Source organism: Idiotropiscis lumnitzeri, chromosome 5 (assembly GCF_059441095.1).
Source record: "Idiotropiscis lumnitzeri isolate Australia: NSW breed Sydney's pygmy pipehorse chromosome 5, RoL_Ilum_1.0, whole genome shotgun sequence".
In the NCBI taxonomy this organism is placed as follows: domain Eukaryota; kingdom Metazoa; phylum Chordata; class Actinopteri; order Syngnathiformes; family Syngnathidae; genus Idiotropiscis; species Idiotropiscis lumnitzeri.
Genome location: NC_142395.1, coordinates 20,858,877 through 21,435,592, shown reverse-complemented (window position 1 = coordinate 21,435,592; position 576,716 = coordinate 20,858,877). Strand labels below are relative to the sequence as shown.

The following is a 576,716-nucleotide window of genomic DNA, read 5'->3' as shown; positions in this document are numbered from 1 at the left end:
AAACTGCTTTTCAAAATATTAATAAAAAAAATAAAATAAATATATATATATATATATATATTTATTTTTTTTATTTATGTATTTTTTTTTATTTACGTACACTCAACAATGCAGTCAAACTGACTCACGCACATAATTATACCTTTGCGCAGTCTCACTGAGTCACTCACTCACACAAATTCATTCTCTAACGTATATTCACACTCAGCCCCCCTCACGCATTCACTCACTTGCACACACACACACACACACACACACACACACACACCCTCACACATACTTTTACTCACACTTACAAACATGCACACACACGATGGAGAAAACAGACAGTCTAGAGCTGCAGCTTGCTGTCATCTCGTCACACAATGCAGGTCCAGCCATGCGTGTGTGTGTTCGTCTGTGTGTGTGTTGTGTGCGCGTGTGAGCGTCGGTCTTGGACAGGTGACACTTGCATGGCCCAGTGAGACAGGTGTCAGAAAAAACTGAGTCCTCCTTCAGAGTGTCTACAAACACCTGACAGACAGACAGACAGACACACATACGCGAGGATATATCAAAATACAACTCACGTATGCGTAGTGTATGGGTAGAGGTTTTCCAAATCAGCAAAAATCCAAATGTTACTGTCCGAAAATGTCCACTAATTTAAATTTTGTGATGAGTGTCCGTGTGTGTGTGTGCGTGTTTGTGCGTGTGCGATGCTCACTATCATGCCTTAGAGGCCAACAGATGCCGTTACACCCCCACCGTCGCAACGTGCCTCCTGCTTTTATCGCTTTCGCTCATTCCCATGCAGCAAGTCTGCATAATGAGCCCTGGAACGTTTTGGTCGGCGTCCAGAAAGTCAGACAGGAAGTGCGTGTGGATCTGTGTGGACTCGGGGTGTGAAAACAGGAAGGGAGAGAGACCATTCTTAATTTGAAGGCAACCTTTAAACTTTCATCGGATTACTGCAAGGATGCGTGTTGGCTTTGAATGGCGCTTGACACGAAACAGCTTCCTTGTCACATTTCTAACATCCCTGTCCAGGAAGGGTGGATCTGGTTGGCGGTTAGAGGTGTGGACCTTTCCAGAATGTTTGTAAACAATGAATGCCAGGGTAGAGAATTGAGACACTAATGCTGACTTGAGCTCAAACCATGACAAAAATGTTTTTGTAGGGTTTAATTGCCAGATATAGTCTAAAAAGTTTAGCTTTGAATTCAATTTCCTTCCCAGAAATTTACCAAATAATCAGATTCACTTTGTGTTATTAACCACAATAACATGTATAATATGACTGATTCTTAGATAACATGTATAAATATGCTCTACTGTAGAATCTGTGACTTTGAGTGGGGATGGCTTTTAAAGGTGGTGCCATGCTGGTGAGTGACGTGGGTGTCGGCAAATGAGAGTGAATGAAATGAAATGAGATGGTTCGCTGTTAAGTGAGTTGGGGTGAGTTCTTCGATGAATGGATACAGTCCTACTAGCAGCCAAGCTTCCATCACTGGGATCGTGGAATTCATTTTCTCACAGGTATGCATAAATTGTTCAGTTGGGTTGTCTTTGAGTACTTCCAAAACACCCCAAATTGCGATTGATTCAATGCCTTGAGAATGAAATAACCTGGAGGAATATTCACAGACATGTTGTCTTTGATTTAGCAAAACATCATGGCTAGCCCACAAGCTAACATACGCGGTCCATTTCAGCTTTAGCAGGGCTCCACTAGGCCGGAATGACACGGCATGATAGAGGAGAGCAGAGAGTTCAGGATAGAACAATGAAAGGAGGAATGCAGCATTTCTTTTGGGAAAACATAAAAGCCATTGTGGGTGACATTATGACGCATTAAAGCTGTTTTGTATTTTTGCTTTCCAAAAAGCCTGGCCCGTAAATTTTCGGCGGCGCTCTATTAAGTGCGACTGATCCGCATCCACCTGAGGACTATAAAGGCGGCGTGAAGGAGTGCACTTCCTCCAAGACGCATCTCAGGATTGTTTTTTTTGCTCCCCTGCCTCCCCTCTGCTTATCACAGCAAAGTGCTTTTAATTTGCCTCTTCGCCCAGACGTCCCGCTTCCCATTTAATGCCGCGCCTCCATTGGCTGGCCAAACCCCGGCGGGGCGGCGGCGGAGCGTCCGCCACCCTCTGCCGACGCCTTTATGGCCTCCTCTCCGCCGCGCCATCCACCTTTTTATGTCCCGCCCGAGACCGACAAAACGTCTCCTCAGCAGTTCCGCAGCTCGTCTCTCCTCCATCTTGCTGCGCTTAATTCCCCGCTAAGTGTGTTCGCCGCACTCGTTAACTGATTAAGCAGTTTAATTAGGCCGCGCGGTGGAGACGCCGAGGAGTTCCGAGTCGGAGAGCGGGCGGAATGGCCGAGCTGAGACTCGGGGAGTGGAGCAAATGCAGGGCGTATTTCTTTTAGGAAGGCAACACTCTGGATTTATTGTTGGTGCTCCAGCACAAGATGACGTCCCAAATTTCACTCAGAAGCCCATAATGGAATGCTTTAAAAAAAAAAATAAATAAATATATACAAATAAAAAAGTGAAAAGTAGCCCCGACACCTGTTTTACAGATTGACTCCAAATTCGGTAGAATTGTTTGGAATGGCAGGATACACAAAAAAAGGCTCAAGCAATGATCCCGTAAAACAAACAAACAGGTCAATCAAGTTATTTCCACGGGCCATACCTGAATAAGCTACAGCCAAACAATTCACATGATGGCAGCAAAATTAGAAGCAGGTAAGTCAGGTAAGCGAGTCTCGAAATTTCACCGGGTTTCATCAACTGACAGCAAATTCTGCCAATAACTTCAAAAGTACAGGAACCCATAATTGAACACGAGCAGGAAAATCAGACATTTTGGTTTGAAGCAGTCCTTTTTGGGGTATTCCAGAGTTTGTAGGAGGAAATTCAACCCAAATCAACTCCTACCGAATTTCAAGAGCATTTCTAAAGATACGGGTGGGCGACGCTAAAAAGCAAAGAGTTTCCACCACCAGGCAAGGAAAGCGTTAACCCTGAGAGACGAAAGGCATTCACGCTACCCTCTCACACCCTTGGCGGGCGCTTCGGTGGCGCCTTGAGCCTGCTCGCCATTACAGGTGAGATATCCAGTGTGCCGCTGCCAGCTTGGCACCAGATTACACATCAGACTCCCACACGCTTGACCAGCAGGAGGTCAAATAAGCGCGGATGCCTCACCTCCAAGAAGCCTGCGTGAGGCCTGTTCGGCTTTAATTGAAAGACGGCGACTCATGCTGAGGTGTGTGCTCGTCCACGTGCGATTTATTTTTGACGTCACTAAAAATATACAATAGGCCAAATGTAGTACACGCTCCACATTTTATAACATATATACATATTCCGATTATTAAAGTTATGTAGTATCAAGAAAATTAGGATTTGAAGGCACGCTTGAGAGCTTCAGGTCTGGGGTTTCAAATTAGGGTTTTTAACCAACGTTGGCGTTTAAAAATAGATTTCACGGCAGGACTTCAAACCTGAGTGTCAAGCCAGAATTAGGGTTTGAAAGAAAAAGCACAAAGTTTCAAACTTGGGTTTGAAGTCCAAGTGCTAGCTTGCGTGTGCGTAGACAATCTCAAAATGGTGAGCTCGTCACTCCTTTAATCCTTCCTTCATATCTTCTATCATTATTCCTTCTTCCCCTGGCTCCTTCCTTGTCATCTATTCTTTGTTTCCTTTGTTTATTTGTTTATTTTTTTACTTTCTGGCTTCCATCCTTTGATGTCATCATTTCATGATTTTTTTTTATTTTCTTTTTCTTCCTTCATTTTTTCATCCTTGTGTCCTTCCTACCTTGCTATATCCTTGACTCCATCCATTCTTCCTCCCTTCCGTCCTCACATTCCATCTTTCTTTCCATGCTTCGTCATTGTCTCCATTTCTTCAATAAATTTTATAAAAAAAAAATATATATATATATATATACACTTTTGGCCCACCAGGTTTATTGAAACCTTTAAAATCCAACACAGTCAAAGGATTTTGAAAGATTCTCACAACATGAATGACATCAGTGAGCTGGAGTATGTTTGTGCATGGCTGGGGGGGTTCACAAGTGTTCAGGGTCTAACCTCTGACCTTTCAAGTGGGAGCAAGTCTGGGTCAAGAGGATCAACAGCAGGTCACCCAGACACAAACATTCTAAAGTGGGCGTCCATTGGCATGCGCTCGGTTCACCATGACAAGTACACCTCCATGAACATTCATTTATTTTCCACATTATAGTTTATTTTCTGATTAAATACTACAAGTAGTCTCTCTCTAAAGGGGAAGTCAAGGCAAACATTTTCATAAACACATGATCTATGCATCTCTTAACATGGTTAATATTGCGTTTGAGGAATATCAATTAAGCAGAAAAAAATAAATAAAATATCATACTGGGATACATAGTGGTCATAGTCGTGCACATTTAGCCCAAAAACTGCTGATAATCCCAATGCAGTTAGTGGGGTAAAGTGTGGATTACATTCCTCACGGCAATCTGCACAAACACACGTCATATAATTTATGTCTTCCATCTTGCAGCGGCTGCAAACCAATCACATCTGACGCTAAAGACGAGCGAGCGATTATCCAAACGTTGCCATGCGGCAGCTTTGATGGACACCTGGAGACCGAGTGGAGGTGGAGGGGCGGGCGGCAGCGGCTGGGGTGGGGGGTGGGGGTCCAAAAGCAGGCTGGCATCTGGGGCGGCAAAGATCAATGGCGCACAAACGCGGACGACAGGCTGAGACGGAGCATGACATTAACAGGGAGGCTGTGACAGCGACTCCATCACTGTCACACTGACGGCCATAAAGCAGCTGCAAATATGAAAACATTTCTCATCCGCGCCGCTCGGGGTTATTGGCACCAGAAATTGTTTTCCTCTGCCGTCTGCTGCAGCCCTCCCCCGAGACCCCCGGGCCCCCCGTTTACCACCGAGCAACATATTGGCAGTTGACGCCAGGCTGTCCATGTACGCTCTCTCTCTCACTCTCTCACTCTCTCACTCTCTCACACTCACTCACTCACTCACTCACTCACACTCTCACTCTCACTCTCACTCTCACTCTCACACTCACTCACTCACTCACTCACTCACTCACTCACTCACTCACTCACTCACACATGGGCTTTCCTTCGCTCACACACATTCCATCTCACATACTCTCTAATATTCGCTGGAACACGCAAACGCACATACACTTGAAGCAACCATTTTGAGCTTGTTCCAGCAATCATCGTTTTTGTCATACTCACCTTACCCCCCCCCGGCACCCCCAACCAGGTGGCCATCAAAGCTGCCGCATCACGGCGTTTGTTTCGACAGACTATCCATGTACGCCTGACACTAGCGCTCTTTATCGCCTCCGCACACATGCACACACACGTGCGCACGCGCGCACACACCGCTGCTACACGTTAATCCTCTGCTCTGTGATGTTTCCCTGCCATCAGCATAATCAGCTTTTCAATTTGCAGCCAAGCTTTGTGTCGGCAAACATCAGCGCGGCACGTCGGCATACGTTTAAAGGTGTTTCGGTCTGGCGCGACACTTAAAACAGCCTCCCGTCCGAAAAAAAACTCATCACCTGTCACATGAGACGATCGCGTTCCGATTGTATTCGAATGGTTTTGATTGGTCTGTTGTCGAGTTTTCTTTAGCGTTTGGGAGAAAAACGGCTAGCGTGGGCCTCTGTGACAGCTTTTGTGTTGTGAAGAGCGTAAGAGTACAAAAGACAAGCGGCCTTCATTTGCATTGGGATGGCGGGACAACAAGATGCTAACCGGCGTGGAAATTGAAGGAATTTGCACATTAATTCGTTCATGTCCAAGAAAACCTCCACCAAGACCGAACAGCAGGCCTGATTGCGGAACAATCTGTCGTACGATCTTAGTGGAAAGTGTAATGTTGTACGAAAGAGATGGGAGTAATGCACGGACGTTTTTAAACTTTTCCTAATAAATAAATAAATAAATAAGTATTACGTTTAGGGTTGGTTCATTTAATTGCTGAACCAGAGAGCTCCAAGAAAATGAATTCAGTTTAACACAGAAATTTGTATTTCTGTACTATGCTTGGTGAATATAAGGTTGAAGTTGGGCTCGGTGAGAGACTGGTTGTCTCCCAACCCAAAGGTTGGGCGTTCGATTCCCAGCCATTGTGCCAATTTCAAAGTGTCCTTGAGCAAGATACACGAATCTCAGTTGCTCATGACGCTGTGCCATCAGTCGGTAAATGAGTTAACGGTGAGAAGCGCTTTAAGTATGGAAGGTAGAAAAGCGCTAGACAAGTGACGGCCCATTTACAATTTAGGTAATTTTGGGGTCAAGGCTTGGGCTACGAGTGTTGCATTATTAATAAGAGATGAGTGTGGTACAGGGTTATAATATTTTCACTCTAAGTTATTGCATTTTTACTTGCTTTTCAAATTTAGTTAGTTTGAATAGATGTTTATTAATTAAAATGATTATTTGTTCAGAAATTAGTTTAGCTTTGTTTATTTTTTTTGTATTTAATTTTAGTTATTTCAAACTGGGTATTTTTTTAAACCCCCCCCCAAAATTTTTCTTTAAAAAAAAAAAAAAAAAAAATCAAACCTTAACCTAATCTTTATTTACCTACCGATTGGTTGTCTATCAAGGCAGAGGTATTAAAAGAGTTGTTTACAGTAGAAAAGAAAAAAAAGATAAAAGCACAAATTCGCAGCAGTTGGTGAGATGGTGAATATGAGGGTGGATCTTTAAAATTGTCTGTTCAGGACTAAGGCCTTCATTTTGGGGGAAAAAAATAAATCAAACGATTTCTAAAAATCTGTGAACACACTGAAAACCAGCACGACTACAGGACTGAATGTAAAAGCCACAGAAGAAAGTGATCTAAATGGCATTTTTTTTTTCTCCATGGCCCGGCAGGAGGTATTTGCGTCTAATGTCAGCACCAAATGGTCTTATTAGAGCGCCTCTCCCGCAGAGGGCCCGATACATCAGCGAGAAAGTCGGCAAAGTGGAGGCCCTGATTGTTCCGGGGGCAACAGCGCTCATTACTCAGATGCTCGCCTCATCCGCACCCTTCTTTGTTTTTCATCACCTGACCTGTTCTCACCTCCTCCGTGAATCCTCGATGTAATGTTTATTTGAGGAGCCGCAAAGCATTGATGGAAGATTCAGCCGACAGGGCCTGTAGACCATGCTCCTCCACAGCTTGGTGAACTCTGATTGACCCGCAAGCCGGGTCAGTGGTCTACTGGTCAAGATGGATGGCGGCCAGTAGGAGATCGCATTACGCTCATCCCCTCCAGCCAGAAGCTTTGTTAGTGCACTGATCACTCTTTGTTACAAACCTCGGGCTTATCTCAAGTGGGACTGGTCGAACAACACTTTGCTCAGCCGTCACAACATTAGGTACACTTGTGCAATCAGCCCAGATGATAGGTTCATAAACTAGCCAGGGGAAAAAAAAAAAAAAACCTGTCCGTCTGACTCGTTTAACATGCAGGCTGGTATTTCAGATACTAATAAAGTGTTCCCTTGCTATATCGCGGTTCATTGTTTGTGCTTCGACCTAGTCACCGTTACCATTTCACTTTCAGGTGACAGAAGCTTTAACCATCCCAACTGACACGATTAGTAGGCAAAGGTTATAATAGTTTTCATTTTGTTTTACTAACACAGAAGAACAAAATTCCAACAAAATTGCCATTAACCTCGTGTAATTTTAAGAAAAACTACTATAATGTTATTAGGATGTGAAATGACCCATAACGGGATACAAATTTTTGTCCATATCACAGACTGTTACACGCACCATCGCCTTAGATGGTGCTGGTGTACCTAAAGAAATGACCAGCGATTGTGTTCACATCCATCCATCGGGTCATGAGATCCAGTGAGAGCTGCCACATCACATCAGGTGTCAATCAATCACAGCACACGATGCACGTTGCCGGGCAGTGCGTAGTAATCTCCAACCATGATCACACGCGAAGGATATGACTGACAACGCTGGTGTGTGGAAACTGAACGTGAGAGCGTAGCTTAGGAACAAATGTGCACAAGTCACAGCAGGTTGTTTGTGATTGGGGGAACGGATTTGATTAGTGCTGTGTTAGACACGCAAAATCATTTCTGTCATCTTTACAGCAACTGTGATATGATCATCACCGGTTTTATCATTTACATACAGGGATGGGGAAAATGGCATAACTATTCCCAACGCGCGGTTTGGGAATGTCATTGGCAGGCCATCCATACTTAGACCAGCAGGCTCAAACAACCCTTGACTTCACACTATCCTTGAAGCAAATTCTGGGACTTGCGTAAGATCCCAACAAACCTACACTAACCTGGGACGTCTACAATCTTCAGTCTGCAGACCACCATAAACCTGGCACCCACACTATTTCCTGGGATCTTCATTTTCCCTTCCGTCCACCCTCCTGGTCTTTCTTGAGACCCCAATTAATCTGGACCGTCACTATGTTGGGTGCTACATTGTTTTATAACACCTAATATCTTGAGAACAGTGGTACCTTGATATTCGAGTGTATCAACTTGCAAGTGTTTTTGTTTGAGTTGTGAGACAAAATCAGAGTTACAAAGAAGCAGCACAGTGTTGCAGTCGCCGATAAACTTGCAGTGTTCTCACATACATGGGACCACTACTAGCTCAAGGTCTCTGGAACTTTGAGATCACACAAACTTGCGACGTCCACAGTCCTGGATGATCCATTATCTTGGTACCTGCTCTGTCTCGAGACGACCACTATTTTGAGACATACACTATCCCGAGGCCTCCTCAGACTCAGAACAATCACTTTCCGGAGACCTAACATATCTCGAAAACGATACCATCCAGTGCCTACCAGCCCTCAATCCAAAGACCTAAGCAATCGGGACCCCACCGTCCTGAGACTCCCACAAGCCTGAGACCTAAACACTCTTGAAATCTACATTATTTTGAGGTCCAAAAAGATAGGTAAATATTTGAAAACCTATTAGATAATATATCAGGTAATTTTTGTAAGTCACAATTTTCAAGATAGGTTAGGAAAGAGACACAGTTTTTACAAGGTTGTGGTCAGGCAAAAGCTTGTTCCTCTACTGTCTTGAGATGTACACTACCTCTAAAAATCAAGCAACCAGTTTTATTGTGCCTTAACCACCTTGAAATCATCAAAATGCTGACATTCCCCAGAACCGAAGACCTCGACTATCTAGAGAGCTCCACAATTCTGAGACAACCACAAACCAAGAAATTAAATCATCGTGTGTCCTCCACTATGCTGAAACATCAACAATCAAAACTTTTATTCGAAAGGAAATTTTCATAGTGACAATTTTCCAAAAAGCTCGGCGAAAAAAAATGTTGTACATGGTTGTCGTATAGTAAAGGCTAATGTGTCAGATCTAACTTCAAGAAGTAGAGTTGTGTTGCACTAGAAAGCAGGCCGCTAGCACATCTGTCACATGTGGTCCCATCCAGTATTTGAGTGCACATTTCACCTTTGCCTCGTGATGTGCTTCAACTTGGAAAAAAAGACTCGTGTAAACTTGAACGACTACATCTGACTTTGACAGCCATCATGAGTAGTTTTCTTCCATACGGCGACTACACAAACACAACACACTAAGTATGCTCACCCGCATTTATCTTCCCGCGTGCCTCTCGTCCCGTCGCTCATCTTCAAATACTAGCGCTCCCACGCCACCTTAGTTAGCACCGCTAAATCCGCAGCGGGCCTGACAGCCGAGCCTCTCGGAGGAGTTCATCAGCAATTTAGGGAGCTGTATATTCCAATTAGCCGCCAACGTCCCGCCGCTATGGATAGTGTACAGAGGGAGTCACATTCAATTACAGCCGGTGTCCGCTGTGGATTTGTGTGTTTTTTACCTGTCCTCATGCATAAAGTAAACGTCGTGGCTTGTTCCACGGGCGCTCAGCCAGCGTGTATTTATGTTTATGTGCACCTTTAATGGCTCCCCATCACAGCAAACATCATTTACATTAAAAACAATGTGCGTGCGACGGCAGCAGCTTGTGAATGATGGTCAGCAAGCTGTCCTACATAACTCCAGCTTAAGGCAAATAAAACCACACAGAATATGCTAATGTGCCGCAGATGAGAGGGGGGTAGAAAAAAAAACAATAAGTGCCATATTTGTGCCAATACATCATTATATGACTTCTCTTTTGATTTCCCTGCTTTACTCTTGACTTATTATCATGTGAAAATAATCAGGAATTTATTTTTAAAGCCCGTACTGCTTCGCTATATTCTTAACATATCACAAATCGTTTGATGTGCTGTTGGTTTTTTTCCCCTTTAAAAAAAAAAATGCACTCCTTGAAGAAAACAAAGGCTCGCATAAATTAGCGGCGAGGACTGCAATTAGACAGTCGCAGTGATTGCAAAGGAATAATTACTGAAGAGAAACAAGGCCAGTAAAAAAAATTAAATAGACGTATAAATAAAACATCTTTTTTGGTAGCGACGGAACATAATTATCAATTACAAACGGCACATTGTTTCAGCCGCTTCCTGTTGCACAGGGAGACCAATGCATACATCTCGAAAGGCTATAAATGTAATATGTGCTTATGAAACAACGTATGCATGAGTGAAAGATGGCGGAGGAAGCACATTTTAATGAGGCTAACTGGCAGCACTTTCTCTTAAGACGATTTTATGGCCTTTTAATGCAAGCAGAATGTACTCATGAACAAAAGGTAACTCAAGGGTTCATAGAACATCCCAAAATCACTTGGATCAATCAATGAAAAATAAATGTGGAATTTCTTGTAGTATATTTCATAAAAAAACAAAATAAAAAACAGCTAACATCGCAGTTTGAATCGGACCCGTGCAAGGCGTCCGCAAATGTGGCAGTTCAGGATGCATTGCAGGCGTGTTTGGCTTTGCCCCTTTTTTAAATTTTTATTTTTTTATTTTCAGTTTCACACTCTCTCGCATGTTTATCTACACAAATAGCAAGCTGATTTCTTTTTTTTTTAGGGCTTGGTTAAAACTGTTTACTGAATTATTTTAGCAGTTTAATCTGATTGGTTTGCAATATAATACAACTATTCATATAGTGCATTTCACAACAACTGCAGCTGGAAAAAAAAAAAAAGAGTATGTTTAAGTAATATTAAATCTATTTGGGTGGCAGAGTGTATGACGGTAACTCATCGTGACTACAGGAGTCGAAATAAAAAATTAAAAACCAGAATGTACATTGACAATAATAAAATGTTGCGTTTCTTGTGCACTGTTTTGGATTCAATCTATTTTTAAACAATAGATTGTAGGTTTTATTTCCAAATATTTTTCCGATTAAGTGCAGCACGGAGCACAAGAGGTTGACATGTTTGCCTCACTTGCACTTGTAACCAGTAAATAAAGCTTGGCCAAAAGCATGCTAGATTAATTGAAAACACTAAAATGAGCATAGAAATATGGGAGCGAATACAATGCGCTCTGACATTGATTTGTCATTGTCAATTTTTGTTGATATGTGCCATTGGCTGGCGACCAATCCAGAGTGTATCCCAGCTCTGGTCCAAAGTCAGCCAGGACAAGCTCAAGCTCACAAATTGCAACCCTAATCAGGATAAGCGCTATAGTAAATGCATGGATGGCTACTTGGATTACAATATGAATTATTGATTTAACACAAGACATGAAGTATTCTCTCATCTATTCACACGTCCTTTGATGCCGACTCTGCTTAACTTCGAGCAACAACAGTCTCTAATTCACGGCGCAAACTTTCCCTTCTCCGATACGTTGATTTGATATACTCCGATAGAGCCGTTCTCCCAGACGCCATCAATTGTCTATGGATTTTTCTCAGCACTCCTCGCAAGAGAAACAAAAGGCAGAGAAGACGAGGCCTAGAGGCTTTATTGATATGGATGTCAGCCGAATATCGCCTCTGTTCAACGCCGATCAATCAGAACGTCACCGCCCGACTCCCCTTGCAGCCTGTCTTGCCTGAAGGCCCGAGCATGGTTTTTGGATTATAGACAAATATCAGGCATACGTGGTCAAATTTCAATGTACCAGGTTCTCATGAAGGTTGCTGATACCAGCCTCCGATACATAAATCAAAAAAAAAAAAAAAAAAAAAAAAGGAACTATCTAAAATACATCAATTGTGAGCTATTAAAAGTATTGGAAGATGGATATTCTATGATCTTGATTGATTTTAGTTTTTCATGTTGATACAGAGCAATGTGGTTCCTTGTGATACTATCAGAATTAAATAGGGGTGGGTATTGTAAAGTAATGCCCTATACAATACAATCACAATAATACCATTAATACAAGCATACCACCAATATAATCACAATACAACATGCTTGTGTGAGAATCGCTACAATAAAAGTAAATCTGATCCAACTCTCTCCTTTCGCCTCCTTGAACTTCATCGTATAGTGATACTGTATCATAACAGACATTTCTATATCCATTGTGACATTGATATTTAGTGCCACCAGTAATAATTGATAGGCGTAAGAATTGTAGTGTAACTCCCCATTTGATTCCATGACGATATTGCCAATGATACCACTAACAATATCACGATACAGTGATTCCGCTGTAATTGATACACTGGAAATAAAAATCAAAACCATAGTTAAAGCTTATGTAGTCCTCAAAGAAAGTGATACAGTCTGCGATATCAATATTTCTTCACACCATTTCTGACATATTTATACATATAGTTCACCACTAGGAGTGTTGAGACATCAATATATTGGAGGAACACTTCCGCCCTCTTGTATGTCAATATTATACACACAATACGTAGACAACCAGATACTGATATTTAGACTTGTTTCCAAATGTCGTCATCACAGAAAGCGATTCAGCACATTATAATATGAAAAGTTCGTTACATTCCTTCTGTACGTGCAGCAAAATGAGGGTTTGTCATCATAGTCGTCAAAAAGCATAGCTATTCATGAGGATGGTCAGGGTGCGGAGAGGGGGACGGCTGGGAAAGGGGGCTACGCATGTACACCTGGTATACGCCACAGATGGGCATCATCATCATCAACATCAGCATCATCATCATCCCCCTCGCCAATCACAGCTTCTCATCACTCCGCATTGCTGTCCTTCTGTTCCGACATCCATGAGGCAATCACGCACACACACACACACACACACACGCACAGATTCAGATTGGTCGTCATTCCACGCCTGGATGGACTGAGTCGGTCCAGCTGACAAAAAGTAATTATGGTCCATTAGTCAGAGATGCTCGTTTGTGTTTGTTTGCTCGTCATTGGTTGGAGGATGTAACATAACTGATGAAAATGATCTGAATTCAGATTACAAAACAAAAAAGACCAAAAGATACGAGTCGCCCTTGTGGTAGCCAGCACCCAACGACGACTATGACACACATAACTTCATTATAATTGTTTTTTTTCTCTTAATTATAACATAAACAAGGGCTACACGTTGGCAGTTTATTAAAACAACACAATTTATTCTTTTATAAAAAGGAAAATTAATATTTAACACAAATGACTTTTATGGCCTGTTTGAAAAATTAATTGCCCACCTAGACTTGTGGTATGGGGCCCTGTCAGCAGCCAGCTTACTTCACTCGGGCAGCCGTCAGCTGTCCACTCTTTTTTGCACCATGGACTGCTTTGGCGTAAAGACATTTTGATAGCCCGTCAAAGCCATGGCATCTCACGGTCAACGAAGTCGTTAGCGGAGAGCCAGCCAACTGTTATTCATAGACTACTATGCAACGCGCCATGCGAGGGTCAACTTCAGAATAAAAGCGAAACAAGTTATAGTGTACGTGGTTGACTTGACTTCCAATTGCGCCTGGCCTGACCTATTCTTACAGTGCTCAAAAAAGTGGTATATCAAAAAAAAATTTTTTACCGATTTCACAACTTGTGCCTCACATAGGTGCTGCTACTTTGGTTAGCAACAATTTAAATGTCATATAAACACTGTATATGACAGAGAATACTATCTTGAGTGCTTACAAATGGAGATAATTACAATGAAAATGTTGATAGCGATTAAATCTAAAGTATTCCAGTGACTTCAAAGGTGTCTTTTCCCTCTCATCTCATTAAGGGAAGAGGAGGAGGAAGTGGAGGGCTTCCATGCAACAAAAGAGGGACATGACTGCCAGTCTTTGATGTTTTGTTTTTTTTCCCCTGCCCCTTCCAACCTCCCCTGCAGCGTGGCGGCCTCTCATGCACGTCCAGGTACAACAAGGCCTTCGCCTCCCACAAAACACGCTGCTACTGACGGGATGTCCGGAGATTAAACACACAAACAACCAGGACGCCCACACAGAAAGTTCTGCAAGTTCTCAACCAATATTATGGATTCATATTATCAATTTTTTTTTTTTTTATTAAACATTGTTTTCTAACTCGTCATCTATGCATTTTATATATGTAATATTATTTGTTTACTAGAGTAACATGTTTTGTCATATCATACACCTAACATTTGGACTTAGTTCTCAAAGATTTTATTTTATTTATTCTAGTAAGATTATAATTTACAAATAAGATACATTTTACAATATGTTAAATGTTTTGGGGGATTAATTTGAATAGTTGATTATTGGATTTCTTGTGAATATTCAAGCATAAATATTAGTGATAAAAAATGCAAAGATTTTAATACAAATAGCAGTATGTTAAAATGAACTCTAAAATGCATCAGGACCGAGTGAAGAGAGGCCACAATTGGGGTTATGTGCTCCCTCTTCCAAGCTCCAGTTAGAAGGCAGCAGCATTTTGCAAAAATTCAAAAAGCTTGAGGAATGACTGGCTGACTCCAAAATGAAGTGCATTAGAATCTAACCAAGACATAAAGGCATGAATGACCGTTTCTAAGTGCTGTTGAGAGAAAAAGGGTTTCATCTTAGTCAGCTGCCTAAGATGAAAGAAGCTCGATTTTGACTTTAAAGAAGAAGATGGGAAACGATGCTCAAAATCAGGTCGATTCTTTTTGTACCACTTCACACATTTTCACAGCAGATTGGGGAGGAAACATCTCAACAGATCACACAGCACAATTTAATTACTCTGGAAATCATTAGAGACCATGATTGGAAGGGGAGAACCTGGCTCGAAATCAGCCCGATTATCGTTATGTGTGTTCGCCACTTAAGATGTAAATTTTTCATGCTGTTCTTCTTCCAAATTGTTCAACCTCAAGGATGTTGTATTCAGAGGTTAACCGTATCTGCGTGTGTGTGTGTAGCGTCACAGCTGTGAAGCAAACCACAGAGGGGCCAGACTTGGGAGTGTGGGGTAGTTTGGAAGGGGGGGTATATTTCTTTTCAGCGGCTGCCAATCCATCAGGGCTCAGTCCAGCATGGTGCGGGGCCGACAGGCAGCGGCGAGAAGAACAAGAACAAGGCCCAGCAACGCAAGAGCTTCCATGCGGCCATCACTCATCCCTCGACAGACGCCGAACTCTGAATGACCTTTTCAACAGACGCTTCTTGCTCGCCACCCTTAAAGACACGCACGCACGTACGTACGTACACGCACACCTTTAAAGAAATAAACGCAAAGAACTTGATCAACCGTCCTTCTGCTCATTATGTCAACACCACAAAAATGATTCCAATATGATGTGATGCTAAAGGCTTTTCTCAAGCAGGAGGCACACAGCAAATAATGTTGGAAAAAATGTGTCAAAATGCGTGCGTCTTTCAGACTCAATATTGTCTTATATATTGTCCTAATATTTTCATTAACTATTAAAAATATGCGTAGCTTATTTGAAGACTCAGCAGTTTGGTTTTTACAAAATTGTCTTTGATAATTACGACATCACGCACGTCACGTTTGTTGAAAGTCTAAATTGTCTTTAATATTTAGGAAAATGTACGCCAGGTTCATTGCAGTTAAACTGTGATCGTTCATTGAAGACCCAAATTTATCTTGGAGGTTTACAAAAACATACGAAGGCTCATTTTTGGTTTTAAATTCAACTGAAAAAAACAGGAATGCGAAACTAATTCAAGTGTAGATTTTTGTTGAAGACTAAAATATGTTGCTTCATAACTAAAGTTCATCTTTGTCATCAAAACATTACAGCACCTTAAGTTCCTTGAACACGTCAATGTCTTTGACATTCTCAAAAATGCATCCGTGAAGACTAAAGCGCATCCACCCTCAAGATGTCTTATAGATGATGACTAATATTAAAGACGCACGAAAACCACAAACACGTTAGTGGCGTATGTGAGCCGGGAAGCCTCCTGAGCGAAGATTTTGAACGGATGGGTCGCTCGTCTCCGGCCAGGCGACACAAACGTGACATTCACGGTGTCAGATGCGGGTAAGCGGCGTGTACATTACAGTCTTTATTACACAGCTAGCGGCATGCCGCTAACTCACTTAGCCGAGCGGACGCGACTGCAGGCGAACACAACAGCAACACCCCCGACCACCCGCTGTCAATCATCATGACACAAACTGCTCCAGACTGCAAATATCATTGAAACTGAAGCAAGATAGATTGATAGATACAAACAGGTTTGGACCGCGACTATCATTAACACTGAATAGTTCCAAAATATGTACACAGGTAGAATGAACAAAAAATAAATAAATAAATAAATCTGGCATTACTGAGTCCTCCTCACCAGTAGTTGGCAGTACACTGTGGTGGTTTTAAAAAACTTCAGAGCCTATCCCAGCTGACTTGGGCCGAAATCGGACTAAACCCTGTACACACTGACACCGTCAGTGAACGGGTATTCATTTATTCCGCACAGCCTATTCTCTTCATTTCCAAGTCCATGGATGCCGGTTCCATTTTTGTCCAATCAGATTTCAGCCTGTGTGTGTGTGTGTGTGTGTGGCAATGTCAATCCAATCTGTCCGGTGCCCAGGGCCTTCACAATCAGTAGTGCTAGCCCATATAACTTCAAATAAATTAGCAATTGGACTGGTTTTTTTTTGTTTTTTTTTAATTAATCCAATTTCAAATTCACCCTCACAGGGCCAGAGTGCTGTCCCTCAATGATGTTGGCATTTTCCTATCCTTTGGTTGGTTAGTTAGAATAAAATTTATGAACAAAACATATCTGTAGCGCTCAGAACATATTCAACCATCATATGATGCATTGTATGATTATTATTATTTACATATTTTATTTACAGTTTTCCCATGTTATGAGATAGAAGTTGATTCTGAACCACACCATTATGTATATATAATTATGTTATGGATATACGTTTCATTTCTTAGAGCAATTAAGTGATGCAGAATGACGTCTCTCGTGTACCACTTTAGCTATCACATAATATATGAGGACATTTTGCTGAAAAAAGACGCACGTTTATTCATCTGTTATTGCCTGTAATGTGTGTGCGTGTTTAGGCGTGTGTGCATGCGGCAACATATGACACGTGCTAGTCATTAAGGCTTTCGGTGTACCACGTGTACTTCCATTATTCACACAAAAGGTGGGCGCTGGCTAATCACATTGAGATCACCAGGTGTGTGCGTGCGTGTGCGTGTGCGCGTGTGAGTGAGTGTGAAATGCAAATTTCATCCATTACGTCAATTATGAATTAGCACCTCTATGCCATCACTCTGTCTTGCTGCTGTCTTCATTAGCCAGCACACGCACACACGCGCAGTCATGGCTGATGTGTTGGCGGGTCGCTCTATGGCCTGCTTGGAGTGTGACATGAATCAAAAGGTGACAGGCCCTCAGCTCGTTCGTAGACACTCGAGTGCTCGTCAAACGCGGCCGCACATCACTTTTATGGCGACCGTCGTTGCAAAAGAATTCGGACACTGACAGAAAGTCAAAAGTGACAAAAAATGTATAGTTGTTGGCCTCTAGCTACAGAAGAGATGCTTGTTCAGCATATCATGCACTGTCCCAGTGTGATAAAACACCTCAGACGGCAAATTGAATGCCAGAAAAAAAGGTTTGTTGAGGACCAAATTGTCCTTGAGGTTTACAAAAATACAAAGTTAGCTTTATTGAAGTAAAAATCAGCATTGCTATTTACAGCAACATGTACGTTAGGGTCATTGAAGACGATGAATTGTCTTCAAAGATTACACGACACTTGGTGAGGGACTCAGTACGGTGCAATTTGCTATTCTCATTTTTTTGCAGAGGATAAAGAATGTATACTTGTGATATCGGGTGTGTTCCTACAACGTTTCTGCTTAAAGGGTCACAAAATTTGCTGTTAATTTTAAGTCTATGTGATTTTCCATTATGTGTTGGCATTAAGAGAGAAGGCATCTAGAAGCCTTTTTTTTCGAGAAATGGTTCACAGTATTCCAAACTGTTCATTACTGGGGAATATGAGTTATGAGTGGTGGGCCAAACTTGGCATACTCTCATAGAGACATGCGATAAAAAGGCCTTTGATCGGCCAGAGGAATATGCTCAGATTTAGCGCAATAATCTCTAAATGTGTGCCCAAAGTTTCCAATCCAATAATCCATAGAAAATTGAAATAAAACAGACGTTGCGTTTCCAGACGGAGACATTTTTACTCAGGTACAAATGTAGTGCGTGTAAGCAGGATGCATTCCAGCTCCCAAAGCCAGCAAAGATTAAATGTGACGTTTAGCTGCTGCTCTTATTAGCTCGTGCTCATTTCCTATCATCACTTTTACCTGCAATGAACCGCGTGTGTGTGTTTGTGTGTTATGGAAGTGTTGATGATGTCAGGGAGGTGCAATTGAGATCATGTCGTCTCACATAGCCTGAAGCGCCAAGTGCATTATGGGTACATTGCACCATTATTCTCGACATTTGGAATTGTGCAAAGGAATCCTCCTCCCCCATTCACAGAGTGTACATGTTTACGGACAAAGCTCACATTTTGGACGATTACATGCTTCTATTTTGTCCAATGTCCTGTAGATGTCCCAATATTTTTGCATGCTAGTTGCCATAGCTGTCCTAAAACTTTTTCTTCAAGATTTGCATTCTATAGGTGTCCCGATACTTTCGCACATTTCAATTTCTGGATGCATCCCAATCATTTTGCATGTCTCAATACTTTGGTATATTAGAAAAAGACTTGATGCTTTTGTTCTGGTGTTCATGTACTTTTGCACATAACACTTCCTAGCTGTATCAGAGTTAGTTTTATTTTTAAAAAGCGTTTTCATTCAAAGAGTGAAAGACGCTTTGCTTTAATTTTAACTTCCTGCAGGCGTCCCATGACTTTTGCACATCTCTTAGCACAAGATGAAGACAAGAAAAAAGACCTGTGCCCCAACACTTTTGTCCACATTGCTTCCCCCATTTTTTGTAGGTGACCCAATACTTTTGAACATGTCACTTCCTACTTGGTCTCTGAACACTTTTATCCAAACGGCAGTTTTGTCACTTTTCTCTTCCAATAGAGTGTCCCAATACTTTTGCGCGCACAGTATACGCGCGTTATTGCGCTTGACAGTGTGACATAAGGCGTCCATCATGACATGTAAATGCCATTAAAATGTGTCTATTAAATATAAAACCACATCCACGTTGGAGTTGATTTGACGAGCTAACAGCATTGTGTCGCCGTCGGGTCTGATCTGTGTCACCCCTGTCAGCGGCGTTCTGTGTCAACGCCTCCCCTCTACTCGCCCCCTATCTAGGCGGCTAATGGGCCTGTCAGCGAGGTCAGAACACGTGATGGCGGCGCAACGGTGGCTAACGAGCTCACACACGCGCCGCCGCCACCACCACTACTGCGCGGTAACAGTGGCGAGAGCCCCCCCGAAAAGGACGTTGTACAGCAAGCTGAGAGATGATTAATTAGGCAACAATTTATATGATCGTTCACTCCACTTAGAGTCAATTAATACTAATTAAAACAGCAGCCATGGTTAAAACATTTAACAATATAAGTGCATGTTAAAAAGGGCAGCGAGCCTTCATCGCAAGAGCAATACAAAAGAATGAACGGCACAAAACAACAAATTTGAAGAGCAGGACAATTATTACAAAAAAAAAAATCGTAATCGTAATCGTACTATAAATCATCCTCATCCACTGCTCAATTCCAGACTATGTAGACCTGATCAACCAATCAGAGGACAGAAACATGCTGACATCACTTGGAGCCATCACGAAGGCCAACTTTTGTGAATCTGACATCTGAGAAAACAACTATTGCTTAAAGTGTGATTAAGTGCGAGTAAAAAATTTCTGACATACCAAACTTTTGCAGTGGTGGTCGTGACGCGTCCCCGATGCCAAACGACCAAGTGTTGACTATGTCACACTACACGGGCTACGACAACTCAAAATGGGCTATGCGATACTATGTTTGTCTGCGACACGTCTGTCGGCCCAACATCGGGCTACATTCGAATAGTCTGACGTCGGCATTACACTGACATCGCAACACAAGGAAGCCGGAAAAATAGAAATAGACTATCATGTCCATGTAGTGTTTGCGTGTGTGTGCGTGCACGTGTGATAAGAGTGCTGGATATTTTAAAGTGTGTGCATGACTTAAAAACTATCTTCAAACATTCATTAGTTTTGCCCTTTTTTGAGCGCGTATGTGATTTTGTGTCTGCGTGTGTGACGATGATGAAGGGGTGTTAATTGTTTTTTTTTTTGTTTTGACCTCTTTAAGTGTCAACTGTGTGGTGTGTGTTGGGTTGGGGGTGTGCAAAGCTCATGGGGGCTGTTGCAGAGTGTGTGTGGATAAAAACTTCATCTCATGTGAGTGTGTGACAGTGACGTGCAGTGACGTGTGGACTGACAGGCTCTCTCTCTCTTTCTCTCCCCCTCTCTCTCGGGCTGTGTGTCAGCGTTGTAGTGTGTCAGTTTTAGTGGCGCCTCCGTGTCACATTGGCACGCTGGGAGCTGCTCTGAGATCAGCTCACATTAGCGTTAAACACTGAGTGATTTGGAGGAAAATCCAAATCAATTTGCGGGCACTCACTCCCTCCCTCCATCATTCTATCTATCTTTCTTGCTTTCTTTCTTCTTGGTCTCCGGGCCCGCTTGTCACTTTCCCTCGTCAACGTTTCGCCACGAAAACTTTCCATGAAGGCAAAAGGCGACCACATCAAATGTCCTCCAAAGAGGCTCAATCAGCAGCTGTCAATCAGGCCACCTGCTCGCCTCACGTTTCAGACACATGGACAAATTGGATTGGCGGCGAGTGACAGCTTGAATGACGGCCGGAGTGACGGACCGGCCTGATTGAAAGCGTACATGGACGCAGACGAGCTCAAGCTGGTTCCTGACACAACCAAATGTGACGTTTGAGGGATGCCGAGGACAAAAAATGAGATCAACGAGTGACTGACATGCAGGGGGGTTTAGCATAGGTGACTTAACATTTAGGAGGATGTGTGTGTGTGTGTCTGTGTGTGTGAAAGTGCACAATTGTATGCGTATGGCGCTATATAAATAAAGTTGTGTTGTGTTGTACGTGAACGCGTGTGACTGCCTCTGTGAGAGACACGAGATGAGTGTGTCGACAGGATTGTTTGTGTGCATGCGTGTGTCGGTATGTGTGGATGCAATATACAAGTTGTACATCCAAATAAAATAGTAACATTATCTTTCCACTTGTGCTAATGCTAAGCTAAAGCTACTTCCTGTATTCATGGCTAATGTTATATTGGTCAATGCTAATGCCATTAAAGCTCACAAGGATAGCATGTGTTAGCTTGGTCCGATTTTCATAGACCAGTTCAAGCAGATCGTAACAACCAGCCCCCCCCCCCCCCACCCCCGTCGCCCCGGTTGTTGAGTTTACCTTGAAGCACGGACACATGGCGCTTTCCGCAGCAAAGGGCCGGCCGCTGGGCCAGCGGGACGGTGGCACGGTAGATGCGACGCCTCGGGCGGCGGCATGGCTGGCTGTCTGTCTGCTCATTTGCGCGGCCCCGGAATGTTCTGAGTGGATGGGAAGTGACAGCATAAAAAACGGAGCGACTGCCAATCAAATTTCACGCTGCAATAAATTCCACAACGGGAGATTGATGGAAGGAGGACAGATACTCAACGCCAACAAATGTGCAAGTAATGGAGTCCGGTTTCGAACGACAATTTGGGTTCCAAATGACAGTTTTAGTCTAGATTAAGGTTTTAAAACAAAATTAGGGTTTCAAGATTAAGTTCAAATTAGAGTAAGGGTTTCAATGTACGGTTATGACTCTGATAAAGATTTCAATTTAGGGTTTCAGTTGGGTTTTAAGTGGGGGTTTAACAGTGGCGGGCCGTGTTCTACTTAGTCTGATTTAAATAAATCCCGCTCATAACACCATCATTTATGACGCCACGGCTGGACAAATAATATAGCTACTGACAAAACTCACCTCGGCTCACGAGAGCGCTTCTCTTGAAAGGTCTGTCTTCAAATTGGGCTTGCAAATATATCTAAAATCAAATTCATACGTTTCCTTCTTTCGTCCATTGTGGGTTAAAATAGCAAGAATATATTTTAGATTTTCGAACGGTCGCCAGGAAAGACGGTCTAGTGTTATTTCCGCATAGCGCCGCCCTGTCACAAGTAAGTATCGAATCACAGAACGCGTTCGCACTTTCAACGTAAGGCCGCGAGAAGGCACTGTTACCAACTCGTAATCTGATTGGCTATCAACTCTAAAATACCGGTGACGCACCAAGCACAAACACCCGCACTGTTGCATTCTAATTGGATAAAAACTCTCACTTAAAGATATAACACCGGGATGGATACTATATGACATGAATGTGAAGAATTATAGATAGATAGATAGATAGACACTTAATTTGGATTTCAAATTGAGCTTTCAAATTAGGGTTTTAAACCAGGGACAAGCTATCAAAACAGGGTTTTCAAAGTAGTTTTTTAAGTCCGAGTTAGGTTAGGGTAATAAATGAAGGTTAGGTTTTAGGTTGTGTATGCAATCTTGGATAGGAGTTAGTTTCAAGATGAGTTTTTAAGTAAGGGTAAGGTTTGAAACCTGGATTTGGGTTTCCCAAAAAGTTTTTCATGTTAGATTACTGTTTCAAATGAAGGTTAGGGTTTGAAGTGAGTGGTTAGAGTTTCTCTGGGGTTTTACATTGGGGTATCAATCCTGAGTTAAGGTTTCAAATTCGAGATTGAAACATGAGTTAAACTATCATACGTTCGAGATGTCGGTATATTGGAGAACCATACACGCCTTTCATCTTCTTCCTCTTCCAAGTACGCCTGGCCCCGCAATGACCCCATTATGAAGTCAGTAATTTTAGGAGTCCTGATGGTAGGGATGGAAAAGTGAGTCCCGACACCAGCTATCGGTATCAAGCAAATACCGGCCTGATTTCTACTTATCGGGTACTTGTGAAGGTTGTCGATACCAGTCAAAGATACTTAAAGCCCCAAAAATCTGTCTACTACACTGCAATGGTTAAGAGAACATATTTAGTCTTAATATGTACTCTGTATCAGTGAGTACTCAAGAGTGAGTACTCGCACTGGCATTGTCCTGAAAAATGATATTGACTGTAGCTGCAGGATTGATATGGGGCTACATGACACATTACGAGATGAAATGACGATTTGAGCCGCGATTTGAGTGTGCGGCCTGGCTGTAATTGGTCACGTCGCCGAGCATTACATGAACAACACGGAGACGAGGACGAGAGCTCTGACAACATTGTCTGCACTCGATCCGTCACTGGTCGGACCAAAGCGTAAGAGACAGCACGCCGGGACCCACATGAAGACCATGAGGAGGAAGGAAGCAAGGAAGGAAGGTTAGGAAAGAAGAAAGACTTGAACATCTGAGCCTGAGCAACAATTTACATTCAAGATTGTTTAACTGCTTCAAGTCAGGGTTCGGGTTTCAAATGAGAGTTTCAAGCAATGTTAGGTTTTCATATTACCAATTAGAGACTGGTTACAGTTTTAGTCCAAACATTCGGTTTCCAAGGCAGGATTTGGATGTACATTTTGGGTTTCAAGTCCGAATTAGAGTTTTAAAGTAGAGTTTCTAGAGTTCAGCCTTTGAGCCAGGGCTAGCGTGAACAATTAAGCCTTCAAGTCAGTATTAGAGTTTTTAAGAAGGGTTTCCTGCATGCGTGAGAGATTAATCGAGTTTCACAATGTGTTTGGTTTTTAAAGTGTCATGGTCACATTATGTGTTCTTATGACGTCACACTATGAATTTGGCCTCGATGTCACATTATAGTGTCAGCCCATGATGTCATGTAATTTATTACATAACACGATGACTTCAGCCTATGATGTAGCACTACGATGGACCAATGATGTTAAACTGGTGTCAGCGTTAAGATGTCTAAGTATGACACCAACCGATTACGTCACACTATGACATCAGCCTATGATGTCATCATAAAACGTCGGTCCATGATGGCACACTGTCAGCCTATGATGGCCCCTTATGATCTCCCACTCTGACTGACGTCATGCCCAAAAGTGAGCTTCCTGCTCCAAACTTGAGTTTTAAGGCTAAATTTGCACATTTGTTTTTCCTGCCCGCAATTTCACGCTGACATTTGTCGGAGCTTCTCAGCAGTAATTCTTCGCTTCCTACCAAGTAACTTTCATTCTGCTCCTCGGGAGCCGAAGCAAAAAGCAAGATGTGATTAAAAAGTCTCACCTTGGCCCTCGCATCCCAAAAGTCTTCCTCTTCGGCTCTCTGCCATTTTACACCTGTGTGTGCGTGTGTTGAGAAATTTCAAAAGCTGACCTTTACACAAGTTCTGTCCAGTCACACTTAACGAGCTGATTAATGGAGCTCCAATCTCACGTGGGTGCTCGTTTGCCGCATGGACTTATGGGTAGGAAGACCCGCACCTGGCATGCGTTGACTGCGTTTCCTTAATGACCATTCGTCATCGTTTTTTTGTTTGTTTGTTTTGTGTTTGATCTGTTCTGTTGTGATGAATTAACTATGTGTACTACTCCAACTAAAATGTGGATTTTAAAACCAAGTTGCACTGAGATAAGTCCATTCAGCTTTGCACTTTCTGCCCAGGCAACGAGAGACAACAAACGGCGGCTTTTGTCAGCGACGCAACAAAACACTCAACAACATTTCAAACAACTGGACCCTTTCATACTTACCTAAATCATGTAATGAAATCAACTAATGTATGACTAAAAATATTGCAGCGCGTTGAAATAAAGTTTAAAAGATCATCAAATACATTTAAATGAAATAATGAGAAAAAAAAAAACTATATGAAAATGTACAAAAGAAACTAGAAAAGAAATATGTTAGTAAAGTCAAATAAAAAAATAAAAAGATACAGGCAAAATAATTTCAGAAATGCTCCTCCTATAAAGGGGAAGTCAACCGAAAAAAATATTTCAAATAATATATTCTATGTTCCTTCACTAGTCTAAACTTTACATTCTGACCAATCACAACTCACCCGTTTTCTGAATCTGAGCCATGATTTGTCGTTATCTGAGCCCGCAGCAGCTGTGATGTCATTTTTAGTTGACAGCAAGTGGCAAAATGGCCGCCCCCTTGACTGCTTAACTCATATTCCACAAACGCAATATTTATCAGAATGTCGTGTTTTGACGAGGGTGGCTGCAGAGAAGAGGAAACAAGAGGATATACAGTACATTCGTAAAATAAAACAAAGTAAAAACATAATAAAAAGAATCAAAATATGTTGATAAAATCACATTGAGTAAAAATAAGAAAATAAATTAAGAAGACTTTAATTGAAATAATTATAGGAAATCAAATAACATTCAAGTACAATACAAGATAAATTAAAACGGGATGGATTGGAATGAAAATAAAATAAGAGAAAATTAGTTGAAGTAAACCAATGACATCAAATGCAATGAAATCAAGTTCAAATAATAATACGATTGATTGTAAATAAAATTCATCATCCAAGATGAGGCAAAATCCAATCCAATCCCTTTGACAGTACCAATGAGCCGTACATGTGTATCCATATATTTGCTCTTCCAGGACTCATTTGCATAGAAAATACATTTGCATATTAACATCATATGTGGAATATTTGCATATGAGTCATCTGTGATGTCATTCTTCACTCGTTCCCTGAGAGATGTCATTTTAGCTCGTCCGCGTGACCTTTGTCCACTTATCGCTCCACACCTATCTGACCACACACACACACACGCACCCCCCCCCCCCACACACACACACAAGATCTCGAGAGTGTTTGAGTGCTAATAAGGATTTTGGTCATGGTGCTCGCTTACGATTGTCCCTCAAATATCAACTTATCATTTAATTACACTGCTTAGGTGGGGTGGTGGGATGACTTGATTGCCTTGTCAAGATGCAGGTTAGTTGAGAGGAGAATGATCTGGGACAAGACGAGGTCATCTAACCCTACAATACAAGCCAACCGCTGCCCCCTCCACCCCCCCAACACACACACACATAAACACCCTCAAAGATGTCGCCTCTCGGGGCCAGCCTGCAACTCACTCTCCATTGGAAGCCACTGGAAAACCTTCAGACAAATTCCAGGGCACAACAAAAAAGGTTCTTTTTTTCCCCCCATGTTCTGGTTTCTTGTTGAAGATAATCCAAAAAGGGAGGTTTGAGCAGTTGTAGGCGTGAACACAGCCGACTCCATTCTCAACTGGACATAACCATGACTGGAGCATTGCCACTGTGCTTTGCCGGTGTGGCAAATGACAACGTTTGCGGCTACACACATTAAATACCAACCCCCTCCCCCTGTTCCAATCGGAAAAATAAATAAAAGGTTTTGTTGAATTCATTTAATTTGAGTTCATCAAAGTAGGCCTACTGTCTACTAAAGAAGTGTCCGGATCCAGAAGAATTAATTTTGTTGCAACAACTCACATGCTGCCGACTGACAAAGTGACTCACTAGCGCCACCCCAAAAAATGATTAATAATATTATGTTTTTTTTCTCGTGTATTTCATTGTTGTTGTTTGGTGTGTGTGTGTTCATGGACGTTTGACATCTGCCTCACACATTATGATGAGCCGAATACAACGGCGTTGTAATTGATGACATTAAACGCAAATTGCCTGTTCCTAATTGGATCAGACTCAATTAAAATAAAAAAATAAAAAACAAAGGGGGCGCCCTGGCTCACCCTCCCACCATCCTTTGTGCTGTTTTTGCACATTCCTCAGCTAAGATTTATAAGATTTGCTGCGGGAAAGGTTGTCATATTTCAAGCGAGGAGGAGGAAGAGGATGATGAGGATGAAGGGGGAGGCGGTGAAACGCAACATCAGCACATATTGTAATTTCGTTTTGATAAGGCCACGCGAATTGGCCCACTCCCACAGACTCGACAGCCATCATTAGCCATCGTGGCGCTAACGTTAGCGCGGCAAAAGCGGAATAGCGTCAGCAAATGAGCACAGGTGCGCCGCCGCCGCGCTGGGAGCAGCTGATAACGCGCGCCGCGCACTCAACACGCCACACTTCCTGCTTTGTTGGCCTGTGCAAATGAACACAGTCAAGCGCGTGCGTGTTGGCGCGCGCACGTCGTCATGTGATGGGGTCGGGCCTCGTCAGCGTGTCGGCGGCGTTTCATTAGCGCTTGCTTCGTCCGTCGGAGGAGAAGCGAGTGACGTGGTGTTCATTAGCGGAGTGACAAACAGTGAGGAAGATTGCGCAATGTCAACAAAACTCAACAGGGTCAATGCAGGTGGGAAAATTACCCAGCATGCATCATCATTCATTTGCGGCTCTTCTGGCGGATGCACTTCCGGTTTAGGACTTTTTTGGGTTGCTGGTTAGGTTCGTTTTTTTTTCGTTTTTTTCATCAACATGAAACATGTCATTTATGTCACAATATTTTTTTTATTATTCTCATAAAAATATATTTTAAAAAATGCTTTCCTTTTTTCTTTTTTAATCACATAAAATAGTCTTTTTTCACAATTTTTATTCACATCAAATTGATATATTTAATTTTTTAGACACATATTTTTTCAAAATTCACATCAAATAAAGAACTGAGGTTAAAGTCAGGTTTGGGCTTCTCAGTAAAGTTTGGATTCCAGTTGAGATTCAGGTTAGGTTTGGGTTTGGGATGTGGTCGTAGTTTAAAATGTAAGCCTTTTGGGTTTGGGACCTGATTAGGAATTGAGGTTTGGGTTAAAGTCCCTGTAAAGTGAAAACTAAATATCTGTCTGAATTTGAGCCGCCACAAACAAGCGTGTTGTTGACAAGCCTGCCAAATTTGAATGAAAAAAACAATTGCCAAGTTCATTGAGACCTCAATATACAAACGAATCAGTTCTGGAACAATTCATGATTTACAATTGATGAAGAATTAACCTAAAAATCTCACACTATACACTATTTGCAGTTTAAGAACAGTCTTGGCATGGCCGCAATATGTTTAGAACTGTCCTTCAGGTATCCTTGTCAACACAATCCATTGCAGATTTTGTGTTGCATTACAACTGAAGTGGGATTCATAATGATGTCTCAACTCGTCTTTGAATTTATCAGCACAGTAGTAATAGTTTTCCTATGCAGATGATAGAGAATATGATTACGAGTATCTTTATATTGTCTGGAGGATTCTCACTTGCAGCCTGTTCAGAGGGGGGGCGCTACAACAATCACATATGATTGGATTAAGGGGGATGACTACAAAGGTCATCACTGACTTTCTGCTGTCTTTACTTTCTTATCAGGTTAAAAAAAAAAAAAAACATCCCAAAGTGATGATAGAAATAACAATCAGCACACATCCTCACTCTCCTCAAATGTTAAATGCACCCCAAACACCTTTCAAATGCACATTAAAAACACACACATCAGCTTCTTTCAGTATGAAAACAAAGGGAAAGGCGGCGTGAGGAAATTCATATTTCTGATTAAAATCTGCCATCATCAGCTAACAGACAATGTCAACTGCCATAGATGGGCTAAATGTTGCCATGTTGTACCCCTTTAAACATTAATATATGAACACAAGAAGCATGAATTATTTATCCTTTGTGAGAAGGACTATCCTTTTTTGTTGTTTTAATACCGTGTGATATATCTATCTATCCTATTCTTATTCTTCGTTAAAAACCTTTACTTTTATGGTAGTTGGAATGGATGAATGTTATTTCCATTCATCTCAATGGTGGAAGACCATTCATGATCAAAGTGTCTTAAATTAATAGTGTGGTCATGGTAAGTCAACGTATCACTCTTCCAGATTTGAGACTGTTTGTGGTATAAAAAAGATCGAATGGTGCAGATTTAACATCCGTTTGCAGATCAATTCATCACATTTGAGGTGTGACAGTAAAAACAAGAAAAAGAGGAAAAAAGGGGCTTCTCTTGTCATTGGTTATTCTGTCACAGTGACTGGTCTCCAATTTGACAACACACCATCAGTCAGATTCACAAGACAAGACATTTCTTTCTTTTTTACATGAAAAGATTCATTTTCACTGCTTTGAAAGGCATTTAGGAGAACATTAAGCACCAATTTTTAGCCTCTTTACACATCCACTTACATACAAAACGATAACACACAATAACAGTTTTTTTTTATCTCGAAAAATGCAGGAGTGCAGAAGTCTCTCAAAACAGTATTTAAAATAAAACAAAACAAGAAATGTGATAGAATCGCAAGTCTCATCAAGTCACCCAAAATCAGGGTATAAATAACAAAGAAGCACCTGAAATGAAGTCGCCAGAAAAGCAAATTACAAAATTAATTCATGTGGCAAACAACAATCACACACAACAGCAACATCAAACCCACAAAAAGTGAGCAAAACCACGGAACTAAATACAAGCAAATTGACGAGACAACAAGGCACACCTGGAACGCACTCAAGTAGCTGGAGGGAGTTGATTGGTGGACGCAAGGAAGAGCGTTGATGAGAATGAGTAATCATGACGTGGAAAAAGTGGCAAAACAAGGACATTACCAAATTGAATCAAAACAAAGTCAACAAAAATTAATCATGACAATAATGGACTTCTTGCCTTTTTATGTCAGGGCAAGTATTACAAAACAAAAACCATGGACTGGTACCTGGTTGGTGTGCTTGAATAAAAATCAGTCCAATTATGCTAGACTGATTTGAGCGCAAAGTCAGGTTTGGGTAGCGTATACAGTAATAACAATCCACCCAGCCTGCACAGTTTTTGAGAAATGTGCAGCTCAATTTCTCTTTGAAACTTGAAAATAAAAGCATTGGAAAGGTTGGATTTATTTCAAGTTTTGCATCAGACCAATTGTCATGTGGTTGCTTACCAATGGAATTGTTCAGAGGAGATTGCAATTGTCCTGATGGGCATGCGCTTCCTGGGTGTGTGTGTGCGTGCGTGGGTGTGTGTGTGTGTGTGTGTCGGTGAGCCAATCAGGACATAGTGAAATGGACGCTTCTCATGTCTTTGTGCAGCGGCTTGTACAACTCGCCTTTATTTAGTCATGCCGTCTGCTTCCATTGTGAGTGGCTTGTATTCCCAGCATTACACACACACACACGCAACGCATACATAGACACACAAACACACACACACATACCTGGGATAAAGCTATCTGGATGTGCAGCCCGGTCGGTCCAGCCTTTTCTGAGTGCCGCATTGTATCGGTACAAAGGAAAGCGATGTGTTTCCATACATGCTGCTACATCCCAGCCCAAAAAGACACAATCAAGATGTTAATGTCCCCGGACAGAAACATTTTTCTTCTACTTCTTCTCCAGCATGAGGAGAAGAGAAGAAGAAGAATGTTGACTGGTCATCTTCATTGCATGTCTGATTTTGAATGTTTTTTTTCAGAGAACAAATTATGTTCTTGTCCGAAAAGGTTTTGTCACACGTTTGTCAACAAATAGTTGTCAGACCTAAATTGTAATATTTGTTCCATGAATTTGTTTTTATTTTTCCCGACAGCCTATTCTCTTCATGTAATGGTGTTCCTCCTGTATTGCATTGCTCCCAGTACGTGTGTGTGGATGTTAAATCAGAATTCCGTCTTTATGTGTTCCCATATCAATGAAATCTGCTCGTGGTCTTTGCAATCAGTCATGCTGGTGGATGGAACTTTAACTAGAAGAGCACTGTTTCTTGAACCAGAATTCAAAGTTTCTTAAAATAACTAACTATATTGGCAGTGAATCCAAATCAACTAATTTCACAACAAGTAGCAATTTTTCTGCGAGCTTAGTGCTAACACATTATGGGAACATTAAGGGCTTTAGTGAGTCACAGAAGTTGAGCGAAAATCTTCTTCGATGGTGTCTTAATGACTGCATTATACTGCCCCCCACTGGTCTGGTTGTACACATCAGAAATTGCTAGAAAAAAGGTTTCATTCTTTACTTTCCTTTTGATTAAGTTATTGCTAATGCATATGTTTTTATAAAGTCGAATATTAGAGAATATTTGTTTTTGGGAAGCTGGAACAGAATAACGAGAGAGAGAGAGAGAGAGAGAGAGAGAGAGAGAGAGAGAGAGAGAGAGCGAGAGAGAGAGAACTCGAGTTGAATTTAGGGCGTATTTTCTTTGAGGCTAATGAGAGCTTTAAATATGACGGCTGACATTTTCACACACTGTGACACCTTGTCACTGCAAATGAAGTCCTTCCACACAACAGAGTGTACATGTGTGTTTGCACTATTCGGTTTTATTCATTTATTTGAATCAAACCCAAACTATTTTATAGTTGCTTTTGTGTGAGTGTGTGTCTCTCTGTTTGTGTGTGGAGGGGGTGGGGGCGTTGGTGGCGGTAGAGGGGGTTGTTTGGATGTGTCAACTCAACACTTTGGTGAAAACACAGCACTCGTAAACCATAATTGCAAAAAAACAGGTTCATTTTTTAATGCTGCAGTAGAAAACAAGGTTATCATAGTAATAACAATAATAACAATGTGAATGTTTTCATTGTCAAGTACAACAACATTAAGAGAAACGGAAGGACAGCGTGTGTATGTGTGTGTGCTCTTTACATGCTTCATATTTTACACTTTATATTTACACGTCACTTAGTGAGGGCGGGTGTAAATGCAGCGCAACCATGGTTACCGTTCATGTTCCACCAATCCACAAAGATTAAGCTGCATTGTTTCCACATGGTTGAGTCAAAGAAATGGCTTATAAATAATAAAATGACATAAAGTGGCGTATTTCACACCCCATTTTGTCCACGTGTAAAGTGATAAAAAAGACTCCTCAACCCTTTGAGCACAATTTTTAATTCCTTTCATAATAACAATGAAAAAAAAAAACTTTTTTTTCCTGGCAACCTTTTCTTTTTTTTTCTCCATCATTTGATTAAATAACACACATATAACAAAAAGTATTGTGCAAAACAATGTCAATCATGTCTTTGTTTACTGTGCACCAGCAGTCATTATTCTTTTTTTTTTCTCGTCTTTAAATTAAAAAATATAGAAAGGATGTATAATTTAGACAGGAATTAATAGTCCACGTTTTTTTCTTTATATATTTACATATTTTACATAGACCAGAAAAAATGGAGGTCCCTGAACAAAGACAATGTTTTTTTAAACGGTGAACACAGAAAGGTGGCAATGTGAAATAACAACAACAATAAAAATAATAAAATTCTGTCCTTTTTCTGCATTCAAAGAGTGTAAACGTTAGCAATTGAAGTGCTTTTGTGTACTCAGAGCAATAGGGCCACACTGAAAACAACAACAAAAATGAAATTATGAAGGATTTTTTTAAAAGGCAGTAAAACAATAAAAGTAATTTTTTTGCAAGGGAAAATAACAGTCAGAATTTTGTGGTACTAAAAATATAATTTTACATCAAATAAGCACAATAATAATAAAATAAACATGTACGTTTACCATTGCAAAAGTTCAAAATCATGAGTAAAAAAAGAGTTTTTTTGGAATACATATCAGACAAAACCAAATCCGTATGTTAACATGAACATCCACGCTCATTGAATATAAAGTTGTAATATTACACAATAATATTACACAAAGTTTGTCTTTCACAAGAATATTCATGATTTTATGAGTAGAAAAAAATATTTTTATTTATGAGAATAAAGCCTTACTTTTTATGAGATTAAAGTGAAATATGTAAAAAAAGGCAGGATTTAACAAAAATAAAGTCAAAATACCCTTTTCAAGAGTATTTGAGGTAATTTATGGACAAAAAAGACAAATATATTAAAAAAAAAAAATCTGACTTTTTCAACAAGGGTCATCATTTTAAGTGAAAAAAGACTGAATTTTACCAAACTAATAATAACATTTCTTGTCAATAAACTCAAAATAATGTGAAAAAAAAAATCGGACCTTTCGGAGAATGGGCATAATTGTATGTTAGGGATGGAAAAAAAGAAATGAATATCTTTAATTTGATGAGAGTAAACTAAATGCGATGAAATTTTTTTTTTACATGATTGTATATCATGATTGGAAAATTATACAAATTTCGAGGACCAATTTAAAGTTGAGTATAACTTTCACAAACATCAAACAAGGACTCAAGTCTGACAAATTCATTTAGACATTTACGTACCTTTTCCTGTATTGGCGAGACATAAAAGCACTTTCCTCACAATATCACAAATTTTCATAACATTTTCCCACTTTAGTCTGGTGAGTTTATAGTTTGTTGGTTGCTTGTCAGTGTGGCCGTAATCCTCCTGCTTAGGTAACACCAAAAACCAGAAACGACTGAAGTAAACAACAAAAAAAAAAAGACAAAAAAAACAAAAAAAAACAAACAGATGTATAGTGTTTTTTGTTGAGTCATGCAATTTTGCACATGTGGTCATGTGGAAATATAAAGCAATTTCATTGACACAAAATACACACCATTCATTTGTACTATATATATTTTTTTCTTTTCTTTGAACCTTCATATTTTGGGTCTCAGGGCTCATGTTTGGAGGTTTGTTGAAACGTTCTGAACATCCAACAAAGAAAAAAACAAGACTAAAAACCTCTGCTGTCCTTTATACAGCAGCTTTACACGGGTCCAAGTATGGTCAAATCGGGCAAGTCACGTAATCCACGCTACTGCTTGTCCAGCTCGCAAACGTACATAAGGTGGTCTTCTGGGGACTTCCCGTGAGTCTTGCTGAGGTGCAGTTTGACGGCGTGCTTGCTGGCAAAAGTCCGGTTACACAGTTTGCACTGGTGTGCCGACCCACCGCCACCCTCGTCCTCATCGTTGTTGGGAGACGCCGCCGCCGAATCAGGGGTGGGCAAGGATGAGGGCAGGGCCACGGGAAAGGATGGCAGGGACGAGGGTAATGGGCGGCTGGACGGATGCAAGTGGGCCAGGAGTTTGTCTGAGAGTCCTTTGTGGAGGCGTTGCTGGGAGATCTGACCCAGTAGCTGCTCTCCGGAGAGCTTGGCCAGGTCCCGCAGCCGGAAGCCCAGGTGTGCCTCTAGGTGGCTGACGTAGGTGGACGGGGAGCGGATCTGCGAGGCGCAGTCGCTGCAGAAGAACACTGGGTGGCCCGAGTCCAGGTTTTTCAGGAACTTGGTGCCGCCGGTCCTGCGCAGCTGGTACTTGACGTTGGCCAACCAGTGGGAGATGGTGGTCATGGAGAGGCCAGTGAAGCGCGAGATGTGCATCCTCTCCTGTGGGCTCAGGTCCGACATCATGTACTTGCCATCCGTGGTTTGTCTCAGGCTGGAGGCGAACTGGGCTTGCAGGATGAGGAGGTGCTGTGGGTTCCAGTTGGACTGGCGGCCTTTACGCTTCTGGGCGGGCGACACCTCCTCCGCCTCTTCCTGGGTTGCGCCCTCCACGTCTGAGCGCTCCGACAAGCTTGTGGGTGTGGAGGCCTTAGAGATGGCCTGGCTCTCTGTGAGGTTCCTCAGCATGTCAGAGATGTCAGACAAGGCGTTTTCTTTCAGGGGAGATGAGGACATGAAGGAGGCTACGGCGGCAGAGGCCTTTGTCATGGCCACCGTGGGGGAAGGTGAGGCGCTTTTGTCGGCATGCTTGCCTTTGGTGAGATCCATAGGTTGGTCGTTGCCACTGTGGTTCGGTTGGTAGAAGTAGCGGTCCAGGTGGTCGCTGCTGGACTTCTTTGCCTGGGTTGGCGGTGTGGATGCCGCTACCGCCGCTTTCTCGGCCAGGCTGTTGCTCATCTTGAAGAGCATGCTCATGGGGTCCAGGGAGGGCAGAGCAGGTTTGGCAGCCTTGCCCAGGTGAGCGTTCATGACTGACTGCAATGCGCTCAGTGGGTTGACGAAAGGCTGCTCTGGGGGCGGGTGGTCGGTGATGATGGCCGTGCTGCCGCAGAGGGATCCGGGCTGAGGCGATGCCACAGCTGACTCCACGGCGTTCGCCATGGTTTCCTTTACACTGTTGTCCCCATTTGTTTCCTTGTGGTTTGGTCCATTCATCACATTCTCAGGAGTTTTGCTACCTCCTGTTTTAGTGTCCTTTGGGGAGTCTCCTCGGTGGGAGTCGTCCACCTCGCTGTGGCATGGAGATGGCGTGGTTCTCATGGGGGAAGACCTCGCAATGCCACCCGGTTCCCTCATCCTCTCTTCTACTTTCGCCACTTTCTCTGTCACCTTCTTTACAAGCTCCTCCATAGCGTGGAAGTTGTTTTTGGATAGTGGTGATGTTTGGCAGCTGGGAGGAGACACCAGTGTTTGGTTTTTGCCAGTGGGCGACAGGATATCCGCCCCAGGGAACATGTACTTGAGTGGAGAGTTCTTTCCCGAGTTCCCGAGAGAGAGCTTCATAATGTTGGGAAGCTGGTAGGCGGCGTGGATGCTGGGGTAGCCTCCCCAGCTCGGAGCTCCATTCTGAGCTTTGTTGATGGCGGAGGTCACTGTATTCTCCAAAGACTTGAGAATGTCCAGACCTCCTTTGGGACTTGCATCTAGATCTTCCTCGGTCAGATATGAGTACTTTGACGAGATATCAAACTTCTCCTCCATTTCCTCTTCAATTCCTGACATCTTGTTTGAGTTATTGTTAACAATGGATTCTTTCGTGCATTCCTCCTCCTTCTCCTCCTTTTTGATCTCGACTGCCATGGTATTGGGCGAGACGCTGTTGGCTGGAGGAACTGGGGCGGGTGGTGGTGAGAAGGTAGTGGCAGCCAGAGGAACTGACTGGACTTTCTCTTCTATGGTCGGCGTCTGTGCCGGGCTGGGTGTCTCTATGATAGGTTTGCCTCTCTTGATTGCCGAGTTGGTGACTTTGATAAAGTGCCCGGTCACCATCATATGGGCGGTGAGCTCCTGCAGCGTGTCATGCGAGCTGCCACACTCCATGCACTTGAGGATTTGCGACTTCCGTGACTCAAACTGCCAGGCGTAGCTGGCGCCATTCTGGTGCCCATAGCGGTTGTTGGGTGTGATGTAGGGGTGGGCCGCCCTCTGGAGAAGCTCGTTGGCATCGGCCAGGCAGGCCGGTTTTGGTGTGGCCCCTCCGTTGGAGTCCGGCGAGCTTGGGCCATCCAGATCCACGGGGCCTCTTTTTCGAGCAGAGATGATCTTAGCCGCTACCGGAGTCACGGGCTCCTTCAGAGGCACTTTTTGGTAGTGTTTGGTCTTAATCATGTGGACACTTAAATCCTGGAGTGATTCAAAGGAGTGCCCACAGTACATGCACTTAAGAACCTTTTGCGCATCTTCTTTGCCTTCCATCTCCAGCAAGGAGCGCTTTCTAGGTTTAGACCAGCGCTTTGTGCCCTCGCTGTCCACCTCATGGTTGTCGTCCCGGTAGTGTCCGGTCTCATTCATGTGAACCGTGAGCTCCACCAGGGTGTCATATGCTGCACTGCAGTCTTTGCAGCGGAACTTGCTGGCACCGGTGAAGATGGAGCCATAGAGTTTAGAGCTCTGGCGGTAGAGCTGCACGGTGCTGAAGAGGCCCGGCTCAGTCGATGGTGCAGAAACGGACACCGTTGGGTGCTGGGCCAGGGCCAGTCGGTTCTGGTGGTTCTGCGAAGACTGCTGGAGTGTTTTGGCGACGGCTGTCTGGTGCCAGTCATATCCGGCGCTACCGCAGCTGCTACTACTACTGCTGCTACTGCTGCTACTGTGGCTGCGAGGGGGCTTCTCCTGCGGTGGCTGACTAAGATTTAGGTTCAGGGTAGACCAGTAGGAGTTGGTCAAGAAAGACGTGTAGATAGCCTTCATCTTCTCCAGACTGTCAGCCACAGAGCCCGAGCTGGAAAGCATGGAGCCCGAAAGTACAGCTTCGTCACCATTCCCTGGGGTGGCAGCGTTATCCACTGCCGTCATTGCTGCAGAGGACAATGACAAAACATTGGCTGGGTCTTTAAAAAGGAGAATGTCCTCCTCTGTTTTGAGCGGCGGGCTCTCAAAGTCTGACATCCCGTCGCTGGATTCGCTCAGGTGAGACTCGCTGTCCATCTCCTGACCCGAGAAGTCGGCGGCGGTGGGCGAGTCACGGAGGTCGGGTCCCGACCCTGGTCCTTCATTCCCATCCCTGCACAGAAACTTGGCAGCGGGTTCCTCTGCTTCCTGCACAGAGTCCACTCCATCCAGATCCTCATCCAGCAGCGCCGCTTCCTTCTCATCTTCGGGGACGTATGCTACGAGGAAACACAGAGGAACATTTGTTACAAACAATGTAAAGTCCATCCATTCATTTTCAGAACTGCTTATCCTGTTTGGATTACAACCTGTACTGGTCACCAGTCAATGGAAGGGCACCATTAGTCACTGAGAGGGAATTGAACCCCAAACACATTGTCAGACTAATCCGAATAACTTTTTGCTTTGTCACTGATAACACCAAGCTGAAATTTCGACAGATTTGTCCCCTTCGAATATATTTAATTCCTTAGCATATGTTGTAAAAAACAAATGTTTCATACACACAAGGTCAAGTCACCGCACCCTCACCACCGTTTCTCAAAAAACACTTCCTGTCACAAAGGCTTACAGACACTCTGGTCCTCCGTTTGGCGGAATCCTGTCTTTGTTCTACACTGGAGAGCATTAGCGGCAAGGGAAGCGGGGATAGATGGGGGGTGATCAAACATCACTCGCCACCTTCTTCTCCCTCTCAAGGGGCAACAGCTTGAAATTAAACCTAAATTTGAAATTAATGAAGCACGTTGCAGCGGCAGCGGCGGTTTCAGAAGTAATAAATTACTTGTATCAACCTCGGAGACGGCACTTCCTGTCTGTCAATTAATACGTGGGCCGCCTCTAATGCCTTCCCGAACAGACACCCTCGCCGTTTCAATTAAGCGTGCCTCCTCACTCATTACGCCGCTCAGCCCGCCTCGTAAATAAAAATGAATGTTACGTGCGACAAATCTCCGTGCCGCCGCCGCGCAAAAAGCCATTTGCTTCAATTACCAGAGATTAGAAAAACTTTGGCGTTATTATTTACAGTTTAGCCGGCGGGCCAGACAGCCAGGGAGCGTCTGTGCGCTTCGGGCTTTCAATTTAGATGAAAATAGCTCCGGTTTACAAAGAACAGCGAGGAAAAAATCAAGAGGAATGAAAGCACGCTGATGAACGTGGGAATCCATCAGAGGCATAAAAGAAGATCACAAGATGATTTGTGACTCAAAAGCACAACACACAATCAGTTTACGCAAAGCAAAGTGAAAGCTTCGCACCGTTGACTCAACTGGCCTGCTATGAAAATACTTTCTACGAACTACTGCAGCACCTACTCCGTTTCTACCATACTGTGAATACTCTGTGGTAGTGTCAGGTGTTTACCGTGTTTGGCTGGGCGTTCTGAGGACGTTTTCCATGACATGCCCCCAGCACACCTGACAATTTGGTGACAGAAAGTAGTCTAGACTTTAGACCAGGTAAAACCAGGTCTAAGTTGTGGCGCAGGTGGTTTAACGCGATTTTAATAACCAATAACCAATCAAAAAACGATCACGGATCTGATCAGAAGATGGCCTAGTCTATTTATACAACTTGTTTATTTACTATACAGTTGACCACTTCGATTTATGGGAGATTGGGACGGGTCCGTCCCACATATAGCCCAAATTGGTGTAGAATTGACATAAATTAAAATGCATTAAAAAAAATACAATTAAAGGAAGACAATTCTCCTTTTTTTTTTTTTTTAAATGCAATTGAATTTGCAGTGAAACCTTGGATGACAGCACGATGGCAGCACAGAATGTCCCTGGAGTGAATTTGATTGCGTTTACTCTAATGTCTCATTTTGCAGATCTGATAAAAGGCGTCATTGATTGATTACAGCCGATTCCTGATTTTGCATAAAATGCAATGCCGATCTGATCCAGCCCATCAGATCTATGTAAAGTCTACTCAAAAGATGTACATATCTAAAATCCGAGGCAATAAAACGTCGCCATCTACAGGGACCTGTCCTACATTACAGTGGTTTTTAAATGCTGAATCTCACAAACAAGCTGACCTTCTCCCACGCTCCACTGAAAAGCCTCAAGACAAATATATCCATTGGTGGCAGATAACGATTGGATTCCTTTTGACTAATGGAAACAGCCACGATTTTAGCTTGTTAGCATTATTTTCTGTGAAAAAAGCCTTTTTACAGCTGCGGTGTGGGATAGAGGCCCACGTCTGTGGTGTGCTTTGATGAAATATTTGACTCCCACCTCCGTATCTCATTCTCTGAGCACCTCCCGTGTTTTGGTGGAGACTACGCGCCATCTGTTGCGTGAGCCGAGCGACAGCTGTTTACCAGGATGAGAGCGAAGCCGCCAAGGCCAAACGCGGCGACCGATCAGCGCGCACCTGCCATCGCGAGCGGTCAAAACAAACGCATGGCGTAAATGAAATGACGAATATGCGTCATTTGAGGACGTTTAATGCATTTGTTTGCAGACAGGCAGCAGCTGGCATGACAGCTGAACGACTATTGTGACAGGAAAAATCATCAACACGATTCAAACATCAACAGGAGATCGATGATGACCTCCACCAAGGCTTCAAAATACAGCTGTATGCCGAATTTGTCAGCCAATTTGTGATTAAAATCGTTGATGAACTAAGACGTGGCCATGCTTCAGCACCTGAAATTCACTCAGAGTAAGACTCCAAGTGAGACGCTCTCTGCTTGAGAGGCAATACTGAGCATGATGGGCCAAAGGACAAGAGGATCACTCTGTGGGATCATATGGGGCATACTGTGAGAGAATGGAATACGATGTGACACGATGGGGATTATACAGAAATGAAAAATTATATGAGGGACACATCATGGGTCATAATAAGGCTGACTTTCATGTTTAAAGAAGAAATGTATTTTTACATGCTCACATTTACTTAAACCACACCTAGAATAAAAATTGCCTGCCTTAACCCGCTGAAATGTGAATTTTTGGCCTGTTTTACTGCCACTTCTCCGTTGCTTGTTTTTGAATTATGGGATATAATATGGTACAGAATGGGATGGAATAGGACACATGATGGGCCAAAATAGCCCATCATGGGACTTATTATATAAGACACAATGATAATAAATTGTCTGTATAGGTAAAAACATGCTTTGAAGAAAACATGGTGCATCAGCATTTAGATGTTATGCTGCACACAAATGGAATACGATGCCAACAGAACTGAGGTTGGCCCCAAATGTAAATATTTTTAAAACCAGGTTAAAAACTACGATTTCCCCCTAACCTATGATTAAGGTCTTTTAGAGTATTCCTACAATCCATCATTCCAAAATCATGCCCTTGCATTCTTTTACTAAATTTAGTAAACTACTTTTTTCTCTACTTTGCTTTCAAATGTGTTTTATTCTTATTTTTTTAATAAAGATCTTTTATTAATTTGCCTTTAAATGTTATAGTTTGCCTTTATGTGAAGCACATGTAATGTTCTATAAAAATAAAACAGCCTTGTCCTGCCACATGTTTCATTGAGCAGTATTTTGTATGGGAAAATGTTTCAAAAGGAGAAAAAGAAGGACCATAGGAAGGAAGAGGAGGACGAGGATGGATGATGGTATTGCAATTAAGTCGATTTTGAGGCAACACACACACACACACACACACACACACACAAACATGCAAAAAAATGATCCCCAAGGCTGCTGGCTGGCATCCATGTTGTGAGTTCCACAACACCATGACCTCGGACATTGAGATAATTGCAGAGCAACACACACAAGCACACCCCCTCACACAGAAACACACACTCACACCTGGGCCAGCATGCAAGTTCTGTATTAATTAACAGAAAAAGCGTCATGTTGAGCGAAGGATGAATTTATCTACAGGAGGGAATGAGCCCTTCAATTTTGCTGTTGTGGGCCAAAAAACGTCAACTTTTTTTGGTCACAGTGACAAATTTGAAAAAACATTTGGTCATGATTTCAAAAAGCCAACAGGCTACAAAACAAAAGCAAAGATATTAAAACATTCAATATTAATTTAATGACAATCTGGACAAGCTGGAATGCTACAGCACACCAAAAGATAAATCAAATCATAACAATTATTTCATAATTATACGGTATAGCAGGCTACAACAACGCAACAAATGAATAATAATATCAATAATAATTTAACAGCAAACACTGTCAAATCCCCACTTGATGAGATCCTTTAATGCGGTTCTTTTCCATCCCTTCCCAAGCTCGTGTTAATGAACTTCATTGAACGAGAGAATCGATAACGCTTAATCGTTGTCATTTGACAAATTAGTTGGCTACTAGCGTGTGGATGTGTGTGTGTGAGAGATGTCACCTCATACACTCTCATATTAAGTTCAGATTTTCTAGTATTGTTTCCGTTTGGTTTTTAAAATTTTTTTAATGTTCTTGCTTTTTTTGCAGAAGCCTAAACATGGGTGTTGTTCTTCACAACTCCAAGATTTATTATTATTATTTGCATGCAATTCTGAGTTCATGTGGACAAAGGTATTGGGACAAGCTCCAGAAGATGGGAATTTTTAAGAAATGATTGAGGACTTAAGTAAAACATCCACCCATTCATTATCAAAGCCGCTCATCCTCACAAGGGTCACGAGGCAAAGTATATCAAGTTGTAATAAATGAAATAAAATATGGTCAAGTTTTGCCCAAACTATGCTATAAAGTAAGCTTGGTTCAAGATTATTGAGGATTAAGTAACAACAAAAATCATCAAAACAAATTTCACATCTAAAACTAATAAAAGTAAATGTCTATTTAAATAAAAAAATAATACAACAGATGAAAAAAGTTATTAAAATATGAATAAAAATAAAATGTAAACAGATATTAACAAATATGTGAATAGAAATTAAATGAAATACAATGAAAAAAAGCATCGACAATGAAATGTACTTGAAATAAAATAAAAATATATACCACATTTCTAGACTGGCGCACCTGTATATAAGCCACACCAACTCTTTAAGAAAAAAAAACTATATACAAGACTGCACTAGACTATAAGCCACCATTTTCTATGTTGGAAAAAAATTAGTTTACTGCATGTACAGAACGATTTAGTACTGTGAATGCACATAAAGGTACATATACAGAATGTTAAAACAGTGCCTTTTAACACGGCAACAACTTCGGTAATTAAAATAGAACAGACCCAAGAATAAAAAAAAAAATAATTTTCTTAAAAAAAGAAAAATCAAGATTTATCAGGACGGCACGGTGGACCGACCAGTTCGCACGATGGCCTCACAATGCAGAGGTCATGGGTTTGATTCCGGCTCCGGCCTTCCTGCGTGGAGTTTGCATGTTCTCCCCGTGCCTGCGTGGGTTTCCTATGGGTACTCCGGTTTCCTCCCACATTCCAAAAACATGCATGGCAGGTCGATTGAACACTCTAAATTGCCCCTAGGTATGAGTGTGAGCGCGGATGGTTGTTTGTCTATATGTGCCCTGCGATTGGCTGGCAACCAGTTCAGGGTGTCCCCGCCTACTGCCCGAAGATAGCTGGGATAGGCTCCAGCACCCCCTGCGACCCTAGTGAGGAGAAGCGGTACTGATAATGGATGGATGGATCAAAAGGTCTTTCTTTCCCCCATTTCAGTCGTACATGTTGTCGCTCATAGTAACGATGGAAAAAGTTTTGAAGTGATTCATCTTGGTCATGATTCATCATTTTTTTTTAAATATCACAAAAACCCACCATTTGAAGAGGGGTGTGTAGACTTCTTATAGCAATTGTAACTATGGGTGTGATGTTAACAGCAAACATCATAACAACCATTTGGCTTCTGAGGCATTTTCCCACAAGAATACCTCATCTGCTTACACACTTACAACAACAACCTGCAGCCAAACAAGTGTGCGCACACACGCGTACTCACATGCACTTAGCGTGTGCGTGCGTATCGTGATCTGTTTGGACAGCGCTGATCAAAAGATGTCATCCCACCTCGGGAACGCGCGCCCGCCTCTCAGTAAATCAGCGTGGCGCGTAAATAAAGTGACAGGATCACTTTACGGGCCCGTCAAGCAGGCAGTGGAGGCCATTACGAGAACGCTGCGCTCGCCTTCCACACGCTAATGGACGCAAGATCACTCTTTACGACTTTGCTCACGCTACCTCCGATAAGAATGACTTGACTCAAAAACTGGCTTGTATGACATTTGGTTCACAAAAACAAACATCGAGTAACATTATGTGAAGTGTTTGTTAGCATGTTAGCTTGCTAGCATGCTAATGATCCTAAAGAGATTTCTATCACTTTTAGAATTCATCCACAAAATCCCAAATCATATACTCAAATGTTGCAAAGGTTTTTTTTTCTTTGCAGAATTTCAGACCTTGACATCGCATGAGATTTGCACGAAATTTAGCGTCGGCTTGTTTGTTGTCTGCTAGCATGTTAGAAGAGTAATGATACCAAATTGACTTCAATCAAATTTAGAGTTAACTTCGTCCACATTTTCCTTTACATGGCAACGATTAAAAGATGACCAACAAAATCCAAAATTTATGAAGTCTAACCTACTGAAGTCTTGAAATTTTGAGATTTCACTTGGAATTTTGTCAGCATTTCCTGTCACTGCAGTCTCACAAAATTCAGACTTCAGACCACAAAGTCATACAACATTACACCAAATTTAGAGGTGGCATGGATCATTTTGTTTTTGATTTTTCTTAATTTGACCAGATTAAAAAAATGACTTCACAACAAAGTTGTGAAATTCTGTTTCTCTCAGATAATCACACAATACATCACCATGACGTCGGAAGAGTTTGGCGCCAAATTTAGAGTTTGCGGAGTTCATTTCGACCAAGAAGTGATTGAGAGTAAAAAAATGTAGAGGTGGCATAGATAATTTTGTCCCCATTTTCCCTAAATTGGCCGTGATTAAAAAACGACTATGACAAAATCAACAATGTACAAAGTCACTTAAATTACGCAATTTTGAGAAAATGACCTGTCATAGCCGTAGCAAAGATAATATTGTCCAGATTTTCCTTAATTTAACAATGATTGAAAGATTAATCATTAGCAAATCGCTAATCTTACAAAGTCACTAATTCTATATTCTGGCCAAAATTTGGGGAGCTCTCATATTGCGCAAAACTCCAGAATTAATTTCTCTTTACACATGTGATATTTTACAACAGTGAGTGCAAAACAGTTTTTTTTTCCATTTGCCTCACTAAAAAATATTTGGAATCGCAACCTAAATGAAGGCTGACTAGCGAAGCGTAACTTATTGTTTGGTAAGACGATCTGTATATGATGAAATATTAATGACTCCTTTCAGACGGGATTCGTGTGCCTTGGCGGAGGTCTCTGCTTCCCCTCTTTATATCCACTCAGGCCAACAGATTATCGCCATCTAATCCAACATGCAATTATGTGCATATATTACACATACACATACTAGAGAAATAGCAAAACAGAGGCGGCTGAGAGAAGATTGCCAGCAATAAAATAAATATATAAAAGAAAGGTGCGCAACAATAAGGAGGAAAGAGGGGGGAAAAAGGCAATAAAGGCCGGGGCGCTCGGAGGCAATTTAGAATGCAAAACACAAACCATTAAGTTTGTGCATTATCTTTTAATTTAATCTGGAATGATATATAATCCATCACGCTGGGCCGCAGCCGCATCCAATTATTCACTACCGCTTGATTGACAACAGAGGTGATTTATTAAGCTCATAATAAAAAAAAAAAACTAAAAAAAAAACTGATGTGCTTGCACTACAAACACACACACACCACGCACACACGCACGCACCGACACACGCACACTCGTACAAGCTCGCACATGCACATCAGGAGTTCTTTTGGGATCAATAGTGTGTCTTTTATGCATGTTCCCAGACATGTTTGTGAGCACAAGGTCGCTGGTGTCCTCATTTGACACAAAAACAAAAAAATTCCCCGGGCCAGTCATCCTAGAGTATTGTTGACACAAAGTAGCGAACATAAAATAAATTTTAAAAAATAAATAAAAATAAGGTTAAAATATTTTTTAAAATGTCAAATAAAATAAACATTTAATCAAATCAAAACTCAATAGAACTACTAATCAAAATTCAAATAAAATTGAAAATAAAATTAAACTCTACAAAATAAAAACAAAATGCATGAAATGAAATGCAACACCAAATATTACTGATGATTACTTTTTAAAAATCGGACTAAAATGGCATCATACGAAAGGTTCATTTTAATATTGAAAAAGAAAGCGGATTAGCCAAAATAAAGTCCAGTCGCTAACCCATTATGTAACTCTGGTTGCCGTGGTAACAACAAACGTAACTCAGGAGCAACAGAAAATGACGGAGTTTTGAGCACACACACACTTGGTGTTATCTCACAAAAATCAACACACCTCTCAGAGCTTTTGTACATGTTTTCTTTTCTACAATGTTGTCGTGAGTGAGCACCTTCTGTCAATTAAATAAATCAACATACAGGCATTAATGTCAAAAGCACTGGCAATTAAACTTGCGGTAACTCAGAAAAAAATCTCCAAATTGAGCCTCAAATGCCAATTTTTAGTTTTGTTGACTTACTATTATTTTCGTTAACTGATTCATGTTTCGTCGTATTTTCCCTCTCCATTCAAGAAGTCTTTGTTTCCACTTGTTCTCTCTGTGTCCACTGATCAGCTCCCTCCGGCGACTCGTGTCTTATTCAGGTGCGCCTCATTATTTTGTCAGATTGCTTCTATTGAGTAGCCTGGTTTCTTTCATTTTTTATTGTTGTTGTTGTTAGTCAAGTTATGTTTGCAGTAGTTTTGAGTTCATTCCCAGAGTTTATTTTTTACTTTGAACCTTGAACTTTGATCATTTCATTTTGGTAATTCCGCATCCATCTTGTTTTTTTTTTTTTTGGTCTGTGAATAATGATCTTTTTTTGTTTTTTGGGGGGGGTCCACCTTGTGCCTTCACGTTACAAAACCATGACAAAAATTTGGCTCAACGAGTCACATGTAGAGCTTGCAAGCAGACTTTTTCCGAAGTGTGTAATCTTACAGAAATGGGGAAAAACCTTGGCAAGTGATCCTATTTATCCTTAATTGCTGCTTCCTTGCCACACGTGTCTCCAATGACAAACTTTATGCGCTAATGTTACGCGGAATCCCTCCATATTAATAGCAAACGCACAGGAACGGGGGAGGGGGGCCCCGTAATGGCGGATTACATTCAGGGTACGCATAGTTCAAGTAATTCTTACATTAGTATGCTAGCTTGAAGGCTGGCCGGCGTCACTTGACACTCATTTGAAACAAATGTGGCGGAAGATGGAAAGGCCACGCACGCCACGGCCGACAGGATGTTGACCGATTTGTTCAAATGTGTTACATGTGTTTGAAAAGATAACATGAGAGCAGAATTTACGTGACAGGCTCCCGCTTCAAAAACACTCGGCGCAACCCCCATCTCTGCTACGACAAAACAAAACAGCTCACCAAAGGGTGTTTCACAAGTAATGTCATTTTTTCTAGCTGGTACAGAATAAACTTTGCCGAACTTTTTAAGCCACACGAGACATTCCCAACCACCTCTGAAATATTGAAACCCCTCATTTAAATACAGCTGAGGCATTTATATTTCCGACATTTTTTTTTAGCAACATCTTTAAAATATACTCATATCACACGTTTCAAAATGTAAAACAAATTGAGTGAGATCAAAAACAAAAATGTTGTGCAAAGATCTTAACAGTGTACCGATTCCTTGATGTATTTACAGTAATCAAATCCAGTTTTTTTTTTCAAAATTAACAATCTTATCATCTGAAAATATGCACCAATAATAATTGCCAAAGATGTACATCAAGACATGAACTTACAGCCGTCGCTTTCTGTCGGCATAAAAAGCAGGACTACAGAGGACATTCAATAATCTTCAGCAAAAAACTTTTCATTCTTTTTCTTTGACTTTCCAGTATTACAGAAAATGTTGCCTTCTCGTGGTCAATAGTGGAATAAAATAATAATTATATACAAATAATTATATACAAAAAAAAAATACATCAATCCGTAAATGGTGCTGGAGGCAATACTGCCACAAATTTGCCTGAACAGGAAAAAAAAAAAATGTGATGAAATATGTACTGCTGTCTGCACATTGAATTGACTAAATATGCGATAGAATACCTCCTTCAGCTTTTGTTCAAAACCAGCTACTCATGGCAGTTATCTAACGAGGCTTACTTCTCATTGCCCGCAGCGCCACGCCACTTATCCCGCCCATCAGATGCTGAGAGTCTCTGGGGGTCTACGGGGCAGCAGACGGGCCCAGACGACCGGTTTTTACATGATGATTGGACGCTCTGTCCGAGCCGCAGCTGAGCTTCCCATCATTTGAATGATACACGCGCACACGCACGCACGCGCACATCTCCTGTACATACATCTCTTTTCCCAGACATTTGAAGAAGCGCATCCACCAAAACACCCCAATACTGTCAATGAAGTATGTGAGAATGTGTGTGTGCGTGCGTGTGGCCAGCGGCGAGAGCAGAGACTGAAAAGGCAGACACACAGCATCAGTCAGCTTTTAACGTTTTTTCTCTCATTTTTTATTTTATTTTTTTTGCTTTGTACCTCTTTTCTCTACTGCACTCATTCAGCCCCCGGGCTCGCTCTGGGTTCTACACACACGCGCAGACACAAATCTCCCACTTCACACACAGACATGCACACACACACACACACACGACTCAGCAGAGAAAGAAACACTGTACTTTGACGCGACTGAAGAGAGATGCACAGCTATTTCAAATGTGCTGCGTGTGAGTGTTTATTAGAAGGCGATCAATACACTGTTTTTTTTAAACCATTTGTCTATTAATGGATTGAGTTGCTGTGTTAACATGCTACTTTTGAGACCGGCCTTCTTGTGTGGCGTTTCCTGCTCTCCCTGTGCTTGCGTGGCTTTTCTCCGGGTACTCCGGTTTCCGCCCACATTTCAAAAACATGCATGGTCGGATGATTGGACACTCTAAATTGGACCTAGGTGTGACTGTGAATGGTTGTTTGTCGATGGTGCCCTGCGATTGGCTGGCAACCAGTTCAGGTTGTACGCCTCCTAGTGCCCAAAGACGGCTGGGATAGGCTGCAGGACGCCCACGACCCTCATGAAGAGAAGCAGTTCGGGAAATGGATAACGAGAAGTCAAATAGGAAAATCTCAGATTTAACTTTGACACGTTTGCATATTTGTATTCTTTTTGAATGTGTCATCACAACAATAATAAACAGTCAAGGGGAAAACCCCATAGAGCATGCAGAGCGAATCGGTCATCCTTGCTGAACATTCCATGAGTAATTTTGGGGAAATTACTTTTCAATTCTTGGGATTCATCATATTTTTTTCCCACCTAGGTTGTTATGTCTGAGTGTGCGTGCCTGCGTGCATCTCCGGCAGATAAGCCGACAACGGGGCTGGGAAAATGCGGGACGCCAAAACATGACCGGCGCAAAGCACAACAAACGATCGCTCATGTCAAAGAGGTGGTGTTAAGGCAGCATGTTGCGGGAGATTTTTTTTTTTTTCCAAGAACGCATGAAGGGAGAGTGTCATGGGAGAGTTTTATGTCACATGTTACAATAAATTACGGATGAAGTTACGGGAAAATATTACAGGAAAGTGTAATAATTTAATTCATTTAATTTACAAACCTTAAACAATCTTCAAACGGCACCTGTTTCAACCCCCCGGACTAATTTGAAAACAAAAAAAATCATTAAAAATAAGAAGAAAATAAAATCCTCAAAATCCTAACCTTGTCTTGAAACCCTACTTTGAATGTCTAACCTTTGGTTGAAACCTTTATTTGCAATCCTAAAATAAGTTTGAAAACTTTACCCAGCTTTGAAACCCTAAACTCATCTTCAAACCTTAACCAATGCTTGCAAACCCAATCCGCAAACCTAAACTACTTTTCAAACCATACTTTTAAAACCTTAACCCTGAACTGAAACGCACTTTTATATCCTCAACCTGACTTAAAACCTTAAACTGAAAAAAAAATTGGCGTGTGGACGAAAGGCCAAGCGACAAGGGGAACCTTTCCGTCTAAAATGGCATTGGCTTGGGTGAAAAAGTGACATTGAAGTGGTGGCTTTGATGGAGTGGGCGGTCAACGGTGAACAAGCTCTCGCTGCTTTAGCTGCTTTAGCTCTCTTCATGTGCCGCTAATGAAGGAGCCTGCGAGTGGAAGCTCTTTTATCAGCACTCACGCCTGCCTGGCGTCCCTGCGAGTGTCTGCAGTCATCAACAGTTGCTTGTGTCACACGCGAGAGCTGCCACAAACCCAAACGGCCCTTCTCGCTCCCTCCCTCCCTCAGTCGTTGGCTTTCTCTCCCGCCTTAACCCGGCTATCTTTTTAATTATCTTTCTCCCGCCGTTTGATTAATTATTGGGTTGCAGGTGAAAAGCGTTGACTGGCGGCCCCTGTGTCGCCGTCAAAAGCAAACAGCTGCCGCCGTGATCGCCTAGCAACCCGTCGCTGATGGATGAGCGCCTGCCGACGGACCGCTCGCCGTAAATCAGCACATCTGCACGACATGGAAGGGGGGGGGGGTAAATAACCAGAAAAAAAATAAATCCATCGAAACACTGTCTGCTGAGATTTAGCAACATGGCACATGCTTATAAATGGAGTACGGCTCACATGTGCTTTACGTTCATGTAAAAGGTGGAATGCAAGAAGGGATCATGTCGATGAATGGAAAGTTAGGTGACAATTACACAATAATGGTTATCTCATTGACTGCCGGACGTTTTCGAGCATTTTGACTCCACAGATTATTGTGCTGTGGGACTGTTCTGACTTAATATACTGTTGAACAGGTCGCAAAACTTGGGCGGGATTAAATGGAACAGTTCGAAAATGATTCAGGTCATCCTTGCAGGAGAGGATTTTGTGACCATTGCAAGTGTGGAATCCGATCGAATGGCCATGACCCTCAAGTGTCAGTACTTGGACCCCTTTTAGTTCAGTCTTATGTTACCTTTGGGTCAAATGCTTCAAAATGCCAATGTTGGTTATAAATGTCCCAAATTGACAGTAGTTCAGTTAAAGTGTTGTGTTACTGCTAAGAGCAAATGAACAACTGGATGAACCAAAATTTCTTCCAGCTAAACCAAAACAAAAAGGAGAAAGTTGTTTTGACACTAAAGAAAAGAAGACTGCTGTTAGAAAACATCTGGAGTCAGTGTTTTTAGAAAACAAAGACCAAGTCCGAAATCTTAGGGTGCTGATTAAGTCTGACCTCAATTTAAGCGATCATATAAATGTGTGTGCGTGTGTCTGTCTCATTTCCAAACAGAAAATACAAGCCACTGAGTACCCGAGTGGGCTAACTTCCTCTTGCCATTGCATGGAAGAACGATTTAAAGTTTCATGGATACAATAAAAATCTGAGGGGGTTTAAAACTTGGTGATTTATTGGGCTAGAATTACTTCTTCTAGTTTTTACAGAAACTGTGGTTTTCCGCAGATTCTGCTTTACTCCATACATCAGTCAAATCCATCCACATTTCACAAAAGGTGATAAATAACATTGACTTTTACAAACATAGCGCCGAAGCCACAACACCACTACTTGCTTTTAAAGTCTTCTATAGATCTCTGAACAACACTTTCTGGGATGTTTGGGTTACCATCTTAGCAATGGCACTTGCAATGATGAATCAGGAAAAGTGTTGAATTCATCTGACATGCACTTAACTTAGCACACTATGGTTCTGGAAGTGGAGCTAAATGTCTGGTCTGTAAACAAACACAGTGCAGCTCAGCTTCAGTGAAGCTTGAAATCTTAATTTGACACCCTAATTTTGGCCCAAAAACCTATTTTGAAACACTGACTCTGGCAGAAAGTCCTAATCTAAAAACCCTTTTTGGGGTTGATTTTCAAATGCATTTATTTTGGTATTAATGTACACTACAGCCGCACACAAGAAAGTCGGTTAAACAGTCATTGAGAATTGGGGTTCATTTTCTCTTTTTTAATGTCTGTATTTTGCGCTCATGTGAAAATGTCTATGTAAAAAAAAAAAAAAAAAAAACTAAAACTAATTCCAAACCTACTAACAGCAATCTAAATCTAACAAACCAATTTAAAAAAGTAATTAAAACTGAATGTATGTGAAAAACAAAAGTCAAAATGAATTAAAAAACCTTTAATGAAATATCCCAAATTATTAAAACTCTAGTGCACACACACAGGCACACATTTTTCCCAGATTCAAAAGAAGGCCTAACACAAGATGGATGTTCCTCAAAAAAAAGAGCCCGTTGATGGATATGAATGCAGCCCTGCCATTCATCACCGCACTATTATTTAGACTGGACGGCTACAGAGCTGTAACCCGAGCTACCAAAGCGCGTGTGCACACTCGTGGGGGTGTGTGTGCGTGTGTGTGTGTCCGTCCATGTTTGTGTGTACACAGAGGCAGGAAGCGGGGATAGTCAGGGTCAGGACAAAGGGAGGAAATGAAGGATCACAGTGAAGTGAGGAGACCAAGACGAACAAGTTTGCTTCCGGGCAGCAAATAAAAGACAAAATGGCCACGTTCCAACACTGTTTCATGCACCAGGGGGTCTGACCCGACCCCCAGGTAGGCTTTGCTGTACCATGCTTCCTGTCCAATGAGAAGCTTTCAAAGCAGACACCTATTACGAGTAAGATTCTTATTTTATTTTTGCATGGATAGTAAATCAAATTGCAGTAATTCCTCAAATAGTTCAGTGCTGGAATTTAATGCGCTTAAGAAAGATGAACACCTCTAGTTTCTTTACTCACCTGCAGAGAGGCAGGCAACTATTGTAGAAAGATGTTAATGACACGGACTTATTTGTATAAAAGCTACTTTTTATAATAATAATATTGTAGCTCACCAAGTAGTCATGGGCGCCACTTTATTAGCCACCATCTTTCTCCGCCACAAGAAAAAAAGCAAGTGGGTTTATTGACCTAACTACAGAAAGTAGCAGTCATCTATTTGGGGGAAGGTTACAATGTGGCACTTCTTGTGTGTGTACGTGTCCTTGGTTTAGAACAGATTTTTTTCCTCTACGAGACTCAATTCGTCACCAGGTGCGACATCCACTTTATAAAAATAAACATGGCAGAGTTTTTTGTATTAATGCTTTTTAAAGAATATTACTGAATTTCCGCAATGAGTGGCCGGACGTCGACCACACAAAATATAGCCCCCACCTCACTGTAGAAACCACTTTCACCCTCATAAAAAAATGGAGTGTTCACTTTCTCAAGTAAAAGAGCGACAAATACCAGATTGAGGTGAAATGTTATGTATTGCTTTTTTAAATTATTCAAATAATTATTATAAATAATTGGAATAATTTCAAACAGTGGCCCATGTCGCATCATCCACATCAGAAAATTGAACACCTGCGTCAATCACTTTTTTTCCCCCAGCAAAACAAAGTAAATGTTTATTTACACCAGTATATAGAGAGTGACGACATCTATCGGGCATATAAAAAATGTTAAATATACAATATATCAAATATTTGCACAAATAACAGCCTCTTTATTCACTTGGTGTGTCATCCACATCAGAAAAAATAAATTTGACCCTCAAACAAAAGCCTCTTAGTACTTACAAGTGGAGAAAAAAAAATAATCTTATGAATGTGAGCTTGGAGATGCTGCTGTTCACATGAGGACTGCCAAGACGGCAACGTTAACCCATTTGCTCACCAAAAGAGCAGCACAGACTTTAAACGCTTCAAATTTGGCGCGTTAGAAGGAGTAGTCACGGCAACAGTGTCATTTAATGCTGATTAGTGTTTCCGTGTCTTGCGCGAGCATGTGACTTGAATTTTCCTACTGGATCTTATTAGCATGTGTTCCTAATCAAGTGACCAGTAAGCGTCGTACTTTGCAGTGATGTGAAATGCGCTTCATTGTGTTACAATGTGACGGTCCAGAGGGGAAATGGAGCGCTGCCAATGCTGTAATCCCGCCTTTCCGTCTGCTTCCTCTCCTCACACACACACGCATGTAATTACACGCACACACACTGTGTTTGATGAATGACACCTGTCAGTGTGCGTCAGTGACGGATGACGGCGGGAAACGTTTTTGGCCACGAGGCGTCCGCTGGAGTTTCTCTTTTGTGCCAAGCGCCAAAATTCTGTCGACAGAGCAAAATGTGCCGAGTCACTTGAACCTTGAACTACTAATTCACCAAATGGTGACTTTAATGACATTTTTTTCCTGTCAAACTTTTTTTAGCGTTTAGCATGGCTAACATCGTGTTTACCAACATGTTCTATGCTTAAAGCTTTCTTTAGGATCCAATAAATGAACCCAAAAATAAGTTAGAAATATATTTTGAGCATTTTCCACTCCCAAAATGCACCTTACACATCCACAATTGATCGCCTTCACACTGGTTCTGCACGATATCGGGGAAAATGCGATACAAGTGTGGTTGGGTGAACTCAAAATTTCAAGGGAACAAACTTGGATAATATTTTAAGTTTTGTGAAAATCCCTTTCTTTGTAGTCCAACTTTACAAGAAAAACAACTTGCTTGCTTAGTTGCGATTAAATTGTTGCCAATGTCAATAATTTATATTCTAAAGATTTATTTTACTTAAATTGCTATATTAAGGCCCCCAAAAATTTACAGGTTATGTTTTTTCAGTGAAAAATAACACCTTTATTATCAAAGAAAAGAGATTATCCGTCCACGATCAACACCGGGTCATGGGCGAGCTGGAGCTTATTTCAGCTGTCTTCGGGCAGTAGGCGGGGTACACCCTAATTGGTGGCCAGCCAATTGCAGGGCACACATAGACTAAGGAACATTCACACCGACACCCAGGGATAATTAATATGCCATGCATGTTTTTGAAATGTGGGAGGAAACCGCAGTACCCGGAGAAAACCCACACATTAGTTTTCCATATATTGTGAAGTCCTACTATGCACTTCCAAACGCAGATCTACACACTTGCAACAACTCCGACACCCCACATAGGGACCCCTAAAAAAAACCCCAAAGTGCTCTACACAAGCTCATACATGGACCTACACCCCCACAAAATGCGCCTCCACTGCCCCGTGTGGAGCGGCATTTCCGAGGGTGCCCGTGGCTAATTAACGTATCTCTGCGGGTGTGTGTGTGTGTGTGTGTGTGTGTGGCTGACTAATGTTTTTGATCTTTGTGGCTGATAAGCGCATAGCTAATGAGCTTTCAAAGGCGGCGAAGACGGGAGTGGCCGCTCCCCGCAATTATTGACAGATGCCTTTTCCTCCTTTTCCTCTGCCGCGCCATAAATCCTGGCCCGCTAATGAGCTTGAGAAGTGCCACCCTGCCAGTCAGCTAATGAAACTGAGCGGGGGGATGGAGTGTGGCTGGGGGTTGGGACGCCATGTGTGCTTATATGCGTGTGTCCTCTGACACATTTTTTCCCTCTTGAACTGCTCACTGCAGATGTTAGCTACGTCTGTGCTAGCAACACGGAGCAAGCAACTGTTGGAGAAACATTGCGAGTGCAGACTACCGGACAAAAAGTAGGAAGTGTTGCCGCTATCTTTGCAGGGGCAAACACTTAATTGCCAAAAGGATTCGCTCATCTGCGCAAGTGATTTACTGCCAGCCGTTTCAAAGATAAGATTCGCCTGAATTTTTTTTTTTCTAGCTTTAGTAAACAACAGGTTTCAGCCCCACCAAAAAATGAGAAAATTAGCTTCAATTGCAAGTAAGCATAAAGCAGAATCTCAAACTTTAAAGACAAGACTGAGAAGGCTTTTGATACAAAATCTTTTTTTTTTTTGCCGGTGCATGACTCGTATTGAATGTCAGTGTTTTTTGTGAACTGCGACATCTTTTCTCAAGATCGTGACAGACTTTTTACCACCTCGTTTCTTCCACCTCAGTGCTCATTTTCCATCAAACGTGATGTTATAGAAACTTTAAGTGGAAATGCAACTACAAAATCAAACTTTCCAAAAGATTTGACCTTATAAATTTTAGTGCTCGGTATAGGTTTGTTTCGGGTGGCTCTTTAATAGTTCATAGCACATTTTTACCTTAGGAGCCCTTTTGCTCCGAACTCATTTTAGAGGACTGTCATGCGTTTTTGGGACGAGTGAAACTACCGTATATTCTCAATTCCAAGAACTTTTGGCGTCAAAACATGGCCCACTTTGGGAATGGAACCTTTGTGGTGCGGTCTTCAGTTTTGAACTCCAAGCACCTCAACTATTTGCTACCCAAAACGCCCTCACCTGCCATCATAACAAGATCAAGCCCTACGAGAGCGCCACTTCCTGGTTGCTTTCCACACAACAAACACGCACGCTAGCGAGCATCTGAAAGTGATCACAACATGAAACAAGGAGGAGGAGTGTTTGTCGCGTGTGTGTGCATGTACGTGTGTGTGTAGTGTGTGAGAAGAGGAAGCGGCTGTCAGCTTGAGAAGGATGTCAGCCCAGGCTAACTCTGATTACGCCCGCTTCCATGCCGCACACACACACACTGACACGCACACACACTCACGCTACACCACAATTAAGAATGTAAAAAAAAATGAGACGTGCCTCGCTGAAGTTCAGACTGAGCGTCGGATTGCGTCAATATTAACTGTTGTTGCTACACTTGAATGGCAAATAAGGACGATGTAATGCTAAAGTCTTCAACTCCATAAATATTTAACAAACAAAAAAATAATGTGTTTTTCCTGTCTTACTCTTGTTTGTTTTTCTCCAAGTTATGACCTTTTAAGACACTTTCATGAACTTCATACGACATCTCCTAGGACACTGATCACATTTAAGAATTTGACGGACTTTTGAGGACATTCTAAAGCCACCTTGATAAAATAAAAGACCCATCAGGACGATTTCAAGTCACTTTGTGCAAAATTAAGATTTTTCTTTATCATATCTTAAGAGTTTTTAGCACATTTTCAAGGTCACCTTGTTTAAATTTGAAGATTTTTTTTTTTACATTGTTAGGATCTTTTGACATCACTTTAATCAAAGTCAATACATTTCAGAAACTTTTAAATTCCATTTGGAATAATTTAAGACTTTTTAGGACATTTTGACTCACTAATGAAAATGTAAGCCATTAAGGGGATTTGGAAGAATTTTTTAGGACTCTCTTATGGCTATTTTGATCAAATGTAAAATTTTAAGAAAATGTTCAAGGCCATTTCAATCTGATTTAAAACTAAAATCCACTCATTTGGCATTGACTTGTTTACGTGGCGTGTAAACACACTATAATATACTATAATAAAATATTCAACCAAATTTGGAAGTGCCGCATCCTCTCGCCAAATCGTCTCTATGGGGCAGACGAAGCAATGTAGAGTGAGAGGCGGGCGGCGGTCTCGTGAGCCAATTTAAGGAATAAGTGCTGATGTGTCAGCTATTGACTGTTGGCTGTTGGCGGTGATGGTGACGGCGCCGGAGGCCAAAGCGGGAGACCAAATGACAGCATCAAGCGACGGCAATAACGTGTAACGAAGGCAGACCAAGGCGCCTCTAATTGACAGCTGTCAACATAATGGGCGCCGCCACGGAAGATTCCACGCAGAGGGAGGCGGGAAACGTGCTTAGAAAACGTCAACCACTTATCCTGAAGGGAAAGCGCGAGAAGGCGGGGGGGGGGGTCTACGAGACGTATACGAGACACCCGCCATTCCAAAACAAACCTCCCATCCTACCTCGCCGCCTGAACAGTGGTGCCTTGAGTTTTTCCAGTTACCAACTGTCACTTGGCTTGTTTTTCCTCTTAACAGTAGAAGTCTTTTATAGTATATACTCTTAACGGGCTGCAACAATAAACAATCATATTTTTGTTTTACTTGTTTGATAGTTGCCGCCATTCTATTATATTTACGTGATAAGATTTTGTCAAAATTATTAAATCATCTGCATCAACAAGCGCTTTAGGACGAATAGTGTCCCAACAAAGGAGTGCAATGTCCTTTTGTACAAAAAAAAAACAACAACTGTACCTCTTTTTAATAGTGTAGGACATAAGCGTGTTAAGAAAAAAGGCCCTGCAAGCCCAGAATCCACCCCCAATGGTTCTTGGAGCTCTGATCTTTTAAAGCTCCGATACAGTATCACAGAACTACATTTCGGAATAAAATGATCCAACATGAACTACATTTAGAGGTAACACACAAGGCTCCTGTAAAAGTTTGCAGAAAAAATTCTTTCAGTTGCTGGAACTAAAAGTATGCGGTCAGATTTGTTCAGAACTCCAAACCCCACCCCCTAGGTTCCTGAACCTTCTCAAAACCTGAAAGCAACTGCATGAAAAAAGAAAATCCCAGGAATTTAACATTGGGATTCCTCTGAAAATTCTTCATTCTGGTGTGTTCTTGTTAATTTAGTGCCTGGAACTTAAAGTAGGGATGGGCAAATCCACCTCGCAATTAGTAAGCATTACATTGCAGCAATTTGACATAATCATGTGTGAGAATGAAAGAAAGGTTTTTGATCACTATTATCGGTTATTGTGTGAATTCAGATTTGATGTATCAAAAGTAATAGTGGTATCGGTATTCTGCATCAGTACTGGTCAGTACTCAAGAGTAAAAAAAAAAAAATCAAGATTTATTGAACATCCCTCACTATAAGCTTCCAGTCCAATACATTCAGCGCTGCAGACCCAAACATTTCCTGGTCCTCTTGAAAGTACCACCTCTGAGTAGGGCTTTCTTTAGGCCCAAACGTAAAACATCCCCAGGAACTATTTTAGGGAACACACAAGGTTCCATCCAATCTAATGTATCCAGCAATGTAGACCCCACCCCAAAGCTTCCTTGACCTCTCAAGAGTACTGGTACCGGCCCTTGAACACGGGCTTATTTTGGCCTGAAAAAAAAAGTGTGCAAGACACTAAGCTTTTGAGTAGATTAGGCATTATAGTTATCGTGCTGGAATAAGATTCCTCAGAAATAAATCCATTTCGTTAGGTTGTCATCATCATCATCAGAAAAATTCTTAAGCGTGGGGTTTTAATGACATCAGAGCTAATTGCACACAGAAGCAGCACGGGTGCTAGTTAAAAAGAAAAAAAAATAAAGAGGTGGTGCTTTTCAAGGCATTTTCACTCTGTTAATTAAGACAATAATTATCCCAAGCTGCTTTAAACAAGGTTAATTAGCTTCATTATGTTTACGTGTTTCATTAGCGGCGGCCGACGTGGACGCGGGGGCAAATTAAACACCACATTCGCAGAAAAGGAGGCCTTAATGTACTTCTACAAGGCACTATTTAAAGACAAACAATGCTTGTGTGCGTGTGCGTGTGTGTGTGTGTGTTTAAATGGGCCACTGCATCTCCGCTCTGATACCGAGTTGCAATGCTAACGCGCATGCAGCGTGATTAATCTCTCGCTGCTGCGCTTTAGCTCACATGTGCGCGCACACAAACGCACGCTCACACACATGCGCACACATACACTAATCACAGAAATCAGCTGCTTTCCCCCCCACCATCTATCTACGTTAGGGCAGAACCAGATCTGTCTGGATGCTAACGCAGTAAACCCGCACCCATTTGGGCATCGCTATTCATAGACTCGCAAACTTTTGGCACAAAAAGACAACATAACATAACATTAATTAGTGACCATGATATTGTTTCTCACGACTCATTCTAGGACAGAGTGACTCTACTGACTATGTCAACATGAACAATTGTGAGGAACGGCTAGCAATCGTTACCACAAACTCAAGTTAAAAGTGTTACTGCCACATTTGGTCAGTAAAATCCCCGGAACTAACTTTCGGGAAAGCTTCTTCCACTGGCTCAACGCGCTTGCTAGTGCTTTGACTTGCTGGAACTGAAAGGCTACTGTATGATAAAAGCTTGTCCGGGTGTACTTTTCAATGGGAAACTATGTTGAAGGGGCTACTTCGCAGAGTTTTTGGGGAAAAATCACATGGAACAAAGAAAAGTAGGGACATTGCAGACAATTTGGCAATTTGCAGATGATTTGATCATAACGAGTGAGAACTGATTCAAACTAAATAAAAAGAGATAAGCTAGCATTGGTATCACTTCCTGGTCTCATTACACAACTAATAACAAATGTGTCAGGTTGCTCCAAATGTTCAAAGTCGTGGTGGTTCTAATCACATTCATTCAACTTTGCAAAACCGAGTAATGTCTGGTACTCTTGACATTCCTCTTGTACCACGGAAAATGTCAATCAAGTTGCCAGATAAGCTAACTGTTAGCTGAGCCTTTTTTTTTTTAACAACTATTTGTACAAACCACAATGACGACCACTGAAGTTCTCCAACTCTATTGCATACCTGCTACCAAAACGGCGTACAGGTTGCTAGGCTGTGCAGTATCACAGCGACAAAGGCCCCCATAGGGGAGTTTTCCAGCAACCTTTAACCTGATTTTCCAGCCCATCTCCGTTTAAGCTGCGTGATGGTTGACTGCCGCCACGATGATCATACACAAGAGCGTTCAAATCTGCAATCAAGGACAATCACTTCGCCGCCCTGACCTAACTCCCACATGCAGCAATCAACCTGTCGTCGCCCCACATTTCCTGATGACGTTTTTTTTTTTTTTTTTAAATAACTGGCAGCTGAAAGACATGAAGACTTGGACAGACGGATGGGGAAATGCTGCACTTTTCTCTGGTGATGTCTAAGAAAACCCAAAAACTGTTAGCCAGCCGATGTTGAGACTTTCTGGACACCCGTTGATACCGTAGCAGGTTGTGTAAGAATGTGCTTATGATAGTTGCAACATGAGCTCAAGATTCATTTTGGAGGCTTAACCCCTCAAAATTCACACTTGAACTTCAAACAAAGGTCGTTGTATGCCCCATCAAAATGATATTTGTTAGCTTCAAGAGACATATTCGCTCCACTTTGCCTTTATTTCTACAAATTTCAAACTGATCTTCTTCAAATGTTCATTGTCCAGAGAATCATAATCCATCCATCAGTCTGTCTTGTCCATTAGCCCTAAAACACTGCCATCAAGCAAGGCCCCGGGCTCTCTGTGTGCGTGCGTGTACGTGTGTGTGCGTGATTGACCATTAGGGCCATTGATGAATGTGGCTGTCAGAGGGCAGACAATTAAATCAAATATGAAACAAAGTCTCTCCGACGGAGCAAGCCAGTGTTCCGCCTCGCGATTAGCCTAATACTCAATACTATACCACTCTCACATTGTGTGTGTGTGTGTGTGTGTGTGTGTGTGCGTGAAGTGTTGCATGCTTGTTTATGTGTAGTGTAAAGTCACTGCAGCATGCCGAGTGTACATGCACCACTGCACATATGTAATTACGTGTGTTGGGGTGTGTGTGTGTGTGTGTGCAGGGGGGGGTGCGAGTGTGTTTTGGAGACTACAGTTTGTATGCAAGCTAAAAAATAATAATTTAAAATATTAGAAGTACACGTGCTGAGATGGATGGGGGCGGGTGAGGAGGGGGCGAATGGGCCTCAAGTGAAATATCACAATTCATGCATTAATTATTTTTAATTAACTGGAATGCATGGAAGCCAGCAAAAAATGATTGACATTAAATTAAAAAAAAATACACATTCTTAAAAAAAAAAAAAAGGAGAGCAAAATGGGCACAGTGTAGCAAAATTGAAACAGTACTCAAGAAACTGATAAAAAAAGATTAACCACTTAAGATAAAATAAAAACTGATGACTTATCACCCCAAAAAAATAAGGTGTGTTGTGACATGTGTGTGCGTATGTGTGAGTGTGTGTGCGCCCGCAGTGAGCGTGTATTTGACAATGGGGAAAACTATCATGACAACAGTGTGGGAAAATAAGAAAATCAGTTTTAAAAAAAGAGTGACTAGTGTCTTATCGACAAAATAAGACGCGTTGTCAAACATGCATGTATGTGGGCGGGTGGGTGTACGTGTGTGGCACAGATGATATCTCCACCTTGGAACATCTGGGAAAATTACACTTGTAATTATAAAACTTCAAAGACCATAATGAGCCATCTACAAAAATCATAAAAAATAAAGATTGTAGTGAGTCAGAGTATAAAGATGCTAAAGAGCGGCAGTGTCAATGATGATGTCATCGTCCTGGAATGTCTCGCTTTGAAAAAAAATCAAATAAAATAGAAGATAGTAATCCTGACCGTGGTGGGCTGACCTTGATTCTGGATGCTAACGAGCCAGATAAGAATATGAGTAGGGAAAAATATGTTAATGCTAAATATGCTACCTCAGACAAAAAGAGATGCTAGCAATAATCAAATGCTACAATTGTGACCAAACACAAAAAAACAAACAGAAATGTTTGCCCGCGAGCTTTAGATCTGACTAAGTGATTAAAAGCAGATGCTTGTGATGAAAAGCATATAGGAAAATAGTACATAAATAAAATTAAAACACATAAAACATGGTTACAATTATACAAAAGAATTTGGCAATATCACATGGGAGAAATAGAGATGTTCGTGAGGGACAAATGGATCTTCCACTAGCTAGTGAAATAATTGAAAATTGAAAATTGGCTGCGAAACTCAAAAGAAAAAAACCTTCACAAAGTGTGGCATTGATGTTAGCATGCTAACAAGCAAGATATGAATACAAAAGTGAAAAAGAGATGCTTGCGGGTGAGATCCGAATTGATTACAAATCATGGGGGAAAATTTTACGTGTAAAATGAAAAAATGTAAACAATAGCGACTTTAATGTTGGAATGCTAACCAAAGAGATTCCGATGCAAGGGTGAAAAGCGTACTTCAAGCAAGGGACAAAACAATACAAAGTGCGAGCAAGGGAAATTATCTGGGCAAAATTTGACATATAATGAAAAAACTGAAACGATAGCAATGAGCGAGGTAAGAAAAAAAGAGAAGTTAGCAATAAATTCCAGTGAAAAAAAATGCTAGCAAACAAAATCCGAATCCTACGTCACTTAATTCATTCGCTGCTGTGGAGGTTTACGTTTATCAACTGGAATCCAACCGTTTCCTGCCATCGACGGATTTATTGGTCGGGTACATTTTTTAACTGGTAGTCGTGGAAGAGGGTGTTGCCTCGTTCGTCTGTGAAATTGAGCTTTGTAAAGCATTCTCATGACTACAAGATCCCTGTAGATGGCAGTGATGCATCACTTAGGATTTGAGATCAGCACAGCTTTTGAGCAACGTGACAATGTTTCCCCAAAATGTTAGTCTGTCAATATGCAGAGTCCAGTTGGAATGGTCATTTTCAAAAATCTTGAAAATCGGACCACAGGATCCAGTGAAAATTTGTTTTTTGTGTTGGGGAAAAAAAAGCTTTTGGGGGGAATGTTTTGGTGTGATAGCGCAGATAGAAATCTGACATAAAAAAGAAAAAGTCAAATTAGAATAAAACGGTATAACATCATTATTTCTCAACATTCCCCTCGATCCTTCGGCTCCATCTCCTACTTGGCGAAAGATAAAGATAAGTCAGTGAATGTCGGCTTGTCATGTCAATTATGAAAAAGAGGATTGTCTGTTTTTTGTTGTTGTTCCTTAACATTTTGGAATGTCAAAACAACAAAAAATATTTGCCTCAAAGTCGAAATTTATTTTCGTAAAAAACTTGTTTTTTGATGCTTTTCGGTCCCAAAAGCAATATTATTTGTAAAACCAACATAACTTTTTTTCAGGTGAAAGAAGGAAGTCCCATTTTTCTTTTGGTCGTTTCAGTGATCATATTGTGACAGAACATGTTATTTTTCAGGGTCTTGAAAGCTCAGTCAAACGTTCCCAGACAACATTGGTAACTCTGGTGTGGAAAGAGCGGGCAATTTGTTGAGTTAACAAAAAAAAAAAAAAAGCAATGCTATAGCGAGCGACATCACAATTGGACTAGGTCTGTGAAGAAAAAGATGCTAGCAGAAGAAATCACCCGGTCAACGGGGAAAACCGAAACAATTGTGTGACTTTGACTTGCAGATGGTGAGGAGCAGGATACAAAATAAAGGAAACAAAGTATCAATTTAACCAAACCTATTTCATCCTGAGTCAACTCCTTTGCTACATTTTTGCGTGAAAGCTTTAGTCCAATTAGTTTTAATAGTCCTAGTAGTATTTATTAGTCCTAGATCCGTAAATAATATAAGTGAGGCTATACTGATACTGCCAATACATTTTATATATATATATATATATATATATATATATATATATAGCACTTTTAGAGCAATAGGTGGCTTCTCTTTGGTTAAAATTTGTCAAAAGAGCCTCACTTCACTTGTTGATGAACAAATGGCACAAAAATGGACATATTCGACCACATTTTGTGTTGATGAACACACTTTTTGATCGTAAATGTGCAGGCAACTAGATTCGCAGAGTAAAGGAATTTTGTTGTTCAATATGTGGCTGTTTTGTCCAGAGTCGTCAGAAAGTGACGTTATGAAAAGACATGCTCCAGAATTGCCACCACATTTCATTTTGGGGAAAATCATCTTTACACCTGCTCATAATAACACTCACCAACTAAAGACTGCGGCACTCTATTTTTAATTGAGTCCAAAGCGGTGAGAAAAACACAAAAAAAGAGACCTGAATGCAGCCGCCTTAAGCCCTGACTTACTGATTTTTTTTTTTTAAATGCCTGCGGACAGCAACATTCATAAACTGGGCTATTCGAGCATATTGAGTGCGATAGGTGGCTTTCATTTAGGTCAAAGTTGTCATCAAGTGACACTGCAATGGAAGCATCCATCGTCTACGAGGGCTTATCTGGTTGTGAGTCGCGGCAAGCTGAGGCAGAAAGGCAGACTACACGCCATCCTGGACTGGTCGCCAGTCAATCACAGGGGGCAAGTACAGAGACAGACGAGCGTTCGCGTTCACACCGAGTAGGAATTGAAGCCATGCTGCTTGCACCCATGCAAGCCTAAATCATTAGAGAGACACCCTTGTTTCATCAGTTTTGGGCATTTTTACATCTAAGGATAAACAACATTTTCAAAATGGACTTTTTTACTCTATTTTTTCAAAGTTGATGCTTCAAAAATGTAACCACATTTAGTGGTGATGAACGCATTTTGATCGGTTTAAATCGCTTTGACTTCTTTTGACAACATTGTTCCCAATTACAAGACTATTTTGAACGCAGTGTGGTTTTAGTTCAGTCCAAAATAGTTCGAAAGTGACACCATGTACACAACCATTCCAAAAACACGACCGCATTTCATGTCAATGAACCCATTTTGATGATTTTTACATCTGCAGACAGATTTTTACATCCTTACTCCAAAAACAATGGGTGGCTTTCATTTATTGCTAAGTCGTCCGAAAACGAGAAAATCAGAAACACTCGGCAATCACAACCACAGTTCATGATGATAAACTCATTTTGATCACCTCTAAAATGTTACTAATATGCAAATAAAGAATTTCTGTGGAAGTCAAATACAACAGATGTAAGGAAGTTCAAACAATAACATCCATTTTGGAATATGAGGCTTTCGTTTAAGAGTTGCCAGAAAAGAACAGAAAAGCTTAAAAACACAACCACAGGACAAGTTCGTTAATGGATATGATCATTTAAAAAAACATTTTCACAACTGACAGTTGAAAGTTGCCAGAAAGTAACACTATATGGTCCGTAAAGCTGCAAAATCACGACCACAAAAGGTAAATTAACCCGTTTTCCCCTCTTAAAAAAAAATCTGCGATAAAATACACTAAATTAAAAATAAGACCTCATTCTGGTGCAGAGAGTCAAATAGCACAGAAAGTGAAATATATCAGACGTCAAGTCAAAAAGTCCAATTTATTTATCCAGCCCTTAATCACAAAAAAAAGTCATGCCTACAGTCGACAAATATTATTGACATCCCCTGATCTTAACACCCAGGAGGGCAAGAAAAAACTCCAAAAACCTATCTGAGAAACCTTGAGAATGGGACATAAGTACGTTCAATGGAAGCAATCGTTTTCCTGATAATAATATTCCTGAAAAGTAAGTAAATGATCGGAGGAAGGAGGGGGGTGACACACACACACACACACACACAAACAGACACACACACAAAAATACGACTACGACCATGCAAGAGAAGCCAGAGAGCCGGTGCGTACCTGCGGCGCGCCGCGGCGCTTGCTGCTTCCTCCGCGGCATGTCGGCGTGTCTGGCCCCGGGAAGGCGCTTCCTGTGCGACCCCGCTGATGCGAGGCTTCCCGCGGGCGACACTTCCCCCCGCCTTCGTCGACTCTCGCTCGCTCAGGACTCCCGCATCGATGGAGCGTGTGCGGGTCGACAAATTAAAAAAAAAAAAAGGCAAAGAGAAGGAGGTAGCGGGGAACCGGGGTGGCGGCGTCCCTTCCTCTCTTCCTTCCCCGGGCTGGCTAAGCTCTCGCTCGGCTTGGCTTGGCTGCCTGTCGCCGCCTTGGTGCCGGGGGAGTGGAGGTTAAACGCTTCCCCTCCGTGAGCGTGCGCGCGTGGTCCGTCCGTCCGCGGGTGCGTGCGTGATCTCCTGCAACAGGCGCGCTTGAGGAGACACAATCAAACGACGGGCGTCAGTCAAAAGTGCGCAAAAAGGGGGAGAAAATCAAGAGAAAACAGGGAGGAAAAAGGGGGGGCGGACGGGGCGCGTGGAGCCTCCTCGACACTTGAACCTCTGCGAGGCTGATGATGGGCGGCACGTAACGCGGCTCTGTCTCCCCCCTCTCCTGTCACTCACCCCCCCAACCCCACGGCCCCCAACGTTTATCACAACACACACCGCGCGCACGCGCACTTACTTGAACTGGAACGGAACCTCCGCGAGGAGCGTGCACGCGCCCGTGTGCGCCCCTCCAGGTGTTCGAAGCCAAAAAATTCACACACCCCCAAACAAAAAAAAAATCCAGATGATGAAAAGGATGAAGAGAGAGGTTATGTGAGGAACAGGGGGTCCATCAATGTTTTCCCCACGCACGTGCACGCGCCTCTCTTCTTTTTTTTGTAGTTCTTATGAATCGATGAGATGCGCGCTTGATTGGGTCTCCCTGCTTCAAAGGAAGGAGGGAGGAAGAAAGAGGAGGTGGCACTTTTCTTTTATGGCAATTCTTCTTTTTCCTCTCCTTGTTTTGGGGGAAGGGGTTGTATTTAAATAAGCCACGCAAGAATAAAAAGTTGTTCGGGGGTTGTGGGGGGGGGGGGGGTTCTCTCTTTAGTCAATATTCCCACTTTTCGCAGCCAGCAAAAGTTCAGGTTGGAAGTATAATCCCGACAACGCGATGGGGAGCGAGGGTGAGTCCTTTTTCTTCTTCTTCCTTCTTTGTCCTCCGCGCCAGATGTGCAGCGGGAATTGAACCACAATCTCGGGAAACGTACGCGGAGAAGGTGGTTGTGCAGCGCGGGCCGGTAGCCGCGAGTATCCGCCCGTGGACGATGTTTTCCCCGCAGATCTCGCCGCGAGTGTGCGCGCGTCTGCAGCAGTGCGCGCCGTTAGATCCACCCAAGCATCTGTCCGTCTCTCCATTGGCGCATCCATCATCGGCGTCTCTCTCTAGCGCGCACACAGCCACGCACACGCACGCACACACTCGTGCACGCGGGCGTACACACGCGCGAGCAGTGTAGTACAATGCCCCCTCCCACCTCGCAGAATCCCACGTCACAGTCTCGCACACAAATGCTTTCGGTTTGCTGCAGTGTGACTGACACGTCCGCGTGCACGTCGGCTTGTTTGGCGAGAGAGAGAGAGCGAGTGGGAGCGTGCACGCGCACCGGGAGAAGACTCGCGAATCAATCAAAATGGACAAGTTTATATTTTTGTTCGCCTTTTTTTATTGTTTTTTTTTTAACGGGAATGGCAAACCACTTGGTCCCTAGAAGGTAAATTCGACATTTTAATGTTTATATATAATTTGATCATGTTGTAAAATTAAATATAACTACGTTAAGTACTATTTAATTTATAGTGACAAATATTGTTTCCTCAAACATAATTGGGGCTCCGCATGAATTCAAATATTTTTCAAGAACGTTTCATCAAAAAAGAGCGCATTTACGTTTCATTTTGGATCAAGAGTTCATTTTTCATCTTTATAATAAAGCCAATCATGTTTCCTCACGAGTGGTCCAAATAACTAAATTGTGTTACTTACTTTATTCGTGCTTCTGTACTTAACTTCTTGCACGTCAATCATGAAACAGATTACTCAGAAATAAAAGCAGGAATTGCGTCGATTGTAAAGCATTACGCGTGAGTTAACAATTTCAAAACAACATTGACGTACCGCAGAAGTTTTAAAATGATAAAAAAATCGCCATTTAATGTATAAAGGACCATGTTGTCACTTTTAATGTTTTAAATATCAAAAGGTACAGTTGCTGCCTTCCCACCACAGTTCTTCACATTGTAAGTTAAATGTACTTTCTGCAGTCATTTCTTTCTTCATTACAAGTAACATTTTTGAACTGTGTCAAAGCACATTGTAATGACTTCAATACTAATTTAACGTCACGTAAAAACCTGTCACATGTCTAAATAAATTCAACATATGATGTCCCAAAATCCAATTTGCCCTTCTTTTGACTAACTTGACGTTGACTAATAAAACTTTTTTTCTTTTGGGTAAAACGTTTGCTTTAAATTTTTTAAAAACTCACATTTTTAAAAATTGCGAGGAGTCAAAATGAGCGTTTAAAGTGTCTCTATTTGAGGACAGGCCTACATTTATTCCAACAAGAGAAACTTAATTTTAATTCGCTACAAAAATACAAATTTAAACTGTTTTACAAGCGGAGTCCAATCTTGAACTGAAAGTATGTGTTTCTGTGTGTGTGTGTCCACTTTTGGCTTCCTTATGTTTTTATTTTTCACATGCTATTCTTACATGTTAAAGTTGTGACTCGTACATGTGTGTAGTGGGAACCAGATTAGCGGTCCACGCTCCACTCTTGCGCCGGGATGAGCGCACGGAGGCGCGGCTGCGGAGTCCGGAGAGAGGTGACTGAATCCGGAGGAGGAGAAAGACAGGCTGGGGGCAGGAGGGTGGGAGCGACCCCGTGCACGGATCGGCTGCTCCAAAGGGGGACGAAATAAATACTTGGAATTCACTTTCAATGTCTTCAATGTAATCCTGCTATTGTGGCGCGAGTATCTTCGAAAAACACGCGCGAGCGCGTACGTGTGCGTGTTCCTTTGTATGCGTGTGTGTGTGTGCGTGTGTGTGCGCGCGCGCGCGTGTAAAGTGGATCAAAATGGAGAGGAATTCATTAATATAGAATTTGGATTGTTAAGCAAAATCTTTAAGAATGACAAAAAAAATGTTTTCGACGCACGTATACGCGAAAGACTATTAACTTGTGTGGGATTTTTTCTGTTCTTGCTGAACGGTGAGCCCACCTGAGAAAAATGGACATTAATAAAGTTAAATAAAGAAAAACTAGAATATTACAAATAGATGTCCAAAAGTTCTTGAACACTAAAACAATAGTTAAGTTGAGAGACGAAAAGTAAATTGATTCAGAGAGGTTGCCTGAAGTCATGGAATTGTCAGTGGCAAAATAATTTAAGCACTATTAATAGTATAACACCAAAGGTGAATTGTTTATATATATATATATATATATATATATATATATATATATATATACATATACATATACATATACATATACATATACATATACATATACATATATATATATATATATATATATATACATACATATATATATACATATATATATACATATACATATACATATATATACATATATACATATATACATATATACATATATACATGTACATATATACATATATACATGTACATATATACATATATACATGTACATATATACATGTACATATATACATGTACATATATACATGTACATATATACATGTACATATATACATGTACATATATACATGTACATATATACATGTACATATATACATGTACATATATACATGTACATATATACATATACATATATACATATATACATGTACATATATACATACACACACATATATATACATGAATATATATATACACAATTGTTGGTAGTTGAGCAGTCAGGATGGAAACGTGTACTGCTAAAAACCATAATTGCATAATTGCACTCATTTCCTGATCTATGGTTATCATCACCGATCTTTGATGCCGTCACCACACCCAAAAACAAACAAATAAACAAACTCACAAACACAAACACACAAATCAAAAAGCAGAGGGCAAAATGAAAAATCCTCGCGTGAGATCATGCACAATGACAAAACAAGACAAAGAAAAAGTAAAACAAACTTTTTGAGATATGCACTTAATACTGACAGAGTTGACATCTCACCAGTTGCTACACCGCCATGTTACTGTGTGACCTGGGACCATTTCCCTTCTGAAATTGGTCCTTTAAAAAAAAAAAAAAAATCAGTCTTTCTGGTGTTTTGGAGGTATTGTGTTTGAAAAGTAGGAACTACTTGTGGTGCACGTTTGGTATGAATGAAGGACTGGATGATATGGCCCTGGTACAAAATCATTCACAAAAATCTGATTTCTAATATCAATCGATTTTATTTTAAATGACAAGAAAATAAGTGGAATAGTTCCTTTTATAAATGTGCGTATGTCAACAAGATTCTTAACTTATTGGCTGCAGACATTCTAGCATTTCTACTGACCTTCCACCAAAGACTAGACTCTGTTCTTAGACGCTAATATATATTTTTGCTTTTGTGTCACCTTAAAGTATAATACAAAGAAATGACGGAGAATGCGCTTTTGACGGCAAAATAGTTCAGACGAAGAAACACACCTTGAATGATGCCGACTCCCGTCAAGTCTTGAGCTTTTTTTTTCATTACATCCATAATGGCGTAGGATTGCTGTTAAAGACGTTTGCATTATTCTAAAAATTGATAAAAAAAAAACAAGTCAATAAACTGCATGCTTAGCTGGTGTCAAAGTGTGCTATGCCGGCTCCCTCTAGTGGTATGTGGAAAAAAAAATCATTGCCTTTGTACAGTTCAGTTGTATTGAACTTTCTAGGACAGCATATTTGCACTTAATCTGTAAAGTCTTGCGGAAAGTAAAACTAAAATGTCTTTGACACGCACCACAGGAAAGAGTGCTGCCTGGCAAGTTTGAATAAACATAAAAAAAACGAGGAAATAAAAGGTGCCTCTGAAATCTTGAAAAAAGGAGACTTCCTCAGTTTTCAGACCTTGTGTGTGTCCGCTGAAAGCGCTGAAAATATGCCCAGCTGGACCTTCGCCTGTCAATCAAACACGTTCAGTTGTACACTCTATGCGGGCTTGTAAAAGTAATAATCAGTTAACGTTCCCTGAATTGTCTTTGTTGTGTCAAGTGACGAATTGGACGGCGCTAACGTTGGTCAGGCGGTCCGCGTACCAACTAGCGACCCGGCAGGGCCTTCCAATATGCCACCACTTTGCACCATGCGCATGAATCCACATCAACATTTATTTTCCCTCCACAGCGACTCAGGATGTATAATTGTTATTTCACTTTGATACCGTGTATTATCTGAGTAATAATATAAATTGTATGCTTATTTACGTTTGCCTGTCAATAGCGTTTGGGATTCAACTCTCTGCTAGCGTGAAGCTATCAGAGTTTCTTTAGGCAATAAGTATGCTCTGATTGAACATTTCGGTTTTAAACTTTTTTAACTGGGAGAGGCAATTGCTTGAAGCACGCACACTTGACATCTCATGTAGAGAAATGTGCTTTCCCTTTCTTTTCATCAAAGTGATGTTATATGATAGCCTCCAGTTGCGTAAGAGTGAGAGTGCGAATAGACGCAAAGGAATACTTGAAAATGTTTAAATGTGCTTAAAGCATGCGTGAGGTTAAAAGAAAACAAGAGTTCACTGAATTAATGTCCTGTTTGTTTTGGTCTGGCTTTAAAGTAGTTTTCTTTTGTCTTTTGTTTTGTTTTCTCCATTTTTTGCTTCTCACTGTTTTTGTTTGTCTTGGTACATATTTATTTCAAAGCACATTTGATGGGTTGTCTATTTCACATGATTTTGGGTGGTAAACTTTAACTCGCCCTGGTCTGCTGGTAGTAAATATTTAACTGTAATATTTGACATGTGAATCAAGTAAAACAGTAGAATGTAGTATCCTCCAAGAAGGGAAAAAAGTGCAGAAAAAGAGAAAAAAAAAAGGAAGGGAGAAAAAAGACAGAAGAAGCTGAAGACGACAAAATGGATGCCGCGTCCTCAACGCCTCCTGCCGGGTCGGGCTGCGGCGCAGGCGGGGTCGGCAGGGCAAATGCTGACCAGCCCTGTTTCTTTCTCCGTCTGCTATTACTAGGTCACCACACACACACGCACACACCCCCACACACACACGCACTCACCCCCACGCTGTTGTTACGGTCAGTGTAGCCACCAGGGAGCGGGGTAATTTAAGCCCTCCTTGATGCAGCCTATTCATCACTGTCCCGTGCACAGCGCCTCAAAATTAAAGTGCGATCTACAAAGTTAGAGTGAAGGCAGATAACAATTGGCAGAGGTCAGTGGCGGTCAGCGGCGGTCTCGACCCGAAGTGGCGCCTCAGCTGGGCCGTCGCGAGGACTTGCTTTTATGAACACCGTTATTAGTACAGCAAGAGAAGGAGGACCTAAGTGATGATCCGGAGGTGTGCTGTGTGTTAAGAGGGAATTTTGCTCTTCAATATGTTGGGGAAAAAATTGTTTCACAGTACATTTGTGTTGTTATGCGTCAAAACATGATTCTATGTAAAAGTATGTCACTGAGTGCAAGCTGATTAAAAATGAGAAGTAAAATGGATATTGGTGTGCGTCATTTGTCCAAAGAGTGGTGGTCACCTGCTGAGCTGGGAAGACACGCAGACACTGTCAAGATAAAAAAAAAAAGTTTGACACCCTTTGAGATGTCCATTGCGTTCAATATGAGTTTTAGAGTCGAGATTCAAGATGGAAAACGTATCTGCTAGCAGTAGAAATGTCAAATAAAGGCCTGCTTTTACTTGCATTTAAAGACAACAAGACGCTCTAATTGTGGCCTTGGTTTGTATTCTGGAGAACCGCAGAAAAGCTAAAACTGAAGAGGTTTAACGTATCAACAAGATGACTTGACATGCGGACTGAGTCCTTACAATTTTTTTCCCCTCTCAAACCTCACAGAACTCAAATAGTGTTTTGAGAAAACACATGAAAACATATTTGCAGACTGACAAGTGCATGCCAACGCAACAGGTGGCGCTATAGCCTCTCACTGTCGCCACTTCCAAAGTCACGGGACCAAAATCCCAGAAAACAACGCAATGCGAGCCCGAGGGCCGTTTCATGGTTATTTCATTGGACAGCAGCAGGTGGTAGAAGGCCAAAATGGCTCCTTCAGATAAATAAAAATGGATTCATATGTTTAAATCTTTCCACGAACGTAATATTAATCATAATATACCATGTTGAGACTAGTGGGGACAAAGAACATATTATTGCAAAGAAATATTTGCCCTTAGTTCGTTTTTAAGAAATGTATCAAGAGCTCAATGCAGCTTTCGTTTAACCTTAAATTGTCATAAATCATAATACCAATCAATGTAAACCATTCTAAAAATTAATAAACTTCTGTTATTAGTTTGTCATATTAAAACAACAAATCTCTTAGTGATGCCAGTGTGAGGAGTCGTACGCTGTTTTCATAGTACAAAGTGTGACGGCGCGCCGCTGAGTGACTCACTACTTCCTCCTTTGCCGACGTACTTGCATTTGTGTGTGTTTTACGTTCGTGCGTGTGCGTGTGTGTGTGTGTGCGGAAACATGCTGACAGCTGCAGCTCATTACAGCCACTATTACTGATGGCGACTGCTGGGGGAAATTCCTCCTTGCACACAGCAAAGCGCCCTGTTTACCGCATGCACACGCACACATACACGCGCACACAAACACACACAGGACAGAGACGCAACATCTGTAATGCAAACGAGGAAGAAACGAAACATTTACAGCGTGAGAAAAAAAAATGAATAAAAAGGGAAACATCACTCAGCCACGCAGATGTGTGTTCAGGCGGCGTGCACATAAGTTCAAATGCGCACACACACACACACGCAAGAGAAGATGAGATCACTGAAGTACTCAAAGGTTTGTTACAACGGCAAACATTGATGTCTCCTTGGCACACAAACAGACAAAGAAAAATGCACACAAACAGGCGTGCACACACACGCACACACGCAAACTTGCTCATCCAAACATTTCCTTGATGTGGACCAGCCAAAATTACTAAGAAAATGGATGGGATGTCAAGGGTGATACCACAATGATAGAAAGACAAGAATGTGTACACACTCTTAAGCACTTGCTTACACACATTCGAATCTTCCTGTTTCGACCACACGAAATGCCCCCACAGACAACTGCACTCGTCAATAAAAAACGGCACTACACAAAGTTAGAAAGACACAAACGCGTCCCCTTGATCAAGAAAGGTGCCACACAAACAAAAAAAAAGAAAAAATAACTAGATACTATAACAGCTGAACTTTATTTATGGTTAATCAGAGTTCCTTTCAATGGTGGCAGGTGTGTGATGAATCCTATTTAACAAGAGTTTCAAATGTGGCTAATTCTGGACACAGCCACATCCCCAATTATAAGAGGGTGTGCACATTTGTGCAACTACATCTGTTATTTTGAATTCTGTCTTCAAATGATTAAAACTAATTGTGATTAACATGATACAGCTCACATCAATGGTGGAAAAAAGTTTTAAACCTTTTTTTCTTGACAGGGGTGTGTAGACTTTTTATATCCACCCACTGTATATGAAGGCAAGAACACACACTCTTTCTTCGACCCACATATACATACAACTTGGGCACCCAAACTCACTGGCTCTCAAAATCTCTCTCTTGCACACCCGCGTAGGAACATGCATGCAAGCTCTCTCACTCTCTCCTCTCTCTCTTGCTCACATACGCACACACAAAACTCTCACACAAATTCACTTATTTCCTCTCTAACGCATTTTTAATTTTACACACTCACACACGCATGCAGACACGAAACTCTTTATCTCTCAGACTGGCACACACTAATACACACAAACAAGCATCAAAACTCTCCTTTTCGCTCTCTCACAGGCAAACTCAAACTGATTGACTGACACACTCACTCAGTGACTTAGTCGCCCTCTCTCTCACACACGAACACGCTCACACGCAAACTATTTCTCACACACACATGTACAAAACTCTCTCTCGCTCTCTTATAAGCACACACACACTCATATTCACACTCTCTGTCTCTCCCTCTCAGACTCGCACTCACACACACTCTCTCCCACCCTTGCTCGCTCACGGTCATCCCAGTATTTTCCTCAAGTGGTCGAACAAAAGCAATCCCCACAAAGGGAACTGCCCCCTTGATAAAAGGTGGGACGACGTCAAGAATGGTGCCAAAAAAAAAAAGATTAAAGCTAGATAAACCACGTACACTCACTGTCTCTTACGCTCTCTCTCTCTCTCTTTCTCTCTCCTACTTTCACACCCACCCACACTCACGCACAGTGTAGCGTGTCCAGTGACGTTAATGAGAGGGCTGCGATCCAGACACACATGTGCTGGAGCCATTAAGGAAGACCTCAGAGCTGCACTGCGGGCCGCTACTCTCCATTACTGTAACACATTGGCTACGCTGTTCTGCTGGGTGGGGGTCCGTGGGGGTCTCGGCAGTCGGAATCGGGGACCACCTGGACAAGAGCCCCCTGGGGGAAAGTACTTCTTTTAAACGGGAACACACACACACACACACACACCCACATAGACACACCAGAAAAAAAAAACTTTAAGGCATTTTTTCCTTATATGGTGTTCTGGTTTCTGCTGGAAAGGACATTTTCCTATTAGTCACATGATGTGCTAATGCTAATGAGGAAGTCAGGCCGAGACCAGAAAAAGTCTACAGACACAAGTTTGGTCAAATCATCCAAGGAAGTTAAAGGAGGAAATCTGAATTTATATTGCACTTGTGTGAATGGAGATTTGTTCGTTAGAATCGCGCTTATTAAAATCAAACAACGAGCCGGTCGCTGCCACAATGTCATGTTAATTATGTCGCCGATTTTATGAATAAAGCAGCGTCTACGTTTGCATCCTCAACTGAGGCTGTTTGCTCCCACACTTGAGCTACTTCCATACATGCACGCATAATGCCGTGTACTGTATATGTTTTCCATACTGATGTCTACCCAGCCATTTTCTTCTGCACTCATACTCATTAGGGTGGTGGATGAACAGGAGTCTACCTGGAATGGTCGCGACGACATATTTAGACAAACAACTCAACTGTAGGGATTTAAATTACACACACAAATTCGGGCTTGAACAGAACATCCGACGCGTCGACTTTATTAATGTGCAATGATGATTAACAGCTTATGGCCAATTTCATGTTTTGGCTTTACTCTTTTCAGGATTATGTTGCAATCACCCAAACTAATCTGAACAAACGATTCTGATTAATATTGCATTGTTAGAAAAATCATGGAGCAGATTCTGTCATTTTTGTCCTATACCGCCCTCTGCTGTCAACTGAATTTGAAGTTAAACTGCTCTTGGTGCTCAAGTTGTCACCACTCTGATTTCAGCAATGCAAGCCCAACAGCACTCACACTGCAGAAGAATCAAACATATTCTGGATATTTTTTTTTTTTTTTCACCTTATAAACGCGGAGGGCACCATGGTCGACAGACAGCTGGGATAGGCTCCAGTACCCCCACGACGCTTGTGGGGAAAACACGAACAGATAATGGATGGATTATAAACATGGCCGACTTACTAAAATCAAGAGTTGGTGGGTGCCTCAAGCATATTTACCTACAAATGACCCCGCTAGCACGGTCACTTGCAAAATATGAAAGTCTATCCACAAATACACCAAAAGGGCAAGGCACCCACGAACGCTAGCTGACAAGCAGCCATAAATCCTCACGTTGGCCGTCAGTCAAGTCACCAAACGGACTCCTAAAACAGGGAAAAGACATCTTCATTGTACAAATGATCGGTTAAGGTCTTTCAACCGTCAGCCGCTTTCCACTGCCCCCTCAGACTGACTCATCCAATCACAAATCGCAGACACCTTTCGGGTCTCAGAGACAGTAAAATCTTAGACAATTCTTGCAAAAGGTACACACCAAAACTGCAGCTTTGTTACAGTATACATTAGTGACGATCACAAAGTTCCGTTAGATTGATGAATCAATAAATGTATAAATAATGTTATCAATTAGTCAAAGCTGACTACTGTGACCTTAGCGTTGTCTAGAAAAAAAAATCTAAAGTCAAGTCTTCAGCCATCTCCTTACACAACGCATCAGAGGTACCGACACAAACTGGAGGATGGCTTAGCGGATCTTCGGGGGACAGCGAGGCCCCGCCAAGACGCGAGCTGAGCTGACATCGGCGCACTAGCGCACATATGGCACTCGCCACCGCAAATTACCACGCAGGACCACCGGGCGGAGGACGTCGGCCGACCGACGGGATATCGGGGCGCTGAGTGACAGCCGTGAAAAGAGGAAGCGGCGTGACGGACGGCGGGCGGACACTGACCGGCGCATCGCCATGACGACGCATTGCAGGTTTAGAGGATGTTTGCTGAGGCTTTTCCCTCTAAAGTGTCACTCTTCCCCAGAGAGGATCAGGAAGTGTTAAGCTGCGTGTGTGTGTGTGTGTGTGTGTGTGTGTGTCTGGGGGGGGGTGTGTGTGCGTGTGTGTAGGGATTGAGGATGGGATACATCCTTTTATCTGCTCCTGGGGATGACCACTGGGCACCCGCCAGGCAAAATCCACTCACTGAAAGGAAGGATAAGTGTGGGGGGGTGTGTGCGTGTGTGTGTATACGTATCATAGTGCCTTTCTCCTGAGGGAAGAGCTCAGAGTTGAAAGGTCAAACAAACGTAAGGAGGTTCAGTAAGCAGGCTGGCAAGCGGAAAAAAATTGTGTGTGTGTGCGCGTGTGTGTGTGTGTGTGTGTGTGTGTGTGTATGTGTCTCAAAACAGAGATTCTGGCTTCAAATTAAGGTTTCAAGAAAGGAGGAGAGTTTTGAAGTGTAAAGTTAGGGTTCTAAAGGTTCAACCCAAAAAGGGGAAGGGTTGTAAGTGAGGGTTTTATGCTTGAGGTTTTTCAAGCCAGGGTTAGGGTATCAAACAAACATCAGGGTTTCAAGCAAAGGTTGAGGTTTAAATTAGGGTTGCAAAACAGACTTAGAATTTTGAATGAGGTTTTTAAGACACTGTAACGGTTCCAAATGAAGGTTTGAACATGGTTTTGTTTCAAATGAGGATTTCAAGACAAGCTCTTTGTGTCAGGATTAATCACGATTCAAGTGTGAATTTCTCCAACTAAACAGCATTTAGTTGAATTTACTGCAATGTAAGGTCTGGAATGTGTCTTTGGTCCCTTTTTCCTATATTCTTCCCAAAGAGTCACTATTGGTTTTGTGAAAGTGATGAATGATGCAAATTTCACATTAAATGAGGCCAAACAGGAAATCAATACTTCCAACCCTTTCACTTTTTTCCCCTCCCTTCGATCACCGCAAGTTATTTCCTCCGAAATGTGAAATAAGAATGACATCATGTTGTCTAACACTAACTCGCCGAATACAGAGCCACTTTCAAAAGTAACTTTTAATTAATATCAATTCATCAATAGGCGCTTTCAAAAATATGTGCCATTTTGCTTTGAATTGTTGTTTAAACTCTGGTTGCTAATTTTGCCAGCGGCAAAGGGCAAAGAGTTGACATTATGATGTCATGTTGCGCCATCATAACTAAACATGATATCAAGTTCTAAAAGGTTCTCCCAAACATGACAATGGGTTCACACCGCGTTACGCCGTTGCACCTCCGCCGTCTTTGAACACGACGGGTTACCGTGACGACCTGCGCTCAACCTGACACAGGCGTCCCGTCGAGGCGGCGGCGGCCAAGGAGAAGCCACCTGACAACGCGACGTGTTAAAAGCCAAACCGTGTCTTTTATTCCTTCTTCCTTCTTTTGTATCGTGTTTTTGCGGCCATGTTCCAAATCAAAACAGGACGTCGACGTGGGGAAATATTGTGCCGAATCTCATCCCGTCCACTTGGTCTTGTTCCCGCCAAGATTTGCACGGTTGCGTTTTGGTCGGAACCTGCCATCAAACGCACATGCATTTGAGGGCGCACATGTCACTTTCTGCTAAGTGTTTCTTTCACCATTGTATCCTCTTCACACACACAACACGACACAAACTCACTATAATATAAACACACTCTCGCATGAACACACTCGCTCATGCCCGACGGACACACCTACTCACAGGCCTCCACACAAAAAAAAAAAAATCTCTCTCTCTCTCTCTCTCTCTCTCTCTCTCCTCTCTCTCTCTCTCTCTCTCTCTCTCGTCTCTCTCCTCTCTCATCTTCTCTCTCTCCTCTCTCTCTCTCTCTCTCATCTCTCTCTCTCTCTCCTCTCCTCTCTCTCCTCTCTCCTCTCTCTCTCTCTCTCTCTCTCTCTCCTCCTCTCTCTCTCTCTCTCTCTCTCTCTCTCTCTCTCTCTCTCCTCTCTCTCTCTCTCTCTCTCTCTCTCTCTCTCTCTCTCTCTCTCTCTCATATATACACTCAAGCACACACACGCACGTCTGTTTGTCTCCTACATGTACACGTTCACATTCGCAGACTTGGTTAGAGTCACGCACACACGCATCGGTTATGCGCTATAAGCTTTCGGGGGTGGTTGACTGTAGTTTTGGGGCAGACGTGGAGGATGAGAGGGTTGGGGGGCTTGACGTAGAGCGGGTGTGGCGGCGGGCCAGCTTGACAGGAGGCGAGGAGGAAGTACACAGGAAGTACATTAGTTATCACTCCCGTGTCTTCTCCACCTTTTCACTTCTTATCATCGCCACCTGACACCTCAGACGCCGTCATGTCTTCCGTGCTCCACTTTGGCGTCGGGGCCCTTTGGCGTTGGCAAAAGCCGCTCAAGCCTCAAGACAACGGGATGAAATATTTAAATGAAAAGCGGCGTCGGGGAGAAAAGACAGGAGGGAGAGGGTGGGGGGTGGCTGTTTGCGGCGACCGCTCGCCGGAATTGGTTTAGTCAGCCCAGAAGTGACGGAGGATGAGTTCAATCATCCACACTGTACACTAGGCGCTGGATTCAGTGGAGTTCAAAGTCGTTGGTTTGGAAGGGTAAAGCGTTAGAATGACATCATGGCGTGACATCATCGGGCACGGCGCCAATCAATTCAGTTGACATTTTTCTTCTTGACATGCAGCTCTTTACAAAATGATGCACATTTATGTTAGCATACCAGCATGCTAGCAATGTATTCATGTTTATTAGAAATTTTACTGTAAAGCATGTTGTATAATCTTTAATCTACCAGTATTTATTTCTAATTAACTTGTATTGAGATATTTTAGCATCAGGAAAAAGCATGCTAGCATTGTGACTCCTGCCATTCCCTCCTGGGCATGATGTGTAATCCTTATGGTTCGGCCATAGCAAGAGAAGTTTGCTAATGGGGCTGCCTTAGCGATAAGAGTACGATTTGAATTGGAAAATCTGTCTTGATTTAAAAGATGCAAGTGCATCAAATTGAACCCAATAAAATAATCCCACATAAAAATATATCGAGAAATATCGTTGACTCGTCTTTCATCGGCTATATCTTTGAAGGAAATGCCACATTTATAAAATGACAAGAAACTCATTTTATCATTCTCTATCGAAATGAACAGTAACATATCAAATCAAATCGTAATCCCACTGAATCAAACCGAACCGAATCATTCCACTCGGACCATCCTCGAATTGAGATAAGTATTGAATCGTCTTTTATTGGCGAGAGCACGCCCCAAGTTGCAACCCAGTAGTATGTTATTACAACAACTATTAGCATCTTAGCATTTGAGCTGTTCTCTTTAGAAATAGTATCAGAAGACAGAGAATGATGTAAATCCTTCTCAATCTGATTTAAGAGATTTTCACACCCAGGTCATCTTGCTATATGCTAGCTTTGTTAGCATGTCATCACTCTCCCTATAGTATTTTATGAGCACCTGGACACTGGCATTACCTTGTGTGACAGTAAGAATGATAAAATGTGACTTGAAATAGACAGTAAATCATTTTTTTATGATGACCACGTAACTGTTTATTTCTACTTCCGTTATTTCCTAAGGGAAAATTTGTGACTTGGAAGTCAAGCAACATCGTAGAACGACTTATGTTGGACTTCGAAGGTTCCAGTGTATTATTAGAAGCGCTTTTGGTCTCCCTGGAGCGCTGGTCCCGGCGCACAACATGCGGCCATTCAGTAGTTGAGCGTTACTTCAAATAAACATGGCGTCTCCCAGCGCCGGCCCCCGGCAAACAAAATGGAAACGGCGAAGGGATCAGAGGCGTGTGATTGGGCGCAGATGTGCATCCCGTCTGGGTTTGCTTAAAGGGCCGCCGCTGCCAGGAACATTCGGCGGGATTCAATAAATAGAGCTGTTAGACGCGAGCCATTTCCTTGTCACCATGTCAAGGTTTTCCTCAGAGCGGATGTTTCGCATTTTGACTGCTTTCACTCTCACTGCACACAGAACAGCGACACGTGCGAGCTGAGCATGGAGGACTATTACACTGTACATAAACTTTACCTTTCGTATGTTATGATTGCGGTTACGGGCACTTTTCACACAAATATGTCAAAACAGAAGAGTTAGTTCCAAAAAAGCCGCCATAAAAACATTTTATTAACTCTGGAAATGTTTTCGGGAGCACTTTATCGTTCTTAAAAACCACACAAGGTTTATTGATTAGTTGGTCAGCCTGCGGATCAGTAAGTTAGTTGGATAGTCAGTCAGTCGGTTAGTTAGTTAGTTGTTTAGTTGGAAGGTCAGTAAGTCAGTTGATTGGATGGTTGTTCTTACATTTAGTTTTTCACTTTGGTCGTGGTCAGTGAGTACCTGGGTAGTTAGTAAGTGAGTCAGTCAGTTAGTCAGCCAGTCATTCGGTGAGTCAGTTGGGTAGTAATTTAGTCAGTCAAATGGCCCGTCTGTCAGTCATTAAGTTAAGGAAGTCAGTCAGTCAGTCAGGTGATTGGTTGATCAGTCCGCTGGTCAGGCAGCTGGCCAATCACTGAGTTCTTTGGATAGTTAGTCATTTAGTTGGTCAGTTGGTCGCAAGGTCTGTGTATGTATGCTAATCGCTGAAACTAGCTGAAAGGTTTGATGTCATTGTCACGTTTGATGTCCGCTTCAATGGCATTCCACATCTTGTTTTACATCGTGGCCACCGTCCCCCTCCCCGCCTCCACCCCTGACTAGGCGAGGAAGGTGATCAAATCATCGTATGGAGAAATCCGGGCCGAGTGGGAAAGGTCACGGTGAGGAGTGCGTAAAAATGGATGAAGCCTAATGATTAGCTCAACCTTTAGCTAATCAATAATCATCTCGCCGGCCTGGTCGGCCATTAACCTCGGCCACTATTGTCTCCTCTGGCAGCTTTATGGCGAAGTGAATATGAGCTCCAATAGATTCCTGTTATTAAGTCCTCTCAGTTTAGCTATCCTACTACAGCCACAGTGGATATAAAAACAGTAAAAAAAAACGAGACAAAGACCTTTCAGTATTTTACACAAGTACCTTTAAAAGCCAAGCGTATTCCACCTGAGAAGCGAGTGATTCAAACATTTCTAAAGAAATAGACTTAGGCTGGATTTACATGAAAAGTTCCCATTTCATTTCTAAATTCAAGTAGCACGTATCCCAAACGAGGAGATATTGACCAATCCCACTTTTTTCCCCGACAAGTACAAGTACGCAATCTTCTGTACTCGCTCACGCCATGTATCGATAATTTCCCGGTATTTGTTCGACAAGATGGGCACCACAGTGCGACCCTGCATATGAATAATACAAAAAAACTATTGAGGCTGTAACGGCAGGTAATGAGGAAATAAACAATAATGAGAATATGAATAATTATAAATTTTACAGCATTTAGTTGGCCTCTTCCTACCATTATTTTAAAATTAGTCTTCATTATTTCACATTATTTTAATATTTAAAACGTAGCATATTTGGGCAATATAATATACTGCATGCAGTTGTAATCTTAATTTAGACTGCATGTAACCTCTAATGTAGAAATTTTAGACCATACATCCATGCACAGGTGATCTATGAGCCTCTAATATACGACATTTATTGTATGTCACATTTAAACGTTTACATACAAATGTGCTATTGTCTCTCAAGCACCATATCTGTCATGTTTAATGTTCTATCATAGAATATTTCCATGTGTCATTTTCTTTACACCTCTCATATGCCATATTTACAAATGATATCGTGTTCAATCTGCTCAACAACTATTTGAGCATATTTAGACGCCATTCAATGTGCTATACACGTTTAATGCCATAATTGCCCATGCTCTCGCTGGAGCTCAGAATTTCAGCTGGAGCTGTTTCATGTTTCTTTGTGTTGTTTGTGCAGATGCGCTTGTGTTTGTGGACAGTCACCAATCGGCCTACCTCAATGACGTCAAGCTGGCATGGACGCCCATTATCTCATCTGTGGGTTTACGCTGCACTCGCATGGGCAGAAACCCGATACACTACATATGCACTTTGCATCCACATTTGGAAGAGGCCTGATTCCGATCTGAGGCTATGCGAGTCCACGCAGTTTTTTTCAGTCTTTGCTACTATGACGCATGTCATAATTTTGATATTTGAGAGTAAAACCAATTGTGAATACAATAAAAGTGTGACTTAAACGACGCCTCGTCACTAAACGCACACACTGAATTTGCGTCTGGGCGTGTGCGTGCATGTGTGTGTGTTGCCATCTTCATCATAGCGTCTCCCTCTTTATTGCCTTTAATGACGCCGCCTTCTCCTTTCATTAATTCTTTATTGATTCCTCCCGACGCCGCCTGAATTATTTTTCAATTACAGCGGATAAAACAAAAGAAGAAACTATCTTCAACACGTTCACGCACACGCACACAAACACACACACACATATATTTATATATACACACACACACACAAACAGATGTTTTTGCAAACAATTTTCTTCTCCTGTCTTTGCTGCCTTTGTCCGACACGGCAAGATGACGGCACCCAGAGCCGAGGTAAAGGTCAGTAGAGACACTTTAGACAGGTGTGTGTGAGTGTGCATGTGCGTGTGCGTTAAGAATTCACGAGGGTCAGCATGTAGCGTCGGAATCTTTAACGCGGCGTTTGCGAAGAGGGCCGTGAATGATGCTCCCAATAGCAGAAAGCATCGGCGGCGCAATGAGCCCCTCCGAGGTCCACGGCAATGGAGCCCGTGCTTGCCCACAGGTCATTAATTACTGCAATTATTCAGCCTCATATTGCAGACGCGTATCGACTGGCGGGTTTGTCTGATGAGGCACCAGCGGGAGAACGTGAACTTGCGCGAATTAAGCGTGATTTTCAGGGCAAGGTGGGATGGAGATGGATTTGATATAAATATATATATACATCAGCGATAGCTGCTATTGTTCGGACGGTCTTTGTTGTCCAATTACAGCTCATTAACTTGAAGGTTGAAGGCGCCATTTACCTAGATTTGTCTATATATCAAAATATAAATATATACAGCAGACAAATATATCAAAAGTAGCACAAAAGGTCCCTCAGTGGATTAGCTCCATCCAGAGATCTTAAAGGCTCGGGTTCTCTCGAAGATTAGCTTGTAACAAAATAGCCAAAAGAAAGACTACAATCTCTTCTTTCATAAGAAAAAAAATTGTTTCTCACTTTTTATTTCTTTAGAATACAACAGTAGAACATTGTTTGTGCCACCCCACGCAAAAATTATCGTTAACCAAAAAGCAAAGAAAATTAGATGTTCGGAAAAGAAACATGACATGTAGACCGGTTACTTTAATACCAACATGTTTTGAGATTGTGTTGCCTCACACTAGAAAACACAAAAACACGATTGGGAAAGGCCTTTTGATGCGATGCAATCGTTTGTTAACAGAATGTCAGTGGCTTTTTTTTTTTTTGACATGGCGTTTGCCATTCACTCCATGAACTGTGATCCTTTCTCACAATCACAACAAATATTTTCTACCAACTACTGCCAAACATACAGTGCCCTCTTTCCGCTATTTCCCAGCATGCTTTGTGGCGATCTTTGTAATAGTTGTACCAAATCAAGCTAAATGTCGAGTTGTTTGATTTGCTTTTGGATATGCCAGGCAACGTTAATATGTGTGCGTTTCATGAAACCCCATGTGTGCACGTGCCTGATTTGGGCTCAAACTGGAGTTACAATTAGCATTAATGCTATTGGAAGAATTCCCACGTCTATAAATGATCATTTTCAACTTCAACGGCACACTTGTTATGCTCGTTTCCCACCTTTGTTTTCAACTCGAACCGTGTGTTGTCTGCGAGGTGCACGCTACGCTCGTCCTCGAGTGTGTGCCAATGTGTTGCCCTCTCTCATCCGTGTGATATACGCAGCTCTAATTGTCGGGCCTGGCCCTCACATTCCTGGCCGCGGCCGGCCCACCAACACAGTGTCACTTTAACAACTGCAAATTATCGCCGCCATGGAGCTGGCGGCTTGGCGGCGGCTCACAGAATACAGATACGCGTTTCCTCTCATAAATCATCGCCTCTCCTACCGCTGAGTGACGTTTTTACCGCGACATTACTGCGTCTGCTTTGAGTCGGCCGAGTCAGGCGATTCTCCGGGCCCCCGTCGCCGTTATTTGACCGCCGTTATTGATCCGGCGGGTTTCCCCATCATGGCTTGCAGACAGTGAAAAGGCGAACGACAGTGGTATAAAAGGAGATGGTGATATACGGGTCTGGATCATGTTGTCTTGTAACATCTGCTCTCCAGGCTACAAGTGGCTACATCTTCTGCTTCTGGATCCCAAAAGAAATTGTTTTTCCATTCCAATTGTTTACATAGAGTTCACTAACTTTTTAAATTAGTACCATCTCCAAAAATACAATTTATTCGTTCCCTGATCGCTTCGTGACGGAAAACACTCCCAGCTTAAATGATTTATTTCTATTGAAATGAATGAAAGTGCCACTAATCCGTTCCAAAACAACAACAAAAATGTAATGTTATGAGAAAAACTGAACTCTCCAGCATTATTTCTCAACTTTTGTCGTCACCCTGGCACCCATGTTTTCCATTTTAAGTCACAGCCAACTTTTACAGGAAGGAAGAGCAATAAAGAATATGCATTGTTCAAAAATAACTTTTCAAAAGATATTTTTAAACTTAATGATGACACATCATTAGGTTATTATGATGTTCAAAATGATTTCCAGAGTACCTTATAAATAGAAATAAAAAAACAATACACTATTATACTGGTATTCTTGTATTTGATGTAAAAATATTTTAATAACAAAACAATGTTATTTGTCATTTCATGTTAATTTTGAACTTTATTGTCTATTGAAATATATATATATATATATATATATATATATATATATATATATATATATATAAATAGTTCACATACGTTTAAAATACAAAATATTAGTAAATCAAAGGAAGTTAACAGAATTGGTGAATTAATTACATTAAATACTAATTTTAAAAAAAGAGAATTAAGTATATATTAAAACCAACAATGTTTAATAAAAACTAAAGCAATTCTAGATGAATCACAAACTATTGGTAAGATTAATAAAATATAAAAAGATGAAATATGAACATGAAATACAAATATTTTAGTGAAACAAAAACATTTTAAAAATTGTTTTCATTCAAAATCACAAATAATAAAATTTTTAGAAATGAACAGCATATATATTAAAACAAACTATAAAAAAAAAAAAAAATCAAGCCATTCCTGCTAAATGAGCTAAAGTGTGTCGGGTCCACAGTGTTGGACCATTCAAATGTCACGGTTGGTCTCGCCTCGAGATCTCCTGTGACGTGTACGCAAACGGTTAACCGAGACATTTCCCTGCCGCCACGGTCTGACATGTGCTTCATTCCTCTATCAACGCGACACATAAAATGATCCCGACCACTCGATCGGATGCGGCCTAAGTAGTTCCGCATGGCCCCGCTCGTAGTCTAAGTGTTTCAGCGTGTCTTGACAGAAGTGCACGCCAGCGCCGCCACGGGCCGAGACCCGGGACCTGGACCGGAGCTGCATCTAATGAGAGGCAGATTGAAAGCCGGCCGTGATTGATTTCCCGCATCTTGATTTGATATCCTGAATTAATCATGGGAACTTAAATAATAGATAAAGGCAAAATAAAATACATGTACTCAAAGCACTCAATGCCGTATCTCCTGCTCCATCTTATTTAACGTCGCATAGAAGTAGATATGGAATGCAGCCAGCTGTGTTGTTTGTATGCGTACGCGTGTGCGTGTGTGTTTGAAAAAGTGAGAGTCTTGACTTTTAGGCCGTTTGATCTTGTTTAGTCACACTGTTCATGGACTCCTTGCATCTCTTTAAATTCAAAACATTTAAAAGTGAAAAATCAATGTCTCTTCAAACTGACACACCAAAGAAAAGTGTCTTGTTAACAACTCTGCCAAAGTATGTAACTTGAGGCTTCAAAATTGTGAAAAAAAAATCCTGCCATTCTCTGCTTTCAGACACATGGGCGTGGGCGAGTTTACGATCTTCCTCATCTCCCACACATTACTGCATGTTTGAGCTGCGGAAATAAATACGCTTTAAGCCTCCACTCACTGAACTATATCCCACTGGGTCGACACCGGACTTTCCCATCCCGTGACAACGAGGCACTCTAAAGCGGCCACACCAAAAAATCCCCGTCTTTCTCTGCATGATGTGCGCATGCTCACGAATGACAATGAGGCACTTTAAAGTGATTAGTAGATTATGGCACTGTTTCTCAACCTTATTTGAGCGAAGGCCCATATTTTATAAAGAAAAAAATTCTATACAGGTTAATCATGTACCTTCAATCGTCTAGCAGAAGAGAATTTCATTATGTTGTCTGTTACTGACTTTAATACTCAACATAAACATTAACCACTTGAATTCGACTAATTCCTATAATATTGTTCTAGATGGCCAATTTACGGCGGATTTTCAATTTGCTCATCTGCTGCTATTGCTGGACAGGAAAATGTCCGACCGACAACTCAACACAGCCTTCAGGCATCTTTGGGGGGCTGACAGTACGAAAAATGGATGAGAATAGTGGTTAACCATGCTAGCATTAGCAATTACGATAAGCGCTAGTATTAAAAGAGTCACAGCTCTAACGAGGGACCGGTGGTGAGGAATGAGGTGAAGTGAAACTCCATCGTCATCAGCACGCAGACAACTTTGTGATAAGAATGTTGTGCGTCATAGAAGTTGTTTGATACACCACACACCAACATCAACTTCACATCAGTGTGTACGGCCGTATGCATGCTACAATCGTGTGAAAATTAGCATAAAAAAAAATTAAAGTCAACCGGTACCAAGTCTATCTTCAAATACAATAAAAGCAAAGTGGAACTAAAACAGTGAAACAAGGACGTGTTTAAGTTTCCAAACCTGCCAAAGATGTCACACCTTACAACATGCAATGTTATGGAACACAAGATGAGAAATTATAATAATAAAAAACTACAGTTTCTACTCCTTTTCATCATCATGAGAAGCTGAACAAATATGAAGAATGTCAATGATTAACGACTTTGATTTGACTTTCTGTGACTCGAATACAAAAAAAACTTCAACGTGTACAACAATTTGAGACTAACTCTTCTAGTTTGTCGCGTGTATGAGGTCACCATGAAAATCTTTTTCAATCAAAGTTAGGCTTGGAAGTTAAAATTTCAAATTAGGATTTGAAACCCGGTTTGGGGTTCCAAGCTTCGATGAAAGCTTCAAGCAAAGCCCGGATTCAATAACAATGGCCACTTGTTTCGAACGAGCAATTCCCTTTTGTTGCATCGCTCACTTGATGCAAGTCATCTCGTAAATGCAAATACATATTTATATGTACGGTATACATTTGTGCCAGTAGAATGCAGTCAACAACCGTGTGATCTGCATGAAGCTCATTTGTTAGCCGGCGCAATCGCAGACTGCTTTGCTGTTGTGACATCAACGGGAAATATGAAAGCACTTCCTGCTCATCGGGCGGCGGGAGAAGAAGGATGAAGTAGCGCGAGTGGGAGGCAGTAGGAAGGCCATCCTCCTACTTCTTCAATTGGACCACGCCGCTCTCGCAACACATTTCCATAAAAAGAAGACGCGCAAATAGCTGAGCTTGAAGCCATCAATCTGAAAAGTTGAGATTACCCGTAAAAGCATGGAGCGCTCCCTCTCGTTTTCCCGCCCCTTTTTCCCGCCTCCATGTTGGTTCAATTTTCCTCCCCTTTGATTTTTTTTTTTTTTTTTGTATTTTAATCTCAGCGCAAAACTCCGGAAAGTATTCATCGCGGCCCACTTTTCCCTTTCAACCCCTCGGCGGGAGGCCTCGCAGGAACCCAACTTTACAGATGAAGCCAGGCTGGCAAAATTCAGATGAGCCACATCGGGATAGAAAATAACTGCCCCCAATTATTTTTTGTATTGATGCGTGTTGCGGCGAAGATAAGCATCACTGAAAAAATTAATTAAAAAAAAAAAACAGTTTCGTCTTCCACGACCTCAAAGTATACGTAAGACAAATGATGGCCTTGAACTAGCCCAAAATGTGTTTTCGTAAACATCACCGGCAATGTAGTCTTCAATGAAGCTAGCAAACCTATTTTTATTCACATGAACAAGTTAAAGTTCGGAAATACCAAAGCCTTTCGAGGAAACTAAAGTATAAGTTTTTGTGAGCATGAGATGGATGCATTTGTCATCAGCAAAGACAAATTGTTACCTTCACAAACCTAATGTGAAAAATTGCAAAACGCCATGTATCCGTTCCAACCCCCCAAAAATACCACAATTCATTTCGTTACGTGATGGCTCATAACTAGGAAAAAGTCGTGACACTCGTCAATCCAGGAACAACTGCACAATATTTTTCTCAGTTTTTACGTGGAGGAGGCTCAGCACCGTCATAAAAAAGTCGTCGTCGCAGCTGTTAATCATAGAGACAAACATGCCATTACCGTTCAAATCTGCATGTGCCTCATTACTAACGCAGATGCTCTAAAAGCGGCGCTGGATGGGGCTAAAGTTCACGAGCGACGACGTGCCACTTTAGCTCATTTTCATTATCAGTCGACGACTAAAACATCTCGCGCATTATGCATTAACAGTTTAAAAGCTCCCCTTGCGTTTTAGTCACGTCAAGTCCATCAAAGCGAGTGCGCTAACAATGACAGCTACGGGGGGTGTCGGAGTGGAGGGGGGTCTTTGATGGGTGGCGGACGAAAGTGGCCAGCCTTAGAGGCTCCCGGTAATGCAAGTTCCCGCAAACAAGAAGGCTAACCGAATCTCAGTCCATGAACCGTCAAACAAAAGTCTTCCGTGAACCTAAACACGAACATCAAAGACAGTTTCGAGCTTGAACAAACACTTTTATGCAAATATAAAAGACATTTTAGTAATCCTCGATCCTAATGTAGGCGTTTTTGGCAAAGCGCTGCTTTCTCCCCAGATTGCGTCTGACAAACGGCGAATTCCCGCCTCCTTACGGGTCCTGACCCACAACATAACAACCATCTACTTCAGTTTCTTATTTTTCATCGCAAAAGAAATATTCCTTACCATATTAATCCAGTGAAAATTATCATTTAGGGATCAGCAGAAATGCAAGTAACAGTATAAATAATAATAAAGCAAATATGTGACCTGTTTGGTAATTACTCAAAAGTAGTCATCACCGGACTCTCGGGGTGACACACAAAGGTCAAGTTAGCGAACCTAACGTGTCATTTTGGAAACCCCAAAGACAATTCATCGCCATTGAACACAACATAAATTTTTGTCAGAGCCTATTTGGTCTTGAATGAACACAAACCTCATATTTTTGTAAACAAATTAGAGCCTTGAATGAAGTGAACATAGGTGTTTTGTAAAACATCAAACATAATTAAATCATTTTGTGAAGATGGACAAGTTTTTGTAAAAACTGAAGAGCATTTCGTGTTGATGGAACCTTAAAGTATTAGCGCTTACTGCCTTGGAGGCCACTGGTAATGCATTTTTCTGCGAACAAGAAGGATAGCTGAATCCCGCCTTCGCGGATTGGTGGGAGGGCTGAGGGCCGGGTAGTGTGGGGGCGGCGGCGACGGCGGCGTTACATCGCAATGCCCGGCGCTCTCAGTATGGATGGCCTGCGGAGGTTTCCATCATTCATAACCGCGCGGCGGCCGTATGCGGCTCGACGCCACCGAATTGATCTTGCAAAAGAAGCCGGGTGGCGCTGCCACCACTTCATTAGTCTCCACGGCAACAAATCACCTGCTAGCGCTGCCGGTACGCACGCTGCATTGCTGCGCCACACACACTGACCGTGCGCGGCCAAAGACAAACCACACACTTGTTTTTCAAATCCTCAAAGATAACATAATTATCAACAAACCTAACGTACTTGTTTTTGTAAAATTTGAAGACATTTTTCAATTGACAGTTCTCAATGAAACGAGCATGACTTTTTGTAAGCATCAATATGCTTTTGGAAACATCAAAAACAGCTTTCGATGAACTTGTCAAACACCTTTTTGCAAACATTGACAACAATAAGTTTACGACAAAGCTAACCTACTTATTATAAACAAAATAAACGGAACATCATGTTTTTGTAAAGGCTTAAGACATTCGAGTCTTTTATGAAAACTACGTGTTCAATTAAATGTCAAAAAACATTTAAACTCTACAACAAGTCGAATGCGTGTGCTTTATAAACATTTAAAAAGTTTAGCAGCGTTTTTGTAAACAAAGACAATTTAGTCTTGAATTAAAGTAAACACGCACATATTACATGTAAAACATTTATAGAATGCAACACATTACACCTGTTTTTGTAAAATTAATAAAAGACATTGCATCACATGCATGTTTTTGCAAACAGTGAACAACAATTTTGTCTCCAGTAAAGTCAACATAATCTTTCTGTAATCATCCAAATCCAAGACAATTTAGAGTCTAAAACGAGCCCAACCAAATCGGTAGATCGTGCAAAGCTTAGTGCTGCCGCCATTACCCATCCTGCATTGCTGGACTCTGCGATGACCACTAGCTCACGCTTGATGAACAAAAGCGCTAACTTGACTATGGAAGTGGTAAAAACTGCGATGACAAACATAAAGTGACATATTTACGGCGTGGCGTCAGGCTAACCTTTGATTTTATTGTGTTTTATGCCATTTTTCCGCCGCACCTCCACTATAAAAGTGAGTTAAAGCTGCTTTTTATTGCTTGTTTGATCACCATGTTATCCTAGTGCCATCTGTCTGCTTCACTGCAGACAAATGCACATTATGACTCACTGCTCACTGTAGCACAATGCATCCCCGTTCTGGATTAATAGCTACTAGCGTAACACTGCATACTTACGCTCAACTTTAAACAGCTTTGCCACATGGACACGTTTCAGTTTCACTGCAGGCTTTGCATTTGGTACCTCGGGTGTCAGCTGAGTCTAGTCCGACTTAATACCACTACTAACTGGTGGCAATTAGATTAGCCATCAATACTATTGAATAACACAAATTAAATAACCACAGCTGTATATATACACACATCATCTGAAGCAAGTCACGATCAAAATATATCTAATAAGATAACAAAACATGATAACATTTGTACAGAATACATCATACTCATCAGACATGTTGCTTTTTAAAGGGATTTGGTGTGTGCAGATCTCTACAGATGTGTTTTGCTCTGGACGAATGGAAGGTAAACTTGCTTAACGAAACCGTCCCATCGCTAATATAGTTTAAGTTAAATAGTTCGGCACGACTGATTTGGAACAGCCTCGGCCGATTACATTTGATCAGTAGCGGGAAGCGCATTACCCACCTACGCATTCAGTAAAGTCCAACTTAGTCCGACTTGAATAAATTCCCCTCATAGTGTAATTAATTGTCATTAATGACACCGCGGCCGGAAAAATAATATAGAGGGAAACACTTACGCACAACTGAGAGTTGCCCCACTTCGACTCACGAAAGAGCTTCCCTTGAAAGGTCCGTCTTGAAAATGAAAGTATAAGTATAGGCAATCCACACCTTTCCCTTCTTCGGCCATTGTGGTTTAAAAAAAAAAGTAAATATATTTCAGATTTTCAAACGGTGGCCCGTTACGACTTTCTGGTGTGTTGATTCCGCATAGCACTGCCCCCTCACTAGTGAGTATCCAATCACAAGTCGCGTTCATCATCTTCAACGTAAGGCTATAGCGAGAAGGCTCACTGAAACCAACTCGCGATTTGATTGGCTATCACAACTGTCTATCAACCGTGAGAACAATTGACACGCAGCACAGACGCCAGCAGGGAAGAATCTGAAGGCTCCGTGAAAAGGAACGTGCCGATGTATTATGAAATCTGCCTAGCAACACAAGATAGCTGAATTCTGATTGGACAAAAAAATTCTCACCTAAAATACACAGCATAATGAATTAATGTGAATAATAAACATACATACATATATACAAAATGTAAATTATGTAATTATTATAATTATTATCATAAGAATTATCATGATTCCCTGATTATGTTAGACCAGCAGAGAAGGCCTTGAAGGCTTTGACTGCCCACCACTGCATTTGATACGGCAACACATCGAGGCTGAAATCATATTGGATAAACAAAAATTCACATCCACATATATGTACTTGAAGCAGAGTAGCCAAGAAAAATTACACTACGTGAAGCATAGCCAGTAGCCAGTTGGGAATTAATTAAAATCAATTAATGGAGCAGAAGATTGACAGTCTTCAATGCATTTAATTTCTGTGTTAAGTGCATTAGGGCCTTAGTCAAAAGCACTTTGGCAGCGGGTATAATAATTACAGACACAAACAACAAAGCTTCATCACTATTCTCAGTGACTCAGTAAGCTGCAATAATATTGTTTTTCACAGAGGATAAAGAATATATGCTTGTGAGTCTTGAGATATTGTCTGTGTATTTGTGTTCAAATATCCGTTGCTTCACAGCACAACTCTCTATGCTATTTGTCAGCAAGGCTACAGCGTTTTCCATTATGTGTTAGCATTAAGCTAGCAAGCGTGTTTGGTTATTTTAAATGCACATGGTGTAAGACAGTAAACTTTTCCTGAGTGTGGCATTAAACTGCTTGAAGCCTCTTTTTGAATAATTGAACCACTGCTAAAATGCTGCTTAGTTGATTTTGCTGCCACTTTTAAAGCGCTAACAAGTTACAAGTCAAATCAAATTAATCGGCCCAACGACTGCTTGAAACTCGAAGTACTCGTAAGTGGGTCACTCGTATCTTGAGGCACCACTACATACATCGGTGGCAGTTAACGCTTCGATTCCATTTCACAAACATCAAAGATTTGGGATTTGAACCCGCAAGCTAACCAATTCCTGAATTGAGTTATGCCATCCCCATTGGGTCCTCAAATGTGGTTCCAAGGGCTTGTTGGACTTTGACCATCAGGCCTGGCAAAAGCGTGGCTGTTAGCAATCAGGCGTCTGCGCCACATAATGAGACCAATATGTTCTCTGAGCTGCTTGTTGTCGCGGCGGCGACCAGTCAGGAGGAAGATGGAGCACTCGGCGACGAGGCAACTCGGCCCGAGAGAAACAAAGTGCCGGGACTCGTCGGCGTGCACAAATCTTGTCAATGGTAATTGATCGGCGCCGGTCAGCCGCACAGGACCCGGGACAAAATCAAGTGGCTTCTCCATAAAACAACGTCCAATATTGATGATGTTTCTGGGGAATGAATGGCCTCGTACGCGTCGGACTTTTGATGAATGTTTGTTATCGCCGCCTCTACCGCCTCCCTCTCAGCTTGTCATGTCGCTCGCCCCGCAGTGAGACTTCTCTGCATTTTTATGTCCCGGCAGCACTGAGACTCGCTATTGCAATAAGAAAAAAAGAAAACATCATGTGAGAGATCAGTTCACAAGTTCTTTTTCTTTCATGTAATGCTCATGTATAGTAGAACACGAACCGCACACAATTTTGTAACCATTGACATGCTTTTGTTAACATGGAAATAATTTCGTATTTTAGAAACCTAATAACCATCCAATTCATTGTGCTACTCCTTTTGGTGCGCCAGTCTTGCCCACCAGGTGGCAGCACAATTATGCAGGTGCAAACTTGTACTACTACAATAATTCACGGTTGGTGGCCCATGTGGCCAGTCGCCCACTCTCAGAGTGATCCTAGATTGATTTTCAAAATTAAAAATGTTTACTTTTGCTGAGCCATTGAAATATGTAATACCAGTGTTAACCACAGGATGGCAGACATCACTCTCCCGCGCCTTTAATTGTGAAAAGGAGTGTTTCATGGCCTGCCACAACACCTATCTCAAATGTAACTTTTTTTTTTTTCCTCACAGTGCTGCACGTTAGTTTCAAGTACATGAGAACTCGGTCAATTTGTACTTAAAGATTAACAGAGTTAAAAATTTGGCTTAATTGGACAAGTGATGGCCTCGCCTGACAGAGGGGACGCATCAAGAACCATCATGGCCTCACAACGCAGAGGTCGTGGGTTCGATCCCAGCTCCGGCCTTCCTGTGTGGAGTTTGCATGTTCTCGGGTACTCCGCTTTGCTCCCACATTCCAAAAAACATGCGTGGTAGGTTGATTGAACACTCTAAATTCAATGTACATTTCATAAGAAAAACAGGTGGGAAATATTAACGTGAAAAAAAAAAGAAAAACGAGTGTCAACACACACACATACACCCTCACACGTATAGAAACATACTCGATGACAAACAAGTGGACTTGTTTGTGTGTCAAATCCCAAAGTGACTGTTTGATGTGTCAACATCTCTTGGTCTTTGTGAAAAACAAACTCTTCTCTCCTCCTTTTCATTGTCTCTTTAAACTTGCATACCCCACCCGCCCTTCGTCGACTCCCCCCATCACTACTCGACTCCCTCAAGTGTCTAAAAGCCGACGCGGTCACGATGGCTTTGTGCGTTTGTCAGTCGCCGCTCTGTTTAGGACCACCAAACAACTTGTGACGAATGTTGGAGGGGACAGGACATGTTTTCTCTGATGGGCGCCAAGAGTGAGGGCGGGGGGGTGGGCACACTCTGATTATGACGAACACACACGTACACACACACACCCACACACACACACAATGACAGTTCTCGTCTGCCTCATGTAGCGAAACAAACGCATCAGAAGGATCAACATCAATTATTCAATACATCGGCTGCTCTAGAGTGTGTTTTTTTGCGTGTGTGTGTGTGTTTGTGTACGAGTGTGTGGGTGGGTGGGGCATGTGGGGCAGGCGAAGGTGGGCGGCGGTCAAACAAGTCCCTCAAGGTGAAGCCCATTTGGCGAGCGAAGCGGGGCTAAACATTACGACAGGCGATACAAGCGGAGTCGGAGACCCGGGGGAATTTGGACTCCACCAATGTTGGAGTGGAGGAGGGCAACACCGGTGTACTCGGAACTGGACTGTGTTAGAAAGAAAAAAACACGGATGTTATAGTGGTTTATGTGTGTACGGTACGTGTGTGTCTCAGATGTTGACAAAAATCTGTACGTTCGCTTCAGAGATGACTAAAATGTTTACAAAAACATGCACGCTATTTAATTGAAGAATAAATGATGTTTGGCTCGATGGGCGACTGGTTAGCACGATGACCTCACAGTGCCGAGGTCATGGGTTCGATTCCGGTTCCGGTATGTTTACAACATTTGCTTCACGATCGTCTACACTGACAATAACACATACAAAATGTTAGGGGAATTGAAATGGCTTTTATTTACAATACTAACGTTTTTTTAAATAATAATTTGTCTGTGATTTTTGAATTTGAATCTATGTCATAGACACGCAAGGCAACTTGAAAGGAATTCTGGATGACATAATAGCACGTAATACAACTACTTGTAAGCCTCCTGACCTTTTATACTTTTCACACCAGACGCAAAAAGGCGCCAAGTTCTGTGTGCGCGTGAGTGTTGCTTTTGTGTGTAGTATTAATTTGTGTGTGTGTGTGTGTGTGTGTGTGAGATAAGCTGCCAAGCCGTGTGAGAAGAGGCAGTTAATGGACTCCAAAAGGCCGAGTGCTTGTCACACAAACATTTTTGCTGTCACAGCACTTTATCACAGGTAACACACACACACACGCACACGTATGCACACACACGCGCACGCACACGTGTCCCACAGCAGCCATTTGTCGTCTTTTTGCCGAGAGTGTGTGGGACGGGAGCGAGGGACAAAGAGGAAGCGACAGCAAGAGAGGACACTTGTGTTTTCACTCTTGTTGCAGCAAACCTCATGTGACACACTGGGAAAACACACACACACACGCACGCACACACAAAATAAGGGCGGGGAGGTTGGAGTGGTCGTGCCAACGTGCACGGAAGCTTCCGGAAGAGCGGTCAGGGAAAAGCACATGCCACATGAATAGTGAATAGTTTTGATATTTGCAAAAGTAGATTGCCTGACAAATAAAAAGCAGTTCGACCACCTTTTTCACAATGACGGAGTTTGCGATGCTGGTCAGTTAGTTCTGGCGAATGTTCATTGTTATCTTTCGGTTGGCTGGTTGGTTGGTTGGTTGGTTGGTTGCTCTGCTTTGGAACCATTTATTTTTGTTTTTTAATGCCCCCCCTCTGTGAACTACCACCCATGACCCTTTATCACACATTCATACTTGCACGCCCTCCGTGCACGGCTGAGCTAATTGAGCATCTAAATAAAGTCATTCATCACAGCTGTTAGGTGAAGACGGACACGTCCTGAGAGGTGATGTTCATCAAATTACCCCCCCCCCACGCGCACACACACACACACACACACATGCACCAACACCAACACCCTCTCCTTCCTCCCTTTTTGTTCCCTTAATCGCCACTTGCACTTTATTTGCTGAGTGTGCACATTGACACGCTTGCACACTAAGGCAAGGTTACCCCCAGTAAACACACACACACACACACAAGCACACGCACACGCACAGACTCGTCGGGATTTTGCATGGAGGACTTCCAGGGTGCATTTATCAAAAATAATGAATCAGTGTAGCTACGCACTCGTCCGCACGATAAACACATGGCGACTGTATTCATCATCAAGGCGATGCTGATGAATTGGTTAGCGGCTTCTTGGTCAACGCTAACAACATCCCTCGTGACCGCCCATTTATTGAGGACAGCCCACCCACTCTCACTTCTCCAATAGGTTCCTGGTGTTCACTTTTCTTCTTTCAACCAGATTCAGTACAATTTGGTCGCATTTTAGTATTTCTGATTTTCACCGATTAAATCAAAATTGTATTTGATGCGTCATCACTGAGTTTACTAAATGATTAATTTTATTTTAAAATGTATTTTTTGTTTTTAAAAACATTGTTTCTCAATACAATTGTGTGCTGTAATGCATCTACCTTACAAGTTCTGTATTGAGTCAATATGTGTTTTTATTATTAGGAATAATATTTTTGGTGAGTTTTTTATTATAAAAGGTTTTATTATAATATTTTAAAACGTTTTATTTTAAATTCATCTTAAAAATACATCATTGGGTACTTTTTTAGTCATTGATTTATTTCATAAATATGTATTAGGATGTTTTAATGACTAAACAATACAAAATGTGTATTTTACATTTATTTAATAATTATGTATGTAATTTTAGTAATTGTTACCAATTATTTTATTTGAATTTATTTTAAATGTTTTAATTTTTCATTTATTTTGTTTCATTTCATTATGTCTTCATTTCATTTTTGGCCTTACTATGCACACACATACATGAAAAATAAAATGTACTCATTGATACTCACACTCTCGAGCACCACACACCCACACACACCCCTTCTCACTCTCACACACTCCCTCATGCACGCACACACACACAAACAAGGAGAGAGGGGTTGAGTTTGTATGGCATTTATTCAAAAAATTTGTGATGCTTTTTCCAGTCGATCCTACAGAGATGTCATGCTATGCAAACTTTGGCGCTTTACTGCATTCAATTAATCCTTATTTGGCAAGGTTGGATTAATTAGTTAACTAGCTAGTTGGCTGGTTGTTTAGCTAGTAGGCAATTAGTGGCTCAGGTAGGTATGATTCGCTCTTCAGTCAATTGTCAGTTGTTATATTAGTTGTTGATTGGCAGTTTGCTCAGTTGAAACTTAGTCATTAGTCTAGTTTGTTAGGCGGTTGGCTACTACTAGCGATAGTCAGTTTATTTTGAGGACACTACCACCTTCAGGACTGGAGTGGAATGTGCATCACATTATTTTATGAGAAAACTCTCCAAGAAACTAACTAGTGTTTTTGTGTGTGTTTTGAATGGGTTAATTAGAAGTGCTTGTTCACACTCATTGAGTGAATAAACGTCATGTGCTGTCATAAAACGCTCCAATTTACAAACTCGCACAAACACAGACCCACAATCATGAACAAAGTGTGTATGAGTGGTTAGTATCAATCAAACATGACATAGTTGAAGTGAGGCTGTGACATGAGGCCAGAAGGCTTGTCTTGATGTGTGCACGCACGCACGCACACGCACACGCGCACACGCACACACCCACCCCCACGCACAGGTGTGTGTTAAAGTATGACAATGTGTTGAATGGCCGCTGGCAGTCAGAATAGATGAATAGCAAGCAGCTAACGTCTCATCCTGCATCCCTGCGGATACCCGGCAGCAACCACGCGCACACACGCACGCGCACACGCGCGCGCACACGCACACACACACATCATGTTAGCATGAGCAGGAGCACTCAGAGGCAGAAACGTGCACCGGTTGGCTTTTCCCTGATGAATTTTAGTTCCCAAGTTATTTTGCTCATTTATGTCACTAACTATACTTGACTGACTTATAGAGTTCGTTAGTAGTTGTTAAAACATTAGTTCTTTACTTGGACAGTTAGTTAGATTAATTCGTAAATTAATTGGTTCAGTTATGAGTTTGTTTAATTTAGCCTTTAGTTAGCTAGTTAGTTTTCTAACTTTTTGCAGGTGTGGTTCATTACTTCTTTAGCTTTTATTATATTCTTAGTTATGGCTTTAGTTGGCTAGTTAGTTAGTTAGTCAATCAATTAGTTTATTTGTTAGGTTGTTTAGTTAATTCATTTTTAGTTAGTCAGTCAGATAGTTAGTCAACTGCTAGTTTGTTTAGTTCATTAGTTCTTGTTGCGGGGTTAGCTTTTAATTACTTAGTTAGGTAGCTAAGTTTTTTGATTAGTTTTTTAGGTGATCCGTTTTTTAGTGAGTAACTTGTTTTTATTATTTTTTTTTCTAGGTCTTCTGTTCAGTTGGTCCATTAATCATTAAGTCAGTCAGTGAGTTAGTTAGTCAACTAACAGCTTGCTTGCTTCGCTTGTTGTAAAGCAGCAGATAATTGTAGTAAAAGATTCTTTTGTGTGTTAAGCATTCACTTGCCATGTGCGAGTTAATGTGTCATTCCGAGATGTGGGAAATTATTCTGTGGCCTCAGGTTAAGTCGAACTTCTCCGGGCGACCTTGTCATTGATGCGCTTCTTCTCGCCGCGTTTTGCCTTTATCGGCCCGCATTATTTCTGCTGCGTCCGGCGCTTATCGGCGCACTTTCTCAAGGCCTCAGCACACACACAAAACAATTTTACCAGTTTAGGAAGAACAACAACACCACAATGCTTTTCAACTCCCATTTGTCATTCTTTTCAAATTCCAACCAACTTACCAAAGTAACTTTTATGCTTCGTTTTTAGGAATGTTTTGTATGCTCCATTTTCTCCTTGTTGCGCTTTGTTTTCTTCATCTGTATTCCCGGACTTCCCAACAGGTGTTGTCATTCACATTGCCTTTTCTTATTGTTATTTGCACTCTCTTTTTTTGCCCGTGTATGTCCAGGTTGTTGTTGTCTGTTTTGTTGTTACTTTTTACTTTCCATTATTTTCTTTTTATGCTCCTATTTCATTGTCATTTTGTGCTCTCTTCTCCTTTTGCAGTCCCAGACTCCCCAATCAGGTTTGCTTTCCTTTTTCATGCTCTCTAAAAAAAAAAAAAAAAAAAAAATAAGCCATCACCAGTTTTCAACTGGCTGATTTTGACTTTTCTGATTGCTTTTTTCCCCGGTGGTCCGAACACCTGTTGTTCTTGCCTTTTGTATGTGTTTTTTTTTTTTCCTTGTCTTCATCCAAGGTTCCAGTGTGTCTTGTTGCCATTTTAATCTCTCTATGTCTGTCCCCCATGAGATCGCATACACTCCCGTGTCTCTCAAAGCAAATAAATAAAGTCATTTGCCGGGTGAAAAAAAAAAAGCGGTATAACTCTTGAGCTTCCATTTTTTTGTCCATCTTCTGCCTCGTCTTCCTTGGCCCTCTGCCTTCCTCCTCCTCCTCCTCCTCCTCGTTGCGGTGGCAGCGCTAGTTTTTTAAGTTCAGCCAGCGAGAGCATGTCTTCATTAGCTGCATTAACATTCACAGGCTGTAGTAAATTCTGACAGTGAAAAGGTCCCCGTAACCTTTAGTTGTGCGCAAATTTACTTCCCCAGAAAATTACAGCTGGCACCGTCTTAATTAATGCGGCTCTCTTCCCGCGGACGCCGGCAGCCTGTCAGCGGGCCGAGTAGAAGAGGAAGTGAGATGGAGAAGAAGAAGAAATCAGCGAGAGAAAAGAATAAGGGGGATGTTTGAGTCGACTAAACGGGTGGCGGGGGCGTAGGGGATTGGCCTGGGAATGGAAAGCGGCCGGCGGTTTGTGTTTGCTAAGTACGTTGAAATCTATACCATCGCCCGCATTGGCTGCGCTTTGTCATCCAAGCAGGGTTTGTGGGGTGGATGGAGGGGAGAGAGGGGGGTTTTGAGGAAACTAATACATATTTTATCCTGGGCTATCTCCCGGGTGCAGATGTTGCTTGGTTGTAGGGCCTCGGAGGAAGAAAATCAGCTAAAGAAGCAAATCCATCTTGGCGCTAACGTTGCTATCCTGATGCAAAAACAAACACGAGTGCCTTTAGAATACGACACTGTAATAAAACAGGAAGAAGACTAACAAAAGAACAAAACACGCGCATGTCAGGCTACTAGTTGGTGACGTCGCACTCGACACGTACACAAACTACTTGGTGCTATGTGGACGTGCCCCCCATTACGAAGCTGCGATGCACCCCCTCCATCTTCCTAATGGTGGCGCCCAGCTCCTCACAGGGTTTGATCATCTTCCCGAAGATGCGTCTCACTCCATCTCGGCTAATTAGCGCAGCCGGCGGCAGTGGCGTCCACGTTGATGGCCAAATGTCAGCCGCCGTCTCCAGTCGCTCGCTAATTGCCTGAATCAGAGGACCACGGCGCCTTCTGGGGCGACCCCCCTCCCATCCCCACGCATTTACAAGTCAAATTGTCCGGGAGGGGACGGCCTCCTCTGTCAGAGGCGAAGAGGTCGAGGCGACTCCAGACTTTTGACTTCCAGCTTGTTTCATGGGCTTCAAAACAGCTCAATTGATTGTCGAAGGCCTCCAAAAAAGTCCAAACCCAACAAATCAAAAAGAGTGATGAAATGATTTTTTGGGGTGAATCTTTGCCCTCATGCTTCTTCTTGGAAGTGACTTCATTGAGTTATCCTCTGAACTGAGGTCTTATGATGGTTCAAGTATGAACATTTTTACTACTTTAGAGAAAATTGGTCAGTTGTACAAACCTCTGTTGCGAGTCACCAAACTTAGCTTCCATTCACCAACCAGACACAATCATGGAAATTTTCTCAAATTATCGTCATCAACCTGTCTATTATACCAGGTTCAATTTTGGTTGTGGTTAAACAAAATCTCAAGGACATATTGGCTAAGGCAGACTTATTTTTTTTCAGTTATGATTTCTGTTTTGCAATGTTGGTGTAAATTTGGTAGTAATTGAACAAAAATGAGCACTTACTTTTCAAACAAATTAAAAGAGGTGCTACACAACCAAATTTTGGGAGTATGTAAGACACCCACTTTGCCCAAAATGGCTCCTTTAAAGAAAAATACAACAACCTGAATTCCTGTGTATTTCGGTCATGGCTTATTGAGACTTTTTTTGTGGCTCTATTCAGAATGCACGTCAAGCAGATTTCATGTTGCTAAGTGAAACTGGCTTCAAAGGTTGAAATTCCCAAAATATGCTCCTGATTAAACGGACAAATTGCCGTTCAGTTTAACAAACTCCCCCAACCCCACCACCACCCTGTTGATTGCGTGGAGCACGGACCCTCCCAATAATGAGACGTCACAGCTTTTCCTCTCAGGTTGAGGAAGAAGTGTGGCAACGTTTGTCATTTAAGTGTCTGCCAGCGTGAGAGCAGCAAGATGCTGCCAATTAGTGGCGGCGGACATCGCTAACAAGGTGGCGGGGAAGAGGAAAAAAAAGGCGGCGGCCTGGACAAACAATGCTCGGGCCCTCGTAATGAGAGGCCGTCTTTTTTGTCATGGTCTGACACAAATATGTTTACTTGACTTTTATTCTCAACTCAAAGGAAAGTTTTCCTCAAGGCTATGGAAGATTTCAACATGCACATTGGCGTCAAATTTCTTAAAATCACAACAGGAACCATTTGGTACCATACTGTAAAGCATAGGTGTCAAACCCAAGGCCTGGGGGCCAGATTCGGCCCACCTCATAGTTTTCTATGGCCGACCAAAACATATTATGTGGCCCACGACAAAAATGAGTTTGACCATCATCCAATGCCAGTTTACACCAGACATTACAAGCGCTCAGTACTTGTGGAGCTGTAACAGTACACCAAAATCTGACAAAAGTGTCCATAAAGACTGATTCAAATGAAAATGGCAGACTTGCCGTGTCTTTTCGGGCAGGGCTTCTCGAGTCTCCCTGTGTGGCTAAATCAAACTGGTTTACAGAGCTGACTTTTCAAAACATTTTCAGGAGACTGACTGACCCTATCAAGTTTGTGTATTAAGGACAAATGAAAATGGCGATAACGGTCGAAAAAGGCTGCTTCAAACCAAAATAAAACGCCGACGTCCAAATTTTATGTTGCTATGTCACTATGATTTTCAAAAATGACTGGGGATGTTCCGAGCCCATGATTGTCAGTCACCATATTTAAATGTTTCATAAATTATAGTGTTTCTCTGTTTTTGGTATGCTTCATATTTTATGACTTCTTCCAGCCATAACCCACGATTATAAATCTTCAGTGTTGAAATTCATACAATTCAGTCGTGTAAAAAGTTATTAATAGACATACTGGCTGAGGTGACCATTCATAAATCTACCTGAATAATTTAAGAGGGACTGTGGACAAAAAAAGAGAATGTGTGAGAAGATAGAAAGAAAAGGAACATGATGGTGTGTGCATCTGCAGAAGCGTGTAGGTGGGGGTGCGTGTATGTGTGTGTATGGCGGGATGGGAGCGGGGGGGGGTCTTCTGTGTTAACTCGGTGCCCAATTTGATCAATCGCCAGCGTCCTGCCTCTTCACTCAGAAAATTACAAATGGGAATCTTCAAATCTGGAGCCGTTTATCATTAAAGGAAAGAGTGTGTGTGCTCATGTTCGTGAGTGTGTACACGTGTGTTTTTTGTTTTATCTCATGTTGTACATAAATGTGTTTGCGCACTCGCATTTGAATTCAAATAGGCAGGTTAAAGAAAGTAGTTTACATGTCACACATATTCCGGTACAGTATTTAAAACCTTAACTATTCATCTTATCCAAAGACAGGTTCGACACTTGTATCTTTTCCTTTTTCACTTTCCAGTGCACATAACATGTAGTGGGTTCATAGTGCCCATAACAAAGTCGATTTATAGCTATTAGTGAAAACGTTTGTTTAAAAAATTGGTTCGAACTGACAGAGTAAATAAGTGAAATTTGACAGGAAAAATGTCAATGAGAGTGAGAGAGAGACTTTACATGCGTTTTAAAGGGCTGGAAATGAGGGAGACTTGCAACTAAATGAAAATGGTTCAATCGAGTAAAATCTCGAGTTACAATCGGCAAAATATAGGTTAAAATTGGTGGAATTTACAGAAAACAAATCTAAATAAAACAGTTATATGGAGAACAAAAGTTAGTGAAATGTGAGTTAAATTTGTAAAAAAGAAAATAAAAAAGCAAAAATGGTAAGGTATTGCGAGATGTTTCAAAGGAGGTTAAAAACTTGGAGTGAAACAATGGAGTGAAAATAGTGAAAAGCGTAAAAACAAAAACGATTAAAAAGAAAATGGAAATAATCAAGCAAACATTGTTAAAATGATTCAAATAAAGAGTAAAAAAAAAAGCAAAAAAACAGAAACGTAAAAATAGAAATTTCAATTAGAAAGAGTTCAATGGTGAAAAAAACAATTTGAAAAAAATTGTCCTTTTTCATCATTTTTCCAACTAAATTGAATATGGCTTATAAAAACATTTAAAATGAGAATAAATGAACCTTTTTTTGTTTTCAAATTAGCGTAAATTTGTAAACATTGAGTGAAATATTTTATTGGTGAACAATCCAGGAGACCCTAGAAACTGTGTGTGTGTGTGTGTATGCGCGCGTGTGTGTACATGCACGTGTCGCCAGTCCACATAGACAAGTGCTGCTGAGTGAGGCTATTATCTGCTTTGTTGAGCAAAGCATCATTTCCATGAAGCAGAGGAGCTTGTGGTTGGGGTGTGAGGGGAGGGGGTTTGTTGGCCCTTGGGGGTAACGTGGAACTTGTATCCCATCTCCCCCCCCTCCGCCTCCACCGGCCTCTCTTGTTGCGACGCAGCCAGTCGATGATGATACGTTGCAAAGTCCAGCATTAAAGTGTGATAGATGAAGAGCGGAGGGCATTCATACAAATCAATGAGTGTAGCGTTGGTGTCATTAGCCGCCACCGCTAGCCGCCATAAATCATGCCATGATAGGCTGTCGCGCCGGGACCGACCCACCTGAGGAGGAGGGGGGGCGGTGGGACAGGGTACGAGTGGGTGTTCGTAGACTGCTTGAAATGATGATGACTCAGCAGATAGCAATTAGCAGTGGCTAGTGTCACCCAAAGCCGCTAAAGCCCGATGAAATTTAAGACTGATGTTGAGTTTGGAAATATTTTTTTTTCCCATAAGATGTCAAAGATAAAGCTGATCTTAAGTTGCATGTGATTTGATGCAGTTTCATGTGACCTCATGCATCCTAGTTCTTGCCTTCAGTTTATTATGATAGACTAAATTGGAACCTGCTAGAATAAAAAACTCTGAGGATATATTACGCCATACAATCATAAAACATAGTAGATTAAACTAGTACCTGATGACTAGATTTGACAATACTGGAATGTTTATAACATACTTGAATAATCTAGAACCTACTAGAAAGGTGTTGAATTTACTGGAATCAACAACACAATTCAAGACTTGAGCGAAATTGACTAAACTATGAGCCATTGACGACACTTGACTCTACAGGGGGTAGTTACCAATGACCAGAATTGAGTAGAATTTATTAGAATGGGCTAGAGCAGGGGTGGGCAAACTACGGCCCGGGGGCCACATGCGGCCCGTTAAAAGGTTTAATCCGGCCCGCCGAACTTGAAAACAATTAAATGAATAAACCTTGTTAATGTTTTATTTTCTAAATATTGTGGTTTTTCAAAGACATATATATTGTTGTAATGCTTTTGTTCACTTTCCTTTAATATTAAATGTATTATTTTTTTTTTTGTCCGATGAGGTGAGCTTACCAAAACACTCCATCCATGTTCTCCTGGTCCGGCCCCTCTGTCAAATTTTGGAACCCATTGTGGCCCGCCAATCACAAGGTTTGCCCATCCCTGGGCTAAAACATACAACAGTCGACTAGAAGCAACTGCAACAGACTCGATAGAAGGATGGAACTAATTGACTGGCATCACATAAAAATGGAATTTAACAGACTGGCCGTGCACCTGCTTTTGCCTGCTATTGTACAATTTAAGAGTTTTCCCACTGTTTTAGAAAAAAACAGGAATATTAACAATGTTGTTAATATCAGTTAAATCCCAACCTTAGCACACAAAAGTGAGTCAAAAGTACTTTGTGAAAAAAAAAGTGTGCAGGTGACTAAAAGAGTAGAGCTGTTGGAAGACGAGGCATTAATCAAGTGGGAACCTCAATTAATCAAAAGAAGAGCATCCACCGTCACCATCCCACGACCCCGCCATCCAAAGCGGGATCCAGGTGTCAATAGCGGCCTCAGAGACGCAGCCAGCCAGAACCAATGAAGGCGACCAGTCAATAGTCAGCGGCGTGACCGTCACAGCGTCCTCCCACTCTGGCCATGTCCGTGTACACAACGCAGATAAATAAATACTTTGCACAGGAATACATTATTGCACATAATATTATCGTGAATGCACAAATAAGTTTGTAAAATATGAAAAAATAGACATTAAAATAGACTGACTTAAAACGTACTAGTTTTAACAAATATGAGAAGTTGGTTAATTTTTTTGGTAGTCAAAATTGTAGTCACAAACAAGTCTCAGAAATCCCATGCAAGATCGTATTACGAATCTTTTAATCATTCTAGTAGGTTTAGTCAATTTTATTAAGTCTATTAAGGCTCGTCTAATAGGATCCAGTCTATTCAACAGGTTCAGTTCTATACCAATAGGTTAATATATACACTAGTAGGATCCATTTTAGACAAATTTGGTTGGGTCCAGTCTATTCTTACAATCTCTAGCACAGTGTATAATCGTCTTTTATATCTATATCCGGTTTAATTTAGTCACATTCTAGTAGTCTTTAATTTTTTTCTGAGACGTTCTAGCCACCATGGTAGCATCAAGCTTAGCCTGCAAATTCTAGTCGAATCAAGTGAATCTTGTAAATTGAATTCAAGTGGGTTTGAGACCATTCTAATAAATTCTAGTCTATCCTAGTCGATTTTAGTCACTCCAATTGGGCCAAGTCTAGTCAGCAGGCATTCGTCGAAGTTCCATTCTTGTATATTACAATCTATGATTCAAAAACATTATTGTTCTAGAGCAAACTACAACCAATGAGAATAGAATTTTCACAGGCTACAAGAGTGACATGTGATGGTCAGAGTATTTTCAATGGGAATAAACCCGCGTGTTTTGTGTCATGTTTTAGTGTGTGATGTGAGTGAAAAGGTATGAGACGTTTAATGAAAAGACGTTCGGTTACTGGCTGGCTCAACTTGAAAGGCCGACTTTCTTTGTCTTTAGTGCGAATCAAGAAGACGTTTGTTTACACGCCAAACCATGAATAAAAAGGCGAGAGCGTCCCTTGGGAGCCAGTCTGCATTTCATCTGAAGAAATTAAAAATAATCATCTATTTATGAACAAAGGGAGGCGCGCAGAGTTTGTTCTACAATTCCATGTCGTGTACGCCAGTCAAGGAATCAATTATTTCCTCTCATCTTCTTTACTTTGGGAAATTAAGCGCAGGGTCTTTCGCTCATTTAATATCCGACTTTTCAGTTCATTTTATTTGATCCCGTAGGATGATGAGGATAATGATGATGATGATGATGATGATGATAATGATGGCATCAAGGCTGTAAGACCTCGTTTAGTGTGGCCAATTATTAGAACCTACTGGAATGATCTATAACAAACCAGAGACTTGAACTGAAGAAAAAAGATCCTACCGCATTAGACTACAACCTGTTGATGAGACTTGACCTTCCTAAAACTTACTAGAATAGACTACAGCCTAGTAGTGTCTGGCACTAAATTACAAGTACTAGTGTACAACAACACAATTTGTTACAACAGATTACAACTTTCTCACTAGACGTGAACATACTGGAGGGCCTTGAATTTATTAGACTCAATTACAAGTTACTAGAATGTACTAGACCGTAATAGAATGGTTTTAAATGTACTCGACCACAGCCTAAGGGAATATAACTAAAAAGACTAGACTTCAACCTGCTAGCAAGACTTGAAGTGGCTTGCACTTACTTGGAATGCCCAGCCTACTAGAATACAATCCGATGGCAGGACTTGGCCCTATTGGAGTAACCACAAATTTACCTCAGAACCTTAAATCAGAGGATACAATTTTACAGATTAGACAAAAATTTGCTGATGAGATTTGATGCTACTCGAGTTGCTTGAATGCCTACTAGAATATCCTAGCGCTGACGGTAGTAAACTGGAAACTATTGGAAAAGACTACAATCGATGAGAATAGACTTAATCATCAAAACTATGTAACCCTGTTAATATTTTGGGTTGACATTTCATGAACAATTTGTTTATTTTGTGTTTAAAAATAAATAAATAAAAGGTATTGGTAATGACTGAAAAATATATTCATAATACAATACAATATAATACAGGTTTAATTTTTATAGTACATTACAACAGCTGGAGCTTTAAAATTCATCAACTAAATATAGAGGTTATTGAGTTGAATACATTTCTTTTTAGAAAGTTCAGTGTATTTGAAAGAAATAACTGCCTGTATACGAATTATTTTATTATCTCTGTAACTTCTTCATTGCACCTGTCTCATCGTCGAGGAAAAAAAAGAGCCAATGAGAGTGAAGGGAGAAGGAGAGAGGAAGAACGGACACGGTAACGCGTGTTTCGTTGAAAAGTGATTATAAAAAAGGTGACAAATGTTTAAGGCAATTTTATTTTACCCAGGGATGACATATTGCTAGGAAAGAAGACATAAGAACGGACTGTGGAGCGCTGATAATACTGTCCTTCACAATGGTAGCTAACGGCTAGTTAGCTAAGGCTAACTGCATCAGTATTCCAGACCAAGCCACAGTGTGCGGTTAGCATAGCCGGCTAGTTACCCACAGCTAGCCACGTTTAGAGCTTGTTAGCTGAACTAGCTAATGGCGGGAGTTACGTCAGAGGGTCGAACAAGGATTTTGGACATCCAAGGACGCTTGATCACAGAGGATTACATTTAAGTACTGTGGAGCGTTTGTATTGGAATATAGTTTTTTCATTGGAACGTGACGTCGTCTGCTGATAACAATACGAGGGAACGTTACCGACCGTCTTCTGAACCGTGAGTACATCGATTCCTTTGATCAGGATGCCACCTCCTGGATGTCGTGAGAACAGGCCTACAAGCGTGTCTTTTGGGTTTGGACTTTCTTTTAGAAAACAGCGGCTTAGATTGTAAATATATGGTATAATTGATGACCCATTAGAATGGTTCCCAACATACTGTAAGAGACTACAACTTACGTGAATACAGTTTACTAGAGTAGACTGGAACCTGCAGACTTAACTTTTTGCTTCAGGAGTGACAAGAACTTGCAAGAATAGATTGGTACATGCTAGTATAGTCTAGGGACGGGGTCACCAACATGGTGTCCGTGGGCACCCAGTGGCCAGTTAACCCACTGTCAAGATGATACACAGTTGCCCAAGTTTCTGCATTACCACTCTATGAAAAGTGCCGAGCTGTTGGTAGTAACGTATGTATAAAAAGAACATAAACACGCATTGATATTATACAAGTGGTGCCACGGGGTTGTTCTATGTCAGCAAAGCGGTGAACTTGTACGACAAAATGAAAGCGAAAGGGTTTCGAGAACATCTCCCGTGTAGGCCGTTTTCCAATTAACCTTTTCATTCCTTTCTTATCATCATCACACTCTCTTTTCTTTTTCTTCTAATTAAAAATAGGCATCTCTTCTTTCACTGGAACAAAATTAACCATGATTGACCATTGAAAGTTTTTCAAATCCTTCAATATGCCAGGTACAACATAGACTAGACCTAAAAATGTTTTCAAGTGATAGAATACAAAGGTTATCCTCACAGTTTTTCAGAATATTACATCATATTTACTTTTTTAATCCAAATTTAAGAAGTCCTTCCTGGACCAATATGTACTCTATTCATTATTCAATTTAATTATTACAGTCCCATATGTAGGATTTTGTTTCGTTTTGTCTTTTGTTTGTTTTGTGTGCGTGTATCAACATCACCAAAAAATCAAGTATATAGTTATTTAGTTATGAATCAGTATGTTTTCCATATAGCATCGTGGTATTTTGGGAGGGCATAATTTTATAAGCGTTGCTTCTGCCCTTTCATTTTTAAAATATACACATTTGATTTTTTTGTATGTTTGTTATTTATTCTTAAATCTCGCTGTGTATGATGGTTGAAATTGGTCTACATCCTGCAAAAAAGACTAGACTTGACTTACACTTGCTGATATGTACTCTAGATATACTATATTCATACAAGATATATTGGATTAGATTACGTGTACTAGAATGGTTGAATGGTCTAAAATATATTAGAATTAAGATTATAACCTACCGAATAGCCTAGACTACAGTTACAAACCTTTTAAAATAATAGGCTACACTCACACTCCAGGCATCTACTGTGGGTTCATTCACACTATATTCTTTGGACCATATTAGTCTAGAACCCACGAAACTAGCACCTACTTGCTTTAACTACTATTTATCCGAGTACATTAGAATCTACTAGTCGAGTCTAGAATTCTCAAATAAGTCGTTATTACCCAGTAGAATTTAACCTAGCGGTGTTGTTGTGTTGATTCCAATCGGCAGTGTTTGTGTTAAGGAGTGTTGCTGTGTCTGTTACATTGTGTGAAATTGGCCTGCCTGTGGTCATTATGGTAAACATCATCCCGCTGCCGGCCGCCTTTGCGTGTCGCTGGGGTTCGAGAACGCAAGGACCTGGGAAAGATACCTTAAAATGCTTCCATTAAGATCCAAAGTGCTTTTGATTGACATGCTGAGCCTCTTGAGATGCCTCACCTCTAATCTCAGCCTCCTTTCTTTCTTGAACGGGACTCCTTTACACCACGTCAGGTCATGCTAAAATAACGAAAGGCAGCGCCCATCAGAATAGACTACGACCTACTAGAATGGTCCATAACCTACATTTAAGGGAAGGAATTTATTCAGGACAAGTCCTTTTTTTTTGTACAGAGCAGTAATTCATCATCTCATATGAACAAAGAAGTCTCTTACTACTCTTATTTTAAAAAGACTAAAGATGTCATTCAGAGGAAAGACACAATCATCCAGTTGATTGTAATGTGCAGGTACTGGGGGCTGCTGTGATGGGGGGGGGGGTCTTATGGGGTCCTAATGCGGGTGTTGGTGGCAGAATGATGGATGGTGTGGTAGGACAGTGAGCGATATTAAACAATAACAGCATTTGTGCCACGTCGCCAAGCAAGCGCTTTTTAATTAGAAATTCCAGATTAGACCAATCTCTCCCCCGATGTGAATATTCAACATCTTAGAGATGAAAACACACACACACATATGGAAAAAAAGATTTAATCAATAAGATTAAAATGTGTCATCATCATAATGAGAATAATAAGAATTAAGATACAAATGAATACGTTTCGCCCCTTTTTCATGGTGAACCCTCAAAATGATCCTCATTTCCACGCGCCGCCCTTACTGGATGGTGTAAGCAAAAAAAGCTTGACTAAATAGCAGCACGCATCTCTCTGGGATACACACTTCCGATTGGTTCTCATTTGGACCAATTCCCTAATTGGGTGTCATCAAAGTACAAGTACCCTGGAATTCGGCCAAAAATCAGAACAAATAGCTGATTCAACTAAAAATACCTCACTTCCTTTTAAATTTCAGGCTTGCGTCCTTGATAATTTTTTTTTTTGTGCATCCACTTATGATAAAAATATCCATCCAATTTCTTGTCTCTTAGTGGAACTAGTGTCTGGGGGTGCTTGTCTCTAATTTGTCAAGGGGCCCCGGAACACCTTTTCTATGGTCAATTAACAAAATCATTACTGAACTTTGACGCCATGACTGCCACATTATGCTACTGGACTGGTGAAAATTCACCAGACTTGACAAGAACCTACTAGAATGGTCTAGAACCTACTGGAATTGACAACAGCCAATGAGGATAGACTATACAAGGACTTGCTAGCTATCTATTTGAATTACTTGAGAATCGAATTTAATACACAAGGGTCCAACCTATTTACTAGACTGGACACTACTGATGTGGCTACTCAGACCTACAAGAAAGGTCCAGAACCTTCTACATTAGACTAACCATTAATGACAACATGACAGGCTTCGATTGCCATTGATGCTCAGTCACATTTTTAAAGTGTCAAAAAAAGATGCAACAGCAGTCACGGTGCAGATTAGAATCTTTGTCAACTATAGTGAATTGGGCTGAACTAAATTCAAACTGTCAGTACGTAATAAAGTCATATCAAAATTTGGAAGCATTCAGGAGTGCAACAAGAAGCATATGTTCCCCACTAACTCATGATCCTTCCAAGTTGTCGTGTTCTGCCCCTTTTAGTGTTTGTCTTATTTTGCCACAGACTTTAAATTTAACGTCAAGATTTGTGACTATGAACGAACCCCGCTCAGCAGGCCCGTCCCCTGCACGTCCCATCACGGATTTCATGATAGAATTGAACGCAGAGAAAAATATGGCGCAAAATTCCTCACCACCCTACATTAAAGCCAGACGGTGCTTGCCTTGGCCGCCAGGAACATTGTGTCAACGTCGCTTTGTGTACTGAACTGCAGAATAAGACCAACAGGTAAGGGAAAGACTTGATTCAGGGCGAGGAGGGTTTAGTCGTTACAATTATCACTACCAGGTCACACACTCACATGTGTGCACGGCACACACACGTACACACACGGACACACAATTACACACACTACTAGACAATATCTGCAAGCATAAAAATGTCGAATACATTCCCAGGGCTACTTTTGAATATTAATAAAAGATCAATTATTAATGTTGCCGTTGGCGTGCCAGAGCTACGAGCTTTAATTAGTGTAGTGTACTCGCGCACAATTACACACTCAGCATTGACGGCCATTTGGTCACACGGACTTTCTTGTTGTTGCCAACACACGCTACTCTTCCTCTTTCTCCTCTTCTTCTGCCTCATCATGAAGGTGATAATGTGACAGATTGAGGCCTTTTTGCCGATGATGATGTTTACGCCGAGTGATGATGATATTTAGATGAGTGCAGAGCTGGCTAATGGCTGCTAAACATGAGCAACGCTAACACGTGTTTGTGTGCAGTGTAGAATGCACGGTGGATCGGGTTCAGCCTGGTCCAGTTGGCTTTTGGCTGTGGATAGGGATTTCAGATTTATGTTTTTAACCAGAGCATGAATGTCAAATAGATGAAAATACAAAATAGTAAAGAGCAAAGTCAGATGTTATCCAATGAGACAACTTTAACTACAGAAATAATGACTTCAATCTTTATAAAAAAAACTATTAAAAAAAAAATCTGTCCGCAAGATAAGTTCTTCAATTAACATTCTTTGATTACAGTTGCTCAAATACTTTATGAAAGTATCAGAATCAGAATCAGAATCAGAAATCCCTTTATTGTCATTGTACTCAAGTGTGCAACGAGATTAGAGAGCTCCCCTCTCCAGTGCAATACAACAATAATAAAATATATAAATTAGATAAATAAGAGAATAGTTAGTGCAATGGAAAATAATACTGAATAGGGTATATAAAAACACATCACGTTGCTGTTCTGCAAGGTACGGGTGGTCGTGTGTGTGTGTGAGTTTAGAATGGAGATGGCTCTTGGGAAGAAACTGTTTCTCAGTCTATTGATCCTTGATTTGATGCACCTGTAGCGCCTGCCAGAGGGCATCAGGTCGAACAGGTGTGAGTTTGGGTGGGTATTGTCTTTGACGATGTTGAGAGCCCTTCTGAGGCACCGGGCGGTGTAGATGTCCGACAGTGAGGGGAGAGGGCAGCCAATAATCCTTTGCGCTGTTTTGACTGTCCTCTGGAGCCTCACTCTGTCCGCCTCAGTGCAGCCGCTGTAAGTAAAAATTATGTTGCACTTTACAATTTATTCAAAAAGCTCCTGTAAGTAATTGTAATGGTGTAAATATAGCTCATTCCTAGCCCCAACTGTGGCTCGTAATCTTTGACGTGCCGCCTGTGATTTTCGTGCAATTGACCAGTGCTACGTGGCTAACGCTACGGCTAAGTCTCCAAATGGGCCACGTTACGACGATGGGATGACGGCCTAATAAGAAATTGATGTGACACGCTGACTGAGATGTCTCCGCGCCGACGACCGTTCACTTCGCTTCACTCAGACGACCATTCATTTCACGCCTCGCAGGGCTGCTGACGATCAAAGGAAAATCCTCCAAATAGGATTCTTACACCAACGCCACTTGTCATCCTTTTGAAAAATATATCAAGAAACACAGGATGGGAGCAGGAAGAAGTTTCACAAGTTCCCCAATACCGATCAAATTTCATTTCATTAATTTTTTTTTCCTTTTCTCAGCTGTAGCTTCATCGAGATGTAATTTTCATTTTTGAGGGATTCAATTGCTATGAGAACCACCTCATGGTTTTATCCAGACTTACAAGCTCACATGACTATGAGGACAGTCGCATAGTTCTATCCAGGACAACTGTATAGCTTTATGTAGAGAGAGTCAGAGACAGATAGAGAGCAAGAGAGAGTGAGAGGGAGGGACAGACAGACAGAGAGCAAGGGAGGGAGGGAATTAGGGAGAGAGGGGGGGGGAGAGAGAGAGAGACAGAGAGAGAGAGAGAGAGAGAGAGAGAGAGAGAGAGAGAGAGAGAGCGAGCGAGTGAGCGAGCGAGAGAGAGAGAGAGAGAGAGAGACAGACAGACAGACAGCGCATCCCTTCTTCTTCTGTGTCTCGTTAATTTGTATGCACCTGTGCTTGTGACCCAATGAGCTCCCTCCAAGCCCTTTGTGTCTTGTCCAGGTGTTCCTCGTTGTCTCGTCAGTCAGTTATCCTCTGTCCTTCGTCTGTACCACCTTTTGTTGCTTTTGTCAAGACAAGTCTTCCAAGTGTCTGTTTTGTTACTTTGATTCTGGTTGTTTTGTACTAAAGTATTTTTGTTAATCTAGGTACCTCGTTTGCCTTTTTGTTTTCTTTGAATTCAATCAAGTCCACATCACAATCCTGCTTCCTTGCGTTTGGGTCCTCCTCCAAGATAGACCTGACAAATCTAGGTTAATTTTGTTAGGTTTATTTATTTATTTAATTTTTTTTTTGAGGGACTCAAATGACTATGCAGACAGCTATATCAGCTCATCCAAGACTACTGAATTGCTTTGATTCTTTTTTTTTTACATGACTCTCCAGACAGCCACATTCCCTCATCCAGCACAATTGAATAGATTCATCCAGGACGACCACATAGCCTTTTAACCAGTAAGAACCTGCGTTTATCCAAAATGCATTGCTTCATCCGCATTGACCGCATCGTTTTATTCTGGGTGAAGACGTACTATAGCTTTAATCAGAACCTGCATTAATCTGGATTTGTTTTGAATAATTTTTTTTGAGGGACTCAATTGTTTGCAGCCAGTTGCATCAGGACAACTGCATGGTCTGGTTGGGTCAGCAATTTCCAGGCATTTGAATTACTATGCGGTTGACCCTCATAGCTTCATCCAGTTCATCCTCAAAGCTTTATCCAGAGCTTGTGTTTATCTGGGTTAATTTGGGCTTTTGTGGAAAAAATAGTCCCATCAACCTCTCCAGGTAACGCAAAGCACACCTGTTCTCGTTGTCCTCCACGTACGCACACATCCAGTGTGTACTCTATATTTATTATCCAGGGTGGCACAGTTGATAGATGGGCCGGCTGCTCAATTACAAGGGCACAACATTGCCTTTCCAAGCTGATAGCCTGAAAAAGTGGCGCCTCTCTTTCTCTTCTCATTTTTCTGTCCGGGCGGCGGATGATATAGAGGAGCGCTGGGGGGTACTTCTGTTTGACATGCTCAAGCACCCCCCCACACACCTCACCCTCCACACACACACACGCACACACACACCCCCACACACACCCACACACCCCCACGCACATGCACACACACAACACACACTCGTGAGATGGAGAGGAGTCCGATGATGGCGGCTGTTTCAGCGGACATCTTGCAAGCGTGATGTTGAGCTATGTTTCCACTGCACCCTGAGGGAAGTGGAAGGGGGCGGGGGGGTGCACATGGACATATAAAATGGTTGTAAATTTGCATTAGGCTCAATCCATCACGATAGGCCTTCTGAGGAAAGTGGGGTGGGGAGCATGAGGGGGGTGCACTGGAAGCTGTGGCGAAGACCTGGCTCCAACTCTGACGAATTTCAATTTAAGTGAGTGTGAATGCAACAATTCTGCAAATCATTTGTCAAGCTGCGTGCGGAAGAACTGGCTAGGAACCACATCCCCAATAAATCCGTTGCACTATGCTGACAGTTATAGACGAGGAACATGATTCTGTAGTACCTTTAATTGGACCTATTTATTGACTTTATTTTCTTTGGTGAAATTTAGCAACCTGCTTTGCAAAGAAAAACATTTATAGAATATGGAACTATACTAGCTAGGGTCAAATTGAATACCTTGTTGAACAAGCTGTACCATTTGACTTCTCCCAGGCAATTGCTGAATAATGGTCATGATCTTAACTACAATTTTACTAATTCATTTTACATGCAAAGAAAATCTACATTGCGGAGGAGCTGCAATGAACCCTACTCCGAATATAACCACCCTTCCTTTCATGCAAGCTTGTGAGCTTGCCTAGTCTTCTTGAACATGAATTTCACTGCAAGAAAAAAATTTTGCGGTTTGGCATTCACAATTTGCTTATTTTGGCTTCTACGCTGTTTTCCTCTGTATTATTTTGAAGTCATCTGGTTGGAATCTTTGTGCTCTTGATTGACATTGTTCTTTTGTCTGAGTTTTTGATATCCTGCTTTGTTAACCCTTGAATGCACGTCACGCACAATCAAAAGTGAAACTGAAAGAATATTTCTGCCTCTCCTGTGATGCAGCTAACAGCCCGTTTTCCCAACTTTGTAACTACAATCTGCCTATACAGTATATTGTCACATATAAAATTGATTTGTGTTATGTTCCTCACATGGATCAGACACAGCCTGAAAATGGGGAGGCCACGTTAAAATGTTGTCTTCGTGTCCCACTGCAGCATTCAGGCGACCATTCCCAAGTGAGGGAGGGTCCAAAGTGGTCTAACCAAATTGGTGATCAATCAGCACATCAACACACAGCAGGCCACCCCCCCAACTACCATTACGCCCGTATTGCAGACAGACTGTAACAAAAGTAGCAGACAATAGAAGCGGTGGCTAATATAGATCACTGGTCAATTAAAGGTTTAAAAAAAAAAAAAGATCTTCATGATGATTCCGAGGGAAAACCGGTCAGCAATGAGGGCTGCAGAGAAGGAAGGAAAAAGCCCGAAGCAACCACTTCAGAGGGCAAAAAGGAGAGAAAAAAAGTCTTCATTCATCATTATTGTCATGGGGCTTTGGCAAATGATAACAATTTGTCTTCATCGCTATTTTTAGACAATGACTCACAATAGACAATTTTTGGCCAGATGGGAGAGAGCATCACCAGTAGGACGCCATCTTTGAAATCCTCTGTGGCCAATTGCTTAGTTCGAATTATCTGCATATTAATATTATGGTGACGTGAATGATAATCCTCTCATAATTTTAAAAGGATGTGGCTGCTTCCTATCAAAGCAGCTCGGCTTCTTGAGGCTTTTTTGTGGGACTCCTTGTGATAGGCATGACTGCCAAATTTCATGTTGCCAAAGCAAAATTTTTTCAGAGGGTGAGTCATCCAATTTGCAATGCCAGACTTCCTGTGTCTCTTCAGGCATGGCTTATGAACACTTTATGCTGGTCAACTTGCTTTGGATTCTAAAAATTTCAAAAGGACTACATAGACAATTTTGGGGAGGCAAGCCACAGCCACTGATGAAAGCAATATTTTGCAAGTGAGTGAGGGACATTCATTGGTCTAGTATGGGTGGTTTATTTGTTTATTTTTTTTATCTAACAGACAAAATCTGCCAATGTTTTTCTTTGAAGTAAAGACCGATTACTAATTATGTACCATAAATAACCACCCAAAATCTGTCTTTGAACGACCACTGGAAATGACCCCTTCAAACTAATATGGAAGACATCCTGTATCATTTCATTTCTTCAGACTATTTTGTGAGTTTACTCACGATAAACATGTCTAACAAATATTTGGTTGCACGGTCAAACTGGCCTCAGTGGCTGAATTTTCAACCGGTCCTACTTCCGAGTGGCGAACCCACCACCCCTATCTGCCCTAATGAGATTTGGAGTATACAAAATGCTGATTTATTTATCCAAAGAATAACAACAAGCAAAAAAAAAAAAGCAATTTCCACAAGCTGTGCGCAGGCCCTAAATAAGAATTGCTGTGCTCGACGGTTATGTCACTAAACGAAGATGCATGAGTGAGTCAAAGATGTATGATGAAGGTGAACATTCAGTGCTACACAAAAAGCATAAGTGTTCATATAATTGAGTCTCCAGGGAGGGGGATGGCGATGGGGGGGGGGGGGGGGGTGTTCCCACAAGCATGAAAGATGACCATAAACAAACAACTTTGATAGACGGCAGCAAAATGTTGACGAGGGACAAGGAGGCACTATTATTACCAAGTGTGTGTGTGTGTGTGTGTGGGGGGGTGTGTGGGTGTGTTCGCGTACGTGTGCATGGGTGTGCGCGTACGCGCAGGTCATGGCGTGATGAAGATAAATAGGTGAGTAGTGTGATACGCGGCCAAGCTGTAATTGACATCTAACGCAAACGGTGACCTGGTGACCGCCGGGCAGTTGCTGGTGACTTCGCCAACACGCCAAATCATTTGTGAACGTGTCAACCTCGCCAATGGAGGGGGGCAGGTATGGGGGGGATGTAACACATGCGAGGGGCATCCGAACCCCTCCATGGAACACTTAATGAATTGACTTAACACTTCTGCTTTGATGCAGGTCAATCAAACTGGTGTCGGCGGTGGATTTTTTCAAATTTGTCACTACTTGATTTCATATGTTGATTTAATAATAGACATGATGGACTTGAAGTTAAATATAACTGAACTGTACTTAAGAACTGATTGTTTTGCATACTAGCGCACAATGATTTTGTTTGAAGGGTCATGGCCCGAGCGCTCGTTCGCCGACCGTCCTTCCAGAATGACACATTTTCTGGATCCCGCCCTTTGTAATTTATTACTGAGTCAGCTGGCCCGTATCGTCCTCATTGTCGCCGCCGTGTAGCGATCTAGCGCCGCCTCTTAAGACGCTATTGATTTTTATTTGATTAAACGTCCTGCTGCTTTGTGGCAAATTAGCAGGAGTTTAATCAAATCACAATCGATAGCCGCTTAATAAGCACCCCCTGCACGCACGCACACACAACACACACGCGACACGCAATTGAATAATAGCCTGAAAACAGAAGGTGTTTGCGTGTTAAATAGAAGACGCATAAGCAATTTAATTTGCACACTTTATAGCTAATTAGACAGCTGATACGCAGTTTTTAAAGAATGACTCCTCCGGCATGAACTACTTCTCTTATTCGCATCCTCTTCTTTCCTGAAAGCAAAATATCATAAAAATAAATGGAAACATGATCATCTACTCTGCCATCAACCTTTTTTTCATATTATTGTCTGTTTACCTTCTTTTATGTGCCAGTTAGAGGAGAGAAATTAACACACTGATCACTTAAGTGTACAATATAATGACATGCCATTTTCTACTTAGCGTTGTACGGAGTCAATGCGGGGGTCGCGGGTGTTTGCTGGAGGCTATCCCAGCTGACTGAAGTGGTCAATATAATTCAGTGGCGGGCGGTCAAGGCCTTAAAGGCCTTCTCTGCTGGCCTAAATCGTGATCATATTCTTCACATTAATGTCATATCCCAGTGTTGTATTTTTTTAGGTGAGAGTTTTTATCCAATCAGAAATGAGCTAGCACGTGTTGCCAGGCAGATTTCATAATACCAGTCGCACGCGCTATTCCTCCGAGGCCTTCAGATACTGCGCGGGCGTCTGTTCTGTGCGACTCAATGGGCTTTTGATTTCGTCTTTGGTCCAGTCTGTGCGTTTAATAGCTTGCAGCCACAGGCTCTCTGGCGTTTCTGAAATGGCCTCTTTCCTCTTGGTTTTGAAAGAAATGTTAACTACACAGATTGATAAGCCTGTGCACAAAGCAGCTAGGCATGTTGAAACAGTTTGAGACTATAAAAGCTCCATCCTAAAAAAAGAAATAAAAAAATAGGCTCCCGTTTTCTTTAGTTAATAATGGGTGCAAAAAGCCTTGGATGAACAGAAGAAGAAAATTTGTTTGCATATACATCAGGTTGGTAGATTAACTTAATCAGTTATTACTTACAGTTATTTATCAAAGAATATGTAAATAAATATGTCCAAGAATAGATAGGATAGATTTGCTTTCTCGTCTATGAGCACCACAGAGTTAAACTGTCAGCAAAGTGCAATTGTAATGTCTTCATTTTCCCTCCTTGCCGACAGTGCAAGTCAACCTCAATCTTTGTCGCGTTAAGGAGAAGACGGGATTAAAGGCGTAAAAGTGGCGTCTGTCAGGCTCGTTGACGCCCCGGGGCCTCCTGCTAACACGCCGTTGTCGCCCATCATCTCTCATCGCGTCACGGCTACGAGGCGGCCCGATGAGACGGGCGGCTTGATAAGACGGGCGGCCCGATGAGACGGGCAGCCGTCACCCGAGCCGACAGCTCCCGTCGGCGTCAGGAGCCCGTCAGCCGCCGCCGGGTTCCATCCGAGTTGACGCGTCGCCTCGCTTGCTCGGTCGGGAACGGAGAGGACGTATTGGCCGCGAAAGTGCGAGACGGACGCCGTGGTGATGAGATGAGAAGGAAAATAGGAAAGAAAAAGTGTGACGGTTGATATCTCACGCCACTCGTTTATACTTGAGAACAACGACTAGATGCCGGAGGAAATTTCCGACAAAACTGAACTGTGAAACGCAATTACCAGACACAACCTTCTGCAATAATTGACATCTAGACAAACCAGTGGTACAAAGACTGTGACATAATGGCCCAATCAGCGGTGCTACCTGTGATGATTGACATTTAGATCAAGTGTCATCAATCATAATTCAGAAGGTTCTGGTTGTCAAGGTTATCTCAGGGCAAAGCTCCAAACCTCAAAATGTTTTGATTTCTGTTGCCGACCTGTCAAAGAAAATCAAATGGCTTATCTTGCGTGTTCAGGCCTCAGAGTGCAGCAGATATTTTTGTTCTGTGTTTCATTTGGAAGTGCTGCATTACGCCCACGCTTTTTTTTTTTAAAGCCACGGTGCCGCAAAGTGTGAAACAGCGGTTTTGCAATGGCTTCCAGAAAAGAAAAGAAAAGTACTGGTCCATCTATACATTTTTATTAACCATTTTCTGAGTCAACTTCCCAAACGATTGACTCGGCCATATCGTGTCATCAACCCTGCAAGTCTGTTTCGGACAACAAGAGATTTGATTGGCTCATTATAGTCCCATGATAATAAGTGTGACGACAGTGCTGAACAATCTGTGTCAGTGGTTAATCTGACAAAATAAAACAACACAATTTATCTTTAGTTGACCATGAGTCCGCCTGAGACGGCGACTTGGATTGCGGTATGCTTTTTGAAGATACCGACCGACCACTGAACGTATCACATGCTAACATAATTGACCAACCTGTGGCACTCCTTGCAATGGCTGCCATGCGGACTAAAAAGAGGCATTTGTGGAAAGTCCAAACTCATAACCGTTTTGCCACCTTTTCTTAACCTGAGTGAAAAATGTCATCTGGTCAAGGCAAGCTGGAAAAAGTGCTCAGCTATGTTTAAAATGTACTTGACTCACTTTATCTGACTGACGTCAACGCTCGACAGGGAGTATTGCTGACCTAAGTCTCTGAATGAAACGAATTTCAAGCAAGTCAAGTTGAGTCTGAGGAATATCGAGTCAGTCAAGTCCAAGTCCTAAAACTGCTGACCTAATCCTGGCTCAAGTCAAGTCAAGTGACTCAAGCGAGCGCCGCCGCATCAGTTCCCGTCTCTCTGTGTGACGGCGTTTATCACTCCCTTTGCTAATCCAGCGGCCAGCCCATCTGATAAGGTGTCTGTCTGGAAGTGGCTCTGACATGCTGACACCCGAGGGTGACAGGCCCGCTTGGCCTTGAATTAAGGGGTGCCGCTGATACTCTGCAGATAAAGTGACGGTGTCAGAGATGGGGGGTCTGGGGGGGCAAGCGGCTCTGCGGAGCTGTCAAAGCGGAGGTGATGAGCCGACTGATGCTGGTTGTCACTCAGAGCTAAAAACATCATGACAGAAGGCAAGCAGCTGGCAAAAGGCACCAGAAAACAACCTGATGGCACTTTGCCACTTGTGGACAAATGGCTGACGCTGCAATGAGTTTCTGTGATAAAGTTTCATGTCTTAACACATAAATTGTGACATAGCACTAAAAATACAGCAAGAAAATAACTAAATAAATGACAAAATGGAGCAAACTGTAATGCTGTCGATAATGATTAACGTTGATATCGACTAATGACTCCGCACAGACTATGTTTTAATGGCTTAGGTTGTTTTTGTTGTACTTAGAAAGACATAGATGTGTTTGTATGCGTCCACAATCACGTCTGTGCATGTGTGACGACAGCCTAAGGCACTTTGCTGTTTCAGTGTGTGTGCGTGTGGCGTGTGTGTGTGTCTCAAGGTTTGCGGCTCTCGTTGCTTTTGAATGCGAGATTAGAAGAAGCAGACCAGAAGTTTTGTCTGTACAATGTGAAGTCCACTCGAAGGATTGCGTGACAAGTATGTGGATGTTGGATTTTTATTCTTCCAATCAGATTTCAGCATCTATATGTAGCCATGTCAGTCTAATTTGCGCAGGGCCTTCAACTATTTTAACTTCAAATATTTTAGCAATGGGCCAATTTACTACATAGCTTCAGTATTTGCACACATTAATGTACTTTCAAGCACCTCTGGTGAGGATGATTAATTTTCTGGAGGAACCAACTTTTGTTCTGGTGAAAGAAGAGAGTCGTCTCTTTGTTTTGGTTGGTTTCTTTGTTTATATTGTCAAGTATCCAGAAGAAGTAGTCAGGAAGGTATAAATTAGATGTATAAATAGCTATAAAACTTGAAATCACCTTTCTGCAACCTGACAAACATGACGTGAGCCCAATCGAGTTGCCAAATGCGATGTGATATCGCTTACGAGGTCAGTTCAGTCCCCACTTGAAGGTCCGCAGGTACCAAATGCACCAAGCGCCGCTGTGCACTCCAGCATCCGTTTGTCTTGTCATGCAAATGTAACATTTGCTGCCTTTAACCAAACTTGAACGCCTGATGAGGTTCTTTCGACTTTGCAATATGTTAACATCTTTGTGGCATTTTGGAAAAAGGCCATCTCCAGTATATCGCTGCTTTTTTCCCAAAATGGAAAAGTGACGACGCGTGAGGACATTGCGCACCACTGTATGGCTTTTGCTTCTACAATATACTATATTCATCCCACCAACTGGCGCAGCCACGGGACTGACTGACTATTCATCCATCCATCCGACCATGATCTGAACTGCTTCTCCTCACGAAGGTCGCGGGCGTGCTACAGCCTATCCCATCATCCCGTCTTCGGGCAGCAGGTGGCGTACACCTTGAATTGGTTGGCAGCCAACAGCACACGAAGACGAACAACCGCTCACGCTCACAATAATACCCACCATGCATTTCTTTGGAATGTGGTGCGAATCCAGAGTACCTGGAGAAAAGGGAGAACATGCAAACTCCACACAGAAAATCCGTAGCCCGGGATCGAAGCCCACACCTCTGAACTGTGAGGCAGACATGATAACCAGTCGTGCATTGTGCCGCCCCTGCACGACTAAGTAAATAATAATCGAAAAAACTAAAAATAATCTGAAACCCAAAAAAGTGACTCTGTAAACAATCCATTGAAAAACGGATCAAAAAAATATTTTTTTAAGAAACAAATTTGGATTTACAATTCACATAAGTAAAATGTTGCGTCTAAAAATGGATGTAGTCACATGACCTCCACTGTACCTTTAAAATACAAAGGATAAAAAAAGGACAATATAGGGCATATGAAAAAACATTTGAAAAGCTTAGTAGCAAGTCATCTAATGTTTTCTACAAGCTCATTAAAATTACAAATTAATACATATAAACACATTTATATAGACAACATTTGAACATACAACTAATACATAATGTAAATAAATACAAAATATAACTATAGTTGTTTTATGTACACTTGTAGACTCAACCTAATGGCCTCAATGTTCATTTCTCCAAGCGGTGAATATTTGATGTGGGACCCTTTAGTGCAACAAGAGTTCAAAGGTCACATCTTCAGTGAGCTCTCTGCAGACGTCGCGTCAAATCAAAAGCGTCTCGGTTACCCCCACTCAAGCCGCAAGTCGCACGTCCCCCCCCCCTCCTGGAGACGGCGTTTTTCGTACGGTCAATCCCTTCCCATCTCGTCGCCTCGCCGCTTCTTTTTTTTCGCCACCTTTAATGAAGCGCGCTGGCCTCTTTAAGTCACTAATGTGACAGTGCCGTAATGTCCAATGACGGCCGCCCCTCCATCCATTGGCATGAATAAACCATGTGTCCCCCCCTCCTCATCTAAACATAATACATTAGTTGTGCAAGTGTTTATGTGGCACCTTAGCGTGGGAACATGAATGAAACATGAAGACGCCCTCGACTCGTCTGCTGCCAACCCACAAAACAAGCCACATTACCCAAATTGACCAGGCTCTTTCAACCAACAGATTTTACATTGCAAATTTCAGTAATACTCTAACTAAAATTGCTTCACGTGACAAAAATGTACTTTTTTTGCGTGTAATATGGGTTAAAAAATAAGCCAATGTAAACCAAAAGTGGCTTGCAATTTAACATGAAATTTAAAAAAATTTGTGAAATATAAGACCAGGTTTTATGCCCCAACATGTATGAATTATTTTTTAATTAAAATAATAATAACAATTAATCTAACATAACAACAATAAAACCGAAAGACAATAAGCCCCCCTCCCAAAAAAAAAAAAAAAATCTCCTGAATGGCTTGTGAAGTCATCATTGTCTTGATGGCTTTTACGGCCCTTAGCGTGGGAACATGAATGAAACATGAGAACGGCCTCGTCTACGGCACGCTGAGCGACGCTAAGCTCGGAAAAATAAATAGCTCAACCATGAATAATTGATACTAATAATAATAATTGATTGGACCAGTGTCCGCTTGGACGTCTCACTTTGTCTCCCGCCCAATCACGTTGATGCTAAGCAGGAAGTCGAAGGAAGTGGCCCACACACACGTGCATGAACACACACGGTGGCATGTCACATCAGCCTCAAGCACACTTAAGCTTCATGTCACATTTGTAAGGTTGATTTCGGCCTCAATGAGTCACGGTGCGTTCTTATGCATCTGTCCGCACATAAACATGGCACGGGCAGACACACACGTCCCTGCGCACACACATACTTCCTGCCGTGCGAGTTTATCCTTCAGCGTTTGACCGTAGTAAAGAGGCTGACAGTCATTTGCGGTGGAAGCTTGTAAATCCTCAGGGGGGAAGAGAAGAAGTAAAAGGGCCAATTACTTTTTGATCTCCGGCCGGCCCTCATGTCAGACGCATAAACTTTCACCTTCTGGGACCTAGACCTTTTTTTTTTTTTTTTGTTTAATCCCCAACCAGGAAACCCTCGCTCGTTGCCAGGTCAACTGAACAAGATGTGTTGCTTGTTCATTGTGCCAAATTTGCTCGTTTTGTGTGATTCCACATTTCCCATGACGTCAATCCCAAAGGAATGCAGACATTTGACATTTTGACCTCCCTCGTCCACGATTGTTGACCGATGACAATTCCAACTTGAAACTATTAGGCACATTCAGGTCTCACATTTCCCAACTGAAGAGATATCTCACATATTTTCATCCTCTTTTCACATTTCACCAAAAATCCTCGTCACAGATTGCATTCTCTTGTTTAAAAAAAAATGCATGTCCACCCCGTATAACAGTAATATTACAACAAAATGACAGCTCCACGACTAAAGTGCAAGTGTGACGGTTTCTTTTTTTATACGATCAAATAAGAGAACAACAACCCTGACAGTGAAGTGGACAAACAACACACTGACACACGCGCACACTCACACACGTGCACGCTGGGCGTCAAGGCGGGATGGAGCGTGAGCGATGTTGACAGGGCGCCACTCCTGCCCTCATTACGGTAATGCGATGCTACAAAGTGGCAGGAAGGCGAGCGGCCGAGGCGGCAAGCGCATCTAACCCAAAGCTGCGTGCCGACGCCCGATTGGTCGCTGAGTCGTGAGGGAACGTGTCGTGGCCGTGCATCGTGTCCTGCGGCCATTGCGGCACCGTGATTGACAGTCAAAGAGGTTTTCACTTGACAAGATGTTTGTCATTACGAGGCAATAAATGAACAAATAAAACGCCATTTTGAAAAGTTTCCCCATTCTCAAAAAGTCAGTCAAGTTCATACTGGTGATATTTACATTAGGTAGGAGTCCTGGGAAATGTGATGCCCTTGTGTCCTCTGGAATTACTTGAAAAATTTCGTCCCCAGAAGCTTGAATCAGTGAGCAACATTTCTTGATTTTCAGCATTTCTGGAAAATTCAATCCCTGTAGCTAGTTTGATTTAGTAACATGAAATGTAATAGCAATGGCAATCATTAGTAGACCCACAAAAAAGTCTGAAGAAGCCATGCCTGAAAAAACACAGGAAATCTGCCATTTGGGTTTTAAGCAAACAATTCTATGGTCGTATGGTCGTTCACAGGGCACACAACGACTGAACGTGAATTTGAAGAATATTCAATTACCCTACCATGCATATGTTTAGAATGTGGGAGAAAATCAGAGCAGCTGGAGAAAACCCACGCAAGTACGCGAAAATCATGCAAACTCTGCACAGGTATTAATCTGACATTTTATGGTCATTTGGGCCATTTCCAGATTTTCAGCAGTTTTGGGAAAGGAATTTCATCCCCAGGACCCTGTTTCCCTTGGGAACATAAATTTTTTTAGATGCGTCGGCTCACAAAACAAGTCTAAAGAAGCAATGCCTGAGAAAACGTTGCGTGCACAAGGCAGCAAAATTTGATCTGGAATCTCCAACATTCTTAAACAAATGCACAACACAGAATATGAACTAAAAAGTTGTTTTAATGACGACAGACGTGTACTAATTGGCAAAGACATGAACGCAAGCTGTGTGACGTTCCCCGCGATGCTCGGATGCGTCGTGCGTGCTGCACACGTGCATCGGCGTCAAACCCCGCCGCGTGCTGACAGCTGATGTTCAAATGGCCGTCGGCGCCGGGCGACATCACTGAGTGCGCCTCAAAGACGAGCGCCTTGTTGATTTAACTTTGTAACGCGTGTCGCCCGTCGAGAGAGCGTCCTCAACCCCCCCCCCCCGCTGTCCCGTTAATTCGAGGTGACGGCTCACAAATTAAGATAATTCATATTGTCTGCCGGCTGGCTGCTCCAGACTGAAATATTCACTTACATACTGTTCATTTTCCATGCACACATCTTATGTTCAATTTTGACCTGGGTCAAGAATATCCTGATAATAATTATCAATAAAAAAATTCTGTCCTACGGATATTTTCAAAAATAAATTAACAGATTCACGACCGCAGATATTTATATTCAGCAACGATATATTCGCCATGTACGTTTTTCAACAGGTAGGTGTGAAAGAGCATCTCAGCCAGTTTGTCCGTGAAATTCAGGTTTGGAAACCACCGTAATGACTAGCTGATCATCCCCGTAGATGATACCATTGCATCAGTTTGGATTTGAGATCAGTGTAGTTTTTGAGTCGAAGATAAAGATCAGAGGGTGAACCGTGGCTTCTCATGTCAATCCTTTGGGGCTTAAATGCCAACTTGTGTGAAGTAGGACAAGATTAGGCACCTCACACTCGAACAGAGGACAGGTATGGATGATATTAGGAGAGTATGTGTTTGTGTTGTGGTATATAGTTGAAAGTGTATGTCATGATCCTAAGAAAAGTTGATGCAGTTCATGGAGTGAATGGTGAAATTTACATAAGAAAGCCATAAACCTTCAACTCGAGCCATGTAGTGAGTCAGCGTTGCTCCCTGCACGTTTCATATATCCACGAAGAACTTGTTTTTCCAATAAAATTCCATTCTCCTTCTTGTTTCAATAGCTTTATAGTTTGAGGTAAAAGCAAAAAATAGTGGTGCCAATATTTGTGCAATATTTGATTCTTTTTTTGTGAGTCGTACACAATATTCTGTGCTTCTTCACAGATCAATCAAAAATGCTAAAAGAAAAACAAACTAAATAAAAAAAACATAGCCATTTAAAACGACATGCGCATACACTTGTGGCATGTACAGTCTCACTGAGTTAATATACCAACCCTTATCAACATTTCCTTTTTTATATTTCAGGTCACATTTGGAAAATTCATCCAATTCTGGGGTGAAAGAATGACACTTTTTTTATTCTGCACACAAATGTGACACAGGCAGCATGTAAGGGTTAAACAAAATCACTAACAATGGCTGACACCCTCACACATGCGCACACGCACGCATACACTCAAAACAATGGAGGCTCCACCCATCCATTTGCTGAAGTAAGTGGTCTTTCGTAGCTTGACTTTGTTAATCATCAGGTGACAGCTTAACAGCGCGCGCAAGCGTAATTAACGCCACTCGAAATCAGCGTTCACCGTGTGCGGAAGTGTGTAAGTGTGTGTGTGAGGAAAAAAACAACATAGCAGTTGTTGAAAAGTTGAATAGAATCCAATCAATAATTCAAAGGCATCTTCTCGGCCTCACCTGGCTCTCCGTGGCGCCTTGGCCCCCCGTTCAGGTTGAATAATTCACAGGGGGCGAGCGGCAGCTCCTAAAAGCCATTATTATGTTCAATAATGACTAATACATGTGCAGGAGACGCCCAGAAGAAGCCCACTCGACACCAGGTGATGCTCATTTGCATATTTATTAGCTGCCAGAAGACGACTGAAACAAAGCAAACGTGTCGTTTTGGAGCTTCAACGCAAACCAACGTTCATCAGTGAAGACGCGTCAACAAATATTCAATGACGGTCACAAACTCTGTTGCTGATGACATTGTGCATTGTACACTTTGTTGCAAAAGTTTTTTTAAATTTTTATTCCACCATAATGGATTTAAAATCCGCAAAGGATGCGTCTCTGAATTACGAATTTATGGCTTGATTAATGAGCTTTCACAGAAATATGGCATTTTCAATTCAGGAATGATAGCAAGTTTATGTTAAGAGATTTTTGAAGGAACAGGCCAAATTCATCTTAAAGTGTCCACTTTAAATCAAAATGACAGACCTTCAGTGTCATTTCGGGCCGGGCTTCTTGAGTTCTTTTTTTTTTTGTGGGTCTACTCGTTATGGACATATCTACCAAATTTCATGTCGCTAAGGGATGCTGGCTTTGGGGGCCGAATTGAATTCAGCTGAGTGCTACCAAGACCATTTTAGGATAAGTCCAGTTTATTGCCATGCTCCGCTCACACACAATAAACGAGCAACAATTATGTAATTAGTAAGTGTCGTTCACTTGTCTAGTTTATGTGCTTTCAATTTGTCTAGTTTACGTGCTTCAAAACTAGTGTGCTTTCTCTATTATTCAAAAATGCCCACAGACTTCCTTTGTCTTTTTGGGCATGGCTTTTTGAGACCTTTTTTGAGTCTGCTTATGGTAAAAGTGCCTATCAAATTTCACCCTGCAAAATCAAACTGACTTTGGGGGCTACATGTTCAAAAGTTTCCACGCGGTGCTACTGAGAAATTTTTGAAGGATTCGTACCCGCAACCCGCTTCAGACGTAATGTAACAGGATGAACTTGTGTGGAAAGAATGGTGATGGTTTGAGTGTGTGAAAGCCTGAAAGAAGCGATTTATGTGGCTTGACTTGCGACCGCCCAACAAGTGGCAGTAAATTCTTTAGCATACAAATGACACAATTCATCATGCGCTCTTTTCTACAAGAATAAACACTCATTTCTCCTCACGCTGACCCTGACCAACGGCTGCCCGCAGATGGAAGTCACCCACCAAAACATTAAGCCTCCCCCGCTCCCAAAGCCTTAATCACCCCCCACACCTCCTCACCCCGTTTTGACTCTACTACTCGCAGTCCGATGGGCCTATTACACGGCTGGTATCAAAAGTGTTCTCAGTCCATCCTTTGTTTGGGTTCATCTGGACTGGAGGCAGGCCAGGTAGGGGGTGGGGCTTTGTGAAGAATAGAGTGAGTATAAAAGAAAAAGAAAAAGTGCAGGAAAAAAAATTAAACTCAACAATAACGTTTCTAGAATGTTTGAAAATTGCAGCTAAAATAAATTGCGGTATATTCAGGAAAATTGAACTTTAGCACTATTAAACAGCATAATTGTTCTTTTTCAGTTTTAATGAAAGATGAGGGGGGAAAGCGATTGAATTCAATTCGAATATAATAAGCAAATTAATAAAAAGTAAAGAAAAAATGTATTCATAAAACGTGAAAAACAAGGGGAAAATTACGAAACAATTCAATAAAAGTGAATAAAAAATGAAAATATACGAAACAAGATAAAAAGGTTTTAAATCGTACATTAAAAAGAATCTAATGCAAAAACTGGAAAAGATACAAATGCATTACTACATTATTTTTAATATCGTAAAAAAAAACAAAAAGTAAAATAAACACAAAAATTAATACAAAAGTTAAGACTAGAAGAAACCATAACATAAAATAAATCAAAATAAAATTAAGAAAGTAATATATGAGAAACTGTGCAAGTGAAAAATTAAATGAAAATAAATGTTATGAAATCATAATTAAAAGAGCAAAAATGCTAAATATAATCCAGTTAAATAAAAGTGAATAAAGTTTAAATGGCACAATAACTGAAAAAAAATAAGTTGTTTTAAATTGCATATTTACACAAAAATTAAACATACGTATTCAATGTTGAGATTAAGTTAAATTTCATTAAAAAACATTTTTGATTAATTATAGTGGGGAAAAACACAATTTATATTTTTTTGAAAAATGGAAGAAATGGATTAAAAGTCCAAAGCACTTATAAGACAGCTCCAGCAAGCACGGGTGGGGGGAAGAAACTGTGTGTTTGTGTGTGTGTGCGCGTGGGGGTGCACCCGTGTGTGTGCGTTTGCGCGTCTGTGCCTGCGTATGTGTTTGTGGGTTTCTGTGGGTTCATCTCGCCAGCGTTTTTATTGATTTCTGCTCTCCGTGCTCTTTGTCAAACATCACATGTGGACCCTGTCACCTTTGAAAAGCACGCACACTCTTATTTGGTGTCTGTGTGTGCAATAGTGCTCTCTGTCGAACATTGGGGGGGGTCAGAGTTCGGCGATAGATGAGACCAGACTCGCCCACGCCGCTGCATTTGTTGAGTCCCGCCTCAGTTGAGGCTCGGTTTGATGCCGCTTGCGGGGAATGGATAAGAACCAAAATTTCAACGTAGAGAAAAAAGGCAATAAAATTTTTTTTTTAAATAAATAATCAATAGATAAATTAAAAAGAAATAAAAAAATACAAATAAGCCTAAAGTTGAAAGTAATAGTCAAGTCGTAATAAAAATGAAGCTGAAATTAAAATCAAACAAAAAATATAAAATTTGGTAAAAAATTTAAGTAAAAAGTTAGATAATAAAAAGTGAATTTACATACATTAAATACTGCACATTTTAGACAATTTAAAAAATAGTTATAAAAAAAATAAGCCCAAAATTAAAACATTACACTGGAAACTAATTCAAAAGAAATTACAAATTTAAAAGTGAATGAAACTAAACAATTAAAATAAATAAAAATTAAATATGTAAAATTAAACTAAAATAAACATAAAATCAAAAAGAAAGCAACAAAAAAAGAAAAATAGTTAAAACATATAATAAAGAAAGAAAAATTACAAAAAAATAAATTACAATTAAAGTAGCATTAGTAAATGTCACTCTATGCATTCCTGGCTAACGTTGACATAATTAATTAGCATAGCATCAACATGTTGCTGGAGGTTAAGATAAATGAGGCGAACGTGATGGGAGACGGCCGCTGCCTTTTTTTGAGGGGGGTGTTGAAAGAAGCCACGCCCTTGACATCCTGGCCGGCGGTGATTCATTACCCAATTTGACGCCGCCGCGCTGTTCAATTGCATCAACGCTGCCAAAAATCCACGCAGGAGATATGAAAAATTAAATGTCATCTTGGCCACGGCGAGAAAGAGAAAAGAACTTTTAGCTCTCCTCGTGGTGCCGGCCCCGGCGGCAGCGGCTAAATTGGTCTGTGATGGATGGTGGCGTGGGGCGGCGATTAACCTACTTACCCACGTCAGCGGCGCACTTCTTTACCTGTCAACAAATATTTTTCCACAAAGATGTGAGCGTCCTCAAGCCGCAGTCTACTCTTTGACTTTCAGCTTGAGTTGATTTTGGGACTGTGGTCGCATTTGTCTGGGCTAGCTTGCTTTCAGTACCTGTATAAAGAGGTTAGATTTTTTTTTTTTTTTTGACCAATCAGATTTCCGCTTGTATGTGTTGCTATGTTAACCTAATCTGCCTAAAGCCTTCACCATCAACTGTGGTGATTACATCAGTCACAACGAGACGTGCTCTTTAGTTAATCAGATCGTAAATTTGTTCTCAAAGACGTCAATGTTTTTCTATCCTCTGATTGGTTGGTTTGAGCAAAACTGCGACTCTCAGAACTGAGAGTTTGTGTGAGAAACAAAATTGTGGTCATTTTAAAGGTGATCGATTTAACCTTTTTCAAAACTGATAAATGACATCATGTCCATCCCCGTTTGACATTTGTCATTAGAGTTACATTTGGATTTTCATTGTTTTTGCATTTCCATTGTTAACTGTGCGTAACTTATTTTTGCACTTATATCACAGAATAAGAATGTTAAAAAAACACTTGAATGACAAAATAAATCAAAAAGCGGGTAGGAATGACTGACTTTCTTGTCCATTTCATTATTTTTTTTAAACAAACTCTTTTTAATCTATTTTCATTTATTCAATAAACAGTCCATGGTATTGTTTTTGTGTATGTAAATGTATTCCATTTTTTTGTATTTGTTATTCTTCCTTCATTTTAATTGTCTTTTTTGTATATTTTTCTCTTTCGACTTTGACATAATTTTCAAAAATATGCATGCAAATAAACATGGCTGTTTTTACAAAGCGGGAGGCGGTATGCTATCCTTAGCATGCCTCAGCTTTGCTGTGTGCACTTAAATTATTCAGCATTACAAACTACAATTGCGCTTTATTAAAAAAAAATAGATATAAATATATATATATATATATATATATTGAAAAAAATCTCAACGCCTGCTGCGGTTGTTGATGAGAAGGAATTTATTTCCTCGCTTGTTTTTGCATCATTGATTCTCGGAATGGGGAAGAAGCCTTTTGATTTATTTACGTGTTTATTTACAACGCGTGTTTACCACATGAGCCGTTTTTAGCAATTAGCTGACTGACGTACATGTGGTTAGCATTCCCTGAGGTTGGGGGGGTGGACAAAAATCGATGAGCACTTTTGGGAGCATCCGATCCCCTTCTGCCATTTTGCTCGAACATGAAAAATACATGCAGAATTTACACTTCAAAGTCAGCGGCCATTACGTGAGCCATTAACTTGCCGCGCTCCCAGTGGCTGCCTTGTGAATCATTTAGCAGACGCTTAGCGCAAACCTTCGCTGGCCCGCGCATGAAAAATTACATCGTGGCCACAAAATACTCAATTGCGGCCCCCGAAATTGGTGTAACGTTTGCACAAAATACTCTTTTGTTTTAGCATTTCATTATGGCTAGTGTGGTGAAGTTTATTTTCTACTAAAATCATGAGTAAAAAATGCACATCAAACATTGTTTTCATTAAAGTGGAATTTTTTTTTTATTTTTAATACAGTAAACCAATATATTTAATTTAATTATTTATATTCAAATGTATGTATTTTTTACGTGTCCTACTGCTTTAACATAATCGGGCCACAAAATAAATATGATGTGCACATGAAATACTTATTTGGTTAGTATTTTATTATGAACAGTGGTGAACTTAATTTTACACAAGACGTAAAAATCAAATTAATGGTCCGAATAGCTTGAGATTTATTTTTTTGCGACTGCTTCCTACGCCCATCCCTTTTTCTGGACCAAGTTGTTCTACTTTGATGTCTGTAGCAGCCAATGATGCCAAGGAGGTTGATCAGGTGGTTCTGATCTCAACCCTGTTCACAACCTTTGGAGCATCCTCAAGCAATGGTCTTTGAGGGTGGGAAGCAGTTCACATCCAAACAGCAGCTGTGGGAGCCTACTCTGACATGCTGGAAAAAAATTCAAGCAGAAGCTAAACTCACACAATCAATGGATGCAAGGCTTGCCAAGCTGCTTTCAAACAAAAGGTCTTAAGTTCAAATGGAACTTGCCCTGTGAAGTTGTTTTGGATTGATTTCAGCAAATACAATGTCCTAATGCAGCAAATGCAACAAATGACTCAATCCTGGAAATAAATTCAAGAAGATAATCTGCAAAAAGACTTGCAAAGCTGTTTTAAGAATGTAATTGTTTAAACTAAATTCTGTGCAGTTAACAAATCATTTTATTTGAATATATTTAAAATGTTATATTGGTTGGCGAGCATTTTGTGCACGAGTGAAAAATGGCCTGAATTTGTATTGATTTTTGTCACGTCTCATGTCTGGGTTTCCGTACAAACTTATGAATCCAAGCAAAGATTTTGTCGGAAGGTGGGCGGGATGAAGAGCCGCCGTCCAAACTGTGAGCGGCGAGCGGCTATGTTAGCAATTAAAACGTGCGGCAGCTGGCTTTGGACGAGCACATTCATCATTGCCAGCTGCCATAAAGCAGCTCGAGATGGATTCTTTGATTTTAGCTTTCTAAGAACATAAATCAAAATCTAAAAAGCGCCAGCCCTGTCACGGCAGCGACACCCGAATTATCCATCGGAGAGCCCGAAGACTCGCGTCTACTATTGTCCCTCGCCCCCAGCGCGGCATGCTGGGAAATCCATAAGTGTCTCATTATGACAAGCTCAGCGCAACGGTGAGACTCGCTGTTAGCAATTAGCAAATGTTACGATAAGTGCTCATTGGACATTGTTAGTAGGCATTGTCAACAGAAAATTCAAAATGTAGTTAGCTTGTTGAGATTTGATTTATTTTATTGTTGAACTTTACATGACAACAATCCTTTAAAAAAATTCTAGTCAGTTCATTCATTAGTACATCATTGTCCCTTTTGAGCATGGTGCGATATCTTAATGAATAATTCAAAAAACAAAAGTATTAATGAAGATATTTTTCACTTTTTCTTTTTCTTTTTTTGCAAAAGACGTCATCCTTGACTGACCTCTTTAGTTTTCTGGTCAGTCAACCGCAACCTCCGGCCGCGATCTCAGTACCATTCCGACTTAGACCCCTCTGCCTTTTTCATAAAAAGTCCGTCGAAGCATCTCTCCCTCTGTGGTGTCATGCATGGACGCCTTTTTTTTGGGAACGCCTTTTTTTTGGAGGGAGGGGCGGGGGCCGCAATTGGCTTTTGGGCCGACAATTTTTATGAACAAGGCCGGTTGGTTGAGGCCCGAATGGTACTGAGATTGCGGCCGGAGGGCGGGGGCCTGACTGGCAAAAAAGGGTCAAGTGCCCAGCTTTGTTAATTAGTACATCACAACTTTTTGAGCATGGTGCAAAATTTTCTTAAGGGATTATAGTGGTGCAATAAATTATATGCATTAAAATATATTTAATAATAAGTAATTTTCTCACATCTTAGTCATGATTTTTGTTGTTTACGCAATGCATTAAGTTTCGTACCTACTAGAGTTATTTAGTTAGTCGGTTAGTTAGTTAGTTCATTTCTACATTTAGCTGCTTGTCCCGCATCCCTGACGGACCTGCGGCGATGGACAGAATCTTGACGAAAGCATGTGATGAATGACGATTGGGTGTATTCTGGTTGGTGATGGACTGACTTGTAGTGTGACGTTTCACCCGGTCCAAGACGACGATATTATCTTGTAGTCTGACAGCGCGACTGTTGTGAACAACAAAAAAGTTGTGTCCTCTGAGAAGGCCATAAATCTGTGAAATCTTCAACTTGCTTTCCTACTTACATGATGGAAGTTCTATGGAAGTACGTGCTCCAGTTAAGTATCCATCAGTTTTTAAGGCTAATAAAGTTTTAGCTTTAGTTTTATCTTAGGGAAATCAAAATTAAGACTTTTAAAGCATCCGCGATGATCCTATACATGCAATTTCTTTCTTGTCATATTATTATTTTATGTTTCTTTGATGAAATGTCTCAAGGTGCATCACCGCCAACTTTAAACATTATGAAGATTCTTTTGATTATCCCAAAGTGAAGAACAGGGACGAAAATTGTCATAAAAGACAAATATTGTGGAAGTATCCCGTTATCAAACAATGGTAATTGCTCATTCTTGTTAGTTTTCAATCCTCAAGTGATCACTTTGTCAAAGTCCAAACATGCTGGCGCCACCATCCGTCCAGTTTGCCGCAATCTGTGATTAATCTGGGGGAATCACGTTGTGATTTTGTGGTCCTCATTTGGATGTCTGTCTGGGCCTCAATTGGAGGACAGCTGTCAATGCGGCCGCATTTGTCTCTGTCAGGACGAAGAAGCCAACTGCCCCCCACCCCCCCGACACTCCCGACTCACGTATAAATCCATCTCCGCCACTTAAGAGTACATTCAATCATACAACACAAATAAAGCAATACGTGTATGAAAATAGAAAAAAGTCATCCCCCCACAATGCACTTTCAATTACATCACCACAGCGACAATTAAAGTGTTATTTAATGTTCAAAGCATATTACGTTCCATTATTATGCAGCTCATATCAATATTGCGTCTTTTTGTTTGGATTTTTATTGCTTGTGTGCCATCACAGCTAATTTTGTTTTCCATAATCAACGTCGTTCAGCTGATATGAGAACACAAATGTTTTAATGTTTTCCGCGTAATCACGTGATGCATGTCAACGTGAATGAAAAATTAATATTACAATATTCCAATGAACACACCACTTCCTAATGTGCTTTTCTGCATACAAGCATAAAAGATCGACTCAACATTTAAGCCTTTTTTTTCTCTTTTCAGTTTTAGTCTGATTGTGGAATTGAAATGTTCTTCAATAAAAAGAAAATTATAAAAAAAAAAAAAAGATCGACTCCAGGATCATGTTAGTTACATTTTTTTTTATTTGTCTTTTATCATTGGTTGTAATTTTTTAATTTTTTATTTTTTATTTTATTTTTTTTAGAATTTTCCAAACAACATTTAAATTAAAGTGAACTGAATGTTTCTTTAAATTATTTGTGTACAAGTAGTACAACTAATACCAACCACAGACCACAATACTTGAGAAAAATATCAAAGTCAATAATTTTATAGTTGATTTTTGGTTTACCAGACTATTGAGAATGTGTTTTAATGTGATAACCAAATCAAACATTATATTGATACATTATTTTATCTTTTATTTATCTGTTTACCTGTGTTGTTGTTTAGAACGTGGAAGCAAAAAACAGAAATAGTTTTTCTTCTCATCTTATTTTTTTTTTCAAAATAAAAGGAGCTTCCTCAAAATGTATGGTACAACCTCTTTTTTTTTTTTTTTAACCTTTTTTATAGAAAATAAATAAAATAATAAAAAAAATATTTTTTTCTGAATACGTACTGAAGTGCCATCATGAAAAATCAAAGGCATCTGAGTCCAAATGGACATCAAAACCACATGACTTTTCCAGCCAATCAGCAAAGAAGCTAAAACATCACAAGAGATTGTTTGAAGATATTGTTACTGTAAACATTTTTTTTCAGGTTATTAACTTTTATTCACATATTAAAAAGTTGACACCATTAACTCATTTGAACATGGTTGCTAACCAAAACAGCAGCCCACACATACAAAGGCATGAATAAATGAATTCCTGTAGGTGTAATGACTAAAGCACAAGAGGATCTAAAACAACATGAAAAGTACGCTGTAAAATATGTCATTGTTGTAAACATGTTGAAAAGTGTTTGTTTTTCTTGGGAGAAACTTCACTTCAGCCACCAGCGCCCTGACTTTGTTATTGGCCCAATGAAACACACTGTTCATTAGGCCATTGATCAACTAGTCTCATCCTGTCACAAGATTACAGCTGGTCAGCGCGCACGCACACACACACGCACACACCTCTGCGGCCAGGCTGAGGCTTGGTAAGTGGGGTCAAAGGTAACATGTAGTAATCCATCCAAGCAGCGTGACAGCGGCAGCTAATAAATCACTTATTCATCCTTTAATCCATCGCTTGCCGCCACTGCAAAGCAGCAAACACACACGCACACACACGCACGCACACCCCCTCACATTTGTGAAGCATTTCACGTGCCAATCACTCATATCCTGACAAATTGTTGTTGTGATTTTTGGGAATCTTGCAATAATCTTTATTTATTACAAAAGGATAAATTTTCATCACATTAAATTAGTGTGTGTAAAATCAGTGTTGTTTTTTTAGAAATCATTTTAAAAGGAATAATGCTATGAATAATAATAGCATAATAATACATTTTGCACAGACCAGTAATTTATTTAAAGAAGCTGAAGAGTGGACAGTGTCGGGTTCTTAAAATATGTCTACTTTTATATTCATGCTCAACATTTGATTGGTAGTACAAAAAATATATATTTAAAAAAAGTGTGAGGTGTTTAATAATTTATGAGCATGTGAAAGCGCATCAAGATCAAACTCACTTCGCGCACACATTTCTTTTATGTAACAAAAAAGAAACTTCATGTCCACTCTTTTAAATTAAAGCTGCCATCAAACACCCTTCAAGCCTTTTTTTTAATCTCCATTTTTTTTTTTTTTGGTCTCTTCTCATTGCTTCGTTTAATTGTCCACTTTGCAAAGTCTGATGTCTCGTGGGAAGAAACTCCAAGACGGAATTGCGAAGGAAGTCTTGCAAATGGGAAGATACTGGTAGAAGTGTGAGGAGAGAACGAAGATGAGACGGGAAGAGCTATTGGGAAGGAACAACGATTTGTGAAGGGAAGGAAGATGATAGATGAACATTGCCTCTTCTTCCCTCGTATCTCTTCGTCTTTCCTCCAGTCTCATCCTATGTCTTCTTTTCTCATCCGTACTTCCTCATGGTACATTTTACTGTTGTTGATACGGCTGTTGTGCTCCCCATTGTACACATGTTTTTCAATCGTGATTTCTCTCTCTATTCTAGCATGTGGGTTCTATTTTTGTGAGTTTGTGAGCGGTGTGGCATACCTGCGTGGATGTGGGTTAGAAAGGATTTTGGCCGTTTTACAGATGAGCACAGTGCAGTAGATTGGCGAGAGGGCAGACTGCGCCGCTGTGGGAGTGGTCACAGCCGACTTCCATCATGGCCAATCAAAGCATTTCTTTCGACTTCCTCCTTCTGTCCCATCTTGGGTTTCCCATTTTAGCCCGGTCTCTTGCCACTTCTTCTTTTTCTCATCCTACCTCTTCCCACTTTGTGCCCTCCTGTCTCGTTCCACTTCCTCAATGCTTACTCTCAGGTGGCCTTTCTTTACTTCCTCCCACTTCTTCCGACATCATCCCTCTTTCTTAATGGCTCCTCCCACCTCCTCATATTTCTCCATGACTCCCATGTTTGACCTTCTCCTCCCACTTAGCAAATCATCTCCTGTATGGCTGTTCCTCCCTTCTGGTCATATCATTCCTGCCGTAACATCATGCTCACAGTAAAAAGTGGGACGAGACAGGAGGGGGTGTGAAGAGGTGGGATGCTCCAATGTCACATAATTGTTTGAGGCCTCTAAGTGATTGAAGCTTGTCGGGTTGGAAAGTGGACAAAGGGGTTCAACAGTGATTGGGGGGGGGGGGGGGGGGGAAGCTATCTGGCTAATATTCCCGTCATCCATGTCACGCTGACGAAAAAGGCGGAGTCAGACGCGGCCGTATCGCCGACACCTAATTAGTGAGCAGCGCACTCGGCTGCTTTTAACGCTAATTGGACCATCTCGGCCTTCATTATAATTGACTTCCTCGCCCAAACTGTGATCATGCAGACAAGCAGAACTGAGCGCGCCCGTTAGTGGCCCACAAAGTGACACCAGTTAATGCTTCATTATAAGCACCACATTAAAAAGCAGAAACCCCGCAACCTTAATTGAAGCCCGTCACAATCACAGGAAAAGTCACCAGGAACTGCTTCAAACACAAATTACTGACATTTATTTTATCGAAAGATGGGATTTAATGGACAGAAATGAGAACTGTGGTTAAATTGTAATGGAAATATTTTAATGAATATTTATTTTCTTATTACATAAGGTTCATAGCATGTTAAAAGGCACTCGTCTATTGGCCTATTGTTGACCTTCAATTTTTTAGGGATTGTCCCTCAATAATTAACAGTGACCAAAAATGAGGTGTCATCAGGCATAGACAGAAAAAGAAGGAGCGACTTTCTCCTTGTTTTGAATGTGACTGTCAAGATTTCCTTCCGACGACCTCGCGGCTGATGTACTCAAACGCGACACGGGAAGGATATCGCGTAAGATGACACTTGATGTGAATTATCATAATCGCATGATTACATGTGTACTTCAGATTTGCCTGCCTGTGACACTCTAAGTCTCACACACACAACCACAAACACGTGCACACATGCTGTGGAACTTGGTGGCTTTGTCATTTTTTTTGGTCCCTGACAGTGGGAGGAAGTACTGAAGTAGAAATACTTCAGAAGATTTTGCAGGTATTTGTACTTAAGTGCAATGCTGCCTTGACTTTGAGTTTAATTAATTCTGTGATAATCGAAATAGACCTGCTGTCAGTGTGTTTAAAGTTTTAGAAAACACTTTTTTGTCATGTGTTTTTAATTCTATATTTTTTTTCTCAAAAAAATAGCCCAGCAAAAAAGATCTTTGGTAAAAATCCTGCATGAAAAAAATGCAACAATTGAAAAAACAACAACCGTTTACTCACCAATTGCTGGTTTTGTTTTGGACAAAAAAAAAAGACTTTGCTTGCATTGTATATAATTGCGAGAAAAATTAAAATAATCTTTATGATATAAATAAAGCAATTAAAAATGATTTCCAATTTCGTTTTCTCTGGTAAAATAATACATAAAGTGAGCTTGTTAATGAAAAATGGACCATCTTGATGTTATCTGTCCTTTTAGTAAAGGTGTTGAATCACTACTTTTTACTTAAGTGAAGGGTTGCTTTCAGTACTTCTACTTTTACCGTAGTAACTGTACTTTGACTTAAGTGCAACGTGCGAGTACTTTTGCCACATCTGGTCCCCGAAGGCGTGGCGTGGCTCACGTATTTACATGACACGCCTGAAGGTAATCATCAGCATCATCTTCATACTAAGCTGGTTCAGAATCCTCATCTTCGCCGCACGCCGACTGGCTCACGCCGATGATCCGCCGGTTAAAACCCCCGCCACCGTCGCCGCTTCCGCCATCAAAGGCGAGGGCCCGGGCGTCAGTCACGCCGGCGATTACGCCGCTGAGTGGCACCCGACGACTGACACTAAGCGGGCGCCTCAATGCGCCTCCGTCAGGACCTGGCAGGTCCCGGTGACACCGGGGGCCGGGCCGCGTCCCTCACGTACGGGGATTAGCCCAGCTGGCTGCCATCTCCCAGCCACTAGACGCTCACTCTTACACACACATGACACACACACGCACACACACATTAGGTGATATACACTGCAGCTAACCCAGGGCTTCTTAAACTTTTTGGGTTCAGGGACGGCTGACAGGAGAACCCCTCATCATTCTAGCACCAATTAAACAACGAACCATAACCCAATCCCAAACCGAACTTCAAACCTTATTTTCAAACCGGAACACCTTTGAAATCCTAATTCTTTTTTGAAACCCCAAATTTGTCTTTCCAAAAGGTTCGATCAACATACACCGTGTCTTGAAAACTGTAATTGAACCACAAACCCTTTGCTTCAAATCTCAAATTGAAACCCTAATTTAAGACCTTAACTCGAAACGGTAACATTTGTCTCAAACCCTAATTTGAAAAACGTCCGTCCCAATCACATGACGACAAAACGTGTTTGTTTTGTTTGCGAGTTACCCCAATGTGGCCACAGCCCGCAAGATCCACTCTTAACGGTTTGCGGCCATTATCAGCCTCCAAATCAAAACCCATCGGCACATTGTGATGGCGGAAGCAACGGCAGCTTCGCTTGGTGGCAGTGAAGACGTGAGTCTCTCGCTGGCAAAGCCGGAGTGACGTCTTTTTACTGCCGTCTCATCCCAAATTCACTTTGAACAGTTTGAAATGTTAACTTCTCTTTTGACGCGTCGTCTCGACTCCTCCAAAAAATAAATAAAAGTAAAAGGGAATAGCAATCACTTTAACGCGGACGTCTTGATGTGTCAATCAAGGCAGTGAAGCCGGGTAAATAGCTCATCATGTACATCAGTTATTCATCACAAAGTCACAACTCCTCCGCTTTCTTCCTGCCAAATACTGACATGTGTACTTCAAGTATGCATGCTTAAAGCCTCATTCAAAATTAATAACTTCTTATTAATTAGACACCAAAGGAAGGGAGGGGATGATCTGTATAGGACTGGAAATTGGCGAAAGGCGTGGAAAAAACGGGCTGAAAAAAAACCCCAGAGCTTTGTTCCGAGGCGGCTGTCCTCTTTGTTCATCAAGACTAATTTGCTCCTCGCCCGGGCTATATTTCTCCTTTATTGTATATTCATTTTTAGTGGCGGGGTCGCGCGCTGATTTGAAATGCTAATTAGATGCCTTTTAATGTATACGCGGGCGGATACATCAACGCCCTTGTAACCGCATCGGACGTGATTTGCACTCGCAGGTTAGACTTCTTCATCCCTCGGCCCAGCAATTCTTTTTCTTTTGGGGCTGGGGTTAGCGAAGTGCATTTGAATTTGCACCAACAACCTGTTTTTTTTTGTTTTTTGTAATGCACTTATGTGGTTGACTGATGCAATTCATGTGGGTGTGTTTGCGAGTAATATACTTATGGTAATATAAAAGAGTAATGTCTTCTACATGTGCTTAGAAATTCTGACGCTTTATGGACAGTCCTTGTGTTACGAATGAGTTCCGATCCTATGCTGGCAACGTAACCCAAATTTCCACGTAAATCGGAATTAACACTTTAATACCCCCTAAATCAGAGGTATTCAATTAAACGTCACAGAGGTCCACAACGAAAATTTCTTCCAATTAAAAGGTCCAAACCAAAGTCCAACTTCCCGAAATGTCTAGCCTATGTTCACATTTTTATATAGTTTCAATACTTAGTCATTTTCAACAGAGCGCACTTATATACTAAATATTTAGCAATGTTCCCATTAAACACGTTTGCCAGTCAAACAAATATAAGGCGTTTATTTCACATTCAAGAAAATGTGGCTCCAGGAACTTAAGGGTGCCACTTTCAGAAAAAACAGTAAAATATCTCCTGCAGAACTATATCAAGTGCTAAGCATTGAGTTAACATCTTTTACCTTTTTTTTTTTTCAAATCAAAGAGTTATCAGCCTAAAAAAAACGGAAAGCCTAATTATCCGAGAAAACCAGGTCAACATGTTCAGTACACAATCAATAAAAATGGCTGTCCTCATGAAAAACTAGTTCAAAATGAGCTTTGACACCACTTTTTCTTTTGAATAATTTTTTAACTTCTCAATGAGAAAAATGAGTTTGTGACTGCCCTGCCAGTGACTTAAATCTGGGTTGGAACGGAGTCGGGGCCATTGGGATTTGGTAGATTATTTCACACATCTGGGCTTTGTGTTTTCCTTGAAATAATGTTTGTGCAACCACATTTAAGCACTCCTTCACAACTTCCCCATCACTTGAACGTTTTTTTTATGTTTCCCCAAAATCCATGATACTTTCACTGAATATTCGTTTGCATGTTTCATTACGCTGGGCTGTAAACGAAAATGTAATCATCTGTTGTACTGCACTCGAAGTTCAATGTTTTTGCCTGCGCTCACCTCAAACGTCAGCGGATAACTGTGCACAAAAGGGCGGTGCTTTGTTTCGTTGTGGCGCTTCGCAATATTGCGACGGTTTCGAAGCATATGATGCACACTGGTTTTGAATTGGCTGCAGCCAGAACGAAACTAAATTTCTCCGTCCATTCATTTAAAACAAGACGCATCGACCTCGCTAACTTTTTAGCAAGGCATACTGTCAGCAGCACTCTCTTCCGGTCTGCTGACAGTATGCCTGGGAATCGTAAACAAAAGATTCGATTGGCTCAAATCAGTGACGCCACGGACATATCTTTTTATTTTCTCATATCTAAACCGGAGGAGCGATTCAGGAGGAGGTAGAAATACATTCTTTTGGGGAAATAAGGCGAGGCTTTTCCATCCCATTTCCTGGAGACGTCACTAAATATGATGTCACGCACTTGGGTCTACGTGGCGAAAGCTAGCACCACAAATGTCCACTTTATGCTTCGTGTTTAAAGTGGGAATAAATTCATGTTAAATATAAAGCCAATACCGTTATTCAAAACAACTTTGCAGATTCACGTACAATTAAATCGTCAATATCCGTCTCAAGCAGCTTGTGCGAAGCGTTTGATGACGTCTCGTTTGGATATACATGACCTGTCCATTGAGACTGCGGTCGCATTGCAAATATCCGATCGAGGAACACATATGAACGCGACCTAGGTTGGATTTCAAAAAATCAGAACTGAGCCGTTCGGACCGTCATCAAATAATCTGATGCAGCATGCATACGGGCAAAAAAAAAAAATCTGATCTGAGTCACATTTGCCTGCAGTGTGAACCTAAAATGGCAAATGAGTCTTGGGTGTCGTAAAGTCGAAACGGCGTTGGTCGAGTATTGCGTTATCTGAGAACCGCCTGTATAGGAAGTGTTCAGGTTACGACGTACTCCACCTGCGACATTTCGACTTGGGGGGGGGGGGGGGGGGGGGGACGACGACTGTATCTGTTTTTGTTTTTTAATGACAGTCTGAATGGCTCAATTAAATTTTTTTTTTTAAATCCCACTTGGACACTTTCGTATGTGGTCCTAGAATGCATTCGTATGAGATTTTTTTGGAATATCACATGTATCCCTTCCTGTCCGAAGCCCAAAATGTGCTCTACGAGTGCTGGCAGCTGCGAGATCGAAACAGTAATAACTACAACACTCCAATCTGCCACATCTCTACTTTGGAGTTTGTTTTCTGTGTGTTTCTGTCCCTGACAAATTAGGATTCAACCAAACGCTTTTCACCTGAAATTAGCATGAAAAACTACAGCGTCTGGAACCGAAATAGTAAAATAGTCTGAAAAAGGATGAGCGAGTGAGAACAATGAGCCATCAGAGAGAAGCCGCTTCTTTTATTTTCATGAAGGCATTTTATGTGGGTCCTGTCGAATAACCACCCCCACCCCCCACCTCGGCCGTGATTGGTGCCGTCGCCTGGCCACGTCTGGCGCGGCTGGTGCCATTAACTCTAGCGCTTCTTTCCAGGTCACTAATTCCTCAGTCCAGTTCATTGTGCCGCATGTATATAACCAGGTTATTTTGGGCTTATTATCTTCCTGCTTGACGCCGCACCTGATGGGGGACCACTGTGACAATCAATCAAAAGCAGGCCGTCAAGCATGCACACGTGCTCACACACCCACACACACACACGCACACAAATATTTGCTTTTTTACAAGAAGCACAAAATCGCATCTAAGTATGGATCTTGGAACCCAAATTTGAAACCAAAACCACGTTTGAAACCATCGTTTGATGTGTTGACCTTGGTGTGCAACATAAATCTGGATTAAAAAACTTTAAAACATTAACCCAGATTTGAAACTGTAATTTGAAAATACAACCCAAGATTGAAACCCGAAATTTTTGAAACATTATTTTCAAGATAACTTCTTGGAGCCTTACTTTTAAACCGTAACCCTTTGAATGAAACTTTAATTTAAATCCCGAAAACGCTTTCTTGAAACCGTAATAATTACGTAATAGGCAACTATTTTATTGTGTACAGTCAGATCTTTAAATACTGTGACATGGATGCAATTCCCGTCTTTTTGGCTCTGTGCACCACCACAATAGATTTCAAATAAATGTGCTTTAATCTGATGATGTTTTGCCAGGCCTCAACTGCAACTGTCAAAAACTGAAATGCATGCTCCATTGAATTCAAGTCAGGTGATTGACTGAGCCATTGTGTAACATTCTACAGCTTTGCTTAAAAAAAGAAAAATGAAAAAAATGCCATCTGTGGAGCTGCGTGCCGTGAGTTTTGAAGCATTTGAAGAATTCATAGAGTATATGATCCTGTAAATTTGAGTACTGTATTATCAATGCAAATCTTCTTGGCTCGCCTCCAGGAAATAAGAATGTTGCTGACGTGTGAACCACTGTTGTAATTTTGACTTGTCTCTTTTTTGGGTTTATAGTTGCTAGAGGGCTAGGAAAAGTTGTAAAATATAGCAAAACATTGGCAACACTGCTTAAAAGTCGTCGCACAGGCTTGCTACCTTACTTTTACTAGTGTCCACGTGTGTGCACATGAAGCGAAAGCACAACTTTCAAAATAAAATCATATTGAGAAGTAAAAGTTCATTGCTATAAATATTGTCTCATTGCATCTTTCTATCCTTGTTTTTTTTTCTTCTTTTTCATAAAAATATAATATGCTTGATTCCGCTTTCTAAGTAGTGATTTTCAATATTATTATTATTATATAAACAGTTATTTACATTATTATTAAATGTAAAATAATTTTAAACGGAAAAATCTCAAAGTATTTTTTTGTTTTGTGTGATGTACACTACATTCATTGAGTTGCTCTCGTCAGTATTCTTTAGATTGAACCTTTCTTATGAACAAAACAACAATTGGAATGAATCTATTTATATTATAGCAACATGTTCATTACAAACACACGCTGATTATATATATCATAACTTTTATTCCTCCACCTTTGAAATCAGCACATTTAATGAGCTGATGTGCACACATTCACACCTTTAATTGGCTTTGTCAACTTAAACGTGTTTGTCAGTTTGTCATTCTGACAACTTTTCATAATAAGTCAACTTGCCATTTCAAAGCACACCCATCGACAACAGTCGGAACAACTGATAAACCAGAGTGATCGCCTCAATAAGAAATAAATTGTCACAACAAGGTCAATAAAAACCAAACAATATTATCTTTACTGACAATATTGAATGGCATTGACGCTTACATTATAAATATTAAGTGATTATGATTGGCTAAAAAGGCTGAATAGAAAATAAGAGCTATCTGAAATATAAAAAATATAAAATAACTCAAAATGTCTACTTTAAATCCGAAGATTGAGTAACATTTTCTATGGCCAGTCAGCAAACAAGAGACTCGCAAAGTAAACGTAAGTTGGATGGTGCGTTTTCACCCACGGGCGAGTTTGATTGAATTTTTATTTGAAATTGTCTTGGAATACGAAGACCTAAAATTAGTTGTAAATATTAAGCATGGTTTCTAAATAAGCAAAATACATCTGAAGCGAGTGCTAAACAAAAGAAAAAAATACTTTCACTCACAAAAAAGAAAAGCGCGTTCTCTTGCAATTTTTGCGAGGGAACACCAATTTTTTTTTTTCTTCCATATCACCTTAGGGGCTCCATATTATTGACATATGCAGTTACAAAGCTATTTGTGAGGTGTCTCAATGACGTATATTTTTTAGGTCTTTATTCTGTAGTTGTAAAAATCTACTTTCTTCATGTTATACTTGGAAAAAAAATCATCCTAAAACTCATCAAGTAAGATTTATTTTCTTAGTTTTCAAGACTAGTGCAACACAGGAGTTGCCATTTTGTAAAACACAACAAAAAAAGAACAAAAAAAAAAAGCTCCTCTGGCTCGCTCTTGTCATGAATTGATTTAATGATGAAGATGGATGCTGGTCGACCTCCGTGTTGACACCGAGGGAGTTTCGGGCAGCCACAGTGGCAAGAGTGGCAACGGAAGCCTATTAGCTGTGGCGCAATCAAATAACGCTAGCTTCCGGACACGCTCGTTATTTATGCGCGCTAATACAAGTATATTAAAGCAGCTAAATGGGGTTTAGCGCTCCATCACTCACAGGACGAATCAGAAGACGCATCCATCACCACCCTGGGAACGCCGCTTGCCTGGGGACCACAATCTAGAACGATAAATAAATTGTACAAGGAGAACGTGCGATATATTCCCTGGACATCACAGACAAAATTTTGCTAAGACTTCTGCGCAAAAATCTGAGATATGAGCACTTTATACTGGCATTGAACATCTCACTTGGCAACAAGCAGTAGTTTGGCATGAAGTGAACAATTTTTCTAAAAAGAGGCCTCAAGCTGTGTATTGCAACTCACAGTTCAAGTTCACTGTCAAACTAAACATAAAATAAAAATGTTTTTGTTGTGTAGGAGTTTGTAGATGTTCAAATTGTTCATTACCTGTTTTTTTTCATTCCACGAAATGGCAGACACTTTTTACGTGACTACATATCTTTGCCTGGTTAGCTTAATGCTAACAAATAATGCAAATCTTCAAAGACAGGCTAACAAATGTAACCATGTAAGGCAGCGACACAGGCGTACATTGTATTAAACTCCTTGAACAGCAGCTTACTGAGGCTAATTAACCATCTCTGCAAATATCCAGATGTCTGGAGTATACTGCCCCCAGGTGGCCAAGGTGTGCACACCTGCAGGAGTAGCAGAATGCCTATTGAATTGAAGCAAAATGTGGCAAAACTGTTCAATTTGGGTCTCATTACTGTATGGTTTTATAAAGTGCAACATGGTCAAGTACTATTTTTATGTGTGGCTCCGAACTGTGTGGCTGTCACAGTTTGGTAATTTTTTATTTTTTTCCCAGAAATGTTGGTCGGTCCACACATGCGTGTGTGCTTGTCTGTGTGAGTGTGTTATTTTTACATATTGTATAAAGTGGTGAAATCTGCTGGCTCTCTTTGACAACACAATGTTAATGTTTGAAAAATGCCTCCTAAATGATGACCAGAATAATGTGATCGTGTTTGTGATCACACTCGTATGTAACACGTAGTTTATAGTTACTCACAACAGGATGTTCCAAAGTAACACGTAGCAGCCTGTTCCATCACAGATTTTTCAGCGTATTTTAAATATGGTGTTAGTGAGTTTGAGTGTGTGTGTATGTTTAGCTATTAACGGTGCCTCCCCGTACCCTGTGTCAGCCCATAAAAAAAGAGGATATATGTTGTTTTAATACTCGCTTATAAAGGAAAGCATAAAAATGCAAAATGCAATATCCAGCAGCTGTCACGTTGATAAACAAAGCTGAATATTGATACGTCTCTAAATTGGTGGTTGGGAGGGGGAGTTTAGGCAAGGGGGGTATCGTGGGGGTGCGCAATAATGTTAACATGAAATTACGTTGAACAAACAGAGTGCTCCTTGCCGCCGCCTGTCACCGCGCGGCCGCTCGTCGCTTTCTCAAAGGCAATAAAGCGTCACCGCCGTGTAAACTCAAACGAGAGCAGCAAACAACACGCATGTGACCACTGCAACTCCACACACCATATTACTAAGTGGAGAAAAGTTTCACTTGGCCTGGATTTCCATCACAAGTCCCAATTCTGATTTAAGACCTATCCAGTGATACCTTGACTCTTAAGTTGAATTTGTTCTGTGAGCCAGCTGGAAAGATATTGCTATCTTTTAAATACACAAAACATGAAAAGTAGGAAAATAAAATGCAAACAAATAAACTGGTTTTATAAAGTTAGTATGTATTGTTGAATTGGTGTTGCATATGGGCCATAAAGCGGTGAGGCCGAGAGCTGGAGTCGTCTGCGTGCGACCTTCTAGGTGTGAGTTGTGGCCTGTAGCAACTCCTTGCGAGTTGTTCCTATTTTGTATGTGTATACAGGTCAACAATTTTGTCCACATGTATGTGTGAAAAAGTGTTTTCCCCCTTCCTGTTTTCTTGTGTTTTTTTTGTATTTCCCATCATCAAACAACCCAAAACAAAAAAAAAAATCCAAATTTTAAACGGTCCTCTGTAAAAACGGATTGCCCCCCCCCCTGTTAAAACATAACTTACTGTTTACAGCAGGGGTGGGCAAACCTTTGGATTGGCGGGCTACAATGGGTTATAAAATTTGACAGAGCGGAGCTGAGGGATGAAGTGTTTTGGTAACCTCACCTCATCGGAGAAAAAAAATACATTTAATATTAAATGAAAGTGAACAAAAGCATTATAACAATATATATGTCTTTGAAAAACCACAGTATTTCGAAAATAAAACATAAACAAGATTTATCCATTTATTTTTTTTTTTTCAAGTTTGGTGGGCCGGATTAAAACGTTTAACGGGCGTCATGTGGCCCCCGGGCCGTAGTTTGCTCACGCCTGGTTTACAGCATTTGTATACAAATCGAACTCTCTATGTCAAGCTACCACTCAAGGAGTTACATTTGCGTGCTTGTTAAATATTACAGATCTAACATTAAAACTTGGGTTTTATTTTTTTGGTCGCTCAACATATGTGTCAAGTCACCTGTCCTCAAGATTTATAGAGCTGTTTGAGCCCTGGTAGTTAATCATGGCTAAATCCCAAAAACTTCTGAACAAAGCAAAATGATTAATGCTACATTCACGATATAAAAATCAAACATGATGACATCACACGCAAAGCAGAGGGCATTTTTGGTTTGCTGCAGGTGCATAATGTAACTTTAATTTCTTAAATATGAGCACTCAAATTGAAACTCCGCTGACTACACTGACGATGCTTTTTAATTGAGAAATAAAAATTATCTTTACTGATGTCATAAATGCAAAACACTTGTCTTTATAGACTATACAGGTAAAGAAAAACAACAACAAAAAACATCACATCCATTTTATCCACTTTAGATGTGACAACTGTTTTGTAGTTCCTGGTGTTTTTTTTTTTTTTCAGTGGGATTTGCTCCAAATGGCTCTTTAACGTATTTAACGTTGCAGACACCTGTGTGGCAGTGACGAGAACATGCACCTGCAGTCTTCCCGTTTTCAGCTCATCCAAACAGTCGACATTTGGGGAAGCTTTTAAGCGAATCTGTCAGCGCGCTCGGCCTCCAACGTCTTCTTCCGCAGCAAACGTCTGATGGCTGCCCGAATCCATTTGTCGGACCGCTAACAAAGCACATGCTAACTACATCCCGCTAACAAGGCGTGCACCTTCCAGAGTTTGCGCTTCACGTCTTCGACAAATGGACTCAACACCTCTCTCGCGGCGGCGCTTCCATGGCTCTTAGCTTTGAAGCGCACCAATCAGGCGCTGTCAGTCATGCATCCCGGCTCGCGGCTGACAGCTTGGCAGGCCCGATGCGAGAGCGCCTCATTCATTCATTCGTCCCGATGACACTCTGCCGATATCTGCGCGGCGGAAACGCGCCGACAGGAAGGCGGCGAGCGAGCGGCGCAGCCATGCGAGCAAAATTAAAAGCTTGGTCTGCAACTTTTCGCGTTGGAGCGCGTTTCACAAGCCAAAAACAAAAAACATAAACATTTTTGTTTCTACAAGTATTTTCATGAAGAAAAGATGGCAGTAAAGCACAACTCTTGTCGGAATGAAACTCCTCATCTCACTTCAACATAATTGGCACCATGGTGTCACGAGGTGGTGGTAAATCACTACTTTTGTCTAAATGGAAATCCTTGAGTCGAGTCAAGGGGCCACTGTAGTGTGACTGATAAAGACCGGAGAAATTTGATCAGGAAAAGCGATGCACTTCTTGATCCGCGATGGATGCGAGAGTGTTAGATGTGGATGAGCCGCATGGTGTATCGACGTAGGTCAGTGTGTGAGCGAGGCTGCTCACTGGGTTTGAACTGTTCCTGGAGGGGGGCCTCGGGGTCCGACGGACACGGCCAATAATCGCACACACGAAGACGACTCACAGGATTTCATTATAACACGAAAACACCGTTTGTCCCTTTTTCAAGAAAATCCACTTTAAAAACAAGCACGTTGAAAGATGTTCGGTAGTTCTTACACAAATGAATGGAAGAACTCACGTGTTTGAGATCATTTCTCCCACACCGAATTATGTCTGACATGTGTTTGAAAATTTGAAGGAGAAGTTAACCATTGTTAATAGGTATGCGTAAATGTGTCTGGTTCTGCAGCCGGCAACCTGTGGTTCAGGAGCAAAGATCACGCCGTTGTTTTGCAAATCCATATTTTAAATTGTTAAGTGAAATAGAGCACATGGTCTCCAGCAGGGGTCGCCAACCTTTTTGAAAGTGAAATCTATGTCTGGGCAGTGATTTCTGCAAAGGGCTAACACATTTCTATGGCTTTGCTGCGCGCTTCAATAATGACCTTTGAACTATACTAGGTTTTTAAAATTGCTACCAGTGCAAGTGTTATTTTAAAACGAATGGTAGACGTAAAAACATGATAGTTTCAGCTCACTATTTTTTTAAATAGCCACTCAAAAAATTACACACCTCACTCTTGACCTATTTTACGAACAGGCCCGGTGGCTACTCTTGCAGTGACCACTGCTCTATTGGCTCTACACATCTAAAAATGAGGACGGGTTTGGTTTGGTTCGCTGCTGGTGGATGATTTAGCTTTAATTTCTAAAAAATCGCAGAGAAAATTGATTTTGTGTGTTTTTGCAGACGTTACATTTTGCCTTCTTATTTTTACTAATTTCATGAATGCAAAAAAAAAAAAAAATTGGGGGGCCGACTGTTGGGGATAATTTTAGGCTATTTCACATATTTGGCATAGTAAAATTCTGATTATTGATTAATTTTCTGATTAATTAAAAATATCTATACATACATAATAAAATAACTTCTTTGTTGGTTCCTTAATGTTTATAAAAAATAAAGCTGAGAATTCCAGCCTGAAATGTGATTGTTTTACAATACTGAAATCCTATAGTGTTAAAAATTGGCAATAACCTGCTGATTTTTTGCAGGATATTTGAATGACATTACCTTCGGAATTTGTAGTAATGTGTTAACCTTTTTGTGTGGAACCTTTGCTGCAACTTTTCCAAGATACAATTAGAATTCAAGGCATCTCATCTTGCTCCTGATTAAGTGTACAGTATATTCATGAGTTCTACCTCTGCCAAGTCAAAATGCTGTTTTAAAGTGGGCGAGTCCTTGGCGGTGACGTGTGTTCGTTAAGTAAATAAAGGCAATCAACACCTTTTGTAAAATGCTGGTAATTGTGTTTCTATGTTTTCAAAGTTGACTTTCTGGCCTTCTAATGAGAGGCCTGTCCCAAGTGGGGCCAGTGTTGTGGCTGGAAAGGGGGCTAATTAAGTGGCAATTAAGCAACGCTTTCTGCCAGCAAACGAAACATAGCCCGATGCCGTTGTGCTCGTTAGTTGCCAAGGGGAAAAACCAAACTGGGTAATCAAGTGCAAATACTTTGTTACTCAACTAAAATGTTTTTTTTTTCTTTTCAGTACAAACACTATTTAAGTTAATGTAACTGTGAGCAAGTTTTTATTTTGTTTTACGCTGCTGGTACTGCATACAACTGACAGTAAAACCCCATTCTTGCTCTTGAAATTAAATACAGTGTATATTCTCATTACATTTATTACATTGTATATTACAAGTGTCGAATCAGTACTATTACAACTGTTACCAGCTCTGGTAGAGTCATTTTTACCTTTTAGTTTTAGATCTGATTATTTCAGAGTCTGTACTTTTTAACGTCTACATAAAGAGCTGAATTAATATTTCTACCACATTTTTTTTTAATCTCATTTAGTACAGAGTGCTTTTCTCACCTCTGGTAATAAAAAAAAATAAATAAATGAATAATAGTAATTTTATATATATATATATATATATATATATATATATATATATAATTTATTTATAATTTATTTTTTCTTCATCATAAGTACATTTGAGTCTTACTTTGCACAAGTATCTGTTGACTACTACTACTTTAGTACAGTGTGTGAGATGAATACTTATGTCACCTGTGGTGAAAAACTTTTACTTAAGTACTGAAGTACATTTCAGACTCTGTTCTTTGTTACTTACAAGCAGATAAAGGAATGGAATCCCGACTTTTTACTTTTACCCGAAGCCTTTTTTTATTAAGCCATTTATGTGACGCCTTTACTTCTGCTTAAGTACAGAGTGCGAGTACTTTAGTCACCTGCGAAAACGGTATTCTTTCTTTTGTATTGGCGGGGAATGAAAGGCGGGACATTGATCTGCGGCGAGATGACTGATGGTCGGCGAGGAGGTCAAAGGAGGACGACGATTGCAGGAAGGAATGTGGCAGAGCAATGCATGAGTTGCATGTTGGCTCCAAAGTGGGATACATACGAGGCTTAACGCCAGCTGACAGGCCGTGTGATGTTTTCCTATCTTTCATTATCAGGCGGCAAGCCGGCCACCAGGCATTACCTGTTGATGTCCGAGCGGGCCGGCCGACTGATGGACAGATGGATGGGATGCTTGATGAGCGTCTGGCAGGTGCTTTGTCAGTGCGCCAGGCAATCTAACGCCGGCGGGGTCGAGCGGCAGAGGGGAGAAAGAAAGAAAGCACTCAGGCTCCGGGGGACAGCGCAATCGAATCAACGCTGGCGCTAAACGAGGCGGCGTGAACGCGCTTTGATCACCACAAACGGCAGCCGGTGTCACTCCAATATCAGCTGCCTCTAATTTAGAAGAATGCCCAAAGAGGAGGTCAATCTCCTCGCTCATATGCGATGACTGATAGATCCAATACCTCTGCAATCAGATAAAACTTTGACAAATGGCCCCGCGCCGGCCCGAGCCGGGGCAGGCCTCTGCCGCCGCATCGCTGGCCGGCCGCGTCCCTCCATCCCATCGCCCCAACGGTGGCGTTGATCAATGGGGGCCGCGGTCCTGACGCGCAGGCAGCGAGACGGTGCGCTCGGCCCGACGTGGCATGATGAAAGGGCCCTGAGGATATTGCTTTCTCACCGCCGAAAGCAGAAAAACTTGATGAAACTGAGGCGACACTTTAGGACGCGTCACCACACGCCAGATGACCACAACCTGCATTTACAAAGTATATGTAGTCCATGAGATGGTGGTAAATCGTCTCTAAGTGAATCTGCCATTTATTGCACTGCAAATGTTCCAGAGCCACCTGTAATAGGTCAAAATCTGCCATGGTTTTTTTTTAATACTCATACTCAACAGCCATGCTGCCCAGAATTAAATTTTAACACCAACATGTTCAACCAAAACCATATGAGAAAAGCCCGCTAAGGACTAGCTTAATGCTAACATATTGCGCAAACACCATAGACTGACTAAAAGAAATTAGCATCAATACTACAGCGGGGGTTCACTGTTCTTACAAAACTACAAATTAATAGAACAATATTTTCTCTTTGAAATATTTAACTATTACAGCATATTTATGATCATGCTATACTGTGTAAAAATGTCACACTTTTCTTTCATAATATCACTTTTTATTTGTATCAGTAGCTTCTTTGCTGATTTGCCGGTGGAACTCACGTGATTCGCCCGCCTTATACTAACTTATAATATGAGTACGTGCTTCAATATCTTCACCCATGAACTTTTTCTGATCCCTCGTACTGTCTTTCAGTCTTAAATTCTTTCCGATGACGTCATCTAGGTTGTCATGGCAACCCAGATTGATCAAAAATTAGGTTTTGCTCACCTGCTGTGCAGGGGGAAAATACCGTTATTAAGGACCATCTACCTGCGGCATTAGAACCCCCGTCGCTTGAACCGTACTCTTTCATGCATTTATGTATCTATCGATTGATCTTGTCGTTTGCTTGAGCGCCAAAATGTAAACAAACCTATGCAACTTTAACCCTCTGAGCACTCGGGTTTCTTTCCAACTCACTGCCTTTGCCTTTTTTTTTTAATCACAATCAAATGTTGTTATTTCTATGGTCATCTTATCTTTTTAAATCCATATGGGTACCTTTTCATTCTATCATGGCACCTTTTGGCCAATTGAAATGCATGAAAATATTTTTTTTTTGTTATTTACTGGATTAAATTATATCATTTGGGTGAAATCGGCTTGATTCTAGATGCAACAAAAGGCTTTACATGTGCAACCAGGTTGAAAAGACACGGTAAATTTAGATTAATTTTAAGAAGTGATGTTTAACACTGTAATTGTTAAAAATAGCAAAACATGTGACACATCTTAAAAATGGCAGATTATGAACAAGATTGAAGGGTAGCGAAATCCAACAAGGCCCGAGGGTTAATGATATTCTGCTTCCACCTCTGTTTGTTGGTGATGTCACAAATACAGAGTTTGTGCGTCTGAATGCGTGTGGGGGTGTGTGTGTGTGTGGCAAGTTGGCAACGTGTCACAAGTTTAAGCTCCTTAAGTCCATGAAGAGCTTTTAAATTCCACTTGATCTTGTTCTCAACTTTTTGAATAAAGTTGTGCTGTCACATTAGTGCCACTGGAGGCATTTTGACATGTCATGATTGATGTTTTAATATGGGTGCTACAAAATCATATGGTTGGACTGAACAGCAGACTGTATATTTCTCTTAGTTTTGTTTGTCGGGTTTGATTTCATTTCTGACTTTTAGAAAATAATTTCATTGAATTTGAGGTTGAATTCAGGATACAGTGGCACCTTGACCTCTGACCTCTGTAATCCTTATGTTCCTTATGTTTAGCAGGTTTGGTCATTGCTTATAGCACCAGCACAAAAGAATAATATTTTTAAATATTTGATTTTTTTGGGGGGCATTTTGAGTCACTTCGGGAAATGCAAATGAATTTCAGGGTGAAAAAAAATGACTGAGTATTATTCATATTTGACACATAAAGGTTGAGAAGATTAAGGTGTGACGAAGAACATTACCTGTGCTGTCATTTTTATTCCCATTAGTTGCTATGGGTTAAAAAAAAAGGACAAAAAAAAAAGACAAAGCTTCCACTGCATTCAATTGAGAGCAAAAAGTGCCAGTCAGGCCAATCAATCATGTTGTTGTTTTCTTCATCCACAACATCTGCTCCTGCAGCCGTCCTGCTGGACCACTATGTGTGTGAGTGAGGGGAGGAATCGGAGGACTTTGATCTACACACACTTACAAATATACTCGAAATGATCACATAAACACACGCACGCACACACACATCCTGTCATCAAGAGTCCATACGGGCCTGATGATGTCATCTAGTTCTGCTGTGCCTGTTTTTCCTTTGTTATAAATAACAACAGGCCACCTGGACTGTGTGTGCGTGCGTGGGGGTGCGGGGGTGTGTGTGTGTGTGTGTGTGTCGAGGCCCTAATGATCCCTCAGGCTAGCCAGGCTGAGCTAAGCCACAAAGCAGAGCACATGCATTCTGACCTAATGGGACAATGGAGGATTCCGTATTTGTGTGTGTTTGCGTGTGTGTCATATTTCAAGGTTTTCATGATTGTATGCATGGGAGGAAGGAAGTATGGAAGGTGTTTTATGTGCTGCCTGCCCATGACCAACGTGTGTGTAGGGGTGTGTGTGTGTGTGTGTTAATAGGCCAGTGGAGGATTACATGGAGGACTGATGCTGGCATAGATGGATGGTCCAGGACAGAGACTGTGCTGACAACCAGTGAATACGGGCCATCGTTGCAGAAAGGTCAACACGCACGCACGCACACACACACACACACACTACACACTACACACTACTACACTAATGTCAGGAGAGTAGAAAGAAAAAGAAAGTGAGAAATGTGTGTCTGCTCATTTATGTGACTTTGAAACTTTTGATAGCTTGTGGAAAAGTGTAGAATTTGGCTTAACAAACAAAAAAATAATGTGTGTGTGATATGTATATGTGTGTGTGTAAAGATTAGAATTATATTTTAGCACCATATTAGGCCAGCCCTATTTTAAATACATAAATTAGTGGCGCAAACAAGCATTCTTCCTTCTAATTTTAATACCAAGTCAACAAACACTGCACATGTGTACGAATGTTCTACAAGAGCCTCCTTGTGATCACAAACATGCAGTTGTTTACTTGGTGCGAGGTGTTTTAGAAGAACCTTGGTTCGCAAACCACATGCTACTTCCGCTGTGGTAAATTTGCAACAGAATTAAAGCAGAGGGTTGGGAGTATGAAACTAGCAAGGCCAGGAGGCTCGCTTGTGGTCCAGCAGGTCAGATGTCCTCCAACCTCCGTGAAGGCTTTTCTCTCTTTTTCTTTTCTCCTCATTTCTTTTCAGCACAAAAACTGACTTTTCTGCAACGGACCGCGATTGTAATCTGAAATAAATGAAGGGGGCTAAGGTGGTGGACGGAGGGGGTTGGGGGTGCACGCCGCATTATCACCTTGGCTGAGCGTGAGGAGTTGGAAAACAACAACAAAGAAGAAAAGAAAAAGAAGAGGAAGAAGAAGGTCCAGCAGGCAAATTCATCTTGTGCTGCTACAATCAATCTCTGGCCAAAAGAAATACACAATAACTAGGCAGGAAGAGGCCAAGATTAATGGGCCAGCGACATCTCCACTGACCAGCACCACCTCCTCCTCATCCTCCTCTTTCCCCTTCCCACACATACACACGCACATCAACACACATAGAGGCCGTGTGGTGATCTATGGCCACTGCTGACTGCTTTACAAGTGCATTAGCAGCGTTAATGAGAGCAGCCAGTCACTCAGCAAATGTATTCCAGGACAAGCTAGCCTCTCACTAATCATTCAACAACACTTGTTCTCAGACATGTCTTGCTCTTTATAGATGTCCTGTATTTAAAAAGTAAGGAAAATAGTGTTAATTTCTTTGTTGTGACAATCCATTTTGGGCAAAAGAAATCTTTCACTGTTTGTTATTCTTTAAACTGTGTCACTTTTGTTGGGAACATGCATTCATGGGATGAGCAGCAGAGCTCAGTATGTGGATTGCGACATGAAATATTAGCTAATTCGTCTCAGCTAAAGGCAAACAGCCTGTTTTGCTTTTACAATTGATCTCTTGATTCGTGTTTGAGTGATTGAACAAAGTTTGAAGAAAGAAGGGAAGGCAATTCAACGATAATTTGTAAGAAATAATCCATGTTTATGCATTTACTGTAATAATCAGGAGCCTCAGTAGCATGTGGAATAAGGATTGAACCGATTAGTTTACTGTACTTCACTGCATCAGTGTTTAAACCTGAGTAATCAATAATTACCTGCTTTTAGCTTCTTGTCTCTTCAAATTGACTAATTGAAGGGGCAAGTTTGAGCACTGGTCTGGTGCCGTAGCCGTACAATAATATTTTCTGGAGCAGTGAAACGTTCAGGATAAGAAATGCTACCTTAGGCCCCACCCATCACGGAGGCGGTAAGCTCTGATTGGTGGAGAGCAATACATCAAAGAGATTTTGTATAACGAGCCACAGAACGTATCGAACATGTCAGGCGCCCACTTGCAATGCGTTTTGGTTAACAGATTGCATCGGCGCATGTGACCGCTCACTCCGTTCTCCCACTACTCGCACCCTTTATCACACCCCATGCGCACCCCCACCCACCTTATATGTAAAAAAAAAAAAAATGCACAGAAGTGGGAGGAAAACAGACGATTCCCAGCCAGATAGAGACCCTATGTGTGTGTGTAGGTGTAATTAACAGTGAGTGAGTGCGATAATGTGCTGTTGTCACACACACTCACACACATGCTACTTTGTGTACAAGGATTTAAAGAGTAATGTATTCCAAATGGGAGCGTTTGTTAGCGCTCCATCTTAATCATGGCATGCAGGGAATGCTAACACTAATTCACTTCTGGTGTGCGTGTGGGGGTGTGTGTGTGTGTGTGTGTGTGTGCGTGTGTAGGGGTGTGTCTGCGCATGCATGTACACGAGTGTGTGTGCATATGTGTTGAGCTACTTAATTTTACAGCAATCCCGTACTTATAAGCAGTTCGTTGTCCCCAAATTCCGCTATCCTCATTTTCGTTCTGTCACCTATCGGCATTTTTCGTGCTCTTTGCGTAACACCCTGAAATGCCACAAGCCGGCGCCAAATTGCAATCTAATTTGCAAGTAGTAATCAGTGTCAAAGAAGTACAGTATCTCGAAGTGATCTTGACTGAGAAAAAAAAGATCTTTGTGTTATGGCAAAGAGCTAAATTTAACCTGGGTTGTTAGCAGAACTTGCAGAGAGACTTTCACACTTTTTTAAGTCAAAGCACATTTTATTTTTCCCAAAATCAAATAATTTGTGAAATATTTGAAAAGATATCAAAATATTAGGAACATTTTGGGAGACGGCATATGTAATGAAAATGCACTCACTAAACCCTGATAGAATAGAAAACGTATTCCAGCTAAAATTAATTTTTAAAAATTAAAACAATTAATAGTCCAATAAATAATGCTACAGTCAACCTATGCTTTTCACAGTTATTAGCCACAGCGATTTAACCAGGTGAGCTTCATTGATTAAAAAAATCCTCTCTTACATCATTATCCTTAAAAATAACTGATCACAGATTATTTGATTTGGGGGAAAACGCATCGAAGCATACGTGTACCTGCATGGTATACACCTCAAAATGATGCAGAGAAAGGTCTGGATGCGGCCAGCTGCTCAAGATAAGGTACGGTAAGTGTCCAACTAAAGGTTGCATCCCATGTGATATATTAAAAAAGACAGAATCTATATATTATTTAGTTATAAATGCAATAAAATGGCGCACAGTAAAGTAGAATTTTGGGGGGGCGAAACAACCATATACCCACCAGCATCCTTATACTTCCTGTGCACTTTTTAAATTTCCAGTTCTATTCAAGCAGTTTTGCTGAGGTCTCATCAAAATGAAATTTTTGAAGTATTTTTTTAAAATGCAGATAAGCGTGACGAGGTGTGTTTCTCAGCGAATACTTTTAGTTTCCTTCTACCCCCCCTCAAAAAAAATCACAAGTATAATTGCAAATTGGTGATTGTTGATGGTATTTTAAACTTTGAAGGCATCTAGCCTGCAAAGATCGCTCTTTACCTGATACCTTTCTACCTCTGCCAGGAAAAAAGGTGACAAAGAAGAATAAACAAGATTTGTCAAAAAAACAGCGAGAGAGTACAATACATTCAAAGTAGCACTGTGAAGCGATGACGTCCTGATGCACGCGACGGGAAAACATCACTTGTAAGGTGTGATTACTGCCAACAACCTTTCACTTCTCATGGGGCAACACACGCACACACACACACACACACACGTATGCTAATAGCAGAGAGCATAGCAGGGTGTGAAATCTCATCCCAATCTGAAACGGGATGCTGTATTGTACATTGTTGGGTGCTAAAAGCATATTCACGTTTGTAGCAGAAGATGTTGAGTTTGAAACATGCAAAAATGTGTCAATTATTAAAAAAGAAATCTGGAGAAAGGCTCCATACCCTGTTTGACCTTTTAGCTTCAGATACATTTCCAAATTATCTCAATGTATTCATCTGATATTTTCTAAACCGTGCACATGAATCGTGCTCACAAGGACGTATGGATCAGAAAACTAAATTATTTTTAATTCTTTAAAATGGCAAGAAAAAAACTTTTTTAATGTATTACATGTAAACACAAAAGTAAAATTAAAAACAAATGAAACAAAAATTAAGAAAAAACTTAATTAGTTTGATAAAATCCCAAATTCTATACCAAACTGTTTTAGAAATGCATTAACATGTGAAAAAAATAAACTTTTGGAATAGCAACATGCATGACTACTGCAAGAAGAACATGATTTTTTTTTCTGTTCAAAATTTCTGTCATTTTAACAGATTCATTAGACAGCCACTAAGTTTTGCGCAATGCTGTTAAAAAAGACACACACACACACACGCAAAGACCATTAGTGTCTCGGCAGAGGTAATTACCGTTAGCACCCAAGGGTGTAACCTTCCTTCATCCCTGAATGCTTCACACCAGTTTGCCCCCAAATTAGTGCATGAGCATGGCCATTAGACATAAATAACTAACTTTTGTTTAAAAATAAAAAGAAGCACTTTCTTAAGTGTCTTTTTTTCCCCATTTAACTTGAACTTTAAATTCAATGAGCTTCTGCCATCTGCAAATTTGGAATCACTGTAAACACATCATTCTCATTCAATATTGACTAGCTTGCATTATTGCTAAAATATTGATATAATATTGACTCACTGTTTCTGGTGACTTTACCGAGTGAGATGCCTTAAATGTGGTCAAAGAGATCATAAACAAAGGTTTTTGAATGATAAGGAACTATGGTGAAATGAGGTGAGGAGTTGTATTTGTGTCCATCTTGGGTCATACACATGTCAAAGAACTATGGTAAACTAAGTTGAGGAGTTTCATTTAGACAAAAATAGTGCTTTGCACTATCTTGTTGCCAAGGAAATTTTGTTAATTAAGGTGTTTTATTTTGACAATGGTAGTGCTTTGTCGCCATTTTGTGGCATCGTCATGTCAAGGACTTATGATGGAGTGATTTCGGCAGTTTCGTTTTATTTATTTATTTTTTCTATATTTGTGTAATAGTGAGTACACCCTTTTTGACACATGCTCACGTTTTCTGAAGCTGAGCCATGATTGGTCGTTAGCTGAGCGTTGACCAACTGTGCTGTCATTTTCAGTCGACAGATGTGACAAAATGGCCGCTCTCCGAGATGGCTCTAAACGGGTGGACTTTACTGCTTAACTCAAATTACGCAAACGCAATATTAATTAGAATGTCATGTTTTGACTAGTGGACCTGCATAGAACATATTCTTGTAAAGATTTTTTTTCGGTTGACTTCTCCTTTAGAGGAGGTAAAGAGATACCCTGTGGTTTAGTCCATAGACATGTCAATCACTTGCAGGCCAATCACAGGTGGGTCGTTCCCGGGGGGGAATCCAAGCTTGTAAAGAGTCAAGACTATCCTTGCCATGTGTCCTCTTCATCTTCTCACTTTTCCTCTGTTGTGACGTGTCCACTCTGCGCCTTTTAGAACGTGTCAACATGTCACCGCCACTCGCCGTGTCATCTTCAATCTGGCATCTCTGCTCGGCAGCCTCCGCCACTTGGGCACTCCTTTGACGTCCCCTGGCGACGGCGGCGACGAGGCTGACGGAACGTAAGGTGACAGCATGCTGAGTGTGTGTGAGTGTTGGTGGACAGTGCTAACTGAAACAGCACGGCGCAGCGGCCTGAGCACAGCAGGGGTGTACGCCAAGCGAGATTGGGTAGTTCTTTGTGAAGTTATGTAATGTTCCTTTTTTGTTCCCTTCGCTTAGGGTTTCAATATGGGGTTTAAAGTTATGGTTAGGGTTTAAATTTAGATAGATGCACACTTTTTGACATAAGCACACGGGAGAATGTGTTAGTCGGTTGGTGAGGTTGGTTGTTCGTTCATCATCAATCAAGAGACAGTACTGCTCCCACTTCACCATGAACTCTACTGCCACCCACAGGACTGGAGTGGAACTACATCACTTTTTTTTTTAATAAAATGACCCAGACTGACATATTTCGACTTGTTAGGCCTTGGCAGATGTCTACGCTTCACTGAATGACCGTCCTGTTGCCGCTAACTTTTTTTCAAGTTTTGGTTTGCAGGATGGGATTGAGATGAAATCCAGACTGTCACAGCCTCGGGGCTCTTAATTTGGAAGGTTGATTTGGGCACAAGCGAGTGCAAAGCAACAAACATGAAAGTCACACAATCCGACAGTCCGTATAAAAGAACTTTCTTCGGGCAGCACAGCTCGGCTCTGTTTCGGTTCGCTTCATCCATCACCGTGTGTATTCACAGCTGCTCTGCTCGGCTTCACACTAAATTAACAAGCTTTAAAAACAAGCTTGACTTTTGATTTCCTGCCCTGGCGTTGCTTCGTGTACGTGTCTGGGAATTGTCCTCACGCTTCCATACGTCTCATGTTTGGCCTGTAAGTTGTATTCCTCATGGACTGTTCAACTATACCTGCTGGTAATTGGATGTTGCTGTTTTTATGTGTGTGTGTGCTTGGTTGGGGGGGGCGGGGCTGATTGATCGATGAGGCGTCCCTTGTCCATTTATTTCCCGCCTATTCGGAGCTGGTTAAATTTTGGGAAAAATGAGAGCATGCGGGAAAAAAGAGAGATGGCGGCAGATTACACTGAGGTGAGCGCGTACATCTCAAAATGACGAAGCCGCCGTGAATTGTCTGTGAACATTAAGTTATCTAAATGAAAATCAATCGTGTGTGCGTGCGTGCGAGTGTGCGCGTGTGGTCAGTGTACAAGGACAGTGGCCAGTACAGAAGGACAAGCAATGTGCTTGTACCAGTCACAGATTGGTCGATGTATTATGTATTTTTGATACTTTTACCCCTCACACATGCTTTAAACATACGTGAACTTGTTGAACACACAGACACACTGTATTATATTATTAACGAACAATGCGAACTGCGAGAGGGGCGAACAAGTTGAATTGGTGTCGCTGTGTTACTGCTGTATAATCTTCAAGCAATGGATACTTGCGAACAGTGGTGCTCCAACTGTAGCCAGATTAGATGACAATACTCACTGGGATATATTATTTGTCCTCCACCAAAAATGACTAATAATAGTGCGGCTTACCGAGGGAGTAATTTGTTACTGTCTTCTTCATGTATCCAAATCTGCAGCAGCTGTCTGAGCAGTAAAATGTAAATAGAGTTGAAGCAAAAACTGTTATGTGGCAGTTTGCTTTACATTTTGCTGACATTACTATATGCACCACAATATTATGTAACGTTACTTACGAAAAAAACAAATTGTAACTTTTTTTGTTGGGTTGTTTTGGGAGTCTGGAACGGATTAATGCCATTTCCATTCATTTCAATGGTGAACGATGATTGGAGATTTGGTTGTTTTAAGTTTCGAGACACCACCACATAATTAATCCCTAAATATGCACCTGAACCATCTAACGCAATTCCACGAGTTTAATGCGAGCATATGATGTGAAATGCCATAGACAGGCTATCACAAATGTTAGGGTAATTCTAAACCTTTAAACTACAACAACCACGGAGCAGCAACACATACAAATAATAAATAAAGGCTTATATTCTCGCTGCTCTGTGGGAACAACGAGGGCTAGGCTAACATGAAGTCATTCATGATTGCGGTCAAACTTTTTGAGAGACTTCAGAGTCGCATATGTCCTGAATTTTGAATGATACGACTTGAGAGTATTCCTTCCCATAATGTCACACATTCTCACCTTGATGAAGCAGTTGTAATCCCAGTCAAGCCCTCAGGAAGTGATCCTTTTCTATCTACACAATGAAAATGATCCTGACTCATTTGCATATTATCATATGCGTGCAAGTCCCAGCGCAGCTTCCACATCATTCCAGCTCGGCGGCCACTGGAGAAATCTTTTCAGCGTTCACGCTCGAGCAGCCCCTCACTTGTCAGCGCTTGTAGGATCATCCCATCACGCCAGCAATTATCCCGACCCTAGAGCAACCGCCGCAACGATCTGGTCTCGACGGGTCGGCAAACCTCGCCGAAGCGTTGGTGGTGTCAACCGTCCGTGGGTCCCCTGAAAGGTGCTATATAAATCCATCTTATTGAAATTACTAAATGGACATTTTCATGACTTTTATTATACAAATTTAACACATTCCCCATCGAGCCACGCAGATCTTCTTTTAAAATGCTGGCCCAAACATGAAATTTGGTAGCCATGTCTATCATGAGTAGACCTACAAGAAGGTATCAGTTAGCCATGCCTGAAAAGATGCAGGGAGACGGCCATTTTGGTTTGAAGCAGACATGAAAAGTGACTTGAGTAGTCTAGCCAATTCAAGACAATCTCCTACAAGGGATTTAGTCCAATTGAGATCCAATTTGAACGAAACTGTAATTAGATAGATGGAGAACTCCACATTTTAACAGGTCGGTGATGCAAAATTGCAAGCATTGCGAGTTTTGGCCATTTTTTGTGAGGAAAGGATGACAGCAAAATTTGATGATTGGACTTGAAACCAAAAATGGTTGAGCCACAAACATCTTCTATTTTTTTTTTTTTTTAATTCAACCCCAATAACCACTTTAAAAATGCTGACGCCACAAAAAATTATTTTGAAATTTCAGGCCATGGAGTAAGTTGTAGTTCCATTAATATGGCAGAAATGGATAGATGCAAAAATAATGATGCTAGTATTTTTATTTAAATCATTGTGCCGTGGAATGGCGAGGCATGTGTTTCGTCCGTCTGCCTTGCAGTCAAAAGGTTCTGAGCTCTGTCCTTCCCGTGTGGAGTCCATGTCGTACCTCACCTCTGGTAAACACTGCGGTGGAGCAAGTACTTAAGGTAGGATACAAATGTTCTGCCTCTCCTCGCCTGCTTTGAGGAAGACATAGTGACTATTGCACTCGCGAGTTGCACCTTGTAATGTTCTCCCGTTGGATGGCGAGGGGAAAGGGAAGGACGGGAATTTCTCCATTGCTGAGGCAGTCAGGCAGAGCGGGCGAATAAATCAGATGCTCTCTGGTGACCAAACCCCGCCATACCCCCACCCCCTTCTCGGGAATAGCCCACACAGATCCAGTGAGAATGTTGGAGGAGGAGGCAGAATAACATGTGCCTACCTGCGCTCATTTCATGCCACGCAAACTCACCCCTCCAATGACCAGACGCGGTCAAAGTGGTCATTATGTTGTGAACCTGAGGGACGACAAGGGCGGGTTGCGGGTGGGCGAGTAGTTGACCAGGGACAAACCACCACATTCCTATATTCAGCAGCAGGGACAGACGAAAATTATGTGATAAGAACAATCATGAGCTCTTGTTCTCCGCACAATCAATAACGGCCAAAGTTTGGATATTTTGCGTTAGATTGTGTCCTTAAATGGCTAGTAAGAGCAATTTTTTTCTCAACTGCTGAATGCAATGAAACACAAATTTCCTTACTTTTTATGCTGTTTGTAAGATTCTGACTTCATGATTGCAGCATGCGCGCACAGTGTACCTCACAATATTTTGTCTATGATATTTACACAGCATCTGTGTGAATTTTCCTAACCTCATGATGCAACACAACGCTGCACCAAACACACAACAAGTTGCAGGAAGTTGCATTTTCAAAGGTTTCGCGTTAGCGTAGTGTCGTCATGCATTAGGTTTGCCTGTTGGTGTAACCGAGCCATTTAAAGAAATCTTACGAAAGGGAATAATTGAAGTAATTTGATGTAGTGGTCAGACAAAACACAGTCGAACAACTAAGGTTGAACATTCGGAAATGAACTTTCCACACATTGAATAATCAAACTGTCGCCTTTCTTAACAGTACTAGCAATGTTCGAAGTAATATATTATCGTCCACACATCTCGAGCTGCAATCTGCATCTATCCCAGACTGACTTTACGCAAATGGCATATGCATATATCCCGCGACCCTAGTGAGGAGAAGAAGAAAAATAAATAAATAAATTCATATATATATATATATATATATATATATATATTTAGCAAAAGGTAAAAACTAAAGCAGCAGCGCTTTCCTCACATGACGGCTTTGTGTTACAAGCAGCCTCCAAAAAGCCCAAGAAAAAGTTCATAAATATTCTTCTAATTTCTCATTATCATGGGCCTTGAGTGACTTTGTTTCTTCCATTAAAATATATATCTACGTTTGCCCTGTTCACCATGCACACTGAATTGACAACTTCTTGCCACACTTTAGAAAAGGTTTCTTGTCGTGTCTTGCGTTTTCGTTATATGAATAGCGATTATTGTTTGCTGCCTTTCGTTTGTTGCCATTTCCTGGCCTTCACTCGCTTGTTGACTTGATTGGAGCCAATGAGTGACTTGTTCCCGAAAGAGGGATGAAAGGTACAGCTGGCCCACAGGATGCCTTTAGTAATCCTCCCAATGATGTCTGTGACCACTGACGCTTACCAGACCTACTCACACACAAACACACACACAAATCCATTTTTATTGTATTTGGGTCTGCAGCCATGTGTTTCCTGGCCTCAAACACACACACACACACGCACACTGACTTGAAAACCAAAATCTATATTATCGAGCGGCCAGTGTCACCACAATTATTCTTTTGAAACAGCCATTGAAAACAAATTACATCTGCACTGCTTTTTTTTTTTTTTTTTTGCCTTACTGCTCCACCGGGTGAGGCACGCTCAGCTGGCCGCTCCTTTGCTGTGTTAGCGATCAGGCGCTAACGACATCTCGGTCCGCTTGGGTGTCGATGCTTGGGTGATGTTTTCCAGCTCTGTAGGAAGAAACAAAAGGTCTGAGATAAGTTCTTAAAGGCATCATAAAAGTACATCTTTTTGTTATATCGTGGAAAGGTGAATTAAGGTTAAGGTAAATTAAACTACACTTTGGTTAAGGTGTTACTGCTGGACAATTTAACCTAATTTCTCTATTTGGAAAACGTTTTTCATTTTCATTCATTATTTTACCAAGTGCTTCTCCTTAATGTCACATTTATGAAGTTAAGATCAACAAATTAGGGCTGTTCTTGACCGTGCTTGATGAAAAATCCCAAGACTAGCCTACTGAATCAAGTCTGCCACGAGAAAAAGACCTTCAAAACCAGTCCCAAGTGTTGCAACTCTAGTACAGTGCATTAAACTCCCACCCCTACCCCAAAATAATATATTACATATACTTCCATCATCTGTACCGCTTCTCCTCACAAGGGGTGTGGGAGGTGCTGGAGCTTATCCCAGCTGTCTTGAGACAGTCGGCGGAGTACACCCTGAAGTGGTTGCCAGCCAATTGCCGGGCACACATAGACGAACAACCGTCTACGCTCACACTCACAGGTGGAGAACATGCAAACTCCACACAGGAAGGCTGTAGGCGGAATGGAACCCACGACTTCTGCATTGTGAGGCCATCGTGCTAACCAGTCGACCACCGCCCTTACATACATTTATTGATTCCAACAGTTTCTACTGTGGTGCTTTGGTTAGATAGATAAATGGATAGCTAGATATATAGCTCCAATACATACAGATAGATAATTACAACAGAACGGTAGATAGATAAATGTGCAGTACAACACCACCATGTAGACGTGTGTCAATCAAGCAGAACATTATTGAGTGAATGATTGTTTCTGATGGGGAAATAATGCTTCTTGTTGAGGCTTGGTGTTCATGGCCCATGTTCAGCAGGATGATTCATGGTGTGGCCGCCTAAGTGCTCGTGTTGTTATTGATTACGGCGTGAAGCCGAGGGCAGCCTGATTACTGCGCCGCCGCCGTAACCTTGTTAGTCCATCTAACGCCATTAGCACAGCGCGCCGGCCAATGGTGGACACCCGCCGGCAACACGTGACCACAACAACAAATATCCAGCCGGCCCGTTTGGTAATGAATCCCGTCTCCGGGAGGCGGCGAGGGCGCTGTCGGCTGTGCGACCGCACAAGTGGGCTCGGCCCAAAAAACTGTGCAAACGCCAAGTTTGGACTATTAAGAAAAGCAATAAGCTGCTTGACATCGACGCTCAGGCCCAAGCCTGCAGCTGCCTCATATGAAACATTGATTTTACTGTCGCACCGCGCCACGATAACCATTCATTCTCCACACACAAACACGCACACGCAAACGCTACACTAGGCCAGACATTTTTTAGCAGTGAAGCAAACACGCACAGTTCTCCCTAACTCGCTTTTTTCATCACTCCTACCATTATTTTTCTTCCATTTACGTGCATGCGTACACTAACGTTCACAAAGTAAATCATTAAGAACATTTTAAAAGGGGATATACAGTGTTCCCCCACTTTATCGCAGTTCATCTTTTGCGTCCATGCTCCAGAATATATTGCTAGAGTTTTAAGTAATTGCTTTTCAGACTTTTTTTACAGAATGCAACCACTTTGTGTACGAGTCGTTTACATCCCTTGTGATATCCTCTGTGTGATTTAATCCAGTCATACTAGACAGATGGAAGACTCTAAACTGTGAAGAGTTTGAGTTTTTGGGTTTGATGTGGGCGGACCAACGTTTGTTGACTTGAGTTGCCTAAAATTTTGGAAAAATTCAGTCAGTGAAGCCAATTACCCTTTTTAGTCACATCTATTGTGAGCTGACCCACAAAAAGTCACAAGAAGCAGTGCTCAGAAACAACACAGGAAGTCTGCCTTTTTTATTTGAAGCTGCCTTTTTAGGTTTAATTTCTTCAACCACACATACTGGACAGAAGAAGAATTTGACATTATGTCATAATATGTGGGTGGAGCAAGATTTGATGATTCACCCCCGAAGAATTGTCCATTTATGGTTGCCTGCATTCTGTTTTTCAAATTTCTGTCCAAAAGTGAATCTAATTGATCGCTTCTGTCCTGATCAGGGAGATCACGCTGCAGAAAAAGTGCAGAATGACTTTCGTTGAAGATCATTTATTTTCGGGTTGCTGCTGCTCGAGCGCGGCGCGACGGCGGCGCTGGGCTCCTTGAAGGAAGCCGCTCGTCAGCGTGAAAAGAACATGACCTTTAAGTTGGAATCAGCATGTTTGCTGGTGCATACGCTGTCTGTCGACGAGAAGGTTCAGTGGGCCGTCAGGAAAAGAAGAAAAGAATAGAAAGTGTAATTCACTCACAGGCAGCGTTTGTTTGAAGCGTTGAACTTTAATGCCACGCACAGGAGAAATTACATTTGTACGCTCTGAACGTTTTCTTTTTGATGTCACACGAGCTGAGTTGCGAGAAGTGACAGCTAATGTACAAATAAACATTTATTTACAACACATGGAGATACAACAAAGATGAAAATGGGAGGATTACCCTCGACCAGGAAATTTGACTTATCTCGCCCATGCAAAGTGCCACTGTCATTTTTGGAAAAATTCAGCCCCAGATGCCAGTTTGACCGAGCAACATTAAATTTGGTAGGCTTGTCTACCACCAGTAGACCCACAGAAAAGTCTTAATGTCCCATGCGCAAAAAGACATCTGAATTCTGCAATTTTGGTTTGAAGCTGCCATTTTGGGGTATCCAGTTAGTAGTATCTTTGAAAAATTAAATTTGCTATGCATGTCTACCATAACTAGACCCACAAAAAGTCTGAGAAATTCAAGCCTCAGGAAGTCCACTATTTTGGGTCAAAGCAGTCATTTGCAGTGAAATTTGGACATTCCCTGGGGTCCTTCAAAAATGAACTCATCCTTCAGATTTTGTCTGGTTGTGACAAAAAACGAACCTGGTACATGAGAACAAGACATATGGGAGATGCTAATATTTGAAACTTTCAGTTTTGACCATTGTACATGGGTGGAGCAATGCAGAGAAATTTGACAACTCACCAAACAAACAAAAATTCTGTGGGTCCTCTATGATTAAAAAAAAGTCAGCCCCTGAAACCTGTTTCACTCAGCAACATCCAATTTGGTAGATATATCTATTATGAGTAGAACCACCAAAAAAGCCATGTCCAAAAAGACACAGGAAATCTGCCATTTTGTTTTGAAGCTGATGTTTTGTTAAATTTGGACAAATTTGGATATCCATGGGGCCTTCAAAGACAAATCTGTCCAACAAATTGCGTCAGATTGCTGACAAATTTGAACCAGGTAGACGAGACGGAGGGAACGCAAAACATTTTACCAGTTTTGATTAATTTGTGTGAGCACAGCATTGAGTCTGATTTGGTAACTCACCAAACCAAACAAAAATGTCTCTTCAGCATAATCTTTTGGAAAATTCAGCCCTTGAAACCAGTTTCATTAGACAACTTTAAATTTGGTTGTCATGTTGTTCCTGAGTAAACCCACAAAAAAGTCTCAAGAAGCCATGCCTGAAAAGACATATGAAGTCTGCCATTTTGGTTTGAAGAGCCATTTCATCTTCTGTGTGGATTGTTACATAAAGTCTGGAGTGAAAATAGCAAACACTGAGAAGGATTTAAAAACAAGAAACAAAAAATAAAACCCTCCAAACTCTCGCTGATTCCCGTCACACGGACTCCCGCATCACATGGCGGACGTGAGGCGAGAGTCGCGGCGTGTATCTCGACATTCCGTGCCACGCCGCGTCTCTCCGTAATTGTCGGGGAACGTCACGGCGGATTTTTGAAAAGGTTAGTGCGCTGCCAGCTGGGCCGAGGGCGCTCTTGTCGGTGTAAGAACAGACGCTCTAGGCGAACCCTTGAGCTGCCCTCGGGGCGGCGCACAAACACACACACACGCACCTGACAAGTACACACGCACACACACAATCAAAGGCATACTAACACAACCCTTGTTAATGCCTGTTTATACATGCCACCTTCTGATCAATGTCATGTGGAGTTATGCCAGCTCTTTTGACACACACACTTGCGCGTATCTATTGCGCACACACAGAGGTGGCAAACATGCTCACTATTCTGTGAAGTACAGAAAAAGAGAGCAGAAGTACTGACTTGACTCCTTTATAACGTTTAAAAAGTAAAGACTAAGAAAAGTACAAAAGTCCAAAATAAATTTTAACAACGTGGCAAAAGTATTCACACTCTGTACTGAAGACGTAAATTTACTTTTGAATAAAAACAATTATGGCTCACCTCGCGAACGTCTCACAACCAAACTCAGAAAACAGGTGTGCCGTGATTGGTTGTTACCTTAGTCATAAGCAACTGTGACGTCATTTTCAGTTGACAAGTGGCAAAATGGCTGCCCCCGGTGATGCATAAAAGGGGTGGAATTGGGGCTCAGAGGTGGCCCAAGTATTATATGTACTTACTTACTAGTAGTATCTGTACTTGAATAGAAGTCCAGATACCTGGGTTAACATCTAAAGGTTACCGTCAGTGATGCCGGCAACAGGTTAGAAATTAACATTATTCGAAAGTACAACGTTTTTACAGTGACAACTAATCTTACATGTTACATCGCTCAATGGAGTAATCTGACTACAGTTACTTTGCGTTTCTCAAATTGTTGTTCGCAAGTCAAAGCCAAATGACAGCTCGGGTCACTCGGATCTCAAGGCACCACAAGACATACTGCAAGTCACTTTTATATAATGTTCCCCCTTTAGGATTGTGCGTGTTTGACTCATCTTAACAATATCAACGCAGGAAATACACACACAATCAAAGGAATACTAACACAACCCTTGTTAATGCCTACACACCCTCACGTTCCCAGCTGTTGCCCATTCGGAAAAAAATGCATTTAACCTACACCGGCTTGGCCAGAGAGCGTGCGGCGTCTAAGTACAAAAGTAGCTGTTAGGTGAAGCTAAACACTCATTACTGAGCTCCCTCACATAATTATGATTATGAGTGATTATTTTTTCATGTTGTCGAGTGTCAGCGCGCTTAACGAGAAGCCCCCCCGCTCATTATCGCCGCCAGACTGACGCTCTCGCTGCAGGTCCTGTTTTAATCTCTCGCCCCGAGGTGTCATTACGCCTGTCAAGTGGGCGACGCACGCTGAGTTCTTATGTATGCACATATGCAAAGTGGACTCATTGTGCATATTTATGGATTCAGAGGATTATATATAATATATATATATATATATATATATATATATATATATATATATAAACATATAAACATCCATGGCAATGAATGAGTTTAAAATGTTTAACTACATTTTACATTCGTTTGACACGTTAGAAAGTTGAAATAATAATCTTGGCTCGACTGTCCTTAGAATACAGTCTGGTTCTTGCTCTGACAGAACATCTATGTAAACCTCAGTGCCTTCAGTGAACCTAACATGTTTTTGGCAAATGGAAGGAAGCTGAAGTATGTGAAGAAAATCCACACAAGCACAAGGCGATTATACAAACTCAACACAAGATTCGAACCCAGAACCTGGCAGACGTTCTTACCAATCCTTCACCATGCTACCGATAGGGTTCTTGCTGAGACACAAAAATAAAGGCAAATCATTGAATCACATCAATTTCCAAAAGAACAGACACGGGCTAGAAGATATAGAAAGGAATGGGAGACGAAGGGAGCGAATGAAGGCGGCACGTGTCACGTCCAATCAGGAGACAGCGGCGTTGAGGGTTACAGTATTGCCCGTTTTGTAAAATGGCGTCGGGCCCACTCGGCCTTGTCCCACTCTCCGCAACTGTGACGGCGGGCCGGATCATTGTGGACAGCATCATTAAATACCATGTCATTACCCGTTACGCAGCGCCGCGCTCACTTCCCCAACCTCATTTCTGTCAGATAGATATGGACAGAGTTGCCAGAGATATTCACGTGTTCACTTCATTACAAGTATAGATAACTTGTGTGAAAAATACTCAAGTAAAAGTATAAGTAATGATTCAACGTCTGAACCATATATATATATATATATATAAATATATATATATATATATATATATATATATATATATATATATATATATATATATATAAAACAGTCACTACTGTTATATTGTCTGTCATCATGTATTAATGCCCCTTTAAATAACCGTTTATTAAGTGGTTATAACACGGCCAACACTGTTCATTTGCCCATCTGGCCCATCTGTTGTGTTTACCTTTCTATGTTTGCATTAAGCTAGTGGCTAGAGGAAGATGATTGGTAGACACAAGGAAGAGGGCTGACAAGAACGAAATCCGAAGCAAGACAAGTCGTAAACATGAAACTAAATCAAATCCAAACAACAAAAACACAGATCATGACACACTTACATCGTGAGGCGTCGCTGTATTGCTTTCCACGAAAGCGGTATGGCGTGAAAAAGGTTGGGAACCACTACGTATGAAGCCGTCGCTCAAGTGTTTGAGACGAGAAGGGGGGTTGGGGTGGGGGAGGCGTTTGGTTGTGGAAACGGGACGGACGGGCAGGAGAGCAGAATTGACATTACATTTGCGAGGGTGGCGGCGGGGGAGATTGACTTTGACTGCAGCGCACGGGGGCTGTTAGCTTATCTTTAAGGCCGTGTTTGTCACGGTGAGGAGGCGGGATAGGTGAAGGCTCCCCACTGGGAACCGTCGGCAAGCCGAGCGGCTAAATTGAAGGTTTATTTGTCCAATTGGCTGTCAAGGTCGGCTCGTCGGCCAGCTGTCCTAAGCTTGTTCGCAAAATGCCAAAATCCCGACGAATTGTTTAAAAAAAAAAAAAAGAAAAACATTATGTAGTCGTAGGAGCGTTAAGGGAAGGAAGGAAATCAATGACCTTTGCTTTGCGTCAAAGCTTCAAGTTGCCAGCAGCGCTTTAGATTCTCCTTACTGGTCATTATGGCCGCCTTTCACAACAACAACTGACACCAAACAGCAATTACCTGAAGACTTACACTCCACTTCCTTTGTCTAACAGAGCGAGTGTGCACCTCATATACGTAGCGCGGCTCATTTCAAGAAACCTTGCACGTTTCAGGCCTCCAACCAGTAAAAAAATGTATTCCAAATGATGCTTGCAGATTGTGCGTTCAACCACACCTCATGAACTTTGTCTTATATTGGCTTAATGATAACCCACAATGCAAAACGCCTTTGATGAGCTAATGAAACAAACATTGATCCCAATCCCAGCAACCCAAAAATAACAACCATTTCCTGGTATGACTTCAAATGTTCCCGAAGTTACCAACCCAACCCAACCATGGCATCAAATCAGAAATTCCTTCCAGAACTTCCTGACAAATCCCTGCAGTTTCAAAGTAACTCCTACTCGTACTTCCTAAGGATTCCCAAGGCTGTCCTGCACTTGGCAAGTTCATCAGTTAATTATGTGGCGCATACAAAAAACAGTACAGAGACCATGGAGTGTGTGTGTGTGTGTGTGTGTGTGTGTGTGTGTGGGGATCTGTGTGCGTCGGAGGAGTCCCTCTGGCTGGTCAATAGTACACCTCTGAACCTTGTTGTGGCTTCCAAGATGAGCTCCTCTCTCTCTCGAGAAAGCGAGAGAGCAAATCGAGAGCGACTAGATTGATTTGTGCGTGCGTGCGTGCGTGCGTGAGCGTGACACAAACAAGGCAATTATTCACAGCATGTCCCTGTTAGAGAATTTAGATAGTCGACTCTGTGAGTGGATCATTGACTCGCCGCTTGTAAATATTGTTAACTCTTTGCCTGCCAACACACACACAAACACACGCACACACTCATTCTTCGGTTTGTTCAATGGGAATCTACTTTGCAGTGCAGTGCACAATGTAATGCGTGATAGTACGTCATATTCTCTCAAATAGATGCCTTCCTTGCACACTAAATACACGAAGGAGTCTGTTATAACAGTATTGCCTACGTTGGAATTAAATTTAGAGAAAAAAGGTTGAAAATCACAAGGATAAAGTATGGAATGGACAAAAGTAACATATTGAGAATTTGAAAAAAGTTGATTTTTTTGTTTAATTGTGTCCAAATTAAAATGTAATTTGGTTGGGGTGTTTTTTGGGGAATAAGAAAGAAATACAACAACAATAAAAAAATCAAAATGAAAACAGTAATAGTTTGACAAGTTTAAAGTTAAAATTTACCACAAAGAAAAATACTTTTAGAGTTGTAAAACAGTACAGGAATATAAGAATAATAGGAGGAAAAAAAATGATTATAATAATGGGGAACAAAAGTCTTAATCTATGGTGAAAAAGCCAGAACCCAATATTGCTCCATGGAAATCTTTCAGTTGGACATCTATAGTCGGAGAATATGCACACTACATCTCCTCAGGATACATTGAGGAGGAGAAGGAGGTGAAGATAAAGAAGCAAAAACAGGATTGGGGAGGCGGTGAAAGGCTGACGGGGGAGGGAAAAGTAAACAGGCGGTAATTAAGAGCAGAATATTCGCCATCATTGCACTTTTTCGCCTCGCAAAAGGACCACTTCTGAAGATTTTTTTTTTTCTTTTTTAACACCTCCTCCTCCCGGCCACACACATGCACACACGCGCTAATTTTAGCACGTCAGCCACTCCGAGTCACTGCACGTGTGTTTGTGTGTGTGTGTTGCAGAGGCCCTGAGCATCTTTAACGCCAATTAGGAGAAAGGCCACAAGAGCGAGCGGCCCACTGAACCCGGCAATGATGACAGCCACAAACACAAGTATGAAGAATATCCGAACGTCATCATTATTAGCATTATTATTTTATTACATATGTGCGTAGTGGTAGTAGTAGATGAAGAGAAGTACACCAATTTATCGTACACGCCTTATGTTGAACTATTTATTATTTATGGACTTTAATTCTCTACAGGCAAAGCACTCATATTGTAAATAGTGTTTCCCATCAAAATGGATAGAAATGCAATTAAAAATGTGTACATGGTGCCCTATTTTGATGCCCAACGCAAGTCTAGCACAGAGTGACTGCACTTAAAAAAAAAAAGGCTACTCACACGGGCAGCTCTTGTGCAAATGTCACTGCCGCAAAGCCACGTGCAGTTTGCCTTTTTACTCACATGCAACCCACGCGCGGTTTGGAAAATGTGTTGCAGTTTCACTCCAAGTCACAGGGTGTCGCTATGGCTAATATTTGCTAGGACACTACTTCCTCTGCACTCGCTAGCCTCGTTCAGTCACCATTTTTACTTTTCTTTTACTTACTTAACGAACAAAGCAACAGCGACAACAATGGAAATTGTGCCTGCTAGAACAAAGGGAGATGATGCATTTAATTTTATTATGAAGTTTTCTTTCTTTGATCTTCACTTGCGGATAAAGTAAAGTTGGCGTATGGAGACCGCCTTCCAACCTCGACACCCCACACACACCAGTTCAACCAATTGATTCAAGATCATAATAATAATAATAATAGTAAGAATTCATTCAATCAATTGATTGAGGGTTCCATGCATGCTGGTAATTATAAATGAAATACAATGACATCCACCACACATTCAGCAGAGCACATAATTTGTCTGCCTGCGCCATGGATCAAATTCACCAAAATCACATTACACTTGCCTGCGCCACAACTTAGACCTGGTTTCACTTGGTCTAGTTCAAGTTCTTTTCCCAATTTTCAGGTGCACCCAGTGCAATAGTGGGTTCACCAAAGTCCCAAACATGCTAAGCACGAAAACAAATATGCACCAGTTTTTTTTTACACCTGTCTACTAAAATAATGCAGTGAAGTTGAAAATTCCCTTTTGCAACAACAGAGGACAAATCCTCTCAAAGCAAATGATGTTTTCCCCCCTTCCTGCGTTATTCTTGTGTTTTTCCTCATGAGCGTGAGCATTTATCAAAGCCATAAAGCAACATGTGGTCAGTGTGTGTGTTTTCCCATCTGAATGCTGCTTTCCTTGGCACGGTGCGCATTCCTGACGGGGGGCAGAGGTAGAAATATTTGCCGTCCCCCCGGTGCGCCGGCCGTGGTATTAAAGCCATATTTCGCGTCGCGGCTGGCAGATAGATGGCGTGTCTTAAACAATATGAACTACGTGTTAAGAAATAAATTGCTTACACCACCGGAATTCTTACAGGAACACTTCAATCCGGACCCCCAAGACCCTGCACATCATTATTTCTTGCACATTTTCCCCCGTGCAAGCAGACACGGGTACTGATTGTAATAAAACACTCGGGCTGGGAGGGAGGCGGGTGACAGCGTCGTGCTTGTACGCCATTCGTCTTCTTCATTTACGCTCCAGGATTTCTCAGCTTCGGCGGCGGCTCTAATCGACGCCGCTCCAAAAAAAAAAAAAAAAAAAGTCCATTTGAGGAGTTTGTGCGTCCCTCAGTGAGAACCGACGGCACCCTGTGACAGTTAAGTTACGGCCAGGCTCGAAGGCCCAGTACGAGCTTCGATACTAGTGTGTGCGCGTGAGTGTTTTTTTTTTTTTTGGGCATCCATGCGTAAATCCACTCAACGAGCGACAAACCTAGAGGACTTATTAAACAGGCGCTTACATTTTTTTAACTCTTTCCATCCTTTATGACATGTTGATGACGTTCCCACACTCACTTTATGTTGTAGCAGGAGCTTTAGTGCTCCTCGGCTACCCGATAAAAGACGACGTCGTGCCTGTGTTGAGAAGGAATCACAATCTGTAACGCCGTTTGTCCCCATTTGGATTTTTTCCCCCATGGGAAATAATGGCAACGAGCCACAAACTGACACCTTCCAACCTTTGCTAACGGTGCAAGCCATGTTTTAAGGGAGAGTTTTGGTTCCAAGTTAGGCCGGACCAGGAGCAGATGGATGGAGTGTTTTGGTCACCTCTCCTCATCAGAGAAAAAAACACATTTAATTTTAAATGAAAGTGAACAAATGCATAGCAACAAACACAGTATTTAGAATATAAAACATTAACAAGGTTTATTTATTTAATTTTTTTCAAGTTCGGCGAGCCGGATTAAAATGTTTAACGGGCCGCATGTGGCCCCGGGCTGTCGTTTGCAACAGCTTGTACTCAACAAAACCACAGGTCACACACAAACATGGAAACGTGCCCAAAACCACATTTTACGTTCTCTTGAATGGCGCAAAATGAATAAAAGCAGCGGGTTGTCGTCCACTTCCATCCCGGATACAATTCCTGCCTCCAAACTGGAGCCAAAACGTCCTTCTTCTTCTTCTTGTGTTTTCTTTTTTCTTGTCTTTCTTTGTGTGTCACATCTCATCATGGATGTTGTTTGTGGTTGTGCCCATGAAAGGATGATGAAGGCCCAACCGAGGAAGAACAACAAGGTGCTACCTTATTTCTTTTTTCATTCTCTGCTGCCAAAATTAAACAAGCTTTGGATCTATTCACACATGCACAAAAACGACACAAGACTCGCCTGCTGTCTAACGCCGACGCCCACTCCACGCCGCTGACTGATGTGGAACGCCATCCAGCTTGTCCCCAACGCTTTTCCGCCCTGCCACTTAGCCCAAATCCCTCGACGGGCGGCGTTATGCCGGCTGTCACGAGCTAACAACAGCTTTCTTTCTCGCCTGCTCTTTCCCATCGCGACTGACGCCGCGGATGAAGCAGGACGCCGTTTTGTAACCAACACGATTGCCTGCGCAGTCTGTCCATGAAAACTCTCAAGTATTTCATGACACACTTGTTGGAGAGCGTTGAGAACTTCATCTTTACGTCAATCATCAGCAAATTCACCTTTGACTGTAGATGAGGTGACTTGAGCTAGGCCGTCGTGTCGCTGTGACTTTTTTCTTAGCTCTGCTGTCTTCCTATCTCTCAGCACACTTGCAAACATACAAGTTAAAATGCGTGAAGATCACGGGGGGTCACATATTGGCACATGGGCTCGTCAAAAGAGTAGAAACCATTTTGGACAGATTAGACCTTCTTCCACATCTGGTAGTTACTGTTAATATAATATTTCGAGCATTAAAGATGAAATCGGAAGATGTTCCCTCAGAATTTTTCAATCGGTGCCCTGAGCCGGTTGAGAAAAATGAAGCAGTGGCCAATCAATGATCTAATTATTGTAAAAAAGAATGTATAATGTTGCCAATGCAGACCCACACCAAGCTATTTCAGTCACCTCCACGACTTGACTCATCCGTCCAATCACAACTCACTTTCAAGACACATTCATGGGCCCACTAAGAGTCCGAAATTCTAAAACTCATGCAATTTCATATAATACAACTGCAGATTTGCTTCATAATATTCTTGCAAAACATTGCCTCTGCCTGTGATTATTTTAAATGATCTTGTGCGTATTATATTCTGTCACGAGTAGCAATTCTGAATTGGTGTTAGTGTTGAGTCAGAGTGTGGGATCAGCACAACCAAGCATGGTGGAGAAAGTGAGTAAGCGATCTTGCATTTGAGAAATCATCAGCACAGTGAGTTGAAAACTGGAAAAAAACAAAAAAAACAATGACGTCATCAATCATTCAACTTTCATCACCATTGAGCGCAAAAAATCTCAAGTCGTTCAACCCTTTGTGTCGTTCACGCAGAACAGGAACACAGAAAAACCCAGGCATTTTGAAAGTAGATGTGCATCAATTTTTAAATTAGGAACAAACCACTTCATTTCTCAGCCCCTCACCATCTTTTCTAAGTTCCACCCGAAGACCAAAAGAGACGACATGTTCTCTCCTGACTGGTAGCGCTTATATTATTTTTGTCAAAAGCTGCCAGGACCCAATCTATTTGGCGTGTATGTATCCTGGCTGCTCTCTCCATCACATGAGTTTACAGACATTGTGCTGGGATGTTGATGGTCGACAGTGGCTGACAGACGCAAACGATTGACTGATGGCCCGGGAGGCCATGGGAAGAGCGATGGCAGAGCGACGGATAACAAGCTGATGATTGACAGCAAACAGGTGTTTTGTTTTTATGCTCAGCTCTGACTGCTCCCTCTTTTTTTTTTACTTTAAGCGATCAAGATGGGAAAGTCACTTCAATCAGCTATTAGATTATGTATAAAAACCAAAGTAAGACTTCCAAGGAAGACCAGTTCAATCCAATTTAAGACACGAGTACGAATGGGCAATAAACAGCAGGCTCAATATGATATCGTAATATTTTAAGCCTTATCTTGCGATATTTTATATCATGGTCTATATAAAATACAGCGTAAGAAATCATTTAGACTACCAGTCATATGAAGCAAAGATTTATGAAAAGATCTCTGCAATTCTGCTTTGTGAAACGACTTTTATTTTCAAGTAACTTTGTGAAAAAGACCTACATCTGGAGAAAATCAACAGCTGGACTGCACTCCTTAACACCCCGCACCACAAGATAATTGCGATGAATCATCTTCAGACACTTCCCAAAAATGTGCTTTTACTGACTTTGATTGCAGGTGAGGGCAAAATGCTCCAATTTTCCCTGATTGTCCGTTTGTGTCTGCCCAAATTTATTGGCGGTATTGATTCTGTGTCAGTCACAAAGAGCAGAGAAACTGGATTATAAATAACAGCCTTGCATAATATGTGCGAACATTTGCGTTTAATGGAGTAGGCAGTACTCTGGAAGCGAGACAGGCCCCTACTTGCTGGTCAAACTGGTCCGACTGATGGAATTCAAGGCCTTTTGGACCTTTTTTCCTGCTTTTTAGGGAACTTTCATGTCAATGCCATGAATCCCTTTTTGTTCAATTGTGATAAAACATGAAGTCATCGCCGTGTTTACCATTGTGCCGATGAGGAGGCAAAGCGTGTAAATGTGTCCAGACAAGGCTTCATGCAGCGCCTTTAGCTTGGAAGAAATCAATTTGGATAAAACATTGACCCCAGCGGAAGATTAGAGACGTAAACGGGGCGAAGTAGGATATGCATAATCCTCTCTTTCATTCCTGTCTTTTTTTTTTTTCTTCTCCCGCCCGCCTCTGTCTTTTGAATGCTAATTCCTTTCTGCGGCAGCACACCGGAGTGCACAATAGATAATCTGTATGCTAATAGCGCGGCTCCCGCTCAACTTAACACAGAAATGTGTCACAAAGTCGGTCGGAACACACCGCGGAGCGGCGGCGGCGGAGCCAGCGAGCCGAGCGTGGCATCAACTCCCGGAGACTAATAGCCCAAATTATACGTGCTAATAATTCATGCAGAGTGGACGGCTTTTGAGAGCCGGAGGGACCCGCTTCTCGTTCTTCAGACAGAATAACGGATCTTATCGGGCCGCTCTGATGTTTTAAAACATCACAGCTCATCGCGGGAACATGTTTCACCCCCAAAAAAAAAAAAGAAGATCCTTCACACACTCTATGGAATACATGCATGGGCAACATGGGAGGTGGTGGTGAGCCGCTAAAAATTAAGCACAGGGAATATGGAGAACTATTAAAATGAAGGGTCAAGACCTGACATTGGCAAAAAATGACTTGATGAGAGTAGGGAGCTAATTGGTTAAAGTCTGGTTGAAAACACGAGATGGGAAGAAGAAAAAAGGAGAGGCGAGAAGACAAAAGACAGATAATTGGTTGGACAAGAAATTTAAGAGAAGGCCCTTTGGCGAGATGGCTAGTTGGATAGATACGTTTAGGCGACGAGTGACGGCAAGAAGAGGTTTGCTTTGATCGAGGACAAGCTTAGAGAACGAGATGAATTGGAAGGAGATGGTTTTTAGAGTAAACTTTGGAGACTTATTTTGGCCAGGAAGTGATTGGTTAAAGATATGAGATGATTAGGTAGACACAGGGGAAAGACACACACTATCGAGTCAGTAATTTATTGATGAAGCACAAGTGGAAGACTGGCAGTTACTGTATGGCGGATCTTGGCTCGACACAAGAGGGATACCAGGTCAAGAAAGGAACTAATTCTAAATGAAAAAAAAAACAGTGTCAAACTATCATCTTAGCCTCCCGCTGCTTTTTCTTCCGAAAATCAAATAATGGAATTGGTTAGCTGGTCTCTTAACGCAACTGATCTGATTTTCTCGACGACGAGAGCAGGAAAAGGGCGAAACTGCTTGTTGCCGGATGTAATGTTCGCAGCTGGGGAGACTCTAGTTTTCTGGAACAATACAAGATAGTTTGCCCGTCGATACTTTCTGTGGCATCCATTATTGGAATTCTAATAACAAGATCTTTGCAGCTGGCAGTTTCCTGATTTATCGCAAAATAAAAAAAGACACAGGCAGCTCTAGTGGAAATGGGTAAGTTGCCGGCCATGTTTGATGGGTTGTGGCGGCTGACTGAGACGCCGGCGACGAGTGAACTCAATCTCGGGTTAAATGCGACGTAGCAGCTTGTGGTGCAGTGACGATGAAGCTATTCTGATTCCGATTCTGATTTATAAGCTCTCTTGGGAGACACAAGGAAATGCAAGGAGGTGGTTGTTAGATTGAGGTGTAAAGGCAAGATGATGATAGTGAGAGGAGTAGAAGACACAAAGGAGGTCAAGGATTTGCTCTCGGAATCATAGACACAGGTGGGAGATACTTACGACTGGTTAGATACACGTGAGCAATAAAGGGAAGGCAATGAGCTGATTGGTCACTCATAAATGGGAGACACACGGAAAAAACAGGATCTGAAAACCATTCTTTGTCCACCAATCAGTGGACTGCTTTTTGCTTCGTTCTGCGCTCTGTGGTCCTCTACTTGCTATTCCACCAGCAGAGTGTTCGGATATTGTTGTTTTCACTCAACTTTATTGCAACAAATAAAATGTAAAAATATGCCGCAAAACAGGAAAAAGACGAGTCGGCAAGAATAAGAGCGCTTTGCAAAAAAAAAAAAAAAAAGAAATAGATCCCAATTAAACATGCGCTTTGATCACAGCGACCAATCGGAGAGAAGAAAAGTAAGGACGTTGTTTTGATTGTAGTCTACATTTAGAAGTGCTGCGTGTGTGCCTTACTTCCTCTGCAGCCTCTCGGCTTCACTAACTTCATCACGTTCAAACGCAAAATGACTTAAAGGAGGAAAAGGGGGGAGGAAAGTGGAGAGGGGGAGTGGGTCACAGCCACCATCTACAAAGCCCATTTTCTTAATTAGCTGCTGCCACATCAGCGTTTTTTTTTTCTCTCATAAAACCTTTTGGATATGCCTCATCACAGGAAGATGTGCCGCTAAAGGCAACTACCTTCCCAGTGGGAATTCTGCCCCCGTGCATGGCCGGTGCAAAAGAATATTCAGAGTCACAAGCAAACACACTTTTTTGGGGGGCTATTACTTGATTGAACCATTAATAAAATTAATTATACACAAAGTAATAATATAATAGCAAAAAAAAACAATTAAATGAAAATAAATAAGTTTTGCAGGCTTTGGCCACTTAGGGGCAATGTGGTCCCGTGCATCACACACTTCGCACTTAAATTAGGAGAGTAGAAGAAAGTTGCAATCAAGATGTTATTAATATAACTATTTTTTTTCTTCACAGATTAGCAGGAATTTCCATTCATGTCTTTGAATATTGTCATGTCTGTATATTTTACTACAACATTTCTGTGTGAATATTCATGATTTGAAGAAATATTACCCCTGGGACAACATGGAAATTTATCATTAGCCTTTAAATAGGGTTTTACATTGACTGCTAGCATTAGCACTCGCGATGTTTCTAAAACAAAATATGTCCTGCATTTAAATATGTGTGGAATTATTTTTGTGTGTGTGTGTTTAGCTTCACAGCGAACTGTAATGCAGTCTTATACACATTAATTGTTTTTCTTCAATTAAAATGTTATTGAAGCAAAAATTAAAATCACAATTAAATTCACATTATTTGTTGCGTTCCAAAACTATTTTTCATTTGTCTGATGGCAAACCTGTTTTGGTCACTATTTGAAAATCCCCTCATGATGATTAGAGAATGACAAATGATTCTGAACACAGCGTCTGTCTCGATGAAACAAGGTTCAGCAGCAACATCAAACACACAGTGAGATGTGCAGAGGTGCATTGTGGGAAACAGGTGGCACCAAGCGCAGGCACTAAACAACGTGACAGTGAGAGAGTTAATTAGCGGAACAGCGCTAATTGCCAGCAATCATTTGTGTGATTACAGGCATGCTTAAGCAGTCACACATACAATATGTACACGTTCACACGCACACACGCAATTTGTGTTTTTTTTCATAAGTGTTTGATGGAAACACGAGAGAGCTAGTGGATTTGTCATGAACTTAAAACGCATATTTTAAAATAAATTAATGTACCATATTGACAATCATTCAGTCATCACACACACGTCTTGTTCAGCAGTAGCAGTACGAAATACACTGCAATAATGCAGAATTGCATGCTTTCAAATAATAATTATTTTATATACTTGATGTTTTCATTCATTTATTTAAATATGGTATTTGACACTGAAAGATATTCATAGAACTATTATATTTTTAATTTATATGATTTTTTTAATTTAAAAACAATATCCCACAACTATGAATGAATGAAAATAGAACTGTATTATAGCATTGGAATTATGTAATATTTAAAATTAAATCAATTCATCCATTTTGAATGATATTGAAACCAAATTATATGAATCAATTTTTATATACATATTTAGATTCAGGAAGGATGTTCAAAGTAGACTACTCGCTAAGATGCACTACAGTAGAAAATTGTTCAAAGAATTCTTCTCAAACAGTCGGCATTAAAAGTCAGCATCACTGATGTTATATGGAATATGAGTTCAATCTTATAATATAGAAGTATGAATAATAAATATTTCTGTTGGCCAGTGGAAACATAAAAGCAACCATGTGCTTAAAAAAACTGTAAAGATCATATTTATATTTTATTTATACACTAGAATATTTTTGAATATATATATATATATATATATATATATAATTTATTTTTTGTATTAAAGAATAGACAATGTATTGATGTGCACTCCTGTGTGTGCTTCTGTGTGGGTGTGTGTGTGTGTGTGTGTGTGTCATCTATAATTCATGCAAACATGTTTTTAAATGAATATTCAAAATAAGAGGTCTCAAGTAGATGATGGGGGAGGATAACAGTTTTAATAATCATGTTTCATATTTATCCAGTATTTTCTGGTGCTGTTTGTAGAAATTAATATGTTCAAAATGTTGTTTTCAGGAATGTTTTGGTAGATGCAATTACAATTATAAAAATGTCTGGGGCGGGAGAAATTCCTTTTGGACTCACTTCTTCTTTCTTATTTTCATCCTTTATTTAATAATTAAGCCGGATTTGTATTTATTCTTAGTTTAGTTAAAGTTTTGCAAATACATATTTTTTCCCACTGAAATGAATGGAAGCGTAAAAGCAAATGTAAAGAAGTAACCTGGTGTGAGAAAGTGTGATTTCTATCTGTGATGTAGTAGCCTATTGAGAGACAGCAACTGCTGGAGTTGTTTAGGTTTTCTGTGTGTGTGTATATATGTGTGTGTGTATTCTTACAATACAAAATTGTTGGAACTTGGAGCACTTGCCAGGAGCTGCTGAAGGCTACAACTCACCCACAGACACTCACACGCAAACTAAGCGGCCAATCCAACTCCTGCAATTGGCATCATTCATTGGGCCGCGTCCCTTAAAGGCACACATCCAGCACACAAATACTACAGTAATTAGACTTCATAAAACCTGCTCAAAAGAATTATTTTAGCATTTTTTTAAATCCTGCTTTGCTTGTACGTGTAAACGTCTTTCACGCTGAAACAGCCACGCTTAAAGTTACTGTTGATTTAAACTTTTCGGCATTGTGACCTTCATGCATAACGGTAAAGACATCAAAGCATAATGGTAAAGAAATAAAACTAGCATCTCAAGAAAAATGTTGAAGCTCATGAAACTTTGGGACACATAACAGTCAATACATTTTGGATTTATAAGTTTAAAGAATATTACTTTCGTATATTTTTTTGGTGAAAAAATTATTAGTGTTTGTATGATAAAAAATGGTCTATTTTCAAAAGGAAATTCACTGCAATGTGTCTTTTTCATTTTTGGGTCAAATTAGCAATACATGAAAATGAGCCACAATTAAAGTGAGTTGAAAGCTTGGTCGGGAAGCGAATTAAGATGGGAAGTCAAGGTACCGGTGTGGCCATCTTGCGACAGCGTCCAGCGCTGATTGAGAGGGCTAGCGTAGTGGTCATTAGGGTGTTTTATGTAGCCTGAAGCTAGCGTGTCAGCTTCTCGATGCTAATGGGCCCTCGCCCCGGAAAAATGAGCGTAGCGCTCACTCTCTCTGGGGCTCGCGTAGAGTTCACCTTGCTCTTGCTCCACCTCGTTATTCTCATTAAACGCAAACACTCCTGTTGGCTTTTTCTCTTTTTTTTTCTTTGGGTTAAGCTGTCACACGCGTGTCGACAATACCACGTCAGACTTTTAACTGGGGAGGATCTTTTAAGGTATTCAGATCGACAAGGTTTTAATTGACGCGTCACAGAATCAAAGAATAAAGGATAGGAAGGTTCATCGTTTTTTTTCTCGTCATCTAGTTTTTGAGGAAGTAACTTTGTACACTTGCATGAAAATAGTGTCATTCTAAAACAAATCAGGTCAATTTTGATCAGGTGAATAGCCTGCTCTAAAAATAGCTCACCAGTGGCATGCATCTATTTAAAAAAAAATAAAAATAAAAAAAAGAGAAGAAAAAAATGCTCCATTTACCACTAAAGTGCATTAAATCTATTTTAGTTGCCATTCTTTATATATCAATTTTGTATTGGTGTAAATTTAGTAATGACAATATTAATACAATAAAATGGTATAGGTCAAAGGTCAGCATTGTAGCACATTACCTGATCAAAATGTTCATTAAGAAAAGCTACCACATAATTTGCCACCAAATAATTTGGGAGAAGTTCTCAGTTTTGTAGATTCTTAACATTGTCCGGATACTAAAAAATAACTTTGGAAGAAATCGTTTTCTTCTGAAGATAATCATATTTTTCTAGATTGAAAAATGAAAAAAGGAAAACATACACAAAAATAAATTATTTAGATTGAAAGCTTAAACTTCTTTGAATTACTTTTTCTTTTCAAATAAAAAAAATTAATAATTCCCATTCTGAAGGGAGGGAAGCCATTTTCTTTAGACAAAAAAAAATCATGACCTAACAAGATTTTTTTTGTCTAAAAGAATTATGATACAAAATTCTGTAATCTAATTGAAAGAAAATTATTTTCCCCCCAACGTATTCATCTAAGCATATTTGAAGTCCTTCCTACGTATTGTTTCCAACACAACACTCGTTGCCGTGGTTACAAAAGGCTATCTGTAAACAAAAACAAACAAAAAGTATTTTGAATAAACATTAGGGAAAAAAACGTGCTCGCTCACAATTATAATCGACGCGCTTGTGTTTGTGTGCGCTCATTAATCTCACTTAAAGACGACACGTGTGCTACAAAATGTTTTTATTACTGCATGCCGACAAAACAAGCAAACGTCTGACACGTTATGAAGCTCCAACACCAGCACGGCGGCAGTGGCGGTGGCGCGGCTGTCTTCATAACATCTCACCCCGCAAACACAATCAGCGTCACATAAACTGGAGAAGCAACTTCAACTTTTTGGGCTGCAAGCGCAGCTTCCAAATAATCCAAATGTAACACGATAAAAAAAAAAAAAAAAGCTGAAGCCCAACACATTACATGCAAGTCGCACTCAATTTCCGCATCGTTTTTTTTCACCTTTTTGCAATAAAAGCTTGCCGTCTTTCTTTCGTCGTCCTCCTCATGTCTTCATTAAAGTGTCACTCCCCATTATTTGGCTGCTATCTCAATTAGCACAGACTTTAATAAAGGAAGGGCCCGTGACTCAACCTCGTCTCCAAAACGCTCCACTGCAACTCAACAATCAACCTGAATAATAGACTATATCAGCGAGTATTTACAATACTTCCCATTAGTTGCCATACATTCCATTATTTCGAGCACCTCCCACTCTTATAACTGCTGTTATTTCCAATCCTGGCAGTATTTCTACTACGAATTAAAGTACTAATTGATCTCAAATTAAACAGCGACTCAGGAACGGTCTCAATCTTGGATGTCACTGCAGCATTTGAAACCGCAGATTCTAATATTCTGTTAAACAGGTTGCAAATTTGTCCTAAAAGGGTTCAGGTAGTACTTGGTATAATACTCCATTCCTAAAGGCTTCACACTGGCTCCTAGTTCTGAAGATTCTGCTACTCGTGTGTAAATCACTGGATGATTTCGGTCCAGAATACATTCTAGAAATGCTGATTGATATAAAAGTAATAGGGCTCTGAGATCAGCCGCCTTGGGTCAATTAGTGGAGGTCAAAGTTCAATGCAAACATGATGAAGCAGCATTTAGCTGTTATGCTGAACACAAATGGAATGGCCTTATCGTATAGAATTGTATTTCTTGTAACTGGTACTACGCCTAGTTCATAGTTCTATTTGGTTGTAGTTTTTCTAATACTTTCTTTCAGTGGCAGGCAGTGAGTTAGGACCTGGGCCTTTAGTGAGGATATAAATGGCCTAATCCAGTGGTCTCCAACCTCTGGTACCTGTCTGTAGAACATTTGGTAGGTCAGAAGAAATATTTTTGGATTTATTTTTTTGCAGAGCACATACATACTTTAGCCTTCCTTAGTACACGACTTGGTTTTGCAGTATTCCTCCCCATTATTTTGTCACCACGAAAGAAGTGATGAGCCAGGATAGGAGGGGAGGCGGAAGGCAGGATGGACGAAGGAGCGAAGAGGTGGGAGATAAAAAAAAGAAGAGGAGGAGGAAGAGAGTTCAATCTCAGCCAGTTTTCTGCTCAGCATCTGCTTCTCCTCCGAGAGCAATTAGACTGCTGCACGGGTGTGTGTGCGTGCGTGTGCGACAATGTCCACGTCGTCCAATCATCGCTGCAGAAAGTCAAAAGATCTTTGGAGGTTTCAGCGGAAATCAGAACACAATACAGACACACGCGCACACACAATCATGGCCCTGAACCGTGATGCTCTCAGGATGCAAAATCATGTATCCTTTGGTACGTTGCTACCTATTTTCAATAACTGAGAATATTTTACCAATGTTGTCAAATTTCTCGTGCATTGTGCTTTTCCTAACATCTGGTACTGTACTAACTTTCTTGTACCTGGTACTATTCCTCGTCCCTCATACTATTTTTATTACATCAAGTACCTATTATTATTTCCACTATCCAGTGTTGTATTCTCATCCAACTGATTTTGATAGCTGTCTACTAACTGGTACTAACCATTTTTAATTATTGTATAGCACATGTTTAAGTCATGTATTTTGCCACATAGTGTATAAAAGTGTTGTGTGTGCGGTCGCGTTCATACTACATATGGTGCCGTGTGCTTAGATTGATAGAGTGCAGGAGTTTTATTGGAGTGTCTGTCACATGGCCTGCAGCCTCAATGTCTCTAATGGAACCTTCATTTCCTTCATTTCCTCTGCACGCTGCCCCCGCAGGCCACGTGTAACACTCGCGCTGACCCGCCGGATGGACAACATCGCACATTTGTCTCACACACATGCGCACACACACACACCCCCACACGCGCGCACACTCTCGCGTATATAAGAGCAGATATGTCTCCTGATACCTCTGAATGTCCCCTGTAGTGACCGCAAGGCGCGAATTGGCTCTGAGAATAACATCCACTGTTTGGATGTGCACTGTTAGCATTAGCATTAGCTAGCTGTTTCTATTTCTAATACCAATACAGTTTCTATTATGCGCTATTATTTCTATTGCTTAGTAGTACTTGTAGTTCTGGTACTTTTTGCAGTATCTGGTTCTATTTAGACTACTTCCTATTACCTAATGTTATTATGGTATCTACCTTGTTCAATTACGCCATATTTCATTTCTACTACTATTCCGAGCTGTATTTCTACTACCTTTTCCCTTTTGAGGTTGTGGTAATATAGTGTCTGGTCCCAATCCTAACAATCCTCCTTGGTATTATATTTTATTATCTATTAGTATTTATACAATCCAATATTAACACCTGCTACTTACTATTTCAAATATCTGGGATTAAATCTAGTACTATTTGTTGTACTTGTTCTATTTGTAGTATCTGATACAAATCCGAATACTATTTTTAGCATGTGGTAGGTTAGTTATCTTTAATCCATTACTAGCACTTGCTACTGTTTGTAGTATCCAGTGATATTTCTAGTTCCTGCTACTAATTTTAATCATAGGAACCCGTCTTATTTATAGTACCAGGTGCTATTTCAAGTATCCAGTACAAATTATAATACTTTATCTAGTAACCAGTACTATTTATAATACCGGGTACTATTTTAATAAGAATTAGTGGTTGTGTTGGTATCTAGTACTGTTTGTAATGTCCATGCTAATATGATTTAAAGTTGCTGGTACTAGAGCATTATATTTTTAGTTCCTATTATTAAAAACTACCAAAAATGCCAAAATTTTCCATCTGATGTAGAAAGAAGATTAGAGCAGAGCCATGTTATTTACGCAGGTCTGTATTAGTAGATAGCATTAGCATTAGCTAGCTAGCACGACAACAGTACTATGAGTTGAGTCCTGCATAGAAACCTAGAAAGGTGAAAGAAAGAAAGAAAGGTGAGTCATGGTAATCAAATTTGTTTCAATATTCCATTAGCATTAGCTTTAGCCAGTTTGCTCAACCATCGTGTCACTCTTTGAATTTTATGTATTCCATTTGTTTTTGTCATGGACGATCATTTGGATTGGATTAGATTGTGTTTAAATCACGTTATTAACCGGATTGAGCTGCATTAGTCACGTATGTTTACATACAGTGTAAGCCAATGTCACATCATCGCATTTGACGGCTTTGCGATCATTGGTACAAAAAAAGCCCAACAAAAGCAAAACTCTCTTTGAGGAAAGAAGCAACTTTTTCTTTTTCTTAAACAGTGGAGGACTTTTTCTTTATTTTTGTTTGCCACGTCTATAAAAGTCCACAGGGGGCGCTAATGGCGATAACATCACAGCACCAGTTATCCATTTGCCGTCGACACTAGTGTACTTTTTAAGCAAAAGCACAATTGTGACACGGCCACTCCGTCAAAGCGCGCGCTATCTTGTCGCGTCGGCAGCGTGGGCGCATTGCTCATGTGCCACCTGGAGACGTATTACCTTAGCGTTGCTATCTCGCTGATAGCGACCAGCAACGATATTTATGAAGAGCTCAGCTGGGAATTGCGTGCGCTTGCGACCCCAGCCCCCTATCTTTAATCTCTGAGAGTTGAACACAATTCATCTGTTGGAGGAATGTTGAGCATGCTAACGCTAACAAACACATTCTAAAACTAACGCAATGCAAGCGTATATCGAGGCGGTATCCTTAATGTGCCATCAAGTTTTAACTTCTCCTACAAGCAGTTTTGTTTTGAGCCATGGTTTAAAGTTTCAAAGTAGGGTTTCTATCTAGTTTTAGGGTTATAAAGATGTGTTTGTGTTCAAAGTAACCAGGTTTATCGTTCTAGTCTGAGTTTGGGGTTTCAAAATAATTGTTTCAGTTCAAGCCTGCGTCAAGGTAAATTTCTAATTTTGGTTTGTCCAACGTGGCATGTGCAAGGTTCATATTTGATATGAATGTGACACATATGACAGTGTAGGACAAGACGACGAGCGTATGAGTACCGCATGTTCTCTATAGTATATGATATCTTATTGTGGAGCTCATCCATCAGACGCGTCGTCAGGCCTCCTAACAAAACAAGTTTATTTCGGTCTTAAGTCCCAAAGCTGAGGACACGCTCATCCGTCTTCAGCTTACACTCGCCATCACTCACAGCGTACACACATCCCGTAATAGCACACGTGTTACAATCACACACACTTCACACACATCACACAGTAGGAGGTTGTCAAGTCAAAGTCATGTCGCTAAGTTTGGTTCAGTTAATAAACGTTCCAAAGTTGTATTAAAACAAGACAAGCGTTTTGCCAGGTCACTGTGGGAAAGAGGAAGTGGTTTCAAAGTAGGACTTTGAATTAAGTCAAGGTTTGGGTTCCAAGTAAGGGTAACGAGTCTGGGATAGGATTCCAAAGTTGTACTTTGAATGAGGATTTGAAGTTCGGGTTAAGTTACATCTTGTTCTTATTGTTTCGCTCCACAAACACCCACAAATTGCCAATAAGGAACCTTGCCTCCAACATGCACTCGGCGTCCATTATACGCTAATGAATAATTTGATCAAATGGGTAAACCTGTTTGTTTTTTTGGCGCGGGAGGTGGTGGAGGTTGTTCAGAATGGGGTTGGGTGACGACAATTTTTATGAATAAGGCCAGAGGGTAGAGGCCGGAACGGTACAGAGATCGCGGCCGGAGGGCGGGTGACTGACCGGCAATAAAAAGGGTCAAGTGCCCAGCTCTGGATTTTACATATACACATATGTACGAGCTACATTCTGAGGCTAAAACAATATTGTCATTAATTAAAATTGTACCTCTATGCGATAGTGAATATTCTACTGAAATGGTGAACCTTATTTTGGCTTTTGTAGAAAATGCATGGCACGGAAAGAGTTTGTATTTGTTGTGAGTGAGGGGATCGCGAGCTTAACCCGCAAGAGTCCTTGCAGGCCTGTCAGTGAGCCAGTGGCGACCATTTATCATGTGATCTGCGCTACAACGGACGGGCCACTATCAGCTATCTCATATTGATCCGGCCGGCCGTTTCTTTGTCTGCTGCCCTCCTCTGGCACGCCGCTTTAATGGAAGAAACAATGCATAGCAAGCAGATACGCCCTCAGCACCCTACCAGCAACACCCTCACTCTCAAAGACCCTCACTCCATCCCCAACATGGTCGCCTTCTCCGCCACTTGACAGGACATACGGAAGAAACAATCTATCAGATTTCCCTTTCAATGAAAATAAACAGATGGCTAACGTGTATGAATAAAGATTTCAAATTAGGGTTTCAAGTCAGCATTCAGGTTTCAAACCAGGGTAAGGGGTTATATGTTAAGAGTTTAAATCAGGATGATGAAATATTTTCAAAAATGTTTCAAATTTGGGTTGGAGGCCAAAAGTGAACCAGAATGCATTTTGATACAGAAAAATGGGTTCTGTTCAAGCACACGCACACACATACAACTCATCATCAGTCAGTCATCCCAGTGGGTTGCTTAGCGAGCGAGCTGGTGCTCGTGGGCAGATGGCGACGCTACGGCCAATCACGTGTCTTTATGAGCGAGAAAGGACTTTTTGGACAAGCGACGGATGACTCGCGTTACGCCTTCCATCCAGAACGCAAAAACAATTGCAAAAACGACAACACACACACTTTGTTGTCACCTTGGTCAGATCTGGACTCAAAGCTGGCTTGAATTGCTGATCCAGACTTGAAACCCAATCTCCAACTCGACACTCTGACTTGACACCGTAACAGGTATTTGGAACCATATCGTCAATCCAAAACCCTGCCATGAAACCTTCTTTGCAAACCGTACACCCTCAATTGAAACCATGATGTTGGCTTGACACCTCACACGGAAATCTTGATCCAGGTTTTAATCCCTAATCCTGGCTTGACACCCTACCTCAAAATCGTAATAGTAATCGTAATGAAATCTTAATATTATTTAAAACCCTTACACTGCTTGGTTGAAACTGGAACCCCGGCTCGAAACCCGACTTTAAACTCCTGCCTCAGCATTGAAACCCTAACCTTTGGAAACCCTAATTCCAAACCCATCATATTTGCTTGAAACCGTAATGCAGTCTTGAAATCCTGCTTTGAAATGTTGATCCTGATTTGAATCTCTAACCCTTTTTCACAATCTCATCACTTTTTGGAAACCCTAACCTTAGTTTGAATCCCTAAACCTGCCTTCAAACCCTAATTTCGCACCATGGATGTCATATGTCCTTAACCACTTACCCTGCTTGAAACCCCAATTTGAAACCCAACCCCTTGTTTGAACACCGAACCTGAGTTTGACCCCTTACTGTGAAACTCTGAACTGAATCTCCAACCCAAACTTTAATCCCTAATTTAAAACCCTATCTCTTTTTTTTAGGGCTTGGAGGGATGATTCTTGCTTAATATTTGTACCATCTTCTATGTTTTTGTTATTGTTGTTTTGCCATCAAACTACTGATCTTCCCGATCTCCAGTGTGATCATTTGGAGAGCAGATAATGGTTGGGACTTTAGATGGATGTGTTGAAGGGCGGGGTGGGGGGAGTGGCCATTGCAGAAGGACAGGACGGGGTGCAGGGACGTCTGGGGAAGGGGAAGGGGGGGGGGGCATTGGAGGCGACAGCAGCCAGGAGATAAGATGCTTGTCGTGTAATTCCTCCTCCTTTTTGGCACATGCACCACTCTGGAGCTCAGCTCAGTCCTGATCTTCAACACCTCTCCCGAGACTCCCGTCACACACTCACACACACACCCCCACACACACACACACACAGATGCTTAGGAGTGGTGTGTCATATAGGGGGAAGAGGAGCTCATCCAGACTGAGGCTAAAGCCAGATAAGTTGTTGAGGGAGCGGATCAACACACAGCCAGTGTTCCTCACGTCTGCTTCCATGTGAACACACATGAACGTGTCACCTTCTTAAAATGTCCCATTTGGACATTTTTGGATCAGACTTGCACACTGAAGGTCTGCACCTGGCTCACTAGAAAGGTGTCAAATCCATCCTCTCACTTTTCTGTCATCCAAGAGGCTCCCCTGGCGTGTTGTTTGCAAACATTATGGTCGCTAGTTAAAGACAAAAATTGGATCGCTTGCCTTCCCAGCATCAGGGCTCGTATAGACAAAAAAATGGACTGGACTTTTTTTTTCCAGCTATAATTTAATTTAGGGCAGTCCTGAGAACGCCTGCCCACGATTTAACATTAACAGTGGCCCGATGGCCCAAGGCCACCACATGACCGTGTCAGGCCGGGTCACCAGTACTAATTTCATTCTGTGATGAAATCAACATGTTCCTGCTTTTTAGTTTCTAATGATCCATAATTTGGGCTTCATCCTCTCAAATCGATTAATCATCTTTGTTCCATCATCACCATTTGCGTGTACTTTATGCATTTAGGCCACCGAGTTGACACTATTTCATCCACAACTTAGCCTACAAACAGTATAAAATTGTGAATTTTGCTGAGCATTGTTTTTAAATCACATCCAATGCTGTTTCTGGCAGGGCCACCCAAATTAGCCCCATTTCGAGCAACCACCCAAAACGACTTAATGTCGGATCCTGCTGCCTCACACTTAGGAACTATTTTGTCTACGAAAAAATTAATGATGTATATTTTCGTATATTTTGTGTTTGACAACCTCAATCACCGCACACTCCGCTTTTACTTCATCCTCTCAATGCTGCCTCATTTCATCCACTTCTTCTCCGCCATTTGCATATAGACTGTTTGCATGCATACCTGTTGCCTCTATTCACTCCTCTATTGTGAGCTCACACACTCCCACACACTCAATACAAAAGGAAGGGTGGTAAATTTTTTTGTGTTTGTGTGACTCCAGAAAAGTCCAAATGTGTGGAGATGTTGCAGCGGCCAAACAAGAAATGTCCAGATATGGTCGCACAGGAAGTGGACAAGGTGAATGGGAATTGGCTAGAAGACCTTCAAGGCTGACACAGGTTTTGTGTCAGAGTGTGTGTGTGTGTGTGTCCTTTAAAATGTAATGAAGTGAAAATGTGCAACACCAAGCACATTCCAAACAGTGTGCGGTCCCTTTAAGTAAACAGTCGACCTGGGCCAACAACAGGCGCTTCTTAAAAAACATCACGCACACGCACACGCACGCGGACATGCACTCACACTCCGACACTTGTGTACAGCGGGGTCACAGTTGAATTTTATGTGGAGATATGATATGTGTGATAAAGGACAGTTGCAGCATCGGTTAGAATGAAATTAATCTTCAAGTGAGTGCAAATTACACGCAAGTGTAATGTAGTGTCGAGGTTAGAGGTTAGAGTCAAGGACAAGAAACTGCTGCAAAGACAAACATTCACACATACACACACACACACACACACGTATCCTTCTTCAGTGGTCGTTCTTTGGCAAAGTATGAAAATAAGTAGAAACTGAGACAACATGTTCATACGAATCCACATTTACCTCTAAATTTCAATACGGTACATAGATTTTTTTCCTCTGTCTGAAAGTTGAAACAAAAAAGCTGTACTGCTGCTACATTGCACAAATATGACAAGTCATGATAATTCAAGCTTCAAGTTATATTTTCATTTAAAAAGGTCTGAAAATATTTCAGAATATTACCGAATGTAGGATTCAGACTTTTTAATTGAAATTTATTTTTTTAAATCAAGCTATTTCCATAAAATCAATCCTTTATTCTTTGTTGCAATGTTTTTGCGTTTAAATCATGTCCAGCTGAATGAATTAATTTGTCGTTTGAATTATGTTGAAACTATAGCGAGAGACTCGTGAAGTTCGATACCACTTTGCTCAAACCGATACCCGTATGCACGTTCACGCTTTGAGTACTCACCGATACTAAGTACAAACTCCAAGCCCAGGCATTGCAATTTACTTGCTGCCTGACTCTTTTCTCTTGCAAACACAATTCAGGTTAAGCGTTGTTTCATTTTTCTAAATACCCCCCAGCAAAGACGAAGCCTGTGATAATTAATAGTAGTCCGACACACGCACACACCGATGTATTGGTGGTTGCGGTCAGACAAGCACAAACTCGCAATTATTCAGCGGCCGACTGTGGCGTGTAGATGAATGACTTTGATAACCTGCGCTCGTGAATGCTTTTCTCCCCCGTGCAAAGTCAAGCACCTTTTTTTTTTTTTTTCTAGTTCACACTGACTTCCTCCATTTCTACAATGACTTCAGTTTAACCACAGTGGTGCCTTTGACTTCCAAGTTTCATTTGTTCCTTTTTCGGATTTAATATTAAACTCCTCTAATCCATTTTTCTTCTCCACATCATCGCTCTGATGGCATGATGAATATTTGAGTGAGTGACTGGTTTCCTCTGACAGGCTGCTACAATATTTAAATGGCGAACACCTGCTCTTTCAAACCCTTTCAGCGCAGCCGAGTGAACAAGCCACGTCCAATCAGAGTGTGGCACTGTCGACCACAGTTGGAACTCAGGTTCTTTTCCTTAACGCTCCCTCATAATGCTTTGCTCGTGTCATTTCTTGCCACACCGTCATCTTTGCCCCATCTCAGTCGTCTTCACCCTGACATCATCCTTTAACCGTGCCCACCTTCAACTTCTTCATCCTTAGCTTTCCGGAACCCTCATCTTCTCCCACATTTGTTATAACCACAGATGGGTACTTGACCCAATTTTGCTGGTTCGTCCTCCGTCCGCGACGTGGACAACCTTCCGTCATCGTCCCTCCGTACACATTTATAAAAATATTCATCCTCCTTCCCCATCTCTCCTATCCTTTTAAAGCGCTTCCGTCCTTACTTTTCGCCATTTTTTTTCCACCAAGACAAACGGATGGACTGTTCAGTCCTTAGGACGGAATGCCCGTCTTTGGTTATAACGCACCTTCCTCTTTTATTGTCTTCTATATTTGACCCCACCTTTTATGTCGCTAACATGTTATAAAATAAGACAATACCCAAATATATCCATTTTTACAGTAATGTGAGTGAAGTTAATTTTCAAATTTGTTACTGTGCAATAATAAACAATCAAAAATCATCAATCACTTACCATTAACTATCCAACGGTAGCGCCATGAACTGCCTCTGGAGGGCAGCAGTGAGTGAAATTTGAACTTGAATACGAATCACATATTTTTCACTCCCAGTGGAACAAAACTGACAATTATCAAATCGTAGAAGAGAGGAGGAAACCCAATTCCTAGAAATCCACACCACAAGAATCTAGAATCAGAATCAGACTCACTTGACGTGGCAAACAACGCTTAAAAACCAAACAATTAAAAATAGGGCAAAACAAACGGACAACGAGTGCACATTGGCTGCAACAAATATGAATGTTTGTGTTATTGGAAATGTCTGCAACTAATTAAATCCAGAATAAGTGATTTTTGTAGAAACGGGAACCACCTTCATCCTTCATCTTTTCCCACCCTCCATCCTCACCACTGTCCTATAAGCGCATCATCCTCCGCCTTTGTCTCCGCCCACCCTCTTTACCCGCCTTTTACTTCACCCACCTCCTCATCCTCCTCCTGCTTTTTTCATCACCTGCTTTCATCTTCCTCACCTTTGTATTCAGCACAGTGTTAGTGTTTGCCGGGGTTGAGGGTTAGCTTTTTCTGCGATGCAAAAACTCATTGGATTGCATACGATTGTATACCTAATCAAATGGCCTGTGAGTGTATCGTTGAATTAAGTGTGTGTGCGTGCGTGTGCATGTGCGTGTGTGTGCCTCCGCCTGACAGTTCAGTGTCTGATTATGGAGGCACTTTAGCGTTATTAATATTAATGCCTTTTATTCAGGACGTCTGCCTGCCACACCGACAACGACCAGCAGCAGCAGAAGCAGCAGCACTTTGCCGCTTGAAATGGCGTGTGCTTGAAGCAATGCGTGTGTGTGTGTGTGGGGGTGTGTGTGAGAGCGTGTCTCTTTAGCATAAATGTCAGGAACAAAGAATTCCTCTAGTCCATTAGCAGTTTCAAACAGAACCTCACCTGGTGGAATCTTTCTCATTCCAACGCCGCTTGTTGACCTTTAATGGAGAAGACTCAAGAAAATGTGATGATAATCAATGAGTTCTTTTTATTTTTTTTAAACATCCGAGACTCTTTCCACAAACAGGAAGGTACAAGTCAAGAATACAGTGAAACCCCGCTACTTCGCGGTTCACCTTTCGCGGATTCAGTGCTTCGCGGGTCTAAAAAATATTCGGGGCATTGTAGTTTCGCCGAGCGGCACGAGGGGGCGCTGGAGCGGTTAGACGGCCGGCGTGCGCCGAAGAGGAGAGTGGACGAAGAAGAGCACGTTTATGGGCTGATATTTGTGCCACTAGAAACTGAATATTTGAATTAAAGACTGAATATTTGAAATGAAGACTGAATATTTGAATTGAAAACTGAATTATTGAATAACAACAATTGTATATGTATTGTTTATTTTAATCACAATTTCCCATTTACAATTCATGTAATTCAATAATTCAGTTTTCAATTCAAATATCCAGTCTACAATTCAAATATCCAGTCTTCAATTCAAATATTCAGTCTTTAATTCAAATATTCATTCTTCAATTCAAATATTCAGTTTCTAGTGGCACAAATATCAGCCCATACACGTTCCCCCGGACACGATTGGTGGCGACGTTTCGCGCGGTTCGGACCGTACCAGAGCTCCGGCCAGCGTGCGTGGCAGTTAAGCCGTAGAGGAGCACCTTCCCCGGGCACGGGCGGTTCCAAGCGGCCCCTAAGTTTAACCGTGAGGCTGTCAGTTATGAATGAATAAATAAATAAATGAAGAATGCCACCTTTCATTTCACTGTCATGATCCGTGCCTGTCATGCCGCGTGTGTTTTTGTTTTTTCAGCTGTGTGCCGTCAGCTGCTGCGAGACGCGCTGATTACACTGACTATATTGTGATTATAATAAATATCTTTGTATCACCACCTTTTTTCCCGTGTCTGCGTTTGGAGAGTCCTGCTCAATCCTCCAGCTCTGCTGGAGGATCATAACATTCACAGGGCACACCGGACGGCGTACCAGCAGGTAAAAGTCGAAGTAATTAAATAAATACAAAAAGAAGTAATTGAATAAATACGAAAATAATGGCTGGGGAATAAAAAAACAAGTTTTAATAATAATTTGGTTTTTTTTGTTATAACATGAATTTCACTCTCTCTCTCTCTAGCCATATATATATATATATATATTTTTTTTTTTAAAGCATTTTTTAAGGTGCGCCGCTACTTCGCGGATTTTCAGTTTTCTTGGGTGGTCTCGGTCCCCATTACCCGCGATAACCGGGCTATTACTGTATTAATAAACTGCTTTGTGTGGCTAGATACCTTCAGAATGCTTTGGCCAGACACTCCACAAATTTTGCAGAAAATAGTCCCAAGAATGGAAGCTTTTGGTAAAAAAAAAAAAAGTCCTAATTTTTGTCTTATTGTTGGCTGGATTAGGTTTGACTTAGTTTTAGTGTTCAGTTCTCAAACTCCGGTCCTCGAGGGCCTCTTTCTTTGTTTTTCGAGGTTTCGTCCTGCAGCACACCTGTTGGGAATGTTCATGATGAGCTGATCATTTGAATCAGGTGTACTGCAGGTCTAAAGCATGCAGTCGAGGACAGGAGCTTGAGACTTCTGGTTTTAAGATTTCCAGCTTTGAGGGATTTCAAGGTTAGATTTTTTCCAGGGTTAGTGTTTCCTGAGATTTCATTTTTCAGAGTTAGGGTTTTCCAAGGATCAGGTTATTTCCATGCTTAGGATTGTCCGTCTTTAGGGGTGGTTGAGGTTGATTTTTTCCGTTATTATGGATTTTAGAGGTTTCCGTTGTTGAAGATTTTAGAGCTTCCAAAGCCTATGGTTGGAACATTTTTTTATGGAGTTAGGGCATCCAGGTTCTGGGGTTAGGAGTTTCCAAGGTTCAGGTTTTGCGTTTTAGGGGGTCAGGATTCCTTGGGTTAAGGTCTTCCATGATAAGGGCTTTTCCAGATGAGGGGATTGGTGTTTTACATCAGGCTATTCCAAAGTACGGCTTTTGGGTTTTCCATGTGTAGCACGGCTACAATTTTCCAAGGTAACCTTTAAGTTATAATACCTGGATACAGTTCAGGAACAACTAAGTCTTTATCCTTCACTTTTCATTCTGGTTGCTAACCAAGTACGACTTTTAGCATCAGTTGTGTTCATTGAAATGTTCCATATACAACCATCCTTTGACGCATAACCCAAACTGGTAGTCACGTGACTCCAGAGCACTTTTTACTGAAGCCGACACACACACACAGGAAATGTAGTGTTAAAGTCAGCACTTTGTCAGCAAAGATATGCAAGTTAAACCTTGTGAAGTTTTCCTCACTTTCATGAAGCTAAATTAAACCTTCCTCCCAAAATGCTTTTAAAATGTCATCTGTTATCAACTTTTTGCGACTGCCTTCGGTCCGGACAAAAGGCTGCGGCCCTGGCGTGCGTAGCGGGGACTTTCTCGCGGAGCTTGAAGCACCCCCAAAATGTGACGTGTTGACTGGAGAGAGGTGCTCAGGGGGGCTTCATCATCTGATATCTTTTTAATTAACGCTATCCCACTCAGACACTTGAAGGAGGCAAATACAAAGATAGCGACACGGCCAGATACTTAGCTTTTGACAGCTCTAATTAATGGAGAAAAAAAGAGAGAGAGAAGGGGGGAAGATGAGTCGCTGCTGGTGAAGGATTCATTAAGACCGGTCGCCGCGTCGCTACATCAAACATTCCTCTTTGGACTTCTTTTTATGCTTTGCTTTATGTTTTTTTTTTTTTTTTTTGCTCAAACCTTCCTACGTTTGTGTGAAGGGAAGTGCAGACAATGCAGTGGGAAAGCAAGGGAAGAGGATAAAAGAGGAATTAAAGCACTGCGAATGTGTGTGCGCATGTGAATAGGTGTGTGCGTGCGCGTGCGTGTGCGTACACGGGAGCTGCCACTTCACAACAGGGGAGATGAATGACTTTTTACCTCTGGACACTGGGCCTTAATGAAACCCCCAGAGGCCAAACAATGGCATCTCTCACACAGCGACACACAAACACAGACACGCAGGCATACACACACACCCACACACACATTCAGAGATACACTATATACACACATACACAGACTCACAAAGGCAAGGGCTACATGTCGGTGCTGCTGCATTCACAGACACTCAGTAAAAGGCACAACACTAGATGATGAACCAAATATACTTCATTAAATTATCTACGTATGCACACACACACACACAAAACAGACACTATTTTTATAGACGGCCTTGCGCAAACTCCCTATTTTCGTGCAGGCGTTTTGGAATTTGGTAGACGGCTCTGCGCTTTGATGGGCCTAGCAAGAGCGTGTCCTTTGACAGCAGCCTATGCACGCGACAAATTGGTGGCTGAAAGTTGGTGTAAAGGGACGTCCCCTCAGACCACATTGGTGGGCAAACACGATTTTGGTGAATTTGATGGGGGTGCGGGCAGCAGACAGGCATGTAACTTTGTGGACAGGTGTGGTGGATGTCATCGGATTTCATTTGTTGGGCTCCTTTTCTTGATTTGGAAACAGGAAACATCAAGGTGGAGGGAATTATGAAGAGTTCAAAGTAGCAGCGTTAGCACAAAACCTTAAAAATGTCAGGAAAAGCCTACTAGAACAACAAAACTTAGTTTTACTATTTTTCTTCAGTTGGAAATGCGGCTTTTGTCAAGGTGAAATTAATTATTGAACACCTGTGGGGGGCGGGGAGCTTTAACAGTGATGTCTACCCGAATAGACCTAGTGAAGGAATTTGTTTGACTGTAGATTTTTATTTTCCCTCTCATTTGAGGAGTAAGTCACATTAATAGTGGAAAAAAAAGTTTTGAAAAGATTTTATAGAAGCTTTTGGAAAGGGTTCGCGTTTCATCGTTTGAATCAGAGTTTGTTTTATTCTAGATTTATCGCGATAGGTTCTCTGGGGTTGGGCTTTTTCTTTTCTTGATTTATTTTATTTTATTTTTTCTGAAAGGTACAAGCATTGTCAACTTCCCCAGTGAGCAGACTTTGTAGCCCTAAGTAAGTTCTTGATTCTGTCGTATGTGCGTGATGAATGAGTGTGGTAGCACAAGCCCCCGACTCTTAATACCCTCAATGAATGCAGCAAGGCATGCTGGGTCACGGCCAGTCCACTCATGCCTGGTCGCTCTTCATCATTCCCAATTTAAGGCGTCGCTTTCTCTTATCTCCTCCACCGACGCCTCATATGAATATGCAAGCGACTCTTATCTGCTCAGGTAAAATGGCCGCCGGACCACGCACACCGCATACTGATGAATCTCTTCTTCCTAAAACAATGTCCCGAAACTTGATATCATTTAGCATATTTAACATTGATTATTCTTGGTTGTTTTTGACATGTACCTTAATTTTCTCCTATTTTCACAATTGTACAATTTACACACAAAACGAAAGAAAGAAATCCAACCCCTCCTTCCACATTACTCATCGGATTCAAACCATCTTTAGATTATTTACCAAATTTGGGAAAAATATAAGGCTCATGTCTGAAAACAAATCTTGCTCTCATCGCTTGACTGTCATCACTTGGTTTTAGTTTGAGGGTCAGAGAAGGGCCGTCTGTCTTTCATGGCTAACAGCGCCATCCATAGGCCACATTGAGAAGTGCAGCATAAAAAAAAAAAATGAGCGCTCCATCTTGGTATCATTCAAACTGTCATTGTCCAAGCAGGCAAAAGTGAGCAGAATGTGTCGCGAGGAAGTCAGTGTGGAATAACGGAGGAATGCAAACGGGGAGGAATTAAAGATGTGAGAACGGGAGGTGGAGGAGGAAGGATACTGCAGGGAACACGGAGGGATAAGCTGAAACCAAGGAAAACAACTGGCGAACAGGATTAAAAATATAAATCATTTACATTTTGTTGACTGAGCACCTTTGTGTGTTAAGGAAGTGAATAGCAAGTAGAAAAGCACATAAACACAATATTCTTTAAGTAACTAATTTGTGTTAGCATGAAGGTTTGTAAGATTTTTTTTTCATTTAAATTGTCTTTTCCCCCTATTTATGTATTTATTTTTTACATTTTCAATCATTTCTGATCTTTTTTTTTTTTTTTAAATAACACCAATCTAAATGTGTTGGCATGTCCATTTGCAATAATCTTTTTAATTCCATAAATATTTTCCACTCGCTTCGTAATTAATTTTTCCAATTGTGGGTTCTATTAAAACAATCCTGTTCCTTGAGGGATGCTCTCCTTCCTGTTTTCCATCGCTTTCTCCTGCAGCGCACCTGATTCAAATGATCGGTTAATCAGCAACGTCTGCAGAAGCCGGATAATAATCTTGATCATTTGAATCAGGTGTGTTGCAACAGGGAGAGCCGGAAAACAGGTTGGACAGCTGCCCCTGAGAAACAAGATTGAGTTCCCCTAATTTAAACCATTGCAAAAATCTGGATTTTGTTCATTATTTTCCTCTTAGATCTATTTTTATTTCCTTTTTTTCATGTGTAGAAAACTAATGTAAAAAGATTTGAAATTATTCATGGAAACATTTGAAATCAGTCAGTAAGCGTTGACTAATAATTATTTGTAAAAATGTAGATGTTCAAGAATCTCAATGTCCTACAGAGTTCAAATCATTATGTAGATATATATATATATATATATAGAGAGAGAGAGTTTTGAAGAAAAAAAATGATCTATTTCAAACAATTGTAACTTTTTTTAATCATGGGTGTTGAAGTCTTAATTTCAAGTCTCTTAATTTTCACACTGGGGCAATGTAACACATTGGAATCAGCTTTAATGTCACACATGACTCTTTTGTATTTTAAAATATGGCTTCATAACTACAGTATTAATAACTCCATAGAGCTTCTTCTGTACTAAATAAAAGTCCAGTTCTTATTACTGACTGACTTGCAGTCATTGTTAGTGTCCATCTGCTTGAGGCCAATTAAAGGAGAACTCGGGCTGCCCTTTTGCTCATGTCCCACTGACAAATTAAACTTTACTATTACACCAAAAAATGATGAAATGAAATCATTTTATTTTTAATTAGCAGCAGCTGCACACCCGACGCCATTTGTCACATACCTGTAGCTACAAAAAAGGATTTTTATTTCATACTGTATTGAGCGCTTTTAGTCACATATCATCTGATTATTATTGTGATAGCCGAATGCAGGAATATTTTATATATATATATATATATATATATATTTATTTACTTTCTGGACATCGTTTTTTTGTTGTTTGTTTTTTCAGGTACTTTAAATCAAGGTGTTGCATTTATATAAAATAATCCTCTCAAGTTAGTATCCTTTAACATCTACGAGCTGATAATGATGAGATGATACATGTCTTTTATAAGTGGTATCCCCCTGTACAGTATATCGCTGACGTTTTTGCGTAGGTGGTCAGTGCATGATGTGGTCTGAAGATGGCCGGGCGGGCACACTGAAATGGCCTGCGTAATTTGCTGTTTCCCGCCTTGCGACGGCGGCTCTCGTCTTATTGGGGCATTCATTTTGCTGTTGTCACATAAAAAGTCCGGACGCCCCGTCGACCCGCCGACCCCGCCCACCTGCGCACCTCCAAATATCAAATGCATATTTCACCACACATACACACACACACAGAGTGATCTTATTGCGTGCACTAAATCATAAGCTTGGTTGCTCAAGGTACTTAGGTTGTGTTTTTTTTTTTTTTTTTTGCACTGAGGAGCTAATGGAGTGTTTATGGCTATGTTTAGCCCACATATGGATGTCATAAACAAGGCTAATAGCCTACGAGCTAATGTGTCATAAATCATCTCTGACGTAAACGCGTCTGACCGTCTTGACCGCGATCGGAGGGATAAACGTCAAGAATTTGACATTTACAAGAAGCATTATGATAAAATAATGTCCGACATAAAATATGCTACCTTTTGATTACAAGTGGCGAGCACTTGGCAGCCAAGCCAGTTGGCGGCTACCATGAGAAGCTAACATAGCGAGTCCACATCTTCACTCCTAAAAACGTCACGAAGAGGTGTGCCACGCCATACAGCCAAAAGTACTTTGCTCCCAAAATGCCACCACTGAGAGTCACGTGACAATTTTGACTCAGGGAAAAATCACAAATAGATTACCTCAAAGGTAGCGCATCAGTCGACGGAGATTCAAATCGCAGTCCTAAGAATGGAAAGACGGGAAAAGGAAGGAAGGGAAGGGAGTTATGTTGAAAGGTAGGAAGGTGCCATGTAAGGAGGAAAAGATAAAAGCAAAGATGAATTAAAAAAGGAAGAGAGAAGTAGTGATGGAAAATGAAGCTTCAAAATTTGCTTCATGAACCAGTTGTTGTATTTTTTGACTCCTCTGGATGGCACTGGTGTCTTAAATAAAGGGGTTTAAGAAATGGCAAGTGTACTTTCAACCCAATGGTGAACAGAGAGTGCCATCTAGAGGAGTAAAAAAATAACAACTGATTCATGATCAAATCTGAAGCTTCATTTTCCCATCACGAGAGAGAAGGTAAAAAGTAAAAGGACAGAATGGAGGAAGCACGGGCGGATAATGGGAAGAAAGAAGAAAGCAATAAATGACGAGTCGAATGAAAGAAAAAAAGCAAGGAAGAAGCGAAAAAAGGAAGGAGGGAAAGAGAAAGTTTGGACGAGCTGAAAGCAAGCAAGGCTTGAAAGAAAGAAGGCAAGGAGAGCAGGAGTGAGGAGGGAAATGATAGAAAATAGGACGGGATGGATGATGTCATAGAATAGTGAAGAGAGAAAGAAAGGAGATAAGGAAGGACAGAAGTAAAATGGCTAGAAAAAGTAGGAAGGAGATATCTCAGTGCAACTTTGAAGACCTTTTCATGTTGCCCCGGGCAGCGCTTATTACTAAGTGCAGTGTGAAAAAGGCTTTCGGATCTTCATTTGTCGACAAAAACAAACCTACACTCGCAATTGAAACCTTTATTTTGACTTGAAACATTATTTACAAATCCTAAACCAGGCTCGCAACATTAACTTGCACACACATTTCTTGTGGAAAAAAATTGATTTTGTTGCTGTTTATTATATTTTTTTTGGTGGTTGTTATAACAAGATCGCCATGTGATAAACGTGTGTGGCTTGTGGCCTTTTCCTGCCAAGTCGGGTTACTTGCATTAATTTGCTATGACATTCACACAACAGCAAGGGAAAAATACAAGGCAATGTGTGTGAGTGTGTGTGTGTGCGTGCGCGTGCGTGTGTGTGAGCGTTTGTGTGGTAACAGCATTTGTGTGGGGCTTACAACGTGCTGATGAAATTAGCAACTAACGTGTCGTGCGTCTGCAAGCGATCAGCTGTTATGGCCGTCACCATGTTTCACTTTGACCACACAGTGCGTGTTGATTGTGAGAAACACACGCGCACACACATTCACGATTGAGTTATAACAACTTGATTTTGAAAAGTGTGAGAAACATATTGCAGCTAAACAGCGGATTTTATTTTACTTTAAAAAAAACATTGAAAGTTGTATAAAGTTGTTAAAATGTTATTTATTTGATTAAAAATGCTAAAGAATTATATTAAAAATGGTGAAAAATAGTGTGTAAAATTTCTAATAAAAATTTTTAAAAATGATATTAAAAATGGTAAAATTTCAAATAAAAAAGATGTCCTTTTTACTAAAAATCTGTGAAAATTAAAAAAATACTTTTGCAAATGGAAAAAAAGAAACAAGTGAAACGTTTGTTAAAAAAGGCAAAATGGTAAAAAAAAATTAATAAATGAAAACACATTCATCAAATTTTAGCATAGCAATCTTCAAAAATGTATTAAAGTGGGGACAAACAATTTATTAAAATTGCCTGTGCCTCATACTTACTTCCTGTGTGACTCACAATAACTTCCTGTTAGGTCCTTCCACCATGCAATAATCATTGAAAATTATAATAAAAATAATGATGATGATGATGATGATGATGCAAATGTGGCGTCAGGGTCCAAAATGCGCCTGATGGTCGGCTTCATGGTCACTGATGCTGATGGTGGAGGGGGTCCGACAAGGGTTGTGGGTGGGAGGGCTGGTTTGGTCGGTGTGTGTGTGTGTGTGTGTGCGTGCGTGCGCTGATTTGTAAGCCGATTTGTTCCTTTATTTCCCCTGGCTGTACACAGGCGGTCACCGCACTTTCACACACACGCATGCACACGCACACACACAATGTAGGGTCTCCCCGAGGACAATCTGTTGTGAATCACATTACAGCCATTTCCCATTCTGTAGGTGCGGGAGCAGCCCCAGCAGAAATCAAATATTTATCACGTTGTATTAACCCCCACTGTTGCCCCCATCGCGCATGCACACAAACACACGCACAGCAGCAGTCCTGATGTTGCCGCCACCACGACACATTGAATTCATTATCCTATTAGGCCATTGCTCAGCCGCTGCGGCTGGCGCGCAAACAGATGAGCATACATGACAATACTTGCTAGCCTACGCACACGCACACACATTACCAGTAGCTGCTGCTGGTTGGTTGGTTAATTTTACAATGCAAAAAATTACCGGGGATCTGTTTAGTGTTACTGTGTTTGAATGTCGTAAAAAGATCAGGCATGACATTTTGCAATGTGGTTGTGTACTTCTAGTCCAGCATTTTGGTGTGATGCGGGCCACTAAGAATGAGAGCAGGCTCATAACTTCATTTTGGAATTTTCAAGTTAAATGTTAAAATGAATACGTTCTGTTTGGCCCAAGTCACCTCCACCTTTAGCCTCCATCGCATCTCTTTGTTTCCTCGTCTATTTTCCTGAGTCCTCTCAGTCTCTCCTCATTCTCTTTCCTTGGGCCTCGATCGCCGCTCTTGTGTTCCAGCCTCTCCGGGAAGAAAGTGTTTGCTACAACCATTTCCAAGTCCACCTTACATCAAACATAACTCGCGAGTGTTTCCTGTCAGAGTCCAACTTTCAAAGTCCTTGCTTTGAGTTTGATGGTCTCTGCTTTGCGCCTATGAAGCCACTTTCTACATATTCTCGGTCTTCATTCCACAGTAGCTCAATTTCAATGGCAACCATTGTTAGCTAATCCGAACAAATTTTGTGAATGATTGCTAATAATTCTTTGTTGGGCAAAAAAAAAAAAGAGAAAGCAAGATATACAACCACTGAAGCCAATTCATAGCAACATAAAACTCAGATGGACGTGTCTACCACGAGGAGACTCGCAAAATACTGCCAGAAAGTTGTCCATTTTGATTCAAGCGGCCACCTTCGGGTTACGTTAGCTTCTTCCACATGTCCTCCAAAAACAAACTTGTCCTAGCGGTTGTCATATTGCTACTAAAGCTGTTAAGTGATGATTAAGAGCGTTATTAGCGGGAAAGCTTCGACTGGGAGTTGAATATTCACGGATTCAATTCTGACCTTCTGATCTTTAGGCATTCGCATTTTCAACTCTTCCGCGTTAGCATCCAGCTAGCGGAGAAGCTAACAGAGGCGTTAAAAGATGGTTTCATGTAAATATTTTGACTCGTTGACTTTGTAGATAACTTTGACTTTTACGAGGTGATATTTCCTGGCACGTGAGATGAACATTGCACTTAAAAGTCCACCATTTCATGATTTGCTCCGGCTCAATAAAAGCACCACTTTACGGCCACCGTAAATCACGCAAAAGAAAAGAAGCGGAAAAAAAAAAACTCGCCGGCCGCTGTTAATCTCAAACATAAAGCGACCACCTATAAAAACAACAACACACACACACCGGAAAAAAAAAAGAAAAGAGGTCCTATGAGGCGGAATACCTTAAGTAAATGTCATAAATGTGAGATTGTGTTGTTAATTTGATGCATTAGGCGTCTGATTTGTTATAAATAATTGTTTATTTCTGTAATAAGACCTCCCGATATGTACTGGCCAAGCGTCCAATCAAATTGATGCTCATTAACGGCGGAGATAAATTAATTTTACACTTTTGAGTCATTAAAAGGAAGCAATTAAGCGTACAAATAGCTGCTTTGACTTTTTATGCATCACCCTGGATTTACACATGTCCGAATTACAACAAGCAGCATCGACAAATTTTCTTCCATTCTTTGATCTTTTTTTCTCTTTTGACAGGTTTTATTTGTAGGTGTGTCATTTTGCATCAGCTCTGCCTTTTGCTGCCCCCTAAAGGTCTGGAGGATGAATTTTTTGACATATTGTATAGTAACTTTGGAAAATTCAACCCCCGAAGCCAGTCTCACTTTAACTATTTTGAGTATAAAGCCACAAAAAGACTCAAGCAATGTCGAAAAAAAAACAAGGTTGGCCATTTTGGTTCAAAGCAGAAATTTTCTCCAACTTTTTACTTAAAAAGATATAATTGGTAGGCATGTGCATCATGAGTGGAACCACAAAAAAGTACAAAGAAGTCATGCCAGATTAGTTACTGGAAGTTTGCTATGTTTTGGGTGTAGACTGACAAAAAAAAAAAAAAAACTCAACAAAAGCCATGTCAGAAAAGATGCAACAAGTCAGCCATTTTGGTTTGAAGTGACCACTTAAGATTCAAGTTGGTCATGCCATAGTTATCCCACAGTTTTTCTCCAATTGCTACCAAATTGGAACCATGTATAGGAGACAGATGGACGCTAAATTGCCAAAGTTGTGAGTTTTCATCACAAGGTGTGGACGAAGTTTGGCAGCAAAATTTGAGGATTTGCAAAACAGGTCGCCCTCCCTGGAGTGATGGTGAAGACATGAGGTTTTCCTCTCCTCAAGCCAAAGAACAAAATTGTGACCATCCCGTGTCCTTGCTGCTGTTTTGTTCTCAACGCTCCTGCAGCCAGATTGGGCGGAAAAAGAGAAATCACACGAGAGAGGGCGGGAAATCAGATCATCGGCCACAATAAAGCAACGACTGGAAGGAAAATGACCCAAGCGCCGCGCCTGTGTGCTTGTGTTTGTTTAGTCCTTTGCAGAGATGGAGGTCATACATCGAGTCTTATTACCTGCAAGAAGGAACAATATGACAGAAAAATGTAATTGTCGTTGCACACACACACACACATACTCTGACACTTCATTCCATCATTCCAAAGCCCTGTATAAGAAATGAATTGAGCGTCTATTTATTTACATTTTTGTCACATGGATGAAATGCACATGTGAGCAGAGATTCGTTTTAGTTGTCCTTTTTTCCATGGTTAGCATTAAAACAGATTTGTTTGACACATACAGTATACCAGTCAATGCGTGTCATGTTAAAAAATAAAAAAGTAGGAACACACTGATAAACCGAGTTGTATAATGTGCTTTTGTAGGATCTTCACACCTTTAAAAAAATATATTCTTTCCATCACAAAACATAATTTATTCAGTTCAAAATTAAATGAATTAAAAATAAATGTATTTAATTACAGCTAAACTTAAGGCGGAAATTCCAAATATTTCCATTCTTTTTTAAATAAAATATATGATGAAAAGTGTGACTTTTAAAATTTATAATTTTAACTTGTAAGATTTTTCGATCGAAAAGAAATTATTCCGATTTATTTCGAATGGTTCCCAACATGCATCATATTGATCATTTTAAAACCCGTTCACTTTTTTATTTGCAAACACTCTGCTCAATACGGGGCAAAAATACATCTGAAATGCAATGCAGCCCTTTTAATTTGACTAGTAAGCCATGACTGCTACCTGGTGGTCAAAATTGGGACTGCAGTGCAATCGGGACGACGTATTACGCTGGTCAATAGAAGATGTTAATCATAGATGGTTCTATGGGTCCCTCAATGTATTTTTGAAGCTGATTAAAAAAATATATTCATTTTTTTTCTAAAATATTACGTTTTTGAGATTTTCTTTTGTTTTTTATTTTGTTTTAAGTTTGACCTATAATACCTTGCGCGATATGGACTTTACAATGCGTTATTATTTATAGCTATGACGTTTAAAAAAAGTCATTCTGTTATTGAACCAAACACTTAATTCATAAACATTACTACATGTGTTATATTTTATAACATTATTAAACCTGATGTGCTTGAGAAAAAAACGAGGGCAGAATCGGAATCAGCGCAAGAAATTCATTCATCTTTGCATGTCAGATTAACAAATTTAGTAAAAATGTGTTGACCAGTGTTATTTTCTTGAATGTATTTTGCTGTTATCTACACTTTAACAAGAATAGATGTCAGCCATGTCAATTTGATTATTTGTTAGTCATGAGTGCATCTCCATGTCATGCGCACACCTAAATGTGTGTAGTGTTACTTGAAAATGGAATAAAAAGTCATTCTTGTGTCCTTTTGTTTGGATCTCCCAGCTGGACTGAAGCAAGCATGTATGAAGTGATAGGCTGCACTGAAGTATGACTTTAATAGAGCAACAGAAATAAGCTGCTTTCAGCCACCATCTTTTTCTACGCCCGAGGCCAGGCCTTAATGTGCCACGGGATCTTTATGGGCCGTCAGCTCGGGTTGGACGCTGTGCGCCCACCGGGGTACATTGAGGTCGGCGTCTAGATGAGCGACGCTGATGAGCGACTGGTCATAGCCCCCAGCATGCTAATGGAGATGAAAGACAAACCTAAGGATTTACATCATGTGTGGACGTCAGGAAGGAATAACACTTACAAGAGACTGGCTGAATATACCAGGGCTGTCCAAGCCCTGTTCTAGGGACCGCAATCCTCCATGATTTAAACGTTTCCCTCCACCAACGCACCTGATTCAAATGGTAAGTTAACATTTGTCTGGCTTCTGCAGAGCTTGCTGACGAGTGTCCCTCGAGGACACCCTTGGAAAATGATGTCTGTGAATGGACCATGAAATAAAAACCAGCTCTGCGAAGTAATTAAAAATAACTGAATTTAAAAAATAAACTTAAAATAAAAGATAACTATAAAAATATTTACAAATTGATCTGCGATCACCCTGGTCTACTTTACATCAACCCCAAGTGGAGGCCTGCTTGCACTTCCTTCTAAACGTACTTTTCACACTTCTTCCATCTTCTGCATGGATTCCTGAGTGCCTTTCCTGTGCTGAATGTAAAAGGAATAAGGTGGGCCACTTTCATTGGACTGGAAACAAATCAGCTGTGTTTACTCCCACAACGGTGCAAACACCCCTTTTCGATTTGCGCCCTACATGAAAATACCAAACGAACGGAAACTCCACACGTGTTCATTGAATGTGTGAGTGGATAAACCTATGTTTACATTCCGCCAGATATACCTGTAGAGCAAACCGCTGGTTGACATTATTTCTGTTTATAAATTAACAATTACATTCAAGTGAAGTACGAGAACTGTATTAAATAGCTTTTTAACTGCATTTATATTATACAAAATTATCGTTCTTTTAATTAGATCTTAATTTACACTCACAATTTTTTATGGATTAATAATATAATTACTTGAATATTTTGCTGCGTTCAACTGCGTTGAAAAGATCATGAATTTGTATAATACACTGAACTTTTAAGTCAGCGTCCGCGGGTCTCTGGCACGCCAGCCCGGCCAATCACCAGGCCGCGTTTTGGTCACCTGACCACAAACTCCAAGTCACGTGACCCAGCCTCCATCCTCGCCATTTTGCAATGTGAGCGACAGAGGCTACTTTTTTTTTATTTTTTTATTTTATTATTTAATGACTGGCGAATAAAACTAACGTGAGCACTTACATGCCTGGAGGACAAAGCGCGCGGCGACTCGGTGAGTATTTTGATTGAATTTACAAGTCCAAGTGTAGTAATGTGTTGGTTATACATTAACGGAGATGAAAAGTCATGCTTTTCCAGCGGGTTTTTACACGCTTGTGTGCTGCGTTAGCCTCGGAGCTAACTAATGCTAGCGTGGCCAAACTTCACATTTCGCCATTGTCGTTTTTGTGTGGCATTAACACGCCATCTAGCCACTTCTCACCACCATGGACGTTACGGTCTGTTAGATTACTCAACGTTTAAGTGTCTTTTAACTGGAATTCCACAAATAGAAAGGAAGGAGTGAGATATTTTTAGATGTGGCTGAACAGGTGCTCACTGGAGGCTGCCCGGGCCTCTTGTCCACAAAGAAGCCCCCACGTTGAGCCTAAAAGGCTTCCAAAACCACACAACTTTAATGTTGGAATTGTTCCTAGGGTAAATTCCATACGCGTGAGTCCGCAAAGCAGAAGTGGTGAGAAATGAGGAAGGCGATTAGTAATAAGAAAGTGAAGAATTAGGTTAAGATGAAAGGAAGCGACTTGTGGTCATTTCGCCGTCAAATGGCGACGTCAACAAAAGCACGTGTGTCCCCTTATCAAGGTAATACTAGTAATCATTGTCACCAACGTGTTCCCCTTTGCAAGATCAATAGAGCTGTCCAAATTAGTTTCGCCCTCAGCCTTTATTGGGCCAAGGCACGGATTTGATATTGACACAATTTCACACCATCAATCAAAAAGAGCAAAGTTAAAAAAAACTAAAATAATTATTTACTCGCTCCGTTTGAAATCTGGGCCTGTTTTGTTGAGCACAAAGCTATTATTACGTTATATAAACATTGTTATGAATGTAAATGAAAAAAGTGTTTGCTCTTATGACTCCTCAAACTAGAGAACCAAAAGATGTCAGAGAGAAAGGTATTTTTGCTGGCAAATTTTTTTAACAGATTTACAATAGACTTGTGCTGTGAGCAAAGCTGACTCAATGCATAAAAAAATAAAAAGAGGTACACAACTGGCTTTATTACAATTGTATTTTTTCATGATTGAAACACTGATTTTTTAGTTTAAAAACGTACCTGGTGGAAAATGACTTTTTATTTGAATAAACGATTCTAAGAAAATATTTAATAGCCACATCCCAAAAGGCCACCATCTGTAGGGATCTACCAGTCACTACTATGGTTTACAAACGGGACGAGAAATTCACGTCTTACCTGTTTAAAGAAGTACATTGATTGTACATTGCACGTTGATTATCAACGATGGTTTCAGTAATCAGTCATAGTTTACAAATATAACCATCCACGGCAATGCTATATACTTAATTAAAAATCATATGGATTTCCACAATTGCTTCATGAAGGAATACTATGACGCTGCGAAACAACAGGACACAATAGTCTGTCCCCATTTTGAACTAAATCAGCATCTATTTTAATACGATATTAGCATTTGTAAGTGAAAATGTTGCCACTTCACTTGGACACGGTTGTGGATTCCAGGTTGTGTTAATGAAAATGTGTGTTCCTGTCAGGTCATGGAGGACATCAACAGTGTCGCCGTGCTCATCGCCGCCGCTGCCTCTTCCTCATCGACTTCGTCTGAGCCTCATGAGCAGCAGCACATGGAAGACGCTCCCAAGTGCAAACCAGACACAGACTCTCTCATCCAGGTCATTGAGAAGCTGAGTAAAATCGTGGAGAAGCGACCCCAGCGCCGCTGCACCCTGACGGGACACAAAAGGGTGCAGCCGAGAGCAGAAGGAGGCTCCCCTTCCAAGAAGCTGAGAACGGCATGCATGGATGGTGACCTTAACGACAACAACGGTGGCGAGCTCAAGCGTGCGGTGACATGCTACCAATGCAGCCTGTGCCCATACCTGTCACCCACGCTGCCGCTGCTCAAGGAGCATCTGAAGCAGCACAATGAGCACAACCAGGACCTCATCCTCATGTGCTCAGAATGCTGCTTCAGCTCCAGAGACCAAGTGCAGCTGGAGGAGCACGTCAGGATGCACCTGGACAATGGTGCTGACGTCAAGCAGGGCGAAGACGGACCCAAGAGGGATGCCGACCCGGTGAGCTATGAGGTATACCAATAACTTTTCCATTTCATACTGATGACTGCTAGCATGTGCATATGCGTTCTAACTGAAGCTTGTAGGCTATCAGCTCAAATTGATGGCTTGTTTTGCCGATTATAAATGTGCTGTTGTAGTATGTTAATTCGTACAGTTCGCTCATTGCGTTTTTTTTTTGTTTTTTTTTAAGAGTGAAATGGTCCCAAAATTCGGACATTTACTGGCATTTATTTATTCGTTTTTTTCCTGCCTTGTTACACCTTTTGCAAACTTATTTCTACATGACTTTGCAGTAACATTCGTCATTGTGGACCTTGTGCCACTATTGTGCTCAACTTGCCTAGCCCTCAGTGACGCAATTGTGCAATCAAACGTGAATAACCTCTCCTTGCTAGTGTGACGGCGACGGTGAGCAGCAGCAGAAGAAGAAAAAGAAGTGGTACATTTACGAAGAGTACGGCCTGTACCGCTGCCTGATCTGCAGCTACGTGTGCAGCCAACAGCGTATGCTCAAGACGCACGCCTGGAAGCACGCCGGACTCCTCGACTGCTCGTACCCTGTTTTCGAAGAGGAGGAGGAAGCGGAAGAAGCTACCTCAGTACTAGCAGTGTCCGCCAGTGGAGAGGCGGAGTCCCAGACCGTCTCCACTGCCTTCAAGCTGTGCGTGCCACTTCCAGACTGCGAATCAAGTCCGCCCCACGCCAAAGAGGAGCAGGGCGAGTTCGCCTTAAAGGATCTCAGCCATGAGGAATCTGAGATGGAGGTCCACGTCACCACTGAGACAGAGGTGGAAGCGGAGACGACATCTGTGGCTGACAGCTTGCTGACATCGGCCCAAAAGATCATCAACAGGTAACAGCCAAGCTGCCCAGACATCACATGCCAACTCACCAGGCCCCGCCTCTTAAAAGCACATGCATGTAAACAGACAGCAAAATACAACCAGTGTTTTGTACACATTTAATGCATGCAATAAATTTTTTTTGGTGCTCAAATAAGGGATGGGCGTGTACCGGTACCAGGTATCGTTACTGGGATGATTCTGGCCTTATTTTAGTGTATCGAGTCCTCGTATAGGCTGCTGATACCAGTCACTGATACGTCTTTCTTGTGGCAGTTTTACTTTCACAAATGGTGGGTATTAAATGCACATCCTGCTATTGATTCTGTTCAATGGTATCGTATCATCAATAGCGACCCCAACAGCGCGGGACACATCAACGTGATTGTGGAGCGTCTGCCATCCGCAGAAGATGCTGTCATGGCCGCCGCGCCGCTGCTGCTTGACCCGGAAGCGGACGCCGGCCAAAGCTTATTGGATGTCAAAGAAGAGGAGGAGCGCGTGCGAGGCGGCGACTCACCTCGAGATGAGAACGTCCCACCGGCCGGACGCAAGCGGACGCACTCGGAATCGCTTCGTCTTCACTCATTGGCTGCGGAGGTCCTGGTCGCTATGCCCATGAGGACCCCCGAGCTCAGACCGGAGGCGGTGTCCGTGGCAGAGCATCACGAAGACGCGGACGAGGACCCAGAGTTCCTACGCAAGTATGTAATTTGATGTTATACCTTTCACGGGCTGGAAATCAGTGTTCCCACACAAAAAGTGAAACTTTAAAACAAAATACCAATTGAAAAAATGAGACAAAAGAGGGTGTGTAAAAAAAAACAAGTCATAGTTGACGTTTGAATTGTGTAGGAACCCCGAAGGTCCCACTGCCGCCAACGCCGGCATCAGCTCGTCTCTGCTCACCGTCATCGAGCGTCTTCGCGAGCGCTCGGACCAGAACGCCTCTGACGAGGACATCCTCAAGGAGCTGCAGGACAACGCCAATGCCGCCCCGGAGTGCCCGGGGGCCCCTCCCGATGGAGGTCTGGTGGACTACGTGGCCGGCAGCGAGCGGCCGTACCGCTGCCGCCTGTGTCGCTACAGCAGCGGCAACAAGGGCTACATCAAGCAACACCTGCGCGTGCACCGCCAGAGGCAGCCGTACCAGTGTCCCATCTGTGAGCACATCGCCGCCGACAGCAAGGATCTGGAGACGCACATGATCCACCACTGCAAGACCAGGATGTACCAGTGCAAGACGTGCGCTCACGCCTTCCACTACAAGGTCAGCATCGCTCGCACAAGTCATTATTGGAATGTACCCCACAAGTAATGGCCGCTACATTTTGGCCACAAGCTTTTGCTATTTCACTCATATGAAATTAGAAATGTGGTCATGGATAAGTATTGTTTAAAAATTTAATGTGAATATGTTGTAACTATGCTAAAGCCGTGCACCTTCCAGCATGACTCGATACGATGGGGAAAGCCGAACCTCTCAGTGTTGGTGATAGGTAGAGGTGGACGACGCGGCTTACCGAAAGGTTATCCCCTCTATGTTCAACCAAAAGATGCTAGAAAGTTCGAGACTTATATATCTGGCTTGGCTGTGGGCAAATCTCACTCACTTTTAGACCTGGAAATGTATTTTTAGCATGTGTGAAGGCCTGTGTGAGTGGGCTGATGCTTTGAAATGCGGCATGGAAATTAACATCTCTTGTACTCTTGCACAGTCACAATTTAAGATGACACGAAAATGGCAGTTTGATTTCACTTATTACTTATTTTCCGGTAAAATCCCACAAAAGAAAATATAGAACACGCTCACAATGAATGCTTTTGTTAAATAAAAAAATCCTGATCCTGTTGACAGTTTCCAAGTCGCTGGTTGAGTGAGTCTACTTTTTTTGGCTTGATTTGAGCCTCCTGTTGCGTCTAGGTGTTGGTCTCCACCTAAGTCTGGTCTGGAGCTCATTTCTTAGCTCTGCTGCTTCTCTTCTACACTTCATACAGGACGACACATACAGCCTGCACTCATATCCTGGGATATTTCTGGGATTGATTAGGTTTTATTTGTCGTACAATATGTTTGCACTTTACAACACATCTTCCACAATCATCCACATGCTACACAACTGAACTCTACTGATTATTTTCATACATATGTACATAACATTACTGAACATTCTAATTTTCAATTTGGTTTGATTTGCTTTTTGTACTTGAATGATGTATTCTTTGCGTTGCGTGGCGTTTCTCTCTTTTTGTTACAACCTTTAAGCTAAAGTCATAATCGGGTCACTTGAAAGTGTCAAACACGGGAGGGGTGTTCGCTTCCTGTTTGCCGGTGATGATGTAGATGCAACAAAGTGGGTTAAAAGTCTTCCTGTTTGCGTTTGGTGGTTCAGAGTCAGTTGAGGAGTCACGAGCGGGAACATCACAGCTTCGTCGGCGTAGATGCATCAGCACTGGCGGCCGTGGATGAAACGGTCGCAGCGTCTGAGGAAGCCGAACGCGGCGCGGACGAAGGTGAGAAACTCTGATCCAGGGTTGGTAGAATGTGAAGATCTGGCCATTGACACGTGTGCGCGCATGTGTTCACGTGTGATGATAATCTTCTCTTTTACAGACGGTAGCCTTCAGAAGACATTCAAGTGCGACGTGTGCAACTACACCAGTGCGACGTATGTGGGTGTGAGGAACCACAGACGCATACACAACTCGGACAAACCTTACCGGTAAGGCCAAGGTTTTTTTTGCTGCAAAAATGATCATAAAATCCTTTAAAAAAAAAAAACTGCCACAGGAGGATTATGTCAACTGTAAAACAGCAGAAGTTGATGCTTGTAATTTCGCTCTGTTTGATTTTAAAGATCATAAATTAACCTTTGGGAGCCAAGTTATTAATTTAAATTGTATTTTCATCTGTATGGTGTATTTGAGTGACAGAAAATGGAAGTTGGAATGGAAGCTTCTTTGCGCACCTTTGCTGTTCCACACATGCCCAATAAGTAGCAGTAGAGGGCCATAGAAGCTTTTGCTTTCTTTCTTTCGCAGCTTTTATTGCCAGAAGGTCAAATGTTGGCACTTGAATACAAATGAAGCTGAACAAGGTTGCATTTTATTAGGTTGTGTCTGAAAACTGTTTGTTTATCCTGCGTCAAAGCGTGTGAAAGGGGAGTTTGAAGAGCTTTAAGAGGAGGAGAAAACATTTTTAGATGCACTTTTTGTACTCTGCAAATGGATTCTGAACCTCCTTTTTAGGCACCTATGTGGTCTGGGTTATTAGGCAGATTTTTGTACACGCTGTTTTATTAACTTGTCGCAATTGTGGAGGAATAGATTAAAGAAAAACTAAAATGATTTTATAGGTAGAAGGTGAAATGCTGAATACGAAACGTGCAAATACAAATAGACAAAAAAAATACTTCTCCTAAAAATAATAAATGGTGCTATTCTTAGTTTGAACCCTTTTATCACTGCAAGAAAAGAAAAGTGCAAGTTTTTCCTAGCAAATTAAGACTTTTTTTTTTTTACTGAAACGTACAATTTTTTGGGACGGTTGGAAAAATGTCATTGCACCTGTTGTGTAGAAAAGAATGAAATTTAACATTCTTTCTAACAAGATTCCAACAGTTTTCCATTTTTTTGTTGACATTCTCAATGTCCTGTTTTTGAATAAAAGGATAGAAATTAAAGCGTGTATTTTTTTTTTTTAAATAAATTGATTAAGCGACAAAATATTCAACAGATCAATTGATAATGTAAGCATGAAGGAACTACCTTTTAATGTCAGCATGCTGCATAAAAAGCAGTCCAGTATTTTTGTGAAGTTAGAAGTGTCACTTTTGATCGGCTATAAATGTAAGGTCACTTAGTCAGTATTTAATGTGGTACTTGAATCTTTGTGGCATGTGCAGGTGCTGCAACTGTGACTTTGCCACCACCAACATGAACAGCTTGAAGAGTCACATGAGGCGACACCCTCAGGAGCATCAGGCTGTGCAGCTCCTCGAGCAGTACAGGTCAGACCACAAGGCCTAAAAACAAACTATTGCAAACCTCCTAGCAAGCATATCAAAGTCAATTTTTGCCGGTCGTCAGATGCTCGCTTTGCGGCTACGTGTGCAGCCACCCGCCCTCCCTCAAGTCGCACATGTGGAAGCACGCCGGAGACCAGAATTACAACTATGAGCAGGTCAACAAGGCCATCAACGAGGCCATCTCGCAAAGCAGTCGGTAAGCGCACAACACAATTCGAGTGTTAGTCAGGATTGTTCCATAATGAACTATCACATGGTCACCGTGATGGCACCTCTTGCCACTTATATGTGACAATAGTCAAATTGTATAATAGAAATAAACAACTACACCTAATCCACAAACATGGGTGCAAGCTATGAGCTTTCTTTTTACTGGGAGGAAAACACTGAAGAAAAGAAATCTAAAACAAGCCACCCATTGATGGATAGTCAAAAATAAAATACAAAAAAATTGCAAATGTTCCTCCTCATTGTATGTGTCCAAAAATGGATCTGATTTCTTATCTTGCTTATTCATGGTTGGCGCCGCCTTAGACTATGAAAATAACCACTAGAATAGTTGAACACTCGGTCATAGATGCTCATGTCCTAGAATTACTTTCGCTTTTTTTTTTTTATTTATGATGACCAACGCCTATCACATTATAAATGAAATGACAAGAAGTGACAAGACTTAAAAGTGCAGAATCAGTTGTCATATATGCACGTAAAATTTCTGCAATTTATTGCAACCTTTTCCCTGGAGCAAGAATTTAACGAAAGAATTTCTTTAATGCCACTTGTTTATTCAAAATTCTCCTTTAAAAAAATCTATTCTGGAATAAATAATAAATAGTTATTAGAACAGCTGTCTTGCACAATAAAAATAAACAAGTAGAAATAATCCACCAAATTTGCCAATTGTGAGCATTCTGGTTTCATTAAGTGTGACGCCGTCTTCGGGAACGGAGTCTCTGACGACGTCCTCGCAAGACAACACCAAGATCCCTGCGGAACCACCTCTGGAACCTCCCACTGTGCTCCCCAACTCCAGCCCGGACCCCTCGCCCCCGACTCCACAAAGGAGATCCCCGGCTCCGGTCCAGGTCCTGGCCCCGCCCCAGCCGCGCAGTGGCGGTGTGGAGTACTGCATGCTGCTCTTCTGCTGCTGCATTTGCGGCCTGGAGTCAACCAGTAAGGAACGGCTGATGGAACACATGAAGGAGCATGAGGGTGACCTCATTAGCATCATACTCAACAATAAGGGCGCACATGCACACACGCAGGCAGCGCAGTGAACCCCAAGTAACCCCCAGGAATGACCAGAATACGTCACATGTTCATTTACCTCAGTGATTGCGCTTATCCTGTCAATTGTCTGTCAACCAGCTCCACAGTCCTGTCAACTACAAATGTTAGCGTTTTATAGCAATAACGCAGAGTGGAATGTACAGTAGACCTCCGCCAAGGCCAGCAAAGCACAATTTTGATCACATTCAAATTCTTCTTCGATTACACTACATATGTATTTTTCAGTCCTGGCTTTTCTCATTTAAAATATAGTTAAGTTTAACTTAAGCGATGCTTAACATTGGAACAACTCCCGCTACATAAATACAGTAAACTAACGATGGGCCGTGTAATCCAAAAGTTGTTAAAGAAGTGAAAAAGCATGAGCGTTCTTAAACGGCGTCCGGTAGTTGAAGTTTTCTTTCGCGACACAAAGTTCCTTCTCATTTTTGTGCACATCATGTTTTGAACTTTCTACATTGAAACAGATCTCTCCTTGGCAATGCGTTGATAAACGCATCTTTCTGTTAGTGGCTAGCGAGCTAAGCTTGCTGGAATAGCTTCAACGTGCAGCGGGATGACCTTATCCGGAAATTCTATATTGTTTTTTTTCTCCTTTAAAAGTCTAGAGTGATAATCATTGGAGGCGAAACTCTGGGTAAACAAGGGATGAGCACGGTTTATACTACTTTCAAAAATCTCTGCTCGGCATTGTGTTGAAAACAAACACATCTCTTTGTTAGCGGCGAGCTGGAGAAGCTTCGTTATGCAGTGAGATGAGTTTTAACGTATACAAAGCATTGACCAAAATTGTGCTCTCCTCATTGAAAATGTTATGATGAGTTCCATGAACTTAACTGTGACGCAAATCCAACACATTTTGCTTGCACACATTTTCACGTGGGAATCAACATTTTACTCTTAAACTTTATCCGGTGAGCGGTCCAGTGGGAAGCAAGCTAAACTAAGCCAGCTCAAGAAGTTTGGAGCAAGAAAGTGTGTCCTCGTTCTCTTCTTTCATTCAGATTTCCACTTGACGATCACACATAATCTGAACAATGTCGCTCACAAACACGGCTAGCAAGAAAAAAAATTGAAGAAAAATACGACTCACAGATACAATCCTTGAACATTTTCTTTTTTTTTTAAATGTGCCACTTTTACTCTTAGATTGAGCTTTTTTATGTATTTCTGGGGAAGAAATATTGTTGTACTTTTATTTTGAGGGGAGGAAAATTTTCAATTTCAATTAAAGCTTCATTCCCCAAAATCTAAAAATACTGCAAACATTTTCACTTAAAAAATGCAATGCTGCCTTCCCACCTCTTGTCTTTTCAGTATTGATAATTATATTGAATTTGATAGCGGGAAAATGCTGTGCAGATGCTTGATTCTCTTCCATATTGTTTGAGGTCGCAAGAAGAAACGAGGACATGAGATTAAAAACATTTTTTAAAAGAAAGTAATTAGTTGTAAATTTACAATGAGTGAATTTTGGGAAAGTCAAATTCTCATCCCTTTCATAAACTGCTGGATGCCTGCTGAGATACATTCCTTTCCGCTTTTATTTTAGCTTTTTTCATCCCCAATGTAACGTCCTTGGCGGAGGTAATGAAATAGGACACAAAATCTGTTTCCAGCGGTGTGGTGATGGAGCGCTGGTCCAAGTTATTACCTCGTATACGCAAACAAAAACCATGCTGGTGCAAGGCAGCTCTTTTTTTTTTTTAAATGGCTACTGTCATATTTAATGTTTATTTAATAAGAATCATGCTGAAACTCAATCACGGCTTGAGTTCTGGCATATTTATCCATTTGTTTGTACGCACGTTTGTTTCACGACACTTTGAAAAGAAAAAGTGGATTATAGATTGAATCCGTTTCTTGTATGAGTTAAAAACAGAACAAGGATTAGTTTTTTTGAAGGGGGTGAAAGGGACTTTAACAGAGGGAGTCTGCTATTTAATTTTCCCGGAAAGGTGCCTAAAAATGCAAAGTGTCAACTTAATTTTTTTTTAATATGTATGCATATATATGTCTCAACATGTATGTTCTATTTTTATATATGTAATCTTTTTGTTCACTCTTCTAAAGACTTTCTAGCTTAAGAAAAAAGACTGCTGTGCCCGCCAACATGAACACAGGTGACAATAAAATGTCAAGTCGCAACATTGTGTGAATATTTCATTTCAACATTACATTACTAACATCACATAAATACTTCTTTTTTTTTTTTATTAAATGTTTTGCTTGTTATGTGAATGCTGACTTCGAATGTAGCAAGCACTTTAACTCTGAATCAGATTTTTTTCTTTTCTTTTTGACTACTCTACAAAATCCCCAAATTAAGATACTGAGAACTAAAATTGGCTAACTTCGTTTTGCAGGAGAGTTTTATGGCTGCATGAACTCTGGGGCATTTTTTTTTCGTTTTTGTTGATTTCTATGACAATCTACTGCTTTTCAATACCTGTTTTGTGCTATTTGTCCTTTAAGTACACGTGCTGTCAAGTTGCATCTGCTGTTTTATATTAATATGACGATTAATCCGTAATCTGTATTTTTCTTCCCGGCCCAAAAAGTGTTTTTTTGTTTTGTTTGTTTTTTTTATGGGTGCAGCCATCTCACAATTGATTTGTTGCTCAAAATATCCATCACAACCATTGATGTGGCCTAAGATTTATTGAGCAATGGACTAAGTTTCTGAGACATAGCTGTATTAAAAACTCACTTGAGTTCCCTTAAATTGAAAGCCAATAAACACTTCTTACGGCAAATGAATTTCAATTTTGAAAAGGTAAATGTAATCCCATTATTCAAACATGTGCTCTGTACAAGTGAATATGCTTTCCATGTCTTTGCAGGATCACATTTTCCTCGTAAACCTCTTAAGCGAATGTCAACATGGAGATGACAAGGAGGAAATGACTGAAATAAGGCAAGAGTATTGACACCTAAGCTCTCTTAAAGCAGCTTTTCTACTCTTTTACTTAATCCGCACATTCTGCTCTTCTGTGGATGCAAATTTGTCTTTGGGGAAGGAGACCAATTGATGCTAAAATGTCCTCAAACAAGTGAATCCAACAAGTTTTTTTCTAAAATAATTCTCTTTCGAGCTCTTCTTCAATGATGTCATTATCATCCCCCAATAGATCAGTGGTTTGATTTTAGTTGTGACATGTTGCTAGGACGAATTCGTACTGCGGTGCGTAGTAGAAAATAGACAAAGGCAACATTAAACGCTAAGGACTGTACAGACACAGGTATTCATACATATTCTAAAGGAAGAGTTGACGCTGACAATTCCTGACATGTTTGTCCTGTAATATGTTGCTATGTTATTTCTATGCTAGAATTTGTGGGGCCTCACCATTTAATAGTAATAAACATATGTAATGTCAGGATATGGACTACTTATCACTTCTAACTTTAACCACAACAATGGACACGTGAATTAGTACCTAATTCACAGTGTCAATTAACAGCTACAAAGTAGTATCATATATTTTTTTTTTACGAGAAAAGCTAGCACGTGTGAGGCTTTCTTAGCTCGTTTTGACAGCCACTATTGTCACCGTGTACCGGATACAGCCGTGACAGTGACGGGCGACAAAATAAAACACACGGGCATGTCAAATGTGGTTTAGAAAGTCACGTACGCACTATTTATGACAAGAATTTATGAAATATTTATGGTTTTAATATGACATAATCACCGCGATGCCAAGTTTGGGGTGAAATTACATTTTAGGAACACTTTTACATTTGTTTTGAAGGTGAGCCTTCTCAAGTTCCGGCGTGGGTACTCAATCGAACCCCGGGAGGCGAAAAGCCAACAAAAGCGATGAATGCGTGTTCTAATGGCGGATGAGAATGGAATGAAGGAGCTAACCACGCCGGGCAAAAAGGAGACGAGGGTCGCTTAAGTGGACGTTATTCCGGTGGAAGTTGGGACCCGTACGCTTTGTTTTCCCGGTGCGGGTGCGTTTGTTTTTGTAACGGGAGCGCGCGCCGCAATGCCACAATGCTTGCAAAAATCACACCATTCAATGTCGCTTTATTAGTTAGTAACAGCCACATATTAGAGTTTAGGTCAATTTTATGTATGAAAATGTATTTTAATGTTGATTTAGTCCTGTTTATTAACCCCACACTACCACACTCCCACCCATATTAAAAAAAAACTCATCCCATCGATCAAAATCTGATTGGGAAACAAACACAAGATGGCGTCGTTGTTTACATTTGTGTGCGTGGCCACGCAGGGGCGCGCATCATGGCAGCACTGCGTCAGAGGAAGGGCAGCCGGGGTAAGTGCCCCCCCCAGAGCACCCCTGCAGTCTCTCTGTCTCAGCAGCGCCATCAGGTCAACTGCTGCTCCCAGCATCATCACCACGATGACCTCCTGCAGGGTGAGTTTCATGTCAGTCACAAACATGCCGCTGAAGTCACTAAAAAGCCAAAGAAAAAGTAAATTTTTCAACCCTGCTAACAGAAAACATACATTATTCAAACTTCTGTATTACTGTTTGTCGCATCAGTTTAGCAGTTTTCCCTCGTAAAATTGTTCAATTAATATTTTTTAACTTATTGATTTTATTAAATAGTTACATGATTTATATGATGTAGATTAAATGAAATAAATATTTGGAAAATTTACATATCCATACAGTACATCTAACACACATTTAACACATTTATTTTATTAAATTATTAGTTAATTTATTTAATTAAAATAATACAAACTGTTAATAAAATAATCAATAAAGCATATTAAAAATATTTATTGTATTAAATAATTGGTTGATTTATGTGAAATAAAATAGTAAAATTAGCCATCTTACATTCAGTGTACTATCAATTTTGTAAACACGGTACGTTTACTTTTTCATTATATTTAATGATTTATCATTTTTTAATATATGATAAAAAAAATTGTAGCTCTACTATAGAACATTTAAGATTTTCAATTTATTTAATTATATCGTCCATTTATTTATTATAGATTGAAAAGTAAGGGTAGTGAACTATAATAGCATTCAATTTAATATATTTCATTATTTTATTAGTTATTTAGTTTGTAAAGGTTTTGTTATTATAATATTTTACTCATAATAAAAATAATCATCGTCGTATGCACATTTTTATTACATAATTGATTCATTATGATTAGATTAATGCTAAAAACTACACATTCAAGATGAGAATGAATCATTATTTTATTATTAACGTTAGTGTAATACGTCTGTACCGTCTCATAATGTTTCTACCTAACGTTACTCATGTGTGTACGTGCAACTGCAGGAGATTGGTCGTGGGTGTCCATCGTGTGGACATCGGTGGGCTGGTCGGTGTCGGTGGGCCTGGGCCTGCTGTGCTGCATGTACATGGCCACGCTACACGAGAACGACCTGTGGTTCTCCAACATCAAGGTGAACTAACAGCATTTTTTTCTGCTCGTTTTCTGTTGTGTGCAGTTCCACTTAGGAACAATGGCATCAATTCTATACAAATCTACGTGATCATTATTATTATTGCGTGACGTGTACTCAAATCACGTTTCCTCATTGAAATGCCGTTAATCCGTCCCCCTTCGCATCACAGCAAATGGCTACTGCTAACTGCTAGTCTGTCAGATCCAACTTATGGACACAGCTGTGTGTGTTCATGTTTTCAGAACCTTCTGTAAGATCACCCAGAGTGAAGAAATTAATCCAAAATGAAAGAAAAAAAAAAGCGTAGTCTTGCAACAAATCCCGAGCTTGTTGTTTTTGCACCGACAAAGGGTTGCCACAGCAACAGAGTGGACACTGGGTGTTTGCGAATTACATCATCATTGGCAGTGCACTTTGTTCTGCGCACACACACACACGATTGCACGCACACACTCCAATAAGACAAATATCAGACCGCCAACATGTTCTCTGTTCCACCAAAGTAGTTGACAAGTTCCGCCGCAATGTCATATGCTTTAAAACATTTCACATAAAATTGCCCAGTAAATTGTCTTTTAGTTTTCAACTTGGAAAAAAAAGAGAGAACAAACTCCACATGTTTTTGACATTTACACTCACATGGGACACAAAGTTTCTAAGCGGGATAAAAAGGACAGTGGCTGGAAAGTTAATCAGTTCATGTTAATTTTAGATGGGGATTTTCATGACAAATATTTTGTGACTAATGTCCACATTTGTGTTACGAAGTGCACCTCGGGAAGTTTTCAAGCTCCCCCCGGGAATGATTATTCCCAAGTGATGACCTTACCTGATGTTTTGCTTCGATCCACATGGCAATGAGTCACATCTGACTTGAATGTATTTTGTTTGTTAGTTTGTGGGATGACGCAAAACCACCTCATACAAATGCATTCAACCCACCACATTGTGGTACAGGTTTGGATAAATGTGATTCTCATTTTTGTTTTTGCTCATTTTATCATAGAATAATGCTCATTAGAAAATCTGTGCATATGCAAGGTTATAAAGAGGTAATGTTTAGGTTTGGGGTTTAGGGAATCCAGTATTGGTGGTTTATAGTTAGGTTATGTTTAGCATTTAGGAGTAAGGTGTGTATGGACTAAAGTTATGGTTAAACTTGATGGTAAGGATTTTGGTTAAGGTTAGTGTTAGGTAAGCATCATGGTAGCCTTGAGCCGCAAAGTCCATTTCTTTGTTTCAACCTCGTTTGATGCTTAGCAGACCACCTTGAGGTCCATGTACAATGATGTCATTCTCGGCAAGATGACCCTTTTCATCCCTCGGGAGTTGGTCAGTGTTCAGGTGAGGCTTAAAATAGAGTTTGGAAAGCCTTCCTGAAACTGCCGTTTGCATGCGAGGAAAGTGAGCAAAACAGAAATGAAACTTTTAGAAACAAACAAACGTTCATGTGGGCATGATTTAAGTTTAAGCCTTGAGATGTAATGATCCAGACCCTTTGAAGCAAGATCCACATGCAAACCCCAAATTGATTGTAAAAGGATGAGTGGGCATAAAGATAAAGCCTTCTTGGAAGCTGCTGCTGCTTCCCGTTCTGTGAGCATTAACTCATGTGCAGGTCCAGACACCCACCCACCAGGTCCTCTGTGGAAAAAAAGCCTCAAATGCTTTTTATTTATTTCACCAAAATGCAACAGTCCAGCAAGTCTGTCGTTTGAGGGTCCTACAGATTTTGTGTGACTGCTGTAAATTTGAATTTTCTTGTGTACAAGACAGATGGACAAAACCAAATGACAAAGTTTGACTTTTCCTCATTGTGTGTGGTGGTGCCATAAAAGATGAAAGTGTACAAAGTCAACTTCAGAATGTCTTAGCATGACCAAACAGCTACCTTTGCATGTTTCCCCGATGTTGCGGCTTCGTGGGTTTCCTCCGGGTGCTCGGGTTTCTCCCGCAATCAGTTGTACGTACATTTCATTCCCAGCTAGTTTCCTCTCAAAGTGCTGACATGCGGTCTCAATTTGATCCCCGGGCATGACATTTTTATTATTTTTTGTTTGTTTGTTTTACATTGAAATCCAAGAGCTTCTACTCACTTGAGTGTTAACCATCACTCTTTGAGTACTCACTGGTTCCGAGTACTGATATCTGTAGTACTTTTGACACATAAAATTGAACACAATGACGAAAAATTGATGATTCGCCGATGTGTCAAACTAACAGTTTAGCGACAACTACCACGGAAGAAGACTTTGTCAATGAGACATTTTTTTTTGCCTCTAGTATCGGTGGCTGATATCGGCAGCCTAAATGGGTGCCTCGTAACCTTTGAAATATGACCTGGGACCTAACTTAAATGATCAACCGAACCACATTGTTTCATTGAAGAAAAGTCCGCTAGCTTAAGGTATCATTTAAGTATGTAGATCTAGTATTATTGTATGGTGACTATGTTGGAATGGCTTGATGATAATAATAATCAAATCTTACTCCAGAATAACATATCAGCATTCACACAATTAGTCCTGCTGTTAATTTCGGGCAGTGTCCATTGTGTGCTGGTGTGAGTCATGTGCTCAGCACCGGACTTGCATAGGTCAGGTGTGAAGTCATGCCCACATTGGTCGCAACAGGGAGTTAATTTCAGACGCAGCTGGAGTACACATCCACAAGTGCGCTGACATTCCCAAACATTCCCTCTACCCCCACACTCCCTCCCTCCCTCCTTCCCTTCATCCCTCCCACCTATGTTCCGTCCTATTCTTATAACAGGTCAGCCGCAGTCCACTAGCTTCCTACTTTTCTATCCTGGTCCCGCGTTTCGACTTCTGGAAGAGCTCCTTTTTTATTCGGCCTCTGCGAGACCCCACGAGGAAGCTGGAGGAGGTTCAAGGCCAACAAGGCTGCTCGATATCTAAGCTGTTTTTTAGGGGAGAGGGTGGGGGGGGGCTAAAGAAGACACAGAGTCGTAAAGGAGCTGCTCATTTCCTACGAGAACGCTTTGACACGTTTTCTCTGCCAATGTGCTTCGAAAGCTAAATGAATTGGAACCACTTTGAAGACGCTCCGGCTGCTACTCTTAAGTTCTCTCCAGATAGATTTGGATTTCTTCGGTTGATCATTTCACTTTGTTGATGGCACTCCGCAAACGGCGACGAGGTACGACTAGGTCCACCCAGGATGAAGGGGAGGGAGAGGGGGAAGAGGGTGAGTCTGGCGCTGGCTCACTAGCCCCGTGGTGGTGGAGATGGCGGCGGACTGTTGCCACGGCGACCGGGCTGGTGACGGCTGGCCTGCTGGCGTTGACGCAGGCCTGCTGTGTCAACGCCTTGCACGAGAACCTGCTGTGGTTCCAACAGCTCACGGTAGCGCTCCACAATCATTCTAATAAGAGCATGGAAATTCAACTCATGGAAAACAATTTTCCCATTACAATTCATGAAAACAGTCAAACTATCTGCTTTACAGGGGAAGTCAACACAAAAATTAACCTAACAATATGTTCAATGCGCCTCCACTCGTTATTTTAATATTCCGTTTGCGGAATTTGATTTAAGCAGGTGTTTTTGTTCATCTCAGGGGGTGGCCAGTTTGCTTCTTGCTGTAAACCAGAAATGTCATCACAGTTGCTCACATCTCCGGTAATGACCAATCACAACTCACCTGTTTTCTAAAGCTGAGCCATGATTGGTCGTTACCTGAGCAACTGTGTTTCATTTTAACTAGAAAACAAGCAACCAAATGGCTGACCCCAAAAACATTTTATTGCTTAACTCATATTCCACCACTGGGATGTTAATCAGAATGCCAGGCTTAAACTCGTGGCGCTGCAAAGGCCATGTCATTGTTAAAAAAAAAAATTGGGGTTGATTTCCCCTTTTCATAAGTTCATGCAAGGGTTTTCATTTTTTTCAACTTTTTCTCCAAATTATTCTGCCCATTTTTTTCTGTAAAATGTGTAACATTTTTTTTATTCTTTGATGTTACTCTTAAAGATATTGGACACAATTTTGGAGGATAAGACATTTTTCTTTAAATTATAAAAGAAAATTATGTGAAAATTATGAGTTGTTTTTAGAAAATTATTTTTTTAAATCTGAAAAATACATGACTTTTCTCTTAAAACAGTTTATATGATTTTGGATGATTTTGTTTCTTTAAAATATTAAAATCTGGAAAACCGATGACTCTTGAATATTGGATAATATTTTTTTACTCAATACAAAGCACTTTGCATGTAACAATGGTTGTTTTAAAGTGCTCTGTAAAGTTGAGTTGAGTTAAATGTATATTTTTAGTTGTGATTTCTCTTCAAAATTATTAATTATTAATTATGTCTTTTTTAAAACATGAAACTGTATGACTTCTCTTTAATGTCTTTAATTCTAAAACATGTATGGCTTTTCTCTTTAAAAATTCTGTAACCTGTTTTATTTTTTTTTTATATATAACAGAAAATTCCTTCATATGTGTCTCTTTTCTGGAATATGAGTGATTCCTATTTTTTTTAGATGGAAAATGTAATTCTTAAATATTTTTTTTAATTGTTGAAAATAATCTCTTTAAAATATAAAAGACAATTCTGTACAGTGTGCGTCTTTTCTCGTCTCTTACATGTTTTTAAAATGCTGGTTAATGTCTGGCTTTTCTCTGATAAAACAATTCTGGAACATGTATGATGATTTTCTAAAACGTTTTCATCTTTTTTTTTTTTTTCATTACCATGAGGTATGATAGGTATGTTGATGCTAGACATCTTTCTGATTTAGTGTTGCCATAAAAAGCCAAAGAAAAAGCTAATCTTTGATAGTCACCAAACTGAAGTCATCTGATGTATCACCTGGCATTAAAAACATTTATTTTTCAGGAGGTAGAGCGTGAGATCTCCTTCCGGACCGAATGTGGACTTTACTACTCATACTACAAGCAAATGTTAAACGCTCCATCCATTCAGGAAGGTACTCGTGAAATCTATACTACAATGCTAACTCGAGCCTAATATTAGCTTACTTCATCAGGCTTTTTCCCTGTTAAACTTCTGAATGTTTATGGCCTCAATTTATAATAAGTCATTTTCCATCGTTTGTTACAGCAAAACAAACGTATCACAAACAAAATTAGCGAGAATTAGCTGAATTGGATGAATTAGCATTAGCTATGTTACAGTATGCCAGGTGCTTTCCCTTAAAGATGCTAACCAAATGTCGGTAATGTGCATGTTTTAAACTGAGTTCATTTCTTACTGAATAAGTGTTGTTAATCAATGACCAGAAATCACATCATCGAGTTACGTCTTCATTTATCTGCTTGCTAACATGTTAACTTGAGGCTAACAGTAGCGAATGTTGATGGCCTTAGGTGTAATTAATAATTGCGAAAGGGAAACGCAAAAGCAAGTTACTTACTTTTGTTTTCACATTTTTAGCTTGAAGGAATATTTATAGAAGGAGGGAAAGATGAAGTGAAGCATGTGGGTGGAAACGTCTCTGTTTATGGAAAGTAGGGCCGGTTGCTCCAGTGGATCAAGCAGCCGTCGGGATCGGGATGACGTCTGCAGCCCAGAGTCGGTGGAATGTCGCACGTTTGGCATCAGACGTTGTTTCAATCACAGCAAACATTTTGTAATCGTTTCCAGACCCGCAGGCATTTTTGGAATAATCACACCAGCATGGTTGCGCAGAATCATTCTGGGTCAATGGGTCAGAGTTGATTGTTCCGGAAGATCAATTGGAACTACTGTGGCAAACTTTGTTGCAATTATTCAGAGATTTGAGGGAAATTGCTGATTTGAACCTAAAATGGCTTCTTTAAAGTAACAAAGAAAACTTCCGGCGTCTTTTCCAGCAGGGTTTCTTGAGACTTTTTTTATACACTTATTTTTTTTACCTGAACTTTTTAAAATTTTATTCTTGAGAATTTTTTTTTTATGAATTCTTAAGACTTTTTATATGTGTTTACTCATGTTAGACTTGTCTACCAAATTTCATGTTGATAAGTGAAACTGGCTTCGGGTGATGAATTTTTACAACCTTACAGGAACTGTGGCTCCAACTAAATAAATGCAAATTTTGAGTATGGGTATACAAGGTTCACAAATCGGAACACCAAATATTGTATTTTGAATTCCATAGATAATTTTGGTCTTTTGTGTGGGGTGGGCTCAGGATTAGCAGAATTGATCAACGACAACTTGACCGAGTCCAAGAGGAACATCAACCTTCTTCAGAGGATGAACATCTACCAGGAGGTCCTCCTCAGCATTCTCTACAGGCTGCTACCCATACAGGTAACACACACGCACACACGTACACATTCACAACAACTTACCTTTGCAATCAAACATTAAAATGGTAAAAAAATCGAGTGAAAATTGTAAAAAAAAATAAATAAAAAGTGAAAATTGTTGAAATTGACTGAAAATTATGTTAGTGGGATGGCTTTTCATTGCGTTTACCGATGCATGTCATTTTGGTGATGATAATTGTGACAATTTGGTCAAATTATGACAATTATGGTAATGATAATAGTTCCATTTTGGGTCGCGATAATCGGGATCATTTTGACCTTGATAATCGAGATAATCCTGACAATTTTGGTGTGTGTGTGTGTTTCAGTCATACCTGGAGCCCATGTACTTCTACATCTACAGCGTGTTCTCGCTGCAGGCGGTGTATGTGATGGCGCTGTACCTAACAGCGTGGCTCCTGGGCGGCTCATGGATGGCAGGTGCGCTGGCCGCTGTCTGGTACATCCTCAACAGGTGCGCGGAGATGACATGTCTCGCTACGCTAATTCAGTTTACTCTTACTGTTATTATTCCAATGCATATGTTAGTCTCGTTTTAGCCAACTTGCTAGTGCCACTATACGCCACCCTCATGTTAGCAGCATAGTGTTAGCATTTTGGTCAACCAGGCAACAACATATTATTGTCTGAAGGATAAGTGCAAGTGCAGTCTTTTTTTTTTTTTTTTTTAAATGTCTTTCAAGGAAAGAAGCACAAAATTGCCACTCTGATTGGCTGGCGCCTACTTATACTGTATGTATTATGTTCACAAATGTTTAAACAAAACAAAGCATTTCTTGGAGTCAATAGGAATGGTTCAACACGCCGCCTAGCCCGGTTTATCCTGAGTTTGTATTTAGATTTTTTTTTCAAGGTTTACGTATGATTATGACCACATGGCTTTTTCCAGAACTATGCGATGTCAGTGTGCGATCATGTCGAGATGCCAATAATGATGATGAATTCTGAATATATTTGCAGGGTGGATACGACTCGTGTGGAGTTCACCATCTCTCTGAGAGAGAACTGGTCTTTGCCCTTCCTGGCGCTGCAAGTCGCCGCAATCACATGCTACCTGAGGCCTCAGCTGGGCACCTTGCAGCAGGTGCGCGCATGCTAATGCAAGTTAGCTCATAGCTGCGTTAGCTTTAAGTCTTTGCTGTGTGTTTTTCTTCTACTCGGCAGAAGGTGATGGTGTGGTTGATGTACGTTTGCAGCTTGTGCTTCTGCGTGACGTGGCAGTTCAACCAGTTCATCTTTTTGGTTCAGGCCCTCGTCGTCTATACGTTGGACTGTGTGGACATGCTCACCACGGCACAGGTTGGACCACCAGGATGGGGTTTTTTTTCAGTTTTTGTCCCTTTATCCCCACCCATAGAACCATAGAATGTAACGGTAGAGTCAAGTAATTTTTTTTAGATCGACTTCCATTCATCGCAAGGTAGCCAGCTTTCTTACACGCAAACTAAAAACCAAAAATGTGGTTCGACATGACTTTTTTTTCCCCCACTTCTATTATAACCCCAAATAATCATTTTAAAATGAAACAAAGGGAAACTGGGCAAAGACTAACTGGAAATGGGCAAATGGTCACAAAAGAGAGGGCCAATATTTGGATCAATCAGTGAAACTTGTCAAAAAAAAGAAGTTACAAATACATTTGTGAGGTCAATATCCAGAAAATGGGTAAAAATTGAAAAAGAAAATTTAGGGCAAATGGTAAAAAAAAAAAAAAGTTGACGCATTGCTCCCTGAATTGTGAAAATGGTCAGAACATTGGTAAAAATTTGCACGTATTTATGAAGAAATTTATTAAATCTTAAGAAATCTGGAAAGCTGGTCAGTAAAGAATGAGTATGAATGCTCCTAAGTATAAAATTTGTGAAAGGGTGGGAAAATAATCACATATATTCCTTCAAAATTGGAAAAGTGTGAGAATGGGTTACAAAAAACAGAAAAAATATGAGTGTAAATTGACGAGAAATACGTAAAGCTGAAAATAAATAAAATGAGCCGAAATTTGTCAATTGTCAAACTCTGAAAATCTATAAAAAAAAAAGTGAAAATTACCAATTTCAAATTGAGCTACAAAGGAAATTCTAAATTCTTTTGTTTAAACAAAAATGTGAAATGCTGTAAAAAGAAAAAACGACTTTGGTCAAGAAAATATTGCAACAATATGTGCAGTACTATTCAGTCATTTTCTGCCATCTTGTGACTGCAATGTGACTTTTTCCAGACCTTGGTGGAGGTCTGCTCTATCTGAGTGTTTTCTTTTTTTCCCCTTCCAGGTCACCACTCTGTATTTGGTCCAAGTGAGTGCTCTGCTAAGCGTGTGGCTGCTACAGTTCTTCAACACCATGATCCTGGGCTCTTTGGTGCTGAGCTTCATCGTGGCGGCCCTTCTTGTGCGTCACTTCCATGTATGTATGCACGCGCATACACGCACATGCGTGCATCGCACAAGATGGATGCAAAACCTGCCGCGCATGCCTTTGTTTAAGCCGCCGATAATTCCACTTTGTGAGCTGAGACATATTTCCCTGTCAAGTCTTAATGTAATTTATTCCAATCTGATCTCATCACGGCGACAATTACAAAGATATTTAGCGGGACAGCAAGACGGAGCAAGGCTCTAAATCATTTATGTATGTATGCTAAGTTACTTGGTGAAAATTGTCTGCTTTTAATATGTACGTCGTGTAGGGTGAGGGAGCAGGATCAGTATGAGTCATTCATTTGGTTCCCAGACGCAGTTAAATTAGATTCTCCCAAATGGAAGCCTTAATTAGACCAAAAAAAAAGGAAAAGACATTCAAAGGTCTTAAAAATGCCACATCGTACTATTGTGAAGAAAAATAACAAGTGAAATAAAGATAAGGTTGATTTAGGCCATTTGCATTCCTAAATTCTGCTGCCTGCAAGATGAAATTACTTATTTGAAGTCATATATTTATATATATTAGGTATACAGTTTTTTTTTCTCTAAATGAGTTCAAATTAGTCAAAAACATGATCAAAATCGATTTCACCTGGTAAAAAAGTTGTGAAAATTATCCACAAATGAATGACAAATTCTCAGAAAGTAATGAAAATGTAAAAAAAACAATAAAGCAAAATTGTCTAAAAATGAGCAGACATGGAAAAAATATATAAATATGCATTATAAAACTACTTACCTACCTCTAAATTTCTGTCTGTCTGAGTGGAAATATGTAGAAAATTAGTGAAATGTTAAATTAAGTTTAACTTGTCCAACAAATAATAAAATAGACAAAAAAATGTAACAATAATAATAATAAATAATAATAAAATAATATAGGAGTGAAATTTTTTGGGGAAAGAAATTTAAACAAACAGTGAAAATGATCAAAAATAGATATGAAATTAAAAATGGTGAGGAAAAGAGTAAAATATTGTCCAAAAATATGTGAAGAATTCTAAGAGTGGAAATGGACAAAAATGACTAAATAATGCTAAAAACATGAGGAAAATGACACGGATGAAAAATATTCTAATCTATATTTTTGTGCTCTTGCAGAGTTCTTTGAAGACAGGAAGTTTTCTGGTGCGCATGTCCAAACTGATTATCCACAGCATCGCCGTCCTCCTGCTCACCTTCACCATCAACTTCCTGGCCAAGGTTGTCCTCTGTCATTTCTTTCCTTTTCTTTCGATTTCATCATTTTCCCACATCTTCACAGTCATTGCCAATAGTTTGGGTCAAGTACCATATTTTCCAGACTAGAAGTTTCGTCATTTGCTGTGTTTAGTTTGGTATTTTTGTGGTTTTTGATATGCTGTTGTATTTTTATACTTTTTTGTCCTTTTTAATCTGCTATAGTGTTGATGTATTGTTGCTTTGCACTTCATGGCCACCGTACAAAGCCACGCAACGCTGCCATCTACCGGGATCTGTTGGCTATTAGAATGCTTTACAAAACTGAATTGCTCAGACGAGCTGGGTGAAACCCTTTTCAACGCGTACCGGTTGAAAAACGTACATGATGAATACATCGGTGGAAGTAAAAAAAAATGGATTCCAATTAACGGATATAAACGTTCATAGCAGTGAATTAGTTAATGATGGAAAATGAAGTGTAGTGGGGAATAATGCCTACCAAATACATGACTAGATATAAATGATAATAATGTAATTATAATACGTCGCGACCTCCTCTCTAACGCCTCACCCTTGTCTGATCCTCTCTTCAGAGTAAACACACACCTGGGAGGCCGCTGTTCATCTGACACGTGTAGTTTTGATGCAAGTTTGTTTTTGTATATTTATCTTTCCTGCCCTTATCTTTGTGTGTGTGTTTTTGTGTGTGTGTGTGTGTACGTGTATTTGCAGACGGCGCTGCGGCTGCGATCTGACGAGCACATCTTTAAATTCATCAAGTCAAAGTTTGCCTGGGGGCCAACGAGGTAGGAACGGTGAACGCGACTCATGCTCGTCTCTTCCCGCCCGCTCTTCTCGTGCGCCGTTGTACATTTTATTCCTCCGACGCTGCGGCACCTGCGCACTTGAATAATAGATGACGGTTCGCAGCGTCGATTAGATGCCGCTCGGTGCGGCGTCTCTGGCAAGATAACGCCGGTTTGCCACACGCGAGCGGGCCTTCAATTATTCAGCGGCTGGCAGGCAATGCGACGTTTATTGTGTGATTCACACTCACAGGGGATTTCTTTGCCGTCTCTTGGTGGCTGTGTTGTTCACCCTGAATGATGGCAGAAAATAGCCAGGAATAATTAATGTCTGTTAAAAAAAGTTTACAAAATAAAAAAGGGAAAATCAGCAGAAAAAGAAATGATTATGAATTTACTTACTATAAAGATGTGTAAAAGTGTAAAAATTGGTTTAAAATGTTCCTCAAAATGTAATGACATTGGTAACAAATGTTACAGAAAAAGAGTGACAAAGTGAAGATTATTTACAAATTGTAGGGGTGCAACAATTGATCAATTAATCGAAAACTAAAGGATTATAAAATGAAATTTATATTTATTTTTCATAACCGAATAATCTTTTAGAAACCTTATTAAATTTAAAATGGTCTAAATACTTTGCAATATTCCTCAATTTCTGCAATTCTCCATGAATGCCGATTGATTATTTCAGTGTTAAATCAAAATAAATAATTTCCAAACATCTGCTTTTGCTGTGGAAAACGACGATTAAACATCGTTGCCTATTTGCTGACATGTCACGGACCAATTTCAGCACTATCGATTTAAAACGTCTTGTTTTTGAATAAAAGGGTGTTTTTTTTTCAATCAGTTTCATAGATTAATTGGAAAAGTAGTTGACGCATTAAACAATTATTCACATAATCGTTACCCCTAGAAAATTGTTGAGAAAAGTGTCAATAAATCATTGTAATATGTAAAAATACTCCAAGAAAATTGGCCAAATTGAGTTTAAATCCCAATGTGCTGAATTTTTGCCAAATGATGAGTGGAAATGGTGTAAAAAAAAAAAAAAAAAGTGGGAAAAATCAATAATGTTCAAACAGGGTTGTGAAAATGTGTCATATTGGTCCCAAAACACCACACAACCCTTTTCAGTTACAAGAACCACAAACATACAATTCTTGTATGATTTACAGATTTCCAAAAATCCAAATGTAAAATGTTCTCAAACATACTTTTGCTACAGTTCTTCTCCATTTGCTTGGAGTTACTTAGATGACAAACTCCCAATTTGTTAGTTTTTTGGATCACAATCATACAATTGTTGACCGTTCCTCATCCTCCTTCAGGGACTTTGACGCCAACCTGTATCTCTGTGAGGAAGCCTTCGGTGCATTGCCGTTGGACACTCTGGAGCGTCTGTCCGCCACCCTTCTACTGGGCCCCTACGCCCTCACACTCATGCTGATGGGTGGCGCCCTGGCTCTGGCGGCTCTTCGCAACCTCAGGTGGGCGCACCCCAAGGGAATGTACTGGAGCCCCTGCATATGGACAAAACTGTAGTGACTGATGTACAACTTTGAATAGCTGTCGACTGACTTTGTCCAGTAACTGATGCAGGACCCTTGACTGTATGTCCATTGCGCTGACTGATGGTCAAAGTTGACATAAAGACTCGTACGTTCAAGTGGCAGCTTTTCAATACCTGTCCACTGTATTGACTGATCCATTTTAGTGACTGATGGATATTTTTGATCAAGACACACTCATCTAGGGCAGCTTTTTAATGTGTTCACTGTAGCGACTGATGCACAACTTTGACACTCTCCTGTTTTAATTGATGTACAAATTTGCCACTGAGGACCCAATGTTCAATAGCCGACCTCTGTAGTAACTGATGGAAAAATTTGACAGTCGTCTTTAGTGATGCACAATTTTGAGTAGCTGTTCTCTGCAGTACCTTTCGAAAATCTTTTCACACGCTCCCTTCTAATGACCAATTATCTTCACGAGGGTCACGGGGGTGCTGGAGCCTATCCCAGCTCTCTTCGGGCAGTAGGCGGGGTACACCCTGAAATGGTTGCCAGCCAATCGCAGGACATCGAGATTCACTCACTTTTGAATATGGCCACTGTAGTCGCTGATGAACAAGTTTGACATCCAACATCCAGAAGGCCGTACTGCCTGCAAGGTGAGCTGAAGATTTTGATCACATGTGGCCTTCATGCTGCGAAAATCCCCATATTTAATTTCCGCATCTACCTGTGAACGCGTCACGCACTCGCTAGTCCGCCGCGCGAATGCCAACCCATCAGAACAAAAGAGGCGTGCGGCCATTCGGGAAGGAATCCAGACCGTTTGCCGCCCGGGCGCAGACAAAAACACAAAGAGTCACCTCGGCATCCATCTGACGTGATGACATAACTCCCCGCTGCGGCCATTTAATATGCTCAGTGGGTCATAGCCAATGAGAAGTGAATCATCCCATCTGAATCATATCAATTCCAGCCACCTTCCCTTCTGCCTGCAGCGTGTGCTTGGAATATTTCCACGCAGTGAATCTCTCTCCGTTTTGTCCTCGCTTTCCCCCGCAGGACAAAAGGTGGAGCGGCGGAGAGGAAAGCAGAGGGACCACTGGTGGCCTCTTTCCGTCCGGACGTGGCCTATAACCTGCTGCACACGCTCTTCTACGGCTTGCTGGCCTTCAGCACCATGAGGTGACCACGCCTCTCCTTTCACACACATGCAATTCTTAAAGTTACTTGAAACACACGCATATATACAATTGTTTGTAGTTACTTGGATTACAAACACCATTTTTTTTTTTTTGCTAATCAGTGTCTTAATTTGAAGAACAAATTTCCAATTTTGAGGAACATTTTTTTTTTAAATTAAATTATGAGATTATGAATTACCAATTGAGTTATCCAGTTGATAGACAGTTGCAATAGCCAATCAGATCATACTCACTCCTGAGGGGGCAGCGCTATGCGTAATCAACACCCCAGAAAATTGTAACTGGCGACCTTTCGAGAATCTAAAATATATTCTTGCTGTTTTTAAACCACAGTGGCCGAACGAGGGAAAAGTGTGGATTTAATTGCAGACACACATGCCAGGCCATTTTCACAAGTAACATTTATTTAAGTCGAACTAAGCAGGACTTCACTGAAGGCTTACGTGTGAAATGCACGGCCCGCCACTGCTTGGATCACAACCACGCGATTGTTTACAGATACTGAATGGCAAACAAACAGTTTTGTCCTCTGCCTTTTTGCTCTCGCCTTGGTGTGTTTGTGGTCCCCTCGAAGCGTAACGGGGCGCTCCCCGCTCAGCATCCATCCGCTGGCTCACACCGCATGACGCCTTCCTCGGGTCCAAAAGCCAACCCGAGGGCGGCAACCCCGAGACCCCTCTTCTCAGGGGGTCGGCCTCTTTTTCTTCCTCTTAAGTGCCGTCTCATCGTTGTCACGGCAACAGCAGCAACACCACCTCTCTTCTTATTATGAAAGCATTGTCATTTCATAATGCATGCGCCGTCCCCCAATGAAAGGATGCAAATGTAAACGTACACGTCAGTCTATATAGTACCTCTGTGAAGTTGTGATTGCGGTGAACTTTGGCGGCCCGCTTTGAGAAAGAGTGGAGAAGTTTATAATTGGAGTCGTGACTTCTTGGGTTTCACTTTGTGTTGAATTTATTTCAAGAATCTTGCCATTATTTACCCGTGGAAGCTTTTGCTGCAGCGTTAGTCGGAGGAAGACGAAGCACATTTGAGAAAGACTCGCTCAAATCTTTGACATTTGGGGTTCGACGCTTTCGTTTCATCGTTGGCTTTCAAATTAGGGTTTCAAGCACAGGTTGGGGTTTCAAATTCAAGTTTCAGTCATCGGTTCGGGTTTCGAGCCAGGACTAAGGTCTCAGGTTAGGGTTAAATTTTTAAAACAGGATTAGGGTTTCAGACAAGGTTAGTTTGTCAAATGGTTTTAAGTACTGAGGCTTTCAAATTAGGATTTCATAAAAGAGCTTCAAATTAAGACCTCAAACTAATGTGTTTGGCTTTCACATCAGGGCTTCAAATCCACTTTAGGATGTTAAAGTTTCAAGATTGGGTAAGGGTTTCCAATCAGGGTTTAAACAAGGTTTAGGGTTTCAAGCAAAGGAGAGTGTTTCAAATTAGGGATTTGAGTTTCAGTTTCATTCGAGGTTCTCAAGCCAGGGTTGAAATGAGACATTTAAATCTGGATTCAGGTTTCAAAAGATGGTTTCAAGTTGAGGCAAGGATTTCAATTTAGCGTTTCAAAATTAGGGATTAGGATTAGAAAATCCAGCGTTGAAGGCAGAATTAGAATTGAATATAAATGATTTCATGGGGAAGTTCAGCTCACACTGAAAGTGTTTGAATGGACATAAAAGACGAGGCGGCACAAAGTCGAGTCTGTGTGCGTGTGTGCGTGCGCGTGCGTGTGCGCGTGTGTGTGTGCAAGCATTAAGCAGCAGCAGTCAGGCTGCACACAAGATGACAAATTGGATTTCTTTGGCTTCCTGTAAAGTGCTGATGAAGAACAGGAGGCCAAAAGTGCAGGCAGACGTCGTTTCGTCTTAGCTTCTTGTTTTTTGTTTTTTTTTGCTTCGTTTCGCCACTGTGTGTTGAAAAAGTTTGTTTTCTACAAGCCTTCACTTTCTTTGTATGCCTCCTCCTCATTTCTCATTTTCACTGGGCAGGATGAAGTACATCTGGACGGGACATATGTGTGCTGTGGCGGCGTATGGCGTGTGCGGGAGGGACGTGTGGGCGATGCTCCTTCACGCGCTGCGATGCAACACCAAAGTCATGGTGAGTATTCAACAAGCTGAGAATGCACACTGGAACAGCTGCACTTTATTGGAGGTTAATCTGAAACACTTCAAATGGGGGCAGGTGACTCCCACTTAACAGAATGTGCTTGAATGTGATTGGTTCGTTCTGATCAGAGCCACATCCCCAGTTTTGGGGGTGTGCATACTTGTGCAACCACATTGAGATCACTTCTTGCTTTTATGTAACAATGAAAATTCATTGAAGGGTGGAAAAATGTTTTCAAACAATTTAGCTTGGTGTCATTTTTTTAAGCATTTGAACAGGGGTGCGGAGACTTTTGTTAACTAGTTTATAAAACTGATAACATTGAATTAATAATCAGGACATATGTTTGACTTTCAAATTCAGGTTTTAAAACAGATTTGGATTTTCAAATGAGGATTACAAGTGTGAGTTAGTATTTAAAGGTAAGGTTTCAAACCTGGGTTAGGGTGTCAAGACTGAGTTATGGTTTAAAGTAACCATTTCACTTTTTTATTTCACATTCAAGACAGTATGGAGGATTATAGTAAGCATTTTCAAACAGGATTAGCGTTTCAAGGTTTTCAAGTTTTTAAAGTAGGGTTTCAAGACAATTTTGAAGTAGGGTTTCAAGACAAAATTTGGGGGGGGGTTGATACTTTTAATTGAGTCAGTGAGAGCAGCAAACCCAGAGGTGTCAAGACCAGCGACCTGGAGCGACTCCATCAGTCCAAGTGTGAAGTGAAGTGTTGCTTTTAAAGGTGGCCACCAGGGGTCAGTGTGGCTCTGATTGTTCCGTCATTGAATTGAATTGAGCCTCTGCTGCTTGTCATCCACCAGCTCACGTTGGTCCGATATGCTGCTCCCGTCACCATCATGGCCTTCCTCTATTATAAGGTAGCACCTTCCCACACTCACTACACAAACAATAGCTATTATTGAGCTCGGCACCAAGCACTTTTCAGTTTTTTCTCCTGTTATCTTATTGTTGTTTCATAAAGCCAGCACTCAGTTTTGAATACAAGCAGCAGGCGATTAGGAAGCGATACATTCCAATCTTTGCATTACGCTGCTGCTATTGTGAACAAGAACACTGAGCACATTAGCTTTTTTTTTTTTTTCTTCGGAAAAATACATTACTCAAGTGTCCATTCAAATACTCTACACTTCATTTTCATGAGTATTATTTTAAAATTCAGTTTATTTATTTATTTATTTATTGTTGTATATGTGTGTTATTTTCTCACATCAGAATTTTTTTTTTTATTTGTGACTATCGTTGTTGTGAAATGCGCGATACGAATAAAGTTGTATTTGGAGGATGTGGTTTGCCAAATGAAGCCGTCCGGCTCCCCTTTTAACTCGGTTCCCCCTCACCTCTTTCAGGAGGTTCTCCCGAGTATTAGCCATTATCAATATTATCTTTCTGCTGGTGTAGTCCCCCAACATGTTAAACATGCTGTGGTGCAACCCCTGCTTATGAAAGCTGGCCTTGGTCAAGCTATGATGTCAAATTCTAGAGCCAGGTTTCATAGCACTAACTGCAGTGGACCATTTTGGAGTCAGTCAGTCTTCAATTAAGTGTTTCCAGTTGGTGCAAAATGTTACTGCTCGCCTTCTAACCGGAGCTCAGAAGAGGGAGCACATTACCCCAATTCTGGCTTCTCTTCACTGGCTCCCGGTTTATTTTAGAGTTCATTTTACAATACTGCTATTTGTCTTCTAATCTTTAAATGACCTCGCCCCAGTGTACTTCTCCGAGCTCCTTCATCCCTAAGACCAGCCGCTACTGGAGGTGCAGAGGACGAAGCGGGGTCTCAGAGGCGATTGAGCAGTTTTTGTTGCCGGTCATTCTGTCTGGAATGACCTTCCTTTAAATGTTAGGCAAGGCGACACTCTGGCCAGTTTAAAAAAAATAATCTGAAGACGCATTTTTATGAATTGGCTTTCGATGCAACTTCAGACTGTTCATTTTCAACTGTTTTCTGGTGTCTATTGTGTGAGTATCATTTAATTTGCATTTTAACTGTTTTCATTGTCGTTGTTATTGAATTGTTGCGACGTTTTGTTTAACTCCATATAAAGCGCTGTTACAACTGCAGCTGTTGTGAAATGCGCTCTACAAATAATGTTCTATTGTATTGTAATATATTGCAGTTCATGTTTTCCATTCATTTTCAAATTCATAATTGAATTGCACTTAATTTTCAATTTCATCATTGCAGTTTATTTTATATTTTCAATTTAAGTAGTTTTAAATATATTCAAGTATGTCTGTAATTGCATTTTGCAATTTTTTTCCCATCTACTTGTATATTAGATGACACTTAGCCGCATTGACTCATTGCAATGTTTTTTTTTTTTTTGGGCATTATGACATCATTTTCATCGTCGCCTGCAGTTCTGGCCCAAGATGGTGGAGGAGCTGTCTGACTTGAGGGAGTTCTATGATCCAGACACTGTGGAGCTCATGACCTGGATTAGGTACACACACACACACACACACACACACACACACACACACACACACACTCTCACACAAATCATCATCTCTTACATCAAAGGCAAATCTTATTAGTTTCCCCACTTTGTTTGATGTCCTTGATTAGGACGTGTGTGCGTGCATTGTGTGTGTGTGGGGGTGCGTGTGTGTGTGTGTGTGTGTGTGTGTGTTGGAGGCGGTGTGGGTGAGTGTGGCCCCTGACTGATGAGAGCCCAGGGGTCTTGATGAATAAGAAATGGGAGTTGTTGGAAGAGGCCCATCTTCTGGTACAGCTCGGCAGCCCCCCCCGTGACAAAACCCCCCCTCCCTCTCCCCCTCCCTCATGATGGCCTCCGTGGCTGGGTTGCTGATCAAGCGCGTCGGCCTGGTGGGATCTGGGCCTTGGAAGTCTAACTGTGTCTGTGGCTGCGCTGCACTTGACTTCATTTCCAGCGACTTGTCTCGTTATTGGAGTGCAGACTTCACACTTGATTGGCCTGAAGGACTGTTGATTGTGCTGCTGTTTTGGTTAGCGATAGAGTTGAAATGGGTGCTCAGTTAATCACACTTTAATCTATGTGTAATGTTAGATGCTCAGGGGGCTAAATGCAGGGTTACATGCCAGTTTTATTTGATGTTTGTGTATGACCAATTTGGGTATCTGAATGTTATTACACAGTTATTTCAATGTTATAACATTGTCATTCCACTGATTGTCGCGATTACTGAGGCTGCTCACGCTAAAATGCTAGTGTGTGTGTGTGTAAGTGTGTGTGTGCATGACACGGGTTCCCTTGCCTCAGGAGCTAATCCCATTAGGCTGCCAGGATTATATGGGCTGTGCGGAATTACTCCGGCAGGGAGGGGCGCAAAACTAAGCCTGGCCTCTGCGCTAATTACACTCCGGATGAAAGCGTTACTGCGGCGAAGGAGGCTCGTCTTCCGTCCGCGGTCTGAGCTGAGCAGGGTTATTAGGTTCCGTGTGAGGAAATCACGCTGGCTTCAAGCTGCACCGCCTAACAAGGAGCGCAATGAAAGATGGATGTCTTCATGCTCGTTTGAATTTGTCGCGTGATGGAACTCATTATTTGACGCCTTGGGTGTACAAAATGGAACACGGGGAAATACATACAGTATTTACCTACATTTTCTACAGTAGTTTACCTCGTTAGGTCTTGGATGAGCTGGGGTCTATCACGGCTGACTTTAAGCAAGAGGAATGGAAAACCTTGGGACTGGTCACCAGTCAATCCATCTTTCAGCGGTGCGGCCAGGGTGACACAACATCTCAGTGAGGGGTGGCCATGCATGCGTGTGTCATTCTTTATCATACCATCCACATCCACAGAGTTTCATGAAATAAAATGCATATCCAGTACGATCACAGTCAACATCAAGCAGGAACAAGTCGAAGTTAAAAAGCAACAGTTTTCCAGTTTAATTTCCTAGATAATGCCATTTTCTTGGCGGTGGCTTTGCTTTTCTCGTAGTCTGCTTTGATCTCATGTACTGATTCACTAGCTGACAGCCAATTTAGTGTTCAATTGTCACAGAAGGCCAACGCCGTTTTGGAAACTGCGATCAATAGCTCGTTCATTCAATTCTCATTGCCAGAGCACAATGACGTGAAAATCTCTGAATTCTTTACAATTCGAAATCGTATTTTTTTATTGAGGTTTGTTGCTTTTTGTATTATTAAAATGTGCGTGTCCCTGCATGACTGTGGGTGATATGACAAAACAAAGACTTCTCAGCCATGTTGTTTGCTTGATATGATGTGAAAGGAATTGTATTGTTCAGTTTCTCTTACTTTCAAACAGATTTTTTTTCTTCAAATTTGCATTCTATTAATTGTATTTGTGTTCTTAAAATATGAAGTTAATATAAACAACTATCAAGGGTTCTCATGCTACGTTTACACCGCATGCATATTTAAGCAGTCATCTCATACAGAGTCAATGCAGACGGCGTGCTGCAGCGCAAAATGGCAGCTGGCGACCGGGAAGGAAGACGAGTATAATGCCACATGGATCAGAAGAACGAGAAACACCTGACATTGGAATATTTTGTACAACATTACATATAAAGTCATGGCAATAAATGCTGTGCTAAAAATACAACTTAACTAAATACATAATATAGTAATAATATATTCATAATAATATAATATGTAATACACTTAGTAATATTTATGAATTGAGGGTTCGGTTCAGCAGGTTGGTAGGCACTAGCCTTTTGGTTTCAAATCGAAAGTCAATGTAAATACGAACAAATTGCATTTTGAAAAATTAACTGACAAATATGAGATGAGACAAATCAGGATGTCATCCTTTTCATACATATATTAGTTTTTTTGAAGAGGTACTCTTAATAAAATCAATAATGCAATACAACATGCCCCGATGGGCCGCCGCTCCCATGCTCTCAAAAAGAAATATTTCATTTTGAAAATGTCACGCCACCCGCTGACAAGCAGGAGTGCCAATATAACAAGGAGGAAGAAATGCAAATCAGCTCAGAGGGGATGAAGTCTCCCAGGAGATTTCCTGCAGCGCGGCGCCCAATCAACTGACTTGGGAAGTGACTTCCACTAAAAGCGACCCACTTGTACCGATCGTGTCAGCACATACGCTTTTTACTACTGCTCAACATCCCGGCGATTGTTTGAAAATTCACACAGTTCCACTTTGCAGCTTGAAATTTGGTAGGCAAAGAAATCATGCCTCAAATGACTCAGGAAGTTCGTCATTTTGTTTTAAAGAAACCATTGTATCATCAAATTTCTTATTTTCCATGTTTGGGCCTTTCCCTCCACATACACATTTTTATGTCGGTGTCTTCATTTTTTTTTTTTTTTGTCAGCGTCGGCCGTCGCTGCTTTTTTTGGTTGGTGTTTGCCCTTGGAGTCTTAAAAAAAAACCCGAAACAATAACAGCCTACGTGAAGCTCACATGGCCTCTGCAACAAAAGCTGGAATGAAGACCAAATGTTAACAAACACCGCAGACGCATGCTTCACCTCACCGATTTTTTTTTTTTTCTTTCCCTCGTCTCTTGCGCCTTTTCATCCTCGCCTACCGTGTCGTGTAACAATGGCCGCCGTGGTCTCTCTTTAATTTGCCGGTGCGCTTGGTTTGTTGGCAGCACAAAGACGCCCCAGCGCGCCGTCTTGGCAGGTAGCATGCAGCTGCTGGCCGGCATCAAACTGTGCACGGGGAGAATCATCACCAACCACCCGCACTACGAAGACTGGGAACTGCGACACAGGACCAAACAGGTAGCCGCAACACGCGCAACGCTATTCGACTCCTTTTAAGGGTTGCGGTTTCATTGTTTGGTCACATACTGCACACACACGGTGAAAACGTGTTTGTGTAGTCACATACCTGTTGATATTGTTTTGTCATTTCCAAGCTTGTTATAATGAACGAAAACTAACAAAATAACTACAACTATTCAAACTGAAAGACCATTTCCCTTAACAACAAACTAAAAAGGTGAGCGCTTTGTAAATATATTAACTATAATTACAACTTCTTTCCTCAATGAATTTCTTTTGGTCTAGGAAGGTCGAGCAGTCGGTTGGGAAACAGTTTACTTTGTTACATAATACTTGTTGACATGATTTTTTTTCTTCACGTACCCCTCTAAAAAAACTAATACTAAAACTAATAAAACACTGACAAACTCGCTCTAAAAAGTAGCTGAACTTAAAATAAAGAAAAATCTCAATGGAATGTAACCTCATTGTTTAAAATTTTGTTAACGTGGGTTTTTGTGATACATTAAATTCAATCGCTCGGTAGCTGATGCTTTTCAAGGTGAAAATCTCACAAAAGAAATTCTGTGGCCATTTCGTTTTTATTTGAACACATTCACCAGCAAGCCGGTACTGCAAAGGAAATAGAAAGTTCTTACATTCGGTGAGACAAGTTAACTTACCGAATCGATGAAGGTAGTCTGTCCGTCTTTCTCTGTGTTTCTCCTTGCTCGGCTCCTCACGAAGCTGCGCACTTCCTCACCGCGGCTAGAGACGAGCCGATGAAGTCAGCCGCTTCATCTCGAAGCTTTGGGAGAACGTTTATCCTCTTCCTGCAGTTACTACGAAATGTGGCAAAGTCTCTCTACTCAATTTTGTGGCTATTTTTGTGCACTATAAATTATGAATTATAATTGCATGTGCAAGTGTAAAAATAAGTTAACCGCAAACAGACGTGTCAATGCGACTCCGCAGTCAGAAACATCCTTGCATGTGATCAAGTGTTTCCTCACAGGCTTAATTTTTTTTTTCATCCTTGAAAAAAGTGAAAAAATGGTCACCTTTGGGCGAGGTTCCAAAATGGCCGCCCAAGGTGCAGGTGCATCCAATCAGGAACGTAGCCAAGGTTTTCTTGTGTGTCCCTGTGGAAAACCTCCACTGTGGTTTGTCCTTAATCAACATCTGCAAGAAAAGAAAAAAAATAGAAGACTTTTTTTTTCCCGTGGCTTTGTCATTTCCTTTAATTGGCCCACCAGAGAAAATGGAACGTTTTTCCGCGTGAATGAAGTCGTTAGTCGACACACTGACCAGCTGTTCATGATGCCCGTAGTGTCTTCACTGATGGAAGCGCCAACACGGAAACAATAACTGCAACATGCTTCAAAATGTTTGAAACTGCAAATTTTCTCTTTGTGGGATGAACAAAGGTTATCTTGTCGTAACCAGCGACATCACTTCCACATATTCAGTCCAGTCGCACATACATGATGGAAACATGTTTGTCCATTTAAAGCTTATAATAGTTTGGGATTTTTCATTATAGTCAGGTCTGTTAGGTTTTCATTAGATTTTATTTTCCTCAACATGCTTCATTTTAGTTCAGCTATTTTTAGTATTAGTTTTAGTTTTTTGAATGTTTATAATATTAGTCAAGTGCAAGATAAGAAAGTGTCACTAAGTATTGTGTAGTACTGACCTTCCTTCTTCTGTATAAATATCCCGTAATACTGAAATAAATAATAAATGAAATGAATGAAATCAACTGACAAAAAACGAAAACAAAGTGATGATAGTTTTAGTTTTGTAAACACCAGACTTTGTTTCAATTGGTGTTAGTATTTTTTTAAAGCATTTTTGATTTTATTTTGTGACCAAAAATTGTCAGTTAATTTTACTTATCACATTCTTTATTTCTAGCTATAATAACCTTTGTAACAAACCACAGACATATTATGGAAACTGCTTGTCCATTTACGTACACATCATTTCAAAAACTGTGTGTCCGTTCAAATCATGTAAACAAACAACTGTCTAAGAAAAAAAAAGAAAGCAGCCCCATACTGTCCTCTTTAGTGTTTGTCGAAGTGTGTACGTCTCATCAAAGCGCATTCATTGAGTGAGCAAATGGACCATTTTCCCACATGAATGAAGCCAGCCAGCGTGTTGCCGTTTGCCGCCTTGCTGGAGGGCACGTCGTCAGCCGAGTGGCGTCTCTCCAGTAAGCTGCGCCAGAGACTCAATTGGTGTGCTAATGGGGACGATCGGGGGGCGTTTTGTCTGTCTCTTGCGTGCCCAAAAGCAACATTAGCATCGCTTTGCTAATGTGTCCGAGCGCCCCAAATGATGCAAGACACTTCTCGGCGGCTCGCAAATCTGACAATAACAAACAAATGAAACGCTGCCAGTGCCACCTGCTTCAGATGTTGCCAATCAATTGCAGTGCATCAAACGAAGTCTTTCCATTCACTTACTCATATGATAAAAACAAGTGCCTGTCATTGTGAATTACGATTGAAATGCTGAACGGGAAATTAGCATTGAGCTCCGGGAGTGATATGCCTTCAAATATTCACACACAAACGTTGTAGCAACACATACACGCAGCTAATATGACAATACTCAAAGGCACATAATATGCTTCCCAAGATGTGAAACACAACTTATATTAAGAGAGTTCAATTGCAACTTTTCTTATTCTACTCTTCTCATTTTAAGTGTTTACTCCATCTATGCACAGCATCACAAGCAGCCTGTATTTTTTAAATTGGTATTTATTGTTATGTTTATTCTTATTATTTTTAGTATAATCCTGTTTTACTTTGCCACTAAGTCATTTTCTGGTTGTTCTTTCAAGTAATTTTTAAAATTGAGTTTTCAAAGATTCAAGTAATATTTATTTTCATATGATATCGGACGAAAGATATCCGAGGTCCCAGATTGGCCCAGGAAATCCCAAAACTTGTGAAAATACAAATACTGCGATAAAGAGAAACGGGAGTGTGAGCAAGATAAAAAAAAACAAAAAACCAAGAGGCTTGAATTTTTGCGATATTTATCAAGTCATTTTGTCCTTGAAACAAAGAAGAACGTGTTTACGTGCAGGGGTGAAAGGGTGCCGATCTGGTGGTAGTTTTGTGTAGTTGAGTTTTAATAGTTGAATTAATAATGTTTTGAAATCGATGAATAATTGTTTGATTTATTCATCTTGATTTCATTCTCAATCACAATAATTGTGATTTTCTTTTTGTAATTTTCTGTAATCAAATGATATTGAGACTTGGCGACAAGCATGCTGAGTGTTGTTTGTGTTTGATGTTTGAGGTGTATCAGGTGTACGCCCGCCGCTCCCCGCAGGACGTGCACTCCATCTTGCAACGATTAGGCGCCGACTATGTGGTGCTGGAGAACTCCATCTGTTACGAGCGCCGCCACCAGCGAGGATGTCGCCTGAGAGACCTGCTGGATTTGGCCAACGGACACGTGGGTTTTCTTCCTTTCGCCGTTTTCTCCGTATTTTTCTCATCCTCCCCCGCAAAGGTCGATCATGTCGTCCATTCAAGTTGATGCTCGCCTCTCCGAAAGCAGGCCGACGCCGACTGTGTTTATGGTGTCATTTATATTGAAAGAAATTTCGGAGCTCTGCATCTTGGCTCTCTCGCTTTCTCTCTCTCTCTCTCTCTTTTTTTTTTTTTTTTTACTTACGACAACAAAAAATGAGTTATAGTTTTACATTGCTTTGTGAAGCAAAATACTTTTTAAAAACCACGAAAGGAAAGTAAAATATAAATATTTTCCAAAGTTAAAAAAAAATGTCAAGAAATAATAACTGAAAATGGAAAAAAAATGAATATGTATTCAAATTTAATGATGTGAGAAAACTGAATTTGTAAAAATGTTAAAACAAAAATACATAAAAAATTGAGTGAAAATGATGAGCCAAATATTGTGGACGTTTGTACAATTATTGGAAAAAATTGTCAAAAGTATTAAAGAATGAATGAACATTGAAAAATGTTATGAAAATGTCAAACATGAGGAAAAGAAGGACAAATGATTTGGAATGTCTTTTTTTATTAGGTCTGTCATCTTGTTTGTGACGGTCACATGATCTAATTCAATTTCTGTCCACTCAGATCATGGACGGCGAAGGCGACAACGACGCTGACCTGGTGGCCGCCGCCCACCCGCGATTTTGTGACGCTGTCAAGACCGACTCGCCGGAATACGCCACCTTGTTCAAAAGAACATTCCAGAACAAAACATTTCATGTGTACCGAGTCAGGAAGAAAGCCAAGAAGAACTCGTAAGACGGCAGCAGCTGATGCACATTTGTAGCATGTCTGAACAACTTTCATTTTTTTTTCTCTTTTAAAAAAAAAAAAGTGTGTTCCGTTTGTTCAACTGTGCGTGGAATAAAAAGCACATCATTTCAGCGTTTGGCACTTTTTGGCAATGTACAAGAATATGCAGCTGATTATATTTTTACTTTTATTTTTTTGTTTGAATTATATAAACCACTGCAGGAATTAGACGGCTGGAGAGAGGTTACCAAATGGCAAGTGAAACATAAGCAAGATGCTGCCAAGCGGCTTGTACAGAGAGGGCCATGAATTATCTTTATTTTATTTTTTTCAAATGATTTATTTTTTTTCTAAAGACTCAAAAAATAGAGATCAGTGGTATGGTTTCAATGAAATGCGGAATCCCGCCAACATTGTGGAGCTCTGGTAATTTGACCGTTACAAGCAGCATGTGATTGATCAAAGTGTCACGTTATATTTTACATAGAGTGTCCCAAAAGTGAGAAACGATGACAGGGATTCGTTTTAGTAGAAGTTGAGGATGGCATGCATACATACACGTACTTACACACACACACATGCATTGCATGCACACACACGACTGAATACTACTACTACACAACTAAATAGTGTGTAAATACTTGTGTAAGGTTTGTCAAATGTAAAATCGATACGCTGGTGATTCATTGTGAATACATTATTTTGTCATCAAAACAAGCCCACGTGCTTTGCTAATTACAAAAAAAAAAATGGAATTTGGTAGAAACAAACATTTTTGGGATGATGAAAAAGAGTCTCATCTTTCATATGGTTGTTTCTGTTTACGTAGTCATAAAACAAAATTTTGTGAGCCTTGAAAGATCAATCACAATGCTCTAAATTGGCTGGCACTCAAGGTTGTCTTTTTGGAAAATGGCTGGCTTTGAAAGAATTAAGCTTGTTTACTTTGTGCATTTTAGACATGGAGGTCAAAACTCGTGAAATACTACCAAACAGTAGAGCACTGTTAAAATGCTGGTAAAAACGCGAGTGACTGGTATTTTTTTTTTTTTTTTTAAAGGAGTAGACCACTACAGTGTTAAAGAGCAAAGGTCAAAACTGCTAGCTAAATGCTACCACACGGCGAGTGAAACGCAAAGCAAGATGCGATGAAATTGATTATAAAAAGTGAGGAAATTGCTACCAAGTGGCTGTCATTCAACGGATTTGACTCCCACAGTATTCAACAGGTGAAGCTGGGTTGAAAAACTAGTTAAATGCTAGCAAACAGCTTGGACAACATTAGCAAAGTGCTACCATTTAGCTAGTGCAACATTATTAACCGGCTACGGAGCCGTGTTGTGATTTCTGTCATTTTTCTGCTTCACTTCCACATCGCCACTGTTATTCCCGTCAGTAGAAGCCTCAACCTCGGAGTCCAATCATCTCAGACACACACACACTAGCATGAATTATGGAAGCGGTGAGGAAATTGCTGCGGTGATTCTCCGTGGCAATCCAGAATAGTCCCTGCGAGTGTTGCTGGTGCATCACTTGTGTTTGAAAGGAAGCTTTGTGGCAGCTCAGGAGGAGTTGAGAGAAGAAAAAGACCAAGACGAGAATGTGGCACGCTTCCTCTTTTTCGCAACACGTGATTGACAGGCTGCATCGCAGACATTCAACGGTTGTCATTTGGATTTTCACAACTCCAAGTTGTGACGGTCAAAATGTCGCTTTCGAGTCAGAGGGCAAATCATCCCTCGCATCGTTTGCAGTAAGTGAAAATCAAAATGAGTGAAGAGGCTGAGAGAAAAATGATGAAAATGGAAAATCATTTGTCAAAAATAAAGTAAAAATGCTGTTAATACAGTGATTCTGAAACTTTACCCCAAGTACCATTTCAAATCATCATGACCACCATTACTACTGGTTAGGAGGCATAGGTGTTCGATAGAAACGAGAAATTTTATTTCGAAAGAGAATATTTTAAATTATTCTAGATAACTGCCGCGCTTAAACTAAGGAATTAAAGAAACTGCATTAAAAGAGTTTAAAAAAATAAAATGTAAATGAATAAAAGAATGAAAATAAACATTTGAAATGAAATGCTGTTGTACTAAAATGTCAAATGCAAAACTTACTTGGGCAATGTTTTTGTTTTTTTGGAGTATCGCTGGGAGTGTTGGTACGAGTGTCACACTTTGAGAAGCAGAGCTCTGAAAAAAAGTGAATTCTTTTCAAAATATGAATAAAAACAATGAAAGAACGATTCAATTGCATAATTGCAATTAAAATGTTGTTACGAAACTAAATTTTACAAAAATGTCAAAAAATGAAAATGATGAAACTGTCAGAATTGACCATTTTTTGTGATTTTTTTTAAGAGGAAAGTAGTAACGTTTGAGAAAATTTTAAATAGGGGACAAAATAAATGATTTGGGGGAGTATCAAAAGAATTATTTTTTTTAAGCGTGAAAACTGTTACCTAATAAGAATAAAAATGTGAAAAGGTCCAATATGACAAAACAATGACAAAAAGAGATTTCTTTCAGATAATTTCAAAATGATTTAAAGAGTAAAAATTGCCAAAATGTGAAAAAGGGTGAACGAGAGTACAAAAATAAAAAAAGAAACCTTTTGAATTTTGACTGAAGCAGGAGTCTTGAGTGGTGCAAAGAAATGGACTTTATTGAGGAAAACAATGAAGGCAAATACAAAGCACAAAACTCTTCAAAGCTCATCATCACAGATGATTTTTAGAAAATGATTTTTTTTTTTCTTTTACTTGTTTTTCCACTTGGCTCTCTCTTTCTCACATTTGTGGCAGGCAGCAACAGCAAGCGTGTCACATAAATAATCTGTTCCTCTTATGTACAAGGTGTGCGCCCTCAAAACCGCACCGAAGGAAATCAGAGGATCACAAAGAAAGCTAAAACAAAAAGCAAACACATCCCTCTCGAACATACGGACAAAAGTCTTGGGTCAGGTCTCTTTATCAATCAATGCTCGCATGAATCTGGAGTGAAAGTGCTCAACTCAATCATCAATGAACTCCTTAGCCAGCTTTTCCTCCATCGCATCATTTGAAAAATAAAAATAACTTTCATGTTGCTGAGTTCTTTGAAATTAGTCTCAAAGCTGCATGATATGCTGAACTCGATCAAAATGTCTTTTTAGATTAACCTGCCGAATTTACTCAAATCGAATCACACGATGTTCATGTTCATGGTCAGTCGCAAACGTGCATGATATGCCAAACCAGATCGAAAAACATATTTGGGATCAATTTCACTCAGCAGGACACTTTGATGACGACACAAGGAAATTCATTTCAAATTTATCCTTTTTTTTTTTTTTCAGGGGGGCAGACACTGGAATAGTCAAGACAATCAGTCACATTTGTGATTTCCTAAAATGGCAATTTGCTAGTCACATCACATGACCAGTGTGTAAATAAACAGAACTTTATCTTGTTGAGTACTTCACATATTAGCATGAGAATTTTGGACATGAAAATGTGTATAACATCTGTAAAATATTTGGATGAAAACTGCCCAAATTATTTCGTGCCCCCCATAAAACACAGTTGAAATTGTATTAAAAAAAGTGAAAATTGCAAAATAAAAAAAAAGAAGTAAACGAGTGAAAATGGTCAAACTATAAGTGAAAACCATAAAAAAATGTACAGAAATATTGAAGATTTTGTATAAATATTGAACGTCGTAAAAAAAAGTGAAAATTATAAAAATAAATTGTGGAGAATTGTTTCAAAACAAAAATAAAATGTGAAAATTGATCAAATTAGGTGTTAATTTGACAAAAATTGATGTCTGTTGCCCAACTTGCTATGAGAGTCTCAATACTTTTGTCCATATCACATCCACACAATTATTTCTCCAAACATTATTTTTGCGGGACTTATTCCATTGAAAAGCCCCAAATAAAAACTTTGATTCTTTTTGTTTTGTTTTTGAAGCTGCAGCAGGGCTTCTTTTTGCAGCTTTCTCCTCTTGCGTGTGACATCCTAACCATTTACTGCAACGTGACATAACGTTCCAAGAGCATCCCTGTGACCATGAGCGAGCTCCGCCCCTCCTCTATGACCCATCAGGCACTTGATGACAATGTCAGTCATATTTTTTATTTTTTTCCTGCCCCGCAATCACTTGTGACGCGAAGCCGTGGGAAGTGTGCGCTTGTTTTAAGTGTTTTTGCTATCATTGATTGGCAGGAGAGTAAGGAGATGAAACAGCTGCACTTATTAACTCGCTGCAGCTTTTCCATTGCGGCAATTTGGCAAATGTACGAGGACCTTCACGTGAGAAAGTGGTTTTACTGGGAAATGGGCAAGAAGGAGTAAAAAAAAAAAAAAAAAAAATCCACAGCAAAACAAGTAAAAATGGGAAAAAAATAAATTGACTTTGTTCCAAGAATGTGAAAATGTGCTGATTGCAAATCAGTAAGAAAGTAATACATTAAGTAATACATATGAATTACTCTTCAGGCGTAGAAAAAGGTGAAACGTCATCCATATTGCACAAAGGTCAAACTAAAAAACAAAAATGAAAGCATTTCAAGGCGTGCTAAGAGAAAAGAATTGACAAATCAGCGTCAAATATACGTTTAGGGAGACATAAATCATGAATCAAATCATAGATTCAAGTTTTATATTCATAAAAAACAAATGTATCCATATTTAGTATTTTGCAAATTGCAAAAATAGTGAACGCTGTAAAAATAAATACATTTAAAAAAGGTGCATTGGAAGTTGAATATGTGAATTAAGTTTTGAAGTGTTTTAAAATGTGTGATGTCAAAAAAGGTGAAAATATTTAAAAAAAAAAGGGAAATTGGTAGTTGATGTAAAATGTATTGCGGGAGAAAACGTGTAAAATGAAAACAACAACAAAAAAAATTACATGAAATTTGTCAAGAATGAATGAAAATGATAAAAATTTGTTTTGAAAGGGTTTAAAAAAATGACCAAAAAAATGGGTTAAGTGTAGCTTTAAAATGAGTGAAACTTGGGGAAAATAATTAAAAAAAAGGAATTAAAAAATGTGGATGGAGTTCATAAATGAGAAAAGTTCAAAATGAGGGAGTGTTTTAAGCGGGAATTCTCATTAATCTGGCATTTTTGGACCAAGAACAAAGCACATATTTCCATCCATTTGACGGAGCTGCCATTGTGTCCTCTACTGCCCCCCGATGGCGACTGAAAATAATAAGTGCCTTCGGGCTGGCATTGCGAAGATCACATGACTAAAGCGCTTTGACCTCAAGTTAAGTCAACAGCAGAGAACAAAATGGCCGCCCCATCAGTTGAGTGGAAATGGACACATTCATCTGCTTAATTCTTATTTGACCTCCGCATTATTAATCAGAAAAGCGTGTTCCGACTCACGCAGGGATGCATATTACATATTTCAAAAACACATTTTTGCCTTGAAATCCCCCTTAAAAATGAGTCCATAGTCAAAAAATTGTGCAAAGTCTCTCGTAATAATTAATTGTCAACAAATCTTCTCAGTTACATCGATTGGAGGAGTGAGCATGGAGGAAATCAAACAGCTGCGCTTATTAACTCGCTGCTTCGATGTTCAACATTGTACTACTTTTATTTTTTTTTATCACTGACTATAATCGTTTCATTAGCTAGCATGGAAACGTGCTTGTGCATGTGTCCTTGATTCCTCTACCGGTCACGTGGCGCGTTTGTATTCAGCGAGAGGCGTAACATTTGCTATTCCTTGATGCTTCCTCCAGTCCGTCTGCAAGCACCGCTTTGTTTCCAGGCTGTCGGAATGGTTTGGCATTACCTCCGCCCCCAGGGGGAGGCGGCAAATGAAGACAAAGACGAGGGCGCCGTATCAAGTAGCTTGATGCCTTACAAGCCACGTAGAGCGCAAAAACACGCGGCCAATGCGCAATTCCTCAGAAAGACGCTACGTTGTCGTGCGAACGTGGTACAAGCTAACTAAGGCCAGTTTATTAGGCACACCAGTGATTTGTGGCGAAAAATAACGTTCCGCTTAAGGAAAAATGCAAATGGAATGAGTCTGTTTCTGGGTAAAACTGGTTTGAAAAAAAACGAGGGTATGATAAGAAAAATAATTTTGGGGAAATTCTTTAAATTACCTTTGAAAATTTGTGCCAAAAAAAATAAATAATTCAAAAGTCATCAGAAAGCTGTTCGCCAAAGCTAATGAAATGAACTCTTGTGTTTTTATTTTGTGTTCTGGACTCACAAAGTGACACGTGAATTAGTTGTCGCTAACGATTAGAAAAGCAGTCAGGTTTTTGAGATTTTTTTCGTGAAGCGGAGTCACTGTTATCACAAAGGTGCTGAAGTGAAAATAGGTCCACAAATACGTAGAACGATTTGTGAAACCTTTGGTGAAGAGACTCGCCTCACAAAAATGAAAAATCATTTTGAAGGCTGTTGGCATTTTTTCTAAAGTTTCTTCACCAATTTTTGGGACAGTTATTCACTTTGTTTTAAAAACAATTTTCAATATATTTCTGAACACTTTCACTTGATTCACATCATTTTCACCAGTTCACTGTTTTTATATCATACTTTCACTTTTGAAATAACATTTGTCATTTTTCACTTTTTGAATCATTTTCACACATTGCATGACTTCTTAGTTTTTCAAACTTGTTTCTCACTACTTTTTGACCTTTTTTTCACACTTGCACCATATATGTAGATAATTTGTATTGAAGTATATTTCAATTACCAATTGTGTTTACAATTTATGGAAATTGTTGAAATCATAATTTTTGTTTCAAATGTTCATCAAACTTTTTGTTTTTTAATTTTGTCCATTTGTAATCAAATTTTTGTTTTCGTTTTTGCTCTGTCAAATTTCACAAACTTTAAAATAAACGGATTAATACTTTGTTTTATTTTACGTGTATTGGACAGTGAGAAAGTCACAGCACACAGCATTGAGTGTACAATTCATAGTTTTTGTGATGGTGGTGGTTTTGACCTGGACCACATCATATCCATCCCCATAAAATACATACAAGTGCTTTGCTGCGTACCTAATAAAGTGGCCTTTTGGTGATTATTTACACAACAAGAAACAGGCAAAGAGGCGAAAAATACATTTTTAGGTGTCTCTGCTGTACCTGCGTATATAAAAAAAAACATTTGTTTTCACATTTAAGGGCCCTCAGTTGACGTCCATGCTGGCGACGGCGGGGGGTTCGCTGCCCTGCCGAGCCACCCCAAGGTGGCGTCCTGAAGCTCAACTGGCACATTACATTATCCAGCGGATTGATTGACAGCAAATAACATCAAGAGTCAGTGTGTGTGCATGTGACTTTGTCGGGAGGTCACCCGCTGCGCTCGAAAGGGTCCCGTGCGCCCAGGGTTCAGAGGTCACTGGCCTCAGCCCGCTCGTACAGCGCCCTCAGCTTTTCAAAACGTGGCCCCCACTCCCCGAGCGTCTCCTCGCGCCGGGCGTTCGCCGGCCCGTCGCCGGCATCCAAGCCCGCTGAGCTGAAGGAGCTGAGCGAGCCCGCCGGAGAGCCGCCGCCCTCGGTGGAGAACACCTGCAGGGAATCGAAGGGCCCCGTGTCCGGGTGCTGGTCGGCGTCGCGGATGATCTCGCACAGGTAGCGGGCCAGATCCTGGCTTGAGAAGGAGAGCGAACGGCGGCCCAGCCGAGGGGGCTGCCCCTGGGCCGGTAAGCGGGCGGGCGGCACGTCCCGCCGCGGCCCGCAGGTCGTCCCCGAGGTGGACGAGGAGGCCGACGGGGGCGGCGTGCCGGAGCTGGCCGTCCGGCTGAGGGGGTCCGTTGGCTGGGCAGAGGGTGGCGGCGTCGAGGCCTGGTGGAGGAGGTGATGGAGGTGGTGGTGGTGCGGCGGTGGCGGCGGCAGGTGGTGCAGCGCCCGGGAACGACAGTATTGCACCGACTGGGCCGGACTGGGCTGCAGGGACTTCTGGAGTTCGGCCATGTCGTACGCGTTCTGTACAAACAAGACACAGGAACTAAGAAAAACTGAGAAATGTTCTGCTCCATACATGAGCTTGTGTGTTTAGAACCGGATTGGATTTTGCAAAAAAGTTGAGAGATGAGCCTCCAAAGTTTTGGAATTGATTGTTTTATGGATCGAGGAGACCCAAAAAGGCCAAAGTATGGCGAAAGTAAGGATCTGCTTCTGATGGAAAACTGAAACGCTTATCAGTGAAGCATGGAGGTCATGTCATGGCTTCGGCTTGCACAGCTGCTTCTGAAACAGGCTCACCATTTTTTATTCACGATGGAACTCATGATGGTCACAACCAAATGAAATTGGAAGTCTATATAACTATTTTGTGCGTCAATTTAAGCAAGAAAGCATGCAAATTAATCGGGAGAAGACAATGACCCAAAACACACTGCTAACACAGCAAAGGACTTTGTGAGGGGGGAAAAGGTGGAAGGTCTTAGGCTGGCCAAGTCAATCAGCAGACCTTAACCCAATAGAGTCAGCATTTTACCTCCTAAAGGTAGAATCCAAAAACTGAACGAGGCTGCAGTAAAGGCCTGAAAAAGCATTTCAAATGAAGACTGCGACCGTCTGGTTCAAGATTAATCACTTTCAATTTGTTTAATAATGATTTTGCTCTCTTGAAAAGTCAGTGGCTTGGTACAAAAAATGCTCAGTCCCAAATTAACACATTGAGATGTAAATACCATGAAATAAACGATGGATTGTTATTCATGCGAGCAAAAAAAAAACTTTCCGGTGACTTTCTTGTCGTTCGCTTTTAATGCTAATCGAAGGACCAATCATTTGGCGAGTGCTGACATGACGCGATGAAAATGAGGAAGAGGAGGATGAAGGATGTCCAAGTGATGCCGAGATGATGAGTTCAAAGCCTTTTTGTCTTCTTTGGCCTCCAGGGAGATTTTTCAACAACACTCTTGACTGAAATTACGCCAACATCTGCTCCTCTGCTATACGACGACACTGTGAGTGTGTGTGTGTGTGTGTGTGTACATCTCATGCTTTTAAGTACTGTTGAGTGCTTGTGGGGTAGATTTTCGCTCTATAAAACACACGCACTGTTAATTGTGTTCACTTTTGTCATTTTCTAGAACAATCTGACATTGTTGAGCTTTGTTGTTGCCACGGTAAAAGCATTAGCATTCAGCACGTGTGTGTGTGTGTGTGTGTGTTGGGGGTTGATGACGAGTGCATAAATGTCACGTCATTTCCACAGCGCCACTATTTTGAAATCTAACAACAACGCGTGGTTTCCTGACAATCGACGTGGGTCCACGTGTGTACATCGTGTTGGGTGGCGACGGCATACCTGGTCCTCCTCGCCGCCGCCCTCCTCGTCATAGTTGAGGACGTTCTCTCGGACGTCCTCCCAGCCGTCGTGGTGCGCCGACACGTGGTACACGCCCTCTTTCAGGCCCTTGTAGCTCCTCCAGCGTGTGTAAAGGAAAATGCCCAGCAGCAGCACTGAAATGCGCCACCACCACAATCATCATCGCGTCTTATTTCTCGTCAACTTTTCACTTCTATTTTCACACATTTTTAACATTTGTTTCCAATGTTTGAACATCCTGAAAGGCATCAATCACAATTACTGTATGTTGGCGTCAAACTGGCCATCTGTTATTGTGTTGCGATCGCACGCTTCATTTGACAAGGCGACAAAACGCCCGCTTGTTCGATTCCTGTCAATGAGAGACGCTTCATCCAACATCTCATCAAACGGCGACTTTGCTCTCTGCTCGTTTTGTCAACATCACAAGAAGAAGAAGACGATCCGTCGCGCGCAGACGACCAACACTTGCCGTCAGCTGACCATCAAATACGCTCACGCTCATTCGGACGGAAAAAGACGGAAGAGCGTGGGAGAGGTAAAGAAAAAAAAAAAAATCAATAGTCATTTACAGCTGCGGCGTAACTCCACTCTGGGAGATTTGCTCCATCAAATTGTTTACACAGTGCAACGCTCGACCGAGAAAAAGATGGACAAGAAGGAGTAAGAGGAGAGAATAAAGAGGAAGGAGAAGAAGAACCAGAAAGGGAGACTGGAGAAACTTGTTGAAATGGTTCCAAAAAAACAAGTAAAAATTTGGTTAAAAAAAAAATAAAAAAAAATCAGACTAATTGTGAAAAATATATTTTAAAAAAATGATTCAAATGCACTAAAATTATGAGGAGAATAATTAATATATTTTTTAAAATATCATAATGTCAAAGTGAATATCCAAAAATTTGAAGAAACAGAAAAAAAAAATTGAAAACCAGTTTTGAACATTGCTGAGTAGCAAAAGCAAAGAAACAAGACAGTGTTTGAAAATACGTAAGTCAAAGAAAGATTACGTCAAAAACTTTTAGATCAGGTTCCATAGCTGATTGATTCTTGTTTGGCCAAGCCGAGAGATAAACATCAAAAATAAATAAAAGAGGAAAAAAAAACAACTAGTGGGAATGTAAAAGCAAGTTGAGCACACACAGATCTGAGATGAGCCGCTGTCAAGACAGACGCTCCGCTCGCATCGATTTCCGACGCGAGGTGGGAAAAAAAAAACGACAGCCCACAAGCCTAGTGCTGCGCGAGCGTGTGTGTGTGTGTGTGTATGTGTGCGTGTGTGTAAACAGAGGTCAGGGCCAAGAACAAGACGGATGTTGTGGGCTCAAAGGGCCTCTCTGGAGGGCAAACAGAGATATGGAAGATCTGATCACTGTTTCTGACTGTGTGTGTGTGTGTGTGCGTGTGTGTGCGTGTGAGAGCAAGCGAGAGTGAAACATTATGTGTTTATTTGTTTTCGCTGCCTCCAAGGTCCCATCGCATCCAAGTCTTTTTTTTTTTTCCCTCACTTCAACTTTCCGACTCCTTAACTCTTCTTCATCCTCGGGTCAATGTGGACTTCAAGTGGATACAAAAAAATGATCCAAATTGACGTTTCTCAGTTTCTCTGAGAGGAAATATTCACATAATTGGGAACAGGAGTTTCTTGGATGGGATGAAAGTAGATTTGGATGAATGGTTGTTGGAAAAATTATTTAAAAAAAAATGAAAAATATACTAAAATGTAGATGGAAATGGGTCCCAAAAATTTAATTAAACTGTTATTTGTGAATATAAAAATAAATGTCAAGAAATTACGGATTAAGCAAAATAAGACACTAATGGTCCAAAAATATGCATCAATATGGTCAACCAAGATACAGAAAATGGGTAATAAAAAAAGGAGTGAAATTGGTCAACAAATGTTTTAATGTGAATTTAAAAAGATTAAAAAAAAGAATGAAAATGTTGAACTGTTTGTTGAAAAAAGTTGAAAATGGTGAAAACGTGAATGAAAATGGTAAACTTTAAAAAATTGAAAAGGGGGTTAAAATGTAAAAATTTGCCTGAAAATTGCCAGAAAATCAGGGTTATAATTTTTGGATTTTTCATTGTTAAGTTTTAATTCATTTTGGCTTTTCTTTTTTTAAATTTAGTTAGCTTTAATTTGTGTTGAGAGCAGGTTTGGTTTCTTTTTTGGGGGCATTATTGTGTTTTATTAGTTTTATCAGTTTTATTACATTTCTCATGTATTGATTATATGTCAAATGCAGGAATACCAAAACAAAACAAAAAAATTTGACTTTTTGTACGGACATACAGTACTATATAAATAACTACATTTAAAATAAACCCATGAAGATTACATATTAAAAGTGAAGAGACAAAAACTAAACGAAGGCTGCAATAATTTTTTTTTTCTTGTTAATTTTTTTTTTTTCCGTTAGTAACATTTGTAAAAAATTTCAAGAAATGACCACGGACAGCAAAGTGTAAAATCAGCACAAATCTTTTTTAAAGAATGATATCCTTTTGAATCATTAGCCAAAATGATAAAGATGATTCACGCATGGGCCAAAAATAAGTGAAAATGTTATTTTAGGAATGAGCAGCAGCATGCATCTCGTCTTGATCTCATTCCACATTCTGTCCACATGATCAATTGCAATCGGATGAATCATTCAGCCTGCAAGCCACGTTTCTCACGCCAAACTTTTCTTCATGCGGCAAATCACCCCCACCCCTCCGAGACTCGCCTCCCCCACCACTGGGATCTCTGTGACAGGCTCGTGCTCCAATCAGCGTAGCACGCGCAGAGCGTCCCAGTTGGTTGCAGCTGGGCCGAATAGAAATGAGCGGCGAGATTGTTCCTGACTGACTGATCGCCAGCGACTTTGGCAGGTAAACAACATTAGTCATGCTTGTCAATCACGCCATTAACACCCTACCAAGGTGACGAGATTACATAAGACCACAAGCAAGAAAGACAAAGAGAAATTTCAGACAATAAATATTTGAGCCTTTGTGGAGAAAATCCCAATACAGCCAAAGAAAAATTCAAGGAAATGTCCAAATTTATCTTAGCTTAAGTCTCAAGTCAAGGACGGAAATCTCACGGGAGTTGCGAGTGGATGAGTGGCAAAATTTGAGGAAGTCTTGTGCAATTGACTAAAAGAAGAAATCTCATGTGCAAAAGTCAGAGAATAGTGGAAGCCTGGTGAGATTTCAAAAAGACTTGCGTTATTTTGTTCACGTCTGTCAAGATTTAATTGAATGTCCCGTGAAGTCTAGCAGAAATGTGAGATTTTACGGAGTAAAGTCTTGTGTGATTTGAGGAAGTTGCGCAATCGCTCACGTGATTTAACCAAAGTCTTGAGTGAATCAGTGTAAATTTTGCATGTTTTGCATCTCTGATTTGAGGAAGTCTCATGCGATCCAGCGCAGGTTTTGTGCAAGTTAGTTGAAATCTTACAAGCATCTTTTAGCCAAAGTGTATGATTTTGTTCAAGTCTTCTGAGATCTCAGAACGTCTTATGTAAAAAAAAAAAGAACAAAATGAGCAGTCTCACAGAGTGCTTGAGATATCATGAAGACTTGAGATTTCATCAAATCTCCTTGTTTGTCATGAGATATGAGGATTTATTATCAGTTCACCTGAAATTCGGGACTTCGGGGTAAAAGTTTGTCGCTTTGCTTTGGGAGTCCAATTTTTGTATTCATGGAGGAAAGCAGCCGAGAAACATCATCGGCTGCTTTTTCAAATTCTGCTTCTTCTTTTTGTATGTCGTGTCTGGTTACGTCGCTGTGTGATCTGCTTGCTTGTCTCGTAGCGAACTGCCTGCTGTGCGAATGTGTGTACGCGCATGTGTGTGCGTGCCATTGTCCTCAATTAAACAAGGGGAACATTGCGGCAGCGCTGACAACAGCTCGTACCCTGCGGCACATCGTTGTCATCCTCGGCAGCCTAAGAAACACGAGAGGGGAGGAGGCCGCTGTTCAACACTCTCAATTTTAACACTACACACCGACCGGCACAACGACATGAGGTTGTGAGAGTGTGCACTCACGCACGTGTGTGTTGCAAATGGGTTTCGATGCTTTTGGCTTTCAAATCCTCCCTGGGCGAAGCATACAACAATGAGAAAAACACGCAAATAACAACTATGAATCATTGTGCAATTATCAAATCAAATCAAACAAGTGAAGTGGATTCATTAATCCCACAAAGTGTTTATATGCACCAGACTTGTATAATAGGTAAAGTAGAAGAGTGGGAGAAATGGATAAGGCCAGCACGTCATCACGGAAAATCTGCGTATCATTGACGGCCAGTGAAATTCATTAGGATATATTTATATAGAGTAAGAATATCCTCTATTAAAAGTATATATAAAGAGTAGTCCAAGTACTTCAAAACAGCGGAAAGATTTTTTTTCCAAAGTGAATATAAGGCACGTGTTATCGAAGAGAAATTGCACAGGTGTCTCCATTGGCGGCATTTCATTTGAGTGCTCTCAAGGACGTCTCAGAGAAGAAAATGAAGCCAAAAAGAAAAAAAAAAAAACGACCAGACGGGGAATGAGAAAATAGTAAAATAAGAGTCAGGTTACATGTTAAGACCCGAGAGGACGAAATGCAATAAAACAATAAATAATAATGAAGGGGAGCATTTTTAAATGTCCTCTGGCATGAAGAAGGTCATTTACAGACGCTCCCCAGCATGATTGGTGGTAGCGGGGGAGTAGACCCCAGAGCTGACACGTCTTTGAAATAACACATTATGCAAATAAGCAGCATGTGGCAGACAGAGAGTATACAAATATTCATAATATCACATATTTTCAACATTCTCTCACAGACTCTCAATTTCAACCTTAGCAACAACTCCATCATTTGTATCATGTGAGTAATACGACATCAGGTTGGCGCTCACATGCTTGTGTGCAGTTGTTCCTCACTACCACAGCATTATTACACTATTTAATAATATGAAGACTCGCGGCCATTCATCTGATGTGACTAAGGTAAGATCAAGTTGTTTTTATGGCTACATTTAGCTGTTGTGGCTGTTAAGATAGTGATTTGTAGCAAATTATTATCATTGCGCAGGGGACGGAGGGTTAAATGCAAGGATGGAAGTGCTTAAAACGATGAGGACACGGGGCGATTATTTTAATGAATAAGGACGGATGGAAGGGTGCCCAAGTCGCGGACGGAGGACCGGCAAAAAAGATAACGTGCCCATCTATGTTCACTTTCGTAGGGTGTACAAGAACATATCTGTAGATAGACAAACATGCAGGGAGGCACACAAACATAGACAACTTCAGAAATGGACAACCAGAAACATAGCTCGAGACGAGACAGATATAAGATCCAAGATGGCCGCCATTACCGAGTAGGGCCATGAAGCAGATGCAGATGGCGAAGAGCGAGCTGAAGCTGAGGCCGACGTCGTCGCTGTAAACAGCCAGCGTGGTCTCGCACAGGCGCCCCCGGTGGCCATCGGGGCAATGGCAGGTGAACTTGGACGGCGACTGTGCCACGCACGTCCCGCGGTGGCACGGACGTGTGGCGCACAACGTATACACGCAAGACTTCCTGCTGCCGTTCACGCGGATCATGTGGCCCGGAGGACATCTGGAGAACAAGGATACGACAGGATTAGACTGAAAAATGTTACAGTAATTTACGGTCAGACAGGGCAAAGACCTACGCTGAAATAGAACAACCTACTCTGAGATTAATTTACTTTGTAATAGAACAATAATCTAATGTCAAATAAATCAATCTGATCTACTCTGAAACAGAGCAACATTCTACTGTAAAATAGAACAACAATCTACATTGATAGAGTACAACAATCTCCTGAGAAAAGGAACAATGATAAATTATGATGGGAAAAAAACAATATACTCTGAAATAGAAGAATCTACTGTCAAATAAAATGTACATTATATAATCTGCTGTGAATTCAGACAACAATCTACTTTGAAACAGACCAACAATCTACTGCAAAATGGGTTAGCAATCTGCTCGGGATGGGAACAACAATCTACTAAAAAATATACCAAATTCTGTGAAATCAAACGGCAATCTACTCTGAAACAAACAAAAGTAAAAAAAATAAATAAATAAGGATAGAAATGTACTAGAAATAAAACCAGCAGTCTAACGTGAGGCAATACAACAACACAGATCAACAATGTACTCTGAAAGAGAACAACTTTCACTGAACTGGAACAACAATCTCCCGAGAATCCACAAAAGAATTGTGACAAAGTCAGATATTGCAATTAGCTTTAAGGTGGCATAAACATGAAGTCGACTGCCCTGCTTGACCTTTTTATGGGCGCGTGTGTTTTTTACGGGACATTTTATGACGACATTTAACACCTGCACGCGTCCGCTCCCGCCGGACACTCAATCCGGCATGTGGATTGCCTCTAATTCTCTGGTGACGCTAATTGGGTATTATCCACGCTGCCTGTGCCAATATAAAGAAACAACGACTTCTCAAAGACAAGCAAAGTCATTGATATCGATGGTGATTGCTGGCAAGTTGAAGCAACCCTACACAATAAAATGGCGCCGTCGCAATCCAGTCTGATAGACTACTCGGAAATAGAACATTCAACAGTATATAAAACAAATAATGTAAAATTGTAAATATTTACCCCAAAAGGAGCAACAATCTACTGATAAACAGAAAATCAGTCTACCCTCGGAATAGAACAACAATCTCCCTGCAAACACAACAACAATTTACTAAAAATATTGGGAGTAAAACCTCTTGTGAAATACAACAAACATCAAATGAGTAACATGACACCAATCTGCCATGAAACAACGGAACCATTTATTCTAAAGATAACAACCATCTAATGTGAAATAAAATGTCAACTTAACGTGAAATAATCACGCCTTCTCACATAACAAATTATTGTTAAGCAGACAAACAATCTACTGTAAAAAAAAAGCAACAATTGACTCTTAAGGAGAACAAAATCCATTGATCATTTGAAAAAAAAAAACAATTTCCTGTGAATTTCAACAACAATCTTTTGTGACTTTGACTTGAGTGTAGGCTAGCAAAGCCATGGACTTCAATGACGATTGGTGGCGAGTTCAAACTCTGACAGACGTCAACAGAGGCAGCGACTGTCAATCATCTCGCGTGGTGATGTTAGCGAGGTGTCGTCGCTAATGAGATCTGAGCGTAAACATTCACTTTCGCAAGTGGCAACACAGCAACATGTTTTATGCATGCGAATTCTCTGCCCAGAAATGTTTTTCCCATAAAACAAGAGAGAAAAAGAAAGAGAAATAAAAATAAAAACGTCTGATTTAAATGTAGTCTGCAGCTCCCGGCGTCATTAGCAGACTTTATCACTGACACTTAACGCTTTACAGCCTCGTTATCGCGGTGCTTCAGTTTGTGAGAAAAAAGGCAGACGATGCGCTTAAGGACTCCTACGCTTTTTTTTTTTTTTTTTTTTAATTTTCATCAGGTAGCGAGTTGTCACTGTGTCAAAAAAGAACCCCCCACTCCAAAGAAAATTGGCATTTGGTGTTTATTTTCAGCGTAAACATCCTGGTATAAACAGTCAAAATTGTGCGTCTGATGCCTTTGTGTGTTTTCTTTCCACTTTGTACGCATTATAAAAAAAAAAAAAAATCCCTTGGCAACTGCATATAAAAGTTGAGATGTCATGCATTTCAACGCCCCCCCCCCAAAAACAGAAAAAAAAATAATTCAGTCTTATGTTTTATTTTAAAAATCAAATAATTTAAGAGTAGGCTTATCAGGTAAATAACACTACAACAACTGCTTAATATTCTTCAACGTTATTAACAATGGCTCAATTAAATTATGTCATGAGATAAATGCATTTTTAAAAAATAACTAAATATCTCTTAATGGACACATTTCAGAAAAGAAATGGCTTGAAAATGTAAATGCTCGGTGGGCCAAACTTGGCTATCAGAGTGGCTGGTAAAGCAAAGAGAACACTTAGCGGCGCCGCTTCATCTCACCCAGTGTGGGTCAAGATCGAGACAGGACGAGAGTCACGGAGGAGTCGGATGAAAAGGTACAATGAAGGAGGCCGGAGGCGGGAAAAAGACGCGGCGGAGTGGATCACACGGCGGACACATTAAAAGCAAAGAGGCGGAAATGTTGCTCATTAGCTCTCAGAGCCAGCGGGCGGCCTTGGCCGCAGTGCCTTTGATGGGGGTGGATGGGGAGGACGGAGAAGATGGGGAGGATGAGGAGGATGAAGAGCAAGAGGACGGAAGGGAGCAAGACAAGGATGAGGAGGAAGGGGAACACAAGCAGGAGAAGTAGGAAGGAGTGAATGAGGAGGAAGCGGAGGATGTGGAAGAGGAAAATAAGGAGGGAGAGGAGGAGAATGAGCGGGGCAATGAAAACGCTCATGAGGAGGACAAGGAGTACAAGGTGGATGAGAAAAACAAGACAGAAGGAGAAAATGAGGAAGAGGAGGAGGACAAGGATGAGGGGGAAGAAACAGGAAAATGAGGAGGAAGAGGATGAAGAGAAAAGGGAGAGGGAAGAGGAGGCAGATTAAGATGATGAGAAGACAGGAAATGTGAAAGAAGAGGAAAGAGTAGGAAGAACAGGAAGATTAGGATGAAGAATAGGAGGAGGACAGGTAGCAAGTGGATTACGAGGAGGACAGGGAGAAAGGGGATAAGGAGCAAAGGCTGATGAGGAGAACAAGAAAGAGTAGCGTGATGAGGCGAAAGGGGACGATTGGGAAGAAGAGGAGGATGAGAACTGTTAAGAGGATGAGGACAGGAAGGAGGAAGAAAAAAACGAGGAGGGTGAGGAGGATCAGGATGTTGAGGTAGAAGAGAGGAGGAAGATGGAAGACGAGGAGAACGAGATAGACGAGGAGAATAAGGAGGAAGAAGGAAAAAAAGGTGGGTGAGGCACATCGGGATGATAAGGCAAAAGGGATGAGGAGGACAAAAGGGCAAGGGTGGAGGACGAGGGTGAAGAAGATGAAGATGATTAGGAGGAGGTCGAGGAGAATGAGGGGGGTGAGGAACACGATCAAGAGGGTAATGAGGAAGATGAGGAGCGCAAGCGGGACGAGGAGAATGACGAAAACCAGAAGGACGAGGAGGCCTGGGATGCGATCTGACTGACTGAAGAAAAACATCCTTGTTTATTTTGATCAAATCCACAGTGGCAGAACAAGTTGGTTATGGTACGTTTCTGAGTGGCACAAGTGGCGCCAAGAAGCTCTTTTGGCTCTCACCTCAAAGAGAATGAAAGAACTACCAGAAACCAGCCGGAAAAAAGCAATTTTCAAACTAAGAAATTTTTCATTTGCCTGCTTTCTCCATGTGTTAGCAATTGTTAGCTTGTTAGCATTTAATCAATTCTCAAATGAAATGCTACAAGCTAGAGTCTGTTATGTTAGCATGCCCATTGTTAGCATGTTAGCATGTGAATCTATTGCAACGGACTGGAGCTAATTAGCATGTGATGTTCCAATAGGAAAATGACGTTTCCGCGCAGGATGTTCGCATGCTATATGTAGCCCACCTGCATTCGTGCACTCGCCACAGGTCGACGCAGGTGAAGGGGGGACTGCACTGGTTCCTCCTGCAGGAGTCGGATGGGCACCCCGGGGTGAGGCCTTGCGCGCTGATTTGCGAGATGCCTTCCCGCATGCTCTGGCTGTCCATCGGCAGGTAGCGACCGTTCAGACGCAGATCCCTCATGCAGCCTGGGGGGGGGGGGGGGGGGGGTGCAATTGTTCAGGAAGATGAAACACGCAAGGATGTGAGTCAAGTGTGTGCACGGTCCTGATTTTGTGTGGATCAAAATGATAAAATGTATATAATTTATATATTTTGCTAAAAGTTTTACATTTTAAAGTATTCAAATTAATAATAATTTACAAGACAAAAATTGTAATTAGAATTTCTAGGAAAGTAAAAATTAATTGAATTTTCATGAATCATTTGACTTCCATTATGAGGTTTTAAAAATGGAGAGATGCCAAAATTAAAATTAAGTTTCAATTAATTGCTCTTGATTTTCTGCCATACTCTTGGTGTTTCCCCAGTGTCTATTGGGGAATATATATGAAATATTCAATATTGAAACGACTGACCTGACATCTTATTCCGACTCCAAATGCTGCAAAAAAGGCAGAGGCAATCTCGTCTCATTTGTTTGTAACGGAGACCGGAACTACTGGGAGACTTTGGAAGTGCTGAGTAGGAAGATGCAAGTGGAAAAAATAGGTGGCTGGCTTGTGGTGTGTTGTTGGTCCATTAAACTCTGCTTGTGTGTGTGTGTGCATGTGTCTTTCGCAGCCGATGAATTTCACACACAGTTTCCTCTGCAGCTTTGACCAGTCTGCTGTGACGACTTTGTTTGCTTTGTTTACATTTTCCTTCCTCGTAATTTCTTGCATGTAAATGAATGCCGAGCGTACGAGGAGCATAAGCCCAAACACGTTTTTATCTGCGTGGACAGTTTTACTCCTGTTTTAGCCTCACAAATACTGCCAGGAAAAAAAAATGTTGCTCTGTACTAATTTTTTTTAGTCGCTTTTTTGAGGCATTTCCAGAGCTGGGCACTTGACCCTTTTTTGCCGGTCAGTCCCCTGCTCTCTGGCCACAATCTGTCCAGCCTTCCAGCCTCGAACCTCCGGCATTTTTCATAAAAAAAATGTTGGACGCAGTTAGGAGCTTGCCTAACATTTAAAGGGAGGTCATTGACCGTGAGAGAAACATGGCAGCAAATTTCAACGACTAGCCTGCCCCAATACTTTTGTTCGTCCAGCAGAGTCATCATCTTAAATCCAAGTGGTCGCTGTCACTGAGACTCACCCTGGAAGCTCTTGTTCAGGGCCGAGGGGAAGGAGTTGCCCAGCATGACCAGCGTGGGGTCGATGACGATCTCCCGGCTGCGTCCCGGCGCCCCCATGACCTCCCGCTGGCCGCCGCCGCCGTCCAGCCGCAGCGTCATCTCGTTGTCGTGGCGTTCCAGCGACACCTGGTGCCACTCGCCGTTGTCCAGGCGGTACATGGGCAGGCTCAGGTTGTAGTCGCCGTCGCCGAGGTTGTAGAACACGCCCAGCAGGCCCTGACAAATCTGATTTGACAACGGGGAGCCATCGTTAACGTCAAAAGCTACTTCAGTCCAAATCTGGGCTGCTATTCATCTATTTAATGCGTTTAATGACATTCATCACATTTGAAACCTTTCTTGAGAGTTTAATATGAACTCCTAATCCTTGTTTGAAACGTTACCAAGGTTAGACACCCCAATTCCAAGACCTAATACAGTCTTTAAATCCTATCCTAGTCTTGAAAACCTTAGTCCCTCTTGAAATCCAAACATTTCAACTCGAACCCTGACTTGAACTATTTTAATGAAACCCAAAGCAATGAGGAATCCCTGATTGGAAATCCAAAACCAAGCTTGAAACTCTGACTTGAAACCCTCACAGTGTCTTAATACGCTAATTTGAAACCATAAACTTGATTTGAAACAACAATTGTAAATACTGAAACTCCCTAAATTGAAACCTAAAGAGAGGTTTGACATATTATGGGCAACCCTTTCTCAATTCCCTTATTTGAAACATTGAACCTGGCTTGAATCGCCAATTTGAAATATTACCCAGGTTTTATACGCTAATCCAGTTTGACAATCCTAATTTAACACCCTTACCCAGTCTTGAAAGTCGAACCCTGATTCGAATCCCTGATCTGACACTTTGGACTGGAAGTAGAGCACAGGTGTCAAAGTCCGGGCCTGGGGGTTAGATCTGAGCCGCTACATCATTTTATATGGCCCACAAAAACAAATTATGTGCAGTGACTTAATGTTTTGTCGTAAAAAATCAACACTTGCAAATTGTCTCCACTTATAACATTGAGATATCGCAAGCACCCTAATTCCCCCTTTAAAATAAATGTAATAATATTTGAACAACGAGTTTTTCCTTGCCTGTGATTGTAAAATTAGTCATCAATTTGTTGTAATGGGCATTTATATTTATTTGGTTAACAGTCGCAGCGACACTCCGAAGGAAGCGATGATGTGAGTTACGAGTTTCTAAATCCAAGTTTGAGTGCAAGAATGAAAATATGTGAACCACTAGCGCTTTAGAATACCACATTTAGTGCGACAGTAAATTCTTTCTGAAACGCTGAGTGCAATTCGGCATTAACGCCCAAAAGTGAGTTGGGCTCAAGTCTTACTACGACAACTACTCGGTACTCCAGACACGTGCACTGTGGTGCAGAGTGGACACAAACATTTGTTTCTCCTTCACATACTGACATCTTTGTAAAGCAAGCAAGCGAACGCACGCATGCACACACACAGAAGCATGAAAAACTGCCTGTCAGCTTTCATTTTGGGGAAAAAAAGAGGAAAGCACAGCAGTCAGTTTTTGAGGACTGAACTGAACGGTTGTCCTCATTTCAAAGTGCTTCCTCCGAGTGTCCCACTGTGCATAATTTCCTTCTCTTCGTCTCCTCTTATTCGCATCTTCCTTCTCATCCTCCGCTTCTACATCTTCCACGCAAACATGCAGCCAGATGACAGAGGAAGACATGAGAGCGGAGTGGGCGTCCGTCAAAAAAACAGACAACGCCGCTTTGCCTTTTTATTAAGAGGAGGCAGGACGCAGAATGCAGCCAAACCGTAATGGAAGTGAACGTGTGCGTGCGTGTGTGCATGTGGTGAAAGTGCACGCGCTGAACTGGTCGCCATGGATACCATTAAAACAGGACCTTTGCCACAAAACAGCCTCACAAAGAGCATCATGGTCGAAAACAACTTAACTGGTGCACAATCTTAACATTAATTCCATATTTGCATACATTTTGATAATTAAAAATGTTGTTTATTTATAAAGCAGCCTGAAATATATCCACAAGGCTGAAATGCAGTCACTTTTAAAGTTAGATTTTCCAAAAGTTGTTGATGATTTCAAATAACACTAAAAGCATAAAAAGAATTATACTTTCCACGTAAAATCAATCAAGTAATCTCTCAAACTTTATTTGTAGAGCACTTTTCATGCTTCAACATGCAACTCAAAGTGATTCATGTAAAAAAACAAACAAAAAAACAACCACAATTATTATTAATAAATATTAAGCAGTAGGAGAAAACGCCCAAAAAGGAATTAGCATCTTCAGAATACATAATTTGGACGACATAATGATAACATTTTGGCATTAAAAGTTTGATTACTTTTATTACATTTTGAATGACAACAAAGTAAATACTGCATTGATAATGATTTGATTTTCATCAGGAAATTTGGTGGAGTATGTCTTTCATGTTATTGAGCCAATCGTATGAAAATGATAATATCAAAAGTATCTGTGGCAAGAAAGCAAAGCATGGAGAGTCTCTGTAACCAAAAGGCGCAGGTGCAGACTGAATGGGGCGATTGATCATTGCCATCAGCCTCTCAAAATCGAAAGTACATACTCCTTCATTGTCATCCGTGCCAGGTATTTGGCGCAAACTGCTTTTTCCTTGACAATCGCACCCTGTGCTTGTTTTTCATCATAAAAAAATTTGAAATTGTCTAGTTTAGTCACCCTAAACCGCATCACTTGCTCTTAAGTAAAACCAAAGGGTTTAATTTCTGTTTCAAATTAGGGTTCCAAGTCAGTTAGGGTTTCAAACTAAGGTGAGGCTTTCAAGGTAGGCTTTCAATAAAGGGTCAGGGTATTTTCAGGGATTTTTCATGGTTAGGATAATTTAAATTACAGTTTTAAAACGGAGTTTCAATTTAGCATTTTAAAGGCAAGGTAGGGTTTGAAATTAAGGTTTCAAACCAAGTTTCGGGATTCAATCAAAGGTTAGCGTTTCTAATGAGGGTTTAAATACTGGGTTAGGTTTTTAAGAAACGGGGTTAGATTGACAGTGTCAGACCTTGGTTACAGTTTAAAGAAAGGTCACGGTTTCAAAAGTATGGTTTTAAAGTTGGTGTTTCAAATGACAGTTTCAGGTCAACGGTGGTGTTTCAGAGTTGAGTTTGTTGACAGGGTTAGGATTCAAATTTAGGGTTCCAAGTCAAGTTTGACGTTTCAAGAAAGGATTTCATAGAAATTAATGTTTCAAGCTAGGGAAAGGTTTTAACAGAGTTGAGTGTGTGACTTGCGTGGCTCTCCTTGAGCTTGGTGCTCACGTTACAGCTTCTCCATTAGTATCCTTCCTTCCCGTTGAGGGAAGCCTTCCTCTTATTCATTCCGTCGCCCATACTCCAGTGCTAACTGTCCGTCGTCTCAGTCATTCGGTCCCAAAGTCTCAGCGCGGCTCATTTCCAGGCTCAGCCGTGAACTCATTAATTCTATTTACAATCCACTGGGCCTCTGCTTTTAACCACCTGATTTTAGCCCCAATTAAAAGTGAGCAGAGCACGAGTTGGACTCCTGCCGGCTTCCTCCCCTGGCGTGTGTGCGTGTTTGCGTCTCATCTTGGAGGAGGCGGGAAAGAAGGTGTGGTTTATTTGAGTAAACAGTCTCGCTGTGGGGCAACGTCAACCTAAATAAGAAGCTGCTTAATAACATGGCATCAAGCCAGGGTCAGGGTTTCAAATTTGGGCTTCAAGCCAATGTTAGGATTGCAATTTATGCTTTCAAATTGGAATTACAGTTTCAAATTAGCACTTCGAGGTAGGGTTAGATTTACAAATTGGGCTGTAAACTGTTTTGGGTTTCAGAGTCGTTTCAAGATAGGACTGGATTTTAAAACATGGTTGGGATTAAAGCCAGCGTTAGGGTTTTAAACAACATTTAGGATTTGAACTGAAGGTCTCAAACAAGGGTTGAGAATTCACAGTTTTGAGACAGAATTAGGTTGTAAAAGTCGTGTTTTAAGACAGGACTGAGGGGTTGAAATTAGGTTAGGCTTCCAAATAAGAGGTCGGGTTCCAAGCCAAATTTATAGCCATTGGCTATAATCTGGCATATTTACTGTTTGATTAATATGCACTGTCCCTGTATACTTTCAAAAATAAAATAAATACAAATACAAATACAAGTGTTCGGGTTTTACGGTTAAGTGTTTCAAACAATGTTTCGGGTCTCAATGAGGTTTTCTAATGGCATCAAAGTTGTTGTTCATTCATTACAAATGCTAAAAAAACAACATGAACCGCCCACACATTTTTTGACTAAAAACGTCCTATAAAATTGACGTTTATAATTCATAGATGAGATTTTAAGAAGTATGCTCTAAATGTCATTAAAAGAAGCGACTTGAAAGAAGCATCTGGAAAAGGAGCAAAAGAAGACTTCAGGCTTCTTGGGATGTTGCTGAGAATTAACAATTCTGGCAACGAGTACAAATAAAACAATTGAGCCCCCTCGCAACAGGAATGTCAACGTGAAAGGATAAACACAGTTTGATCAACACCTGTGGAGTGCAGACAAAGGCAGATGGAAAACTAGCGCCAGAGAAAGTCACAGAGAAAAAAAAAACCTGTCAGATGTTGGAGTGCGAGCGGAGTGAGAACACAAACGCAACAGCAACATTCTGTGCCTTGACGTCTGGCAGTCAAATCGCAGTTTAAGTATTTATACTTTAGATGTGGGACACTGAGGTGTGAAAAAGAAAATCTGTGGATCTTGTGGCGCGACGACTATGAATCTATATTGTCGTCTGCCTGGGGGCCACATGCGGCCCGTTAAACGCTATTGTGGTTTTTCAAAGACGTATATAATGTTGTAATGCTTTTGTTCACTTTCATTTAAAATTAAATGTATTTTTTTTCTCCGATGAGGTGAGGTTACCAAAACACTGCATCCATCTGAACCCATTGTGGCCCGCCAATCATAACGCTTGCCCACCCCTGTATTAGACAATCTTGGCTCGCGAGCAAGTTTTCTCGTGAAAGGTCTGTGTTGAAAATGACCTTGCAAGTATATCTGCAATCAAATCTACACTTTTCCCTTCGGTCATTGTGGGTTAAAAAAGCAAGGTCACCGTGTCAAATAAAAAACACAAAAAACAATCTGAATCCAAATAAAACCTGTGACAGCATGAAAAAAAATATATCTAAGGCTCTGGTGAGCAGACGTCTATAAATCTGTTGCAATACTTTCTTTTGAGTTTCGTAACTTCAAGATACACGTTTTGGGTCTAGGTTGACCATTTGAAAGTGATGTGACTAACACCTGTGATCTGTGTTATAATAATTCTACAGCTCTTTTGGATGTGATAACTTCATCGAAAGAGACACCAGACGCAGTCCATGTCGATGTCTCAAGGACCGTTACAAACATACTCAATTTGAGCGTGATTGAAATAAAATTGGCATTGTTAAGTGCACCCAAATTTGCTACACCTCTAACTGAAGTAGGACCATAACATGAATGAATGGAAATGGTCTTCTTCTTCTGACTGTCATGTATAATGAAAAAAAAAAAATTCTAAAAAAATGGTGAAGTCAAATCTCAAACCATGACATCCTCCAGGTTTTTTGTTCGGAAGATGAAAACTTAATCGATGTGCCACCTCGATATCTTAAGTACTGTTACGAACAACAGATTTGCAAAATATAAATAATTTACACAAATCTAACTTCAAATAACACATACAATAACCCGACTGCCTTTAAAATCAAATGTGTTAAGGAGCCGTTTGGAAGTCTTACCTCCAGTCTCAGGTACTCGTTCTGCTCTCTGGAGCTCAGACTGAGCAAGGTGCTGCTGTGCTTGCGTGTTCGAACCAGGATCTGCACCGCCGTCCTTCGAGCCGGCAACGGCGAGGCCAACTGGTAGCGCACGTGGCTGTGGCCGTCGAAGGAGTACTCGGGAACCTCTGCACAACAAAATGTATCTTATATGCCAAGAAAAGAAAACACAGCAAGGATGGAGATGTTGTGGATGATGTTGATGATTTTGTTCCCTCGGGGTGAGTTCACGCAACACCCGTCTCTCATCTTCAAATCGTGTGCAACTTCTACTTCCTCTTTCATACCGGCACGCTTAAGAGGCCAAAGCGTCCTGCTGGGAGGCAAAATCGCACACTTGGTAGTTTGTTTTTGTTTGCTGCCGCTTCATCTAAAAATGACTTTTTGCTTTTTCTAACCTCTGCCGAGGGCAACAGAGAGTGGAAAGAGGTTATGTGTTTTCTGAAATCTAGTTGTTTTTGTAACCGACTCAAAAAAAAATTACTTTCAAACTTTCACGATCTCTTTTCACCCCAGTTATTTAGGATAACTGCTGCGGAGCAAAATATAAAGTCTAGAACTAACCAGTTTGAGGCAGTTTCGATAGAAAGCTAAGTGGTCAACAAGCATGTTTGTCTCCTTCAAGGTGGGCTATTTTTTTGTACTATGAAATGTGCTATATAAATAAAGTTGTATTGTATTGTAGCTAAAAAAATTGATGCGCTAGCATACGATCATGAACTAAAACTGCTAATGTTGCGCTAACTATGAGGGGCTAGCAAGCTTAGCTAGCCAAACGTCGTGTTTTCTTACAGCTTTTTGAGTCGCCAACTTGGTTGCTTCCTAGTGCGTGACATTGAAGTTTTGTCCAAATATTATTCAGACGAAAGGATACCTAGGCTATTGTCCCCGGCCAAGTGAGCTTCCAGGATAGACCACATAATTATGAACAGTGTGCAGTTATTCTCTAGATCAAACTAACCACAGGATTTGAGTCTAAAATTCTGAGGAAAAGCTTTTATTTTAACGTCTTGTTTCTTTGTCATTTTGTTTGATCTTCACACTTTTGTTTCTTCCCTTTGGTGTCACGCTGCGGACTCGTCCTGTTGTTTCGTTTGTTTTGGATGTGACGCCTCGCGTGTGTGATTTAGCGAGCGTTTGTCTGGCTGACAGTTGTTGTTGTCTGTGCCTCTGCCAGGCTTTGTTTCCTTCTGCATCAAGTATTACATTCATAACTATGTCGTCTGCTCATTGATCACTGATTAGCCGCTCAATCAATTCTGTTCCTGCTTTGACGTAAAACAACAATTCCTCAAACCTTGAAGAGAACAAGGCGATTAATTTGATGTCAACTGTACTATAATGAATGAAGAAACACCAGGTGCTGTTTTTGTACTTATCCTATTGAAGAAAAACACAATTGTTGACAGCGACTTGGAACAGAGCGTACATTGAGAAGAACTTTCTGTTTCTTTATCCTTCATTTATTCTGACCGACCAACGAACAAGCTAATTATTATTATTTTAATTATTATTGTTTATTTATTTGGTGTTATTATATATTTTTTCCATGTGTAGCTTATAGCATGCCGTGTCAATTATGTGACACTGTCCTTACCCTCTTCACATTGCTGCCCGGTGTATCCGGGAACACACTGGCAGCTGAAGGAGCCCCACTCTCCATGGCAGTGTCCGCGGCGTCCGCAGGACGGGTAGCCCATGTTGACACAGCTGCCGTCGGTGGTCTGGCAGCCCGGTGAGCTGGACTGCGAGTCTGCTGGGGAGCTCAGATCGTACAGCTGCAGGACACAGATGACAGGCACAAAGACAAGAAAGAGAGTGGGCTATGAAAAGCGACGCAGCGGATGAGGAAGTAAGACATCTCTCATCTCTCTTTGCTGGAGATCAGAAATTGGAGAAGCTGCTTGAAACTCAGAATGATGAGAGGTCCAAAGAAGAGCCTTTAATGCAACACTCCTTGAAGAACTTCCAAGTTCAACAATTCAAGCCCAGACGTAGAACTTCACTTCAACGCTTCCAAGCTCTCAAGTGACTCAAGCTAGAAGGAGAGATCTTATGGAGAACTTCACTCTAATCACTTTCCCACATGATGGTATCGGAGCACATGTCCACTGTTTCACATTCATAGATCCTGTGTTCAAATCTTAGTTTCGGTCTACCTCAAAGTCATTCAGTCTCTAATTAACCCCTCAAAGTTGTGGTGTCACTTTGATCTTAACACCACAACATGTTGGTCCTGAGTCAGCGCAACTCTTCAATCTGTTAGAGTCATGGTCTTGACCCAGGACTTCTTCGAATTCTTGCTTTTGACTTATCTATTTCCTTTCTTGTACAATCCAAGCGAAATGACCCGGACGTACTTGGAGGGTGGAATCGTGCCATTTAGCAAAGGTTACTCCTGACCAACCTTTCCAAATGAACACAGGAACATTTAAAGAAACAGGACAGTAGTTGACAGATTCTCAATACTTAAAAAGAACGTTTTTTTTCATTTTTTTTTTTTAAAGAAAAAAAAATGGGGCTACAGCCTTCCTTATGTCCCAAGTGGATAGTCAATAAGTTCAAAGCAAAAGTAACACAAATAAAGTTAGACATACCTTTCCATAATTTATTAGGAAAATGGGAAATTCAGAAATTTATGTAAAACACCATCAGATATCATTCATAAAAATATTTAGTATTTATAATTTGCAAGTAAAGTCCGCAATACCCGCCTTGGCGCGATGATGTCAGTTAGGAAAAGTGGAGTCAAATTCATTGTAACAGTGAGTGCTGTCCTTTACTGTTTTGGATTTCATCCAACAAAGGAGAAGTAAAGGTGTCATAAAGGTTCGGATATTGGACTTTCTGAAGAGGCCCCTTTTTAGTCTCGAGCAGGACTCACCCCTCAAAGTCAGGGTCTCTTTTGTATTTACTCTATGTCAATGCTTCAAAGTCGTGGCCTCAACTTCCCAAACTCTTGGTTTTGACTCTGTCTCAACATCTTGTCTTTACTTGGTCTTGACGGGTTCACCCCTCTTGGTCTTGACTCAGTCTCGACTTGCCCTTGTACCAACTTCTCAAAGTCTTGGTCTTGACCCTCAAAGTCTTGGTCTTGACTACATCCAGCATCCTTTAAATGTTTTGGTCTTGAATTGGTCCCAATCCCTCAAAGTCATGGACTGAAAACCTCTAAGTCAGGGTCTTGACTCTGCCTTGGGCCCTCAAAATCTTGGTGTTGTCTTATCTTGACTTGGTTTCAACCCCTCAAAGTCTTGGTCTTAGCTTGGTCTGAACTACTCAAAATCTTGGTCTTGATTCACTTCTCTTGGTTTTGGCTACACCCTTCACCCCATGGTCTTCTCAGTTTTACTCTCAACTCAGTATAAACCAGTAAACCTGTTAACATTTGGGCTCAGTCAATCAGTCGCAACCCCACATAAAACTGGTCTTTGGTCTCTAAGACAACCTTCGGTTTTAGTCATAACAAGACTAGCCAGATGAATCTTAAATCTCAACTTGTCCTCAACTCTTACAACGCCTTGTTCTTTGGTGTATATGGCAACCACCTGCTTTAGAGATTCCTATCTGAGGAGTCCCAAACGTTTAAAGTCCTGGTCTTTGGTCTTGCGTGGCTACAGACAGCATCTAATAAGTTACAGTGAGTATAGAGCTCTATTAAGCCAACATGCAAACCAGGTGTCTTAGCTTGTATTAAAAAGTGTGCGCCAGTAAGAAAGCATACAGAGCGTATTAAAGCACAGACGACTGACGTGTGGATCTTGTTTACACTAACCCTTACATTACATCCACTTTCTATACTTTACGTTCTCCTCTGCTCGCTTTTTGATTTATGACTCAACATTTCCTTTCCTGGCTGCTGCTGGGTTTCACGGATCAATGCCTAAGAAGTCCACACTAAGGCAGTCAACTAAAGGGAAAAAATACATTTGAACATCCAAACAAAACAGCCGAGTTCATACAAAAAGTAGGAAAAAGAAATTAAAGGTCACTTTTCTAATAAGCCCATAATAGCAACTTTTACATTTGTTTAACTTCGTCCCGACTCAGTCTGAACCTCTAAGTTCTTGGTCTTAAAGCAGTCTCAGTCCCTCAAAATGACAAAGAGTCATGGCCTTGACTCAGACTTGGTTTGGGAAACATCCCTTAAAGTCATGGTCAAGACTCAGCATGGACTCGGCAAAGTCTTGGTCTCGACTTGGTCTCAGCTTGTGAAAGTCTGGGTCTTGTATCAGGCCTCCAACTCTCAAAATGATGGTCCTGACTCAGTATTGGTTAGTTTCAACCACTCAAAGTCTTTATCTAGAACCAGGTAGGACTTAACCGCAAGGTTTTGGTCCTGACTTGGACGCAACACGAAAAGTCTTTGCTTGACTTAGGCTTGACCCTCAAAGTCTTAGTATTGACTAGGTCTCAATTCCTCAATGACTTGGTCTTGACTTACACGGAATATCTTAAACTCTTGGTGATGTCTTAATCTTAATGTGTAAGGTCTTGACTCAACTTCTCAAAGTCTTGGTGCTGACTCAGGCTAAGTCTTGATGTTGTCTCAACCACTAAAGTTCTTGACTTTGTTTTGACTTTGTCTCAACCACACAAAGTCCTGGCCGTGCCTCAGTCTAGTCTTGACTCAGTCTTCGTCTTGACATTGACAGTCAGTCCTCGCATCAGTCTCAAACCTTCACTCTACCAGGAATGTCAAACTCTAGTCTTCGAGCACAGGTTTTGACCCCCCTGCTTTAAACCAATAGCTCTAAATGCCGGAAAGTCTTGGTCTTGACACAATCGTAACTCCTCGAGTTCTTCACTCAGTCTCTATGCCGTAGTTTGTTTGCTATGTCATCAAGCAACTAGTTAGCCAGCTCTAACTCCAAATGTTTTTTTCTTGAGGTCGAATAAGAATAAATCGTCTTCCCTTTTTGGATTGAATTGCATGGTTCAATTTGGGTTCACGGTGAGGTCTACGGTATATTTACAGATGAAAGTGTACATGGCTTTATGAATTTCATATTTTCTGCCTTTTGTGTCAGAGTGTGATTCAAACAACACCCACAGTTCATCGTCGACACATGATTTGCTTTGTTATAAATTAAGTCTCGGGGGACTTCAGGCCAAATAAAGTTTATTCCAATTTGCATCACAGTTTCAATATATTTGTATATTTATTTCAAATATTCAGCAGATTTACTGAAAATGGTCCACCAGACCCGCATCGAAAACCATAAATGTCAGGTAATCACGTATTCAGCCTGAAAGGTTATCTGACGTTGAGATGATTAGCATCCTTAACAACAATTAGCGTTCCACTGTTTGATCGCTCCACAACATTTTGTGCATCTTGGGTTGTTGTTTGGGAAAAAAAAGATACTTCATGACACCCTTGTATATTGACAAAGGGGCATTTCTACTCATTTTTGACCATTTTAATAATTTGAACTCATTCTTCTCACTGTTTATGTATCTTATGAACCTTTTTGTAGGCTAAATTTCCCTGTTTCTCTCATGCTAGACAATTTGATTTTTTTAGATCTCTATTTTGAACATTTTCACAATTTTTGGCCATATTCACAACATTTTTGAAGGTATTCACAAAAAATTAACATTTAGATCTTGTGTTACTATTTTCACATTTTCCCTAATTTTGGGCAATTTTAAGAAAACATTTCACTGTAGTTCTCAGATTATTTTTTTACTACTCTTTTTAAAATAATTTTGAAAATAAAAAGTTACGAACATGTAGATCTCTTCTATTTATTTGACATATTTCAACTTTGAACATTTTCACAAGCATGACCATTCATAATTTTAACCAAAATAAATTATTTTACATTCTCATAAATTCTATATTATTATTATTATTATTATTATTATTTTTCACGAGTTATTTTAAATTTTTTACTCACTTCTATGTGTGGGGAACATTTGTTTCCAATATTGAATAACTCTCCAAGTTGTCAACACTTGTGTTTTGACATGCTCTACTTCCAAAGTCGGAATTGTGAAAATACTTTGAGTTAAAATAAGAAGAGCAGCATTCAAAGGTCAGTGAGGTAAAAGGATGCCAGTCGCAGGTTAGCGCTATGCTAAGCTAAGCAGAAAACAGGATCTGGGGCTCACATTTCAGGCTCTGGAGGCTCACAAAGGCCGCCATGTTCACTTTAGTCAAGCTTGAATTGTTTTGCTGCGGCAGAAAAACGAAAAAGTAAACCTTGACAGTTTCTTGGAAGTATGAGCAGCCAGACTGCAAAATCCACTTCACCTTCCCAGTGCACTCGGAAGGGACATGGAGGAGGACACAAAAAAAGAACTCTGTCTCCCCGCCGGGCATGATGTGACATTTTACAGTTTTCCGGTTTTCATCCACTTTAAATGTTTGTCATCTACAATTTTACGACTTTACTCGGATTTTATCATTTTTATTTATTTATTTAGCCTCACATATTTTATTTTCTCCCATGATTCAACATTTTTATTTCCATTTTACACTCACCCAATTAATTTGTGACAATTGTCATTTATTTTGGATGATTAACACTCTTTTTGATTATTTTGCATTGATTTATTTGACAAATGTCACTCCCAAATTTTCATTTTTTTTTCTACCATTGATTTTTTATAACCCTTCTTCACTCGTTTTACAGTTGAAATGAGAAAGAAGTTGTGATTTATATTGTAATAATTTGCAATGAAAAAAAATGTAAAGTAGTACTATGATTGTTATAACTTAATTCTGATAAATATTTTAATTTTGTGTTGTTTTTGTGTGCTTTACCTTGCTGTCCACGACGAGGTTGCGTATACATCCCGTGAAGTGTTTATGTTGAAGCTGAGGGTAAATGTAAGGAATATCCTCGTTAACTCCGCCCAGCTGCAACACTTGACTAGAGTTCAGGTATCTGCAAAGTCAAAGTGTCCATATTAACAGTGCTTATTACACTGTAAAAAAAAAAAAAAAAAAGACCTTGCCCTACATGCCCTAACTTTTGAGTTTTTCGGGTTCTATGCAGTCACAACATTTTTTTTTAGTACGCGCACCTGTCGGTGTTAGGCGTGGTGCCGGTCACTTCGCAGGATGTGTGGTCCTCGGTAGTTAGCCAACTTCCCAGACCTTCCATTTCCATGACGGCCGCCCCTGAGCAGCGATCCAGGGTAAAGCGAACTTCCTGTGCGGAGAAAAAAAAACAACACCGTAGACTGATGTCAACAATGACTAAATTAAGCTTTTAAAGTAGGGTGTCAAGCCAGGGTGAGGGCTTTCAAGCCAAGACTATTCAGGTTTCAATTTAGGGTTAGGTTTAAAGTTTGTATTTGAAAGGATGGTTTCAAGATAGTGTTATGGTTACAAAAGAAGGTTTGGGTTTCAAACAAGGGATGGGATTTTAAATTCTGGTTACTTACACGCCAATGTCGTGGCTTCAATACATGGTCAGGGTTTCAAATATGAACTTTAAAGGGATACATTTGTGTGTCAGAATAGGATAAAGATTTCTAATTGGACTTTGAAGCCACGGTTAGGATTTAAGGTTTCAAGACAGGCTCAAGCCGATAAGAATAAAAGTCCTAATATGACAATAGTTATGTAATATACTGTAGGAGTTATGACTTATTTAAAATTGCATTTAATAATGTAATTGCTTATAACTTTTAATATTTATACAAAAGGTCGTACAATGGTTCATAATAATGACTTTTATGCATTTCCACACTTATTCATATGCGCAAAGCTGCAATTTAGTAAGCATCTGTGCACATTTGCATAAAATAAGCAAAACAGGTGCTGCAACAAAGCATCTGAACAAATATGAAGGTTACAAAAGACTTTTTTTAATCCACCTGCCATTCCTGAACCGTAACCATGGCAACTGGGAACAGGACAGGCTTTTAAGCACTTGACATCCATTAATGATTCCACAACACACTAGATTATGTTCTACACCATACATTATCACTGACAGACAAGTGAATTGAACTTTTTACTGAGGAGGCATTTATTTGAGGTGGGGTATTTATTTTCTCTTGAATGTAAAAACTCCCCCACTAAAAATAGTGGGGTTAAAAATAAAACAATGCTGGGTCAAAAAAAGGACCAATCCACTACTTGGGTCAATTTGACCCACCTTTTTATGTTGTTTTGCTCACAACAGACCAATTTTTGGGGTTGTTTTGTATAAAACTGCAGTACTCTTTTCAGGAAATTGGGTCAAATTGACCCAAGTAGTGGATCGGTCCATTATTGAGGGTCATTTTCTTATTATACAGCAGAGAAGCTGATATATTGTGTTTTTACCGAGGGCATGCAAATATAAAGAGAGGCTTTTTTTTGTGTCTTGAATGGGCAAAAAATAAACACCCTACTTCATTAATTCGTAATCATTGATATCGGTATTTTTGTTTTGATTAGTACTTGGAGTTTATTTGAAGGAAGGCATTTGTTGGATAAGAGGCCTTTGTTACATATACTTGTATAAAGTTGCCCTATGGGCCCTATTTTTGTTCCGAGCGCATGTCTCGCGTAAAGCGCAGTCTAACTGTGGGCATGGATAGACTTTTTTGTTTTGGTATTTTGAATTTACTCTGGCAAAATTGGGTGTAGAGGTGCATTTTGCACCTTTGTGTGCCTTTGTGGGGTGGTAAAAGTCTTTTCCCAGACAATCCTTGTGGAGACCCTCATTTACATGAAAATGAGGGTAGTCGGAAGCGCATGTGTTAACTTGTGAATGGGAAAAAAAATCCTGAAGGGCCAGCAGGTGTTTTTTTTTTTTTTTTTAAATTAAAGTGTCTAAACAGATCAGGCTGAGCACTCTGTTGACATCACTCGACACCAAGATGAACTTGCTTCATGTGTTTTATGAATTCACTTGTTTCTTTTCATCATGTTCGAAGGGCTTCAATTTATTTTCATGAGGTGACATGGATTTGAGGTGAGACATTAATTATTTTTTTAGGGGGGGGAATTAAAAAAAATACATTTATTTGAAGTAAATATACATTTGAAAATGGGACATTAGAAGGATGAGTTTTTACGTGAACGAAAAAGTCAGATTATTTCTAAGGCATCCATTTGAGAGGAGCCTTTTATTTACAAATGCTTGTGTAAAGTTGAAAATTGAGGAGAGGCATGCGGTAAATGTGAAGAGGCATTTATTATCTCCTGAGTGGATTTAGTTTTAATAGTGTGCCGTACTTCCTCAAATAATGCTCTGAGGCATTTGTTTACTCCACTGCTGAGCAAGGACTAGGTGTTTTATTTGAAGTATGGCGTCTATTATAGAAAAGGCTGTCAAAGTATTCACGGAGCTCATCCAGCTCGCGGCGCCCCGCCTACACAGCCTCCATGGAAAGACTAACCAAATCTGGGGCTGCCGCTCTGTGGTGATAAACGGCTTTTTCGAAACTTCCGGTGCTTTTAAGGCCAAGTGAAAAATTTCAACATTTTACTGCCAAATGTCTAAATTGAAGCAATTCATTGGCAAAGGAGACAAATTAAGTGAGAACAACATGTTTCTTGTGTCTAAAAGTAAAGGCTCAATTCATTAAGTGTCGCTTGAGGTTACATTTTCAGAGCGCTAATTTAGTCATAGCAGAGTCCTGATTGGCTGCCGGGAGACCAGTTAGAAAAAGACCCTTCAGGCCGTCTCAAAAAAAAAATCAAAGCCCCAAAATTGTGAAAATGAGGCCAAGCAGCGTGGCGTTGGTCCTCGGAGGTGAACAGCTGCCGGTGGTTCTCCCGTCCGTCCGATTGGATGTTAATTGAATTCTTCGTGGCTGTGAGTGTGACGGGAGGCTGCTTTCGTTCTGGGAAACAACGCAATTAGAGAAGGCTTTGAAGAGGCCAAATAGTGGCCAAGGAATTTTTTTTTTTATGCTATTTGAAGTAAGGCATCTGTTTGAGCAGTGGACAGCAGCTGATTAACTGAGGCGTGGGTGTCTTGAACACTGAAGGCCAAGATTTAAGGAAACAATGTATGATGATATATGATTTAATAGATGGGAATTTATTCCAATTAAGGCATTGATTGCAGAGGAGGCCGTTATTTGGACAAAAGCTTGTGACTATTGTTTGGTCAATGTGGAAAAATAGGATGGCTTCTTAGCATATTGAGGATGATTCTATTCCAGATGAAACATTTATTTGATTGTGTAAAGCACACAACCGGTGATTAGTTGTGGTAACAGGTGGAGGGCACTATGCATTTGCGGAAATACTTCAAGTAAGGCACCTATTTCGGTGGATGTCATAATTTGCACACATTTTATTTAGAAAGGTGAAATTGATTTATATTTGTACTGTTTAACTTTAATTTCGTACTTTCAAAACACTTTTTATTTACTTAATTGCATTTTTTGTAAGAGGTGAATGAGTGAATCGTGAATGATTCATTTAGTTTCAAATATTATTTAAGATTGCTTTGAAGGGGCTTGTAAAGTGTTCATTTCATGGCTGAGGGGATTTGTTTAGTCAAATATTTTGTTTATTGGAAGTAAGGTGTCTATGAGAAAGGAGGCCTATTTGTGCAAATGGTTTGGTAAGGCTAGAGATTTTATTTATTCTTTTATTTATTTACACAATTGAATTATGTCCAAGGGCATCTTCTTAAATGAATACTCTGCATTTATCTAGAGTTCGGTGTCCATTGGACTGGAGGCTTTTATTTGTTTATGCTTGTCTTATGCAACAACCTTTTCTCGTTTTGAGGTGTGGTGTTCATTTCCATAGTTGTATTAAGGCATTGACTTTATTTGTAGAAACGCTTGCTTTGAAGTTAGAGCTACATTTTTAAAAATCTTTTTACACTGGAGGCGTCTATTTGGGGTGAGGTGGTCATTTACACATAATTGGATCATGGCGAGGGGCATTAACTTGCATATTTGAAGTAAGGCGTCTATTGAAGAGGAGGACTAGAGCATTCCTCTCATCATTTGCCTTGATTGGACACTAATTGAATCCTCCCACGCTGGGAATGTGACGAGAGGTCTCCTTCACGCGGAGAGTAAGGTGATTAAAAATATTTTTTGAAGGCCGCCATACCTGGAATGAGAGATTTTATGCTAATTATTCGGCGCAAATTAATTCCAGCCAATGGGAGCTGCAGTAAAAATGAAGTAGAGTAAATTTTACAGCTTGAATTTCAGACTACGATGACTGTCATTACTGTCACAAGCATCTAAAGCGCACAAGGGGCTTTGTCTGTAATTATGTAGAGAACGAAAACCCCCGGGTGAAGGTTCGGCTGCGCTTCTATTTTAGGTTTGGTTAATGACAACATTAAACGCAGAACAAGACAATTGAATTCACTATTAAAACATGGATTCATTAACGTATGCATTGAGTTACCTATTATATTACTACCTAGCTCAGGTAATTGGGGTAGTGCACTGGCATCTGGTTCGCAGATTTTACATATAGATTATATTTTTGGGGAATTTGTTTTATTATTAGGTCACATGTGGTATCAGTTTGCATAAACCTCCCAACTTTTGGAGGTCCCTTTTTCAAACAAGTCTTTCCTTCCATAACAGTTGCCAATCGGCGGTGTGTCCATGTGGTTTTTTTTCTTCATAAAATTTAATAAGCATACTCAATCTTTGCTGCTCAAGCCCTATGTCATTTTTTTCCTCTCTGAAAACATCAACACAGAAGACGCAATTGATGTTTTTATCAATAGAAAAAGCTGTTAACTAAGAATAAAAGCAACTTAAAGACACCCTGTCTACAAAAGTCAAGATTTCTGTGAAGATCAACTTTTTTACATTATTATTTTTCTACTTTAATGAATATGTGTTGCTTTTAGTCTTTTGCATTGTGGGAGATTTCCTTGACTGCTTTGAAAGACATTGTCAGGAACAAAGTGTAAGGATCTGCTTTTCCAGCCGTGGCTGGAAAAGCAGTGAAGATGGAGATGATGTGCTTAACATAATATTTATTAACACAAAAATACTTACAGTACAAAAAGGCGCGGAGCCGACAAAGTCCAACATAAATCGCTGGAGGGAAAACCCGCTCCCGGAAGAAAGCAACAACGATAACGAAAAGCGCTTGCAAATGCAAGGGAAAAGAACCAGAACCAAAATCGCTTGCCGCGGAAGGGCAAGGGGAATCAATTGGGATGAGCAAAGGAATCCGAGAAGTACAAGGCACGAGACGTAGTCAATTGGCGAAGCAAGGGTCCTAATACACGAGAATCGAGAAGACGAGGAATCAAGATAACACAGGCGTGGTACGTAGCGTGAGCAAGGAGGAAGGAATAATCCGACGCTGAGGAGTCAGCGTCGGTGGTTTAAATATACAAGGTAATCATGGGATAACATGATTCAGCTGTGTGGCCGGTGGACGTGTCTCTCCGGCCGTGAAAACATGACATGAACGAGAGTGCCGGGAGGCACGCCCACGCGCCAGCTGCGACAACAAACAAAAGACACGTGGCGTGACATAAACGGATCATGACACAAAGAAGAGCGTCTCAACATGTTCAACTACTTTGATGCCAGAGGAAAAATTAATTTGCAAAATCTAAAAAAAAAACATTTGTTTGTTCAGGTAACTCCAAACTATGTCAAATTCATCATCCCTGATGTTATACAATTTGGAATTTTCTCGGAAAAGAAACAAGAACAGATGAGCAGCAGGCTAATATCGCACCATACTTTAGTTTTGCATATGTACACTGAAAAAAAGAATTTTTAAATGTTTGTAAAACACATCTGAAGTGAAGAATAGAAGAATAGCAAGAAGTATAAATAACTGTTGTTGGTGTACAAATGGGCAAGAAAGTTACAGATAGGGTGTGTTATATTGCTCATGTAAATACTAAAAAGAACTGGACTAAGTATAGACCCCTGTGGAATACCTTTGAGAAAAAAACTGAGATAAATACTTGATTTTTTTTCATTTGGTCAGACAATGGAGGGTCTTATTTTTTACCTCGGCAAAAGAGAACCTCCATTGTTTGCCAAACGAAAAAATAAATAAATAAACTATTTAACATAAATAAGACAAGATGATTTTTTCTTACTATAAAACTGAGACAAGTCTGAGAAACGACCCTTGAACCTCACTTTACTGCGCGTGCCGAAAGCCTCAACTGGCAAGCCCAGAGAAAGTTCTCAAAGAGGGCCAACATATTGTCCGTAATCATTCAAGTAGAATGAAATGATAAACAGTATCAAAAGCCTTTGCCAGGTCCCCCCAAAACAGCAGCACAGTATTCTCTGCTATCTACTCTTGACAGTGATGCTTGAGGGGAAGTCAGCTGTTTATTAAACACGACGGCAAAGGCCATTTAGCCAGTGGCGCACCAGGCTCACATTACTTGACTAACATTTGAGCACCCTCCAGAATCCTGCTGAGGGTGTAGTGCTGGTCCACTGTTCCACGGCCAGGACGAAAACCACATTGCTCCTTCGTCAGTGGTTAAAATTTTGCCATAATGAAAAGCACATGTTCTCATTAATACCCTGCAAGTTCACTTTTTGATTTAAGCTGTTGACATTTTAACACGACTAAATTGCCCATACTACCCTTCATGTTCTGTCATCTAAATAAGCCAATAAAGCGTGTTTTATGTCATTGTGTCTTCCTTTCGACTACATCCACACTTCCGACCAGAGAATAGAAACCTTTTTGGTGATATCTGGCGGTGCGACCCACCTTACTGTTGCTGCGGACGTCCAGCCGATGCCAGCGCCTGTCGGCCACGTTGACGTTGCCAGGCAACTGTAACACCACCGTGCCGGAGCCGTGGTTGATTTTCAGTGTGGGGGTCCCACCGATTAGTTCTGGGTGGAGAAGGTGAGGGTAAATGTGGTCAGCTCCTTTCAAATGAGCACATTTGGAAATCAATCAATGTTTAATAATTTGTGTATACAGAAAACCTTCAAACAACTTGCTACTTTTAGTGTCAACATATAAAAAAAAAACATGGAAAGAGCAACTATTACTGGAGATTAGTTGGGGAAGTTCTCCTTTCCTCTCTTCTCTTAATTAAATTGGAATTTTAAATTTAGACTTGTCTCTCTATACTGTAATGTAAAACCACTAAACAAGATTGCCAAAGAATCTGCAGTACAGCCAGGGCGCGAATGGTTTATTGCTACCTCGCGGAGGTTCCGTGTATTTATTCCACCATTCAAAAGTGTTACTGTGTGCTCTCTTTGCGGAAACCAAGACGTTGAACCAAACATCCTCATTCATCATGGCCTCCGACTGACGTATTCCGTCTGCATGCAACCGAGACACCGCTGTTTATTTTTCCTCCCGTTGAGCAGCATCACCGTTATTCTTTTCCACTCTGTCCGTGCTCCCGACTTACTCAAATGGGAAATTAAAAGTTAATGAAGTGTTGCAAACCTCAGTGCCGCTGGTGGTAGTTGTGGGCTCGGCGCAGGAGGGGGAGAAAGGAGAATGCATGTTGGCTGGTAGCTATATTAACAGAGGAATGGTTAGGTCCTAATGGTAGGATTAAATCTGGTAATCTAGGGGGGTAGTGGAACACATACTGTATTTGTTAAAAATTGTGATGGATTTCAACCCAATATGTGCAAAAACCTGGAAAGACATTTTGGAAAAAATATAGAAATACATGTCTTTAATCAAGACTAAGGGTGCTAGGTGATTTGTTGGGCAGGTATGTAGACAAGTAGGGTGGTAGATGGTTAAATGGAAGAAGAAGTAAACTAATGATTTCACAGTGGGGAAATTCACTCTTAAGAAGGTAGTTTGGTTGGTTGGTTGACTTAGTTTTTAAGTAGGTGGTTGGCTAGGTAGGTAGTAGGTTGAGAGGTATTACAGTTAGTTAATGGGTGTTTGGGTAGGTAGGTAGTTATGGTTTGTCGGTTTGGTTTATTATAGGTCGGCGTTTGGGGAGGCAGATAGATTGGTAGGCAGGTAGATGGTGGGTTGGCTGGATTGACGGGTTGGTAGGTGGTTAGTTGCTTGGTTGGTTAGTTGATGAGGTGTAGGGATTGACTTGGATGGCCGGTTCCGTTGATAAATGGACGATTGGGTAGATTAAAAAGGTAGGTAGGTAGGCAGGTGGCGAGGGGGTTGGCTGGCTAGTACCCAAGTGCATGGTAGGTACAGTAGGTAGACAAGTAGTTAGGTGGAGGTTAGTGTGTTGCTTCGTTGGATAGGTAGGTAGTAGATTGTGTGATTGCATTGAGAGGTAGGTAATTGGTTGGCTGGCTAGTTTTTCAGGTGAGTGGGTTGGTAGTCGTTCAGTTGGTCAGTTGGGGAGGTAGATAGGTACTCAATCAATTGGTCAATTGGATAGGTAGATAGAAAGGTAGGTGGTTGGTTGGTCCATGGGTTGGGTAGACATCTAGGTAGTCTTTGATGTCATGCAAATGCAACTCAGTTCATGTCTGGTATGTTGGGTTCATCTGAATGAACTATGGAAGAGCATATTCATGTCATACTGATTGTAAAGAAAACACTGTACTCATTTTCTATTGTCTAGTTGCGCTGAATTTTCCAGTTGAACGAGGCTTGACTAACCTCAAACATGAGACAAAATGTGCTAACCGCTATTAGCGCTGTTGCTCAACTTCTGACTTTTCTATCACCTCTTGACGCAAATCATTCTTCACTCTCGTATTCTCTGCCAGTCGATAGCATCGCTTTTATTAACACATTGACCTCCCGTTGGCCTATCGTAACATGAAAAGCACTTGAGAGGATCAATTAGAGGCTGGAGAGATTTTCAACGCTGTCTTCTCACTCAGTTAAGTCACCTTTACAACTTGTCTTTTCATAACACTGCACACCGAGTGGCGGAAAGAGAAATCACGAAAGCGGCTGAGTGGTAGGTGAAATCATTTCTGATTTGTTCAATCAGAAAGTCGGTGCACGGCAGAGAAGACGAGATTCTGCTCTTAGCAGATGTATCGGTGGTCGGTGGGTAGGTAGGTGTGTGTTTGTTATATGCTCCTAAATTTGGAAAATAAAATCACCTGGTCATGTCCTCGGGATTCACCAGAGCCAAGAAGAGAAGTAAAAATCATGCAGACTGCTGAGCAGCAAGCAATTCAAATGCTGCACGAACACACACGTATGCATATACACACACAAGCACACGTACACACAAAGAGCGTACAACACAGCAGGCGGTTCAGTGAGCCCACAACAGCAACCAGATTTTTCTATAAACGATCTGTCAATGAGTTTGACAGCCCCGCGGCTGTCAAGTTTGGATCGTCAGGCAGCAGCTCTGTCGCTAGGCTATGCTAGTGGAAAAAAATTGCATTCATTTCTCCAGCTTCCTCCCACATTCCTAAAATATCTTTTTTGAGGTTAATTGAAGACTACGTTGCCCATCGATGTGAACGGGTGCGTGATTGGTTGATGAGTGGCTGTCAAATAATTCTTTGTGCGCCCTACCTTCAAGTGACTTCAGTGAACCTTGTGTACGTTTTCGTCAACAGCAGAGGCGGTTCATTTCCAGTTAAACTGAAATCTTTTTTGGTAACAATGAAGTCCATTTAGTTTTCATTGAACCTCACAAATGCATTGATTTGCAAACAAAAGACAAGTCTTACGGAAAGCAACATCCACATTTTACATCTTCATGCAACCTAACGTAGGCAGTTTCACCAACTTGAAAGGGAACTTGGACGGTTTTACAAACACGGTACCTGTTTTCATAAATAATAATTTAATTTAAGTCAAACTGATGTATGCCTTTTTGAAAAAAAAAAAAAACAATTTGGAGTATTCAATGAATAACAGAATATTTGAAAAACATCAATGACAATTTAAGTCTTTCAGGAAACTTCCATAAAAAGTGTCTTCAGTGACTCTCTCGTATGCATTTTTGGTAGAAATGAAGACAACTGAGAGTCACAAACACTGTCATTAATGAGCATACACAATTTTGTGTCGCCAACAAACTGACAAAGGACGTGACAGTAGGCACAAGTTCCTGGAGTGAGCAAAACTTTTAAGGACATTTCATATAAAGCCAAAGTAAATCAGTGAGTCTCTCTTGCCTACATCAGTCGAAGATACCATTGTTTTTTTTTTTTCTTCTCAACCTCGCCCATACCCCCCCTACCCCAAAAAAAAAAAAAAAAAAAAAATCACAGTAGCTGCGGTCGCGATGGCTGGCAGGCACATTTTAATTGCCGCTGTTTGGCTACGGGTTGCGGCGACAAATCCTTTAGTAATCGTGGCCTCCCGACACAGTCGCTTCCTGTGACAAGAGATCAAACCGACGTTCCTGACAAATGCGACGAGAATGAATTCATAATGAAACCACAGAGATAAGAAAGACATGATGGAGCGTTGGTGTAATTCAAATGGGCGTCGCTCTGATGTTGATGCAAGTAAAAATAAGAAACAAAAAAGAGCTTGTTAAATCATGTAAAAAGAGTGAAGAATATGCGCGGAGTGCAAATGCTGAGTGCTTCAATCAGCCACCGCTTATTTAACAAGAGTGAAGTCGGCGGGGTGCGGACTTTTTCAAATGTTTGTGTCAGACCATGTTCGCTTATTCCATTCCAGAGAAATCCAGTGACTGTGGGTCAGAGAGGATTTTGATTACGTTTAGTTACGAAGTTAGGTCGGTAGTTGGGTTGGTAGGTAGGTAGGGGGAAAGATAGGGAATTAGGTGGGGTAGGTGGATGGATTTGAAGGCATGGCGGTCGGTTGTTGGTTTTGTCGAGTAAAATTTGAGATAAAATATTCAGCGTCAAATTTACTCTGAGAATTTTAGGCTAAATATTTTACCCTCAGTTTGTCTTTGTGTGCCCTGCGATTGGCTGGCAACCAGTCCAGGGTGTGCACCACCTACTGCTCAAAGACAGTTGGGATAGGCTCCAGCATGCCCACGACAGTTGTGAGGAAAAGCGGATCAGCTAATAGATGGATGGATGTTATTCAGGAATTTTATTCCGTTTACTGGGACCAAATATAGTCTTTTTAGAGTAAAATGTACTCTGCGAAATCTATTCGGTGCGTAGGTAAGTAGTTAGATAGGTCGGTAATTGGTTAATTGATTTCCTAGGCAGGTAAGGACATTGGACGATAGTTAAGAAGGTAGCCAGGTGAATGTTACAGCCCACTACAGTCTTGGGGCAGTGACCTATCAAATGCAGCAGAAGGATCTGTGATGGGAATAAGAAGTCATGTTTAACTTAGGCCAGTTGCAGAAAGCTTTTTATGACATCACAGATGTCCCAAATGTAGTGCCCGCAGATGACCTAAACGTGTGCTTGGCAGGATGACGTGTGTTACCGCGACAGCGCATCATACCAAAAAGTGGGCCACCTCTGTGACTGTGGAGAATGAACCAGAAAATAGAGCACGGACAAAACTGAGGAGAAGAAGTGCGACAAATGCGTTGAGGCCAGAAAGAACACGACGGCACAGAGTGGTGGCCTCGTGACGAAAGAACACAAAAACAAAAGCTAAAGCACATAGATGGAAAGGAACATCCAGTGTTCCAGGAAAACACAGAAGGGAAGCTTCGCTCTCTATATACACTATATGCATTTGTACTCACACACACACACACGCGCAGAAGCACTTAGCAGCAGTTCTACCACTATAGACGTGTGCTGTATTCATTTGTCGCCTCGTGGACCAAGACTGGATATAGTGTGTGTGCGTGCGTTTGGGTGGTAGGTAAGTTAATTAGGTGGGTAGGTAAGTGTTTCAGATAGGTCGGAGTTATGGAAGGAAAGGAGGAAATTGGAAAGTATGCAATTATGCGGCTGTTTGGGTAGGTCAAATTCGTAACCAGTTCCGTAGGTTGGCCAGTCAATTTGTTTTTCAGTTCATGCTTGAATAGTTAGTTAGTTTAGTTCAGTGCTTCTCAATTATTTTCTGATATGCCCCCCCCCCAAGCTAGAAGAAAACAATTTGCGCCCCCACCCCACCACCCACTCTCCACCGCAACTATAAATAAACCTACACCGTACAGTTAAGACTCGCTGCGCGCAAAGGGTAAGGAGAGCGCCACTGCCAACTACTGGAGTGGATGTGCAATTACACTTTATTGTAGTATGGCGGAAAAAAAACATGTTCCCCAGGGCCACATGCGTCCCCTTCAGCATCGCGCCGCGCACCCCTTAGGGGGGGCCCGCCCCACTATTTGAGAAGCACTGGTTTAGTTAGTTACATGTGTGTGTGTGTGTGTGTTTTAATATTTGGATATGTATGTTTGAATGCATGTAGTGTTTACAAAGTAGATACAGTAGTTGGGCAGGTGGTTCAGAAGGAATTGTAGGAAGTTACATAATCCATAGGATGTATTTATTTCATGCATTGTATGCATGCAACAATATGGATTGTGGATTTAATGCTGCCAGAATCTTGAAAATTCTTCTTGTACATTTGACACTTTTAAGTCTGAGTCATGGTCTGGCATGTGCACGCACGTAATGACTTTATAATGCTAATCTCTTTTATTTAGGGTGCCTTCATGTGAGTACAAGACCTTGGTGTGTTTGATTAGCGAGTCACTAAAAAGAACATCAATCAATCCAAGATGGCTGCCTGGGGAGGATGGTGCACTTTTAGACGAGCGTTTTATTTCTTCTTTTTTTTTTTTAATGCCGCTTTAAGACACAGTTCATATTCTGGTCAGTGGAAGCAACTAGTCTGCCTTCACTTCATTGTCATTTGAAGGCATTTCTTTTCTGAGCTTAATGAGGTGGCGTTGCATTGACCGACCTTGGTTTAGCATCACGTTGCACCGGGCCAACACAATCACTTTTTCTGGCGCTTCCTTTCATGTTTCTGTCATTTTAATTAATTTGTGGATTGAGGGATTCAAATGACGATGTGGACGACTACAGAGCTTTAGCCACAGCCTTCAATTATCTGGGAGAGTTTTTGTTCTCCAAAGATTCAAATGACTTTGTAGACGACCGCTTAGCTTCATTCAAAGCTCATTTCAATCTCGCATATTAATTTGATATCGTATGATTAACTCATTCATTGCCGTGTACGTTTATACTGGTCAATCGGATTTCAAACATTGACTGCCACCAACGTATTTATTTGGCAAGAAAGTTTTTGAAGAAGTAGGTGTGGAAAAAGGTCGGTGTGATGAACCAGTGCCACATATGATATGTTCCTCGGTTAAATGAACATTTTGCCAACAAAATAGTTTCTCGGTCTTATTTTTATTGTTGTAGAATCACCCCCTACCCCAAAAATGGACATCCGGCCGGGCTGGAGCGCCGCATCGTTCCATCCACTGGACGGACTTCCCAGCTCTGATTTTGAGGTGTCACGTAAGTAAATTATAGAAAAACATAACAGCATCAAAGTTGCTGTTGCGCTAGACGTGTTTCTTTTTAGCAAATTTGCTCTGCTGTTTTGGTCAGAAATCAGTGTTTTGGGTGAAATAATGTTTTACTCACTGGAGAACGAAAAAAGCAAGATAAAAGGAAAAAAAAGGCTACGTTTTCTTTTTTGGGGTTCAGCGCTTCTCTGATCACAGAACACAATATTCTGCAGGTCTTGGAAAGATTAGTCATAATGCTCTATAAACGGCTTCCAATATGTGGAGCTTTGAAAGCGGCTAACAGTGAATCAATTAAAAATCAATCAACGCCACTTTGCTTAAAGACCCTCAAAATCAAGAGGGTTTCCACTTCCACTAAAGACTAGAAGAAATGCAACGCAATGATTTTTGCCTTTGAACTCAGAAACTTCCTCCATTTTTCCTTCAGAGTTCAGTCAAAACCAACAGGGGCCTCTCTCTGCTCAAAGACGCTTAAGACCAATGGGGTTCTGGATGTTCACTGATTTACATGAGGTGAAATCTTCAAAATCAAGATGATTCCTATTCAAGAATATAAGCGCTTGTTTAAATAAATCCAATCGGACATTCGATTTGACACAGGTCGTTTTTTTTTTCTCTTGACGAGAATCAGGGGAAAATGGTGGAATGCACAGTCTGGCACTCCATGTCCCTCCCCTAGTGTGGATCATGGAGGTGGATTCATTACATGCGGCAGGTGAACCTTAAAACAAGCTAATTAGAGCTCTAAACATGTAGCGCCTGGTGCTAATTAGCACGCACGCAGCGACAAGTCAGCCATTGCCCTGCCGCTAACCAACCATTAACCCCAGTGGCCCCTGGAAACACACACAGGCGCACACACGCACACACACACGCTTATTAGTGCATTTGTTACAAAGCAGAATGTTAGGTGCATGGGCGCTTGTGTGCGTGAGTTTGTGAACGTGAGTGCGTGAGCCTGCGTGTGTGTGTGTGTGTGTGTATATGTGTGTGAATTAAATGCAGGGAAATGAGTGTCAGCTTAGCCAAAATGAAAAATCCTAATCCCCTGCTTGGTGGAGAGCAAAAGGGAATTAAAGCTCCAAAAATGAATTTAACGTCAAAGAACATGCTTTCATTTTCTGGGCTAAGCAGCAACAGAGAAGTCCAGGCAGATCTCGTTTCATGCATTTGTATGCGTTGCGTTTGGTGGGGGGTTTGAACGCCACATGTGCTATGAGCTGCAGTTTCACTCTACAAATCTTATTCGAACTTCCATTTTCAAAAATGTATTATCCATTAATCCATCTTATATATCGTTTATCCTCATCCATATTCATTCATTCATTCATTTATTTTTGTAGATAGATAGATAGATAGATATTGAGTCTGTGGAAAAAAGGTTCAATTTAGGTAATTTTATTATAGGAAGTTATTTTTTAACCCAGCAATTTTAATCAGAATCGGCAATTGGCATTGTACTCATTGTGCAACAAAATTCCTGGTTTGTTGAAAGCAAGTTTGACCAACTCCAGTCCTCAAGGGCCCCAGGCCCAGCGTGCTTTAGATGTTTCCCTTCTCTAGCACGCTTGATTGAAATGATCGTCAGCAATATCTGTCAAAGCCTAATATTGTGCCGGATCATTTGAATCAGGTGTGTTGGAGGAGGGAAACATGTAGGATAGGGGGCCCTCGAGGACAGGAGTGTGTGACCCCTTGTTTAAAGTAAAGTTTATTTTATTATTATACTCATTGTTATTATTTATTAGTAATGTTTATTATCTTCAATTACTTAATTCTTCATTTATTCATTTAATGTTCCACACTGCAATTGGCCCGCCTACATTTTGGGGGCGTGTCTAAATAAACAAGGGTGTTCTTTGCACAAAGTCATGCCGCCGAGGGCATACATAATCAATGAAGTTGTAATTCAGATGTCCCCCAGCTGATCCCCCGCAATCTTCCCTCCCCCTTTGGTCCTACCGAGAGCCATGAAGTCCTCATGGTCCCAGGCCTGCAGCTGCGCCAAGGGCCCGCTGTAGAGCAGCAGGCCGTCTGGCACCTCAGTGATGAACTCCAGCGAGATGTGGCTCTCAAAGCACGGCGTCATGGGTGGGAACCAGGCGTAGCCGTTGCCGTGGAAACTGTGCTTGTTCTGCTGGCACTCGGGACCCTCCAATTGGGCTGGGCACTGGCACCTGGAAAAAGGGGGGGGTCAGGTTACTCAATTCTTTCAAGGGACAGAAAGTGAACTCTCAGTTGAGAGTTGGTTTTTGTTTCAAAAGTTTTGACGTTATGCAAGCCAATTTAGAGTTGCGTGACATCAGTGTAGTACCACGTTTTGCCACAACACGCTGGGCAGCACACTACTGGAAGAGATGCAGCGTAGTTCAAAGAGAAGAGGCGAAGAGGCAGAGGTGTCCAAAGTCCAAGCATCAATTAGAGTGAGTCTACGCAGTTTACCAATACCAATAAAATAACTAAAAAGATAAAAAACAAATGTGAAAAATGTCAAACTAAAATGGAAAGTACATATTCTTTAACAACGAAAAATAAAAACCGAAAATGCTTTTTAAAAACTAAACCAAACTAAATCTACATCCTATTTTTAGAACTAAAAAATAATTATGTCAATTTTCATCATAGTCAATTAATATCATATAGAATTTATATAAAATAGAAACAAAAATGAAACAACTTGCTCTTAAAGCAAATTGAATACAAAATACAAAAGTAAAAAACAAAATAAAAATTAACTGTAATAAAAAAATCCTGTGTTCGAATGTCTCTTTAATGTACACTTTAATCCCACTTTCCAGCAATGGTTAGCTTTTGACACTTTCCGTCATTTTTTTGGCTTGAACTATTTGATGAATGACTTGACTTTCTGTCCGTCACGCTTGCTTTTCCGCTTCCTCTGCAGTCTTTTTCCCGTCCTTTTACCTCGTCCATGACTTCTCCCTCCGACGCGTCTTTCCAATTTTCTCCGTCCGCCGCTGACACGCCGTGTCTTGTCGGACTTGACAAGCTATCTTCTGATTTTCTACTTCTTTGTCATTCTTCCTGCGCTCTGAGCAGCAGCGTCTACCTTTGGCTGTGTATAATGTTCTTTGCGGATGTCACGGAGCTGTCAGAATGCAGACTCATTCACCATTAATGCTAGCTACAAGATTTGATGTTAATATTTTATTACAGACAACAAGACAACTATCTTTGTTCGTTTCCTGTCTACCTTTTTCAGAGTTTTTTTCTTTAAATTTTTTAATGGCAGGGAGATGTTCTTCCGAGCAAGTTCGTGATTGAGAATACATTTAAAAAGTAAAATTCATAAATAAAGTTGTAGATTTTTCTTCATCAAGTTTACCTCAAAGAACTGCATTTGTCAGAAATAACATTTCCTGCATGTTTTAGAAGTTTCCCACCTGCAACACACCTGATTCAAAAGATCAGCTCATCAGTCAATTCTGCAGGGCTCTGATAATCTCAATCAGGTGGGTAGCAGAAGAAAACTTCAAAAACATGCTGAAAATCGGCCCTGGAGGACCGGCGTTTGAGACCCCTGCTCTAAATAATATTTTTAAAACTTAAGATGTGTTCAATGAATCAGATTTCAGTTGATTGCATTGTATGTTTTTTGTAATGGTATGAATTTTTTCAGCGGATGTTCTCAGAATGTTAAGTTAAGAATCCATTATTACGACGACGTGGAGAGATAGTGTATACATACCGTCTTACGTAAAGGGATTAAAACACATTTTGTAAAATAAATTAATATACTGCATATAATTCATTAAAAATATGTATGTGTAGGATCGTGAAAAAGTAAAACAATTTGAATCATATTCATATTTTGTATTTCCGCCCAGCGACGCTCCCATGTAAAATTGATGACATGAATACACCCCCATTTTTTTTTTAATCAAAATCAGAAATAATTTGAGTGATTAAAGTATATAAATAAACACAATCAAAACAAACCATGCAATTCTAATTTTGGATTTGCCTGTATATTGTAAAAACCCACACAAAACGATCGCTCAGAAGTGCACAATATACTGGGGCAACAATGAATAAATATAAGCAGCATCCATCATGTGAGGGATTTAGCAACAATGTAGAAACAGATGAGGACCATTAATTCACTCATCTTGTATGGATGACATTTTGTGTACGTGTGTATGCATGTGTGTGCGTTTGTGTAATCCCCGGATTATCTGGGGTGGTCTGATGTGGATGTCGTGCACGAGGAATCGCATCATCCCGCCCTCCTTTTTTCCCCTTTTTCCAGCTGCTTCTAATTAAACCAAGCTGTGCACTCAAATTAACTTTTACCACCACATATGCTCAATGACTTGCGTGCGCGAGTGCGCGTGTGGGTGTGTGTGTGCGTGTGTGGGGGTGTGTGCGTGGGAGTGTGCGCGCGTGCGTGTGCTTGTGTTTGTGTGTGAGTGAGCGTGCGTTTGTGCGTGCGTGCACGTATTAAAGTCGACTTTGCAGTACACACAATGACACAAATACAATACAGGCAGACTTCTTCCATCGTTGTTGGATCTCGAATTTTCACCACTTAAAAGCTTTACACATGTAAATGAGTTGTGGTTAAAAAAAATGGTCTGGAAATATTTTATAGCTTTGAAAATGAGGCGATTTTATGGTATGTCAAGTGAGAAATTGTCAAAATGAGTGAACATTTTACAAAGCTATTACAAATAAATGAAAATGGTCCTCAAACAAGTTCAAATCTTAAAAAACAGGATGAATATTTTGAAAGTCTGAAAATGGTGGGAAAAAATGATTTGTCAAAAATCTGCGAAATATTGTAGGAATAGTATGAATTGTATGAAAATGTCAAATAAAAACTAAGAGGCGCTCATTTAAAATGAATTTAAAAAAGAATCCTAAAAATGAGTGAAAATCAATAAAAATGAAAGATAAATGATGAAAATTGTAAAATTGGTGAAAGGGCATATTTCTTTAGTCAATAGCTGCATAACTGACAAATAAAAATAAACTCTTCACACAAATCACAGAAAACTGAAAAACACATTAGCAAAATGTTGGAAAAAAAATTATCATCAAATAAAGAGTTTTAGTCTGATTACTTCATATCACGATACCCTGGCATTTGAGCAGGGGTGTGTAGACTTTTTATATGCACTGTATGTCACCATCATCAGAAGAGTGCCCCTTAGTGCCACATCTCGTTTTGTCGCCTGTGTTGTTATTGTGAGATGTGAATTTGAATGAAATGAAAGATGACAGTGCAGCAATCAAGAAAAATTGCATGCAATTGTGATGTGCTGTTGTCGTTAGCGCTTCATTATGTTGCTACGCTAACACTTCAATTCCAGCCGCAGCCAAACAAACGGAAAATGAAGCTTTTGTTTCACACTAATTGCAGCTAATGTTCTCAAGCTCCCTGCGCGAAAACAAACTAAACTGAACCAAACCCCCAAAGATCCTTTACACGCAATTTGCTCATCAACGGTGGAAAAGTTGTTGGCTGCATTTTCATTTTTCTTCTTTAATGTGTGTTCTGCAAAAAATGGATGAAGTTTAATTAAAAAAGAGATGTAGTTACACTCAGCATACAGGCACAGCTGGAATATTTTAGGAGCAGGCAATGTGATTATGTTTCATTTTCTCCCTTTTATTGTTGGCTTTTTCTTGTACCCAATTCCGTATTTCAAGATAGTGGCTACTCAGAGAGAGATACTGGTATTGATCCTCGCCCATCCCGATTGATAATCAAATCAGAAATGATAAAGTTCTCATTGATTCTCATCCCTAGCTAGTTGTGATATTAAAAAATTCCATTATTGAGCATCTTGGGCATCACTATTAGTGTTGGTAGCACTCAAATTAAACTCCAATCACTTTAATTAAATTTATTTATGTCAAATATTAAAGTTGCATATTTACCACCATTTTTCCAATACAATGACGTGAATGTGACACTCCATAGAAGCTACTTTAGGCTTTTTGATTAGAATTAGAATTAGATTAGAAATCCCTTTATTGGGAAAGTTGTCCCACTATGTGCAGAAAAATCATGCAGTCGTAGAAGGCAGTAGTGAGGGGAAAAATGGTATTTGTAGTACAGTTGTTCGACTAATGCGCTGAATTGTTTTACAAGTGGGAAGAAAGTGCACTAGCTCAAGGACCATAAGGTGGATATGCACAACTCGGAAGAAACGCTCAAACGGCTTTTTTTTAATTTTGTCCTCCTACTTGCAGACATGCATTGTTTTGTCGTCAAATGTATTCCAAATTTGCCTCCCCAAGAGCATATTGGACATCAAATCTCCTCATTAGCATCATATGGTCCTGGCAGCCTCATTTCGAATTGTGTCTGGGTAGCCTTGGGCGTCTGTTCCAGCTCTTCAGATTGCTGTTTGATTGGTCGCTCGGTAGCTAAGCCAAATCTGGCGTCTCATTTACATAGCAGCACTCACAAGTTGGCTTGCAAAATTTCAGGAATTTTCAAGGTTGGAAACTTTCAATGGAAATTATGGGAAAGAAGAGATTTGGGCAATGGGAGGGAATTTGAACTATTTTTTTTTCCTGGCCATCATGCCAACTGCTTTTCTTGAAATATTGCTGAGGTGTGGGCCAAAAATGAACTATTGGTTTGGATCTGGATGTCATCAAGGATTTTCTTCGCATTGTTGTTAACGTTACAACAATGGTCAGAATTTTATTACTGTGTAAATAGCGCATTTACTTATGTCATTTTGCACCCACCCCCAAAAAAACCCCACAATGTTTTTTGTTCAGACAGCATTTGCCATTCCAGATTTCTCTAACGTTTTAAACCACTACGATTTCAAGTTGTGGTCCTCATCCTCTTTTTCACATTCCCTGATGTCCTACTTTATACACAATTCTACGTTTCGTATTCAGGACATTTTGAGAACTATTTTTCACAACGTACATTTTTAAACCAAATTCTGACATGTACCTTTTAATTGTTTGTCTCATTCAGGAAATCTGGGGAATTATTTTTCACTATAAAATTACCAAATTGAGAAAGACTTTACTTATCATTTGACTTCCTCCTTGACTGATTCAAACCAAATTCACACTCCTCATTTTACATTTGAACACTTGCGGTATTCACACAGCCTTTCAGCATTCACATGGACTTTCTGCACAAATTGAAATGAAAAATGTATTACAGTTCCAATTTCAGACTTTTTCTTTCCACTTTCATGTTAGAACAGGAGTTCAATCAGTACTTCGATATGTTAAGTCTTTTATTTATTTACTTATTGAGTTGACATGCATATCGGTAATCTTTTTGTACAGACTGTGTACTTTTGTCACGTTTGCGCCAACAACTCAAAACAAAGTCCTCGACGTGAAGATTTAGCGTAATGGCAGCATTGCCGCACAGCTCTCACATGTCTAATGGAGCGTGTGAATGCCTCTTTGAAACCAATTAAAGCAGACAGAAGATGCCAACTCTTCTTTTCCCCTCACACTTCTCAAGCACCGTGGTGAAATAAAGAGCTCTCTATCTAACATACATTGTTGACGTCCATCAGCAAGCCCTCGATTAACAATTCACTTCCAAGCCGCCGTCTTGGGGTGGGGGGGGAACCTGTGGAGATGAAATGTTTGTTTTGAAGATTTGCCGCCGACGAGTATTTAAGTCGCCTTCTGACGAATAAAGCAGCTAATTAGTTGTATGCGTAACTCTTGGCTACAGTAGTATCCAAATGTGATGCAACAGTGATGGAGGGGCAGGGCCTGTGCAGCACCAGGGCCTCAAATTTCAAACGAAGTATATCAAAGAAAAAACATCGAGCAGAACCTCCAAATTGGAACACAATCTGTGCCTGTGACGCTGGTTGATTTCCATTATAACTTTCTTTGTCGTTTCTTATACGTGGAGGGAAGGAAAGCCCTCCGCGATGGTAATTGCAATGAGGGTTGCTCAAATGCTAACATGCCAACGTAGGTATATATTTTGGAATTTTAGTGTGGAAAATCTGGAAGTGTGAAAGTGTGAAAGAGATGGAATTATTGCAATGTAAAAAAAATGTTCACTTTATGTCTTCATTGAATCCAAATAGTTTGAAGTTGGAATGTAGTCATCGGTTGAGCAAGGAAACGTTTAGAACAATTCCAATTATAATAAAAAAAGTGCCCGGAATTGAAATGTCAGGAAGCATTTTTTTTATGCATAAATACACGTCCTAAGATCAATAGAATAATTACCAAAATCATTTTTGCTTGTCACCACAATAGTCATAAAAATTGTGTTTGCAAAAAACCTTTGCAACTATGCATTTTTTTTTTTTACAATGGCATTAACATAAAGCCAAACATTTTAAAAAAAGACCGGAATATGTGATGAATATTCTGTCAGGCAACAATTCTTTTCAATGTCAATTCAAGTATTTAGCCCATATTCACTGGTAACTAGTGTGTACTGGTATTTATTTTATCTCATTAAAAAAAAAACATAAATGAATAAGTACCATATAAAAAAATAATGACATGTGACAAGTAAAGATGGAATGATTTCAATGGCTGAATGAGGAGAGAACTAAACGTGAAAAATGTCTTCCATCATTTCAATGGGATTTTTTTTTTATCATTTTTTTTAAATTGTGTGGAAAAATTCAAATTTTGTGAACGCAAAAAAATAGTTCTCACATTTCTATGTGAGCAGACTTTTTTGCTCATTGAATTTGGCTTGCTTTTTACCAACCAATTACATGAGGGAGAAATTCTGACGTCAATGATGGCTAGCGTTCTGGCCGTGCCTGAATGAAATGAAACTCCGACTCATTAAAGAAGCAGTCCCATTGCTGAAATAGTTTGAAGTTACATGGACCTCGGCAGACCAGACTGACATGGAAACAATTACAAAGTAGAAGCTGAAATCTGATTGGGCAAAAAAATACAAGACACACTAAATATTTGGAGTAGAATATTCTTTACAATTAAGTACAATTTCATGGCCCCAATATAGGTCACCCAGAGATACTTAGGATGAGTATGTGGTAGTTATTTGTTTCCCCCTTGCAAACCATCTGCGATGATGGCTAACAATTAGCGATAATCACCTGCAGCGTTGGGCGGAAACATGATGGCGGCAGGGGAGTCGTCCGGAAGCAGGGGTACGTTTCAATACCCGGCAGGGGGTTGAGCAATAAACTACCAACGGGGAGTCTTAAATGCGAATAAATATCCAATTGTTGCCAGTCCGTGTTTTAATGCCGCCCCCCCACGGAGACATTTGCATATTTGTGTTCTGACACTGTAGAGAGAAAAGTGCTTTTTGGGAGCTCGTCTCTTGGGGCTTTGGCACCTAATCAAGCAGGTAATGTACACAAAGAAATATTTACAATGCAGGTGGCAAATCGGCATTCGATGGAGTCATGCCAGAGTCAGCAGGTGGCGCTAAAGGGCATAAAAATGGAATAGCAACAATAGTGTTTTGTTAAATATTCCTGTTGCCGCAGTTTTTAAGTGATTTCATTTGGGCCGATTGACTTTCCTTTGCCAATAGTTCTATACCTATTCATTTGAAAAAAGAAATGTAGCTCTTTTAAGGAGTTAAAGAGCAAATACAGTATATTTCCCTGGTCTATGCATTCAAAAGGTTGAATCCCACAATCCCGCCTAGCAATAAACCAGAAAAATGTTTTTGGGGGTGGTTCCATTTGGGGCATGTGGACTTTCCTAGCTTTTCATTTGCTGTGTGAGGCAGCAATGACTCTGTCTTGTCACAATCCTGAGTGTTACAGGATTTATTTCATCATCTGTGCCCCACAAATTCTGCCTAGCAGCAAACATGACCAGGAAAAAAAAAAATCAAAACAATTTCGATACTGTTTTCAGAGTCATTTATCTGTTTGAGCCGCCTTGCCCTGTCCTTCATTTGTTATGAAAGGCAACGCTTATGTAGTGATTTTCTTTGCTTTTTTATTAATGACCATGAACATGACTGTGCTCCTCAATTCATACCGACTCCATTCTCCGGGACTCCATTACCCATAAGTCCCCTCCAATCACATGTTGACATGCTCAGGCCTCCGAGCCGCTGGTGGCATTTGTTTGCGTTCAATAAATAATAAGCCGGGAGAGAGGGTCGATCTAATTCCAGACAAAACTGGCAACCGTGCGGGACTTGATGACATCTTATGAATTATTGATGTGCTGGCGGCGTACCAGGCGAGCAGGTTTCTGCGACAAAAAGACGCGGTGGCGAGCACTGACCAAAGGGGGATCCGTTTTTGTGATTATAATTACACTGACATTTGTGACTCACTAATGCATCAACAAAATGCATTCTGCAAAAGTATGACAATACCAGGAAAGTGCTGTTTCATAAGCTCTGCGCTTGTTGTGGAAAAAAAAAATGAAGGACAAGAAATAATCCACCGTGTTGTGACATATCTGAATGTATGAGTCGCTACGCGGTTGCTATGGTCCTTTTACGCTCTGTTCTTTTATAATGTCATAAAGGGTTGATGCTTTAGAGTATTTAAGATCGAGTTTCTCAGTGACACATTGTCTTTAAGTCAAGCTTTCTTTGAGTGAGGATTTGGACATGGACTTTCTTCCATGTGTTCTGAATCCAGCCCTTCTTTTTTTTTTTTACTTGGAATTTCTATATAAAGACATTTACGTCGGTTTTTGGGTCCAAATCCCGTTCCTCACGTGACACACAGCGTTCCAAAAAAAAAAAAAAAACAACATCTAAGGCATGTTCACACATTTCCGTTGGCCAGTTATTCATCAAAACCACCACCTTCAACGATAAAATGAAGAAAGTGAAATAATCCATCGAGTGAATAAACGTACGGCACGCTTTGTCACATGTAATGTACATTGTACGTATAATTAATGTGATCACGCTTATTCCCAAGTAGCCATGATGACTACAAATAATGAACAACGAGAAAAAAAAAAGAATTACGACATGCTCAATCTAATATGAACACGTATACGTGAATGTGCTCTGGTCTTTATGATGACCACCACCATGGACAATTGAAATGAACAGAGACTATAATTAATCTACAAAGCCAAATAAGTACGCTTGGTCAGACACATACACACCATAAACATGACGTAATAATTTAGGCGATGAGACAATAATCCGCATAGTAAATAAAAGTGTCACGCATGCACACACAATGTACATGAAATACAATAGCTCCTCCCATCAGATTTTTCTGATAATCATCGTCTCGCACCACAGCAAATAATAGTAATAGTGATTAAAAACAATCCACAGCTGACCTGTAGCCGTGCTGGGTGTCCACGCACACGCCCCCGTTGAAGCACGGGTTCCTGGGGTAAGCGTCGCAGGGCTGATGCACCTGCTGGCGGCCCGGGCAGGCGCAGACGGCGGCCGCCTCCACCGTGATGGACACCAAAGTCATGGAGCCGCAGTCCACCACCGTGGGCGCGTCCCGGATGTCCACCGCACTGGCGCAGCCACCCGCCCCGCCGCACTGCGACTGCGGGCACTCGTCAATGCGCACCTGGTAGACCCGTACCTGCAGGAAGGACTGCAGCTGCGAGGAAGCAGAAATGTCGGAGCGGTTCAAGTCAGGGCGAGTGTTTAAGTGTTTTAAAGTTTCAAATTAGGGTTTTAAGTCGGGGTTAGGGCTTTAAGCCGATGTTCTAGTATTTTAAAAGCTTACCGTGATCTGAATGCTATGTTAGTTCAACATTTTAATTAATTTTGTATTATTTCATCTTAGTCATTTTTATCATTCATTTATTTTGATGGAATATTTATATTCAGAGCCCTACTTCCTAGTAGCCAGCTAACCGACCTTCTGTTTGTGCGCCGCCAGGTATCCGTGCATCTTCTCGGGGTGCAGGAAGGTAGCGGTGCCGCCGGCGCGCACGGCAAAGCGCACGTCCAGCATGCGGCCGGGGACGTCGCTCAGGCTGAAGACGTTGACGTCAGACGCGGACACGGACAACATCTCGGACAGGAAGTCGGACAGCAGCACGTAACGGCTGCGCTGCTTGCCCCTTGGCTCCAGGAACTCCTTGGCCGTCATGTCTGCGACACATTGGAGAAAAAAAAAAAAAAACTCAGGTTAAAAAATTTGAATTTTACACAACAAAAGGAGCAATCTTAGAACAATAAAGTATTTTTCTCAAAACATTTGAACAAAGGATGAAAGTCCCATTTCAATAAGTTAATTTCAAAAGGGCAACTTTGGCTTCATGATATTTTACCTTTTGTTCTGGAAAAGACGTATTTATTCTCAAAATTAAAAAAAAAAAAAAGAATAAATAAATAAAATGAAATCAAATCATCTCATAGGAGGCTCGAACTTCTCTCTTGCTGGAGCAGCAATTGCACTCAGGTTGATGGAAAGTCATTAACGAAACCATTTCAATTCATACGACCAAAGCTGTATGGATGAATTATTGAAAAAAGGTTCTTGTTGTTTGGAATGTTTGTGTGTGTGCGGGTGAATATGCAAATGCTCCAGTTCAAGGTAATTACACTCTGGACAATTTAACAGCTTAATTTCCAATCACAAGCGCAGAGCGCCAGAGAGCAGTCAACTTATGTTTTATTCACCACCGCGGTGTCGGCCATTCCACCACAGCGAGTCAGGGTTAGGGTTTGGAATTGGGATTTTATGGCAGTACTCCCATCAATCGAAGATTTCAAGTTAGGGTTTGAAGCCAGGGCTAGGGTACCTAAGTAGCCTTTTCAGTCAGGTTCGGGTTTCAATTTTGGGTAAGCCAGAGTTCGGATTGGGAAGTAGGGTTTCAAGTCAGGGTTAGGGTTTCAAGCAAGGGATAGGATTTTAAAGGAGCGTTTGAAGACAATGTTAGGGTTTCAAGCCTAGTGCAACAATTGTAAAGTAGGGTTTTAAGAGAGTTTTTCAAAGTGGTTTTGATGGCAAGATCTCAAGTTAGCTTAGCTTTAAACAATTAAGGCTTCAAGCCACTATTAGGGTGTGAAAGTAGGAGTATAGTGGGGGTTACTTTTTGAAGTTATAGTATAATTAAAGTATAAAGACAATGTTGAGATTTCAACCCAGTTTTACAGTTTCAAAGTTGGGTTTCTATCAAATCAGGATTAGTGTTTCAAGCCTGTGTTAGGGTTTTGAGCCTGTGTTAGGGTTTCAAAGTCGGGTTTGAAGCTTGGGGTTGAAAGACAGTTTTATGTTTTTTTTTAGTTTAAGTCAGAGTTTGTGTATCAAGTAGGGTTTTAACTTTAAAGCCAGTGTTGCAATTTAAAAGTAGGGTTTGAAACCAGGGGTAGGGTGTCAAAGAAGGCTATGAAGAAAAGCTTGGAAAGTATTTACCCCTCGGCTTTGCATGTGCGCTTCGTATTCTCCTTTTGATTTTTGACGGCTGAGAAACGAAGCCAAACACTTAAAAAGGAAGCAAAATATCCAAAGGGCTTCTTTGAAAGAGGACCAAGAGCCACTGGTGAGCGAGACTAAATACCGTACTTGAAAGAAAAACAACAACAGGAGGCCTAATTTGATTGTTAGTTCATGATGACAGCTAATTGACACACATTGTGATACTTGTTGTCTTCTATTGATTGACAGGCTACACGGGAGGCTTTCATCACAGCCCGTGTTGAAATTGTCTTAAGTGAAGCGCATCTGTGCACAAACATGGCACACAATTTATTTATTTATGAATAAAAATGAATGAAATGTAACAATAGATCAACGTAAATGACTGTGCCGCATTTGTTTTTGTCTTTTTTTCCTCCCGCTGAGAGAAAAACAAGGATATCAGAGGAAAGGCACGCATCAAAGACACTTCCTCAGCTGGGAGTGATGACACGCACACACACGCACACACACACGCGCATACGCAAGCACGCATGCACACATTGGTGAGAGTCCTCAACAAGTCAGAGAGAAGTGGAGTGTAAAATTCGAGGGAGCGTTTCATCCTTCATTCATCATCCGCCAGTCCTGACTTTCTTCTTTCATCAGCCGCGTTTGGCAAAGAACAAACAAAAACAAGCAGTGGGCGGACAAAAGTATTGGGTCACGGCTCAGAACACGGTGGACCAAATTGAAACTAAAAAAATAAAATAAAAATATGTTGAGTTAGGTTTTTATGCTGATTCAAACTAAAATTGGCATGCTGATACCAAAAGTGCAGTCATTTTTTTTTTTTTAGCACTTTTTTTTTTTCACATTTTACCCTCTATGAGCTCAAAAGCTTGACGTGATTGAGGAAAAACTGTGAACAGTTTTGGAATCTGCACCTAATCATTACATTAAAACATCTGTCAGACCTATCACAACAAAGATTGTGTAGCCCAGTGTAACAAATCCATGTCCGCTTGTGCGTAAGAACAAACGTAATGGGGAGTGACACTTCTTACAGCGTGGTACAATAATCCTGAATTCAGTCTAAGAGTCATCCATCCGTTATCCATCTGCACGTCCTTAAATCCATCCATCCGTTTGTCTGCATATTCAGCCATCCGTCCATCGATCCATCCATCAACAACCCAGGCATCTGGCCCTCTGTTAGGCCATCATCCAACAATTCATTCACCTATCATCCAGCCATCAACCATCCCACTAAAAACCGTCCAATCATGCATCCAAACATTCCTTCAGCCAGCTAGATAGTCTGGAAAAAATGGTAATCTGAATTTACTCAATTTCATTTCGGCAAGTGAAAGAACACAATAAAATCATCTGGCTCCAGACACATGCGTTAAGTAGACTAAACATCACTTAAAAATCGATATAGATCCAGACGTAGATGATAGATTTATTTCAAATGTGTCCTAATCAGAATGATTATATTGTGTGCAGCCGCTTTACAAAATAAAATTGAGTAAATTCAACACACCATTCTTCAGCGTATCTAACCATCTCTTTATCCATCTATCATCCAACCAAGCACCCCTCCACTCATCCACCAAAGCAAGAATCCACCCATCATCCAACATTCATCCAGCCATCCATCCATCAAGCCAGCCAACATCTACCCAACCAGCAATAATCTGTCAGTCATCTAGTCACCCTCCATCCATCATCCATCCATCCATTCATCCATTAACATTTATCATCCAAAAATCCAACTAGAATCCTCCATCCATCTGTCTTCCATTCATCCAACCAAAATTCCTTTCATCAGCATCCAGCTATAACCACCTGCGCATCCATCCAACACTCCACTGTCCAGTCCATCATCTACCAGTCCACCATCCTTCTATCCATCCATCCGTCCATCCATCCATCATCTGCATCCACATCCATATATCAATTGCCATCTGCCCATCCCTCTGTTCATCCACACATAAGCCTTACGACTCACCCCTTATCGACCCACACCATCTATCATCCTTCTAGCCATCTATCATTTACCCAGCTGCACCCCTACATCCATTCATCTACCTGTTCAACAACCTGAACGGCCCTCCATCTATCCAACAATCAATCCAAACAAACAATCCACCAATCATCCATCCATTCACATGTAACCTTCTATCATCCATTGTCTATCCATGAAAACCGAGCTATTCAGACAGGATCTTAAAAAGGAGGTCGGATGAGCGCCGACTGAAAGTCGGAGGCAAACGTCAGCTCTCATCCATCCATCCGGGCGGAGGAGGACGGACGAGGGCCGACAGGGAGACGGTCGGGAGTAAAGTGGGCTGCAGGGGAAAGCCTGGTAAGTTCTAACACTCTGTGACAGCCTCTGCACCTGGCGCACATCCAAACACACTGCTGCTCGCTCCTCCCTACAGGCTGTGTGCCTCCATCTGAATACATTATCCAGCACACACACTCTTATGTTTAAAAAAAAAAAGGATTTTAAATGGCATCTGTGGTGGAGGACTATTTTAAAGAGTTTTTGAAGGCTCCCGAGGTTTTGATCGATGCCTTGAAGGAGTCGCAAAGTACTCTGAGAAACAACAACAGCTTACAAACAAGTTACTTCAACGGCTGCTCAAGTTGATTGGACTGCCAAGGCAACAAAAAGCACAAAGTCTGATTGAAGACTCCAATCAAGAAGGCGAGAAAGAAGAGTCGAGGACTCCAAACTGTTGCTGGAGTCGCAAAATCTTCACAAGGATACTTGCAGAATACCCATATGATGTTTAAAGGCTGATTTCTCAGAGTAACGCGGGCTCAATAATATATGTATTTTTTAAATCAATGGCTACTCGAAATCAAAATGGTCAACTTCCTGTCTATTCAAGCAAGGCTTCTTGTGACTTTTTAAATGAGTCTATTTATGATTGAAATTGTGACCAAATTTCTTGTTGTTAGTGAATCCTTCAGGTGCTGATTCATCTCCGCAAATAATGAAGACATATCTTTGAAAGACACCTAAAAATGATCCTTCAACTGTTCGCTTCAAACCAAATTAGTGGACTTAATGCCTCTTTTCAGGCATGACTTCTTGTGGCTTTTTTTGCGGAGCTACTCATGACAAAATTCATGTTCTTGAGTGAAACTAGCTCCCGAGGCTGGATTTTCCCAAGCTAAGCCACGGATGAACGAACGTCATCCTTCAGGACAGACAGAAGGGCACAGTGAAAGCAGAAACGATTAAAGGAGCACAGAAGATATTTTCCCAATTTCACCGCAGTATCGATCCTCACACGCCTCACGAGACGGGAGAGAAATATTTAGGCAATCTCTCACTTGACCGTGCCGCCTTTTAAAGGTCAAACCCTCAAGAGGAGCTCTTCATCAAGTGGGGGTCGTGAGTGGGGGAGATTTTGTGGACTTTCAAGGACTTTCTGCTTTTTCCGCCTTTTTCAAGATAGTGAGGCGGCAAAGACTGTTGTGCAGTGATGTCGGCAGTTTGCATTAATCTCACGGCAGCGATTCAAGTCGCACGCGGTTATTGCTTTCTGCATTTGTTCCCCGGAATGGGATTTAGAAAGTCAAGTCGCTCTGTAAGTAATGCTCCAACTGGGATATTTTCAGAAGACTCCAGCATGCTGACGGCCAATCGATGAGAGTGCTTATTATTGCGCAGCTCACCCACACTTACACACGCTCACCTCCAGGTGATCTCAAAGTCAGATTTTCTTATCCCGTCGTAGATGGAGGCTCAAAAATATTAGATTTCATTTGTTCACTTTCACAGGACACACCCGCCTGGTTCAGCACCTCTAACGAGACTGGATGATAGAAAATTGCTTTCCTGTAGTTTTATGCAGTGATTCTGACACCAAATACTCGCATTGTCAGCGATTTTCAAAGCAGAGCTACCTATATAGCCAGACGTAGAGCAATCTGACACATCTTTCAGGAAATATTGTTCCGTGACAATGCAAGCAGTTAACTTTCCCCAAAAAATATAATACTCACTTCTTTCACCTGGAAAAAAAAGATTGCTTCTAGCCTTTTCCATTATTTAGTAATTAACAATTGAATTAATCTCATTGCACACTGAGTACAATGACAATTAAGGGTATTATGATTCTGAAGAGGGGTTGGGTTAAAAAAATAAATAAATAAATAAATTTCCGACCAAAAAGCAGAGAAAATAGATTTGCATGAAAAGAATCATGCAAAGATAACAACGAAAGTCAACCCATGTTTATCTTCAACTCAAAGGCTGTGCTGATCTCAAATACCAAGTGATGCAACATCCCCATCAACAGTGATCGGTTTGTTTTTCTAATGCGAGTTTCGCAGTCAAGCTGCTCGTCAACACCAAGCCATTGAAAAACATAGCCAAAAAATATCAATGTTGACGGATTTAATTTCATGAAAATGAACGTCCATGGCAGTTGGAAAAATTCTAATATATTTACTCTCTGTTCATCTATCTCAGTTACGAATGCTGCTGGTGTTAATATTTTATTTGTATATATTTTTTTGATTTTCAGAAAAGATGTGGGATGATATATTCTTTGGATTTTTATAAAGGGGTATGTACTATTGATTATTGAGAGAATTGACAATAATTGAATAATATTAACCTTCCATGCTGTCATTCTAATAAATGAAAAAAATATTAAAAAAAAAAAAATGACTGTGTTATTTGATTCACAATTTTGATGGTCATGTGTAAGCGAAAGCAATCATGACAGCTGCCATCAAAAGAAGGTGTCATGAGTATATTTCCAGTTTCTTTGGAGCCCAACTGAGCAATGTTTCCACCGGCTGCTCCGTGCCACATTCATCTACCTGCTCCGTGCTTTCGCAAGACAAATCCTTTTATGTGCACCGACGAGACACCGCTCTCCTTCCTTCCTTCCTCTCCCTCCAAACCGCGCGGCTCTCTTTGGAATGTTCTATTTCAATATCTGAGAGATGGTAAAAGCCCCTCAGCCGTGTCCTATTTCTCGCAGGCAAATGTAAAGTGGAGGAGACGGCGGAAGCTGAGACGTACACCAGGTAAATGTGGTCTGCGCGCGCGCGTGCACGTGTGCGTGTGTGGGCGTGTGCATGTTGCCTGGGAGGCAATATAAAAAATATGCACCATCCTTCATGCTCAACACAAAGTGTCTAATTGGGCAACCGTAATCAACTGGACAGACTGAGTCAGCTGTTTTCTGAAGATGAGTCGTAATTGATCGTTATCTGAGCCGGGAGCAACTGTGATGTCATTTCCAGTCGACAGAAAGTGGCAAAGTGGCCACGCGATGCGATGCACAAAAACGGGTGGATTTTACTGCTTCAGTCATATTCCACAAACACAATATTAATCAGAATGTTGTGTTTCCACAAGTGGGGCTGCTTATAACATAATCTCGTTCAAAAAAAATTGGGGGTTGACTTCCCCTTTAATGTTTACTAAACTAAGGTCTAGGTTACGTTATTACATAAAATTTTATTTTAACTGTTTTATTTTCTCATCTTGAACTTAAATCTTGAAAACAAATAAAAACTAACAAACCCACTCTGAAAACGAATTAAAACTAACAAAATTAAAAAAAAAGAAACTCAAAATGAAATAAAAAATAACTAGTAATGAAATAATATAATATAATAATAATAATAGTAATAACTAGTTATTTTTATGTATTGTATCGTTAAATTAAAATGAATTCAATAAAAAATACATATCTATATATCAAATGTTCTGATTATTTGCAGAGTTTGAGATATATCTTTGACATTTTTTGAAAAGGATAAAAGTAAATTATTCCTCTTTCGTGTGGGTCTTACCTGCAAGGCGGAGCGACGCCAAGTTGTGCACGGCGTCGTCAGGTAGCTCTCGTACGTGCACCGTTACCGCGGAGACGGCGTCCGGCCAAACGCCGTCCGAAACGCGCACCAGGAATTGATAATCGCCGCATGGGGCGTTCTCCTTGATGATCACAAAGCCTGTGCGCTTGTTCAAGATGAAGTAGCTGTCCGAAAAAAAACAAAACAAAACAACAATTTCCAAATAGTTAACGATCATTTTTTGTTTTCCAACATTTTAGGACAATCAAATCATTCAAAAGCTCTGTTCACAATTTTCACGTTTAGTTGTCAAATTCCAAATTGTACATTGAAGGTGACCTCAGTTAGATAATTAGATAATTTCATTAGCTTTTTCTGGGCTTTTCTATGAGAATTATTCCACCAAAATGCCTCTACAAGTGTGATCCGAAAGCTAACATCGACTGTTTTGCCATTTGGATGTTTTGCAATTGACAATCCTTAAATTCTCTCTATTTGAGTCAACAATTCACATCTAATTCTTTTTGCGTTTTTATTCGAATAGGAACTTACTTTTCAAAATGTGGAGAAGAGTCGAGAATTATTTTAAGAATTTATTTTATTACACAGTGAACTAATTTATTATTAATTGCATAACACTTAGGTCAATAAGTCATGTATTCTTTCTCCCATTTGTCTATTTACATCATTTAATTTTACACTGTTATACGGTCAATAAAAATAAACATGTTATTACATGTATTTTATCATTGTTATCATTTTGCTATTACCAGTGATTCGCTTATTTTTACACTTGCGTACGATAGTGGTGCAAAACATGACCTGTAGATTATTTCCATGATTTCCAATGCAGGGGGTTGAAAAAAAGTTCGCCTCAGCATTGGAGCTGCGTTGCACAAATATCGTGCATGAACGTGGCAGATTGGTCAAAGTGTGACCTTCTCCCGCCTCCCCAAACAACTCCAAAGTCCTCCAGACACTTCGGGGGGAGCCAGCGTGAAGCAATTAGGGCTCGATTGTCTGACTCCGTCTCGCCCCGGGAACGTCTCTAGGGGGCGCCGCGGGTCAGAGCGTCGCTCGTCCAATTACGGGACGGATGCTCTCGCTCATAAATTAAAATGGTTGCCGCCTGCGGCCGAGCAGCGTGATGGGAAATGTTGAGACAAGGTCAAGACAAAGCCGTCGGGGGCCACCGACGCGCTGGCCCCGTGTTAGCCGAGAAAAACCCGTGAGCTTGCCGCGCGTCTCTTTAAGGATGCCCTTTAATCATTAAAAGCACACCTTGCATTTGTCTGTGTGTGCATGCGTGTGTGTGTGTGTGTGTGCGTGCGCACGCTCTTAATTAAAGTCATCAACTGCAATCGGTCTACTGTGATGTGTGTGCTCAATGAACCATACTGCACTGTAACACGCACGCACACACTTTAATGGGGAATGCAAATGAGTCGCAAGATGCACAAAATAAGGCTCAAAATATCCAGTTTGTCCGTCCATCATAATTTACTGCATCCATCCATCCTTTCACTTACAGTATTTACTCAATTTAGCTGACATATTATTTAATTTTCTTTTATTTAGTTTGAATTCATTTACAGTAAAACCCCCTCGATCGCGGGTTCCCGTTTCTTATTTTCAGCCCTTGAGTTTCAAGGCTCACAACGGCCCACTTTAGCTCACATGCAGATTACTCACTCCAGACCTCGTTCCGATATTTCAGTTTTTTTTTTGTTAAGAATTTTGTATTTTCACCGTTTGCCGGTAATTTGACAGCATTGTTTTGAGTTTAAATCCCACGCGTCACGACAGGTTTTTTGAGTGCCAAGTGAATGATTGTAAGCTCATCTGTCATACTTCGTGTCTCTGATAGATTGTTCTTCCTCAGGCATGGTGGTCTCTTTGAAAATAACAGTGGTTGACTTATTTTTAAACTTTTATGGTGTCTTTTTTTAATTGCATTACTTACACTCTATTAGCGGTATTTTGCTTTCATAACTTTTTTTCATTTGTCTTTTTTCAATTGACTGTTTTATTCTTTATTTACAATTTACAGTCATTGAATTAGTTTCACTCTGTGGTCGCATTTTTTCAAATTCCTTATTCATAATCATTATTGTTTCAATAGGATATAAATTGTAAATTTTAGTGTTAAATGTAGTTCTAGCTGCAAATTGTAAATGGAGTGCACGATGTAACCTCATTTTTTTTCTATCAACCTTTTATATTTTTCATTTACACCAAATTTGAAACTAGGTGTATTTTCTTTTAATTGGATTTATTCATAATTTTTGAAATTCTAATTTTCATTGATATATTCATTTACATTTTATTTACTTTCGTGTAATGATTTATTTATGTATTTTTTTTTGTATGTATTTATGATCACATTTGTAGCCCGTTTTTGTGCGCGTGCGCGCGAACGAACGATTGGCACTGCCTTAGACGCATCAAACTTTTCCTGCAGTCTCACGACAACGACGACAAATAAAAGTGGAGCGCCCCGCCAAACTAAAGTGCGAAAGTGAGGCGTCGACGAGGTGTTAACGAGGCTTTAAAGTACAACCTCCTCTTCTTCCTCCCCCTCCAACCTTCTTTTCAGAGGATAAAATAGAAAAGGGGATGAAAACACTCCATCGCGCGCTTTTACGATGTCTTTTATGCCCCGTTTTAGTGTTTACTCCATTTCCCGACGTGAATCAACGTCCCTGTGGGACAATGATAGACGGAAGCAGTAAGGCGCCACGGTGGGAAGCTGATAAATGAGCCAAAACACGTTTTCTGTCTTCTCGTCGAGGTAATTAGTTTGTTTGATTAGGAAGAACACTTGCCATCAATGGTGGACAGTAATCAAGTACATCTACTTAAGTATTGGACTTCAATGATTCCCCAACATTGTAACGTGCAGCTGGATTAATCTGTTTATTTTAATTGGTCTGATAATGATCATTTATTTAGAACAAATAGTGGCTATAAAAAGTCGACCACACACCTGTTCAAAAGCCACACTTTTCTCGTAGGGTGCGACTAAACAAAAAGGAGCGGCGCCGTGCCACATTGCACATCGTGCCGCAATCAAAAGTACTTTGAATACTTCAGCAGTTTTAAAAGCAACAACTCGCACACGACTACTCAATAGATAGATTGATAGATACTGTATTTATCCACATGAGAAATTCACGGAGAAGGTTTGAGGTGACAGCAAGCGTTTACATCTGCTCATAAAAAAAGAAGGTGCGAGGGAAGCGGCGCAATAAAACAACGATACGTAAAGAGCAACACGGTGAGCTACGACACGCATCCCGTTAAAGCACTCGTTTTTTTTACGAAGGGGACAAAGATCACCGGGAAATGAACCCGCTGAGATAAAGATAAAGAAGGAAAGGATGCAATCTGATGCTTCCACATTGTCTATGTGGCTTGAAAAGTTAGCGAACAGGGATTGATAGACAACTAATGTCGATGATGAAGGTGTTTTGAACATTTGTTTTTCCGGTGTGCACGGGAGAATGAGTGTGCCAATTCTGTGAGGATTTTGAAGAGTGTGTGAGGCTTAAAAAGTTTGGCATAAGGAAGTTATACACAAATGAAATACAGTATGTACATTGGGACTTTGTTTTTTCCAAGGCGTGGGACATCAAACAGGGGTGCGCCAAATCTTTTTGGATATAGAAGCGGGTGTGTGGCCTGAAAAGTTTAGAAAACTTTTTTTTATCAGGGAGAGACGAGGTGTGCACAGGGGAGAGGGGGTGTTCCAACTCTGTATTTTGACGGGGGTGCGTGGTCGAAACAGTTTGAAAAAAGGCCGGTAAAAAACAAAAATGGGTATTTGGTATAGTGTGGAAAGGGTGCGCCAACTCTTTCGACATTTTAAAGGGCGTGCATTCATTAAAAGATTTAGAATATAGCTGCTAAAGACCAAAAAATATGGTGTGATGGCGTTTCATTTGCCATTTTTTCAGTGTGTGTACAGAGGATAGTAGGTGCACCTAATCCGAACAGATTTTGAAGGCGGTGCGTGGCTGGAAAAATTTTGGAAAAGCTTTTTATAGGCAAAGAAAATGATGAGGGGTTATGTTTGGCTTTTATGAGTGTGTATCAAGGAGAGTGGGTGCACCACCTTTGTTAGGGTATTAAAGGTGTTATGTTGTTTAAAAAGTTTGGGAAATGGTAGTTTCTGGTAAATTAATTGAATGACGCCAGACTTTTTGTTTTAGCTTTTTTTCATGGGGTATGGACTCACTTTTGGACTACAAAAGGAGATACGCATATTAAAGAGCTGATTACGTGTCAGTTGAGCAGTATGGGCACATGATGGATTTTTGCTATAATCTCGCAGTAAATTTAATCAGCGGAAGAAATCCCCCAAGTTTCCCGCGTTGGCTTAGTTGTGGTGATTGATGGACGTGTGAATAATGCAAAGATGGAGGCCAGACGTGGACGAGTGGAATAGGGGCCAGATGTTGGCGGCGCGCACATCAATCGCGGCCAGCAGAACTAATGAATGCGCTCCTTATGGATCGCCGGTGATTCGGCCAAAGAAAGTAGAAGCCTTATTTCCTTGTCAGGCCATCAGCAACTGGCGGCACATATTGATCACGACTTCCAGAGTTTTATCGCTGCATACTGTCTGCGAATGGGACTACGTGTACACTCTAGTGAACCAGTTTTAATATTCAAATGTCTATACGTCGATAATTTGAAGTCTATAAACCTTTAATGTACTAGATTTAATGTATAAACACCTCTAATGTCAGATATTCAAAATCCTGTGTATTTAAGTCGACAATATATATCCCGAATGTACCATAATTTAAAAGAGTGAAGAATTTTCTGTTGTTTTCGAGATGTATTTTTGACTTTGGGTACTTTATTTCCATTTATAAAGATGGTGAGAAGGACTTACGTGGGTACGTGTCCCTCGAAGACGTACGTCTTGTTGTCCCAGTCGTCCAGGTCGGGCGCATACACTTTTCCAAGCACGGTGGTGGGCATGCGGCCTAGGAGAAACAAAAAACAATCAAACAGAAAAATCAATTTCAATTTTCAATGCTCAAGATCACTTCAAGCGGGGGAGGCTGAGAAGGAGTGCTGAAGGTCACATGATAGGAAGTAGACGAGCCAATCAGTATCCAGAAATATCGTGATGGGACTTTGCAATAACCTTCAATACGACGCGTTCATTTGAAGACAACTTGAAAAAAGTGGCAGCAGGTTTTCCAATCTAAAACTTTTCAAACCCTCACCTTGACTTGCAAACCTATTTCGAAACACGAAAGCAATCTTGATGTGCAACATTGAAACTGTAACTTGAAACTCTGGCCTTGTTCTAACGCTGTCTTGATGCCGTAATCTAAAATCCTTACCTCGCGAAGAAATCCTAAAATAAAGATATCCTCATTTGAAACCCTAACTAAGGTTTGAAACCCGAATTTGAAGCCCAAACCCTGGCTTGAACTAAAATTTTATGCCACTACGTCTTACTTGAAACCCTAATCATGGGTTGAAAACTTAATTTGAAATCCTAACTCCTTTAAAACCCTAAGATTGCCTGGAAACTTTCATTTCAATTGCTAAACCAGTCTTGACACCTTACTATAAAGCTACCAAACCTTTAGACCTGACTTAAAATGCTAACTGGGAGCGAAACCCTTTTTTGACCCCCAACCTATGTCTTAAAACTCAACTTTGAATCCCTAACACTTGTTTGAAATTAAACCCAGGCTAGTAAACCTACTTAGTAACCCTAACTCATTTTTAAAACCCTACCCATGGCTTCAACAGCATCCTTAGGAAATTCTAAAATGACATTTATTTGAAACCCTAGCCCACCTTCGAAACCATAAGCATCGCTTGAAAACCCGACTTTACCTACGCCACCTTACCCACTCTTGAAACTCACAAACAAATTTGAAGCCCTAAGCCTGTTTATAAAACCAAACACTGGCTTGAAACCCGAACAATGTGTTGAGAAAATGTTGCTTGAGGGTAGCGAAACAAAAAGTAAAAGTTTTTGTCTCTGCGTTGACTTTTTTACAGCAGACGTGTGCGCTGACGGCCAAAATGCAAACAAAAAGACTTGAACGAGAGCACAAACAGCAACCCAACAAAAGGAGTTGACGGGACGACGGCAGCAAAAAGCCACGGTGTCTGATGCACGGCTCAAAGGCCTTCTCGCTACTGCGAATTTGCCGATTCCAATCGCGGCCAGATCGTCCTGACGGCGCTTTGGTGCGACGCCCGCCGGCCGGGAGAGACGCGGGCGGTGGAACAATAAACGGCGGAGCCGCGCGTCCAATTGAGCAGCGCCGCGGGAAACCTGCTGGCTAATGGACAATCATGAGACCATGAAAATGTTGACGATAATGATCTGGGGAGAAAAACACAATAAAAATGCAGGCATTGTCTTTCATTGCTGCATACTGATGAGAGCTTAATTGGTGAGAAGAGGCCACAGCTTCATTGATTACAGCTGTGCTAAGTGAACAAAAGTATTGAAACAGCTTGATTGTCTCCCAAAATAAAAGTTTCTACAAAGTGACCAGAAAGTTGTGTCAAAACTTTGACACACAACCGTCAACTGTCAACAGTGTTGTCAAAGCTATGAATACCAATAGGGTGTGCTCATTATTTTATTCATAACAAAACTTAATTATATAATGTAAGAAATTTTCAGTCAAATTTTAAAAATGTTTTAAAATTTTTTTACTTCCCAAAAAATGTTTTTTAAAGATTACGTTGATATTTTGATATTATTCAATATGCTTTGAAAAGTTATATAAGAACAATTCAAATCATTTTCAAAGACATTTGTAAAATAAATAAAAAGAGAGAAAAGTCAAAATACTTCAGAAGATATTTAAATTAAAATTTGGAGAATTATTTCAACTAATTATATTATTTAATATTTCGCGGAATATTTTGAGAACCTAAAAGTAACTCCGAAAAATGCTCAAGAAAAAAAACATCCAGATATTTTTAAATACATTTTCAGAAACGGTTTGAGAAACGGCTTATCCTTAACACATTTTAATGATTTTCTTTTCAGGAATATTTTAAGGGTATTAATAAGAAACTGAAGAATTTACAAGAAATTTAAAATAGATCATAGATAATTATTCATTTAAAAAAAAAAATCAAGGTATTTTGGGAGATATCGTTATGAAATGTTGCTGAATTTTTAAATAAATTTCCCTCAGAATATTTCAAGAATCTTAAAAAGTAACGTCCACTAATTTTTCAAGAAATAAAACGAAAAAAATTAGGTTACGACCCCCCCCCCCTCCAAAAGAATATTTTTTAAAAGCAATGTTAAGGAAATTTCTGAGAAATTTTCAAGGTTCTATTTAGTTATTTGTTTTTCCAAAAAACTTATTAAATTTAAGGATTGTTAGGCCGTGCTAATTTTAAAGTGTGTAATTCCAAGCGCGTTCCACTCCAATGAAACGGAGCTGACCTCTGTGCGTGTTAATGAAGATGGTCTTCTCGCCGCCGACATGCGCATGGTCATTCTGGTCGCCGATGGTGACGGTTAGCGTGCTGGTGACAGTTTTGGCGGGACTGCCGCTGTCGCTCATGACCACGGGGATCAGGAACTCTTTCTGACGCTCACGGTCGAATGTCCGCAGCGACGTCAGCGTGGCCGTTCCGTTCAGGTGGTCCTTCAGGTAGAAGTCGTTGCTATGGCGATAGTCAGCGGGGACAGCGAAACGGAAAGGCTCGCCGTTTTCCGGCGAGTCGCGGTCCACCGCCCGGAGCAGTGTGGATGTCTGGTTCATGTTTACAACCTGACAAAATAATTCATCAGACATATTTATTTGGGGTGTGTTTCGTGACCCTACCTTTAGTCACGCCTGCTTAAACAGGATGTGTGTGTACTTCCAGTCATGCGTGCTTAAACGGGATACATATGCGACTTTAGTCTCGAGTGGAAAAACGGGAAGCGTGTACCTTCAGTTATGTGTGTGTGTGTATACCTTCAGTCACACATGCATAGACGGGCCATGTTGGATGCAATTTAATTAGTTGGCAACCCTACCTGAGGTCCAGGAAGGTTCTCAAAGACCACCGGCGCGTACACGGCTTCAAACTGCGGCCCGTTATCATTGACATCCAGAAGGGGGAGCTCCACGGTGGCGCTACCCGACAATGCCGGCACCCCGTGGTCTGTGGCAATGACAACCAGGTGGTGTTGGGCCACCTTCTCCCGGTCCAGAGGCTGGGCAACTGTCAAGACCCCCGATTGGTCCACGGCAAAGAGCCCATCCGGGTCAGAATCCCGAGACAGGCTGTAGACCAGCTGGCGGTTCTGACCCGAGTCCGAGTCGCTGGCCACCAGGCGGGCCACGCTGGTCCCCACTGGGACGTCCTCTGACAGGGGGCCCAGAGACAGGAAGTGGGGGATGAAGACAGGAGCGTGGTCGTTGTAGTCGTCCACCTCAATCGCGCAGTGAAGCAGGCTGGAAAAATCCAAGTCTTCAACCTGGAATGACAAATGAGTCCTGTAATTATATATTTTTCTTCAGAAAATAGTAAAAAACATTCAAGAAATACAGGGGAAAATTCTAATATGTTAATTACTTTTTTTTTTTGCCAAGAATACATACATTTCTAAAAGAACCTTTCACAAAATTTTCAAGACAACCAAAAATCGGGCTTGAGACTGTAACCATGTCTTTGAAACCCATCTTTGAGCCCTATACCGGACTTGAATCCCTACTTTTAAAGCAAAACCATTTTTTCAAACCCAAAAATCCTGCTTGAAACCATAAATTTGACAGACTTGTAAACAAAATTTAAAACCTAAATCCTGTCTTGTAAACCTATTTTGAAACCCCAAATTTGGTGTGAAACCCTACTTTGAAGCCCTAAAGTCTGACCTAAAAACATTACCCTTAAACCATGAACTTGGTTTGTAAACCAAAATTGAAACCTAACCCTTGCCAGAAACCCTTTCCCTGACAGCCTATTTCTGGCTTGAAACCCTTATTTTAACACCGACACCCTTACTTGAAACCTTAACCCTTGTTGAAAATCCACATAAAAAAAAAATAAATAATGAGACCGGAGGCTAACCTGAAAATGTGCAGCTCGCCACTTTATTAACTCTGATTCTCATGAATTCAGATGACTTTTTTTTTAAGTTCTCATAACTTTGCAACCTTAACGCCACATCTGTAAAACTCAAGCGCATGACTTCACTTCTCACACATCTTGCACTTTGAAAGAGTGGGAGAAAAAAAATAGTCAATAAGCGAGCCATTTGAGAGTCAGATTGGTGTCTGCAAAAAGCACAAAGTGAATCATTTCCTTTCATGTCCTCAAGTGACCCTAAAAAGTTTCCCAGTGTGTCACAGATTGACTTTGTCAATATTCAAAAAGTCCTCCCAGCAGCCAGTCACAGCTGCTTAAACAGGATACGTGTGCACCTTCAATCACACATTAAACTGGAACTGTGTGTACCTTCAGTCACAACTGAACCACAATGTAAAAGCATTATTATTATTGTTATCTTAACAGAGGGGCACCATCACTTTTGTCCATGTGTGCATATGTTCGTCTTTCGTCATATTTACTTAAACGTGACCTATGTGTGTATACCATTGATCACAACTGATTAAATGGGGCACGTGTGTACTTTCAGTCACACCTGCTTATATACAGGATGCATAAACACCTTCAGTAAATGGGATGTGTATGCACCCTCAATCACAATAAGGTTTAACAGTATGCATTAAAACCTCAAGTCATATCTTGTAAGACTGGAAGTGTGTGCACCACTGGGTGTGTGAGGCCTTTCAGTCATACGTACTTTAACGGGCGATATTGTACGTTCACTTCCAGTCATATAGGCTTGACCTTCAGTTATATGTCCTTCAGTCATAAGGGCACTAGATGTGTGTATACCTATATGTGATGTGATTGAACCTCAAGTTAAATGGACTTGCATAGAATGAGTGCCAATCTTAAAATGGCATGAACAGCATGCACCTTCAGTCACACCTCTTAAACTGGATAGGTTCACTTTCAGTTATATATGCTTAAACGAGATGTGTGTATACCCTTTGTCACACTTGCTTAAAAGTGATGTATATGTACCTTGAGTAAATGGGATATGTATGAAGTTACACCTGTTTAAACATGATGTGTGTGTACCTTGAGTTAAACCTGTCTAAACGGGGTGTGTGTGTACCTTCAATACCACATGCGTGAATGAAATGTGATTGCACCTCAAGTCACTTTAATCAGGCTTTAATAGGATGAGTGCCTATCTTCACTCGCAACTACCTAAACAGGACGCATGTGTACTGTACCTGCAGTCACAGCTGCTTAAAGGGGTTGCACGAATACCTTGATGGTGAGGTTGAACCTCTGCTCACTGTGTCTCTCGTAGTCGAGTCGTTTTTTGAGTCGGAGGCTTCCCCGCTGCTCCAGTTTGTTGCTGACCACAAAGAATTTTTGCTCCTGGTCTCCGGCCACCACGCTAAAAGTCAGCTGGCCATTTTCTCCCGTGTCTCGGTCCTCTGCCCTCAGTTCCAGGACCTTGAGAAACACAGGTCACGTGCAAAAAAACAATTTCAGTACATCACATTGCATTGACATATTTAGACAAGGCTTAATGGAGACACCAAACGACCAATGGTTGAGAATGGCACTGTCAGGAGTCGCCTTGCGGCGATGAGGAGGTGGACCCAAGAAGCGAGGAAGCAGGGGTAGGTGAAGCTTTAAGGAGATTTATTGTGGAGCTTGGTGGGGACGAACAACGGGGCGTGGGCAAAGAAACAACACAGGCAACTGAACGAGACTAACTGGACGATGACAAAGACCAAACACGAGACGGGAACGAGCCAGGCGGACAGGGAACGAAGACAAGTACAACAACGGGAGCGAAGCGCAAGTCGTGAGAGTCCGAGGTGACGTGGCAACAGGAGGCAAACAGGGTAATGACCCGACACAGCGTTGTCGGTCTGGAAGGTTTAAATAGTCCGGGTACTTAGGGGAGCAGATGGGAAGCAGGTGCGTGATGATGACTAGGAACAGGTGCGTGATGATGACTAGGAACAGGTGCGTAGCTGGTGAGAACGAAAACAATAACAAAGGCACATGGCAGGGAGGTGATGAAAACAATAACAAAAGGCACATGGCAGGAAGGAGGGAAGAAAATAACAACAAAAACACTGACGTGGCAGACACGGGTCATGACAGGCACACTACAATTCAAAATGGGTTACTCTGACTGCGTAATTTAAAAATAGTTTTTATGCTTTAGTTTTATTATTATTTTTTACATTGGGGAAAATGGAGTCTGGGCCACAGCCACTAAAGAATTGAATAAAACACAGTTTTATTCCGACTTTTTTTTTTCCGCCTTTATTTTGTTCACGTTCCGAGCTGTATTCCGCAACTATTCCGGACGGAAGGTTTGGATACGAGTGTGTGCAGTTTGGTGCACGTTCAGCCGTCTTGAACATTTTTTTTCTCCATCACAGAGACAAGAACTCAAAGCGAACGCTTAAAGGGAATATAAAAGCTGCAGTGCTGTTTGGGTTCCTGAGCCAGGAAGAGGAAAAATTATTTCCCATGAAAAATATCCCCCACAGATTTTGGATTTAATTTTTAATGGCAGAAAACGTCAAGTAAAGTTTGACTTTGTTGAGGTTTTGTTTGGATGCATAAGTATGAAAATAAAAGTGTACTCAGGGGTGAGGAGCCCAAGTTAGGAACATAGGATTGAAAAAAAAAAAACATATTCAAAAGTACATCAAATTAAATCAAATGAATGATCAATTAAATGATTAATTGAATGACTAATGGTTTAATTTCATTGTGTTTTCAATGTCTTCCATATTACACGAGACCATGCCCCCAAGAGATGAATAATAAGGGACAGGCTGACGATCTAAACATGTTTTGCCGCAGATTTGAAAAGGACACCTCTACTGACATACCCCTGCTAGAAACCACCTGAAAGTCTACGCTAACCAGCTGGTTCCGGTTTCACACAGATCTTCAACAGATCCTTGGAGCTGTATGAGGTTCCATCCTGTTTCAAACAGTCCACCATCATCCCAGTCCCTGACAAACCTGCCACATGAGGAAGAAACGACTACATGGCTGTCGCTTTGACATCTGTAGTCATGAAGCCCTACAAAGACCATGTGCTGGATTATCTCAACTGCATCACCAGAACCCTGCTGGACTGCCTGCAGTTTGCCTACCGATCAAACAGATTGATGGATGATGCGGTCCACATGGGGTTGTACTTCATCCTGGAGCACCTAGACGGTGCAGAGACCTAAGCAAGGTTCCTCTTTGCGGACTTTAGCCCTGCATTCAAAACCATCAACCTGGAATTCCTCTCCTCCAAGCCTCTCCAGCTGCCAGGGGATTCCACAGCTTCCTGAGAGGCAGGATACAACAGGTGAGGCTGGGGAAGAACAACATCATCAATATGCACCATCAGCACTGAGGCCCCCCAAGGATGCGTCCCCTCTCCGCAGCTCTTCTCCCTCTACGTGAACGATTGGCCCTCATCACACCCAGCTGTCAAACCCATCAGGTTTGCAGACAACACCACAGTCATCAGCATCATCAAAGCTCTGGTGCATACAACACAATCTGGAGCTGAACAGGCCCAAGACTGTAGAGATGGTCGTGTACTCCAGGAAATATCCTTCACCACAGCTGCCCCTCAAATTGTCCAACTGCCCTGTTATCAACTATCGAGACCTTCAACTTCCCCAAAAAAATTCCTTAATTACAAATTCTGCGTGTATTACTTGCCCAGTGAAGTTGATTCTGATTCTGAGAACATTGTGCCAAAAAGAAAAAAAATCAAAACAACAGATCAGAAAGACTTTCGCATGTGGGAGGATTGTGGGAAATTACAGCGGATACACTAGCGGGTTACGCTTGCTGCTTAGCTTTAATGCTAGTGAGACTACAAAAATGCAATCAGAACAGCTGCTATTACGATAATGAGTACAAATATTGAAAAGACATTTTATATTCTGTCCTTAGAGTCTAATTCAAAAGCATATTAGATTGGATAAAATGCTAACATGCTAACAGTTGATAAGCTAACATCAAGCAACTTGAGGAGAGACACCACCGATACACATCAAAATGCTCATGAGACGAAATGCTAGCATGCTAGCATTTCTTAAGGCTATTTTATATTTAACTGACGAATTTGTCAAGAAAATCTTCCGCTCGGCGCTAGCATACCTCAGCATTGGGCTCTGCGTTTTCCGAGATCCTGGCCAGGCAGGTGTGTTCGATGAATCTGGGCGCATGGTCGTTGACATCCGTAATCTGAATGGTCGCCGTGGCCGTTCCCACCATGCCGCCGCCATCCCTGGCCTCCACCACCAGCATGTAGGACTCCACTTGCTCCCGGTCCAGTCCGGCCAAAGCCACCTAAGCCAATCATTTACAATAAGCACAGCAATTTATGCAAATTTAACAGTTACTTTAGTCAGTTTTGAAGGCAAAACTATGTAATTCAATCTGAATTAGATGATTACAGTACACACACACAGTTTAATATTTCGAAAGTTATATTTATGAGAGATTTTGAAGATTAACAATATGGAATATGCGTTGGAATTATCAAGATTTCTTAAAAGAAGTTAACGGCCAGAAACTAGCATAGCAAATTTTAAAAATAATGTAAAAGTCTATTCTCATCATTTGGTGGCATTTTTCTTGGCTGCAAATGCTTCCAGTCTCTGTGGTGGCACGTCAATCCAATATGCACACGGTCTTCATGACTTCAACCAAGTGGGTAAATTCACTTTGCAGAGTATTTTTTTTTTGTCCTGTTATTGATTGCTCAGAGCCAAACTTGTTTTAACAAACTCTGACTTACAAAACATGTCTGCCTAAAAGAATTTATTCAACTCACTTCAACATAGTTCCTTGGCACCAAGATGCCACAACATGGCGCCAAAGAAATTTGATTTGAGATGTATTTCCACGGCATATATTTTTGGGATTTAAGACTTAAAATAGCTCTCACACGCCTTTCAAACACATTTAAACTTATGACACAAAATAAAATGCATTTAAAAAAAAAGTCGGAAAAATAATCTCTTTTTTTTATATTTCAAGCCTTAAATCACAACTCCCACGTGCTTATTTAAGCACTTTTTAAATACATGTACATATGCTTGGTTAGTTTTCTTTTGTATTAACGTATGCTTGTTGCGTTTGTTGACTGGCAAACAAAAACAAAACGAACCGTGATGGTGCCAGTGGCAGGATTGATGGCAAACATCTCGGAGAAGGCGGCAACGCCCCCTGTCTCGTCCAAGCTGCCCATGATCCTGTAGGACAGGACGGCGTTCTGGCCGACAGCCGCATCGTCCAGGTCGGTGGCCGTCATCTCCATCACCGACGTGCCGGCCGGAGAGTTCTCGGCCACGTCGCCGCGGCAGCTGGGCGTGCAGGAGAAGATGGGCGCGTTGTCGTTGATGTCCCACACATTGATGATGACATCAGTGAAGCCCGTCAGGCCTTCGCCGCCCTCGTCCGTGGCCAGCACCACGAAACGCCACACGGCGCGCTCTTCACGGTTCAGCGTCCGCTGGGCGTAGATCTTGCCCGTCACCTCGTCGATGATGAACTCGCTCTCGGCACCCTGGCCGTGGAGAGAGTAGCGGAGAGCCTCCTGGTCAGCATCCTTGTCCGGGTCGGACGCTGTCACCTGCGATGACGAGGAGGGAGAAATACCCTTAAAGGTCACTCGCTTATTTCGAACAATGAGTTGGAGTGACCGCTGGATCACAACTATGGAATAAAATATATTCTATGATGACGGCAACAAATGAAAATGAATGAATTAAATTTGAATCTCTTTATTTATTTAATAGAGTCAAATTTCATTTACTATAATTGCATTCATCTTAACCTAATTGCATATATTTTCATTTTGTTCACTTTAATTACATTTTTTTTAAATGCAACTTTATAGAGCGCTGGAAGGACAAAAGCTGTCCAAAGCCTTTGACAGGGCATAAGATTAAAAGACAAACACGCGCTAAGGAAAAATGCATGTACATGAACCAATTACAAAAAATAGTAGAAAACAAGAATAATAACTAAACAACAGACACATTTGAATTCTCTTGTGTTTTATTCAAGTTTAATATTTAATTAACATTCAATATTGTTGCATTTGCTTGCAATACAATTCATTTTAATGTATTTTTTTTTTTAAATGACTTTAAGTTGTTGCATTTTATTGTATTTTATTTAATTGAATTGCGTTACTATTTAACAATTCACACTTTGTATCTAACACCTGCTAAAAATAGTCAAGAGCTTTTCTCTGGAGTTTGCGTGCACACTTGTTTCTTGGCAGGAATCATGAAGCACACTCATATGTCTCAAAGAAAAAAGAAAAAATTAACAAAGTAAAAAAAAAAAGCAATTCACCCTTTAAAAAGTTTTTTAGATGAAATTTAGCTTCGCTCATTTGTCGAGTGTTTGTGGTTCAAATTTGGAAGCAATCGGACAAACTTTGAAGGACTCCTGGAAACGGCCAAAGTGATTCGGACAGAATTGCGTACCTGTAAGACGAAGACCGGCGAACCGTCGAGTTCCTCAGTCACGCTGCCGTAGTATTCGTTGAAGGTGAACACGGGCGCTTCGTCGTTCTTGTTGACCACGTTCACAGACACCGTGGTATAGTCCTCCCACTTCCCGTCAGAAGCAAGAACATGCAACTTGTACCTGCAATGATGACAAAATGACTTTAGCGGGCATGAAAATTGTATTTATTTATTTTTTTTCAATTAAATCTTAATTTTGGGTTGACCAATGCTGTCCGTCTACCTTTTGTTCTGCTCGTAGTCCAGAGGCTGAGCGATGAAGATGGTCCCCACTTCTGGTTCCACATCAAACACACCTCCTGTGTTCCCTGAAGTGATCTGGTAGCGTAGTTTGGCATTCCCACCTGCGGAAAAACAACAACAACAAAAAAAGTCACCAAAATGGCCTTCACTCAATAAGACGAGTGCATTGATTTCCTGGGAGGAAACATCCTCGCGGGAAGCGCTCGTCTCCGAAGCTGTCGCCCAGTTGCCAATCGGCCGGTCAGTCAGTGTTAATGGAGAGCATTAGTGCACGTTAGCGGGAGGAAGTGTAATCAGATACCAGGCTCCACTTGTCAGACAAAAGGTGATTACTCGAGCTTGGCATGTGAAGAGCCCCTCGTGATGAGAAATCCATAGTAAGTTTATCTTTCTGCCTGATTTTAGACCCCCCGCCCCCCCCCCAAAAGGATAAGACAATGACTGTTTTGAATTGAACTGCAATGCTACAAAAGTTAAAAAAACATGGTAGCAATGTCTACCAAATTTCATGTTGCCATAGGAGACTGCCTGTTGGACTGAAATGTCCAAAAAAGGAAAAACAATTTGAGAGAGGCCCGAACAAGCCAATTTATCTTGAAAATCTTGGCAAAGCATTAAAATGGTGATTTGGCCAAAGAATATCAATGACAGCATTTGACAGCGTCAAAGAATTAGCGTTAGCTTTTTCTCCAACAATTATTCATAACGAAGGAACAGCAAAATCAGCAATTTCATCCTTGTGCTGACTTGTTAGTGATCTGTATTTTATGGCAAGTCATCAAATGTGCCACCACGCTCTGACAAAACAACAAATTTTCACAAGTTATCATCGGCAATCTGTCTAATATGTACGTGGTACAAATCTTATAGCAATTCGATACAAACTTTGAGGGACCTGGAAATGAACCAAAAATGGGCACTTCAAAGCAACAAGTCGACTATCAGGGACGTCTCTGCTCAAGGTAGGCTTCTTGAGACTTTTTGGGTTTGGTTACTTCTGAGACATGCCTTCGAGGTCTCATGTTGCTAAAATCAATTGTCTTGTTTCTCAAACAGTTATGCAGGGGTGCTTCTAAGCCTGTTGCAGCTGCATAATTTGTTTTTTTAGAGGGTGACAAAGCGCGCAAAATGGTGATTTCTATTTTCCCACAGTAATATGAGGAGTAAGTTTTGCGGACTATCAATAAATGTGGTTATAAATTCTCGACAAAATCTTTTGTCTTTAAAGGACGACTGGAACTGGCCAACATGACCAGAATTTCAGACATTTTGGGGCATAATCCCTTTAGACTATTTTGTGGGTTTGCTCGTGGTGGAAAATTTGGTAGACAAATGAGGTTTCAGGGGCTGACCTCTTAAATGATTTGCTCTTGTGACGAATCCCATCATTAGAATGTACCTAATAAAGTGTCCTCTGTGCGCAGATATTAACGTGTCGACCCAAAGTGTCAAAGATCCTTCACCTGGCTGAACATTCAAATAAAAAAAAAAACGTCCTTTTGCGCCACATTGCCGCTTCATAATTTAACTTGGAAAAACATTTTGAATTGTTTTCAATGTGTTTTCATTCAGGGTCGAGCAGGAGTCTGCTCAGCATACAATGTAGCACATATTTCACCTCTGGATTGTATCAAAAGGGAAAATGCAGCAAATGTAAAGCTTTAGCTGCACTTCACAAGGTCTGCTTGCCTTTCAGACACAAAAGTCCAATCACTGTGTCCTTTTGAAGCCCACAAAAGTGCATTGTGATGACATGTAATTGAAGCGCGGAGGTGTGCATGTCGAGGCATATATAGTTGAGAGGTGGGAACAAATTTGTTCCTTCTGCCCCCACTTCCAACTTTGAAAACCATTAAAACAATTCCGTGCCTTTTTAACATGTCGTAACACGTATTTCCGAGCTGCCCTTGAAGACATAATGAACAGTCGCCGTCGACCAGACAATCCATCACATAGACAGCAGATGAGTCAGGCATACGCTGGAAAAAAAACGTTGAGTGAATCAGCCAACGAGAGGCACAAAACTTGCTTTCAAAGAATGCATACAGTATTTTTTTTTTTTAATTATGATAATTTGCTGATAAATTCTGCCACACTCCTGAACAATACCTACCCCTTCCCTCCCCATCCCCACTTCTGAAATAATCGCCATGCCCCTGTACGTATGCCTGGCAGCAAGGTTCAGATGATTGTGTCCTTCTGTCACATAATTCTGATTAGCGTGATGCTAATTCCCATCATGCAACTTCGGAGCCGGGATTCGTTAACACGTAATTGGCCGTCCTCGGTTTAACATAGCGGAAAACGTCCTCTTAATTGAGAACGGCACAGAGTGGCGACAGCGGTTGGTTGTGTTACTTCCCGTCTAATGATGTGTGAAACATGAATGTATTTTGTTGACTCATGACCAAAATCTGTTAAGTGTATAGTGTGACATTTTTATTTTTTTATTTTTGTAAAGTTGTTTTCAAAAGTCATGGGTAAAGTTAAAAATGAGAGTTTACGAGGTTTTCCAGTGTTAAGTAGTGAGTTAACTGGCTGGCTGCTAAGTTGATTTACTCCCTCCTTAGTTAGGTGGATGCTGTAGTTTCATACAGTAGCTTCGGTCCAGAAGGTCGGTAATTAATTTGAAAGCTTCTTTGTTCGTAAATCATCCAGTCAGTTAGCTTGGTAGGTAGCTGGCTTGTCAGCCGGTCCGTAACACGAGACACAACATTGTTTTAGTGTTTTATTGTGTTCACTGCTTTCATGTTATTACTTAATTGTCTTTGTCAAATTTTCACTTAATGTACTGCACTTTGTATGCAGTTTGGTTGTTATAAAGTGCTCTGCAGGTATAAATGAGTTGAGTTGAGTGGTTTATTAAACAACTGGTCATTCATTCATTCATCCGTCCGTCCGTCTGCCCGTTCGTTCGTTCCTTTGTCCGTCCGGCCGTGCGTGCGCGCGCGCTCGCTCGCTCGTTCGTTCGTTTGTTCGTTCGTTCGTTCGTTCAGTTAGTATGTAATTAACTAATTGGTTAGTTACGTGGCTATGCGTGTACTGTAGCTAGGTAGTTAGCTCTCTTGGTAGGTAGGTATGTAGTGGTAGGTGAGTTTGTTTTCCCCTCATTAGCTGATTGTTTTTTTTTTTTTGTTTGTTTTTTTTTCCTTCCAGATAGTTTGATGCCTGCCTACTTAGTTAGTTAGTTAGATGGTGTCATGGTCCGTTTTGTCCTGTCATGTTCATGCATGTTTTGTTTTTGTCCAGCTGGAGTGGGGGTGTTTCCTTCCAGCGCTTCATTCCGGGTCATGTCGTCATGGCTGGAGAGACGCGCCCACCAGCCACGCACCTGTCACTTGTCACGTTCTTGATTACGGGACTATTTAAGGACTCCATGACAAAAACTTAGTGTCGGAAAATTCCTCTTGCTCATGATACCAAGTTGCGAATTACTAGACGTCTCGTTTTTGTCTTCCGTGATAAATGTCCTTATATCATTCGTAAGTGATTTCTTTGTTTATTGATTATCTCGTTCGTGCTCTTTCGTGAATTGGTTTTCCTTGTCCTTCAGCGGCTAACGATTTTCGTTTTATTTTTTGTTCCTTGCCTTTTGCAAGCGTTTTTCGTTCTCGTCGTTATTTTCCTGGTGTGTTTTTCACCAGCAACATTTGTTGCACTTTGTCGGTCTCGTGTATGAATTATATTTTTTTGTAAAATAAATATCTTTGTTAAATTCATTTTCTGCGTCTGTGCTTTAATAATCCTGACCTTTTCCCAGAGATTCTGGAAAAACACAACAGATGGGTTCCTTTATTGTTGATTAGTTAGTCCGTCTTCTTTTAAGAGATTTGCTTCTTGTATTTCTTCAGGTGTCTTTTCCCCACTTTATCACAAGCTCTATTTCCTAGAAAGTGTGTTTTAAACTCATCAACTGCATGCAATTAACCACAACGCTAATGTCAGCAGCTCAACGAGTTGAGTCCCACTGTTCTTAGAAGTCGGGGGAGGGGGTTTTGCGCGTGTGTGTTGCGTGTGTTAACCCCCTGAAGACGCGCCAAGATTGGAAGTGTTGCGTACCTCTAATCCTATTCATATTCATCATCATCATATTCCTCACTACATATAAAAAAAATAAAAATCCCGCCCTACCACAAAGCTGAACATTACCACCTAACTACAGCTTCTTAAACATAACCCAACCGTCTGAACTAGATAGGGGTCCACAATTCTCATCCTCGGGGGTGTCCGACCTGTTCTCCATTTCCCCCTGCTGCAACGCACCTGATTCAAATGAACAGATAATCAGCAAGGTCTGCAGAAGCTAGATAACGATCCTGATCATTTGAATCAGGTGTGTTCCAGCAGGGAGTGATGGAAAAGAGGCAGGACACCGGTCCTCGAGGAACAGCTTTGAAGACCACCGCTTTAGCCATTTCCTTCCTAAACCAAACCCAACCCAAAAAAAACACCCTAAAAATTAGCCCCTTACGCTCATCACAAACCACCAACCATAACCACCTCACCATAACTCTGACCATTGAAACTACAACAACCTTAATCACTAACCATAATCATCTACAGTATCTGGAACTTGGGATGCTCTCCCTAAAACTTACCCCATCCAAAAAGGCTTTTCCGTACTGGAAAGCCGAACCGTAACCCCCTAACCCGAAGCACGTACAGTAATTTAACCACCTAACGGACACCGAGGTGAAGCAAATTGGGTTCCATAATGCAATGCAGTCAACTTGCACTTTCTACAGCTCGTAGACTGCTGCAAAGTAGATCGAGTTTGTTCGCAGGTGTTTTGGACTGACTCTGGCCAGCACAGAAGCTATAACGAGACCTTTTTGAGTGCAAGTATTGACTGGCTCTGGCATTTAACGAGACTACACTTGTTTACGGACAGAATTTATTCCAGCTTTTTGCCAACCAACAAACAACCAAAAAAAAAAAAAAAAAAAAAAAAGACTCGCTGGCAGCAGTGGGAAGGAGCTCGCGGGCTCTGCCTTACTAGATGAAATTTCATTGATTTTACTGATAATGACGTCCCAAGCGGGGGCTAGCCTTTTTAGTCCAATACAGATGTTACATTTCTGCACAGCAGCCTCGCTCAAGCTGCAAATTCTGGGAGAAATGTTGTCACATTTGCATTTTAATGACCGCTTACAATGCCCCCAAAAAATCAAATGGACAAGTAGTCTTGACATTCTTGGTATTTGTTTTGTTTTTATCATCATTAACTTTGGCTTTTTGCTCTGCAAAAGACATTTGGTCGTGGCAGGTGCCCAACTATGCACTTAGGGTTGTCTTCTCCATTACAGTAATGATGATAATCGCGACAATTACCATCAAGGTGACTCATTTTCCGGAAGCAGGATCAGCGGGATGCCGCTTGATTGCCCATTTAAGACCTCCACTTGACCAGCAGTGTAATTAATGTGGCGAGGTTCTCAATTAAATTACGTTTTTCTCAAAATATAATTATTATTTTGCTAAAAAGAAATCTAACTTAATTTTCATATTCCATCATCTTTTCAATAAAAATCAAAGAGTTTTTTTCTTGACATATTACATCTTGAAAAAACATATTTGACTCATGTAACTGAGTCTGGACATTACATTTTCTTAAAAAGAAATAGTATGAAAAAAAGCTTCAGCCCTGTAAGATTAATAGTTGTTCCATGAATAAAAAAAGATATTTTCACAGAAAAAATAATATATATATATTTTTTTACTCCACAATTTTTTTTCAAAGGGAGTGAATAAAGTTTGTCTTAAAAAATAACATTTGTCTCAAAAATAGAATTTTCTGCTAAAATTACATTTTTATGACAAAAAATATTCTTTAAAAAAGATTGTAAGATTAATAAGATTATTAACTTTGCCTTGAAATAAAACAAGTTTAGTCCAAAAAACCAACAACAACAACATTACTTTATTCACCCCAAAAGGAAAATCTATTTTAAAATATCAATTACTGAAATATTGCACCACGTTTTCCAAAGAAAATCCTGTAAAATTACTGCTGCTTCCTTGAAAAACTAAATCCATTTCATTTTTTTTCTTTGATTTGCATTCTATTGCACCATTTTTATTTTTGAAAAACATCCTCTGCCGTCGACTAAAACCTTCGGGCCAGCCTTGCAAACCTCGAGGGCACTTTGACATCAATTTACAGTCGGCAGCAGAGGGCGGTAAAGGACAAAATGACAGCGCCTTGAAGTGGATCTAAATGGATTGATTGGTCTGCTTGATTCTTAATTCACACAGTATTAAGCAGAAATTGTGTCTAAACTAGGGGGCAGAACAAAAAATGCCTTGATTTCCGCTTTAAATTGCTCCTCTGTAAAACCACAAAAATCGTGTTAGCCTCCTCTAGTTGTCAGTGTGGTTTGAGCACATAGTTATAATAGTGACAAAAATGTCAAAAAGTCCAACAGGTGCTAAAGTGGACTTATGAGGTTGTCAGTGGACGGCGACACGATGCTAATGGCGCAAATTAACATTTGGACAACCCCCCCGAACCAAAGAAAAGCGCTGAGAGCACGTGCGGTGGCCTGCGTTGTAAAAAGCCACCATTAATATACAGTCCATCTTTTCATAATTCCAAAGATGTCGGACGAGGAGCGACGTAGTTCAATCCTCAGAGCAATAATATCACTGAGTCCAGTTAAAATCTTGGCGACTTAACGAGGACACTTAATTAGTGCTTTATTATAGGCAGGTGGATTGAAAAGGTCAGCCGCTTGTTGGGTTTCTAATATTGCAATATTGAACTGTTTTGCACTGTTGATTTCCTCCTTGGCTCTTGGTACCGGCTCAGGCTAAATGTAGTGTGATCTTAAGGAAGTAAATTCCATCAAAGGTGCAGCGTACTGGTACATAAACAGTGGCAAAATCAGCCAGAAAGTAAACATTCCATATCATTTTGTTTGGTCTGGACTGATTCGGCTCGACTCATTTGCAATGTGCATGTACCTTTACTAAACCATACATACACCAGACATAACATACCTTATCTATACAAGTTTGATTTGCCATATTGACAGTAAATCTTTTTAGATGATTATGTAATACTGTACAGTACAACATTTAAAACATATGTATTATGTAATGTGTATGTATCACAATGGCATAAATATATATGTACCTGTAACGGATAAAATTTGTCATATTTGATATTTTATACACCTCTAATGCACTTTTATATTTCATATTTTATATGCTTCTAGTGTACTGTTGTTTGATGTACCTGCAACGTGCGGTATAGGGTTCAAGGTATGTGTGATGTAGAGTTTGCAATATTCACCTTCATCTCCGTCGTTGGCGCTGACGGTGAGGACGGCAAATCCCACGTCAGCATCCTCATCTGCGTCCACCTCGTACGTGGTCTGGGCGAAGGCCGGCTTGTTGTCGTTGACGTCGCTGATGAACACGCGAACGTACGCCGTGTCTGATCGTAACAACAACAACCACTTTAGTCTTGGAATAGTACTACTTTTTTTCTTGAGGGGGGGTGGCAAATTGTGATAATTTGACGTATTTTTTTGTGGTCAAGGAGTCAAGAAATTGTTTGCCTCCGAAAATAAAACTTGAAAGATGACTTTTTACTCCATCAAAAATACAAATGTATCCATCCCTACACACATGATCCAAGCCACTTATACTCACTGGGGTCGCAGACGTGCTGGAGCCTAACCCAGCTGTTTTTGGGTTTAAAAAATACAAGTACACAATAATAAGCATTAGGTAAGCTTCTGTAAATACTGAAGTCATCATTTACAAAGCATATTTCTGACATGAATAATAATTTGCATAGAGTTTGTAAATGTGTTACCCATAATTGTTCCGCAAGGTCCCACCTGATACTTTCTTTTTCTGATATCCTACTACAGGATACATTTGCACACTAAATGATTTTGCAGTATTTAATGTGCCGTGAATCCCAGCATTACCTTTCTTCTGTCGATACCATTTATCTAAATGACAAATGAAAACACTTTCAATTATAACATATTAATAAGGCATTTACAAACTATATGCAAATGAGTATCCATGTCAGAAACATTTACTTTATAAATGATATGCTTCAGTATTTACAAAATCTTAGCTAATGCTTATTAGTGTGTACTTATTATAAAGTGTTACCACATTTTTCAAAGATATAAATTATATACATTTATTTTATAAACTGTGAAATTAACTAAAAAACAAACAAACAAAAACAAACAATTCCAACTCAAAGACTACAACGTTATCCCATAACATGGAAAGCAGGCTTCTTTTCTGGACAAATATATTTTCGTCCAAAAAAAAACAAAACAAAAAAACCCCCAAACTTTTTTCCATGAAAAAAACGCAACGTTTTTCTCATTTTCCGACACATTGTGACCTTACACTGACCTCACTAATGAACATGCTGACGTACGGCGTGTCTGCGAGTACCAAAGACGCAACAACAACAATAACAAGAAAGGCTTCATAAAGACAGAGAGAAAGATGCTATTATAAGCGCGTAGTTGTGCCTATTCTGTCACCTCGCACATCTGTCGCTTTGCAGCCAGAACACAAAATAGTCACAAATGTGTTCACCCACGCTGACGCGCACCAAAATAACTCAAACCGTCCTCCCATCCATCACCCGCCACTTGTCTGTTGAGGAAAATACACAGACACATGAGACTCTCCCACTATTCCTGATTTGAAACTCCTTTCCACGCAAAATGTTTATTATATTTTAATTATTTAAACAATGAACTGTGAAAATTAAAAAAAAAAGTCAAATATGAGTAGATGGATTTAAAGTGGTCTCATTTTTGCTTAGTATCGAAAGTATGTGTAGGCTTTAGAAAGTGTGAGAAAGCGACATCGAGTGAATGGCAAACAGCATGTAAAAAAAAAAACCTTGATGTTCAACTTCAGCCATGTAGTGAGTCAACGTCACTCATTTATTGTTTTGCCACTATAATCCCTTCCTCAAAGTCACCATCGTGCTTGAAATGTTTCTCCCAAAAAAACGTTTTCTCCACTTTTTGGATAAGAAGCCAATGTTTTTCTTGAAATGTATCATTGATATCCTGCATGTTGATAATAGATAGAAAAATGAATTTATTTTTTTTCTTTCAAGTGAAAGAAGAGCCTCTCTATAGTTACACCTTTACATTGTGTCATTATCTACGGAAGTTGAAAAAAAACGAGCCAATTTCAGTACTAAGTACAGTTAGTTGTTTTTAAATGTAAGTACTAAAATTAAAAAGTCTTCAGAAAACAATCAGGTAAAGCAAAGGTAACTGCAAAAATAGGCTCGAGTTCAATAATTTGTACTTTGTTGCTTCTTACTACTGCCTGTCACACGGCCTGCAGAAGGAAAAGAGCTACCGAGCTATCATCAGTTATAGAGCATAAAATAAATGTAAACTAAAAAACACGGAACCTTGAGACGGGGGGCGGAGCCCAAAGATCCCCATGACAGGCCGTGCTTTGATAACGCTACAGACTTGGCATCATTCGCACTTGGCAAGATGGAGATGAATTATTTAAGGCACGGCGCGGGGAGATGGCGCCCAACAACGCAATGTGATGATGTCGGAGGGTGGGAAAGGGAAGGACGAGCAAAAAGTAGCGTGAAACACTCCTAAAATTCACACCGCAACGTGTAAAGCAACTCTTTCGAGTTATTTTTGATTCAACCACTTTCGGAGAAGAAAAGAGACTTTTGATTGAAAAGAAGACTCACAACTTCATCAACATTTCACGTTAGTTTGGTAATTGCTTTGTTCTATGTGTGACTGCTAACTTCAGGATTGGAAGTGAACTGTGTACAATTTTTCAGTTGGCCTGAAATTTCACATTTACTTACGAGGAATACGTTTATCTTTGTTCTTCTATCTATGCCAGCAATGTATGATGACTGGCAAAACAAAAGCAGAAGAACCAAATGAAACAGTGCCACACAATGTTACGATGGACGATTATCTAGTATCATTCAAGTTTATCATTCTTTTTTTTTTCCTCATTTTTTTTTTTACAGTTAAAATGTAATAACGAGCAAGTTTCTGGACAGCACGTAAGGTTGTTAGCGACTGTCATCTGTTTACCATCTGGTACGGTGCCGACTCACCAGATGCGTAAGGTTACGCTTGGCAAATTAGGCCCTCCTGCTAGCATGGGAATGAAAATAAGTCGTTCTTAAAGTTCATTTTTGTTCATAGCAAGCAGTCATTTGCTCTATGACGTGTTCGACATTGAGATGTTCCCTAAATTAGCCGCGTGTCAGACTTAAAGACGATCCATGGCACATCCAGGCTGTGTTGACCAAAAGCATATTTTCCTTCATCCTTCGCCTTTACTCAACACCTCTCTCCAAGCATCCGTCTGGCTGAGCATCTGCTCTCCTGCCGCACTCCTTCAGTCGGACAGAAGAGGCACGTATGTGCTTCATCTGTCGCCGCGGAAACAAATGGAGCCTTAAATGAACTGCAGCTGTCCAACCATCCGAGAAAAATCCAAAAGATCTCCCTCCGCTGCCTTGTTCACAGCAGCAGCCGTCTCCTTGCTAAACTGCACAGGTGGGAGTGAGTCACTCATGTCATTAAGACTCAAGCTTCAAGTGTCAAGAAAGTCGCAAGTGACTAAAACTCAAGTCGAGTCAAATCATTACTTGGGTTAAGCAACTCATACATGATAACCTTATTCGTGCTCTACGCCCCAATAAGTTATTTTTGGGTGAATTTCCAAGGCACTTTCTAGACCTTTCTGTAATTCTCTCATTCTCTGTATCGACCATTGTCGTTTAGCGAGAGAAGTACTCTTACATGTCTGCCAGGAGAGTAATGGCGTAATATTTGTTTTTTATTTTTTTTGGCTGGGAGTGGAGTCTTGGGGATGGTTTTGGTCAGGAGGAGGGGGTGGGGGGCATACCTCTGTTTTAAGGTCACGATTCAGTTCCCATTCAGAATAAAATGCCAAACATAAAGGTGAGTGTATTTTCTTTGAAGACTTTCTTATTACTAGCTAGAACTAAAAACAAGTGCAACAATCAACATTGAACACTTGAAACCAATCCTGAATTTTCACTCAGACTGATTTTAGCGCTTTTTATTTGTTAGTTTTCAGGCTCCGAAACACAGTTGTGAAACCACAACAAAATCTTTTTCTTATCTGCAAAGTTGGAAAGCAACAGGTGGTGCTATAATCCTTACCCTAAGGACATTTTAACCAACCAGGCCCCTGACGAAAATTACTTTTGAACAAATCTCACTTCTTCTGCAGATTATAACGAAGAACAACGAACAGTTGGACTTGGATGAAGTTTCTCTTTTAACGTCATTAATAAATCGCAATCGCATCATCTACCATTCGAGCATCCAAACTACAGCTTCTGTCATAATACAAAAGAATGCACATTATGGGTTTCCCACTTGGAACGGCTACAAATGTTTGAGCCAAAATATGAGTTGTCGAGTAGATCTCTTTATTCGCAACAAGGCAAAAGATGAGTCAATGCATTTTTTTTTAAATTTCAAGCAAAGTCCATTAGGGAGTTTTTTTTTCTTTTTTTTTTTTCCCCCAAAAAGCCTTCAAAGTATCTGACAGACTGCACACTTTTTCAAGTTTTTGAAGCACATTCAAAAGCAATTAGTGTGTTTAAATATGCTTTGATCCTTGACTTTGCTTTGCTAATAATGTATTAGGACGTGACAAACCATTAAATCACAAAATCAGATGAGGAGTTTTTACCAGAGTTGGGCTGTCCGTGTTTGCCAGGCCTCGCCGATTCCCAGCCATCCATCGATTGGACCTCCAACAGGTAGGAACTTTTGGTCTCACGGTCAAATACGGTCTGCGTGTAGATGAAACCCAACTCGGGGTCGATGCGGAAAAACTGGTGGTCCCCGCTACGATCCTCAAGCAGTGAGTAGGCAATCTAGAAGATGCCGTCAAAAACAAAGATCGTACTTATAGGAGGAATATCTGTTTTTGTAGTCCTGTAGGTGTGTGTGAATGTCATGGTTTCACCTTCCCATTGAGGCCCAAGTCCAGGTCATTGGCGGACACCTGAAACACCAACGTTCCCGATTGGGCACCCTCAGTCACGGAGGCCTCGTAGATGGAGGATGTAAAAAAGGGGACGTTGTCATTCACATCTGGAAAAATGGTGAGGTGGGTGGGGTGACTTGGATTAGTTTATATTCCAAGTACGTATGACCATATACATATTTTGGGGGTTTAGGTTAGGGGCTTGGATTGTTGTTGGGATTGAAAGCAAGGGATCTTGGGTTAAGTGTTGCGTTAGGAATAGGGACTAGAGTTTAGTGCTTAGGAGTGACGTTTTGGAGTGAGACACGAGGGTAATTGGATTGGGTTAGGGAATAGGATACGGGGCTACGTATGCATGCCAGTACAAGCGAGGTCGCGAGCATGAGGTAGCCACGACTTGTTTCTGCGGTGTCAAGCCAGTTTATCGACGTTTGCGCTATATTTAGCAACTTTTCCAATCCCACTAGCAACATTTGTTTCCCCCAAAAAGAGACAAGCAAAGATGAAAACTTTTTTGGGAGTAGTAAAGGCTTTTAGTCTGGTCGGAGCGTCGGCGTGTGAACAGAATGACGTGAACAGCTGCCGAGCAACGACATATTTATTATTTTAATTATTATTTTAATCAATGACGGAATAATAAATTAGGAGCTTTGTAACATATTAAATTAGCGGTTGAATGTGATTTTGGTGTGGTTTTGTGTTTATATTTGTGCGCAACGCTATACGATAGCAATTTAAGATATAACAGCAATGCTGTGTTTGGTAACTCAAGAAAGAAGTTCTTTTACTTTTGTTTAATTTACTGAAAAGTAGTGACTTGGAGATGTGGGACTTCCACCCGACAGTAAAGGTATGTTCAAATATCGACAATATCCCGACATTGTTGCATTCTACATTGAATGGCCCAGAGATGAGTGTCCGTACTTTATCTACAATATTATAAATGCGCATGTTGACCTTTTATTTATGACAACACTTTATTTCTGCCCTTTGAAAATGGATTTGCAATTACAGACTGCGAGCTTTAGTTCCACAAAAGTTACTTTGACGGTTTGAACATGGCAAGAAGTCTTGCAGCGTCTTCTCTTGCATTAGAACACCATGTCCTGACACTTCTTTTATTCTCTTGCTCAACTGTCAAGCTCTGTGGTCGGACCAAAGGGGGAGCTTTGCCAGGCTGTCGTTCTGACTTCTAAGGGCTGCGGGGAGATGAAAAAGCATTTGAACTCCGGACAAATACGAGCTAACTTAGGGATGTGTCGACAGAGAGCGAAGCATAAAAAGATAGAACAGCTTCAAGTGTCAGTGGAACACACAGACTGTGCCAACGTGAGCAAAACGTCCTATTCTTTCCACTACTGAACCGAAACATTCCAGTCAATGATCACTCAATAAACGAGTCCATTTGCTGTTATGTGACTGAAGACTTTTGTATTCCATTCTGTGGGGGAAAAGTAAAATTTTTTGCAATTGACAATGTCGATATATAATCATCATTTGTAATAGTAATGGAGATAGCCAAATTGGAAAATGCAATGTTGGGGTGAGAACATGCAGTTTAGGGCTACAAATAAAGGCTTGAGGTTCAGGTTTAAGGGTTATGATGACATGCATAAAGAAAAAAAGTAATTCTGGACCACGGTTAACAATGTGAAAAGATGAAGTCTTTTTGTGGTCGTATTGACCACTTGCCATTTGGCATCGGTTACTTTATCTCACACCCTTGTCTCCTTTAGAAAGCACAAGTACAGCCCATGTGTTTGACAAGGGCCTCGTCTCGTCTGTGTGACGCCACATCTATTTTTCATTTATACCGGTGTCAAGATGAGGTTCTCAGAATGAATCAGCCGGATCAATAGTGGACAAAGCCGTGACACTCTCCCGCAAGTTCCGCCTTGAAGCTGTGCCAATTGAAGAGACGATTCTACAGGGCCACCGTGCAGGAAGTAGACTGAGCCAGCGTGAATTTCCATCTTTGCCTCGAGTAACAAAAAAAAATAGTTCAACAGTCTCTATCAGGGCCAAAAGTAGAAATGACTTGAATTGAGCAAGACTGAGCTCCACATTCCAGTTAAATAAATTCTGAACGAGGACAGGGCTTAATGTGACTGGTCAGGTCAAAAAGTCTGTGCTAGTTGCATTATTTCTTGCTGCAAAAAAAAGGCAAGAAGAAAGGTCAAGTTGAGTACTAAATGTGAGACTAAGGATTAAGGTTAGTTAGAATTAGTGTTCTGGGGTCAGGGTTTGGGGTGTGGTGTTAAGAGAATGGGATTGGGGTACAGGGGGGTACCAAATCTGGAATAGAGTTGAGGTTAGAATTATAGTTCAGACACTATGGTTAGGGCAGACATGCCAATTTCAAGACCTCGGGTCCCGGTCCCGCTATCACATCGTTAGAGTTGGAGAATCATTTTGGGAAGGTTGTGGTGAGCAAAGCAAGACCGAAGACCAACCTGTGACGTTGACAAAGACGGTGGTAAAGGCAGCCAACGGGACGGCGGCAACGTTCTGGGCTCGGACCCTCAGCATGAAGTTCTGGGTGGTCTCGTAGTCCAGTGGCTCGGCAACAAGGATGGAGGCCGAGCCGTCTTCCCGGTTAGGCGTCAAGTAGAAGCGGACGGGCATGTTGGTCTCCGGGACCATGCCGTCCTCCAGATTGTACGTCACCCTGGGGTCTCCCAGGGGGGAGGTGGCTTTGATGGTCTGTTTGGAGAGAGGGCATCTTTTTTATAGGATCACATAAAATCCCCTAACTCAAACTTTGAGCTCAAACCAAAACGGCAAACCCTAACCCCCTAAACTATCCTGCCTCATATTGAGTTCGGAATCAGACCAAGATTAAAATGTAATTTAAGGATTTTGCCTGCACCATAGAAGTGGCCAATGGTCTCCTTGTTCCAATCCACGCAGAAGCCCACCCGAGAATAAGCAATCGCTGTCACGTTAGCTTTAAATTGTGTCTCCTGGACCAGATTAAATCTTTTAATCTATTCCTGCCTCCAGAGGCCTCCGGGCACATTCTGCTCTTCTACTTAGCGGAAAGCGATCAGCCCCCCTGTGTTTTATGGCGCGCAATAACGTAAAGTCAAATATTAAGGCTGTAAATCTCCGGTGAGGCTCCGACCTGCCGAAACCCGGCGGGATCTAACAACACGAGGCGTCCCCACCACTCCTGCCTCATCTTTGCTTCGCTAATTAAGGCGAAAGCCATGCAAAAGACATTGCCATACACTCCCAATTAAGATCAAAAATGCCATCTTGGACAGGACTGTGGTGACCTCACAGAATCCGGTCAAGCCCCTGAGCGTGGAAGCCGCTGTAATGAGACGCCGGCTGGCAAACATGCCCGATTAAAGGCGGGGAGAGCTCTAATTTCCACGCCGAAGGCATTAGCAACATCGCTGGCAGGCCGACGCTGGGCTGCCATTTCGGCCGATCCCATTGCCTCAACACTGTGAACACGGCAAAGATTCTAATCTAACAAAGATGAAATATCACAAAGCAAGACAAAAAATTTTTTTTATCTTTGCCCTGACCAAAGCCCAAACCACTAACCCCCGACCCAGCCCTTAACCCTCACCAATACCCCGATCCCGAATTCTAACCTTGACACAAAACTATTCGGGTAATGAGACACTGACTGGAAAGCATGTTGATTAAAAGCCTGAAATGTTCCAATTTCCACAACCGAGACATTAAGACTATGCCGCTTTTCTCATTTCCATCGGGCCGACTGTCGGACGCCTTTTTGGGGATCCATTGGCTTAACGTGAAGGACCCTCAGCGGCCGCTTTGTTTCCATCCTCGCCGCGCAAATATCAATCAGCGGCTTTAATGGATTTAATTGCTTTGGAGAGACGCTGGGAAAACACTCGTGACTAGTCGAGAACGCATAAATGAGTGAGGATGAATAATGAAAGATGGTGATTAGGGAACATCTGCACTGCACTAAAAATAAAGCTTTAACACTTTTCTTTTTTTTTTTTTATTTGGTAGCGAAAAGAGCAATCCCAGGTGAAACAGGTCATTGTTGTTTACAGGTTCAGCTAATAATTAACCATTTGAACCGGTTAATTTGTTTTTTTATTTTTCAAGGTTCCCAAATGATGAAAATTAATGTGCTTTTTAAATTTAACTTCAAAGTGCAAATGGGGAAGGGAGTCCACCGCCTGGAATGGTTAAATTGTGATTATTATAGAATGTACAATGTATGGGAAAGCATCTGCCGAGTGAAGCGATTTAATGCAGACTCCTTCCATTCCCGCAAGCTTTCACCTAATAAACAAGATCCACCTCTTTATATAAAAATGAGAAGTCAGAAATGTGTCAACATTCAATAATTCTAACTCTTTTCTGTGAAGGAATGCAACAAAATTACCATATTGGACATCATCTTGAAAATAATTAGCATTTTCCTTTGGTTTGTGCAAAGGTAGATTTAAAAATATATGGAAAAAAAATAATAATATGATTTTTTTTTAGATCAAAGATTAAAAAGTTTAATTAAAGACATAACAAACCAGGATTTGGTGAGTTTTTGAGTATATTAAGGCCCTCTGGAGGGCCATTTTGCCATACAAGCATTAATCATCAGGCACCAATGAACTTCATGCCAATTTCCATGGTGAACAAATTACAATCTAATGTTGATGCTACGCTTTGTCCAAATAAGGCAGCATAACCCTCCCCCCCCCTCAAAAAATGGCAGTTTCATGTCACCCCTTTGTCTCGCGTAATTCTTTCCATTTGGAGCTTATTTGTCGAATTTCTCAGCAGGAGTTTGTCAAAGTTCGAGCCCTGGAATTTTCCCAAATGGTGGTTTTAAACAAAAATGTCCAAATTTCACATGCATAGTAAAAAAATGTCCTTGATATTTCTGATTGGGATTTTTTTATTGCCGGATTAGCTCAAGTAGTAGTTTGATTAGGCACTGAAAGCCAAAAAATGGCTGCTTGAAACCAAAATGGCCAGCTTCTTGTTCCGTTTTGCCTGTGGGGCTTTCAGACTTCTTTGTGTCTCTTGTTCAGAGAGAGATGTCCGCCCAATTTTCTGTTGATCCAGTAAGTGGTGTCTGGGGCTGATTCTTTATTCTTTACTCGAATAATTCATGACCCGGTTCATACATTTTAATACAAATGCCAAATTATGCATATGGCACGCAGAAGCTGAATGTATCATTCAGAAAATGGAAAACGGATATATCTATGTAACTATCTTTCTTATAGTAGTCACCCAGTTTCTAAAGTGGCGCTAAGTTGAACAATTCTAACTTGGACCATCAATTTACACTTATTTACTGGTGTGGATGTTGACTTTCAGCAACTGGAATTTCATTTGACCCCTGTTGGACTTACCACAACCGGCGTGTCTCGCACGGTGTTCTCAGGTATGACCACGGCGTAGCTTTCCTTTTCCCACTGCGGCGGCTGGTTTTTCACATTGGTGATAGTGACGGCCAGCTCCACCGAACTGCTCCGGTTGCCGCCGTCCGTGGCCACGATCTGCCGGCTGATGTAGGTCCGCTGACGCCACAGCAAGTTTATGAATTTAATAATTGTAGCAAAAGTTGAATTATGTGTTAAAAATGTCAGTGAGTCAGTAATAAGCAAGTGTTTACTACTCTATGAGGTTGATTTGCAAAATGGCAGTCAAAAAAAAAAGCAAAATAGTCCATTTGGTGCACTTTGGTATTTATAAGCTGTTGTTATTTCTTAAAAGTAAAAAATTGACAAAAAAAAAACACTATTAAAAACAAGCATTTCAAAGTTCATTTTTTTTATTTTCACGTGCTATTTTTTTTTTTTTAGCTGCTATAAGTCTTGGTAAAATTACTCATCTTAAGCATCCATCTCCAACTGACTATCACCAACGTCAAGCATGGATTCCTATAAAAGTTGTTTTATTTCATGTTATTCATTGAAAGCATGTTTTCATAAATTATTCAAACTGAGTGTTTCTGTTGCATGCTGTCCAATGAAAACACTCACATTACTAAAATAACAATCGTTCTTATTATTTTATTTTTTTTAAATTAACCCATACAATAATTTCAGTTCCTAAACGTTTAGACTGGTTGATTCTGTCAAATAAATACCTGTATTCCAAATTGTATACATTTACACATTTTGTTCCATAAAAATTCAATTAAAATATAGTCCAAAATGTTTTTTTCATGAATTTTCTCTCAGTCACTTTAAAATATTTTTTTTAACTAAAAATATAACTGTAGTCAAAAACATGCTCCTCCAATTCAGTACAAATTTACACGAATTACCTTTAGAATTTTTTTTTCTAATTGGAGCCAATGCTATTATGCATCACAACATTTTGTTTTTCAATACCTAATATGTAAATATATATATATATATATATATATATATATTTTTTTTTTTTTTTTGCATTTTATATTTGGATCAGGGAAATAAACCAACTCGTTCCACACACTGCCGCCAGATGAGTGACATGCATCACCAGTTTTATTTTAATTCAGATATCTTAATTGTTTTTTACTGCATGTTTAGTGGAAAATGAATCCATGATGTCCGTTATCTGCTCTTCCATTTGACGCACTAAGCCAATCAAGCTAATGTTGCCACTTGAAAAGCCCTCCAGAGAAAGCTTGCAATGTCTTCATCTCAATCAAATCACACAAGAGGCATGCTAAGCACTAATGCCGGATGCTGCTCGTCATATTTCCATGCCTGGAGGAGCAACCGACGCTTTCTCCCTGATTGCGCAGACGTCTGGTGGAAGAAAAGGCGGCGGGGAAACGTCTGATTGTGTCATCACCGGAGTCCTTTCTTCGGTGAAATGAGACGTCGATATTTCCTCAGGCGGCGTACGATTAACGCGCAGCGCAATCTCTCGGAACAAGCGGCGGCTATCCAAGAAATTGCACGTCGGCGAGATGGCCATGGTGATAAAAGTCCAACGGGAGGAACAACTTCCCACGGGAACAAATGCACTCGGGACGCGATGCTTTTTCAGCCTGAGAGAATATATTTTTAGACTACTCGCTACACGATATGATTGTTGATATTTTTGCAATTACGATTCTATCATGATACAGGAATTTCATATGCTGGAAGAAAACCAGCTGGCCGATATCTACGTACTGTAACTGAGAAAGGAAACTATCTGATTACATATAAAGATGTTCTTCTCACTGGTTTGTGACAGAAAATTCGTCCGATTAAAATCATATACTGTATCTTGAGATGTCTCTTTTCTAGCTAGACAAAAAAGAGAGATGCATGATTGTCGCATTACAATGAAAATTTACAAAATGAAATTCAGATAAAAATCTGATAAATGAGGAAAAAAAAATGCTACATATGACAGATCCAAGCTGCATGATTATCATCCTACATTGAAAATAAGCTGAAACTGAATTTTGAGATGCTTTTCATTAGCTGGCGTCCATTCTAAGGATGTCACCATATTGTTCATAAAGTGGATTCCAAATTCTTTAAATTCTCTGAACGAATCACAGATCCAGCCTCAGCCTCTCGACCTATTTGAAGTCAATATGATTATGTCACCATCGCACGGTGGTCGACTGGTCGTGGGTTCAATTCCGGCGCCGGCCTTCCTGTGTGGAGTTTGCATGTTCGCCCCATGCCTGCATGGGTTTCCTCCGGGTACTCCGGTTTTCTCCCACATTCCAAAAACATGCATGGTAGCCTGATTGAACACTCTAAATTGTCCCTTAGTGAGATTTTGAGCGCGGGTGGTTGTTCGTCTATGTGTGCCCGGCGATTGAATGGCAACCAGTTCAGGGTGTCCCCCGCCTACTGCCGGAAGATAGCTTGGATAGGCTCCAGCACCTCCCGCGACCCTCCTGAGGAGAAGCGGTCCAGATATCTATCAATCTACAACTAAACATGAACAGTAGCGATTCAATGTTTTTCAGAACTTTAAAAAAAAATGACGCGGCGCACCAAATAGAAAAGTATCACGAGAGCAACAGCTCGAGAAGAAGTTGATGATGAGAGAAGGAAGGTCACATAGTAGTCATAGTCGGCATATTTGAAGTGGCTCAAATGGCAACAGGTTTGTTTCATGTTGGAAGTTCTGACAACCTCAACCTTTTATTGTTTTTAAAAATGTTTGAATTATTTAGTTTGTTAGACATGTTTGAATATTGATTTTTGACTAAATATTTAGCAAAAAAAAAATATTATCTAATCGCAAGATTGACCAGTGTGTTAATTTGACTTGTTCATAATTGTGTTAAGATCTTTTTTTTAAACCGACAGTCAGTCAAAACATCAAAATATTTATCCCCATTAGTATCCCCAATAGTCTTAATACGGTGATCGGATTAATCTTGCACTTGAGTAGTAAGAATTAAGCAGAGGAATCCACCGGTTTTAACATCATGTTAAGCAGAATACCGTGTTCAGACTAGTAGGGGGCACATAGCTCATTTTGCAAACATTTATTGCTTCACTTCCATTTTAAAGGTTAACATTCATTGCACTCAATTTCCCACCCTATGGCATATTTCTCCACTATATACTGTACATGTACTGGGAGATTTTGAAATTGGTGCCCACCAATCAAAAAAAAAAGAAAAAAGAAAATCAAGCTCTAGGATTGCATGTAGGTGTGCTTAATGTTGCATCCAGCTTGTTTTCTGAGTGCATACCTGCGAGATGGGCTGATTGACGTAAACCCAGCCGGTCAGCGGGTTTACCCTAAGGTACTCCGGCTGCTCACTGGACATGGAGTATGTGATGGCGGCGTTGGTTCCAAAGTCATCGTCATGGGCTGCTACTCGCAAAAAACTGGTCCCGATCATTGTGTCTTCTCGAAGGAAGTCTGCAAAGAAAGAATTTGGAGTGTTTAACATAACGGAATGGAACGCGACACAATGCAACTTGACGTAACGTAACATAACATTGCATGGAACGATTCGAATGATTTTTTTAAATTTTGTATTTTATTTATTTATTTTATTCGACAAGAACATGTTCCTCCAAAAGAGTGATTTTTTTTACATTTTCATGTTAATATCCAATTAAAGGGAGTTTTAAATTTTTAAGCAGAAAAACAATTGTCTTCAATGGCAATGAGTTTTGATTTGTATCTAAATTGATTTTATTATTGTCTCCACTGAAAAACATTCATCTCCATTTTTGGAAGTTTTAAATTATTATTACATTCTTAGTAATTTTCCTGATTTTATCAGTCCAGTGAAAATTACTCGTCACCAAATGTAGCATTTTATTTCATCCATTTTTTGATGACTTTTGTAGACCAAAGAAAACTTGAGGGCTCTCTCAAAATTGGTGAATTTTCACATTCATGTGATGAAATCTAATTTAAATGAGTTTTACATTTTTTTTTTAATCTGGAAAAGAAAAATCAGATGGAAACTGACCATGAGATTTGAAGTTGCAAACACATCTGAATTTTTTTTCAGAGTCAAATCCACTCACACTCATAGCGAATGTTCTCAAACTTGGGGCTGTTATCGTTCTGGTCCACGATAAGAATGTTGAGCTGGCAGATGCCAATCAGCGGGTCGCTGGCCTGGTCGGTGGCCGTTACCGTCACTGCGTATTCCCGCTGGCGTTCGCGGTCAAATTTCCGGGCCGTGACAATCGTCCCTAAAAACAAACATGACAAGAGGAGACGGACGTCATTACCGCATCCTGGCACAACGAGAACCTTTGACACCATATAAGCGAATGAAGGCGCGCTCGGGTGCTGTGGTGAAACAAGGGAATCTGCTTTGATTGAATCCTGCTGTTGTGATGAAAATCCTGATTGCTGTTCCAAGCTGTAAAAACTGTTTTTATCACACATGTAAGGTTTTTCCAGCCTCAAATTGAGGCACTTTTATGATCATTTATGCATCCCACTGGCTCAAACACACTCTTCTGACATGTTTATATGCAATTTCAGATTTTTTTAAAAACGTTTTTTAATCTTTATAAAATAAAAGTACACAAAAATTAAATTACAAAAGTGCACATGATGTGTACAGTTAAAGAGCAAAGTTAAACTTTCAACCATCAGATTTTTTATTTTTACTTTTTGAGTTGGGTTTTTATGGGTTACCATATTTAATGCATTTCTCTCTTTTCTCTTGCTCTTATCATCTTATGATGCGTTAAACTGGCAATTTTCAAACTTCCAAATTTATTTAGAAGTCAAATACAACTGAACTTTATGAAAGTATATCTGCGCCATCAGATTCTCAAATTGAATTATCAACACTGGATTGTTTTTCCTGTCAAAATATTCAATCTACACACAAAAAAAAAAATCTAACTTTCTGATGCAAAGTCAGTTGCAAATATTAACTGCAAAACCTCACTTTCGGGTCAACTCGTTTGCGCAATTGATTGCTTAGGCCTGGTTTGTCATTGAATTGAAGTTTCATCTGAAAGTTGAAAATGCAGCTGAATGATGAAATCGCTGCTGAGTATTTCTAAATTTTGCAAGCTAAAATGTGTAAATTCAACCATTTGTTAAAAAAAAAATGCATTTGTAATTCAAAGTCGGAATCTGATAGGATAAATTAAATTAATTTAATTTAAAAAATTAAAATGCTTCAACCACTGTTAGATTATGAAGATTTTTAAAAATTCTAAATAATGTTTAAAACTGTTTTCATAAGCTCCGTGTAAGTCATGGATTTTTACCTCCTGCGGGACATTCCCGGATGTTTAATGTCGCCAGTAAAAACTGAGCACATAGGAAACAACACTTGCTGGTCAATTGAGATGCGCGACGTGCGCATGCACCTGTGTCAGGGTGGATGCTGAAGGCCGGCACAGTGGAGTCTTTGTGCATGAAGCCGTATGTGACCTTGCCATTGGAACCTTCATCGGCATCCACGGCGTCAACCTGCAGCACAAACGCCCCGGCCGGCTGGTTCTCCAAAACCGTCGCCTTCTCCCGGTACTGTTGGCACTGAGGTGGGGTTGAGAGAAAAAGCAAGAGGGCAAACTATGTCAGAGTGCAGAAGAGGTTATGTTTTATTCATTGCACAAGCACAGCTCATACATATGTGTAAAGACTTTTACAGCCAAAGTGGCATTCACTTATGTGGTGCGGCGAAATAGTGAGGGGGTGGCAGTGGGTGGTAGGGCACAAGTGGCCCGAGGCCACTCCTGGTGGTGCTGTTAAGAGGCTTCATGAGTAGACAAATCAACAAGGCTCAAGAAGCAATGCGTGAAAAGACACAGAAAGTCAACCACATTGGCTTGAAGACGTCATTTAGGCTTCATTTCTCGAGAGGCGTTGCTTGACCATTTAGGGTTGAAGCAGCGATTGGCAACTTCAACCCTCAATTACGGGGGGCAACATGGCTCAGTGGTAGAGTGGTCGTTTCCCAGCCCAGAGGTTGTGGGTTTGATCCCCGGAAATGTCCTTGAACAAGATATTGAAATCCCATTTGCGTGTGTCATCAGTAGTTAGATGTGAGGTTAGTGCGGACCAAAAGGTGATTTTGTGCACAATCAACACGCTCAAAATTTCAAGATTATTCAGGAACTATGTTACTCTTGCACATCATGCCAATCCTGCAAAAAGTTATGAGACATACATTGTAGTAACGGTGTAAATGGAACTCAGGCATGTTTTCCATCTAGTGGTGAATGGTGGTATTACAACCTAAAATTCAAATGTTTGAAAATCTTGGCCCAGGTTTGTGTCTAATACATGTTTTAATGTTAAACATTAAAAATGAGAAAAAAATAATAAATACACTCAGAGTGTCATTGGGAGTCAAGTGCAGGTTGTGTGCTGCCAGTTGTTCATCCGTGATGTTAACACTGAGTTTTATAGGTTGCACCCACAACAGACTCATAGACGCCCCTACTGACAGAAAACATTTGGATGCAGGAAATCCGCTCTAGTGCCTCTCCCATTTCCTCCAAACTCCGTACTCACTCACGCAGTCCTCGAGGCTGACATAGCTGTACGCAGCTTTAATTTGTAGTTCTTGGTTCCCCCACTGACTCCTCACAGCAGTGGGCCACAGCGTAACTGAATTTGCAGCACACGGCTGCGAGTGAGACTTTCAAAATGAATCTATTATACATAAGGTACCATTTCTCCCCGCCAAGATGTTTGCACGTTTGCGCCCCCACAAGCTGTTCCTGCTTTTCCAGGCCAAATTGTGTGAATTAATGAAGCTCGCTTAGAAAAGTACTTGATTCTATTTTCACCGCTAATTGTCATGTATCTGCACCAGCCACTGTGCACGTGTGTTTGTGTGTGCGTGTGAGCATGTAGGCTTGATTTATGAGAAGTTCCACAGCAATTTCACGGAGCTACTTAACGGCTCCATTGAGATAGAAGTGCAGAATTCTGCGTCTATTAATCGGATATTCTGAATACGGCGGAAAAAAAAAGAAACAAGGCCTGTGTGGGTTTGTGTTGGATTGTATATTCTCATCATATTGTGATTCATTGTCAATGGTTAGTTTTAATGTGTATTTTTTTTTCTTATAATGGTCTCGAAATGGAAGTCAGCAGCCTCATGTACGCTGGATGCCATCATACATTGACTTCAACAGTCACCCCCGTTATATCATTAGCGAAACAAGCTTCTAGGGAAGAATTATCTAAAAGAAATGAGGAATGAAAGCGAATGGGCCAAATGACGGGGATTTACACCTGAAAACCCTATGAAAGATAATTCAAAGTATTTAAAATTCCTCCAGTTATTTTTTATTTTTGCTTTCAATATGAGGAAAAATCTCCAAAAGGCAATTTTTTTCTTAAAGAGAGTCATCAAAATTTGTTTGCAGGCTTCGTCCACATGCGGTGATGAAAAACTTGAACGTCACCCATTTGCCTTTCAAATTTTGTTCCACTTGGACATCGGATAAGTTTGTTTTTGAAGGGCCCTTTGAAATGGTCAAATTATCCCAAACAAGGTGGCTTCAGTCCAAAATGGCCTACTTCCTGTCTTTTCAAACATGGCTTCCGGAGACTTTTTTGTGGGTCCACTAATGATAGACAAACCTACCAAATTTCTTGTTGCCAATTCAAACCGGTTTAAGGGGCTGATCATATAGAGTGGCGTTAATATTTTATGGTGGATAAGTATACTTCAATGACACACTCATCCCACATGAAATGACAAAAATTTAACTGTTTGAAATTTAGTGTCACCCATCTATATCATATATGCACTTTAAAAAAAATTTTTAGCAGTCAGACAGACAAAATATGATGGACAAATTTGTCTTTGAGAGACCACTGGAAATTTGAACCACTGGAAATGTTGGTTCAAACCAAATACCTTTGCAGGCTTGGCTTCTTGAGACTTTTTAGTGGGTCCATTCATGATTGACATATCTATCAAATTGTATGTTACCAAATGAAATGTTTTTCTGTGATATTAGAGTGATGTGTGTTCATGTCTGCCAACCAGTTTCATTAAGCAAAATGAAATTTGGTAGACATGTCTATCATGAGAGGACCCACAAAAAATGTCCACGACTGAAATGGCACAGGAAGTCAGCCATTTTTTATTTCAATCCAATAATTTAGGGCCATTTTTGACACAGCAAAGTTCACATTCAGCCTCGAAAGCCAGTTTAGTTTAACAACATGGAATTTGAAAACTAACCTATAATGAGTAAATTCACTAAAAAAGTCCCCAGATTTTGTTGAAAATTCAGCCTCGAAAGCCAATTTTGCTTAGCAATGTGAAATTTGCTGCAGCTGCAGCTGTTGTGAAAACACAATATAAATAAAGATGTATTGTACTGTATTATATGAAGGCACCCCATCAAGTAAGTCTCAAAAAGCCATGCTTGAAAAAACTTCAGAATAATTCTGAGGTTCCTTCACAGAAAAATCACAAATCAGAGTTATTTATTCGGTAAACCAATCATTTTATCCTTCGAAAGATTGTTAGAAAAGTTGAGCTGGGCTTTTCCAAGTTTAAATCCTATTGTATTACACAAACATGGAATGACAGAAGATGCAAAAAACAAGCAAGAGGGCTTGTCTTGCAACATTGCTCTCCTTTGCACTTTACATCATCTCTTTGGAGCGGCCATGATAAGGCCGACTGCACTACTGATTTTCTCGGTAAATTTCCCAGTTCAGTGCCTGACCTCCAGGACACAGCTGGTTAGTTTTGCCTCTCAAGTGTGCTTTTGGAGGGAGAGCGATCTCGCCGAGTGTTGGGTTGCGCCGCTGCCCGAGTTCAAGTGTTCACCTCGCGCCTCACGGGCGAGCGTGAGATCACAGTGAGGTACGGTGGCGACTTTTTAACCAATTGGTCGAGTCCGGGGGATATGCTTGAAAGCTTCTGTCCTTCCAGACCTCATCTGGCTATTCCACACTGGAAAACACATTTTTTTTGGCGGTGTTTCTGAGTAATGCCAATATGCCCCTGGACCTGTAATATGTACTGGATGCACACAAATTTTGGGGGCGGTGATCTGAAACCGGTGAGACTTAAGAGTTGAGGCCTTTTTTATTTTTAATGAATTCTGTATCTCCTGAAAAATATGGGTTGAATTCCAAATGTTGGTCTGAATTTCAAGGCATAATCTCCTTAAAAATAGTGTTAAATTGCAAGCCCACCCAAATTAGAGGCATATTTTTTTAACTTTTTGCAGACTTAAGAGGCGTATTTTTCACCAATTTCTGTTGATTTCCATTTCTTTGTCCACTTTAAAACTTGTTTGAATTTTTTTTTTCTTTAACCTTTGACTCAACATGAGACTTTTGCCTTTCTGCAGTTCTTCTGGGATCTATTGTTCGTCTTTTAATTTGTGTGCTAATTTATATAAGACCATACGGGAAGCTCTTTGTTACAGCTCCAACTGTTGTGAAATGCGCTACAAAAATGAAGTTGGATTCTATTGTATTGTATTGTATTCTTCCTCAACATCAGAGGTCTTTTAAAAATGATCCATTTAATTTTTGGGTGAATTTAGACAACAGGTTACCAAATATTAGGGGTGAATTCCAAATAATTTTGTGAATTTAGAGGAATATTTTTTTTTTCTGAAAATGTGTGTGGTTTCCAGAAAATTATTTCTCAAATCAATTAAAATTTCTCCACTTTCCGGTCAGAGACAGGTGTTTTTAGTGAAACCAACCCATGTTTACTACTAATTATTAAAGACTAGAAAAAGCTCCAAACATTTTTTTTTCTTGCAATAAAAAATTTTTCTACTTTTTTTTTCTATTGTCTTCTAATGTTTTTCTATTGTCACAGAGCACAAGACTCTGCAAGGCTTGAAAGAGCAGTCAAAATGTTGTCATTTTGAGGAACTCTGCTTTGGCAGTTGAATGAGAAACATTAAAAACTGCAAAATAACGCACATTAAAGTTTAGCTATTTGCACATTGTTGCGTTTGCTTAGTGGTCGAGTGGGACGACTCCCATGTCGGTCAAAGCTGTGAAATAAAGAGCAAGACGAGGGTCCGACCGGCTAATCACTCCTCCAGGGAGGCTGATAAACAGACGAGGTACAAAGACAATGAGCGTGAGTGAGAAAAGAGGACTTATGTGGGATGGAAGAGGATCACGCTGCTGCCGTCGCCACGGTGACGAAGAGGTGGAAATGTGAGCCAGAAATCAGGTTTCACAAGCCAAAGGGGTTCTATACAGCAGAGATTCACACACCAAAAACATTTTTTTCCAAGGACCTTTTGATCACCTTAACACCAATTCAACATCAGCTACTGGCGTTTGATTGCTGGTTTGTTACCTTCTCAAAGACGGGCTTGTTGTTGTTGACGTCGTCCACGCCGACCACCACCTGGGCTGTGGACGAGAGGGCCTGAGGGCCGCCCGAGGCGTTGTCGTCCATCGCCGTCACATTGAGCACGTACTCCACGCCCTGGAGGTGAGGCGGAGGGCTGGAGCGGAGCCGGATCAAACCTGGACAGCAAGTAAAAACATATGGAGGTCACCGGTGGAAGAATCACACCCAAACGCAAGACCACCTTTCATGCTGTTTGTATAGTGCTCGTCCTTTTAAGTTGGTGAGTGAGCTGCAGTCCATCCCTGGTGACTTTGGGCAAGACATCCTGGACTAGCAGTGGCCAGTCAACTCCCGCGGGTGACAATGGCCGCATTGCATCACATGACCAACGCGTCTGCCACACGGCTGCAACGCAAGTCAGAAATTGTTGCATCGCACATTCTCTGTCATGATTGGTCCATTTAGTCACATGCTGGGATATATTCTCAGCTTTCCCTGGTTAGGTTTCTCAAGACACAAGGCCTCTTTAAGGGTAATTTGTCACCACGGAGGAGAGGATCTAACATGGCAAGAGCTAGATTGATACGTGAATCACTTAAAGTCTCAGTCTCGGTACTGCTCCAGTTGTGAAAGGCAGTTCATTCAGTATAATACTTGGTGCCGATAGGGCGATCGGGCAACTTGTGCACACCTATCAAAGTTCGTTTTGACCAATCCCGGTAATTTATTATTACTATTGTTAATACTTGTAGTAGTAGCACTGGTAGTCATAGCTTGTTGGTATTTGCACCGACTGTTGCGGCTTCACGCATTTAGATAATCAAATACATTTTGCATGAGCATCGCCGCATTGTAACACTTCTCAGACTCTGACAATTGCTTTTGGCACAAAGGGACACAGCCACGGTGTCTGGAGTGTTAAACTTGACACTCTTGACGAAAAAGGGTCAGCGCCATGGCATTATAAAATTGGTTAATGTTAGTTGCTTCATGGTTGCTAAGCAACGCCCACGAGGGATGACGGCCCGATCGGGATTGCGCTTTGGGTTCCGTCCTCCCCCCTCACCCCCCTCCCGTCATGTGTCTGGTGTGGGCGACTCATCTGCATCCCACTCGGCTTTGAATGACTCTCTGTGTGCGCTTTGTATTCATCTCATACCCCGGCTGCTCTGTTTATGTCGTGTGTGTGTGTGTGTATGTGTGTGTGAGTGCAAGTGTGTGGGGGCTTGAAGTGTGAACAGTGCTTATTACATCCTCCTTATCTTCACGGGCCGGGCCAGGTGCTATCGCTGTCATGTGTTCATTTGCTTGTTGTTTCAGAGGAGAGCAGGGCATTGAAATCATGTGTGCGTGTGTGTGCATATGTGCAATATACATCATTCTGTGCGTGCTTTCCAGACCACGGAAGGTGATGGGAAAGATTATAGCCACAAGATGTATGATTTGGGGTTTGTTCATCACATCGGACCATAACGTGTGATTTGTGTTTGTACGTGTATGTGTGTGTGCGTGCGCACATGTACGATGGACGATGGCCACCGTGGTAGAGTGCGCCTTGAGGTGTTTGTCACAATAGCTGATTCCAGGTTATGTGTGAGTGCGCGTGTGAGGGTGACACACACAAACAGAAAAGGAGACGGGAAGGAGGTGGCAAGAACTGAGTCCAATTTGCAGCTACAGAGAGGTGTGAGGGGAAAGAAGATGCATTGTACATATCGCCTCACATTAATGCACGGATGCACGCCCACACACGCACACACACACCCAATGTGATATAAACTGACACACACATACTTGAAGTCAGCCGCAGCTGCAATAAATTAAGTTGAGGAAAGGATGTTTTTCACATCCATCGTCTTTCTTTCTCGTATGTAGTGAAGCGTCGCCTTTAGTATGCTGATGTGCATCTTTGACATGCATACCAGCACCCTCGTTGCCGTCGTACCCACTCTCTTCCCCAATTACTATACCAAACCACTCTTATACTTTTAATCTTGTAAACCCACTGGAATGTGATTGTATACCCATTTCAACAGAACATTTCTGTTGTCCTGACCCGATCTTGCCGCACTTTTCACATCATTCTCAAACTTGCCCACACTTGGATTACAATTTTGCATCCCCCATTTTGGAAAGTTTGCATTGCCGCATTGTTTACCTCCATGCGCCACTTTTGACCACCCACAGAGTTTGCAAACCCCCTTTTCCCTACGTACCAAAAATAAAATGTCATAATTATATTAAATGATGCACCATGTTCAACACCCAGACAGAGTTGGTGCACCCTCTGCGTTGTACATCCGACAGATTGCCATTGTGCAACAAACAGAATTGCTGCACCCCTTCCATTCCACTCCCATGCAATGTGAAATTATTAAATCTGACTGCCTTAAATCAAATACTATTTCAAACATGTGCACCCCCCCTTTTTTTTCACAATTTATGAATTGTTTTGATCATGTTTGCTGAGGAGAGGGGGTGAACTTTTGTCATATCGTGAATGCCACTTCATAGTTTAAGCTTCAGGTGTTACATGACAAAATATGATGATAAATGACTTTTTTTTTTCCTCTGGTGTGTGCGGGAGAGGCTTGACATGTTGGGTAATGGCCTCTCTAATGAATCTGTGCTGCTTCCAGATGTGGCACATGTCTGCTACCAGATCTCAAATGGCAAAGTTAAACACGCTGATTTCTTCGTTGCTAAAAGACGTCAAGTTGAAAATAAAACTTCAGAAATGCCTCCATATCGGGGCAAATAAAAATGAAATTTGTATTTTCGAATAATTTTGATCACATTTGTATGATTAAATGGGAGAGAGTGGTGCACCAACGTTGCCACCAAATTTGAAATAGATTAGCAGCGCCCTCAATGGTGCAAAGTGGTATTACAACAAAGTAAGAATAATGGCCCTCATTCGATTTGAAGCGAGCTTTTTATTTGCACGTGGTTCATCGAGAAGCTAATGAGGGCAACTACAAAAACATCCGGTCTTTAATTAAAGCAACCCATTGTTTGTTGATCAATCAGAAATAATAAAATGTTCTGTGGTTTACTATTTTTTCATGATTTGAAGCTCGGCTGTGAAGAAGTGAGGAGTCCCGCGAGTCACAGGATTAAACACGAGCCCAGTTGTTGAAAATGTTTTTCAATCTCCCTTCAGGGGGTGTATTTTTTTTCTTTTCATTCATGTTTCTTGAATTGAAACTGCAACATTTTTTTTGGCAGGGCTTCATGTGATATATTGAGTTTGATTTACGTTGTCTTTTAAGTGGTAAATTAAAAAAGAATAACCAACCACAAAAAGACCAAAGGCGTTCCATAAATGGCATCTTACAACTCTCAATTCTTTTCATGGCGTTTTCATTTAAAGAGCTGAAGGCCTTATCATATCCATAAAAAAGATTATATTCATTAAAGAGAGATTTATACCAGGTTACAATTTCAAGTAGTACACAAGAACAAAGTCAAATAAGACCATCAACTAGTTCTCCCGTAGTAAGTCCAAGAAACTGAATTGGATGTAGAAAGTGAACTGCATAAAATCTTGAGAAATTTTGTTTTATCTTTCCTGAGTTTATTTCCATGTTATCTTTGCAACTTTGGACTGATATTTTTCCTGAAAATTTTTGTAAAACAAATTAGGACAATTTTTGGGTGAGTTACTGGATGTAGCTTTTGAAAGTTTTTGTCATTTCTGCAACTTTCTACGGAAATTTATTCCGGAACGTTTTGACAAAATTTATAAATTTGTCAGAATCATACAAGCTGAGGGACCTTTGAGAGTTATTGCTATACTTCACATGATAAAAATGAAATTTTTTTTCTAGGATATGAAGTGGGGGCGGCCTGGCTCAGGTGCAGAATGGTCGTCTCCCAACCCGGAGGTTGTGGGGTCGATCGTCGGCCCTTGTGTCCTTGCGAAAGATACTGAACCCCCAGTTCCTCTGATGGCGCGTCATCAGTAGGAGAATGTGAAATCAGTGTGAAGTGATTGAATTGGTGGAGAAGCGCTATACAAGTGAAAGACCATTTACCAAAGACCTTAACGAAGCGGCCGTTGAGCATATGTTCCCCGAAATAAGCAGAAAGCCTGGAGGGACTACAACTGAGATCACCAACATTAGTGCTGCCGTATCTAATGCAGATGATGCCGTGTACAGACGTGAATGAGTCGGCTGCCTTTGAACTACAAAGTCAAATATTCATGCCATAAATCAATAATAAGACTGGCAGATTGCTGGCGTGTAAGAGGAAGTCTATTAAGCTCGTAGATTGTCAGAGGCGTGACCCCTAGTTGGCGCACACACTCCAGAAATCTGCATGCCGTCTATTTCCATTTCAACTTTGACCCCTCTCGGCGGTCTCTCTCCTCCGTCTTGGTCTTCTCAGGCAGCCGCTTCAGTATTCTAAGCGCACAAGCTGCCGATTGTCAATTAAAATGAGAGAACATTTCGGCAGCCGCCTGCACTCAGGTGCACTTTCCCACCTGGACAACTCCATTACAACATTGCCATTTCCTCATTATCCCCACTAGAATAGTCCATTGCATGGCACACATTAAAGAGTTATGGAATGGAAATGACATGAAAACGAGACTAAGAAATGACAGAAAATCATAACAGTTGTTTGCTAAAATACAGTTGGGCCAAAGATTAATCAACGTTATTTCCTGCTCTGTTTTTTTTTTTTTTATGCCCACAGAAATCCTTTATATTGGTTCGGTCAAACAGGCCTCCCGATGTGGCAAAACCATTATGTGACTTCTGTCAAACAATCAAGAAATAAAAGTAAAATACAGTGATGGTTGTGGCTATTGCATCCACACTCATAAGGTCTAGGGGACATAACAGCGAGGGAGCGCATACTTGGAGCAAAATAGGGATGTTTAGATGATTAAACCAAATGAACATTTAATGGCTGTAGACTTGGACCAAATTATTCAATAATACCGGTGGGCTGAAATAGAAATGACTAAGGAGTGCATCCACAGACCAAATGACTCAATTGGGGTGGTAGACGGAGATAAAATAACTGCAAGACTCAAGTTTAGCTGAAGATTTCGACCAAATTAATTTGTACTTATTGTAGAACTGGACCGTTAATAATGGTGGAAAAGTGAGATAAAATAACTTGGGAATGCATGCAGGCGCCAAATGAATTCAATTCTGAAGCAAATTTCGACCTACTGTATCTGTATTTGTAAGATTGGCGCAAAGGACGCAGTATAGTTCTTAATGAGAATAAAATGACTAGGGAGTGCATACAGGGGCCAACTGACATACATTTAGATCAAAACTTTCACCCAACCACCAGCATGTGATATGGATCTAACGCTTTAACATTGGCAATACAATACCATACACTCAGTTAAAACAACTAAGGAGGGCATACGGTGACCAAAATACTCATTTACATGCACATTTGGAAAAAATAGAATTGGACCAAATGACTCTATAATCATGGTTGACTTAAATAAATTGACCAGGGAGTGCATACATGGACTTAATCACTAAAATTAAGATGCAGACATCAATTAAAAGACAAAGCATTTCCTCTAGCCTTGAATTAAACCTATCAATAGGATTATAGAGTGAGATACAATGATTAGGGAGTGCATACATACAATACAAAATCACTCAATTAGAGATGCAGACATCCAATACTGGCTATAATATTGGACCAAACACCTCAATAATAGTGGTAGTGAGAGACAAGCTGACTAGCACTCAGGCTGCCCTTCTACACAGTATAGTCTATTTGCTCAGATTGGATCAAAGGACTTATATAGCGCTGCAATGATATAAAATTACTAGAGAGTGTGTACAGTGAACAACAGATTCATATTTCAATACAAATTTCAACCAAACAAACCAGGACTGGCTATTGACATGGATTAAATGACTCGATAATGATCATAGAGTGAAAGAAATAGAGAGCATACAGTGGCAGAATGAATTGGACTTATGCAGACATCAAACAAATGAAAACACATTGTCTCCAGCCTTTGACTAAATTAATCGATAGTTGTTATAGTCCAGGATAAAGAAACTAGGAAGTCCATATATGACCAAACGACTCAAATTCTAATATGGAAGTAGACCAAATGAAACAGCATCGCCTCCAGCTTTTGACTAAATTAATCAACGATATTCCGATTCTAAAATGAAGTGACCAGGGAGTGCATACATGAAACAAATCACTCACGTTAAGCTTCAGAAATAGCACATTCATAAACAAACCCGTTCTTCTACGTGACAAGGACCAAAAAAGATTCAATTATGGTGTTTGACTACAACAAAAGGACAAGGAAGTTCATACTTGAAAATTTAAGTCCTATTTCTATTATAATCAGAGATATAGTCGGGCCTATAGATATATGATGTACAATGTGTGTTCCATACAACATATTGAACATCTGCTGTGTGGCAGATGCTGCTCAGCGTGATAAAAGGCAGGTGCGCGTGCACATGCACGCACGCACACATACACACACGTACATAGGCACTCAGGCTTAATGAATAGCGACACAAGGCCAGATAGATGTGACTAGTTTGTTAAAGGCGGCGGGCAGACATGTGGCACCCCTCACTGTGGAACATCATATGTTTATATATAGCTGGAGAGTGTAGAAGCATTACATTTTAGTCCAGCCAAGGAGGCGGCCTGAATGGACTACGTAATAATGCCTAAGAGCTGAAGACAGGAGCCATACACGCAGCGGCTATGTGGATGCAAATGGTACACGGAAAAGGTTTTAGGACATTCCAAGAACACAAACGCACTAGGCTAATGTCTCCTCTCATCTTTTCAGACATTTGCATGTACTTGTCTCACGTGTGAACACTTACAACCACTTCAGGTCTGTATGCAGTCCCTGGTCACTTTATTAGTTAATCTAATATCAAAACATCTGTGTAAAAAAAAAATGTGGTTGACTGCAATTACATGAAAAGGAGTGCATACATGGAACAAGTGAGTGAAATTTAGATGCAGAGCTCGACTAAATGAAACTGGCCATGGACTTAATGACTCCACCAGAGTGGTAGACTGAGATAAAATCATGTTTGCTCAACAGCGCTGATGCAAGTAGCAGCAATTCCAGGAGTTCGTGTGCATTTCATTTCTATGTAAAATAACGAGGGAGTACATACATGCATTACATGTCTAACATTTAGATCCAATAAGAGAACGAAACAACCTGTAGTGGCTCTAGACTTGGACCAAATAAGTCGAATGGAGGTGGAGTGAGATAGAATAACAAGGCAGGGCATTCATGGACTCAAGGATTCAAGTTTACATAAAGGATTGGACCAAATTAATATGCAATGGTTATACACTTGGACAGAAATGGAGGTAGATTGAGATAAAAAGACCAAGGAGTAAATTCATGGACCAAATATCTCTAGTTTAGATGCATGCTTGTAAAAAATATCTACACTGCTTTAGACTTGGATTAAATGACTGAATAATGGTAGTAGATTAAGATGAATATAACTAAGATGTGCATACACAGACCAAATGATTAATGATCAGTTAATAACTGTAAATGTCTAACATTTTGAAGATGGCAGGAAATGCAGACCTTTTCACTGTATGGTAGATTTCCTTTTTGATATTTTTTTTAATGTAGAATTTTACTTAAAGTTGAAGGATGGCGACACTAGAACTGGTTATTCAATAATTTACTCGTTTGAAGTGGGCATCGGTCGGTTCCACATTTATAGAGTCCAGTGTACCGCAAATCCAATAGATTGATGTGGTTGTTTTAACTTGGCAGTAGATGGCACCTCTAAAAGCAGAAGGAAGGTGTCGGAAGGGAAAAAAAAAATGTTGCGAGGATGCTAATAAGGGGAAAGGCGAGGGGGAGGAAAAGGAGACAGAATAACAATACATTAGCCTGAGGCAAGCCGGGAAAAGAAGCAGGGCAAAGATGTGCGGGTGTGTTGCATAAAGCTGGGATCAGACGCAGGGCAGCCATCAGACCAAGCAGCAGCTCAGGGCCAAAGACTAAATAATGGAAAAGCAAAAAAAAATTAAATAAATAGATTAAAAAAACAACAACAAAAGCAGAGAAGATGACAGCGTGACATCAAGCTTCCTCTGCTTACGCTTCGATTTGAACACAATACCGCACAGGGCAGAAAAGTCCACACACTTGATCTAAGTTTGCACTCCGGAGTCCTTTCATCTCAGTCTGTTGCCTTTATCGAGCCATTTAGTGCAAGTCTGCTGCCAGTTCAGGTTCATTCGGTCTAATTCTGCATGCTAACTTGAGGCATTCGGGCGATGTATACACTCCTTGGCTATTTTTATTTCAGGCTAACAACGAACGATACCGTCAAACCCGACTGGAATGGACCACGGTGAAAAGATTTTAGATGGGCATGTGGACCGATGAGCTGTAACATAAAACTGTGACTCTGCAACGGGTTTTGAGGCCCCACATACGGTAGGTCTGTTGTGCTGTATTACTTTTATTAAACCATAAAAACATGCAATATGGTCAAGCAAAAAGGATGTTGGCACACAGCGAGGAAGAGGGTGAAAATAAATTATTTTAAATGAATGAAATACAATTTGAGAGAATTTGACTTGGGTTAGCCTAATCGCCAGTTAATAGTATGTATGCACTCCCTGTTCGCGCCCTTGCATTTTCCACCTGGTGGAAGTTTATAGCATCATTTAAACTTGACTCATTTAGTCATTTAGTTCACGTACGTACTCCCAAATATATATGTATATATATATATATATAAATATATATATATATATACATTTTACTTTTAGACCAATTTCAAAAACAACTGATGCTAAAACAAAGATCTGTAAATAATTGAAAAATAACATAAAGGACAAAAAAATTAAAACAAGAAAGAGATAAGACTTTAAAACAATGTCAAAGTACTTGTTGAAAGCCAAGGAAAATAACTGGATTTTATTCATTTTTATTTATTTTTTAATGGCCAGTCTCTCATGTGCGCTAAGAGTTCAGTCCATAATTTGGAACCAGCAACATGAAACCTCAGAGATTTGGGTACATCCATGAGCAGCATAAATGAACCCTAAAATACGCCGACAGCCAGAGAAAGGAGGCCAGCCTATTCTGATTCTAATTATTTTTTTTCCTGTTAAGAAAAGAGAAGCAGAATGGAGACATTTTAGGGTGGACTGGCTGGCTCCAAAGTGGCTGGAGTCATTCGGTCAGTACAGTTTCATGTGGTCAAAATTCACATTTAAACTTCTTCGTATACACTCCTCAAACACAGTGTAGCACACAGAGCAGAAGAGACTATTTATTGGCACCTTCCTACACAGCCGGTTTATTTATGGCTTGTAATAGGAGAGCGTGATCATCATATTGACTGAGCCGTTCCCATCCTAATGGCCCCCTTAAATCTGCGAGAAACGCACTGTATTTTTTTGGGCTGACTTACAGGCAAATTAAGACATGAGGAGGAGGGAAACTGCAGCTTGAACGATCATGTGTGTTTATGTGCATGTGAGGCAATCAAGGTTTTCCATCACCATCAGCGGGAATTGAGATGAACTCCACGTCCATTACGACGATGATAAAAAATATTTTAAAGAGCAAATAGTGAACTCATCGAGACCTTAGTGGACCGTGTGATGGGCCTCGGTGTCACCTTGCCTCATAGGCCATCACCGCTTAGTGTGTGCGCGTGTGCTCGTGTGTGTGTGTTTTGTGAGACAATGGTCTGGCAGTCATTTAAAGGCATAACAAAGATTAAAAGGTGCGAGTCACAACAAACAAACACTGGAAATATGGTGCCTGTTGCCCAGAATGTTAATTATGTTTCCCTCAGAGGCTCATTAAATGATTGTTATGTTGTCTGGACACAACATTGGGTACACTTCCACTATAAAGTGCCACCCAATACCAAAATTTAGCTAAATGAAGTAGACAGAAGTAAAGCCTTTTCCCACCTTATTTACTGAAGTTAAATGATTAAAAATATATGTAATATGAGAATTCAACGGTAATTTCCAAAATGAAATACATTGTTAGTCACTGTATGCACTCTCTAGTCATTTTAGCTTAGTTTACAACCATGACTGGGTCTTTTTGTTGGCGTCTCGAGCCATGTTGGTTAATTTGCTACAAATAATCATCTAAACTTGGATCACTTGGTCCGTGTATGCACTCCCTAGTCATTTTATCTCAGTATTCCGCTGTAATAGGGTCTTTTTGTACGCTATAATAAGCATTTAAATTGAGCTCATTTCGTCCAAGTATGGGGCGGTGCGGTAGTTGACTGGTTAGCACGTCCGCCTCACAGTTCAGAGGTGCAGGGTTCGGGTCCGGCTCCAGCTGTCCTGTCTGGTGTACTCTGCGATTGGTTGGCAATCAGTTCAGGGTGTATCCCACCTACTGCCCGAAGGTAGCTGGGATAGGCTCCAGTGGCTCAACTCCCCCTCAACATCTCATCTAGTCTGATACTATCAAGTCTATTTATCTATAGCCATGTTGGTTTCTGTAAAATATATTTTAACTTGGATCATTAGTCCATGTATGCACTCCCTAGTCATTTTATCTTAGTCTACTGCTGTAACAGGGTGTGTGTTCAAATCTATATATACAGTGTTAATTTGCAATAAAATATGGAATTAAACTCTAATAATATGTTTCCTGTATGCACTCCCTTCACATTTTACCGAAGTCTGTCACTATTATAAAGTTGTTTGGCCCCAAAGCCATGTTGGTTAATATGATGTAATTATGCATCTAAACATGGGTAATTCTATTTTTTTTAATGTATGCACTCCCTCATCGGTTTATCATACATACCATAAAATATTGTTTACTACTAATGTTGGTTAAATTGCTCTAAATATGCATATTGCATCATTGCATTTGGTTCATATACTCTGTGCAGTCCATGTTATTTTATGTTATCTACCACCTTTATGGTCATCTGGTCAAAGTCTGTAGCTGTACACAATACAACAACTTTATTTATATAGCTGGCGTACATGATGTAAATTCTGAGAGTAGATTCTGATCATTTAATTCTCAAGCCTCGTCACCCCACTTCCACTCCCCTAACTCCGATCCCCTCCCGGAGGGTGCCACACAACAACAATAAACCTCAGACGGCGTTTTGTCATCTTTGGGAGAAAATATGCACGAAAACGCTTGTCTGGCTGCGCGCTGCTGATTATTCCAAAGTCTACGCGACGTGACCTGTCAGAATTTAAAAACGCCAGAGAGTGCTGGCAGAATGAAAGCATGGTGGCACATACTCAGCGTAAGATGGCAAAACTCCCAACAGCTGGAGCGAAACATTTCCTACCTTTTTGGCTGTCGATGACAAAATTGCCCTCCTCGTTTCCCGTGGCGATGCGGTATGTGATACCGTCTCCGTCGGGATCCTTAGCCAGCACAGTAGCCACCAAAGTGTTTGGCCCGGCATCCTCCGACACAAACGTCCGATAGCTGAAAGAAAAAGTACAATCAAATATACAATTAAAAATCATGTCAATGTTTAGATTTCTCGAATAAAATTCGAATGTTGTAAGTGCAAATATTTGATGGAATAATCGATAGCATAATCGATTCTAAAAAGATCAATTCCGTCATGTGGTTGATGGATGTGCTCCATGGTTATTTGACCTTAGTCTGCCAACATTATCAATTCATATGGATTATCCGGTTGGCCAATGGAGAGTCATTCGGTCGGACTGAGCATCAAAAGTTGAGTCCTTTGGGCCATGTCTTTGGTCCATTTTTCTCAGTCGAGCAAAATTCTGGAGTCATTTTTTGCCAGTATAGATTTTGTCTGCAAGTCCAAAAAAAAACAAAAAATAAAAACAAAAAAAACAAACCCACTACAAAAGTTTTGGTATATTTGTTTGGGGTGTCCGACTATTTACTGCTGTGCTATGTCAACATGACTGCTGTGAAGAAGATGGTTTCAAACAACAAAGCAAGCAGTCGGCTAACACTTACAAACAGTACTGTACCTGGGCGCATGTTTGTTATGTTGTGCGGTGAAAACAGAAACACAGCTCGGAGCTAAAAAGCTGTCGGGAATGCAAAGAGACTCACAGTTGGATGCAGTTTCATGTATTTATTTAAAAAAAATAAATAAATAAATAAGCAGCTTTCTGTTTGACCGCCTACTTCTACTTCCAACCGTGAGCCGCAGGTGTTAAAGAAAATAAAGAAGTCTGAGAGTAGCGTCGAACATCCTTTCAGTGGCGGACCCTGAGAATACATAAGTCACACTCCAGATGAACCAGTATGAACCAGTGGAAAGCCTAATATCAGCACATAACGCATGCATATACATTACCAGATGTTTGCAGGTAACGGTCGACTGCAGTTTGCGCGCTTTCAAGAGGGGGAGCGCACTCGCCTTTCCGCATGCATTTTTCATCAGCTCCCGCCTTAGCCAGCAGAGTTTAGCTGGCACGCTTTAAATTCCCCTCAGTTTTGTCTTTGCGTCTCGCTCAACACTTTGAACTGCCGCTTTGAAGCCTCGCCGCAGATAAGACTGGGCCCATGAGGGCGGCCTACATGGAGGACGCATCCCGATTTTGCTATAGGGAAAGAAATAGTTACCTGAACTGTAGTGTACGACTAAGTTAGGCCTGTCACCAAAGAATAGTTATAGATTCCATTTTTTGATGGCTTATTCTACAGAGTAATCAGGGGGGGAAAAAAAACTAAATGAACGTCTGACGTGTCTTTTGAAGACGCTACAATACTTTCAAAAGCATGATGTAAACATTTTTTTCAACTTCTCTCACCAAAACCAGAATTTGCCACCTCAGCCTTGTCTTATCTTAACATTAACTCAACATTAGCAACATCAAATACGTGGCTAGCAAATAACAACAGTCCTATATAACACGTTGACCCCGTCGTACAACACAGACAAACCACGGGAATGTCACAAAAATATCATTTGAAAAACAGCATAAATAATTTTTGACATTGCTTCAACGACACAAGCGCTAACAATAAAACAACAACTTTATTTTTATTACTATTCTAGCCTTGCGACTTTTCCCATCCCGCGATTCAGTCACTTCCGTTGTTGCTTTTGCATTTCCGTTGTTCTTTTTGCAATAACGAGTAGTTCAATGTTGTTGTATTGTGTATTGTATCGTGACCTTTCTCATTACGTCATTGGAGAGGATGCAGTCCATAGTCTGTGGTTTAACCTCAGTCCACAGTGTGTGTCTACATCTAAAAAAGCACAGCCAGTTCGAGAAGCGATGGTCAACGTCTCGTAGGTTAATCTGACTTGACAGCGAAACGACCTCACATTCAACATGAATAAACCCCCCCCCCTTTTTTTTTCTTTTTTTTCAAGATGACGTGTGTGGGCGACCTCTTCAATTCACTCGGCTCCATGCGGCCGTTCTGGTGCTTTTGGACTCTCTGCACGTCTCTAATTTGTCCTGATCGATGTTGCAATCAAATGAAAAGCACCTCGGACATACACCAGCACACACTAATTACTTTTTAACCGTTTTTTTTTTTTTTTTGCACGTGCAACTTTGTTTTCATTGCACAACGCCTCGCCCTGTGAAAAAAAAGAGAGAAGCCTCCCGAAGGCCTGCGGAAATTAATTACTGATTTTAATTATTGACTTCGTTTGCTTGGTGGAATTGGAGGCCAGTGGTTAGCGACTACTGGCCTCCAATTCTAAAAAAAAAATTGTGAGTGCGTGCCTGTGTGTGTGTGTGTGTTGGGGGCTTGCTGATTGCGCCATTCATCTGGGCTGCCTCCTCCTGCGAGTTGGCATCAATCAACAGGAGTCTGGCATTGAATTGTGGACTGTATGTTGAAATGCGTGACTAAGTCACTTATGGAGAATGAGCCTCACTTGTTTGCTCCACCTTGAACTTGCAGCAATTGATCATAAATGCACTCCATCAGTGCTGAGTGCCATCTAGCAGTTCGAGTAAGTAGTTTTTGCTCTTAATAAGAAAAACGCAACATCTGAAGATCAGTAGAGAATTTTAATATGGTGCAAAACGATGGAAATTGTGGCAGGTGCCCTTAGAAATCAATTGTTCCAGTTTTAATGGAGGGAATTAATCCCAAATGGAGAGAAAATTCTTCTATGGATCAGTACAAGTGGATGAGAACTGAAAGTAGATGATTTAGCCTTTTGATCCCGAGTGCATTGCAATCAACACATTTACAAAATTGTGAAGCGTAACGGAATGGATATTTTGACCTGAATTTAATCCTACTAGAAACATAAAGTGGACATTTTTGGGGATGGTAAAATTTTGTCACATGCAAACGGTGCATTTGTTACATCCTTTTTAATAGACGTTGCCAGAAAACAACGTCGTCTCAAAAGGCCCAAATATTTGTTCCTCCTCCCGCCTCCCAATCTGCTCACGTGTCATGGAAGACGTTTATTCATGGGTAAATTAATTTAGGAGCTCAAGTTCATAGAACCACTTCACGTTGTTCGACTGTCCTGCTAAATCCTTTCAGTCTACATTTTACAGACTCTTTGTCTCGGATTGTGAGAGTCTATGAAATTTGCTACCGTTGCTGTAAACATACTTTATATTGCTTAAATGTTAACATTTGAAAGCTTGAAGCACAGAATGTCTCCAGAAGCACTTGTCTGACAGTTTACTTGACTCGGCTGTAGACTACAGAGTTAAAAGATTATGTTCTGTATTTGCTCAATTGTAATGTGACCGAAGAACTGAGTGAAAAGGCACAGGTTGCTGACTTAAACTGTCTGCTTAAGCAAAGCTGGGGAGACTTTTCACTTTGTGTTTTCCATGACTGGAAAATTGGTCAAACAATTTTTTAGCCATGACATTGTGGGAACACTGTGGAAATTTCACAGAAAATCTCTGAGCACTTGAGAGATGAAAAGTGTTCATTTTGTCTTTGAACTCAGATTGCGACAATTATCCTTTGAAATCATCACAATAATTTCTTGAGGATTGACAAAGGCTTGACATTTCTCTGAGATCTGATAATACTCTAATGCACTTTTAATCGTAGGCACATTGTTCTTGTAGTGGCAAATAAAATTTGAAATCCATTTGGCTCTTGCTTTGACAAAGGACCAAAATCCCTCAAACTGTGAGGCCAGCTTGAATTTTTCAATAAGAAAGCACGAAAAAATTCTCTTCCGCACATTGCTCGTGTTGAGGCACTTATACTTTGAAATCAATCTTTGATGCATTGCAGTAATCCCGCAAACATTTGCTGACAGCGTGAAATTACTCAGGAAAAATCAGTTTTGACACTGCCGTGAGTCTGCGGACTCTCCATCAGAGAGAAATGAATGGTGACATTTCGGAACTCAACAAAGAGAGCCAAAGCCCGACCTTGTGGACTGCATTGCCGTCACCTTTTCTCAGTACAACTTTTGATTTATAGAAAATTAGTTTGTTGTGCTGTGGGAGCGGTTGCCGTGGCAACAGTTGTAAATTGGCAGCCGAGGCAGCGGTGCTCTGCCGATGGGAGGGAGTGACAGCTCATAGAGGCACCGCCGGCGACCTGTGGTTCGGCGGAGGCGAAGAGGGACGCATACTGATGCATTTCAACTCTTTACTGTCACTGATTCACGTCCCCTTCTCCAAAAAAAAAAAAAAAAAAAAGCAACCTAAAGAAAGGTCCGTAATGATGCCTTGCCAGTAACACTCGTCATGCAGAAGGTGGTTTTATTGCTTTCATTATTGCTTTTTGTTGTCGCTTTTCCATCTGTCTGTCAACTCTAAGAACCAAGTGCCAGCAAATGTTGCCAATTTCGTCTCTCTTTTCTTTATCTGTCCATTTTCAAGCTACATACTAGCTACATACGGTTGTCATTGCTATTATTGGATTTGTGCGGTTGTTGTTGTAAATTTGTTATTGTTTTTTTGTTTCCATTTATCAATGCCTGTTCAATCCAATGTTAAAATAGTTTGGGATTTTTCCAATCTAGTTGTTTTTTTTAATTTCATTTTAACTTTTTTTTTTTTTTTTTTATTCAGTTAGTTCTTTGAAAAAGTCTTTTATTACGGGTTTTATTTATTTATTCATAGATATCTATATTTATCAGTGGTGGGCCATGCATTTCACGCCTGGGCCTTCATTGAACTCGTACTTAGTCATACTTGAATAAATCCCCCCCATAATACTGTCATTTATGCCACCACGGCAGGAGAAATTATATACAGACAGACAAACACACAGTACTGAGTGTTGCACGACCTAGGTTCTTCTTGAAAGGTCCGTCTTGAAAATGGTGTTTTACTTTATCCACACTTTTCCCTTCATTCGGCCAAAGGGTTTTAAAAAAAAAAAGAATATATTTGAGATTTTCGAACGGTCGCCAGTTACGAGTGACGGTGTATTGATTCCGCAAAGCCCTGCCCCCTCGCGAGTGAGTATCCAATCACAAAACGTGTTCATCACCATCAGCGTGAGGCCAGCGAGAAGGCTCACTGTAACCAACTCGTGATCTGATTGGCTATCGCAGCTGTCTATCAAAACTAAAAGGCCATTGACGACGACAGAAGAGATGCCCGCACAATTGCATCTGAAGGCCTCGGAAAGAATAGTGCGCGTTACTGGTATTGTGAAACCTGCCTGGCAACACGAGCTAGCGGAATTCTGATTGGATAAAAACTCTCACCTATAAATACAACGCTAGGATATAATATGACATCAATGTGAAAAACATGATCATTTTTTTCTTGATTATGTTAGGCCAGCACAGAAGGCCTTGACGGCATAAACAGCATGCGGGTGTTTTTGCTTTTTGTTTTCTGTCTCCTTTCCAAGCAAGTTCCAGCAAGTGTCATTGTTGCTGTTGTCTTTTGGTGCTGCTTTCTGCGATCACTTTTCTCTCTGTCTGTTCCCTCCCAAACTATATCCGAGAAGGTGCTATTGATACTGCTGTCTTTTATTATTGCTTTTTGTCATCCGTCTTCTCTCTGCCTTTCTGCTCTCAAGCTACATACCAGCGGGTGTTTATGCTATTGTTGTCGTATGCTCCATGAGTGTGTGAGTGTGTGCGCATTATATTGAATTGTCCAGTGCTGTTATCTATTTAATTCCAGCAGCTGCAGCGGCAAGTTGAATTCTACACGACGAGAAAGGGGACTCATTATTCCACTGACATTAAATCAATAGAACGACCCAAAACAGTGAAAACACACACACACATGCATGCATGCATGAAGACCCGCGCAGGCGCGTGCACATGCGCCAGAAACAATGAAAGTCCGCACACAAATCAGATGTACGATGCATGAATGCACTTTACGACTACATCAATTACTGCAGTCCATCACTTCGTTTTTACAAAATCTTCTGAGTCCTGCGCGCACACACGCACATGCGCACACGCACACACACACACACGCAATCACGGCAAGGCCTCCTGAGGGTGCTGGTGGGCATGGCTGATTGACCCTAGCTCACCACGTCTGCCCGGCTCTCTGCCAGAAAATCAGCCAATTAAAAAGATGCCGCCGCCACAGTGGCACCGGAGGGGGTGCGGGCGATTGTGAGGTTAGGAGAGGGGCATTCTGGGTAATAGCAGCTGCACAACCGATCCAAACCGGGAAGCAGCTGCGAGGCGCTGACCTGACGGTGGAGCTGGCCGCTTCTCACGCATGCCGTCAGTCACACGATGCTTGTTGTGATGATCTTGTCATCAGTTCGCGCTGCTCATGTTCAAATACATGTTGTGACTAAGCAAGATTGTACGACGTCCTGACCCAAGTCGTTACTTGACTTCTAAGGATTGTGTTGTTAAGTCTTGCAGGAAAAGAAAAATAACGCAGTCCAGAAGCTAAAATTTGACAAATCCTGATGGCTAAAACAACAGGTCACAAATGTGAGCATTGCAAAAATGTTCAGGGCAGGTAATGCAATATCTAACAAAACCAACGAATGTAAGAATTATGACTGCCGAAGTGCTGAATAGAATCCAAGTCAGACATAACAGACCCTGTTGATCGAAAATTGTACAAAATCACCCATGGACCCAATAACACCGTCTCAAAATGTTTGCCCTTAGTTGATATCTGGTAAAGACCTAAGCGTGTCTAATTTTGACTGTTCAACTACTGAATAGAATACAGAACAGAAGAAAAAAAATCATCAAAGTTAAAACTTTAACTAAGCTTAGAAGAAACAAGAATTTTCTTGGGGGAAAACAAACAGTAGAGTATCAAGTTAACCTAAGCTATCAAATTCTGACTGAAGTGCTGAATAGAATTCAGGTAAAACATGACAGATTAAAAAAAATCAATCAATCAATTGAATTAAAAAAAAAAAAACTAGAACAAGAGACTCAAATGTAATCTAGCAAAAAGTTCATTAGGGATTTATATATCTACCAAACCAAACATGACCTAAATTCTGAAAGCTAAAGTGCTGAATAGAATCCCGGCCACAAAAAGTGGATTAAAGTTATTTATACATGTCTATTAAAAAAAAAAAAAAAAACAAGATAAAATAAAAACTGAGCAGTGTCAAATGATAGCATTTAACTAAGATCCTGTTCAAGTGCTGAAAAGAATCCAGTTGAAACATGAGTGGTGTGATGGTACTCACACGTGCTGCGAGAACTCGGGCGGCTCATCGTTGACGTTGGCCATGCGCACCCTGACGGTGGCCGTGCCGGTGCGCGCCACCTCTCCCTTGTCCACCGCCATCACCACAAACTCATACAGGTGGTTGGGCCTCTCGTAGTCTAGTGGCCCAGCCGGGAAGATGGTGCCGTGCGGCGACACGGTGAAGTCAGGACTCAGCGTGTAGTACGTCAGCTCCGCATTCTTCTCAGAGTCGCAGTCGCTGGCAGAAACTAGACGTTGACACACACACACAAAAAAAAAATATAGCACATTGAAAGAGCCAGCAGAATGGACCTGCTGGTCTACTCGAAAATGACAAAAACATAGGTCCAGTAGAATGGGAGAGAAAATTCTTGGGCCCTTTGGATTCACTTCATTTGGACATTATCATGTATCTCTACATGATTAAAAAGAAAATGATGTCAATTTACCATTTTGTAATCATGTACAACCGAAGGTTTTTACATTTTTCTTCCAGTGTACTAACACAGAAGTTCTCAAACTTGTCACCGCCAAAAAAAATAAAATAAATAATAATAATAAAATAATTAGAAAAAAAAAGTTTAGACACTTTACACTGCAGCAAACAATTTGTATGATATAAACAAATAATGCATCACGGTAGGTAATGTAGTATTTAGCGTGTGTCACAATGATGAGAAAGGATGACACAGTTCATGGAGTAAATGGCAAACGTCAAGTCAAAAATGCCAGTGAGGTGAAATCCTTTCGGGCGTAGCAACATGGGAAACTGCCTTGAAAGTAGCTGGCAGTGAATGGTTTAAGAATGAGTGAGTCATTAGAAAAATTAAAGGCAATAATAATACAAATTAAAAGCAAAAGTATTATTGAAATGCAATTAGATTTTTTTTTTAAAAAAGCCATCATAATTATGAAAAGTAATATTTAATGGCAACTGTAAAAACGATGGAAAGAATTTTAGTAAATATTAAAAACAACCTAAAAACAAAGACAACAAAGTAGTAATAATTACAGTTAATAATTACACTAGTAATTTAAAGAAGTAGTTAGCTAACCTTTACAAATCCGAAATTTGACCCAAATGATTTAAGTTCGTAATGTCACTTTTTCGGGTTGAATTTAATTTTGAATTTTTTTTAACTTAAATAATTTCAATTGTATAACTCCCCCCAAAAAAATTGTAAAATAAAATTGCGTGCTTTATTATTTTGCCGCTATCACGCTAAGCTAAGTGTTAAGAATGCCAAGATTAACTTCAAATTTTACAGTGGGGAGAAAGTTCCTTATTATATGGGACCAATTTGTGCAAACCAATTAGTGTTAGCAGAAGCGCTAATTGCGCGTTTGGCCCGATGTCCGAGCAACTTATTGTTGGCAAAGGTAACGCTCGGGCAGAGCGAGCGAGCATGTTTGGAATCGGACGCATTGGGAATCCATGCAGGCCGAGTGGCAAAGTGATTGCCTTGCGGAAAGGCCACACGCCACCTGGGACATGAACAAGCATATTTTCCTCTAACGAGAACTTTTTTTTTTCCTTGCAGTCAAACTCTCCATTCTCCAATTTATCTTACTTTGCATTAAGCCGCAGCCGAACATGAATAAACACGACGTGACTTCCACTGCTTTATTGCCGTGGAGGCTTCTGGCAGTCGAGGGGAAAATAAAAATAAAAAAAATCATAAAAAAATGGCGCGTCCTAGTAAATGATCACACGCTTTTATTAAAGGCGGCTTTATGAAGTGACATTCTCTTTTTGATTTGTTTGATTCCGTAATTGTGCTGCTGCTACGCGATGATCCGCAGGGATACAACGCAAGTGACACCTTTTTATGCGCTTCCAAATAATCATTTACTTTGCATTTTTTTTAAAGCTGTCTCATTTAAATAGGAAAACAGAATCAAAAAAACTAATACAAACTGAAAATACAATAAACTAATATAAAATGCAATTAAAGTAAGTGTAAAATTTGCAAACTGATAAAAGTGTGTCTGCTCTAATACATTACTTTAAATATGAGAAGTAAGCACAGTTTATACATATTTGGACCCAGACCCAAAGGTCTACTCAGGAGAGCCTTTACCTACTCGAAGGGTCCGGGGAAAACCAAATGCAAGGACGGAAGCACTTTAAAAAGACGAAGATGGACAGAATGCGATTATTTTTATGAATAAGGACGAAAGTGTAAGAACGGAAGGGTGCCCAGGTCGCGGCCGGAGGACGGACGGCCAAAATTTGGGCGGTCGACTGCTATGGCCAGCGAGTCGCCCTCGCATAGGCATCCCCTCCTCGCCCACGGGCAATTTTTACACCCTTCGAACGAGGTGACCCTATCCAAGCTGGCCTCCGCTCCGCCGTGGGCGACCATATGGGGGTGTCTAGGCAGCCAACGGGATGCATGTATTATTGAAATGATCATACAATTAAAATGTTGTTATGAAACATTCATAAATGTAGCACATAATATATAAAATGCAATTAAATGTAAGTGGTCAGATATAGCCATTCATCTTTGGTTCACATATATAAATTGGACCAAAAAACTAATTAGTAGAATTATAGTTATAATATTTATAATATTATAATTAAATATTTACAAATGTACGAAATATTTTCATTTAAATGAAATTTAATTCAATTTGCATGGTCAGATTCATCTATCCATCACTAGTTCACAAATGGAATCTTACCAAAAAGTTCATTATTCGTTATTATCATTACATATTTAAAATGCGATAATTAAACACTTAAAAATGTATGAAATTGAACTAAATCTAGTTACTAGAATATGGAAGTCCAATTATATGGCAACCAGTTCAGGATGCATTCTGCATACTGCCCAAAGACAGCTGGGGTAGGCTGCAGCACGCCCGCGACCCTCGTGAGGAAAAGACGATAAGCGATTTGGATAATGGAGGGATGGCTGGATGGATGAAATTGAAAAAAAAAATTTGAACTAAAACAATTTCCTTCAAGACTTAGATGGTGATGTATAGCTTTTATTTGGCTTTAGGTGGCATTTTTGGGGGTGACAATTCTTATACTCTGCTAGCCGCATAAAAGTCAAGCCAGATTCTTTGCTCCCATTTTCTTGTAGCTGTGCTTTGCTTCTTTTTACACTTGTATGACTGTTGCCAAAAACCGTAGCAATAGTTTGATATCATTTTCAGTCGCAACGTGACAAAGAACAAAAAAAAATGCAGCAGATTGGACATGGTAAAGGTTTCATTGATTATTAGATTTGACTTGATTAAGTTTGTTGATGAGCTTTTTTCTTACCGAGAGAGACCCCCCAACGCTAATCGACACAAAGACGCTCGTCCCACGTGAAGAAAAAACATCAATTGTTCATTCATCAACAAGTTCCTGCTGCGCTGATTTGTCAGCATTGCGTGTGCGTGCGTGTGTGTGTTTGTTGTACAGAGCAAAAGATGTTGCACTGAAGAGGGGACCCTGCAGGAAGCTCCAATCGCCATGGAAACCACATATTTGCGCAGGAAGTCACTTTTTCTTTGCCAAGATGCAAGATGATGAAGGGTTACATTTGTACCCCATTAGAACAACCCCCTTCTTGCAATAACACACACACCCCCCCCCCCCACACACACACCCCCACACACGCACTTACACGCATTCACTTTTTTTCTTTTACTTTTATTAAAATAGGGCAAATTGTGTAATAATAAAAAGTGTCAAAAAGCATTATTTACCCAGAAGGTTCAGTATTAGTATTAGAATTGATATCGGCGATACTGGCTCTGAAGTCACTTGGTAAAGAAGATCAAGCTTGCCTGTATTTCATACACTTAGTTTAAATTATTTATCAGTGTAATTATCGGTATCAGTAACAGTATTAATATTGCAGCTGAATCAGCATTAGTAGCAGTATCTACCAATATCAGTATACATATCAGAATCAATTCGAACACCATGTCGATAATGGTATTACTATTGATAGTATTGATATATGTAACTTATCAATATTATTATCATTTACAGTATCAGTGTTACTATCAATATCACAATTGGTATCTAAAAGTAACAGTATTAGTATCTGCTTTGGCACTGTTGCCAGTATTTGTATCGGTATTTGTATGTTACATCCATATATGGGCAGCAAAAACTGTATCATTGGCATCAGTCTTGATACAATTCAATACGATATATTTAGATTGCGTTAACATTACCAGTATCTGTACCACGACCAGTATCACAATTGTTTCAAGGGTATTAGTACTGCTAATGGTGTAGGGAAAGTTCAGTATTTCGATTAGTTTGGTTTCTAGTTGGTCTGAAATTGATAGCAACATCCCTCCGTATTGCACACTCCAGGTACAAATCCCCATTTTGAAGTTGTTGACATGTTTCACTTGAACAGAGCGATTGTAGTATTGCCCACACTCCACACCCGTGGCTTTCTCTCTTTTGTGTGCTTGTTGCCTGGTGCGTCACGCATACGCTAACATGCAGCGCAGTGCCTGGGAGCCTTCTTGGCTCCAGCAGAAAACAAAACCAAAAACACACAAGTGCACTCTATCTGTCGAGTGCGATATGTGCAAAGCAAGCGTTGGACGGGTCAAAAGCTGTGAGCGTCAAACATGAGAGCTCGTCATGGAAGGACAACAGTGGATAGTGTTTTTGTTTCTGGATGCTTCGACTCTAAATTTTCACTCCGGGCAATAACACTATGTTGTTGACCACCCACAGTGGCATGAATTGAGAGACCCCGCACCTAAAATTTTGAACTGTAGAAGCCTTTTGGATGAAAGTGCAAATGTCTTTAACAAACACAAAGAGTCTGGTTTCCTGGATTCAAGCTTTGCGGATTACCATGACACGGATGACTGAGAGTCAGTACAGCGACTTTATAATACTCTACTTTATAACAAAAAAACATAAATGACAATTCAATAGAACGTAACGGATGCAAAGAGTTTTTGACTCCATTTTTTTTGCATCAATTCAGAGGACATTGGACTGCTGTTTCTGTTGTACGCGCCTTAGCTAACTGGGCGCAGTTTAATACAGGCATAAGGATATATAGAGACAGTCTCTGCTCCTCAGTAAGACATATTAATATTTACATTATTAGTACAAGAAGGAAAATAACTCTGTAATTTTGTACTTCAATAACAAAAAAATAATATATAGCAACTCATGAAATAAACAGATTGCGTATCATTGCGGCTCTTTCTTGTGTTTGTGATTTGGCCACCGGGTGTCAGTATAATACAGTTATCTAGACAAATGAAGAAGAAGAAGGCGCCAATATTTTGTCGAGGAAATGATTCAAATCTTTGTTTCCATCTTATAAATTTCCTCTTTGCTAGCCAGACGGCGTGCAAGCTGTTTGCCGACTGTTACCGAGGCGACAAAGCCCCGCGGCCGCTAACGCCGCTGTCAGTTGGCCTGGTCTTGTGCTGTCCATCAAAATCACCCCAAACTCGCTCAATCGCGCACTTGGAAAAATGTACCCACACTCCATCGTCGAGGTCAGATTCACTTAGTGACCTGAAATATTGGCGGTACGGGATGCGCGGAAAAGTCTCAAGAAGTCATGATGGGGAACATACAAGCAAGCATACAAGCAAGTCTCCCATCGTGGGCATTTTAGAGAGAGTTGGGTCTTCAAAAAGTAACTACCATGACCATTTGCCACCAAATTGGAACGATGTAAACTAGATGGGTGGAGCTAAACTGGACGGAATTCTGATTTTCTTGTTTATGAGTGAGTGCTGTGGTGCATTTTGGTGACTCAGGATGAAAAACACTGCAAAATTCTAATTGGACTTTTGAAACAAAAAATTACATTTGATGGATCACCATTTTTCTACATCTAGGGAACTTGACTGATTGATAACAAATCTGAAGTAGGTATATTGAACAATTGGCAGAAATTAAATCGCGAACAATTTGAGTTTTTATCCTGGCACAGCAAAATTCTTAAATTGATGCCAACAGATGCATCCGGGCAAAAAAAAAAAAAATAAGTGTTTATTAGGCATGCTGGATGACATTAGATTTTATTGCGCGCTTCAATTTTGACACTTTCAAAATTTGACTTTGCATCGGTTCCCACCTTGGAGGAGTGACGTGGCTGTCATGACGGTTTCGGGAACGCCGTCCTTGCTGTAGATGGACTGCAGGAATTCTGGAACACAGTCGTTCTCATCCATGATAATGACTCGCACCTGGGGATGAGGAAACCAGAAGATTTATGTGTGTGTCGACTGTAGTGCAAATGTTTCACCTGTATCTGTTAAAAGCATGTTTTGATAGTGGAACTAAAGCAAATGTGTTTTTGTTTAAGTCGCTATTTTGTGTCACTTGCATGCTTTGTCTGCGTCTGTATGCGTGTGTGTGCGTGTGTGTGTGTGTATCCACATCAAATAGTCCACTTCATGATGGACCTCATGAGGTGAACTGCATTTCCTTCCTGCAGATGCACCAGCTTGCAGCATTCACAGGAGGATAAACACGCACTCGCATGCACCAAAGGCACACGCGCGCACACACACACACACACACACACACCAACACACACCGCAGTGTGTAAATAGCGCTGACATTAATTCCTGCTTGGTACGATGAAATTCTGTAATATCCGTAAATCCTTTTGCAAATATCAGATGGAAAGATGGACAATAAATAAAATCCCACCATGTCAAGTCCCTGAGGTGATTTGTGTGTTTGTGTAGATTTTATTGTTTGCTAGCTGTTGTGTGCGTGTGCGCGCGTGTGTGCGTGTTCCTGCACACCGGGCATGCAAAGGCTCGTACATTGCGTGCTTGCGTTAGCACGGACTTGCCAGATTGAAACGAGAGGCGGAATGAGCTGAAACGCAAGGCTATTGCTGCACTGGACCGCTCTCACACTTCCACCTCACCTAACGTCACACTCGGCCACTGAGCACAAACCACAAATCAATGTGAACAGCAGCTACAATGCTCAACAATAAAAATGATGCGTGTATTAATGAATAGTCGACGTACTGTGTGAGTAACATTTAATGATGGACTTTTTTTATGTCTGTCCCCAAAAAGCTTGTTACTAATTAATTCACCAACCAACCATCTAAACTACCAAACTCTTCAGCCGACCGACCCAGCATTTGACTAACCAACCACAACACAAAACAACTCTCCACAAACCACCAACCAGTAAAGCAAACAAACAACAGCTAACATCTGAAAACCTGAACTAAACAACTTATGAATCAACCAACTTGCAAATTCACCAACCATCTAACAACACACTAATCATCCGACCGACCAACAGAACGACGAACCACCCGACTAGCCAAGCAACTATTTGACCAAGTAAGAAATCAAATAACCAAATGACTAACCGGCCACCCAACTAGCCATCAAACAAACTCGTGAAACAAGAATCTACCTTACCAAAAAAACTAAATAACACTGAAATCAAGCAGCAAATGAACCAACAAACCACCCAACTGCTGAACCAACTGTGGTACCAACTGTCTAAGAAATCAAACAACCAAATGACTAATCAACTACTCAAATGACACCCAACTAGCTAACAAACACATTTATTAAACAAGCACATAACAAAATTATTTTTTTTAAATATTAAAATCAGGCATCCAGGCATCTAACAACATTCTAACTTTCAAACAACCAACAGAAAAACAACCACCCAACTAACTAACAGATTATCCGACCAACTAGGAAATCAAACAACCAACTAACACCTAACTCTCTGACAAAACCAACTTAATCAAACATCTAAGACACCAAAAAAACGAAACAACTAATAAATGAACTTTCCAACCAACCGAGTAACAAATAAGCAGCGAATTCAGTAACCAACACTAAAAAAACAACTGATTAACCAACCAACCAGTAATTAAGACAGCAATCCATCTGATTAATTGAAAATCGTTTGTAACTAACCTCTGCGGCGCTGCTCATGCTGTCCTGGCCCTCGCCGGCTCGCACCAGCAGGAGGTAGCGGTGCTGGTCGCTCTCGTAGTCGATGGGCCTGGTCAGGCTAATTTCGCCATCCTCGGGCGAGATGGAGAAGAGGCTGCTGGGGTTGATGAGCAGGCTGTAGCTGATTGGCTTCTTCTGGAAGGAGACGGCCGTCGTCACCAGGAAGCTGGACAGACCAGAGGACGTAGAGAGAAGTCAACAACCAAAAGGGCAATGCAACCCCAAAAGTCAAAGATGAGAGGATGGGAAAAGTGGTAGAGAACAAAAAAAAGGACAATCAGCATGTTTGCCTCCAATTTTGACATTTCTGAGCATGGTACAATCCAATAATCATTTGAGCATAACATCCGAAAAAGCCCGAAATGAGCCTAAAAATTTGAAACAAACTGGTTGACTTTCTGTGTCTTCTGGCGTGGCTTCTTGAGACTTTTGAGTTGGTTTATCCATTATAGATATGTCGACCATAATTGATGATGTTGAGCCAAACTGGCCGGAGGGGTTGAATTTTTAACTCACTCACTGCCGCAGAAGTTCATATTCGGCAAATGCGATCGAACCGTTGACGGCCAACTCATCAAGTAGGCATGGAAGACCAGCTTGTCTGTGGTCAACCACGGTCATGACTCAACATGAGACTGTTGCTGTTCTGCTGTTTCTCGTGTATCTATTTGTGTGTTTATGTGATAGAATTTGTGTTGTAATTTACTGCAAACTTTTATTACACCATATGGAAAGTGCTTTGTTACAGCTCCAGCAGTTATGAAATGCGCTATAGGAATAAAGTCGTATTGTATTGTCTTCTTTTAAACATTTATTGTTTTTCTTTTGTTACTCTTTGTCCTGCTCTTGTGAGTGTTGGAAGAGCGGTGAAAATGCTATAAAACGACGGGCAATATGAGGAACTCTGCTTTCAAAACGACTGGCAATCAATTATTGTATATAGACACTTTGAAGTAAAATCTCAGAGTTGCGGCTTTTCAAGAATGGTTGCTTGAAACGTTTTTGTGGGTCTACTCATGACAGACATACCCACCAAATTTCATGTTGCTATGTAAAATTTAATTCAGGCGCTGAATTTTAAAACATTCGAAGAAGCACTTCTGTGTGAACAAAATATGAAATACAGGTTTGTAGGCGTGTGCGAGCATGTGTGTGTGTGTGTGCGTGTGTGCGGGTGTGTGTTTGTCTGTGTGTTTTGATTTGGCACACTCAGTGTCCCCGGCAACATGATGAGACCAGAGCGTTCGCTTTGCCTGTTTGCCAAACGTGTCAGTCAAAGTAAAACACCAAGTGGGCCATAATGACAAGCATCCAAGGACGCAGCCTGGAGCTGAAAGTCAGACAAGCGTGTGGGTTTTTTTTTTTTTTTTTTTTTTAAACAACAAAAACAATGATCTAAGGGTAAGTACACTTAAAACCTTAATTGGGTTTTATACCCTAACACTGTGTTAAAAGCCTAATTTGAAAATTTTGCCTATATTGAAACCGTAACCCTGGCTGAAGTTTTTAAAGTTTTGAAATTTAAAACCCTAATCCTGCTTCAAACCCCAATTTAAAAGCAGAACCATGTCTTCACACCCTAATTCAAAACCCGAACTTTTATTTGAAACACTAACCGTGGCTTGAAACACTAATTTAAAGCCTTGCATGTGTCTTGAAACACAAATTCAAAACCGTAACTGTTATTTGAAAAACAAATTTACTGTTTTAATTTCTCAAGTCTCTAATAAAAATAACCTGGGCTTGAAAACCTAATTTAAAACCTTAACCATATGTTGAGACCCTAATTCAAAACCCTAACTTCTTTATTTGATACACTAAATTAACCATGACGCCAGACTAGGTAATTGTCACATCCAACCATTCCGTTTGAAAACCCAACTTTGGCTTGAAACCTTAACTCAAAACCTTAACCCTTGGTTGAAACCCAAATTTAAAACCCTAACACTGGCTTGAAATCCTAATTTGAAACCCTATCCTAGCAGTAATGCGCGGTATCCAAGAATGCTAGCTGTCATTGTACACTCCAGTCGGACTTTAGGCGTGCACACACGCATATATGCGTGTGGGGGGGTGTGCGTGCGTGGGTGTGTGTGGGGGTGTGTGTGTGTGTGTGTGCTTGTGCTAATAAACAATGATCTAACACACCATAAAAGGGTGTCCTGCTTTTGTCGTGCAACCTTTTGTTTGCCGCTGTGTAAATCAATAGCCGTGATGCAGTAATCACTTTTGTGCTGCTTGTTAAAGGCGTTGAAGGCCACGGCCGCGGCGGTGTGGTAGCGCTGTTGTTGTCGCCCCAGGCACAGAAGATGAAAGAAAGCTTTTCACAAAACGCTTTATAGAAAAGTTTTTTTGTGCAACTTTGCATTGGTAAAAGCTGCCTGCTGTACAATCCGCTCAGTCAATACGTGAACAAAAATATTGGAACACAAAGAAATGATTGGTTGCTATGACTAGCCCAAGTCGTCACAAGTTCGCGGTCATCAAAGCACAAAACTGCTTGAAACTCTAAATTAGAAACCGTATTTTAAAAGGTGTCTTTCAACCCAATCCAAACTTTGGCATGAATCGCTAACTCTGGCTTCAAACTCTCATCTTTGTGTGACTGCACAATTTTTTTAACCCTATGCTTTTTTAAAACCCCAATTTCAAGACCTATTGGGTTTGAAACCATACACCAGATTGAAACCCAACCGCTGATTTCCAGAACTGCCTTGAAAACCTACTTTGAAACGCCAATCCTTTGTGCCCTAATTTTAAATGAAAATTTTTCTTTAAAGCCGATCTTGAAATCCCAACATGTGGGCGGCCATTTTGTCACTTGTCGTCACCTAAAAATGACATCACACATGCCCAGGGCTCAAGTAACGACCGATAGTGGCTCAGCTGCAGAAAAAAGGTGAACCTTTAGAGACTTTAAAACTCTCATTTGAAAACCTTGTCTTGATGACTTAATTTTGAAACCTTATTTGCTTGAAACAGATGTTCTCTATCAGACGTTGATGCAACACCTATACATAATTGTCAATGTTTAAATTTGACCTTCGGCAACACGGCCGTACTCACGGTTGTCCCTCAGGTGTGTTCTCAGGGACGGCGATGGTGAAGGAGGAGTTGGTAAACTGTGGCGGTCTTGCCCCCGCCACCACCGACACCACGGCGGGGATGCTGCGGCTTCCCAGGCGGTCGGCAGCCACCACCGTCAGCAGGTACTCGCGATCGCGCTGCAGCGGCAGCCCCGTGGTCCGCACGTGGCCGCTCTTGCGGTCCACCTCGAAGCGACCATCCCCACCTGTACAAAACAAAGATTCCTCTGAACACAATCTTTCTTTCTTTTTTTTTGTTTAAATTGAACAGGGACAATAAACTTAACACCCAAGACAATTTCAGTCTCCAAGAATACATGCACTATGAAGCTTCGAAGAAAATTTGACAGAGTCGTCAATTAAACTCACGCATAGTTTTGAAAACACAAAAGAGCAAAACATGTCCATAGACGAAATCTGGCCGTACTTGGATTGATTTTGTGAGTTAACATGGAGATGCGGTAAAAGAGACGCGTCCCCTTGAGGGACAATTACGGTCTCTTCTTCTTGTTGTCTTTGTATAAAAAGTCCAATACTGCTGAGTCGTGCTGAAGTTCCAAGTTGAAAGGCAAAGCGGCAAAGCAGCAGAAGCTGGCAACAAAGTGACTCGCATAACAAAAAGTACGCAGAGCAACAACAAGTCGGAGCTGACAATGTCGACTTGATGGACGAGACACGACAGCTTGTCAACAATACGCCAAGACTTTTACGCGGCTTTCATCGTTGATATGGCTTTGGATGGGAGGGAGGTGTGTGCGTGCGTGTGCGTGCGTCTGCGTCTGTGTGTGGGGGTGTGCGTGTGCGTGTGTGTGTGTGTGTGTGTGTGTGTGAGAGGGAATTGACAATAAGGAAGCTGGTAGAGTCTCATACTTTGCTGCAGGTCAAATTGACCGGATGGTAAAACATGCAGCGGGTCAAATTGACCTGACCTCTATCAAGGAAAAAAAAACGGTCTTGAAACCCTAATATGAAATCTCAATATTTGCTTGAAATCACACACTGGCTTAAACACTCATTTGCAACGCTAAAGCCTCAATTTAAACCCAAACTTTTGCTGGAAAACTAAACCCTGGTTTTAAAATCTATTTTGAAAACCCATGTTCTCGAAAACCCTGTTTTAAAGCCTTAACCCTGACTTGAAATCCTAAAGCTCTAAACCTAAACACCTAAACGCCTGTTTACTGCCGCTTCTTCTCTTTTCTGCCCCCTCCTTCCCCTGCTTGGGAATTAGGTGATGGGGACATGCTTTGAAGATTACGGCACTGACGAACCGGGAAGGGACCTGCTCTGCCGAAGTCGTCTTCATGCAGCGCCTTTTCTGATTTCCTTATATTTCAGCACTTCATTGAACTACTTGTTGGCCTGTTTGCTATTTCTGTTCTTTCTTTTCTGTTCCCAATTCCCCGAATTAGGTGATGGCGATTCACTTGGAAGTGGCTGTACTGAATTTACACCAACTGACCGGTACAAGATCGAAGGCTCATCTTCGGATATGCTGCCATGGATATTACGGCCCTGGATGAGGACCCACTCCACTGAAGTCATCTTCCTGCAGCACTTCATTCAATTGACTCTTATATTATCTCATCTATTATTGCATAGCATCATTGTATGTGCCAAATGTTGCCCAGTTGGCATCCATTGCAGCCTGGTCATCCTGGAAGGGGGATTCCCCCATCTGTGGTCCCTTCTCAAGGTTTCTCACTTTTCCCCTAATGAGGTTTTGTGAGTTTTTCCTTGCCCTCCTGGGGGTTAAGATCGGGGATGTCGATTGTGGCTATGTAAAGCCCTTTGAGACTGTCTGTGATTAAGGGCTATACAAATAAAATTGACTTGACTTGACTTGACCAACCCAATCTTGGCACGTGACTTTGAAGCACTAACCCTGCTTGAAACCGTAATTTAAAACAATAAATCAGATTTGAAAATCATAGTCCGATCTTAAAACCCTAATTGAAAAGCCTAACTCTATCTTGAAACCCTAATTTGAAAGTCTCACCCCTGTTTGAAATAAAAACTACTTCAAATCCCACTTTGAATCCCTAACTGTGACTTGAAACCCTAATTTGAAAGCCTAATCTTTGCTTGAAGCTAACCTAACCAATTTTGGGACCCTACTTTGAAACCCAAACCTTTTCTATTACTTTGAAACAAAACCACTATTTGAAAGAGTAAACCTTGCATGACACCATAAGCCTGGCTAGAAATCCTAACTAGAAACCCTAACCCAGGCTTGAAAATCACACCATGCCTTTAAACAGTAATCTGAAACCCTAACTCTTCTTTCACGCCCTATCACTGGCTTTAAACCCAACTTCGAAACACTAACATTGTCTTAAAACCCTAATTTGGAAACCCAACTCATTTGAACCTCTAAAACTAACTTCAAACTCGAGATTAAATCACGCTCCTTCACTTGAATTCCTAAACTGACTTGAAACCGCACTTAAGATCTTAGAGACTCCAAACTTTGCGAGGAACCTTGACCCTGACTTGAAATCCCAATTTGAAATTGTAAAACCCCGATTGGAAAGAGTATACTTTATTTGACACATTAACCCAGGCTAAGCATCTTAATTACAAATCCCTGACCTAGGATTGAAAACCAAAACCTGCATTGGAAAGGTGATCGAAAACACCCAACTCTTGTTTGACAACCAGACACTAACACCCTACTTTGAAACCCTAACCTTTTCCCGAAATCTCCAATCCAACTTGAAACCACATTTTATAGGCTTAAAACCTTAAAAGTAAACTGTAACCTATGCTTGAAACCCTAACCCTGTCTCAAAACTCGCATTTGAAACCTTATCTCAAGTTTGAAAACATCATTTGAACTTGGTTTGGCATTTAACTGCAGAGTGAAAAGAACAAATGAACCCACCATCTGCCAGGAAAAACTCCACATCGCCGTTGAGGCCCTCGTCGCCGTCCTGGGCGTGCAGCTGGTAGACCAGTGAGCCGGCGGCGGCGTCGGGTGACACCACAGCCAGGTAGGGTGCTGGGACCATGCGCCACTCGGGAACGTTGTCGTTCACGTCCGTCACCGTTAATTCCACTCGCACCAGGTACCAGTCCGGTCCTGCAAATCAGGAAACACCTTTATAATATTGTACACTCTCCTCAAAACAGTTCATGGATTTTTGTCATTTTCCTTTTTTATTGCAATTATCTTTGTATGTATCATATCAAAAAGAGCAAAAAACTGTGGTGGTCCAACAATTCTGGAAATTAAAGTTAATTTACAAAACCAAATGAAAATTAAGCAAGTAATTTAAAAAAAAACACTATATTTTATTCATTGATTTTTATTTTTTTTTTCTATGATTATAATTGACAATGAGAGGCCTTCTTATTTTTTAAAAAGATTTAATTTGTGTGTTTCCTATCAAAACCAAAAAAAAAATATCAATGTTTAAAATAAACCTCCAAACAAGTTGTTAAAACTACAAATTTGATTTTTAACAGTTTCACTCTTATTTTCACAGAACACTTTTCAAGCTGTATTTTTTTTTAAATGCAATTTTTTTTTAAATAATTTATGTATTGCAATAATTAAAAAGATATGAGTATATGAGTACTTATTTCTTTTTGTTTTGATAAGTGGAATATTTCATTAGCAGTTCAGAAAAGAAATCGTTTCACGTTTTTTTTTTTTCTTTTCAAAATTGTCCGATGCATTAGTGGCAGCAAAATGACATTTTCCCTTTTTGCCATCAAAGGTTATGGCAGATAGGCGACATTTTGTCTTGAAAGAGGATGCGTCAGGCTCTTTTGTTGCGGCCCCTTTTTCTATTTACCTCAAATGGCAAAAATATCCCTTTTTTTGCTTTTCACAAGATGAAGCCAGGTACGGACCTCACCTACATGGCGGTCGGAGTGGCTGAATGAACGTGATTGTGCTTGAAACCAGAATGTGAAACACCATACCCTGGTTTGAAACCCTACTGTGAAAATCCAACCAGCAAGTCACGGCTTTAAGCCTCACTTTGAAACCCTATCCTAGAAACCTTAATTTGAAAGGATAACCATTGCTTCAAAAGCTAACCAAAGTTTGAAAACCTTCACGTGAAACCCTGATTTATGCTTGAAATCCAAACCGTACTTGGCTTGACACCCTAATTCCAAATCCAAATCCTGGTTTAAAAAAAGCCCAATTTCATACCCTCAACAAGGCTTGAAACCCTACTTTATAATCCAAACCCCCGTCTTCAAAACTCACTTTGAAGCCTTATAGCCCTACTTGAAAATCTCAACCATACTTGAAACCAGGTGCCCAGCATTTCTTGTTTCTTCCTTTGCGTCACTGAAAGGAAGATGAAGGTAAGGCCTTTACAAGAACAACGCTTGCATAAGAGGCAAGGCAGGATCAAGGCAAGATCAGGCAATTGGAGATTAAAGTGCGTGTTCAAGTACCAAAAGCTGTTATTGCATCGGCTGCAAGAAAACAGAAAACATTTTTATTTTTCAATTGTTTATTTATTTATTTTTTTGCGGGAGATGGAAATGGATTTCGAGTTATTTTTTTACATGCGCCGATTAAATAGAATCCACACTGAGCACGTTTGACTCCCTTGATCTCCGTTGCCGACTTGAGATTTTAGGCCAAACAGCAGCTTGAAACCCTAATTTGGAAACCCCAACCTTTTATTAAAGGTCTCACCTTTACTTGACTCCCTATGCCTGGCTTTCTTAAGTTATTTGAAACGTTTGTGTAAAAGTCCAAACCTGACTCCACTCACCAACTTGAAACCATATAATTTTGTGAAACCCTAATTTAAAACCAATCCATTTTTTGAAAAGCTAACAAAGTCTTGGAAATGTAACTTGAAAACCTGAGCCTGACTTGAAACCATAACCTCTGTTTGAAATACTAACACTGGTATATAACACTAAATTTGGCTTGAATCCCTAATTCCAAACCCTATCCTTGACGAGAAATCCCAATTTGAAAAATTGCAACTTCCAACTATAAATTGAAACCCTAACTCGTCTTTAAAACATACAATCTGACTTAAATCTCTAATTTCAAACGCTATCACAGAATTGATGCCTCTATTTGAAACCCTAATCCAGGTAAACCTTAATTAGAAACTAACTCCTGTTTGAAAGTTTAACCCAAGCTTGAAATCCTAACTTGAGACCTTAACCATGACTTGAAACACTAACCTGACTTTCTGACTTTTGCTTACGCGAACACAGGTTAGCCATGAAACTCAATTACCCACAGGTCCACATGCAGTTTTTTCCAGCAGAGACATGAGAGAGCGGCCCTGATTAATAAGGCCTTGCGAATCGATTCCTTTATTTATTTATTTTAATCAGGTCGAATCAATTTTCTATGAATCTTTACATACCTATTTCAAATCCAAACTATAACTCCATACCTGTCTGCAACCCTGTTTCACCTAACTTTTGTTTAAAACTCAATCTATATTATAATCAAACCCTAACTTAAAACCGCAACACACCCAAGCACACCTTTTATCACTTTATACAATTCGCAGTGGATTACTTTAACACAAGATAACATAAGACTTGATCACAATGGCCTTGCTATATGAAAAGGCGCCTTTCTCGTCTTTTGCTTCTTCCCCCGTTCCGCGTGTTCTTGACGCCTGAGACATCAGCGACATGGTGGCTGCATACCAACAAGTCATTACAATCAGTGTGGACCCCTATCTGCTCCTCAGTCAACAGCAATCATCCTCACACGCACACGCACAGTACAAGAGGGTGAAAGGAGCTCATCCAATAGCATTTTTCTTGGATCCACCGGGTGAAATGTCTCCACAATCAGTGGTTGTGACACACCATGGTAGAAAGACACACGCGCACTTGAATAGCAATTCTTGTGTCTAAAAAGCAAAATGTCCACAGATTCAAGGATTGTGCCACACAACAACCGAAAGACATAAGTGCGTTTATGTATGTGTGTGTGCGCGTGCGAGAGAGAGAGCATGTGCACGCCCACACACAGCAAAACAGCAATTCCTTCGTGTAAGATAAACGTCCTCACATTGATTGAATGAAAAAGACACCGTGTGTGTGTGTGTGCGTGTTCTTGTCTTTTAGTTATACATATGCCTTCTAATATTTGTGAGACACAACCGTCACTCGCATTTCAATTTCATCACATGGAAATGCTCGACGAACTAACTGTTGTGTGCTTGTGTGTGAGCGTGCAAGTAGAATAGCAATTCAATCGCACATTCTTGTGTATAGCAAAATCTCCACAGTCAAGGGCTTTAACACACAATGATAGCCGTTAACACGCGCACAGGCACAAACACACACAAACCCATTTAATAATCTTTTTTTGCATGAAGAGCACGTCTGAGAGGTTTTGACATTGTCGTTAACACACGCAATTTGTATTACGTGCGCGCGTGTACTTATTAGTGCACGTGTGTGTGTACGCGTGTTTTTTATGTGCGCGCGTGTGTTTGTTGAGAGCCACATGGAAGTGGAGGAAGCATTTTGCGAGTGAGCAGGCGCAATCAGGCAACATGTTGCAGGCTATACGTCGGGCCGGGCGTGTGCGTGTGCGTGTGCACGCGTGTGTTAGTTGAGAGCCACATGGAAGTGGAGGAAGCATTTTGCCAGTGAGCAGGCGCAATCAGGCAACATGTTGCAGGCTATACGTCGGCCCGGGCGTGTGCGTGTGCGTGTGCACGCGTGTTTGTGGGCGTGTTGACGCATGGCCAATTGACGGAGGCGGCGAGCCTATGAGAGGAAGTGACCCGGCGGTTGTTATAGAAACACAAGAAGAAAAAGAACATACATCGACAACAGAAAAAAAAAACTATGAAGTCAAAAGGAAACTCAAAAGTGTGTGCGCGTACGTGTAAATGTATTCTCCTCCTCCCTGTGATCGTTGCAGACCCTAAAATTAATTGGCAAAAAAAGGAAACCGCGGCTATGGGGAGCAGAAGAGACGCTATTATTAAGACAACAACACAGTCCACTTAGAATGAGACGACAAATACACACACACAGAAACTAAAACATGTCAGCACGCACACAAGAACATCCATGCTCTCACGCTCCTTGAATCTTCATGGCAACTACTTTCAGGGGGTAAAGCACACACACACACACAAAAACAGTCTTGCTTGAGTAACCAGACACTGCACCATTTAACAGCAACTCCCATTTTCAATTGCTAATTTGATGCACTCATATAATAATATGCTTGCTAATTTATTCCACTGTTATATATTAAAATGTTGCAAGTGAAGTTTCAAAAACTGAACAATAGCCACTAGTCTTCAAAGCTCTAAGAGGAACTGAAAAAAACAAAACAACCATGACCTGACGAGCTCTCCTAATAATAATTAAAAGATCACATCAATACACATACAAAGTTACCTTTGCAGTTGACGCACTTTCCTTCTGCACCGGAGCATTACAATGAACTATTTTTAACAAAACTCGTTTACTTATTCGTATTCAACTGAACTACTTTGACGAACGATGTACATACCTGTGTAATAACAGTCCATCACATTTAAGAGAGAGTGTTGCTTTGGAAAAATTTTTTTTTACTGTAAACACTGTTTGCAGTGTTTTTGTGTAATGCATTGCTTTTGCTCGCTCTCAGTATATTAGGTGTTTAAAATGTGTTTGTATTATTTTAAAACTGTGATTAAAAATCTTTTCAAAAAATTACTACAAGTACCAAAAAAAATGCTACTTTATAATACCCTGGGAGTATTAAAAAAAAATAATAATAAAAAAAAAAATATATATATTTATTTATATATATAAAAATAAATAAATAAATTAAAAAAAAAAAAAAATATATATATATATATATATATATATATATATATATATATATATATATATATATATATATAATTTCTATTGCAGAGTCCACTTAATGCGATAATAGTCTGGAGCGTACACCCAACGTTGAAGCGGGAGATTACTGTATTGTGAAGGGCATTTCAACCAGTGACCCTCAGATGGCCGTGTACCGCTTCCACAATGTGGTCGCATCATCATTGCTTCTTCTTCTCTTAAATTCAATAAATAAAGGACTACGTCCTCAGCAGCTGCTTGGCCTCCAGCTGCATGCATTCAAGTATTAGTAACACAAAAAAAAACTCCACATTGAATCACGACGGAGTTTCTTTAGGGAATGTTGGCCTATTTAACAGGACAATGTGCTCACTTATGCACTTTTAAAGACGCACATAAAACTAATGAAGCGTTTGCACTGAGAAGTGATGGACTGTTTTAACACGATAATACAATATAATGTAGAAGCCGGATTCTTTTTAAATGGCGTTAAATTGGATCTGCGTTCAGACTTATTGTATCACTCAACTTTTCATAGGCTCTTGTAGAGTTAACATTAATTTACACATTGTTGTTATGAAAGTTTTGGTGACTTTATTGGTATGTGAGAATTTACTGTGTGAATTAGAGTTATACTTGGGGGAGTATGAGAGGTTTTTGTGTTTGCCAGTTCTGATATGGCATGTGAGTGTTTTTTTATTGTGCGTGAGCGATATTTTGGTGATTTTTTTTTCGTTGTTTTTGTGAGTGAGATATATTTTGAATTATGTATGAAAGTTTTGATAACTTTTTAGGAGTTCCGTATGAATGATTTTTAGTTGTGTGAGTGTTTTTTTTTGTGTGTGCAAGTTTTTATAAAATGTGAGAGGTATTTAGGTTTGTATAATTTTTTTTTCATTTAAATTATTTCGATGAGAGGTTTTTAGCATGAGTGAGAATGTGGGAGTGGTATGTGTAACGTTTTCTTTTCTAGTATAAGTGAGAGACTTTTTAGTGTGACAAAGATTATTTTGTCTGTGTATGAGAGCGGCTAATGTTTTACTTTTGGCCATTTTACAAAAAGTGAACCGTGTTTGTGCTGTCAACGCAAAAGCTTTTAGCGAAAGCCGCGTCCGAGTTTGGCACGGCGTGTTGTTCAGGTCAGAATGATCTCTGGCTGGCACGAAATGATGCAATGCGATGCTGCAGGCTTGCATGCCTCGCTAAAAAAGTCTGGACTGAACTTTTGTGAGTATGTTCACCCTCATTTCTGTCTGGGTTCACAATGTGAAACTGTGTTAAAGTCGTGTTTGTTTGTGGGAAAAGACTGAACTGAACTTACGTGCACGTTTGTCTCTGCTCGAGTTGGGTTCAAAATGTGAAACAGTGTGTAGAAAAAGTAAAACTGTTTTTGGACTCTTTAGATTCTCTGAAGCAGAATACAATGTGAATGGAAGTGTGAAATTAGTAAATCATTGGAAAAAGGGTGACAAATGTATAGATTCAATAACTAGTCAATAAGCGTTGAATCAAACATATATACAGTAAGAACTGTAGTCAATACATGACTACAATATGGAAAACAACAATGCCTGGAAGCTTGTTAGATCAGCACACATCGCAACAACTTTGTACATGAGCGACGAAAGCGTTCTCGTTGTGACAGGATGCAGCCGAGCCCCGACAAGCGTGCGACTTCTCCCGCGAGTCGGGTCAGTAACCATCTAATTAGCCAATCAGGTCGCTCGCTCGTCGTCTCGCACATGCCCCAGTTTGCGCGGCCTAGCGAGACGACCTGAGGACAACGCTCCTCTCCCTCTGACCTTTGAACCCAGTCCTCATTTTCTCGATGTGGCTCTCAGGCGCGTCATGTTTGATGACGTGTGTGTGTGTGTGTGTGTGCGCGCATATATGCATGTGCTAATGAAATTGATCATAACGTGCTATAAATCGGCATCCTAAAATGAAAATCTTAACCCATACTTGAAATCTTAAACATTCTAAGACTTCTTCGAGATGCTAATGTGAAGCAAACTTCATTTGAAACACTAATCCTGGCTAGTATCCCTCTTATACAACTTTAAGTATGGCTTGTAACACCCATCTATTTTAAAACCACAATCTGGGCCATAAACACTAATTTAGACCCTTAAGCCTGTCTCGAAAGCTTAATTTGAAAACAACGAACGGTATATTTGAAATGCAGGCTTAAGGCCCTAAATTAAAATTGTAAGCTTGGTTCGAATCCCTTTTCTATACTTAAACTGTAAGACTGTCTTGAAACACTAATTTCACTTGACAACCAAAATTGAAACTCTTGTCTTTATTTTAAACTTCAAAGCTAAATTGAAATCCTCATTTAACCATTATGCATATCTTTAACTCAATTTTGAAACCATAACTTTGGCGTGAAACCCTAACCAAATTTCATGTGCGTCTTCAGAGATGAGAGACTCCAGTCACATGACCTGACTCGAGTCTGACTTAAGTCACCAATTTCAGGACTTAGAAGTCACTTGGCGAAAATTTACAAAAAAAAGTTTTGGCTTAAATTGAGCCACAATAACGGTAACGTATAGACTATGAAAAAGAGCAACTGTCATTTGCGCCTAAAAAGATCCTCATTTCAGTCTACAAGAACAGAAATTGGAACTTAAGAAACATACAACAAGCAGTTTTGGCTTGTCTGCGGCGTTTAACCAGCAGGTTAACCACTAGCCTCTAATTGAGATGGGAAACGACGCAAAGGAGGCCAGGAAGCATGAGGAGATACGCGTCACAGCCGCCGCTTAATTAAATGTTCTGTGTGACGCTGACAAAGAACTAATTCGCTCTCGTCTGTAATGTGCTTCGATGAAACGCTGACGACGTACTAGGAAATGTCACTTTAACAAAGACAATTTCAGAGTTGAAATTGACACAAATGGCTCCACCGGGCAGTTTCCCGCTGACACGCACTTACGACAGCTGATGTGGCTCCTACTCAACATTAGCTGTTTACTGCTCCATCTTCTACGCGCATAAAAACATCTCTGGATACTCAAGTAGACAGCATTTCTTTGACATGTGTGCGAGGTAACGCACAACTAAAAGGATCTTCACATCGTCACTGGCAAAGGAAAACCTCTTCAGTCCACGCTTTGATATAATCATATTCAGCAAAAACACAAAGCGGTCAAGAAGGGTTGAGAACCCTTATCCTAAGTTTACTCATCAATATACAAAAATAATTTTGCCATTTTCAGCAGTAAAAAGTCAATATTTTGTCTATAATGAATTTGATAACTTCATCATCTTAAATGTACAATTAACAACGTTAAAACCGCATTTTGCCACTTGCTGCGGATTAAAAATGTGTTGAGGGCACAGTTAACAACCAATCACGTTTCACCTAACAGTCACAAGCTGACACGGGATGTCACTTTCAGTCGATAGCAAGGGGCAAAATAGTATTACTAGTACAATAAAAAAAAAAAATCAAAACAACTTGGCAAATTAATTATAGAAAAATATTTACTTTTTACTTCTGAAATTTGCAACATTTGTAAAGTATCCCTTTAATCCTAAATCACGTAACCCAGACAATTTTTTTACCCTAACCTAACCCGTACCTCACGTCCGCCTCACAATACCTTAAGAAACGAAAACCAAACCTAACGCTTACCTAACATAACCCAAAGGTAAATCATATCCTAATGCGTCACATGTAAAATTGTGTGACGACTTTTGAATCACAAAAATGCGTAATTTTGAGTAATGACCGGAAATGTAATTATTTGTTTCATTTATATCATTTAGGGAAACAGCATAATCGAATTTCTGAACATTTTCACAAAACAAGATAAAAACAAGTTCAACACCAGTTGCCTCAATTCACCTTTTGCGGATGAGCATGACCTAGATCGCTGAAAATCAACACAGAAAAAGTAGTACACTGTTTTTTGGGTTTTTTTTGTCGATACTGTGACAGTAAATTAAAAATGACCAAATCAATTATGTTCTTAGGCCACCACTATTATTTTTATGCCTAAGTTAATTTATGTATTTTAAATTTTTCATTGCACTTGGGACGTAAAAGAGGTGAAATAGTTTGTTCTGGTGTTCGGGGTCAGGATCTGTCAGCAACGCATCATCATCATTTCTTTTTTGCTTTCTACCTGCTGATACAAGTTCCCAATTTTTGTGTTGTGGCACACATCCATGGACCTGTAAGACTAACCTTATGCTACCGTAAACCTCCCGCAACCCAACGATAACTTAATCCTCATTAATTCCCAATCCAAAACTCAATCCCTAATTTTAGCTAGACCTGAACCATCCCAACCCTCACCCACCATGATCCCCACCTGCAGACTGAAATAGTGCAGTCCTAAAATCCACGTTGAAGCCACACTAAACCAAGATGAAGCTTTTAAGACACACAACCACAGTCAATTTCTACGTGGATCATTTGTGTGCAACCAGGGTCCTGTGATGCAACTTTAAGAAGCAGCGTCATTAATGAACAACAAGGCTCGGAAAGGACAGATGGCTTTATTTATCTGCTCTACTTCAACTCACTTGAGTGACTTTGTCCTTTAATCAGACACTTTTTACCCTCCAAAGCCTCTCTAATTGGTCCTGTGGAAATGACTTCACTTAGCATTTGCATCCCAGTGGCTCTTGGTTATTGTTTACCATTTACGGATTCAGAAAACCAAACAGAAGTCTCACTTCCCAATGACAATGGAAAATGAATTTTAACCTCGACCTGATCCCTGAATGCTGGAGTTCTCAATTTTTGTGGACCCATGAGGCTCCTTCCTCAGGAGCATTTTCCCCCAAGGACAATATCCTATTTCCAACACCAATTAAACATAACACCCCTAAATGCCAAAGCGTAGTTCTTCTCAAACTTCTTACACCAAGTACCATCATGGTTGGAACATTAATTAATTATTGATTAAATTGAAAAATATTGGCCACACTGTTAACTCATTCACTACCAGCCGAGTAAACTAAATGGATCTTTGACGTCTTTCGCCGTCAATGGTATTTAAAGTTGAATAGAATTTTTTTTATCTATGTATGTTTAGAAATAGTGACATGGTGACATGAAAATTAGTTGTTCTAAATAGAACTAACTTATTGATTGATTTATAGGGTTTTATTAAATTAGTGGCATCAAAACAAAACTGTCATTACAGAATTGCACTGGAAAAAAGTTAACTGAAAACTGAACTGGCATTAAAAAGTTGCCTATTTAAAAAAGAGAACAAAGGTAAATGTCCCACTTATAAATGCAGTGTATTTTTATTTTTTTTTTAAGAAATGAAGTGGTGATTTTATAAGCGAGTGGGAATCTTTACAAGAACAAACGTGTTTTTTCCGGTGTATGAAAAGTCATAAGTTCGGAGTTCCACTCATTCTGTAGGACAGATGAGGTCAGTCCTCTTCAATCCAGATTAGCTCAATCACATTAAAGTACAGTGAAACCCAGCAAGAATTACGACACTCTGTCCATAAATCAGACTTTGAGCTTTCTTTTTCTGCTCTTAGGAAATAACATATATTGAGATGGCGGCGAGAGCCACGGCCATTCTCAAACATGCTCCAAACTAGACGTTAGACTCCCTCAGCTGGAAAAGATAACACCGCTAAAGTTCAAATTCCGACAAAATCCCCACTGTGAACAAAACCACAGTAGACTCGGCAGGTAACTGGGTAAAGATCAGCTCTTGTTTTTTTTCTTGGAAGTGATAGACTACCTACACTGAAGCCTTATCATGATGTCAAAGTATAAAGACACAAACTATTGGCTGGAAATTCTTCTTTATAACTCTCTGGTAGAGAGCAGGATTCAGATTCAGTCAGTCACAGCAAGTCATCCAGGTCATGATGGAGCGAAGCAGCCCCATATCATCTATACCACCACCATGTTTAACTCTTCGTATGCTGTTATTTCTCAAAAATGCATTTTTTTGGCTGTTTTTTATCTTAATAATACTATGGCCGCTGTCTTTTGAAATATTTATCCTGCGAATGCTTGGATGACACTGGAACACTCAAGGCAGTGTATGCTGAACAAACAAAGCTACCAGACCAATGGATTTTTTTTTTTTTCCCATTTCATGATATTTGTGTAAGTAAGTCATTCCATTTATCCATGGACTCAATTGATGTATTTTCAAGAAAATTTGTATTTTTTTTAATAAAGCAATTAAACCAATGAAGGCATCTTTGTTTTTTGAAAACAGTTTCCAACAGAAATTTGTTTATCCTTCCATTTTTAAGAGGGGTTTTTCATTGTCTTACTTTCAAGACAGTGTGTTGAATAAGTCCAAAACTTGAACGCAAAAGGTAAGAGTGCGGGCTTCAGGGCTTTGTCCAAATAGTTTTGCCAACTATCACAGCAGTAATTTCATCAGTTTGAGTCATTTTCCTTCATCAAAAAAAAAAAAAAAAGCGCACCTGCTGATTGATTGGATGTGAGCTGCTGTCATTTACCTTCCTCCAGTCGAGGCCAGTAAATTCTCCAAAATGAGTTTTCGTGGGCCCCTCGGGCGACAGCAATTACATCGGCAGTCCTGCGGCACGGGCGCAGGGGGGGCGTAATGGCGCTCCGCCCTCCGTTAAAAACAAATCACGTCCTTAAGCCACTGCCCCCACCACTCTATGCACACAAATCTTGCACGTTTCGCTAAATCAGACGCTTCATTAAAGGCAGCTCTATCGCTGTCTGGCTTAACAGAAGAGAAATGTGTTGCCTACGTTTTTTTTGGTTTGATTTTTTTTACACAAATGTTGATGTTTATTACACACACTACACACAAGTAATTCAGTGAAATGGAAAATTAGCAATGAATGAATAAGACACATTTTTTCCCGAGTGACAAGCGTTCAGCAGGTAGCTCGAGAAGCTGTTGCACTTCATATCTTCACTCAGTGCTCCTCATTGTTAAACATCGATCACAGAATGACTTGAATGCAACACAACAGTGACACAAGATTAGAAGCAAAGTCATTTGTTTACAAATGAGTCCTCTACCTTTCATTCACACGTGGCAGCACATTAAGCTACCAAGCTAACTTTGCAGTATAGCTCTTCATTCAGGGCTCATCAAAAATCACACCACAAGTCGCATAAGAACAAAATAGTTCGCACAATAAACTCCTCTATACGTCACGTTAAACTTTCAATACAATCTGATGTGAGGTGCGGTGCAACACTCACATAATGCGCAATATGATGATATATGTATGATCAGGAAAAACGTCACATTTATTGTATAACATCTACCTTTTGTTTACAAATGACAAGCAATGGATGGCTAGCCAGAGCTGACATTGCTGTCTGCATAGTCACTCAGTGTTCCTGATTGTTAAATTAAACGCAGATGGACTCAAAATGTACCACACAGTCACAATTATGAAATCAATCATCTGTGTACAAAAAGTTCCTGGATATTGCAGGATTAATTATTGGATGTTGGCTCAAATGAGGTCCAGCTCTCACATCTTATTTGACGGTGTGTGTGTGACAAAAAGCACAATACTTACATACATTCATATACATATATACGTATAACGTAGTTCACATTGGCAAGCATTAAGTGGCTAGCACAAGCAGCTCAGGCAGAAGTGTACATGTTCACTCAGCGGTTGCTAAAAATGACATCACAAAAAGCCCCAAAAATCCAATGCGCCAAGCAGAGAAGGTCCAACCCTGACTTGATGTCACACATAATGATATTAAAGAAAAATAAACATCAATCTGCCATTTGCTAACAAGTGACAAGCATTTGGCAGGTAGCATGAGACGTAAGCATAGCAGTCTAAATCTTCAATTTACTGCCAAATGCCGCAAACAAATACAATGCACAATATGAAATAAAAAAAAATCTTTGGTTACACAAAGCTGCTCGAACTGCCACTGTTCGATCATCTTTTTTTTCCCGGCTCAAATGAGTTCTACCGACGTCTTTTGCCATAGGACAACGTCACATATGACTTTTTAAAACTTTTGTTTACAAGCATCGGGATGTTAGCACAAGCTAATTTCACACTTACCCCGTGTCAAACATCACATCTGCGATGCACGCTACCCACCACACGAGATCAAAATCGATGGCATTTGTTTACAAAAAGATGCAAGATATGTCATGTTAATCCTTCAACGCTGTTTTGAAATGAGGTCAAGCAACTTTTGAGGAGTTCTAAATTCCAGGTAGCAAATCATGACGAGATGCGTTTTGACAACGTTATCGCTTGCCTCTGATTTTTCTTTTTTTTTTCCTCATCGGCGCAGGAATGTCAACAAACAGCAGCGCGTGAAAGCAGCTAACGGGATTATTAAATGGATTATTAACGAGCGGGTGTGAGAGGATTAGCCAAACTCTTTGAAGTCGATTTGAGGAAGAAGAAATTGACTTACCATTTTTTGCACTATTCTAATCACTGGTCTTCCCAAGGCTGCTTTCACTTTACAATCCCGCTAGGAGGAGTTCAATCGAATGACCCGCACATTGTTTTACAGCCCAGTTTTCATCCCATATTTTCTTATTGTCCTGCGGCAAGAGTGCACAGCATTCAAGGTCTTTATTGCAGGTCGGCGTATATTGGAAAGGAGCAGCTTTGGCCATAGTAAATCCTCTCACTGACGTCCACTTTATAGTACACTAAGATGAAAACATCTTAACTGTTAACAAAAGTCGATGGAAAAGTCCATCTTTGTCCAGTTGTGCATATTAGCAAGCTATGCTAACCGTCATTGTTGAGAGCGAGGCTACCCTAAAAATTGGCAGCATGCTGCTTTGTGTTATGAAGTTTTTTTTTTAAATAAGAGGTGGCACCTGTGAGACTAACTGGTTTATTGTTTGTTCATGTATAGTTTTATGTCTGCTTTGTCAGGCGTCACTTCACCTGACAAAGCAGACAAATACTGTCTGCGAAAGCTCCTGTCAAATAAACCCGTTAGTCTCAAAGGTGCCACCTTTGTCTTATCTACTTGACAGACTAACACGGCTACCCCATAAAAAAGGTCGAATAATAATAATAATAATAATAATAATAGTACAGGAATCCCCACCTTTATTGTAGGGGTTACATTCCAAACCACCCCTGCAGTAAGTGAAATCCGCAATATTGAAAATGAAATACTAATATAATTGTAGGCATGTCTTTATAGCATTTACTACACCTTTAAGGTCTTCAAGTACATTAATAAGACCAACACACTGAGACACATAATACAGTATAGTAAGAGGACTCGAGCACTGGATAAGAGAAAAATATTGTACAAAAAGTTGAACATTGTACTGTGTTCATGTGAAACAAATCCCATTTTTTTTCCAAAGGAACTTCTCTTGAGTTCTATAGGCGTAAAAAGCGGGATTGAAGATGATTTGACAGTCAATAATCAAAAGCAAGAGCAGGGTTGAGCTCGAAATAGAATTAGAATTAGAATTCCCTTTATTGTCATTGTACTCAAGTGTGCAATGAGATTAGAGGGCTCCCCTCTCCAGTGCAATACAACAATAATACAGACAAATATATAAATTATCACTCGTTTTTCAAATATACAATGAAAACCTGTGTTGTCATCTAGTGGCCGACAGTGGAATTACATCCAAAATAATGTGACGGCAGCGGAAAACATAGCTAGAAACTGTACAAAAAAAATTCAATAAAAACTCAGTAATATAGCAAGACTGTGAACTCTGAACCCCCGGTGGAAGTGGGTTAACTGTATTCGTTAACCGGGGAAGAAAAAAAATTGAATTCAAAGTTAGCTAATCGTAAGGCTGAAGAAAGTCACTTCTGGAAAAGGTGCAATAACAACTAAAGGCAAATTTAGGAAGAACTCCAATTTAATTGAAAATGACAATCTGCTTAACCAATGAGAATGAGAGAAGAGATCATGGGCAACCGCAGCATCGTGAACCCGCGGGCAGAAAAAGGAAAAGAAGCTAATCGACAATTAGCATACCTTGATTTTTTTTGGCAATTTCCCATCTTGTGTCCTAAAATAATACAATGACAAAGATGCTCTAGCAATGAGCGAGAGGAGAATAAGAGAAGCTACAGCAAAGTGGACACTAAGGCCAATCAACAAGCTAATCAAATCTTATAGAGCATATGCTCCCCTGTAAAAGGTTTCTTTGAATTTGCATTGAAGCATCTTTTTGCTGACAGATGCTAATTAGCGGAAATCCAAGCGTGTCGTTCCTGAAGATATTGCCAAAAACATCCTCTCCAAGATTTTATGGAGATTACGGGCATATATTGACAACAATGTCTGGCTTCCTCGCCTGTCCAAGTGATTGCTTGACGGCTGAGTGAGTGAAGACGCCGTTTGCTCACAGACGCGAAGTTCTGTGTCATCAGATCCAAAAGATGGGCTTGATTGCCCTTTTGTGGCCCACCCATACCGACCAACTTTTTTGTTTTTGAGAGGGGAAAAAAAACCACAATATTTTTTCTAGTTTAATTTTTTTTCTGATATGGGGGTTTGAATATGAAAAGTAATTGCATGAGAATAAACGCTAGTAAATTAAATTTTGCTCTACAAAATTATGTTTTTTAAAAATGAAGTACCATTTTTTTTCAAGAATAATACATTTTTTTTGGCAATTAATTGCAATTTTTGTGCATTCTTTTGAATTGCATTGTAAAGTTGCATTTATTTTCCAACAAAAGATGAATTAAGATTTAGTCCGATGTGAAGTTTTCCTTTAAGTGATTTATTTTAATTTTATGACAAAAATGTGATTTCTGTCATATTCTTTTAAAGAATAGGTTTTTTAAGGGGGAAAAAATGCTATTTCAAAAATATCCCCATTTTGTCACTGTGACATTTAAAAACTTTATGGCACAAACGTGGATCAGTGAGGTTTACAGTAAGGCTGCCATTCTAAAAATTTTAAACTTAGTGTGACAAAAAGTCAGTCTCTCCTTTCCGCAGCCTTCAATGTTGAACACCCCCCCTCAGAGTGGTGACATGCGACTGCATGCGCTTGAGCACCTGAGGACAAGCACGTCCTTAGTATCAGCACAACTCCTGTCGTATTCTGTCCATCCTCATCACAGACGTCACATTTGTCATATATATATATATATATATATATATATATATATATATATATTCATAAATTTATATTTATGAAGTAAATGTATTTTTTCTATAATATTTTAGATAATGTTAATGTGTATTGTCTTTTTCAAGAATTAACATATTTCATGTCCTCAAAAAAATTACACTTTTTCAAGAATAAATCTGTATTTTTTCCAGAATAAAGGACTGTTTTGCTAAAAATAAAATCTTTTTTTATTTAAGGAATTTTTCTTTCATAATTAAAACTTTTTTTTTCTTTTAAGAATTCAGTTTCAACCAAGACTAAACTGTCTGTTTTTCTTTTGTATCCACTTTGTGTAGAACAAAGTGAATAAATACCCAGATGAGTAACTGCACTATCTCACACCCACATCGTCAAGAGTGTGTTTGTTTTGTTGACCTCCATCAAACATGTGTGAGCTCATGAGTGTTGACAGTCGTGTTGCACATCGCCTTCACCCGGGCGATGACACCCTCGGACAAGCGCAGCGAGCGGGAGGATAACGCTGATTGGCACATGCGAATCCCGCCCACGGACGACACGTGACAGCTCACAACAACAACAATAACCACAACAACAACACGAGATTTGATCGTACGCCATGTCTTGCTGCTGCTTTTTCCAGCTTTTTCCATCACCCTCAAGTCTGTTGAAGCACATTTTACAACCATATGCGAGAACATTTGCTCCAGACACACTACAGTATAAAACACATTCACTCACACACACACACACCCCCACACACACACGCCCACCCCCACACACAGTCTGGAACTGCAAGTCCCCGAGGAAACTGCGTAGTCACTGTCAATTAGGATCACTGCCCACACAATAAAAACAAATAGTCCAGAAAAATGAAATAAGAATGTTTTCAATATATATATATATATATATATATATATATATGTATATATATATTAGGGCTGTCAAAATTAAAGCATTAACTCAGGTGATTAATCAATTTTTTTTTAACTCAGTTAAATATTTAACTCAGTTTGATTTACATAAAAAAATATTTGCATACTTTGCAAATATTGCGCCATATTAGCTGTCTTTAGCACATCTCCGAACAAAACACTGTGTTTAAGTTACCACTGGGCCTTGCAAACCAACACTGCTGTAGTGTGGCACTTGTGGGCAGTTTTGAGAAATGTTTCGAAAATAAATGTCTGCAAAGATGCCTCCATTTAGATCGTATTCAAGAATCTAAGAAAGCTATTAGAACAGTCTTTGAATTAGATATACTTCATGTTTGGTGATTTTGCATCAATTCCAAGATATTATTCAAGCAAATATCTGTTATAAGCTTCGCAAAATAAATAAAAAAATTGTGTACGCTTTTGTTGAATTTTTGACTGCTCCACCAATTGATTGTCTACATCAATGTCCTTGGCTTTCGTTATTTACAAATATATAATTTTTTACGAACTGGTTTTGACACATAATATAACATAATATGACACATAATATATATATATATATTATATATATATATATATATATATATATATATATATATATATTATATATATATATATATATATATATATATATATAACAAGCATCTCAGTGGCCGGGCATGGCCCCCAATTCCTCCCCGCCATGGTGACGGTCTGCGCGCACACTTTCTCAATTGCCCAAAAAAAAAAAAAAAAAAAAAAGCACTCACACATTCTCTAGCCATGAGTCCCAGAAGAGTAGGCGGCATCACTGTCAATTAGGATCATCATGCACTGATGCAGTTTACCACCAAAAGCTGTTCCACTGCCTCACACTTTCAGGGTTTGTGGGGGTGTGCGTGCGTGTGTGTAATACACACAATAGCAGACACGCGTTACGGACTCGCAAAGCCTCACGAGATTGCCGAGTGGCTGACAGGCCCATTAGAGGCCCATTGGGGACCCGAGATGCTTTACAGGCACCGGGAGCTCCTGAGACCGCAGCGCACACGCTTTAAACAAAGACATAAGGGAGGACACACACGCTCTCACACATGCACAGCAAGACACCAGAGGCAGTTTTCATATTTTTTTTTTTTTCATACTTGAAATGCAATAGTGGCCATCTGACAGTTGTGGACACATCAGCGCTTCCTCGTACTTTAGAGGCGCCCTCGATGTGCACCAACAGCACAATTGCACTAAATTATACTGTCAGAAATTTTGCATTTTGTATATACTTTACATATTTCCCTTGTTTGAAGAAAACAACTCAATTCTTTTATGAACATTACAAAAAAAAATCTATATCCATTTTTTTTTTAATACTTCTGGCTCTATGTTAAAGCAAACGTATTTAGGGTATTGTTAATATCCATAAGCAATCAAGCTAATTTCCACAAAACCTTATTTGAAAAGGTCTTCCAAAAAAGTCTTTTGTGTCCTTTCATCGCAAAACCAAACAAGTCCAAAATGTTCACTGAAGGTGATTGTGAAAAGGGGCATCATTTCATGCTACATGTCACATGGCCGCTTGCTTCTACGCAGACGGCACTGAGCTCATCCAATAAATAATCAGAGATTCAGCAAGAATTGTTTCCATTGATCGAGTTTTGACACAACTGGGAAAATGGAGTGTGTGGGGAACCATTCATCTTGTGTTCATTTTCCCAATTCATCAATCAAAGGAAAGTAGTCAAATGTTCGTTTCTGGGGTCCTCTGTATTATAACTGTCAACATTCAGAGGTAATTTCTAGTGTGGAAATGAAATAATACCAATGCAACATTTATGACATGCTCCCTTGGAACACACACACACGCACAAACACACACACTGCATGAGTCTCTTTCTTCCCTCTGACACCTCTTTCGTTCTCGTCACTTTTTTTTGTCTGTCACCCCTCCACCCACGCACATCGTTTTGTGTGCCATTGTATCACTACACTGTGTGTGTTACGTATGTGCTAACGGCGCACAATAGTTGTCAGCACTGAACGGGAAAAAGGTCAAGCGAATGTTTGTTGCTTTTTCAGAAGCCCACCTCAGCACATCCAGGCCATTAAAGGAGTGTTACGAGAAAGAACAAACGTCTGAGTTCAAATCGGCGACGGCATGCCAACACGAAATGGGAATAGAATGTTTCTATGTGGGGCTGCCACAAACGATTTTTTGGTAGTCGACTAATCGGATCATATCTAAATTGCGGCATGTCGCACCTGCAAGCAGCTGCTCTTGTATAACCGTAATTAGTATACAACTTGATTCTTTGTGTCGGTACTAATTAACTCATTTGATCCCAGAAATTTTCATGAAAGAAACCCCTCAATTCCAACGTTTTACTGGATTTTGACTAATTTTGAGAGGCCAACAGAATAATGTGTTCTAATGCTAATAAAAACACAGAGCTCGGTCGCAAAAAAAAAAATAAAAGGCTAAAACTTATAAATACGTCTTTGGGAGGCGGGGATTACATTTTTGAAAACGTATATGTGTGTATTATGGATTGAATGAGTTAAGAGACGATACAACATTCAACTTTCTGAGATGTTCCTAAATGAAGGTGCAGCTTAAATTGAAGGCAATTTTGTGGTCTTGGCTGTAATTATTTAGTCCATTTTAAAATAAAACTAAAATTATACACTACGCAGTTGCACGAATTCTATGAAAAAAGAAATCCTATAAAATCGCGCCCCCCCGTCATGCTGCCACAAATGAGAGTTTTGCATCGTAAGTATTTGTGGATGAAATGTGCCGTAAGTTTAGGTCTCTGTTGCTAAGAGCAGACAGCCATGACACCCCGCTTCATTACCCAGAATGCCTCACAGAATGACCCGATCACCGTGACTGCGCATGTACGTCCTAGACAGGCATAAAGCGAGCGGGGAAAAGCGTGAGACGAGGCTGTTTCAAGAGAAAAGCAATGAGCCAAATAAATAAATAAAAAAATAAACGACTTGTCGATTATTTAAATTAATCAATGTCATCATGATTTAGTCGACTAATCCTGGCAGCGCCATTTGAAAGATTTAATTTTTTCCCACTTTTTTTCACTAATAATGATGAGGATTAGTTTTTAGGACATCACTGAGTGAGCATTATTTCATTTCATGACTAATAGGCAACATGGAGTAGTTGTGCATTCATTTTAAATGTGAAGCAGAAAAACCTGCCTATAGGCGAGCGTCTCTCGTTTATTTGCAGCTGGATCTTAACGCAGCTGCTGCGGCAGCCCGTCGCTGGAAGTCTAGACAAACACGACCTCCTCCGGAGGCGCCTGGAGCGCTGTTGGATGAGCCGGCCGGAAAGCGCCTGCCGCTAAAAATACTTCACACCGTCTGCTTGTGAGGAGGGCAGCAGTTGGAGCTCCACTTTTTCTAAGTACACCGGCAGGCTCAAGACTCAGTCGCTGAGAAGACATTTAACTACGATAGATAAGGGAATCTTTTCTTTCCTGAGTGCATTCTAGAACTATAGGAGAAGAGCCCATATTTCTTCCATATGAACTTCGCTGCACCTGCATCCCAGCAAACGAATCAAATGATAAACGGTTTGCTTGATTTATTTACAGGATATATCAAAGGACTGCTGCTCGAGTACTGACAAGAAAACTTCTAAACTCTGTTGGTGGCATTAACAGAAGTCTAATAAGCACGTAAAGCACAATGACAAAAAACCCTCGGATACCTTCCAACTTCCTACGAAAGTCATCAGAAAATGGTGCTGCACCAGTGCAGAATAAACCAGAATGAAGACGGCGTCAGTGACACCTGACATCACACATAGGAAAAATTCCCAGAGACACACTTTAGCCCTTTGTGGAAAGTCTTCTGAAAATCTTCAGGAAAGTCCCTGCTGATCGAGTGCTGACTAGAATTAAAACAGAGCTGGCATCAGCAATGTCTAACGTTTCATTGGACGAAAATTCCAGCGGGCAAAACCAATGCCTGGCGGATAATCTTCAGAAAATGCTGCTACTCGAGAGTTGACTGGAACTCAAACAGAAATGGCTTCAATCACATCTAACCTCACACTTTGGGCTTAAAACAATGCTGCTGCTCGTGAATAGAAGTAGAAGTGAGATGTCATGAGCAAAGTGTAACTTTCCAATGATGAAAATGTCAATGGGGACACTCCAACAACTTGTGAAACATCTGCATAAAGTGCTGCTCCTTGAGTGATGACTCAAACTAAAATGGAGATGGAATCCGTGATACTTGAACTCAAATACTGTGTTGCCAAAAATTTCTATGGGCACATTTCCGCATAATTCTGATTTATTTATTTTTTTAATCATCATATTTTTTCTGTCCCTTACTTTTATACATATGTTTGTTACCTTTGATAGGGCCAGATAATGGTTATTACTCAGTTACTACAGTGGAACAGCCCCATAAAAAACGGTGCTGTATAGGATTAAAACAGATGGCATCACCAATGTCTAACATTGCAATGTATAAAATTTCCAACCGACGCACTCCAACACCTTGCGGAAAATCTTCAAAATGTGCTGCTGCTCGAGTGCATGACTGAGTTCACACACTATGGACAAAAAAATTCCACAGACAAATTCCAAGATTTTACAGAACGTGTTCAAAATAACTGCAGCTGCTATTCGATTAGTAAGTCGAAAATTGCCCAATACCGATTGGTTTTCTCTGCTGCTGTGTCTTTTCCTACTTTTCTCCAATGCTTGTGGTGGATATTAAAGTGTATTAAGCTCGAAACCAAGCAACCCAAGCCTTTTCTCAGCATCGTCTCCCTGGCAGCCATGCGCCATCCCCGGTCGACATTCCAACAACGGGCCGCCTTTTCTTGCCACCAACCACCAGAAGTGAGAGCATCTATCAAAACCTCAACACACCTCAGGGTGCCATGTGTGTGTGTGCGTGCCTGTGTGTGTGCAATACTGGGTGACACCGGCAGACCAGGAAGAGGTGACGCGATGAAATGGAAGAGGATGAAGAAGAAGAAGAGGAAGAACATGAAGAAGAAAAGGAGGAAGAGAAATACAAAGAGGAAGAGAAGACTCATATGGGAAGAAGAAAAAAAAAGAAGAGAAGGAAAAGGAGGAGGAAGGAGAGGCGGCATTCATAAAACGTTCGCATGGATGACTTGCATGGGGGCCAAATGTGAACTGGGACACATTGCAACCATTGTTTATACGCCCTGACAGGATGAACATAATACACACACACACACACGCACACACACACACATGCACACACAAATGAACTCACTACCACACACACTCAAGCAAAAGCACACATAGACACATTTGTGCACACAATTTCACTCAAAAACAGACACACACACTCACACACATTCACATGATTTCTCTCACACACACGCTCATCAATCACTCACAGGCGAAGGCAAAAAACAGACACACAATCACAAGCGCATGTACAGAACACTGACTAAAATGTTCACTCATTGAAACATCCACACCCAAACATTCACCCCACTCACTCAAACACACATTTAGGCACATACAAACAATCACTCACACTCACTCGCTCTCATACACACAAATACACACGCTCACGCACGCAGACAACTTCACTCACATGATCGCACTCACTCATTCACTCACACACTCACGCAAAACAGACACACAATCACATGCACTCAAATGCACACACACGTGCATCCAAACATTCATCCCACTCATGCTCTCTCTAATACACACACTAAAGCTAACCCTTACACACTCACACTCTTACACACACTCACACACAAGTGTTTTCCTTGTGTCACACAAAGATAAAAAGATGCGTACCTCCACCCCATACACACACACACACACACACATGCATGTATGCACTGCTAATGTCTTTGGGGCATTGGGTATCTTGCTATTGCAGCATCGTGAATCTGCCATTTCTCAAATGCAGCCTTAATCTGTTCTCGCTCGCGCAAACATCAGCGCACACTATATCTCCCTCTGGCTAAGTAGTGTGTAGGCACCATGGGAAATTCAGATGGATTGCCTTTGTGTGTAACCCAAACACACACACACACACACGCAAACATGTATCCATATGTAGATAAACACAAACAATCACCTGGGCCATGAAGGAGAGACAAAGCTTACGCTGCCTTCGGGGTTTAGTGGGCGCTCACTCATATCGCGGTGAGCCGAGCTGCCGGATTTGATTTAATAAAAGGGATTGGCGACTCAAGACCGGTCGGGAGAGCGAAGACGAGCGAGAAAGACGAGCCACGGTAGGTTATTATGGTGATGAACGAGGGCGATGGTGATCCGGCTATTGACCGGGATAACGACAGGGGATTATTAAAATGGGACTGGCAGCCGCGACGGCTTCCCGAGACGGGAAGAGCGATAACGATGTTGACAAAATATGATGATGATGATAATGACGGCGATGGCGAGAGGCCGAGAAAACAACACGCTGCTGAATCGGATGTCGCTAATGATGCAGCATTCTCTCATTGCAAAATGTTGGGAAGAAGAATTGATGTTGTCAAAGCGGGTCTGAAATGGTGCTGCTCAAGTGATGACTACAACAAGAAGGTGAGATCACGTTCATGCGGTGCTAGCGCTACTGCAGCTGGTGCGATTACATTAAAATATCCTTCTCTTCATCCACAAAGCTCTGGATATATTTCACAAAGAAAGTCTTCTGAAAATGTTGCTGCCCGAATGCTGACTAGAACTAGAAATGCGATGGCATCTGTGATAAATGACCTCACACAGCGATACAAAAGTTCCCACTGATACACTCCAACATCTTGCAGAAAGTCTTCACAAGGTCATCAGAAAATGATGCAGCTCGAGAGCCAACTAGAATTAGAACAGAGATGGCATCAGTGACAAATTACCTCACATACGGGCGGAAAATTGCCACGGATACGAGCCAAAATCTTACGGGAAGCCAAAAGTAGTTCTTCAGAAAACTCTGTCCCTCCAATTCCGATGAAAACTAAAATAAAGTTTGCATAAGTAACGAGTGACCCAATAATTAGACAGAAATGTCCCAAAGACAAATTTCAACATCGAGCAAAAAAAAAAAAAAAATTGTGCCGCTCAAGTGACAAGTAGAATGAAAGTAGAACAGAGATGGCATCAGCGAAAAATTAAATTCCCATTGACATACTCCAAAATCTCATGGGAACACTTTGGGGAAATCTTCAGAAAAGGATGTTGCTCGAGTGCTGACTAGAACTAACATGGAGATGGCTTCAGTGACATCCAACCTTGTGCTTGGAAAGTCGATTTCCACAAGCGCATAACCAAAGGTTTGATTACAATTCAGAATTGAAATAATGATAATGTTGTGCACACATTGAGAGTGAAGACTTGTAGAAGGAAAACCGCACGAGGTGTCTCTGTGAACTCCAGGAGCATCCTAATCATCGTCAAACACACTTTTTGCATTCTTTTGCGCTTTTGGCCCAAGTCAGCTGAATTTTTTTTTTAATGGGGCCCGCCCGGCAACAGTTTAAAATGCCGACTGCATTTTCCAGATGCTTCTCAGTTCACAGCGGGTCAAATTAGATGACGCAGGCGCTGGCCCGCTCGCCTCATCACTCACAGGATCTCTGTTTTGCATCAAGTCATTTGCATCAGCAAACCAGAACACTGTGGGAGGCGCTGTCATGTTCAAAGATGCAACATTCAGTCAGAATAAAGATCATGTAGAGTTTGACTTTTAAACAGAATTTAAAAAAATTATGACTTTAAACTTTGACTTTAAGCATAATTTATTCTCGGAAATATATATATATATATATATATATATATATATATATATATATATATATATATATATATATATATATATATATATATATATATATACATATATATATATATACAGTGGTATTTTTAAATTCATGTGTAAATAATATTATCGTATAATATAATACGACTAAAATAATTAGAAAAACAAATAAATTCATCTAAATTTTATTCTCATAAGAATTACAACTTTCAAATGGATATTGGATAATGGTGTACGTATTTTGTATTTTTAAGAAAAGGAATCTTTGAATTTAATATCAATATATCACAATTTTAAATTCGAACAATGAGACTTTGTACATGTAATATTCCACCTTTTAATTATGACAAAATACCCCCCAAAAAAGGTCCCTTTTTATTTTATTAGGCATACTTTCAATTAATTCCAATTAAAAGGCCTAAAATTATAATAAGGCTGCATTGTTGAAATTAACGTGGTAAAATATAACCGTAAGCTGATGACAATAAAGTAGAAGTCGGCACGTAGGACCGGAAAATGATTGAAGCGCACACAGCAAGAGCCGACAGAGACGCCAACTACTCCAGACCTTTTGCGCATGCGTGAGAAGCAGTACCTCTCCCTTCGATCGGCGGCGATAGTCAGTGTGTAGCCTTTGACGGTGACGTCGAATAACGGCGGTCTTTTGTGAATCGTCAATTTTCACCGTTTTTTCGCTTTCATCCCTTCCCGTTCTTGTCCAGTGCACTGATTCGCTAGCTGACAGCCATTCATCGTTCTCATTGAACCGATGTGACCATGATGACTAACTGTGAACCTCACGCAGGGAAAAAGCGTATGAGAGAATAAAGAGTGTTCCCTGTATGCTGTCAGAGTTCAGCGTAATGAGATGGTCAAGCACTCTCTGTTGCGTTTGCTCCTTTAGTAGACTTGGCCCCTTGAGTTATTGAATGTTTGCTTCGGCTATGAAATGGTAACAAAAAGAGCATGAAAATGGCGTTGGAGGACAAGAACGATGGCGAGCTTCCATCTCATTTGAGAGGATAAAGATGACAACCTCGGCGAAGAGTATTGAGGAATTCAAAGGTACTTAAAGCTACAGAGGAAAAGTTTGACTCAATGCTGTGCCCGCAGACAATAACAAAACTCCAAAAATATTCACAATTCAGCATTGCCCATCTGTCTAAGTACCAGTAAGTTGAGACTGGACATAAAATATTTTGGACAAAATCTCTACGAGTAGTTGACCTTTAAAATACCCGGAGAAAGTGACTTTATTGACATTAAAATGGCTGCTCCAAGATGCAATATAAGATTTCATGTTTATGATTTGCGACTTTATTGAAAAGACTATCAAATTGCATTTAACTGAGTGAATCTAGATTCAGGGGATGACTTTTCAATATATAACAGACATGCTAAGGAGCATACAGTCTTTTTGGTGGGTGAGCCAAGCTAAGATCAAGCGCAATGACAAAAACTCCAAGTCTTCACAATGTAGTTTGCTTTATCCAGTAAAAACAAAAATCTTACACTGAATTAATAATCACTTTTTGCTCCACCCACACATATTCATGAAAAATAATATCATTCACAATTCAAGATAGACATGATAATTGAAATTGGGTCTAGTCGCTGAATTCCCACACCTATCACCCCCCCCCACCTTCCAAAAAAAAAAAAGAAAAATTCATAGTCAAGCATCCAAAACACATGTCACAGTTTGCAGTTTGGTGGACATTTCTATCAGAAGAAGACCTGCGAAAATCTCAAGAACCTATTTTGGAAAATACAAAGGAAGTCTGCCATTGTGGCAAACCAAACCCGAACCAAAATTTCCCGTGTCTTTAACAGCATGGCTTCTTGAGCCTTTTTTGTGGGTCTATTAAAGGTAAAGATGTCTATCAAATATGTTGCTCAACAGTGAAACTGGGTACAGTGGCTGAATTTTCCCACGAAAAATAAAATAAAATAATTTCACTAAGCAACTTTCAATTTGGTAGACGTCGATGACGAAAAGACCAACGAAGCAGTCTCACTGAACCAACATTGTATACTTCCTGTGTCGTTAACAACATGGCTTTTGAGACTTCTTTGTGGGTCTTTTCAAGACAAACACGTCTACCAAATTTCATGCTGTTAAGTGACACAAGCTTGAGGCTGAATTTCGAAAACCATAGTGGAGCCCGGACATATCAGTGTTTTATGAAATGCGCAGTAAGTCAACGGTGACAGTTTACACAATGGCAGAAAGGCTGTCAGGGTATTTTCCATTTCTTCTCAATTCTTGGCTTTGAGAGGCTTAATGGCAGCTGAGTCAATAACATGTTTATTTGCGCTCCTTTTCAGATGTTTTGTTTTGGTCTGGCGTTGAAAACATCTTAAAGCAGCAGATGACAGGCGCAGAAAGCATAATTTACACAAATCTTTTCAAGAGCACATGCGAATGTTTGTGCATGTACGTGTTGTTTGTACATCTGTGATGCTGCCATCACTGCCGTATAGCTTCAAAAAGACAACAAACAAGCCGGAACGCATCCCAGGAAACTATTTTGGCTGACTTGACTGAAAATACAGTAATCACCCACCACTTGGCGGTTCGAGTTTTACAGTGCATCGCGGGTTTTCAAAAAGTACGCTGTTCATCAAAAAATAAAAATGATACAAATTAAAAACAGCCATATTCGATAGCCATATTGCGGTAAGACAAGTTATTTAAAGGGGTAAATCCCCCAAAAATAAAATAAATAAAATAAAAATACAATTTGAAATAATTACCTTTTTTATTTATTTATTTATTTAATTTGTAATAAACTATTGGTTGAAATCCACATGAAATGCGATTTTTTATCCCAAGTTAGCTCATTCAAATCTATGTAAATGTCTCAAACTATATATATATATATATATATATATATATATACATATATATATATATATATATATATATATATAAAAAAAAAATATATATATATATATATAAATATATAAATATATATATATATATATAAATATATATATATAGATATATATATATATATTTAGCCTTCTCCCACAAAATGGCGCTACTTTTCCCCATTCAAAGTATTTAGCAAAATGTTACATCATCGACACCATTTAAGGCTGTAGTAATAATTAGAACCGTTAGCGTAAGGCTTAGTTAATCAATTAACGCCGGCTCAATTTTACTGCTTGCAGTACACTCAACCGCCCCTAGGGGCACAACGCTGTTTATTCTTTAATTATAAAGGCTTAGACAAAAAAAGTGAAAATCATTCATTCGTTAGAAGACTGCTACATTTAAAGGGTTTGAGTTTGTTTCGAGCACACACACAAAGTACACAATGCACTTTCATGAGGCGAACATTTATTCGTTGAATCAACATGGGAATTGGGTAGAATAGGAAATGAAAAAAATAAGGATAATATAGATAACTTGTCTCAAAATATTACAAGCCTTCCGACATGGGTCAGTGGCAGAGTGGTCGTCTGAGTTTGAACCCTAATTTGCTACCAGTACACGTGGCAACAGCCTCCCTCTAGAGTGTGGATATATGTGAGAATGGAAGGCTTTGGAAAACTCTTTGGGGGCCTGATGGTGTCGATAAAGTGCCATATAAGTGCAGTCCATTTCCTCTTAGCTTTTGTTTCCGTTAATGACCAACACGTCAGCTGCCAGAAAACATCGACTCAGACGGAAACTTGTGGCAGAAAATGAAGGAGTCAAAAGGTGAGGCGTGTAGGTGTCTGTGTTTACTCGCGGCGCATCTGCTGGACAGGTGGAGGCGATCACATTAGCATATGCCAGAATTTCAGACAATCATGCGTGACTAAAATGGATAAAACATTTGAAAATGCTGGCCAAAATAGTACAGGTGACAGGTATCAGTCAACTCCACCACCTTGCCCAAAGAAAAGCAACTGGATTAGACTTGTTTGGAAGAATCTGACAGAGGCCTGCCCCCGAATCATCCAGCCCGTGTTTTGATTATTGGCAGTGATTAACTTATTTTTACTCTTGTATCACAATTAACGATGTTCAAAAAAGCAAAGCCTGAATTATAAAGTAAAAAAAATGTATGTTTGTTATCATTTGATTTTATTTAATAACTTTCTTATTAACAGGTATCATTTTCAATATTTTTGTCTACATTAAACTAAAAAAAAAAAATCTCTGTACCAAATACCATTAAATTGTCGAAGATTTTATAGCTATTGTGCTTAGTCTTTCAAACAACTTCTTTATTTCCCCCTTGTGGTTTACAATCACTTTCGGTATTGCGCAAAAAAAAAAAAGATTTCTTATCGCTAGTGGAGCAATTGGGGAAACCGTAAACAGTACAGGTGTTTGCCGTAAACAGTACAGGTGTTCGCCGTTATTGTGAACACAAAACCGGCTTATTGATCATTTTGCCTCTCAATCACAATTTCACACAAGTGCCTGCTCTCAGGCATCGAAGCCTTTGCACACGGCGTACAAATGTGACATCACGCGGTAGCGGTTAATTTTGCATTCGCTTTACGTACGTAAATGTTATATTTGTCCACAAGATGGTGCTATTTCCCCCCATTCAAAGCATGTCGCGTTTGCCGCTGAAATAAAATGGCTTTTGGCTTAAGAATTTTTGAATTACTATAAATAAAACATTTAGTATTATCTGTTGCTTTCAATTTTGAAATATGACTTTATAAAAAGTACTACCTGTGGCCAAGTACACAGGTTCCACTTTAAAAATGAAAGGCATGTTTAAATTCAATATCTGAATAATCTGATGACTACAGTGCATATAATTGAATTTCATGGCTATAGAAAGCTACGCGGTTAACTGCCTTGATGAAAGCCAATTAGCCCGCCTGCTCGTTATCAAAGCTCATTTTAATCAGGTCTTAAATATATTGATCTGCCCCCAACACACACGCAGTCCATTATTATATTAATTACTTTTGACAGTAAATCAATTAGTGATCATATTTTCTTTCCACTGCAGACTTGGAGGCCAATTAGTTTAATCCAGAAGAGGCCAGAAACCCTCTGGCCACCTCATTATGTACACCAATGAGACCTCCACCAGCTACAGCAGCACAACCACGTGGCTTCTTTACAAGCAACTTGTGCGGGGTTTCACTTTTTGTTTTTGCGTTTGTGCGGGTGCGTGTGCGTGCGATGCTACGTAGCATGAAATTAGCTTCTTTTTTCCATCATGAGAATTAGGAGGGAGGCCGTTCGACCAGTAAATAGCTGAAAGACAAATGAGCTTTAACAGGGGAATAGAGTTGCCGGTGGCACACGTGTCGCATACAAACACGTGTGTGAGAGAGAGAGGTGGAACTAACTTCAAACATTGCAGGGATCATTTTCGGTATGTCATTACAGTGTAATAACAGTATAATAGTGAAATGTAGCGTAAAAAAATATTCATTAATTTGTGCCCACTTAATTGCTCTATGTCCAAAAACATGTATCCAATTTCTTTTCAAACCGCATGCCAATCTGGCATTGAATACCCGTTGACGTGACTGCATTCTGCGCATCTAAGCTCTAAATCTGTCCCCATCAATGACCTTTGATATTGAAACCGCGAGAGAGGGAAAGACTCCACATTATCAACACCTTTCACTTCCTGTTGACATAATACTCCATTCTGTGTATTTGGTCTATACAATCACATTGCCGTCTTGTAGATTGGAATACAGCATTCCTTGCATATGCTGTACTCAACCTCGCCGCTGTCCAACAAACATTTTGCAAAGGTGGAAACAACGCCACAGTTTCATCACTTTTTGACTTCCTGGAGACCTGATAGTGCATTGTGTGCATCTGCACTGTACAATCTCTCCTCTTTCCATCTACACTTTTGATTTTTGGCCTGTGAAGAGGTGAAACAACTCCATATTTTGGATACTTATATTTTTTTACTTGGTTTAGGCATGACATTGCAATGCGTCATCAAATTTCACTTATTGTACACCCAATACATCTCCTATAAAGGTTATACAGTGTGTTTTGTGCATGCAATCGCAAGCATAATGCCAACACCAAGTGAAACGCCATGGACGGGCGAATCAATAGCATCTATGTGTTGTAACTCTTTTCGCAGCAACAATTGTATTTTGTCAACCATGTGAGCCTTATATTGCATTCCTTGCATCTTTGTACTCTCAAGTTGTCTAGCATGCGTGTGTTGCAGTGGCTGCAAAACCTGCAATGCAGCGCGCCATGAGAGCATGGCGAATGAAAAAAAAAAATCCAAAGGCATCTCTGTCTTGTTGAAGCTTTTAAAGCACACGCCGGCCGCTTCTTTTTGACCCCGAGGGACGCCCGGGTGGAAACGCTCGGGTGGAAACGTCCGCGTATAAGTTGGGTGGGAGTGATTTAACGGGCTGCGGCGGCGGTGAGCGCGCGAAAGTGAGAAAGATGCCCCGCGGGGAATGTGCGCCTCCATCGAGTGGCCGTGTAACATTTCCGCAGAGAGCATTAAAAGTGTCGGCATCTGTGCAAAAAGTGTGTTACATTTTTTTTACTTCTTTTTTTTCTCCCCAAGCGGCATCTTAAAATTATAATCTGCTTGCTGGTGAATTACAAGTCCGAAGGGACGCACGCCCGCGCACGTTCACTTGCTGGAGAAGAATGAAGATATCGTGCTGTACCGCTCACAATTTCACTACAAACTTCAGGGGTGGGGGTAGAAAAATATATTATTTTCAAGTGCTGACAGCTCAGTTAAACCAATGTTTGGCTTTTTCTTTGGCTTTTTAGCAACATACATTTTTCCGAAAGAAGGGGTCAGCATCAACTATATGATTGAAATTTTTATAGTTTTTATGTCATGCAGTGGTGTTACTTTAGTATTTCAGTATATATGAGGCATCACTCGACATTTCTTTTATTTTCTTTTTGGTCTGTGTTATCCCCTCCATGAGCTGTCACCTTATCGTGGTGGAGGGGTTTGCGTGTCCCAATGATCCTAGGAGCTAAGTTGTCGGGGGCTTTTTTGCCCCTGGTAGGGTCACCCATGGCAAACAGGTCCTAGGTGAGGGTCCAGACAAAGCATGGCTCACAAGAACCACAATATATGGACCCCGATTTCTTTTGCCCGGACACAGGTCACCGGGGCCCCCCTCTGGAGCCAGGCCTGGAGGTGGGGCTCGTTGGCGAGCGCCTGGTGGCCGGGCCTGCCCCCATGGGGCTCGGCCGGGCTCAGCCCGAAGAGGCAACGTGGGTCCCCCCTCACATGGGCTCACCACCTGTGGGAGGGGCCAAAGGGGTTCGGTGCAATGCAAGTCGGGCAGCGGCAAGAGGCAGGGACCTTGGTGCTCTGATCCCCGGCTACAGAAACTAGCTCTTGGGACATGGAATGTCACCTCTCTGGCTGGGAAGGAGCCTGAGCTGGTGTGCGAGTCAGGGAAATTCCGACTAGATATAGTCGGGCTCACCTCCACACACAGTTTAGGCTCCAGTACCAGTCCTCTTGAGAGGGGTTGGACACTCTTCCACTCTGGAGTTGCCCAAGGTGAGAGACGCCGAGCAGGTGTGGGCATACTTATTGCCCCCCGGCTTGGCGCCTGTACACTGGGGTTCACCCCGGTAGACGAGAGGGTAGCCTCCCTCCGCCTCAAGGTGGGGGGAGGGGTGCTGACTGTTGTTTGTGCTTATGCACCAAACAGCAGTTCAGAGTACCCACCCTTTTTGGAATCTTTGGAGGGTGTGCTGTAGAGCGTTCCCCCTGGAGACTCCCTCGTCCTGCTGTGGGACTTCAATGCTCACGTGGGTAACGACAGTGAGACCTGGAAGGGCGTGATTGGGAGGAATGCCCCCCCCCAATCTGAACCCGAGCGGTGTTCTGTTACTAGACTTCTGTGCTCGTCATGGATTGTCGATAACAAACACCATGTTCAAGCATAAGGGTGTCCATATGTGCACTTGGCACTGGACACCCTAGGCCGCAGTTCGATGATCGACTTTGTAGTCGTGTCATCGGATTTGCGGCCGCATGTTTTGGACACTCGGGTGAAGAGAGGGGCGGAGCTGTCAACTGATCACCACCTGGTGGTGAGTTGGCTCCGATGGTGGGGGAAGATGCCGGTCCGACCCGGCAGACCCAAACGTATTGTGAGGGTCCGCTGGGAACGCTTGGCAGAATCCCCTGTCAGAAAGAGTTTCAACTCCCACCTCCGGCCGAACTTCGCCCACGTACAGGGGGAGGCGGGGGACATTGAGTCTGAGAGGACCATGTTTCGTGCCTCCATTGTTGAGGCAGCCGATCGAAGATGTGGACGTAAGGTTGCCGGTGCCTGTCATGGCGGCAACCCCCGAACCCGCAGGTGGACACCGGCGGTAAGGGATGCTGACAAGCTGAAGAAAGAGTCTTATTGGGCCTTTCTGGCCTGTGGGACTCCGGAGGCAGCTGACAGGTACCGACTGGCCAAGTGGAATACGGCTTCGGTGGTTGCCGAAGCAAAAACTCGGGCGTGGAGGAGTTCGGTGAGGCCATGGAAAACGACTTCCAGACGGCTTCGAAGAAATTCTGGTCCACCATCCGTCGTCTCAGGAGAGGGAAGCAGTGCACCATCAACACTATTTATAGTGGAGATGGGGTGCTGCTGACCTCGGCTCGGGACGTTGTGAGTCGGTGGGGAGAATACTTCGAAGACCTCCTCAATTCTATCGACACGCCTTCCATTGAGGAAGCAGAGCCTGAGGACTCCGTGGTGGACTCGTCTATCTCAGGGGCTGAAGTAACCGAGGTGGTTAACAAGCTCCTCGGTGGCAAGGCCCCGGGGGTGGATGAGATCCGCCCGGAGTTCCTTAGGGCTCTGGATGTTGTGGGGCTGTCATGGTGGACACGCCTCTACAACATTGCGTGGACATCGGGGACAGTGCCTCTGGATTGGCAGACCGGGGTGGTGGTCCCCCTTTTTAAGAAGGGGGACTGGAGGGTGTGTTCCAATTATAGAGGAATCACACTCCTCAGCCTCCCTGGTAAGGTCTACTCAGGGGTACTGGAGAGGAGGGTCCGTCGGGAGGTTGAATCTCAGATCCAAGAGGAGCAGTGTGGTTTTCCTCCTGGCCGTGGAACGGTGGACCAGCTCTACACTCTCTACAGGGTCCTTGAGGGTGCATGGGAGTTCGCCCAACCAGTCTACATGTGTTTTGTGGACTTGGAGAAGGCGTTCGACCGTGTCCCACGGGGAGTTCTGTGGAGCGTGCTCCGGGAGTACGGGGTACCGAGCCCCTTGATACGGGCAGTAGGGTCCCTGTACCACCGATGTCAGAGTTTGGTCCGCATTGCTGGCAATAAGTCGGATTCGTTTCGAGTGAGGGTTGGACTCGGCCAAGGCTGCCCTTTGTCGCCGATTATGTTCATAACTTTTATGGACAGAATTTCTAGGCGCAGTCGAGGCGATGAGGGAATCCGGTTTGGTGGCCTCAGTATTTCATCTCTGCTTTTCGCAGATGATGTGGTACTGTTGGCTTCCTCAGGCCATGATTTCCAACTCTTACTGGAGCGGTTTGCAGCCGAGTGTGAAGCGGTTGGGATGAAGAGCAGCACCTCTAAATCTGAGACCATGGTTCTCAGTCGGAAAAGGGTGGAGTGCCCTCTCCAGGTCGGGGAGGAGATCCTGCCCCAAGTGGAGGAGTTTAAGTATCTTGGGGTCTTGTTTACGAGTGAGGGGAGGACGGAGCGAGAGATCGACAGGCGGATCGGTGCAGCCTCCGCTGTGATGCGGACGCTGTATCGGTCTGTCGTGGTGAAGAGGGAGCTGAGCCAAAAGGCGAAGCTCTCGATTTACCGGTCGTTCCTACCCTCACCTATGGTCACGACCTGTGGGTCGCGACCGAAAGAACAAGATCTCGGATACAAGCGGCCAAAATGAGTTTCCTCCGCAGGGTGTCTGGGCTCTCCCTTAGAGATAGGGTGAGAAGCTCGTCCATCCGGGAGGGACTCAGTGTCGAGCCGCTGTTCCTCCACGTAGAGAGGAGCCAGATGAGGTGGCTCGGGCATCTGTTTCGGATGCCTCCTGGACGCCTCCCTGGGGAGGTGTTCCGGGCATGTCCCACCGGAAGGAGGCCCAGAGGACGACCCAGGACACGCTGGAGAGACGAGGTCACCCAGCTGGCCTGGGAACGCCTCGGCATCCCTCCGGCAGAGCTGGAAGATGTGGCTGGGGAGCGGGAAGTGTGGGCTTCCCTGCTGAAGCTGCTGCCTCCGCGACCCGACCCCGGATAAGCGGCGGATAATGGATGGATGGATGAATGGTCTGTGTTATGTGAGCTTCAGATATAGCATCGCTTGAGTCAAATGAGAAAAAAAAAAAAATGGAGCAATCTGCTCATTTACTGCCAGGCTGTTCTAGAGCATCTTTGAGCTTTCGAATCAACACGAGACGGTCACTGTTCTGCTGTTATTCTAGTATCTACTGTATATGTGTTTTAATTTGTGTTCGAATTTCCCGCAAATTTATATTACACCCGTGCATGGCCCGTGCTGAACGTCAGTTGCTTTATATACACGCTGTTCACCATTCACTCCATGAACTGTAATTTTTTTGTTTTTTCTTCTCTCACGACTGCACACTTTCTATCTACCCCGACATATAAGCTATCATAGTTAAAAAAAACCCTGCTCGATTATTCGCTTTTTTTTTTTAATTGATTTTCGAATCAAAAGTGACAAGCCCAAGTCACGTGGGCAAGGTTTGAACCGGACAGTCAAACAAAAATAGACAATAAAAATACTCACATGGAGCTGCAGTAGGCCACAACTCGCACCCAGATGCTCACATGCAGACGAACAGGTCAATGTGACTCCAATAACTGTCATTTACTCATGTACAAATTACAAGCCTCAAGTTTTATCCTTTAAATTTCAAGCAAATCTCCGGTTGCTTGAAAAAAATAAAACATGCCAGGTCTTGTGAAGTACTTCTGAACCAAGACATTCACAATCGCTATCTCACATAAAGCTTAATTTGTTTGACCAGTTATGATGAAGCTCATTCTCAGCCATTCTGTTTTTCCCGGATTTGATCAAAAACACAACATAATTCAAATTTAACAATCCTCTGAGCCCCACCATGATACTTGCTTATTGCGTCAGCCTCAGGAGTATGTACAAAGAGTTGTTTTATTCCTTTTATGTTTCATTACTGGTTACCTACTTTAAGACTTGCGCGACAGTTAAGTCTGAAATTCAGCTATGCAAATGCAAAATGCATTGAAAATGAGCAATAAATGGATAATAGATTTTTGAAGGGTGAGAAATTTAAAGGGGGAAAAAGCCAGAAATTTTACTTTTGAAGCGGGTAATAAAAAGAAGAAGAAATAGAGTCCTAACCGCGACACATCTTGGCAGCTGAGAATGTGCAACTCTTCAAAATAACTTCCATAGAGGAGAAGAATGCTTCAAGAGGCGCATTCATGGACACACTTGGGCAAACGGGGGCCGACGGTTTTCGAGGCCAACCTTTTGTGCTGCGAGAGAACAAAAAAGTAACCAGTGAGAGAGGAAGAGAAAAAAAAAGAAAAAGTTGCATGGAATGAAATATCTGCTCACTTTGGGGGGGGTGCTGAATGGCATTCCCTTGGGGGCCCGCCACGGTTAAAGGCAGGCGTTTAATATACACGAAAAACCTTGGTGCGTGTGAATACAGATAAAGATGAAGATGTTAAACGCTCGCCAGTGACAGAATGAGAGCAGTGATGAAAAGGCGGCGGCACAATGGGCCTCAATCAAAAGATGTGATGACTATCAAAAATGTCTTTGAGCGAGAGCACGAACGGGAATGCTAAAGGCGGTGCTAGTGTGACGAGACGTTAATGACTGTTAACTCATTTGCTGCCGTGAATGTTTCGATTCGTCAACTGGCATTCAACCGTTTAGCACTAGCGAAGCGTATTCTCGGCAAGATATTCCACAAGTGGGCGTGAAAGAGAATCTCACACTGCAAATTGCGAAACCATTGTGATGGCTAACAGATGCCTTCGATGTCGGCGTTACATCACTTTGGATTTTAGGTCAGCACATCGTTTGAGTCGATGAGAAAGATTTGGGAGTGTCTGGATTTTTTGGGGGGTGCGCCGGGGGGTGCACCTGTATGGAAGTCGACGTTTTAGCCGTCTTCGACAGAATATACACATGTATCATATCAACTAAGTCTGCACAATGAATCAAATTTTAATTCCACCCATTCATCCTCTTCTACTTATCCGAGGTCGGGTGGCAGGGGTATCACCTTCCCTCTCCCCAGGCACATCGTCCAGCTCCTCCTGGGGGATCTCGAGGCATTCCCAAGCCAGCATAGTCTCTCCAGTGTGTCCTGGATTGTCCTCCTTGCCATGGGACAAGCCCGGAACACCTCAGCAGGGTGTCATCCAGGTGCCATCCTGACAAGATACCCGAGCCACCTCATCTGGCTCCTCTCAATGCGGAGGAGCAGCGGTTCGACTCTGAAGCTTAACCACCGTATCTCTACGGGAGAGCCTGGACACCCTGAAAAGAGGGCACTCCACCCTTTTCCGACTGAGGACCACGGTCTCAGATCTGAAGGTGCTGATTTTCATCCCAACCGCTTCACTCTCGGTTGACTGCCGCCATTATATTCACCTGACCATCAGCAATGCAATATTTGTATTCAAAATGCAGGCCCAGCTGCATATCTAATCAAGAACTTTCTCAACCAGTAGGCATCCAACCACCAGGGGGCAAATGCTTAAATTTAAGACATACATGTACAACCATCACCGTAATTTTTAATTGTCATGAGTAATTTTAGGGGTTTCACATGTATTCTCCCACATAAAACATTTTGGGTAACAACAGGAAGGGTTGCCTTCCGCTTGAGCTACTTCTTGACTCCTTACAAGTACAGCACATCTTAGCTCCTGACAAGGAGAAATATGCTTTTATAACTTGTTTAAAGCGGCTTTGGAAAAATGCAATATACTGTCCATATGTTGTCAGAGCTTTTTTTAACCCAAACTTTCTCTTTATTCTTTTTAACTTACATGAAAGTGGGTAATGACTTTGTGCAAAGGAATCCGCAAGTCCCAAGGTGACAACGGTTACGAACTACTGAGGGAGCATCCTTTGTAGAATAGTCTGAATGTCACTTGGTGAGCAAATGAGAGCAAATCATGTCAAGAGACGAAAGTACAACACAAATTGGAGATGAGAAGCACCATGGTGAGGAGTGAGTGTTTAAAGAAGGGATCAATATCTATTGTGGGGACTTGTTTGGGATTCAGGCAATAAAACAGTACAATAAAAACACATGGCAAATGTTACATTCTTGAGTAATTCCTATTTTAAACATTTTTTTTCCAGAATGATAATCATTAATATTAAAGTGTCATTTTACACTAAAAATTGTTTACATGTTTGCTAAAAAGGAATCCAATAAAAATATGCAGGTATTCCCTCGTATGATGAATAACTGTGATTAATAATCATGATTAGCATTTTGGCCATAAAGGTGTCGCGCTACAACAACCAGGGAAGAGAAAGTGTATGTCGCAATCATGAGATAAGATTGCAATGTAAGAAAGCCAGTGACGTTCATCTCCAGCCATGCAGTGAGTCAGCATCACTCATTGCACTTTTCTTAGTTGTACATCAATGTAAAAAAAAAAAAAAAAAAAAAAAAAAAAGAAAGCAGTTCTATGCTCTCTCTTTCTCTCTTTCACAACAAAAATAAACACATTTAGATTGGAAGTGTCCTCTAAGGGTTACCTTTTCAAGTGAGGATTTAATTCGGCCTTTCAGCAACGTTGAAGTACTAAGTTTTAAAATTAGGGTTTAAAAAGTTGAGGGGGTTAGGGCTTCAAATTTGCCTCACAGTAGTGATGTTCTGGGTTTCAATCGCTCTAACATTTACATAATATTTCGATTTTAAGTCATTATTTTCCCCAAAACATTTTGGGACGGACGGACATGCTATATCCTCGTTATCATGCAGTATTCACAGTCCATCAACACGATGCCGCACTTCGCAGCCAAACAAAATAAAAAGTAAAACTTCTGGCAAAGGCGTCAAAAAAAGCTGCCAGCTGTTGCCGACATCTTCTGGCTCAAGAAGAAAACGAGACTTACGCCAGACGGCCGGGTGGCAAAGATATTTATTTATATATATATATTTTTTTTGTATTAAGTAGAGAGCTTTAACCGAATCCTTCATAACAAGCGCCCGCTCCATCCCGGCACGAAAAATGTCAGGAATTCACCTGAGCTTCAATTTGCTCTCGTCTGAAGACAGCATAACGAGAGTTCACACATCATAATACACAGAAAGAGTTTGAGGTGACGATTTGTTTTTATGTGTGTGTGTGTGTGTGTGTGTTTTGTGTGTGTCTTCTGTCTGCGTCTAAAAATATCTCGGCTTTCCGCACAGAGAGCGTGTTTGTCTGTCTGCCTGCTTACCTTTGCCGCCCCCGACCCCCTCACACACACACACACATGCACACACACACACACACATGGGGCCAATCTATGAGTCAAAGGATGCTATTGGCGGCTCTCGCCAATTCCTTGTGATATTTGCCACCTTGCACAATAGAAACGAACAGCAAGAGGAGGTAATCCACACAGTATACATGGTCACATACTCAGTCACGTGGTCATTTTCATGAATGCCAATGCTGGCTGTCGCCAGTTATTCATGATAAGTGGCACCAAGCACAGTAGAAATAAACAGAACGAATGGAAATAATCCACAGTGGAGAAAAAGCCACTTCACACTTGGTTCGTTGGTTAGAGTGGGAAAAAAGTCAGACTAAAACCAAATCTTACGAAAACCAAATCCAAAAAACGTAAATCCAATTACCGTAATCCATTCCAGTTCACCCAAAAATGTTAGAGCAAAATACATTTATTTTTCCCCATTTTATTTAAGTAAGAGGCAATACAAGCGTTGGCCCTGAGTGTTTTAGCACCCCCTATTGATAACAGTTTATACTGCAGATAGCAGTGAATTGCGTAGGCATGGTAACACATATGATATCTTAAAACATATGGTAGCATGCATGCATGCTAAAAAGTATACTAGCATGCATGCTAATGCATTTTTTTTAAAAGCACAGGGAGCAAAACTGAGTACAGTTAACTTTATACAAGTATTGAAGTATTTAACACACCAGTTCATGTCATCATTGTCTCATTGCAGTGCGGCTCCTCAGAAATGATGCAGGCTTTAGCAAAAGCTCGAACAAAAATGCAAGCGGAAACGTTAGTGCAAGCATCCACAATCCATTCACAAACTGTTGCGTAACTTGCCCGGCGCTGCCTCACAGTCTTAATAAAGCTGCGTTTGCCATCTGTCATCCATCGCTCCCACACAACATGCAACATCACTTTGAACGCCCTGTTTACACCGGTGACCAATGGTTGGAATGATGGCAAACTGAGTTTATTTTCTGCACCATACAGTATACCGTTACCTACTGGGGGTGTGCCTTTACCGCCCTCTTTTATGTGCACCCTTCCCTCGTTAACATCCGCATGCTGTTCTCAATCACGTCCGCCTTTCCTCTATATAAGCAGCGTGTTGCCAGGAAATGCTCCCAGTCACTCAAGTGGAGCACTCATGAAAGTCACATGCTTATAGAATTTGGAAATTGGTGCACACATATGAAGCCCAGGTCAATTTTGGAGAAAATGTAAGACTTAAGTGAAAAAAAATAAAATAGGGCATTATTTTTTTTTTTTATTTGCTACATTTGACAAAATAGTAGTTTTCCCAAAGTTAAATTCTGCCGAGCGACACAACCCCGAAGTGTGATGCCATTGCAAGGCAATTATGGCAGAGCTAAACATAGAAAGCGTTTTAAGCCAGTCAAAAATTAACTCAGAAAGCGAAATATCAAACGTATATGAGGGGATCCGTGAATTTGAAGAGATGGAAGAAGAGGAGCTTGTTGGAACTTTATTTATTGGACCATACATGCACGAACCGGATACTCAGGAGAACGAAAATATTGTGCGGCTGTCAAATCAGCCTCTGGTAAGACGAATCGCACGGGCAGTACATTTTGACAGAACATCGGACAAATTTGTGATAACCAACCCTCTTGCACAATAGAAACAAACAGACGAGAGATGCGCATTATTTTGTATATTCAAAATAAATAACTGCAAGATCCAGTTTATGATCCCGTTTTGATCTACTTTCTCCATTTCTACGAAGCCTACGACTCGCAGCTTGTGCTTGCGTCTCATTTTCCAGGGACGGACCGAACGCTTCTACCTTGATGCGCATACGCTCCGCTGGGCCGAGCCGGGCCCTCAGGTGACACATAAATAAATAAGCGCGGCGGATGTGGCTGGAAAAGAACACACACACACACACACACACACACACACACACACGAGAAAAGCTGAAGACGGATGAAGAGGAAAAGAAGAGTTGAGCTGCATGCTGGAGTTTGTCTCCTCTTATTTGCTCAACTCAGCCAGCATAAGAAACAATCAAAGTGGGGAAGTCTGAGAGAAAATAAAAAGATTAGACTTTGCCGCCATGCTCTGCCCACACAAAATGGCGAGAAAAAAAAAAATCATACTCTCTGCAATTTAGCCTAGTACATCCTTCTAGTATGTTTAAAATGTGGTCGCAATCACACAAAATCTGAAGGAGATTGTCTTTGAAGGACCCATGGAAATAGAGAAAATAACCCAAAAACGGCCTCTTTAAACCAAAACGGTCCACTCCTTTTGACTTTTCAGAAAATTTGTTGGGGTGGAGGCTTCCTGTGGCTTATTGAGACTTTTTTTTGTGGATCACCTCAAGACGAAAAGGCCTGTCAATTTTCATGTTCTTATGTCAAAATAGCTTTTTGGGCTGAATCTCGCCACTTTTTTTGTATTCAGCCCTGGGTGGACCCCTACCAAATATAAATTTTACCAGGATGAATAGACCTGGAAAATGCGCGGTTGGCTTTTGAGCACAACACAGAAAGAAGCAATTTCAAGACTGACAACGCAAGGCCAAGGGGGGAGCTAACCCCACCCCCACCCCCCACCCCCCACCGACAGGGGCACAGTGATGCTCCTCGGTTCCCATAATGCACTGTGGCACTCGGCCTGATAGCGGGAAGTCCGATAAAAGGTCTGCGGGGATTGTGACAGGTGGACAAGAGTTGTTTAACGAGGCAATCTAGAGGGCGAGAGCGTTGGATGCCCCCCCCCCCCACCACCACCAACTCTCACCCCCGAAAACATCGACACTTCATTCCAAGTGCGACACACACGCACTCACACACACACACACAGGGATTGATCCCCGTGTACAAGGTCATTAAGTGTCGCTTGTGTCTGGGCTGCTGCCGGATGGATCAAGAGATGTTTTTTTTTTTTTTTTTGTATATGTGAGTTTCTTTTTTCGTACTTGCACTCTCAAACAACCAAGTGGAACTCTCAAGTTTTTTTTCTGCTGATTTCAGCACCTTTAAAGAGTTTTTAAAGAGTGATAAAATGTTGCTGAGGTTAGCAAAAAACATGTACAAAGTAGATGTAAGTTTCAGTCAGATGTTTAGATTAAATGTACAGTTATATTTAAAGTATGTGTGTATATAAGAGAGTGCTGCCTGTCTGCAAATGGACAAATATGATTAAGACTTATATGAATGGACAAAATTATAATAAAGACGTTTTTTACATAAAATTGTATTGCGGGAATATATTTTGACAGCGCTAATATATATATATATATATATATATATATATTGCTAATGTAACAATACCCTACTAGTGCAATAACTCTGGACCGGGATCATATTGACATTGATACAGATAGGGGGTGCGTGTGTGCGCTTCTTCCAAGAAAGAAGCAATGACAGCACATTAATTTCCGTTATCCAAGCGTCACGTACGAGGAGGAGAGGCAGCAATTAAACGCGACAGCAGCAAAAGCAAATCGACATCTCTTGAGAGTAAACAACTTTGCTCTCCTCTGAGGGCCGCGCCGATGTTTCGACCGAGTAATCAAGTAATCCAAGTAATCAAGTAATTACGCTCGCCGACAGCTGTCGCCACAGATGGAGCCACATTCAAAAAGTAGAATTTTGGAAGCACGCGGTGATTGTATTATATGGCCAGTTTGTTACTGAGATGTGAGCATAAACGTCGTCTTTATATCTTAAAGCCGCATGTGCTTTTCGAATAAACGCCGGTGAACTTCACTGCAAGCTTGGTGACTCGGTGAGCATGTGCGTTCATGAATGGACAAATGTTTACGTTAAGTCTATGCGTGAAAGCACAAACAGCAGAGGTTTTCTTTTATGTATGTATGGGAATGAGTGCAGTTTGCTTTACATGGCAATGTTTACTGATGCTTAAATTAGGCAAGGAAATGCAGGCGACTTTATTTTTGTAGCTCATTTCATACACAAGGTAACTCAATGTGCTTCACAAAATTAAAAGTACAAATAAAATAGTTAAAGATGTATAAAAGCAAAATAAAGAAATAAAAGTTGCTGACTAAAATGCCTAAAAGAATGAAAAGTGTAAGAAGATTTTAAAAATACTCAATCATAGGTAAGGGGAAAAAGGCGTTTTTTACCTGGAAGTATTTTCGATTGCTGCCAAGTTCGCTGGAAGTTCAAAGAATGTTCTTGCAGCATAACAGGTAAATGGTGCTTCACCATGTTTACCTTTAACTCTCGGCATCACCAATTTACCAAAGTCTGAAATCCTCAGAACCCTACTGGGTTTCTGTTTGATTCACATTTGTTTAATTGTTCTCGTTAGAACCAGACCTGCAGTGTTCTAAATGAGCTGCAGCTGTTTGATGCTCTTCTCAGGGAGTCCGTTCCAAAGACCATTGCATTAATCAAGTCAACAAAAGCAGCAGTGTCGATGATGACATGACAACTACTTTGGTTTTATTTTGATCTGGATGAAGGACATGTTGGTTTATCCAATGACTAAATTTGTTTTGACAATGACAAAACAACTTCATTCAACTGCTGTCACGTGGGGACATTGTGGATAGAGTAGCTGTATAATCATCAGCACCGCCATGGAAACCAACACTGTCATTGTGAAGGTTTTTGACGCAAGGACAGCATGTACAGACCGAACAAAAGGGTTCCAAGGACTGACCCTTGAGGCAACCCACGTCATGGCCATTTGACCAGATTCAAAGCTTCCAGCGGCCACACCGTTTTCCTCCAAGTAGGACCTGCACCATATTAGGTCTATTCCATTTAGTTCTTCCCAAGTTTCCAACTTTTCAAACTGTTCATTATGATCAACAGCGAGTGTATGTTCACATTGACCGTTTCATGCAAAATTGACTGACTGGTGTTCTAATTGTGAATGGACAGACCTTCTCCAAGTCAGCGTGAGTGTGAATGAATCCCAAGCGAAAAAAATGAAACAGCGCCAGTGCTTCTTCCTCTTTGTCATGACACAAACAAAACAAGCACAAGCCATTGCTATCAGCGTGCCATCGCACTCAAATGCGCTCCGCCGAGGCCCGATAGCCATCGCACCGCACCACCGCACTGCTACTCCCAATGTGTGAAAAACAAGCTATGTTCATCCCTTCATGTGCTTTCTCTCAATATTCTCTGCATGTAAAAAATGTCTGAAAAAGACTGCACCCAGAATGCTAATTTTGCTGCTGATACATGTAAAGAGGTAAACCTCTGCATTGTGTCTGCATGAAACGATAGCTCAAGGATGAGCAACTGGCGGCCAATGGGCTGTAAGTGGCCGTCGCTCACACTCTGAGATCGAGTTCTCGTTTTTAGCACATTTTACTTTTGATGAGTTTTAATCTGTTTTTGAAAATGCTTAGTTTATAGTCTAGATTTTATCTGTTTCAGTATTGGTTTTTTTATATATATTTTTAATATGGAGTTTTGTCAAGCGCAATATAAACAAAAGCGTTACGAAAGTACAGCAATCTTCAATTGTCAAACAATTGTTTGACCTTCCTTTTTTTTTTTTGTACAGATGTACATAATGCTGACCGAATATATTCAAATTGAACCCCTGGAAGATCGGGTATGAAACCACAAAGTAAATAAAAACAAAGGTAATTTTTCATTTTCGAAACGCAAGATGCACTTTCAGTTCATTGAATTTTTTAAAAAGGATTCCCATTGATTATACTTCACAATATTTTTTCAATTTTAATTGCAGTTGTTCGGTTGCGTCAACTATACCAACTTTGATGTAAAGGGACGCATTCTTGCTTCCGATATTTTGTATATAACAGGCATATAATTACGTGAGCATTTTTGCACGACACAGATTTGTGCGCATGTTGCCCACCAGCGTGAAGAATGGCATCGGAGCGGTCGCAGGGTGACGAGGGGTCGCTCTTTAATGTAGACGGCGAGGCGGCGCGCCCGCGCCATCCGTCACGGTCGGCAGCCCGCGGCGAAAGCCGAGCGGGATGGTTGAGCATCAAACTGATAAACGACACAGCGAAGGATCATCGAGCCCGCGCCTAACCCGAGAACGGGGGAGGGAGGAGGGCGCTGCGACCGCTCGTGAGAAGATGGATGAACGCGCGAGCGTCCGGCTGGGAAAACGGGAGAAGAAGAAGCCGGGCGAGCGTTTTGAGGAAAGGTCAGCGTCTCGCCTTTCATTTGTCTTTTTGATGGAGCCGGCCTATTAGCCACAGATAGCATGACTGGACGCCACCCAGGCCAAACAAGCTAATTAGCGCAAGATGAAGGCGTCTAGTCACTCGGTTACCGTGACGACGGGGACCCGGCGGGCGTTTCAGGACATTCACATTTAGAAATGAGCAGAAAAGAGCACCAGCATTTATTCACGACAATCACCATTTAAATCGTTATTCATCACAAGTTTTTGTGTCAGAGTTGAGAAGCCAGTGTTAGGGTTGTAAGAAATGGTTAGGGTTTCACTCGATGACTGGGGGGTTAAATTAGGATTTTGAATAAGGTTTAGTGGTCCAAAGTAGGGATCAAGATAATTCTTTTTTTCATTTGGGGGTGATAAATTATTAGGGTTTAGACGGGTTTAGGAGTTCAAGTTCAAGAAGTTACAAATTCAAGTTTCTTTTAGGTTTTCAAGCCAGTTAGGGTATCAATGCAGTGTTATGGTTTCAAATTAGGGTCTCAAATAAGGGTTAAGTATTCAAGTTAGTGTTAGAAATTCAAAGTTTCATTTTAGGTTTTCAAGTGGCGGTATGGCTCAACGGAGTGGTCGTTTCCCAACCGAGAGGTTGTGGGTTCTATCCCTGGCCATTGTGACCATGTCAAGGTTTCCCTGAGCAAGATATCAAACTCCCAGTTGCTCCTGATGGTATGTCATCAGTTGGTAAATGAGATAATTGTGTGCAGCGCTTTGAGTACCGAAGGTAGAAAAGCAATATCCGAAGACAGCCCAGGCCAGTTAAGGCATCAAGGCGGTGTTATGGTTTTGAATAAGGGTTAAGGCTTCAAGTGGGGGTTACAATTTAGGCATGACTAAGTATTCAAAAATTGGTCAGGGTCTCAAATTAGGTCTTGAAGTCAATTTTTGGACTTAAGATTAGCATTTCAAGACTAAAGAAAAGTTTAAATTAAGGGTTTCAAGGTGGGGTCGAACTGAGGACAGGCGTTCAAAGTAGGGTTTCAAGTCAATGTTAAGTTTCAAATGAAGTTAAATAAGATGTCAAATGTTTTAAAGGAATGTCTGAATTCCAAATTTGATTTGGGTTAGGGTTTCAAGAGAGAGTATTGGGTTTTTTAAAGTAGGACAAAAAAGAAATATCGCTTCTAATCAGGGTAAGGATTTTAAATTCATGTTTAGCAGTATTTAAAATATGGATTTTTATATTTTTCCAATGCGTTCCGTTAAATGCATCAGCCAGTGAAAATCGTTTTTTGTTTGTATTTTTTTTTTCTCCCAACCATTGTGTTATTTTGTGTGAGGAGTTTATTACCAAGCAGAAAAGAAGATGCACCGACTCGCTTGTTGGATTGCTCCCGTAAGCGATCAATCCAACCAGGCGCTCAGTGACTTGATACCCTGTCGCGCACTCACACACGCACTCACGCACACTCGTGCACTCACTCACGCTCACTCACACACGGGTACAAGTCAATGACGGCCACTAAGCACTTCTGTGTTCTTAGTATGAGAGCCATATCGATTTATGTCCCGAGCACTAACGCACACTGCCAAACACGCACAGAAAGTGATGACAATGACAGAATCTTCTCATTCCACAGAGGATCGTAACTGGCCAGCCAACCAGATCTTCAATCAAAGACCATCCACTTAAATAAAAAAAAAACACGTTAGCATGCACAGTGAATATAAAACATCTACACATCACTGTTCAAATGTCAAGTTATTGAGATATAAAAACTTTGGAACAAAATATTAACGTGATATAATCTGTATGACTTAATTGCGTTTTTTTTGTTTTTGTTTTTTTTTTTTTAGAAAGTAACAAGTTAAATGATGTTGCACAAGTTTGCACACCCTATGATAACTACAATGTGGCTGGCCTCAGAATGAACCGATCAATTTCAGTCACAAAGTAGGATTCAGCGCACACCCGCCATCATTTCAATTGCCTCCAAATTATATATATATATATATATATATATATATATATATATATATATATAGTTGTGGCCTAACTTGTACTACACTAAAGGATTCGGATTCTAAATTCAGACTTGCCAGTCTTGATACTGTCAAAAATACTGTCAAAATGATTAGTAAAAACGTTGGCAAGAGTAATGATGAGAATTATGATGTGAAGCTACATATGTGTTTAACGAGTGCAATTAAAAGCCCACCCCCTCGTTTAGCGCGTCTTCCTGCACATTGAGCGCTAATTAAGAGCGTGTTGCGCTACACCGCTAATCTCAAACACTTCACTCAATCCAATGCGCTCGCGGATTAAAGCTCACAGCATGCGCTCTCGTTATCATCGCACACATACGCACGCCCACACCAAAAACACTCACACACACAACGCACACACACGCCCACGGAGACTACGCGCGCAATGAATTGTTTATGTGCTAAAGTGAGACTGTGTCTTGTATGACACCTTCAGGCTTTATTTGCATCCCTAATTAGCGCACAATGATGATGCAGCGCAGGCTGACATGCTCGGTGCCCTAATGGGCTTTGCTTTCTTTGGATAATTTAACTGGAGTGCATGTGCATGAGCATGCTCGCGCTAACACTCACACACACACGCACAAGAACACACACTGTCCCACAAGTGATGGGAAACTTTTGCGGATGCGATGTGGAGATCTTACTTCCATGTCGAGGGACGTGTCACTTGCGGCGGATATTTGTTTGCAGACTAGCCACCAGTGACTCGTTAGGGTTTTAAAACAGAGTTAAGGAGTTAAGTAAATGACTAAAATGAAGTAATATGTTGCAAAATGAATTTATTACGTCTGTGAGTCTTTTCTACTTTTTTTGTCCAAGTGTGTTGCTGCACCATTTGTGTTAAAATATCGGCTATGTGTAATACCGCCACCACAAAAATGATATTCCTTAGCCTCTCTTTCGTGTTTTGAAATGTTCATTAGCATTAGCTCAGGTCAGGGACTTTACTAAGGCAAAGTCATAACACGTTCACAAAAAAAAAAAAATGGCCAACTCACTATGTACGGTAGGTAAGGATAATAAGTGAATCCCAACACAGCCAATGGAGATGCACGCACTTAACTCAACTCAACTGTATTTATAGAAAATGAGAGCTTCAAGTTCACTTGCTCAGTGAAACAGTCAGTGTTTTTTTTGTTTGTTTGTTGTTTACAGAAAGAGACAGAAAAAGAGGTTGAAGACCAAGAAGACCTGCGTGACAAGAGCTCATTGAATGCAGCGGGTTGTGCAAGGTGAAAACGCTTTTCAACTAAGTGCATTTTCTTATTGAAACTTGTAAACAACATTTTTTCGTTGTTGTTTTGTTTTGTTTTTCAGATGCTCCCGATTTCAAACTTGTGCTCCACTTCAATTCAACATTATTTGTGCTCTTGTTGTTTTGACAAATATAGGCAACACAATGCAGAGCAAAGTCTGCACAGTTTAATACAAATGCTGCGAAACACAGGGCACGCTTTTCTTAGTTTTTTTTTAAATTTGAAAATAAATACTAGATGCATAGAAAGCAGAAGAGTTTCAAGCAAAGATTTGACCCCCCGCCTCAAAAAAAAATATTGCACCTTTAATTCAAAAGAAACAAATTTAGGGTTCTAAGTCATCGTGAGGGTTTTAAATCGGGGGGATATTTTCTGTTTTAGTGCTTCAAAGGAGGGTTTCAAGCCTATTTTAAGGTTTCTAATTATGGTTTGAAGTCAGGGTTGGGATTTCAGTTAAAAAAAATCCAGAATGCAGCAACACAGCCAGGAGACAGTTTTGAGATATCAGTTTTTAAATTAGGGATTCAACCCAGGGTTATCGTTTCATTAAGGCTTTCATTCACTGTTCGGGTTTCAAATTATGGTTTCAAGTCAGAAGTAGTGCTTCAACCCAGGAAGAAGACACCTTTAAATTCATGATTTGATTTTCCAAGTAAGGTTTCAAGCCAGTCTTGGCGGATCAAGCTTTAGTTATGGTTTAATTGAGAGTTTTAATTCTTGCTTATCAAGTAAGGTATCAAGCCAGGGTTAGCGTTTCCATATGAGATTTTGGGCAGGTGATAGGGTTTCAAATAAGTGTTTCCATGCAGTCAAAGTTTGGCAGCTAATATTTCGATTTCAAATTTTGGTTACAAGCCACCTCTAGGGTAACAATTAGGATTTCAAAACAAGATTAGGGTATTCGGAAAGTCTTTCATGGTTTGTTTGATTATCAAAGTATGGTTTCCAGCAAGGGTTCTGGTTTCCAAATTTTTTTGCGGTTGGATTTATGTCAGGACTACTGTCGCTGACTCTTGTTCTTTGTTTGAATAGTATATCACTTGATTGAGTCCATCCAAACATTTCATATTAAAAAAATAAAAGCATGCATGATATTACTGCTGATATTGGCTCGATATCGGAAGTGAAAAAGTTGTATCGGGACTCCCCTGATTCAAATTTTTGAGACAGACTACAACGCTTTCGATGAGTAAGAACGCTTCTTGACACTCCAAGAAACGACAGCACACAAGCAGCAGATATCAAACACTCTCCTCCTCCTCATTCTCCTTTCCTGCACTTTACATTATTGGGTGAAACAATTGGAACATGGCTTCTAATACCGGAGACTGTTTTTTGTTTTTTTTACATTCTTGTTACATAAAAGTGCTTTTGTTTGTCTGGGCAGCATACAAGTGATTTGCGGATGCACTCCCACCTCTCGTGTGCACACACATCCGCCTTGGTGCCGAAGCCGCCACATGCTGACGGATGATGAGAAAATAATGTGAATGCCAGACTTTTTTTCTTTGCCGTAGTGACTGCTCCTGCGGTGGTGAGTGGACGAGAGATCACAAGCATTATTGTGTGTGTGAGTGTATGTTGTGGCCTTCAAGTCATGGCTTCAAGAGCCACCCAAAGTGCAGCCATTAGTCCGCCGCCAGTTGGCCATCCCAGGTCAATATGCTCCCTCAGCGTGTCAACTAGCTGAAATGTTTCAGTATTAAACATTGGACTACTTTTCTTTTCTAGGCTGGAAGTGTAGTTTTTAGAATATTGTGTGACTGTAAGTGATGCTAGCCTAGAAGTAACCATGTCATCTTTTTCATAGGGTGCTTATGAAATTATAAGATGGGATGAAGTGATGATTTCTAAAGAGAATCAAAAAATGACAGCCTCGTGTATTATATTATTATTATTTACTATTGAAAATATATTTGCCTGTATATTTATTTAGTGTGCATGCATGTGTGCGTAGATGGGCGTGTGTGTGTATGTGTGTGTGTGTGGGGGTGTGCATGTGCAAATTTTATTCAATATAAAAATGTTGATGACATATTTCCAATATTTTGTTTTAGCCTTGGCCACATCATGGATAAAAGTCTAGCAAGACCACTGCCTCCGCTTAAAAAAAAAAAAAAAAAAAAAAAGACATGCAAGGGCTCGAGGACTTCCATTGCGAATGTCACAGCTCACCCATTTTCTGGGTTTGGTTACACGAGGCGAAAATCAATATTTATCAGAATACCGTGTTAAGACTAATGGGGCACATACTAAGAAAATCCTTGCCTTGAAATTCTCTTTTAAACAATGTTGGGATTTCTATGTATAGTTTCAAACAAACGTTTGAAACCTTTGTTTTTTTTATTTTTTTTTTTTTTTTTAGACCGAGCAAAAGTACATAGATTTCATTACCTGCCAATACTAATTATGCCTTGCAATACTAATCAAAATGGGTTTTATTTTAATCAAACATTGACTCATTCACTTTTTAGAGGAACACTTGTCATGAGTGACACATTGACATCCAACGAGTAGTGTTTTAAAACAGAGTTTGGATTTCAAATTAAAAATAAATTCAAACCACCAAGTCAGCCATTTTAAAATAAGGTTTCAAGGATTTGAAGTTAAAAAACACCTTCAAGATAGCGTTTGGGGTTCAGATGAAGGTTTTAGGACACTCGCGGGGTTTCAAATTATTGTTTTAAATCAGTGTCAGGGCTTCGAGTTCAGGTTTCAAACTGTGGATAGTGATTGAAAGAGTTTCAATCAAGGGACGGTTTAAAAACAGCCAGTTTCAAGACAGGATTTGGTTTTTAAATCAGAGCTTTAAGCTTGTATTCGGGAGAAAATTTGGATTTCAAGGCAAAGTTAGCATTTGACAGTGTTCCAAGATAAGAATAGGGTGCCAAATAAGGATTTCAAACCACAGTTTGCGTTTCAAATTAGGGTTGCAAGCCAACAGAGTTTCAAGTCAGTGCTTCAAGCTGGTGGGCAGAGTTAAAAGTTCGGGACTCAAGCCAGCATTAGAGTTACAAGCCAGGGTTAGGGTTTCAAATGGTAAGACAACTTTAAAGATTCAGCCAGAGTTGTGGTATCAAATTAGGGTTCCAAGTAAAAAATTAGGGATTCAAAGTGGGGTTTTGAGATAGTGTTCTGGTTGAGGCGCCAAAGCTTCTTTCTCCAGAGACTGCTGCTGTGGTGGCGGTGGAAGGCGGATAACAGAGATCAGGAGCATTATTGCTTGTGTGGATGTATGAGTGTGTGTGTGCGTGCGCGTCTTGTGCAATCCAATCTTTAAGTCCTTCCCAACTCAGGTTTTTAATCAGATGAACTGACTTCCTCTGATTCAGGCAGGAAAAAAATCAATCATTCAGCATAAAGCGGAACAATCACTTTATAACGTCGTGGCAAACACAGCAAAACACACATCACGTGTCGTATTTTATATTCACATACACACATTTCACATTAGCCAGTGAGGAAAATGGGCATGCACATTTTGGGGTTCAAAGTAGGGTGTCAAGCCAGGGTTAGGGTTTCAAGCCTGGGTTAGGGTTTCAAGTCAAAATTCACACAAGGGTTTCAAGTTAAGGTTGCTCACCACGGTTAGTGTTTCATGCCAGGGTTAGTAATTCAATTTATGGTTTCAAGACAGTGTTGGGGTGTCAAATTAGGGTTTCAAGTAAGCAGTTTAAGCCTGGGTCAGGCTTTGAAGCCAACATTAGTGTTAAAAAGTTAAGGTATCAAGCGAGGGTTATGGGTTCATGCAAGCGCCAGAGTTACCAAGTACGGTTTCAAGGCAGGGTTATGGTGTTAAGGCCAGGATCTAGATAGCATTAAGGTTTCAAATAAGAGTCAAAAGCCAGGGGTTGGATTACAAACCAGGGTTGTTGAGTCAAATTCGGGTTTAGAGACAAGGTTTCAGGCCAGGGATAAGGCTTCAAGTTAGAGTTGAAAACCGGGGTTAGGGTGTCAAATTAGGGTATCAAGCCAGGCTTAGGGTGTCAAATTGGGGTTTTAAGACAGGGTTAGGGTTTAAAGCCAGGGACACTGTTTTACAGTTCGGTTTCAACACGCGGTCAGAGTTTCAAGTCAGAGATTCGGTTTCAAACAAACTTGTGTTTCCACAGAAATATAAAAGTCTGTAAAATGGTGCAGCCAGCACAGCCGCAGCCGCCCACTGACGCCTTTGACAGTGTTTGTCAGTATTTGTCGCTAGAAGTCGCTTTTTGGCAGTCCCCTCGTGTCATCCACCCGCTGTCGATTCACACAATGGCTCACATTGATGGCAAATGCCTCACAAATAACGCTCAAGTCAGGGCATGCAGACATCCATCAAAGACTAACAAGCACATTTTTGGTTTTGATTATTCATTAAAAAGCTCGCTGATCTTTACTCAACAAAACTTTTTTCCCACCTCACCTTTTTTTGTTTTTCAGAGAGATTTCAATTTGATTTTAATCAGTGACTGTTTGAAATCAAGTAAAAGTGGTAACAGTAAAATGTCAAATATACAATTAATTGATGATTAATTTATAATGTATTACAATTACATAATTTCATTAAAAAATTACTGCAACTCATTTGTTCAAGATAGAACTTTGAAATGGAACAAATAAAACCAACTAATATGAAAATATTTAAAATTTAAATTAATTTAGAATAGATGAAATTATTTGCATAAGTAATCCTATACAATGATTTTGGAAAAGTTATTTCATTATTTTTACGGTCAATTAAATACCCCCACAATTAGCATACTTGTTTCAATAAAATTTTAATTCAATTAAAATTAAAATGAATACAAAACATAATTCAATTTCATTCTGTTTGAAAAGTAAATATCCTTTAATTTGATCGAATAAAACGTATAATCGAGCTACGATCAGGTAAACAATTTACATTAAAAACATATATAATTTAATTTTGACAATTCATTTAATGTGGGGCAGGCCATGATTTAAATAAAAGTATATTTGCACGTGATTATTTTTAAGTGTTTTTTTTGTCCCACTGTATTATAATTTGTGCTCATCATGAAACATAAAACATTACAAACGCGTTTGAATCAAGCATCTATCAGCCGAGACGAAAGCTTTGTGTCCAGCTTCTTTATTAATCAAAGTTTGGAATTTATAAACCCTTCGTAAGTGCGCCCATATAGTTGAATGAAGGTTTGACTGTATCGGTCGAATACACCAGATGCTATAATTAGTCTACCAATTAGTTCTGCTACAAGATCGCTGCACGTTTTTTCACATGCAAGAATGTGTTCAATATCATATTTACACTGCTGGAATATTAGCGGACAGAGGAATGTTTTTTCGCCTCTAATAAGCATTCGCCGGCGTGTAGTTGCATATTTTCCACGTGTTGATAAGTGCATTAAGCACTCAGATCGGGCCTTTACGCCACATGAGGAGAGAATGTTCATTAATTGCCGTTAAGCAAGGGCCAGTCACACGATTAACTTGATGAATATCTTAATCCCTCAAAAAGCCCTCGTTAGCAGTCATTATTTAATGTACACTTGCAGGGCAGGGAGGAGAGAAAAAGGAATAATTCATGTTGCTATGACATTTGTTTTTTTTAATTCAGCTCCCGAAGCCAGTTTCATTTAAAACATGAAATTTGGGAGACAGATCTATCCTGAGTAGACCCACAAAAAAAGATACAGGAAGTAGGCCATTTTGGTTTGAAGCCACTATTGTAGGGCTTCCAATGATTCTTGCCACCTGCAAATTTGGAGGGAGAATGCTGCTCCAAAGTATATTTCATGTTTCTATTATGCTAAGACCCACAAAAAAAAAAGTCTCAAGAAGCCTAGTGTCGGAAAGTGGGTTATTTGAAATGATTTCATCCAATTGCTACCAAATTGGAACCTCTTACACTAAACGGTAATGTTTTTCCTTTTTCTTATTAAAGTATGTCATTGCGTGTGGGAAGAGTGTGGCGGCGAAGTTTGATAACCCCCCATAAAACTAGAAAGTCAAAGTCAGAGTAAAACAATTGCGCAGTCTATGATGGTCTCGTTCATATTCTTTCTTGACAAAGAAAGTGACTGTTTGAGAGGCTTCCCCAACACCAGTACATAAAGATACACCGTTCACATAAATTAATGCTATAGCTTTTTTTTGCGCCGGTGGCCTTGTTGTTTATTATGCATTCACTTGCTCTACGCCACTGACTTTATTTGCCCATTTACACCGTCAGAGCAGTGGAAGTGCTAACAGTGCACCTTTAAGACTTGAACACTGCAAGCTATAGATTCCATTGGGCTTCCATGACTTGTATTATATTCACATTTTGGAGGCATGCTTCTCCTCTGACTCGCCGCATTATTGTCAACATGACAAATACCTCCACTGTAGGGGGAAGAAAAAAAAAAATCAATCAATACAAAAAAAGTTAAGACGCCCATGTCGGACTGCATCCAATTGCCTCTAAATTGAATTCCCCCGTCATGGGCGTGTAATCATAAACCAAGACGGCCTCTGATGGATCTTCCTGAAATTAATCTGCAGTTAAGTATTGCATAGCCGCTCTCTCATGAGTCCGCGCCAACTATAAAAACCTGCGCCACTATTGTCTCCTATTCCTGGAGGACGAGAGAGATGGGAAAAATGCTCCGAATCAGCTGCGTCGTTAAGCAGCTAAAGGATAGCACAAGTCGTTGAATTCAATTAAAATTGGACCTTTAGAGAAGGAAACAACAAGTACAGCCAGCAGGTCACATGAGCACCTGCACAATGTCCAAACTTACAATGCCGCTGATGAACCTTGCTGCTTCTCATCATATTTATTTATTTATGGATATATTTTCATACATAGTTAATACTGCTTGCTTTTAATTCCAGACTGTTTGATGCATGTGGAGTTTTACAGCACATACATATATACACACGCACATTGCCTTCCCCGATGTTGTAAATAATAAGCGCATAGATATTTCTTGATTCTCGGCTACTGTCAAATTGCCACTGCTGTGAAACCACCATTTCAAAATGACATTAGGGACTACAAAAATATATTTTCTACTCTAGTCTAACAGCAGGTACACTCTGCCCACGAGATATTGGTAAAATGTAGGCCTATAAACTGTTTGTAACAAAAATAGATTCATATAATATAAAAAAAGATTAATGTGTGGATCAGTTGCTCAGTTTACATGACAACAGCGTGGAAAGCGTATAAAAAAAAAAATAGAGTATTTGAAAATGGAGTCTCAATGTGAATGATTACAGGAGTTACCATTGTCAATCTTTTTTTTTTTTTTTTTTTTTTAATCGTTCATTTAAGTGCCATGGCCAACTGCTGGCATGGCATGCCCCTTGCAGTGTATTCAGTCCAATTGATCAGGCAGGAGTAGTGACACGCACCCGAGATTCTGTCCACTTACTATGAATGAAACACAATGGAACTCCTGAAGTCAAAAAAAGGTTATGCAAATCTGAATTTTGACTAAAAGGCTGTAGGAAAGTAAAAGTAAAGATTCTGATATTTACTTGGGTCCAGATTTTTTTATTTATTTTTTTTACACAAGTATCTGCAGTTCGACTGCTAAACAAAATGTTCTGACTTTTGCCACCTTTGCTAAAAAACGTGACAAGTTACACTATTTGTACTTTGTTACTTCCAACCACTGTTTAACCATTGCATGGCGATGTCAATTTTACTCAATGTCAACAAAGTTATTCAACATAAGTTTTAACCAAGCGTAAAAACAGCAAAACACTCCGCTTGTGTGTTAAAAAAAATTATGCCTCCAACCACTTTTATCAACTTTGTGTTATTTTGTTCTGTTTTTATCGGGCCGAGATAAGCGCTGGGCAGACTTACGAGCTCTTTGCCGCTTTGTAGAGCATAGTGATTTGCTTTGCGCACAGCAACAGACTATTAAATCATCCATCTTTGCCTTTTCTGACCATCTGCTGCACAAACAAGCCCGCAGGTCACACAACACAATCTCGGCAAAAAAAATTTTACAACACTGCTGCTTGTTATGCTACGGTCAGCAGGAGGAAATCATTAGCAAAGGTCCATGTCGTGACCATGACTATGATGCATCGTATTGCTTGCTCTGTGTTAATGATTAATAATTACAGTCCAAGTCTGCGGTTTGAAAGCCCTAAAGAAATCGTTTCATTTCTTTGTCATTATTCAAAGGCTAAATGAATTGTCACTTTTGAAAATTAAGCCGCTGAAGGCACTTTTACTTAGCAACAAGAAATTTGGTATCGGCATGCCTACTATGAGTGGACCCCCCACTCATAGTAAAAAAAAAAAGTCTCAGGAAGCCTGAAAAGACATCAAATAACACATTTGATGTCTAAGCTTTTAAAAGGCAATTTTAGACTATTGTTGGCGATTTCCACTAAATTGTATGAGCACCCCCAGGATTTGCTTGGAAATGTAGCCCTTGAAGTTACCGAGCAACATAAACTTTGTTAAGACATGTCCTGAGGTGCACAACTGAGTCGCTTTTTCATGGAACTTGCCGAAAAAAGTCTAAAATGGCCTCTTGCACCCAGCATTGCAGAATTCTTTTCAGACACGGCTTCTTAAGACATTTGTGTGGGTCTACTTATGATAATTATTAATTAATTTATTTAAGGATTTTTCATTCAGGCACCGACGCCAGTTTCACTTCGCAACCATTAGTTTGGTTGGCATGTCTATAATGGGTTTACAGACAAAAAAATGTCTCAAGCAACCATGACCAAAAGACAAGAAATCTGCTATTTGGTTTTGAAGTGGCAATATGAAGGTAATTTTTGCAAGGATTCGGCGTTTGACCATCTAGAGTGGTACCTTGACTTACTTAGACTTTGATTTACTTACATTAGGCGTTCTTGACTTGACATTTGAGTAATGAACTGATGCTTGGTCTTTTTTGTCTTTGTGTTGCGAGCCAAAATGTTGGCGGGAAACGGCGAATGCTGCAATGATGGTACTTGAATGCACTCGCATGTGGGCAAGGACAGTTGCCAGTTTAGTTATAGACATTGATTGCACAGGGCAAACCGCCAAACACAAAAATACTAAATGAAAACACTTGCAACGAGTTTTGCAGACCACAACTCACAACCAGATGCTTACCTAGCCTAACAAGCTGCAGATCCCGATTTCCCTCACTTGGCCACGCCCCTTAAAAGCAAACACCCAAGACACGAATAGAACAACACATGTCCAGTTACATATTTTTTTAAAAATATCGTATTTCTTAATGTCTTTTATTTTTGTATGTTTTTTTCTTGAATACAAAGTGATGTTTTTTTATGAATGCAACTTTTGAGAATTAATTTGCAAAACTATACAACTGAACTGCATGCAGTACCTGTTGTAACCTTTAATTGATAAAAAACAACCGTGCGCATCCTTGCAGTCAAGAGACAGCTTCAGGTTGTCTCATTTTGTTTGACTAAAAAGGCCTGAAGCTGAGTCATACATTTAAACATCAACTGATGAATACTTGAACTCTTGCAATGATTTGGCTCATGGATTGCGGCTCAAAAAGCAAACACTCGTAAAGTAACAGCAGGTCTTCTATACGCCCTGCTCCCTCGTCTCCTCGCCAACAGAAATTATTAAATGATCAAACAACTCACTTGGGCACTTTCAAAATGCTACAATCAGACTCAAGAATATATCTCCAGACAAAGCAATGCGTTCGACAGGTGTTGCCACATGTCACTTATATGACAGTTTTTAAACTGGATTCCCTTCCTTGGCATATTCCACCCATTTTCTCCCCAGACTGGGATTTGAGCTCTAATCCTTGCGTCCAAACATGGGCGTAACCAGAATTTTTTTCAGTTGGGTGGCCAGTATGACACAACAGACCAGAGAGGGGTGGATGTGCATGTGTACGTTATTCTTTATCACACCATCCATAGTCAGGGTTTCATAAAATAAAATGCACAGATATCCAGAACAAAGCCCATCACACTCGTAATCAAGCAGGATCAAGTCTAAGTCAAAAGCAATGTTCTGCTGAGATTAGTTTACTAGATAATGCCATGTTCTTTGCGGTAGCTTTGCTTTCGTGTACCATCTCATCGTCGACTTCATGCACTGATTCACTAGCTAACAAACTAACATGGTGTTCAATTGTCATTGAAGGCCACTAGCAGTTTGCACGATGCAATCAATGACTCATTCGTTCAAATCAAATATAAAAAAAAAGCACAATGACACAAAAATCTCTTATTTCTTCATAATTCTAAAGGTTTTTTTAACTTGGGTTTTTTCCCGTTGGTATTGAAGGGGAAATCAACCTCAAACAATTCTTAATGAGAACGTGTTCTATGCGGCCTCACTTGTCAAAACACTGCATTCTGATCAAAACATATATTGTGTTTGCAGAATATGAGTTGCCACTTTCTTTTGACTGGAAACGACATCATAGTTGCTCAGGGTTCAGCTAATGACCAATCATAGCTCAGTTTCAGTAAACAGCTGTGATGTCATTTCCAGTCGACAAAAAGTGACAAAATTGGCCACCCTCTGAGATGGCTAAAAGCGAGTGGATTTTTTTGCAATAACTCATGTTCCATAAACGCAATATTAATCAGATAGGCATGTTGTTCCAAAGCACATATGATTGCAAATATTTTTGGGAGGGATTGACTACCCCTTTAAGGGTCTCTATATATTCATATATATTTATATTGGTATATGCATGCATTTATTTCATGAAACTATGGATGAGGATGGTACGCTAAACATGTGCATAGAACTCAATATATTTGCACTTGGATCAGAATGAAATCTTGCTATAGTGTGTACTGGGCCTTTAACATAGTGCGAGTGCATACTCGAAGTGGGAAGAAGCAAGTGAGAGCCAAAAGTAAGCATCTTAAGTTGCGTTCAATTTGAGCAAAGGGGTGAAGTGCAACAAATACAGCCAACTCGACAATACGACCCCGGTCCGAGCACATCTGTGAATTTGCCTCAGGTGACAAGAGTCTGAGAAAGGTTTTGGTATGTTCTGTGACTATAGCTGCATCCGACATTGTTTGGAGGGTAAAAAGCGTGTCCTGGTGTTTATATTATAGATAATACCCCATGTAAGAACGCCGATACCTGTGGCTATTCCTCTGAAGTGGCTAATGAATGTACAGATTAATTTTTATGGCTAAATGTAGCTATTATGGCTTTTAATCAGGTGTGTTTTGCAGTCAGGAAATTGCGGTGAGTGGATGTGAATAGGAAATTAGTCAGATAATGAGCTTTAAATAATATCTTTGAATTACGAAACCTCTGCCGTTAGCCGCTTGTCATGAATTGATGCATTTTTTTTTTTTTCAGGTGGGGGACGGACTGGCAAAATGCTAGGACGGAAGCACTTTAAAAAGCCACAGGACGGCCGGGGTCACGGAATGATTATTTTATGAATAAGGGCAGTGAGACAATGATGCAATGTTGCCCAGGTCACGGACAGAGGACGAACCAGCAAAATAGGGCAAACGGACCATCGCTGTTGATTGTAAGAATTAAATGTTCGTTACATTTTATTCTTTTCAAGTTTGCTTTCAGATCAACTGTTGGTCCATCTGTTCTTTAAATATGTAGTTGTTAGGGTAATCACAGAAATAAATTCCCCTGTGGTGGCGAAAGAGTGACAAAGGGTGGCCATGGCCAGCCCCGCCCACCATGTAGCTCCACCCATATGTCTAAAAGGAGCTGGGTTGGCCACTGAGCCATTCAGCAACCACCTGTTATACCAATTCTCAATTCTTATTAAATCCATAACTACTTGGCAAGCAGCGTGTTTAGTGTTTCCTCCTATGTCTTTTCTTCTTCCTCCTCATCCTCTTTGTGGCCTTTAACAGCAGTGGAGACTTTTGCAACAGCTCACTTGACAGGAATTGTGAAAGGTCAAGCGGCAGACCAACAAGATTGCAGCTGGTTGTCACAGGTGTGTGCGTGTCATTTTCTCTGCATCCAGTGTTGAAACAGGGAGTCTGACGCGCACACACAAACACACACAAACCGTTGTGTATCCTTGTCTTGCCTCTATTGCAGTCTATCATTCGGGCCTCCATGACAATCTAAATTTGTACGCCATCGTTTCTTAGCGATTTCTACAGTCTTAGGCAGTTGTCGCTGGTCAATCGAGGGTGTTTCGGCACTGGCCCACCACAGATTCTCGTCAACAAATTACTTTCATTTTAGACAATTTCACTCTACAGGACCAAGGTGGGGTGCTACATTCCAGCGCCACGAGCTGACTGAGGTCACTTCCGAATACTGCAGCTCGGCCTCAATGTACGCTGCACTCCCGTGTTCTGCGCTGGCATGTCAGCTTCACATGTCATGCGTCGTAGATTTGAAGTGGTGCTCATGTGATGCATGCCGAGTCAAGCTGTGCATGAGTATGTATTGAAATCTCACTCCTGCTTTAAGAGTGGGGATGGGAGCAAGGTAGTCGGTTGGGGCTTTTAGCCTAACGCTTTGTGTTCCTACTCACACACATGCACAGAGAAACACATTAACACAGATTCACCCTCTCACTCACGCACTTAATAAAACAAAGTGTTCACTACCGTTGTGTTGAATCAGGCTACGGCTAAATCCCTGAAGTGAAAGTGAAAATGAGAGGAAGGGGTGGTGCCTCGGGGGGGGGCAGTACGAGGAGGGGGGTCAACAAGGAAGGGGGTGAGACGGGATTACAGAGATAATGCGAGCAGATGGAGGGAGGTCGCGGCTAAACTCTCCAAACAGATTAAACGGACGTGGAGTGAGCCACCCTCCCAAAGACGCAGCGCTCCCCTTTGCACCGGAGGACCGAGAGGCCGGAGGGTCGCTCTCCCGCTGTTTACGCTCAAATTTAGGACACGCAGCTGGCTGTAATCCTCAAATACTCCACTCGATATCTAAGTGTATTTAGGTATGCGGATTACGTCAGATTAGACGCTCAGATGTGCTTTCTATGCACTCTGTGGGCATGGCATAAAAAAACAAACCAAAAAAAAATGACGCAGAAATGGCACACGGATATGGATTTAATCTTCGGGGCCACTCAGTTACTGCAGCGGAGGCCTCACTAGATATAATCGTGTTAAATACCTGCAACAACAACAAGCGCAGCAAAAACAACAAATAGCGAGGAAGCAAAAACTTCATGGAAAAAAAATTGTCAATTAATTATTTAACTTTTTGTTATGCGCTTTTAATTATGCCCACCTTGTCCATCGCATAATATACATTCAGACAAACGAATAAGGTTCATCGCTACTCTCAATAAGATGACAAATCTGTGCCTGTGAGCTTTGTGATATTGTCTGTCTACATGCATTGCCCCACCATTTTTTGTTCAATTTATTGCTCAAAGGTTTATAACAACGCAACTAAAAATGCTAATCATTAGCTCTTTATATGTGTTCTCCATTTTGTTCACATTAAGATAGTGGCAGTGCCAAAAAGATTTTCAAGTCAGCACTGAATATTAATTACATCGTTTTGTCATCCAGAACACTTAAGCACCATACTTGCCTGCACATCATATGTAATGCTCTACATACCTCTCATGCACCATTTTTTGGAACTTCCAACGTCTACACTCCTCTGATGAAACATAACACTTAATGTACCAGCTTTTTCACAAACGGAGACACAGAGTTCTTCTGCACTGATAAACTTCAACCGCTGTTACGCTTAATATTGATTCCAAATATGATACGATGAAAGAAGGTCACAGAGGTGCAGTCACTGAACCTTAATAACACTGTTCTGAATGGACCATTTTTGTAGTCAGGCAGCTCAGAAAAGCAAAGCGTTTGACTCACGCTGATTTCGACCATCATTCACGACAACTCGACATGTCACAAAGGAAAGTGCACACAAACGCGTGAGTGGCGAGACCCGCCGCCTTCCACAAATCAAAACCGCTGCAGTCAAAACTCCCTGTAAGCCAAGAGCTCTATTTTGTTCTCTACAGCAACGGACTCCAAAGAGATGCCGGTGGTCATATGTGGCCTATTTAGTGACTGAGAGAACCATCAATCATCACGTCACATCATCAGGAGCAGTACACAATCGGTAGTTAGCCACTAACATAAATACATGAAATAGTTAAATCAAATACACTCACTAGAGATGCTGACTATCAAAAAGTACTAATGTGTGCAAATCGCAACAGATGCACTGAAAAGTTGGGCCCAAGAAATATTGTTTTGTGCAAAATGACCCAAGTTATGAATCAGCCCCTTTTTTCATGCTCTGGCGAACCAATCAGAGGACGAAAAAATGTTGACATCAACGAGGGCCAGCGGTCTGGCCCTGTGAGGATGAATTTAAACTCACGGTGGTTGAAACAGTCCCATTGCTTAGGTAGTTGAAGTTTATTCAGCCAAATCTACTGATTAGACGACCCCCAGCAGATTATATTGACAAGGCTACATGAAGATGCTGAAATCTGATTGGGTAAAATAAATAAATAAATAAATAAATAATCTGCATCTAGGTGATGATGTTAATGATTGGTGGTGGTGGCGAATGGCGTCGAATGAGCACCTTCACTGCTAGATTTAGCAACTTTCCAGACTATCCAAGCAACCTTTTTTTTTTGCCAAAAAGCACCATAGACAACTAATTTAGCTACTTTTTCTCAAGTGAGTCAATTGCTTAAAAACGTTCGAAACAACTTCAAATTATTTTCTCTATCATACAGTGTCTTATAAAAGTGCTCTGTGACTTGTTGATTATACTTAATATAAATTTGCATTTGATTAACTCAAAAACAGTATTTAAAACAACTATACTGAATATTAGATGAATATAAGGGATGAAGAGTGGATTTCCACCGCTACATGCTGATTAGCAAAAGTGAGGCTAATTGGCCGAGACACGGCGAAGTGACAAAATGCTAGATGAGATGGTTTCTTCAATTAAGACCAATGAACAGAGTCATCAAGAGAGACAATCCATGAAAGCAGAGAGAGCTTAGCTGGCGGTTAGCCGGCAGCGCTAATAAGTCAGGCTTACCATTGATTTCTACTTTGCGTGAATAATGATAAAAATATTTGTCTGACTTTTTTTCCTTCAAGGCTCTTTTTCACCCTTTGTTGCGTTTTTTTTAACTAGCTATGAACCTCCAAATAATTTAAGCCCATATAAATTTCAAGACCATTTTCAGTATAATAGCTAGAAATTGGAGAAAATTGAAAAACAAAATCTTCATTTGCTACAAATCAGATTTTCAGCATAGCATCACCCAGTGGCAAAAGTAAGTACTACAATACAAGAAAGTGGAAGATGCGACAGAACCACCGTTTATCCCTTGGGATATACAATCACACTGGGTTTTAGCGATCTGGATTCAGAATTAGCTCAACACGTCTGACTTATTTTAGTTAAGATGGCGTCAATGGAATATTTTTTTGGGGGGGGGGGTGCTTTCCAGGGTGGCACGCTTCAACATATCAGTACTTGCCAAAAGTGGTGAGTTTTTATAGTTCATGTCAAAAATTATGACTCAAGCTAATTGGAAAAAAATATAAAACTGATTTACACTCTTCTAAAAAATGATATATGCCTAAAAAAAAAATTAGATTATAAAATTATATCTTGTCGGTATAAAAAAATAAAATAATTCGTCGACTAAAAATGACATGTCTTGAGGGCTTGGGTAACAACAAATCACGGCTTACTTAATTGTAAACAATGCCGTTATTAAATTAATTAGACAAAGTATTAGCTTTTGATTCTTTTTTCAATGAGTAGAGTAATTTCGTTAAGTACAATTCATCTGCATTTCCGTTTTTTGTACGATTTACATAAAGAACTGTTTATTTCAAACATGTATTTAGATACAATATTTAAACGCAATACGGTGGAAATAAAATTGAATTACAATTTGTTATGCATTATATAAATAAGAATTGCTTGTGTTCGCATGACCCGGAAGTAGGTCCACGAATCTTAGTAAAGATAGGTTAGCTTGTTAGCTGCTACGTTAGCCTGCACCACAGTCTATCAAACAACGCAATAAATTTTGATAGCCTTTCCTTCTTGATATGTTAGTTTTAAAAACAGATAAATGATGAATCACTTCATTTTCATTTCTCAGCTGCCAAATGAAAATGGGAAGAACCAATAATACATGGACTGTCATCCAACTTCTGCACTCTTATTTGAATATGCAAGCACAAGGAAGCCTCAGCGGAGACTACATTGTTGGAGTAGTCTTTTAATAAACTCAAAAGCTTTTCCTTTTTCCCGTGGACAAATCCTCCGCAGAATCAACTCCAACGCAACCCCCCTAGCCACATCAAATATGCTCTTATAAGCGAGGGCCGCTTTTATTAATCCAAGTGTTGTTTCTTTAAATAATTCAACGTGATGTGTAGAAAGCGTGTTTGCGTAATCACTTGTGCAGCATTCGGCACGAGTATCATAAGATCATGTTTACGCATGCGTTCCTCCTTCACACACGTACATGGACGCACAGGGGAGTATGTAGCCATCCTTTCATAAGTGGTGGTTTGAGTTGGGAGGGAAGGGGAGAGGAGTGGGGGTGTAGTTATTCAACGGAAAAACAATTTTCAAGAGCAAATTATCATCTGCGTTCAACTGCTCCTCGCCCTGGAAAAGGAAGCTAAATAACCAAATTGTAAAACTGAGTTAAAGCAGAATGACCAAGGGCCAGACAATGAAATGCAAAATGACAAAACACACACACACACACACACCCACACACACGCGAGTGGCCATCTTGTTTATTGCATACAAAGTGAAAAGGAATTAAAAAAAAAAAGTTTGGAGCAATTTTTTAGTTTGACTTGGAAAAAAAATCCAAAATCCTCTCATGTGGGCTTCTCAATTGTACTGCCATGCAAGCAAAGAAATGATTTCTGTATTTTAATAAAATCAAGACATTTGTGGACTTACAAAAACACTCAAGATGTTGGCTTGTTTTCTCCCATTAATTGAAAGAAACATGACCCCAGTCATTCCCATACTTGAAGTGTGCCATGCAGGTTCCTTTTTTTTTAATCAGAATCTTGCTTCACAACTGTAAATCAACACTCAAAAATTGAATCGTTAATCAACAAAATATATCATTTTGTCAAACAGCATGTTACTTCAAAATGCATTGAATTGTTTATTGGCTGTAAAAGTGTGTGTGGATTAGAAGGATTGAGGCAAAATTCGGAATGTGGGGGCAGATTCACATCATGCCCCCCTGTCATTGACGCCCATTGATCATCAATAACTCCCAAAATATTGAATATAGCATGTTATGAATCTATTTAATCTGGTCTTAATGCATTATCTCTAAAGTGTAAAAGTGTGCATGTGCGTTAAGGCAGAGGAAGCATTTTTGGAAAGTGTGTGGGAAAGATGGCTTACAGACCCCCACCCCTGACCTGCCAGCACCACCCATCCCAACTAATTACGTCCATGGATTAGCAAAATATATATATATATATATATATATATATATATAGTTTTCATTATTGAAAAGCATGTTCTTGTTAAAATGAAATTGAATGGTTTGAATGCGTAATTTGTTAAAGTGTAAAATTGTGGGTGTTTTGTGTGTTAAAGCAGAAGGGACATATTTGGAAAATGTGTGCTGCTTTGGGGGGGGGGGGGCTGCCCTGCCAGGACCCCCACCCCTCTTGTCAACTACGCTAATACATATGCACGCTCATCTCACCTCGTTTGTCGTGCACCCTGACGCTGATCTCCACCAGGGGCTCCGTCTCTCGGTCCAGTCGGCGCGCGATGACAATATCCCCCGTGTCCCGGCCCACGCTGACCGGCGAACTCTCCACGTCGTCGGGCTCCACCAGCTCGAACGCGGCCGCCTGGAAGCGCACCGGGTTCAGGTTCATCACCACCGAGCCGATGCCTGCGTCCTCGGATACGTTGATGAAAAGCGGGCTGCTCTCCGCGTCTTGGACGGATCTGGAAGTTCGGGCGGGTGTTTTTTCTCGGATGGCACACAACCACTGGCGCGGGCTAACTTCCACGCTGATGCCGTCGCTCGTGCGGGGTGGCCAGCCTCGGTCCCGGGCGAACACTGTGAACTTGATGGGTCCGTCCCGCCCCAGGATGGAGTCCACCAGGAGGATGTCGCCGCTTTTTGGTACCACGTAGAAAGTGCCATTCTTGGGCATCGCGAAGTAGAAGAGCTCTGCGTTCTTGCCGCTGTCCTCATCGCGCGCAGTCACCGTGTAGACAACCGTGCGCAGCGGGGTGGCGTCGTCCAGGCTCAGTCTCACGTTAGTGTCCTGGAAGGTTGGCCGGTGGTCGTTTATGTCCAGCACGTCCACTTTGATGGACGCCAACTTCACGCACGACCCGCCGCAGCACACGCCGACCCCCAGCTCGTACTCAGCCCGCTCCTCGCGGTCCAGAACCCCGCACGTTCTCAACAGGATGTGACCTCGGTTATGGTGCGCCAGAACGCGAAACTTGTCACCACCTTCGCCCAGGAGTCTCCAGTGCGGCTGAAGAGCGAGCTCCGAGGCGCCACCGCCACTGCACGGACGCAGCGAGTTCAGCCTGCGCAGCGGCACGCTCAGCCCGTTGACCCGGGATCCCGGTGACGCGTTCTCGAACACATGTCCATGGAAGAAAGGCACCGGAACCGGCGCCGACTCTGGCTCCACAGTTCTGTTGGCGAGCGCGCAAGACAGCAAAAGCGGCAAAAGGCTTCCCCAAATCATGACGAGCGCCTTTCACTACCAGAACGCCAAATCCACAGAGGCACCCATGGGTGCACTCATCGCACGCCTCACGGGATACTTTCGCCGCTTCAAATCCTCAAATGTCCAAATAACTAAATACAAATAATAGAGCGGATCGATGAGGCGGCACACTCGAGGATGCGCTGTTCTGCTCGGGAGAACTTTGCGTCCACCTCCTCTTTTTCCTCTTCCTCTTCTCCCGCGCTCTCTCACCGGCGCGCGCCCCCGAGGACGGAAAGGGGGGGGGGGCTCCTTACATCTCTGGGACGCGCACAGCTACTCTAGCGGCATCCACCCGCGCGCAAACACGCGTAATCCGCCTCACATGCGTCAAATTGGCACGGAGCGCGCACGCGCGTGCACATTTGACGGACATGCATTCATTTTGAGCTCGTCTGTCTATCCGTATGCGTGGGTGGGTCATAAGGAGTCCTCAGGGGGGAAGACCCGAGGCCCTTGTCACGCTGATCAATGTCCGGCCCTGCACACGCATCACATCACTCTTGTCCCCAATAACACGTCACTTGAGTGGATTAAAATAATTCACAAATCGATCCGCTAAAGTGCTTCTGGCTGCTGCTGGCTGACTGTGTGTGTGCGCGCGCACGAATAGTGAGGAAAATAAGGCTTGCATGCAGGAGTGACTGTCAAGTAGTGCAAGTGTTCAAATAAATTGTAAAACAATCTAGGGTTTAAAATTAAGTTTTGAAGTTTGGGTTTCAAAGTAGGGTTACCAGCAGTATTCATTTAGGGTTGCAAACCAAGATTAGGGTTTTGAGTAAGAGTTTCAAGCCTGCAAAAGGGTTTCGATCCAATGCAAGGTCTTTAGGATTCTAACCCAAGTTAGGGTTTCAAATCAGGTTTAAGGTCTTAAAATAGGGTTTCAAATTAGGAGTTCAGGTACAGTTCATGATTTTAAAGTAGGTTTCAAGACCGGATTGGCATTTCAAAGGTTAAGGTTTGAATTTAAGGCATATTTGGCTTTCAAAGTAGAGTCACAACATAAACCAAGGTTAGGGTGTCCAATTATGGTTTTGAGTCAAGGATCCTTTTTTGAGTTAGAGTTTCAAGGCCGGGTAATGGTTTTAAACTTTAAATGATTAAAATCAGCACTATAGGCTTTCAAATACAGTTTCAAGACTCGGTAAGGGTCTCAAATTAGGGTTTGAATTAGGGTTTTAAAAGTTTCAAATTAGAACATCAACTTGGGTTTAGGGTTTCAAAGGAAAGTTCTAAGTCGGGTCCGGGTTTTGAATGGTTTCAAGCCAAGGTTAGGATTGGTTTCAATTCAAGGTTAGGGTTTAAGATTTTAGGTCCTATAGTTGAGGTTTCAAACTTGTAAAGTTCAAATCAAATTTACAAAAATGGGGATTTAATCCAATGGATCGGCAAATATTCAACCCCGGGATACTCTTATTTTATAGCGTATGTGTTGACTTCAAAACAAACAAAAAAAATCATGAATATCATTTGTCAAATAGATTTGTTGAGACATTTCCAATCAGATTAACTGGAATTTTTCAATTTGCTCACGCAACAGTTTGCCTGTATTACCTTTGACACTTTTTATCCGACAGCTTGTTGATTCTGCTGAGTGAAGAGTCTCTCTCAAAATAAAGACAGGTTGGATGCGCTTACGGTTTTAAATTAGGGTTCTAAGTAAACAGCAGGCTTACAAACGAGGGTCTCAAACTTTTATTAGTGTTCCAAACTAAACATTTAAGTCAAATTTCATGCAGCAAGTATTGCTTCAAAACTTAGGTTATGATTTCAAAGTAGGATTTTAAGTTAATGTTTCAATTGGGAGTATTAAATAAGTCTCAAGGTAGGGTGTCAAGTGAGCGCTATTAAGAATCATCGCCCCTTGTCTCACTGTTTGGAAAACATCTACACTATGACAATATATCGCAGGGCATGACATTTTTTCATAGTTTATGACATTCCCAAACTGTCCTCTCCGTTCACAATAGAAATAAACCAAAGCACTAGAAATACTTAACAGCGCCATAAAAACGAGGACAAGCATCTTTTATGGAGTAGCTAAACAAGCAGCAGGGTGATGTCACATCCGGATGATGAATGCTACTCAGACCCTTTCACGCCGCCGTTGACGCGGCTCCCCGGCTGACCATGTAATGAATGCCGGACGCTCCCTGCAGGAGGTCGCTGCCCTGTTGCTGCTTTAGGTCCACACAAAGACAACGCCATTAAATATACAGCAGGGTAGTCAGACGTTCACTCACAAGACGTTTGCCAGAACAGCTGTCTGAAATGTACTCCATCACTGTCTACATTACATACTGTATGCGACAGATTACATGAGCTACTATTTGACCTACTACATAATCTATAGTATGTGACGTGACTGATCACGTGACCAGGCTGTGTGACCAACTTAATGAGCAACTGAACGACCTGCATTACTAACGTGACGGACTACCAACTATGACACTTATTAAATTGTCTGTGACAGACTATGTGAGCGACTACATTGCCGATATGAATGACTGTGAGAAATAACATGGGCTACCATGAGACCTACTAAATTATCAACATGACAACCTACATGGCCCACTGAATTACCAGTGTGGCATACTATATTCACAACAGTAAGCAACATTGTGGTCTTTTAGATAAGATAGTATGAGACCGACTACCTTGCCTATGTGATCAACTACATGACAAACTACATTGCCTATGTGACTGACTACATGGGCCACGGTGAGACCGACTACATTAACAACATGGCCGCCTACGTTACCTATGTGGCATACTATATCAGCAACATTGAGACCAACTAAATTAGTGATATAACCAATGACATTGCGATCTGCTAGATGAGCGACCACGAGGTTTACTATATTATCTATGAGACCAACTACATGCAAATCTCATATGAGCTACTTTGAGACCTTTATGTTGCCACTACATGAGCTTCAAATTAACCCACCGTGTCACAATCTACATTTCCTAAATGGCCAAGTACAAAATACTAACCTACGATGTGACCAATTACGCAGCAAAATACATTACCTACATGACTTACAAGACCTACTAAATGAGCCACTTCATTACCGGAACGACCTACAACATTACATATGAAACGGTTCCGTGATCAACTATGTGAACGACGACATCTTAAAGTGATGCTTTTGGCCATGCAGGTGTTGATTCTGATGACAGCTGACAAAACTTCGAGTCACGTCACCGCAGCACAAACACGGCCGCTAAATCTCAATGAAGCAGCCCAGCAATGCGCCTGCGAACGCATCTTCTCAAAGGATGACGCATGCTCCCCCTCCTAAATGTTATGGATTACTCAGGGACGCCCTATTTCAGACGCACCACACGGCCTTGATTGCGTTTCCATTTGTCTCTGTCCTCCTCTCATCACGCCGGCAAATCTCTATTAGTCAATTAACGCCTGCACACGCCCACCCTCCCAATCAGACAGCGTGTGCCTGTATCGAGTGAGGCGAAGTGGGGAAGGAGGAATGGCTTCATTATCCACGCGTACACTTCCACCTACAGCGCACGACGACTACCAGGGGAAATATCAGCACAGAAAACAGACGAGGGGGCAGACGCGCTCTGCGCTGCTTTGCGGACGAGCAAAGTGGCATCGTTGCCTCCGTGAGCGACTACATGACCCACAATGTGAACAACTACATGAGCCACAAAGTGCTTCCAAGTGACCTTCGACAGGAATTACATGATCAAAATGTGACCTACGACACTACCGTAACGTACAATAATTGCTATTATGACCTTCTAAATGAGCTTCTATGTGACAAACTTCTATGTGACTGACAACATGAGCATCTGGGACATTACTTAGTGACACACTACATTATCTACTCCATGACTATTTATGACTGATAACAGAAGCCGTAGGCGAGGTAAATAGGCTACAGCATCACCTATGTGACTCACTACATGAGTGCATGGCTTACTATTTAAATGTGTTCTGGTTTGCTTACCACAAAACATATGACCTATCACATACTACTGTGTGACCCACTGCATTACCAACTGTGAGCGACTACGTTACCTGCAATATGAACTACTATGTAAACGCCGCTGAACTGATTTCTACTCTACTAAGTACTACATTTCTCACATGACCTACTATGTGACTATGTATTGTATTGTATGGGAGATACTATATGATCTACTATGTGACATACTACACAAGCTACAGAGAGTCCGACTTTGTGAATAACAGTACCCAATTAATGACCTCAAACAAAGTCTAGAAAGTAACCCACGATGTGACGTGCGCAACCAACAACATCAGCGACTATGTGACCTACTACATGACCTGAATTGGAGAAATGGCTTCATTATCCAGACGTATAGCCTCACCTGCTGCAGAGTAGCAGCTACCAGGGGAAATATCTGCCAAGAAAACAGAGGAGGCGGGAGAGACGCTCGGCGGTGCTTTGTGGAGGAGCCGAGTGGATGATTGCCGAGGAGATTCAGCGGGCGAGGGGGTTCAGAGTGACGCGTTGCCCCAAAACGAGCCTGCACATGCAGATGTGCTGGCGTCCCACAGAGGCATTGGCTGGGAAGTTAAGCATGAACACAGCAAACAAAGAAGCCAAAAGAGTTTACTTACTCGCTTGCTAAGGCATTTATTGGTGGCTTTCGTTTTAAGGGCAATGTGACTTACTGCATGACCAACAACTTGAGCCACTATGTGACATATGACACAAATTGGCTACTACTTGACCCAAGATACTATGATCTAATAAATGTGGCCTATTAAATGACCAGCTATGACAACTACTCGATAAATTACCGATGTGACCTACATGAGCAACTATTTTACCTCTGATGTGACCTACTGCATTACCTACATAACCTATTATGCAAACTGCTGTGCAACTATGTGACATGCTACATTTTGAACATGGCCACCTGCTGGAGCTACTATGTGACCTACTACATTATCAAAATGTTCTACCGACTGACAACATGATATATATACACATTGTGACCTAAATGACTGAGCTATTGTGTTGATCTACAACGTGACCAACTACATGACATCCGGCTTCATATATGCCAATTTGGTTTTGGCGAGCGCCACGTGAAAGACAAATAAATGCAGCCTCTCCAGTTTCGCCAGAAATATGCCAACAAGTGCTCACATTTGCTATTAAAGGAGCTCCTGCAGTCATAAAGCTTTTATGACTCAAACGTGAACATCTGCACAGTGTTCACGAGCCCGTTAGGTCTTTGATATAAAATCCAGACTGACATGAGCACACCATAAAGGAGAATCGCAAGAGCTCGGATGTGGAGGTGGAAACATCTTCACTCGTGCCGGATGTGGAACGGAGCCTGTCAAAGTCTGGACGCTCACTTTGGAGGAGAAGCTTTGCGTTTCTTGTTAATAATTCAAGTGCAGGAAGCTGCAGCTGATGATGCTCGGCAACTTTGATGCAAGAAACGCCTCAGCATGGAAAACAAATAACATCAGCAAGACTCCAGGCAGATATTTTGTTTAGCATATATCACTTGCTATTTATCTTTGAAATTGTACACATTCACCTACTACATGACCTAGAAAGTTTGTTGTACCATTCCCTCCTTAACTAATAAGTCCAACAATAGCCACATTCAACATTCAAAAACAACCCATTCCAAGGTGCTCCCATAATATTTAAAAAAAAAAAAAAAAAGTTTGTTGGCCTTACTTTTAGATGACTTGAGTTTCCGCCCACAGGTCCACTCTCGAGCGTTGGCTTGCGTCTGTTTAGTATTTGTTTCCCCACGTAGTCTTGTGTTGCGCGTGTGCTTGCAGACGTTGATCACAAATTAAAATGCTTGTTAATAATAATTCCACTCTGTCATAAATCAAACAAAGAAATCCACAAGTGCGGGTGATCATCCAAACAAACATTTCCTCCTAACAAGCGCACCTGTTCCAATCAAGGGAGCAGATTAACAAGGCTGCGCACACACCAAGTCACATGCTGGCCTGAACACAAAACATGGGCCACAACAAGTTGCTCATTTTTAAATAAGGCTAAAAAAAAAATTAGATTCAAGCAAAATATTACCTCCGACAAAGTGACTGACTACCCCAGCTACTAGGTGACCAACAATTAACCATTTTGAATAAACGAAACAATAACATTATACTACGAGTGCTACGTGAGTAAATGCGTGACATACTTTGTAACATGCGATGTGACATACTACATGAGTGACTACTTGACCTACTATTTAATCAACTTTACGACCTACAAAATGAGCAACCACATGGCCTACTACATTACCTACATCATTTTCCAACTACATTACACATTATATTAGCAACCATTTCACCCACAAACTATGTTTCTACATCAGCCAGACTACGTGACCACGGCTGCTACTACATGAGTGACTATTTGCCGTATTACATTTAAGCAACTATGTGACCTACTACATTAATTTCTACTTGACATACTACAAAGTACATTACACACTACATGAGCAACTACTACATTGACTGTATCACCAAATGAGAGACATTGTGATTTACATTATCTACTCCATTACTATGTGGCCTACTACATTACCTACGCTATAAGCAATTATTCTATATGTGACCTACCACGTTACCTACCGATTGATCCACTATGCAATATACTCCGTTACCTTGTAGATGAGTGGTGATGTGACCTACTATATTTCCTCGTTTTGTTGTATTGCACTGGAGAGGGGAGCTCGCTAATCTCGTTGCACACTTGAGTACAATGACAATAAAGATTCTGATTCTGCGGACGAGCTGATTCTGATTCTGATTTAAATGACCTACAACATAGGCAGCTAAGTGACCTATCACATGACCATCCTACATGAGCGACTACGTGACTAACTACATGACCTACTACCTGAATTACTTTATTAATGAGCTACTGCATTAAGTATGCGGTCTACGACTTGGCCTACTACAAATCCTATGCATTTGTAAATGCATTATTTCCATGACCTAAAGTCCAAACTACATAAACATATATGTGAATTATTATATTATCACGTTAGGGATTGTTTTGTGCTCTTGTCAGGAGTGTTTTTCTCTCACAAAAACAAAACATTCGCTTGTTAGTGAAAGTTTTTCCACTTTGTTTAAAGTTTTTGGACCGAAGGACGCCGTCTGGAGGCCAGCGGGCTCCAAAGTTGATCATTCTGGCAGCTTCCTCCTCCTCATCATCTATGTGATGGGACTGTTGTTCTGCCTAAGTGACTCCATTTGGCCAATTAGCCCTCGTCAGGAAGCTTTGCTCTTTAATGCCCCCTCAAACCTCCACCCCCATACCGCTCCGACCAAACAATGTTGGGCCGAGGCATTTGTTAGCCGATATACACGGCTGTGACATTCAAGCGCGTGACCGTCCCTGGCCGTCAAAAACCTCATAAAGCACCACGCCGAACGAGAGGCGACACTCGCTTGATAGATGGCCGACGGCCGGGAGCCGTTTGCCCTTGGCGCCACGTCTGTTTGGTCATAAAAATTAGAACGGATATGGAGGCTAATGATGGGGTCTGCCATATTTGCATATGCAAAGAGAACGCCACTTAGAGCATAATTAGGGGAGTCTGTCGGCCCCCGAAGAGCGGCAGGCTTATTTCGCCTAACGAGGCCTGTCCTGGTCATCAGAACCCCGTCACGCCTCAAACGCACTTAGTCATTGGAGGGAATCGTATTGGATCGTAATTGGAGTAAATCATATCACATCGCAACTGGAGCGAGTCTTATCGTACCTCAATTAGACTAAATTGTATTGCATCATAACGGATTGTATCACATGGTAGCTGGAGTAAAACATCGAATTGCATCGTTACTGGATTGAATCAAATCATGTTACACCTGAAACGCATTAAGTTACTGGAGTGTATCGTATCACATGGTGTTGCGTACTAACATTATTGGAGTGAATAAGATTGCATTGCAATTGATCTGAATCACATAGTATCTTAATTGGAGTCAATCTTATCATAGTTGGATTAAATCATACCACAAACCAAATTGGAGTCAATCAGTGAGTGAATCAAACCGCACCATAATTGGACTGAATCATATGAAGCCAGGCTAAAAAAATAGATATCTGAAAATAACTGGAATAACTGTTATCATATTGTAATTAGATTTAATCATATCGCATTGTAGTAATTGGATTCAAACATATAGTAGAGTGAAGCAGTAGTAGTGCAGTGTAGTTCAAGTAAAATTGATTTCAGATTCGTATTGGGATAATACGTGTTATATCACATAATTGTGGAGAAATCTTATCGCGTCATATCATAACTGGACTAGGCCTAAATGTTGTCAGAAACACACTACATAGTTGTAATCGAGTAAATCACATCACATCGTAATCCGTTATAAGCAGAATGTGACCAAACGCAGAAAATATGTTAGCGAGCTGCCTGTGCATGTTGCGATAACTAGCATAACAATGTGTTGATGACATGATGGTTTGAAGACAAACTTTCTTGATAGCTGGCGTCTTCGGACAATCGTTAAAAACACGTATATCATGTATTTATACAAATATGATAGGAAACAAGAAGTTAACGCGAAACCCAATCATCAAACGTTGTCTTCTTGAGTAGCCCTTGCCGACGATGTGTATAAAACGATTAAAACATTGTAGTCATTTATAATGAAAATGAAAAATTTGAATTTTATCACCTTGTATAACTCGAGTAAACCATATTGGCTGATGTGAAAATTGGAGCAAATCGTATCTTTTCAGATGGTCAGCGTGGCTTATTAACACTAATTTATCTTCATCTCACTTAGTAGTACATGAACAACATTGTTCATTAATCCAAGTCACTGTAGTCAAGTGACATCAAAACAACATTTGAAAAACAAAAGAGCAGACACCGAACACAAAAGGCTCCTCGTCAACAAACTCAACAAGCGCTAATGAGCAGAGCTTAATTAGCAGCTAACGAGCTAGCGCGGCAAATCCCCGAAGCCTTTCCGCTTTTCCAGAGTCTTTGCTTGACATCGAAAGAAGGCAGACACGGTCCGACGGCGGCGTTGGGAGGGGATGTCCGCCCTTGGTGGTCAATTAATTAACTTACACGACCGTCTGTACAATGTTGTTATCGCCATGGCGACGACGCTAGCCAAGCGAGGCAACAATATGGACTCAATAAGCGAGAGAACGCAGAGAAATGTGTAATTATTCGACACAGACGGCAACCCTTGTTTAAGTTAAGCCACTGTTTAAAGCAGGAAAGTTCCAGAATAATTTAACGGTCTTAAGGGCAGTTTCATTATTATTGCCTGTAAAATGAATATGAATTAATTTGTTTAAAAAAAAAAGTGTGAAACGGGTTCTTTCTTCTTTTCGCTGTTTTTTGGCAAGGTTCGTCATTCTTGCCTATTAATATTTAAAATGACCAGCCGCATCATTGGGTAAACATGAACCTCGCATTGCTTTTAATGTAGGATGAGAAGATAATAAAATAATAATGATAATAATAATAGTAGTAAAAGAATAACATAATAGTATGTAAGTACGTTTAAATAAAAAGGAAGATAATCTATACATTATTGTGGCTAAAATTATATTGAAAATGACATTGTTTTACTATTAACAATTTCAAAATGTCATATAAAATATAAGAAATATTCATAATAGTGTCAGTGAATGTGAAATACATACTTAAAAAATCAATATATACAACCATATTTAAATATTAAAAAATATAAAAAATATTTGTAATCTCTGAACTATTATCAGATCATCAATATTGCTAATTAAATATTTATCTTTGTTATAAGAATAATAATGAATGCATTTTAATGCATAATAGGAAAAATAAATACAATGCACCTTTTAACGTTTAGACTAATAATACTGGTAACATTAATGATCAGGATCATCTAGCCTCTGCAGACCTTGCTAATTATCTGATTATTTGAATTTGATGTGTTGCAGCAGGGAGAGGTGGGAGATGGAAAACAGGCAGGACACCGGCCCTTGAGGAACAGGATTGAGGACCCCTGCTCTAAAACATGTTAGCGCCTTGTCAAGGGGGTTGAAAAATATGTTGCCCACTTTTCTCTGCCAGTGAGGACCTCTCCTCATTCTCCTGCTGTGGACATAAACATGAACACACACACACACACACACACACCCACGCACCCGCACACGCGCGCACACACACACACCCCAACACAAAAACATGCACACTTTTCTCAGGTAAAGGTTATAGACTTGAAAAATGCTCTCATTAGCTCCCAACCAACATTGTCAGGGTGTGTGTGTGTGTGTGTGTGGGGGTGTGTGTGTGAAGATAATGAGCTGTGGGGGTGTTGCGAGGTTGGTAACTAACAGTGTGACAACACTTTCCATCACCTAGAACCCGTCCCTGCCCACTTCAGCCTTCTCACCCAGCAGGTAGAAGGCCCATTATGTTTATTGACTGGACCGGCTGTCAATCAAACGCTGATAGCAAAACATTGGTCACAAGTGGATGTTTGCCCCGGAATACAACGCCGATACAAATCGCATCAGGGTTTGACTTTTTTTTTTTTTTTTTTTTGTAAATCGTGTTGGCATAATGTTGTAAAAATGCACCAAAAGTAATGGCTCACCTGCCATAAACATGTTTAATATTTCAGTTTTGGATGGTTTGTTTTCCGATAGTCACCAAAGACAAATGACTACAGACAAAAGAACATCTTTATCTGATTTTTTTTTCTCCTCAGGCTTACGTTGACATGTCATCAAGATAAATCAAAAGTAATGGCACACCCTTTGTTAATATTTCTAACGTTGCAGTTTTTACTGTTAGCTTGTAGTGCTCATCGCATTCTAAAAATGCAGAATTCAGACCTCCTCCCGATTATTTGCTATCGATCATCCTCCTTGCCAGGAATAATCTAGAAAGACTACCGCTGATGTTTCCCGGTGTTTATGGAAAAACAGGAAAATATTAGCACAGCAATTTTTGTTGAATTCTCCTTGGGGGAGGTCATTCTCCTCGAGGGCGTGTCTATGCCAAGCTGAGGTGTGGTCACTGACCTTCGCAATCGTGTGTCGGGAATAAAAAGCCAATAGTGCTCTTACTCCAAGACTAGATCCATCCCCCCTGAGGCTTTAGCGGCCACAAGATCAATTCTTCTCTACCTTCATCATTTCTCCTCTGCTGCCCTTTGCTAAACCCTCCATCTATCCATCCTCATCTATCTTTCCATTTATCCAGCCTCCCTTCCCTCCATCCATCTCTCCGACCACCATTTATCTCTTTCTTCCAGAGGATCTTCCTCAGCCCGCCCTTGTCTTCATCAATTGGGTGAGCAGAAGAACTATTTACTTTGGTGTAGCAGCATGTGGCTCACGCTACACGTTCACATTTGTGCTCACCAAGCATTCCGTTTTTAATGTAAATGGGACAACGGCTGAAGTGTTGAGGCAGGTAAAATAATCAGTGTGATTATCATTTGGTGAGTGGTGTCTAAGAATTGTGTTTCTTCCGCCGTCTGCTTGGAAAGGCCCACAAATTGCAAACGTTAAGTAGGGGTACACGTGCACCACCAGTAGAGCCAAATTTCAACATTTCCCTGCCTTCTGATCAAAGAGAGCAAAGGACTGATTGCCTGTGGCAGTGAAGAATCTGGTGGGTCGTCACATCAAGCGCATTTCTGAGGCGGGGGCAAACCTGAGAAAATAGACAGCAAAATGAACCAATCAGTAAAGAGGGTGTGACGTCAAAGAAAAATTGTCTCTCCTATGCGTCATTTTGAGTGTTATGAGGATTGCTTCACGAAGGATAGGTCACAGCAAGTAAACTAATTTGATTGGACGGTTCGTTTTGAACCAAGACTCAGCCGAGGTGAAGGGCTTTGTCTCCAGACCCACTTTTTTAGTGGGTGAGGCCTTCTTCTCTGTAGATCATCCTGATTATCATGTGGTGTGGGAATTGTCAGGGGTGCGTAACTGCTCACCCCTCCCCTCTCTGCGCCAGAGAAGGAAAAAGGCCGATGGCCTACAATTAACTTCTAGGAGGCGGTTTATTTACTCAACCCTGCAAGCAGCCAACCATATTGTGCCATGAAGTACCCACAAAAAAGAAAGGAAATGCTCATTACCGGTGAGAAAGTATTAGCGGTTATTAAAACCTTCAATTCATAAACCACAGTAAGCTATCAAACCGGTAATTGGCCCATGCTTAGGACTCTGATGATTGCCAATCAGGAAGCTTGCTCGTCAAGTCTGTTTCGGTACAACAGCAAACATGGTTATTTATTACGTATTTAATATATATATATAATTGTTTTATTTAATTTTAATGCATCTGTTTCAATAGAAAAATAAATTCTCTGGTGTGTAATTTCAAGCCCTAAAACGCCTGATTTTAATGAAAAAGACCCTAATGAGGTGACGATTTCAGTGTTCCAAATAGTGTCTTCATTGTGTGTGTAGTCATTATCTATACACACAGAGCCTTAAGCTCCTATACAAAAAAAAAAAGAAAACTCTTCCCAGCATGCCACCGCTGAGCGTCTTTGTCTTTACCTTCTTTGAGTCTTCCATTTTACCTGCCTTCCTCCTCTGCCTCAGCCTTTCGTCGCGTGGCGAAAGTTGACTTTCTTAATGAGCGACCGGTCACTGACCACTTTCAAGTGGGACGTCATCCATCAGAGCCGGTTTGTCGGAGGTGTCAAAGCCGTGCAGTCCTCTTTTTATTGGGACCTTCTCTTCACACGCACACAGCAGGAGTATTGACGTATTAGCAGCTTCTGTTGCCATCTGTGTACTTTTTAGATGTTAGGAAAAGATGTTGAAACAGCAGGAAAAGTTCACCATTCTTCTCTAATCATCAAATAAGTTCTCCAGCGGCGGAGCAAAAAACTTTTGCCTCAAGCCTAAGCCAAAGTTAACTTTGGAACAAATGCTACTAGTGAAATACAGTAACCCCTTGTTTATCTTGGGGATAACGTCTCAGACCACCATCATGAGTGATGATATTCGCAAATTAGCAACCTCACATTCATCCATTCATCAGCTTCAGAAAAAAGGTGAGCCGTGATTGGTCATTACCAGAGCCCTGAGCAACTGTGTCGTTTTCAGTTGACAGAAAGTGACAAAATGGCTGCCCCATGAGGTGCATAAAAACGGGTGGATTTTGTTGTAAATTTGTCAGCACTTGATATTATGTAACCAAGTCTGGATGAACATGCTTTTTATTTATTTGGCAAAGAAATCTTAAATAAATGCTAAAATTGTTTTTTTTTTACTGTCACTAAAACACAGCGGAATCTTTGTTCAGACTGGGTAGATACTAAAAGTCTCAGAAAATGTAAAAGTAAAAAAAAGGATTTTAAAGCTGTAACCCTAAAATAATTTTACAATAACATTATTTATCAATAAGATGAAGAAAACCATGTCAGTGCAACATTCTCTACTGTTTTTCCAGCTTTCATGGTAACCTAAATTTGTGAACCTTTTGTAAATGTAAGCAATGGCCACTAGATTAGGGATAGCGAGGAGCACCAAAGTCAAGCATACAATACAATACAACGCGATACGATGCAAGACATAACGTAAGAGTAAGCAAGTCTTAAAAAAAAAAAAAAGATTGTTTAATTCCACTCATATAATTGCATTTTGTGTGTTTAAAATAACTTTTTTTAGAGAAAGGCACGATATCTTAAGGATGACAAATAACGCCACTGACTTCCCCTTTAAGAAATTCATTTATTGCTTGGGCCTGAGCCCAAAAACATCAAAAAGATGAGATTTGCAGCAAAATAATGGCTGATAGGGATAAGGAAAAAAAAACATCAGTTAATATGTAAATTCATAAATGCAGAACTGTGGTTATCTTGCGGGTCTCTCACTGTAACACACACGAAATAGCAATAAATCTCTTGCAGTAGAGATGTGTTGTGCCTGGATTGTTGTGGCTCTACACTGGAGCCGTGAAAAGCTAAATTTAGACTTGCTTGTATATTATTAAAAACAGTTTTTAAACTGCTTCAAAATCTGCGAAATAGCGGGGGCAGAAACAGTGAACCGCGATATAATCTACATTTGCTGTGACTACTCCCCCCCAACCCAAAATGTAGAAGGATGCCAAAAAGTCACCCGAGCTTTGGAGAGTTGAAATTGAAATAAATGTGCAAGAGTGATGCTCGCAAAGTTTTGATTCTGCCTTGAAGCAACAACCTCGGCGACCTTGAGACGTACGCAAAGCTGGACGCTGCCAAGAATTTTTTTTTCTTTTGTTGTCAAAATTGAAGAGTAGCTGAAATCAATGGTGTAAAAAAATCTATATATGCAAATGTGACATGCAGATTTCACACTCGGTGCTCTGATTTATACATTTATAAATTATTAGATTATAGAATATACATATATGTACTAAGGAAAAAAGGAAATCTTGAAAAATAAATTTAGGAAAAAATTAAGCCCTCTCTGATTAAAATAAGATGCTGACCATTCTAAAAATATAAACTTAGGGAAACACAAAGCCCCCTCTGATTAAAATTAGCTGCTAACCAGTGTCATTAATTGCTGATATATGATGAGCCCCAAATACCTCTTTGACTGAGGTGGGAATTTATGGACCTCATTCACATCGTGTTTACCAATACTCTATGGGTCTAAATTGTAGCTTCATAAAATGGACATTTAATGTCATTTATATTTTGATTCCAATACGTTGTATGATTGACATGAAAAGACGGTGTATTCGTGTCGTTTGTCCGAGTGGTGTTGCCGTACAAGTTCAGTCCCGATTCGGTTTACTCCGCAGTTCGGGTAGTGACAACAATGACGCTGCTGCAACTTTTCGTCACTATAGGCATCTTTCTGTAAAGGAAGTCATAAGCCCACTCCTTTTTAATTTTATTTTGTAATTCATGCTGATCATGATCGCCAAGTCACTTCTATTCCTTCTTGTGTATGTTCACATAGACCACGTGACGCCTGGTGAGTTTAAATACGTTATTTTCCGTGTAATGACAGTATCGGTACTGACAGGCATGTATAAACAACTCGAGCGCAGCAGGGCACGTCAATATAATCAATAGATTGATATATCATGTGGAAAATGTCAACTATGAAAGCGTGCATTGAAATTTTAGCATACTGTATTCACCAATGTTAGTTGCAAAGTGAAAGTAAAAACAAAAAAGTAGACGGAAGGTGGACAAAAATAACGTAACATAAATGAATAATGTAACAGAAATTAAGAGCATATTGGGGTCTAAAATTATATTTTATAAATATATGGTTAGGGTTTTTTTTTTTTTTTTGGACTTCAATGTTAGCATGTATTGGAATCCGAACAGTATGTGCGTCAACAACCATAAATGAATGTTTTGTTAAATGTTGAATATATTTTATGCAAGATAAAAATATTTTTTTTTTCCACTCTTCTCAGTGATTCACACCCTGAAGTATTTCCGGACGGCATCTACTAACATTGCGGCCTTCCCATCGTATATCGAGGTGGGTTACATAGACGGAGTTGAGTTCATACACTACGACAGCAATGGCAAGAAAGCGGAAGCCAAGCAGGAATGGATGGAGAGAATCACTGTGGATGAGGCTGAATACTGGGAGATGGAGACGCAGAGAAATATTGTCAACGAGCACGTCTTCCAAGTCAACATTGATGTCGCCAAGAAGCGCTTCAACCATACAGGAGGTCTGTTTAAATATTATTTGGTATCTTGATTTTTTTTCAGGAATGAGTTGTCGCTTGGCCAATTTTGGGGGCAAAAATGTGTTTCGCTCAGGGGTTCACATTCTCCAGTGGATGTTTGGTTGTGAGTGGAATGATGAGAACGACGAGGTGGATGGTTGGAATCAGCACAGCTATGACGGAGAAGACTTCATCTCGTTGGACACCAAGACGATGACATACGTCGCAGCAAAACCCTAAGCTTTTATCACCAAACTCAAGTGGGACCGTGATCACGCTCGGAAAGAACACAGGAAGCATTACTACACTGAGATTTGTCCTGCTTTGTTGAGGAAGCTTGTCAACTACGGGCAGAAAGTCTTGATGAGAACAGGTAGAGTCACCTGAAAAGTTTGCCCCTGCTATAAAATTTATACCCACATTTGCGATTATAACATTTAGATAAAAGGTTTATAATCAACTATAAATGCCGCAATATATGTAGAAAAAGTACTTTTGTCCATATAGGAACGTTACTGTGTTCCATCTTTTCTTCTCCGTTCATGTTACCTTTCTGTGCAGAGCTCCCAAAGGTGTCTCTCCTCCAGAAGACACCATCCTTTCCGGTCACCTGCCACGCCTCAGGTTTTTACCCTGACATAGCCGACCTTTTCTGGAGGAAAGACGGCGAGCAGCTCCACGACGACGTGGATTATGGACAGACCCTGCCAAACCACGACGGAACCTTCCAGATGACCGTGGACTTGAAAGTGGAAGTGACAGCTGAGGAGGAGGGCCAGTATGAGTGCGTGTTCCGCCTGGCTGGTGTCAAGGACGAAATTGTCATCAAGCTGGAGAGAAGAAATATCCTGAGCAACACACGCAGTGAAGGTGAGGAACATTCATTTAGGTCAAATGTGTCCTCAAAATCAGCATGCTGGATTTTGGTCACTGCTCATATCCTTTCCTGGTCGCTTGACCAGTCCTCTCCTCTCCTGTCCTGTCTGGTAACATGTCCTGCTCATGTTCTCTCCTGTCTGATCAAGTCCTGTTCTGAACACTGCTTCTGTCCTGCCCTGGTGACTGCTCATACAATACAACTTTATTTATATAGCGCATTTCACAACAGCTGGAGCTGTAACAAAGCACTTTCCATATGGTGCAATATAAATTAGCAGGAAATTAGGACACAAACTAAAACATATAAACACAATACAACTTTACAATACATACCACAAGAACAGCGACAATCTCATGAGTCAAAAGCCAAAGAATAAAATGTCTTCGAACGAGTCATGTCCTGCTCTTGCCTTTCGCCATGCTCTATTCCTGTCCTGTTTTGGTCACGGCTCTAGTCCTGATCATTGCTCCTGTCCCGCCTTACTCATTCTGTATGTCCTACCATCCTGATCACTACTCCTGTCCTGAGTACTTATCCTTTATTGTCCTCGTCACTGTGCCTTTCCTGGCTTGGGGTCTGCTCATTTCCTGTCCTGCTCAATCACTAATCAATTCATGGTCATTGCTCCTGTCCTCACTGGTCTATCGTGTTATCAATGCTTCTGTTCGCTTCTGTCCTGTCTTGTTTCATCATCTCCTGCTATGGACACTGTTATTTTTACCGCTTTTGTCCTTTTCAGTCTGACCCTAGTCATCGCTCATGTCCTGTCCTGTTCGCTCAGTCCTGTTCACTCCTGTTGTGCTCCTGTCCTGGTCACTGCTCATGTCCTGTACAACCCTATTTGCTACTCATTCCTTTTTTTTTTTTTAAAGAAGAAGAAACGAAGAAAAAAATCATCACCATCGTTGCCCCCATGGTGGTTGTCACTCTGGTGGCCCTCATTGTGGCGATCGTCATTGTCATTGTCAGGCGTCTTAACTGCAATCATGGTGAGGGACACAAAGTTTTCCCAAGAGGACATTTTTGTCCCCTACCATTGGTCAGAAGACATAAATGTAAATGTGTTTCTCTTTCATTTCAGACGATTACACTCCAGCTTGTAAGTCGAAATTTTCTATATGCTTCTTTGCACCAACTTTTATCGCAGTCAGGGTTCATTCAACTTGGGGCCTGATATTGAAAACCTTCATTTACCAAGGTCTTGTCTTCACCTGTGTGACTTTTTGCTCCCACAGCTAGTGACGCTGGTGTCGAACTCTCAGAGAACGCGAATGTCAAATGCTGAGGAAGACAAATGTGCCAACACAAAAGGGAGAGGACGCTCATATGGACTGTGCGCAGCTTCCAATGGCTGGGCTGCAAGACAAAGTGCCACCGTATTAGCAGTGGGGCTGTTTCTTTGACTAATCCGATTTTAAATTCGCCTCACAGGGGCAATCTAGCTGGCCCAAAATATCGTCAGCATATTTGCGTCCTCTGATCGGTCGCACAGAAATACGTCTGTTGCAATCTGCGCACAGGAATACATTTAACAATCAATATCTTTGCATAGTTTGGTGTATTCATATTTCTCCTGATATTAGATGAAGATTGATTGTGAACTGCTCCAGTATTAATGGTTTCTATAACCGTGATGTGACAGTGCTGGTTTTAATGATGAATTAAGTCGGGTAGGTCCCCACTGAAGGGTCAGATACCGAATTCAAGACACATCATTGCAACTAACGAATGTAGATGATGAAATATCAAGTGTTTCTGCGCATTACACGTTCACTTTTGATGTAAAGCATCTTGCAGCTTTTGAAGGTACCACTGAACACGTTCACACATGTCTATGCACAGGCAAATTTCATCAGATCAGGTTTTTAGATCTCACGAGTATAGGTGTGATTTTTTATTTTTTTTTTAAACCTTACTTGAGTTTGTCAGGTACAGTCACAAGTTGTATTGATCAATGAGCTTTCCACTGAAAGGTCGGTTTGAGAAATAGTTTCACTGTTATTTTAGTCAACAACACTGTATGTTCAACTTTTTCCACAAAGAGCCACATACGCACCTAAAAATGGGTGAAAAAAAAGAGCCGGCCCACTTTTTCCGATAGCTTAATAAGCAGTTCAGCACATTTAAGAAAACGAAAGAAAAACTCAAATTGTTGAATTCTTGTAATGTTTCAAATGACACTTTTAACATTTTTGCATAGGCAGTGTTAAATTTTATTTTTATTGGACCACAAATTTAGACTTTGGACACCCCTGTTTGACCCAGAAATGTTCATGAGTCAATGTGACCTGCTGCACATTTATTCAATAAAAAATACATTTCAATTTTCAATTTACATTTTTAGTTCAAAGGGTCAGCTTGACCCGCTGCATGAAAATGTTCGAAAATAAACTTTTTTTTTTTTTTTTAGTTTACTGGTTGGTTTGTCTTACGACTAACATGCTATACTAGTATGCCAAAGTTAAGAGGAAAAAGTATATGGTACTACCTTAACTCATTCACTACCAGCCGAGTAAAAAATAAATTAAAAAAAATAAATTGCTCTTTGACGTCTTCAGCCGTCAATGGCAGTAAATGAGTTAACTCGTTCACTACCAGCCGAGCAAAAAAAAATAAATAAATAACGTCTTTAGCCGTCAATGGTAGTAAATGAAGTAGATGAAAAGCCATTTGACTATTTCTATCATGAAAACAAATTAGCACACTAACAAAAGGTTTTAATTTGAACAAGAACATAAAAAATGCCGTAAAATAAATTTATTCTGCCACCTTCTATGAAGACTTGCTTTAATTTTTGAGTTGGGGAGGGGCACAATGTCTATGAGACAAGTTATTTTTTTGGGGGGGGGTGGGGGGGCAGAAGTTAGTGACAGTTGATGAATTTTTGATGGCTTTATTTGCAGATTGTCATCGTATTGTTGTTGTTGTCGGGGCAGATGCTGCGGGATGTTTTCACGCTGCTGGAGCTCATTTAAATTACAGAAGACGACGAAGAGGTGAGCCAACATCTGCACGCCTCTTTTTAGATAAACACAAATCAGCCAGAGAGAACAAATGTGAAAAAGATTCATGCACCGCAGTCATCCGTGTGTGCGCGTGGTGCCGACTTCCCATTTTCATTTAATCTCCGCTCACACTTGATGCTGAGAGGAAGCACAATGCACATCACACGCACGCACACATATCAAAGATAAGATTAATGATAGCAAAGAGTTATAAATATGGAGATGATGTTCTAACGCCTACAAACATGCTTTGAAGTCTGAACGAAACACTTTCTGACAGCAGCACAAACTTTTAATTCGCACCTCTTTGTTTTAGCTCTGCGTGAAAATATTCCGTAATGAAGCGGACCTAAAACAAAAGTGGACTTTTCCAACAACTTTGTGGAGTGACTGTCATTTGAAACGCTCATTCTGGCCCGAAGCCAACGCTAAAATCCCAATCCTGGCTTGAAACTTTGATTTGAACTCTAAGCCTTGTTTAAAATCCTGGTCTGAAACGCTAAAAAAATTGGAACGTGGATTTTTTTTATTTCAAACCCTAATCGTGACCTGAACCCATAATCAAATACGTAATCCTTTGACACCCTTGTTTGAAATATTGATCCTGTCTTGAAAACCAAGAGCTCACTTGAAACCCTAATTGCAAAACAATTGTGGCCTGGAAACCCTTTTTTGAAACTCAAATCTGATTTTAAAATCTAATGCCGACTTGGAAACATATTTAGAAAACATTACCATGTCTTAAAACACACCTCCTAATTTAAGTCTCTTATTTAAAACCTTAATCCTGTTTCAAAACCCCCATTTTGATTTAAAAAAAAAAAAAAAACTGAAACCATGATCCGGCCTGGAAGTATATTTCATAACCTCAATCCTTTATTGAAACCCTGATCCCAATTCTTACATAAAATTTTGGAAATGAAATTTGATACCTTAATCCTGATATCAGACCCCACCTCTTATTTGAAACCCTAATCACAATTAATAATCCTGACCCAGGACTCTATATTTAGCCTCAAACCCAATTTGAAAGTCTGAGCCTAGTTTAGAAACAACAACTCTGATTTGAAACCATAATCCGGGCCTGGACCTCTACTTTGACATCCCAAACCTGTCTTGAACCTCTAATTGGAAACCCAAATGTGAATATTATTATGGTAACAGACAGACTACATCAGGCATAAAGCAAAACCAGAATCACATTTGTATTATTTTTTTTTTGTAATCACATCAAACAAATGGAGGTGAGTTGCCATCCAGATCGAGGGGTGGCTGCAGGTATGACGGAAAGCTGCCGTCAGGCATGGGGAGGTGTGGACCGGAGGGCCGCAAGATGAAGAAGGGCGGCGTGACCGGCGCAAAGTGGCAGTCATACGGTAAGTGCCGGGGAGGCTCAAATTCGACCGGGCCGGCGTTGTGCCTCCGGTTCCCCGTGAGAAGACTATTTTGCGACTCCAGCTTGGAGATGTGCTCGTCTCGTTGCACGATTTCGGCCGCCATGTTCTGCTGCATGGCGAGCATCTGCGCCCGCAGGTCGGCCACCGTGGTGTCCATGTTGCGTTTGGCGCCCTCTAGCTGGCTGCTGAACACAATCATGCTGTCCTGCACACCCTGGAGCGCTTTTTGAAAGCGGGCGCTGCTTTCTTTTTCCCGTCCGGCCAACCACTCGCACCATTCTTCTTCACGCGCCGTCTTGGCGGGCGTTTTTTGCACGTACTCCTCGAGCCACAAGTTTTCCTCAGTATTTTGCTTGGGGGAGACCACTAAGGCGGTTTGGCCACCTTCGCAGCAGTGGCCCTCCCCCGAAATGACCTGGAATTTCTGCTGGTCCTTGTCCGCCACCAGCAATGGATTGTTCTCGTCCTGGGTCTGAAGAGAGACGCTGTCCGAGACAGACTTGGGGACCCCATCTTCATTTGAGAATTCGTGTGGCTGGAAAAGACCAAAAGTCGATTGTATATTTTTTTTTTTTACATTTACAGTTCCAAACCCCCACATTGGCTGAAGACAATTAAGATCAACTCTCGTAAACTGTGGATATAAAAGGTCTACATACTATTGTTTAAATATCAGGTTTTTTTATGGTGTAAAATAAAAATATGAGAGGAATCATTGCAAAACTATTTCCACCATTAATGTCACACAACTACCGCAACTCAATAAACCAGATCTAAATGTTAAATTAAAAAAAAAAAAAGAGAGTTTAGCTGTTCTACTATTTTTTTATCAGAAGCCTGAAATTTAAGTAATTGGTCGTTGGAACTATTCATAATTCGCTCCACCTTGAATTAGTCTTTAAATTCAGCTAAAGAAAAATATCACTGTCGACGACTCCATTTCCCAAGCATATAAAAAAGATGGGAGGCTGTTCCCACTTGTAGCAAACGGCCAGTACGTGCCAGTAATTCCTTCTGCTTCTTCAATGTCGCCATTGGCAACCGGCTTTTTTCTCTTTTCATCAATTTTTAATGGCTGTCCAGTTCTTGGTGACGTCACCGCTGCGCCATATTTCGCCACCTGATGACGACTGTCTTCAATGTTCCCTGTTACATTTAATGCCTTGAAATTCTTTTGTACCCGGTCTCCTGAATGATACCTGTGAACAACAAGATCCCTCTGATGCTGTGGAAGATTGCTTGGTGACTAGGTGACTTAAAAAAAAAACGCCAGGAAAAGCCTACTAGAACATCTCAAGTTTGTGGGTGTTAATTGTAAGCCATTTAAATGGCGTTGGGTGTCTGCTGACGCCCATTTAACATGGGTTTAAATGTGACTGCTAAATCTGAACACAACCATGTGTCTCTAGTCATAAGAGGGTGTGTACACTTAAGCAACATCATTATTGCAAGTGTTTAGACTTGGTTTTTTTTTTTTTTTGTTGCAATGGTTATGAGTCACATTAATTATGGGACTTTTTTGTGATTTAGCTGGTCTTATTTTTTGATGTCACAAAAACCTGACATTGGTCCTGGGGCATGTAAAAATTTTATATCCACTGTACAGATACTGTATCCTCTAAAGAGTATTTTTATACATACACGTATATACATTGTGTATCACATTTATTAATATTTAAAAGTATAGATATATTTTGATGTATGTAGGACTAAGGCATTTACATCATACACAATGCCTATATAATCAGGTGATTTGCATACTTAATGTCACATGCACCCCTATTATATACCTCGTATACATCATTGCAGTTTGTTTTATACACCTCATATTTAACATTGAAATAATAATATCTCATAATCAAAAATTTCATGTTCATTTTGATGTAGCACATTTGTCCATACATCACCAATGTACCAAATGTAAGCAATTACTTTACCTCTGATATAGCAAATTGCAATCATTTTTAATGTATCATATACCATATTTCAATCACATTTAACGTTTAATGTCACATTTGTGCAATATATAAAGTACTTCTGCCATCATGTTTAACTCATTGACTGCCATTGTCGGTTATACACGTCAAAGGTCCATTTGAATTGGACTGGCAGCGAATGAGTCATCTTGTCTAACGTTGCCCCTATTTACATTGACTTTTTTATACCATTTATGCACCATATTTGCATCATATGTACCCTTCTTTACTGCACCTGTATTGTACTATAATGACTGTTGTGAACGCACCTGTTTCGACATGTCCGCTTTCTTCTTTTTTGCCTTATTTGAAACCAGAAACTTGACGAGACTGCTGACAACATTCATGCTTTTGCTTGCGCAGGCGTCTTGAGGCCCCGCAACAAAACGAGGGCTGTCGCGTGCTATCAGCCACTGTGTTTGTGTCGCCTCCTTAACACGAGGCGGAAGCCATGATCTCACAGAGGCTTCAAGGTGTGATGTCACAGGGCTGGGAACGGGGGTGTGGTCTCAGGGGGTGATGACAACCATAGAATAGGAAATGGAACTTGCACACGAGGGTAGGAAAGCTGGACATGATATTCCTGGAAAACTTTGTTTGAAAAACTCGCAATGTTTTGAAACAATGATTTTAAAATCCTAACCTTGGTTTAAAACCCTACTTTGAATTCATAACTCGACACTAAAATGCCACTTTAAAACCCCGACCCTAGTTTCAAAATCTAACCATCACTCTGGACTAAACTTTATGTTGAAGACCTGGCCCAGATTTTAAAACCTAATTAAAATTTAAACGCATGCTTGAAAACATACTTCTAAATCCCAACACTGACCTGACTCTCAAATTTGAAACACTTAAATGAATAAGAATTCATTTGAACCCAAACCTGACACCTTTTGACTATTTCTCCCGCTTGCCGTAATATCATCAGGTATCCTAATTTGACGCCATTTGCATGTTGACGCAAGTGCCATCTTTTCTCCTTCTTGAGCCTCCCAGGTCGCGTTTGAATAATAGAAAGGGCGTCTATATTTGAGACCGTCATCAGTTGGCGAACAGAATTGAAAACATTCCAGGCGTCAGAAGACGGCGCCAAGGGGGCCCAATAACAAGAAGTCGCATGCGGAGGCCCACTTTACACTCGCCGTAGCCTCCTTCGATGCCTCTCGCCAGCTGTCTCACTCACTTCACTTTTGGGCTGATGAGCACCATTCACAACCCACTGGAGAGATTTTTCATGTGATAGAAAAAAATAAATAGTTATTTTTTGTTTTCTTTTGTTTTTTTACAAACAGTCAAAATATTGTATTTGTTTAATAAAATCTGAATCTAGAGTCTCAATTTTTTTTTTTCTTCAAACATAATTTCTTTATGTTTGGAAACAAATTATTCAGAAAATTAATTTGATAATTGTGATTTTTGTTTGTTATTTTTATAAAAATAAATAAATATATAATCAGAAAGTTGGGTCATAGTGACCAAAGTACCAGCTCGCCCCGTTTTTCTAATCAAATTTGGATATTTTTGACCCAACTGTTCTGAGAGTGTGTCTTTTGTACTCTGAATAACAGTTGGGTCAAAAATAACGGGTCATTTTTATATCCAAAAAGTTTTCAAGGTCAAATGAGTAACTTGTCAAAAAGTCAAAGTTTTGAGGATTGTTTTGTTTTATAAAATAACCCAATTTTTGGGGTTGCTTTGAACAGTGTTTACAGTTTAGTGTGTAATTCAATAAACAAACATTTTTGGGGGTAAAAAACCCAAAAAGTTTTCTTTCTCCTGTTTCGACCCAATTTTTACCACATATATTCACGTTCACATATCCATAGTCTCAACCAGTCCATTCACACATTTCTTGTAGATAAGAGCGCGCCCTTCATGTTGCGGTGTTGTATCGATTTCTGTGACCGCCTCCTCACCTTTGACAGCAATACAAAAGCTGCAGAGAGTGCAGGGAAAGGTTGCCACAAGTTTAAACAAACAACCTTAAGTCGCTCACCCACTTTCACGAGAACATGAATGATTGGTTGAGCGATAAGAGGACTGTCCCAATATTTTTGTCCACTTGAGAATAACCTGACTGTAACATCAGATCATTGATTGGACTTCGTTGAAGTACGCGTGGAAATCATGGCGGTATATCGACTGCCGCAGCCTCCTGATGATGTGGTATTACGTCTACGCGCTCCTTGGGCACTATTGACTTATTGGCGACCTGTCTTATATGATGCTAAATATGAACGGCAAGTTATGATGAAATATTGCCAAAGTTTAAAAATTTCATGTTGGTTATCGGCTGAAGTGCTCACTTGAGAAGCAGGAGAGGTCACCGACTAGTTAACATCACGTGCGCTTTTGCGCAACATTTTGAAATATTTATGACACACGCATGCGGAGCTGTCCAGTTGCATACACACTTCGTGGAAATAAGGGTCAACTTCAAAATATACAGTAAATGATCGAGTTATTTAAATGGCCCATCTTGTGATCGGTTCCGAGATTGTTCTTGTAAACGCGCTGATCGGCGATCGTGATCAGCCAACAAAATTCTGCTCGTGTCGAGCCTACTTCACACGCACAGCTTCACTATGTTTGGCATCACGCTTGTCTTGCACGCACTTTCCTGCCGTTGTTTGTTGTGTCGTTTACGCCGACGAGCTCCGAAGCCCCCAGCGTCCGCTCACCTCCCGCAAATGCATCTTGACGGCCTTCGGCGTCAGCTAAACAAAGACCAATCCCCAAAGCCTGACAGATGAGTGCGAGAGGCAATGAGAGTGACATTTTTCTGCAGCACTCCAAACTCCAAAATGTTCTTTTCATCCCTGCTTTGTGATGCCCGGCTGCCAATCCTTTTCTAGCCGCCGCCAGTCCTTTCATGGGTGCCACCGCTCCTTTCATACTTTTGATCACAACTCAGGGCCGCCGTTTTTTTTCCACATTCATTATTTAATATGCAGCACATTTAGGAACGGAATAGTCTTTTATTAAATGCCAATTTTCATTGGACTGAGGATCAGCGCCCAATCATTAATTTGGGACCCAACATTTCTTCAAAATTAGTCATTCACATTAAGTGTTGAGGACATATTTGATTTCTAAAGCTGACTCAAAATGAATCGCAGATTTTGCATCTGTTCTAAATATACAATAAATAGATACTTCTCAAGTTTATAATATGTCGAACAACATGGGCGGATAAATATGATTGACTTGTGCAAATATAATATTGAAAAATTTCAAATTCAAGCTGGGCCCGTACATCAAACTGTTACTTAGTGTACGGTTACTGTAAAACTTGTACGTTTAAATTCAACACCTATTGCCTGCTGGCACAAATTATTTTGCATTGCAAGTACAACATCGCAAATGTGATTTATAAAGATAAAAAAAATGGAAGTAAGCTTAACTGAATTTCACCACACAATGAACATTCACAACACAGCTGTGCTTACCTGCTATCTCCTTCCTTGTTTTACGTGTTGTTTTTTTCATCACGTCCAGACTGATTCCTCACCTTCCATGAAACAGCACTCCAAATTCTTTTTTGTTTTGTTTTTTATTGGTCCTTTTATCCACGCAGCATTTATTTTCCAAGTTGCCTTCAAGCCAAACATTTTGCTCATGTTTCTTGCGAACCACCTGTTTTCTTCTTCATTGGTGTCTTCCGGTCAATTACTCAATGCACTCAAGGTCTCAAGGTTTTGTTGTGTACGCGTGCAGCACACTGCCCCAAAGAGTCCAAACGCGTGCACAGCAGGAACGGCACAGTAAATAGGCACTCAATGTCGTGCAGTATAAAGCCAATGAAGGCGGCGTTAAATAAAATTGTGCGGTTTAAAGGAATTGGCATTTTGGTGTAAATAACGCGTTGTTTTTAACTTGACACCTTTAAGTGTCAGTTACAGCCCAACACAGACAACACATTTAATCAGACATATCAATACACACGTACATAAATATATACACGCACACGCGATTGGACAGTAAATGACACTTGAAGGGCTTGGGTGCCCTCTGCTGGTGGATTTGAGAAGGACAAAAAGATAAAGCGGTACCCTATTTATTTTTTACTACTACCTACCACAGATAGATAATAAATCATAATTATGGGGAACACACCTAACTAAAAATACAATTGGACCTTTAGGGTATTTTGACTGGTCTTTATTAACTTTAAAATAAACGTAAATGACAATTGTTATGTAAAGATGTGCAGAGCGGGGCAGTCCGTCCGGCCGGACGCCCATGTTTGGAGCGGGGGTGACAAATTTTAAAACTCGTACGATTAACCAACTCGCGAAATGGGCAAACGACAAAAACAGAAGCGTGCGTTCAAGCGTGCCAACATTTCCTTATTCTGACAGCAGGTAACCTGCACCTCCCGCCTGCTGCTGGGTCGTACCATTACAAGAGGGGAGGGGGCAAGACCCAATCCATATTGCACTAACAGTGCGTACTTACTTGCATTTGGGCACGTTCATTGAGAAAAAGGAAGAAGAAAGAGACGAAATATAATAAGTAAACGAATAAGACCATAATAAGGTAAGCGGATTTGTAAATGAGCTTTTCCTTTTGGGGGGGCGGGCTGGAACGGCGTCGGAGGCAACAACTTTTAGGAAATAGGCCGCAGGGTCGAGGCCAGAACCGTACCGAGATAGCGGTCAGGGGGCGGAGGGGGCTGACCGGCAAAAAAGGGTCAAGTGCCCAGCTCTGAAGATTTGAAAATGTAAGATTTTAAAGAATAAATTAATGTAATGAATGCACGCAGTTGAAGTACAACCTTTATTAATAGTGGAATCATCACAGTGCGTTTTTTGTTACATCAGCGAGTGACTAAAGTTAAACCAAAAAGAGAAAAACAAACCAAGGAAATAAAAACTCAGTTTTAAAAAGAAGAAAAAAAACAGAGGGGAAGACGTGAAACTATAAGTCTGATCTGGAGCATAGGCGACTGAATGTAGTTTTCCTTTCAAAGCCAAAGACTGTTTTCAAACAGAAAACGTAAATATTATTTTGAAACTGCTCGTTTTTTTGTGTTTTGTTTTTTTACTCATTTTTAATTGTTTGTGTACCATTGTGCTTGTGCGTGTCTTGTTGTATTTTGTGTACAGTGTTAGTTTTTTTTAAAATTCAGTTCTGCTTGAGAAAACGAAAACCACCTCATGACGGAGAAACAAACAACAACCAGAAATTAATTTGAAAACTAATTAAATTATTAATTGTGAGTATTGTTTCTACAGTGTTTTGATCTTTCTTAACTTCCTTTACAACTTCATTGTTGTTGTTTTTTAACACGCGTGCCCGCACACGTGATGTATGTGTGTATGTTACTGTTTTAATTAGAAGAATATTAATAATAATCATTTAGTTTCTGCTTCTAATATACACTGGAGTAGACATGAATTACAACAGTCAGAATATTTCAAAATACATTCTTCATATTTCTTAATGGGGCGAGCTTCTTTGACACCAAAATTGCATTTTTATCTTCTTGTCTGGTAATAAAATGTCACAGTTTTTTTTTAGCTGCACAGCTTCTGGGGATTTACGGTAGTCTTGATGCAGCCTGAGCAATTCAAGACAATTTACCGTTTTATTTTAACCTCCTCAAATTTTGAAGGATTTACGGTAGTCTTATTTTAACCTGTGTAACTTTTAGGGGATTTATGCTAGTTTTCTTATAAACTATGTAATTTTGGGCGGATTTACACTAGATTTATGTGAACTTTTGGTGGATTTACGGTCGTCATATTTCAATGGACGCAACTTTTCGGGTCATTTATGCTTGTTAGACGTTTCTGCTGTGGTTGTAAGTTCACTTCAGTGAAAATATTCGCAACTTTGGGAGGGAAGATTTGTTAATATTGGGGTCTTAGGTTTACCAAAGTCTTAATTAAACTTGTGAAATGTTAAGAGTAGTGGTGGTCTCCATGACAACATGGGCAGCGTAATGAAGAAATGCTTCATATTAACATGTTAACAATACTTCAAGATAAACTTCCTCGAACAGCAAACACGGACCACAACTCCTCCTGTTGGAGGATTCACAGACTTCCTCTCTTTAAATTAAATCAGACGTGTGTTAATCAATAAATAAACTAATAACGTTCACTCGCCTCCGATCGCGCACATCCTACGTTATATTACACACAGCTCTTTTTCTTTCTTTTTTTTGTTACATTACAAACACAAATCATGAAAGACTGAGAAGAAAAGAGCACACACTCGTCTCGCCTCTTTCACACCGTGGCGGCGTCCTCGCCATGCATGTCCACACTTCCTTTTTTTTTCTTTTCATCAAGTCTTCATCATGTCCACATTTCATTTTCATCAATCATGTCCACATCTCCTTTGCATCATCTCCATCATGTCAACATCTGGTCTTCATCATGTCACCAAAGTCTTCTGTCCTGAGCTGTTGTTGTTTCTGGAGCATTTTGTTACATTCGTTCCCTATCACAGGTGAATAAATGCTGATTTAAATGCTTTTTTTTTTTTTTTTTTTTTTAAGTGTATGAGTTGACAGTTGCAAATGTGCTTCGTTTTTGTTGTTGTCCGATCAAAAAAAAAACCCACAATGTTAATTGTCATGAAAAAAAAAAATCCCAACAAAAGGAAACCCCTTCATTGGTAAGCATTAGATTTCTTTCAATCAAAGTAATGATTGATTTACGAAATTCTTGTTTTCACCTGCCGAACTTTTGAGGAATTTACGGTAGTCCTTATAACCTGCGCAATTTTATTTAAGTTACATCTTTTTATAGAAGACTTATTTCGCCAAGGGATTTTCATAGTCTTTCACAATGTTTGAGATATTTTGGGGTACTTTTATTACAAACAGCACAATTTGGGGTTGGGGGGGTTATTTATGGCTTATGTTAATCTATAAAACCTTTGCGGGTGTTGTGGTATGATAACTGAACTCTAAAACGTTTGTGGAATTTAGGGTTGTCTTAATTGTCCTTGGAATTTTGGAGGGATTTTCGTAGAGATATTCTAACCTTAATTGGACTTGCGCAACTATTGAGTAGTTTATTGTAGTCTTTTCCTACTTGTCTTTTTGTTATTTATATGGAACATTTCATGCACAAGGTATCTAAATGTGTTTCACACAATTAGCAATAAAACAGTTAAAGGTCTTAGTTTAACCTGTGAATTTGGGAGCGATTTCCATCGTCTCATTTTACCTGTGCAACTTCCGAGGGATTTTCTAGCTTTTTTTTTTTTTTTTCATGGCACGTTTTATTGCCTTGAGGTTTTCTAATTGGCCTGTAAGACCTTGGAGGATTTACAGATTTTTTTTTTAAATGCTTGAGAGAATTTAATAGTGTTATTGGAACCAGTTGACACTTTTGTTTTAAAACTAATGTAATTTTGGGTGAATTTCATATTTATAACCTAGCAATGTTTGATGGAATTCCAGTGTTATTGCAAGATGCTCACCAATTGTGTTTTTAAGCTATACTGCTAACGACAAATTGTGTTTTTCTTGAGAATACTGTAATGTTTGCACATGAATGCAACATTTCGCTGACCTCAACAACATCCTGTGGAGGTTTTTAATCTCCACTTTGCTTTACTCATCATCCTCGTCACTTGCCCTCGCTTTTTGTTTTTTGTCTGCTCATTAATTCCTAAAGAACGCACGCCGCTAGTTCACCGCCATACTTTCCCGACATCCTCCCCCACCAAGCAAGAAAATAAAACACATTTATTGCTGCGTTTCTGACTCTTCTCTCTGGTTCTAGAAAATATATTTGTATATGTATATATATATATATATATATATATATATATATATATATATATATATATTATATATTATATATATATATATATATGAATGTATCTGTAACGACCGCTGGCTTTTCACCATTTGCCCTCTCAAGGCGGCGCACAAGAACGACGTCACAATAGAAACGAGAAAGAAATAACACGAAACACGCGCGAGAAGACGCCTCACTGGCTCGCCGGCTGTCCTGCAGTGGCACGCACACACACACACACACACACACACACAGAGAAAGAGGGGTGTGGACGGCACCAGTACAGTTCAATGCCAACAAGCAGGCCGATCCACAGAAGGGTGGCGTGCAATGTTAGCTCCCCGCGCTGGTAGCCGAGATTCAGTTGAGTCAAAACAACCAGAAAGTCATGTGACAATCGGACCTCACAGAACCACCCTCGGACCCACGTCAGTCATTTTTCGGTTCAGCCTGGAAGGCGAAAATGGAAAACCATCTGAGCATTATTTTTTATTTTTTTATTTCAGCTGAAGGCCCATGTATTAGTGTGCTCTTTGTTCTCACCAATAAGACAATTCAGCATCTGGTAGAACAATTGTGTCTTACAGTCAAACTTTTTTCCACTACAAGTCCTATTTCTGGCCTACTTGTGTGCATTTCAACTGTCATACACTAGTAGACACAATATTAAGTACATGGAATAAATACTTTAACAAGTCCACGCACTAGTACACATTGTCCTTACTGGTAAGAGAATTCAGCGCAAGAGTACAATGACGGTGTCTGTTTTTTTTCACTACTTGTATGACTTTTGGTCTACTAGTATGTAATCAGACCTGGCTAGCAGACTACTGTGCTGCACAAGTCAGTTATCTTAATTGTGAGGCAAAATTACAGTAGTTGACGTCTGCAAGCTAGTATTAGTTAAGCACTAGATGTTTCCAAAGGTACTTTGTTAATTTTTAGCAAAAATAATAGCTACTCAGCGTTACTAATCATTACTTGAGAGCACAGCGGTCGTAGTACACCCAACCGAGTCCGTGGCAGTGCACTGAATAAGGTCAAGGAAGAAGTATCCAAATAATGTTTTAAGATGTAAAAAATGAAAGAAGTGCCACCAATGTGGCGTTATATCGGAATAAATTGTTGTGAGTTGTCAACTTGTCCTCAGTTTTTCCTCACAAGTAGTCAAAGTCATCCTAAGAGCCTACGAGCACATTTCATCTGGGTTAAGTAATACTTAAAAAAATGCTCAACTAATGTGTGACACATTCCTATAAGTTGGGCCTAGTAGTGATGTTAGTGCAACACAGTAATTTATTAGTAAGGCTTGACTGCGTCCTAGTAGGCCAAAAGTGGAAAAAAATATAACTGGTAAGACACAGTTATTCCACGCGTACAATCAAATGGATTACTAGTGAAGAGAAAGAGCGTACTAGGACATGGACCTAAAGCTGAATATCAAGGATATGGAATAAATGCTCAAATGGATTTCCGAAAGCGTAGAGAAGAGAAACATGCGTCCAACACACACGAGTTATGGCGCTAACGTGTTAATAGTTTATAGCGTCGGCTCTAACAGCATCTTTTTACGTTTGTGTATGTTTTCATTCGTCTTTTTTTTAATTTTTTTTTTATTTGATGACGTTTCCCTACGGGTTGAACAGGATCTTCCCCCCAGCCCGCCTGCAGATCACAAGATGCGCGGTGCCGAGCGGTCGTTGGAGACGGTCTTGCGGAGTCGGACGCCCCTCCTGATGGTGGTCAGCATGTCGCCGACTGATCCCTCTGCTCCCTCAAGGGCATCGCCGAGCCCTGCAGCGGGGGGCGTAGGGTCATCCGTGAGCGTCGGGAAAGGAAACTGCCCCTCCCCAAGGGCGTGAGCGCCAGCCACAAGCTCGCCGATCTTCTCCACTAGGCTGTGGCGGTTGGCAGCAATCATCTTTTCCTCTTCGGACCCGGAGCCGCCGCCCAGCCCCACGGCGCCGTGTTGCTGTGCGTAGACCTCAAGAGCCGCCCCGGAGCCCCAGGCGGTGTTGGGGAGGCTAAGGCGTTTGGGCGACGCCTTCACATAATCGAGCGCACCCTGGGCATCATCCACCATGAAGACGCACTCCTCGCTGCCCACTCGGACCGGAATCCCTCTGGCCCCAGGTGAGTGGGAGTCTCCGGGAATGGTGGGCGTCTTGACAGGCACAATGGGGGGTCGGATGGGAATGGGGCCGGCGCTGGAGAGGGTGCGCCTCACTCCCGGTTTGGTGGACGGCGTTCTACGGATGGTGGCGGTGCCCGGGGTCCCGGATCCGCCGCTGGCACCAGCTACGGGGGGTAAGACGTGACCCCCGGGTCCTAGTACCCCGCTGGGCAAACCGGCCGTACTGGCGGGCCGCTTGGTCTGGATCATGCGACGGTAATTCTGGGCAATGTTGGAGTGGCGGGGGATGGTGGACGACTTGTCGAAATCCGTCTGACCGTCCGGACCTTCGGCGTCGCCGTTCACTGAGTAGCAGTCGTAATCGGAACCTGACGCATGATACACAATGAAAAGATTAGTCAGGCATCCTTTTATTAGAACCCCGATTAAATGTAAGGTCTAGTCCTGTTTTAACCTACAAAACGTTTGAGGGACTTATTCAGTGTCTTTTTTCACTTTGTCATCTTTTGGGGCTTCGCAATCATTTGTTTTAACCTTCACACGTTTCGGGAGATTTTTATAGATTTCATTTGAGTTTTTGCGCTTGTACGTTGGTCTTATTTGATCCTGTGGAACTTCTGAAGGCTTTTCATCGTCTTTTAACAAAAAAACCTCTGGGAGGGTTTCATAGGCTAAATGTATCCTTTGCAACTTTTGAGAGATATATGGTAGAAGTATCCGCACACCATTCGGGGTACTTTTAATTCACCTTTGTACCTTTTGTGGGGTTCAGAGTAGTCTACAAAAATTGTTGAGGGATTTAGGATTGTTTTTTTATCAAGTCCAATTAGGAGGGCTTTTCATAGTCTTATTTTAACCTGCACAACTTCTGCGCGATTTAATGTAATTCAAGGGAACTGCAGCCCGACTTTTTAAAATGTTTGCCATTTTTAAGGGATTTTCAGTCTCATTTAAATTGTTGAGAGGTTTGAGTATGTATCATTTTGTGAAGTCATAGTTTAATATGTGCAACTTTTGATTGATTTATGGGTGTCTTAGTTTTTAGCCTACACAATTTTGTCGGCATTTCTGTGTGTTATTCTAAAATGTGCAGCTTTTTCAGGGATATAATGTAGTCCTATTTCAAGTTCTTCTCGTTTATACTTATACTGTACTGATAAACTTATACTGTTCAGTCATAGAGGAGCTGGACTATATCAGACCACACCTTGAGATGGTTGCCAGCACGTTAAAATATATACTCATACCTTTGTGACATTTTCCTTCGTTTGTGTGCCAGGAGATTTTACTTCTTTAAAATCTGTATCTTCGCTCAGTAAAAGTCAGAAAACATTGGTTTAAGGTCATTTAAAACACGAGGCCCACCCTGAGACGGAATGGTGTCCTCCGAGCAGGAAGGGGTGGTGGTCTCTGTGCTGTATCCGCTGGAGTACTGCAGAGAGTCCCTGCTGCTCTTCTGCTGCTCGGTGCTTAGACCTCGGGTCAGAACCATGGCCAGGTCACAGGCGGCCGGAGACACCTCATCTCCGTACTGGGGAAAGCAGGCATGATTGGTGTGTGTGTTTTGAATGTGTTCCTTTAAGAGGTGTGGCCTCATGAAAGACATGAGCAACTGGTGGGTGAGACACCCCTTGCAAGTGTTCTTACTGCGTTTGGCTATTTGTTCAGTTCAATAAGCCGCTGAAAGTGCATTGCAGACTGTGATTGCACCGTAAATTTTACAAGGTGTTTAAAATTGTGAGGGGGTAAAAGTATCAAAAATGTTTTTCATATGGTCTCACATCACTAAAAAGATGTTAAATGTTCTATGAAACAAATTGGACCAAGACAGACCAAAATGCGGCATATACCCCCACAAGCTCCGTTACCTTGGCAGCGGAGGACATTCTGGCCCTCTGGGCCTCATCGGCGTGGGACGGGCCGGCGTAGCCTTGCGCACTGGGCGACCCTTCGGTTTCCCGCAGCCTATCCAGCGGTGGCTCCTTCCTCCTCTGAACGACTGCGGCGGTGCTAGCGGCGGCCATGGCAGCAGTCACAGGCTGCTCATAGGAACCTGCTTTGGACCAGTCCTGAAGAGTTTGGAGTGTGATTATTCACGGACAGAAAGTAGAAAGGTGACGTTACAGAGAGACTTGTCCGGTATCCAGCAGTTTGACGCTCTTGGGGGAGCGTGCTGGTAAGTGGGAGCGGTAACTTGTTTGGTTTGACTGGTCAGCTCGGTCACATCCTGCTTAGCTTTACAACGTCCAGGCTGGGGCAGACGCAAAGGGTACTTTCACACAAATAAATGTTTACCCACAACATTTTAACTCTGGTGTGGACTAATACAAAGTTTATCATGTTAGCGGATTAACCGATTAACATGAAAATGGGCATATGTGCACAAAAAAGTCTCCAAGGACCTCACTATGAAATTCAATAGGAAGTTGGCCAATTTGGTTCGGAGCAAAACATCCGAACAGGATGTAAAAGGTCTCAAAGTCCTAAATCTGAAATTGAACAGGAAATTGGGCATTTTGGCCAGCCATTTTCGCCTAATTCCAGGTCTCAGGGAAAGCCAAACACACTTTATGTGTGAAAGCACCCTTAGGAAGCAAAATAATGGAGAAATTGAGGAGTTAAAAAAGGAAAAGCAATAATGAAACTTCAAGCCAATGGGGGTGAAGAAACCAAGGCGGAGATGAGCAGGCAATGGGGACGCCGATGGGGAACAAACCTTCCAAGCGGGAACCTTGCAGGAAGTGGGAGAAGAGGAGCAGGAGCCAGAGGGCCGGCTATTGGGTGGGGGCGCGGTGACAGGAAGTGTGACAGAATGAGGCCTGGGCGAGCCTGAGTGAGAGAGAGCGGGGCGGAAGGTAGCGAAGGACGAGCCAAACTGCGGGACGAGAGACAAGGTCACATGTTCAGGGAGAAAAAGGAAGAGGAGGAGAATGGGGGAGAGGATATCGGCCCCCTAGTGGCACTGGGAAGGACAAGCAACTACAACTTAATGCTGTTCATGCAGCACAATGAAACAAAGTAGCGATCTACTTTGTGTAGGCATGAGATGAGTTAAAGCAGCCCCGCACGTTCAAATTTATCAGACGACCCTATTTTCATAACATTATAACATATCATCATCGTATCATATGACATATCAATTACAATTTATTTTATGTTACGATACAATTATAACCATGTACCGGTATGATATAATAACAGAATACCGCCAAAGGATACATGCAGCTTTGGATATACCATTGTAATAGTATTAATGTTAAATAAGATGGAAACATTTCCTTGCTTAAGAAAGGAAATACACATCATTTTTATAACAACAAAATCATCATAATAGTTATAGTGTGTGCCAATATGTATTAATGTCTTACATATGTTGTGTGCCAAAGTGTATTAGTTTACCCTAATACAAATGTCAAAGAGTGATAACAGAGCATTACTTAATTGTAGTTTGTGTAACAGTTGTAACAGTTGGTATTCGTGTGTTACGGAGAATGACAATATGCGCTAGTGTGTGTCATTGTCATAATAACGTTAGTTACAAATCATCCCGAGTGAACTGAGAGGACTTACAGTGGTTGGCGAGTTGCATTCGCTGACCGACTGACACGTTTCGGAGGCCTCCGATGATGCCGAGCTGGACGACTTCTGCCGCACAAAGCCCCCAAAAAGACGGCAACATTTTAAAATATTAACAATATACGGTCAACCATCGCTATTCACGGTGGGTATCGTGACTGACACCAGCCACAAAAACCTAACCCTAAAAAGGTGTATGATTTATTTATTTTTTTCATAATTGTACAAAACAACCCCAAAATTTGGGTTGTTGAACAGGACCGCGAATATGCGGAGTTTGAGTGCAATGCAAATAGAGGAAATTCAATCCCACCTGACTGGCGATGTCGGAGGGCATGGGCGAGGGCGGCTTGGAGTAGATGTTGGCATCCTGAGACACGAAGCCTGAGTCGTGGGACGAGACGCTGCTGAGGCGGTGGGCGGCGATGCCCCCCGCAGGTCCCCCGGGCTGGCACGGCAGGCTGCTGCGGTAGCGATACGAGGACGAGGAAGAGGATGTGGGTGAGTGGGGCAGCGAGCCACCGCCGCCACCCCCGCCCAGGCCCCCCCCACCGCCACCGGATGAGCGGGAGGCGCTACTGTGGGCACTGTTGACACTGCTGTGGGGGCGAGGGGCAGGATGTGTGTGTGATAGTGATGTTGATGATTGGCAAGTGTGTGCAGGTTAGTAATCAGTCACCATTTAAGAAGAGCAAGCCAGAAAGAGGGCAACACACACAACAGACACACAAAGTACACGATGAGGGACATACGAGTGATGATAGAGAGGAAGGTGGGGTGGGTGTGTGTGGGGGTGTGTGTGCGTGTGTGTGTGAGGGGGAGGAAGAGAGGAGAAACAGGGGGAGAGTGTCAGATCAGGAGCATCCAGGTAACACACAAACACATGCACACAAAAAGGGTACACAATAATACAACACATGAACACCCATTTTCCTCACACTGGTACACTTGACACACAAATACACACCCACAAAGACACACCGACACACCGAGATACAGTAACGCAGTGAAACACATAGATATTGGCACACATTACACACATTAACGTCACTTCTAGTAACTGACACGTTACTACACTCGTGACGATAATAATAACACACAAATACGTGGAGAGATAAACACTAAAATGCACTGTTTGTCTACACACAATATAAAACACGCATGACTAATACACGCATGCTCAAGGACAAGGTCACACACAGCGCCTCTTTCAACAAATCAAGATTCATCACGTTGATTGTTTTTTTTTTACTATGTCAAGATGTATCACCTCTATGGATTTTGAATAACTGACAAGATGGCAGAGGTTGATTTTGAAATGTTAAACGTTTGAGGCAAGAACCGTGTTGATTTTGAAACTCTTTCGTGTGTGCGTGTGTGTGTTATACCTGCACATGCTGCTTTTGCGTGAGCTTGAGCTGCTGGGCGAAGAGGGCGGAGTCTGATAAGACCAGCTGTAGTCGGACCCCTTGAGGTCCTTGATCACCTAAAGACGCACACACGTTCAAGGCTCTTTATGCTTTGTGTGTGTGTGTCTATGTGTGTCTTGAATATTTTTCCATTGTGCATGTGCGTGTCACCTGTTCACTGGCCGGGGGCAGCTTGTGCGGGTCTGTGGTGAGCACAGTGAGGTCATCAATGATGGCCTGCAGGTGTGTGATCTCCCCCAACATGGCAATCTCACCATTCTGCCAGCAAACACATGGACAACGTCACACAACCTCTGTTAAGGCTTTATACACCCACCCACACACACACACACACACACACACTGTCGAGATAAAAGGCGTCACTGACCACGACTGGCTGCAAGAATGTGCTGAAGGTGCAGAATCTTCCTCTTTCCTCCACCAGGGCCCGCCGCACCGCCTGCTTTTCCATCTCTTCCATCAGAAGACACATATCGGTCACGTCCTGCATGGCGCTGTCCAGCTGAGGCTGCAGGTCGCCGCGCCCTAACAAACACAAATGGACAGATGGGCCACCACTCCGATAAGAGCACACATCCAAGCTGACCAATCGTAGAGCATGGCGGTAACGTGGAGGCGCTAATGGTTGTTGCTAACCGTGGACTCTCCAAAGTCAAACTGGTTCCAAGAGTCTGCATGTGTAAGAAAGTGAAAGAACTTTGGAGGGTCCGGCAAGCACACATGAGAATGACGCAGCAAGCGCATGTAGACACCACGGAGGTCATGATGAGCCTCAACGTGCCGAAAACCAAAACTGCTCTACATGTTGAGTCAGTAGAAAGACAAGTTGAAGTTGTTATAAGATGGGCGAGGTCTATGCAAAATGGAGAGCCGAAACAAACGACACTAGAAATACATCACGTGAGATGGTTCATATGTTAAGTGTGTGTGCATGTGTCTGTACATGTGAAAATATGTAAACGTGTTAGCACACAGTATGTGACTTTCTGCCATGAGTATGTGCGTGTATTGTTCAAGAAAGTGGGAAAAGGTAAGAAACCCACACACTTACCCTGGATCTCTATTAGAGGTCAGCCAGAGGGGTGTGAGTGTGTTTGGGGTGTTTTGGGGTTGTTGGGGGGGGGCAGCAAAGTGGGAGAGAAAGAGTGAGCACAAACTGTCATTAAGTGTTAGTCAGCAAACATTACAAGTTATAGAAAACCAAACAAATAATAGAAGCATAAATAGACGTGTCATAGCTCTTGAATTGTACAAACGACATTTATTCATATTTGCCGGCACTTGTTTTCTGCCTGGCAACTGACAAAAGGAAAACAATTGGTGCTGAGGAGAAAAACACATTTGATGGCCACCAGATGTCGCCATCTGACTACGTCAACTTCCATTCAAGACTTTTCATAAAAACGTCTCTGATGACTCATGCTCAGGCAGGGGTGCCCAACCTTTCTTGACGTACCCGCTCACGCACGTGCACGCATACACACATGCACGCACACTGTTCGGTGCTGATCAAACGAGCTTTGAAAATGAATTAAAAAAAAAAAACAACAACAAAAAAAAAAAACAAAGAAAAAGACCAACAGCTCTGATTGCTGCTGTAATTGCAGACTGTTGACCACTAACAACTTCCTGTGATGCAGGTCATGGTCCACCGTAGGTGAAAGGTGACCAACTCTCTTATTTTTTTTTTTTAAATACTTTTTTTGTGTGGATGTGAGACGGATAGGCTGCTTAGGGCGTAATGTACATGAACACAAAATATAGAATATTAATAACACACAATCCGCGGGCTACCAGTCAACCACAAACGACAAGGGCTTCGTTTAATTTAAAAAAAAAGAAAAAAAAAGAAAAGAAAACTATTTTACTCAACTGTGAACATTAATAATATTAAAATAAAATAATAGGGGAAATTATTTAGTTTAGTTCCTTTGGCTTTATGCTTTGTGTAGTTTCTATTCAAATTTCATTAAAAAAAATTAATAAATTATAAATATAAATCATTACAGGTATTAAACTTTAATAACAAAGCAGATTTGTCCCTTTCAAAAAATATTCTTACATGAGCTATGTAATTTTGAACGAAAAAAAAATCCAATTAATTCTTGATAATTATCCCTTGAACTAAGTAATGAAAGAAACAAAGCCTAATTGCAGTGGAAGTTTCCCTTGACATCCGAGTGATTAGTCTAATCCTCCCTCCTCCAATCTCAAACTCACCTTTGCGAGCTTTCTTCTGGAGCTTCATGGTGTCTGACGACTTCTTCTTAATCTCGTGTCGTGACCGCTTGTACTCTGGCGAACATGTCAATCGCATTATTTGCAAAACACAAGTTGAAAACATTCAGAGATCCTCTCATGACAATAAATACAACACTTAATTTGTGGCTAAACGGTCCTTATTGTCACTCAAGAAATTCAATCCCTTAATATGCATGTCCAGGGCATTCACAGTGCCGCTGCGGCTTCTCGCATTCAGATAACTGTCCTTGACTTTGTGCACGAATACCTTTGGCGTGGTCCTTATCCAGTTGGTTGGCTGTCTTCTTCCAGTCCTCAATCTTGTCCTGCAGAGGCATGATGAGGCTCTCCATCAACGCGCTGTCAGAAAAAACAAAAACACATCCACTTTGGTTTGTAGTAGAAGGAGAAGTATTCAATAGGAGTAGTACTCAGCAGAAATACTCAGTAGCAGAAAGGGTTGTAGTAGTAAGCAGTAGCTGTACTTAGAGTAGTGATTGTTGTAGTACTCGGAAGTTGCAGTAGTCACTCTTGTACTCAGTAGTTAATAGTAGTCGTAGTGGTAGATGAAGTAGTAACTGTAAGAGTAGTACTCAGTAGTAGTCCTTTTTGTAGTATGAGGTAGTAGTGAGATTCAGTAGTAGTAGTAGTAGTAATTTTCCGTAGTAGCACTAATTGTAATAGTACACAATAGTAGCAATAGCATTGAGTAGTAATAGTACTAGTTATGCTCAGTAGTAGTACTAGTACTCAGCAACAGTGGTTGAAGTGCTCAGGATTTGTCGTCGTAGTTCTCAGTAGTGGTAGTCAGAACAGTAGTACTCAGTAGTAGTAATAATAGCAGAACAATCTTTCATTAGAGTAGCAGCTTTGACTCTGGAAAAGTCATTATAGCTTTTGTGGGATTGCAGGCAAACAACAGTTGAAACGAAACCTCGCACATTAGTTGTGGCCGAATGCACTCGAACCTTTTGTGGAACACAAAGAGCTGACTTCAAAACCGCAGCGTTCATCTCAACGCAACCTGATGTCCAGTTCACACAGAGGTGATAGGAAGAAATTATAACATGGCAATGGGATTCTCATCTCAAGGGCAAACCACAAGCAATGTGTTTGCGTTGAGACGGGACAGGAAGTAACTCACAAGCGGACAAGTTAGGTCATGGGCGGAGCTTACTTGGTGAACTGTCGGAGTTTGGCCTCGATGCTGCGATGCCTCATGCACATCCTGGTCAGAGCCGAGCCGATGTCTCTGGTTGCTCCTGAAGACGGGAAGACCATCACATCACATAAGTACATAAGTACTCACTAGTAGTACTTGGACTTGCTAGGAATAGCAGGTCAAGCTAGTTGCATAAGTGGTAATAGTAATAGTCGGAGTAGGAGGGTCTTCAGAATGTCTCTGTGCACTAATATTTTTTATTAATAGGCATGTTTTATCATAGAATACATATGTACATTATATCGCGTACCATAAGTAGTAGTAGTAGTAGAAGAGCTAGTATAAGGCAAATTAGTAGGAGAAGTTCTTGGAAAAAAAGAAGCAGTAATAGAAGTAGTTACTAGTACGCACAGTAATTGTAATAATAGACATACAAGTACTAATGGTGGAAGAAGTAGTAGAAGTAATGCAAAAAGTACTCAATAACGGAGTTGTTGGAGTAGAAGAAGTAGAAGCAAAAGATGAACTAGATAGATGTAAGTACTTGGGATACGCAACCGCCCCTCCAAAACCGAGAGATTTTTACCACAGTGTGACAAGTGGATATCTGAAATGTCCTTTAATTCTTCTATTCTTATGTGTACGCCGCAGCTTTGCTGGATTTCAGTGTGTGTGCACGTGTGTGCACGTCTGCTAGCAGCTCACCTGCTAACATAAACAAGGGTGTCTATTTCTGGAGACAGCATGGAAAAAGTCGACTGGTGCGCTTTGAGTGATCGTCGGCGTGTGTGTGTGATTCCCAAACAAGGTGCTGCAAGTCTCAGTAAAATGCCCCAACAGGCCCGAGCCATCGCTAATGCTGCTGCTAATGTACACAGTGGAAAAAGTTGAGATTCAAGTGGGATTCCCTCGCTTGGAGCGATGAGTTCTGAGAGTTTGCAGGAGTTGATACAATCCAAACCTGACGAGTGAGGGAGGCAATAGTCACATTAGCGATGAGCAAAATCAGCCTTTTAAGACTTTATTTATGTTCATTTGTCCAAATAATTAGCTTGCCGTGTACCAACGTAAGTCCAAACAATGTTCCGCCGGCATTAAAATACAAATCGTTGGCGTCGGGCCAAAACCCTGTACTTCTTAAATAGTCACTTTTAAGGAGACCCCAAAGGATGACATCCTTTTCAGAGCCTCTCATTGATGCTATATATCAGTATGACATTATCGCACACACAATACCTCCCCCCCCCCCACACATACACACACACGCACACACACACACAGACAGAGTTGTTGTGATCCCAGAAAAGCGCTCCATTCATAATTAACAAATTCCTCACTTGCGCCTCCCGATCTACCCGGCAACCATTCAATAAAGTAGAGCTGCCACACGCACTGCACGCACACACACACACGCGCACATACACGCATTTGCCAATCAGGCCTGTGCAAGTCTTTGGAATGGAACTAAAACCATAATGGTGGTGATGATTATGATGATGTCAACATGTATAAAAAAAAATTAAAAAGAGAGAAATGGCAAAGAATGAAAACCAAAAGAAAAATGTAAGAAGAAGAAGACAATAAAGAAGAAGAAGGAGAAGCGGAACTCAGGCAGGAGGAAACGAGAGCGCTTGTCTCACACATTTTAATGAGCACGAAAAAAGGAAAACGCAAGGAAAAAAAACAACCACAGTACCGCAGCTACTGCCAAGTGTGTGAGCGTGGGCGTGTGTGTGCGTGTGTGAGAGTGTGTGTTGGAGATGTTTGATCTCTCGCTCTCGTTTATGATGGTCCTCTTCCTGTTTGGCTGCCATTAACATGCCTTTCAAAGTCAGCAGGAGATCAACAACAAGATGAGGAGATGCACACGAACACAAACACACAAACACACCACACCACACATCTGGAATGCAGCAATGTGACTTTGCGTGTGTGCGCGTGTGTGAGTACTGTATGATCGTGTTCTAATCACCTTTGATGATCAGAGAGTGCATGTAATTGAGTCGTAATAAAGATTCAGAGTCTTTTGAAGCACTGTCTGGAAGAACCCATTATCCAAAGCATACCACATCATGTGTTAAAAATGATGTTTGTTGATGATGTGACTCCGCATAGAAGTCACAAAAAGATTTGCTTTGGCGCCATCTTGGGGTATTTTAGTGCCAAGGAACTACGTTAAAGGGAGTTGAGGTGATTCATTTTGATAAAAGTAGTGCTTTGCCACTATCTTGTGGCATCTACAGGCAATTATAAACTTTTTGAAGGGACGTCAGTTGCTTATGGATTTTAGCGGTCCAAGATCCAAAGCATACATATCATAAATATTGTTTGTTAACAATATGACTACGCTCAGAAGAAACAAGAGCAACAAGAAAGTCTTTAGTGCTTTATACATACTCTCTGCAATTTCATTCATTTGTTTCTATTATTATGTCATCATTCAAGAGAAAAAGATTTGGTAAGCGCTGGTCAAGGCATTTCATTTGACGTGTGACTCGATGGCGGTTTGTTGATAATTGATTTTCCACCATGTGACGGGGTCAAGGTCAATATTCCGTGAAAATTAAGACTTGCGTTGCTTTAATTACCACCAAAATTCTATGTTATTTTATTTATTAATTTTGGGGATAAAAGTAATCATCAGGAAAAATAGGTGATACGGTTTCTCGAACCAACTGAGCCTTTTGTCGGCCAAATTGGACCATTATTATTTTTTATATATTTATGATGATTTTTTATTTGATCTTGTTCATATTTAAGCAACTATTAATATATTTTAGTAACTTTTAATATTTTTTAATTGCATTTATATTTCATTCCTATTGTATTTTATTCTATTGATTAGTTAATTTAATTTAATTTGAACACATTTTGTTTAGTTTGATATAACACATTTCTATTTGGTTCAGTTTGTTGGAATTATAGTTTTGGGTATTGGTAGTTTTTAAACTGCTCTCTAGGGTAGGAACCGTCAAGGTTAACGTCAGAGCAAGTAAGGCCTCCGTTACCGTGGTGACAGTCGTGCTTCCATATCCTATGGTAACACAGCAGCAACCAGGAGACAAAAGGAGGAGGTAGCTAACTAGGAGCTAGCTGTGCTAACCAAAGGCTAGCCACGCTAACGAGGCCAGCGAGACCTGCCTGGATGAGGCGGAATTATTCATGAGGACCCACATTCCCACTCGAGACCGCACGGAAGCATCCCAGACAGTTGCTGCCGCAGACGGAATCATCAATCACAGACTCACGGGGGAATCATTCATAACCTCCGCCAAGCACAAAAGAGTGATAGCCAGAGGTATTGTTGTTAGATTACGTATGAACTGCACACATTTCAATTGAACCGATTAAAATGTGATGCAAATTCACACAATACTGGATCCCATTGAAACAGTTTTCGCTTAACCGAAAATACAAATAGTACAGCCCAGTCGGCTGTCATAGTCGCCCGTCTTGTCACTTAATGGTTATGACATCATCAGATGAGGATATCTTTCCGAGATATTTACAGATTGGGAAAGCCATCATTGAGTTTGTTAATTTGAGGTGTGGCTCGGTGTGGTTGCTCGCAAAACAATATTTTACCTCGTCGTGTGTTAACTGACTTGAATCGAATGTCTTAAATTCAAAATTCAAAAACAAATACAGAAAATAGTCTCACCAACAAGTTTATAATATATTGGAAAGAGGTAAAGGACAATTATAATTTTTTTTCTGGGTTTTGATGTTTGACCTTGAGCTGTACATGTTAACTTCATCAAGAGGTTTCTGATGGGAGAAGGTCTGTTTAATGTTTTTACCATTTGTAATTATCACTCTCTGGTCATGATTTAATAAAACAATAACAAATCTTTTAAATGGGCTATTGTGCCCTAAACCCTGCGCTGTACTTTGTACATTTATTGTCACACACAAACACACTTGCACTCGCATGCACTGACTTCAGTTTTAGGGGTCACGGTGCGGTCACTTCCTGTCACATTGCATTTCTCCACCCAAGCTGCTGATGCCATGGCAACTAGAGCCTCCCTTCCCCAAAATTCCACCAAGCATTTCACAGTGGGTCTCATAATGGCCTCAATAAGCACAAAAGGCCAACCAATCAAATTGTAATTATTGTAAATAACGTGTCATTTGATGCAAAGTGAGAACAGTTCGTGCGACAACATTAGCATTAGCATGTCACAGGACCATTTATCATTATTGTGTCGTGATAATTATGATAATTGTGACCACTTTGGTCATGATAATCATGAAGTTTAGATTTTCATTTAATTTCATCTCTACTGCGATATTAGCCAATCGGAAAAACCGTGAAATATGTAAATATATCCATTCATGAGAATGAAGTGCGGCCTCTACCAGTGAAAATAATGTTATTGTCTGTACGGGTGTTTTCTTTTTTTTGCCCCCCGACACAATGCCTCTAGAAGTAGAGATCACTTGCCAGATCTCAATGCTCTAGCTCCACCAAACTACTGACCTTGGGGTATTTTGGCAAAATATTTGTCAGATACGTTATTCAGTCACTTCTGGGCCATTTTATATGGGGAGCAAAAATGCATAATATGGCTCTGCACACGAACACTCACAGTGATCATATGCACAGAAAATGCATGGTAACACGCACAATAAATATGCATGGAAGCATCATATGAGAGAGGAAACACAGACACACACACCTACACACACCAACACAAGCACTCATAATCACGCACACACGAACACTCATGCCCACACACGCACAGACACACACTCGCACAACAATTAGACCAATATTTTGATGCATTCATCATCAAGAATCATGCAGCCGTGTGTTGCCATGACAACAGCAATAATGATGACATCATCATCATCATCATCATCATCATCACTCGCATCCAGCCAGGCAGGCCGGCAGCAAGCGCTGAGTCACACACTGCAGTGTTCTAAATATAGCATTGTGGGTAACGTAGTCTGGGCCCAAGACGATGCGGCCGCTGTTCAGCCTCGCTTCGCGTGACACACAAACACATCGTTGGCTCACTCAAGAAGTTGGACTTGAGTGGATAAGGAACCTCATAACAAGAACAAAGCTGATTTTGAAGGCTATCCCAAACAACGGTTGTCAGGGTTGAAGGTCAAATTAGTAGACGTCCTGTCCCTTCTCTTTATGTATGCTAGAATAAGGTGCGGAAAGAACACAATTGACTTTCACTGATAAATGTCAAAAGGCACATGAGGTCACAGTTTTGCTCAGGGACTGACCACTGTTAATTTTGAGGACGCTATTGATTTTGACTGACAAAAGGCATTGGAGGTCACACGGGAAAATACACATTATGACTCGCTACCAGTCAGAGTTTTGTGTCAGGCCAAGACTCTTATTGATTTTGATGATTTTCATTTTGGGTTCAAAAGCACGCCATAATGTGTCTTTTCTTTGTCAGAGTTTTTTCGCTATTCGTGCTTGCTTGAGTGTTTACACCGAGGCAGTACAAGTTCATCAACACGCACACATGCATACACGCACACACGCACAGCCATCGTCAGTCACGCAGCCTCTCGTCTCATTGAACACAGCTCGGCCTCAGAGCAGAACAAGTCGCTGAGCTTTCCGCTTCCCATGCTCACTAAAGCCCCTTCACTGTGTGCTCTCGTACGTGTGCGTGCTCTCGTGTGTGTGTGCGTGTGTGTGCGTTTGTGTGTGTGTGTGTCACAGAGCAAGTCTTGTTTGGTTGACCCGCGGGACAATACAGGATTGTGACAAGAGGAAATGTCCTTCCAGAGAAGCCAGCTACTAAGTGACTAGAGTACCATATTAGGGGGTTTATCGGGGTGGGGGACACTTTTATTTATTGCTCATTAAACACTTTTTTTAATGTTAATTAATAGCGGCATCTTTCAAAAGATGGCTTTCGTTAAATTTGCTGTACATAGGCAACACACGTCTCCTTCAAATAATGGCATCTAATTATAAATAAATGAAATATATAAAAATAAATTTATTAAAATAAAAATAAATAAAATCATCAATAAACAATAGATTTAACTCAAAATAATAATTGCAAATAAAATAGTAAAATGACAAAAATCTGAATCAATAAGAATATCAATTAGAATGGAAAATTACTTGAAATGTAAAAATATAATTAAAAAGAATAATTAAGACGCATTAATTGTCTTACAATTTAAAGACGCAAGCCCATTTGAACTCATGTTGCTGACCAAAACAGCAGCACCTGCAGAAGCACAGACTCTGACATGAGTTTCACTACGCATAATGTAATCGTGATTATACATGATAATTTAATTATAAAAATACACATTTAAAATTAGATTTAATAAATAAATACAAATATTAAATTATCTTGACTACAAAAGAATCAACATAAATGTAATAAAGTCAGAAAATTTGAATAATAAAATAGTTAAAAAATAATCATTAAGAATATTATCATGAATTGTACAGCTGCATTCATCTCACTGCAACAATGACGCAATCACTGAACCCTTTGCTAACCAAAACAGCAACATTTATAGAGCCAACCAGTCTCTCCAATGCCGTTGGACATGTTGAATGTACATGCGAGCTTGTGTTCACACGCGTGTATCATTCGCATCCAAACAGCTGATTTGAACAACAGAAGATCTCTGAAGTCTTGCCTGCTCTGCTCTCAGCAACAAGGCTATTTTTTTCTTCACTTCACTTGTTGCCTGGCAACCGCGCCGGCACACGTGACCTAGAGCGCACGTGATTGGCCGAGGCCGTCATGTCATGTTGGAGGCAGAGACACACGGATGCCACGCATGTGTGTCCGTGTGAGTGTTGTAATATATTCACTTCGAACACCAACCGTCATCAAGCATGACATGAGTTTTTTGTTTTTCTTTTGTTTGTGTCTAGCTCCATACACTTGCAGACTTTAGTCACTGAACTGAAGATGGGAGCGACGTAAATGCAAGAGGCAGACTTTGATTCCGCGTCATCAGTAGGTAGATGATGTAACAGTTTGAAGCGCTTTGAGGACCAAAGGCAAAAAAGCGCTATACAAGTCACGGCCTATTTACCATTTAACATTTGATTTGCATTTTTGAAATAAAACCAAACAATAGCAATCGAACCCAAAAGAAGAATTAAAGCTAGATGCAATACAACCCCAATGGTAAAAATAACCCTGCAATATTAAAGCTGCACGATGTAGTAATCCTACCACAAGTGGAAAAAAAAATAAACATATAAACAAAAGTAAAGCTTTACAAAGCAATGTAACAAAGCTCAACATCCATACATTATCCAAACCGCAATAATTGTAAAATGACATTAACTAAGCAACCATTAAAGCGACACTATCCCAAACTAGTGAGTTGATTGGGTCACAATGTCAAGATGAAAACTAGCTTAGCTGTATTTAAACTTGGACAGTTCCAAGTAATTTTCATAGATGAGGATGAAGATAGTGCACGCATGTGAGTTCTATTTTATGCGAAACGAACAGCTGTTGATGGTTTCTAATGACTGTAAGAGTGATGCTAATTTATGTTAGCCGTTACTTATCGACCCAACTAAACTGCATGTTCAAGGAGGTCACAATGCATATAGAAAAAAAATTGTAAACTTTACTGTAAGGGAAAAAAATAAAAAACGCAGTAAATACTGCAACAAAACTGCACCCCAAAAAAAATCTAGCCTGTTTTTGTGGTCATACCTCTAGTGTTGGTCGCCATGTCTGCCACCTTCTGAAACGCGTCCAGGAAGGCCACCGCCGCCAAAACCGTAGTTCTACAAAAACACATGAACATTTATTACACAATCCTATTGCTGAACAATTTATTGAATTTTAATCGCGACCACAATTTTGGCAGCCACAATTAATGCGATTAATGTGACCATCTGTGATTTTTACATTAAAATGTTGGCTATGCCCTAAATCTAGTCAAGCACTTTTGCAAACAGCAGTCAGACAACAACACGTAATTTAATTTTCATCAAATTAGGCATTACATTAAACAAGATAATCGCATATTTATTCAGCCATTGTCTGTATATCAGGGATGGGTGATACCAGGTATCGGTATTGGGTCGAGACTGACCTTGGTATTGGGTACTTATGGCTGCTGCTACCCACAAGTGATTTTTAAGGCAAAAAAAAAAAAAACAACCCACACTAAACGTCCGTCATCATCACCACTAGCTGCCGCTATGTAGTGGAGGTCATAAATGTTCAAAATTTAACTGTCATTGAGTCAAAAGTACAAGTGGTGGTGATACTGTCATTTTGTAAATACTCACTCAAAATAAAAAGTGGTATCAAACATCCCTATTTATTAACTATGAAAATTTGAAATTTTGCAACAATATTTATCAAGAATAATGGAAGTTGACGCATGTTTTGCTTTTAGGGGCCACATAAAATGATGTGGAGGGCCGGATTTTAAGTTTGGCATTTTTGTTGTAGAGGATCGAGAATATATGCCTGAGAGTTGTGCATATAAGGTTTAATAAAACAGATTGTGATCAATCAGTGATGGGTGGATCAGGAAACTCACCTGAGCTGTGAATGAAGCTTTGTGGCCTTTGCGCTGAAGTCCTCCCATACTGGATAGGAGCACTGGTAACACACACACAGAACACACACAGACACATTCAATTTCATGTATTACACAGCTGGATGTTAACAATTATTGCGTGAAAATGCGTTGTTTTTCTGTTATTGTCTCATAGACTCTCATAACATACACACCTCCCGTGTGTCTACTTCAAATCCCCTAACAGACTCTTCACACACACACACACACACACACACACCCCCAAATTGAAAAATACAAAAACACACAACTACGAATTAGACACATGCACACATATAACAAACATGAACACATTGGCATAAACGTATACAATTAACACTCCAACACAAACATGTGCATATATAGCCCACACATGCACACATGTACGTATTACACACACACACAGTCACACCCCAACACGTGCAAGAATAACACGCGCACACAACAGAGCATCAAAGCATTGCTAATGAAATTCAGCCCCCCGTCCTCTGCTGCTATCTCAACCCCCAGCTGCATCCCCGATTACATTACACTTGATCCACGCTGACCTCTGAACCTCGATAAAACGTCTGCAAATTGACTGTGGGCGTGTGTGTGTGCGTGTGTGCGCACGTGTGTATCAGATGGTGTCATCAACCCGGCGAGACCCACCAAAATAAGACAAAGTACAATCAGGAAATGTGAACAAAAGATGTCGCGCGCGTGCGTGTGCGCGCGTGGGGATGTGTGAGTGTGCATGCGTGTGCGTGTAAACGCGTGGAGGGCGGGGCTTTCACTAGTGATGTCACAAACAGAAAAACACTTTGATCTGGCGCGTTTGATGTGGCATCATTTGGGCTGGAATCCGAGTTGTCCCTTGGTAGCAAAACATGCACGCTCACACACGCGCGCTCGCCTTCCTCTCCTCTCCTCTGCTTGTTTGAAGTGCACCACGGAGATGAAGTAGTGTGGAGGAGAGATAACGTGGAGCGACGCCCTCGTCTTGGGACACACACACACACGCACACACACACGCGTTGCCCAGCCGCAATAGCACATTTGACGATATAATACAATAAATCTTTTCTGTCATGGTGTCAAAAAAACAAAAAACAGGACAGACTCGCAGAAAACGACGACAAGTAACCGGCATCGAGTCGCATCTGGAACAGCACGGTAGATTAGTGGTTAGCACATCTGCCCCACAGTTTCTGGGTTTGAATCTCCGCTCTATTCCAAAAGGGTGGGGAAAAAATGCATGTTTGGTTCATTGAAGACTCAAAATGTGTGTTTTCCCCAAATAAGTTTTCAACACCCACACTTTTGCACATAGGAGGTTTTACACCCTCACTTCACAACACCCACACATTTCTCAGCAGGCTTCCACATCCATACTTTTCCAGATAAATGTTTTTTATACCCACAATTAAAGATGATGATTTTTACTCTTTCCCTTCATAAAAAGGTTTTAACACCCACACTTTTACCCACACTTTTTATCTTACAAAGTATACATTTGGAGATGCTCACATGACACCCTCCCTCCCTCGTCCCTTCCTGTCTCAAGGACACTTGACTCTTTCCTGTTTATCATTTTACATCCTCTCTGAGCCTTCTCGGACCCGATAACTGTTTTCTCCATCTTCCATCACTGAAAGTAGCATTGTTTCATTCAGCTCAAAATGTGATTGAAATTCATGTCCTTTTCCTTTTTGTGTGAGAGAAGAGCTTTTTCTTTGGCTTGCAACCCAAAAGCTCAGTGAGCGAAAGTAAGAGGAGATCATCTTCCTCATCTTCAGCTCGTTAAAATGTTTGGCTCGTTAAGGACAGAGGATGCTGGGAGCCAGCCAAGATGGCCTCTTCTTCTTCTCCCTCCTCCCCCTGACTGCCTTTGTGAGGCCTGTCAAAGCCTTTCTCGTCACTCTTGGGCTCAATATTCCTCTTGTTTGGCTCCACCAGCAAGAAACTTCTGGAACAATGTCAATACACAGTGCTCTTTCCACTGTTAGCTTAGCATAATAGCGTAAATTCAGGAGCATTTTCGAATTCTGCGGAAATATTGACACAACTTTGACTGCTAATGCTAATGCTAACATGGGAAATCAGGGCTGATATATTACAGTATATGAGCTAGGGTATTTTTACATTTATAGTCAGATTAACTTTAAAGACCGCGAAATTAATGCCAACAAATAATAAAACAGTCAGGCTAACACAGCATTGTGTTGCAGTGTTACAACTCTTTCAGGAACAGATATTTGAACATAAACAGTTGGGACACATGTAGAAAATTTAACAATCTTCACATGCATATTCTTTATCCTCTGCAAGGAACGATTGATATTATTGAGGATAATTTGACAAGCCATGCCGTTCTGAATGAAGAGTAAATTTGCATGACTTTCTTATACTGCCCCCAGGTGGTCAAGGCATGAACACCAGAAGGAGCAGCACAACGTCCATTGAATTGAAGCCATCAATGTGGCAAAAATCGTTTACTTTCTTTACATCCTTTTCATTTGCGTCATTAATGATTTCTTTATTTGTATATTATTGCAAAATGCTATTTGACTTTTCATTGTTGTTGCACTTTTTTGAGGGTTTAGATTATTACATCGTGACGCTTCAGTGTAAAATCGTTTGTCCATGTAGGTATCAAATGAAAGACAAATGTGTCTCCTCCCAGTGTGACTACAAAACACAGTTCAAGTCGACATATTTGATGAAAAATGATCGTCAATGTGATCAAATATGAAGGCTGTGAAATAAGCTTATTCTTAAACGTGTGAATTGGCGCGATTACACCGCAAAAAAAGAACAAATAAACGGGGCTAATCCCTCCATTCCTCTCCATCGCTCTCTGTGGCTCTTTGCTGGATTTCCTCTGTTTGGCTTTCCGGCCGCCGGCCAGACAAAAAAGACAAAGGAGACGTTAAGCTCCTCGTCCGCAGCGAGACGCCGGCGACCCGACGAGCGCCGAGCCCCGACGAGCGGCAAACGGGACGACAAGCAAGGAGCGCATAGATCCTCTGCGAGATCAACTTGCAAAAAAGTCTCACAAGCAAAATGGAACATCAGCAAATCACATGAAATGGACAAAATGGCCCAGAAAGACCATTTGGGGACACATGGGTTTATCACCCACATTTTTCCCGATTAAAAATTTAAACACCCACACTTGTCCAAATGAAAGGCTTCTATAATCGCACAATGATGAGAAAAGGTTTCAATAACCACATTTTTCCTGATCAAATATTTCAACTCATCACCATCATCTCTTTTATTTGAAGAGTTTCAACCCCCACATTTTTCCAGCTGAATGGACACATCTGATGATAAATTTCAACGTCAACATTTTTCCTGAATAAATATCTCAACACCTACACTTCTACTAACAAATGTTTTCAACACGCCACTCACTCATTTCCCAAAGATAAATGTTAACACCCACAATTGATTTCAACACTCACACTTTTACAGATGAAAGGTTTTCACACCCACACATTTCAGGAAGAAAAATTTAACACCCAATCCTTTCCAGATAAAATGTGTCAACACACACAGTTCTCTCAATTTCAAGTTTCAAGACCCAAACTCTTCTGAATTAAATAGTTCAACTTCCACGCATTTCACAATGAAAAGTTTCAACACCCACACTTTTCCTGGTTAAAGATTTCAACAAACACTTTTTCCAAAGAAAGGCCTTTAGAACCCATAATTTTACCTGATTCAGTTAGCACTTGACCAGTCATAGTTTTCCATCAACTTAATAGACACACTGACACTAGTTGAAAAAAGTATGAAAATTGTTGAATTTCAGTTTTTTGACACAAGACAGTGGAAGTAGAATGTCAACCTTGGAATCTGCAGCTCTTTGGTTCTGGGCGGCACTCAACCAGCCACCACAGTCACTTGTCAACCAATCTTTATAGTCACATTGCTCTGATTCTCTCCTTTCACAGAGACAGCGCTTCCCCTTCTCGCCTTTTTTTCTGAATCACACACACACACACGCAATACACAAAGCATCTTCAGTCACATGACAGTGAGAAGAAACAGGCCCGTTCTTCTTGTCCCCAAATGTAATGATCGACTTCCACTGGACTGGAATACTGACTCCATTTTGCTCCCCCTTTGTACCAGCAAGACAACTAAAATCAGACATTTGCTGAATCACTTGTTTTCTATTCGCTTTACTTTACGGCACTGGGGACAGAGTGTCAGTATTGTTGATTTAGTGCAGCTGCACTGTACTGGGATGAGGATGATGATGAAGGTCACGCAGTGCTGTGAAATACAGCAACATGTCAGCACGCATATCAAGTATGAGGCCTGATTCTAGTCGGTGGTCGAGCAGTCTGGGGTAGTGTTTGAAAGATATTTTACGTGATTTTTGTCACTAAAGAGGTTTGTTACAGCTGAAGCTGTTGTGAAGCTCTATATAAATAAATTTGTAAACACAGTAAATACCTGATTTTAATCACTAACTACCCAATAGTGCTATTTTGTAATGTGACACTAGATGAAGAAAATAGCTTAGTTCAAATATCGGGTGAAAAAAACACGGATTCTAGTCCATACTCTAGTACAACCCCCAATTCCATTAAAGTTGGGACATTGTGTAAAATGTAAAGAAAAACAGAATCCATTCATTTGCAAATCATGTTCAACCCATATTTAATTGAATACACTTCTAACACAAAATATTTATTGATCAAACTGATAAACCTTATTGGTTTTAGTTTTTTTAATCATTAACTTGGAATTTTATTGCTGCAACATGCTCCGAAAGAACCGGAGAGGGGGCGAAAAAGACTTTTTGCCAAACACCTGTTTGGAACCCCCCACAGGTGAACAGACTATTGGGAGCTTGGGAGTTTCATGATTGGGTATAGAAGGAGCTTCGCTGAATTGTTGAGTCATTCACAAGCAAATATAGTCCGAGGTTCACCTCTTTGTGAACAACTGCGTAATTAAGTTGTCAAACAGTTTAAGGACAATGTTAATCAATATTCAATTGCAAAGAATTTGGGGTATTCATCTTCTATGGGCCATAATATCATCAAAAGGTTCAGAGAATGAGGAGAAATCACTGCAAGGAAGCGGCAAGCCCGAATACCAACAATGAATGCCCCTGACTTTCGATCCCTCAGATTGTACTACATCAAAAACCGACATCAATGTGTAAAGCATATTACCGTATGGGCTCAGCAACACTTCAAAAACCAATGTCAGTAAAACGGTTCGGCGCTACATCCCTTACTGCAATTTAAAACTCAACTATGCAAAGCAAAAGCCATTTATCAACAACACCCAGAAATGCTGCCGGTTTCACTGGTCATGAACTCATCTAAACTGGTCTGATGCAAACTGAAAATGTTTTCTGTGGTCACATTTCCACTTTTTTTTTTTTCGAAATTCGGGACGACGTGTCCTTCAAGGCCAAAGTGGAAAAGAACCATCCGGACTTTTGTTGACGTAAAGTTCAAAAGTCAGCATCTGTGATGATATGGGGTGTGTTAGTGCAAATGGTATGTGCAACTTACACATCTTTGAAGACATCATTAATGTTGAAAGGTACGTACAGGTGTGAGAGAAACATTTTCGTGAACACCCCTACTTATTTCAGCAAAACAATTCCAAACCGAATTCTGTAAGTAACAACAGCGTGACTTAGTAGTAAAAGAGTGTGGGTACTAGACAGGCCTGTCTGCAGTCCAGACGTGTCTCCCATTGAAAATGTATGGAAGCGCAAAATACGACAACTGAGACCCCAGACTGTTGAACGGTTGAAGCCGTACTTCAAGCTAGAATGGTAAAGAATTCCAACTTCAAAGCTTCAACTATTAGTGTCCTTAGTTCCCAAATGTTGCTTGAATCCTGTTAAATGAAATATGATGTAACACAGTGATAAACATGTCCTGCCCCAGCTTTTTCGGAATCTGTTGGAGCCATCACATTCCAAGTTTATTATTTGTCAAAAAAAAACATTCAAGTTAATCAATTTGAACTTGAACAAGCGCTGTAGATATCTCAGTTTAAAGACTTGTATCACTATCCCACCAATGAAAGAATGAATGTTACTGATTTTCAAAATGACATAACATTGGGAAGGTATCACAGTCCAAAAATCACGTCACTGGATCTACAACCCTAGTCAGGACTCTAGCAGTTGTAGCCAAAGAGAAGCAGGTTCCTGATTTAGTTTTGAAATGTTCTGGGGTTAATTCTTTTATGTAAAAGGATGAATACAGTACTGCTGAATCAGCAAGTCACATTTTGAACATCAGCACTGCTGAAATGTAGCAATAGATCCGTATATATCGGATTTTTTTCATTATCTCACCAATTAAAGTACGTTTACTGTTGATTTTCAATATTACACCACATGGACAAGGTCAAGAATCAAAGATCAGCTCAGTGGATCCCTGAATCTAGTCACAACTCGCGCAGTTGGAGCCAATCAGTCATCACCTGATATTTGAAACTATTTTGCCATTTCAAGCATAAATTCTACTGATTTTTAACATGACACAATGTGGAGACAGCGCCGAAGTTAAAGTATCAAGTCGGTGGGTCCCCGATTCCAGTCAGTACTCCTGCAGCAGCAGACAAAGATCAGCAGATAATAGCTGGACACTCACTTTTTTAAACTTAGCAACTAGTCACCCCATCCTGCACGAGTCGGCATGGTAATGAAATACATTAAGCTTTGACACCCCCCGAATAAAGAGGGATTGGATTTGGATCGTTTCTCTTCCCATTATTGCCTTTTGGGGAAATGGGATGGGACTAAGCGATTCCACTTTAAAAATACTGAGATGTTCAATGGGATTCATAGAATCACTATTTTTCTCTTCAATGGCATCGGCCCACTGACCGTGACTGTGACCCTGTGTGTGCGTGTGTGCAGATTAAGCCCGGCCTCCAGGGATACACTGGCAGACATACATTGTGACATTGTAAACACACACACACTTACACGCACCACATGCACCCCCACACGCACACGCACGGACACACACACACACACACTATATATATATATATATATATATATACATATATTCACACAAAAGAAATCTAACTAATTTGCATGTTTGCTACACTCACACACACGCACTTTTTGGGTGGAGTGCGTGCCGACGGCAAAGAGGAAGGGAGGATTGCAATGGGAGGTGGGGAGGAAGTCAAAGCGGCATTTTTTTAATATAAATTGCATATCTAAGCTGCTGACGTGACATTTTGTGCTCAGGTGGGGGGGTCGGTTAGAGGTCAACAAGCTCATTACTACACGCGGGGAAAAATTCAGTTTTACGGTCAAAAGTCATGGAAGCTGTGATGACTGTATGTACTGACAATTGTTGAGGAAGCTGTCACTCGACAGGGGAAATATAAATGAATCTTTATTTCAGGTACGTATATGCATTTCAATTTACAATATTATTTCCAATCAAACAATTTGATTGCCCTTTTTAATGCTTCATAATGCGCCACACATTTTCAAGTTTCAATGGGATATAGGTCTGGAAGCCAGCAGCATCTCCAGGTGTTGTCGATAAATGGCTTTGCATAGTCGAGTTTTAAGTTCAGGGTCTACTGCCCGAAGACAGCTGGGATGGGCTCCAGCACATCCGCGACTCTTGTGAGGATAAGCGGCATGGATAATGGATGCATGGAGTTTTAAGTTGCACTTAGGGATGTAGCGCCAAACTGTGTTTACTGACATTGGTTTTCTGAAGTGTTCCTGAGCCCATTCAGTGATAACCTTTACACATTGATGTCGGGTTTTGATGCAATGCCGCCTGAGGGATCGAAGGTCACGGGCTTTAGATGTTGTTTTTTGGGCATTGCCGCTTACGTGCAGTGATTTCTCCACATTCGCTGAACTTTTTGGGCCGTAGACGATGAAATCTCTAAATTCCTTGTAATTTTACGTTGAAGAACATTGTCCGTAAACTATAAAAAACATGAAACTAATTAGCACACCAAACCTAATTTATGTTAAATTAAATTTTCATTCATTCATTATTTATTTATTTATTTTACTATTTCAGTTTTTTTTTTGTATTTCAATTAATTTCATTTTTTAAAAACAGAAAATGATCTAATCATTTCGTTGTTCACTGAGCTGAAGTCTCAGGTCTCAGGTGATGATGGGGATGACAGTCATTTAACAGGCAAATGACTTTGGAGGATTGGAGGAGGCACGATATTATTCAGCAGCATGGGAGGATCAAAATATTAGGAACAGCTTAACCACAATAATATTCATGTTTACAAGCAATAACTCGTCATTGAACATGAACCTCATCTTCATTGTACAAAATGAAGTGTCCTTGTGAATTCCGCCTTCACAGCAATAATTGAGATGCTGTGTCACAGGTGTCAATGTTGCTAGGCAACCAGGCCAGGAATGACTGCGCCAGTCTCAAAATGGTCGCAGACGGAGGACGAAGAGACAGAATTCACCTTCACGCTGAATCCTAAGTCACCGGAAAGCGTTCGAACCTTAACAGACAGCATCACCATGACAACCACTTATAGCGCATACAGAGCTATGATGACGGACCAACGTTTTGGGACGTGCGAGCGTTACTACTACTATTCACGCCCAGAAGCTCACAAGCAGACTAACCTGTCAATGCGACTCCAGCTCCTGACGTCACTCACTAGGCCATGCCCCCTGAAGGCAAATATCCAACACTACAGTAGAAAAGGTAATTACTTTTATTGTTTTATTATGTTTTTCTACAATGCAGTGTGGGTCTTTTTCATTGTTAATTTAATTTTTAAACTCATCAGTCAAGGTACCGCTGTAGTTCTAAAATTTTATGGATAAAAGTAGATGAGATCAGCACCGAATTCTGATGATTGTTGCATCTGTGTGGCATCACCTCCATCCTGTTCTTTTTAATGGCTGCTGACTGCGTGTGTGTGTGCGTGTGCGTGCATGTGTGTGGGTGTAGGGGGGGTGCATTTAATAGCTGACCTTTACAAGCATCTGTTTCCTTTTTTCAGGGTAAACATGGCAAAGTTGTTTTTTACTTCAATTGAGTAAAGAAGCAACTGTGACTCTCTTTGATACAGACAGATGTACCTTGACTTACAAGTTTCATTTGTTTCATAAGCAAGTTCATAACTGAAGTCACTGGTTTATCAACCCGATTTTGCACGTTGAAATGAATTGAGATGCCAAGCATGCATTCTAGCTTCCCATTTTTTTAAAGAAAAATAGCCCTGAATTGTTCACAAAGATTGATAAAGATACGCAAAGAAAAAAACTGTTTCTATAAAGTGTAATTGTGGTACATACTTCAGCATTCATGTGTGCTTTGATGTCAAATCCTGGAGTTGGATTTGCTCCTAGCGAGTGTTTTCATTTTGTATTTTGTGTTTGTTTGTCCTGTTCAATAAATGGCTCAAAGTGCATCTTTGACTGTGCCTCTCCTTGCCCACATGTGAGGGAATTGCCAACCATTTTTTTTTTTTCATTTCACTCGAGCTTTTAAATCACTCAGTTTGGGCTCACAGCAAGGCAAAACAACAACAACAACAACAAAAAATGAAACAAAAGGTGTGACTTCAAAAATGTGTATGTTTAGGCACTCCAGGTAGCATTGTACTGGGCATCTTATCCATAATATAAGACTATAAAACTAACTACAGAATAGAAAATAAATTAACGCAAGTTAATGTGCCATTGTTTTATTTTTGTGATAATTATTTTGGTACAGTATGCGCGAACCAGGCAACCCAGCAGTAGGCAATGTGCAGAGACTATCCCTCAAAGCATTAGCATTCAACGTAATATGGCAGACGCTCTGACGATTATAATATTTGGGTTCAAGGATTATGCTTTTGCTAAAATTGGGGATAAGAGAATGGCAACATGGAAAGATAAGAGACAACAATTACGGCATGTCAGACAAATACATCAACTTCACAATTAAGATCACTAATGGCTGGAGAAAAATGAATTAAATTTAAAGTCAGTTTTACATTTAATGAAGAAGACAGAAAAAAATTGAATTGGCAAAACGTAGAGAGGTTTTGGATCATTATAAATGGATCTGATTGTATCACGTTAGTGCAGCTAACTAACATATGTGCAAATAGTTCAGAACGTTGAAAGCTAACACAGACAACAGTAGCTTACTAGCTGCTAGGTCAAATTAGCAGAATCGTGACATCACAGTCACATTTTCAGCTGAAGAAAGACTGATTGGTTTGATTTCACCATGGATAAATCAACACACAATCCAAACGCATGACACAAGCTATTAAAGAGTCACTTTTAAAACAAATGACCTCTTTAAATCTTCAAGTAGAGTTAAGAGGGCATCAGGATGCATACTAAGATGCGCTCACAGCTGCAGCCACTTTGACACTAATCCACAGATTCAATGTGTGTGTGTGTGTGTGTGTCTTTAGGTGTGTGTGTGCGTGCGTGCGTACAAGCAAAGATTACGTATCACCTTTCACTACTTGGGAAAATGCTTTATATTGGATCAGCCCCAACTTAAGCACTTGAGTGCTTTTAGGATATGTCCATGTGAAATCCAAAGCACATATAGACAAACAATGGACTGGTCGCCAGGCCACGTGAGGGCAAACGGACGACCTATAAACTGGTGATGAAGCCTGAGATTCAAACCCAGAACTGTGAGACAGATGTGGTCAACACTAGTATATTATGCTGTTCATCTGCCCTTTTCTACTGTGTTGCGCTTTTCCTCATTTGGGTCACGGCCGAACTGGAGTCCAGTCCAGGTCGGCAGCCAATCACAAAGAAATGACGTCTACTCAATTCGTCCAAATCATTAGTTTCCCCTGCACCTTCTAATCCAATCCAAAAAAAATCAATGTTTGTCCAGATATACATTAGATGTGTTTTTATTATTGTGATGTTGTTGCAATTAGCTATGGGACAGGGCCAAATTATTAGTTACAGCACTCCCTCAGCCACAATAATAAACACATTGTCAAAGAAATAATCAAGTTTTCTCAAAAAATAATATCTATGATGTAAGGAGACGATCATTCACTCAAGCGCCCACATACACACGCACGCGCGCGCGCGCGCACACAGTCACAGAGGATGCTGAGGAATGACACGCTCACAGCCTCTTAAAGCTACCCAGCAGACAGACAAGTTTTTTTTTCGTTTTTTTTCGGGCGTCTGATTGACGGGAGAGGGGGGGGGGTAAAATGCCGTCGTGAAGCCATGACACGAAATCAATGAGGTTTTGAGAGGAATGAATAAACGGGTTGGCGGGGGGCGGGGGGGACTGTCTTGCAATACGTGATGTTGCACAATGAAAAAGGATGTCCGATAATGGATCGGGACACGGATGGACGTGCGCAGGCAGGCAACGTTCGAAGCATGGATGGGTGAGGAAGAGATGGAGGGTACAGTAGGTAAGGAACAACAAAAACACGAATCTAATGACACAAAAATATAAATAAAAAGCCCATTTGGGGACCTTTCGGGGTTCAATTCAGCTCAAGGTTCTTCCCAGGCAGGAGGGAGGGGAAACAAGGGGGGTTACGTGTGTCGTTATTAAGCAAAGCACGGAACACACACACACATGCGTATTTACCTTCATGTCGTTGACAATGGCCTGGAAAAGACCCCCGAGGGCCCCGCATTCCTTCTCCACAGTCTCCATGTTCGCCAAGTCCACCATTCACAGACACGCACAAACGCGCGCGCCCCGAAAGCGCGCGACCAAATATACGAAAAAATAAAAACAGAAAAAAAAAGATATTTCCAAGGAGAGCTTCTCTCCGGCTTTCTCTCTCAAGCAGCGACACGCGCAATGGAAGAAGATGAGGAAGGAGAGGAGGAACGAGGTGAGGACGAAGATGCTCGCACTCTCTCTCTCTCTCTCTCTCTCTCTCTCTCTCTCTCTCTCTCTCTCAGGATTCACACGATACCGGGACGCGCACGCACATTGTCGCAACGTGGATTCGTTGAAACCGGACCGGGCGGGCGCGCGCGCGCGGCAGACAGATAGCGATGGCTGGACAGCGAGCGCGTGACTGTGCGCTTGCGAATCTATGTGTGTGCGTGTGCTCGCGGAGATGCGGGATGCTATTGGTTGCAGAGGCGAGGGTGTGAGGAGGAGGGAGCTCCAAGCAGCAACAGCAACTGTGGACGGTTGGTGTCAGACTGCAGACTGTCACCACGTTGTGTGTGTTTGTCACTTTCAACAGTTTCCTCCAATAGTGCATAATGTAGATTCAAAATACACACGGAGGCAGAATTTGCCCTTGGTGAGATCTCAGCTGAGCTCAACTGACCTCAGAATTTCAAGACTGCATGTTCTTTTGGGGAAGCGAGAGAAATTCAGCAAGATCTATTGCTATCTTGAAGGTGCTGTAGGAATTTCAGGTTAGGACTGGCTCTTTAGTGCATATGACAACAATCTCCCTCTTTCGTATAGGGTAGGGTAGCAAGTTAGGAGCCATATCCTAAACACACTTGAAATCTCCCAAATGCCGGTGTGAAAATTCCAAAAGTGGCAAATACAGAGCTGACATACGAGCAACATACAAACAGTAAAGCATGGTGAAGGCAGCTGAAATTTCTCTGGGGTAATCAGAGGAACTTTGAATGGGGTCAGGCTTATGATGACTCACACTTATTGCAATGTGATTGGTTAATCCTGAACTTCCACATCCCAGTCAAAAGAGGGTTTGCATAATTATGCAACCACATTCTATCAGTTGCTTACCTTCTCGCAAAGATTTCATACATTGTTCAATGGAGTTCTACAGGTGCCACATAATGCACCATACGCCCAACGCCTTGATTTGGCCCGTGACGTTCACGGTGGCAAAGGTTTTGAAGTGATTTATATTGATCTAGGGCGGGTGTGTAGACTTTTTATACCAACTTTTTCTACCTTTATCCAAACATTATCGTTATAATATGTGTAAAGTCAAAATTGTTGTTCCAAGTTTCCTGAGCTGGTGTCCCTAATGAAATATCTGCTGAGTCGTTGTCTTTTCACACGGTGGCCATCACTTCCTTCTCGCTTGTCTGTCTGCTGACTTAGCACTCTGCCTGTCATGTGTCAGCAATGGCATGAGGAACCCAAAAGAGTCCAAAAGAATAACGTGTCCAACAATACGATGGTTGGGGCGGTGTGGGGGGCACCCTAATTTTCCTCACCCGTCCACCACCCACCTTCATCGTGCCCCTCCTACACATCCTCGTCCTCATGTTGGTGTATATGAAAGCAGAATGTAGGTCTGTGCTCGCCTACAGCCATCAGCAACAATCAGTTCTGCCCCAGTTACTGACGCATCTCACACACCAAAACACACGCACTCACGTCACAACATACACACGCACACACACGCACACACACACACTGAGATGCACACAATATGCTGCCAAATGTGCACACATTGAAGCAAGATTGGCGAGACATTTGCAAACATTTGAAGCTGATCATGTTCACACTCTGACCCACTGAGGATTGCACTGCTCTATTTTGACATTTCAATTTAGAACATATGCACGCATCTACTCTGACACACATACACTGGCACAAAATGTAGAAAACACTAGCAATGACAAGGTATAATAAAAATAAATAAATAAATACACATCAAATATTATTAATCAAATGTATATCAAAATCAGCGGAGCAAAAACAAGAATATTGCATGTTTGTCATCTTCAGAAATACAATGGTTAGTATTGTAAATAAATATAGTAAATATATATTGTAAATAATATATGAAAAAATATTTAAAAAACCATACACAGCAGTACAAATAACTACAAAACTTAAGAATGTAAATATAACAATGTGATTTAGAATGTGTAATATTCCAATCGGTTAACGTGAATGGTCATATGAAGTTCCATTTCAGAGGGTTCCTAAAATATTCATCCGCATCATGTGATCAGAACCATTAACAATGAAATGTAAGCAAAGCCCATCAGAAAAAAAACACTGCAAAATGTAAACCCAACCTCTGCTGCAAGTCACGATTCACAATATTGAGATAATATTCTCTATATAGCCAATGAAAACAGTGTCGTTCGTTCATTGAAAGGGTCTTATTAGTCCACACAGGGAACCTAGCACAAAAAAATGCACTGATAAATGTTTACGGCGCATAAATAATGTAAGCGGCAACATAAGATGGCTGCCCTCTGGCTACAGCCAAGAGGGGGCAATTGTTAGTCCATTCAATTCAAGTCCATGCTTCCAGGTCATTCATATTTCATCTTCTCATCATTCTCACAATGAAACGAGCGAGTCTAAACGTTCCCACGCTGTGTTTATTTGCTTTTAATGCGTCCGTTTACAGTCAACGTCATTGTCGGCAAGTGTGCTAATTGTGTTTATTGACCGTGGATGAGGAAGCATGTGAGGATAGGCGGACAGACATAGGGGTGCATCCATCCACATCAATATTCATCCACGGTAAATTATTGAAGAGACGGCATCACCCTGCTCGCCTTCATAAAATATACTCCAACAAAAGGGCTTGTGATCGCATGTATATGCACCAATAGTAAATCGGAATATTTCACACTCACACAAACACAAGCGCACACACGCTCCGTCCCAGGGGAGCTGATTAGTGGAAGATTTGTCAGGCGTCCCACCATAAACATAAATTCACCCAACCCCCTCCTGGCCTCATACTGCCAACACAAAACCCTTCTTGGACACATTTCTATTATTTCATGCAATGTTTCAGTCACTTTATCAAACCACGGCACAGTCAATGAAATTACTAGAAAATGCCAGCGATCCCTTCCAGCCTTACAAAAACAAAACCAACTTTGTAAAACACCCTACACTGTTGTATTTTATAGAAAATGTACCATACTATCATGATTAAACTGAATGCAGGCAAATTGTGAGTCTGGTTTCTTGTAAGTAACGGTACCACAGTATTTTATTAATTATATTAGTGTTTGTGCTTCGCGATTCATCTGCTTCATGCACCACATGCCCAGATCTGTTCCACAAATTGACAAAGGGAAAAGCGGCTGTTGGGCACGAAATGTATATATTATTTGTTTCTACACTTTTGGGGAAAATGGTCACTAAATTGGTTACGCTGAATCACCCTCTATTTGGAATATTAACCAAAGAATATGTTGAGTAAAAAATAAATGAATTAAAAAAAAAGCCTGGCAGCCACATTTGATTTCAAGTGGCCTTTTACCTCCAACAGCATTAGAGAATATATTTATTATGAACATATTTTTTTCTTTATCTAAGTGAGTTCAAGATGTGAAAAGAGGTTACAGACAGTGCAATGTGTGCATGTGTGTCGTACCAACTGTGCAAGTGTTGCGCTTGTCCCAGATACTGGTGAACATCACACAGCCTGCAGACAGCATAGCAACCAGACAAGTCTGATCGCAGTCTGGAGGAGGAGACGTGGGAAGATACCAGCTATCCTCGGCAGACTGAAACAAGGAAGAAGAAAAAAAAATATCCATTGACACAGAGGGAAAAGCCCAACTAAAAAATACATTGGAAGGTGCAGAACTTCAAGTGGGGGCCGTGCGTCTGTCTTTTTCTACATTTAAAGGGAAATACATTTTTTTTTCTCCGTAATGGCTTTCTGTGATTATTCCAATCTATTTGTTGACAACCTGCTAACTCTTCAAGCTCAGTGGCCACTTCCTGTTTGGTTTTCTGATGTGAAATCTGAACAGCATGATGAAGATGAAGAGGATTGTTTAAATACCAATTCTAATTGAATCAGGAAATGTGTCGGTCCAATAAATTCCTGCTGTGCTTTATATACTTCATCCCCTTGGTGCTCATTCTCCTCTGGTGGTAAGCCAGTTAATCAATGTCTATGCAGTTCACTTGTATTTAAATGCAAATGTACCGGATTTAAGAGTTCATTTTTAAGAACTATTTGTTCTTAAACATTTTGGGTACAATTGTGTGCACTATGCATTTTAATTCAATACTAAAATCTATACTTATGTGCAGTGTTTTCCCCCCAAAATCGTGCATAATGTTACAATGGCTTTTAATATGCAGTACACTTTTTAAGAAATAAAATCTGTCACATTTCTAATGAACACGGTTGGGGCAACGACACAACTGTACTTTAATGTTGATCATTGCGGGTGTACTTGCAGAGCAAAGTTTTTAAAATTTTATTTAATGTGGTACATTATGTCAAATTCATCTTCTGATTTTACCCAAAAACCCAAAATGCAAATTTTTGGGAGCAGTGTACCTGATGTTTTATCTAATTTCTATTTGAATTAAATGTTGCTCATTTTTGGCACGAAAACTGTTTTTGCCATGTCAGAAAGCCCAAATTGTCCAAAATAATGCTAATTGATGATGTGGTAATGGAAAATAATACAACTGAGAATGTTTTGCGCGTGTGTGTGCGTGCGTGTGTGTTCCACAGCTAAGCGCTGCCACTTAGTGGATAGAACATGGATGTGCGGTGAAAATCACATTTCACTATTCTATTATAAAACATCCAGAAGGGGCCAAAAACAGTTTTATTACAATATGGGCCAGTCCAGCTAAAACAAAGTCGGATATTATTGCATGTTTAAGAAATCACAGTAGTTTCAATTCAGTGCCTGTGCATCAAAAGCACTTTTTTACGTATGTATTAGTGTCAAGACTCAGATCATCATCAAATTTTTATGTGTGGCGGTGCACTTCTTCTGTTTGTTTGTTGTTCTTGTTGTTATAAAAACTCAGTAATTGTAATAATAAAATAATAAAAGAGGCTGAGTAGTTTTGACCTAGTATGTAGAGATTTCGCTGAGTTTTTAAAAAAGCAAGAAAGAATGTAGATGTTATTTTTAACGGAATATTCCCAGCAATTTTTCACGCCACATGAAGTAATGATCGCAAGGAAAAAGTCCGAGGACTACATAAATGCTAATTAATATAACTTACTTACAAGTATGATAAATACAGACTGCGTGTTATAAATGTAGACATTTTTAAGTTCTAACTAACTTGTGGCCCACCCTAAATATGAAAATTTTAATTCTCTAATTTACGTGCCGCCCGTTAGAAACTAGTTTGTGTAATTTTTGTAAGCGACTGATCATGTAACCTGGCTATTCTTTGTCCTCGCGTGCTGAGCCATTCAAACCAGAGGAAATTGGTCAGGCGCCGGTGGCTTCAGCGCCTCTTAGCCAATCAGCGGACAGCATCGCCAAACGGTTCCGCCTTTACGGGTGTCCTCAACCATATATTGGCTAATCTTCAGGGACCTGACACATTTGGGGGCGTGCCTGTTCCATAACGGTGAGCTCCATCCAGAGGTGCAGGGGAGCAGACGAGTTGTAACCGGGAGGTAAGCTTTGACTGCCGGGTGTACCGTCACGGTTGTCCCGCTGAGAAGAGAAACCAAGGGTGGTGCTGTTTAAACAAAAAAGTGTCAGGTAAGAAGTATGACAACTCTTATTCGCTTTATGTTTTAGAACACCCGTGAGAATTTGGATGCACTCGTTTAAGAAAAAAAAAAACAGCTAACAAGGCTAAGTTACGTCACGTTAATAACGATGGTACTGTTTTCCAGCCTGGTTTTATATGCTGCCATAACTAAGTGCTCGCTTTAATGCGCAAATACATGTTCATTTATGTTCTATTTTAGTTGGTCTGACGCGACCTTTCACCAGTGAAGCGTTATGACATAACATATGGACTATGTTAGTGTTTTCTGTTCTTGAAGAGCCAATCAGTAATAAATCAAGTTAAATTAAACAATAACAGGATAGACGCCATGTACAGAATGTGCTACAAAATGTCATCATTATGGTTATCAGGGTTAATAAACAATGAAAGAGTGGATGTTATGTACTGGCCTTGCTACAAAATGTTACTATGCAGTGGCAGTCACAGACACATTCATTTTTTCGCAATAAAATTAAACATTACAATGAATGTAACGCCAATTATCACCGAGGATACATTACACACCCACACCGGGTAAAAATCAGCCATATTAACAGACTATATTTTAAAATAAAATAGAAATATATATTTTTTAAAAAGTATTACCCTTTCCACATACTTAAATGTAAACTTATTAAACACACACAATCATTTAAAATATAATATATAATCTTTTTATAACACTTTTTAAAGCAATGTTGAGCATCTGTTCTTGTGCATCTCCTTACAATGCACAACAGGCTTGCTTCAAACTGTTATTTGTCACTCCCAGTTGAAATGTACTGAAAAACTGTCACAAAAAACAAAAGAGAATTGTATATTTAAACATTTATGTGTCCTACCTGAACATATTCTGTCATTTTTTATTTCTTGCAAAAGTCACCACCTTGATGCTAACGTACAATGCAAAACAAGAGGCTCATTGAAATTATCGTAACTCTCAAGCCTTCAGAAAACTGCAGTTTTAACACAAAAAGAGCAATAACACGTACTCACAGGCATATATTCTCTGTGCTCCTTGGGAAAGACTGGCCCTTTGGCAGACATGAACGGTCCCACGGAAGTCACCAGGAGGCGAGTCCAAAATGGAAGCCACAACCAGAAGGCATCAGGCAAGATGGCAGAACCTGCACAGTGGGGGAGAGCCTGGTGAGTTGGACACATCATCAGCAACAAGTTCATAAACTACGCTAACATGTTATTTTTCTCTGCGGTGGTTGCATTTTTGATGATTGAGAGTGCTCGCCTCTCAGCATTCATACATGAAAAATGTCATTTTTGATGCACCGTAAAGTGAATGACAATGCTTGTTTATCAACACATACACATAAAGGGGAGAACATTTCTTCATGTATAGCACCATGAATGAGAATAATTTTTTCTCACATGGAAAATGCTGACACATGTTTGTTTCTCTGCCGTGGTGGTCTTCAGGGAGGTGGACTGGTTTTCGCTGCTGAGTGTGGTGGCCCTGCTGTGCTTCGCGCCGTTCATCGTCTTCTTCTTTGTGATGACCTGCGACCAGTACCAGTGTTCCGTCACACAGCCCTTCTTGGATCTCTACAGGGGCGAGGCTACCCTGCTCTCCATCTGGGCTCGTGTACCCTTTGTCACCTGGTCGGCAGCCAAGATCTACGCCGCGTGGGTCATTTTCCAGGTGGGAGGGAGTAGAGATGGACTGCTTTCGCTCGAGCATCCTTTGACCGGTGGCATAATAGCTTACACTAAAAGTCTCAAGAACCCATGCCATTTATGAAATAGGAAGTTGACCATTTGGTTTTGAAGCAGCCATTTTGCACACATTTCTTTTGTAGTTCCCCCCGGGAAGTTATGTGAAAAATTATCCCCTGAGATGAGTTTCCCTGATCAACAAGAAATTGGGTGGACATGTTTATGATGACAGGACACGGAAAAGTGTCAGCCCAAAATTAAACAGTAAGGCAACTATTTTGGAAGCCATAATTATTAAAATTATTACAAAAATGCCCTTGACACTAGTTTCAACTATTGACATGAAATTGGGTGGACATGTCTATCATCACAGGGTGCACAAAAAGCCTCAGGGATCCAAGCCTAATATTGAATAGAAAGGCAACCATTTTATTTTCAAGCAAAAAAGGTCCTATGGCAAAAGCCAAAGCTATTTCATATATTGAAAAAATGTTGGCAAAAGTATCAACAGACTGTCCCTAGATATTTTCAACTGCATATAAAAAACAAAATGGGTGTAAATGTGTTGTTTCCAGGTAGTGTTGTACATGTGCTTGCCCGACATCCTGCACAAAGTGCTCCCCGGTTACGTCGGGGGAGTTCAGGACGGCGCCCGAACCCCCGCAGGTACCGACACACTCGCCTCGGCACAACAATGTGAAACGTCACCTTGACGCTGTGACCTTCCCATAGGCCTCATCAACAAGTACGAGATCAACGGGCTGCAGTGCTGGCTCATCACGCATGTACTATGGCTGGCCAATGCCCGCTACTTCCAGTGGTTCTCGCCCACCATCATCTTTGACAACTGGATCCCGCTCATGTGGTGTGCCAATGCGCTGGGTTACGCCGTGGCCACCTTCGCCTTTGTCAAGGCCTACTTATTCCCCACCAACCCGCAGGACTGGTGAGGCTTTTTTTTTTAAACACTTTCTTCATCAGGTACAAAAACAATATGCATGAATAAATTATTTCAGTTTTTTCCACACACAGTTTTGTAAAAAGTTAAGAGACTGCTCCAACAATCCCTGATATTCAATCATCATAATCACAATAATAATAATCATGAGTATATGATTTCTTCACAATCACCATCACAATGTACAGAATAAGGACAGAAAAAATATAGTCCGCGTTTTTATTAAAATAATTATTGACTCAGAACTTTAGCAGCACATTCGTTGTGGTGGTGGGCAACTATAAGGGCTTTGTATGGGACTATAACAAAAATGCACAAAAAAAGATTTTAAAATCTAGTGAAGTCAGGGTTATTAAGAGTTTAGATTATGGGCTGTCCCTTTTATAGTGCTTTTCTACCTACGGTAGACAAATTGTTTCACACAAATTTCAAAATAAATATATTTGCTGTTAATCTTCCAAGATGCAGTATCTATTCCACTTGCAGTGAGCAATACTCCCTTAGTGCAAAAACTTTTGTGCTGTCCTCGCGACACGTGCCTATGTTGCAGCTAGACAGCCAGCGAACTCATGACAAAAACTCCAGACAAGGCGCACTTTTCTTGCTTTTATAAAGTTCTCTTATCCTTACAGACAACTATTGTAAATTATATTTATAAATATAGTAACTGCAACAAAGAAGAAATAAACACAGTAGATTAATATAGTGCAGGTCAGTACATGAGCAGTTAGCTTGATGAAACAACACATTTCCATACACCTGTGTTCAAAATAAAGTACACACTTGACCACATATAATTGTTGATGAAATTACAAATACTCACAAAGTCTTCCAAAGCTCAAGTGTTTTGGAGTACATTCGCCACGTTCATGAGCAACTCTTATGCAATTACAAAGATATATGTATCGTTTTCTTCGAGAAGTGAAATGCGTCAAAGATCCACTATTAAAACAGATGCCCTTACATGGACGAAATCGAAAACGATCCACTAAAAGAAGAGGTCCTACTCTCACACTTATCCCAGTGTTTTAACAGCTTGTACTAATAAATCGGGAATAATGGTTATTTTTGAGAAAATATGAACTCGTTCAAAATATTTTAACTTACACAAATTGTGAAATATGAATGTCTCTTCAAGACATGACAACTTTATTAATTTTAGTATGTTTTTTTTCGGGTTTTTTTTTTTTTACAAAGTGGTTGTCCTGTTTTTAACCTTGCATGAGTTACCAACAAAAGGTTAAATCCAAGGTAATCCTCACAGTGAAAAGTGAGGCCTCAAAAAAGAGTAAGAGTAGGGCCAAACAATGACGTCTTGTGTATCCACAGTAAGTTCACGGGCAACATTTTCTACAACTACATGATGGGCATTGAGTTCAACCCGCGAGTGGGCAAGTGGTTCGACTTCAAGCTGTTCTTCAACGGGCGGCCGGGCATTGTGGCCTGGACGCTCATCAACCTCTCTTACATGGCCAAGCAAGAGGAGCTTTACGGCCAAGTCACCAACTCCATGCTGCTGGTTAACGTCCTGCAGGTGAGCTGATACTGAAACACAACTGTAACAATACTCATAGGCATATATTCTTTATTCTCTGCAACAAATGACTAATATTACTGCAGCTCATTGAGTAGTTGTAGCTGTGTTCTTCATGTAAGCATACATACTGCCCCCTTGTGGCGGGGGGTTTATTTATTTCAGGCCATCTATGTGTTGGATTTCTTCTGGAACGAGGCGTGGTACCTTAAGACCATCGACATCTGCCATGACCACTTTGGCTGGTACCTGGGCTGGGGTGACTGCGTGTGGCTCCCCTACCTCTACACACTACAAGTCAGTCCACAAGTCTGGTTCACAAACAAACACTTCACATTTCCATCATCAGAAACTGAAAGAACAATACAGCAAGGTGCAGAGCTAGACTCTGTGCCATGTTGGGAAAGAAAGAAAATGGGAAGGAGACAAAAATCAAAGCTTATTTTCTTATTGTTTATCATCGTTTCATCATGTCATTTCTTAATGTCATCGTCTGTTGAATTGATTGGCATGTAGACTGTCTCATCAAGCAACGATTTTTGAAAATACTTAATTAAAACACTTTACATGTCAAACAGTAAAATAAAGCACGGTAACAGATACAGTAAAGTGACAAGATAGAAAATACATTGACCTTCCTAGGCACTAAAGACATTTGAACTCTAAATACATAATATACTTACATTTGCAGCATAAAAAATAAATACAACCTACTGACCGACTGAAATTAAAATAAAAACAGTTACTTCTTTCTTCACATTGCGATGCAACACAATTGACCCCAGTGTGTGATGTCATCTAGGGTCTGTACCTAGTGTACCATCCCGTGCAGCTGTCCTCGGCTCACGCCGTGGCCGTGCTGCTGCTGGGCCTGGCCGGATACTACATTTTCCGCGCCACCAACCACCAGAAGGACTTGTTCCGCCGCACCGAGGGCACCTGCACCATTTGGGGCCAGCCCCCCTCCTTCATCGAGTGCTCGTATCGCTCGGCCGACGGCGGCACACATCGCAGCAAGCTGCTGACGTCAGGCTTCTGGGGCGTGGCGCGCCACTTCAATTACACGGGCGACCTGATGGGCTCGCTGGCGTACTGCGCCGCCTGTGGATTCGGCCACCTGCTGCCGTACTTCTACATCGTCTACATGAGCATCCTGTTGGTGCACCGATGTGTGCGGGACGAGCACCGGTGCGGGAGCAAGTACGGCGCCGACTGGAAGCGCTATACTGACGCTGTGCCACAACGACTCATCCCAGGAATCTTCTAGGCCAAGCGAAGGTTCTCAAACAAAGCCATAACTTGGGAGTTCCACAAAATAATTTGCAGTAAATAATGATCATTTAATCATTTAAAAAATGCATACCTACTATATATAGGATTCCAAAGGGACTGAAAATCCATTGAATCATTTGCAGTATTTAATTTTTTTTTTTAATTCCTATTTAAAAGTGCATACACTGCCTAAGGTTCCACTGGAATGGAACATTTTCCAGTCCACAAAATAATTCCATGTTATGTAATATTATAAAAATGCACATACATACATACATAGGGTTTTAAAAGGAGTGAAATGTTCTTTTGAGAAGCCTTTTCCGAGAATTTCTGGTATTGAATTGCCGAGTCAACTTCATTGCCCTTTCGTATTCCCTGTATGGTATCGCTACAGAATGGACAGTTGGACTCGACTGAAGTTTTGAAATTCCAAGTGAGTTTGTGTAAGGGGATATTGGGAAAGCAAGAACCAAGGTTTGAAATGTACATGTCACATCGGACACTGCCGCCGTCAACTAATTATCTCACTGCGGGAAGCTGCATCAGCATGAAGATGCGATTTTTTTTTAATGGCTAGGTAATGGTCTTTGCACCACACGTGTATGTGTAGGTAGATCCAGAGTGTTGGTTTACACTGCCGTTTGGGAATTGTCATATCCAAACCTGATTTGAACCCATTTCGTTTCGATGGAAAAACTGTGCCCATGCACTGACCTAAAGACCAATAACCGTGGACCAAGTGTCTTGTCATCACAAGTGATAATTTACAATGATAATCTACAACATTCCGAGCTGCAGGAGACCAAACGAGTTTTGGCCACATTGTTGACATTTCCTAAATGAAAGGCATCTTTGTTAAGTTGGTTTCTGCAAGCTGAGTCCCGTTTAAAGTTTCTTATACAACTTCTGTTCATTTCCTCTCATCCCATCAATTAAAAGTGTTGGTTTCATGTCCTTTTTGCACCTGTGCTAATTACGCTGACATGATAATTGAAAGGTCATTTTGGATCACAAGTGTCAAATTGATTGTGGAAATATTGGGCATCATGCCAACTACAAAGAAACTTGAGTTTGTTTGTTTGTTTTATTAATTAATCAGGCAGAAAATTTATGTTGACATTTAAACAGTGGCTGGCCGTGCATTTCACACATAGGCCTTCTGTTAAGTTCTACTTCGCCCAACTTGAATAAATACCCTTCATAACACCATCATTTATGACGCCACGGCTGGAGAAATAAAATACAGACACACTCACCTGAAGAACCTGTATACATAAATAAACTACGAAAGACGATTATAAAATTGTTAAATAAGAGGTGAAAAGTTTGAGTGAAACGTCTCCCATTTCAAGCTGCCATATTCCCCCGTGGGCACTAGAGGGAAGCAAAGGACAAGCAATCAAAGTCTGTATAAAGTTTGAATCTGTTACCCGGTAGTCTGAGTAGTTTTCAGAGTGGAAGTAATGGTAATAAAACAATCAAAAGAAACATTGTATTGGGGGAGGGGAAGCTAACAATTATGAATACTACAAGTCCATAAGTATTTATTTTACACTTTGGGACATAATAACATTTTTACATTATACATTAAATATGATAAGGAAAATATTAAATAATCATACTAACATAAAAACACTGCACAATTACATTCTAAAATGTTTTGAATATTGTGTTATAAAATGACAATTTAGACATATTTTTCATAAATTAAACTGAGTAAAGAGTAGCTAAGCTTTATTTTACCTCACCGATGAACAACTTGGCCCAACTGACTATTTTGAATGGTGATTTAGGATGTTAAAATGTTATGTATAATTTACAGATGTGTAAAATATGCATGCAACCGTAATAGAATGATAACAGGTTCTTCTTTTTTCCCAAACATGACGTGAATGCTTACTTCAGGTTTAGGCCCTACAACTTCATTATTTCCATTTCCATGATTTCCTACAGGGCAAAACTGTCTCTAAATCAAAACAAATGTGTTGTGCTCCGGATTGTGTTCGACCTTGTGGCGTCTGCGTTGTAAATCACTTGTGATAATAAACTGTCAATAAGGCTCCGTGTCTTTGTTGCAGTATTGATTGATGATTATGATACATGGATGTGAACTGCTCTTAATTCTCCTATCAGGTTAATGGAGTCCCAAAGCATCCTTGACAGGCAGGAAGTATGGCCCGACGTCCGCCATGAGAACCGGCCTCGCTTGAACCAGACGCAATTACCAATTTGCAAGTCTGGATTTGACAGGAGCACGTTTTCGCTACTAACAACGGCAGTCGGGGGAAGCAACATAGCACAATAACAGTGGAGCCTCGTGAGGCCTAAATGTTAAAAATATTGCGTAAAGAGTTATGACACCACGTCACAGATACTATTTATTAGCATGATTATGGTGTTTTGCATTGTTTGTAAGCATTAAGATAAGCAGACATTTCTAAGCCAATGTAAAGAGGTGGTTTCAAATAAAAAGTAAAGTAAGTCACTTTGTTTGACATTTATTTTGACAGTAAAATTCATCTGGGAGTGGCAACGAGCTTGCACTTGCAACCATTTATTGAACCGCCCAACAAGTCAAGCGCAAAATGAGATCACTGGCAAGGAACGCGGGCTCCTGACATTAATACACAACGTTAGCCAAGATGTGGGACAGTTTTTGACCAGTATTATTTTTCCCTCAGTATAAGCACACAAGTTAATAAGAGAAAACCTTTTTGCTTTTTTGTATGTAACTGACGGTCAAAAAAAAAATAATAATAATAATAATTTTTACTTTAGCACAGGAGCTACATTTCAGGGTCTGTACTTCTTGAATTTAACTTGAATAGAGGAATTAAATTAGCAACTTATATCAAAGTCCTTTTTTTAAACTCTACTTCTACTGTTGTACAGTATATGAGTATTTTTGACACCTCCACTGAGGGAGCATGTGTGGGGGGCCGCCCATTAGGGAACTTATAGAGGTGAAACATACAGGGGAAAACGCAATTTTCTGGCCTGATTTCCCCGAGGGCCAAATTATTTTTTATGAGAGGCTTTGCAGGGTGAGAGCGGCATGCAAAGTGGGAAACGGGGCACCTCGTAGGGTGGAAAGTACAGGATTTGTCAGCAAAAATGAGCCCCAAACACTTGCGGATCACGTCAAGAACATTCCAGGCATGATTGGACTCAGCCTGCTGGACCAAGACACTCAAGTTGATATTTTCAAGTTTAATAGTTGTGTTGTTCTGCGCCAAATTTTTGCATTTGTATTTACATTGCCCACTTTTTTTTTATCCTTCCACATTACTCAATTAATTCAAACTATTCAAATTATTCACAAAATTTGGGCTTCCGTTCATTTAGGACATCTTGGGATGTATTTTTTTTACATTTCTGATATTCCCACATTTTTCTATTCGTCCACATTTTTAATGTCAACATTCCGCAATTCATACAGACAAACTGAACTTCTTTCCCTATTCTCTACAGATTCAAACCATTTAAATTACAAATGGTTCAGCTGGTTCGTTGAAACTAGTGCATTGACCAAATTCCCACATCTTCAGAATAAATTTCCCCATATTAAAGACCCTGTGAAGTGCATTTAGGGGTAAGCTTCCAAATACATACTGTAAGTACTTACCCAAGTACTTGAGTCATACCTCTTCTGCTTCTTCTTCGCCTGTGGTTAAAATATAAAATAAAATACAGGTAATTAAAACACAAACTAAATAATAAACAAACAAGAAGAAAAGACTTTCTGCATTGCCCGACGAAACAAATGTGCATTTAGCTGTTATCTTAAATGTCAATCCATTTGGGGGCATCTTGAGAAATTGCACTGACTTGTTCTCTTGGTGTTTTGTGTAGCAAATCTCAGGATGACAAAAGCCACTATTATTTAATGTTTATTTTGTGCATCTGGTGTCTTTGCAAAATGGTCTGATTTAAGAGCCCCTCTTTGACCTTTTGATCCATGGCCTGCTAATGGAGTGTCGAGAGCCACTTTGACCATCAGACTAAACAGAGAGCCTCCACTTTGAACCCGAGAGGTCAGAGTGAGCTGTATCGATAATCAGAAATGTCATTGAAGGAGAGACGTCTGTGATGCGTCAAATCATCAGGGCATTCAACTTTGCCACCTTTGAACCGTAGCGGCCGTGTTTAGCCTGAAGGAAGAAGACACCCTGGGTGGTGGAAACCTCAAAGGTCAACTGCAATCCGTTTCCTGGACTTTCAAAACAAGCGGCTTACATGAGACGCTAACATAGCGGGCTACATCTTCACTCACAAGCAGGTCACGCCACTCACAGCGGAATCCCAATCAAATTTCTTTGTTTAGAAAAGTTTACTCAGCGTTCCTTCCTATCAAACACAACCAACAGATCAACAGTCAAATCCAAATAAAAGAGATTTGTTCACAAGCTACCCAATAATATTGTTAGCAACTAGCATCATACAGCTGACATAGCAGTCTCCAAATTTGCAACATCTATCATAGAAGACCCAAACGAAAGTCATTTGTTCATAAAAAAAGCTGGCGGTAGAGAGTCCTATGAGGTCATTGACACAGCAATGAGTGAAAGCGGGTAAAACCTAACACAAATAAAACACTCCTTTTGTTCACAGGCGACATGCATGGCAGATAATCAGTTGGCAGCTAGCGTAAGAAACTCACAGAGCCTACATGCCCAATCACAAGCCGATGGACGGAGTCAATAAGTCTTCTGTTTCCAAAAAGATGTTCAACACCACTAGGCGAAAGTCCTATCAAGTCAAAGGCAATACAACAAAAACCGTGGCGATAACTAACTATTTCCTAGTTAGCCCAAATTCCTAAAGTATGAGTCTATATCTTCCGTTCTTGCCAACATCACAATCAGATGGACTCAAAGCCACAGAATCTCTCTATGAAAAAAAACTGTTGTGTTTACAAAAATTAGTGCTGAATATTACTTGGTCAAGAACGTTCAAGTCAACAGCAGTGGTACAAAACGGTATGTAGTATGACAACAAACCAGCTGGCAGCTCACGCAGGAAGCTAACGTACATACACACCTGTAACACACAACCCGTGGTTCTCAAGTGACAAACATAACAGCTCAGCTCAGTTGGTGGCTACTCAGATAATCAATCCCAAAAATCTATCACACTATCAATCAAGCCAGTGGCAACGAATAAAATGAGGAAGTAGCAACCAACAAAAATTAAACCAGTCACACTTCTGGTCAGGCATCTTGAGCTGCTGCTAAATTTGGCCTGGGCAAGAGACCTATGAAGCCAACGGTGATGGAATAAAAACAGGAAGTAGCAACCCATCAAAATTAAACACTGACAGCGCTGAAATAAGAAGCGTTCGACACCAACTTCACATTGACAAAGTATATGCCAACGAACCAGGTGACAGCAAGCACAAGAAGTTAACGTAGCCGTAGACATCTTTTAGCGCTCTAAGCAGGCCCTAATGTTTTCTGGGAAATTGCACATCTATGGGAGCGCTTGTACTTTAAGGAAGCACGTTGGTGTTCAGTGTGGCACCACTTATTAGGTTATCTTTGAAAGTTTGACTTGTAAGATAAATTTAAAAAAAAGGCTTAGGCTGCTGGGAAGGATTAAGAAGTTAAAGCTGCAAATCCTGTTTCTGATGAGGTAAAAATGAAGTCAGAGCAACAGAAAATGGCCATGGATCAGCAGAGCGAGCAGCAGCGAGCGCTTACACGCTCAATTGGCCTCCTCACAACTGCTATGTTGTTACTTCCACAGATTAGAAATAAGTGCTGGAGAGTAATGAAGTACAAATGGTATGTTAGTCAGTTGAAGTCGATTTTTCAGGTATCTGATTTTAACGGAAATCCATCACACCACTCCATGCGTAGAGTCCACATAATTGACAGCAAAAATGTATTTAGATTTACAAATATTCTTTACATCGGATAGACTTTAGGTAATTAAAGTTATTCTATGGTACAATTATTCCATTCAATTACAATTAATGACGTATCAAGGCAATGTAAAATAAAAAATAATATATAAATTGTTTTTTTTCAATGAAAATGATAAAATATGAAAACAAACAATATTTTTGTTATTAATAACTAAAAGTGCCAAAATCTAATGAATAGACACATCCTTAAATGATTAATTGTGTTATTATATAATTAAAATTAACTTGATAAACTTCTTATTTCCAATTGATCATACAACTAAGTAAAGTAAATTAATTTAAAATAAAAAATATCCATCCAGTAAATACAGTATTTTGAGAAATATTGAAAGTGAAATACCATCATTATTTTAAATGTATGCATGTATTTATGGATGGATGGATCAATGGGTATCTGCTCCTTCGGCCCCTGCTTTTGCACACCACAGAGTACGCAAGTCTTTTTTTTAACACAAGGACTCGTACTCAAGTACTCTGTGTCAGTACTTTTTCCATCTCTGTAAATAACGCAGAGTCAGAGCAACGGCAGGGAATCCACTCGTGCGGGCTTGTAGAGACTCGTGACACGCTGGGGCATAAACACATCGGCCAAAACGACAGCTGGCCCGGTCCACAGAGAGGGGGATTCCAGCTACGTGTTTAGTTGCCATGGCGACGACTGATGGAAATCCGCGGAAGGGTCGTAGCCCGTCAACCGAAACCTGTGTAGTGGATATTCGGGGCTCGCTGGGCCGCGCCCGCCCAAAGTATGCCGGATCCAGCTGGCGACCTGTGATGGAGGGTGCGGGGGACGGAATGAATGGAAAGATTGGACACCCATGTAAGGTGGTGTGAATACATCACTACTCGTTTTCGTACTTTGAAAATGTCACTAAAGCATATTTTGGGTAATCAAATGTTGCTATTGTTTTTGAATATTTGTGGATATTAGTTTAATAATTATGTTAATATTTTTTCCTAATTTATTATTTGTGTTTTTTTTAACACACTGCTAGTATTCTATGCAATATTTGTGAACATTTTTATCTGCCCATGACATTATTTGATCATAATTTGTGAATCTAATGTTTCTCTAGAGTCAGGTCAATTAGTGGAGTCGAGAAATCAAAGCAAACATGCTGAAGCAGCAGTTAACTGTTATGCAGAATTTCTCAAAAATCTTGTTCTTGCACTTTACGATCTTTTAGATTGATAATTTTGATTTCTTTACTTTGCATTTAAATGTCTTTAATTTCCCATTTCTGTGTATTTCTTCCAAAATATTATATATTTTTTACTACTGCTTATATATTATGATTGATAATGAATTTTTCATCCAGCATTTTTGTATTATTTTGTATTAGTTTCTCATTTTTTATTTTTCATATTTGTGTATTTTTGTTTCTTCTCCTGCACTCGATTTTTTTTTTGTTCCTAATGTGTTGATTTGTGTCACTCCATTTAATATTTTTTGGGGTGGTGGAATAAATATTAAATACCTTTGTATCTTGGCCACGCTGACATTTCTCTTAACTCTTGCTACAACTCCAATAAATCACACCGACCTAATCGCAAATCATCTTTGCTGCAGTTGCACATGATGACCACCGTCATTTCTGTCTTGTGTATCCTGTCCAGTCAGTGTTGGACTCCCACGTGTCCTATAATGCCTTGCTTCACACATAAACTTCCATGCTACATGTGACCTTTCCACCTCGTCCAGGAATAAACACCAGCACATGTTAGCGTTTGGGAAGGAGTCCAGCATGCATGAGGGATGATGATGAGCTGATGATGATGATGGCAATGGCGATGACAGGTCTGCAAAAGTCACTCCAAACAATTCAGCCGCTCCCGTCCACACCCGGCCACTCCCCACTGCACCATGGAAATTATGTCTGCCTCAATTTGAGGGCAATTCTTCTCAGTTTCCTCGCACTCTCAACAAAGTGTTTAGATTTTACACGAAGTTTATTGTTATTGTTTTAATTTGGAAGTGCACGCTTTGTCCTCCAGGGGGGCATCTTGACCCCAGGAACAAAGAATAGATGCCTGTGAGTGTTGTTACATTGTCTGTCTATGCTATGTTGCTGCACCATTTGTGTTCAAATGCACTGCATTATTGTTGCTTGTTTTGTTAGCCCATCTATGGCTTTTCAATTGCGCAATAACATCAACCTAATGTCATTCATCAGACAACGTAATTTGGTGTTTGGTTGAATACGCAAAGTGAAATTATTTTTAAAATAAATGTCAACTGCGAACGGCAATTATAAGCTTGAAGCCTATTTTTTAAAACATTTTCACTTGGGACTGGTGACAAAAATTAACAGAACAATGGCTTGTATCTCGAATAAATGTATTTTAGTATCTGCGATGCTATCAGAGTTCCGAAAGTTTGTCAAAACACTTGTGATGTTACACTGTGCTCACAGCATGATGTTGGAAAACTGGTGACTAACTGAATTTATGATCCACCCTGCTGAATGTTCACACCCAAATATGGACATCAGGTGCAAGCAATCCAGTCACAGATCGGGTGGAGATCAGGTCATCTCCACTCCCAAATCCTCCTCCAAGATAAAACAAGTTAAATAACTTGCCTGCGCCACAGCTTTGAACTGATCTGCCGATGTACGACACTAATAAAACAAAAGTTTATGAAACATCATAAAAACAACTCCTCGTGGCCAACATATGGAATCTATATAAACACTAACAAAGAAGTCAACTTCATTTTTCCACAAATATACGGACTCAAACGGATCACACACAAAAGCCAAAAACAATAGAACAAATACTGGAAGTGGCAACACAACAAAATGAAATTTCAGGATGGGGTATTTTGTTGCTTTTATTACATTGTATTGTTGTCTTAAGAGCGTTTATATGCAACTCTTCCAATATGATGCACGTTGCATACAGCATTTGCAGCATACTGTGCTTTACTTACACCCCACCAAGCACGACAACATCGTTACAGCCTGCATAAGAATGTTAAATAAATGATTCATGAAGTGCAGATTAAAAGCACGTACAAGCAGAGCCAAAGTGCTGCGAGGGCGGTGGAGATTGTTTACTATCGTGTATTTTTTGTTATTTTGCAAAAATAAAACTTAAGTGTCAACTAAAAATAGGCCACATTCCAGGGTGAAGCTTTCAATAAAAAACCTAAAATCATATATGTAATGCTTTCTTGTCATTTCAAGATGATGGATTAATGAATGCAAAAATAAGCAGGAAATGTAATTGTAAAGAAAAATAAATAAATAAAAAATACTCTATTGAGCATCTAAAGGTCTTCTTTAAATTTTGAAAGGCTATTTTTCGAAAGCAATTCAAGAACTGTATTGATTTTTAATGATCCATTGATTTCCCATTAGTGTAGCCAGGAAGGTGTTTGACTGCAGTAGAATGTTGGCTGCGTTTTCGTCACTTACGCTGCACTTCCTCTCTCCACTTCCTACTTCCTGTCTGGCCGCTGTGAAGCTACTCTTGTCTTGCTGAGGAAGGAAAGTGTTTGTTTATTTTCATCTGGAAACATCTCATCTTGTTCACGTTGTGCTCTCTCGTCTACAACATGTCCGCCATAAAGCTTCATTGCTAAAGTCTGTACTTTGTGATTTCGTTACTTCAGCAAAGTTGTCCGGGTGGAATGGACTGATTCATGAAAACATGAATGAAGGGTGGAGCAAAAATTGACATTCTAAAGAAAAGGTCGCACAGGAAACGTTATGTGTCAAGATAAAAAGCACATACACACAAATGAACACACGCACGCTGAGCTCACACCGGTTATGCACTGTTAGCAGGATTCGAGTTTGTGTGCGTGTGTGTGTGTTGGTGTCCGTGTGTTTGTGAGTCTTTTTGTATTTGTGAGTGAGGGTATGTATGTGTTTGTGACTCTGCGTGTGTGTGTTTGTCTTCACGCGGGTGTGTGTAAGCAAAAGAGACAGACAGGACGACTAGGAGGACACATTGAATTATTCCCAACGTTTCCCGACTCACAAGTGACCATCCATCAATCAACACGCTCCCCCTCCTCACTGGCCCCTCCCCCTCCTGATTTCAGAGTCCTCCACACCCTACATGACCACACCTGATGAGGCATCTAATCTTCAAGCCTCCTCCGCTTTTTTTTTTTCCTTCTTTCCTGGGCCTCTATCGTGACTAACTGATTACCGCAACTTGGAAGTTTTCTAGTCAATTGGTCGATATTTTTGCTTTCTGGGCTGCTTTAGGCCACAACTAATGCCCAGGTGCTCACAAACACACACACACACACCCACGCCCACCCCCACACACACACCCTCCTGTTGTCACTCACTAAGCCACAACCCTTGAAGGCAGAAAATAAATACGACACTAGACACAGTAATTACTCTTTTAAAACCAATGTATTCCTTTACATATAATTGTCTTTTCTTTTATTAAGAACTCATACAGTACAATTCAGTGCAATTGTTCTTTATTAAACTCCCGTTCAATAAAAAGAGGTGTATTTAGCGGGGCGGCGATTTATTCCATGCAACCGCAACCCATTGGGCAGAATGCTAATGTCTTCCCACGCTCACTAGCCACAATGCACACGCATGTGTGTGTGCGTGCGTGCGTGCGTGTGTGTGTGTGTGTATGCAGGAAGCACAGCGGTCAGTCCATTAGCCTGATGGAGTTTATATTAAATTACAAAGTCTCTCTGTCCCTCTCTCACTCTCTCTCTCTTTACCCCCAGCCACCGCCTCCCTCCCCAATCACATTAGTGGTCTTATCTCATTTATTGAGGCTGTGCAGGAACAGGGGAGTGTCAGGGTGGAGGGTATGGAGTGAGGCAGCGGGTGTTATGATGCCTACAGAAGGAAGGACGAAACCTCGTAAATATAGAGGTTAATGAATAGGAATCGACGGTATATTTGTGCGTGTGTGCGTGTGTCCACACGTGTGAATGCATGAATGTTTTCAGCACTGTATATGTCTATAGTGTCGTTGCACTAATTCAAGTTCATTGCAAGAGGCAATGACACCTTGAAAACAGGACACATATTCAGCCGCTGGGTGCCATGATTGGATGAATGGAGCTTCCCTGAATTACTCTGTCATTCGCAAGGAAAGATCGGGCGAGGTTCACCTCTTCATGAACAACTACGGGAGAAAATAGTCGAACAATTTAAGGACAATGTTGCCCAACGTACAATTGCATGAGAATCTGGAGGAATCATTTAATGTAAGCGGCAAGACCCAAAACCGACACTGTCCATGATCTTCAATCCCTCAGGTGGCACTGCAATCAAAAACTGAAATCAATGCGTCAAGGATGTAATCGCAAGGGCTCAGGAGCACTTCAGAGAACCAATGTCAGTAAATACAGTTCGGGGCTACATCCATAAGTGTGACTTGTCAGTGCATGAGTCAGAGGTGGGGCCTTTTAAATGTTTAAGAAATACTTTTGCCTACATTATAAAAATGACATTCGGCTTTTTCTAATTTCTACATTAAATGCAACTTAGCCGTGGTTGGGACTAGCAGTGGCTGGGAATTAATTGGTGCACTGACCGGGAATCGAACCCATGTCGTCTGCACGAAAGGCAGCTTAATTGGTGAACAACAAAAAGATCAACTCTTAAAACAAAATTGGACACATGGAGACAGACGGACAACCCGAGACAATGTGCGCTTGGAACAGATCATTACAAATGTGTGTGCGTGTGCGTGTGTATACGCAGAAGACGGTGCGCCCTTCGCTAACAACAGGTCTACATCAAGAGCAAAAATTGTAATAATGACTGCCTAGAAGACAGACAAGCTAATGCACTGGTGGCGTCGCTAGTATGTTTATGTGTGTGTGTGTGTGTGTGTGTTGCATACTTCTCAAATTGACCCAAGGTGACACTTGGTCTTGTCCCAATGTGAACCCATACTACACATTAAATACATACGTTGGCCATTTTCCTCTCAGTAATTGCAAGTTGTACTGTGTGCTTGGCAAACAAGAAACGTGCATCCATTGTGAATTGCATCTTTGTGAGTGAACAATGTCTCCACAAACAAACAAACATTTGTGTCCTCAAGAGTCACATTCAGTGCGAAAGCAGTGACAGGAAGTGACATCATTGATCCGTACTCTCGTGATTGGTTACTGTTTAATCCAGGGTTTCACTGACCTTGGCTAATTTGGCCTTCAGTTGTCCATAGTATGCTCATGTGTGCGTGCTCATGTGTACGTTCGTGTATTTTTCCCACAGACCGAGGTCAAATATTTTTTCTTTTTAAAATTGACATTGCTCCAAAAAAAAAACACTTTATCCTCATAAACATTAAGACCTTAATGTAAAAGAAATGCCTTTTAATCTTGACAATATATGACTCTATTCTCATAAAATACAACTTTATTTATATAGCGCAGAAAAGTTTGATGAGTGGTTGTTCGTCTGTGTGCCCAAAGACAGCTGGGATAGGGTCCAGCACCCTCGTGACCCTTGTGAGTTGAAGCGGCTCAGATAATAGATGGATGGATGGATGTGTATATATGGTTGTCATTAAAGAAAAGCAACTTAAATGAAATTGTGATCTAACTTTGATTTTTTTTTTTTTTTTTAATTCCAAGTCTGAGTCAGCCTATTGAAATTTTGGAATAGCCAATACCATGCCTATTAAGTTTCTGTGTCCTGATATCGCCAAATAAATCTGTCTTTGGAGAGATTGAGATAATCATGTTTCTCAGGTGTATATTTTTTCCACATTTACACCTACACTGACGTAAACAAAAGTCAATAAGCAACAGCTTCCATCTCCCGCCTGCTTTTTTATGCTAAGGAGGAGTCTTCCATCATGTCAATGTGATGCTCTTGTGTTGACTAATTATGTCTGAACGCCACAGCACTCATTCCACATAGTTCATCGCGAGGTCAACGAGCCAATGAATCTATTGACTTTCATACAGTTAGCGTGTGTGTGTGTGTGTGTGTGCACGTGTGTGAGTGTGTGTGCGTCTTTAAAATGATTGATGAAATTCCCGAGAGATAAGAGGGGAAAAAGAGTCAAGTGAGATCACACTGTCATTCACATTCAGCTACAGTATCGACTCAGATAAGCGCGTGAGTGTGCGCGTGTGCGTGCGTGCGTGTATGTGTATCAATGCGTGTATTTCTGTTAGGCCTATAATGTTGCAGCCTCTAAATAGGATTCACATTTCCAAGGAATTTTTAGATTTAATTTGACCACATGACAGGAAGTTATTGTGCTATAGCTAAATCTAAACTTCCCATTTTTTAAATTCGATTTGTAGCTTCAATGTTTTCAGAGCCGAGAGGTAGATTTGCATTTTACCGTCCCCTAAGAGCGCACCAAATGTCACGTTCTATTTAAACGAGTATCAAATGAGCTCTAATAAGCTACGGCTAATGTCATGTGTGATCCATTAGCAGTCCTAATACTTTTTTGTTGTTGTCATCCGTTGCAAAGCTCATACAGCTTCCAGACATTTTTCTAAGTCATACTAAATTCTATTTCCAGTTATTCTTAGATAGATCATGGGTAAACTGTACAAAAAGTGTAGTAAAATGCACAGTTGTATACATTCATAAATATGCTCCCTTATTTGGAAACTACCAAATTATTTATTTCTACTAAAATATAACAAAATGGACTAAAATTCACCCAATTGTACTGAAAAGTGCGAGATTTACTCCAAACACATTGTAGTAAGATTTGCTACATTAAAGAAAATTTACACTGAAGTTTACTCAATAATACATACAAAAATTGTTATAATTCAACAACAAATGTAATAAAATGCACTAAATTTTACTCAAACGAAATTGTACACAAATTAACGAAAATCTTGACGTGTGCGCCTTGTTTAAATACTCAAAAAGTGGCCTGGATCAGCCAGCATAGAGTTGACTTTATTTGACAACATTGACCCTCACCTCATTGGTAGCTCCAAGGTCAAAGGTCAACATGGTGATGGATGGTGTTGAAGGAGGGCAAGGATCCCAGGGAGGTTCAGGTTGTACGAGGAAAGACAAAGACAATCACAAAGGAAATGTGGTTTCACTGGAAGCGGAGCGTCGCACTCGTCACACTTCTTGATAACCACGCCGGGGAAACAATAACCACACACATGCACGCAAGCATGGGTTTTACACATCCACGTTCAGGTTTTTGCCAAACAGGGTGTGCATTTCCTCTGTTGCCATTCCGGGCTTGTAAAGCCAAGGTGAGGACGCAAGCGCCGAAACGGGCTGGCGAGATAGCGGGAAGTGGCAGGAAGTGCGGAAACTGAAAGGGTGGAATAGCTTGGAGTGACATCATCTCCTTCCCACCACCTTGTAAATGTGTCTGTGAAAGTGCGTGAGTGCATGTGTGTGTGTTGTTTTTTATGAGATTGTAATTGACCAGGTAAAATAGACCAATCATATATCTTCAAAACGTTGCACAGGTTAAAGTAAGATAAATGCGTGAAAGTGAAACCAGATAAAGAAGGCAGTGTGAAATAAAACAGTCATAAATCTTCCAAAATAATTAAGGAATTTAAAATAATACTTTTATAAATGCCAAGTTAAAATTAGTCTACCATAAATTCTAACAAACTTGGTATGTTTAAACAAAACCTTAAATATAAAAAGATACTACCATAAATCATCAAACGGTTCTACAAATTAAAATTATGATTCAATCTGCACAGGTTAAAATAAAATTATTGTAAATCCACGAAATGGTGTGCTGTTATAAAAATATGACTGCCAAAAGTGACGCAGATTGAACTAAAACCACCACAAATCTTCCAAAAGGCGCTCATTGTAAACGACAATTGCCATAAATCCGCCATAAATTTGCAGGATAAAAGTTCAGTTGAGAAAATTGCTGTCAAAAATGTAACATTTGTCAAGATTTTCCTCGACATGCAGGTCTGAAATTTCTCATTTTATGGGAAAGCATCGTTCGGCGAATACATCATCCAGTCAGAAGGGTTCATGTTCATCATCACAGCTGCACGCCACAAATAGACAAAGAGCAGACAAAGTGTCAGATAAATAATAGCCTGCAAATCTCCTCATGGGTGTGTAAATGTGCATGTGCGCGCGCATGTGGCTATCTGTCTGCATTCCAAAGGCCAATGAAGAAAACACACCAGCCAACATCTGAGACATTCCAAGTCACAACAAGCGGCGTCTGTGACCCAAAACATGAACGTGCCAATTTGACCCCAGCGACCTCAAGCATCTCCACTCAAATTCAGTACTGCTCTTCACCTGATGTTGTACAGTAAGCCGTTAAAAGCCTGAAGTTTGGACTAAACGCAACTGAACCCTAGCCAAATTTACTAGACTCAATTAAAATGTGTGTAAAAATTAAAACAATTAAAAAATGGAAGACAATTTGTTTAAAATCTGCAAAAATGAAAGTGTATATATATATATATATATATATATATATATATATATATATATATATATATATATATATATATATATATAAAAATAAATATATCCATCCATCATCAGTACCGCTTGTCCTCACTAGGGTCGCGGGGGGGTGTTGGAGCCTATCCCAGCTATCTTTGGGCAGTAGGCGGGGGACAGCCAATTGCAGGGCACACAGAGACGAACAACCATCCGCGCTCACACTCATACCTAGGGGCAATTTCGAGTGTTCAATCGGCCTGCCATGCATGTTTTTGGAATGTGGGAGGAAACCGGAGTACCCGGAGGAAACCCACGCAGGCACGGGGAGAACATGCAAACTCCACACAGGATGGCCGGAGCCGGGATCGAACCCACGCCTGATGCTGTCTCTCACTGTGAGGCCATCGTGCTAAACAGTCGGCCACCGTGCCGCCTATATAAATATATATATATATATATATATATATATATATATATATATATATATATATATATATATATATATATATATGTATATATATATATATATATATATATATATATATATATATATATATATATATATATATTCATTTATTTATTCATTTATTTATTTATTTCCTTATTTATTTATTTAATTATTTTTATTCATTTATTTATTCATTTTTTGCGCATGGAACAGGGAAGTTTTTCATTCTCATGAAAACACGCAAATTATAGTCCAAATGCGTTTTATTTTTGTTTTTTGTTTTTTTTGTTTTTGTTTTTTTAGCACAAGTCATTTACGTCAAGGTAAACAGAAGTACTTTAGTTATTTTCGTTATCTAATGGTCTTACCAATACACACACGCACACACAAATTCACCACATGTGGCGTGAGATGTTTTCTTCATTACCTTTACTGCATTCAGTAATTTTACGCGCTTTTTGTTGTTGTTGTTGTTGTTGATGACAGATTGCATCGACAGACGCTACGCGCACAGGTGGAATGTGTGGTATATTTCTTTTACGGGACTCAGGCGGACCAGTGAGCCGTCTTAATGAAATCCAGATTCTTTGCAAACGCCTCATCAAAGGCCTGACTGTCTCACCTCCCCATGTTTTGGTCTAAAATTAGGTAGAGGAGAAGACAGGAAGAGATTTAACGACATTAAAAATGAAACAAAGATCAACAAATCTCCAATAAATAAGCAATACTCAAATGAACTAACTAATGTGTTCAATTAAAAAAACTAGTGATGTAGAATATATATATAACACATTTGGCAAGGACTGAAATGTCGCTTTTTAGTTCATTTGTTTGTTTGTCTGTTTGACATTTAAAATAATGGTAAAGGGCAGAAAATACAATAAATAATTTATTTGAGGAGAAAGAGTCCCAAAGAAGATAAGGAGAGAAACTTCGTGCAACTTCATTCTTGATTTTATTTAAAATGGTTGCAATGCCACTTAAATTATTGCCTGCACAGTTTATAAAAGATTTTCTGATAGCCACGCTTTGACCCTGGAATAGGTTACTTTTATTTCCATCATTTCCTTTCGGAAAAATTGTTTCCAAGTCCAAACGGCAACATCCTGGAAGAGAGTGTGTACTTTGTGCGTGTGTGTGTGCGTGTGTGTGTGTGTTAACTATTGATTCACTTGTTTGACTTTCAGTGTGTTTGTGTGTGAATGATTGACTTCCAGTTTGAAGTTTTTGCTGTCATTCTATTGAGAATACAAAACTCATTGCATTGTCAATGACAATGAAATTTACTCTAACGTAATTAAACCTTCCATCCATCTATTTTCTATCGCTGTTGTTCTCATTGGGGTCATTTTTGTGTGATGTGGAGCCTGTCCACGTTGACATTGCGTCGAAGGTGAGGTGCACCCAGGATTGGACGCCAGCCAATCCCAGTTTATTTAAATTTAGTTATTTTAGAGTTCTTCATTGAAAGGATCAATAGCTGGACTAAAAAAAAAAATCTAATATAATACTTACAAAATAAATATGTCAAAATATGCTTTGAAACAGTGGTTCAGAGAAAGAAAAAAATATCTGCCACTGTGAACAATGTACTTCCTTCCAATTCAGTCATGCTGTTGCCTGCTTTGTGTCTTCCAGGCTTTAAGTGCTGATTCTGCTTCCTCTCAGTGGCACACAAGCCCCTGGTGTCCCGTGTGAGACAGGAAGTAAGGCCCTATGGAGTGTGACCTCAGCGCAGGAAGCCGGGCCGAGGGGCGTTGTCAGCCCCTTAATGGAATAGTCGAAATCAAATGTGCTGAAAAACTGCGCTTAAAACTAACAGCGAGATTGAACAAAAAATTAGAAATGTTGGAAATGTGCAAATCCAGTGTCAGCAGGTGAACTATGCTTGAGAATAAATAGGCCTGCCAGGATTTAGGTACTGCACATTCAGGTCATTTATTAACCTGCTCACTATTGCACTACAATGCAGTAAAGTTGACAAATGACTCACAATACCTCTGTGCTCACCTGACTGAAGATTGAGTACTAAAACATACTACATATTTATTAAATTGGGAAAAAAATAAGAAATAACAGGGCTAAAATTTGTGCCTAAAGTGCTGTCAAATGTGTCTTGAAATGAGTTAACATGACCTTATGTGACAAACGTAATAAAATGTCAGCTAAAATTTACAAAATCGCACTAACATAGCGTACGGTAATTTGTACAAAATGTAAAAGAATGGACTAAATATTAAATTACTCTGAGATGAAGAAAATAGTGCAAATTCTACAAGTGTGCTAAAATGCACTAAATATTTTTGAAATTGTGTTAAACTTACTTGTACATATGTGTAATTAAATGTGAAGTAAAATTTACTAATATTTGTCAAACTGTACTAAATTGTTGGGAAAATGTACCAAAAAAATCTCGAATATGTACTTAAATGTATTAAAATGCACAAAACTTTTGCTCAAAGCCACTGAATTGTTTGACGAAAAAGTTGAACATGACCGAAAACTGTACTGGGCACATTTTCCTTATTTCTATACAAAAACGTTTACACAGTCACATGTTTTACAAGCACGACTCACAACATTCAAAGAGTGTTTTTTGTTTTTATTATCGTGTACATGTCCAGCATGGCTTTGTTAAAACACTCAACTAGAGGTGAACACACACAACACTAATGTATAAAATCTTCAAAACAATCAGTCAACTAATTGGAATGTTATTAACACACATGAAGAAAGAAAAATTAAAATAAGACACCAGGCGATTGAATCCTCATGGTCACAAGAGGGTGAGATGCTGACAATCATCGAGGACCTGCTGAACGGGTGCCTAGGATAATGTGTCAAAAAACAACAACAAAAACAACAGTCCCCCCACCACCCGCACAAAAAAATAAAATAAAAAATAAAAAGCTGCGCCAAAAGTGACCAGCATCCTCTACCTTGCTGGGAGGAGAGCTGTGTTCAACACAGTCAGGTCAATAGAACTTTAAGAACATCCAGGAAGGTTTAAGGACCAGGTTCTAAACCAGGAAGGGGTTTTGATGTTGGCTCAATATGGCTCTCTGGCAATGAGAGTCACTTCAATTAATTGGACTAAAATTCCAGATAAATGCCCTCTATCAAGCAGGAAATTTTCCCCAACCCGAATGACTGCAATGCTTCGATGTCATGCCAACATACCCCACTGGCTGATCAGTTCTACCAATCCAAACTGCACCACTAGGTTGAAATGGGACTAAATATAGAACATATTTAGTGCTAAGTCTGGGATAGCAAAGACAGTGGATGATATGCTGAACAAGCATTTCAATCATGTGGATTTCAGTATTCTTTGCAAGACAAGTAGATCAAGGTCACCTCACAGAGACTTTGCTGAGTCACCCTGATCATCTGGCGTCGACTGATCATGTCTGGAGGTGAAAAGCAGGAAAGAAGAGACACAGGGAGTGGGAGGGTGGGAGTCTGCTTTTAGCGCTGATTAGCTGCCATCGGCCATCCCCCGCCGCCCGCATTGAAGACGGACAGATGACACCGTTTCCTGGCAACCGCCATTGACTGCTTCCTGTCAATGCACCAACGCGTCCAGTTAGCTCTCCCATCGCAGGGATCTCTGATGTATGCGATAATAATGTCACAATCATATCAGAGCTTTTAATTGTCCAAAAGAAACGGTGGGGAGTAATAAGTGGTCTTACGATATTTGTTTTATTGGCACGCACATCCCCAAGTGTAAGTATGAACTTGTTGAAATTATTTTGGCTCATGAACCTGAGTTGATTCAGGGACATTGGCTTGAGAAGGTGATAGTCTTGGGGGTAGGGCAGGTCGTCTGTCAGTGTTCATACTGAGGCTTTTAAAGTTAGTAAACACAAAGCGTTCCCACTGAAAGCTCAGGTTTCCTCCGCAGCCAGCTGCTGCTTGGCTACACAGGGAATTTGGGTCATGTGGCACACTGCCAGTTTGTCCCCCTTTCCCACTAGCCTTCCTTGCCTGAGATCTACAAAGTGTACTTGCCCCCTCCCCTTCTTTCCATGTCTCAAAAGGCAGGAAATTTGTTCTCTCTATGCATGTGAAACCTGAGCTGCTAAGCTAAGCTAAGCCGCATAGATAAAACATCAGCCATTGAAGTCATGTTCTGCGTTAGCGTGTAGCTCACTGGCTTTACATCAAACTGAAATACAGAGACACACACACACTAGGTGGTGATCCTGTTAGAAAACATGATAATTAGCTAGCAGCATTCTGTTGCACTATTCGTACCTGTAGTGGTAATGGATTACCACTTGTGACAAAGCGCTAAAGCTAACTACGTTGATAGCATGGGAACAGGAAGTGGTAACAAGACGAACACGATTTTGACATTTGGACTTTTGAAAAATTCTGGCAAGACTTTCAAATAAAGTGAATTTTGCTTGTACTTTTACATTTTTGTTCAATGGGTAACAGGGACGGTGAACGGATAAGATGTGACAAAAACCGCTTTGATTCTTTTCGAAAGGCAAATATGGTACTTAAAATTTGGAATGGAATAATTCCCTTTAGATTCCCTTGTATTGATTCAAAATCAAGATGAATTTGATGGGTCCCACAACTAAATATGTCCAACTTTAGTCGAGGCATCAAAACCTAAAATAACTAAAATATCAAAAACTGAGCCTAAAATGAACACTTCAAATCCAAATGCTTTCACCAAATGGCATTATCAAATTTTCATGGAATTCTGCTCCCATTTTGCATTTTGAACCAAAACGTCAGACTTCCTGTCTTTTCAGGCATAGCGTGTTGAGAATTTCTTGTGGGCCTACTCATGTTTGACATGCAAACGAAATTTTAAGTTCTAAGCAAAACTGGTTACAGGGACTCATTTCTTAAAGAATTACAAGTGGTGCGACCAAGCCAATTTTTTTTTTCTCATCAGTGGTTGGGGAGATGGGGGTAAATATGGATTGAGGGATCCCTTCAAAGTCAAAATAAGACATTTTTTTCTTTGTTCTTACCACATGAAAGCGTGTTTGGGGTTTTTGGGGTTCAAGTTTTTGGGTCAGCGGGGGTCTGGTGGCGTGTGAGCACACCTGCTGTTTTTTAATGAAGCGGATTAACTGCCGTTCACATGAGATCCGGCTTGCCCACCCCGGACCACCTCCCACCGCTGCACCATCTTTACAAATAAGTGCTTGCTGTAAAAAGTCCATTAGAGGCCGAACGCAACGTTAAACGGCTGAGTTGTACTTGTTACGTCCTGTTTTAAACCCACGGAGCCAAGCTTTGACCCCCCCAGTGGAGGCGACGGGTGGTCTTCCTGTGTGACTTTCCAATTCTCCAGTCTGTCTATAAGTGAGATGCATAAAGTTGAGGCCAGTGCTTCCTTTTAGAGAGTGTTTACAGACACGTTTCAACATCTACCAAAGAAGGCAAAGAAAGTACTTGGAAGGTGGCGAGCGGGAAACGAGTGGTTGGTTTATGTCAACCTGGTTCTCATTTTGGTCAAACAGCCAATAGTGTCAACCACTTTTACACAACATTGCTATTACAGACAAATTAGAATTGTACTGTTGTCCATCTGCCTAGTACACAAAGTTCAAATTCATGAGCAATGGGACAAAATCTCACGGAGTACTTTGTCTTTGAAAAAGCTCTTGAATTTGCCAAATTGGCACGGTCAACTTGTGGTAGTCATATCGACCAAATATCAAATTGCGAAGTGAAAATGACGACAGGGGATGAAATTTTGAAGAGGTCCACATGTCATGCGTTGGTCTGCCCACAAACGCTTCAAACCCAGATGTCAACTACCTACCGGTATGTCTTTTCAGGCATGGCTTCTTCAGGCTTTTTGTGGCTCTACTTATGTTAGACGTGCATATGAAATGTCATGTTGCTGAATAAATCTGGCTTTAGGGGATATTTTGGGGTTTTGTAAGACGGGGAGAGATCTTTCAAGCAAACGGGCTGTCAGGCTGCCTCTGAACGTAAACTGAGTGTACCATGGTGAGAGTTAAGAAGAGGGATGGAGCAGCCAGGACTAGAGCAGACTTCCTGGTTTAGAAATCAATTAACCAATAATAACAAAAAAACAAGAACAACGTCACACCCAATGAACACAAACAATGTGCAAACTTGTCTTGTATAAATAGACTACAGTCGATGCACCGTGGGGGGGCGAGGCTCGAGATGGGCACTGGACTAGTTTTCCTTGATGGATCGATCGGTGAAATGAATGAAGGTGTCACACTCAGTCACTTATGTGGCCCACAAAAGCAAATGTAAATGTCTCTACTTCAAGTTTCTTGCTAAACGGGGCTTTGAATATTCATTCATATTCAGCATGTAGATAGGACGTTTTTCAGTCTTAAAGGCCCTCTGAGGGAAACCAGAACTACGATGTTGCCCGGAAAACTGAGTTTGACCCTGATTGCAATGATTAAACAATCAATCACATACGATCCATCAATCGATTGTAATGTCCGTTCCTAGTCAGCACAGTAATGACATGGGTCTGTTACCACCTGTTTCAATGAGTTGCGGGAAGCTATGCTGAGCATCTGTCCATCTAGAGTTCAGGGTTCAAACCCAGTCCTGCAACGAGCGCTTGCAGTGCACCAGAAGCCTCGGTGCCCCCTTGCTCTGAAGAGTGTTGATGATGGCGTAGATTAGGCCCAGGATGCACAGCACCAGAACCAGGGGGATGGTCACCATCAGGATATTCATGGTCCGCTCCTGGCTGTCGTCCACTTTCAGAATCACGTCCACCTCATTGGTGTCCTCCTCGCGGGTCTCACGCTCGTCCTCGTCGGCATCTTTATCTCCATCCGTCCGGTCGCTGCCTTGGTCCTCATCGTCCTTGTTGTCGACTTTGTTGTTGTCGTCGCGCCCGGCGTCCGGGTTGAACGGCGGCTGGTTTACGTTGGGGTATTTATCGTCACTGTCTGTGTCTGGGGGGTCCAGGTCCACGCTGCAGCCCATGAAGTCACGCAGGATGGACTTGGGGTAGCCCGGCTCACTCTTCATGCGGTGGTTGTCAAACTTCCAGTATTTGGAGCCCTTGTAGAAGTAGGTGTACGCTGGCAGAGGCAACAAGCCACACAATCAGACCACAGTATTTTAATGTTGTGATTATCTTAGTTTGAAGCCTGAAAACACATCGATGTAACCACGCTGGGTCTTGACAGGTCCATAAAAATAAAGATTCAAGGGGGCGAGTAGAATTCCACACTTAAGTCTCTATCCCAGTGAGTGGTGAAGAATTTACAACTGTTCGCAAAGGTAGAAAAATGTGTGTTCACGTCAGGATTCATCGGGGTTAATCAAGGTCGCAATAGGCAAACATGTGCCATACATCTGGCAGATGTTTGCCTGTACTTTTCTTTTGAACGTCTTCAAAATTCCCTTGAGACAAGTAAAATTACTAAAACGGTTGGCAAATGTCTGGCGGATGTCTGGCGAATGTTTTGCGACATTGAACGAACCCTGACGAACTCTGACGCACACACAAAATTTGCTGCCTTCGAAAACATGCAATTGTGGAAAAGGCGCTTGACTGACAAAATGAAAAAAAATCTACATATATAAAAAAAATGTACAATGTATGTATTGTATAATGACTGTAATGTTCTGAGCATCTTTGACGATAAAGACCTAATTTTGTGACATGATTTGTACTACAGTTAAAAACGGAAAAGGATTATAGCTGTCATTTTATTTGAATTATCCAGTTGTCAACAAACTTAGATAACGGACAATGTTTTGAGCATGTTTGACAATAAAGTTTGGACACAACTTTCACTACGAAAAAGAAAACGTTAACTCAAAGGTTTAGGTCCACCTGAAATTCGCTATTGTGCATTTTAGGCTTATTCTGAAACCCCAAATCTCAGCATTGCTTACTTTTTTGAGCAGTGCATTATGTGTTGTTAAACATTCCCTTCTGGCAATTGAGCAACCACGCCTTCATTCTTTGTTTCAAGACCTCCCTGGGGTCTTTTCACCCAGCCCCCCTACCTTTCAATCACATCCATCTCACTTCCACTCAGGAAGCACTCTGCTCGTCTTTCCTCATCTGTGCTAATCTGCACTCACCTCCATCGTCACTTAGGAAGGCCCCCTTGGGAGTGGAGGGTACAGAAGACCCCCACACGCTGACAGGCTTCGGGTAGCCTCTGTCGGCAGAGCGTGACTGCTCGTTGAAGCGCCAATACCTGTGAGCCAAATCAAATGAAAAAAAATTCACATACCTGGTTTATGGTATACAAAAAACACATTTTTAACAGCATTAAAATTATCAGGTGTTTTCAACAGAAGAAAATAAAAAGTACACTCTGCATTGGCTAGGAATCAAACGATGGTCTGGTGCTACAAAGCTTAGCATGAGTAAGTCAAGATTGTTTTGAAATGCTCACTCCATTTCCATAAAAGGACTAAATAGTGCATACACTACTGGTTTTTATCAGTGCCCTCAGCAGTTCTGTTTTTTGTACGATAAATTCTTGACTTCTTACAGTTATAGGTACACATGTGTACATTTAAAGACCTGGAACATGTCCAAAGAATGACTTTTGAGTCTAGTAATTATGCGTTAAGGGTTCATTAGCATGTAGGTGAATTTGAGGGGTTTGTTGTATTACCAATCGCCCTGAAAGAGGTAGGTGTATCCGGAGGGCTCCCACCAGATAGCCGCGTCTATGCGATCGTAGGGAATGTCGTGGCCATAATGCCCCAGCTCCAGAGGGTAGCCTTGCTCCAGGTTGGCCTCCCTGAAGAGCCAGAATCGGTTTTCTGGAGGAACGACAAGAGAAGCCAGCTCACATGACTTGACTCAACTCACTAAGATGAGGACTTATGACTTGCTTGGCTAAAACATAAAAGATTCGACTTGATGTTGACCGGGTATTTTTGAGACTCGACTTTACGTGACGGTTATGAGCTGAGACGTACTCATGACTTGTACATATATAACGTACACCTACCTCTACCTCACAAGAATTACGAATTATTTGACACTACGCGTGCAAAGCATATGATTGGCATCGCCACATTGCGATTAGTGCGTCTGACGTCAGCTCTCACTGGTTTATTGTTTCTTAAACGGGGGATTCCACCATTCTTCTTGGCTCAATTACACCCCCCCTTTGGCTTCAATTCCACCCCCTCACTCCCTCTCCTCATGCTTTCAAGTCAATGCTTTACTCTCTGCATCTGGACAGAACAAGAAGTTGATGTCATGGTTGTGGAGGTGATATCCCAAGACTTTCTTATGTCCACGAAGCAAAGGTTTGATTTCTTTTTACGATCTTACCTGACTTCGTTTGTTAGCATGTACATAACCAGTGACCCCACACATGACCTGGTAGCCAAAGTGTCCAAATATCTTCAATTTCCAAGCAACAGACTTCACTGTTTAAAACAATTCAGCATTATAAATACATGAGAATCTGAGACCTAATAAAGAGAAGACACTTCAGATCTACACTTTTCTCACTCCTTCTCAAGGTCTGCCAGCTTTGGCGTGCGTCCCAGTGTCACACTGGGAGGCTTGCCTATGACATCACTCTCCTTTTCTTTCTCATCATCATCCTCCTCCACAGTCCAGACTTGGGCTGCATCAAAGCCTCCTGGTTGAATAAACTGGCTGCAGGGTTGTAAAAAGACAAGCGGCTCTCGGGGACTCGCCATATAAATAACGAGCCGCTCTAAGGAAGATTTATGGCGAATGCATTACATGTGGAGGGGAGGCGTGGTCCTTATGTCTTCAAGCTTCGCAATCTGTTATACATTGAAAACATGACAATGTATCAGTATTTAATTCAATATACTTTGTGTATATACAGTTGGTATATTGTGTCTGGGCACATGATGCACACATTTCACCACTGACCTCATTGATCTCAGATGTGTGCCATATCATATGATAAAGCAGAGGTTCTAAAACTGGGGTCCGTAATCAATGGATTGGGATAATTTGCAATATATTATTGCGTCATATCATTTTAAAAGAAGTGTAAATTACTACTACCTAACTTAGCTGTAGGTCATTCAAAAGCTTTGATTTGATTGTGATGTATGATTACATAAGTCTGACATTTCTGCAGGAATAAACGAGAACACAAAATCTTTCTACTTTTTAGGAAATAATGTTTCTATTCCCTGATTATAGGGCATACAATCCCAAATATAAATGTGTATCAATCAGAAGACGGTATCCTAGTCAAATGGGCCCAGCTATGTTGTGAAATTTGCTTCCCTATACCATCTAATGTGGATGGGACATGGCATCAAATATGATGATTATTTTGAGAATTATCCGAAAATGAAATGAACAATCAGCCCCTAACACCAGTTTAACCAATCAACTCAAAACTGGGTGGAAACATGAACAGGACACATGGAAAAGTTTCAACGACCCATGCCCTGAAATTGAATAGACGTCATTTGGGCCAATTTCAGAGCTTGTATTTTAAAAAATAAAATAAAATAAAATATAACAAACAATCCAAATGAAGCCATCCAAATAAACGGATGCCAGTATCGTAGAGTAGACTGCGGGTAACACGAAATTGCCATGCTTTTTTGCCTACACCATTTCATGCAGATGGAGCAAAGAATCAAATATTCAAGATTAATTTACAGATTCTTAGAAAGTGTAACACCAGTTTTAGCGATCAACATGGACTTGGGCGGACATGTCTATCATGGAAAAGTCTCAAGGAACTTTACTCCAAATTGAACAGGAAGACTGCCATTTTGGTTTGATGTAGAAAGCGTGGCCCAATGCCACAACTCAAATTAGATTGTCTTTGTGTGTTTCCAACGCACCTTTGAAGAAGACGAACCGTCCGTCGTGTCTCTCGTAGGCGGCGTCGATGTCTCCGGGTAGACCTCGCCAAAAATGACCAATGGGCATGGGGTAGTTGTCTAGCACCCTGTTCCTGCGAACCCTCCAGAACCAACGGCCCTGTTGGAGACAAGAGCCTTAGATTATAATTTGTTTTAGAGCCCACTATCATCATCATGATCATTTTGTTACAAAGAACGTTCAAGTGACTGATATCGGGGCAGGCTAATAAAAGCAGCAAAGTAAGCGGGGTTGAATTTAGGTACGGTAGACAGATTTACACCGAGCGTGTCCATTTATAAGCCGGTGAGTTAGTTACCGTGACCGTCCGGGGATAAAATAACGGTGCGATGCTCAGCGCGACTTCGTCTTGGCAAGCGTCCGAAGATTCGTCCTTCACGGGCAAGAGAGGAGGGCAGACAAGATTTGTGCTAGCCGCTATTTTCCTGTCAGGAGGAGGCGGGAATCGACTGCGGTGCAGCGAGCAAATCGTTGATGTTCGCCATTGAAATCAAATAAAAGTCTTAATGTACGACTCTTCACTGGAACAAACAGCTGATGCGGAGGAAAAGAAGCCACGTCCAATTTCTTCGACTGTAACTACAGGACAGGCACATAAATGACGTGCCGCAGTTTGCTGCATCAGCGCAACTAGTCGGCTGTGTTTGCCTTGCTAACGGAGTGCTCATGTGCTCATTGTTTTCAATTCACGTAAGTATATGGTAGCATTTTTTTACGTCATGAAACACAAAGCCTATACTGGCTATAAATTGGCTTTGCCTTGACTTTTTTTAGGGAGGACTTGCAGGGGAGAGGGAGTGTGCCAACCCGCTTAAAATTTTTGGCAGAGACTTCTCAAATATACACTTGATGTTATTACGAGCAAGAAATATAAAGTTTTATCGCACTATTGACGTTCATGTGTACACACACAAAATGTTAAACGCTCAATATCTTCAATCACTTGACACTCAAAGTTTCTGCAAGAGACCATTTGACAGTAACAAAGAACAGTTTGTACTCATGAGTGTATTTAAGGGCTAAAAGGCCTACTCTGTGTTCATTGTGGGGAACACAAAAGATGCATGGAGAGCGTCACACACACTCGCAGTAAAGATAGGAGACAATCAGACTCGCTTCAGAGGACGGCCGGACTTCAGATAGAGAGCTGCTCAACCTAATGGCTTTTACTATCATCAATATAGACAACACAAAGCAACTGGCAAGTGGGACATACTGTGACGTATGTACGAGAAAGACACCGCTTTGTCCAGGTTGCTCAGTTGAAATAATATTATATCAAAAATATAAATATATACAAGAAAGCCCAGGTTATGTTGCCTTTCATGGTCCTGCAATATTTTTATATTTGATCAATTTCATTTTTGAATAATTTTTACAGATTATTATTATTATTATTATTATTATTATTATTATTATTATTATTATTATTATTATTATTATTATTATTATGAAAACCTTATGGCGGCACGGTGTTCGACTGATTAGCACGATGGCCTCACAGTGCAGAGGTCGTGGGTACGATTCCGGCTCCGGCCTTCCTGTGTGAAGTTTGCATGTTCTCCCCGTGCTTGTGTGGGTTTCTTCCGAGTACTCCGGTTTTCTCCCACATTCCAAAAACATGCATGGTTGCCTGATTGAACACTCTAAATTGTCCCTTAGTGTGATTTTGAGTGCGGGTGGTTGTTCGTCTATGTGTGCCCGGCGATTGGCTGGCAACCACTACAGCTAGGATAGGCTCCAGCACCTCCCGCGACACTTGTGAGGAAAAGCGCTACAGATAATGGATGGATGGATGAAAACCGTAAAATCACAATCTTTTAAAAGTTAGTCCTATTAAAGTAAAGTTTACTTATATCCATGATTAAAAAAAATGTAGTAAAAATTAGTTGACCAGGGGGTAATTAATTAGGTGTCAAGCGTGAGTTTAACCTTTGTACAACGTGTAAATGTGAAACCACCTGGTCACAATGGGTATAAACTCGAGGCATGCAGTGGTGCCTAAAGAAAAACGGCTGTTAAAATGCCAGCTGACTAAGGTGAAAGTGGAACATTTTATTGGTGAAAAGCAAACTTCTTCACGTCTGTGTGGATCCAGAGGGTCTTTAAGGCCAAACACCTGATCACACCTCGCCGCTTTATTGGCGCGCCTTCTCATAAAACACAGCCACCCTGTCGTTTTACAATCTCTGGCGACATGATAGGAAACAGGCCCGCCGCTGATGCACCTGCCATTTGGATTCATTTAAATGTGGAATGCAGGAGAGACGTGATGCCATGAGGAATTGCGCTTATCAACATGACAACTTTGAAGTTTTTCTTTATATGTTATTTATATTATTTGTATGTATGTTATAAAATTCTATATGGGATGGAACAGCAGGCTGAATCTTACCTTAAAGACAAACATCTCTCCGCGCAGCATGGCCACAGTGTCAAAGTTGCCCTCACAGATGTCGGGTCCATAGTGGTCTGGTCTATCGGTGGTCCTGGGCCGGTCAGGCTGGCGAGGAGGTGGATTATGTGGTGGCCGGGGTTCCGGGCGGCGCGGCGTCACGGTGGGCAAGGACTGAGTGGGCTTGTTGTCGTGTGTACCTGCACAATAGACAAAACTGTTAACGTGAGTCGTCCTGATCCAAAAACTGACTGGTTACAATACAGACAAATAACAAGCACATTTGTCTTGATAGTAGAGAGAGTAATTCTTGGCATCTTTCTCACCATAGATCTGCTGAATGCCTCTGCGGTCGTCGTCGGGTAACTGGAAGTTGTCCGTCTCCATCCACTGGTAGAAGGGAGCCATGATGGCCAGCGGGTTGTTGGAGTGCTCCAAGCCCAACGCGTGGCCCAGCTCATGGATGGCCACCAGGAACAGGTCATTGCCTGCGCGGGACATACAAGGAAAGGAATTCATTTAAACTTTTTTTATCTGATTCCACAATAAGGCAAGCACTAGATTTTTAGCAATTATTAGCTATTTAACATGCGTGGAATTTCGCAAAAAAACTGTTAAGACATTAAAAAAAACATCTAGTTTTATTATTTGCACCTTTTTCTTTTTTTAAATGTTGGCACATGAGATTTGTTCCCAGAGGGGATTTTTTTTTTTTTTTTTTTTTTTTTTTGACACTCGCTTGCCCAGTGCGATTTTAGGCAAGTTTAATGCATTGGTTCTCAACTGGTGTTGCAAATTTTGCAAAAAATGTCTCCTGACTCACCAGTTGAGAATCACTGGTTTACAGAGCACAGTTAACATTAATACATTTTTCTATGACTATCCACGGGGATATTCACCAAAGCAAAAACGGCCTGAAGCCGCACTCAAGGGTTAACAAATGTGCTGTGAGGATCGACTCCATCTCCATCTATTGAGATTTATCTCATTAATCCCACGAGGGAAATGTAGAACATTAAACTTTATTAGACATGATAATGAGCATGTGCTTTGATTCTAAAAACAGTTAAGTGAGAATCTGGAAACAATCTGATTTGATGATCTGGCCTGCATTCCAGCACATCACAGAGGAGTGTCTAGCAAGCGGAGGATGGCGTTTGTTCATTGTTCTGTCCGGGATGATGTCACAGGCAAAAGAGATGACCTGGCAGCTGATACGGATCGCACATTTCGCCGGCCGTAAGGGCAGTGCTTGTTCGCCACACTGGATAGGGAAAGAAATGACGTGACCGACATAACCCTGTAAGTGATGTGGGGACCCCCTTCAATTATCATTTAGCATTTGGCTCAATGCTGAACTATGAACTAGGTTAACTGTTACTCCTCAAGGGTCAACAATTTGGAGTTTGACCCGAAATTTCAGCGGAAATGCGTCACAAAAAATGGTGTGTATGGCTCACTTCAGTCAATAGGCAAAGATTCGTTCGACGAAAGTGCTTTTTCTTTGGCTTTTTGTAGTATTATTTCACACTTGAGTAAAAAAGAACGCAATTTGAGTCAAAATTGGACCGACGTAATTATCCAACTTTCTGGATCGTTTCGTAGAAAACAACTACATATTTTAAGTTGTAGAGCTGACCCAATCCCCCCCAAAAAGTTTTTGTTGAATTCACTCGGCAAGTGGTTGCACGAAATATGTATCTGGATCCAGATGATTTTATTGTGTCCAATTAGACGATGAAATAAAAATGAGTCAATTCAAGCTATCATTTTTTTCAGTGTAATTGTGTTATTTATGACCCAACTATTTTAGATTGTGAGGAAACACTTAAAACCTTCACTACATTCACTCTTCAAACTGCAAAAAGCCATTAAAATAGCTAAGTTATGAATGAATAACCTACAAAAAAATTAATTTTCACATTTTGTACACAAAAAAACATGTTTTGTACCCACATACACTTGCGTACAATTTGTAAGTCACATGAATGTGGCCACATTAGCATTGTGCGGCTAGCCAAGCGCTAACAAAGAGCCCAGATAAAGAAACCTTTGTGAGGTAACCATGGCAATGCCTCGCTGGCTTGGGCTTGCCATTTCCCACAAAAAGTTCAGCCTGGTGTTCTTCTTCGTCTTCAGCCGTCATTCTTTGGCGCTGCAGTCTGTTTGTCGCCTGAGAAGTTGACCAGGAGAATGGCTGACTCACACAAGATGCATAAAAAGTATATGACCTTTTACGGCCAACTGACTAGAAAAGTTCTACTGCTTATTCTTTGTCTTCTTCTGCTCAAGGTGCGTCAGCGGGTGCGTGAAAAATTCATTACACATCCGAGAACATTTTTGGACACCCACGCTTTGTTTGCTTCGCTTCACCCAGAAAGATCAAAGTTCTTCCTTCTCAAACCTATTTTTGCATCTACATTACGTCATTTGGTATGAAGCCCCGGATGGGGCAAAAACTAATTTTGGCCATAATATAATTCAGGGATAGACAACTTAAATGAGGGAGGGGGACACATTATTTCATCAGGGCTACTGGTGGCCCACTTAGGACCACACACATCTCGTAACCAGATTCATGACAAAAATGTTAAATATGGAAAAAAACATGTGCTGACCCGGGAATAGCTAAAGTCCACGTATAAGAGACGCCCAATGAAAAAGCATTGGAAAAATTGGGGATACAATATTTTTGGAACCAAAAAAAATAATTCTTCAAAAGCGTTGATAAACCTCCAATATTGGTTCCTCACAAAAACGAGGATGACTCCCCACCCAAAAAAAATCAAAACGCACAAAAAAAACAAAAGAAGACCCAAAATGATTTCTTAAATATTGAAAAAAAATATATATAAGAAAAAGACACAAATAAGTAAATTAGAGGAAACAAGTAAAAAATACACAAAAGAAATGATAATGGAATATAAAACCAGGGGGGGCTCTGACGTCTGTAGACTCGGCTCAATTAGTGGAGGCCAGAGTTCAAAGCAAACATGGTGAAGCAGCATTTAGCAGTTATGCTGCCCACAAATGGAATAAGATAACAACAGAAGTGAAGTGAAGCCCCAGGTGTGAATCCTTTTAAATCCAGTCTTTTCCATTCCTATGATTGAATTCTTTCAAAGCAGTTGTCGAGTGAATTTTCCAAAAATCTTTTTCTTGCACTGTAGGTTCTTTTAGGAATTTTAGTATGTTGACTTTTTAATTCTTTACTTTGTTTGTTTTGTTAAAAGCCTTTAGTTCTTTTGTTTGTAAATGGTTTCAGTCTAATTATGTGAATTACATTGCATTACATTAAAGCTTCTTTGCCTTGCTTGCTTCCTTATTTACTTTGCGTATCCTATGCAAACGGAGGACATCCTATTGTTGTCTATCCTTTAACAGCAGACCCCCACACCTACACCCTTTTCGGGACAGCGGTCGTTTCTGCCCTCTTATCTACAAACACACAAAGAACAGGGTGGCTGAGCTGAGCCACAGCATGTGTATGTGTGTATTTGCACGTGTGTGTGTATGGCACTCTAAGTGGGAGTATGTTCGACTGGGGTCCATGCGTAGACGGCCCTCTTTGTTACCGCACTCAACTGATTAAGGCCTCAAAGTGCAGCCAAAGGACCATTTCGTCTCAAGCTTAAGACGAACGCATCTGACGGTCTTTAAATGCGCCGTCTCACTCGGTTGCTCTTCGGGTAAACACCGAGGATGACTCTTGTGGAAGAAGAGCTTGTTAGAATGGCGCAGCACAAAGTAACTCACTCTGTGAAAATGTTTTCGCACCTTCCTAGAGCGCATTGAGATGTACAGTTAACCATCGCCTGTTCACAATTTGCATTTTTATCCCGTAAAATTTATTTAAAACTATTGTTGAATAGTATGAAATGAAAATAAAAATGTGGACATGATGGTGGCAGTTTCACCTTGCAATCAGTTATTAATGGTAAAAATTAATTGGCATCTATAAGTGGGTGTAGGCACAGACTGTTGGCTGAACAAACCCCAGAACAATAGGAGACTTTGAACTTGAAAGTTGAGCAACTATACATACGCAAACATTCAGACACACAAACACGCACACTCCTACAAAGCAACTCAAACAAAGGCCCCGTCTTTGAAAAAAGCACTTATGCGTGGTTGTGTTTTTGTTGCCGTTCTATATTTTCTCATTGCTAATTGACAAGTACTCACACGCGCTACTATTAAGTACAAGAACAACTTGTTATAAAAAATTACAAGAAAAATACTCATTCAACTCGTGTGCGCAAGTAAAAGTAGAAAAGTACAGACTCAAAAATGTACCGAGATAAAAAAGTAGAAATATATTTTTAATGTCCTGCAAAGACTTGAATTTGTTCCATGACCACACTGGTTATGCTATTGAAATTCCATTAACCTCGCCTAGCCGCACACAAAAAAAAATAAATAAAAAATAAAAAACAAAGATCGCACATTTTTAGAAAGCAAAATAAACTTGCAAGGGGCCATAGATAAGCTTAACATTATGATTCCTGTTATGAGCCATAAAAAGGGAGGGCTCAGCTCCCGTTCAACATTTCTTGCCAGAATCACCGCTGCCTGTGATTAATTTCATATTGCCTTGAAATATTTAGCTTAAAGGGTTAACTGCCGCAACATCGATACTAGTTTCATTCGCATGAAGATAGCAAACATCATCCAACTATACTTCACTGGCCCACTCTTCTCACCTTGTACGTTCTGGTTTCCGATGGTCCACGGCTCGTCCGAGTCAAAGTGCGTGTCTCCGCCCATGCCGGGCCCGGGGAAGTAAGCGTGGGCCAGAAAGCCGCCCTCGCCGTCAAACGGGGAGCTGTCACCGTGGTAGCCCGACGCGAAGAAGAGCATGATGTCAGGCTCCTTACGCCGGCCGTACTTGATCTCCTGGTAGGGGATTTCGTCGAACGTCAGTGGGGTGACGCTCTCCCACACCTTGAAGGCCTGCCGGATGGCCGTGAAGGAGTTGTATTCGCCAATCTTGGGGGTATAGTTCTGGATGCTGAGGGTGTAACAAAGAGGAATGCATACAGTCTATATTTGTTTTCGTCTGACCAATTTTTAAATCAATTTGTGATGAATGTCAGCTCAACTCAAATCAGACTGAAATGTTATTGCTATAACTGCACTTTGTTATAAAAAGGCCTAATCTTTTTTCATATGCAGCAGTGTGATGGAAAATAAACATTTTCACGGAATTTTGTTGTTTCTGTTCATTTTATTCATTAGCCAAAATCTTATTGAATTGGAAGTCTTTGTAAAATATTGTTTAACATTGATTCTAAGGAAAATAAAATGACAACCAAGAGACCAATTAATTACCTTTATGATTTGTTTGAAAAAGTAGCGCCTCACCATTAGTGCACGACTGGTCACTTTATTTTTGCTTGATAACTCTCTGCATCATTTGCACAGCTGTCATTGTTCAGTACTAAAGCACTTATGGTACCGGAACGTTACATAAAGAATGCGGTGCATCCTAAATGTTCCTTTTGTCAAACACATTGTGTGTTTTTTACATATTTGGCCAATAACGATGATTGTGGTTGTGATTCTACTGACAATTGTGATTATTTTTTTGTGCTGATATGAAATAAAGTAGTTGCTTGATCACCTGTACGTGAGATGGTTCTTGTTCCATTTGTGTCCGGTGAGGGCATAGCGCTTCCGCCTCACGTTGGTTTTGATCTGGCCTCCAAACTTGTCAGGCACGCCACAGCGAGGTCTCTTCATGGCGCTATGGGGGACAAATAAGAAATGTTGATGTTTCTACACAATTGGTTTTCAAACTGTGTCCAAGCCATAACCTAAGTTGGGTTCCTCAAAAATTTTATACAATTGTGAGATGTGATCACGTAAATCTGACATCCATACATGAATCCGTTTTTTTAATAGGTGTATTGTTTTTCAAGGTTAAAGGCAGATTTTACTGAATACAATTTGTAATGTTGAATAAAGTTGCCCTATTGATACCAAAATAAGTTATCATATTATATCTGTATGTCGAAAAAAAACTTTAATCTCATAAAATGATGATTTCTGTTTTTACTACGATCAAGCACATATTTGTGCAACAATTGCAACGTTTGGGTTTTTGAAAAATGCCCTTTGCATAAAACTGGTCAAGGGTGTAAAAAAATATTGAAAACTGCTTTTATGAGCTGATAAATTATCATAGACAGAATCGATTAATTGCCTTTTACCGGACTTTCATCACATGATTGTCGACTGCAAAAAATAAAGAAATATGTTCACGCCGCTTTGTTAACATTATGAAATAACTAATATATTTTCAAAAAAAATGATTGATTAGTGAATACTTCAAAATGCGTGCAATGCTTACCTGATGGTTTGGGGGTCCATTTGTCCAGTGATTTCCAAGCCATAGAATCTCTGCATGTCGCTGATGGCATTAGCCAGGATTTGCGTGGAGCGCATGGTGGACATCTGCCTGCTTGCCTGAGGCAGGTAGCCGTACATCCGCAGCCAAGACTGCACACACGGTACAAAGCATCTTTAGATAACGATGTATTAAAAATTGATCAATAGGAACTGTGACATGCTGTCAGTATCAAACTCTAAAGAGTCATTTTGGCCTTTTAGCGGCTAGCTGCTTGCCACCGTTACATTATACATTGTAAGTGTAGTTAGTTTGAGATTTTAAGGCATCCTTAATTAGCCAATGAACATGATTTCAGGATGGCATTGTGTTGGTGTTGGTGGCAACAATTTATGATGGCAATGCCAGCCTCGGGGCGGGAAGATGAGTTAAGTTAGCCATTACTAGCTGCCAGGAAAAACTTCAAAATAAAAGCATACCAAGTCATTGATGTCCGTGTTCAGTAAGATTTGGCGGCGTATTACTGTCATGCATTTCACCAACAATTGTTGCTGCGGCTGGCTGTTTTTTTAATCGAAGTACTCTAATACTCGACGACTTGTTTTATACCCAAGTTGCTGAATTGCTTTCATGTGCTCAGTGATTAGACGTCAATCAGAGTGTTGACCGCAACTCTAATGACGTCAAACACACTGGAACGACATTTCAGCAACAGCATTATTCAGAACAAAACGTCAATTCCATTTAATTCTTGTAATTTGTCACCTTATGTCAAATGATTGTGAACTGGTGCATTTACGTGAATCGTAAAAGGCAGATCTCCTGTGTGCGAGTGAGTGAGTGAGTGTGCTGAGAGGGTTGCCGATTCAACACAAATTGGAAGGGAGAAAATGTGATACTTGAATCCCAGATGATACACTCAGCTGTTGCGTTGAAACTTAATATCACACACACATACACGTACACACACAATGCTGAGACATTAGATATATCTACACTCCTGCGGGTCACGCCCACGTGCACAATGCAAAGTGTTGCTGATAAAGCCCGTTGACACAGCCACTCCTTCCATTGAGTAAAAAATTAACTCGAGTCTCCCTTCCCTTCTTCGGCTTTTGGTCACACTAATTCCACCATTGCTCAGGACGAAGTTGACTGGGAAGTGGCTCAGTTTGAAAATGAAATATAACAGTTGTTTAGAAATCAATCATCGAATTAATCTACTACTATTTTGATACTACATTAAAAGTTTAGAGCCATTGTTTAGCTTCAAATCGTCCGAAACCTGAAATTTCAGCATTTCAAAAGTAAATATGCTCTGCTTTGAACTTGAACCTCAGAAGGGTAGCCCTTCGCATTTGCACTTTAAATTCTTAGCCTAAATAGCACACTTTTTTGTTATGTTCTGTATTTGTGGTTTTTGGTTTTGTATTTAGTTTCATGTTTTTTCCTTGTGTTCGGTGTGTCTCATCATGTTCATTGTGTCCACCTGTGTTCGTCTACCCAAGCCCCAGTGTTAACCAGTTAGGTCCTTCCAACCCTTTGTGTCTTGTCCAGGTGCTCCTCGTTGTCTCATCAATTTGTTTGTATTTAGTTCCCTGTTTTCTTTCAGTTCTTGTCGGTGCATTGCCCATGTCAGTTGTCCATGTGAGATGATCCCGTCAGTGTCCATGTCCAGTTTTTCTTCCTCCCGGTCTGTCTTGCTAAGTCATTGTTTTTCGTTGGTCCCTGTTGTTTTACTTGTTTTGATATTTTAATTTTTTTAACTCATTCACTACCAGCCGAGTTAAAAAAAAAAAAATCTTTGACGTCTTTGGCCGTCAATGGCAGTTAATGAGTTACGTTCCTTGTTTGCTTTTGTTTCTTCAATTAAAAACCCTTCTTAGTTACTCCTGCCTCACTTCCCTGCATTTTTGGTTCCTCTTTTTTTAACAGTTCCGAGAAGCAAAAAATAACACAACGTTCGGTTGCCTAAAAACATAATTTCCAGTCATTTTATTAATGTTTTTGTAAGACCCAACAAAACATGAAGGATTCCACAAACAACTAGTCTTGATTCAACTTTTGTGGCTAACTATGACCTGGATGATACAAAATCTACACAAACAGAAGGACAAATTACATTTCTTTTGAAAACACATTTTTCTATTGATATTGTGACCGTAAGTTAAAATGATTCAGGCAAACATGCTATCTGGCTAACAAATCTTAATAAAGTTATTTTCTATTGCCACATGAGCACATAAAATGTTTGCAATATAAAGGTGTGGTTAATAATAGCAAACCTCCTGTAGCCAACATGGTCATTGACTGTCAAACAAATCAACAAAAATTAAGACAAAATCTTTGCCGGAAATCCGTGGCCCGTGGATGCTAAGGCTAAAAACAAAGGACCAAGAGTCCCTTTACCATTTGAGCTACAATATGTTCCCCAAAAATCTCAAGCAAAAAAATTAACAATACATAAAAAGATGGCAAGTCACTTCTTGTTCACCCATAAAAAAAAGACTTAAAATTGGCAAATCCCAAATGAGTTGACCAAGTAAGAACCGCCCTTGAAACTGCTCAACCTGCAAATTTTAGCAACTTGATCATCTGACATAGTAGATTCTTAAAGTCCTTTGTTCCCAGGACTTCCTTTCTAGTGGTAGCTGAATTTTTGCCAGCTCCACAAAACCTCCTCATATTACATGCCATCACTTTCCTCAACAAATGTCCCCACTTAGCACCTGTGCTTCAAAGAAGAAAAAAAGAGTGTGTGAGTGTGTGTATGTGTTTGTATGTGAGTGTACAAGAGCAGGAAGAGGCGTACAGAGGCTGAACTGAACATGACCCTGACTCACCTCCGTTTCCAGATAAGAGAGCTACTCGGTGTGAAATTGCGCACACATACGTACACACACGAGCACAATTTACTGCTAATGCTACTAAAGTTAACGCCAAGTGAAAAAATATGCCAATCATGCCTAAATATAAATTACCAGTCAACTAGATGAGACTAGACAAGGATGTACAGCCCAAAGATCAGGACACTTCAAAGCACACAACGCTAATGCTAATGCTAATTGTCTAAAGTTCATAAGGAATGGTCTACTATTGTCCATATTTCATCTGGCATGTCTGGGAACAGAGGAAAAAGCCCTTTGGCAGTGACGCGGTACAGCAGCTGCTCGTGATCCCAACACACCCCGTGGGAGAAAGGAGAGGGTGTGTAGCATTTCACTTCCACAACTCAAGTTGGTGGGAAAGGAGAAGTGCTACTGTCTGCTTGAGAAATGACAACTATAAGGTCAAACCCATTCAAACGGTACCCAGCTGAACTTAACTGTGGTCGAAAAGTACTTCCTAAATGTTGAAGATAATTCAAAAGAATTTCAATAGAAGGCAAGTCAGGACTTCTTGTTTGAGGTTGAACACATTTCTCAGAAAGGAGTGGCAACCACAAGGTATTAAACCATGAGTTTGTTACTCCAAAACAGCATATATGTACCGTATATGATGTACATAAAATGAAATTATGGTATATGATCTTTCGCTATCTTGTTCCAGGATACTTCAACATGGTCACAACGGATCGAACTCACAATCTCTAGGTTGGGAAATGACCACTCGACTACCGAGCCACTTGTTTTTGGGGGGTTTTGGTTGTCCTCCCCATCCTCGTTAGTCAGTTATACACGGATTTTAACAATTTGCCGGCCAACCCTGCCTGTTGAGGTGCATAGAGCTAATCATAGTTGTCGAAAAGCTGCCGGAACGCGACAACGCAGCTCGGTTGTAGTTCGCCATTGGTCGCAGTAGGCCTGCGTCCGGTGCGTATTAAAAGCACTTGCAAGGGCGATCGATGGTGGCGTACAAAAGCCTCCCTTCGGATACCACGTACGCATTTCACATCTCGTCTAAAAGCATCAAATCTGGATATACATCTTCCCTCATCAGAATAAAAAACAAGAGTGTGTGTGCGTTTGTGTGTGTGTGTGTGTGAGAGAGAGAGAGGCCCCATCTATTAAATGTTCTTTCAGAAAGTCCTTGATCGTACCTGCCAAAGCCGGCAATATACTGAGAGTTGTAAAAAGTCGGAGTGTGTGCTTAAGTGCGTGTATGTGTGTGTGTGTGTCCACTACAATGTCAGCCAAGATAGGAACACGGCTTTTATTTTGAGGTTTGGTCTGTTGCCATCTGTACAACACGCAGCCAGCACCCAGCACACCAACTTACCCTCTAAAAGTCCCAGAAGGCGGGATGAGAGCAATCGGAACGAGTCTGAATGTTTTACAGCTTCTCAAACTTGTTGGGTCCCGGGACCCCTTGCAGCTTGAGTTATTACTACCAAATAACCAGAACACATCATAATTGTGCTAATCGCATAGAATGTAAACAATGAAACAGTTTGTGCATCATGATTTCATACTTGATTGCGCATTTACATAGTCTTGCTACTTCTGGTGTGCGTAGAGGGCAGAATATTACTTGCATAATAATTACACAAAGACGATTGGCATAACTGCAATCATTTTTTCGTCAGAGGATAAAGAACATATGCCCGTGAGTATTGTTGTATGTTCTACACGTGTTGCAGCACTGTTTGTTTTCAAATATCTGCTCCTAGCTTGGTTAGCATTTTATAGCCTCTTGCGTCCTGTGTTATTAGGATTTTTGTCAGTTTTGTGGGTTGGTTATACGCACAATATATAATTCTCACTTAATGTGATGTTCACTGCAATTGAAAATGGATCCAATGTATAATGTACAATGTATTTGCAAGTGGATTTGAATTTATTTGGAAATATGCCATGACCAACACAGTGATGTTTAAAGGTAAGGTAAATACATTCTAAACATTTCAATCACTTTGTATTAGACGTGGTAGTTTGCCAACAAAAAAGTGTTTCAATTTAACAAACTATTTTAAACGGACAACACCTGCCCTGCTATTAGTCCGTTAAAGTAAAGGTTCTGCTGTATAATGTTGACTGCTGAGGTGTTTTCTCACAGCTGAAGCGACACCATGTTTCAAAACAATGCCATTTGTAAATGGCTCGGTCTTGGAAATCATCCATCAAATGGAGTGTTTTAAAAGTCAAACACAATATCATCCGTAACACTCAAATCAATTTGGTGGGTGCAGCTGGATCCAAGAAGGTTGACCCAAGGGCAGACCGAACTCTGCTGGAATAATGAACAGGAATCGTCAAGAGACTGTCGACACGGCAATCGGACAACAGTGACGCAGTATCCCGAAATGACATAGTAATGGAAAAAGTAGCGGATTTCTTGGAAAAATATGTCACCAACTGCTGATAACTTTATTTTTTGTAGAATTAAAGTTGTTTTTGTCAAGAAAAATGAATTCATAATCTTTACAAGTACAAAGGTGTTTCTTGTTGAGGGAAAAAGTCTAAATCTTGCGAGAATAAAGTTATATTTTCCAACAATTAAGCCGTAATATAATCTACCATTTAAAGGGGAAGACATGTCAAGAGTTTACTTTTCAATATGTTCCATGCCCACTCGTCTAAATGCGGCATTACGATTAATATCGCATTTGTGGAACATGGATTAAGCAGCAAAATCCACCTGTTTTTTTTATCCATCTAAAAATGACACGGCAGTTGCTCAGGGCTCAGGTAACAACCGTCACATCTCAACTGTTTTGTGGCTTTGGTCATGTGACATTCGCATGTTGAGACCTTAACCACAATGTCATCCCCAGCAAGTGGCAAAATGGCCGCCCTCTGAGATGGACCCAAACAGGTGGATTTTGCTGCTTAATTTATACTCTACAAATGCAACGTTAATCAGAATAGTCGGACCGCGTAGAACATATTATTGTCGATGTTATCTGGAATTAAAATCTTTTACATGACTTATTTGAGCGTTCAACTGCTCGCAGGCCCATATCGTGTTTCGTCCTCTCGCCTCTTTGCCTCAAGTTTGCTCTCACACTGGTTTGTGCCTTGAAACAAGAGGAGCCAT

The 576,716-nt window shown here is 40.8% G+C and overlaps 7 protein-coding genes, 2 long non-coding RNA genes and 1 pseudogene across 20 annotated transcripts in view; 4 read left to right on the top strand and 6 right to left on the bottom strand.

Moving 5' to 3' along the window:
* The window catches only part of LOC148337261 (uncharacterized), a 72,259-nt gene extending 49,747 nt beyond the window's left edge, over nt 1–22,512 (bottom strand). For both annotated transcript variants that reach the window (XR_015843278.1, XR_015843279.1), the window contains exons 1-2: nt 22,336–22,512; nt 21,774–21,913 (exon numbers count right to left, since the gene is read on the bottom strand). This is a non-coding gene — a long non-coding RNA (uncharacterized LOC148337261). The remainder of the gene's footprint in view (nt 1–21,773; nt 21,914–22,335) is intronic.
* Nucleotides 22,513–33,645: 11,133 nt separating this feature from the next.
* Nucleotides 33,646–66,915, bottom strand: tshz3b (teashirt zinc finger homeobox 3b). The gene is made up of 3 exons (XM_088296960.1): nt 66,041–66,915; nt 65,378–65,786; nt 33,646–37,483 (listed from the first exon to the last, which is right to left on the bottom strand). Exons 2-3 carry the CDS (start codon nt 65,415–65,417, stop codon nt 33,963–33,965), a joined length of 3,561 nt encoding a protein of 1,186 aa, XP_088153086.1. The 5' UTR covers nt 65,418–65,786; nt 66,041–66,915; the 3' UTR covers nt 33,646–33,962.
* A 147,905-nt stretch (nt 66,916–214,820) lies between these two features.
* znf507 (zinc finger protein 507) lies at nt 214,821–226,146 on the top strand. 2 transcript variants are annotated; one of them, XM_088297285.1, is made up of 10 exons: nt 214,821–214,941; nt 216,468–217,022; nt 217,409–217,866; nt 218,209–218,559; nt 218,711–219,125; nt 220,249–220,369; nt 220,470–220,578; nt 221,761–221,865; nt 221,945–222,079; nt 226,017–226,146. In XM_088297285.1, the coding sequence occupies exons 2-10, from the start codon at nt 216,471–216,473 to the stop codon at nt 226,033–226,035; spliced, it is 2,265 nt and encodes a 754-aa protein (XP_088153411.1). In that variant the 5' UTR covers nt 214,821–214,941; nt 216,468–216,470; the 3' UTR covers nt 226,036–226,146. The 2 variants fall into 2 exon arrangements, with proteins under 2 accessions (XP_088153411.1, XP_088153410.1); XM_088297284.1 differs by lacking the exon at nt 226,017–226,146 and adding an exon at nt 222,809–224,736.
* An 804-nt stretch (nt 226,147–226,950) lies between these two features.
* dpy19l3 (dpy-19 like C-mannosyltransferase 3) lies at nt 226,951–254,279 on the top strand. 3 transcript variants are annotated; one of them, XM_088296945.1, is made up of 19 exons: nt 226,951–227,127; nt 227,418–227,564; nt 228,457–228,584; nt 233,455–233,545; nt 234,752–234,873; nt 235,202–235,347; nt 235,854–235,977; nt 236,058–236,192; nt 237,164–237,295; nt 238,414–238,515; nt 239,227–239,300; nt 240,635–240,793; nt 241,880–242,002; nt 244,011–244,122; nt 244,948–245,004; nt 246,509–246,591; nt 249,733–249,865; nt 253,169–253,327; nt 253,981–254,279. In XM_088296945.1, the coding sequence occupies exons 2-19, from the start codon at nt 227,429–227,431 to the stop codon at nt 254,152–254,154; spliced, it is 2,190 nt and encodes a 729-aa protein (XP_088153071.1). In that variant the 5' UTR covers nt 226,951–227,127; nt 227,418–227,428; the 3' UTR covers nt 254,155–254,279. The 3 variants fall into 3 exon arrangements, with proteins under 3 accessions (XP_088153071.1, XP_088153070.1, XP_088153072.1); XM_088296944.1 differs by having other exon boundaries at nt 226,951–227,133; XM_088296946.1 differs by lacking the exons at nt 226,951–227,127; nt 227,418–227,564; nt 228,457–228,584 and adding an exon at nt 231,550–231,952.
* A 2,515-nt stretch (nt 254,280–256,794) lies between these two features.
* LOC148337257 (neural-cadherin) lies at nt 256,795–468,655 on the bottom strand. 2 transcript variants are annotated; one of them, XM_088296160.1, is made up of 38 exons: nt 468,458–468,655; nt 395,567–395,764; nt 392,663–392,888; nt 389,558–389,762; nt 387,721–387,832; nt 381,642–381,891; nt 374,392–374,534; nt 363,080–363,252; nt 358,137–358,305; nt 356,823–356,993; nt 356,030–356,202; nt 352,734–352,901; nt 349,833–350,082; nt 347,359–347,486; nt 347,080–347,266; nt 342,650–342,793; nt 335,336–335,456; nt 335,071–335,233; nt 333,741–334,205; nt 332,726–332,917; nt 329,849–330,040; nt 327,537–327,980; nt 326,955–327,285; nt 324,405–324,498; nt 319,505–319,689; nt 312,185–312,420; nt 311,643–311,920; nt 302,364–302,578; nt 293,801–293,928; nt 287,188–287,315; nt 286,925–287,048; nt 281,750–281,930; nt 280,114–280,280; nt 274,313–274,577; nt 273,015–273,198; nt 268,836–269,080; nt 263,444–263,598; nt 256,795–262,110 (listed from the first exon to the last, which is right to left on the bottom strand). In XM_088296160.1, the coding sequence occupies exons 2-38, from the start codon at nt 395,691–395,693 to the stop codon at nt 261,514–261,516; spliced, it is 7,716 nt and encodes a 2,571-aa protein (XP_088152286.1). In that variant the 5' UTR covers nt 395,694–395,764; nt 468,458–468,655; the 3' UTR covers nt 256,795–261,513. The 2 variants fall into 2 exon arrangements, with proteins under 2 accessions (XP_088152286.1, XP_088152285.1); XM_088296159.1 differs by lacking the exon at nt 468,458–468,655 and adding an exon at nt 461,720–462,951.
* Nucleotides 468,656–477,483: 8,828 nt separating this feature from the next.
* LOC148337256 (H-2 class I histocompatibility antigen, Q10 alpha chain-like) lies at nt 477,484–484,432 on the top strand (annotated as a pseudogene). Its single transcript, XR_015843200.1, has 8 exons — nt 477,484–477,709; nt 478,164–478,430; nt 478,522–478,800; nt 478,989–479,297; nt 480,180–480,296; nt 480,389–480,406; nt 482,211–482,303; nt 483,557–484,432. The product of XR_015843200.1 is annotated as an H-2 class I histocompatibility antigen, Q10 alpha chain-like (transcript).
* Nucleotides 484,433–490,453: 6,021 nt separating this feature from the next.
* mtss2b (MTSS I-BAR domain containing 2b) lies at nt 490,454–524,538 on the bottom strand. Of its 4 annotated transcripts, XM_088295461.1 has the most exons (15): nt 524,124–524,538; nt 512,524–512,585; nt 511,683–511,756; nt 504,010–504,094; nt 503,101–503,192; nt 502,812–502,886; nt 500,959–501,116; nt 500,742–500,849; nt 500,550–500,647; nt 499,475–499,760; nt 499,156–499,230; nt 498,302–498,460; nt 497,454–497,654; nt 496,951–497,116; nt 490,454–495,953 (listed from the first exon to the last, which is right to left on the bottom strand). In XM_088295461.1, the coding sequence occupies exons 1-15, from the start codon at nt 524,208–524,210 to the stop codon at nt 495,124–495,126; spliced, it is 2,556 nt and encodes an 851-aa protein (XP_088151587.1). In that variant the 5' UTR covers nt 524,211–524,538; the 3' UTR covers nt 490,454–495,123. The 4 variants fall into 4 exon arrangements, with proteins under 4 accessions (XP_088151587.1, XP_088151583.1, XP_088151584.1 ...); XM_088295457.1 differs by lacking the exon at nt 498,302–498,460; XM_088295458.1 differs by lacking the exon at nt 498,302–498,460 and having other exon boundaries at nt 499,156–499,227.
* Nucleotides 524,539–526,805: 2,267 nt separating this feature from the next.
* On the bottom strand, nt 526,806–540,627 carry LOC148337253 (uncharacterized). 3 transcript variants are annotated; one of them, XR_015843132.1, is made up of 5 exons: nt 540,431–540,627; nt 539,016–539,054; nt 530,952–531,082; nt 529,612–529,919; nt 526,806–527,971 (listed from the first exon to the last, which is right to left on the bottom strand). It is a non-coding gene; the product is annotated as an uncharacterized LOC148337253 (long non-coding RNA). The 3 variants fall into 3 exon arrangements; XR_015843133.1 differs by lacking the exon at nt 526,806–527,971 and adding an exon at nt 533,408–536,764 and having other exon boundaries at nt 529,022–529,919; XR_015843131.1 differs by lacking the exon at nt 526,806–527,971 and having other exon boundaries at nt 529,022–529,919.
* Nucleotides 529,773–536,459, top strand: dhcr7 (7-dehydrocholesterol reductase). The gene is made up of 8 exons (XM_088295482.1): nt 529,773–529,942; nt 530,983–531,104; nt 531,390–531,612; nt 532,202–532,292; nt 532,359–532,572; nt 533,914–534,118; nt 534,284–534,415; nt 534,921–536,459. Exons 2-8 carry the CDS (start codon nt 531,001–531,003, stop codon nt 535,383–535,385), a joined length of 1,434 nt encoding a protein of 477 aa, XP_088151608.1. The 5' UTR covers nt 529,773–529,942; nt 530,983–531,000; the 3' UTR covers nt 535,386–536,459.
* Nucleotides 540,628–553,728: 13,101 nt separating the features above from the next.
* The window catches only part of mmp15b (matrix metallopeptidase 15b), a 25,826-nt gene continuing 2,838 nt past the window's right edge, over nt 553,729–576,716 (bottom strand). The window contains exons 2-10 of the mRNA XM_088295462.1: nt 570,744–570,892; nt 570,015–570,137; nt 569,095–569,402; nt 564,718–564,879; nt 564,392–564,591; nt 561,957–562,095; nt 559,769–559,919; nt 559,224–559,342; nt 553,729–558,208 (exon numbers count right to left, since the gene is read on the bottom strand). Coding sequence (XP_088151588.1) covers nt 557,712–558,208; nt 559,224–559,342; nt 559,769–559,919; nt 561,957–562,095; nt 564,392–564,591; nt 564,718–564,879; nt 569,095–569,402; nt 570,015–570,137; nt 570,744–570,892 — 1,848 coding nt within the window. The 3' untranslated portion in view covers nt 553,729–557,711. The remainder of the gene's footprint in view (nt 558,209–559,223; nt 559,343–559,768; nt 559,920–561,956; nt 562,096–564,391; nt 564,592–564,717; nt 564,880–569,094; nt 569,403–570,014; nt 570,138–570,743; nt 570,893–576,716) is intronic.

Coding starts and splice junctions, on each gene's coding strand:
- tshz3b (XM_088296960.1), bottom strand. CDS start 65,417: ATGCCGCGGAGGAAGCAGCAAGCGCCGCGGCGCGCCGCAG. Junction 37,484..65,377: donor AGCGCCGCGGCGCGCCGCAG/GTACGCACCGGC, acceptor GTTTCCTCGTAG/CATACGTCCCCGAAGATGAG.
- znf507 (XM_088297284.1), top strand. CDS start 216,471: ATGGAGGACATCAACAGTGTCGCCGTGCTCATCGCCGCCGCTGCCTCT. Junction 220,579..221,760: donor AACTCGGACAAACCTTACCG/GTAAGGCCAAGG, acceptor TGGCATGTGCAG/GTGCTGCAACTGTGACTTTG. Junction 221,866..221,944: donor CAGCTCCTCGAGCAGTACAG/GTCAGACCACAA, acceptor GCCGGTCGTCAG/ATGCTCGCTTTGCGGCTACG.
- dpy19l3 (XM_088296945.1), top strand. CDS start 227,429: ATGGCAGCACTGCGTCAGAGGAAGGGCAGCCGGGGTAAGTGCCCCCCC. Junction 227,565..228,456: donor CCACGATGACCTCCTGCAGG/GTGAGTTTCATG, acceptor GTGCAACTGCAG/GAGATTGGTCGTGGGTGTCC. Junction 242,003..244,010: donor CTGGCCTTCAGCACCATGAG/GTGACCACGCCT, acceptor TTCACTGGGCAG/GATGAAGTACATCTGGACGG.
- LOC148337257 (XM_088296159.1), bottom strand. CDS start 462,734: ATGATTTGGGGAAGCCTTTTGCCGCTTTTGCTGTCTTGCGCGCTCGCC. Junction 334,206..335,070: donor CGCCGGTCTTCGTCTTACAG/GTACGCAATTCT, acceptor TCGTCATCGCAG/GTGACAGCGTCCGACCCGGA. Junction 319,690..324,404: donor TTCGAGGGACACGTACCCAC/GTAAGTCCTTCT, acceptor TTTTTCGGACAG/CTACTTCATCTTGAACAAGC.
- mtss2b (XM_088295461.1), bottom strand. CDS start 524,210: ATGGTGGACTTGGCGAACATGGAGACTGTGGAGAAGGAATGCGGGGCC. Junction 512,586..524,123: donor CCATTGTCAACGACATGAAG/GTAAATACGCAT, acceptor GTGTGTTACCAG/TGCTCCTATCCAGTATGGGA. Junction 502,887..503,100: donor GGATAAGGACCACGCCAAAG/GTATTCGTGCAC, acceptor CATGTTCGCCAG/AGTACAAGCGGTCACGACAC.
- dhcr7 (XM_088295482.1), top strand. CDS start 531,001: ATGAACGGTCCCACGGAAGTCACCAGGAGGCGAGTCCAAAATGGAAGC. Junction 531,105..531,389: donor GCACAGTGGGGGAGAGCCTG/GTGAGTTGGACA, acceptor GGTGGTCTTCAG/GGAGGTGGACTGGTTTTCGC. Junction 531,613..532,201: donor CCGCGTGGGTCATTTTCCAG/GTGGGAGGGAGT, acceptor TGTTGTTTCCAG/GTAGTGTTGTACATGTGCTT.